Here is a 465,006-nt window from a genome sequence, read left to right on the forward strand (position 1 = left end):
TGTGGGTGTCGATACAATATTGTTTGAGGTAGTTAAAAAGTAATATCAAGAGTATTTTATATCACAGATTAAAAAGGGTGCGCGTACTTATTTATGTACGCGCATAAGAAGTTATACCTCTTTGGCATTAATAAAAATAGTTTGATTGCATGCAAATTATTAATTACAATTAAATAATCAAAGACTGGAAAAGGAGTCATTATAGTCAATAAAGTTCAGTTTACATTTGAAAAATTAAATAAATAAATATTTATTTATATTATATTTATGTTTATTATTATTTTCTAATATTAAATAGTATTGATTTAAATATTCAATTATAATCACTTCTGATTATTATTCAGACGCACATATAAAATTCGCACTTGTATAATGAAAACAAAATGAAAACACGTGTTTTAAATGTAGAAACTCAAAGCATGTAGATAAATATTATAAATATAAATACACGGTGAACAGAGGCGGCGTGCGTGCCAACATGCGCCACTAACTTCATTCTGTTAATTTTGTGTCACGGTGCGCGCGCATCGTAAAATTTCACTCTCATCAATTTTTCATAACGCGCCTAAGAAGTATAACTTCAAAAACTTGTATCAATAAATATGAATTAATCCAATCAAATTTAACATCACACAAGAAATTCACAAATATGGTCTCGAGAAAATGAATTTCAGTTCCAGTAAAACAGTGTTTTTATATTTGAATAAATTTACGAATTTTAATAATACATAACATGAAAACATTGTTCAAATTTTGATGACGTTTAATATACGTATAGTAAAAATGCTACGTAAAAATTATTTATGATATATATCATGAATATAGTTTACCTCAGAGGTAAAATGGCATATATAGGAAGCCCTAGGTCTGGTCCGGTGGTTCTGTTCTCGGTAAAACAATAATCTACTATTAGACGATAACACCTACCTTCAATGATCAATGAAACAACGTGTTTCAACCCATAGGGATTTTTCAGATACCAAAGGTTCTTGGAAAGTCAAATCTCTTTCGTCATTTAGGTAAACTTCCTTAATGTATAAAAATTAATTAAAGTAAGGTTTATAACGCGACTTACCCTGTATTTAATTTAAATTTTAGTAATAGTAATAAAGGGTAACCAAGTTCTTTATATAATCACAGCACAAATACAATTAGCGAGTTCGATTTAGAATCTTGGTAAAACATTACTTTTTATATTTAAAACAGATATTTTTTGTATTCTATAGTGACTCCAGCCCAACGCTGACAAACAAATTCCCAATTATCTAAAGCCAAAGAAGTTTCAAGTTAAGATCTCCAAATGGCAAGAAATTTCAAAATGTGTAAACACTGAACATTTATAATTTGCTATCTATTTTGTATTCAGCTCACGTTCACCCTCCGAGATAAGTTTCAACCACAATTACCTGACCGTTCAGCCGTCAGGAAATATATTGGCACCTGCAAACCTTTGGCTTCGATGCCTCTTGACAGCGCCTCCCATCGCGCCCATCTTCTGTTTATGACCTATTTTATATAATTATCAGGTGAAATAAAGACATTGATAAGAAATAAAATTAAGACTAATAGATGTTCTCTGTAATCAGTAGATCAAAAGATAATACGAATGTTCTTTCTAATCTGATATTTTTCATGAAAATAGTAAGAAATTCCACAACAATTAACTGTTATTCTACGAAAAACAAACTCCGTTTCTTTGACAAAACTTCGTGATTATTCTAGAAATACAATGAAATCAAAGGACAACTTTTAAAAGGGCCCTAATGGACAAGAGGCCATCGATCAAATGACAAAGAAAGTTTTCTCAATACAAAACAATTGATGGGCTTGAAATTTCGTATTTTTCATTCATTTTAGTCACAATGTCATTTCTTTGAGTAAAGATTTTACGTAAATCAAGTTTTTGACAATGTTTAGGGCTGAGTTTGGCTCAAACATCATCCTTTATCTTTGGCCTATCTCTAAAGAAACACTACACAACTATAGTATTGATGGTTTAAAAATAAAATAACTTAAATAAAATAATATTTTTTAATTATATTAAGAGGTCGGTGACCTACTGGATTAAAATTGTTTTTTAGTGAAAAATCATTAAATAAAGTTACCTAGAGTCTAAGTCCATCCCACACTATTAACGCTTTTATAATAGTGGGAGCATAAAGAGATTAACTTTTATTTCGATTTAAACATTTTAAATATATTTATAGAAACTAATAAATTTATATACTTAAATGAAAATGAATCGCAAAATATGTTGCTAAGTCCAAAACTCGAAGACGGCTTGACCAATTCAAGTATGTTTTTTTTAATTTATTCCTTGTTATATTTGTCATATTATGTTAGTATATAAATACTAAAAAGGTAGGCTAAGTAAAATTACCGTTTTAAGGCGACATAACTTCCCGGGGGCAGACAGTAAATTATAAAACTGTTTAGTTTATAATTTATTTACGGATTTCGCACTCCACCACTAAATATATGACGATACTCCGTAATGAACTCCGTAAGGAAATATCTATACAATTATTTTGCTCCTTACAAATATATTAATAGGCAATTCTTAAAATATACTTACGGATACCGGCACGTTTCAATTTGATTATGTATAGATGGTATAAAGATCAGGGCCAAAGTATAGAAAACTTTGCGAAGATTCGTGGAATTTTATTGAATGACGCACGCGATTTCTTGATCCATTTTAGCGCAGAATTTTCTTTGTTTGTTTCTTACAACCACTGCCGATCCTGGTTTTGTTTGCGTAAAATTTTATAATCAAATTGGGAGTGTTGGTTTGACTGGAGAACATAATCACTAAATTTAACAGGAAATGTTCAATATAAGAGTTGAAAAATACTATATGATTTTTCTAATATTTATATACACAGCAATAATTCGGTCGTGCAAAAATTATTTGATGGCATAAAACATGTTCGGCAAAAGTCAACTTACTAAATTTTCTTTTGAAATGGGTCACAGATAGTCTTTAGGTTGTTTGGTTACTTATATCAGAACAGTTATCCATTGTCCATTATGCCAGTGAGGTGGCAACTCTATGTAGATAACATTAATTATTCTATTTCCAGACGAAAACATTGAATACATTTCAGAAAGAATATATAATCTTTGATCCTGCTAATATTCCAGAATCAGGATTCATCTCATAAGTCGGTATAATCAAGCAGTCCCCACAACGAGGCCAATAATGTTAGCATTCATAGAAGGGCAAGAAATTGAGCTGACACTAAGTGCGTGAAAGAATATTAGTAGAGGCTGAAGTGAGTTGTTTTGCGCCGCAATATTCCGTGCGATTTTCTCGAATACCTCGAGTGGCTTTCATTCGATGGCAATCTCTATGCTAACAGCTTGCGATTCTGATCTTCGTTTAGCGAAATGACCGCACTCGCCCCTGTTCCAGTGACGCTTATTCGTTACACGTTCAGCCCAACTTTTTATGGACGCTTCGAACAGTCACCCTCCGATTGAGATCTTTCGGCATAAATTCTTAAACATGTTTGGCAATATTGTATTGTATTTCACCGCAATCTATATAATAGCTATGTTGTCTTATCAAAGCCATGATAAGATTGCCTGTTGAAGCGAAGTATTTTGATATTAATACTGTATCATGTAATATTCAAATACGTATAATAATAACTGATTTCATAAATATGTTTTCTTTGATCTCTTAATAAAATAAGTTTGAAATGCGATGAGTTATATTTGCGAGTAGATACATTTTGTCTTAGCCAAAGTCTGCAAAAAGCTCAGTCAGAATCCCTCGTAGTATTTTATAATAACCTTCCTCAATAACGAAACGTATCTTAAAGCTGTTTCATCTGAAAGTGTTTTCCAAAGCTCTTCCGGAAAGCTGTAAGTACCAAAATCGAACAATGAAATCGTTTGCCTCAACTCCAACACCTTACACGTAAGCCTTTCATTTCATATTTCGAATACGCGAATTATTCGTGAAATAAAAAGAATAGGGGTCAAAGGCAGATGGTCCGCTTTTATAAAATTGTTGGAGGGTTGTGAAATATGACACACTGTTATTTCTTCGCACACCCGGTCAAGAGTTATTGCATTCCATTATACGTTTTCTCTATCTAAGGAAGCCATTTTCACTAACGGAGAACTAAACTGTCTAAATTTTATTCCGCTTATCATTTTATCGCCGGCGCGGAAATATCAAACTATGAATCACTTTTATACCTTACATTAGATTGTGAATTTTAATATACGCCTTATATATAATAGATAAAAGGTATAACACTCCAATACTGGTAGTTAAAATCTAACTGCAATATAAATAATATCACTTCCCATATCTTTGGTGCTGTTTCGTATATCGTATATCGCTATGTTCTATTCATATGCATGTATAGAAGGGTTATCTTACAAATTAAAAGCTGATATTAGCCTTTCGACAGGCTGAGCTTCGTATGCGATTGACAATGGAGTCAGTGGCTTGGAAAGTACCTTATCTCTGATACATTGTGCCCCATGTCACATGAACGGGGACACCGCAGGCTATAAACGAATTTCACATTCATGATGTAGATTAAGCTGATTATTTAGCTCTGTTTGCTTTGTATTTTGCAATTAAATTAAACCGCGCGAACATCCGACACTATATCGAAAGCCGCAATAAATACAAGCCGTTCAAAGAGATTCCTGATCGATGGGAATTCGCGGATTTCCTTTATTTTCAACTTTACTGAACTCCAACAGTCGTTAAGCTGTCAAATTAGACCAACTCGTCCTCGATGTCATTCTAACAAGAAAAAGTGCAATTTTCTTTTATGGCGTGACCTGAAAGTTTTGATGTCGTTAACCGTAAACCTGCAGGAGCACGTTTTTTGTTTAAAAATAAACCCCTCAAAGGATAGACATTTCAATTTCAGGTGTACAACTTTTAAAGGCGACGATTTTCTTATGTTCGTAAGCGACGTAAAATAAACAAACAATTTCCCGATTCATTTTACGTCTCACGAGTGAGTGAAGCGGCGAGCAAATAGTATATGCGAGCGAGACATAGAACTTGTATTTCATAAAAGATTTTAAAATGGAATACCTACAATATTTCAGCCTTCAAATCTCAATAAATCGTCTAGGCGTGGTAACGAGCTCAGTGCGGCGTAGTCTCTGCGGATTCGTATTTTATTGGATTCACTGAAACGTTTTTCAGGTCCAAAGGATTATTTACGAGCGTCTGCGATCTCGATGCAGAAATGCAGATGGACATCGCGCACAAACCTACCTACACGTCGCCTTTATACCTCACTCCCTCATTGCACCAGTATTCAAATAAAACTTTATACGATTTGTATGGTGCTTCGTAATTTAAAGACAGGTTTAAAGCTACGAGCAGTGTTGGCCTAGTGGCTTTAGCGTGCGACTCTCATCCCTGAGGTCGTAGGTTCGATCCCCATCTGTGCACCAATGGATTTTTTTCTATGTGCACATTTAACATTCGCTCGTACGGTGAAGGAAAACGTCGTGAGGAAACCGGCTTGCCTTAGACCCAAAAAGTCAACGGCGTGCGTCAGGCACAGAACTCTGATCACCAACTTGCCTATTTGATTACCAAATGATCATGAAACATATACAGAATTCTGAGGCCCAGACCTAAAAAGGTTGTAGCCGTATATACTATTAAGTAGTGTTACCATTAGGTAGTATTAGCCATTGATTTTTTTAAAGGTACCTCAGTACGCACTAAAAAGTTTCGTTAATGGCGAGAAGATTAGTAATAAGTATCAAATACATTTACTGTGTGTACAGTAATCTCTTATTTAAATTATGTTTACGTTTCGTGTAGGTCATGGATTTGATTCCTAGGTAAACAATTAATGTTTTGAGGATTTCACTACTATATTAAAATACTGTATTTCTTAATTAATTTCCTTCACCAACAATTAGTTAACAAACATACACAATATATGATACGGTTGCTAGTTTTTAGGGTTTTATTACAGAACGCCTGTTTTCTTAGTCAAATAAGACGGTATGTTTTCTCCTGGCCATGTTGATTTTATAAGAATACCGAGGAACTATGGGCAAACAAATTCATTGTGCAACGTTGTCTAATAAAAATATGAATCTGTTATAATGAGATGTTGAGCCAATATTAGACTTTGCAATTTTATGAAGCTGAATAAAATTGGTATCATGGCTGTAATTGTATCGTATTTTTACTTTCACACATTTCCAGATGGCGAATTAGTAATTGCATTACGTATTTTTTAACTCTTGTGTTTGTAACACATATATTATTTTTCACTAAATAATTTTATCGTTTAACATAATAAAAATCTAAAACGCGTTGATTATTTCTACCATAGTTCCAAGTCTAGTATCGATCTGCCTTAGAATTCTGATAGTTCATGATTCCTTGCATCCTACCTCTAAAATAGAACACTTTTTTACTTTAGTTAAAATTCTACAGATAAAAGTATACTAAGCATAGACTAAATATATCGTTCTTAATTCAAACTTTAAATTATGTCCATTTCGCGGCATTAAAATGCACAGGTGGCGCTGGTGATTAATTGGTCTCTAGACGAGGTTCGGCCAAACTATTTATTTATATACGTATATCAAGTCTGCTGTGCAACGATCGTAAGGCCATAAATCCTTAGGGATACTAGATTCGATACATTTTGCTCTAGAATCTTGTTTGTCAAAACGCTCGATGAGAATGGAAACAGCAATTTGTTGTAGTTTTGTTTCGTGTACTTTGGAATAATAAGTTTTATGTAAAGTTCGCTTTGTCATCTACATTGTTCAAGAAGTAATGTTATAATGCGGTACAGTATTTGCGGCTTTTGTAGTGCAGCTTAAAATAGATCTCTAAAAATGGCTTCTCACCTTTTTTATCAAAATATAGAAACAAAAATCGAATGTCTGCAAAATTTTGAAGGCGTTTCACTACATATTATGTACCAAATTAGCAATATCTTGTTTTCTAATAACATTTTCGGGTTACAAGAGGTTGTTTTAAATACGACCATTTGCACTGCACTACTTTATTTCTTTTTAATCTTTAAATATTTTAGCTTAATAATTAATTGCCTGTAAAATAGCATTACATAATAATAATTTAATTATAAATAATTTTCTAAAAAAATATCGTAGCTCTTATCAAAACTCAAAATATAGCCCTTAGTACTTCAAAATTAAAACGAGCAGTCTCACTACCCATTAACCATTATCAGTTGGCAACGGTTCCATTAACAAGTAAACACAAAAATCCCAGAGCAATTAAAATAACTTGGCACGTTTAACGGACAAAATCTCGACGTTAACCTCCTTCTGTAGATAAAACATAAAAAACTGCTGGATTAGTTTTGTGACGGTACTAATGTGGTGCAATGTTTTTACTTGCATTTCCTTGGTCGCAGGTGGTAAATGTAGGTAGTGATTAATCGAATGGGGTGCTTGTACTATTTATGGCGTGTCGGAAACTAGCCCTCGCTTACGACTGCTATTTCCACCGATTTCCAGTAGACACAAATCCTCTGAGGATAGCGAACTACATTATAAATTCGACAATTTAGTGTATTACCGGAATTATATAAACAGTTAAAAAAACCATTCTTATCTGACCCAAGATATAACGTTCATTATGTTTTAATAAATGTATTACAGTATTTAAAAAATATATATATTTCAGTGTGACCAGCTTACGTATTAAAATATGAATCATAAAATAAACATACTGCTAAAAATTGCCACTAACAATATTTAAAACCATAAATACGTATTACCAAAAATTACGTCCAAGCTTAAATTTTTATTTACAGGATTAAGTTTCGTAATTAATTCGCTGCCGGATATTTGAACACAAAGCCTTATTTATAGTGGATGGTAATACCCACGCTGTATCTTTAAGCTTCTGGGCTAGAACAACCAATACCGACGAAAACATTAACATATAATTTGCATAATTACTTTCCGAACACTTGTTTCGCCAATCTTTAACAATTTATCTTTTATCTATAGCCGTTCTACTTCGGTTTAAATTTCGAATTTTCGGAGAATTCGTAGAAATACTTGAGATTAAATTCGAACGGAATTACCATTTAAAAATATTTAATCTGGCATTAAAACGTTAAATCTGGCAATAAATAATTACGTATGTATTTATTTATTACTTATATGAATTGGCGGTGAATATTTTCAATGATAGGAATTATCAGGAATAACAGACTAAAAATGTATGTAACTTTTGTAGTTTGTTCTACCGTACACAGATACATCTTGAAAATCCCCAAAGGCTGTCACTCAGTTGTCAATGTCAACCTTTTGTATGTTCGTATTTCGTAGTCATACGTCCAACAGCAATCTAAAAACTACAAAACAATACACTTTTATGTGAAAATTCGCAAAATAATAAGCGTAAATATTTGAGCCAAAGATGGCAAATTTTTTTTTTTTTTAATTGAGAAAAAGCTTGCCAACGCTCGGCACACTGACATTGGTAAAAACAAACACAAAATACAATTTGTGTATTATTAAACCAGGTTCGGCAGCAGGATTGGATGGAATCTCACCCCAACATTTGAAAGATTTAACATCGCATTCTGTGGGTGATGCAGGCGAGCAACTTATTAACTCGATCACAAAATTAATAAATTTTATGTATTCCGGGGATGTCAATACAGAAATTGTTCCCATTCTTTTCGGCGCGAACCTCATTGCCCTCACTAAAAAGGACGGAGGGGTAAGACCAATTGCTGTTGGATCAACACTAAGACGTCTGGCTTCCAAAATTGCTGTTCGACATATTTTACCAAAATTAAATTCAGAATTTGAACCTGTACAGTTAGGCTTCGGTGTGAAAGGAGGGTGTGAGGCAGCCGTCCATGCCCTACGCTCTTTCCTAAGTCACGGACAGCCAGACGTGTTGCTCAAAATTGATGTGAAAAATGCATTTAATTCGGTAAATAGGTATCCCTATTTACCGAACCTGCTGACTGAAATAAAACAACATATACCGGAAATATACAATTATCTTCTTCTCAGTTACGCTGATCCAACTAAATTGTTATATCGTTCTAATGAACTTTCTTCGGAAGTAGGTTGTCAACAGGGTGATCCCCTTGGGCCTGCAATTTTTAGTTTGGCTATAAATCCGATAATCAAAAATCTAAATTCTAATTACAATGTTTGGTATTTGGACGATGGAACCCTAGGAGGTGATGTGGATACTGTGTTTTCGGACCTTCTTTTAATCAAAAATAAATTTGAAGCCATTGGTTTGGAGCTTAATTTTAACAAATGCGAACTTTTCATAAATAACTGCGACTTAAATTTAAATGATGTAAAAAAAAAATTTCAAATTTTGGCTCCAAATATTAAAATAGTTAACAGGAATTCCCTTTACCTTTTAGGTTCCCCAATTTTTAATGAATCTATTTCTGATTATATTCATACTTCAATTACTGAATTTCAAAATTCTGCTGTCCGTCTCCTTGAAATTAGTCCACATTATGCACTTTGCATCTTAAAATTCTGTCTTTTCCTCCCAAAATTTACATATGTGCTCCGTTGCTGCTCCTTTTGGAATCACCCAGATCTTTTAACACCATTAGACGACTTAATCAAAATTAGCTTAGAATCACTTCTTAATATGCAGCTGAACGAGCAATCTTGGACCCAAGCTTCCCTACCCATCCGTTATGGTGGTTTAGGGATTCGCAAAATTTCCAGTGTCACTTTGCCAGCCTTTCTATCTTCTGTCCATAGTTCAGCAAATCTCATAAGTAAAATTTTAAGGGCTTCCCCTTCAAACTTTGAGATTGCTGGCTTGGAAGAAGCTAGAAACGCTTTCTTGATTGCATGCCCAGTTCAAAATTTTCCATTATCTCTAAATTCACAGAGGAGCTGGGATGACATACACTGCAAACTGACTTTTGACGATCTTTTGAGTTGTAGTACAGGTTTGGCGCGTGCTAGGCTTTTGGCCGTGGGTACGCATGAGGCCGGCTACTGGCCACGCTTACCCATCGTCAAATACAGGAACTTTTCTTGAGCCTGACACGCTTCGAATCGCAACCTGTCTACGGCTTGGGGTTCCGGTCTGCGCTCCTCATATATGTCCCTGTGGCAGTGATGTCGACAAGTTAGGACATCACGGCCTGTCATGCCAAAAAAGTGCAGGCCGCTTCTCGAGACATGCCGCACTTAACGATATCATACGCCGTGCCCTTGCCACCGTCAACGTGCCAAGTCTACTTGAGCCGAGTGGGCAAGGGACGATGGCAAGAGACCGGACGGTATGAGTTTGATTCCATGGAAGATGGGTCGGGTACTGGTATGGGATGCAACCTGTTCAGACACGCTGGCCCCTTCCCATCTACATGAAACCAACTACAGAGCTGGTGCGGCTTGTGAAGCGGCTGAAAAAAAAATAAAGCATGCAAATACAGGGGTCTGGGCTCAGAATATGATTTTGTCCCATTCGGTGTCGAGACCCTTGCTCCGTGGGGTCCTAGCGCTTTAAGGCTTTTTAAAGAAATTTCAAAAAGGTTAGTCGACATCACAGGAGACCGAAGATCTGGCAGCTACCTCGGACAAAGAATTAGTCTAGCAATTCAAAGGGGGAACGCTGCCAGTATCTTCGGAACCTTGCCTAAAGGGACTCCTTTTAATGTTATATTTTAGTTTATGTTAAGTTTAGTTATTTATTTCAATGTATATTATTTTATTATTAGTTTTATATTTACATTTGTATTGTAATTGGTAAACCGAAGCCAGATATAGGTAGGGCAATAGATAAATACAATTTTGAATGTGACAAACATGACATACATAAAGAGATCATAACCTATTATTAAACAAAACAAACATTACAAAAAAACAAAAAAATTACTAATCAAAGAAAAAATTCAAATTACAAAAAACTAAACAAAAATCCATTTTATAGTGTGAGGGGAGCAACTATGTATATCCAGACCTAGCTCGTTTATAAGAATGCTTAATCTGGACATCGGTGAGCTTTGACCAAAACGCGTAATACGGAAAGGAGGGACAAATGGAACAATGGGATGTCTGGGGTATCGAGAGGGTACACGAAAATTAAATTTAGATAGGAGGTTCGGGCGATCAATCAGATTATTGAATAAAATCATTAAAATACAAATAAACTACAAATCTCTTTTTATTACACTTTAAAATGATAGTCCGTCATGATAATATATTAGCTATGGCTGCGTGATATAAAAAATTTAATACATAAGGCATAACTTTTTATGTGTGCAGAAAGTTTGTATGCACAGATGCGACAATCCAATAAGAAGGGTATCGAAACGCTGAAGGGTGATTTCCCAAAAGTATTAAGCCATTGAAAATAAATTTTATTGTTATTGCACTTTTTGGTACCTTTAGTCCACCCTTACACAGTGCAAGGTAAAGATTAAGACCGATTTAATGACAGCATTGGGAAATTGTATTTTTCGAGAGAAAAATAATGTGTATTTCATTTTCCACTAGACTGTATAGGTTGAAGTATTGTTATTTTGTTTATGTCTCAAAATATAGTAATAACAGATTAAGTTAAAATATATATAATAATGTTCCAACAGTTTGCGTGGTTTCTTTCCAATAAAAACTCTACCCTCATTTTCTGTTCATGTTGTAGCAATCAAGCCTACCCGCCGAAACCATGCTCAACGACAACGAGACTATATGTAAAATAATGAAGACATTCTATTGCAATATGCACCTTTCATTGTATGGGAGTAAAATTAACCAGATCAAATTCTTACCAATGCCCTCCAGTGATTGACGTTATCTCTTATACGAAATACGGTGTCCATTTTTTATTTTATGTAACATTTAGTCCGGGTTTATCACGTTAATTTAACATGAGGTATTGAAATGGGTGATATAAATTAAACATTACACTATTTAGACCTCAAATGTAAGATTCTCATACATTTGTACTCTATTAGGTCCTTGGCAGCGGTATAGACATAAAGGAGCTCTTAACATGTAATAAATGTTTCCTTTACTCCAACTAAGTGGGCCAACTGCAGTACAACGGGCACTGTGCGGCGGGCGATCTCATTGCCTTCATTTAAAACAATATTCACGACAGTTAGACGTAGACTGGTTATACTAAATTAACTTACCTGCAGACGGTGCATAATATTTAAAATTGAATGTTATTTTACGAAAGTTACACTGAATATAATCAAAGAGTTTTGAACTTTAATGAAAGTAATTTAAAATGACGCAACGACAAATGACGAATGGTTTTATGTTTTCTTTCCTTTAATAATGCAATTAGATGGCATATTAATTTATAACTATTTTAGATAACAAATAAGGAGGTAATACTTTAAAACAATAGTAAAGTTTTACGTGATTAGATCAACTATGAGCCATAAGCAAAATCCATACAAAATATCGATACAATTGTTTAAATGTAAGTGCGTATTTTTAATGTCTGAAACTCGCATGAACAACAAAAAGGTATTTTTATGTTAAATGTTGAGTGTGTTCTTTTCCAAAGATTTACCGAATCTTAGTCATCATACTTGTTACGGTTATTAAACCAGCTTTGCGATTCTGTAACTCACTTTTCTAAACTAAAGTGAGTTACAGAATCACAAGGCTGCTATAAATTATATATATATATATATCTACTTTTAGTAAATACATAAACACTGAAATCACCCTTTATTAAATAGAATATTTTAAACATTGACAAATATAATTTCTAAAGATTTTTATTATAAAGAAAGCTTTGGAAAAATCAACAGCTGACGATCCGACGCCAAAAGGTGAAATTTTATTCAAACTTAAGCAGATTCATTAATACATTTCAAAAGAGACTTTTATAACATTAATTACGACATTTATAAATTAAAGTTGATGAAAAATAATTGCTGTAATAAAACAGGTTAAAAATCTTTAAACAAATTGCTGTTCAGATAGTCGCGATTCGTCACTTGGACATTAATATCGGAAAGAATTCGTTGGACCTTGGATTAAATAAATGAAGTGACTAGTAATTAATTGGACTTTCACCCTATTTTCCGTTCGGTGACAATTAATTTCCGGCTGCGAGAAAAGAAAACCTTTATCACTTAACTGGTGCGTTATAAACGAAGTGGTTGGGACGCGACGTTTTTTAATGTTTCATGTTTTTTATTGTAAAATTTCACAGTTCGACAGTCTTGGATTGTTGTAATGTCGTAAAAGAAAAGTTGACGATCGTTGATCATAAATTTGATTATTCGTCGAGACATTTTAGCAACCTTGCATACTTAATTATTTACTATTATTATTGTTGATATATTAAGCGGATGCTTGGAAAATCGAAGCGACTTCTTCGATACAAAAATACCCCTCGGGTTTTCAAGCCCTTATATTGATAAAGTTGCATGAATCTGGTTAGCGCTGAGCCTTCTTTAGTTCTCAGGTCACAGTCACACGTGTATCCTTTTTTTGTGTGACGTTTGAGAGCATAAACAAGAAAATAAATAATGTTATTCTACGTGCCCCTTTACCTACTAGAAGTAGGCTGTATAGGCTAAAACATGAAAGCACAAACAAAGAGAGTAAAACAGTTTGGGCCTGGATAGCGGATATTTCAATATTTATTAATAATAAAATATACGCTGTAACGTTTTAATATAAAAACTATAAATAAATAATATAAAAACTTTTTTGGCTTAGTTATAACATAAAATATTCTTCATAGTACGTGAAAACACAAATTTTAAATTCATTTAACTATATCTGACGTAAACACTGTTTTGACGTTCACGTTTTGAAGTAACGTTTTGTACGCGTGTGTATTTCCGGTTGTGGGACACAAGAAAATCTTTTGCTTTTTAAAACGCAAGCACTTACTAACTCGATAGAGTTCACGTAAATCAGCTTGTACGAACATTAATCTGAACTTTAATTACGTCACAGAGTCGAAGAAAGGGAATTAAAAATTCTTACTCATTATAAAAACGATAGTTTTTGCTTGGGATTGTTTTATCGTGAGGTTTTTAATTAATGCATAATTTACATGGAAAGTGATTGATAATGCTATCTTCACTGCTTTGGAACAATTCTCCTCTATATGTTCTTTGATATAAAAGTGAAATTCAGAAAATTACTTTAATTAATTAATAGTTTGTATAAGCATTTTTGAATCTTGTTAATTAGTAAGTAAGTATCTAATACTTACCCTTTTGTGCCTACCAACACCATAGAAATTCGAAAAATTGTGTCTTGTTATTAAAATATCTATAACCCGAAACAAATATTATTTCGTCTACAATGTTTCCAATTATATGTCATGCGCGAAACAATAAGCAACGAACATACTATATTTAATTTATAAATTGTAACTATTTTAAGTGCTATGAAAAAATTATCTATGGTATTGTAGAATGTAATTCTATGCCGTCAAAGTCGCGAGCGCTTCATAATCAGGAATATAATATAGTATTAAGATCTATTGCCCAGGGCTCAGAGATATCTAGTACCCGTATTCTGTTTCAAACACATCCTCTTGGGAAATTGTGATATTCAGTGTGTTAAATTTGAATTCGGCTTATCTTATTAGTTTAAAGCATAATCTTAACACAAATATTGTCAAAGTTTGAGTCCATAAACTAAGACAACATGTGTACTGTGTTGTATAACTAACTTGTTTTCTTTTACTTTATATTATATTGAATGACTTTTGATTTTTACTTTAAGAAAAAGATCTTCTTTTACTTGTCTTGTCCTATGCCCGATGCATCAACTCTTTCGCAGTCGCGATATCCATCCACTCCCTAACCATTTTAATTAATGAGTAAAAAAGTATGGCTTAGTTACTTTTTTAGAGGAAAATTTAGAATAATGCACTTGCACAAAAATTGGGTATCATATACAAAGTATGAAGGTCCGTAGCGAGAGGAGCATAGAGCAGGACATTTCTGCACCTATTTTTTATCATCTTTAAACCAGGCTAATCACACAAACACAGCAGCCTGTGTGATTTTTTTTAATCTATGGGTAAGATTGAGTTGACACTTAGCACGTAAAATAAAATCAAATAAGTTTTGGAGACCGGACAGAAAGTACTCGGTTTCCTCAAGATATTATTTACAGCTATAAACTTTTAAGGGTTAGAACACCTCGTAATCTTCTTGTCTTAACTACGCTCACAATGCTCTAACAGTAATAAGTCATATTATTCAACGTAGACTAAAGGTGGGTACTGTCTTTGTTACCATGGTTACCATTTTTACACGGACAAAACTTTGTATTAATGGAATTTTATAAAATAAGGTCGTTCTAGTTTTAAAACTATTTGTTATTTTATAGGCTTTTAGACCACCAAAGATTTAAACTCCATCGCTGCTCTTTAATACAATCATAACATAGAATAAAATATTCCTTTGTTCCTCCAGTTATAGTTCACAATTAGGTCTCGATTCGTGTAGTACAATAGATATCGCGTCTATTGTGCCGCAAAAGGGTGGTGTAGAAATCCGTCACAACTAGCAAAGAGAAAAAGCGTTTGTTTCTGTGACCTTTTGTCGAGTATGTGGGCTATCGAAACAGACGATTTGTCATCGCCAACGCGAAATCATAATATAGTAAAAACATAAGGCGATTCATTTGTGCTTAAACAAAGCGTCAACCTCAGAACGGTGCGAGCAATAACTGGGATCATTTTTCATACGGTTCATTCTGGCTGCGAAAAGCGATATAATAAATCATTGTTGCCAACATCACAAGCTTATTATTTAGTCCGGTCAGATTTAGACGTGTGGGAAAATATTTTTATAATATTGCACCGTATATTAATGCGACGTCGATTATATAAATTTCGCTGGCATGTTATATGATATACCTAGTATATAACATCGAAACCTTTACGCCTGGACTTTATTATTCTTTTTTTAATAAAATTAAATGACGGATAACATAATGAGTAATAATATGAGTAATAAAATATTATGTAAATATATCTTAAAGACAACTTGGAAGCCTGCTTGCAGTGAATTAATCAAAATATCGGTAGTTTAATAAATATAACAATTATCGGAACTGTTATTGATTGCCGCTTTTTAATTAATTATTTTACGGGTAATTAAAACGAAAATGCGACAACTATAGTTCTTCTAACAACTTTATTGTCAATCAAAACAACAATTACTCACGTTCTTCTGCGATGCAAGGCCGTGATTTGGGTAGGCCTCTCCGTTATTTCGTTTCACCATTTCAGAGTTAGAGTCCCATTTGTCTTTGTTCTCCGTTTCCTATATTTTTGCACGCAAACTCCATTATCTAATTTAGCTTTGGCTGAATGCCAGGTCGGCGTTCTTACTTTCAAGAAAAGAGATTTTGTTTCTTTATACCAAACACCTAAGTACAAGCTATTTATTCCAATTTCAAATGTTTAGGGATTGAATATGTTGGATACGAGTATGATATTGTTTTTAATAAAAGTTATATTTTTAATAAACTTTAAGTTATAGACATAACTTATTATTGATATATTTATTTCTCAAGAAAACGAACGAAAATATTTGTGTAAGCTGGGGTATAGGAGTGTCAGACAACTTTTTCTTCGAGGTGAATGGGATCAAATTCAAATTAACCAAACCTTTATATATATAGTTCCAATCATATGTATGACGAATTCTTTAAGTTTAGACTTATTTGAAACTAGCTCAGCGAATGTTATAATTTTCAGGAAATTTTATGATCGAATTAATTGGCCATTGATTTTAATTGCTACTTTGGTTAATCATTGAGATTTCACCTATTGCTTTTAAGAATTATAATTTCATTTGTTTTGTTATAACTTAATTTTTCTATAATACTTATTATTACTTATCAAATAAAAGGACAAATATTATTACGACCAATCAGAGCAGCTCGAGTGGGGTCGAGGCGCCATCTTAACTTTTGACAGTGCAGTACATGGAACAGTTCTGAAGGAGTATTCGGTGGAGCATTGTGGGATTAGACATTGGACCGAGTTGGGCCTAGCAAATTGTGATTAAAAGTGGGGTCGGTCCCTTTGAACCCACTCTCGTAATTTAAGCTTAAGTGTTTTTAGTGCTAAAAGTAGTCAATCAAAATTAAATATTCTACGATATTTATTCGTGCATTTTGTGCTTGCACTTACCCGTATGTCAATAAAACACGCCGACGTTAATGTCAATGAAGCAATGATAATTGTCCGATATATAATTCTGTGGTCATAGATCAGATAGATGATAAGTACATTCATTCATATATCAAGTGTTTCATATTTTAATAGTGCCTTCAAGATTTCTTAGTAATTTAATTGCTTGTCCTGTAAAGTAATGAAATTATTGCATTTATCATATTCTGACCTATGGCCACAGATATAATAATTAATAATATCTATAAAAGTGTAGTCACACTATAGTTTAGTGTACTGTTTAAAACGCTTAATATCTATTTTTTTAATGAACCAATTATCCCTCAAACTTCCACTTTGAGCATCATAAGACGTTAGTTTAGTAAAAGCAATTTTATTATTTCTGTATTAACAATTTCTTCAAACTCGTACACAGTTGTATTGCTACTCTATCCTTCAGTAAAATAGGCTTTATATTTATACCTAATTGACAATGTCCAGCCGTGGGAACCAAGTAAAGGCCGCTATACGATAGAAATAAATAGTAGGTAAGATAGGATACAATATACATAGTAGGTTTAACTGTAAATGAACGAATTGCAGTCACGTGGGCGCGTGGCCACAGAAATTACCAATTACGTGCTCGCACAACGTAGTTAAGTATTGTTTTGTTTATAGGCTCGACCACCTCGCTAAATTGTTCGCTGAAATTCGTTGGCTATTTTTTTATTATTATTAAGCCTTTATTGCTGATACCCAGTATAATATATTAACACTTATTTAAGTTACATAATAAAACTTAACATACATCATAAAATCCTGTTTTTGGTAATCAGCGTGTCCTGTGACACAGGCCTCTTCCAGCTGCTTCCGTTAATCGGTTTAGTAGATTTAAAATGGGTTATGATTTATTTTCGTGCATACATTAAATTTGGTTTTGGATTTGAAAGAAAGTTAAGAAAGTCTTAAAAAACTAAAGTCTTAAAAAACTAAAACTATACGTAAAATACCAAGGGGAAGAAGGAGAAGAGGATTCACAAGAATAATGTGGAATAGAATCTAGAAGATATAGAAGCGTCAGCAGGAAGCAAATGGAGAAAGAAAGCCTGATAAAAACAAAAATGGATGACATTTTCGAAAAAGCTTAAAGAAAAAAACTGATTTAAATTTGTTTATGGGTAACATATTTTGATTTTAAAGATTGGAAATAAACGGCTTATATTTTTATAATTTTTGTAAAGCAAGTACCGTGTTTATCTAGTTCTACTACATTCCACCATAGCTTTGTCGTAGAATCCCAGTATTCAGGGCCTGTTTCAAGGTTAATGAAAAATATTGTAAAATCCTTTTAGGTCTTAGATCCTGTTAAAACAGGAGACTGATAACCTACTTGATGAGAAATTATTAATGAAATAGACTCAGAAATGTTCCCAATTTCTGCACAATTTTCCCCATTAAGGTTACAAGACTTCATTTGTAGCCTATATTAGTATGTCTTTATTTATTAAATCAGTATTCGAATTGTAAAATGTATCAGAAAAAGCAATAACACAAAATATTATGTTCTTATTCGGAAAGTATAAACATATAAACAATATTCAGTTCAGTTTGTCTGTCATCAATGTCAAACAGTTTCTATTTGAAGTGACACGAGAGAATTAAGCCCAAAATTTTAATCCTTGCTTAAAATACATTTATGAATAAGGTATGAAGTTATCTTTACTGAAATAATTGAAGCAAAAATTGATCCGCCAAAGTGAAGATTCATTAAAAGTTAGACGCCTGTAACATTATCGTTGCTGATACTATGAATAACTGAAATGAAATTCAGAGGCTAGTTCAAGTGTGACGTGGAGCGCAAAATTAGTTAATTAATTTGCAAAACGGCCCATCGGAACTTGGCGTAATCCCCGTAGTCTTTAGAAACGAAGTTTTAAATCGTGCATTCTGCACATTCAAATGCCGCAAGATCCTTTGATTAAAGAATTTAAGCCCTCCAACAGTTTTCACCTTTCGTTTCAATCTCTTTTAGTCAGACGGATTTCTGTTACATACGTTTTACTTTGACTCATGTTAAGTAACATTGATCAATTTTAAAATATCGTACTGCCATTGTTTGACGCGTAAGAAATTAGTAAGGATAAACAAACGAGTGTGTACTTATATACACGCGTTAGAAGTTATATTTCTTTGGCGTAATAATTTTCTTAGAGATCTTTAGAGTGACGTTTCCCTCTCTACTGATGATGATATTTTACAACAAAACATTATGGTTTTCCACACATTGGAACGGGTTTTCTCGTAAAGAAATCATTATTTTAGTTTAAATAAACACGACTCTGAAAAACACTACGCCATGACAGACAATGCAACTTGTCGATAAAACAGAGCAAGCGCCAACTAGCGACCCAGACTGTTTTACCGACGTTTGTACAGGGTGTTGGTTTGTTGTGACGGTGTGCAGGTGTCGGTTTTTGTTGTGATGGTGTGCGGGCGCATTGTAAAAATTTACTCTCATCAGTTTTCCCCAACGCGCCAAAAGAAGTATAACTTAATAAAAGGAGTTGAAACAAAAGTACAGTTTACGTGTTTATGTTGCCAAACTACGCGAATTTTTCTGGTCCATAGGGTCTTTTGACATTAATAAAGCCTACAATGTCTGGTGTGTTCGACTGACGCTCGACCGAGGCAACGTACTCGTATAAGCTGCATGTCCACACCGAACGCGAGGCAATAGGCTCGACAAGCTTTTGAGTCATACTTGTTCGTTGTGAAAGCATTTACAAACCTTTTAGATGTTATAACAAGCAGATTAATATTTTAAAAAACTGTTTTCAATTTGATACATATAATAGTGTACTTCATATATAACAACTGGCTAGTAAGTTATTTACGTACATTATCAAATATTATGCGCATAATTAAACTATATTTTCGTTATAAACACATCTTTCGTTATCGTTGTATCATGTTAAGATATGAATTCTAAATTTAAATTTAACCACCATCTTGTAAACCATTTCAGATTTAAATTCAGTGGCCTTATTGAACGTATATGTATAGTTCTGGCTCGCTCAACGTAAGATGTTTTAATTAAGACCTTGCGATAAATAACTAGTCTGCCGGGACAAGCGGGACAGCACTAATTGCAAGTATATTTAATCCGTTAAAATACAACGGGCCTTGATTTCCATAAGCTGCAATTGTTTTAACCCTTGGGCGATTTAGTTTCCATTATATACCTGTTTATATTAGGATGACAAAGGTTGAATTCATAAATGGAGTAATTGATTTTAGCGTGATAGTTACTATAATAAAGCTCACTTCACTTTGAGAAATATAAAAAATAATATTATTGTATATTACAATTTAATATATAAATGTGCCGAAAAGTGCCCCATAATTAAATCGAAATACTCCACCGAATTGGATGTTCTTTTTATTTTGTATCTTTAAAATAGATTTCGTAATATTTCAAATGATTCTGTGAGACAAACATTTCAATATGTATTGACAAATTGGAAAATGGTGAATCTTCAAGACACCGTGATCCCTTAATAAAATAAATTATGATTAATAAAAAAAAGCACAGTGGCGTTACAACTATTGGCTATTGTTCTCAGATTTCTGTATGTGTATCATGAACACTTATTATTTCTAATTAGTTTTCTTTCACAAAGTCAAAATCATTTATTCATTTAGATAACACAATGTACACTTATGAACGCGAATAAATAAATACATATTAAATGCTTCTAATTTTACATTTACTGCCAGTTCTCAAATCAAAGGCGTAGAATGGACGAGAACTGGCAATAAACTCTCACTCTTTTTAATCGCCAAGTTTTTTGTTATACACAATACTTGTAGTGAGCTCCAACCATTACACCATGTTCCACGTGACATCTTAAGTAATTAATAATAAAAAAACACCACACGAGCGAGTGTATATCTTTAATATATACAATATACATTTAATGATATAATAACGAATGTAATTATGTTATCAATAAATTAATACCACTGTCCTAATGTTATGGTTTACAGCATGGTCACAATTGAACCAAGTGAAATGTTGCAAGCAGCCTAAGTTATTATGTCTCGTTTCAATTGTTTTATTTTAAACCAGGAAAGTTTGCTTTGTAGTCATATAGACAAATACTATACTATTTGAGGTTTTGAGGAAAGATATAAATATGCCTAACGATTACAAAACTATTATAAATTTTAAAATTCTGACTACACATTAAGAACAAAAATTTATGAATGAAATGTGACTTCTTACATTATATATAGAAACTTACTAGAATTAGTGTAGTGGGTATGAACAATCAAAGTTTGTGATAACTATCCGTACCAAAGCAAAGTTTATAAGATAGGAAGGCAACAAAGAAAGGTTTTTCCACTAATGAATTACCCTGTTGTCTTTCTAACGAATCGTTTCAGTATTTTATATACAACCTTTTAATTTTTTTTATTGTTTATGTTGTTTCCTAGCGCGCAAAAATGTATAATAATTAAATATATATATGTACTCCCCTATAATCATGATACAACCGAATAAACTCGCGTAAACCGCTAGGTATTTGATAATGTATTGACTTTTGGAACAAATAATTGACAGCTTTTACTACATTTAAAGATACGCAGAATTTAATTTTAGTAAATCATTTTTAAATGTATATTCAGTATATTTAAAACGCTTATCTAGTAGAGTCTAAATAAGGAATATATATCTGATTGTGTATCCCACTCACGGAGGCGGCTCGTTTGTAAAGGTAACAAGGTTGAGTAGGGAAAGAGTTAAAGCCTTCAACCCTGCTTTAAGTGTACTCCAGGTTTCAGTTACGGATCATTAAGCTTATTTTTGTAGTGAACTTTAAATTTCATGAAAGCTTTTTGTTGTAATTAAAATGTTCTGCACTTCAACCTTTGAAGATTGTTTTGATAAAATTTTAAAACGTTGGTTTAAGTTTAAATTTTATATAAAAGATATATTTGTTTATTAACGATAAGAAAAAGAAACAATTTAACGGTCAAACAATTTGGGTTTGGGTTCTAAACATTTATATAACTATAATTATTATTATACTTTAAAAAGATTCTAATTTTTTTTAATTCGATGGGTGTTCGAAGCTAACTCTTGAACTCACCATCTTAGGGTTGGGACCCGTACGTTTAATCATTTGGTTCTCTCAACTAATTGTTTGTTTGAATAAATGTTTGTGATATTTTTTATTAGCAAACAATGCTTTAAAACGTAATATTGAGTGTATTTTTTGAACCTTCGAGTAATGCAACTCTCGATCTCATGGTTTATTTATCAAAGCTCGTGTTAGGTTTATTTTCGTTCAGTGCATTTCTTGTTTACGATCAATCATATTGTATGACGTTGTGTTTGTCGTGATCAATCTAAGTTTTATACGAAATAGAATACCTATTTGTTAATGTTTATAGCGTTATTAATAAATAAGTAAAAAAATCTACATTTCTACACGTACAATTTCTTTACATAAATAATTTAAAGATTAAAAATAATAATTGCATAATTCACATTATTAGCCTATTATTAGCCCGTCGTTCCGCAACTGAGCTTTTTCTAAGGCAGTTTTTGCCACGCACCACCATTATATGGAACCAGCTCCCCACTGACGTATTTCCGAACAAATTCGACTTTGGGTCCTTCAAGAAAAGAGCGTACCAATTCTTAAAAGGCCGGCAACGCACTTGCGAGCCTTCTGGCAGTGTGAGTGTCCATGGGCGGCGGTATCACTTAACATCAGGTGAGCCTCCTGCCCGTTTGCCTCCTATTACATAAAAAAATAATGGTTTCGTAACAGTTGAGTTTTAGCATTAGTATTGGATAGTAAATAAAAGTATAGGGCATGGACAGCATACCAAAGTCCTAGAATTTGAGTGCGTATTACAACACGTACGAGCGTACGTACAACACATTCTGGTACCCATTAGTAGTATGCCGAACACGCCGCGTCCGGGATGCCACCCTTCCGAATGATGGCGTTAAAACCTTCAGTTCCCAAACATACCCGATTCTAAATATTAAGCTACCTCAATACGTGCACGTGTATAACGCTCCTAAATAGTTCTTATTTTAGTTTTTACTGGGGCATCACTCATATCTAATAGGTATGTTTAATTGTAATAATACATCTTATCTAACGCTACAACCCTAATTGGGCCTCAGATTGCATCCGTTTCTTTATCATTTAATGTTATAGATTTGTTATTGTCATCTATATTAGAGTATGAGACAGGTTTCCTAACGATGTGTGTTTTCAATATTCAAGTGCTACTTGCACACATAGAAAGACAATTCCATTGTTGGACAACCGTAATTCGATCGACCTCAGGGATGAGGGTCACACGCTCAAGACACTAGACCAACACTCCTCTTATAATCTGATATATTTTTATATTTACGAAATTTGCTTATACGAATTATGACTATTTTATTCTATGTTACAGGGGGCAAACAGGCAAGATGCTCATCTGATGATGTCGCTCATGGACACTCTCAGTGCCAGAGGGCTGGCGAGTACTTTGCCGGCTTTTTAAGAATTGGGAAGCTTCTTGAAGGAGAGTCTGGATTGGGCAAATTTATAGCTTAACATGGTAAGTAAATAACAACATTGCTGTCTCGTTTCGGATTGTATGAAAGATTTATTTATATGTTACCTCGCGACAATATAATATAGTTACATACTATCCGCTTTAATTACCCATTGATTATTTAGTAACTGTGACATAATTGGAATGTGGCAATTTCATTTTAATCGCATCCAATAAATGTTACAGTTAATTTCACTAATAAAGGGAGTTAGTTACAAATGATAAATTATTCTCATTGTATATAAACTACCACATAATATACAATTACATATATGAATTTATACAGAGTAAGTTGTATAATTTAAAATGTATATTAATCTTATAATTAGCAAAAATTCTAAGTCTTGATTCAGATTTCTCTATTCGCTTCTTGATGTTATCTTTCTTTATAGGGAAGTAGGTTATCAGCCTCCTGTGCCTAACCGTTGTCGTTTTGTGTTGCTAATATATGATAGTTATTTCACAATGTTTAACTTTAGAGAAGGCGCACATTGAATCTATTAGCACCAAGCGCTGGGTAAAGAATTTCCGTGTCGCTTTAACCATTGTAACTGTTTGGTATTATATATAATTTATGTTAGCTGTAGGATTACGAAATAAATAAATTAAGCCATAGAGGTTGCCAATAACATACAACTAAAAAAAGAACATTATCTGATCGATATATACATAATATGTCTATCAGTAAGTCTAAAGTTGTTGCAATATAAAAATACGCTTCATTTGGAAAAAATCACACCACGTATTTTTGCAACGTGAACAAAAGCGAATTCAAGTCTCTTCGTAAACAAAGGGTTAATTAAACAGTAGGTGCGGGCTAAAGTGTGGAAACAAAAAGTTGTATTCCCAATCGCTTTATTATTCAAGGTAGACGTCATATTTCAAATTTAACTTAGCGTTAGTGTTTTATCTATTTATTGAAATAGACAAACAAATAATCGTTTCATAGCATCGCATGTCATTGACATGTAGGGATATGCCTTGTAAACAATTTATTGTTTCTTTGGAAAATGAAGCCAATATATTATTTTTAGTATGCTTATAATGCGGCATAATTCTAGATACCTAGACTCACAATGGTCCTTCTAAACGAAGCAACGCCAACCCAACAAAAGACAACCAAATATGATACAGGAATTATGAACACTTCTATACATGATAGATAAATATCTATTAAGAATATACTACAAAATATTGTGGTCCAGTGCAATTTTTTTTCGAAATTATTGTGACTTAGTCAATCTTTTTTTTAATTTTTTCCTAAAAGGAAAAAATATAATTGCACCAGACTCAATAAAGATATCTGTCAGCATTAGCGGGGTTTCACTGTTTTAAGGCGTAAATGTTCCTTTTGTGATTTTTTACAGGTTTATCTACTTTTTTTTCTTAAATTAGGTTGCTATGCTTAGGTTTTAAAAATAAAATATTTTCTATTAATAAATTTATTCTTAACATACTGCATATAAAATGTTGAATGTTAAATTATATAAAGCAAATGAAAAATACTATATGAAAATCGCACTTGCCGACTTCAATTTACGTAAGTCATTGACTTAAACGCTAAGTGAAGATTGAAGAAAATTTCAATCAAATGTTTAATTTGGCTAAACAATTTGAGAGTAGCGAATTCGTTTACGTTCGTTATACATACGAATCCTTTGAAGACTCTCCTATAGTTTCAAGTTTGTATAAACTGGTTTTATCCACCCTAATCTAGTGTAATATAACCGAACTCAAAAATAATTTTCTATTGGAATTAGAGAATTAACACGTTCACTGCGTAACAGGCCGATATCAGCCTGCCGCGGTATTTCCGCTGGTGCGGACGAAGAAATCTATGTCCCTCTCGCTGGTGCGTAACGATTATCTCAGGTGTTTGTAAAAATTCGACAGGGACAAATATATATTTCATCTTGCGGTCAAAATTGTAGGTTTTCCCCATCAAAACATAACGGCAGGCTTTTATCGACCTACCACGCACTGACGCTGCTTTGCATCCGCTGAGTGCGGCAGTGGGCCTATTTCAGCCCGCCCACCCAACAGGCAGCTGGCGACCCGATACCGCACAGAGCGCGCGCCCGACCAGTTAGTGTTGTGCTATCTAACTGATCTAACATAGCGTTCGATATTATCAACCATGGCAAGCAATACAAGAAAAATACAAATTTAGGAAAATAGAGTAATTCGCCTTGCAGTTATTGACAGTGATAGTGACAGCAGTGAAGAAATATTTTCCACTAAGAAAAATAAAAAGTATTTCTGTTTCCAAGACAGGCATACATAAGCAGTGGCGTAGCTAGGTGACCAAGGGCCCTGGGGCAAATTAAAAAATGGGGCCCCACTGCTATGTAAACTGATTAGGTTTTATCAAATAAAAATATGAAATATACAAATACTTTAAAAATGCTAAGCTACTTATGCTCTTTTTTGTGCAGGTCAGGTAATAAAAAATTAAACAGTAACAACATAAATTACAATTAATACTTGGTGTAGGTTTGGCGAATGAAATGAAATAGAGAAGATTTAAGGGTTTATTATATAAAGGTCGGGCCTACCAACTGACTAAATAACAATTACGTTTTTTTTTAAATCCTAGCTTTAATTTTCGCAAAAGTATCAATGACTTCGTTTAAATCCAGGCTTAGTGCGGCTTTGTTTTCAATAGCTATCTAATTCGCGTTATAACTTATACAATGAGCTGTAGCCGAAATCTTTAGATGTGACACGATTTATTGACTTTAAACGGACATCAATATGAGTGGTAAAATCAAATAAAATTGAACCACTATATTGACCAGTATAAAAAAGTTTATTGACATTAGCTTACTTACTCCTGATACAGCATGAATTTTTTAACCATTCTCAAAAAAAAAACTATTAACTCGAATTCACAATAAAACGCACATCGATGAATAATAAAATCCACATATCACTATCCGTCAAATTGGCAACACTGCCAACCTACAGAAAGAATTTAGAGGAATTTCCTAGGCATAACTTTTGAATTTCTCTCAAATTAATGTCTTGATTAAAGTGGGGGTGCAACCTGTCATATTTATTTTGAAAATGGGAGAAATTTCCAAAAGTTCAGAATGATCGAGATTTCTGGTGAGGATTCGAGGGCCCCCTGAGCTTGAGGGCCCCGGGGCACTGCCCCGCCTAGCCCCTTGGTAGCTACGCCACTGTACATAAGTAAATAAATAAATTTTTCAGTTCCTTTAGTAGTAAATGTAAATTTACGATTAATTTAACTTGACGATTCAAAAGTGTACTTGGTTACCCACTTGAATAAAGATATTTTGAGTTTGAGTTTGAGTTGAGTTTACGATAATTCTGTTTTATTTTCGATATTTCTCTGTCCCATCACTACTAAAAATATATTTTAGTGCGGTTCAGGTCGATATCGGCCTGCCGCTTTTCCTGCTTTATTTCTCATTTCCTGTTTGCCAGATCCCGGGGCGAATCAAACCTAAGGAAGTTGGGTTCATGGTCATTCTAACAATATAAAAAAAAAAAGTATACATTATGTTTCCACAAAGTTATAGCAATTTAATCTATCCTAGTGCTGTTGGGTCTAGAAAGACCTGCCACGCACCGGCGGAAATATCATTGGGGGCGCATTTTGGCCCGCCGCCGCACCTGATGAAACATTATTATTTTACTTGCCGCAGTGAACGTGTTAAACTAAGACTTTAGCTTTAAAATATTAATACGTTTAGTAGTCTACTGACAGCTCAAACGCATACCGTCTTAATATAATTTGTTTAGTTTACAACGCAAACACTACTCGATCGATGGTCGAGATGGATTGTTTCTATTGATTTCCAAATACGCAGCGTTACTTAAGTTCTCTTTTCTTATAATCACGTTAACTATTCGATCTTCAGTATTTCTACGGGATTATTACGGGTATATTACATTACATAAACGTAAATTTACGCCTTCTATTTATCTGCCTAGACTCTATTTTATATACGGGCGAAGAGTCTGGGCGGGCGGATTGTATGTATATTTTTATTCGTCAAGCGAGAGTGCGACACTGAGCCAAATAACCTGACGCTCTTTTCTGAAATAAGACGCTTTCTAATTTACATTCTGTATACAAATTGCGCAAATGTGAGCATAAAAATAAAATTCTCATCGTTTGTGTTTCCTTGCGGGCTGGTCTTTTCTCACATTATGTAAATTTCTATTACGCAAATACAAATAAATAAGTGCCGGTTTCTCATCCTAAATTCTAGTCTCGTGTTTGAAAATAGATATAACTTTCAACATTTTTTAAGCTTTACTTTTAAATACATATTTTAGTATTTATAAAACACGTTTTTAAATTGAGGTGGCGATATTAATAGAAGATCTTTTTTTTAGTTTTTTTGTCCATCCGTCTTGATGAAAAGTAAACGGAAAAAACAGAGAATTTAATACGATAAAAATCTTAATTATAAAATTCTGGTATTTGTTTTCGACTAACCCGAATGGTCCTGCGGTGACTTACATTACTATCTTATCTGCAATATAAGGTCAAATAAATTCAACATGTACATATGAAAATAGGACGTTTATTAATAAGACGTTTATCCAACCAGACCTAGTGTAAGCAAATTTTTAGGAAAGAGGAGATTTGACACTCTCCTGCTGCCTAGCTTCTCGGCCACAGATCTGCTTGATTGCCTGCTTGATAGGCTATTATTGAAAATAAAACATTTAAAATTTTGACCAATTTATCATATATTTTAAAAGCACAATCAAAGAAAACATGGTCTACTAGAAGCCGGTACGTATATGAAATACCATTTGTTAACTGTATTTACTTACTAGCGACACTAAGCTTAAACACAAAACCGAATTAATACAACTAAATTACAATAATTGAAATGGTTTGAGCCGAATAAAAATTGCATTTAAAATTTTCATTTCCAAGTTCAGGTTACATTTGCATAAATTGTTAGGTTTTCTTGAGGTTAAGTGAGCAAGTCAGCGAGTCGAAGGTAAATTAAGTAGAAGGACTAAAAATGGTAGTCATAATCGTAAAAACTTGGAGAGTAGCACGCGCGGTGAATTTGGAAGGTATTCAAATAGCAGCGTCATTACTATAATGAGGTCATTTGCCCGTGTTCAGTTTATACAATAAGCTGTATTAATTATTATCGCCTGTATTACGCTATTTGTGTCTAAAAGCTATTATGGCCTGACAAAATTATATTGGTAATTATATAAAATTCACCGAAATACGATGAAGCGTAATAGTTTTAGTAGAATTCGAATTGGAAGCTGGAGAGCGTGTATTCGAAGCCCAGCTGTGAACAGATTAATATCTAACACTAATACTCACTATAATGCTATTGGAATATTCTACCTTATTTTTAATTTCTTTTCTTTTCTAATTCTTGATTGACAAGTGATCAGCTTTCTATACCTTGCCGTTCTAAGGTATGCTGGTAACATGAATTTATAGTTTATCATCAGATATAGTTTGTCTTAGACAGATGGGGAGAAGGTACAACCAAATACCAATGGGTTGATAATTGCATTCAACTACAAAATGCGGCATAAATGCATATCGGTATGCACAATTTACAATTTTCTCCTTGCTTACGATAAAGGAAAACAATCAAATTACAGGATGTAATGACAAATTTCAGAGAGATATCTACCCATCGACATTTGACTAAGTATAGTTCTTATTCTAAGCCATTTTAAATAATATGGCAATGTTAGATAAATGCCTATCTTAACATACAACCAAAAGTTAACACGTTCGATGTTTTCAAAATAACCCCTGCAAATCTACGTACTAAGAGGAAATATTTGTATGTAAGTATGTTTGTAACGAGTTGGCTCAAAAAGTACTGGTCCGATTTAAAAACTTCTTTCACCATTTGAATGCTACATTATCACTGATTAATATATTTTAATTGCAAAAATAAGGATCCTTACAAAACTAAAATAATGTTACTCAAGGTGTAAAAAAAATGCCTATAAAATATCTTTCATCGCATGCGCTGCGAAAAATATTAAAAAAATGTTCCACAATATTATCAATATCTACAAAAAATGTTTAAAAAATAAATTTCCACCCGAGCGAAGCCGGGACGGGTCGCTAGTATTTAATAAAACCAACACATATATTTACTTGAAAAATTACGTGAAGCCAACGATATTTTCAACAATTCAAAGTGTACAGGTAAATTGAATCATAATACCCGTAATTTAAATTCAAAATCGAACAACAAAGAAACCGCCATTTATTTTTATTTCACGTCACCAGTCTTTGGAAGTTTCTCATAAATATGCAAGCCGGAAAGTTGCTGAATCGCATTTTACTTTTACCTATACGTATATAGGAACTAACAATAGCAACCCACCCACTGCATAAACAGTGTACTAAACTTTCGTGGACTTACAATATCCGAAAGTTATAAATTTTCAAACAGGCTTGTACCTACTTTTATCAACTTAAACTGATGTTATGGCATTGTCTGGCGTCGGTACTCCGCTTAAACAATTAAGTCCCATGCATAGTTGTTATATTCCAAAGTGTAGCAAGAAACTAATAAAATATGTTAGTTCTATTTAATGTTCTTAATTAAATATAAACTGACGATTAGTATGATTTTAATGGCTAAATTTTGTACACATTTGTCATAATCTGGTGCAACTGATAACATTGTTTCATACATTCAGCAACATCTTGCGAGGTCGTAATGTTTGAGTCAAGACTGAGCGCTAAATCATATCATATTTATTTATTTGTTTATTTCGTAATCCTACAGCTAACATCAATTATATATAATAACAAACAGTTACACTGAAAATATAGCCAGAGATGGAATACAACTACAAAAAGGTTCAAAAATTTATAAAAGGAAACACAAACAAATAAAAATTATTCAATACATTGAACTAATTAATACCTAATTTGGCTGTTTTGTATGATGGTGTGAAAGTGAGGGTAAGTACGTGAAGGTGTGTATGTGGGGTATGCTCATGATGCAGGTGATTTTGCGCTATAGATATTCTTAATACTCCTTTTAACCATATTCCGCGATAGTTTAAACAAGTCAAGGCTTAAATATTGGTCGTTGTCATATATCATACTGAGTACTAAGTCGGTTTCTAAATCTTAAGCTCAGATAAGTATAAGTGACAAGTTAAGCATCATGAAGAAATGTGAACACTTAACCGAAACAGATCCACACAAATCAAGTCGAACATAGGGGATCCCTTGTGTGGGGCGCAAGACGCTTTGTCCGAAAAATTGTGTAACTATAGTTTATTTTTAATAAAAAATATTATTATAGTATAAAATTAAAATATAGTTTTCGAATCGACGGTTTAAACAAACCACTTTCATTATAAAATGTATGCTGTATTGTGTAAACACAATGTGGTGATATCACCACACATTCATTTTATTTGTTGAAAACATGCATTTCTTTTTAAAACATTGTAGATAAATTTATTGTTATACATAATTATAGGGAACAAAGACCTCAACAATTTTGTTAAGTCGATAAAATTAGTTATAAAACAAATAATCTTCGTAATACAATTTAATTGTATTTCCATTTGACTCGGAGTCAAAAAGCTAATTGGTAACTTTATATTCAGTCTAAATTGATAAAATAATCACATAATGTTGCCTGTGAGGCGAAATAACAGTCATCCGGATATAAACTGTTACGAAGGAAATTGTATTTAGAATACCTTTATTGCTATAAAAAAAAATTACGCGCATTGGCACGCATGGGGAAAGTGATAAGAATGGATGAAGCGAGAGCGGTATGTCTGGCAAGTGGAGAAGCATGGACCCCCTACCGCGTCAGGTAAAAATGCAGTTTATTTTTGTCATAAATAAAGTTTTTATTATTATTATTTTAAAAAAATATTAGTCTGTATCTACAGTCTCAAATAGTTGACAAATGAATACTAAAATAACAATTCAAATGTAATACATTAATTTTTATTAATTTAAGTCTAAATGCTAGTTTAATTAATATAAACGAATAATACTTATTAGTTTTTAATAATAATAATAGTTCGTTTCGCTAGTATTTAATAGGTAATTCTTCAATGTGTATTTAAATTACTCAAGTTAAGAAGAAATTTAAAGTTCGAGGAACCAACCCGACAGATTTGTTCATATTCCACAAATACTTATTTATCAGACTTGACATCTAACAAAAAATCTAATCCCTCGTGTTCCTAGAAACTTCATCCGGCTTTAACCAACGTGCTCATTTTTCTTTTACTGACATTCTGTTTACACTATGGGTGTAGATGAGAGATATAATGCCGAGAAACATTATTTTTAAATGAAGTTATAATCCTCGTTATTCACAAAAAATGCAAGAAAACTGCATGGAACTATTTTTATGAACAATCTGGACTTACATTTATAGAAACGAAAGCTACAAGGACTGTTGTCTCCGACTTCGGGCGGTGGTTCGACATAAATTTATAAACAACAGAATGAGTGAAGTGAGCAACTATATTCGTGGTTATGTTATAATTCTTAATAATATTTTATTAATTTAATACAAAATGCATATAGTTTAATTAAATATAATTGTAAGAGCTAGTTGATCTAGTTCTGCAATAATGACTTGATTCACTTTAATTTACTTTACATAAACTGTACAACTTCAAACTTATACCAAGGAATTGCCCGTGAGCTCTCGTGTAGCTTTTGCTACACCCTACCTCGCGAGGGGGGTGTTTAAGCCCGTTCAGGGCATATGCCCCCTTCGGGTTTTTGGTCGCACCCTGCTGATCCAAGGCAGTACGGGGGCGGACTAATAGACCATCCGTCGTTAGCCGTCTCTACTCGCTGCACGCAGCCGAAGTTGGGGTCAAGTCCGGACTGTCAATCTGGTGTGAGAGGCCAAGTAGTAATCTCAACTTGGCCCTGATGTCGTAGTCCACGGTGCCCGTGCGCATGTGACACAATTTCTTTTATTATCTATTACCTACTCCGACTCGACCATCCCACTTCGGGCAGATGTGCGAAGTCAATTAAAAAAAGTCAAACAATATTATAAGCTACAACTATGATAGGAAGGATATCTGACACAACTTCAGTAGCACAATAATAGGCATCGAAAGTTTTATACTCTCATTCGGGGCAAAAAGAGGCAATTTGGCACCACATGTTTGAATACCGTTGAGAAAATAGCGCTTCTTAAGTTCTCATTTAAACATATTTCCTTTACATATTTTAATAAGTGTTTGATAGTCCTCGTTATAACACATGAGATATATGAGAGTATTAATAAAATAAAAAGACGTAGAAAATGGCGTCGATAAAATTAAGTCCATCCAAACATCTCATAAGGAAGGTATTATCGATGTAGCAGAAAAGCGTGTTAATCTCAACATGTCGGCAACATGTGACGATATTATTTTTCTCGGCATCATATCTTGTGATTAATAACCTATTCCTTCTGGCCTCGTGCGTTTCGTTATTATTTCTGTTACTTAGTACGAATTATTAACGGTAAGTTTATTATACCGTTATCTATACCATATCCCATTTCAAAGTGGGATTGAAATCTTCTTGTTTTATAGATTATAAAGGGTTTTATATGGAGAATGGAGATTGAAGTTGCTGATCTAAACAACTTTTGATTTTCTTTCAGTAAACTCACAGTTTTATTGATAACACTTACCAGAGTAGGTAGGTTACGCTCGTAGAAAAATGACATTGACCAATGACCAATCCATCCATAATTTGACTGCACATCTTTACAATAAGCATTTGTATTTCAAGACCCTACTTTCGAATCCACTAGATGGCTCTGTAATGCTAGTTATGATTCCTATGATTTGAGTCGATCTGATAGAGAAATTTGCACATGCTTGAATTGGGAGTTTTTCTGAGAAACAAAATAGATCGGCTAACATACTCGTAACATCACTTTATTATATAAGTTATATAAAACATTTGTTTTAATAGCGTTCTGAAATATACTAAATAATATTTCGATTTCATATCACATAAAGAAAACATCTACCCAGTAAGCTCCCAAATATTTGTCCCTTAATACGATTTCCCTTAAAAGAAATCATATCTCACAATTTAGAAATAGCCAGGACACATGTAAAATAAACCGTTTTATAAAAACCCGGGGATCCCGTCCAATAGCTTGCGACTTATCGAAATCATATTTCAGGAACGTGAGGACGATGTAACTCACCCTTTCCTGAAACAATGTATTTTGTGCTTCCTTTACTCATTCGTTTAGTATTCATAAGATTACGAACAAAATTGCCCGCTTGGAGCTTGCCTGGAGATGACCCTTGGCATGGCATGGCATTATAGAAAGTTAATCTTCTTAGTATTTAAGCCTTTTCAAGATATTTTAAGAATATAAAACACTGATGAGAAAAGAACGCAAAATGTAAAACAATTATTGATATATTTAATGCTAATCGACATCTCCTTTTTCCTTAGCGCTTAATATAAGCCCCAAATAGTGTTTAAGCATGTTATAACTATATTTATATCATATACATGCATACACACTCATAACGCATACCCAATCAAACTGTTTGATTCACGGTTTATTTGGATATCTTTTACTGTATTTTTTAAGTTTACTTTATTGTTAGGGTCTGGAAGAGTATGGTCACTCACAACACAAGAATGTAATAGTGTAGGGACCAGTGTCTAAAATAAAAATCTTTTTCTTAAACATGCGAATGTTTAAACGAAACACAAAAGTCCGTTTGTGAATCAAACTGTTACGAAATTTATCTTCATACGCCTTTAGTACGTAAAATGTTTCATAATCGATGCTTGGACTAAGAAATTTCCCTGACGATTAAACGATTTAAATCTTAACGGACTTCCATACAAGATAAGATAGCGACTGGCGATAAATAAGTGAAGCACAACCTTTTTCTAAGGGATTGTCTACATCATATTGTCACGAGCACACGGCGACAAAAGATATTCCCTAAGATATATAACTCTATTACTCGTAATATTTTACTATGATTCGTAATATTCGAATGTAGTCACTTACCCATAAATAACAAATAAGGCAAACGATAGTATTTCTTGCTTATGTCCGCAATCGCTGTAATATAAGGGATCTTTTCCAAGGATATACCTAGGCTTTTTTGTTCATAAAAACTTTATCTTTTGCCTGAGACTTAGTCTTATTATAAAACGTGCTCTAAAGACGCTCCTGTTGCTATGGTTAATTTTTTTTCTACGTACTATTAGTACATATTTTATAGTAAGGTAGACATGGTCTTTTAATATATAATTAACTTGCCTGTTCTAAAATACTAGGCCAATAACATGAAGCAGAACAAGTGTAGAAACGCGGAAAACTTTGAGTAGCGCCCCGTGGTTTCATTATGAACTAATCTGTAATTACATTGTAATAATTGAATAGTTGTACAAACTGTATGGGAAATCGCAGCTTTCCATTATCGTATTGATGTGTTACTGACTATGTTTCTGCATTTTCTTTTCTGATTCTGGTTCTTTAATAAACAACCCCTACGTTTAGAACGTTTGATGTTCCCGAATACAAAAATACCTTCGGAAGGTATTTGGTTATGAATTTGTTGCACATTTAAAACGTCCTATTTAACTGCAGTTTACTTATAAAATAGCTGACTTTTGCCTCGGCTAATGAATGGTTACCTGGATCAGGACAGGTTAGACACTCCGCACTAACGAAGACGCAAGCGAAGGAACGTCCACTACGATCTAATGAGGGCGACATCGTTAAATAAATTGGATAAAGACGTTCGTGATCTCTCAAGAACAACTTGAACTCCTTCAGCGTGACTAGCAATTAACCAAATTAAAATCTCCGCGCACTTATCGAGTCTTCAAAAATCTTTAGTCGCCAAAAATGCTTTTCTAATTGCGCTTTAAATCAAGAAATGTTTTTTTTGTTAAATTTTGTTCAAATAATGATGACACATACAGAACAGTCTATAGATGGTTTATCTCGTTTGCATTCAAATATTTTACCGAAAAAATTAGATCAATTTATAAAAGTCCGTAGGATATAAATTTTTCTAAAATTATATAGTACAAAAGTTTTCACAAATTTTCAGTCAATATGGAGAAAAACAATAGCTTTTATTATCCCTGCATCGCTTTCTCTAAAACTTATCAATGATTGTTTAAGGAACGTATACCATAAAAAAATATTAATTAGTATCGAAGCACCAACAAAGAATCTAAAGTCATTCGCCAACCTTCTGGCATTGTGAGTTTCCAGGAAGCGCAGTGTTGCTTAATATCAGCGAGTTTCAAAGCAAAAGGCGGAGATCAAGTGTTAAAGGCACGCACACACCAACTTAGGTGCCGAAACATGGCTCACGCGAGCAATACATTAATAAGGTTTTATCTATTTGTTTGTACTCTGAGTTCACAAGAGGGGCTAGTTTTATTAAAGATTCAATTATAAGATGTATGGTCTCCCTTTTTTGTTATTTATTTAGATAGAAGTTATCCAGGTATAAGTAATCGTATTAGTTTTAACTGTAGCTATAAAATTATTATGTGGAAATAAATTAAATAAAAAGTGTGTCTTCAGCACGTTTGCTCTGTTTTATAAAGACGAAATTACAATTTAGTCTTATATGAAAGCCAAAGCCGTCTTCTAGTGGTTTCAGGGACTCTCTTGTCAGAGATACCCGAGCGTGCACCAGTGGAGTTCATTGTCTGCGCTTCGAACACTGGCTCGAACTGTAAAGAAAACATCGTGAGGAAACAGGTACGCCTCATTCAAAAATCGACAGCATGTGTCAGATAGATTGCAATGCAATCTTCAAGACCTATTAAGGTAGTAATGGGACTGAATACGTTAAAGCTTAGCAAACATCAGTCAGAAAAGCACTATTCAAATATAACGCTATTTAATGTGTGTGAATGATCTGTCGAAATTCGCCTAGAGTATTCGAGTAAATGTTTAATCAGGGCATCGTTGGGCGTGACAGGAGATTTAACTTATTATGCGGATTCTCCATACAGACAGTATCGGTAACAATAAATATCGAATGTTGTTACAACGCCGATAAACTGAATCAATATACACTCCGTTTCAATTTATTCAGAATAAATAAAACTCACATCTCTAAACGCTTAAATGATAAAGATAAATGCTGCAAGTTCTAGATGATATTTTCTGTCCATTTTAGAATGAATTACGGTTATATACCACATTATATGTTAGCAATATTAGCATCAAATAGAACTATGGAATATAGATCAAATATTTACTGTTTTTAAATTAACTGTCTTACATTAATAGGTTTGCCGCTTTGATACGAGTAGTAAACAATAGTCGTTCATAACCATTCATTAGTATGTCGTATCAATTCATACATAATTAGCATTTGTTCATGAGGGAATTATTGCTGAATCCTATATTTAAATAAGTAATAGTCGTTGCCCGGTGCAATATGATGCACTCGTGATATTGCTGTTTACGGAGTGAGAGGCCTAATTACTTATAAATAAGATGGGATCTCTAAGACGAAGAAGAATTCCACTATTCCATATTCTGTCATGAATAAAGATATTATTTGTTTATTTTATTATTGAATTGCCTATAAACGCTTTATCCTTTCAGCTAATCCCATACTACGAGGATATTCAGAGGTGCGCTGGACGAACGCGGTGGAATTTAGGGATTAAGGATTTACTCATATTACCTTCAGGCATTCTTATTCGTTTTATCAATGAATATGACAAATCGGTCAAAAGTTCAATTCATTCATCTCACATAGTTCATTCTCAATAATAAAAGTTTTGATGTTTTTTCCGCTACAGTATTCAAGGTTAGAATTAAACTAATATAAATATATATTATATATTGTATAGTTCATGATATTCATGAAACTACCTCGTGGAACGTTGGCCTAGACCTCGAACGAGCAGAGGATTATGTGGCCGTAGCATTACGCCCGTCCTTTATAGAATTTACTATAAATTTGTTTAAACGCAACACCTTGACCGGTTTAGAAAATATAACTAATATATTATTAATATAACATTTTACTAAGCTACGTAAGTATGACACTAATCCTGTAACGCGCTAAAGAGACAGGAAGCCGAAATTTCTAAGTCTGTTTACATGATATTTCTTATCGAAAACTAGCCCCAAACTATTATTTCACCATGAATCTCACTCAGAGTCTCGCCTATAACCTCCAACTGAGATAATACCTGCATCTTCTACCGCATTTACCATGGAGAATGTTCATAGAAGTAGTTCGGACTAATACCTGCAGCTGAGTTTCATAATCGGACGTCAAGGAAGAATACAAAATACCATCCGTATCACCTCCACGTCCGTCGTTCCACAACCACTATGTGGAACCAGCTGCCCACTGAAGTATTTCCGAACCAATCCGACTTAGAGTCCTTCAAGAAAGGATTGTACCAATTCTTAAAAGGCCAGCAGCGCGCATGCAAGTCTTCTGGTAGTGTGAGTGTCCATGGGTATCACTTAAAATCAGGTGGGGGCCTTGTGTCCGTTTGCCTCCTGTAACGTAAAAAAATTCTAAGCTTAATTTTGTCTTGTCTTATAAGTTGGTGCAAAACAGCAACAAAGGTTAATTAATAAACATTTTAATATAATAGTATGTAACATAACATCCCATACGATATCGATGTATCGTCAAATCCGATTAAATTTTGATCTGGCCGGTCTATAATCCTCAATCTCATATTAGTCGTCATAATATTATAGTCTACTTCTCTCTACGGCTTCATTTGAACTTTATAAATCATTAATATAGATTATGCTTCCCTTTTAGAATCAAAAAATTTGGTGTTGACAAATCGATTGGACAAACATTTAAATAAAATGTAACTAATTCATGAATATATATATAATATCAAGCAAGCTACAAACAATATCAAGAAAAGAGCGTACCTCAAAGACCGACAACACACCCCCGAAAGCTCACCGGCGGCGCAAGTGTTTATGGGCAACTAGCACCTTATTCAATATGAGCCGTCTAGTTTGACTCCTGTCCAATAAAAAGAATGGCTAAATAAAACCATAGATAATGGAAATATACAGAGAGCAAAGTGAATTTTGCTAAGCGAACGGTCAAACGTTTGAATTAAATTATGTATAAAGTACTATGTAATATTTATATACATAGTAATATATACTAAAACTCAACGAGGATCATTTAGGTAGCCCTATGCTTAAAATGATATTTGTTTCCCGCGGCACTCAAACCCCGCAAACACACAACCTCATTTATTAAACTACTGTGTGGAATTAACTATTACGAAATGATTACTTAGAATGGTAGAGAACTTTTATTTTGCAAGTTCTGATTCATTTATCATCATAACATTTTATATATCATTCACAAAATACGTAATCTCAAACCTACTTTAAGATATTTGTTTACATGACAGCTAAAAAGATTGACAATTGTATGAGACATCGTACCACGCTTAGATTGAAAAATCGACACCCACAAGGGTTATTTTTATACCGTAGGCGAAAATGAATTATTGTTTCGATTTACGTTATATATCGTTGCGGTGACAAAATTTATTGGCTATTAGCTATCAATTAATTGTTGATCACCATAACGCTGACGGGTTGTAATTAAAGGCATCTCTGTTATGATATAAAATTTTTTAACGCCATGAGTGTTATTTATCGCTGAAAAGGGTTTTCATTTAGCCCTTATTTATAAGAGTAAAGCTTGCATCAGTCAATCTGACGGAACATAAATCTTTGGAACGAGACAAATTAAATATAAATATGCATAAATTGACGCATGACGAGATTAAAGAAGTCTGTGGAGAAGATTGGCAGTAAAATCTCAAGATTGAGAGATGGAGCCGGTTGAAGGAGGCTTTTACTCTTTAAAAGGTACTTAAAAAATATAGCTACTCTTGTATTAATGTAGTATTTACGTGTATTTTCTATACCTATCTTTTATAAATAGTTTTATTTCAATAAATAAATAAATGCGGCTTAATTATTATTATAAATAAAAAATATGTTTATTATGGAACATAAGATACAGGTATCACTTATTTCACGTCATTAAATTTGAATCTGAAGGCATCTCTACTCATCGGCAATGAAGACATAGGGAAAAAGCAGGCGTAAAAAACTCTTGGTACTCTTTTAAAATAGCAAATCATCAAACAACACTTATTTTAAAACAAATATCGCAAATTAATTAGAAGTAACTAAGTCAGTCTAAACTCTGTCTAGCACTAGTCCCAGACCCTTTTATCAACTAGATAATCGTTAACTTTATAGTAAGCCTTTTTACACAGCTTTTCTTTAATACATTTCTTAAATTTATTAAAAGGCAGAGATAAAAGAGCCTCTGAGATTTTATTAAAGAACAGTATCCCTTTTCCCAAAAAATAATTACTAACTTTAGATAGTCTAGTAGTAGTATATATAAATGGGCTCAAATTTTTTATTTAGAAAAATTATGAATGCGGTAAAAAACATAAAAGTTATAAGGAAATACTTCTGACCTGTCAACATTATTTACATACACACATACATTATTCACGATCCCTTCAGAAATATGTGTATACCAATATCTCAAAAACTAAGTAACCGAGATTAATGAAACTTGGACTGTTTTATATATAGATATACCTGATTCACAACCATTCAAAAATTATCATGTTTTTTTTTTTTTTTTTTTTATGTAATAGGAGGCAAACGGGCAGGAGGCTCACCTGATGTTAAGTGATACCTCCGCCCATGGACACTCACAATGCCAGAAGGCTCGCAAGTGCGTTGCCGGCCTTTCAAGAATTGGTACGCTCTTTTCTTGAAGGACCCTAAGTCGAATTGGTTCGGAAATACTTCTGTGGGCAGCTGGTTCCACATAGTGGTGGTGCGCGGCAAAAACTGCCTTAGAAAACGCTCTGTTGTGGAACGACGGACGTCGAGGTGATACGGATGGTATTTTGTATTTTGCCTTGACGTCCGATGATGAAACTCAGCTGCAGGTATTAGACCGAACAACTCCTCTGAACACTCTCCATGGTAAATGCGGTAGAAGATGACCGCGACCTTTCCTTCCAGATGACCGCGAAACTGAACGTTATTCGATATGTCAACGCCCAGTATTCCGATGCTAGCTGAGGCTTTAAGGAGAGTGTCTTCGAAGAGGGGAGTAGCGAAGGCCCTAAATATATAAATATAGGAATAAACTAAAAATAAAATAGTGTTATGGAAAAAAATTAAAATAATCAATGTAAACTTGTTATATCAGACTATGCCATCAATGCCACATCTAGTAAAAACTCAAATTCGTACATCCGTGTTTTGCTTGGTTGACTGATCAAGTTTATTATGTCTACCCACATTTTTGGTGCTGTTCTGTTTTGTTATTTTATATATGTACCTACATCTGTGCGCTCTAATTTCTAATTTTTAATCTTAGTTTTAAATATGTGTTTCTCAGTAAGTGAATTTTGTATGCAATTCTTATGAGAAATAAAGTTATTCTTAAACCTGAGATGCAGAGAGATCCTACATCTCTACGCAACGCCAAGGGATCAAGCCGCACGGAAAGTGACTGGTCGTCGACGATGCGAACCGCTCTTCGTTGAAAACGGTCAAGTGGAAGGAGCTGGTACTGGGGAGCTCCCGCCCAGAGGTGAGAGCAGTACTCCATGTGGGGCCGAATTTGCGCTTTATATAGTTGCAAGCGGTGGCCCGGAGTGAAGTACCGTCTCGCCTTGCTGAGCACACCAAGCTTTTTGGAGGCTAATTTAGCCTTTCCTTCCAGATGACCGCGAAACTGAACGTTATTCGATATGTCAACGCCCAGTATTCCGATGCTAGCTGAGGCTTTAAGGAGAGTGTCTTCGAAGAGGGGAGTAGCGACAAAGGGAGTTTTTTTAGCGGAAAACGCGCATACTTGTGTCTTCTTGGGGTTAAATTGGACTAGATTTAGTCTGCCCCAGTCCGAGACTCCACGTAGAAGAGTTTCGACTTCAGACACAAGTTTGTTCCGGTACTCATCGACAACAGCCCGAGAAATACCTGCCCGGCCAGTGTAAAAAGTATCCCCAGTGCTGTCGTCCGCATAGCAATGGATGTTGCTAAGCTGCAACATATCATTGATATGCAGAATAAACAGGGTCGGGGATAGGACACAGCCTTGTGGGACACCAGCATTCACAGGTTTCAGGTCGGAGCATGCTCCGTCGATGACGACTTTGATGCTTCGATCAGCGAGAAAGCTGGAAATCCAGTTGCATAATTTCTCAGGGAGCCCATAGGCTGGAAGCTTCGAGAGCAATGCTCTGTGCCACACCCGATCGAAGGCTTTCGCTATGTCCAAACTTACCGCCAGCGCTTCCCCCTTGGACTCAATTGCCTCTGCCCACCTATGTGTAAGGTATACAAGGAGGTCACCAGCCGAGCGACCACGACGAAAACCGTACTGGGAATCGCTAATCAGCTGGTGGCCCTCTAGATACCTCAAGAGCTGGCTGTTAATAATGGTTTCCATTATTTTGGAGAACAAGGAGGTTATAGCTATTGGGCGATAGTTGGACGGATCAGAGCGATCGCCTTTTTTAGGGATCGGATGTACCGAAGCGATCTTCCAGCACTTCGGAACAGTGCCGAGCGTGTAAAGGTACCGGAAAAGGCGCGTTAGGACCGGAGCCAACTCAGGAGCACAAGTACGCAGCACAATTGGGGGAATGCCATCAGGCCCGCTCGACTTATGGATGTCCAAGGAAGACAAAGCTTTACGGATAGCACGTTGCCGGAATATAACTTCGGGCATCGTAGTATCACACCGCAATAGTGTCGGTGGTTCCTTCCCTTGATCATCCAAAGTGGAGTTCGACGCAAAGAGACAGCCTAGAAGATCGGCCTTCTCTTTCGCGGTATGGGCCAGTGAGTCATCCTCCCTATGCAAGGGTGGAATTGAGGGCTGACAGAAATTCCCTTGGACAGCTTTGGCAAGAGACCAGAAGGCTCGAGTTCACGAAGGGAGGTGGGCCAACTTCTCACCAAATCTGGCAATGTGCTCTGACTTTGCTTTAGCGATTTCCCGCTTGAAGGACCTGGAGGCTGAATTGTATGCTTTTTTACGTTCGCCGATAGTCACATCACAGGATGTCACCGCTTCTGCCCAGGCTTTGAAGCATTCATGCTTACGGCGCAAAGCCGCTTTGCAAGAACGCCTAAACCAAGGCTGGGACTTGCCACCGACCGGCACCGAAGAGAATGGAATAAAAAGATCCATACCCTGCAGGACCACCTCGGCGACAGAGTCAGCGACGGCATCTGGAGTACTCGACGAAAAGCAAATGGGCCCCCAAGGGTAGGACGCAAAAAAAGACCGCATCCCATCCCAATCAGCTGACTTATAGTGCCACACGCGGCGACAGCCCGCGAAGCTAGGCCGTAGAGGGCGCGTGAACGGCACAATGCTCCGGACCACACAATGATAATAATGACCTTTGACCTTCTGCTGACTTCACATCCGGAGAACTACCAAGTCTCTGTTGAACCGCCATTGGGTTCATCAGAGACTTGGTAGTTCTCCGGATGTGAAGTCAGCAGAAGGTCCAACAAAGAGGGTTTATGACCGTCCACATCTGGTATTCGCGTAATCGCAGGGACCATTTGTGTCAGGTCGTAGGCTAAAGCAAAGTCGTGAAAGGATCTTCCCGCGTGATCGGTAGTTTCAGAGCCGAGCCAATCGGCATGGTGGGCGTTAAAATCGCCAAGTATCACGATTTCAGCGGTAGGAACCCTTTCGAGCAGGGAATCTGTAGCCATTTGGATGTGCTCAATGAGTCGGTCAGTTTCGGTATTTCCGCTATGGGACCTATACAGGCATGCGTAGAATCGCGGATGGTCATCGCAGTCTACGCGCAGCCAGAGGTTAGATAGGTCCCTTCCTTCGAGCGTCCCGAGGCGACGAGAACAGATATCCTCTCTGACGTACACGCAAACTCCAGCCCGCGGCACAAATGAATGTTCCAATTTGTACCCCGGGTAGGAGAGGTAGGAAGTATCAGCCGGGGAGGAAATCTGAGTCTCGGTAAGAAAGAGCAAGGCCGGCTTCGCAGTCTCTAAATGGTGGTGGACAGCGTTGATGTTGGAATTGAGCCCCCTAACATTTGTGAAGTCCACGGCGAGTGTGGACGGGGGTGCCTTTGTTAAATTGCTCCGTTTGCCCCGAGAACGATTACTGTTGTTTTTATCGAGCGCAGAATTGCCCCCCCCAGAATACGAAGGGCAGCCTGTGCGTCCACCACCGGGTGCTGTGTGTCCCGGTGTTGGACGCCCAGAGGGGGATTCTCCACCGCGAGCGCGTGTGGTACCCCCCTGGGGTAGTTTCTGTTTTTTCTGCACCTTCATATTTCTTGTAGAGGGGGGGGGGAGGGGGATGGGCTCCGGGAGTCTCTCTCACCGCACGAAACGCGAGTACAATAGGGCGAACCTATTGCATCACTTCACGCCGGTTTTCTGAGAGACAGTGGTACTGCCTCGGTCGTGCCTGCCCATTTGGCTGAAGCCCGAAGGCAACAGCATGGCACTCCCACTAGGAGCATGGCACTCCCACTAGGATGATAAAGTTTTTGTTTCCGAGAAATCTGTGGACAAGAACACAAAATTTAGTATAAATGCTTAAATATATCGAGTTTCCTCAATGTCATAATCAAACAACTTTATAGACCACAAGATACAATACAAGAAAATACGATACTCTTGAAATAGCCATATTGTTGACCATTGGAACAAAAAATGTACAAAAATATATGTTGATTATTTATTTAGTCGTTTAAAAGCATTATTTATCCTTACATTTTCCATATAATTTAATAAAATATCACGTTTAAAATTTTAATTAAAAAACATCATGTGTTCCATACAAAAATTATGGATCAGTTAACCGAACATGCCAATTAATTATATCAATAGTTTATTTATTATTCTTATATTATTTCTCAATTGCATTTATGTACCGATATCTCATATGATATTCACGTTGTAAACATTTGTATTTTTTTCGTTAGTCATTCGTAAGTCAACTTAGAGATCGTCTCTAAGTTTGGGCATTAAAGAGAACACTTTCTAGAGAAAACAATTTTCCTCACAATTTCCTTAACTCATCAAAGTCAATGTAAGTTTACCTGCAGCTTGAATTACTGAAAAAACAGCGCACTCACCTAACACGGTCCCGACTAACGATGTATAAAATTTCCATTGTCATCAATCTCTGACACCACGACGAGGATTCGCAAACTCCTCACTAATTGCAATTTGAACAAAAAACTAAAAAAGCGTAGTCATCGCGCGCTGCAATTTTTACAGTCCGTGAAAAAGTAGCCAAGACTTCACGAAGCAAAGATAGTCTTATTCGAACTTAAATTAATTATAGAATATTATTTCACTTTAATTTATTTACAATAAACAAAGACAGTTTATGTTTTTAATATATCATATTATAATATATCGAATAAAGGGACTGCTAATGCATGCATATTGATGATTAAAATGATTTCCTTAACCCAATTATTTTTTCCTAGAATAAAAAAATAAATACCTAATAATAAAGTACATATAACCATTATCATCAACTGTAATACTTACAAGAATTAACATATCATTTGCTCAGTCCGTGCTAACATATTGTATAAACATACGGACATAGGGCTCTATTAAAAGTACTGTTATTCGGGCCATACTGATTCCCTTGGAAGAGCTTTGCCAGAGCAAATTAGTTTCCGTTAGGATACTGTATCTTCTAAATATAAATTTAAAAGCACACAGAGCTCTCTCCTTCGATTTTAAGCTGCTTTTAAAAATAATAAGGGATGTTGTCGTTGGTCAGACCTTAAGGACTTCGCCAGACGCAATATGCACGCAGACTACATCCACAATAACTTAAGCTTAGCTTAACTTCAATGCTCACCGTGTACAATTTTTTTTTATCGTGACGAATGCACATGTTAAGAGTAGGGGTTAAGAGTGAAAGAATAGCATCAGCACCCAGCTCTGTGACTTTAGAACAATTAATATTAGTTACGTTACATATTATATATTTATGTTAATAATTAGAGGCGCAACCCAAATGTTAGCAATCATCTTACACTTTTAGCCAATAAATTGTTAAACGTTGGTTTAGTAATAAACGTGCCCTTTGACTTTTCATATACTAATAAATATTAATATAACATTCTCGTTTCCGATAATGTCCAATAGGTCAACTACACTTTTATTCTTTATATGTGACACTTAGAATTGAGAACCCATAAATAAGTCACGTTAGTTTTTTACTTTTAACTTTTTTTTTACTGTCAAGTTAGTACTACTCAGGAATAATCTGTAGTTTGTCTTTGGTTTTTGAGTATCTTTGTGAGAAAAAAAACTCTTTTCTCTTTATAAATGATTATATATTTTATTAAATAATAATACGAGTCGGTTTTCAATATATTTTTCCATAAGCGATTTATTGCAGAATTCGTTTTCGCCTAACATTGTTACTCCAGTCAAATTACGAAATAAATAAACATGAGCGAACACAGTTTGGGGATTTTGAGGATCGATAGGGGGGTGTATTCTGAGCATAAATTCCAATTTGAGGGGTTGTACTGAGGTCAGCTCAAGGTCATTTCGATGGAAACGCGTTTAATTCGATATCTCGAGAATGGTTAGTGTTAGGCGAAAAATTGTAGAGACCTTTTCTTTTCCTAACTAAATTTACTAACTTTTTTATTAGAAACTTTTTTTTATAACATTAATATTTTTCAAGTTATTACTCCCGCAAGGCAGAAATTTTACTTTTTTTTTCAATTTTTCGTCGTTTTCTCCCCAACCATTTAATCTTATTAAATTTTACCGATCATGGAAGTGTAGATCTTTTAATTATGAACAATTTTGTTCTTAAACTTTTTTCCGTAATGCCAATACCTTCGGAGTTATAGATTACTTTACCGAGCGAAATCCGCGCCACTGTCGCAATATAAAAAGGTCAATCGATTAAACTATTTAAAAATTAGGTATTTAATTAAGGTAAATTTAAGTAAATTAACAATTAAAACTGTTTCACACATTTATTTATAGAAAAATAGGTTATAAAATTCGGAATATTAAGCACCCGAGGTCGATGGAAGTGATTCGTGAATATTCGTGGTCCTGACGGTATCGGGGCATACGTCGTCCTAAATTATCCGGAGCTGGTTTCAATGACATCGCTATCGGCTAATAATTACTGATTAATTATCATTATTAATCATATATTAAGATTAATAATTTACTGAGATCGATTGCGTGCAAATGCAAAACCAAATGCGGCAAAGCGTGCGAATGCAGAAAGGCCGGCCTCTTTTGCTCAGTGATTTGCACCAATTGCCAAGAGAACTATTGTTCGAATGTCGCGAACGTTATCGACGATGATGATCTTGACGCAATGGACGAGGATGATGTATGCCCCGATACCGTCAGGACCACGAATATTTACGAATCACTTCCATCGACCTCGGGTGCTTAATATTCCGAATTTTATAACCTATTTTTCTATCAATAAATGTGTGAAACAGTTTTAATTTTTAATTTACTTCTTACCCAAATTAACCCAAGAATTAACCCAAGGATTTACCCATATAAAATACCTAATTTTTAAATAGCTTAATCGATTGACCTTTTTATATTGCGACAGTGGCGCGGATTTCGCTCGGTAAAGTAATCTATAACTCCGAAGGTATTGGCATTACGGAAAAAAGTTTAAGAACAAAATTGTTCATAATTAAAAGATCTACACTTCCATGATCGGTAAAATTTAATAAAATTAAATGGTTGGGGAGAAAACGACGAAAAATTGAAAAAAAAGTAAAATTTCTGCCTTGCGGGAGTAATAACTTGAAAAATATTAATGTTATAAAAAAAAGTTTCTAATAAAAAAGTTAGTAAATTTAGTTAGGAAAAGAAAAGGTCTCTACAATTTTTCGCCTAACACTAACCATTCTCGAGATATCGAATTAAACGCGTTTCCATCGAAATGACCTTGAGCTGACCTCAGTACAACCCCTCAAATTGGAATTTATGCTCAGAATACACCCCCCTATCGATCCTCAAAATCCCCAAACTGTGTTCGCTCATGTTTATTTAACCCGTTTTTAGCCATAATTTGACTGGACTATGTGTGAACAGAGGAAAATAGACTACAATATATTGGTTTCACCTCGGTAACTGTCCATCCATGTGTCTATCAAAGCCGTGAAGTCTAAACTTTAGAAGCCTAGAGAGATTGTTTGCAAAACTATTGTGATACAAAGAGATTTTACACGAGTTTTAAAGGTTTTTTTACGAAACAACTTTTATTTGATGGACGATTTCACAGTTTTTTAATAACTCAAACTTAAATTTGTATTTCTTTCGTAAGCAAAAACTTAAAAGGAAAATGATGTTATATTATGCAGAATTTGTAGCTAATTACCTTATATCTTTCACTCACCCTTATAAACATTATGATTGTATATTTTTCTGCGATGTTCTTTGGCATTTGCATTTTTTTATAATGCTAGTAATAGTTAATAAGTAAATTACTTACTTAAAGTAATGCCTATTATTGTTAAAGAGCATAGCGTGATTACAAACATTTTGGAGTACCTATAGCCTTGTCTAGCCATCATAAGCTACTTAAAAAACTAATGACTTTGTTTAGTTCTTATTAGAATAATCTATATATATATAAAAATGAAACCCGTTTTCCGTTGTCACGACATAACATGAAAACGGCTTGACCGATTTGTCTGATTTTTGAAGTGAAACTTCTTTATCGGGGTTGGAAAAAAATTTAGTGTAACATTTTTTCGTTACGCGTCACATTTTTCCGTTACGCGCCATCTTTTGAAGTGAAACTTCTTTATCGACGTATGGGAGAAATTTTGTAGCAGGTTACGCGCCATGTTGCTTTTTGAAGTCAAACTTCTTTATCGGCGTTGAAAAAAAATTTACACACATTTGTCACATTTTTCGGTTACGCGCCATCTTTTTCTTTTTTCCTACCACGGTTGATCCGAAGAGATTCGAAGCCATTAGTAACAAAAATATATAATAACGATAACAATGATAGTAATACTAATAATTCTATTATTACAATTAATGAAATTCTGTAATAATCTAATAGTACTGCATAGTAGACAGTAGTACAGTAATAAGTTAAAATGAAATAATTGTATTTGTATTCATGTCTATGATAATAAAAGCCTTTTGTTAAACTTTATCTAATTTAACTTTATTTAACCAATTTCTGTAAAGTTGCATATAGTAGATCATTTTTCGAAAAATAAGGTCATAAAGAAGTTTCACTTCTTACGTGTGTACACCTAGTACACGCACACATTTTTTAATATTAATTTTTTTGTTGTGTTTGTAATTGTCAGGAGAAGGTTCTTATAAAAGAAAAAAATTGCGCGGAAAATTAGAAAATTTAAGAATACTTAACCACTATACAATTCGAACTTTTTGATGTAACCTTATGGCGTTTGACATAACATTGACAGAATGCGTGCTGCAAATATCGTCAAAGAGGATGTAAGAAAAATGAATATCGTTTAAAATAAATGCTTCGATCGGAGTTATTATATTGATAAAATAATAATATGCGAGCCAGAAAAACAAACAAAGAATGTTGTATAACATAAAGCATTAGAATAATAAACACTTTGTTTCTGAAATATTTTTTAATTAATTATACCAATTTGAAATCAATATTCATAGTTAAGACAGGACAACGTCTGTCGGGTCCGCTAGTAATAGATATAAAAGTTTATATTAGTATTTATTTCGTCTATAAGTTCATATGTATTTATTTCATCACACGAACACGAACATTTGGATTGCACATCTCTTTGACATAACGTTCAAAACACCTGATAATTCAAACAATAGTCGAAAAGAAAAACAAAACCTGGTAATATATTTACGGAGCAATGCAAATGGCAGTTAACTGCTCGCACAAAGGAAATGTCGCGGGAAAAAATAATATTACCCTGAATAATATCACAAACATATATGAGCTTAGTACGATGTTTACATTGTCACTCAAATGTTTCATTCAGGAATATTTTATTAAGTTTATTATTTTATTAAATAGATATTATTTTAAAGTGAAATCTATAATAATGATGTGATTGGTCAGATATTTTCTTGAAATCGTGAGTACAGAGTGAGTAAACAAGATAATTTTTCTAGTCTATTTTTACACAGAATTTAGTATTACACTTAAGTTAAATTATTATAAAAAATTGCGTTTCTACCTCAATCGTGTCTTATCTGTAATAGTAGTGAGTTTTTTATTAAATCAATAATTCTTTCTCCAGAAATCGAATATAGAACAAGCACACCACGTAAATGTAACGTGGAAAATCGTCAGTCATTGTCTATAAATTCAATCTTACTACCTTTCTTATTTTATGTATATTTCAGGTAAAAATTCTATTATCTTAATTTAAATTTAATATCCAACTTTTAATATATATGTAAACTAAATTAAAATAATGATCAACATAAAAAAATATGAAATATATTATTTTATTCTCCAGCTCTAAATTCTACCTACCTGGTCTTAGGTAGAAAAAAGGCTCAAGAGCTTTATAGTATAGCTTTTATTCATCCAAGGTAATTGAGTCCTATTAAGGGAAGGTCGCGGTAATCAACGTACTTTTTCCATGGAACAAAAACTTCGCACCTGATCCAACGAATAAGAGGCAATGATGTAACACGTAGTCACGTAAATTGGCTAAGATGTATACTAATCCTGGGTTTTAAGCGTGTAACGTCTGGTGTAAGCGGATTTACTTTACTGTCAACATCGGCCTATGTTTTATAACAATGAATCGTTCTCTAACGTAAAGATTTTGTAATTTAAAGCTATGATTTAATTAAACTAATATTTTTTATGTAGGTATAAGCAACATAAAAAATGAAATAAAAAATGTTTTGGCATATCTTTTCCTTGGCTTCACTGTGCGACTGTTATCCCTGAGGACGTAGGTTCGACCCCATCTGTGCACCACTACACTTTCTTTCTATGTGGGCATTTAACATTCGCTCGAACGGTGAAGGAAAACATCGTGAGGAAACCGACACGTCTTAAACCCAAAATCGACGGCGTGCGTCAGGCACAGGAGGTCGATCACCTACTTACCTATTGGATTAACAAATTATCATGAAACAAATAAAGAAATCTGAGGCCCAGACCTAAAATCTTCGTCTTAGGTCAAGCGTTAGAACCCTGGCTGTGTGGTAGTGCATATCATGCGCAATGAACCCATGCTCGATGACTGAAAATAAACCCGCTGGTTTGCTTACTATGTTCATCATCATATGATATAATCATAAAACGAGCGCGTTTTGGGCTCAAAAAAGGGAATAATTTGTCAGGCACAGAAAAATGATCATTTATTAAGAAAAAAATAATAAATTATAGGAGAATGTGGTTGCCCCACACCCCATTGGAAAGTTACTAAATATTTTGTATGTAACGTGTTCCTTGAAAAAACCTTTAACGTACTTTTTGCAACTACATTAATAATATTAATGAACGCTAATGGAACCCCTTCATCATCAAAGCTGCGTTTAATATCGCCACATTTATTTCCAGATACGCCGTGTTGATACACTCAACAATAAATTTATTATATAAAAAATACACGTTTACTTAACCGTATACTATATAAATAATATTTACCCTATCCTATGTCTATTCCAGTCACAGGAATGAGGACACTATCTAGGGTCAAGGATTCCGCGTGAAAAAGGAAGGAAGAAAGTGAAAGGTTTCTGCCTTACACTGCCTGCCTGACACTGAATGATAGGAATATTGTCGTCTAACAACATGAAGGCATAGACAGACACTGAATGTTGAAAAAGAAACAAACGAGAATCTGAAGAACAATTATTACTAGAACGAAGCACCTGAATTTTAACAAAAACAGAAAAATAATATCAAAAAATATTTGTTGCCTTCAGCCGTTTAATTTCGACATAAGTCTGCTTTTTAAAGGCTTCTTCTTGGTTCGAACTCCCAATCGGGCGAGCGTGTTTGTATTTATAGCATTCTAAATTTGTGATAAACAAGTTTCGTGACATTTCGTGTACGCTTTCAGCGACCTAACTCGAATCGACTAGAGAGTCAAACGGGAGTCATAGGAACGTGTGTCAAAGATTACTTTTATATTGTTGTTAAAGATCAAATGTTTAAAGTTATTATTAATTATTACTATCGACCATACCGAAATAGTCGTTATAGATCTGGCAACATTGCCAAACTAAATAAACCACTGTTAAATGTTTTGAACTAATAGGACTTTGATGTTATTAAACTATAATTACTATGGCAATTGACACTAACACCATTAAATTACTTTTATATTGACTTTTATTTTTTTAGTATATGTACATCGGCAAGCCAGAAGTATTCTCGGTTTTAAACTGATTACACTTTGACGTTGTTAATTTACGAACTGTGTGACATATAATGACAATCGGAGCAATATATGTATTTAGGATTTCAAAAGTATATATAATATATATATGAACCAGAACAATATACATAATATTGTTTATATTGTTCTGGTTCAAACACATTAATAAGTTAGTTTCGCTCCAAAAACCAATAATACCACAGTTTCAGATTAAAGTAGATTCAACAAGTGTTTAGATTTAAAAATAGAATCAATCCAAAGGTATCTAAACTTTTTGTATTAATCAGTGTAAAACATGAATTATGGAACATATCGTTCGTACAAATGAAGATCCCGGCAATAAATATAACGATGAAATATTGGCGGTTAAGGTTGAAAGCAATTTGTAGGCGAAGGCTTGTATCTCGAGTTTGTAAGATCATGGGGTATTCGGAAATTACCTACAACAGGTTTTTGTGTGATTTGTAGCGCCCCCGGGTCATGTTTGATGGTTGATGTGAACGTGCTTTGAGCGTATTTGAATCATAAGGAAAATTTACGTTTTATTCTTTTTATAAATACGATTAACTGGCAACACTTGAAATATTTATTTTTTATTGCATAAATATATGAATATTTGCAAATTAATTTTCTATAGCTGGCCAGATTCAAAAAGTATTGAATGTTCCATTCCTACCGCTTTCTAACTAACATTCAGTAAGAAGAATGCGGCGATTATGTGATTCTTCATTATAAACTACGATTACTTATCGTATAGGATGACTTCGTAAATGCCGGGTCATACAGCTTTATTTTTCCATTTAATGTCTAATTCTTTAAAAAAAAAATTTTTTTGATTTTACAAGATTTTGATTAAGATTATAGGAAACCCGAGATATCGTCACGTCGTTTTATAGGTTCGGAGGTCTAGGGTTATCTTTACACAAGTATGTAACCATAATATATAATATGGCAATAATGTACACCAACAAGAACCTTAAGAGCCTTATTAAGGAATTTAGATGATAATACCCATAATAATAAAAGTTTCGATTTTTAAAGGTTTAGTAGGAATCTAAAAGAGAAGACGAAATATTGCGTTTTATCATAATTGGCAATACATACCGCATGTATACGCGCCTTAGGCAAGAGATACAATTGACCGTCTTCTGTTTAACATCCTCATCGTTGGAGGTGTGCAAGGCAGTATTCAACTTTGTATTTACAAACAAGATATTAAGAGCAAAAATTCATTACACATTCCAATCTCCGTAAGTTGTATTCCTTTTTTACATGAGTTTCTTTAAAAATGTTTTGGCAATCGTACTTTATCCCAGTCGTAATCCTTCTACCTAACATCGTTCATTCGGCACCTATCGCCATATTAAGATAAGGAAAGGGATGTCGTAAACTTGAAAACAAGCGTTTTATTCCGTTGCCTTTTTAAGTCGCCTTCGGGCTTTTAGAAAACGCAGAAAACAGGACACACGATAAGAATGTCGTGAATGCTGCATACGATATAAAAACGTGAATAGTCTCGAGTATTTTGGAGAACTATAAGGTACTTTTATATCACAACTAGCTATTTACATAGGTATGGCAATAGATGTTCTATCAGTCAACAGAAAAAAAAACGGTCTAAAAGCCTAGTATTTCAATAGACTGACTTGTTGTCAATCAAATTAAGACTTTAGTCTTAATTCAGCCTTGACGCAAAATCTATGTATAGCAGAGCTCTACTAACTACCTTCCTACTACTACCTTCCTACCAAAAACAACTTTGTACCTCGAGTGATTTTTTTATATTTCGTGATAACCTATCGCTTTATTACATACAAGATTATAGTTTTGTTTACGTGAATTGCTGAACTTCGTATTTTGTATCGATTTAATTAGATAAAAATGAGAAATTGTATTTTTATATCTCTGTTTATTCTTCATAATTGTACTAGAGCTGTCAAACAGACGAAAACGACAATTTATTGGTTTTCCAAGTTGCAGAAGAGTTATTGCGACAGAACCTTTGATAAGTATTTGAAGTAGTATACTAGTAGTAGCTTAGTTGTAATCATAATTGGGACTACTACCACTACGGTGTCAAAAAAATTAAAATGTTTAAAAGAGATTATAAAGTGGATTATTGCTGAATATAAATTCGAAACATAATTTCTACAAGTTAAGCAAAACGTACAATAATTTGTTATGGAATTGGATGCGGAATAATATAAATCAACCCTTTGTACACGACCCATAATAAATTTTATGAATCAGATATTTCTTGAAAACAAAATTGGTTATAATAAATTGGTACCTGCAATTCGATTATGTACGAATATAACTATAGAAGCCTATTCTTTCTAAATCATCCGCGTTTTTGCATTTTCATTCATATAACATGATATGCTTACAATAAATTGTATCACACCAAAAACAGAGAGCGTAAATGCGTGTACGTAAGAGAAGAGTCAGCTCCATAATGAAAATCAGTCGATAGAAGACATTTGACAGCAGTGGTGCTTTAACAAAGCATTTGTCTACTTTAAAAAAAAATATGGAAATACACTTTAAAAGTAAGGCGATAAGATTGAACGTATTTTGAAGATAGTAATGGAAACAGGGTAATCTGATGTACACCGACTTTGGGACCCAATTTTTACTAAGCCAAGCGACTCAAGAGTCTGCGGCCGTTTAATCAATTTTCTTGGAGCGACGTGGTTCTAGTTCTTTAAGCCTACTAAAACAATTTCAATAGTCTCACAGTATAAGCAATTCCCTTTAAATGTTATTCAAATACTACGCTATAATAACATTAGCCAAATATTCACACCTGTAGCCCAAACATAGAAGTCATGTCAAATTTTCAGTGTTGTCCGAGCGTGTTACACAATTTGCGAACAAACTTTGACGTGAGCCAAGGAATAGTTTCGTGAAACCCCGAGGAATATGCACTATACAACCTTGTCAAATGAAACTGCATAGCTGAGGTCACTGTGGTAAAATAATCTCCACAGTTGGATTTCACACCCAATTTGTTTTAACACATCTTCTGAATGTTATTCGTATACACGTACCTATACTATGTAATATGTTTATTGTTTATAAACCTCATACTGTAAGGCTGAGGATCTAGGCTCGAATAACCACGAAAAAAATTATTTCATCTAAAGATTGTAATTACATAAATTACCAATGAAATTCATGTAGAAATTTATTTGATTGTTTCCGTAAACCTGTTACGAAAATAAAACAGACGGTGTTATTATATAAAGTGAGTAAATTCCACATATAGTACATACATAATACATAAAAATGTAAACTTTACAAATAGTAGTAGTTGTATCATAAAGATGACGTCGTATTCTGAATATTCGTTATAATATTATAAAAACTGTTTGTGAAAGGAGTTTTATAGACTTACAAGCAATGGCTAAACTTCATTAAACAACTGATAAAAACAATCGCCACTTAATACAGACTCTAAATTCAATTAATGAGATTAGAGCAGAGAATTCTAAAGAAAATCCCGCGCAATGAACTTCTTAGAAAATATAATTAAATTATGGACGCGGATAAATGCAGCAATATTACGGATAGAGTCAGCTATAGCCAACCGCGCCTGTGGCCTGCCTCATCAATATTGCGAGCACGTACCAAAACTTTCTGCCACAATTACCTGCGAGCTCAAGTGTCGGAAAATATATTGGTTTTGTTCTCCTACAATCTATTGAATCGATTTTCTGTCCATCTTTGACGGCGCTAATAAAGATCGGAGAGAAATAACACAAGTCAAAATGTCGAACTATGTGAGAACAATTATATTTACTTGGAAAATAGTCATCGTGTTTATTCTAAGCTTAAAGCTTAGATCTTAAGTAATACTTAACGCTTTTGTAACGTGTACGCTTTAATATGACACTTTGAAAAAGTTATATTCGCGTCTTCGTTTATACAAGTAAAAAACTCTTTATTATTTACTTGGTGTTTCGAATGTTTTATAGTTATTTTAGTCAGCGAAATACTGCTTCCTACCTAAGTTGGAATAATGTACAAAATAACGTAAAAAAAGTCAAGTGAAATCATTTATTTCAAATAGGCATATTAAAAAGTCACTTTTGAATGTCAAACATACAACAAAAAAATTTAAAAAAAGTGCCGTTCCAAAAGGTATTTTCATATGGAGATGAATGTAAATGAAAACTCTCTTTTAAAATAGTTTTCACAATATTTTTCATACATTGATTTGATAATTATATGTGAAGACCATGTGCCAAACAAAAAATATACTATACCTACTAAAATAAAATTGGCGCATGGTGTTATAAAAAACAATGATGCATATTATTATGTAGATACATGGTGCTTACATATTTACAAATGAAAAAATGAAAATGAAAAATGTTTATTTGTATCTCAATTTTACAATTAATACATGAGTTGAGACAGCCCCCGTAAGTAGCATGCATTATTATTAGTATTATGCATGCGTAGTTGTGTGTGTATGTGCGCATGTCTGTGTGTGTGTGTGAGTGAGTGTATACTTGTTGTTAAGTATATAATTATGTATGTGTGTGTCAAACTAGCGAACTCGTACTAAAATGTGCTCAGTTTCCTCATAAGTTAAAGTTTTTGTTATAACTTCCTTACCTTATAATAGTTTCCTTTTTTAATTTACTTATTTAATTTCCTAATTGGTGTACGTAATTATTTTATTTTCAATTGTGTCGCGAGTAGTAGCGAAATAAAAAATATACCTAGTCCATATTTTTTTTTTAGATATACCCACTGGTGTAAAGTCTAGATGGAGTGGTTGGAAAAGTAATACTCCATCTTTCCTTTGAATTCTTACTGGTAAAACTCATATTATTCTGCCACATAATATTTAATTGAAATTTCTTGTTAACTCTCAAGGCTCTTCTGGAGTCTGGAATCTGGAGTTATTCATTCGTAACTGAATTCAGTTAAGATATTCCCTGGAAAATTAACGAAGAAACTTATAGAAGGCGAAAAGTTAATTAATATCACTAGGAAAGCTGGTAGTAATCTTCAAGAAAAATATCCTATCCTATTCGGTCAATTATACCTAGAAATAATAAGACGTTAGTAGACGCCATAATTTATTGTCTTGAGAAATCGTTATTCTTATAAAACATTTTTTTCCTTATTAACCTGTGGCTCTAGGCGGTACTTGTCACTTTATGGATAAATGTACAGGCAATTGTTGATTTAGATAAGTATAATATACTATTACTAGTTTTACAAAGTGACCGGCCGGAGTGTAGTCGCAGTGGTCGGAGACCAGTAGAAGACACAGTGGAGGAGGGCCTGCTGCAGCAGAATGCCAGCAATTGGTGGGAGGTGTCACAGGACAGGACTGAAAGTATTTCCTTTGAGAGTAAGAGTTTATAACGCGAACAATGTTTTTTTTAAATCTGAACTAAACCTCGAATAATTATATGGTTTCATTTTTTGTAGACTTGTCTTCTAGAGTTCTATTTTTTAATCATTAAATCGATAATACAACAATTTTACGTATCTAATGGCAATTCATTAAAGCGTTATATATCAAAAGCAAATAAACTGTAGGAATTCTTAATTAGTGGTTTATAGTTTTCCGAACACGTTAAATAATATAAAAATCGTCATACACCAAAACATTCGTATATCGTAAATGCATTAATTATTTACTAATTGGTCACGTATATCAAATTAACTTAATTCAAAAACATTAAAGGGCAAATTAACAAAACATAATTCCACGCGGAACGAGGGTAATGATTCAGTAACTTGGAATTTTATTGTCGGGAAAGCAAAATTCTTTGCGGTAGGCATAAGCGTGGACCGAACTTTTCAAATATTACCTCCATTATTTCATGAAATGACAAAGGTTGGGCACATATTAGCAAACTTTCCGAATCGCCGTTTAATGCCACCATAATATGTTTTTAAAAGTCTTAACACCATTTAAATTTACTGCATTTGCACTGCACTGTACTTTATAATGTAGCGATTTTTTTATGATGTTCATATCACTAAATTCAGATGAGCCTTTTATTTGAACCATTATATAAAAATATATATACAAGGTGGTCAAAAAGTCGTGGATCAAACGCAAATAGGAGATAGATGAGGTCATCAGCTGCAAAAAATTGTTCTACGGGAGGTCTCTAAGCTCAACCCCTGCAGAGTTATAATTTATTTTGCGTTTTACAAGAAAATTGAATTTTTTTTACTAATTCTTATTAAAATTCGATTCATGGGCATGTGTAATACCTTTTCAGAATCCCTATTAATTACGCCAAAAAATCCCTATTTTTGCAGCTGATGATCTCGTCTATCCCCTATTTGTGTTTGATCCACGATTTTTTGGCCACCTGTATATGAAAGGGCCCAATAGCCGTTTTTAATTAGTCGTTTAGAATTATTGTAGAAATAAGTTCGTCATTGAACCAATGAAAAACTAAAATACACACATTAACTAATTGGGCATTTAGCGTAGTTACATTATATATTAAATAATAACTCTAACATATAGTTTACATACAGTAAAGTATAACTTTATGAAGTCATCAGAATGTCTTGGACCGTCACTGCTACCAACTTCATTCCCAAAAAAGGTCCCATACGGTAATGGGATATTTCCAGTTGCATCTATATATTGACATACCACAGTTCATTTAAGGTTTTATTTATATGAAAGTCATAAAATACTTAATTAATGTATGTATCTATTAGACTTCTCTTTAATCAAACCACTCTCATCTCAAAATTTTACGAAGTACCGCTAAAATATCACATTTCGTAAACGAGCGAATTAATTTACATTTCAACGTTTACATAAATAAGTGAGGGTGATGCGGAGGCGTCTCTCATGTTGGTTATGTAAATGAACGTATTTTATCCTAGTAAAAAGTTTTCACACTAGATTGAGCATTAATTTGTTACCTCTTGATGCCTAAGTAAGCCTAAACGCGTTTATACGTGCTATATTCTTTAAAATGAGCAGCTGATACTGATGAGACAGTTATGAATAAAAATGGTGATACATTGGTTACACAGAATAATAAAAGTATAGATATGCATGTGAAATTAATCCAAAGGTCCACTAACAAAAGTGGGAAGACTACGGCTCTACGAGTAACAGAAATCCTGAACTTAACTTCTACTCCTTAACGTCAATGTCAAAAGTATGAGTTAAGAAAATACAAAACAACAATAATTAAATAAACAAAAGAGTTTTTGAAAATAGAACGCCATTTTATATGGAAAACGAAAACGACGATTTTAATATTTAAAGCAAAAACAAAGCTTCGGATTGGTACTGTGCCAACGATCGATTAACTTAAGTAAATTTCCTATGAAACTTATGGTTCAATTTACACAAAGTTTTAACAAGACAAAATCCTAAGATAACCCAATAGCTAGTCGTTTTCTTCACTATAATTAAAACTTGATAATAGAGACGGACAACGGCCTTTGTTTTTACTTAAAAGGCAAAATTCATGTATCTAAATGGGTGCTAATTAAAATGTGAGTCCTTTAAAGATAAAAGGAGACAATTTACTCTCTTTTGTATTTAAATTTTTTAAATTCCTATAAAATTTGTTTAGCCTCGATGCGAAAAGCCTTTACAAATGGACGTATCTTATAATAATAGTAAATATATCAAAAGATTTGTTGTTCCGCTTTTGTCTTTCAGAAGCCCTTTCACCTTTAATCACTTACTTTAAAACACACCATCACTATCGATTCAAAACTTTATACATTAACTAACTAACTTAGGCAACGTCTTAACCTGTCATATGGTGAAACCAAAAGTATTCTTCGTATGCAACTGTAGTTTACTATTATAATTGTAAGTAGAATTGATTACGTAAGTACCTAAAAACATTAATATGTCCCCAAAGACACTAGCTGACGACGACACAGGGAATCCTAGTGTAGGCTAGTCTACTTTCCCTTTTAATTATACAATCTCATTTTGCTATGTATCATAAAGTTTTTTCTTTCTTTTATTTCATTCAGATACATCTTATAAAGAAGAACCGGCAAGAACTAATTACTGTTATATACGCAAAACATATAAACACTTAAAAGAGAGTAAGTGTAAGTAAGTGTGAGTAAGTGTAGGTAAGTTTTGTGTACACGTCATAAAGTTACTTTCAAAATCAAAGAGTGGAAATGAAATGAATGTCTGGTGTAATCCACTTAAAATGTTTTGATAGATTCATGATGATTATAACATCAGAACTTTGATCAACCGGGAAATAGTTTTCAATGTATAAAGTCTACCTCTAATGTATGTTATATACAATGGGTTTCGTTTGTAATACGTTCAAAGAGATAAAAATAGTTGAACAAAAACATATGCTTTTAGGATTATTTCAGTATTTTTTGGAATGTAGGACTTACGATCACCTTCCAAATTAGTATTTATTCGGCTGAAAATACCATAATATTATATACGATTTGACGCTTAGAGTGGCAAAGGCCATTTTTTATTTGTCTGCCGGTCATACTCTACAGTACGTCGTGGTTTGTGGTCAAGAATATCAGTCTTATGAAGTCAGTCATCGTACGAGAGTGTCAATTGTCCATATATAAATAAATATTCATTGGTTGACAGGCGAAATTCGAACGCGCCTCCTCAGGGTTGTAAGACGCAAGCTGAACCACAAAGCTAACTGGACTTTTGCCGTACTATAGGCAGGAAGAAATAAAAACTACCACAAATATAACAAGATTTACGTTCCCACGTCCAACAAAGTACATTATCCAACTACTAATTTGGTTCCACGTTTTCGTTATGAAAAATAAGTTAAATTATGAAGGCAAGGTGCGCTTGATATTACATTATGATAATCGGAATTAAACAAAAAGCAGGCACTGTTCTGACGTCATAATCGCGAAAGAACAGATGGCCATTTTCATTATATATCAGCTGAAGAGAATCGCAGCTTGCAATGTTTCTGGATTATACAAGATGTATGGATCGCTCTCCTGGATTTGATAATATAGCTTCGTATTTATCATTTGGAGAAATATTTTTCTGAAGAATTTTGTACGATCCACTCAGGGTCGTTATAACGACCAGATAATTGAAAGAAACGGATAATTGTTTCTTATTTAAATGAAAATTACTACAATAACAAGATAGCTGTGTAAAACCAATGCTTTTAAATAATGAATTTAAATAAGCTTTACGAGATAATTTAAATTAATGAAATAACTACAGAGCAAATCGTTCATAGCGTGGGTTCGATTCTGAGCGAAATAAAATCTATTAGATTGATAAACGTCGAACCCTGTTCCTATATATTTAACCAATGTAATTAAAGGTGTGTTTTGTCGTTAGTGGAAAATGCAATCTCGAATCGAGATCGTTAATTCGAGATCTCGTGGTATTAAGAATTACAATCTCACGAGATCTCGAAAATACAGAGATCTCGTTAGTTTTCGAAAACCAATTATGTAAATCGAATAAATGAAAATGGCTGTAATGAAGGTGTGTTTTTGAGGTTAGTTAATATACGAAAATATTTCAAAGAAAAATAAGTTTTGTAACTGATATTTATTATAACTGTACCTACTATTTATTAACTATTTATTAATAATTGATCACGAAACATCATCATGGTTATTTAATACAAGCCTTCGTAGTGGTGAACAAAGAGTTATTTCTAGAATTACTTCTATCTACCTACCCTAGATATTTAGGTGTGAATAGAAGATAGGTGTGCTAATCTCTCGCAAATCTGGCAATGTGCTCTGACTTTGCTTTAGTGATTGGTAAGTATAGTACAGGTAGGATGGTCTATATCCTTATATCCATATTCTTACCAGGTTAATTATTGTTTAATTTCACAACAATGACCCACTTGGTATAAAAAATATATTGTATAGAACTCCTTTTCAGAATCAAAATAAAAGGGGAATGTAATAGAATTTGTAGAACTGGACACTACAGTAATTTAAAATTTGCATTCGTAGCTCGTGTGGTTGACGAGCGGTGAGTTCGTGCACAAACCTGCTTAGAGAGGAAATTTTGTTCGGCGAGGGCAATACTTTTAGAAAAAGCTGTTTTAAAGTTTTGGCCAAACCTAAAAGAATATGTATATAATCAGGTTAAAAATAACAGAACGAAACAGAGAAAATGCACATTTCTGAACTCTGAAACAAATACTAATAATTAAAACATTTAAACAAATCGCAATATTAAACAACTGTAATATTGATTAGAAAGAATTTTAAGTGTTGCCCAAGTGGCATTAGCGACTCATATCCCTGAGCCCTGAGGTCGTAGATTCGAACCCCGTCTGTGCTTTTAATAGACTTGCTCTCTATGTATGTATTTCACACTTGCTCGTATGGTGAAGGAAAACATCGTGAGTAACCCGACATCCATTATACCCAAAAAGTCTACAGCGCGTGGCAGTCACAAAAGCCCGATCACCTTTATGCCTATTAGAAAAAGCAAATGATCATAAAACAGATACACAATTCCTAGACCTAAAAGATTGAAGCGCTACTGGTTTTCTAAAGATTCATACATCTTAAATTACTAAGCTCTTAAAATCATGATTAACAATTAAGTTATGAATAAGAAAACTATCAATTTGACGTGTAGATTAAATATAATATTATTAATAAGCCCAAAAAGAAGTACCATTAGTTCGATTTCCCCGTGAGCATGCATGTCATGGTGCGTTAAATTTATTTTAAAATACAGAAATATTAACTTATTCGGAATTTATTGTTTACACAATCTTAGATTGGAATGTTTTCTATCACTACAAGTATTTAAGCATGTTAAAAAAGATCTGCATAAAAACGATACAACAGTATTGTAAAACTTAAATATTATTATAGATTGAAGAATGACCATGCGTTGCTGGCTCTTTAGGAACAAATTGCACCTTTTCTTGATACATCGCATTTGGCATCTGACTGTATTCCACAGATTAAATAATTAATAAAAAACCTCACCAAAATTATATAACGATTATGGTGCACACAATTTATTTGCATGCCTTTAATTAGTACAGTCAACAAATTTTGTATAAATGGCTTAGATAGGTATCATGGCGGTCGAGTACGTAATTGCAATAGCTTATTACACGCTACATTATTTGTTAATACCGAACTATTTTGAACATTTTCCGCTTTATAATTTAATATACCTTGCTTGAATAGTATTCCAAATATATGTGATATTTATATATGAATGCCCAATTCATTTTACGATTTCCTTTGCTCTATTCAACATGAAATATATCAATATATTATATATTTTTACACTTAACTCGATATTGTTGAAGAGACTTTTGAAGTGAAAACTTCTTTAGCGGCGTTGTACACTTTTTTGGAATGGGTAAAAATGTTAATCTCGCGTCAGGACACGTGACCTGATCGAAAATTCGTAAGATGGATGGAGAGTAGACAGCTGGCGTGGCGTATTTAATGTAATATAAATTGTCATGTTTGTGTACGATAGTGCAATAAATAAATATTGTATTCTACCACATAAATGATAGTGCTTTTATAGTGATAATTAAAGCAATTCGTGCAAAATTATTCCCTAACCATTCCAAAATATCAAAAATGCACAACGTTAATATTTAAGTTTTCACTTCTGCCGGCACTCCCGGAGTGCAACCCGTCGTTTTTTTTTAAAGTTTAGAATGTTATGCCAGTATATTAAATTAATTAATCATTATATAAAAAATAGCTAATGATTGATAACATATAAAATGGTCTGAAGACAAACGAACTGCGAACTTTAATTAAATGTAGGTTACAATTATTTTGTTATATATACTTTTGTATTTTTAAAAAACATAATAAATAAGAAATCCATAACTATTCCATATAATACTATTCTATATATCCAGGCACAGTCTATAAGCGCATTAACTATGCACTTATAAATATTTCAACTATATTTCATTCGATTTCACCAAATTAAGCTAAAAGCACCAAAACTCTTCAAAAGTTCGATCGCTATCAAGAAACAAAAGACGACTTGCCTTTAAAATATCCAATAACTAAAGGCCGATTTACATTATCTTAGTGTTTAGGAGAGTGCTTTAGTACAACTTGAAAGGCAAGTTCTTTAGCGTAGCGAGTTACTAAAGCAAGTAGCGTTTACATGTTTCAACTAAAGTACTATCCTAAAGCACTCTCCTAAACACTAAGATAATGTAAATCGGCCTTAACATAGATTTAGAACTTTTGGTAATCTCACAATATTATTAAGAAATCGTACAAACGTTTTATGGGGAACGCACGCTTGCCTCAAGCTTATTGTATATCAACTGGTGGATTATCGATCGAAGTAATTACCATAACAGCTAATCATTAATATTTGTTAAGTTGCCAAGCACATGCCAAGACAAAGATAAACACTATAATCATTCACGCCGCATGCTACCAACTGATAGTGATAATATCGGGTCGTACATTGAACGCTCTAATATGCTATTTGTATTCACGGTTCTGTTGTTTATGGACCATTGAGATACGAGCACAACCTATCGAATACTACTTTTGTATTTTAGCCCCATTTAAAACGTACGCGTCAAGTGGCAATGTCGTAAATGCCCACTAAAGTATTTTGAACCAATTCTATTTAGGGTCCTTCAAGAAAAGAGCGTACCAATTCTTACAAAGCTGGCAGTGCGAGTGTCCATGGGCGGCGATATCACTTAACATCAGGTAAGCCTCCTGCCCGTTTGCCTCCTGTAACATAAAAAAATAGCTATAGTAAATTGTGCTGTATTTTATACGTATAAAGCACATTTTAAACCGTATGTTTAGGATTTTTTTTTAAAAAAACGACCTCAAATTTTCTTTAATAATACAATATATTCACCTTTTAGGTGAGGGAATTAATTTCTTACTACTTAGTACACTAATAACTTGTATAGTATTAAATATAATCACATACGTCGTGTAAAACATAGTTATTTTGAACAAAACCGAATAAGAGGGTAAATTTAAATGAAAAAGGAAACGATGACGCGTTTCGTGTGATTGTCATTAGTCAACATAATCTCTGGTCTAATCACAGACATGCGATCGCGCTTTCGACCAAACACAATCAAACTAAACACGCCATCTAGGAGATTTTAAAATCAACCGCGAAAGTTGACTTATGTTCGTTATAGATCTCGTAAGTAAAACAGCAAATATAATATATACACGAATAAAACCATTACATAAAGTGCCCTATTATCCTTCTAGAAAACCATCGTGTGAAATTACTACGTATTATAAAAATACAAAATTAATTGCTACTGAGCGAAGTTACATTCAAAATGTACAGAATTCTGTGAATAAGTACGAATGAATGGAATCGCTTAAAAAATTAAAGAACTTTTTAAATACTGTTATATTTAAATTCACATTATGAACAATTTCAGCAACGCTATTCTGCAACGTATAACTTATCATTTACTAATTAATTATTGCAGGTGCACGTTACTTTATCCATAATTAACTTTATAAATAGAGCTGGCTTTTAGTCCAAAGGTTTTCTTGTGGATTTACAAAACTGGTTTAATAAATACTTATAAGGTCATGAAGATTTGTTGAGGTTGATGTATTTAATATAAATAGAGTACACAGTACCAGTGACCTCAGAGCTGATGCTTTCCTCACTCAACAAATAAGTATCGCAATACAGCCAGCATTGAAGTTACATTGCCACAAGGACTAAACCTTTTAAATTTATTTTATGGTGTGGTGCCGTTATCTAACGGCCGTAATGTAACGTTGGGTGACGTCACCCATACGTTATATATAAATAACATCGGAGTAGGTTTTCTAGAGATCGTTGAGTGTCACCGTAACGTCAAATAGCGTCAAATAGGTGCTATCATTTGCATGACGGCCGTCATAACGGTGATAAACATTAGTTCAACGTTTTTCGCGTGTAGAGGTGCCCATATTTAATTAATACAATGAGTGGAAACGTGACTTGGACGAGCGAAAATGATTGTTTTTTTGCATTATGTTAAAAAGTAAAGACAGCCGTTATTAACAACCGCAAAATGACGATTTTCTAGGAAACCTAAGCCTTATAGTCCGTTCTCGTATCGTAACTTTGTTTTTAGCCGCTTAAGGTAAGATTCATACAAACATACAAATAGAAAGGCGTCTCGTTTATACGAGTATACTCTATGAAGTATTGACCATAACAATTTGATTACTTATAGCATTTATAAATGCGAAGTTCGCGTCGTCTTTTAACAGACAATAAAGTTTTATGAGTACCAATCGATTTATTCTTAGTTGCCTCATTAAAAGTTTAGTCCTGATAAAGTGTCTTGTTGCAGTCCAGTAGTATCAGTAAATAGTTGTCGCTTGTAGCCTGGCAGGTAACAAAGGGGACTTATTATCATTCATTTTGTAAAGTTTCGTGATAAATGAAGCAAGTTGGCAATTTTGTGTGCACTGTAAACGGAGAAACGCATTCAAACTTTTAGGAGACTTTATGGGTATATCGCCGCCGGTTACGAATTCGTACCAAAATCTCATTTAAAATTTAATGTATTTTACAATTTCAATTTGTGACATACCAACAATGCGTTTATAGTATATAAATTCTATTTAAACAGGTTCTAATAATCATATAGTACTATTTGAAAACCAAGGTGATGATTGTTGACCGTGCCAGAAATAATTCGCCTCAAGTGACTCAAATCGCGAAATGCAACGTGGTCCAATCTTATGTTTATCTTGGGGCTCTGATTTCAAGCAATGGCGGATGCATCAATGAGGTCAATCGACGTATGGGCATCACAAGAACGGCGATGGACAGGATGCAAAAAATATGGAGAAACAAGAATATAACAAAAGCCACGAAGACAAGGCTCGTGAAGACACTTATATTCCCCATATTTATGTACGCAGCTGAAACGTGGACCTTGCGAAATGTGGAAAAGCAGAAAGTAGACGCTCTGGAAATGTGGTGCTGGAGGAGAATGCTTGGGGTTTCATGGACCGAGTTTCGTACAAACGTCTCGATACTTCAAGAACTCGGTATTAAGCAGCGTCTGTTTTCAACAGTACAATCTCGCATCCTTACATTCTTCGGACACGTATCTCGGCGTGGTGATCAGTCCATAGAACACCTTGTCGTCCAGGGGAAGGTGGAAGGCACTAGACCGCGCAGAAGGTCACCAACGCGTTGGACTGACCAAATTAAGTCTGCCGTAGGAGACTCACTCAATCAGTGCAGCAGGATGACCTCTAATAGGCAACGATGTCGAGACGTCGTGAAGCGCATTACATCTGCCCCTTCTATTACCACTACTTCAGAGCGATCACGACCGCTCTGTCAAGAGTGCACCGGCTAGGAAGAAGACTATTTAAATCAATAGTAAAGTAGTTAATACTCAAAACGAAGAAATTAAAAATCATTATAAATTGGTTGCTCAAAGGAAACACTTATAATGTACATTGCGGTGCACGTCAAAGGTTCCACCAAGTTTCTATCACCAAGAAGTTTCAGTTATTACTTTTGCTACGAGACACAGAATTTCTATACTATATATTGGTATATACATACCAATGTCACCTCAACTTTCTACATCTAAGCCTCAGATTTCTGTATCAATTACTGGGATCATTTCTAATAGGCAAAAAGGTGACCAACCTTTCGTGGTTGATACATACGAGTACCGTCGACTTTTTGGGCCCTTCACCGTACATACGAGTATTACATGCAGTCATAGACAGAAATTCCATTGGTTCACAGCCGGGATCGAACCTACGACCCCAGGCATGAAAGTCGCACGTTGGAACTAAGGCAACACTGCTCATACAATTACTAGAGTAAATTGAAAATCACAAGTTTACTAGGTCGTACACACTTTATGCTTTGATTTGATCTTTTCATACATTCCCTTTTATTTATTGGGAAATTTGATGAAATACTTGTTAATATTAGATATTGAAGACTCTCATTAATTACTTTTATGTTATGTCTGACATTCTAGATGAGCCTTCTAAGTCATGCCGGTTTCTCAACATTATAACAAACAAATGTTAACTACTCACATATAAAAAATATCCACTGGTTCGCTGCTACATTTGAAGCTCAATACCTCATGTTTCTTAATAAGTAGTGTACAATTTAATGTTTTTTATAATATAATGATAAAAGAGCGGTAACGACTAAATGTTAAATGTCACGAAACCTATATTTCTGTCTGTACAAAGCCAGGACGGGTATCAACAATGTTTTGTAAAGGAATTAATATTGCCAAATCACTATTATATTAAATTGTAACAAAGCTTTGTTACAAACCACATGAATCAATCAAAGCCAAAACTGCCTTATTAACAACACAAAGCTTGGTAACAACATTAAAGGCAATACAAATCAGTCCTCTATAATTGTTTGTCCCTAAATCCCTGAAATAAGTTCACTTAAAGTGAAATGTTTTCGCGTGTATAACCAAAAGTGTTAAAAACTCAGAATTAAAAAGACAATTTAATAATGAGTTTTTAATTACTTACGTACATTAATTTCGCATGATTCAAATATATAGGCTTGTCAGAGCGCAGCTGAGCTTATGATGTATGATATAAATAAACATAAATAGCAAAATATGTCGCTAAGCGCAAAACTCGAAAACGGCTGGATCAATTCGAGTTATTTTATTTAATCCTTGTACTCTGAGACTGGTTTTATTTGAAAGAGAATATTAATGAAAAATCAGAAAAGCTACTTCAATAAAAAAACATATTACGTCAAAACGAAGTTCACGAAGAAAGAATTTACTGACAAAAACAAGATTCAAATAAGAAGGAATCTGAATTCCAATTATAAAAATGCATTTTACACTTACACATCTGAACTAAAACCAATAAAGTAATGTTTATCTCCAAATATACAAAAACTAAATCTCTAAAAATCTAAATCAGAGATACGGTAGTTAAAATTATATAAAATTACGATGTCAAAGTCCAGTTTTGCTACCAACCACTAAAATAGCTAACGAAATAACTGGGAATTGTTTATGATCGAAGCGGTTTACGCAAGCTATTAATGTTTAGATGGTGGAAAATATAGAAGCAATTTAACGAATTATCGCCTAATTGCCAATTGTTACAGTATAAATTAAATACGGCCAGTGTCTGAATAATATCATAATCAGGGATAATTATAAGGATCATATGTCGTAAAGGCAGGATCAATTTCGATTTCCGAAAATCGAGATAAGATACTTTGAATGTTTGTTTATTATAGCGATAATATTTTTATTGCTTAATATTTTTCCAAGAACAATATACCATAAATCAATCACAAGTGTAAGTGAAATTTTAGTAATATGTAAAATATTATTTACCTGATATTAAAGTAAAGCAATTAGACCAGTGCAGATAGCCTTTAAAAATAATAAAAAGTGAAAAAAATTACAGTAGGATGAAACCCATTAGAAAAGCAGGGGAATATGATCAAAATGAAAGGAAAAATAAATTACGGTCGATCTTATAACTTATATATGCCTGAGTGACCTAAAAAAAAAAATTTAGCCTTTAGATGGGCTAAAATTTTCGTATTTCATAGAGAAGTAGGGAAGGGGATGACGGGTCTGGGCGTTACTGCATACGATTTTTTGCATTTCCTATGGTAATATATATATATATATATATATATATATATATATATATATATATATATTACCATAGGAAAGAAGAGATTTCAACAAACTGAAAGCACACCAATTTTTTGAAAAAAAGCGGAAATTTTGACATCAGAATTTTCGATTGAAAATTAGGGTGTTTTTTCGATATTAATTCAAAATAAGGTGAAAAAATAAATATTTTTAATCAAATAAATTACAGTATATTTGGGACATAATAAGGTAAGTTTTCACCAAATTTCGTTTAAAAAAATAATTTTTTGTAAAATATAGAAATAAAAAACCAATAAGTTGGTTTTTTGAATTTTTCACATAAATTTTGAGGTTATGTGAAAAATGTGTGAATACAAAAGTTGTAGATCTTTTTATGACCTACAACTTTGCCATTTAGTTTTCTTCGATAGGACTTTTAGTTTTGCCGGAAATCGAGATAAGCCGTTTTTTACCCTTAAACCTCCCCCCCCCTACCCCTTCCCGACCTCAGATCGACCGTAATTTATTTTTCCTTTCATTTTGATCATATTCCCCTGCTTTTCTAATGGGTTTCATCCTACTGTAATTTTTTTTGGTTTCAAAAATTATCGGCACTGGTCTAAATAGTGAGATCCGTAAACAATCCGTGGTATAAAAAAGGACGTAGTGACAAGGATACGAAAGAGAATGCTTAAGTGGTTTGGTCATGTAGATAGGATGAATGTGAAGAAGCTTAAGAGTTAGATGTACAAGGCAACCGTGATATCACATCAAGTAGGCCTTGCCGTACAAATCTGGTCCCAATCTGTACGTATTACAGTAAGGACGGGTCAAAAGTAGCCTTACCAACGAGTATGAATGGTGAATATCATGAAAGTGGATGAAGCAAGAGACGTATGCCAGTACCGTAGCAAGAGGAGGCCTATGTTCTTTGCCTACACCTTCGGGGAAAAGGCATGTATGTTCAAATAAAAAAAATATTATTTGAACTATAGAACTATACTATATAGCTATATAACTATAGAACGAGTAGAATATTAATAGTAAGTTAAGTTTCACGATTTGGAGGTTCTTATCATAAGATTAAAAACCTAATACTGCAATTGCCTCATAATTGTCGTTTATACTTAGTTCGATTGTTATAAAAGAGGTCCTAATTTGTTTGTCAACTTAAGCTTTTTATTTGTAAAAACATTCCACGCTCATATAACATTAAAAGAAGTCAATACATTTTTATAGCATATCGTTGAAACAATGATCGAGATATTAAAACAATCAATTAGAAGTGAGCAATGCTGTATCGCTATAACATATAACAACCTGTACAATCCGCGTAACGAAGTGACCTGAAGCACTGCCTGAGATCTTGTCAAGAGGCCATTAAAGCCTCCTTGAGCTCGCTCATCTCTCGAGAAACACATATATTTACAATAAATACATCCCATTCTACTTTGAATTTATTATAACGTTTCTCGCCCGCCCTTTCTCCGCATCTTATGTATACATTATATCTATGTGGCATTTTGGGATATATACTATTTATTGTTAGTTCTGATTCACAAGCCGTCGTTAAAATAAAAACCAAACTAAATGCACAAAAATATATTAAGCTTATTGACTGAGCGTAATATACACATTCTAACTATTTGTAAAAAGGTGTTTACAATACTAGTCATGTATCTTTGGGTTAAGTGTGCATATACTACCAAATATTCATTATTAATCGGTTACCTGCTTTATGAAATGCGTTTTTTTTTTCAAAATAAGTCATTTAATTCCCATCGAAAATCTTTTAAAAAAATATTCTTAGAAAATTATCAGGCTTAACGCTGTCACTGAATTCAGTCTTTGAACACACGCTTCAGTTACACACACACAAATACATACCTACACCCTACACGCTTTCTCTCTGTAAGATTATTGTATGATCTGTAAACCTTTTAATTGGCGTTTTGATTTAAAAAAAAATATTTTGTATAATGTTAGGTTTTCTAGAAAGAAAGAATGAAAAAACTATTATATACAATAGCAGATAGATAAAATAAAGTTCACTAGTGCCACACTAGGATTCCCTGTGTTGTGGGCAGCCATCTCTTCTTTTTGACATGTTAACTGTGCTTTACTTTATGATTTCCACATAACAGAAATTTGTAATTAAACTATTTTTACACATTAAGATTATTTTATATATCAGCATAGGACAAGCTGTCAAGCTGTTTGAGATGTTGTTCGAGATTTTTAGTAAATGTATGTAATGTTAGTGTAAATTTTATTTCTAATAAAGTGGTTAAAGATGAAAGGGCCTCGGAAGGAGAAAAGCGTTGGGCGAAGAAAGTGCGTTTTTCGGGTTGCTTATATATAGGTTTGCGTTTTGTTTGATGTGGAGTGCCGGGTGCTTGTTTCCAAAAAAGTCTGCATATTTCTATTAAGTATAAAATATATACTTTATTCTAAACAAATAAATAAAACCCTAACATGAATATTGTGTTCAATTTTTTGTATAAAATTTAAAGCAATCTCATTTTTAAATCACAATATTTTTCCTGCGTTGACTGTATTGCTTCACAATTGAATCGGTGAGTGGATTAGGCAGAGAATGTGCAGATGTCGCCCAGCAAGTAAAGAACGAAGTGATAGGGTCTCGATATACGTGTCTCGATTACTAACGACCACTTTCACATTTTTGATATTCAGATCCAGCAGCCATTGGGAACAAAACCCGACTTAACTCCACGATATTGAAAGGTTATGGGTTTTCGATGCGCCGCAACAATTCGGTAATCAACGCTTCGAACCTTCAATAGCGAGAATAAAAAGCACCTGAATCAAATTAAGCGAGTTCTAAAAGGCCTTATCTCGATGTGTAACCGTTTTGGTTGGTAGCCAATTTTAATTGAATGAAAAAGTGATCGTCTATGCATTTTTTCGTTTTGGATGATGGGCTAATGGAAATTGGCAGTGGTCTCTGCCGCCAAGCGTGCCAACTTTTGCGGACGAAGCTATCGCAACGCTCCACAGTTCGAAGCAACGAGATATATCGTTCCGATTGAATTATGGACCCATAGCGGTTGCTCCATTTTCAATGATAACACGCAATTTAAATATTACATTTAGGAATATTCAGCGCTGTACTGTTTTAAAACTAAAATGCAAGAACTTTTCTAACCTGAAAATAATTTGTAACAGCATCAGTTTCTTAAAGAATATTAATTTTATAAAACTACAATCTTGTAGACTAAATAGTAATGGTATTAATAAAAAACACCACAAATATGTTGGGTTCCAATTTACCACTATAAAATATTTATTTTAATCAATTTAGGGTCTGTTTCACAATGTATGGATAAAGTACCAAATAGCTATACAACACATAAATTATTTGGAAGATAAATTGTGCTATTTGACATTCATCGGACTCATAACTTATGATGGACTTTATGTGACGAATAACGCTATCTGACAGTCGTGAAACGCAACAATTGTGTTTATCCTACCAATAAGTAATAAATAGCTAATTTGGAACTTATGTAGAAATTATCCGTACATTATGAAACAGACCCTTAATCCGTCGGGTTAAACTTATCTCTAATAAAGCAGCACAATGCAAAAATATATGTTAATAAACTAAGCTAAACTCAATAGAAAAGTCTTGACCTGAACTCAATCTTGTCAACCCACAAATGTCCTGTTCTGGTGTGGTAACGAGGAAAAAGTTTATGAGTGACACTATTATTACTTTATACATGACGAACTTCGCCCGACGAAGTGTTACTTTTTGGGTTTCAAATCTAGCAATGTGTACAACGATACATCTTATTGCAATGATTCCATTCATGTCAATTGAGTAGATCGGTGCTTCAAATGGACGTATTCACATGCAAAGCCTTGTGCAGTCGCAATTGAATTGTAAATTTTAGTCTGAGAACTCAACTTGAGGTTTTCAATAAAATCTGGCGAGTTATCTATTTCTATATGCTCGTATAAGTCTTTTACGTCGCGTACCTTTTCTATACCTTTTATTGGATTAAAACGTGAGTTAATAGAATTTTAAGATTTTATGTACTTTTAAAAAGCATGGCCACAAAAAAGGTTAACGTTGGGCAAATTATAATATTTAAAATAAAAGTGTATTATTTATACCTCGAGCAGTGTTGGCCTAATGGCTTCAGCGTGCGACTCTCATACCTAAGGTCATAGGTTCGATCCTGGCTGTGCACCAATCGACTTTCTATGTGCGCATTTAACATTTGTTCGAAGGGTGAAGGAAAACATTGTGAGGAAACCGGCATGTCTTAGACCTAAAAAGTCGACGGCGTGTGTCAGTCACTGGAGGCTGATCACCTACTTGCCTATTAGATTTAAAAATGATCATGAAACAGAAATCAGAAATCGGAGGCCAAGACCTAAAGAGGTTGTGGCGCCACTGATTTATTTTTATACTTAAACGCCATGTTGCCTATAAATGTTATATTTCGACTTGGTTGGCAACTACAATTACTGGGTTACGATGTTAAAACACTTGTTCTGACGTATGCTGAATGTAACATATAATTGTTTAAAAAAAAAACAATAAAATATGTGGCATATATATATATGGCAGAGTACCCTCAATGCTACCAGGGTTTTCACGATTTATTGCAATGCTGAACGTTGTCCGGGAAAAGCACCAGCCCGGGGGTCACCGGCACTTTTTACCAAGCGTCAACTTAAATATTTAAATAGCGCATGAGCACTTGTACTTTATTTGACGAGTCTAGAATCTAGATTTAAGTTCAGTTCTACTTTAGGAATGCGTTAGTTTTTATTAGTAACTGATGTAAAATGTCAATATCATGCATTGTTTTGGTGAGGTATTGTTAGTTTCGATTTATAATTTAACAATATAAATACAATACAAAAATTGGAATATAGACATGACGATAAAATCAAAACTAAAAAATCTGTTTTAAAAAATATCTCACATAATAAAATAACATTATATTATAGAATATTAAGTAAGAAGTAATTCAAGTGTGATAAAAAATATAAGCAATTGTTCCTAATAAAATATGTATTGAGTTTATTATCGCTTAGAATATAGACATGTTGATTAGATTGTCTGTGCCAAATACATAGGCAATGCAACAATTTGGCGCAGACAAATTCAAATTTCGAACGAATTATTATTATCTTACTATTGGAGTTGATAGTGTAACCTAAGCATTATGGTTAGTTGGAAATAGGCTATGGTTACACACATCACAACCCGGAAGTAGAAACATTTTAAAAATCGAACGATTTTAATGCGCAGAAAATTTAATGCTCTTTAATATTTATTAATTATTATTGAATATCCAAGAGCGTATATTTATTAAAGCATGATTGGATGAGAGTCCTCGCAAACACTCTACGCGCGTGATTTAATGAGTGAGAATATTTCATGTATCGTTAGGGACTGCGTCGAAATCAATCACGTTATTAACGATGTGCGAATAAATTGAAAGAATATACAAATCGAATTGAAAAAGTTTCCAAATTTGCCTCATTAATTGATGACGATAAGCGGTATACTATCGATAAATTGTAGCGAATAGTATGGTTCGGTTATTTTAAGAACCTGCAGACGGACCAAATGAACGATATCATCTTTGATTTGCCATGATTAATTGATTATACTCTAGTTGTTCTAAAACTATTTTAACGTTATTTAGTTGCATAATGTATAGAAAAGATTTTTTTTTGTTTTGTAAATTGTTAGGCTTACAAAGAGGTAAACTGCCAAGTATAATAGAAGAATAATCGTTATAAATTCAGTAATGTAACCCAAGCTATGAAAACTTTTGTAAAAAATACTTGTCGTGCGATTCAAAACTATGTTTATCGTATACACGCGGCATTTTAAACGTTTTGGTACAGAAACTATGAATGAAGTTCTAAATCTAGTTACATGAGTCAAAACAAAGGCTTTTTTTCCAATCAATGTATATATTATCGTAACATAATTCCATGATTCGTATACGATAAATATGCCATACCGAATCATAAAGAAATAACAGTACAAACATCGCACGAGTAGTCATGTCTTATCCATTCTTCACAGAAATTACATCTAGGTTGTCAAAAGCATTCGCTACCCATACTTTAAAAGTCGTAGATGCGATACTTATTATTTTATCACGCTTCAAACACATAATTCTAAGTTCGAACGACTAAAGTATTGAGAAAAATACGTTTCCGTTCGAGCTTTCTTTAATTGAGTTTGCTATGATGCATTGCAACATTAAGACATATTCTTGAAATGTAGTAAAGAGAAGATTTATCAATAAAATAAGCTAACTAATAAATAGGTGGGAATAGGGTATATCATCCGTAACATAGACTTATGCTTAAAAAAATCATTGGTTGTGATTTCATAAGCTATGTTAGCTCCACAATAGCAACAAGAAGTGCCTTAACAAAAGATTGGCTTACGTAGTGTATTGTCTTCTGGAAATATATGCAAACTAACATGAAGGTTATGTTAAGTGATATATCATATTTATTTGAAATAATCTCAGTACGAATCTACTGTGTTATCACAGAAATAATATATACATTTGAAAACGCATAAGAGTTTATCTCAGAAATGACTATCAGGTTTTCCATTCCCCATGTCAATTAAAGTGCACAGAGGCATTACGATACAGAAATAAATTTCTTCTTTAAAACAAAAGCTAGTCTATAGTCCAACCACACGATTCATGGATCTGTCAGACGAGGCCGCACAGTGCACCCTACAAACTGTATCCGCGAATATCTCGTTCCATTTTTAAAATCTTTTATTTTTTCAACATCGCACTATCCTGCCGGTAGTGATCGATTAATTCCTATTTGTTAAAGAACGGAAAACTGGAAAATCTGCTATTTCACAAGCACGTAGGTAACGATTTATTTCATTTACGTGGGCTATTTTCAACTGAATTTTGCTTACATTTCGGTTCAAACGTTAGACTTTAACAATGTATTGTCATTTAGCTAAATGTTTGAATCACCTTGACCATTTATCGATGAGATTTTATTTCTTTTATTAAGCAATTTTATCGAGAAATGTCGACTAAACGTTACAATGATTTTTAAACGAACTTTATTATAGTGAATCAACAAAATTGATGCTAAATAGATACTTGATGGATTGGATATTAAATAAATAACTTTCTAGGAAACAGATAAAGAATATGTATGACCTGGAAAATCGTGAACTATAGTTGTTTTTGAAACTGAACTAAATAGTTAAAAATTAAATTATAATAAAAAAAATATAGTCGATAGTATCAAGACCAGATTCTTAAATATAATAAGCAAGTTAGAACTGAATTTATTTATTTCTTTAACTTTTTCATACTTAGTATTGTCTTTGATTGACATAACTTTTATTCATTTAATAAAACACAATTTTGACCGGATTGAAGTTATGTATTATTATAAATTTACAACTATTTGACATAATTTTAAATTTATCCGACGTTTCGCGTGCTTTACAGCACATTTTTTCATACTTTCATTGGAATCATTGAATCATTCACCTCTAATAGCTGAAGGGCGTTAGAACATTTTCTTATCGATTCCAAATCAAGCTATAATAAGATTGTTATGATTACGATTACAATTCGTATCTAGCTAGCATAATCCAGTGGATTCACCTGATTTCAGATTCCTGCTGTTTCAGTTCAATCTCAAAATCAAACTCAAAATATCTTTATTTGTAGGTAAACAAGTACACTTATGAATTGTCAGAAGTTGATTTCTATTTGTTGATTACTAATAGATAATAATCTACGATAAATTATTATTATCTACTATCTATGCGTTCCGGAATTTTAATTATGCTTACATAAAGTAAAGAACTGAATAACCACAATGATTTATGAGGAACTCCCTGAAAAGAAAAACTTGCTACGTAAATTCTCAGTACAAATATCAAGTTCATATTATCTTCATCATCATGGTTCAACTCACCTGTATACTGTAAAGAATAACCTTATGCAGTCATCTGAATGCGCAAACTCCTTAGGCCGGCATGGCTGGACCTCCTTCATAAATAAGGTTGAAACCTTTAATATTTTTTTCAGCTGGACCATCGCTACGTAATCTGCGTAAGAGTTTAAGAGAATTCGTTCTGACGGCGGAAAATTAAACTTATGGCGTTTGGAGACCCGCAGAACTAGAGCTAACTTTTTTTCAACCCAATGGGGGTTGAAGAAGAGTGGAAGGACTTGTACTTCCAGCCCAGAATACGCAGCTCACCAATGAGATGAAGTCGGGTTAATTCAACTACCGTGGCTTTCGGCACGATTGCAAAGGACCTGTCGCCGTATAAGCATCTAAAGAAAGGAAAACCTACTGTGAAAGAAATATTCTTATAATGTAGAGGCATTTTTTTTTTATCCGCAACATATTCGTTGCATAATGCGGTCTCCATACAACTGTACCGTATACCACACGTTAGTACTTGATTAGCTCTAAGAAAGCTGGCCGTCTTTATTTTCTTGAAACAGCAAAGAGAGCGTACGTAACGTGTGTGTGTTTCTCTCTCTCGGTGTGTGTGTGCGTGCGTGTGTGTGTGTTTATTATTGAATAATAAATATTGAAAGATATATCTTTTCTATGTTTAATGTTATCATTTAACCTGAGAAAGAAGTAGTGACCTGATTTTATGTGTCAAAAGATTTATTTTTCATATTAATAAATAATTTTATTTAAATAAACAAATTAATTATATTTATAGTTATTCACTGAACGCGTCAAACCTCAAACAATTTAATAATAAAATTATAATTAAACAATGTTAAAACAAGATCAAGTCTAGATAAGACATAAATTAGAACATCTTAGACGTTATCCATCAATATCCGACGCCTCGAATTAACAAAGGATTTGGTAGAAAATTCATCAAAACTTTATTGAAGTTGAACAATTCAAGGCGCTAAACATTGTAATAGATTGATCGTTAAGCATTATCTAACGAAGGCATTGTCCGGCTGGCCTTCGCAATGAATATACAATTCTCGACAAATCTATACCCATTGTAACAACAAATACTAAGCAATGATGTAGCATAATTCACAATTTATAATGGTAGTACAATTAAAAGATATACATAGTGTATTATTATCGTAAGCAAGATTTCTTTTGTTAATTTGAAAATAAAAAACACTGAATAAAATTGTAAGAAAGTGCAAGATATTCAATACTATTAGATTTCAGTTCAGAAACGATAAATAAATTATACAGTGTAAATCATCATCAATGGTTATACACTATACAGCCCCATGTGGGCCTTAGCCTCCTCAATTACACTTCGCCATCGCAATCTATGTAGTGCTTCCCGCGCTTCCCAATTGCGAACCCCTATTGTTTCGAGGTCCTTGACAACTCCATCCCACCAACGCTGCCTCGGTCTACCGGGTTTTCTTTTGCCACCGGGTTGTGAGTTTAGTAAGGACCTTGGAGTTCTGTCGTTGGCCAGAAGGTGCACATATCCCAGCCACTTGAGCCTGTTGCACTTTATGAATTGGACGTTGTTGGCGTCGTCTAGGATGTTTAAAGTTCTTCATGGTAGCGGATACGCCAAACACCGTCGTTGCAAATAGGGCCAAAGATTCATCGAAGAATCTTCCGCTCGAAAATATGGAGAGAGATCTCGTCTTTTTTGCTAAGGGGCCAGGTTTTAGAACCAAGTGAGCACGTTGTTCTGTACACGTTTGTACAGAACAAGCTTGGTATACTTACTGAGAAGTCGCGATTGGAAATATGTATCTGTGTCAATCATGAAAAAAAAACTATACTCGATGTTCTAATAAAAGTTTACTACTTGCTCGCGAAATTAAATGACTATTAATAACTCTAATCTATCAAATTTCTGTGAAAAATTTGTTCAAACGCCACGCTTATGTTTCATACCATTCGTAATATTTAAAGTGAAAATACCGGACAAATGACTCAATAAAATACTCGATCGAAACTTTGTGATTGAAATTTCTTATTTTAAATGATAGCGGGCATCACGGCGATCGATTGATTGAATTTTACTTTACACGAATATTAGTAAGTTTAAACTGACACAAATAACTACAGCAAAACATGATGAATTTTATCAGCAGAGTTATTTTGTCTAATTATGACAATAAGACTTGTCCACACTGGAACTTACCACGTTAGTTTGATTAACTGCGAAAAGTATTATCAAAAGCTTTAACAGTTTGACAATACCCTAATATTATAAACACACTAGCTAATCCGGCAAACGTCGTTTTGCCATGTATATCATTTATAATAAAAAATAGGGGTTGATCGTAGAGGGGTGAAAATTAGGTTAGATTGCGTGTATTTTTTAATGCTGTATCATAAAAAAATAAAAATAAAATTTATCTAAAAATTAAAAAAAAAATTTAGGGGGATGAAAAATGATTGGATTTGATGGATGTTGTCAGATTCTTAGACATACGCAATATGCACACAAAATTTCATGAGAATCGGTCAAGCTGTTTCTGGGGAGTTTAACTACAAACACCGCGACACGAGAATTTTATATATAAGAACATATTATTTTATTTATTAGCCATTAGAATTTATAATAGTTCCACAGAACCAATCGCATTATTCGATCTACTCCGGCTTCTACGAAGACTGTAAATAAAGACATAAAGAACTTTTCAACTAGCAACTAATTTAGAGTGACTAAACCTTTTAAAAGTTTTCGTATAATTAAACGATAAATTTGATCCAACACCGATAAAAAGAATTTCTTAGCTAACTTTGTTTTCAACTGTCTATATCTTAAATATTGATTCGCTCTGAGTGATTTGCATTTTTTCATACTGTAATGAAGAAGTTTCCACAAAAAAGTTTCGCCGCGTATTTCCTTTTCCTTAATTCATTTTAATGCGATAAGTCTTATACTCCCACGATTGTTTATATATTGTGCAACGGTATAATTTTTGAATCTTTCTTGTTTTTCACTTCAATTTAGCATTTTTAATGAAATTAGGACTATAGAGACTCGTATTATTGAAGTGAAACTTCTTAAGGGGCATGAGGGTAAAATTTTTACGGATGCGTCACGAATATGTGCAGCGTTTTTGTCGAAGAAAAGGGAGAGAGCGATTGAGACCGATTGAAACAGAGTGAGAAGGGCGAATTACCTTATAGAAATTCTATTTTTAAAATTAAAATTTCGTAAAGAGAATTTCTGAAATATTAGTATTTTATAATTTATTAAAAGCTCAAATGACGAATTGTCAATTAAAATGCCACGTGTTTTTATTATGGAAGAAATAAATTTATAATTTGTATGAATATTTAATGACTTTTAATATTTCAATGACAATTAAATTCATTAAATTCCTAACATATCTTCCTTTTTCCCTCCCTCTTAGTCTCGGAAATTTTTAGAGTTAAAAATTAGTTTGCCAAAGAAGTTTCACTTCTAACATGTGTACCTACTTTGTACGCACGCACTTTTTTTTATAAAACGTCTGTATACGATTAGTTCTTATATATGCGGAACACAAATTTAAGCAAATAATATTGACAAATATTTGCGTCACTGGAAAGGCTGATGGTTTTCTAAAATATATATTAACTATAAATGTAAGATTGATTCTATATTGTTATCTGAGATATACAAAACAAATTTGTTAAAAGAGCTGTGCATTTAAAGTCATAAGATTGCTATTCTCACTGAATATATCAAGCTAATTTGTTCGTCTTTTCATTCGTAGTTAGCAATTCAAATGACCAAGGCCTACCTAAAAGAAAGGTGACGCTTTTTCTTATACTCCGTTTGCATTTACACTCAAGATAAGACCTTTTTTGGGTCTGACGATTATAAGTGTTTATATGGATGGCATTGTTGTCACCGATTTATCTAGTAAGACATTTCATAAATGAAAATTATATAGTATCTATAAATTATCTAATCAAGTAGCTATAAAAGTAAAAAGTAAAAGTAAAGTAAAAAATCATTTAATCATATAGGTCACACAATGTACACTTTTGAACGTCAAAAAAAGAAATGTATATGAAATGTTTCTAACTTGACATTTAGTGTCTGTTCTCAAATCAAAGGCGTAGAATGGAAGAGAAGAACTGGCAATAGACTCTCCGCCACTCTTTTTAATCGCCATGTTTTTTTTGCTGCAACTATTACACCATGTTCCACATGACATCTTAAGTAATAATAATAATAACATAAATTAAAAACAAAGACTTGTCCTCTATCAGCAGGAGACATGGTGAAATAGGAGCACATTCTCGTGGGAACAATACGCAAACACATAGTGGAAATAACTAACATCACCGCATACACGAATTCAAGTACGGCCAGTCACCACACGTAGCACCCATTCACGAGTATGACGCATGGCCAGCCATCGGCACCCTCGCCATATTTTAGGGAGAGAGACAACCCGACGCATGGACGCCGCCACAAGCATGTGGCCATACTAGTTTACTTTATTCATTACGCTATATTTTATTTATAAATCAATTAAAATACTACAAAAGTCATTTGTCTCTATGTGTGAAAATATCATTTTAATATTGAGAGTGTATTCAGTATTTTTATATCATTTAAGAGGTATTAGTTATATAGTATACAGATACTTTTAAATTATTTTTCTAATACTTTTTTTTATAAATGTAACTTTTTACGTTTTACATATATTACGTTATCTGGTACATTGTAACAATTTTATATGGGGGTCACCTACTGAAAGGGAAAGATTAATCGAGTGAGGAAAGATTCAGCAATTCTATTTTTCTATTGAAACATCATGTTTGGGACTACGTGATAAGTCAGTAGGCCTGGCACGTCCGTCCAGCGGACACCCATCTGCACATTTTCGAAGTTAGACGTATTTTTATAGGAACAAATTTAATCTAAGCAGGGATCAGTCTCAGGAGTGCTCTGGGCACGTGTCGATGCGACGTGGACACGGGTTAACGATTTTTCACACAACGATATTATGTTCGATATGAAATATTCAGTTTGATGTGCTTTCTTAGCTTTAAAGTGTTTGAAAAAATTCTCTTGAACGAAAGCTTGGTTTGTCTACTTGGTGTTTTGTTAAGGAATATATGTTTTGTAAACAGACCAACAATATCGTGACAACAGTTGATTATTAATAGAAGTTCGTTACTTAGATAGAAACTGTTTTTTTAATAATTTTTTATCATTATGGTATGACATGGTGACCCTTGTGTATGACAGACATAATATTTTTTTGTTTGGTTTTAGAAAATTGCGATTAACCTTTAAAGCATCAATTGACCTTTGCCTTGAGAGTCTCACTCTTAAATCCCTCTTACTTGCCAGAATGCTAAATATTATTAATTATATTCCTGATATTATAAAAACAAGATAATTATATGAATGCTTCGTGACTCACTCGATTCAAGCAGACTTAGAGTTTAAATCAATTATATTGAAAAATTTGCACTTGGTAAGCGTCAGTAACCCGAGTAAGGCACAACATTCACGATAAATGAAACGTTCGAAAATACAGTGTATGCTCCTATTATGTTGTATTAAGTAAAATACAACATAATTATTAGCAGACTATACGCAAATACGCAAAAAGAAAAAGTCTATTTATGATCTTTTTCTAATACCGATCTTTCTCCTTTCCATTTAACGACAACTCGTAGTGACGTCAGAATAAGCACAGTCCCTTATAGTGTCGTTATATAGAGTATACAGTATACACTGTATATATAAATTATTAAACGAACTATTTATACAAATAAAATCAATTGAATCGATGAGCAGTGTTAGCCTGACACTTCAGCGTGCGACTCTCATCCCTAAGGTCGTAAGTTTCGAACCCTGGCTGTGCACCAATGGACTTTCTTTCTACGTGAGCATTTAACATTCGCTCGAACGGTGAAGGAAAGGATCGCGAGGAAACCGGCTTGCCTAAGACCCAAAAAGGCGACGGCATGTGTCAGGCACAGAAGGCTGATTGCCTAGTTGCCTATTAGATTGACAAATGATCTTGAAAAAGATATTGAGATACAGAAATGAGACCCAGACCTAAAAAGGATGTAATGCCACTAATTTTTTATTTATATAAATCACACATAATTTCAAGAATATAAACAAGTTTTTAATATTTTAATAGGTACAATTAAAGTTTAATAAGTCAGGTTTGTGTGGGACTTATTTGTTTTATAATTAGACTTATCGCATCAAAGAGATTTTTGCCATCGTACTTAGGTGTCGACTTAAGAATCTCGACAAAGGATTTATTTTTATGAACATAAGAAGCGCTTCTTTGTGCTATTATTTTCGTATGCTATCAAACTTTACGCGGAATAAAAATCTAATTCATATAATATATTTTTGATCTATTTTTTATTGTAATAACTATATTTCAATAATAATTATTAGTAGATTTACTTTTATTTATGTGAAATGCTATAGTGCATATTTAGTATTTTTATATATTAAGTGGATATCTGATAAAAGTTATTATTCACATTATTTCAATTAAGAAACAAATGAAAGCTACAAAAGATTTAAAATTGATTTTAGGTTTTTAATTTTTGGCTAAAACTATTTCCTTCTTATCGCCGACCGCCGCAGCGTTTCCCAGGGGCTCACCGTGTATTGCTCGGAGAAATTTTCTTAGAAAAACAATAAATTTTCCGTGAGCAATGCTCGAGTGAGTTTCGGTGTCGGCTGAGCGAGGGCACGCTCACCATAATATATTGAATTTGAAACGAACAAACTTTAACGTTCACACCGCGCTGTGTAAAAAGATTTCCTCTGAATATTTAAAATAATATTTCACAACGCTAATTCAATTACGTACAAAGTATTGTAACAATTCGTATTTACATCTGTAAAAGATAAATAATTAAAATATTTATTATTTACTCAAAACGGAAGTGACAATAATTGTCAATTATGATGGAGAATAAGGGTTTTTGTAGAAATGACTCACGGTGTCCTCTAATTTCTGGATTGTTTGTCTTGAGATTTTAATGCAAAAACCCTTCATCATTTAGTCGATATCAACTCCGGGTAAATAAATACAGATAATATAACTTTTTCTACAGCTGTGATACTTTTTGACATTGACCACGCACGCTGTAAAGCACGCGAAACGTCAGGAATAATTTAAAATTATGTCAAATAATTATAAGTTTATAATAATACACAGCTTCAATCCGTTAAAAAAGTGTTTTCTTTAAATGACAACACTACTTTTATAATAACGTACCTCAATACAGCTTAATCTCTCGCATTTGAAATAAGGAAAAAAGGAGCTCAAGCTGAATCGTGACAACTCTGCCATATTACAACAAACGCTCGGCTCTTATCGGCTTTCAACCCTATTTATTTGACTACCTTCTTTATTTCTAACCACCTCCGCACCTAAGTCACACAGTACATTTTTACACTGCGTATTAGAATTTCAAGTTACTGTTACACTGTTAAGTTCATTTAATATTTAAATATATATTACTATATCTTTTATACTTATTATTAATTCTTGTAACACGTATGGTAACAAATTACACAAATATGATATAAAAATCAACAGTATCAAATCATAAGATTTTTTTTATAAAAAGTCTTCGTAGTAAAACCAGCACCCTCTCATTTCCCTTTTAAAAATAACCTACAAATTTCAGACAAGCAATTTTTTGTGTATAACGTAGCAGTATCATATATACTAATAAGCCTTTATTTTAAAGGAGGCAATGACATTAGTGCCTCTAATTTACTTATTATTTGTTGTTCTTACGCATCCATTTAAGTCATAATCACACATGTAACTATTTGGTTATGGCTTCTAAATTAATTTCAATTTAATTAATTCCAAACAAAACGATACAGATAATATATTGAAACATAAGCGCCATAATTTCAAGAAAAGTTATCACCTGCCATACTTTCAGAGTAACGCGTACAAACTTTACGTGATCACATTACCATGGAGAGTTACAAACTTATTCAATGATATGATAAGTATGGCGCATTATATTAAAAATACTTTAATTCATCTTCTACGAAAATGTAATGTCTTGACTCTTTGCTTTAAAGACATTGTTTAAAGTACAGATCACAATGAATAGACTTTTTTTTTTTTTTAATTCAGCCCTGCGATTCTGTAACTCACTTTTCGAACTCACACAGCGGTTTTCGCATCGGCGGTCGCTCTCAAATCAGTCGTGAAGCAGTCATTTTATGATTTGGCATTCTGATAAACAATAAACTACAAGCTCCCACCTTTTCAGAATGACAAATCATAAAATGACTGCTTCACGACTGATTTGAGAGCGACCGCCGATGCGAAAACCGCTGTGTGAGTTCGAAAAGTGAGTTACAGAATCGCAGGGCAGTACTTAATTTCGAAGTTTACCATGACCAATGAGGCAAGACAATTTTACTTAAAACATTGACAACGCTATTAAAACAAAAACTTGGCCATTAAAAAGAGTGGCGGAGAGTTTATAGCCAGCTCTTCTCGTCCGTTCTACGCCCTTGATTTGTAGACCAGTGCCGATAATTTTTGAAACCTAAAAAAATTACAGTAGGATGAAACCCATTAGAAAAGCTGGGGAATATGATCAAAATGAAAGGAAAAATAAATTACGGTCGATCTGAGGTCGGGAAGGGGAAGGGGGGGAGTTTTAAGGGTAAAAAACGGTTTATCTCGATTTCCGGCAAAACTACAAGTCCTATCGAAGAAAGTTAAATGGCAAAGTTGGAGGTAATAAAAAGATCTAAAACTTTTGTATTCACACATTTTTCACATAACCTCAAAATTTATGTGAAAATTTCAAAAAACCAAGTTTTTGGTTTTTTATTTTTATCTTTAACAAAAATTATTTTTTTTTAACGAAATTTGGTGAAAACTTACCTTTCTATGTCCCAAATACACTGTAATTTATTTGATTAAAAATATTTATTTGTTCACCTTATTTTGAATTAATATCGAAAAAACATCCTAATTTTCAATCGAAAATTCTGACGTCAAAATTTCAGCTTTTTTCAAAAAGTTGGTGGGCTTTCAGTTCGTTGAAATCTCTACTTTCCTATGGTAAAAAAATATATATATACTACCATAGTAAATCTTCTCAGAAAACGCAAAAAATCGTATACATTAACGCCCAGACCTGTCATCCCCTTCCTTACTTCTCTATGAAATACGAAAATTTTAGCCCATCTAAAGGCTAAATTTTTTTTTTAAGTCACTCAGGTATATATAAATTATCTTAAAATAGTAATAAATAGGCATCTGATTATAATTTAAAGAAGATTCGTAGAGAAGTAGGGAAGGGGATGACAGGTCTGGGCGTTACTGCATACGATTTTTTGCGTTTTCTGAGAAGATTTACTATGGTAATATATATATATTTTTTTACCATAGGAAAGTAGAGATTTCAACGAACTGAAAGCCCACCAACTTTTTGAAAAAAGCTGAAATTTTGACGTCAGAATTTTCGATTGAAAATTAGGGTGTTTTTTCGATATTAATACAATATAAGGTGAACAAATAAATATTTTTAATCAAATAAATTACAGCGTATTTGGGACATAGAAAGGTAAGTTTTCACCAAATTTCGTTAAAAAAAAAATATTTTTGTTAAAGATAAAAATAAAAAACCAAAAACTTGGTTTTTTGAAATTTTCACATAAATTTTGAGGTTATGTGAAAAATGTGTGAATACAAAAGTTTTAGATCTTTTTATTACCTCCAACTTTTCCATTTAACTTTCTTCGATAGGACTTGTAGTTTTGCCGGAAATCGAGATAAACCGTTTTTTACCCTTAAAACTCCCCCCCTTCCCCTTCCCGACCTCAGATGGACCGTAATTTATTTTTCCTTTCATTTTGATCATATTCCCCTGCTTTTCTAATGGGTTTCATCCTACTGTAATTTTTTTCACTTTTTATTTATTTTAAAGGCTATCTGCACTGGTCTATTGAGATTGACAGTAAATATAAAATTAGAAGCATTTAATATGTATTTCTTTTTTGACGTTCATAAGTGTACATTATGTTACCTATATCAATAAATGATTTTGATTTGATTTGATTACTCCCGAGATTTCAAAGTAATGATACAATCTTCCCAATTGTGTTCATGTCATGTGTTTAGTAATAAGAGCGTCCTTGGATCCGAGACGAAACTGTAATAAAATATTTAGTCACTTGACAGAACACCATTAAATTTTCATTAAAAATGTGTTTTAACTAACCGCTTTATCGCCCTTCAATTTCAGAATTCTGTCAGTGTGTCATAAAAATGTACATATGACATGCATCAGCTAGTCTAAATAAATATACAAACATTAATTCTAGACGATTGTCTTATGCGGCGCCACCTGCTATGTTCGCATCGGCAAAGCGGCTTGCACTGATGAGCTAACACCTCTCTATTTACGATACGGCTCTGCATAATGGGGCTCGCATTTGTAAACTTCTAAATTATTTAGCCGCCTTCGCAGAGCAAATAGTCTTAAGGTGGGAACTGACCAATGTTACGAAGTGTAATGTAACATGTAATGTAATGTTGTACAGCGAGCATTCGTGCAGTCAGTACGTCGTGTTACGTTGTTTTTCCCCGTAACACGACGTACTGACTGCACGGAATACTCGCTGTGTAACATTACATTACATGTTACATTACACCTCGTAACGTTGGTCAGTTCCCACCTTTAAACATTCGTAAGAATTTTTTTGGATCATAGAATCGATGTTGCTAAGCTCGTTATGCTAGGTTGATTGAATAATCAGCGAACGGCGAACGAGTGAGCCAATTGTCAAACTTTAGATGTTAAATAGTAAATAAAATACTGGCGCGCAAGGTTGAAGACAAATCAAACTATGTTAGTCATGAAATAGAATGGAATAAAATAAACTTGACATTGCTATTAAACAATGCAATTTCTATGTTAAGACGTAAATACATTGAGGTCATAAAGAACTCTGTAATGTTTGTGATGAGTGTTATGAAAAGTAAATGAAAAATGTTAAATTATTTTGAACTTTTTAAGCATACAAATAAGCCTATCAATGCATTCGCTGATTACTCATTGTTTAATTTATTAATATTTTGTCTAAGTCAAGACAGAATCTTAAACTGGCGTTTACTAAGTTTAAACAAATGAGAAATTTAGATTTGTTACTTAGCATCAATCTTTTATGTATCTACTTAAAGTTAAAGTCTCGTCATAATTAACATTCATTTAAAATTGAGATTATTCATCGCAAAAAGCGAAGTTGCGTAGGTATTTAACGAAGCACCTGCCTGAGGCGTCTTAGCGTGGCCGAAATTAATGCGACGCAAAGTCTGCAAAAGTCAATTACACTTTATTAAAACCGTCTCCATTTATATCAATTTGACGCAAACTGTTACAAATACTGACAATGTTCTTTCACGGGAGCGAGGTAGACTACGCAAGCGCCGCGTACAATGCTCGTAGACAAAGCTACGTAGCGGGCTACGCCAGTAGGCAGCCGGATTGCCCGACGATCGCAGACGACTTTCGCGCCAAAAGCTCGCGTAGCACGCTCTCGCCACGCGGCTGAACTGTCGCCCGCTCAACCCACAATCACCCAATGAATATTTAATTGAACCGATTCCTTCGCCGGCGAATCAATGAACAACTTCATTGCCGCAAGTCATGATAGTATTCCTGTTGACATTATCGCAATTGTTGGAAAACTTTTCCTATAAAATGCCGGTTGGTTGAATTTACAAACATGAACTATCAAAGAGATTGGTGCACTTTTATACTTTTCATCGTAACCTATGCAACAGCGGCCGATGGTAAGAGTACCAAATAGTAATAGATTATAAGTAAGATTAGAACACAATTTTTGTATTCCAAACGAAAATACGATTTTATTCATAGTGACAATAAAATTAATATGCATAAAATTAAATAAGTACTGTGTGAATACAACACAAGTGAGATGAAGTTATATCGCTATCAAACTTTATACTTAGTTTAGGCTTAATTTTTTATTTTGTTTCATGTTGAAGACACTTTTATTAATCTCTTTTGAGTCGATAATACATTTACTTCAGATTGTTATTTCAGTTGATAGATTTTGTTGAAGTAGAATCTGGATAGGTTTGAGGATGAACATTTGATATAATTATGTTAATTTTTTTATTGACGATGGCTTACAAGGGACATTTAAATGATTATTTGTATACGAAAACAAAAATATTATAATGGAAATGTTTCAAATGACAAACGTTAACTACAGACTAATGTTATGGTAATTAAATTTTGAAAATCGAACAAACTGAACAAACCGAACATTATTTTATCCAGCTTTCGATGAGGTCTGTGGTGTGTTATTTTTTATTTGATTTGTACAGTTGTTTTATAAAATAATAGTATAGACTACCTTATCTATGTGTTATCCTATTCCTATAGACAAACATGTAACTTTCTACATATATTTAGTTATTAACACTTCGTTACCTTAAACATACATATAAAACTAACAGGTTACATTAGTTATTAGGCAACGGGCGGCCTTATCATCTTATCGATATCGGGCCTTATCGATATCTTTAATGATGACATTAATATACATATGAATTAAAACAGTAGTTTATTACTATAAATAGTTTTAAATTTATTAAAACATTTATATTATAATGCAATTTGTAATGGATTAAATCAAATTAGTTATTATTAAATTTTCTACATACATTTTAAAATTCTGCTTAATTATTTTAATTTAACGTATCTCTAAGAGCATATGATAGAAACAATTTATTTTCCTACCGACGTCATTAACATAGCCATATATAGATAGCCATGCAAATAAATATCACTTAATATTTAATATTTTTCCGACGGCAGGTCTATACTACTGTACTACACAAAACCACTCTTATATGTATATCATTTGTTCTACAGGGATTTTTTAGATAGTCAATATACAGCGTAACCTCTTTATAACGTCATTCGTTATAACGAAAAACTCTCAACGTGTTACATTTATTTGGTTTAACCCAATACACATACATTAATTCTTCCCTCCCTATAACGAAACGTCTCTATAACGAATATAAATGCTCGGTCCCTTGAAATTCGTTATAAAGACTTTACTCTGAATACTCGAAACACAGAAAACTTGCACATAAAAGGCTATACATAGATAGGACTTTCATTCACATTTAAGTATACTTATTAAATTATAGAAATGATTGTTCGGTTCATATAAAACAAATACCGTTTCGAATAGAGTATATTAAATCCAATATTGCTAAAACATCAAATGACTCAGCACTATTTTGACTGACTCATACAACGATAGCTCTATAAATAAATTTTAACTTACTGGAAAGTATTTTACTTCCCATCTTCACCGCGACAGTCTATCTGATTTCGTTTAAATTTTTATCATTTATAGGAAGAAATATATTGTTCCATATAAATGTGCGTGGAGAATATTATGGAATCAATGTATTACATTTTATTTAATTATTACATAACTTAATACCGTAAAAGTCTTCGACATATATTTGTAATTTAAAAAAACCGTTATGAGACAAAGGACATAATATTGAATAGATTTTGCAGCGCTTTTAACGTTGCCTTAAAGTAGTAAAAAAGTAATATATGCAATGTAAAAAAGGTAGTCTAGGAATACAGTGGGCTTAGCAAAGCCTTATAAATGGAATACACGTATGTCCCGAGCCTTAGATTTTTAAAATCTGTTTCGTGATTATTTATTTTCTCAATACAAGGGATCAGCCATCTGCCGTGGACCTTTGGGTTTCCTCACCAAGTTTATCTTCATCTTACAAGTGAGTGTTAAATGCGCACATAGATAGGAAGTCCATTGGTGCATAGCCGGCGGTCGAACCTACGACCTCAGGGATGAGAGTTGCACGCCAAAATTAATAGGCCAACACCGCTTTTAATTTATGTATGTAGACCGTGATAATTGTTTTTAAAACAGAATTATTTCGACGTTGATCTTCCTCCTCCGACCGCCTGCCCGCTGAGCGGCGTAATGCTCCCGACTCTGTTTGACGACTCATTGGTCTAGTGGTTAGTACCCCTGACTGCGGATCCATGGGTCCCGGGTTCGATCTCCGGCTGAGACGAACATCGATGTGATGAGCATTTGGTGTTCTGCTTAGGTATTGGGTGTTTAAATATGTATTTATATGTCCGTTGCCTAGTACCCATAACACAAGCTTCACCAGCTTAGCATGGGACTAGGTCAATTGGCAAGAATTGTCTTTAAAAAAATAATAATAATAATACTGCTTCACATCTAACGGTCCCCAGTACCATTGAGAGACCATGGTACATTTTTGACGGATTATTAAATATCAAGAACATTTATTAGGTTAATAGTATCCTTCTATTAATGCCGTCAGTATAAATAAGGTTATCATGAAGTTTCCGGAAAATCTGGCCAAATGACTACAACTACCTGGTGAGTGAAATAGGTGTGAACGAGGGCAGGAAACTTCTTTCCACTTGACCATATTCGAAGAGCGGTTCGAATCGCCGACGAGGACTCCCATTCCGAGAGGAGGATCCCTTGCCGTTGCGTAGAGATGTGGAGTCTGATAAATGCGGTAGAAGATGCGCTGCATCTTTGAGAGTGTGAAGGGTTGCGGTATTACTTAACATCAGATGCCTGCCTGTTCTATAAAAAAAACAACATTTAAAGAAAATACTTTTTAACCGGATTAAAGTTATGTATTATTATCCGACGTTTCGCGTGCTTTACAGCGTGCGTGGCCACGGTGACTGAAGACAAAAGGTGTTGGATGTCAAAAAGTATCACAGCTGTAGAGAAAGTTGCATTATCTGTCTTTGATTCCCCGGAGTTGGTATCGACTAAAAGATGGAGGGTTAAATCAACGTTATTTAAAAGTAACAGTGATATTTATCATTTTTTATCTTAGAGATAAAATACCCCAATTAAAAGGATTCTTAGATGGTGATCTAAATTTTTGTTTCTATCTTCACTTATTATTTTATAATAATTGAAATGAGATCTTTACAAAATTTATAACTGCCCGTAACTACTGTTTGCAAAATAATCTTTTTAAATATAAATTTATGTGCGTAAATAAATAATTACATATGGTCTAAGATGGTCTAAGATCCCGATATACAACGACCTTCACCGAGATGCTTATTTAATGAAACGTGTTTTATATTTAATTTAATATGTCAATAAATATAATCCATATGGGTTGCCTAGCAAATTTCAGTCCAGAGTATGTTTAATTCATATTCATACATACATACATAGTAGGGGAGTTAGTCAAATGCTAAAAAAGTCTTAAGCACCGTCAAGATTATAATACACATTAATTTCGTTATATTAACCCTTAAAAACGTATGGACAATCCTATTTTTCTGTCACGTCTGTTTCAACGTGATATCTATAACCCATTATTCAACGGATTAGCTTTTTGCGATGATTCACAGAATATTCAAAAGGGAATAATTGGATTTTGTTCAATGTAACTGTTTGTCTGAATCGACCCTTAGCATTGTTCGCTAACTAGATATTTAAATCGCGGAAAGAGTATTTAGCCATTGTTAGAAAATGTTTTAATTAAAGGATACAATAACTAGAACTAGAAATTATGTTAAAGTAGTTCTTGCTTCATATTTATACTTACTACATGCATTTTATCATTTTTTATACGATCAAACAAGACCATCGCATATGAACGCATATTATATACGCATATATCCTGGTAAAACGGCCCCATTTGAAGAAAAGAAAAAGCGTTGTTTTATCAATGCACCAAACCAATGAAAACAATGGCCAAATTCCATGAATTGGGCTTCGAGTTGTTACCACATCATTCACATTCACACATCAGGTATTCTCCATATTTGGCCCGTAGCGACTTTTTCCTGTTCTCAGACCTTAAGTAAATGCTCGTTGGACAGACATTTCGCGCTGATGAAGAGGTAAACGCGAAACTGCCCTGCGATTCTGTAACTCACTTCACGAACTCACACAGCGGTTTTCGCATCGGCGGTCGCTCTCAAATCAGTCGTGAAGCAGTCATTTTATGATTTGGCATTCTGTAAAGGTGGGAGCTTGTAGTTTATTGTTTATCAGAATGCCAAATCATAAAATGACTGCTTCACGACTGATTTGAGAGCGACCGCCGATGCAAAAACCGCTGTGTGAGTTCGTGAAGTGAGTTACAGAATCGCAGGGCTGATGCCTATTTTGAGGTTAAAGACAAATCGTATTATAAAAATGGTACCGAAAAATTGTATGATCGCTATAAAAATTGTATGATCGTTGTACCGAAGTCAGACATATTGAATAATCAAATCAAATTCTATCAAAATAAAGTTTTTTCTATTACTAACTTTTCAGCCCACGAAATCTGTATAGTTTACGCGTGCGCTCACTTTTAATTTACTTGGTAAAATAACACGCACATTGTCACGTTTCTGCTCCGTACACTTTTGAATGATGCCACATTGTCGCACTTATTGGAGGGGTAGACTTGTAGAAGTCAAAAGATGAAATAAAACATTAATTCAGGTCCACAGCATCACTTGCGAAACTATTATTCTGTTTAAATAATTATTAAAATTATAAACCTGTTCACTATATAAAAAACCGTACTTGACTATTCAATTTGCTGTAAACATCGCTTGAGCCCATAAATATTCAGTCCACCAAAAGCTACAAATTAAATTACAGTAAATTACGTTTTCGTAAATTCTCTTTTATTTTATTTACAAGTGCTATAAACGATAAAATAAGTGCGGTTTTAAAGGGCATACATTGCGGGGTAGCGAACTGTTCATTACGATCTGACCACACTGCCGAAGTAAATTACTATAAACGCCAACTTGAATCAACTGTACTTTCAGCAAAACTGGTAGTCGAATTTTTCACTTTAGTTTAATTTATGTTTTAAAAGCTCTTTTATTGTATCTAAGAGTTTCGCTGTACTGTATTGTAACTGTTGTAACTTTAAATTATCCATTAAACATTGACCTTGTACTATAGCAATTTTGGTGACTTCTTTCATTATTTTTAATTATTTATTTAATTTGGGAACTATAATCTAAATTATTCGTTTTTTTAGCGTTAAGGTGTCTTGGGAGTGCAATATACGTGTCTTTCATATATCCACTGGAATGTATCAAAGCATTGTCTAACGGTTATTCTGACTGTTATATTTTGAGATATATCACACTCACGCTTAGCTTCGTATAGATCGGTTATCGAAAGCTGGCGCGTTCACAGTACGCACACTAATGCAATTTCACTATACAGTATGTTTAAAAATATGACTTTTTTGCCAAGCTATATTTAGTCTACTCTGGTTTTAGTAAGGTTGCGTGGGTTGTAAATAAATAAAAATGTGTCAAATACATATAAATATTATGTGCATACTAGGGTCGATCCAAAATTTCTAAGTCCGACCAAGAACGTAAAAGAGTAGTTTGTGTGAATAATAATTTTTCATTTTTCGATATAAGCTCCATCTAGCTCAACACCTTTACTTTTACTTCACTAACAATTCTTTCAATACTCCTCTTAGAAACGCCAGTCGCATCTGATGTCAAATTAAAAATTACATTTTTTCATTAAACTGTTTTTATTAAGATGCTTAAAATAATTAAAACATTGTACACCATTTCACGAGATTGTCCTGTTAATGTTTAGACGGAATATATTTCATAAGACATTTTTTTTCAAAGTATTCTGACTTCCAAACAAATAAGTAAACAATCACAGACAAAATAATAATGAGAAAAAAGATCAACATGTACAGTAAAAGTCAACATAAACAGTAGCAAAAGCAAAACAATAACTGTCTCTTTTATACTCATAAGCTAGACCGAGCGCGAGAGAGACGGTCAGTCTTTTCATGATGCATATTCAGTGTGACATCACGCCTCGCGCTTATTCACAGACACTACACAAGCACATAGTGTAAATGTGTTGAAGCCGCCAGCTTTAGATTACATACCAATATGTGCAATTAACATTAAAGTAAATAAGATGTTTGCTGATGGTACATAGCACGAAAGTTACCTCGCGTATGATTATTGGTGAGCTTCACTCACAACTCTAATGCCTTAGAACTTGTGACTAGATTTCCAGTTCGTCAGAAATTGTCACAAAACTAGCCCCGAGCAACTATGAGTTACAACCGCAACAGATAAACTTTCTTCTGCTTCCTCTCGACAAATCAACAGCTAGGAACATTCCACAATTCAGCCTTTATGAGGCATGAGTTACGAGCCATATCGTTAAAACTACGACTTCAACGAAAAACTATTACAAATTAAAAGTTGGTGTAACAAAAACAATTCTATTATATAATAACCATAACATATTTATATATGTGTACAGTACATTATATCAACTACAATTAATTATATTATATTAATTTCAATTGCTCATTCTTCAATCAATTAATATGCAATTAATAATTTGTTTTAAATGTTTAATTTTGATGTTTTAAGAATATAGTTTTATATCTGAACTTATACATATTTTTTTCAAGTTCACGTGTTAACGCTTGATAGACTTCAAAAATATTTTTATATTTTTTTTTTATAAGAATTGGTTATGCACTTCTTGCACTTTACCCATCATATTTGTTTTTTTAGGTTTTTTTCCTTAATAGGGTTGCCTAGAAGAGCCGCCCGTTGCATCATAATTTTTATTTATTATGTTATTTGTTTTTTTCTAGAAATATAACGAAGTGTAAATAAAAAAAATAGATGTCGATAGACTAAGTTTTCGGAATCAATATTTAAATACATGGAAACGAGATACCTCAAAGTATAAGAGATTTAATAGATTTAATAGGTGTAATTCACCCTTTAAAAATGTTTCACAGGAAACACTAACAGCTATAAATAACATTTCAAAATAAAAATGAATCAAAGTTCATTCGATTAGAGCACCTACGTTAGTATAGCCACAGTTTAAAATATTACCACCAACGCTCCGTAGTGGGAAATAACATTTGCTCGACAAATATAGACTATCTAATTAGGTATGGAACGAGTAGCTTCATATTATAGTGGCGCTCGGGAAAGGTCATAATATTATTTCAAACTTACGCCATAGTGTGAATTACGCAACATGAATACATAAAACGGTGTTTTGTACTGAAATAGGATGTCTTTAATGCAGTATGGCCGTTTTAAAATACAATTAAAATTCGTTAGAGGAAGTTAAGCATACTGTTAACCGAAATGGACGGTTTAACTAAAGAGTTTAACAGTTTTTAACTATTTCGTTACAATACTAATAAATTATTATTTTATGGATACTATGAGATAAATTAGTAGTGGTCAAGTTTTTTAGTTAATTTTTGTATATGTTTAAGATATCTGATGTATGACGAAATTTCCTTTTTACTTTTTTATGATTTCTACAAAAACAATGTGTTAGTAGGTTCAGGTTGAGTGGAGGAGACGGAGGAATTGACTTTTTTTTTAATAAAATCGGTAACTTACAGAATTGAACAACGTGTGAGGCTTTGTCAGTTGAAACATTCTTGCTAAGGGAAAATCGCATTAAAGTAGGTCAGGCGCCCGAGGCCACGAGGGTACATGATCGCGTGCGTCTTAAAACTAAACCGAATACGTCTGTTCTAAGTTTAAACTCACCTAAGGGATTTAACTTTATAAAAACGGCACTTTCCAAAATTAATTTTTGTATGGTTAATATACGATAAACATAATTATGAAATGATATCCGTCGGTTACATAATTGCTTACGGATGATTAACTTTATTAATTGCCATTCAAAAAGAATATTATTTACACACAATATTCGGCTTTGCACACTCTATATAATAAATAAAGTATACGAAAGAAAAAATTCAACCACAAAAACACAGCAGTTGGAGCCTACAGTGAGCACACAGTTTAAGTATAGTGTAGTAAATAGAGAAAACATGTAACTTTTTGTTATAACAATCTCCGTTAGATATTAATATAAATCTGCCACGTAAGGATGGAATGAAAGCCTTTCCTCATCTCCCACTTGCTTCAACTGGCGAACTAGAGTAAGGCCAGATCAGGAACAATCGCCTCTGGCTTGCATTGACTGATTGAAAGTGGAGTCGCAAAAAGTGTGTTCGGGGCTGAAGGCGTAATAACAGCTGGTTATAGTGATGTGACTGGCAGGCTGCGGGTACTACACATTAATTCTCGGAATAGCATCTACAAGTTTGACATGTGCCCCCCATATAAGCTTGCTAAAAAGCAGGGAACTTCGTTCTGCCTTGCACTTTTCTGATTGACTTATTTGAGCGCGACCGCCGCTGCAAAAACCGCTGTGAGCGTTCGAAAAGTGAGTTACAGAATCGTAAGGCTGACTCGTGAAGTGCTAAACAATACATAATAACGGTACATTTATTTATTTACAATAGCTTGACAAAGCTCAGCACACTGATACATTGGCAAGAAAAACAAAATACAAGATTAAATGTGACAAGCACTTATAGGCAAACATAACTAACACGAAGAGATAAAAAAAATTTAACCGAAAAAACTTGAGGTACATTTCAAAGTTGATTGAAAGTTGATCTATGAGATATTAAGAGGCGGTCTGAGAGAAATCTATTCACAAATACAGTAATTATTTAATTGTTTCGTACTCCTACAGCAACCTCAATTAAATATAACAAAAACCAATTGAACTAAAGATATAGCCAAAGATGGAAAACACACATTTACGAAACTTAGAAAGGAAAAGTCAGTAAAATTATTAACTACATTTAACTAAGTAATATCTAATTCGGGTGTGTCGTGTGATAGTGTGTGAAGTTGTATACACAGTATGGGGTGTGCTCATGATGCAGATTATTAAGCGCTATGGATATTCTTAATATTTAAGCATATTCTGCGATAGCTTAGACAAGTCGAGGCTGTAATAGTGGCCGTGGGCGTCCGGGTTGCGCAAACAAAGCACGATTTTGGCAGCGCAATTTTTCTAGTGCTGAGTTATTAACAAAAACGAAACACAATAAAATGTAAATCATAGATACCTAAACATAAAGTAAATATTGATCTTTTGATTTATCAGTCATGTTACAGCCACGTGTTCACGCCTTTAATGAAACCAATTTTCCGCGAGTGGTTCACTTCGCTTTTCTTTGAATTTTTACGCGTATTTTCCCTCTCATCCATCTTTCCACGTTTTCCCGTACAGATTACTGTTGATTTCAAATTCCTACTATTGATTTATTTGAAATACTCTAAAAGGTATTTTTCGGCGACATTTTGTCTGGGTTCGGAATGTTTAACATTCTACATTTTCTTCTTTTTACGTCTTCTTATCTTTTTATCATTATTCTTAAATATAAAAGCTACTTTGTAAGGTATTTCTTTACTTAAAAGGGTTCCTAAATCTTATACATTATAATAAATTGTTGTCAAAATAATAAACACATTTTTATTATTTATTAAAAAAGTCTTTTAAGAACTAATACTAGAATTTAATTCAAAGATTTAATAGTACTATCTATTACTTCATAAACCGATGCTGACAGGTAAAAAGATTGAAAAAGACATTTAAATTTAGCTAGTATTTTAATGGTAATGATAGACGACATGAATAAACAGTGCCCGGTACGACTTGACTCTGAAAAATATCGTATGTGCAATGTTTGGTCATATTTCTCGATGTCTACACCGGTAGCGTTTCACGCGACGTTTGTCGTTTTTTCGATGTGCGGTTTCCGCGCTATTTTAACGGTTGAACTGGAATGCACCGAGTCACGAACTGAATGAAATGGTGCGCAATATCGCTTATTTAGTCTCTCTAGTATGATATATTAGCTTGTGAATGCGATCAAAGACGATATTATGTAATCAAATTTCTGTGAGACATATCAGACGCTTTATTGAAATTTCAGCAATATAATAATAAAAAAATAATACAGCCTTTTTTTTGGTACATTTTGAATATTGTCAATATAGCTAATTATTAGTAAAGTGTTGTTATTTGTTAAACCTTTCCAGAAGTGTCTATCTTTGCCAATAGTCTACAAGATTTTTTCTGCTATTTCCATCAATCAGCTCACCATCTTTTCCTTCCATTGTGTTGTATCATATGTATCGTGCTACATGACCATCCCATTGCCCTTTTACTTTAAAAGCTTGTGATCGGCTGCTTTAGTTCATATGTCTAATATATTCGGTTTTGTTTTTGTGTATTTTATTTTTACTTATTATATACATTAATTTTAAATTAACAATTCTACAAGACACGCGAAAATGAGAGAGGTTGTATATTTGTCGACCAAATAATGGTAATGCAATACCATTACTCCGAGTATTTGTAACCTTGATTTACCTGTAAGTTTCATAGTTTTTAAATCTTTGAATCAATCACAATTTCTCGCGTTTATGCTGTTGTAGACTCCCACCGCTCCCAGCCTTACTCTCTCAAGTTGGTACCAACTATCTTATTTTTCCCGTTGTTTATTCTTCTTTATATCCACCGTTCTAAAAACGAATCGCCTGCGGGGTCAATTAGTAAATGGGTGTAATTTGCATTCAACAGCTAATTGCTTTATCGAGATTCTCTTTTACGCCGATTGCTCTTTTAATGAAAGGAATCTCTGTTGCTTTATATACATTGTGAGTTCATTGTATTTTTTAAATTTCGAATAAAAAAGGTTTGTTTCTTGAGACCCCACTTCGTCGAAAATGGTACGTATAAAACCCAGAGGATTCAAATCATAAAATCATCAAAATCATTCATAAAATCTCGGTTCTATGAAACTGCTTGATATACTTAAATGAAGACAAAATACTTAAATGAGGCAGGGCACGTAGCCCGTTATACAGATGACAGATGGTTACTGTAACCGAATGGACTGGTCCAAATGGAGAAAAGGAACATGGATAGAACAATAGAGCGATGGGCCGACGGGTTTGAAAGGGTAGCTGGAAAAATTGATGGCGATGGCATGAAGGCCAGGACAGGAGCCGCATCTTAGAGTAGTTAAAAATTTACTTTTTACTTATCACTTTAAGTAGGCGCCAAATGGATAGTACCAAAATATATGATTTATGAAAAATCAAAGTTAGCGTGTGAAGTAGGGTGCTCTGTTATTTATGTATCTGATTGGTGTCACCTCGCCGCAAGGTGGCGCGCGGCACGAGTCACGGCTCGCACCGCGAATGTCGCAATCTCTGATTTATAACAGCAATATAACGCCAACCTGTCATGCAGATATTCTTATAACCGTTTCGTCTTGATATTGGAAGCTCTAATTCTATTTCATATCAAATTTTAGTGCGCTGCATTTCACTATGGAAATTGCATATTGTTCTATTTTAAATTTAGAATCCTTGAATATACCTGAACATGTGAAATTAAGCACACGTGCTTAGAAACCAAGGCAGGCCAAGTCAAACCATAACTTGTTGTGAAGTTGTTTAAAAACAAATTAAAATTTTAGAAAATATTCCCAATAGCCTCATTATAATCTTGCTGCAGCGCATTGTCGTTGAAAGAATTGGAACCAAAGAGCTTTATAACTTGTATTCAAACTTTAATAACTACTTATAGATATAAAAGAACCCATTTTCTTCGTTAAAAGTGTATTTAACTATCGGACTTTTCAATAAGCTGCATTTTCATTTGCATTTCTACTAAGCAATATGTTTATTTATTTTAAAGTAGTAAATTTCTTAGGAAATATAACACATTAAGATTTCAACAATTTAGGTGGATTTTAATAAAGAAACTGGCTATCGGGCCGATAACTCCATAATGGTCCCTTCGGTCTGCAAAAGCTCTTCCTTCAGATTAAAGTTCAAAAGGGCATGGGCCAGACATATTTTTTTCGTATGTTTACAGCAATTATTCTTCTGACTAATCGATGTTTGATCGGCCTTTTTAGATCGTACTATTTGGGTCTTAAGCATTCTACGGTTCGTAATGATTTTCTTCACCATTTGAGCAAATGTACTGCGCATCTAGATGGACAGTCGATTATTGTCCTCCCGTCGAGTGCATATCGTATTTTATTGAACGTTTAAGCGTTAGCGATGCCTTGGTTAACCAAGACCAGTCCATAACTTCGCCATCATAGACAAACCTAGAAATTATTAGTGTACTTACTAGCAAAGCAAAAAATATGGTGTTCTGTAAGTACGCGCAAAAGTTATATAATGATAGAGTTCGGGAAAGGAACAGGAAGAAAATGTAAGTCCAGGAAATTACTTTAAAAAGCGTAAAAAAACCATCATTCTAATCACAGCAGAGCATTACATCTGCATTTAAAAAAATCTGTATATAACCAAATAAACGCTAAGATTTCAAAGTATTCAAAAATGAGCCTTCCCGTAAGGTACAATTACACATAGATTGCGTAATTGCTCGATACATGGATCCACATAACTGGTAGGTATCGAGAGCGTTCAAGTGAATCTTGTTGCAGTTTGCATAAAATCGATATTTGCAAATGTACCACAGCCATATGAGACTCGATCGCAATTCCCATCAATTCGATTTTGCATCAAATTTCACGATGTGAATGATTACGTGTGAAGCGGTTTAAAAGATATGTTATTAGCCCTTTATAATACAATCTTAAGATAATTTAATAGAATGCTATTTTGTTTAATATCTCTATTACTCAATGTATGTGTTTTGTACTGATCACTATTGTGTCAATAATAAATGCGCATCATACATTCATTAGAGGACGGCTACGTTTATGAATAGCAAATAACAAATAAAGTTAATTTATCTAATACTAGCATCTCGGCTTCGCACAGGTGAACGTGTATTTTTTAAACAATTTTTGTAGATATTAATATGTTCTATAATATTGTGGAACATTTTTTTGTGCTATCATCAATAGTTTTCGCAGCGCATGCGATGAAAGATATTGTATAGAAATTTATTTTACACCTTCACTACATAATGTTATTATTGTAGTGTTAGTATATATAGTTCCTTATTTTTTCTTGCAATTAAAATAGCCTATATTATTCAGTTATAATGTAGCATTCAAATGGTGAAAGAATTTTTAACATCGGTCCAGTACATTTTAAGCCAATTCGTTACAAACATACTTTCATACAAATCTTTTCCTCTTTATAATATTAGTATAAATATGCCTTACCCACATTTTATTATAAACCAATACGACCATTACAAATAGTTTTGATTGTTACCATCCCATTTAAAAAATATTTTCTTAAAATACAGATTACAAAGTTGCCAGTTTGACGTAGAATACAGATGACAAAATACAAATGTATTAAAAAATGGAACACAAAATATGCCACGTTTATAACGAAATATTTATGCTTGGCCAGTTAATTTGCAATAAAAGAGGTAATTCGTGTATTCGGGGCAGGAGTCGGGCAGAATCTAATTTGCTCGGACGTGCACTTTTGTCAGTGCACTCCAATTAGGTAAATACGAGGGTCACTTGTGACTGACCCATGCAGTAAACACTTATTGACCTGATGACACTTGGAGTTAAGTAATTGCATTTTCCCGAGAATTCAGAAGCATCTATGAACCCCAGAATTGTTTATCCACTTAATAATGTTGAAAAATTATGAAAAATATAGTAAACATTGATGAAAAATAATGATGCTATATAACTAACGACACTGTATGGTTAATAAAAGTGAATGTAAAAAAATCTTCGTGTTTGTTAGGGGTTTGAATCTCAACAATTTATTGGTTCTTTCGTGCGTCCGTTTTAGTCTGTTGACGCACATTGCTGGACATAGACCTATCCCCTAAATTTCCAGTACGACCGAACAAAGATGTTGGATACAGAGACCCCGCGTTCTGCGTTCTTTCCTCCACCTGCACCAGGTCATATGTCCATCTAGCTGTCGTTCAACGCTTTGCCGACTGGTCGTCGACTTCCATTCTGACTTTTTGCCCCATCGACCATACGTTCTTCTGGCCACATTGCTATACAGTTTTATACATGCGTTTAATTATTAAAATATTACATTATTAAAACCGGACCGCAATCAACTAGTAACAAGCGTATAAAATTTACAAAAACATAACAAGCCACGAAACGGGTATTTATTTAAAAAGTAACATTTTAAATTAAATTTTAATTAAAATTGGGCTGACAACGCGTTTTATGCCGATTAACCTTATTTAAAAAGTGATATTTGCCACATAAATATATACAAAGTATCTAAAACAGACGCCTTTTGCAAAGTACAACAATTAGATTGATGAAATCTTATTTTAATATAATCAGTAAAAACCAGCAATATAGGTATATTTCTTAATTAGGAGGAGGAGATTTTTAACCCCAGGAGTAAAAAAGTAAGTTCAAAATAAATTCTCAATTATGAAGGTAGCATTTGTCTTAATAAATAGAACACATTAGTTACGTCCGGAGAAAAATATACTTTTTACGTAATGTAACAAATGTTTATTGCTAACACCCACATCACCTAAATCTATGACCACTATGTTGCTTCATTTATGTTTTAAATTTCCCTGAATTGTAATAGCGCATTATTTTGATAGACAAGATCGTGGTATCTGCTTTATCTAATTACAATAAACTTAATGTCTTCTTTATTCTAATATAACATAGACATAAATCATAATTCTAATATAAAGATTATAGTTTTTTGTTCTTAAATGTAGCCTTTAAATTCAGATACTTTAACATTTAAACACGTTTCTATTTCAATCATCTTCTAGGTGTCTGTGTGCACTTTTTTGCCAAAGCCCCCCTCCAAATCCCGCCATTCCTCTCTGCACTGTGCCACTTTCTGCCTTGTACCACCTGCTAGCTCTTTAATTTGGTAACCTTCTAAGATGTCTTCCTCTTTTTCGTTTGCTGTACCTTGGGTACCAGTTTAGTACTTTTCTGCTCCACTTTTCTGTTCCTCGTACCATGTGCTCCGCCTATTTTCACTTTATTTTATTTATTTTAATTGTTACCTTAGTGTTTTTCTTAAAGCTGTATTATTTTTTGTTTATTCTTTTCTTCCCTATCATACATCCTTCCATCGATATTTGAACACAGTAGCTTTGTATGCTGCGCTTTAGTGGGCGTCCAAGTTTAGGATCCATATGTAATAGTACAGGTAGTATACAAGTGTTGAAGAGCTTTCTTTTTATTACCATGCAATTTTTCATGACTTCTTTAAGCGCCCAAAAGCTCTTTCATGCTTCTGATATTCTTGTGACGATTTCTTTTATTGTTGCATTGGTCATAGATAGCTACATATTCTATAATACTGTTATTTAATAGTGTTATTTCCTTGCTGGAATTGGTCATTACTTTGGTTTCATCGGCATTCGTTTTAAGACCGACAATCCTGCTTTCCGAGTATGTATGTATGTATATTCTTCAAGAAAAAAGTTATTATACTTATATTATATTTAAGTAAAAATATCTAACAGTCTCGTAAAACGTCGGTATTTATTAAAACCCTTCAAATAAAATTTATTTTTATAGTGTATAAGTAAAGCGTAATATCAAAAAATACGTAAATATTAATAAATAAGATATTTCTCAGCTTGAAGATATAAATATAACTTAATTTGCATGTATTAAAAAATTGTTAATATTTAATTATCTTATCAGAACGACCGATATTTTTATTTAATTCTTCTAGAGATATAAATTGAATGACTTAATGGAGCTCACTATAAGCTTATTAAAATGCTTGTTTATTTTCTGACAGCACAGACGGGGTAATTGCATTCTCGTTAAACATTCTACTTCCGGTGATGGTTTCTCAAAGTTGTGTGCATTTTAAGAGGTTTGAAATAAACTTATTAAAGAAGTGTTTATATAACTGCGTTGTATAATATATATGTTAATTTTGTCACAAACATTTTGCAGTAAGGCCTAGAATAAATAATAAACAATTATGCCTTTATTTCATGACCAGCGACTGAATTACATTATCGGATTTCGAAGCAGAATCCAAATTTCCATTTACATCTATCATTTCGTTATCTTTTTGAGGAACCAGTCGAGGTATTTTTGAACAGATATGACTAAGGGGCCTTCAAGAAAGTGACCCTGTCGGTTTTCCTGTCCAATAAAACAAAAAGAAATACTACAACTTAAATAGGTAATTAGTTACTAAAAACAACCCAATGGTCTTTATGCGTTTTATATGATATGGCCACTCTTAATCGGGTATTACTAAATCATGTACGTTGGATGAAATATTTTATGAAGAAAATGAAATATTTTAGCTCAAAGAAGCAAAGAACATCTGTCTTGCGAGTGAGGTTGTATTAGAAACAACATTTTCCAATTGTTTGTACGTGCACTTAAGCTCTTCTTTCATTAGACGAACGTCGCTTACAAGAACCTCTACTCTGTACCAAGATTGATGGGATGGATTTGTTCTATTCGCGCTCCCTCATCAATCATTCGGATATTTTTCCATGTCTCAGGTTGTTTAGCCTAAATAGATTGTAGCCTTTGAAGCATCACTCATATCGACATGTATATAACATTAACTTATTCATCCTACATCACCTAAAAAGCTCCGTTAGTTAGCGTCCGTATTTTAACTTCGTTAAGTCAGCTACAAAGTCTAGATTACACATCTAAATTACCTATATTGCTGAGTGTAGGTATGACTATACAAGGAAGTTTTGACCTGTTGTCTTTCACACTGACCTGACATGCTCAATACATAATTATACAAGCTTCAGCACTTCCAGTTGACCGCCTTTTAGTGGTATTGTCGATATGGAGAATGATGTAACGGATTATGTATAATTTCCGGTCAAATATTATATACGATATTATTTTAAGTTGAATAATTATTTTCTAGTCAACTAATTAGATATGAATTAAGAACTGCCGTGAATTTTGTTAATTAGAATTGGTAGGTAACAAAACAAAACAATAACTCGGGTGTTTTATCTATTGTATGATCCATAGACATAAAAGAAAGATCAGTTTGTAATATTGATTAAACAAACGCAAAAATGTGACTACATAAATTATAATGTTATACTATGTATACAGAACATAACACTTACAGTATTTTATAGACATAGATAAACAATTTTATGCCAAATCACTTGTAAATATGTATTTCCTACGCACAAAAGGAAGGAACGAAACTTTTGTTTTCATTCGAATGCAATCGATACAATGGAATATATTATTAGGTGTTTGTTTCAGAGTCGCTGTTCCCGCGTTTTGTGGAGCCGGTCCCAAATGTCACTGTTACAGTGGGGAGAGACGCGTTGCTCGCCTGCGTCGTTGAGGACCTGAGAGGATATAAGGTATATTAGCGGTTTGGTAGCTATAAGATAGGTGATAACGACTGTAAGGAAACTAATAGTTAGTACACACGAACACTGGAAAGGTGAGTTTTCCCCCAAAACCAACGTTTGACTACTTGTGAAGTCATGTAAAGCTCATTACACTGGCATTTATAACTTCTCGTCTCTCGTCAAACGGTTCTACAACACTCGTGCACGGCCAACTGAATGTATCAGCAGATGCAATGGCAACACATTGTTTATAATTTATGGGAACTTCCCACAGAGTCAATACATATAACCTAAAATTTTATTGTGGTTTAGTTGCGTTAAATTTATATTTAACACAATTCATAGGTCTTAAACACCTACCTCATTCATTCATTCTTACACTCTCAAAGTAATATTAAAGTAAAAAGTGTTGTAACCTATATATTTAAATAATATTCATTTTTTATTTAGCAGTGTTTGAACGGTTTTTTGTTGATGTATTGATGCTGTCAATCTCATAACATCCTTGTAAGAAATATTATTTCATTACCAACAAGGCGCTACAGCCCATCGGGTCGAGCCTGGTCAAGCAAGAATATGCAGCCGGTCCTGTTCTGTGAAATATTGTTTGATATTGTTTTTAATTTCTTTTTCTTCTACTCTCTTTCTGCACACTAAAACAAAACCTGTCTCAAGTGTGCTCATAAATAACTTGAAGAAAGCTGTTTTCGTAACAAATCTATTCTAATAACTTATTTAATATCATTTTATTAAGAATGTCTGTAGAATATTAATTCTTAGGAAAGGAATTTTAATATAATGTACACATTCATTATTCTTTTATTTTTTACACACTCGCTTTGGTATATAAAATCGTTATTTATAAAATGTGCCACAAATAGACCCATCGAGTCAATACGAGGTTATTAAGATTTATCAGAAATTCAATTTCCGTACATTCGACTCTTTGATACAACCCTCGTCTGATAATTATCAATTCAAAGAACAAATTAACGAAAACAATTTCAAGTAAAGAGATATTTGGTTGGCCATTTTTATTTTCTTATACATCTAAAGGATGGGTTAAATTTTGCAGTAAAACATTACTTTTGATAACAAAACATTGTGGCATTCTTAAAATACATGTAGTATTTTATGTATATAGTAGTGTATTTGCAAAAACAATATTATCCGCCTATGAAGCAGTAGATGTAGTTGAAACATATCATAGAAGTTTAGGTCATGCAGTCACGAGTCAAACCGGCACAGCAAACAATTATACCGTTTCACTTTCCCAAACAGCAAGTGATGATTGCGGAATTATAAAAAAGTGTTCGTGCAGTTTCATCGCTAAATTTTAGTGTTAAGAATCTAGCTTTCATTGCTCTAGTCAGTTGTAATAAAACAAATAAAGAAGTGACAAAATAAAGAATACAGCATTAGGAAAATTAAAAGTAAAAAATTAAATTCGGCGGGGCACGTAGCAAGAACAGAAAAGTGGAGCAAAAACTACTAAATTGGTGCCCAAGGTACAGCAAAACGAAAAGGAGGGAGATAACTCAGAAGGTGGATAGACCACATTAAAGAAACAGCAGGTGGTACATGGCAGAGAGTGGCACAGTGCAGAAGGGAATGGCGGGATTTGGAGGAGGACTTTGCCAAAAAAGGGCACACAGATACACTAGAAGAGGATTAAAATGGAAATGTGTTTAAATGTTAATGCATATGTATAAAGGCTATTATTATTACAAATATATATAGTTACAACTATATTTGCGGATACATGGTTAACGGAATTCCATACAACTTCTCTACGACGCACTAAAGTTTTAACAAGCCAACTTAATATCACTTTGCTCTGAAACCATTCGCCGTATTAATCATGCAGGACGGCTAGTTAGGAAAACTGGAGTGGCGTATAATGGCCAGATTATAATGGAAAAGGAACTAATCTGCGGTATTAGAAAACCGACTAAGCTTTTCGACAAATAATTTAAAAACAGTGTGTTCAATTAGCATGAGAATTTATTATACTAACAAGTTCGCAATCAACACTTTTTCTATCAAGGCTCAGCTGCTTTTTCTATCAAATTCAAAATCATTTAGGTAACACAATATTCGCTTATGAACGTCAATAAAGAGATACATATTAAATGCTTCTAATTTTACATTTACTGCCAGTTCTTAAATCAAGGGCGTAGAACGGACGAGAAGAGCTGGCAATAAACTCTCCGCCACTCTTTTTAATCGCCAAGTTTTTTGTTTTACAAAATGTTTGTAAGGAGCTGCAACCATTACACCATATTCCATATGACATCTTAATTAATTAGTAAAAATTAAAAACAAAGACTTGTCCTCTATCAGCAGTAGGCATGGTGAAAAAGGAGCACGCACTTACATTCTCGTGGGAATAACACGCAATAATAATAATAATTACCCAGCATCTTACCTATTTATAGATCTTGTCCTCTTATAGGATTCAGCAATTATTAAACAGTCTATCGAATTGATCATCTATCTGTCCATGAAAGGTCCTTGATTTTTGGGTCTAAAACGTACCGTTATCCTTAGGATGTTTAACTTACACATACAAGCGCAAATATTAAATACTCACATAGAAATAAGCTTATACCACTAGGCTAACACTTCTACCGTATAAGAATATATTTTCTCCGTCTTCTTGTGAACCATCCATTACGGTTTCACTTATTACTCCAAAGTGCACATAATATTATATATATATACGTATATTTATTACCCTAAATATCAGTCATATCTTTCATCTACGCCTCCGACTATTATCTTTAATCTACGCCCACATTACTCAATATGACAGATAGTTTAATATTTTGATGTTAGGCTATAACATTGTTTACATTATTGCTCGTATAAGGTTTCGAATACAATAATAATAATAAAGCCTTTAATCAGATAGAAAATAATAACATAATTTTAAACTTAAACTTAACACTAGTGAGTCGGTGACACCGACAACCCATCTGTTTGCCCAACTTTGGCAAAGGCCTCCTCCATTTCTCTCCACTCTGCTCTGTTCTGAGCTTTCCTGGTCCAAATTTTCCCAGTTACGGATTTTATTTCGTCTTCCCACCTTCGAAACTGTCTACCTCGTTTTCTTTTATTATTTCTTGGGTACCAATATATGATCTTTTTGTTCCACTTTTCTATACCTCTTATTACGTGACCAGCCCATTTCCATTTCAATCTTCGTATCCTCGTTGTGACGTCTTCAATCTTCGTGTGGTTTCGTATGATTTTATTATTGATTCTATCGGACTTCCTGATATTTAGCATGCTTCTTTCCATCGCCGTCTGGCATGTCTTCAGTTGCCTGGTTTGCATTTTAGTGAGTGCCCAAGTTTGGCAGCCGTATGTTAATACCGGAAGTATGCAAGTGTTATACAGCTTTGATTTGACATTTATTTTTATTTCTGTGTTTTTCATGATTTCGCTAAGCCCCCAGTAACATTTCCACGCTTTCCCAATTCTTGTATCAATTTCCTTCGACATTATACCAGTGGTTGAGATCTGTTGGCCCAGGTTTGTGTACTCTTTTACATAATCAATTGACTCTCCATTTACTATAATAATATCTTCTGATGCATTCGTCATGGCTTTAGTTTTTGAGGTGTTCATTGTTAGCCCTACCTTGCGGCTTTTCCTCTCCAGGTCTGTAATCATAAATCTTAGATGCTCTTTGTTTGTAGCAAATAGTATGATGTCATCGGCGAATCGTAGGTGTGTTAGTTGTTCCCCGTTTATGTTTAGTCCGTACCCATCCCATTTTAATTCTCTGAAGATGTCTTCTAGTACAGCTGTGAATAATTTAGGTGATAGGGGGTCTCCTTGACGTACACCTCTATTTATTTTGATTTCTTTTCCTACTTTTTCTAGTTTTATTCTAGCGGTACTATTCGTGTATATATTTTTTAATATTCTGATGTACTTTGGGTCGACTCCTTGATTTTTGAGGCAGTGCCAGATATTTTCGTGCTCTATTGAGTCGAATGCCTTGTTGTAGTCTATGAAGCAACAATAGAACGGCACATTGAATTCTTTGGTTTTCTCAAATATTTGTCTTACCGTAAGTATATGGTCTAATGTTGAATATCCCGCCCTGAAACCAGCCTGCTCTATAGGTTGATTTTCGTCCAGATTTCTGGTTATTCGCCGCAAAATTACTTTCGCAAAAACTTTATAGATGTTTGACATTAAGCTTATCGGCCTATAATTGTTCATGTCACTCCTGTCACCTTTTTTGTGGAGGAGGATGATCGTTTATGTGGTCCACTGTAACGGAATTTGTTCAGTGCTCAGTATATCGTTAAAGATGTATTTTAGTAGTGGTGATATCTCTTTTTTGCAGACTTGAAGCATATCATTATTGATCCCGTCAGGGCCGGAAGCTTTGTCCTTCTTCTGGGATTCAATTGCTTTGTTTATTTCTGCTTCTATTATATGAGGAACATTATCGTTGCTAGTTAAGTCTATATTGTAAGTATGATATTTGCTGGAGTAAAGGTTCTCATAGAATTTTGTGGCTATTGATAAAATATCCGATCTGATAGTCCTTGTCTTGCAAAATTGGTCTTTCATATTAGGTATCCACTTTGTATTGTCAGATAAGAGCTTAGCAGCCTTTTTTATGCCACCCGTCTTGTTAATATGTTTTTCAAAAGTGTCACGTCTAAGACGTTCTCTGTCTCTTCTCATTTGGCTCTTAATTTCTTTGCTAGTTTTCCCTATTTGTTCTCTGATAGATTTTGTTTTGTAAGTCATTTTAATTAATTTTGATCTTTTTTCTATGAGGTCTTTTGCTTTAGCTGATATGTTGCCATTGTCCTGTGACATGTTCGAATACAATACAAAGCTACAAATGCGTCAATCAAAATGGCGACCAAAATTATAATAAGTGATATTTATGAACAATACAATTTAGTATTTATGAAAACCACGTCCAACGATATAAAATGTTGCTTGGCCTCCGTATGTCCTTTAAAAATAATAATAACAGCCCGTGCTTTATATTTCTTTTGTATGCTAATTCTAAAATATAAAGCGCTCATAACTACAACTACTAATAGTAGCTTGGCAATATAAATCCGTGGCTAAGTGCCAATTCCTTTTTGCCAAGGATTATGATCACAAACCGTGCTTTCTGTTCGATTGAGTACAATTCGCTTAGTATCATTACTATACAAAATAAACTAATGTAACACAGTTAAAGGATATACAACATTCATTTGTGCTAACGCGAGCGCTAGCTAGCAAATGCACTATCGCAATGCGAGTCATGTTTTTGTAGGGCTGCACACTAAATCATATTTTAATAGATATAAATTCAATGGTAGAGTTAAATATTCAATGCGTTTCCCTACATTTGAGAGCTCGTCTAGACCTCTTGTTGAGTCGAGATTTAGCACCAAGTTTGACTACCACGACAAATAACATTTTAATGCCGAGATTAGGAAATAAACCAAAACCCCAATGGTCCCACTTCACAGCGCTTTATACTCCAGTTATTACATACGCACTTATAAGTTTGGTTTGTTTACGTTAACTACATACTTTAAAATACCTAATACATCGTTGAGATAATGCAAAATACCAACCCTAAGCTACAATGATTGTGCATCTACTACGTGATTCATGTAATTGTAAAAAAAAAGTCAAAACAATGAAATATTTACGTGATCGCTTGTATGAGTTGGTTATTACAAATTATGAGCATTCATACAAATAATTTTGCTATTTCTACGGAAAATTGGTACGGATTGGCCGCCACTAGAAGAAATAACGTCACAGATTACATTCAAAGCCTAAATCGGATCTGTCTTTTGGCAAATATAGAAGAGTAGTCTCAAAGATGATTTAATATTCTTTGACGAATAAACAAGTCCACGCTCGTGTTCTGAAGCATTGTGGTCTGGAACAAAGAGATTATTGAATTAGCTCATTGTGTGCTTGGAATTGTGAATTATAGTGCGGAATACTAAATGCTGACTACGTGATTTTTGTATGAAAATCCGCATGTGATTTAATGTTTATAATTACGACGCGAATTAATCGATTCCATTTCCATTGTACTTGAAATTATTGATAGTTTCATGCATTATTTAATCGTTGTAGTCTATGACGAAGCCAAATGTTATCAACCCGTCCAGGATTTGTTATGGTTGCTTATGGTGCGGGTAACAATGTCTAAACACAATTAAAGAAACCTTATTTCACCAAAGTTATCTATAATGTTTATGTCTCTCCATTCTTATTTTTTATTTTATGCTAAATTATGTGTTTTCTAATTCATTACGGTTTGTTATTTGCAAATGCCATTTCTATTGAAGTCGAAAAGAACCTTCAGTGCTTTTGTTAAGAATGTAATCTCTCTCTCTCTTTAGTCGGTAGCTCATATCTGAGCGTCGTGGTTAGCAAGGAAACATCTGGAGCGGATAATCTGTTTCCACCGATACAGTGTACAGTTCGATGAGATGGGGATGACGATTCACTACCGCATGGCCGATGGCATTCTTCACACCACCTCTCCCGGGAAGATGGCGCTGTGCGGCATCCGGATCGCGGACATACTATTAACTTTTCTTAGACATTTCGTGCCTCTCTTGGTATATTATAAGTGGTGGTTCAGGTTAATGATTTCTTGCCTAAAAATGTAATAACAATTTAATATTATTATTAGACATTATAGCTCATTGGACCGTTATTGGACGGGTTAAGCTATTTCTAATTCATTAACATACCAAATTCACAATTGTTTGCTCACAAACTTCTAAATAGAAATAAAGCTAAAGGTTGTTCGTCGCGGAAATAATTTTAAAAATAGCAAGAATACTGAGAGTTTTGAAACAATTAAACAAAGTGGTCCTTTATGAATGCAAACTTAAAATAACTTGGGTATTTAAACACTTTTATTCTGAAAGTGGGTATAAAGCAATCAGGTTCGATTGACACGTTTGAAATGGACCCAAAATTATAAAAAATATAATAACAATACTAATAAGTGGATTTATATAAAAGCAGTAGTTATGTAGATGAAGGATGGTGTATTCTTGCTTCAACCTAATGGGAGGATCCTTTTTTTATAAATAAGGTGTAAATGCGCTTACGCAGGCCCGCGCCATGGAAATCGAGCTAGACTTGGGGACTGGGTCTACATTCAAAGCCCTCTGCTATTCAGAGGGGTAGCCCCCACCCACTAAAAACATCTCAGCCCTTCACACGCCCCTAAGATGGGCTCTACTCTACCCATGAGACCTAGGCTTACATCCGATAAAGAGAGATCATTCACCGACCTGCGGTTCCGGGCCACTCGACCGAGACCGAGCCTTGAACCACCGGCCAGTCTACGGTCAACGCCAGACCTCTTCCTCAATCGCTCAGCAGCCTCCTCCTTCAGCATTACATGCTCAGAGAAGGCACTGCACTCCAGGCCTCCTCAATACCTAGCATAGCTAAAAGGGAGGATCCTAGACCAGTATACCAACTGACTAGCCGTCTGAAGGCACCAGTGGCTAAGGTGGAGAAGTTGTTTATATCCTTCGTGGTAGGAATAACTTTGTGATCGCGATTCAGGGTATGACGTCATCGCACTGATTTCTTTGCGCTGATTTGATTGTAAGATGTTTTTCAGACTTCTCTTTTCTCTTAATAATAATATACATATTACTTTTCTGTAACCGAACCTTTCATGCAATAATTTGTTGGTGGTATTCAGCTTAAAGGTTTTGAAAACAAAAATTTAAAGATGGTATTACACCTACTTGACTTGAAAACTTGTTTTAAAAACACATTCTTATCTTCTACTTTATGTGTTTATGTAACCGTTATTTTAAGATACAGACGTTGAATTTGGTGAACCTCTGAATTTTCTTATTATTTTATGGGTAATTCTTTAACCCAAGTATGTCACTTAAGTTTGTGTTTTTCAGTTTAACTGCTAAGATACTTTACTTTGAAATTTGCGTCATTTAATTAAATAATTACGACATTACAAATAATTATACGTATAATGGTGAAGACAACATGAAATAAAACACTCTTCTTATTACACGGCTCATGAGTCTAGCAATTTGTCTTTGTGTAAAGGTTAATAAGTATCTTATGTTAATGTTAATCAAGCTCGAATATTACAAATATACATTTTCGAATATTCTTTGCATTTTTTTACTTCCACTCATCACATCATTGATTTTAATACAAACTCAAACTCAAAATATCTTTATTCACGTGGGTAACCAAGTACACTTTTGAATCGTCAAGTTAAATTAATCGTAAATTTACATTTACTACCAGTTCGCAAGTCAAGGGCGTAGAGCGGGTAAGAAGAACTGGCAAGAAACTTTCCGCCACTCTTTTTAATCGCCAGGTATTGTCATACAAATTGTTTGAACTGGAGCAATTCAATCCCAAGGATTAGGATCATTAAAGTAATACATTAAAACTCTAGCGATTGGCGGGGGTTATATTTACTTAGTGTGTTTTAGTAACGAAAATATTTCTTATTGAATTCATATCGTAATTATTTGCCAGTTTTCAAGTTCCAAAGAGATCTTTAAATTTGAAAGCCGCTTCATACAAGCGAACGAAATCATCTGCCGTTATCATCAGCTAATGACGGCTTGCCACGTCTACGCGAAGAAACTGTTTGTTATTTTTGTATGATAATACTTTATATCAGGCATTTTAACTGTTATATATGTTTTTAGGTTGCTTGGGTCCGAGTGGACACACAAACAATTCTAAGTATTCACCACAACATCATCACTCAGAATCCCCGCATCAGCCTGTCTTACAATGACCATCGGTCATGGTATCTTCATATAAAGAACGTACAAGAAATGGATCGAGGATGGTACATGTGCCAAGTTAACACTGACCCCATGCGCTCAAGGAAGGGATACCTCCAGGTTGTTGGTAAGTTATACGAGTAAGAATCTCGCAACTCAGGTCTTCTACCGTACAAAGTTGTGAGATCCATGTAATACCAAGTCAATTAATTTATTCAGTCCCTATTTAAGGGACCTTCCGTCTTAAGTTATTAAAAAATTTGGTAACCTAACAATATAATATGATATGGTATAATTATCTGATATGATATGATCATTGATCAGTATAAACATATTTTAGTTTCTTATTGATTTATACAATAAACACGAATTGTATTCTAAGTTTGAATCTTCAATGTCTGCTAGAAGTAACTTAAAGTATTGATGATCAGTCACTGAGTCAGTGAGTGAATAAAAAATAAGAAACTTTGACTAATTACAACGCTTAAACTATTAATTCAAATTGAATGATAGATATATATATAATATATCGTGTTTATACTATGCGTACTTAGTTATTAAATTCAGGTTGAAAATGGCCTCAACAGTTTCGATAAAGGAGCATAGATTCAGAGATATAATTAGGCCTTTTGATGTAATGTAATATCCTTGTAGCCTGCCAACCTGTAACAGTTGTTACCTGGGAATCGATCCCTGAACCTCTAAGATATGTGCTTTATACGATACAATTATGCCTTAGAGACATTCATAGATAGTTACATAGCTTATTACTTATTATTCACATGAACTTTTTGAACTATAAATATATACAAATTTGTTTCGAACTTATAGAGCAATATATAAGATTTTTGGAATTCTTTATAAAACAGTGCAAACGTTTTCATAAGGTCCTTACATCCTAATATTTATTTTAATAACTTCTACAATATAGACAGTATTTTCAAAATAGAACTTTATTTTCTCGGGCATTTTTTATTAACTGAAGCGATTCAATCCGTTTATTATTTTTTATCAGAACCGATGTTTTCGAATTATTTATTTTATTAGTTCCTATCCATTGCTCGTTTATTAAAACGGTTTGATGATATAAATATTTTTGTTTTGTATCCGTTTTATATTCAGTCTAAGAAAGTACGACTATATGTCTGCGTTCTGTAAGCGGCTAGGATCTCCATCTCTTATATTCCTTCCTATCTCAAAAACGATTCCAAATTTTTGGGAGCCCATAGCTATGGCTTACGCTCTTCCGAAAACTATCCTTAAAACCCATATGATAACTGCAGTGAGGCTATGGAATTCACTTCCCATCCCTATTCGCTTAGCTCCTTCTCTATCTTTCTTTAAATCTCTAGTGTACAAACATTACCTGTCCACGTCGTAGCCCTAACTTTCGTACTTTTGAAACTGATCTAAAATTATCGTGATTCATGTGCACTTTTCCTTTTTCATGTGTCTTTTTTTAGTTTAGTTGTTTGTTCCTGTTTTAGTTTTGTCAAAATAACTACATGTATTATAAAGTTTTGTACTTTCTGCTTAAATTATCTATTTTTTTCTCACAGTGGTTGCCTGGAAGAGATCGCTGGAAAGCGATAAGGCCGCCGGCTACACTCCTTTTTTCAAAAAAATATTGGTAAATTATATAAGCTTAAAATCAGACATGTTGTATGATTTTGAGCTTAAATAATTTACCAATATTTTTTTGAATATGAGGGATATTTCTATTATTAGTGTATGTTTTTGAACGCCAGACTGAGGTATTAGGCCCAAGCATCATATCACCAAGAATTTTCTACTAAGAATCAATTGACTTCACAGTACCACCAATGATAATTGACAACATGACATCAACTGACATGGTCGTACGTGAGGGCACTAATGTCACCATGGTATGCCGAGCTACCGGCTACCCTGAACCTTACGTTATGTGGAGACGAGAAGACGGCCAAGAATTCAACTGCAACAGCGAGTCGGGTAAGCATTCACAGTATTTAAAAAAAAAACATTTCAAAGCTCCAAACATCTGCTCGAAATTTCCGGTAATCATTACGTTAAACGAAAAAGCAAAAGGAATGCAAGTTCGAGATCAAATGCCCCAAAATACTTGAACAAATCCATTACATTGATTGTGAGGACTTCATGCATTAATTAAGAGCCATTTTCGTTTGAGAAAAAGAAATGGTATGATGACAATTTGAACGTTTCGCTCACAAATTGTAGTACAATCTTCGCATAGTCGAAGTATTTACAAGATTGAATCAGAAATTGAAAACGGAATTTGTTCGCTATAATATTGTATTAGATTTTCTTTTACGTTTCAACGAGCGAATTCTGTTTCATAGCAGCATGTTTGATAAAACGTATATAAAAGTTTTGTTGTGTTTGAAACGGAGGAAATGAGATCTGGAATTTTCATTATTCGTAAAACACGGCTCAGTAGTTTTGTATTCTACTGAATAGTAGAGTGATTCAACTTTGTAAAATATTTTACATCAACTCTAAATTACCAAGACATCAATTATAAATTATAATACCTTAATGAAAGTTCATTATAAGTATGTGGTTAGTAAAACTCTACCCCTAGAGCATATATTCATATATAGCCTATGAAAATAGAACCACAATCACAGATATTCTTTTTCTCCAATTTGAAGATCTACGGAAAAAAAATTTTTATAGCATCTGATAGCGATTTAGTAGTCTTATGAAAACTTGACTCAAGGTCGATTTACATCAAACGAGCGAATGCTCATTCTATCCCCACTACATCAAATTCTTCTAGTGTAAACAGGCGTAGAGCATTCTTTCGTTGTTCTTAGTGCGTTCGCAAAGATTCTATAGAATATTCTAAGAATGCTCGTTCGCTTGATGTAAACGGCGCAAGAGCGCGCGAACAGTTGCTTAGAGCGTTCTATCGTGTTCGGACGTGCTCGCGCCACTGAGCGGTCTTTTCAAAGCGTTCTTGTGTTCTAGCGATTGTTTACGTATCTTATCGATTAAATTATGGATTGGTCTCAAGAAAAATGTTTTTTAATGTTTTTTTTTTGTTTGTTGTTTATTGTTGTTTATTTATTGCACATACTTCAGATATAGCATTACATATTGTCGATTTAGACATTTTAGTAAAATACATCAGGCTTCCATAGGAATCTCCAGTTGCCAAAAATCGCAAAGTCACTGCTAGTTTGTCATATGCAGGAATCGAGTCTCTAAAATTCGTACTTGATTTTCGAATTTTGTCGATGGTCAGAGATAGTAAATGATCAAAATCCTCCGGCGCCATTCTACAAAAGTTTTGGAATTGTCCACTTTCTTCTTGTTTTCGCATATCCGTCATTGTTTCACCTACATTATCCAGTGTCCTTCGATGCATTAAATTTGTAACCCACCAACGTCTCTTCCTTCTTTTATTTTTGAGTTTTCGCGACAAAATAATAAATGCAGCACTTGCAATAATGATATCGCTGTCAGAGTCAGACATAACGAAGCACTACCAATACTAACCACAGAATTGACACGAATGAGCAAAGAACATTCGATCTAGCTTTTGTTTACACTAAAAGATTACGAAAGAATGCTCTTGTTCTAGCTCTAGCTCTATGTTCGTTTTATGTAAATCGATACCTCTAGCTTTCGTTTACACTAAAAGATTACGAAAGAATGCTCTTGTTCTAGCTCTAGCTCTATGTTCGTTTTATGTAAATCGATACCTCTAGCTTTCGTTTACACTAAAAGATTACGAAAGAATGCTCTTGTTCTAGCTCTAGCTCTATGTTCGTTTTATGTAAATCGATACCTCTAGCTTTCGTTTACACTAAAAGATTACGAAAGAATGCTCTTGTTCTAGCTCTAGCTCTATGTTCGTTTGATGTAAATCGACCTTCAGACAAATGCAATTCATTCCATTAGACATCCTTGACAAGACAGAAAATCTTCTATATTAAATTATTGAAAATAGAAGGAGGAATAGTCGGAGGATTATAGCCTATTTCCTAAATATGGTTGGAAGTTTTATGTTGTTCCATTTGCGAAGTAGTTCAGAGAAAATAAGTTGGCAAGTAAATGCGCCGATAGACTTTTCTAACAGTAGAGGTACATGCAACCCCTACCATACACAATCAGTAAGTTATATGTATGTCTTCATATAACTTTGTTTGATTACAAAAATAAATAGGTAAATGATTAATGTTTTTTTTTTTTTTTTTATATATCACTTTTCTACTCCCCTGCCATTGTGTCCAGGGACCTTTGCACATCATACGTCTCGCGAAAGACGCCCCGGCTACATCTGTAATATTTTTGTTTACAATATTCATGGGCGAGCCGGGACGCAATTCCTCGCGAGACCCGTTCTTGGGGTTTTGTTTGCCGCCTTTATATATTCCACAATTTTGTCGCAGAACCGTTCCAGGCACGATCTGTGCTTTATTAACATGTCCTGTAGGCCGTTACGGTCTACAGTCATCTGCATTTGTTGCTCCAGGTCGTGCCTGGACGATGCGAATATAGGGCAATGTAGGAGCACATGTTCTACTGTTTGTTCTTCATCGCCGCATTTGATTAATGTTAAGTAGTATGTAGTATGCAACTATATTTTCGTTCATTAAAGATATTATTGACAGTGAACGTTGTGGACGGAGAAAACCTAACCATATCGAAGGTTTCGCGTCTACACATGGGTGCCTACTTATGTATAGCCTCAAATGGTGTGCCGCCTTCTATCAGCAAACGGGTGGTGTTAATGGTGCAATGTAAGTATAGAATGGTTTACAGTTATTTTTAATTTTTTTTATAATTAAATATGAAGAAAATTGCATTCGTTTACCAATTTTTTTTTTATAATTACCATAAAAGTATATTGATAGTAGCTTCATCGCACAATCTTCGAAATGTGTCTTATGCAAACCAAAATTATACTTCTCGTAGTAGTTGAATTATAGTAACTGTTACGTAGAATTTATTACGTCAAGTCCCAAAACATGTTAAAGTATGTCAAATGGACGAGCCACCCACGATACAAGGGGTTAGTGAACTTTTTCTTTTTACTGTACATCGTTTTTAATAGGTGTAATTAAGTTTTTCTATATTTCTATTTGAAAACGTCAAAAGGAAACCGTCATACTTTAGACCCAAAAATTCGACGACGTGTGTTAGACACAGAACGTACATCACCTATTTTAAAAAATAAATAATCACGAAACAGATCAGAGAAATCTGAGGCCCAGACCTAAAAGATTGAAGCGCCATTGGTTAATTTAACATTTTAACACTTATTACTTACATAGTGTAAAAAACCAGATAAGCGGACAAATCAAAAATAATGTATTTAAACGCAAAAAGTTAAAGATCATCATTATAGATAGACATTTAGAACACATCCTGTCTAATAGTTAACACTCATAATTGTATTTTGAGTCCTTATGTTATTCCTTTGTTTACCTTTGCTACGAACTTGATACCGCTTGCTCGAAATCGAGAATGCGTAACTATACATTTTGTACATCTAAAAACTCGTACCAAGTACCTTCGGCAATGGAAATGACTGTGAAACTAAACGAAACTATTCTAATATCTAAGTTATATATATATATATATTTTTTTAGCTGTATACTCAGTTAATATACATTGTATAATATCATTTCTATTGTGTAAGAATTAAACTCGAGAATTCCTTTCCAAGTATACAAAGTAGTAATTATAACGTTCTTTTCTTCTTTCAAAGTTATTATCATAATAAGAATGTCCTTTATTAAAAAGAAATGAATATCATTTCGACTTCCAGCTTATTTAATATATTAATGTTATCAATTTCTACTCAATTTGCGAGAGATTCATGTTCCAATCAAATCTAATTGAATGCTTAGTACGGGCAGACATCAATATCAATGCAGTACTTGGTGTAATAATTACTCTTCGTCCTCGTGACAAATATCCATTGTTTTAAGTTTATCAAACTGTATTTAACAAATGAGGGTAGGTACTTTAATAAACGATTTAAAAATGGAATAGTAGGCTTCCACCATTTCAAATCAGTTTTGAAAATGGAACAGTAAATTCAAATATCTTATTTCCTAGATGTCAGCAAATACTTAATAATTTTTCTAGGGGTGAGTGTCGTTAACGAGTATTTACGAGCTGCGTTTACCTGACGGTGCCTTCCACCGGATCGGTCGTAATTGCGCCCAATTAGGGCATTATGCTGACATGAGCACAGCGAGGAGGTGATAATAGCGATACTATCTCGAACCGTCGGGGTCGGAACATTTTCATCTCATTCCGCAAGCCAATGGGACGTTTCTTTCCTAATTCACGTGCCAGCGCGTTCTAAATCTCATAATGGATACGTAAAATTCTCACGTAACTTACACTCGATTAACTGGGAGAGTTTCTGATGAATCTGCCGTCAGTTTCCATTAAAGCTGACGTAACCCTCTGAACTGTATTAGCGTTATATAATCCTCAGAATAGCGAACTTATAATAGAGAAATTGACAACTGCAGTCTACCTAATAATGCAATCTTGACTTCTGAAGTGAAGTTTATCGCTCGTAGTTTGAAAGCTATTTTGCAAATCCGATACAATTTAGGAACACATTATGGTTTTTTATAACCGTCTTAGTAGCTCATGGATTTTTTAGTTAAGTAGTTTATACTTTTTTTGCCGAATGGCAGAAGATACTTGTAAAAATAAATTAATTTTCGTAATCGTACGTATAAAATTGTGATTTGGGGTTTAACCAATTTTTGAATGGGTATCTATCTATAGTATCTAACCTATAGATAGTTTGTCTTTGCTACTGTACTAGAGGACAGTATCAGTAGTAAGAAAGATTTTTGTGTATAATCTGACTTAAATAATCTAAATGTGCAAAAATTAATAGTATTATTCTCGTTAATATTAGAGAATGTCTAATTTGGCTAATTATGATCTTCAAAGTATTTGTGGAAGTTCAGGCACGGTTTAAAAGGTGGGAAAGATAAATAATAAATAAATAAATACTCAAAAGGACAATTGAATTTTCCAATAAAAACTGTTTGTCGCTGTAAAATTGTGTTTTGTCTTTTTAGAAATAAAAAACAGATCACTTTAAAGTCAAACGTCATGTATAAGGTGCGTTCAGAAATATGACTTTATCATTGCTGTAGTATGAGTACATGTGTGATCTTCATTGTCTGTTTAAAAAAATTGTATTAAGTTTTGACAACCTTTTACACAAATATGTAGGTGACACGAAGTTCAACGGGTCATCTAGTAATAAATATAAGAAATTGGCATTTATATCCGTTAAACAAATGTTTTATGCGTAGTACTCACGTAGACCAGAGACAATTATGAATAACAGTATACGAATGTAATATCTATGTATTTCGTGTCACTGTGGTCGCCATTAACATGATTTATTAACAATTTGGATGCAGTCCCGCCGATGTTATCAATCCCGAACCAGTTGGAGGCTGCGTATTTAGGACAAGATGTGACATTGGAGTGCCACACTGAAGCATACCCTTCATCTATAAACTATTGGACAACGGATAGAGGAGATATGATAATATCCGGTATTGCCTTTCACACACTTCAATAGTATTCTTTATTTGAAAATATATTTATGTCGCCTTTGTTTTTTTATTTATATTCAATTGTTTTATTGGGTATTTAAGACCTAGGCTACACATATTTATATATTTTTCTTGTGTTATCAATATTTGATGCACATTCACCCAGAATTTCGTTACTAGACTCCTAAGTATGGATAAAAACTAAATCAGTCTTAATAGACACTGAACTAATGAACTCTTTTGTCACTTTCTCTCAAATGGTTTTTACACTAAGATGGAAAGAATAGAAATTGTTGGAAGGTGATATGTAAATGATCTGTAATGTGGATCTTATTTCAAACAAGTTCTTGACTAATGATTGTCTAATGTCTATATGTCTGAGATCCTTGGTTCACTTGCTGGGGAAAAATATTCGGTATTGAATACACATGCCTTCTGCAAATAAATAATTAGTAATACACAAATTTGTAATAAATATTTACACATTTAACTGATACAACAATATTATATAAAGTTATCAACATTGTAGGTAATAAATACATCACATCCCTGAGTGATGACGGCTACAGTCGGAAGATGAATCTAGTGATAAAAAAAGTATCAGCAAAAGATTTCTCGTCGTATCGCTGCGTCGCTAAGAACTCATTGGGCGAAACGGACGGCCTAATACGTCTGGATGGTAACATATGCGTTTCTATTTACAATTAATTATTTATCAAGTCTAATAAAATATTTGTTATCGGATTTATTATCAGGAGCTATTTTTGAACTTTTATGAAAAAAAAACTAAATGTGTTTAAGGTTTTTTCAAAACGACAGCTCTAATATTGTAATGGTATTAAGTCTAAATTTAAATTGAGAGAAGCTAGACACAATGTTGTCATAATTTCGAATTTTGATTTAAATATTTACTAATTACCTTTTGTGACAGATCTGAAGATTTGTACTTTTTCTAAAGTGTGAATTATAAAAATACAATCCAACTTATTTGAATAAACGTGTAATTAAAAATGGTCTAATATCTCATTAAAGTATAATATTTAAATTCCACTTGAAGCTGATCAAAATCAATAACTGTGTAAATTATTTCACGATAACTCACGAGAACATTTGTTACTCTATTAATTTACATCCAACTTATTTCACTTTGTTCGTAGAAATTCCAGCGCCGTCAACAATTAGCACCACAGTCAGTTACGTCGCAACTTATCCACAGAAGAAAAAAGGTATAAATAAAGGTTTATTTCAATATATTATATGATTTATTAAACGCGTGGCCATGTGGAAAGGATAATTGAGAAGCGGCTTACTAGTATAATATGCAGCAGTGGATGGTGAGGTCGGGTCAAAATTACCTGTGACCAACGAGCATGCATGGTGAATGTCATGATAGTAGATGAAGCGAGAGAGTTTGTCAGCAAGTGAAGATCTTGGTCTGTCTCTTTTAAAAAAGGCGTGAATTTATAAGTAAACAATATTAAAAGTAAAGTATTGTCGAATGTATGCTTTGCAGTTTTGACCAAATTTAATGCTTTAATTGCGTAACACGTGTAAGACAAATAAAGAAAAAAAATATTTATTTCATGTAACATCGTCTTGAACGTTACATAAAAACATACCCTATTTATTAACCAATCAAAGGCATCAAATAGCTATTGAATTTTGTTCCTAACACACTCGTTTTACTTTGTAATAAATAATAGAGACACAGAAATCAAATAAGCACAAAACCAAAATGTGTGTTCTTCTTTTCAGCACGTGAATAGAATTTGAAGGAAAGAGACAAAAGAGTACTTTAGTTAAAACAATGCTAGAGGTTTTATGTATTTGCAAATCTGATACCTAAGTAACATGTGGATCAAATTTGGGTACTATCATGACCTTAACTAAGAAATTACGACTTCAACCTACCACCTCAAATATACAAAACATTAGATACATATTACTGAATTTTTGCAGTGATCCGTTTTTACACTAAGTTTATTGATACAAAACTGACGTGATTCCTGTAATAAAAGTCGGTATTGGGATCGACACCATATTAATTTTTCATGTCCATCTAACCCTTTTAGTTGGTTATTGGATAAATTGGAAATTCGGGCAAGCGCGATTAGACAAGCAATAGTTACAAAGTTTACGGATCCTTTTATACGTGCAACAAAAGGTTGAATTTTCTATTTATTGCTTTTATCAAAGCGATATGTTCTTTAGTGTGCGTGATAAGCCGTACCTTAGTTTGACACACTTTATTTAATTGAAATACTTTGGCCAAATAAAAATGTATCATCTGCGTATGTAACAGTTATTGATTACGTTATGCTATATTAGCATTTAGTTATTTATAGCCGTACCAACGTAAAAAGAAAAAAATAAAAGAAACAAGTTATTCAAACTAGAACCAATACGTGGCATCGATAATAGGTGCGAGCGTGCTCAAACATAATGCTTATACTTATAAATATGTAATTAACAATAGAAGAGTTTTTCTCCAGTTTTGTTCCCTTTGGAGTAGAGACTCTTGGGCCGTGGGGTTCAAGTGCACAGGTGCTAATTAAAGATTTAACTTGGCACCTGATAGATAGTACCGGTAACCCCAGAGCTGATGCTTTCCTCGTTCTACAAATAAGTATCGCAATACAGCGAGGAAATGCTGCCAGCGTTAAAAGTACACTGCCAAACTTTTTAAATTTGTTTTAATTTGTTTTTTATAAATTTTTAATTATTTTTATTATGTAGCAATATTGTAATGTGAAAAATTGTAGTTCCACTGCAACCCCGATTTGCAGTGTGTGCAGGGATCTTGAAATAACAACCAAATGATCTGACGTAGCGCAGGGCGAAAAACTTAAACCAATCGGGTTTATCATAAGCCATTTCAGTTTTGCCTGACATAAATTTTAATCTTTAGTAAATGTATCAAAAATAATACGGCTTAAATACAAAATCATTGACTGTTTCCTAATAACTCACCCGAACGCAAATTTCTAAGAATATTTAAACTTAGTTAACGCGTGAATGCCTTGCTTTGAAAAGCTTAACTTAAATTTGTGAGATTAAAGTTTGGATTTTATAATTTGTTTGTGATCATTAGGTAAGCACAAAAATCGTTGGCGTGATAGCTCAGCTGAGAACAGAGTCATCGGGGACTACGAAGTTGAAGAATGGAAAGATATTGGTGAGTGAATTGAATAATGATGTTATTGATTGAATTGAAGAATTAATTATTTTATAATAAATTCTTTCGTAAATAACCAGACCAATTTTTATCTAAAAAAATTGTTAGAGTTTAAGTCGGGTTAGTTACACTATTTATTACTCATTAACTATCCCTCAAGAACGGCTGAACCTATTTGGCTGGTGGGGAGGTAGCTTAGAACTAGAAGACGAATATAGATTTTTAACCTGTTTCCGTAGGACGTAACATAAAGCGTGGTATAACAAAACACACACACACGCACAAACAGAAAAACCAAAAAATAGCGACTAAAATTAAAACAAAACAAGTAGTCTATCATAAGGTGCTTCACTAAAGAGTGCAACCAATGCACCAAATTATTGATTCTAAGGCTGAACAAGGTTCGCCGAGTCGGAAAATATGAAAATAAAAATAACATTATCAATAATAAGATATGTATCAATAAAAATGTCTACTATTCATACATAATACATAATCGAGTTTGACGTTTGCGGCTGTATCAACCAGTTATATGTAAATGTGTATGTCTAAATCGTAGATGGCGTAGTATCTAATCAGAAAATAGCAAGCAATATTTTATTTTAGTTGTTTTCAGTCATTAATCTTTGTACCTTTGGGTTTTACCGTTCTGTTGTTAGCTTAGTTTAGTTCCTTATATGTTTTTAAATATAACAATTTATCTCAGTATTCTTGAAAGACAGAATCAATAGAAAACTTATATAATATAACAATGAATTCAAAATTCACGTACTATATTTGTTTTGACGAAACCGTGTTTTGTTATTTTTCAAATGTTTTTTCTTTTTTACGGGCAGTTTTATAACATTTTTTAAGTTCCTTTGTCTTTAAGTGGTTCTTGTACGGTGCTTCTTTCACTCTCCAGTATTTTGTCTTTTTGTTTGTTTGAAAGAGTATTTTTTTCTTTTAGATTGCGTCTTACTTTCTGCTCGATGATGTTGATATAAATTTTGTTACAAGCTGATCGACATGTCTTTGTCCGCAAAGACAAAATTTTGTTTTCAGTGTAATAAAAATGTCTTATCTTATAATAATTTTATTGGTACCAAATAATCTGCATAGGTTTTGATGTTAACGTTCTTGAATTCGGATTAATTTTTGTTCGAGACCAGTTAAGGTGGGTAGGAATCTCCAAATCACCCAGCCTATCTCCTTTTCTTAGGATTTTCTACGCTACCGTGAACACTGGCGTCACGCACCACAAATCTACGGTAGACAATCCCTAGAAACATTACACGAAATTTACGATAGTTTCTTCAAGTATTCAAGTCAATTTGTGACAGTTCGAACGCTTAAACTTTCCATTAAATTTGTATTCAATATATGCACTTCACGAAACTATTATACATAATGGCCATGATTTGAGTAACAAACACACACCTCGCGAATCGCTGCTCAAGTATTTTCATACACATATGTATGTATGATATGTTACTATCTATTACATCGACTTTCGATTTTACCTGAGAGATACGACCTCCAACTATTCAAAATTCGAGTGTACACAAAGGCCGGCAACGCACCGGCACTAAAAATGTGTGTCTATGGGCTGCGATGACTGCCCTTTTTGGGCTTCCCGCAGCCTCGTTTGCCCCTATTATATAAAAAAAATCCTATCGTTCTTTATTATTTTCGGTATACTGTATTAACTTAACGTCTTAATCCGTAGTTAACCAGCTATAATAGAAAGATATCTTTTTTATTAAAACAACACATTGAACAAAGACCCACCAATCACTTTAACCAATAAAGGCTTTAGCTTGCTATCACAACCAAAACTGATTTTTAGTGGGCCATACTAATGTCTACAAATTTAAAGAAACCTTTCATTATAAAATTCGTAACGAAATGAATGTATTCCCTTTAATTTTTTGTCCAACAGATTATGATTCAACGCAGTCTTCGAGGAGCAGTGCCGCGTATGGAAGTACCCTAGTATTTTTATTTATACTATTTCTTAGCTGACATCAACTATTGTAATCATTTTGAGTGCCAATATTAAAAGAATAAGCTTTGTACATCGCCGAGTTAAGTTGTGAATTACTATATACTTTTGTGTAAATAATTGTATTGTTTAATTAAACGCTAATAAAACCGAGATATAGCACTCGAATACATTATATAATATATATGATATAAATTTGATGTTCGTTGGTCTGATTAGTGACCCGTTTAATATCATGTGTTCGCTGTCACGAGATTTATGTTACCAAATAAGAAGAGGTACATATTTGTCATAATTGTTATGTCCATAAGAAACATTTTCGGGGCTATCTTGGACTTCCTTTTATTGATATTGTATCCTGTGTCAGCCGGACTCGGAATCCGTCATTAAGATTTGACTGTTACTTAAATTAATTATATTTAAATTACACCCGTTAGTATAACCCAGCCGAAAAAGGTATGCCCTTTTTTTTCATTTTTTTTTTCATTTTTCAATTAGCTGTTAACTCGAGGTAGATCAATCTTTTGATAATTAATTAAAAAAACTTGCAGGCAAAAAATACAAAGAAACAAAATACGATTATACATATTATATTTTTATGTTTCGAATAAATCTTTCAGAAACTGTATATATTATTATCAAAAAGTTGTAACAACAGTATAGCACAACTGTTCTGTAGTATGAGTTATTGATTTATATTATAGTATAGAAGTTGCTATAAATCTAGAGTTGAGTCTTTACAATGTTTTAAGCTTTTTAATTACAACCTCTAGCTGTAAGCCTATATATTCTAAAGCAGCATTTCACGGTTTTCCAGGTAATTTTTCTGTCCGTACCAGCTCTCTTCATCTGTTTTTCAGGCTATAACAAGACACTTCAACAAAGAGCAAATGTGTTTATTATCTAGGTGTGATTATTCTTAACTGCATTCACACCTTCAAGTGCGATGTTCGGCTAAAAAAACAAAAACTGAATGGCCCTGTATTTTTTCGCGTTCGGTAAAATTCTCTGACAAAGCAATATGAGTAAAATGGTTTTGAGATCTCCTAGAAAAATAGACGAAAACTGAACGATTCTATCGAAGTTGTAAACCTATTGTGGGCATTGTTACATTCGTTAGTTCCCGTCCCATTTTTCAGTAAGTGTCGTAGCACTTTAGTTTGCACCTTGTTAGAGTTTTGTGAATTGTAAATATTTTAAAAGACTGATAGATTCTTAACGTGCCATAATACGATATTTTGTTTCGAAATTTAAAAAATGTTTTTGCATTTCGAACAATTAAATTTTTCCATCGCGTGGGCTTACTAGCGGACCGCTCACTAAATCAAGTCCTTATTCTTAATTGTTTTACTGTACTATACTCGTATATTATATTTTAATTAAATTGTATTGTTTTTTATTGTTCTTATTAACAATTTATGCACATTTAAATAACATATGACATAGTACAATTTAATGGAATAAAAAAATATTTTTTTTAGTGGTCAACTATTTGAGATATTTTCTTAGGTTTACAACGCCCGGTTCCATTTTATTGGTTTAGAGACTCATTTATTTCGTTGTAAAAATGTAACCTTTTGTATATAGTGTACAGAGTCGTATATATTGTATATATAGAAAACTCCTATTCTTCTATTGTATAAATAAAGACAATATATCGTGCTTTTAACTGGAATTAGTGTAAAAAGCAACCAATTAAATAGTCTATGTTCAATGTTAGACGTAACTGTGGAATCCTAGTCAACTCCTAGTAAGCTATCTTGTATAAGACATATATCTTAGAAAATTTCATTGGGATCTTTATAAGTTTCATCGAACAAGCGAACAATGGTTTTAAAAATAGGAGAAATGATGTAGATTTTTGCTTTTGTGGTTGGCCAACGGTTTTCCAGAGACATGCGACATCCTCTATTGTGACATAGATCTCAAGCAAGCCAAACAACTGTTTAAAATATGTATATTATGACATGACATACATCCGGAACAGCATTTCTAGAGAAATAATAATTGTGATAGATTTAATTCACTCTTAATTGCATTTAAAGGGACTGCTTCATAAAAAAAGATCTTATTTACCTTACATAATTTCGAAGCATTTTATTGCAAACGTATTTCACTAATTTGATGAAACTTGTAGTAATCCATACTTTCCATTGTTTTACTATAACCATGATTTTGTAACAAGAAATATATTTGCCAAAACGTGTACATATCTTTGACACATCAAATATGTAAAATCCTATGTAGATGTTACCTTTAGATGTTTAAGTAATAAATGTTTATCAAATTTTGCAAGTTTTATTACCAACAGCCCTTTTCGTTTTCTATAAAGAATTTGCGATTCTCGACCCAAAAGTGTCCAAATTCCCTCTGTAGTCTGTACACTAGCGCTCGGTCGGTACAAGGTATCATATTGTTATTATTGTTTTAGTTTTAGTTGGACCCTTAGTACATAGCTATTACTGACAGGTAATAATGTTGGGTAAAAAATTGAAAAAAAAAGGTATGCGAATGCTCTACAAAAAAGCGCAAACGTTTGAATGTTACATAGTACCTGAGTTTAGCTTTTAAAATTAAATACCGATAATTTAATCATTTTCTGAAAAATTATTTATGATGCGGTTTTAAACGACTAACATGTTATTCTCACTGATTGAAGTACTAGGGTTGTTCAATCAAAAGTAATAATGAGTTTAACGCAATTATCTTTAAATATATTTCCTGACCCCTTTAAAAATCGTGTGCCGCGGCGACTACTACATCATTTCAAATTTATCAACCCTGAGAAGGTTATTTAATCGCGGACATAGGTATAAATCACTAGGATCTAAGTTCAGTGAGTATGGAGGATGTTCCATAAATTTGAAGCCAGCTTCTTGAATGGCAGCCGTCGCAACTCTGAATGTGCGGGGCCGTTATCTTGGTGAAACAAAAAACTGCATTTTGCTACACCTCATGCGTATTTCGTCACGCAACTCCTTTGTTCTGTGTACAAATTCACCTTGTTAGTGTCTCCTTGATTAAGATATACGATCATTACGACCTCTGCTTCTCCAGAAAAAGCCGATGTTTTAGCCAGCGGAGGATAACGCCGCCCGTAGAAGTTTATCTTCGGAGTTGGAGATGACGGTATCTTTCATGTCATGGACTGTTTTACGGTTCCAGGTCATAACGGTGAACCATGTTTCGTCAATAGTTATGAATCGAGCCAAGAATCGGACAAGATCAACAAGATCAAGATGTTGTGACAAACCGAAACAACTTTTTCAAATTCTCAGTCTTGTTTTCTTCTGCGCGTCAGAAAGCATTCTGGGCACCCTGCGTGCAGACACTTTTTTCACACCCAAATGGTTGTGTACAATAATATGGACACTTCCTATAATTTCTACATTTCTTCTACTATAAAATGTCACTCTTATTTCATACAACGATCCGTCAAGGTAATGATTAACTTTTTTGATCGTTTGTTCACTCACTACCGTGTCCAGAGCGGGGGTCGTCGTTGATGGAAGGTTGTCCTCGCTAGTACTTAACTCGCACAACGCGATACCCTAAAATTTGGAGGAACATCAACCCCTAATATTGCTATCAAATTTTGCTTTACCAGCCCCGTGGTAAAAATTTTAAGCAGAGGGTATTTTTAAGAGAGCATTTTAGTACGGCGCGACCTTAAACTTTTTCCATTTTTAAGATTGTTCTTAATCGCACTTTCCGACACGACGCAAGCAAAAAACTTCTATGTCTAAAAAAACAAAAGAGACTTGATTGCTATATATCTAGAAACTCTTTATACCTTCCAGTATTTATTTTTTTCTTTCCAAGGTGAATGTCGAATTATCACTATTTATTGAACACCCAGTTGAATGGAAATTTTATTATTTTAAATAATAAGGCTTAGATTTTAACACTAGTGAAGTGATATGTAGACTTAGTTGGTAATTAAATAATGATAACGCAAAAAAATCTACTCCTCTACATCCTTCATTTACTCGTATAAGTTCAATAGTTATATTTGTCTCCTTTATTTATTTTTAAAACAATATGAGATTAATTAAACAATAATGATAAAAAATTTCATACCTAATTGAAGATTATTAGATACTATAATTCGTCTACGCGTAATGGGCAAAGCAAATAAACTCTCGCTCATAACTGAAGAAGCTGATCAACGCAAAAATGTATAACAAATCACAGGTTAAGTATAAATCAATTAGACGACAGATATTACCTTACAGAATAGAAGTTTATTTAAATGGAAATATCATTGTTCATACAAAATATCACACGAACATCTAACAATAAATTTTCAATTGCAAGAAAGCAACAATGAAATACAATAGGCACGGACAATGCATAGTTATGTTCGATATAACTTAAGAGAGTCACGGACCACTGAATTCAAAGAAAAGCTTAGATAACTGTGTTACTGAAAAGTATTGCACGACCCAGTTTACGCGACTCAAAAAAGTGTCATTTCCAGGTCTGTTGTGTATTTTTAATAGAGATCGGGACTCGGGTAGGTTATTCCTGTTTCTGTAAAGTGAGATATTTTTCAAAGAGTTCAAGACAAGTCAGGTACAATACTTTCATCGTATAGAAGATGTAAATTCTAATATTATAATACACTGTACAATTTTGATTCACCAGAAACGTTCGAATTTTATAAATATATTTTTACAATTTGAACTATTACTCTTCTATTGCCTTGTTTGTAATGTAATGTTTAAAGAAAACCCATTTATTGCACCTAAAACAATTTACATGGTCTTAAATACTTCAGATATTCACAATATAGTAGAAATTAAAAAAAAAACTAAAATTGTTCTTGTACCTTATCTTATCTACGTCACAATGTTTATTAAAATAAAATTGCTTTATAGAACTTTGGGTGTCATATAAAAACGTCTATCAGATTATTATAAACTGTAGTCTGGAAACTGCGGGAAGTAAGATGCTATTGTTCCCAGAATTATACATTTAAAGCTTGTTTTGCATAAAATAATACGAGGTAGGATCTTAGTGCTGTATAAACTGCATCCCGGAGGTACTGTACGGGAGCAAGCATACCTTAATTAACTATAGTATAGTGATACACGCTATTCCTGTTACAATTTAGGTTAAAATTATTTTTAAGTCTCCGTACCAACGGCTTTGGGTCTGTTTTATTGATGTTTAAGACAAGTCTACTAACTTGTAACTATTTTCACGGTCTTAGCGCTTGGAAACGAGTAAATTCACTTTAAAATGTATGATATGTTAACACAGGGTCAAAAAGAATTTAAGCTAAATCTTTGTACACCGAGACGAACGCCGAGATAACCCCTAAACATAAGTAGTGGTGTTAAATTCAGTAATTATATATTTTTGTAATATAATTCCAGAATGAAAGAGAAATTAAAATTAATTTGTTTGTTTTCAATAAAATAGATAACTCTTAAAAATTTGTTCGCCCTTAAACTCAGAATAATGCAAAGTAATGCGTGCAATATTTATAATATACCGAAGTTAAATAGAATTTAGTTACAAATTTCAATATTCGTTCTTACGACGATATTATTGGAACTAAGTCGTTTTAAAGCACATCATATAACCTATAAACTGTCTTTACATCGCCTTGCAACATTGAGAGCATTATAATATGAGCAATCGATTTATCATCATCTTACACAATGTAGTTCCCTAACTACCATAAAATCGCTATTAAACTTGAATAATTAAAACTATATCGACACATTGTCCAATAACCTACACTAAGCGTTTTATTCACAATTCACTTGTCGTAAAACGACCATGTATTTGTAAAGAATGTGCGACAATATAACCTAATATTACTAAGTTATAGGAAAATAAAATTCGCGCCCCTCGAGGGTTCAATCAAGCAAACACATTTCGCTTTTTATTGCCGATAACCTGCCATAAAGAAAAAAGTATAAAAATAATAAGCCATGGAGGGAAATAAAATGTAATAATGAATCCTTCGTCATCCGTCGTAAAGCTTTAAACAATTTAAGATTGATACACGACAGCTATACAATTGATGTCTTGAGAGGGAATCTGTAATTTGAATTTCATAACCACGTCTAGCATAAAGTACAATGACGGCTACAATTTTGTTTACAAGGATTTATTTGCTATGAATTGCGTACCGCCATCTACATTTTGGTTCCATGTTTTAGTGAACGTTAAACAAACCTTAATATGTAACAGAGCTTCAATACCAAAAAGCAATATTTTAGAGAAAATATTTCTTACATTTTTCTAGCAATCTTCATCCAACATTTTAAAGGGAAATAATTTTGTGTCCATCACATTAATGACGAAAACGACACCAACATTTTTATGTCTTCTCACCATTAAAATAATCACTTCCTCACTCCGCCTTTTAAATGCGACAGCGATGGCTTATGTAAGTATAGAATATTAAGTTCGCAAGTAAATAATGTTTGTTTTGTAAAGTTTTCGCTATTATTTTGTTAAAAGATCGGAAAATGCCGAAATTCTGGGAGTTTGCCAACTTCATTTTCGAGCGGTATACACCTAGTGAATAAGGTTTTATTATTATAATAAATTTAACATCGTGGTTGCGCAATAAATATTCATGTTTTTAAATTATTTTCCGACTGTTTTCTCTACGTAGGTAACATATTGAGTTTATCATGTTAGCTTACTAGACTAGTAGGATAATATGGCCCTGAGGGCCAAAGATATAACTACTATTATATCTATGCAACTATGTCGTTATCCTTTGATACTAATCAAACTCTATACATACTTAATATTTATACTAGTAACAGCTATAAAAATAATATTCACGATCTAGTCACTGTGATTTAAAGAATATTTTGTTCACTTTATGACTACCATTTTTATTCAAATTATAACTATCTGTGGTATCGACTGCTAGATACGGCAAAAGACAGATCCCTTGCTGACAGATGGCAGATGTCAGAACAAAAGAAGAAATGCCGGCGTGTTTTGTTTGATTGGGATTGGTGTTGACCAACAGATCTAGTATTAGGTACATTCACCGCATGAAATTATCACAGATTTGAGCGTATTTGACATAATTAGTATAAAATACGGTTACTATTGTCTGAGGTAAAATAACGTAGAATGTGTTGGTTTTATTTTTCACCACTTCAGGCATACGAGTACCGATTTGAGAATTGTAAGAGGAAGCGTGCATCCACAAGGAATACAGTGGGAAATAGGATGCAGATGCTTTCTCGTTTTATCTCGCTGTGCAAATAACGATGTTATTTCAACGTACGTCTGTTCACTTTGTTTTACTACAAATTGCGTCGTTTATTATTACTAATTGACGCGTATTTGTTAACACGATCAAACAACTGCGTTGATGTCCTATTTGGTTTTGAGTTAGACCTATTTTAATCCTTACAATAAGCATTTTCAACATTTAATTAGTCAATATAATTGTAGTTTAATTTTATTTATCACAAAAAACATACAATGAATATGGCTCTACTGGCTGCCAGCCACTACTTGCATATAAAATATTCGAAAAATATATTTATATGACATTCGTGCAGTCGGCATACCTAATGTTAAGGACCATGGACACTCACATTGCCAGAGGGCTCGCAAGTGTACTCCCGGCCTTAAGAATTGATACACTCTTTTCTTACACCAATTCGATTTAGGGTCCCTAAATTGGTTCGGAAATACTTTAGTGGGTATAATGTAACTGCATTAAAAACGCTTAGTTGTGGAATGACGGACGTCGAGGTGATACGGGTGGAATTTCGTATTCTGCCTTGGCGTTCGATGATGAAACCCAGCTGCAGGTATTAATTCGAACGACTCCTCTGAACACTCTCCATGGTAAATGCGGTAGCAGATAAAGACACCCCACATCTCTACGCTACCTCAAGAAATCAAGCTACTCGGAGACTGGTCGTCGATGATTCGATTCGCTTTTCGTTGAATACGGTCAATTAGGAGCTCGTACTGGGGAAGTAGCGCCCAGAGGTGAGAACAGTACTCCAAGGTATCCGAATTTGCGCTTTATACAGTAGCGGTGGCTTGCACCACTATAAAGCGCAAATTCCCCTCCTCCTCCTTCCAAATTCAGCCAGGAGCTGGCTGTTAAAAATGGTTTCCATTATTGTAGGGAACAAGAAGGTTATAGCTCTTGGGCGATGATTGAACGGATCAGAGTGATCCCCTTTTTTAGGGATCGGGAGGTTTTTTTTACTTCAAATTGGCGTTTGTGTTTTGGATAAAGACGCAAGGAGGAAGTGGCAATTTGATACCTTGAAATTTATTCTTCATCCCTTGCATCTTTAGGGTTCGGGAGTATTAAAGCGGTCTTCCAGCACATCGAGACAATGCCAAGCGTGTACCAGAGCCGGAGGCGGAGATAGGTGGGATGGCATCAGGCCGGCTTGACTTATAAATGTCCAAGAACGATAGAGGCTTGCGGATAGCACGTTGCCAGATCTAAAAGGACATTCATAACATTAGAAATCTATTTGTTTTTCTTTCATCTACAGTAATAAATCAAAGACATTCTGTAAAAGTCCAAACCATTTAATCAAAACCATTCTAAAAATGAACTTTAAAAATATAAAAGTAATTTTCGTATAAAGTGCATCGCCATTTAAAGTTAATGAAAATGTGTTTCTCTATCGAGTCAAAGGAGCAAAAATGCAAAGTCCTTAAAAGCATTGTAAGCACCTAATAAAAAAGTTATTAATCATATCTTACCCAATTTATGATATGAGGGGCTCCTAATTGCTCGCAAATGACAGAATCTTTGAAAGCGCTCCGGCCCAGACCATTAATACTTGTTACTGAGAAACATAAAAGGAATCATAGCGCTCTAGCTAGAAAAATTATGTATTCATACTAAGTAACATTAAGTACACTACTAATTACTACGATTATGAATGCTACATTGTTATCTTGAAAATTAAAATAACGTGAATTATTTCTATTCTAGCAATTGTTTTCTCATAACCCACAAGAAGAACGAAGCACATATTTATATTTTTCTTTCTTTCTAACTGATTTAACCGACTAAAATCCCAAGGAGGTTTACAATCCGTGCAGTTTTCATCTGCGCATTTGTCATTAGATTGACATACCTAGTCTGCGTAATATTAAAGAAAAATACATGCTACCCGAAAACCTAAGATTTATAATTTTAATCTCTGATACAAACGTTTCTTTGCTACAGCGTTTAATACTTTCTTCCAGCCATGGCAGAGAAATGTATGACCGTGATGGCTTGGGATTGGAAAAGGAAAAAGCCCTTAAGACGTCTGCGTAACTGTATGAAAAATCTTTAAATTCAGAAACGCAGTTTACACGAACTATGATAAAACCTATCACTCACTTCATATATGTATTCAAGAAAGCTCGAAGTCAAACTTGGGCTTAGTTGTGGTGGCTATAATAAGCGTTGGTAATCGGCGCGGCGCGGCGTGGCGGCTAGAAGCATAGTCAATAGTCATGCTGCGAATTTGGCGCCACCAATCGGACAATCATTTAATTAAAAATACAGATACTAATTATTGATATCACATTTAATACATTACACTGATAAAACTTGAAATGTATTCATAGATAAGAAAAAAGTTTTCACTGTCAATCAAACAAAAAAAAACCAGACATTTTTTTCCGAACTTCACGAAGAAGAATTATGTTTCTGAGAACGTAATATATTGTATGTAATATAGTATATGTTAGGCTTGGCTTGGCTGCAATTCTGCTAAGCTGAAGCCGGCTTTCGACCTTCTTACAATAACGTCTCTGAACTTCAGCATTAGTTCTGCGCAAAACACCTGAAGCGCTGTATTGTTTTCCATACCGTTGCGTATTGTTAGCCTTTAAATGTCGAACTCGCCATTAATTGACGTAGCTGTAAGTCTGTTTTACTTTTACCTTTAAGTATGAAAAATTTGCTATTTCTCAGAAATACGAGGCATATTAGAAATTCCATTTAGTTCCAACAACGCCCACGTAGCAACAAAAAATCGTTATTACGTAATCTATTCAATTTTACACTTCATGATTCTAGAGTTTAATATGGTGCAGCGCTTTCTCCAAAGTCTTTGTTTTTATAGTTAAAAATAAGCTCAGGTTTATATTATTTCCAGTATGACGTACCTCAATATAGACTAAGTTTATGAACTCTACGGCAATGGTGTTTTTTAATAAAAGCGGATTACCGCATCCCCAAACGAATACTGTCGCAGATATTTCAATATTGGTGGGATTAGCAGCCTATTTAAACATCAATCTCAATGCTTTTTCCAGCCATATTGAAATACAATTTCATTCATGGCAACCCCAGAAAAATGTTTACTGAACGTTTTTAATTTGAGCGTGCGTATGTCAATGGTACGTTTATTGAACTTTTTCGGTATTCCGACTTTGATTTTATTTTTCACCTGCCTAATCCTTCTACAACAGTGGAAGAATATAGTTTAAGAATTTGTCCACGTATCTTCATTCAAATTAAATATTTAACTCGAACTCAAACTCCCTCTTTCCTTCATTTCCCCTTCCTTATTGCAAACACATATTGGCCTGTTTCATGGATCTTATCATTTTGAATAACGTTGATTCTCACGTAGAATCTACTACATGCTCCTACGAGAGGTGTTCATTAAATAGTGATAATGTGATACATTCCCCTTAGAAAGAAAAAATATATATACGGTCAGGCATAGACCTGATATAAGATACTCGTATAATAATAATAAGAAGAAGCAACCGATTCTCCCTTGGTTAATAAAAATAGAAGACAATCTTTTGCCTAGTGTCGGAAGGTGTTTGTAAAAATGAGAAAAATTTCAAGTTCGCGCGATAATAAAATATAATATCTGCTTATTTTTTTTTAATTACGGAGCAGAGCAATTTCTATTGCTCATTGAATGTTCATGCACCTCCATATTCTGCGGACTATGCTCCTAGTGATTTCTACCTATTTCTGCGATAAAAATAACTTCTCAGAGTCCATTAATTCAAAGATGGTGTAGTAGTCGCCGTGGACTATTTATGGGGTCAGGAAGAATATTTTTAAATTTTGTATATTTTTTTTCTAAAGCAAATTTTAGTTTAGAATAAAATTTACAAAGGGTAGAAACCTGTAAGGTGACTACGTCGAAAAATCTAATAATATTTAAAAAAGATAACTAAATTATTATCAATTTTTATTAAACATAAAATTTCTATTTCACGATACCTATTGTTCAGCTGGTTACAGCTCCTTATATTGTACAAAACTTAGTCATTTAAAAGAGGGACTAGCTCTCCTAGTTTTTCTCGCCTGTTCTATGTAATTAATTTCGGAACTGGCATTAAAAAAAGTCTTCGGTGAAAATTATGCCTAAAACCCCACTGTAATGTGGAATCGGCTTCCAGCGGTCTTTGCAGATACGACCTCCAAAGTTTTAAAAAATGGCTGTCATACATCCAGGCAAGGCTGGGTGTCCATGGGCTGCGACAGACTTTATGCCTCCTTATATCTCCTCCTCCTCCTTTATTACCTCTTTATAGACTCCACCTCAAATCCAAATCATCCACATCACGCCAAACAGTCTGCAGGTATTTTAAGCATAAAAATGCATAAAACATCAACAACTGCAATAAAACAAAGTATATTCATTCCATACACTGGTATTAACGGGACAACATTTTTATGAAAAACGATAAATCATTCAGGCAAAGGCTATTTAGTTATATTTTGGGTGTTTTGACGTTGTCTTTTGTTTACACGTTAATTACGATTTCGTCAGCCCGGACTCCCAAAAAAAACCAATAATTAGCTAGGTATTTATTATATTTAAACTTATAATTAAATTACAAAATTACATCCGTTATCGATGCTAGATATATACGGAGTGGCAAACATATTTTATTTAATTAAAATGTTAAATCGCGGTAAACACTGTGTCAGCAGAGTAATTCCTTGAAGCCGGCACGTTGACCATACACGTGCCGCGATGTCAGCAAAGTTCTTTAGGGTACCGTATGTAATTCCTCCACCCTCAGAACAGCAACTATTTGAGCACTTTGAGGGAAAATGTTGCTGGTACTCCAGGTTTTTCAGAATCAGGAACAGCATATATAGGGTTGCTTCTTGGTTCTTCTTCTGGTGTAGTAGGGTTCTTTCGCAGGTATCGTCGAAGAATATAGGCAAGGAAAATTATAACTATACCAGATACAAGTGCATAGAGGGGCAACGTTGTATGGTACAGTGAAGAATCAAAGTGGGCAAGACGTATGGGATTCTGTAGCATAATTCTGTTTTCCAGATGATGTAAGTTATCGAGATTTAAAGAATTTAGAGTTATATGTGGAATCTCGTTATTTTGAACTTCAGTGAAATTACTTCGTATCTCGGTGATCTTCAGCGGCTGTCCCTTGACTTCATCTTCGCTATTGGTTATCTTAAAGGTATCTGTTCGTAATGAACATTCATGGGGAATTGTTGCTAAGTAGCTGCCAGATAAGGATACATATTCCTGCCGTTCACATTGAAGTTCGACATTCGTAGGCTTTGGAAAGACAATAGTATAGTGTCTATCATCCAGTTGTTCCATAGCTTGTCTTGTAATGGAGACTTCAGTGGGGCTACATGATTTATCTAAAGATTGATGAATGATGATACTCTGGATACAATCTGCGTGTTCTTGTGGCTGGTAATAATTTGTGCTTTTCTCACAGAGAAGGTATTCGCCGACTTTCGGGCATTCAGTTTGCAAATACATGAAATATTTCCCATTGGTTGCTATGAAAGGATGTATAGGTATAAAGGTCTGTTGGAATTTATTAGGAACAATGGCAAGCCTAAATAAGCCGTAACTATCTTTAGATATTACAGGAATTTTAAAAATTATAACAATTCTCTTACCTATGAAATAACTACCTGGTTTTATAAGATTATAATATTCTCTCAAATCAATATCTAAGATTTCATTATTACTATATATTTCTCTTAATCTACCTATCATGTATTCTAAGTTATCTATGCTTATCATACTATGATGCGTGCTCGCTGCACGTATAAATCCTAAAATATTCTCTATTCTAATTAGCTCTAAATATAAATCATCTGTATTTTCAGTAATAATAGCTAATAATTGAGCGAATTTAGCAAACTTAACTTCAAAAAGATAATGCTTATCCATAACTAATTTCAGTGTTTCATTGATTTTAATTTGATTTTCCGCTAAATTACTAATAAGTTGCGAATATTGGCTCGTCCAATTTTTATTAATACTTATATGATCATTTAACTCAGAAACTAATTTATTTTCATTTGCTTCTAATAACTCTATAGCTTTATTAAATCTTTCAGCATCTTCATGATCCAAATTACCTGTAAGACCTTTAATTAATGATCCTAATCCATTAATAAGTCCCCTTTTTACTTTAGAAGGTTCCAAGGTTTTTAATTGCGAATCTATTTTTGACAATTTAGTATAAAGATAATCAATCTGAATTTCATATATAGGCAAAGTAGTATTATCTAGTTGAATTTTAAAATCAAATCAGTCTAACTGTTCATTTATAGAATTAATACGATTTTCTAGTTCTGAAAGTTCTAAATATTGTATAAAGGTATGATAATGAGATATTAGCTTAGCTTGACCAAGTTTAAAGGGTAAAAGTCCAGGTCCATTGTCAAGAGTCTCAAGTTTTATCTCTGCTGCCTTCGTCATTGTCATTATCAGTATTAGTCGGTACCTGTAACAATTTTGATGACTTTGGTACTCGTTTCAAGCGACATTTAGCAACAGGTCCCTTTTTCTTTGAAGTGTAAATGTGTATGGGTAGATCTGCAAGAACTGTGTCGTGAGTGTATCGTGGTGCTAACTTTTGTCTACTTGCTAAGGGGTTCTTAATAAAAACCTGCTGATCGGGTACATATTCAGTTTCTGGCTCACGATTTTTATTTCTATTAGTCATTAAATTCGTACGGTCAATAGTTGTAGCTTCGCTAATCATTTCATATACTGTCTTCATTTGGTCTCTATGAGTTATAATATATTGTTGCATAAGGTGTTCGGCTAAATTAAGATCTAAAGGGTCTCTAGAATCAAAATGACCTCTAATGATATCGTGTGGTCTACATTTGGTGAAACTATGTACTGAACTGTTATAAGCTAGGATTGCATAAGGTATTTGATTTATCGTGGGTTCATCTTTATTTTTCAGGCAAAGGATACGAAGGTGTTCTAGTAAGGAAGAATGGAATCTTTCAATAATTCCGTTGTCATTAGGCGAATGAGCTAGTGTTCTATGATGATTAATTTTATGAAGTCTAACAAATTCTGCGAAAAGTTGATTAGTGAACTCAGTCCCGTTATCTGTCACAATAGTCAAAGGTAGTCCATGATGAGTACTGAAATGTAATAGACCTTGAATGATACTTATAGCTGTACCATCTCTTAAGTGATATGCTTGGCCGTATTTTGAAAAAGAATCTACAAAGGTAAGATATTTTTCAGCTTGCGCTGTGAATAGGTCCATATGAACTATCTCAAAAGGCTTTGTTGCAGGTGGTACTATGTTAAACTGTGGTCTAATTGGATTTCTATCATATTTAGTTTGTCCACAAATTGTACATTCATTTATATATTTAGTAATTTCTTCCCTCATTTTAGGCCAGTAATAGCGACGTGATAAGGCTAAATAACATTCATTGATACCTCTATGGTTAGTTTTACCTTCATGATAGTGTTTAATTATTTCTTGCTGCCGTAAATACTCCTTAACATCTTCTAACTCAGTTTTCACTAAAACCAGATGCATAGAGTTACATTTAAAGTTATTTTGTAAGATTGGGATTATCGAATACATACCTAATGGTGGAGTTATTTTAATAGCAGTCTTTATTTTAGGATTGACAAATTCTTTTATTGCATTTATGACGTCTTGTTCTAATGAAGACTCTGAGACTTGTATATGCGTACGCGTATGGGTATCAAAAGGTTTAGTAACATTCGGTCTACTTTTAATGTCACCTACTATAGTCAAACAAACCTGTCTATGGAATTTGTTAAGTGGTTCATCTGTGATAGGTATTTCAAGGATAGGATTTTCAGCGGATGTGTGTGCTGTTACAGTAGTAGATCCTGGTGGTTCAGGTCTTACTGACACATCTATACCACATTCTTTAAGAAGTGACTCTATTTCCTCGTTATTAATTTGTACACGGGATAAAGCGTCAGCGTTGGTATTATATTTTCCTTTTTTGTAAATCACTGTATAGTCAAACTCACTCAATTTAAGTCGCCATCGCGTCAGTCTCGAGTTCGGTTCCTTCAAATTCATAATCCACTGGAGTGGTTTATGGTCTGTAATAATTTTGAATTTCCTACCAAACAAATAGGGTCTAAAATACTTAGTTGCTCAAACTATTGCCAAAAGTTCTTTTTCAATAGTACTGTAATTCAATTCACTGTCACTCAATGTTCTAGAAGCATAACAGATCGGTTTGTCAGAGCCTACTGTGCCTTGTGAAAGTACTGCCCCTAAAGCTACGTTGGAGGCGTCTGTTGTCAGAATGAACTCTTTGTTAAAGTCGGGATATTGTAAAATAGGATCGTTGGTTAGTAAGGTTTTGCATTTCTCAAAACATTTGATATAGTCAGAGTCTAAAGTTATTTTGTTAGTCTTTTTAAGACATTTAGTCATCGGTTTCGTTAGTCTTGCAAAGTCAGGTATGAACTTCCTATAATAACCTAATAGTCCTAAAAATTGTTTGATTTCTTTTGTTGTTTTAGGTAAAGGATAATTTTCTATTGCTCTAATTTTATCGGGGTTCGGTTTAATACCTTCATTACTAATTATATGACCAAGGTAAGCAGTTTCAAGTTTTAAAAATTCAGATTTGTCCATCTGGATCTTAAAATTGGACTCTCTCAGTCTGTTAAATACTTTTTCTAAATTAATTATATGCTCCTGCAAAGATGTGCTAAAAACTATGATGTCATCAAGGTACACTAAACATATCTCATTTTGTAAACCCTTAAGGATGTTATCCATTACACGCTGAAATGTCGAAGGTGAATTTTTGAGTCCCATTGGCATGCGTAGAAATTCAAAATGACCGTGTTCTACGTTAAATGCTGTTTTCGGTATGTCTTCAGGATTCATCTCGACTTGGTAAAAGCCAGATGCAAGGTCAAGAGTCGTAAAATACTGACACCTACCTAATTTGTCTAAAACGTCAGTGATGTTTGGAATAGGGTATTTATCGTCAATAGTCTTGTCATTTAACTTCCTAAAGTCCACTACAAGTCGCCATTTTTGTCTACCAGATGCATCAGCTTTCTTTGGGACTACCCAAATGGGTGAGCTCCAAGCAGAGTCAGAAGGTCGTATTATACCTTGTTCGAGCATTTTACTTATCTGTTCCCTAACTTCCTGACGATGTACAAAAGGATATCTGTAACTTTTGGTATAGACTGGGTTTTCATTATGAGTTCTAATGCTATGTTTGATTTTATTAGTAAAGGTTAATGGTTCGCCTTCAATGTAAAATATGTCAGCGTAGCGCTTACAAAGGGTTTCTAAATTAACTCGTTCTTCGCTATTTAAATGGTCAGTTCTAAGTCTGTCTAAAACTTGGTTTACCCTGTCTGAGTCCAGTTCAGTATAAGAACTTTCAAAGTTAAATAAGTCAAGTTGTAAAGGTCTGTCTATTGGAAATACAATGTCTTCGTCTGTCATATTCTCAACTTCTACTATACCAGTCCAATCAGTCACATTAGTAATGCATTCGTGAATAATGCAATTACTTATTATTTGTTCTGGTATAAACACGTCACCATCGTCATGATGTATCGGTATACGAACTAAACGAGATGATTTCGCTGGTATTATTTGTTCTGTGAATTTTTTACATTTATAACGCAATAGAGGGATTTTTGCAGTGTCAGTGATTAGTATATCGTCTTTAAAATCGATTCTACAGTTTTCTAATAAATCTAATCCTATCAAACCATCAAAATAATTATGAAATTTATAGATAAATAATTTTATATTTTTAGTATCATTAAATTCAGGAAAACTAGGAATTGATATTGAGTGTTCATGAACTCTTGTTAATCTAGAATTAGTAACTTCAAAAGGATCGTACATTTTCGGAATATTACTGAAATATTTATCTACTGCTTCAGGGCTTATGAATGATTGGTTTGCTCCTGTATCAATAAGAAGTTTTAAAGGTGGATTGTTAATTTTGATATAAGGTCATTCTTTTTTTGATTGTATATTTAATTCTATTCTGGTGGGGATTTTCGATGGCTCTGTTGAAAATCCTGACGTTTTCTACCTTTGGAATGTCTCGGTTCAATGTCTTTACTAGTACTAGGCATGTTATTATCATAGCGAGTATCCTCTATTGGTGGTAAATCTTGCTGTTCATAGTACTGATTATTATCTGAGTCACAATAAGAGTATTGTCCATAATAGTCATTATAGTCATAGTCAGTATTACAGTAATTATAGTCAAAATAATCATTGTCGTATTCATAATCATTATAATCATTAAATTCATTAAAATTAACTTCTCTGAACTTAAAGTAATTAGATGGAGGAGGATTGCCGAATTTTTGCCAATCATGACCGGGAATTCTAGGTGGTAAAGGTTTTGTCACAAAATGACTCACTCCACTCATAGGCTTAGGGCCAGAATTATTCTGTGGAGGGTTCCTGTTAGGTATTCTAAAACCACTGTTATTATTAGGCAATGGTGCTCGGAACATTTGCTGAGTACGCGTTGGTTGCATAGGCATGCGCTGATGACTATTAAATTGGGGATTAAAATTAGGTTTATGCCAACTAGGTCCGGGTAAAAATTTAGAAGAATTAAAATTATTATTCATAGGAGGAAATTTAGGCTGTGTAAATTGTTGGTGTGAGTTGTGTGGTGTTAATGGTAATAATGGTTTCTTCAGATCTGTTGCTAAATTATTTCGCTGCTGCAAGTACATAACATTAAGTTCATCCTGGACAAATTCCAAAGCCTTCTCAATAGTTTCAGGTCTCATACACCTTATTCTGGACCCGAGAGGATCTTTTAAACCTCTTACAAACGCTTGTAAAGTTAATTTCCGATATAAAATTCTCTTAGCTTCTATAGTTGTCTCTAATGTCTCGTGCAACGATACATAAGACATTATAGTGCTAAAAAGGTTTTGGCATTTGTCATAGAATTCTTGTGGAGTCTCATTACACTGTGTCGCTAATGCTAAGTCATTGTAAAGGGCGGTCTCGTCCCTTTGGTCAGAAAAATTATTAATTAAAGTATTTCTAATTCCTAACCAATTTTCAGGAATACCATTTGAATTTATTGTACGAGCTGCGGAACCAGTAATTTTATTTAAAATGCCATTTATAACACATAAATTCGATAATTCATATCCTAACTCGTCCTTTACGCATTGAATTACGATCTGATCACATATTCTAATAAATCTAGGGAGAATATGTGGGTTACCGTCAAATTCAGGAACTGGGCGGAGAGCCTTATATACTGTATCAGGATCCATTTTATATTTTAAATTACTAAAACTTAAATTCAACCTACTGTCTAAACTTTGAGGGCAATTCGAGCTCTCAGGAAAATTATTTAAATCTACTGGAGGGCAATTCGAGCCTTCACTTAATTGACGATTCGAGTCTACTAAGCTATCCCTACGAATTTTATGCCTGGAGGACACAGGACTATTTTTCATAGGACGGAAAATTGTGACGAGGAGAAAGCAACACTGATGGAAAAATAATTCAATGTACTCACATAACTCGTCGACTTCCCTGGTTTTCTTTGCGTTGTACTGAAGTTTGAGTACGCCCCGGCTGCTTCCAAATGTTCATTGATATTTCGGTGAACGCTTAAGAGCGACAGCTAGAACGACCGCGCGCGGTGTCGAATCTAGACCCCGGAAATCTTCTTTATAACGATCGTAGTAGCCCCGAAAGTATCCTACCGACTGCGCCAATTACGATTTCGTCAGCCCGGACTCCCAAAAAAAACCAATAATTAGCTAGGTATTTATTATATTTAAACTTATAATTAAATTACAAAATTACATCCGTTATCGATGCTAGATATATACGGAGTGGCAAACATATTTTATTTAATTAAAATGTTAAATCGCGGTAAACACTGTGTCAGCAGAGTAATTCCTTGAAGCCGGCACGTTGACCATACACGTGCCGCGATGTCAGCAAAGTTCTTTAGGGTACCGTATGTAATTCGTTTCCGATTTCAGGCTTAAAAAGCACCAGAAAATACCAGTTTTTTGCATCTGTAATATTTTTCGATTTGAGCTTTGTATATATAATTCTTATAGTGAATGAGATAAAAAAACTTATTCCATTATTTGTGAAACCGTTACTTGTATAGAATAAAAAATCTTTTAATATACGAAATATGTTTAAAAAAAATCACTTTACTACTTAAATACTCTTATAAATGCGTCAATTTATTATTTTAATGATTTAATAACGAAACACTTTTTATATTATAAATTATTAGTATGATAATCTAGACTGTTTTTATAAAATACGGGAACACCGGATGAATATTTAATTTTCTTCATTAATTAAAATGTCTAAATAATTGTAGTCCGTTCCATTTATCAAACTGTATGAAATAACTATCACATCTTTGTCACTCGCTTGACGTTAATAAATTGCTTTAATTTCATAAGTCTTGATTTAACCAAAACTGCTCTTACAAAGCATATTTTAACTTTGGTTACTATATATTTATTTTTTACTAGGACCTTCCCTTACACCTCTACGATTACTCATGCCCAGTACGATTCCTGGTTCAAAAATAGTGTAATTTATTTCCTTTAAAAAATATAATAGGATTAAGCTTACTTTGATTTTGCAAGAAATAAAAGGCTTTTTATTTTTATTATAATATTATAATCACCTTCTGTTACATATGTGAAGTAAATAATATATGGTATTGTATGAACGTATACGCTCATACTCACTAAACTTAGTACCTATATTAAAAGCACCTGTAGGAATATATTATTAATACTTACATATTTTTTTTTATATTTGAGGAAAATTATTTTACCATTTTAAACTAGTTGAAAATGTTATTATAACTCAATCTATTGTTAATACATCAATAAATCATAAAGGTGTTAAGTCTCTGCGGAAGTTCTTTTCGTGCTGAAATGCATGCGCAGACGCCTGCTTTTAACGTGCATATAACTAAATAAATTCCTTATTGAAATTTTTATAAATTAAATGCGTTTTTCTCTACTAAAGTTACAACCACCATCTAATGTAAGTCCGAACAATATTCGCTAACTTCATTAATCAACAAAGTGCTTTCCACAAAGTGACATTTTCATTGTTATATCGCCCTGAAGTTCGCATTAAACCGTTCCGCGTTCATAACTTCACCCCAGGCTAAACCATACGTCCCATAATAAAACCGCTAATTATCTCGGCATACAGTGATATGGATGATTTTATTCTTATTGGTCTTATTATTAATTTATTATGCCGCGTACATACCGATAAAATGTATCGCTACCAAATAAGATTTCTGTCTAGTGTTAGGCCTAGAAACTTAGTTAATAACACTTCTTCTCTTCTTCGTTGGTATAGATAATATTGACTCTATTTTTACAGCTATTATTTTAATTTCGAAATTATAAACTTCGTTTTTTCCCATTAACACTTAAACTATTATTTTATTTCGTATTATTAGTAATTTCGTAACATCGATTACTTTAAATTACCCGCCAAAACGCTTCTGTTAGCAAGATGGCGTTGCACCAGTCTCTATGACGTTTCATTCCACGCCTGTAACCACGTACACAAACGTCAACTTTTTTGTATGAGATATTTTTATTCTTATTTTTATCCTTTACGGACCAACATCCTAGTATTATAAATATGAAACCATTTACTAGAACATGATGCTTTAGATAAGAAGAGATTGAACATGAATATGAAATGAATACAAGCTATTTTGTAAATTATTTAAAAATCGATTGTCACTAAGAAATTATTTATTTGTGACAATTGAATCTATACAATTTTTTTTTAAGTATGGCTTTAAAAATTTAATATTCTTAATTTCAAGAACCCGCCAAATCGCTTCTTTAGACAAAATGGCGTCGCACCGGTCCTCACCAGTTACCATGTCTATAAACATGTAAACAAACGTAAAGTTTTAATAATTTATTTTTATATATTTTTTACTTATTTGTACGAGTTAATTATTTATCTTAAATTACACAAATACTCATGTATATTCTCCGAATTTACATTTTAAGATAGTATTAGGATTATACAGGTAACGAGACATAATTATTACAAGTTATATCATCGTCGTTTCAACTTATCTGTGACACTTGACTGATTTGTCATAAGATAGATAAACAATTAATAAATTAAGAGTGTTTCTACAGATAATTCAAAAATCTCAATATTAAGATTAACCTAATGTAAAATTAATAAAAATGTTCGTAATTTGCTATGAAATACTCTGGTTTACCGATAAGCGCTTTAATAAAAAACAATGCATTGAGGGCATTAAAAATGTCCATGGGTGGTGTTCTGAATTAACGTCAGGTAAGCGACGTTAAGTGACAACAGTTCCCCCTGTTATTAAAAAAATTAACATTCTAATATAGATAATTTTCAATCAAACTATCGTAGATTTACTGGCTGGCCCAAGTATAACTCGATAATCAACTACCAAAAAACGACACTCAAACTTCAGTGTGACCTTACAATATCCATACATGCTACATGCATGGTACAATTTCAGCATTAACTTACTAGTATTACTTGATGAACATATCAAATACAAACCAAAGCTACAACCGTAATTCTATATAAAGACGTGTTAAACTGTCTTCACCAAATGCATAACTGCGTAATTGTGCGAACCATTATAGTGGTACGAAACTATCTAAATTGCTACTGAAATCCGTGTGCAATATTCATTTTATCACTCCTCTGTACAAGAGCCATGTAATTTGAATACGGGAACTCCGCCCGCCAAATATATGGTGATACAACGGACATAAAATTTTGTTGATATTGATCAGTGCATTCACAGAACATTCGCTTAATTGCTTCCATATTTTAATTATTAATTAGGGTTTTATTTATGACACGTTATATATATGTATATAATATATATATATTCCTGTTATTAAAAAGCAAAGCATTTCGTAGGACTCACATATGCATTTGACACAATTGAAGGTGAAGTGGTGAGACCATTTATAATGAATTATTTACAGTTTAATCAAACTTTGGCACTGGCATCAGAGTGTACTGGTACTAATACAGGTGTATTACTTTTTGTTATACTTTGATTGAAATTAAGGCGTTCTACTATTAAGTCTTAAGGAAATATGAAAGATCATGTTTATTTTGAGTTTTTTATTGAAAATCAACCCTGTATTCCCACGAAATAGGACCCCTATTTGCACGGAATAGAGACTTTAATAATAAAAGAATATACTTGCTTTCACAATTGATTGTTGAAAAACTCGACTGACTAAATTGACCAATTTAATCTTTATATATAAAAATGAAACCCGTTTTCCGTTGTCACGACATAACATGAAAACGGCTTGACCAATTTGTCTGATTCTTTTTTTATAATATTCCTTGAAGTACGAGGAAGGTTCTTACGGAGAGAAAAATTAAAAAAAATTGAGTGAAAAAGTCTAAAAACAACGCTTTTCTATATTCCCATACAAAATATTCGTAATAATATTTAAAGGCAATTTGAACTTTAATACCATATCATAAAGTTCAAGTGTTAGTGGAGGGGTTCCGGGAAGGTAAATTTTTATTTTTTGACATAATGTATTTGTTGTATTATCAACTTTCTTTTTTATCTTACTAGCTAGACCAGTGTCCCGAATAGCAGAATAAGTATTTAAAAAAAATAAAGAATCGACTGTTAGGCGGTACGATGTTCGCCAGGCCAGCTAGTTGTAAATAAAATTGGAACTATGGGGCCTCCACTTTTTGTTGCCCTGTGGTGTGCCCTCTAAAACCAGCGTTGGTGACCATTATTCAAATTTCTCATACATAAGATTATTTACAAAGTAGTTCTAAATGATTTATATATGTTGAATTATATTAGTTGAAAAAACAATATTTATAAAAGCCACAAAGCGAGTTTGTATTGGTGAATGTCGTACTTATAAGCTCCATTCGTGAAAGCTGCATATTTTGTGCATTGTGAACTTTGTGTAATAAAGCTTTATTGCATTTTGCAATAAAAGGCTCGCATAACTATAATATTTTCAAATTATATTTTAAAACACAGCTTCGCACTGACGATAACTTTATATATTAGGTGATATTATATTAGACCAAATACTATAAAATAATAAAAAATGTGTGCGTGTACTCGGTGTACACACGTAAGAAGTGAAACTTCTTTATGACCTTATTTTTCGAAAAATGATCTACTATATGCAACTTTACAGAAATTGGTTAAATAAAGTTAAATTAGATAAAGTTTAACAAAAGGCTTTTATTATCATAGACATGAATACAAATACAATTATTTCATTTTAACTTATTACTGTACTACTATGTAGTACTAAGATTATTACAGAATTTCATTAATTGTAATAGAATTATTAGTATTACTATCATTGTTATCGTTATTTTATATTTTTGTTACTAATGGCTTCGAATCTCTTCGGATCAACCGTGGTAGGGACAAGAAAAAGATGGCGCGTAACCGAAAAATGTGTGTAAATTTTTTAGTTTGACTTCAAAAAGCAACATGGCGCGTAACCTGCTACAAAATTTCTCCCATACGTCGATAAAAAAGTTTCACTTCAAAAGATCGCGCGTAACGGAAAAATTTAACGCGTAAAATTGTTACACTACATTTTTTTCCAACCCCGATAAAGAAGTTTCACTTGAATACTTGTTTAAAAAGATATTTAGCATTTCAAAATATATGTTTTTATTGTAAACTCAAAGCGTGATCGAAGTTTCGGGAAAATTCTATATACATAAAGAATGCGATATATCCTCTAGAGTCTTCTCATTAAGTATTATATTCTGTATGCTGTGCCTAGCGGGATTATGTCACGACAACCTGGCCTGCCTATCCCGTATTTTGACTGTTAGACTGTTGTCTTGTTGGACTTAATTTTAAAAATGCCATGATAAAGTAGCATTCCCATTGAGAAAGATAATTTTATTATTATTATTTAAATTGCCTCGTTGTTTTTTATTTCCCAACCCCTTAAAAACCCCCTATTTATAATACTCACCACACCATACGAAGTTGAAGCTAAAGTTCTTCATTGATACACATACGTACGACAGATGTTTTCACTATAACGAAAACTATTCATAATCTTCCACACGTGTTGTAATACGGAGACAAAGACAGTACAGCCGTGGTTACCATGGTTACCGTGTTTTGCATGGAAATAACACCATAAACAAACAATCGGCTTCAGTCTATGTTTTATAATAAGGTCGTTAAAGTTTTACTTAAATGTGACAGTTTTAATCTGTTCTTTAATTATATGTATATCTATGTATGTAATTCTATGAATCTTTTAATGAATGTTTCACTGTTGTTGCATTTAGAAAATGCTTTCTTTAATGTCTCTAATTTAACCTTATAATGACATTGTTATTTAGAAGCTACGCCATTTTTCGAGAGCATACAAATATTGTGAAAATTGCGACTGCGAACATAAAGGTAAATATAGGATTCGTCGAATCGAATACTTCCCAAAACAGTATAGGTTTGGTTTGTCGAAACTTTTCAATAAATATAAATATATCAATCTCTTTCGGAACGGATTTTTTTACGAATATAGATAGCATTAAATGACGTATTAATGTAAGACATAAATTGTAGTTCAAATACCATATCAAAATCAAAACATATTTTTCAGCTACACTGCGATGACGTCATAGAATTAAACACGTTAACGAATTTATTCCCGCCGCTCACAACAACTTCATGACCTTACCCACCGAAGCCTTCGGGCCGGCCAGTCCATGTTTAGACTGGTCCACAAGTACGATGTGCACATATGTGGCCTTGTTCATTAGTTTCAGCCTGCTGGACATATAGGCTCTCCCCTAAAATTCAATACAACAGGTGCCCACGCCCTGAATCCTCACCAAGGGTTCTGTCCCACTAGTGGGAGGCCGTCAAATTCTAAGCCGGCTGGTACTCGGCCCCCATTCCAGGACGTTTTGCCCCATTGGCCATCCGTTCTTTGGGCACTGTGTTCCACCCTCTGCCATTTAAGCTAATACGCCCTATTTGCTATGTCGCTTCTATATTTACTATTAGTTCTCAAAGGTGTAGAACGAAGAAGTACTCTTCATTTAAATATGTTATGTGAAAAATATGGGTTACTAAATATCTCTTTAATTCGAATAACTTATATCTTAATATAAGTTATTCGATCCAGTATATAATTACTACAAAACAATATTTAGTTAAATGGCTAAAGAGTCATGATCAGTTTATTCAAATATATGTGACATTTGGATACAATTTGTGAATATTCTTAATTTCTTTTTCCCCTTAATTTAGAACCATGTTATTCATTACTCCTACCTTATATATATTTTATAGTTATTGATAAACGTTAATTAAACAAACCTAAATTAAGACAAATAATTTGCAAAAATTAAGATCATAAAAATAAAGTTTTTTTTCGTAATTTTCAATTTTTTCAACTATTGCAACTGTAAAAAAAATAAGTTTTACGTCGTTATTTCTCTGTATTTTCTTTTACTCATAAAAAATCCACGGCGCTATTTCAAGTGCAATATTTTAAAATAACAGAATGTGCACAGTCACGTTTGCGGTAAACTGATGTTGACCATAATTTATTCTCTTAAACATAACTTGAAAATTCGCTCTGGTTTTTAAAATTCGTTAGTCACTGCTCCTTCCACTCAAACCCTTTCGAGTGCTCAGAGTTAATTGGATCTTTTAAAAATTCTTGCCGGAATAATTTTTCATCTATCACTTTGCACGTAATTTGCGCTTGTTTGCCGAGCAAACATTCCTTTGATGTCTGCAATCGGAATATTTAAGTGTTCTGGATATTTTCACTGATTATTTATATTATAAATTGTAACTAGGAATATTTATTAATACACCTTTATCACGGTAAAAGCTAAAGTTGCACCTACAATTACATCATCTACATGTAAAAAAAAGTGCACAGAAACTATTCCTACGATACTACTCGTATCGTAGCATAGACCCAGGGTGCTCACAGACTGACTTAAAAATTTGAGAGTCGAGACTTAGGGCAGTATTCCAAAATGTACTTAACTTCACTGCTTGAGCACTGTTAAATATGTTATAGAAAACCAAGTACACATGCCAGAAGTGAAACTTCTTTGGCAAACTAATTTTTAAGTCTTGTTCATATTTATACAAATCTAAAACTTTAGAATTCCGAGACTAGAGGGAGGGAAAAAGGAAGATATATTACGAATTTAACTATCATTAAAATATTAAAAGTGTCGAAAATTAATACAACTTATAAATTTTTGAAGTTATACTATATAGGCGCGTTATGAAAAATTTATGAGAGTGAAATTTTACGATGCGCGCGCATCGTGACACAAAATTAACAGTATTAAGTTGCCCACGGAAGATGCTACGGCATTGGACTTAATTTAAAAACAACATCGAGATTTATTTATTTAATTTTTAAATGTAAACTGAACTTTATTGACTATAATGACTCCCTTTCCAGTCTTTGATTATTTAATTGTAATTAATTATTTGCATGCAATCAAAAACTATTTTTAATAATGCCAAAGAAGTATAACTTCTTACGAGCGTACATAAGTACACGCACCCTTTATTTTTTAATTTATTTCTTCGATAATAAAAAAAAGTGGCATTTTGAATTTACAATTCGTCATTTGAGATTTCAATAAATTATTTTGCATAAAATATAAAATACTAATATTTCTTAAATTCTCTTTACGAAATTTTAATTTTAAAAATAGAATTTCTGGTAATTCGCCCTTCTCACTCTCTCTCAATCGGTCTTAAACGCTCTCTTCCTTTTCTTCGACAAAAACACCGCACATCTTCGCAAAAATTTTACCTTCATGCACCTAAAGTAAACAAAAAACTTCTGTACAATTAAAACGCCTAAATACTAAGCATCGAAACTGATTCAAAACGTCGATAAACTTAATGTCGTAATGATTTCGTTTAAATTCGATCAAGATTGTTTGTGTACTGTCGCGTAAGCTAAAAAAAACCTTATACTATTACCAAAAAGAAATCACTCGGTTACATAACACGCATTTTATAAAGCACTAAAAATTTAGATACGAAATAGGCAACATAATCTTGATTTTACAAGCACTTTATATTTCTCCCGACATTATTCTTGTTTTCACACGAATATCAAAAATTTCGTCTGTCACGTCTTTACTGCTTTCATAAAGGGTTCTCCCATGAAATTTCATGGGCAAACTTAGGCGCTTACTAACAGCTTGTTTATAATCCATTGTTCGCTCACAATACAGTCTTATTGTTAATCATATGGGGTATGTTTATGTGTAAAGTTGGCAAGGATTAATGTACTGTTAATGTACACTGCGAGATAAAGTCAACCTCCAACAACTTCAAGTAACAAGTACGTAATTGGCAAATTTGGAGAATTTACGTTTAATTTACACGACACTTTGCGTTACCGCGAATGAGAGAATTTTAAATTTAGAATTTAAACGTAATAATGATGATGTATAAAAGTGAAAATGATGAATGATTTATTTCTTTTTTATAGGATAGGTGGGCAAACGAGCCTAAGGGACGCCCAAAATGGGCAGCCATCGCAGCCCATGAACACTCATTTTAAAGGGTGCGTTGCCAGCCTTTGAGGAAGGACTCGTATACTCTTTTTAAAAAAATTACATGTCGTATCTTCCAGGGTAGTAAAACGACACAACGCTACACTGTTACGTAATAAACATTTTCTTATATTTTTTATGCCAGGAAATGTCTATGGTTTTTTCCATCGTTCCAATTTCAAACATTCATAATTATATCTACAGTGTTAATGTACGTGAAAGAGCACCACAGATTTCCCTGAATACTAGTAAGATTAGAAGATGTAAATAGTGTAAGGTTAGTACAATTTAAGCGTGTGTACATCAATCACCCTGACATGACTTCAGGGTGTTCGGTTAAATGGATTATAGGAAGTCGCAGCCCATGTCAGAGATCCAGATTTTACGTGTCACCGTGTACTATCTGCAAAATCACTTGAATATACAATAGTATTACTTTTTACCGTAGATTAAAATATGGGTAACAAAAGGCTATTTGACAGTACGAAAAATAAATAATTGTTGAGAGTATATGTACTCTCAGTAACATGAGTTTAAAAAACGTTATCGAGTAAAATAACTTGTAATTTGTATGTTTAACTGTTTATTAATATATATGTCGCAATCAACAAAGTTAATTAACAGTTCAATTAACAGCCTAGCCGTTTAACTAAACGGCGCCGTTTAACGAGCAGCCTGAAAGATGTCCAGCCAGTTGATCAAACAGCTAGGGTAATCATATATCTAATAACTTGGTTCGATGACGTTTCATTACTTGCCGAGCCTGTTGACTGTTAATTTATTTTTAATTCAAGTTTCTGCCACTCTCAAACTAGAAACGAAACGTTTTTATATACGTTAAGTTTGTATCTAAATATGTTTAGTTAATATATTAATTTTATGTAATTCTTACCATCAAATACCACACTTCCTCAAACCGACACAAATACACTTCAAGATAATTCTAATGGTACATTTTATCAGAATTCTAAATAAATTAGCCAGCTTATTCAATGCTATAAATGCACATCTAAATTTTCCTATTTCGTTTATGATTCGTTTTTATCATAATTAAAACTTTAGGCCTTATTGGAAAACGCAAACTAAAGATTCCATTTTCGTTACCAAGGTTATGATATTCTTTTACGGTTCTCTTTTATTCGCGCTTTATAAAATTGTCTTCTTAAGTTAGAGTAACAATAAGCTAATCATTAGAAAAAGTCGAATGTGATTATTGTATTAAAATTTTGTAAAATTTAATCAATTCTTTCTAAGTTTCAAGAATTAATTTCATTACAAAACCTTGTGCGTTACATAGTGTTAGTAATGAAATTTTCTTCAATTTGAGTATTAATTACTGTAAAGATTTTAATTATCTGCGAGGTGAAAGTTAACGAACCATTAAGAATCGTCGTGAATGCCAATTATATTGATATTTACTGCGAATATTTACGATGTTTTGAGGTCGTTTGAGGCCTTAGTATGAACAACGTAAAATCTAAATAGAAGTAACCATAGTCCATGGGTGAATGAGCATCAAATGAGCATCAACTAAAAGCATCAAAATGTTTGAATATATGTAGATTAAAAAAATTCTATGCGAGTTATGCCATATATAGGTGAGTGTTATGTCTAGCTTTCATCCCTGTCTTTCTGTGTATGGGCGCATTTAACACTTGCTCGCACGGTGAAGGAAAACATGGACAGAAAAAAGGCATGGCTTGGACCCAAAAAGTCGACTTCGTGTGGCGGGTAACCTGATCACTAAAAAACAAATGATTACGCCCAGTAAGACCCATACTTTAAAAGGTTGTAGCGTCGCAGGTGTTATGTTGTAATGGTTACAGCTCCTTACAAACGTTGTGTAAAACAAAAAACTTGGCGATTAATAAGAGTGGCGGAGAGATTATTGCCAGTTCTTCTCTTCCGTTCTTCGCCCTTGATAAAAAAAATAAGCATTTCATATATATGAATATATTTTTTTTTACGTTCATAAGTGTACATTGCGTTACCTATATATGAATAAATGGTTTGACTTTGACTATGTCTGGGTGTTTTAATATAAATTGTATGAATTGTCGATAAGTTCATGCTATTAAAAAGTGAAACTTTATATTGACTTAGGTACACGACATAATACATTTATCGTAAAATCTGTGCTACTGACGATTATATCTATTTATACACTTCTTTGCACAAAAGTGAAAATTTAAAAAAACACTTGGTCTACAAGTAAGCGATCTATTCCAGGCAACCCATGCTATAAGAGAACTAAGAAGAAGCAATCGTAATGGTGCTTTATGTGTCTTATTCCAGGTGCGGTTAATTTGTATGAAACATAAAAAATCAAACCCGATTAGACCAAAATTCCAAAAAAAAACTCAAATGCAAGAGCGCAAAGCCTAAATCAATAACTTATACCCCACAATCAACATACGTCTAAAGAAAATAGCAGTTTCGATAGCCTGAGGTCAAGTACATTGAGAGCACTCGACTCGTCAAATGTAGGTGTGAGTGTCGTCCGAAGTTGGTGACTTCTCTCGAGATCCTTTGAGACCTGATCGATACGACCCTTTGGACAAATATTTCACAGAAAGGTTTCAAATTTAAATATTTTAGCTTAGAATTTGTATGCTTTGTTATTTTACTATTTTAGAAATATTAATGAATAATAGGACTTTTGCGGTCACAGAGCGGTAAATGAGAAACTTAGACTTAATTTTATTAGAAACTAGCTGATCCGGAAAACGTCGTTTTGCCATGTATATCATTTATAATAAAAATAGGGGTTGATCGTAGAGGGGTAAAAATTAGGGGTTGTATGTATTTTAGTATGTTGTATCATAAAAAAATAGAAATCAAAAATTAAAATTAAAATTTAGGGGGGGGCCTACCCCTAACATTTAGGGGGTTAAAAAATAGATGTTGGCCGATTCTCATAGATACCGGATAAGCACAAAAAATTTCATCAAAATCGGTCAAGCCGTTTCGGAGGAGTATGGCAACGAAAACTGTGATACGAGAATTTTATATATTAGAGATAATTTGCTATGTAATCCATGGACAGCTATATAATTTATTTAAATTACTAAGAAATACAATTTACGTAGCGATGAAGTCTCACAAGCTTAAGCAATCATTTCTAGGCAACCCGAGGAAAAATTATACAAAATTGTGAGAATTCTAATATGAGAGAAAATACAAAAAATAAAACTAGCTAATTGATAAAATTCTCAGACCTCATCATCTTTTACATTAGGACTCTCTTAACTTTAGTTGACAGGTAATTTTATAAGCAAAATTAATTAACTCGGGCATTCAACAAACAGCGTCAAGAAACAAACGCATAAAATTCACTTATTCCTTCGTCAAACACCACAGCCGTTATTACTCAGTCGATGCAAACGGTCGCCTCTAATTAACCCAGTTACCGTATAATTAGCCTGCTGCCTTTCCTAGCTCGGCTGTACACTAAATTTTCACTTTACACAAGCTTCATTTTCTAACCTACGGAAATTTCTACATTAAATATCTAAAGGATAATTGAAACTTGATAACTAATTATGCTTGTATTATAATAAATTTGTACTTATTTTTCATAAGCAATGAAAAATGTCCAGTTCTTTTACAAAATTCAAAATCTTTTATTCATTTAGGTAACACAATGTACACTTATGAACGTCAAAAAAGAAATATACATTAAATGCTTCTAATTTTACATTTACTGCCAGTTCTTAAATCAAGGCTGTAGAACGGAAGAGAAGAACTGGCAATAAACTCTCCGCCACTCTTTTTAATCGTCAAGTTTTTTGTTTCAAACAACGTTTGTAAGGAGCTGCAACAAATACACCATGTTCCACATGACATCTTAAGTAATTAATAATAACAAAATAAATTAAAAACAAAAATTTGTCCTCTATCAGCAGGCGGCATGGTGAAATAGGAGCACGCACTTAAATTCTCATACATAGTTGAAATAACTAACATCACCCCACATACGAATTCAAGTACGATCAGTCACCACAAGTAGCACCCGTTCACGAGTATGACGCATGGCCAGCCATCGGCACCCTCGCCATATTTTAGGGAGGGAGACAACCCGACGCATAGACGCCGCTAAAAGGAACTTACTCGTACAAAACATTTCTATGGATATATACCAATGGGGCTCCAACCTTTTAGGCCTGGGCCTCAGATTTCTATATCTGTTCCATCATCATTTCTAATATTTTTAGAGATTTGAGCTTTACTAACAGCTATTACTAACTTATAATAAATTACGACCACTTTAACAATTGAAGAATTCTCTCAAAAATCAATGTCGTTATTAAGCTCGTAATTTAGCAAATAATTAATTTAATTTTTACGATTGAAATACCAACAACCTAGATAATATATAGTATGTATATAGCAAAATATGTTAAATTTGCAACTAGGTGGAATGTGATAAATTATACATATCAAAATTTGGGTTCTTATATACACACTCCAACATTATTGCGCTTAACATACTGTATACAAACTGAAATTATGCAAATAACGCAACAAGCGTTTACGCTATCACCATTGCTATCCTAAATCTCGCGGGAGAGTTGCATTTATAGCTTATAGGTGTACGTATAGGCGTGAAAGCTGAACGTTTATTAACAGTTTGTAGTTGCGACGAGCCAGTCGGAAGCGATAATGTCCGTGCTCCACATTTATGGTCCGCTGCGTGCCGTTTGTTCAACCGCCCTGCTGATTCATTCTGACTGCACCCGATGCAGATATCGGCTTTGTCGTCACTTTAAACTGTTTAAATAAGAGAAACGGTTATAATCTCCACTTGACCTGCTTCATTTTGTGGTCACCTTATGGTTTGACTTGTGGCCTGAGAAAATATAGCCAGCTAGCCGGTATGTGGTTATGTGTATCGTCATAAATATAGTCAATGTAGTGTATATTAATATTTACTTACTACAGTGACCTATTACAAAATAACAAATATTACAATATATCAAATTAACTTTAATTGCTTTATTTTATTCTTTAGCTGGCATCACTGCGTACCAATTCCAGGTTTAGTAAACCTTTTAAAACAAATAAAATGTTATCTTTACTTGTGCCTTTTTACTGTTTGTGATGGAAAGGGACGTTATTATCAGTCTCCGTAAAACCACCTTTAATGTTGAGAACCGCACTTAATAAAATTGATACATTCACTAACAAATAAAATGTTTGTATAGAGTCAGATGTTCAGACTCGTATTGAAATTGAAAAATGTGCCCGGCCAAAAAGGTTTGTAATCTCTGACATGCCAAAAAATTATAGCTGTCAGAATTCTACGGAATTAAAAATCAGAGAATAGGGACTAGATATTAGAGGGTGTAGAAGAGCAAACACATCCCTATACTACATATATTGTTGTACCCTAACAGGTTAATAGTGCAATAGTTACGTTGGTAACCTCGCCATAATTTCTCAAGGTTGTCAAAGGTTGCGGGTGAGCTTTTCCACCACGATAATTAAGGGCTTAATCGCATCGATTCTTTTTACTACCCTGATATACCACTCAAGCGATTCATATAAAACGATTCTATATTAGGTTTTATGTATGTGACTATCCAATAAGAAGCGAGACTAATGGTGAAGTCAAAGTCACAAATACATAGAATGATGACCAATAAATTACATTTCGTATTAATAAAAAGTCTCAATTAGGAACTTATTACAATGGTTTACGTTACCTGAATACCAATAACCCTTTTAAGACAGTAATTTCTCGCAGACACTAAATCTTAGTATTCATTCTTTGTCTGCTGAGTAAACGTACCTAAATCTTCTCAGTTTCTAAACCATTTGGTCCGACATCGCAGACATATGGTTTTACCTTAAGGCAATCTAATAGAATTAATTTTTCCAACTTTTTTCCCATGATGAAATTGATACTATGTCCGTTCTGTCTTAAGAAGTACCGGTTCGACTCATTACAATTAAAAATGCTTCGGGATATTATAATAACCTTTAAACTTTATTCTTTGTTCTTGAAAAATAGGTTGTGACGAAATTCATATATCGCTAGTCCCCACACTAGGGAGTCCCTGTGTTGTGGATAACTATATAGAATGTAGGTTTACTGTTACAACTAATCTTACACAAGTCTTATATTAAGTATGTGTGAATGTGTGAGTGTGTGAATGGGTGTACGTGTGCATGTATTTGAGAGTGGGGCTAAGAGTTGTTATAAGAGTTCGCTGTGTCTGTGTTAGTTTTTGGCAGCTCAGAGTCATGCCAAGATATTATGTTGTAATATATGATTACATATTACTCACATTTAAAATCAAAGTTTTAAGTAGAAAAGTGCTTATTTAAATATTACAAATCGATCAGAAAACTTAAACAAAAAATAATATTTAGGTTATTATTAATAATCAATAGTTGCTTTAAAGCAACGAGTGTCTTATAGATTACAAGCAATATTTTCGAGAGTAGAGAAGAGGTTTCGTTGAGTAGATAATATGTATCTATCTTTTATCTTTTAATAACCTGAAACGGGAAAAAACAGTTCGATGCTATGAACTACTACCCCTACTACTACCCTTAATTAAAACTCAATGAAACTATAAATTAAAATGACAACTAAGTTTTTAAACAAATTGTCAGGAAAGTAAAGAACCAGCCGTAACCTATAATTTAGTTTAATAATGAAAAGTTGAGAAAGGGTAACGGTCATCAAAAATGTTTTAAGCCTTTGTTAACCCGAAAAAAAGGTATATGAATAACGATTCTTTAAATTTAAAATACATTATTTGTAGTAGGTACATACTAAGATTACAAGAAGGCAATACCCGCGAATACAAACATTTTAATTACTTAGCATATACCTGAAGAGAATTTCACTTATAATTAGACTCCTGCCCTGTATATGATACAATTATTGTTGACACTCCGCGGATATTTGAGCGGGGCCTAATGGAAAATTTTAATTGGCATCGCATTACTGTTGCGATCTTAAGTCTCTTTTGACTACGAAAATTATACAGAGATAAGACACAGCGCAGTGTTTGGTCTCATTATTTAGTTAGTCGACTTTAACTTCATAAAGAAAATTGGTAATTGGTAAATTGGTAAGCTACCGCTTTGTGAATGTATTTCAATTATTCAAATTATATTATTTGGTATATGAATAAAATTTATAAATAGCCATTCAACATAATAGAGAACCATGTTAATTTATAACTTTATTTAAAGAAATAAAATAACTTCTCGTGAAAAAAGTTATAAATCCTAAAGTAAGATTATATATAGTATGGAGTCTAGGAAAACGTGCAACAACAACACGCCGTTCAGTAATGACTTTCGCTTCAGAACGCAACTAGTACTACGGAAGAAAAGAATACCAGGGGAGCCCAAGCGGAGATTTCGAGATTTACTCGAGCGCTTCAGAATAATTAAAGGAAGACCACCTTACACCTTGTCCAAACTAGTTGTCTAGTTGCCGATCGGGTTAAAAAATCTATCGTTTGATAAAACGAAGGCGTCAGATAAGGTAAGCTATATGTACAAAGGTGTGCATTGCATGGATTTCAATAATATAACAATTTAAGCGTGACAAAAGTAAATGGGAGAGGGAAAATCACCTGAAAACTATCTCTATCTCCCCTATTCAAAATTTGTAACATGTCAAACATTTAGACAGCAATTACGTAGTATTTAAATTTCGAATTTTTAAATTACCAACTTTCGAATTGCATTTATAATTTCAAAATGCGTGTCTTTGTTTTTTCGATGTGCCCTGTTTACAAGGTGACACGACTAAAATGACAAAATTGTAAAAGCCTCGCCAACTATTAACCTATTTTAAACTAATTTGAGTATACATATAAAATTGAAATAAATTTAATTTCAATTTTTGGGAAATTATAAATACCGCAAACGACTAGCACAGTTTTTCACAAGCAAGGTTAACGTCGCTCTAGAGTAGTCTCGAATTTTACTAATTATACGAATTTAGGATTAAAATTCTTTTATTTGTTCCTGTGTTAAAATATAACTGAGAATTGCGCAAACCAGTTTTTATATTTATGATTTAAAATACTTGCTGTTTTATTACATATGTTATAATATAAGGGCCTAGTATACATTATTCCATATTGCTCCAAAGCACGTTATTACTTATGTAAGAATATATAATTTTATTTTAATCACAATATTATATATTTGTTGAAGGTTTAATCGTAGAAAGACTATTTATGGTACACTGATTATTAATTTACTCTGATTACTTGTGTATCCTATTACAGTAGAATCTCGATAACTCGAACCTCGGTAAGTCGAAATCCTCAGTAAGTCGAAAAAATTGCCATTCCCTTCCGCTGAACCTCTAAATACACGGTATCTCGAATTATTTAGACTTTTTAACTCGACAAATTGTTATTTCACTACGAAGTATTGATAATTCATATTTAAACTCTATAACTCAAATTTCAAAAAGGAGACTCTGTAAGTCGTTGTTAGCAAAATATAATGAAGTCTTACTTGGAATTCCCCGAAATAATAGCAATAAAATCCAAAATGAATGTTCGGGTTCGCTGCTTCTAATGTATTGTTTTTGTCTTGTCAACGTGCAATGAAAGAATACGTTCATAAAAAAATATATACTACAAAACTTAAGTTGAATTGTTATTCAAATACGACTCTACAAATCGAAAAATACACTTAGAAATCAAGTTTCTGTAAGTCGAAATTAGTAGGTAATCATTTGTATCTCAAAGTTTTTGTTAAATCTAAAACTCGATAATTCGATTTTTTCCATTCGAGTTATCGAGATTCCATTGCATTAGGCTTTTAAATTAATGTAAAATTAAACTAAAACTTGATGCCAATTTACGACAATTTTAAGCAAAATCCATATTTAAAAAACCTGGCGAAACTATTCTTACGTCGCTCTAAACCTTTAATGTTTTGTTTCTGCTAAGCAAATCCAAGCTTTCGACGGACGGTTAAAAAATCCTACAAGCTGAAGCTTACATCGCACCGGTCCATGTTCGTTATATCACTACACATGTGTATCAGGCTCCCATCGGACTATTCTGTCCAACTAGACGCTATAAACTAAAATGGACTTCACTCTTTCAGTGTTCCAATACGGGTCACAATTTTAATTGCTACATTTTGCATATACGTAAACCGATTATGTTTATGTTTGTCGTTATAGCCTTCATGTCGCTAGTAAATAACTATAATTTATGTAATGCGTTGCGGTGTTTCTGGATTATCGCCTAGGTCTCCTGTTTTTATGAAGTGTTTTCATTAAAGGATACGGGTAGATTTGTTTTTGTTACCAGTGTAGTTAGGTATAAAGATACAACTAATTATATTTGAAAAAACTCTATACTATTTTACTAAAATCATATTATATGAATGAAAGGTTCTTGTACTAAGAAGATATCTATAATAAAAAAATAATAACAAACAATTTCGTTACGAAAAGAATATATATACATATATAAATTATAATACTATAAAATAAATTTTCTTGATTAAACCTGTCATTTAAACGTAACTACAAGTGCGCATTGGCTATAATTTAAAAAAACTATAGTGGTTCATAAACCTCAATCAGACGAATAATGTTTTTTCGCCTTTTTACTTGACACGAAAGTAATAACTGATAAAGCTTAAAATGACAAATAAAGCAAGAAAAATTTTATGTGTACGGATACATAATACCAGTATGTCAAATCCACTAAATATAAAAATAAAATAAAAATAAAAATAAAATAACAGTATTGTCTTTTATTGACATAACTTTCACACATTTATAACAAAACAATTTTTTACCGGATTGAAGTTATGTATTTACAATTATTTTTCATAATTTTAAATTTAACCGACGTTTCGCGTGGGTTTTTATTATATACGTGATTAATACTTAGCGCTAAGTCTCGACTGTGAGTCTCAATATTTTGTTTTAAAATATTGTCTCGTATATTTCTCATGTAAACATAACTTATATTTGATCAAAATACTTGCCCACGGATATTCGGATCAAATATTGACATTCTTAATTTTTACCTTTACGTTACTTTCTCTTCGATGTTATTAATTCTTATTGAGATACAAATTCCCATTATATTTTATAGGCCTTATTAGAAAAAAAATTGACTTTAAATTCAATTTTCATTTCCGCCATCATCCATATTGTTGGTTAACCAAGAAATGTTTAGCCGCTTTAGCTTTATGCTGCTAGACAGTCGACCTAAGGGACCAAGGAAAACTAGAACGAGGAAATTCAGAGGCTCAATTAACAACATTGGTCTCCAACATCGCCATATGAGAGAATTGACCATTTCTTGCAACTCTCGATTCTCTTTGATTAAAATTATAAATTTAGGTATAACTTCGTTCTTACCGGAATGAAACCCAGTAACGCTTACCAATGAGTCCGCCGCTTAGGAACAGGCCTATTGATATCATAGTTAAAGAAAACACTTTTTTACCGGATTGAAGTTATGTATTATTATAAATTTACAATTATTTTATATAATTTTAAAAATTTACTAAAAGATGGAGTTTTAGTCGATACCAACTCCGGGGAAATAAATACAGATAATACAACTTTTTCTACAGCTGTGATACTTTTTGACATTCAACACCTTTTGTCTTCAGTCCGTGACCACGCACGCTGAAAAGCACGCGAAACATCGGAAAAATTTAAAATTATGTAAAATAATTGTAAATTTATAATATAACATAACTTCAATCCGGTAAAAAAGTGTTTTCTTTAAATGTGTAAAAGTTACATCAATAAAAGATATCATAGTTCTTTCTTTAATTAGATATATAAATATATAGTAAATAGATCTATCAAAGTCGACACACTATTCTTCTAGTTAAGAGTTAGGATTTTCTTATATTCTTTTCACCCTTTTACCATCGGCCTGCTTAATGTGCGTTAAACCGCATCTCTCACCATCCCCATAAAAGCATGGAACATTAAAAGTATAGTGTCATTAAATTAAACTTTTATCAAAACTGCCCTCACAATTTTATTGTAACGACCAGCTATGAATTTGCTGTTTTCATTACAATTTGAATACATTCATGTTTAATACACAGATAAATTAAATAAACATGAATATTTGTGATTTTAATGATATTATACTTTTATTACTATCGTAAATAACTTAATAAATGGCATTTATTTACAATCAAGTATACAGTATTTACAATTTTCTTAACCTACAAAGTAATAATAAAAATTATTAAAAAGAAAATCAAAACAAATTTAAAAAGTTTGGTCCCTGTGGCAGCATTTCCTCGCTGTATTGCGATACTTATTCGTTGAGCCAGGAAAGTGCCAGCTCTGTAGTCACCGGTACTATCTACTAGGCGCCAACTTAAATCTTTAATAAGCGCCAGTGCACTTGAAAAAAATTATATAATTTATAATCACTTAATTGCTTTTTAAACTGGTACAAAAACAGCTACGTACAGCCAACAAAACAGTGAAATGCAAGGTAAGTGCCGGCGCAAAACTCGCTGAAACGCTGACGCCCGATTAATAACAACAGAGTTGTTGGGGTTGTGTATGCACAAAACTGCACAAGTTGGCTTGTTAAGCCTTTGTGCTGAGTAATGCCGGCAACTTCATCACAATATCTTCGTATAAACCCCAAAGTGACTTCCGCTCGCACACTCTTATGACAGCTTAACGACGATTTAATTGCTTATGTAGTAATAATCCAGTGGCGATACAACTGTTTATGTATGTCAGATTTCCTGATTACATGTAACACGTATATTATCGAAATCGCTAAACTTTTAATAAAACGTGAACATTTTACACATTCCAGATACATTTACATACCTTCGATTAAGCAAGGTTCAAGATTTTTAAATATGTACGTCAGTGTCGCTACAACCTAGCCTTTGGGTTAGATTTCTTCATCAATTTCATTTATATTTTCTAGGCAAGTTGGTAATCACTCTTATAGATAGAAAAGAAAGACACACACAAGATACGTGTTCGACATGCCGCTGTCCTTGTGATATATTCCTTCATCGTATGAATATGTAATAACAGAACTACCATTGGTGTTGTTGTGATTTCATCCCACGACCTCTGATGAAGAAGGGTATGAAGGGTATAAATACACAGCGTCTTAGCTTATCAGAAATAAAGACTATACTAACATATTAAAACAAATCACAAAAAACATATTTCTGCTATTTGCAAAAGTAAGTTATACTGTAATAAAACTGAAATAAAATCGCCTAAATGCTAACTTTGCAATAATAATAAGATAAGAAATAGATAATTCTTTTAGATCGACAATAGTAAAGATATTCACTTTGTAATTGACGTTTAATGTTTATGCAGAAATCTTGCACTGAGAGTACGGATCAATAATTAATTACTCGAACATGACATCAACTTGGTTAACAGCAAGACAACACAAGTTTGGTTATTAATCTGTAGGATATTTACGAATTTGGTATTATGTAGTAGCAACATACTCAACTGTTCTTTTGAACTTTGACTGCAATCACTCTGGAAGTTTTATTTAATTTAATCTGTAATAGTTAGACATAATATGGCGTCATGGACTTTTTGTAGATATGGATGTCTTCTTATATACTGTGACACATGACTCTGCTCTATTGTCAATAGCTACAGTAGCGTACGTAGGGATTTTTATTGGAATTATTTTAACTTTGGTTTTCAATAATTAAGTTCATCAGGAATAATTTAGGATTCCAATGACGAAAGAATTTTCTAATCGGTGCAGCAGTTTTGGAGCCCATTCAATGCAAACACATAAACAATTAAATATTTTCTCTTTATATTATAAATAGTAGAATATTATCGAAAAATTCTTGAATATTATCGGAAAATCTTCATAAATACCATTCAACCTAAGTAACAATTACTTAATGCAGTTTTCCTATAATGTTAATTAAAATGTATACCTTCAATTTATTGCTAAACATTCGAAATTTATGAAAATATTTAAAAGAATTATCTCAGAGCATAAGCTTAGGATTTCACTCAAGTATCAAGCGAGATATAATCCGTAATTTTATTTTTATAATAAAAAAATAGACTTTCATTTCTATCTCGGATAATTAGTAACAAAGAGCAAATACTTGTAGAAAAATCGGGAATGAAAATAAAAGAAAATAGTCGGGGCGTTCCCAAGAGCATTGTTGACCCTGGCTGGTACTTAAATCAAATGCTCACCGTTTTAGGAAATTATAGAACAATGATTTTCAGGCATCTGAAAGCTAAATTAAACAAAAATATTTTTTTATATCACCAATTTAACTAAGAGATAGGGAAAAAAGATATAAAAATAGTTATTGTTCTAAATGGTGTTGATGTAATGATCTCACAGGTCTAGGATCTCCCTTGATTCCCATGTAGCTGAAAACTCTACGGTGTGGTGGAGTTGTATTGTTGTATACTGTTTGGATTCATAAATTAAAAACAATGAATAGATTGAATAGTTAGCATTGTTAGTTAGCGCTCAAACTTGACAGTGCATGTGTTTGTCTATTAAAAACATTATCAAATATACCGTTATCTGTGGAATACATTAAGGATTGTAGTGCGAATAATTTATCATTAATACTAAATAATTAATTATAGCATATAACTTCAAAATAATAATTTCGTTAGTGAAAACATTGCGTGTTTCTAAGCTAGTTATTGAAGATATAGAAAACATCAAATCAAAGATATGTACTTAGTGCTAGTTGTGAATTTTCTTTTTTGTTGTCTTCGATAATATTACTTTACCTCGCAACAAACTTAAGGGGCCTAATCCGCTTTTCAACTCGAGCTTTTACTTGCCTTATGACAGCGAGCTTAGGAGCTTGGTCGCAGTATACGCGAAGATGCGTGTGCGGTAGCGATATTCCATACACAGACTTTATTTCATTATTAAAACCAGTAATAAGTTGAACCAAACTAAGGAAAAATTAGAGGTACATAATATGTATGTACCATTTCCGTTTTCAATAACTAGGAATAGTCTTAATAGTTCCGACCTTTTAACTGAATTCCGGTTTTCATCCCGTTATCCCCTTAGTCCCCCTTTTCAAAAAACTCGTCTTGGCCAAAACTCTACGATATCCAGATTAAGTACTCTGTTTAACTAGCTACGGATATTATACATCCACAGTTGTTTTTCTCTAACTTTGAAATCACTTTTCTTTAGGTTTTATAATTTTTCTTGAATTTGTTGTTTTTCTTCCTCATTAATGTTTGAATGTTTGACTACTACAGTGCTTGTCACGTTTATCATTATGTACCTACTTATCTATATATTTGCCGAGCTTTGGCAAGCTTAACGCAGTTAAATGTTTGATTATCAGCAAAAAGTATAGTCATACTGTTAATTGTTAATTCATATAAAATTAATTAAAAACCGTTTTAATATTTTTGTTGAAAGTTAAAGATGTGTAACTTGGTAACGCAGCAGTGGTGTATAAACTTTAATGTACATGTATATGTTTAGTTTGTCCTCTTTACGTTTTCGATATACCGTAGTGATCGTTACCGCTAAATCTCAACTTATACTTGCTGGACATACGTGTTAGTCGGCCAACCCTTGCAAACGCATTCGCGATTTAACGTAAACAATCCCTAATGCTTCAAGAACAGTGTGGAGAAAGTTTTAATCTTTCTTTGCACACATCTGATAATAGGACAATCGTGTCTTCGATACCTTTGTTTGTTTAGGCGTCTATTTATTAAATACATATGAACCCTCTTATATTTCATGTAAATACAATAGTTCTGGCGAAAATGGAGTAATTAAAGAACGTGGCGTATAATCACAAAAATTCAGAGAAACAATAGATTTTTCGGGTAAATAGACATAAAACCCCTACCTCTTGCTTACATACCTACATTATTTTTCCTTACTTTAGTTCAATTCAGTTAATATCACAATCAAATTATCTTTATTAGTATCGGAGTGATGTAATGTGCATTGTTGCATGTGCATGAGCTGTGTTGCATTTTTATATTTATCAATCGGTCCCAATATAATGTAACATTACCAGCTGCCCTGCGATTCTGTAACTCACTTTTCGAACTCACACAGCGGTTTTCGCATCGGCGGTCGCTCTCAAATCAGTCGTGAAGCAGTCATTTAATGATTTGGCATTCATGATGAACAATGAACTAACTACAAGCTCCCACCTTTTCAGGGCGATGCGAAAACCGCTGTGTGAGTTCGAAAAGTGAGTTACAGAATCGCTGGGCTGGTCTGGAATTATGTTAAATAATTATTATAGTTATTTTTTTTTTGTTTAGAACCTAGCTTCATGATAGCTCGTGACTTCGTGACTCTTAAGATTAAGTTTTATATTTGAGTTTTTTATTTTATTTTGGATTTGTAATTTTATTTTTCAAGTTAAGTTACGTACTTTCTGCACTTTACTTAGAATTTCTTGTATTCTTTACTATGGTTGCCTGGAAGAGATCGCTCATTAGCGATAAAGCTGGCCGTTGCCTCCTTAATTTAAATTATCTGAATGTATATGTATCAAATATGTAAAGCAACAAAGTCTTAATAAATAAATTAAGTAACTATTTCGAGTTAGAACGCTTTAAAGAAAACTGCTTAGTAAAAAAGTGCCTGACCCATTGGAAATTACCAAACATGTTATAATATATTCATAAATAACGAAATCGTTACTCGTCTCAAATGAGAACTATTATACCCAATTCAAAGCCGTAATTTTATAAACGGAGTCGACCGCAATAAACCTTTGTTTATACAATAGTTACACTATTATAGTTCTAAATTCAGTGTCTTAAGGACTTTATTACCCTGTGTGGGCCAACCTCTGACTTACTGAACGCCTCTGTAGCTCCAACCTTACCACAATTTACGACAAGAACAATTAAAATTATGAAGGCAGATGGAATGAGCTAGTCTGAACGTTATATGTGGGAAGTGCTAATTACACAAATTCAAACTAAAATTTATACATGAGTCTCTTTGTTCGATTCGTTCCCTGCATGACGAAATGATAAGTAGTAATAAAAAGCTACTTACTGTCTTTTGTGATAAAGACATTCCATTAACATAAGATTCACTATTCACAGTGTGTTTTTATAAATAAGAAGAAGCGATAAGAACTTGAAAAAACTGATTGTTTTTTTTTTTTTTTATGTAATAGGAGGCAAACGGGCAGGAGGCTCACCTGATGTTAAGTGATACCGCCGCCCATGGACACTCACAATGCCAGAAGGCTCGCAAGTGCGTTGCCGGCCTTTCAAGAATTGGTACGCTCTTTTCTTGAAGGACCCTAAGTCGAATTGGTTCGGAAATACTTCTGTGGGCAGCTGGTTCCACATAGTGGTGGTGCGCGGCAAAAACTGCCTTAGAAAACGCTCTGTTGTGGAACCACGGACGTCGAGGTGATACGGATGGTATTTTGTATTTTGCCTTGACGTCCGATGATGAAACTCTGCTGCAGGTATTAGACCGAACAACTCCTCTGAACACTCTCCATGGTAAATGCGGTAGAAGATGCAGAGAGATCCCACATCTCTACGCAGCGCCAAGGGATCAAGCCGCTCGGAAAGTGACTGGTCGTCGACGATTCGAACCGCTCTTCGTTGAATACGGTCAAGTGGAAGGAGCTGGTACTGGGGAGCTCCCGCCCAGAGGTGAGAGCAGTACTCCATATGGGGCCGAATTTGCGCTTTATATAGTTGCAAGCGGTGGCCCGGAGTGAAGTACCGTCTCGCCTTGCTGAGCACACCAAGCTTTTTGGAGGCAAATTTAGCCTTTCCTTCCAGATGACCGCGAAACTGAACGTTATTCGATATGTCAACGCCCAGTATTCCGATGCTAGCTGAGGCTTTAAGGAGAGTGTCTTCGAAGAGGGGAGTAGCGACAAAGGGAGTTTTTTTAGCGGAAAACGCGCATACTTGTGTCTTCTTGGGGTTAAATTGGACTAGATTTAGTCTACCCCAGTCCGAGACTCCACGTAGAAGAGTTTCGACTTCAGACACAAGTTTGTTCCGGTACTCATCGACAACAGCCCGAGAAAGACCTGCCCGGCCAGTGTAAAAAGTATCCCCAGTGCTGTCGTCCGCATAGCAATGAATGTTGCTAAGCTGCAACATATCATTGATATGCAGAATAAACAGGGTCGGGGATAGGACACAGCCTTGTGGGACACCAGCATTCACAGGTTTCAGGTCGGAGCATGCTCCGTCGATGACGACTTTGATGCTTCGATCAGCGAGAAAGCTGGAAATCCAGTTGCATAATTTCTCAGGGAGCCCATAGGCTGGAAGCTTCGAGAGCAATGCTCTGTGCCACACCCGATCGAAGGCTTTCGCTATGTCCAAACTTACCGCCAGCGCTTCCCCCTTGGACTCAATTGCCTCTGTCCACCTATGTGTAAGGTATACAAGGAGGTCACCAGCCGAGCGACCACGACGAAAGCCGTACTGGGAATCGCTAATCAGCTGGTGGCCCTCTAGATACCTCAAGAGCTGGCTGTTAATAATGGTTTCCATTATTTTGGAGAACAAGGAGGTTATAGCTATTGGGCGATAGTTGGACGGATCAGAGCGATCGCCTTTTTTAGGGATCGGATGTACCGAAGGGATCTTCCAGCACTTCGGAACAGTGCCGAGCGTGTAAAGGTACCGGAAAAGGCGCGTTAGGACCGGAGCCAACTCAGGAGCACAAGTACGCAGCACAATTGGGGGAATGCCATCAGGCCCGCTCGACTTATGGATGTCCAGGGAAGACAAAGCTTTACGGATAGCACGTTGCCGGAATATAACTTCGGGCATCGTAGTATCACACCGCAATAGTGTCGGTGGTTCCTTCCCCTGATCATCCAAAGTGGAGTTCGACGCAAAGAGACAGCCTAGAAGATCGGCCTTCTCTTTCGCGGTATGGGCCAGTGAGTCATCCTCCCTATGCAATGGTGGAATTGAGGGCTGACAGAAATTCCCTTGGACAGCTTTGGCAAGAGACCAGAAGGCTCGAGTTCCCGAAGGGAGGTGGGCCAATTTCTCACCAAATCTGGTAATGTGCTCTGACTTTGCTTTAGCGATTTCCCGCTTGAAGGACCTGGAGGCTGAATTGTATGCTTTTTTACGTTCGCCGATAGTCACATCACAGGATGTCACCGCTTCTGCCCAGGCTTTGAAGCATTCACGCTTACGGCGCAAAGCCGCTTTGCAAGAACGCCTAAACCAAGGCTGGGACTTGCCACCGACCGGCACCGCAGAGAATGGAATAAAAAGATCCATACCCTGCAGGACCACCTCGGCGACAGAGTCAGCGACGGCATCTGGAGTACTCGACGAAAAGCAAATGGGCCCCCAAGGGTAGGACGCAAAAAAAGACCGCATCCCATCCCAACTTGCTGACTTATAGTGCCACACGCTGCGACAGCCCGCGAAGCTAGGCCGTAGAGGGCGCGTGAACGGCACAATGCTCCGGACCACACAATGATCTGATGAACCCAATGGCGGTTCAACAGAGACTTGGTAGTTCTCCGGTTGTGAAGTCAGCAGAAGGTCCAACAAAGAGGGTTTATGACCATCCACATCTGGTATTCGCGTAATCGCAGGGACCATTTGTGTCAGGTCGTAGGCTAAACCAAAGTCGTGAAAGGATCTTCCCGCGTGATCGGTAGTTTCAGAGCCGAGCCAATCGGCATGGTGGGCGTTAAAATCGCCAAGTATCACGATTTCAGCGGTAGGAACCCTTTCGAGCAGGGAATCTGTAGCCATTTGGATGTGCTCAATGAGTCGGTCAGTTTCGGTATTTCCGCTATGGGACCTATACAGGCATGCGTAGAATCGCGGATGGTCATCGCAGTCTACGCGCAGCCAGAGGTTAGATAGGTCCCTTCCTTCAAGCGTCCCGAGGCGACGAGAACAGATATCCTCTCTGACGTACACGCAAACTCCAGCCCGCGGCACAAATGAATGTTCCAATTTGTACCCCGGGTAGGAGAGGTAGGAAGTATCAGCCGGGGAGGAAATCTGAGTCTCGGTAAGAAAGAGCAAGGCTGGCTTCGCAGTCTCTAAATGGTGGTGGACAGCGTTGATGTTGGAATTGAGCCCCCTAACATTTGTGAAGTCCACGGCGAGTGTGGACGGGGGTGCCTTTGTTAAATTGCTCCGTTTGCCCCGAGAACGATTACTGTTGTTTTTATCGAGCGCAGAATTGCCCCCCCCAGAATACGAAGGGCAGCCTGTGCGTCCACCACCGGGTGCTGTGTGTCCCGGTGTTGGACGCCCAGAGGGGGATTCTCCACCGCGAGCGCGTGTGGTACCCCCCTGGGGTAGTTTCTGTTTTTTCTGCACCTTCATATTTCTTGTAGAGGGGTGGGGGGAGGGGGATGGGCTCCGGGAGTCTCTCTCACCGCACGAAACGCGAGTACAATAGGGCGAACCTATTGCATCACTTCACGCCGGTTTTCTGAGAGACAGTGGTACTGCCCCGGTCGTGCCTGCCCATTTGCCCACTGATTGTGGTCGGAAACATTAAGGCAAAAGATCACGTTAAGTGGTTACATTTAAGTAGTTTAAATAATTTATGTATCTGTTATATGGTTTATATTATGGTTGAGTTATATGGCTGGAGGGGGCCGATGGCTGGCCATGCGTCATACTCGTGAACGGGTGCTACTTGTGGTGACTGGTCGTACTTGAATCCGTGTATGCGGTGATGTTAGTTATTTCGACTATGTATTTGCGTGTTGTTCCCACGAGAACGTAAGTGCGTGCTCCTATTTCACCATGTCTCCTACTGATACAGGACAAATCTTTGTTTTTAATTTATTTTATTATTATTTATTACTTAAGATGTGATTTTTGACTTTGACTTTGACTCTGTACTAATAAATAAAAATAGATTAACAATATCTTGTCTTCTTAATACTTGAGGCTTGTCTATTCTTACCAGCAGCTGTTACCTATATTGTTTGATTCGATTGAGTTACGTACCAAGCTATCAATACTACCGTTATTGCCACTATTAATGCGATGTCAATAAAGGCGGAAACATACTACTAAAACGCGACGCGACGTGTCGTGTCGACACCCGATGTCCATCGTGCACATTACCAACACGCGACACCACGACACGCTTGCAAATTCAGAAGTCATTTAGCTGATTTATTCCCCGCGCAATGTGCCAGCAAGTTTTTACCAATTTGAGGTTCAGATTCGAGGAATGTTTGCAGCGCAATGGTACACACCTGGATGATGTTATTTTTAAGAAATAAATTTCCCAGATATCTATTTTAATTGAAATAAAAAATTGTATGTGTATTGTATTTAGGTTTTTTATTAAATTTTTTTCAAATTCGCAAATCTTTCTGGCCCAACCTGTATTTTTCTAATAAACTGAATTGATTAGCAGGTTATTTGTATAAAACTAACAACATCCTGACTCCCTATTTTTGTCCTTGTATTGAGGTAATCTCATGTCATATAAAACAGAATATTGTTTCACTAATTCAATTAATTGTTCGTCGTTCATTTCGCCAAATAAATCCAAAAATATCTAAGTATATAAATTGACATTCGTGTCAAAAACTCGAAAGACTGACGCATGACGTCATCATCACAACATCCACAACACGCCGATCCAATTCGATTGGATGTTACCGCGTGTGATCACATGGCGTGTTGTCTATGTGCATCTGACCATATTAAATATATGGGATTGATAAGTACTGACATGCATCGGATGCCGTGGTGTAGCGTCGCGTTTTGGTAGTATGTTTCCGCCTTAAGTAACAAACGAGTTAACGTAACCTACTCTTAAATCAAAAAGCCCCTATATTCTTTGGGTTACTGGAAATTCGTAAATGTTAGATGAAAATATTTAAGATTAATATTTGTTTATAATTTTAAAATGTAAATAAAACGCCACCGTTTCTTATCAAATGTAAACAGAAATGTTATTGAACGTTCTGCATACATTATATTTAGGTCCTCTGATCCCTATTTGTGGAAGAATATTACCTGCACCAGAAATGCAAAACTGTTTACACAGGCCGGAGGCAAACTGTACTTCGCTTACGGGTTTTATTTAACTCAAAATAAAAAGGTTTTTTAAATTGTAAATAAGTTATTTTTACAAATACGACATTTAAACGGAATTTACTACATTCTAAGCCTATACTTGAACTCTCATTGTTTGACAAAGACAACAATTTACATTCATTGACAGTTAAGGGAAATTTCCTTTTTTTTAATGTAACAGGGGGCTAATAGGCTGAAGGCTCATCTGATATTAAGTGATAGACAGTCACATTGTCAAAGGGGTCGTTATTGCTTTATCGGCCTTACAGGAATTGGTACGCTCTTTTCTTCCTAAGTCGAATTGGTTCGGAAATACATCGGTGGGCAGCTGGTACCACATAGTGGTTGTGCGCAGTAAAAACTGCCTTATAAAACGCTCAGTTCTGGAACTGACTGTTACTTATTTTTTCGTTGTTTTAACGTTATCAGGAATCACTTAAATCCATACATTTTATAGTCTGTCAATAATTTATAAGTACTATTTCTCCAGAAGTTTCAAATTAATAAATAAATAAATCAGTGGCGCTACAATCTCTTTAGGTCTTGGCCTCAGATTTCTGAATCTGTTTCATGATCATTTTTTAATCTAATAATAAGTAGGTGATCAGCCTCCAGTGCCTGACACACGCCGTCGACTTTTTGGGTCTAAGACGTGTCGGTTTCCTCACGATGTTTTCTTTCACCGATCGAGCGAATGTTAAATGCGCACATAGAAAGAAAAGCCATTGGTTCACAGCTCTCTATCTAACCTACGACCTCAGGGATGAGAGTCGCACGCTGACGCTACTAAGCCAACTTTGCTCTTATTTCAAATGAATACCTAAACTTATTCCAAATTATACAATCAGATGTATACATAATTTATACTTTTATTTGCAAAAATTTGCGGCATTCGCAATCGACTCTGTATAATGCAATACGCCTACGAGAACAAACAGTGGCATCAAAGGTGAAGAATCAAAAAAGCAATTTACTTTTTCTACTCTCTCAAATTGGTTTCAGATTCATTCCTGTTGACAACTTTATCGAGCGCTTTTCGATAAATTGCGGTGAGGGTAAACTAAATAAATCCAAGGACTTTAGATAACGTAATGGCCTCAGTAATGTCTGCCTTCAGTAATGCAATCGGAAACTAAACCGGCCACACTCCACATTGCTCCACTTTTTTCTCCCTTAACGAGTAAAGTAGTTGTCCATTATCCTCTATTCCCAATCCAACTTTAATTCAAATAATTACGGCATAGAAATAAAAATAACACTGGACTCAATAAGGCCCTTACAATTTTATAGGTAACTACAATTTAAAAAAACAGATGACTAAAGAGTGTACCGCTTACTACTAAACGAATTAAATGGCAACACTAATAAGATTGTAACAAAATTCAGGTTTTGATACATCCAATCTATATTAGGTAACTACAATTAAAAAAAACAGATGACTAAAGAGTGTACCGCTTACTACTAAACGAATTAAAATGGCAACACTAATAAGATTGTAACATAATTCAGGTTTTGATACATCCAATCTATATTAGGTAACTACAATTAAAAAAAACAGATGACTAAAGAGTGTACCGCTTACTACTAAACGAATTAAAATGGCAACACTAATAAGATTGTAACAAAATTCAGGTTTTGATGCATCCAATCTATATTAGGTAACTACAATTTAAAAAAACAGATGACTAAAGAGTGTACCGCTTACTACTAAACGAATTAAAATGGCAACACTAATAAGATTGTAACAAAATTCAGGTTTTGATGCATCCAATCTATATTAGGTAACTACAATTAAAAAAAACAGATGACTAAAGAGTGTACCGCTTACTACTAAACGAATTAAATGGCAACACTAATAAGATTGTAACATAATTCAGGTTTTGATACATCCAATCTATATTAGGTAACTACAATTAAAAAAAACAGATGACTAAAGCGTGTACCGCTTACTACTAAACGAATTAAAATGGCAACACTAATAAGATTGTAACAAAATTCAGGTTTTGATGCATCCAATCTATATATAAAAATAAAAAAAAATAAAAAAAAATGTATTTATTCATTTCAAGTAGATATGCACTACAATGTGTGAAGATTTGGGAACCCTTTTAAGTAAGAAATACCTGTGTCAGGGTTCCCAGCTCTTCCTTAACAAACTTAAATATAATTCCTTAAAATATATTTATATAAAATCTAATTACATGTTTTATTTAATTTACTTTACAACTATTATCAACACACCTGAGTGCATAAGTGAGTGTATAGGTGCAAATGTATAAGCGAGTGAGTGAGTCAGTGAGTGAAAGAAAAGGTGTGTTACTACATACTAGGTTTCAGAAGCATCTCTAACAATGCGCAAGGTATGCTCAGAAGCCAATCCTTTACTCGTATCTTAGCATTGTAGACGGTGAGCGGGTAGATGTTAAGCAGCCTGTTTAATTTATTATATATAAAGTCTGCTTGCAAATTGCGTCTGGCGAAGTCAGTCCTTACGGTTTGACCTACGACCACATCCCTATTTCTTTTTAGGTACAGCCTATTATCAAACGGGAGCGCTCTGTGTGTTTTTAAAATTAGACTCAGGACATACAGCTTCCTAACGGAAAGTAGTTGGCTGAGATGATACAGCTCTTCCGATGGAAATCTGTATGGCCGGAATAACATCACCTTTAAAAGAGCCCTATGTCCCCGCTCTAATTCAAGAAATTTTGTTTTGTTGGCCGCTCCCCATATGCTTATGCAATATGTCAATACGGACTGAGCGAGTGCTGTGTAAATTCTTGTAAGAACTTCATACGATGTAATGTGACGCAAAGTTTTAAAAATAAAAGTGAATTTCCTTAATCTCCCAGTCATGGACTCAATATGGGGATACCATGATAGTCGCTCGTCTATATGAATGCCTAAATATTTATAGGAGCTAACTTTTGTAATTGGAAGACACGAGCAGTTGGCACTTTGCATATCGCAGCTATGTAATTTAATTTTAAAATCTTTAGGTGGTTGAGTTCGATTAGAAATTCTGAAACATACATAGTTGGTTTTTTCTTTATTGAGGGACAACAGGTTAAAATCAAGCCATTTAGCAATAGTTGTCAGTCCAGTTTCCGTTGATTTTTTTACTTCTGCCCAGTTAAGCCCTGTGAAGAGTACAGCTGTATCATCTGCGTAGGAAAATATTTGCCCGTTATCAAGTTTAAGGTTGCTTAATGCATTAATATATATTAAAAATAATGTTGGACCTAATATGCTTCCTTGCGGAACCCCATAGGTTATTTCCAGTTCATCACTTATATAATCTCCTACTTTCACTCTCTGTGTTCGTCTTGAAAGGTAATCACGAAAAAGCTTTAAGGGTGTATCTCTAATACCTATTCGCTCCATTTTGTGTAAAAGTGAAGAGATACATACAGTATCGAAGGCCTTTCTTAGATCTAGGAATGCACCAAGGCATTTCTTTCCCTTATCTAGGTTTGTTACTATTAAAGACGTTAAGTGAGATATGGCATCCTCCGTGGATTTTCCTTGCCTGAATCCATATTGTGAGTTTGATAGAATATTAAATTTATTAAGGTAATTTAGTAATCTAATATTCAGTAGTTTTTCTAAGACCTTAGAGATGGCTGGAAGAATTGAAATTGGCCTGTAGTTATTGACTTTGTCTTTATCGCCGGATTTAAGTACTGGTACAATAATAGCTTGCTTAAGTTTTGTCGGGAAAATCCCTTTTTGGAAACATAGGTTGGCCAGATGACATAGATAAGGTACTAAAAGACCTCTAGCGAGTTTTAGAAATCGTGCGGGAATATTATCCCACCCCGGTGCACTATCTGATTTTAGGTTTTTGATTATGTGATCAACCTCTAGAGGGTCAGTACAAAATAGAACAAAGGAGTGCAAGCTGGATATAGGGGCTAGTGCTGGTGTGGAGGAGCGTGACGGGCTTTGTTGAATTTCCTGAGCCAGTAGCGGGCCAAGATTTGTAAAATAATTATTAACTTTATTTACAGACTCTGTGGGCGTAGGCTTAATATTTAATAGTTCGTCATTATTATGTTTTGTTTGACTCATATATGTAATCCTTTTTATGTTTTTCCACAACTGTTTTGGGTCATTAACTGAATTATCCAATTGGGATCTTTCATATCTTCGTTTTAGTTTTTTAATTAAGTTGTTACAAAAGTTTCTATACCTTTTATACGTAATTGATAGAATTTCGTCATGTTCATTACTTTTTAAACGTTTTTGCATTTTATTCCTATTTCTTATGCACCGCAATATACCGGCAGTTATCCACGGCTTTAACACCTGATGTTTTTTAGATACATTAGTGATTATTGTATTTTCTTCTAGGGACTTTTTAATCTTATTTATTAATTTATCAAGGACTACATTTGGATCCTCGCAAAGTAAGAGATTATTCAGATTTTTATTAGCTAATGTTATTACCGCTTTATCTAAATCTGTATAGGTTTTTAGTTTTTTTGTCTCAACTGCGGTATGCATTTTTACTTTCTGTAAGCTTAAAAATACCATGAGATGATCTGAAATTGATGTATTCAATACGGCTACTTTTGCCTGAAATTTTTTATTTTGTTGTTTTATCATAACATGGTCAAGACAGTTATTATTTCTAGTTGGGAAGAGATGTCCCGGCATTAAGCCATATACCGATAGCATATTAAGATAGTTTTGTCTGTTATTTTGGTAACTGTTGTCGACATTGTAAATTAGATTTATATTTATATCACCGGTGATGACTATATTTTTCTTGTTTTTTATATGATCCAAGTGTAGACGAAGTGATTCAAGAAATGTGTCTGAGTTTGGAATAGAAGGAGAACGATAGATTCCTAAGATTAAATGATTAAGTACCTCGATTTGTAGACAAGATGCATTTTCTAAGATTATTTCACGTACTTTGGGTTTAAGATTATTTCTGATGTAGGCTACTACGCCATCATTCTGATTAAACTGATTCGTAGTATAATATGAAGAGTATTGGCTAAGTTGAGGAATAAGTTTTGTGTTATTCAATCTGCATTCAGTTAATATAATGACATCTAGGGTAGACCGAGGCGAATCGGATCACAGGGCGAATCGGATCAAAATTAGAAATCTGTTGATAATTCAAATATCACATTCACATAGAACGCACTCAACCGGCGTTTTATGTCTCTCCATTTACTGAGCACCTCCCGACATAAGCAGTATTTCGATCGCGCTTGTGGATCAGTGGCAATGCCGATCGTCAGCCACTCGGTTTTTTGTGTGAGTCGCAATTTGGCGCTCATCTAAGGTACGCGTACTTACGATATCTTTGTGTCATATGACGGATTTGTCTTAAAATTCAACTACATTGGCTTATATTGTTAAGCAAGGTGTTTATATTAAAGAACCAATTAGCTTTTAAGTATAATATTAGGGGTTAACGTCTAAAATATTTATTTCAAAAGTCCTAATTATGGGGCTAATCGGATCATATCCTTAGGGGCGAATTGGATGATACTTTTAAACTGATTTATTGCATGTTTGAGGTTATTGATTCATATTTATTTCATGACCGCCGGAGAATGGTCTCAAGAAAAAATGAAAGAGGCTGTAAATAAAGTCCAGAACAAAGAGTTTACCTTACGTAAAGCTGCTAAGATTTTTTCAGTGCCGTTCACGAGCTTACAGAAAAAAAGGACCATATATATGTGAATTATTTGCCAATAATCAAAATTGATCTTATTATTATATATTTTTACTGATTCCAAAGTTATTTAACACTATACCTTAAAATTTTGTTATATGTTGTGTACGATCCGATTCACCCCGAATGTTGGGGCGAATCGGATATTTTCCTTTTATTAGTTTTTAATAGCTAATTAAGAGATTATATGTATGATTTAAGTTTTCAAATGTTTATTTCATAGGTAATTGTTACTTCTTACGATTTTATTAATAAAAATAACATTATATAACACTTTAGTATGATTTACTCAACCTCAAAGAAAAAGTGATCCGATTCGCCTCGGTCTACTATACCTCAATTTCCAAACTGCTCAAGGTCACTTGTAGATTGTCGAAGTTCCTATAAATGCTTCTTATATTTTGGGTTATGATGGTTAAGTCGCTTTTTTTTGGGTTTATAAATTGCTTTAACTTTTTTACTTCACAAGATGTGGATATAGCCATTTCAGTATCATCTAAATCATGAATTGTTGTGAGTGTATTATCCATAATCAATTTTGGAGAAAGAACTGTTTCCTTTTCTATGATCACAATCAATGTAAATCAAATAATTGGTAGGTATAGGTAATTCCGTAATAAATTCTATGTCATACCGTATTTGACTAATATTTTTGCATTTTGCATGAAACGTGTAAAAGAAAGATAAAACAGAAATGTGTCCTTTTCTATGACCGCAAGCAATGTAGATCGAAAACGATATGTGGAATGAAAAGGGGTGTGATAGGTGATACAATGTATGTATGATAAGTATAGGTGTTTTGTATATATAAAGTTGAGGAATCAAACTTAAAACTATAAAACTTATAACAGAAACAAGAATAAACATCACATCAAGGACAAACCTTATACTACAGGAAGTAACTGAGAGAATTGTGTTGAGTATATATATAAGTCATGTACTAGAGCTATTTTTTAACTGAGTTAGCTGTGACTCATTACATACATGAATAACTGCAGAGTTGTCCTCCTTCCTAAGAAAAACTTTTCCGAAGGACACCCAGCAGTATTTAAACATTCCGGATTTAGTGAGGTCCCTGGCCAGAAAGTACAGTCTGTTTGCTTTAACTGTCAAGTGCTCCGATATATAGATAGGGGTGTTATTATTATGTATCCCCACGTGAGTTGCACAAATCTTATTTGAAGGGTTTTTACGGTTAAAAACCTTCGAAGCACTGAGTAGGTTAGATTTTTTCTGGCTAGAGGAAAATTCCACAATTATAGGTCTATTAGACTCATTTTTCTTATTCACTCGTTGAATGTCCCTAATGTCGATGTCACATAGATCCACCTTAAGATTATTAGCAAGGCAGATAACTGAGTTCTTCAAGTCTTCCACAGATTCGTCAGGTTTCTTAGGTACGTTCCTTATCTCCAGACACGTTTTACGGGAAGCTCGTTGTAAATCTTCAATTTTGTCCTCTAGAACCAAGATGTACTCATGATCCTTTTTTCGTACCTCCTCCATGTCACGAACTTTTCGAGACAAGTCCTCGTATTGAGAGGACAGAAAGGTGATAGATTTTTCAATTTCTTGGTTCGTAGCCAAAATAGCTTTTTGCTGCGTCATCAATGTAGCAAACATATCCCTCATTTCCTGCTTAAAGTCCTCAAAATCTGATAATTGCTCGACACACCGCTTTCGCTTTATTCGGGAGCTAACAAAATTGGGCGGCGGCGGCGAGGTACTATCACTCAATACTGATTGTATTAGATTAGGGTCAGAATTGCATTTGTTAGGAGAACGAATCATATTTTCAGTACTGTTTGTTGGCTCTGAAATCACTAAATTCGTCGTTTGGTCAACTCAAGCGCCACCCAAGTCCAAATGTTTGCAAGTACCAGGAGCTCAAGAGAAACAAAACAGTAGCAACAACTAACAGACAGAGGTCTAGTTAACTGGTCACCGATCGATGGTTTGGAACAAAATCGCTTTCCGTCCAGTCTAACGAGACCTCCAAGTGGCGGCAGGTAGCACGAAGTTCTCAAACTATACTTGTCTCCCACTATCACATAAATGCATGCTATGCATAAAATATTGCTAATACTATGGCACTCACGTATAGAAGCGTCAATTTCCTTTGATGGCCGTAGTCTCCTTTTAAAATGAAATAAAATAATAAACGTTTGATAGACACGTCTACACTGCCGTGCGGTCCGAGAGGAAGAGGATATGGTAACTACAATTTAAAAAAACAGATGACTAAAGAGTGTACCGCTTACTACTAAACGAATTAAAATGGCAACACTTATAAGATTGTAACAAAATTCAGGTTTTGATACATCCAATCTATATTAGGTAACTACAATTAAAAAAAACAGATGACTACAGAGTGCACCGCGTACTACTAAACGAATTAAAATGGCAACACTAATAAGATTGTAACAAAATTCAGGTGATACAAATGATACATCCAATCAATATTTACAACAATTTTACAATGTTCTTAAGTAATCTGAAAAATGAAAATACATGTTAAAATAACTTCATTTAGGGCGGTCGTTATGCAAAACTCATGGCGTTATTAACGTTAACACGTCCAAGTTGTAGCTTTATTAAAAGTGAAAAAGATTATTACAAAGAACGATTGTTTGTAAATAAAGAATAAGAAATAACACTAGCAGCGTATCCTGGACTTACATTTATAACGATAAATATATTTTATTATTTGAAGAATATATGCATAAATACGTTAATAATTGTACTCTACACTATATCAGCAAAAATGCCATTCGTCATGATCGTAGAACAATGACGGATTTGAAAATCATATTTGGATACTACTTTGACTAAATATTACGGCTACATTAAAAAAAAATCCATGTGTTTTAAATTTCAAATTAACCAGTCGGTAAAGTGACGGATATGATAGACGCTTATTGATTTTTCTAGAAAACTGTGTAATTTAATTTTAATATTTTTATTTTGTTTCAATAGAAACCCCGTTGTTCGCATGTATGCCAATTTTCATAATTACAGAATATTAATTTAAAAAAAGTTATGACCAAAAACTAACATAATTATATTATTTTGAAATGGCTGCCCTGTAAAGTTTACTATTTGTCAGATCCGTCACTATTCTACGACTATGACGCATTATTCGAACTCTTACTATAGTGACATGCGCGATGTTTATACCAATCATATCAACAAGCAAACATCACATTCAGGCGTTAGAGCGAACAAATTCGACGGCATTGCAGGAGCTTCGAAGGATGAAGGACCGCGGCAAGCTCGGATTAAACTTGTTTTTAAGTTTATCGCAGCTTTAATTTTGTTCGCGGGAGCTTAAAAACTGTATAGCTTACGTATACAGATTAATAATGGTTTGAAATGTATAAGTTTAGTATGATACTCTTTTATATGACTCGATTCAATCAAATCTTCTATTTAATTTCTGGGTAAGCTCAAATTAAAAAACACTGCTTTTTTGGGACAAATTGCGTGCTAAAGACTGTTAATATGTTTTGCTACTTAGTGCTAATTCAGTTAAATAGTAAATTTTGCTACTATATATAAAATGATTCGAAAGTGAATTTATCTACTATATAAAAATAAGTCGGGTTTTCCTTCCTGACGCTATAACTCCAGAACGCACGAACCGATTTCCACGGTTTTGCATTCGTTGGAAAGGTCTCGGGCTCCGTGAGGTTTATAGCAAAGAAAATTCAGGAAAAATGTCAACAGAAAAGCGGGATCACCAAATGAAATGTTACATAAAACGAAGCCATCTGGTGGCGAAACGGAGTTCGCCGAGTTTGCTAGTTATTTATATAATTCGATATTCTTTCAATTAAAAAAATTTAAAACCATACATTCAGGTATTATCTTAACATCCTAACATTCGCCAACACGGTTGTATTACAACTGTGAAGCTTTTAGAGAAAACTATTCCATCATATAACAATTGTTTAAGAGATTATATATAAAACATTACGTAGAATCTAATTTACCAAGACGAAGCGTCGGACTTGATCCATCAGGTGACGGCTCGGGTTCGTCGATTACTTTTCCTATTTCGTTTATTTCAGTCCGTTGTATGTTTGCATCGTTAAGGCCAAATGTGCTAATATTTTTTACACTCTGGCGCAGCATTAAGCGACTCTGATGGCCGTAGTAAATCGTTACTTGATAACGACTGCGATTAACATTTTATTTTTTTATCATGTTTGGTGAAATTCGTTGGCAAATGGCAATCCCTTACGAGTAATTAACCTTTTTGCGTGAAATTTGTTAATTATTGTAATTCTTTGTTTTGTGTATTTATTTTTATTTTGCTTAAATTAAAGTCATTTTTTACAATTGGGGCAGATAAATTCCTGTTTTATCAGTAATTCTAATTAATAGGCAAATAGATCATGCTTCTTTACCACACAGTTTGTCGATATTTTAATACATAAAAATAATAATATAATATATATTCTTGTATATTAAGTATTATTTAAAAAAAACAGTGGCGCTACAACCTGTTTAGGTCTGGGCCTCAGATTTCTGAATCTGTTTCATGATCATTTTTCAATCTAATAGGCAAGTAGGTGATCAGCCTCCTGTGCCGTCGACTGTTTTGGTCTGTCCCTTCACCGTTCGAGCAAATGTCAAATGCGCACATGAAAGAAACCATTGGTGCACAGCCGGGGATCGAAACTACGACCTCAGGGATGAGAGTCGCACGGTGAAGCCACTAGGCCAACACTGCTCATTATTATTATAATTATTAAGTATTATTATTATTTTATATTCTTATTGTTAAAAAATATTATTTAAAAGTTTGATCATCAATGTTTACTGAAATATATAAACTAATAATACAGAAAACACTCACTATCTACTACATTTCACATACGCGCCTAAAATATTCCTACTTTTCCTGAAATATACAAAAATGTGAACATGAAAAATCTCCTTTCAGAACTACGTAATATATTTTAATAAAATATGCAATAATTTATACTTATATCCCACAGGCACACAAGGTTTTTCTTATAATGAAAATTCATTTACTTAAGTTTAATCTTTAATAAGATCCTATGGAGATTATCAGTTTTATTAGTTTCTCGAATTCCTTTGAACTGAAATGATTGCTAAAGATATTAATTTAGAGAATTTTTTTGAAGTGAAACTTCTTTATCGGGGTTCGAAAAAAATCTAGTGTCACATTTTTCCGTTACGCGCCATCTTTTGAAGTGAAACTTCTTTATCGACGTATGGGAGAAATTTTGTAGCAGGTTAACCGCCATGTTGCTTTTTGAAGTCAAACTTCTTTATCGGCGTTGGAAAAAAATTTACACACATTTGTCACATTTTTCGGTTACGCGCCATCTTTTTCTTGTCCCTACCACGGTTGATCCGAAGAGATTCAAAGCCATTAGTAACAAAAATATATAATAACGATAACAATGATAGTAATACTAATAATTCTATTACAATTAATGAAATTCTGTAATAATCTTAGTAGTACAGTAATAAGTTAAAATGAAATAATTGTATTTGTATTCATGTCTATGATAATAAAAGCCTTTTGTTAAACTTTATATCTAATTTAACTTTATTTAACCAATTTCTGTAAAGTTGCAAAATATAGTAGATCATTTTTCGAAAAATAAGGTCATAAAGAAGTTTCACTTCTTACGTGTGTACAGTGTACACCTAGTACACGCACACATTTTTTATATTAAAAGATTGCCTATTTTTAACGAGATACCAAAGGAATTGACGTTTGATCACCATGGTCTGTTAAATAGAAATGATCAAAGAAGAAAATGTGTAGCAACATCCCCAAAAGGTAGTAACTCCACAAGATTTGTATTATTTTATGAGATTTCGTCACAGCTATGAGCAGGACAAAACTTAATAGAAGCTACACAAATTTTGATGAGTGACTGAGTTTTAATTAGCATTGGCCTAACAAAGGAACCTTTGTGACGTCATCGAACGATTTCATAATTTAATAGATTATTAAAATTTTAAAACCATACATTGAAGTTATCATAAACCAAAAGTGTACATCTCTCATGATGGCTGACATAGTAATCAGTTTTAATTAGCTTTGGCACATCGACAAAGAAGCCTGTGACGTCACCGAACGATTAATTCGTAATTTTTATTTGAATCGCTATTGAAGTGGTAAGCGTCTGCGCTCAATTGACGATATATACAATTTCTGAGGAACAGATGGCGCCAACTGAGCTTCTTTCTCTCCAATGACATGCAATTGACATAGTCACGTGGCAATAGACCTACCACGGCATTAACCTTAAATCACGTGTTATAATGAAACAGAAAATCTTCATATAATAAAACGAATTCAATTAGTACGTTTTAAAAATGAGACACATATAGAATAGAATCGATCTATTAAGTCATAGATACTCAAATCTTAATTGCGTTGGTAATTATTATTCAAACCAAAATTCAGTATGTTAAAACTTATAAAACTTGTTTACATTTTTGATTGTTTACATTTCATAAAATTGTAAACTTCGTTCTTTTTTCCCAAAACCTACTTAACAGTTATTCAACATTTTATTGTAACCCATAATTCACAAATCCATAGATACCGATATATAACAGGACTCAATTTTAAATTGACTAAAAGTTTTCTTAGCTTTCAAATGAAGAGTTGCTTAGAATCACTGAAGTCAACAGAGCAAAGTTTTAGCCCGACTTAAATGTTGGTAGCGATTAACTCGATCTAAGACAAACACTCGCTAAGGTACATTAAATAATTGCTGAGGCAGCAAATTTATTGCAAAGCTTTTTTCAAGGCATTATACTCATCCTTTCAGACAGGAAATTTTAATAAAGAAAACTACTTGCTTTCACTTGCACTTTTATATTCAAATAGTCTTTAGAATTACTTACTACAACTTTGTATTAAAAAACTTACTGTACAGACTAATTAAGAACGTGCTATTGTCTATAACAGATTATCTGAATGTATCTTTTTTATTTTAGATATAAGAATTATATTTTGTTTTGTGTTTAAGACTATAAAATTGCGCCATAATCTTCCATGGCCACGCTGTCAGTGTAGTATCTTTTCTTCCTCAATGTTACATATTTATCTTACAATAAAAATATTGCTTTTAGGAGTATATAATTTTCCGTTAAAAGTATTATTTTGATTCGAAATAATTGGACACGTGTGACTAAACATTAAAAAGCTATTCAAACTCTTGTCCTTTTTATTCATTTTATGAATACGTATTTCACATAAGCTCGGAGTTGGTTTTTTATTATTCATATAAAATATCATATCTAATTTTAGCTTTCTTAGTCGGGTCAATGAGGTTATAGCCTGTGTTTGAAACCCCTAAAAAAATTCATTATAAAAAGGCTGAACACTCGTTTCATTACGCAGAGAATAAGCAATCCGTATCCGAATATAACGCAATCAGCAACACTTCATTGAAATGCAAACTGACATGAATAAACTAGAGAGGTCGTTCGATTGAAATGTACAATGGCCTCATCACTAGTCCCTGCGCAGAGTTGTGATAGGAATTTATATTAATTTCCTGTGTCTGTCGAGCAAAGCAGCCGTTGGAAGCTGCGGTCGCCCGGCTGTCCGGCTCTGCAATGGACATGCCCGTATAAACTCGTACGCTAATTTTACCTCCACCACGAAATTTCCATTCACACTCAACTCTAGAAATAGACATTGTCAATTTGTTTAAGCCGTGTTCCAAGTTTGATAGTACTTTATTGAAAGAAAAAAAAGAAGAATTCAAAAATAGAACATTTATTAAACCACTATATAAAATCATATTGCCTTTTGGATCTGATCTGATAAGCCAACCAAAAGCCGTTTAATGCGAGAGCGTAAAGTAACAAACAAGTTTTATCTTGGAAACTTTCACAACACCTTCATTTTTCACAAGATCCTCTCGACAAGAAGGAAATACCAAATAGTTTGATAACTCTGTAATCGTGGTCTGGGTTTTGATTTAAGGACTTTGTTTTGCTTAATACAATGCGCCTTGGACCCGCTAACTTGATATTGAATTTAGAAAATAAATTCTACGATACGCGAGTGCTACAATAACAATAATACGTAAGGCGTATATATCATGAATCGGATTTATTAAGAAATAAAAAAGAAGTTTATAACAGTGTGGTGGAAACACAAACTGGACGCATGTATCTAATATAAGAGCAGTGTTGGTCCAGTGGTTTGAGATCGCGAACCCTTAGGTCGTAGTTTTGATCCTTCGCTTTGCACCAATGGAGTTTCTGTCTACGCATTTAACACTCACTCGTACGTTGAAGGAAACTAGAGTGTGGTTCAGGCACAGAAGGCTGACCACAACAGATTTAGAAATTTGAAATCGTGGCTCTACTGGTTTTTAGAGGTATAAATATTAAGAATCGTTCGTCGTTCAGTTAAAGAAATAAAATGTATGTTTTGCGTAATTTATTAAAAATACATTTGCGTGTCAAGTGTAATGAAATATGACCCTGTTCAAAAGCTGTATTACTTCTTAGCTTATGGTTTAAGCTTCTTCATCCCATTTTGCTAATCTATGGAGCACATAAGACCTACTATTTTTTTTAAATCTGTTATTTAAAAATATATGCTGCTTATATCGATCACACAGTGATTTCTTCAAATATCTAACATTATAACTAATTAACAAACGAATATTGTAAAACAAAAGGTTGTTCCTACCTACCGAATTATATAATAAACCACAAAATATTACGACTCGAAAATAAATACTTATTATTCGCATGAAAGTAAATTTCAGCCGAAATGTGAAGTAATCCCTATTAGCCGACACTTTATAGTGCAATGGAATTGTCCGATGTTGAGCCATCGAGGTTTACGAGCAATGAAAACGGGCCCTAGGTAATTATAGGATTACTCATACTTACACGTTACAGGTTTAAGGGCTAAAGGTAAACGCTGGCCTCATGATGTTTATCGCCTTCTCCTTTTCACGTTATATTAACAAAAACGTTAGCAGCACTCTTCATGGAAAGACAAAGATTTCGTGTGCTTAGTGAATTGGATTGCATTGTGTAAAGCACCATGTAATGAGTATTACATATTACAATTATTTGTATTATAAACGTATATTTAAGTTATAAATTAGTAAAATCAATGTATTTCATCGTTGGTAAGGTAATTAAATATTATTCGCCTGTGCAGTATTGTATTCCAATGTAGAAAATGTTTACATATAAGTTTATACAAAAGAAAGTATTTTAATGAAACAGGCCTGGACAAACCGTATAGTGAAGTCAGTACTTTATTAACCAATAATGTTTTTTAAATAATAGTTATTGTTGTATCAGAGTGTTAACGCTATCTCTTTTTACTGATAAAGATACCTACCTATATACATATATGATAAAAATCTGATTTTGGCAGACCCTTTTAAAAATACTTTTAAATGTTTTTATATTATAAAACGCATATTATTAAATCCCAAAGTAATAAGAAAAGGGTTGAAATCCTAGATGTATCTTCAATTAATCACAATTAATTCAGCCGACATAACCTCCCTCGGTGATATATTAATTAGGTCAAAACATCGTGCCAGGACCGATCTGGTCTTGAGGCTTGTAACGTAATATTACCTGATAATGAATCTTCTGTGTAGGCTGTATTCACCTTCCCATATTAACCAGTTTTATATTCATTCGTCACTGTTACGTCGTCGAGTGATTGTTTTTTCTATCTTCAAGACGATCACAGCCATATTGTACACGTTGCAAAACGATTCCTCAAATCACTTTCCAAATAATCGATTTCAGAACAAACAATGATTGTTTTAGCCAGTGCTATAGTTTTTTTATCACAGGGAGGCCTTTAAAGAGTGTGTTGCCGGCCTTTGAAGAAGTAGAATGCTCTTTTTTTAAACAATTGGAGCTCGTATCTGCCAGGGAAGACCCACGGGAACCCATCGATTGCACGCTAGTGATAGATTTGATGTCTCTCTCACGCAATAGAAACGTATAAGTTTTCGAGTATGGAAATAAATATAAATAAACGAAAATGCAATTAAATGAAAATAGATTCCTATTGATATAACTCAGCTTAGCCAGAAAATTTAAAAAACACCGATATTGCAAGTCACAATTAGAGTTACGTATTTTGGCTCATATCGTATAAAAACGTCACTATGAAAATTTAAAAAACAATATTTTCAAAGCATCAAAATTGTCAATACATCTGTTCTAAACAGATATTATCTCGAGGATAGCTTTTCTCAACATTTCCTTTGATGCCCTATCTCGGGAAACTATTAATCTTTTGTTTTTCAACCTTTGTGACCCTGTTACGTTTATTACTACATCGCTATCTCCTTTATCATTAACCGACGGAAAATTAATCTTACGTTCCATAGAAGTGTTTTTGAAGTAATGTACCTTTAACCAGTCTTTGTTAATTGTTTATATATATTTGTTGCTTTTCTGCATATTTTAGAGATACGTGTATTAAAGGTCAATTTAGGATCAAACCATATAAGATAAGTCATACTTTTTTTACATGTCGTTCTATTAAGAGTGGCGATTCCCCGACAAACCCCATGGTCACGTCGTTGGCAGCAATTGATCCAAAAGTAGGTTCCAGAGTATGGGACCAGCGATGACTCCATGAACTCATCCTTTCGTTGTTTACGTCTTTTCCACCATATTTTAGTTGCAGTTTTCGTTATTTTAGATATCTGTCTATTAGCCTTCTAGATATTGTCTTTTTTTTAAAAGGATACCTCAAATATTAGTAAAAAAAATATATTCCAACTAGCCCTGTAGACTTCTGACCTTTGTACCCGAACCTCTTACTTTGCAAACGCTGAAAATGTAATTGACATTTCCGCAGATCCATATTTTATTCGGTCGAATATGTTTAGAATAAAAGCTAACTTTCCTTTCCGTAGAATTTCGGGATTTCGAATTTCGAACAATTTTAAAATTCAACTTCTAAATCTTCCGTGACGCCCCCAAGCGAATAAACTATCATCAATGCAGTAAATCAGTTTCAGTTAGCATGTGCCGGCGTGGAGTGCGGACGCTCGATAAGCTGGACCAACGCTGACGAGACGAATTGCTATTGTTCTATTAATCCACCAGTGTAAGCTGAGCTCTGAATAGAAATACTTCCGTATTTCTATGTCAATAACGGAATGAATGAATAAAATATGAGATATTAATGATGTTATTAATGACTTCATTTATAAAGCGTTCTTCGGAAACAGAGACTATGTATATTCAGAAAGATTCCTTTTTCAAACATATTGTAGCATACTAAAAAAGGAAAATATGTGTTCAGTAGTTTCTTAATGTAGAAAAGCTTTTTGTTACTTTAGCTTTATGTAGGCGTTACAAATTGAATTCCAAAAGGAAAAATCACAGCAACACAGCGCGATAGAGTTATCTATTTGTATTTATTGTGATAAAAATATTCACATTACTTCCAGTTGTAATAGGATATAAAACCTCATTTAAGCAACAAAATAAAGCAATTCATCTGCACGCTATGGTCATTTTTGAAAACAATTTAAACTATGAAAACATTTGAAACCGCCACACATACAAACAATAAACAATACAGTTCTAATCAGAATAGACACAACAATATCTGTTTAACACGAGGTCTATTAAAACATTGCCGTTGACGAAGATTGGCTATAAATAAGTGGCTTATTCAGTTCAGTATCAAAACCAGTTATATCCTATAAATTCTACATCGCATTAATTGCATTGGCAATTGCAATTTTATACGGTTAGATTTAGAGCGTTGATTGCATCGAGGTTCTAAGCGAATTGCAATCCTCAATACAATAATTCGATTCCCTCTCCAACTATGAACTGATATTCTGGTCATTTCTAACGTGAGCATATTGATGGGATTGTTAAGGATTATTTAATGGACTAAAGTAACTAGAATATATTGCCGGCTTGTGGCTGTATATAACTTATTGATTGATTTATAAATGCTATATTATAAAATAATATATTTAAAACATTGCAATAATAGTAGTTGTTTTTTGTATTCGTGCAAATTTAAGTATTGTTACATAAATAACTATGTATTTATACATTTTAATAAAATACTTTTTGTGGTTTTTTGGTAACAACAAAAATCTGATTTAATATTTGATCCATAATGGTACTTATGAGATAAAGAAAAGGGAAAAACACAGCTGTCTTGTCTGATCTTCCAGACTTATTTAAACTAAACTAACACCCGTCTTACAGGCTTAACAAAAATATAAATTACTTATACGTTGTATAATTGTTATTATAAAATAATACAGCGACTATTTTGCGTAACCTTGTACAGCAATAACGTGATACTCATTGTAATGATTAATTTCGATTGCTGATTATCGAGTCTACTTTTTATTGTTCACAGCTTCTAAACTAAATGTGTTGATAGCATAGCGACACCTTCACTCTACGGCTACAATGCGATGACGTCATACCTTGAAACCCACTAATGAAGTTATTCCGGCCGCTAGGGATATATACAACTTCTCGACCTTACCCACTGGGGACCTTCGAGCCAGTCAGTGGTTAGGCTAGTCGAGGATTCTTCCTGTAGGTTGGAGGAACTGTTCACCATCCGTCCTTCACAATTGTATAAAGTGAATTAATTATATTGTATACAATCATTTAATTGAAACACTAGCACAATTTTCCTTAGCTTCCTTCAGTTTTATGCGGCGCGCTCACGTGTATTTACTAAAGGTTGGCCTATAAAACTTAGGACTCTCTAAACAGCGCTGAATAGACTTCGTCGTAGTGGATTTTCTTTAAGAGAAAATTACTACCTACTTAATCTTCTGCATGACTGCAGACAACGATAAAACTCATACATAATATTGCAACGCTTTCACTATGCCGGACTGGGCAGATGAATTAAAAATAAATAAAGCAATTTACTCGTTTTCGTCTAAAATAGAATATTCTCGAACGTTCGTTCGTTAAAACATTTGAACGGATTTTCATAAATTCTGATATACGAGTACTCTAAGTGATATGTACTGTAATGTCGTATGATACTTTAAATTATTGCATGTATTAAATCATTTCTAGCATGATACGCATACACATTACACACACACACACACCCCCACACATTGCACATTCACACACACACGTCAACAGGCAAATTATTAGTACATTGTCTTTATTAATCATCGTCATATATAGGAAAAATTGTGATTATTATCTAATTATATAAAATCTGTGGATTATTAATTAACAGTTAATAAATAATTACTTAATACATTTTCTGCACTAATAGTTTCTTACATTCCTTTTAATATTTATTTTCATATCCGCCGCGTGATATTAATGCTAGGTAAGCACCTAGTCTAGTGTTATATGGGTGTAATTAAACCGAGCCTAAGTAGGTCTACAGCGCGTAATAATCTGGTCCTGATATGATGAAAACATCGAGCCGGGGGTGTCACGCAACGCACAAATGTGTCTGATTTATCTGCGTCGCTCGTCCGACACACTTGTTTTATTGTCGCGTCCTCCCAGCCCTAGTCCATAGTACGGAGATTTATTGCCTACATTTGATACTGAAGTATCGAATGCTGTTCTGAAGGATAAATTGGTACTTAGTGCCTACAAGAGTACCTGCCACCCGATACCTGTTTGGCTGATAAGGTTTTAGAAGGCTTGAAATGTTTCGGAGTAAAATTCATAAAGAATGTTACTAGTCCTCAAGTTCATTGACTTATGTTAAACTTTACCTAAAACAAAAGAGGCTATTAAAAAGTTAGCTCAGCTTAAATCTACGAGAAAACGAAGCATAAATATTTTTCTATATTAGGAATGTGCTAAACTACTAGGTTTAGTATAATTTTAACTCGTACGTGAAATACCTGTATAATAAAATCGTACAATGCAATATTAGATGCAAATAAATTTTATTACGTCCGCTAACTCATTTGTTATTTTCAATAGATTTGTCGATAACTAACACAGGTGTATTTTAAGCGAAAATTTTATTTATGAAGTCCCGTAATAGTAAATCGTATTATAAAATAAGATCAGCCTTTATTTATTTACAATTTACAAGAAAAATGTAGAAAAACTATTGTTAGTGCTGCATTTATAAAAAAAACTAACTAACAATTTTCCATAAAGTAGAAATATCAATAAATTTCAATAGACTCAATTATGTTTATTAATTTAGACATTGTACTTCTTAATACTTTGCTGTAAAAAATATGCAGCGAATATATTGTTTAAATAAAAAAAACTGTTATTCGTATTCATATTTTATCAGATTAAAAACATCGTTTGAAATTTTAATTTTCAAAACACGTGCCAGGAATTAATACTCAAATGAAATAATGCTTTTCAAATTTATTTGTTTCATAAAATGAATAAACAGAGATTAAATTGGATTTAAATTGCCCACGTTTGTGAAAAATCCCTTTTTAAATTGATTGTACCCATAGTGAAAATAGTGTATACTTACCAAATTCTAGCTGTTTCGATGCTTAAAGGTTAAAATGTATATATAAATGGATCTATAGACAAGGTATTTTAAAAAGTGGACTTCGTACCCAGTTCAATAATATGTATCTTTTAACAGGCCAAACGGCCAGGCGGCTCAATGCCAGAGGGCACGCGAGTACGTCGCCGACCTTTTAAGAATTGGTACGCTCTTTTATTGAAGAACCCTAAGTCTAATTGGTTCGGCAATACTTCAATGGGCAGCTGATTCTACATAGTGGTGGTTTGCATTCAGTACGACGGACGTCGAGGTGATACACGTGGAATTTCCCGAAACTCCAAAGCATTTTCGTAAAATGCGTCATCGACAGCCCTCGGGATCGCAAAATACAGATGCCGGCCAGGACTTACTGATTAGACTTATTACAATCAAAAGCTCAACCAACTAAAAAACAACCTAAGAAAGTAGAAGAAAAAATCAGATTACGTCAATTTTCTGATTAGATTGGAGATAAAAATTTGTCACTTCCTTGTCTTCTGAATATTCGTAGCAACTTCAAGTAATATTTTGAATATAGGAGCAGTTTTTGCCTAGTCACTAGTGGCTTCAACGTGGAACGCATGAGAGTGGCCTCAGGTAGAATTCATACATTCGAACCCCGGATGACCACCATGGACTTTCTGTCTATGTGCATTCACTCGTTCGTGAAGGAAAAACATCGCGAGGATACTGGCCTTAGCCTCACCACGGTGTGACAGCCACAGGCGCCCATTGTCTACTTGCCCATGATCACAAAACAGATACAGAAATCTGTAGATCTTAAAAGGTTGTAGCGCCACTGAGTTTTCGGTTATTTTGAATGTAGAACTCTAGCAATTTATCAATAGCACATTGCTACATTTGCATTTACGACATCCCAAAGACATTACTAAGGCTATTTCCTTATCTAATGCGGCCACAGAATTTATTTAGCCCTTTCCATGCCCTCATATCTCAGTTATCGTTCAATTACTATAGGTTCGTTTGATATAGATGTTAACAAGGTAACATCGCTTTGACACCTCATGAAATTCTTTCCGAAAAGTCCGTAAAATTAAATATAACGTATAGGCTTCGATTTTCCAAATCAAGGTGCAATTAAGGAAATGAGTATTAACGAAAGCAAATGGGAATAAATAAAACTAAACGAGTTAGATAGTATTTTAGTGCTTATGCAAAGATGAATTTATTTTCCGATTGACATTTGACATAGATAGGTACTTCATGTGAATTGAGAACACACTTAGACATAATATAGTAGATATGTCTTCCGATTTTCATTATATTTTTTTATTGTTTATTTTTAGTATTTAAAAATAAACAAAAATTACAAGAAAATATTAATTATTGTTATATAGTTAATTAATACTCTCTCACAGCTAAATACTCCTTTAAGATATAACTCAAATAATTTAACACAAACAACATCATAATATTGAAATCGATAAAGTAAAAGGGATAATTTTAACAGAGTTGATTTTGTTAGGAAAGAGTTAAAAACTAAATAATATACTCACTTACATGAAACAAAATATTATGACATGAAAATACAAGCGTAAAAATACAAACAATAATTCTATAGTCCACGGAAAAATTTCCCAAAAAGCCAGCCAAAACTTCTCTATAATGAAATGGTTGAGTGACAGGGACACGATTTTAACAAATTAAACGTCTAATTCAGAAAGTTCAGTCCATTAACTATGAAAAACGAAAGAATGAACAGTTGAAAAAATAAAATTTTGTTGAGAAATAAATTAACCCGGCTAAGGGTGAGCTCCGCAATCTGCATTAGCGAGACGCACTTCTTTTCCAACGATTAAATAAAATTTCATGCCCGGTTGCCTACGGAAACTGGACAAAGGATATTTAAATTGAATGGTTTTAATCCCAGAATGCTATAGATGTTCACTAATGCAGCCTTTTTCTTCTGAGAATGCTTTTGACATTAACATGCCTGTGTTATTAGCAATAATCCATTTGTTTGTACTTTTTATTATAGAGTTGCTTTTAGCAATGTAATTATGAATAAATCTTTGATTTAGGTAACTTACAGCAACACTTTTTCTATAATCTTTCTAAATGTGAATAAATAAATAATAAAAATAAATCAGTGGCGCTACAACCTCTTTTAGGTCTTGGCTTCAGATTTCTGAAACTGTTTCATGATCATTTTTAAATCTAATAGGCAAGTAGGTGATCAGCCTCCAGTGCCTGACTTACGCCGTCGAATTTTTGGGTCTAAGATATGTCGGTTTCCTCACGATGGTTTCCTTCACCGTTCGAGCAAATGTTAAATGCACACATAGAAAAAAAGTCCATTGGTGAACAGCCGGGGATCGAACCTACGACCTCAGGTATGAGAGTCGCATGCTGAAGCCACTAGGCCAACACTGCTCTATTTAATGTGAATAGTGAAAGGAAATATAAATCTATTTTTGCCATAGGTTTTGGTATACCTCACGTTACAGTTTTCGAATAACAAAAAAAAGAGATATGGTTTTAGCCTTAGAATCTGAAACGTTTATCTAAATATTTAAAAAAGCGCCTGTCCGAACGCAGAAGCAGATTTTATGTTATTGGCCATAGGACTACGGCGTTATAACCCCATTACACCTTCTGCGAGATTCACTCTTATAGTATTCTGTAACAGCCTATTTGCATTTATTTTGAATTATCCGGTAAATTGGATTTGCTTAAAATATGAGCATCAGTTATTTCTTTATAGTATCTTTATGTAGTTATTAGTTTTAATACTTAAACATTTAGATAGAAGCGTAAGAATTATAATAATTTGGGTAAGGTTTAGTGAAATTTAATAGTTTTTTTGATAATTCACATATTGGACGAAAAGAAATGCATTTCTCATGAGTGCCAATGTAAATGGGGTTTCATATTTTTAACTTTATCTAAATAGCCCATTTAAATAGATATTTTTAAATAGGGACCATGATTATAAATGTAATATAAAAAATAATTATAAATGTAATATTTTAAATTAATGTTATGGAATTCCATTTCAATTTTCTCCTGATACTACACAATTATGTGAACAATGAACTTACAAGTCATAAAATACGCTCAATTATCGGTATAAAAAACCAATCATACCTAATGTCCTGTAAACTAAATGATAAATTAAAAATACTATAAAACACAAAGGATATTTCCCCAGGGCAACATTAATGTTCCGGTGGTGGCGTCGGTCCGTTCGACCGAATCTGGAAATTAAGGCAGGAAAAAAGTCAATAAATCCAAGAAGCAGGTTAGGGAAGGATAACAAATGTCTCTGGAACGACACAAAGCGGCTTGCAGACGCGACAGGAGCTATATTATGTGATACTAACCTCTCGGGAAGGGTGAATCTGGACTGATATTATAATCACAGATTGTGTCAATTTTAATGGCATTTAATACTTACAGACTTAACACATTTACGAGGTATGTTGTAAAATTTAAATATAGTTCTTGTTTTGAAATAGGCCAAAACAATAAATGTACCGAAATTGACGGTTCTATAAGAATCGTGAAAACTGTAATGCCCGCCTTCCACTGCGAGCGGAACGGACCCATTACGGACTCCGCTATACTCGTAACGATGATTTTCATACATTTTCATTTTCGTTTCCGTGGGAAACTCCGTCAACTCGCTAACCTCATATGTGACTCTTTCAACTCGCTCTCTCCGCTGCGCTCGTCTCCGCTTTGGTTGAAGCAAATGTATGAAAATCATTGTTACGAGTATAGCGGAGTCCGTACTGGGTGCGTTCCACTCGCAGTAGAAGGCGGGCATAAATCTAAAACTAGTAAAAGCAGCCTCTGTGCCTAACCCAAAATAATTAGTCTTTCGCGGGAGATAGAACCCAATAAACCCATGTGCTACCATTATATATCAAAGTGTATAATTTACTAATTACACTATGTAGCTTTTTAATTCCTATTTTAAATTAAAAGTCCCCTCGGTATTTAATATAAGATCAATTTTAAATCTAATATAGTTGGTCAGTTTTAATTAAATTCAGTAATAAAACGTCACCAAGTATAGATGCATGAGGCGCAACTCTCGTCCACTACAAGTTTGCGAACTAATCCAAGTTTTCCTTTACCGGCTAATGAGACGAGTTTGATTCGCGTTCCTTGCTTTGAATAGTCCACCTCACTCTTTAGGTAATATGATACAGAAATTATATCAAAATAAAGTTTATATTAAGTTTTGACATAAGTAATACATATAATTGGTCTACGCTGCAAAAATGTTTGCATATCTGTAACCCTAATATGACGAGTGAATATTTTAAACATTGTATTATAACTCTGTCGGGCAATTTACGATAGCGAATTCTTATGTTTACTTTCATTTGTTTCTTCTATGTTTATGGATTTCATGTTCATATTAAAAATACGTTTAAGACTTTGTCAATCTTATGATAGAGCTACAGTAAAGCCAATTGGTATAAATATATATATATATATATAAAATACCAATCATAATTATTATTACTCGTTGATTTTCTCAAGTTTATTTGACAGATTTCATATCCTAAAGACAATGAATTACTGAAAAATTCTCATACATTCCTACATGTACTCGTATATGTGATTTACACCGACTTCTCTGTAAAAAAATATAAATTAAATATGGAAAATTTAGCCTGTGTTGAAAGTAAGTGTGGATGGAATTAATGATGGAAATAATGGATATCGTTTTTTTCTTTGCGGTTTCAATTTTCTAAAACTGAACTTTAATGAGCGACAATGTATTACAATAAATAACTTGTAAAAAACTTCTTGAACATACCGAGTCTCAGTATTTACGTAAGAAAATGCTTCTCAAATGCCATTAGAGAACCATATCTTCGCTCACATTAGAACGGTAACTCAACCAACTTCCAACTAGCGTTCAAACAAACGTAGCCCATAATGGAAATTACACACCCCTGAGGTTGGAAATCAAATTGATAGAAGAGGTTATACAAACGATGTGGCCGAGCAAAGACCGAAGCCTGCCGAATATTAATCGGTTGGTAAATGCTCTTTTATTTGTTTTATCCTTCCCACGTTGCCGTCGCTTGGTCAATTGATCAGGCCAACACTTGGACTAGATTAATGGTTCGATAGATTTAACTGATTATCCATTTACTAAGTATGTAAGGGTTGTAGACAAGGCTGTGAAGGTTTAGGTTGCCTATTTCTAATACTAAAATCTGTCTTGGCCGTACGCTAAATTAGCTTAAAACGATCAAGATCTATAATAAACGCACGATATTCATATGTAAAAAATATTAATAAATGTTTTGACTTGTTTAGCAGTGAGTTGAAAAAAAACAGAACTATCATAAGTTGGGACGCATTATCGTAGTTAAAAAACAGTGGCGCTACAACGCTTGGTGTTAGTATCAATTTCTGTACCTGTTTCTTGATTATGTTTTATATATGACACTAGGCCCTGTGCCTGTTACTCGCCATAATTTTGAGTCTAAATCATATGGCTTTCCTCGAAAATATTTCAGCGTACGAATAAATGTTGCGTACATAGAAAGATTGCCCGATTTAAGTGTTTAGAGTCGCGCTAGGGCGACACTGCTCAATGTCTTCCTAGTAATTGGATTATTGCTTTATATTAATGAATAAGAATATTAATATTTAATTCATTAAAAGAAAATCGTTACCAATTTGACTTTTTTATACGTAATTTTATATAAAATACGTGTTTCAACGTTCACCTAATAAAAAGTATGAGTGGTACAGCTATAGCGCCGTTCAGTTACCTATGCCCCACACGGGGCAGAGCGGTAGGACACCAGCCTAATTGGACATAGACAGCTATTTTGACGTCACTTCAGGTCACTCCACGCACTTTTGCCTTGGGACTTGGATTCCTTCAGAACTCCGCTTAGCGCATTTTAAATAATCTCCAACGTTTGTATTTCGTAATTACACACTTATGGATGTAAGAATTATTAGACAGATCTTGAGATAGAGAAAACTAAGTTTGATTAAGAATTTAGAATCTAAATCTTAGTCTGCCCTATTTTTTTTTTCTTTTTTCTTCGATACCAACCTTTGTGAATAAAGATATTTTAGCATCTATTTTACTTACCTCACATATTTATTTATAAGTTCTAAAACAATGTATACGCATAAAATTATACAAGAAAATATGGCATCACAAAATTTTACACACATACACATCAATTGCAAGCAAGGGAAAAAATTAAACAACCAACCAGAAAATAAAAAATAAAAAAAACAATGACTAAAAAAGTAATAATAATAACTAAAACTAAATGAAAACTTAAACCTCATTAAGAGCATGATAAACAAAGTTACGGTAAGTTGGAAGACTGATGTAAAATATGTATATCAATGTTAGTTATCAAGTTGTAAGAGCGAGATACCCTATTCACTGGATCATTAAATGTAGCAGATTTGAGCTAGATATTCATGTTTTGCATATAACATTTTGTTTATATTGAAAACAATTCTTTTACCTATTCAACGCAAACCAATATTACATTTCTCAAATAAAAGGCTCCATGTTTTAAAATCTTTTATGATTTGGTTTCAATATACTGATCCACTATCAACGTCCGACGGTATAAAAGCTTGATTAATGACATTTTCCTCTAGAAACCGTTTGCAATGAATTATCAACTGCAACAATTTTATAAAATGTATTTCGGTTTGTAAAATATAAAATTATAAATGTTTTAATTTTATATTTTTCAATAAATATATATCCTTCTGTCCGCAGAATTAGAATCAGGCAGTATGTTTTTCAAATCGTATGGAACCACAATTAAATAAAGAAAAATTCTTGAAAGTTTAAATTTACTAATACTGTACTGAATAAAATGATTTAATATACATTTTATCCTTTGACCTTTCATCTCATCAGTGGTTTACTAGCGATTAACTGGAAAGTTGATTGTTCGAATCTCGCGATAACTAAGTATGTTTTAAACTGAGTGCAGTTTGCTCTTTGAGTACTCTTTTGACTTTTATTGACTATTAAAAAAACGTTATTAACCATAACAGTCGTAAAAAACTATTCTTTTAGTTTATAACTACCATCTTCTAGCAAAAAAACGCAATAACAATCGCAAGCAACATATTTTTCTTTTTTAGTAATTGCGGCATTTTTATGATAGTTCGGTATTTATTTACTTAAAGCAATTTCAAAGTATAATATATAGTGTTAGTGTTACCATACTATTTGTTTTTTTATAATATAAACACTTTTTGGTTTGAGGTTTGCCTGTAACCGTAGTTATAACCCGTCAGCTTCATAGAATCTTAAAATTAAAAAGCTAGAAGCTGAAAATTATTACTTTCTTATGGTGATTTTTCACAGCGACGTTTATCCGTTTCAGCTCTTGCTTTAAGTGCGCGCTTTCTTCGTAGAAACTGGTGCTCACATTCCACATATCATCTTTCATTATAATAGGCAGAACATAAGGATGACCTACGATAAATTATTATGTATAACTGTCAATGGCACTTTCTTAGAGTTTTTCGGGATAAAGGTATGTTTTTATGGCAAGATTCGAACACTAGACCGCCAAGGTAATCTTTAATAAACCATTGTGGGAAACACATAGAGATGGATGAAGAACGAAATACATATTTATTAATTTATTTTATTCAGTTTTGGTTTCTACAGATTTTGCATACGAATCCTAGGATTAAACTAGGTCCCAAGGCCTCCGCTTAATATATTCTCGTACCTTCCATTTAGCCCATAATGTTAGTAATAAAAAAATAAAACTTTTTTAACATTTGTTACGTTACTAGCTGCTTCGCGTGGTATTACGTTTTTTTACACTATGTAAGGTCGTCGTTACAAATCCTTGATATGTCCAATCATGGCCAATGGCTCTCTCAAGTTATGAATTGAGAATTCTTATTAAAGAAACCATTAAGTGTTTTCAGTGCAAGCAAGCAAACCTGCTATATCTCCTTCACCAAGACTCTTTTATTAAATTACGTTTATTAATCATGAATTACAGTACATTTTTGATTTAATTACGGAAGCCGAATCAGATTAATGTCACAAATTATATACCTTTGGCGGTGCTCAAAGATCCATCACTTATGACACCCATATTACAGTGTATTTCAGAACTGTCTCGGGCTTTCCAAATGTTCCTCAAAGTTCGTGCAAACTCTGCCGCTTTATAGATACAACCGTATGGGTTCTTAGAAGCAGACATTGCTATCTGTGGAAATTATACATTCATATGAATACATTACTAAGTTTCATTGATAGTCAGTCAGACATCGTATAAGAATTTAATTGCGCATATACGAGAAAGAAAACTCCATTCAAGGGTTCGTACGCACAACCCCAGGTTAGTAGCACGATTAACGAAGGCTAACACTACATTAAAGCATGTTTTCTATTAAAAATATTTACCACTGGCGCTAAAACCTTTTTGGTCTGGGCCTCAGATTTCTATTTTAATGATCATGTGTAAATCTAATAGGCAGGTGGCTAATCAACCACCTGTGGCAGACATACACCGTCTACGTTTTGAGTCTAAGGCAAGATGGTTTCCTCGAAGCGAATGTTAAATGCGCGCATAGACATAAAGTCCATTGGTGTAGGCGGGGATCAAACCTGCGACTTCATGAGAGTCGCACACTGAAGCCACTAGGCCAACACTGCTCTCGGAGGAACATATATATTATACTAGCTGACCCGGCGCACTTTGTTCCACCTTACAGTCTAATAATATCGTGTTAACTTTAGTTAGACTTAGGATTGTTAACATTAATACAAATTCTTTTTGCAAATATAGAAATGTTTTATTGCGTGCCATTGCGAAAGAAGAATGGCAGTTTTACACATTAGGCCTCTTCTCTCGAGCGCCAATATTGCGTTACTGCATGTCAAAGCACTTTCTGATATACAACATTTTTTGATGAGGTAACTTCGATCAAGATCAAACCATGCATCTCCTTATTCACCTCAAGATCGGAATTTCTTGAACTGACACGAATTCAACATAAAAATGATGCGTAGTTTTGTCAACGGATGGCACCACATGCTGTTTGCATTCGTAAAATTAATTTACTCATTTATTGTTATTCGATAACTTATGCGATATTTTAGTACTTATTCTGCTATTCAGAGTTGAGAAGAATCTACTAAAAAAGATATAACTAACATCGGTCCAGCCGTTCTCGAGTTATAAGTGTTGTAACAAACACGACTTTCTTTTATATATATAGATATATAATATAGTGACTTTAATATAGATACGAATATCGAACGTTAGAAATTACAAAATCTTTATTTTATCCAGACCGAGTTTCGTTACATTGTATGCCAAGCGATTTTTAAATTCACATGCACAACCTAGTTTCAGCAAGTAATATATCTCGCAGCATTTTCTTACAACGCTAAAAACCGATAATACCTTCTCAATAAAATCCTTTTTCATCCAAGTAGCGTTGAATTGAGTAGGATCAAGATTCAGTGATTCTAAGAAGTCTTTAGCGAGTAATCCAGAGTCACATTGCGAGTCACTTTCCTCGTGAATAACGAAAGGTTTTTTAACTTCGATGTGAAATGTTTCGTCGTTGGCTGCCCATACTAGTACTTTGTTAATCACGTTGCAGTGGACCTTAAAGTATAGACTAAACATAGGTTTTTTAAATTGGAAACGTGCGTCTACAAGAACTCTTTATATATTTTTTTTAATAAACAAAAATACATATTTGATGCGTGCGAGTGCGAAAATTAAGAGCGTGAAAATTCTATTTGTGTATGTTTCTATCGAATAAAAAGCTGTTACATTTAGATACTCAGCTAGAATCGACTTTCCGATTGCGGTTATTGGGGTTGAGCAATAAAACACATCTGGCGGCATATTCTTTGACAACGAATTTAAAATGTCAACAGCAATAAGACCATCAGTAACAAAAATTGGTTTCCTTTTTGTTTTATTTTGCTTTTCTTTGTTTTTTCCTGGCTTTCCTTCATCTTCCGTGTCTTCTGGCCATATAAAATTATTAGCTAATTTTGTTATAAGATACAACGTGTCAAAAACTTCCTCTGATGGCTCATTATTGAAATCAAACGAATTAGGATTCGGGAAGTTTGTTATGAAACAAAACACGTCGCCGTCTGCAACGCTGAAACAATAGCAAGCTCGACCTCATACCGTAAGATTCAAACTGTAATAGTATTTGCAACTCGCCAAAATAATTAATACATTTAAGGAATATATGATAGTTTCCACCAATTTCACCTGTCATTGTATTATTAATATCTACCTAATATCCTTGACCCGGGAATGAAAGTAAATGTGATCTGTGGCCTATGTTAGAGCATATGTCGACAAGTGTCGGTACTATATAAATTCATATAGCCAAAACGATACCGTTCACAAAGTTCGCGTGGAACAAACTGTACAATGAAGTCTTGTTCGCAATTTTATTGCTACCACTATTGGGAGTTACAGAGTACCGGCGCAGTCCAAAGGACTGTTGCGTCATCTTTGCTATGATGTGACAGCTAATGCTATGATTTTTTAAAAGTGATTAAATATTTGCTAGATTTCGTCGAAATGGGTTACTAACAATTTTATTGAAAGGATTTTAAATAGTTATTATTGATTATACCTTGGTAAATCTGAAGAAACTTTGATTGAATTAATACAGGGAAATGCACATGCTACCACCTCATTCTTTAATCCTTCAGCTATATTAATTTCATTCGAATAAACAATAATATGAAGGTCGACCAACTGTGCCTTCCCAAAGACTATCCCAGACATAATCTTAGCTATAATTAACTTGCCAGTTGGGGATAATCCATTAAATATTAACACTCTTAACGACTCGTACACCGGTCTGCATTGTAAATTCATAGTTTAATGAATACCTACTCCTTGTAGCGAATATCGATAAATAAATTATTTTATTGAATTAAAATATTCTCTAATAATCAATTTTCTTGCCACAATAATATTAATATTTGTAACACATAATGTTTGACCAGTAATGTCAAAAAAAAATCAGTTTGCTGTAAGTACTTTATTTTTATCAAAGGTTCTATATTTAAATACGGAGTAACAATTCATGTTCAAAGTTCGTGAAAGTTAATTCTGGTATATCATAGAAGTAACCGACGCGACGTTCTCACTTCTCGTGATTTAAAAAAGTACGTGGAACGCCGATTTGTAAACTCCTTGAGATTTTATGGTCAGTTAAAAATGCACAGATAATTATGAATTAGTTGATGTCTTGTGTTTTACAACGTCAGCATCTAATAAAGTTAAGCTAATTGTCAAAGTGACAACTGGCAACTGATAAATGATAACAAATTCAAGTTTCAAACTACTTTATTATAAAATCAGCAAGAAGCGAAAACAAGGACACTTTCGTATTATTTATAGAGTTTTCTCTTGTAGAAATGATTTGTGAATTAATTAATAGATAATAATGGCTTCTGCTTCCTCTCAAGACAACTCTGAGGCATCTCCAACGGCGTCAGTATCGTCCCTTAAAAATCCAAAACAAGAGCGTTCCCCATCAAGATCTTCATCGAAAACCGAAAGATGGCCGGAAATGTTGTTATCCAGGCCAGAAAAGTCTTATTTCTACACCACAAAAAGTAAGTACTATTTCAATACTTCTTCTTATTTAAGGAATAATATATTCCATTTACCGGTTCTAGGGGTTTTAATCAAAAATTGTTAGAAGCATGGAATTAATCCAATGAGGTGTCATCAACATCCCATATTGTTTATTGTGAATGTTGAACTCTGAGTATTTATATTACATGTTATCCATTCCATATACACAATGTCAATCATTATCTGTGCATGTAATTACAAAGAGAATATTGCTTACAATTTTAGTGCCTTATCAATTTTTTTTACATATTGATAAAACATACAACTATTTGTTTTATCAAATTTCAACACAATGTAATTATATCTTTCTTATTTGGGTGATTCTCTTATAAGAGGTAACTATGGTGGCAATCTATTTAAAAGTGGTTTTTTAATCTATATGTTGCTATTTTGTGCAATGAATCACTTCTCTTAAATGTCCTTTATTAAATAACATTATAATTAAATGTCTCATTAAAGCATATTTTTGTAAAACTCGTTATATAGTCTAAAAAAGTCTCTACCCTGGCCTGTCCCCTTACCGGTTTCAGCTTAACTAGCATACAATACATACAATATTTGTATTATTTGCTAAAACAAACTATGTTTACCACAAACGTAATTAAATATACTTTAATATTGTTAAAGAAAAATTGAAAAATATTTGCTTATTATTAATAATTTTTAAAACTTAATTGTTGTCCCGCTTTTTTTGTGTATCTACCCTGGCAATATTCGCACGCTGCTACAATATAAAATATAAGACGGACACATTACCGAACTCGCTCATTGACAATTAACAACGTGAAGTTCGCAATACTAAGCACAGAAGCGGTTAGATCGACGCAATTTGCCAGTTTTTGTGTCACGTCCGTGCGATGTAACGGTTTCGCAAGGTCATTGTGTCTCTCCACTGGTAAGTAATAAAAGTTATAATAATCATTTTATTTATTTGCAATTCCTGTCCTAATTTAGTAATACTGTAATAGTCAAAGCTTGCTTTATTATTCATTGAAAACTTTCTTGGATAAACCAAAATAATGTATTATGTTATGAAAACGTCTTTCCCCTGGCGTCTTTCCCCTAGTAAGATTACTATCAGGGGAGATACTTACTGACCAGGGGAGATATGTATCATAGTAATTGTGCCACCTATTTAATGTCTGTGTGTTGCACACGCCAATGTGGATCTGATTCTTACGGCACTATTCCAAGCCAAAGTTACATCAATATCAAACCATCAAAATCTTCTTCAAATTTGTTGCAATAGGTGTAACGAACAGTGTCTATTGCGAGATTGCATTGTAAAAATAATTATCTACGTGATTTGATTATACAGTTAGAAGACAACTTGGAGTATTTTCTTCACCATGAACTGAATATAGTCCACCAACATTCTGCTTTTAAAATTAATAAGACAAATTTGACAGTAAGAGAAGCTGTGATTCACGTGAACCTTAGTGACTTTAAACAAAATACGCAGAAGAAATTCCATTTTGGAGGTGCGTTGACATCCAAAGAAACGCTTAAAAACGGCGCATTTAGTCTGATTAATAACAAATATGATAAAAAAATGTTGCCTGATTATAAATTTCAAGAACAATCTTTGATAAAAGTTGATTATTTCAATTGTATTCTTTGTTTTATTGCTTCTAATTATCTCCCCTGGTCAAATACGTATCTACCCTGATCTTCATGTCTCTACCCTGCCTGATGTATTTACCCTGGCCCTCTAAAAAGTGACAAAATATGTTTTAAGTAACTTGCCCTTACGTGAGTAGATACACAAACGAGCCAAAAATCATAATATATATGTATAATGGATAAACTCCAACTTTTCTCCTTGGCCGTCTCCTCCATAGACGAAAAACCTCTTATATAAGAACTACCCATTTATTGTATGAATTCAGTGGTCAATACTTGTCTCATATATACCAAATTCTGTAAATATATTATATATCAAATATGTATTTAATAATATTTAAAACTAGTAGAACAATCATTTCACAATCATATATTTCCAAATAATACCCGTTTTTTTAAATTGATAGGGATTTGTTACGGATCACAGCTATGAACAGTTTACTATATTACAAGATAGATTTTTAAAATATTGCAATATCAAACAGTGTCTTAAAATATGTGAAAAATAAAGAAAATATGATTTGACAACTATTGAACCTGGATTATACATATTAAATTGAGAAAAAAATTGTTTTCAATTAGGCAAAATAATGATTTTAAAATATCTTCTCGTATAGACTCTAATACTTTATTTGAAACTCAAAGAACAAGAGATTATAGTATTGTCTTTGATTGACATAACCTTTTCATAACCTTTACACATTCAAATTATGTTAAGTAGTTGTAAATTTATAATAATACATAACTTTAATCCGGTTAAAAAGTTTTTTCTTTAAACGAGAGATTAATTTCAAATTACCAAGAGGTCCAAGTAACAAAGATTTAAATAACCACGACAGTGGAGGAGGGACTCAAGTAAATAAGAGTTATTATTATTATTATTTATGTATTATTATTATGTATTAACAATTATTTACAAATTTTATTTCAAAAAGAATTATTGTGATGATGTCATCAAACATTAACATGACTTATGAATGTATGAAAGAAAAGTAGACAGCATACTTACCCATATTTTATCTATGTATACAATTGACAAGTCTGTGCACGATAAAAACTTCAAATTATAGTGAGTAGGGAAGTCTAGTCTTCAAATTATTGCATGTTGGAGAGCAAGATACTATTCCTTGCACTTCAAATTACCAAGGCAAAAAATGAATATTGATTTTATTCAATTTATCAAGTATTTTTTGAAAAAAAAAATTGAGAGATACAAATTAATAAGTGTCAAATTATTGAGAATCCCCTGTAAATTTATTTTTCTAAATACAATTTAAGGATGGTACTTGAGCATAACTTCCCTCTTGCAATTGCAGCTTACACCTTACTTTAAATAAGTAACAAATATTGCCTAACCTAATAATCATATCAATTCTTGGATTTGAGACAACTTGTTTCCCCACAACATTTTCATTCATCATAGGAGCAAGTATTAATTGAACACATTGAGAGAAAAAAAATCCTCTTCAACTTCAACTTCAACTCTCAGACCTCTGAGAGTTGAAGTTTATTATAGATCCCACTCGCTATTAAAAAACAAAGCTAAAAATTAAGGGATATATATGTGTTTTTGAATGCGAAATCTTAAAAAATATAGACAAGGAATATAAATAAAATATTGAAGTGAAACTCTTTATTACTCAAGGATACATAAAAAGTTAATAAAGCCGGTCAAACCGTTTCGAGGAGTCTGGTTACGAACACCGCGACACACAGACAATACATATTTGTATTCTAATGAAATCCCTACATAGTGATATCCTCAATTGGTTTCTTAAACATATCAGTCATTTTAATTAAGTTTAATAGTCATTTTAATAATATATACAATTTTCTTCATGGTAATACTGCCAATCTATATAGACCTGAAATAAGGAAACAAGTCATCTGTAGGAACTGGACGTAAAAACACAGGTTTCACACATCCTGCAAGTTTCCCGCTTTCCCTAGAGATGGCAGCTCGCCGGTAGAGTATTGATTTTTCCGTTTCGCCGCGGTCGCCGGAAAATCAATATTCACTGAACTTGCTGGAAAAACCATTTGTATATTGTCTCTACAAGAATCACATTGCGCGTGTCTTGATATTAATCCTAAATTTGTGTTAAAACACTTTCTCTTGGCTTAGTTAACATGCAGTCAGGGTTATAATCAAAATTAATAGACCATTGTTTGTATTTTCGCTTCAAAGTTTATTTGCTGCTCTATTATGCGTTCTCTTGCCGCTGTCCGTGGGGTAGAACCCGTTCAGGAGTTGGCGATCCCGTCTTCCATCGAAGGCGACGGGAATTCTGATGCCGAAATGGCTGGAGCGCAGGATACCATATACCTATGCAACTTCCGCGTATCAGTAGATGGTGAATGGCTATGTCTGAAGGAGCTACACGACATGGAGATGCAGGATTCCTATATCCGACCCTCAGATAATGGTGCGATCACTTCTCCGGACGATCCTATGCATTCATTGATGGGTAAATCTTTGTTGCTACGTTTGATACGTAGTGACTAGTGCAAAAATGCGATAATAGATGCATGTTTTATTCGCATGTCAACTCGCACCGTCAATGCATCGATTTTTACGCTCCCATCACAATTCGAGACACTTATAGATTTTTAAAAGGTATGCCGTTTATAAATTTAATATGTTTTAGCTCGTGATCCTGTGGTGATAGAACGTAGCAATCTCGTGAACATCTCCAAGCTGATTGTAAAGGAATTGATTGAACAATCTCTCCGTTATGGCCGGATGCTCGACAGCGACCACTTACCGCTACATCACTTCTTCATTGTTCTCGAGCATGTCATGCGTCACGGGCTCAAACCTAAAAAGGTATATTTGCTATAACATGCATTACAGTTACCGAGGTACACGTTATAAATGTTATGTCAGCAAAGGTGAGGCTATTCATAACTTGTTGACGTCGCGTGTTAGTTTTATTATTGCAGACTATTCTTAACTATTGACAATCTTAATACAAACTATACCAAACATTTGTTTATGATTATGCAGAACTGCAATAATAGTGATAGAATTTCGTAGGATTTTCGCTTCAATTAAGGCCATGAATATGAGAAACACACATTGCTAAAGTAAATTTTTTATCGTTACTTTAAAAAAAATTGCAAATATTCTAGGTCGCGACCGCCTGAAAATTATTCAGTGTTTCGTATAAGACAATCTTAAAATTTATATAATTATATATCAATATCATATGGCTGGAAGAAATTGGATGACGATGGCACAAAATAAATTAGGGTAGATAAAGTTGGAGGATACATTCTCCCGAACAGGGGCCGCATCTTAGAGTAGTTTGCTCCAGTTCAAACAATTTGTATGACAATACTTGGCGATTAAAAAGAGTGGCGGAAAGTTTCTTGCCAGTTCTTCTTACCCGCTCTACGCCCTTGACTTGCGAACTGGTAGTAAATGTAAATTTACGATTAATTTAACTTGACAATTCAAAAGTGTACTTGGTTACTCACTTGAATAAAGATATTTTGAGTTTGAGTTTTGAGTTAAAATTGTATTTATATGTATTTTTGTTAAACGTATGTCATTAAAATATGGATGAATAAAGGCTTATTATTATTATCATATAGGGACTCCTCGGGCCGAAGAAGGAGCTATGGGACATCTTGCAAATGGTTGAGAAGTACTCTCCAGAGGCGGCAGATATTACAGCAAGTGTGCGAGACTTGCCCACTGTTAAGTGAGTTTCGAATTTTTAAATAATATCATTGCTATACTTCTTTGGAATTATTAAAAATAGTTTTTGCTTGCATGCAAATAATTAATCAAAGACTCATTATAGTCAATAAAGTTCAGTTTTCATTTGAAAAATTAAATAAATACATATTTATTATTATTCGAATGTTGTTTTTCAATTATGTCCAATGCAGTAGCATCTTCCGTGGGCAACTTCATTCTGTTAATTTTGTGTGCGCGCGCATCGTAAAATTTCACTCTCATCAATTTTTCATAACGCACCTAAAGAAATATGACTTCAAAAATATCCTAATTAACTCATAAATTACTGACATCGGAAACTTAGTTTTGAATAAATTTGTGGACATACATTTACAAAATTAGGAACACGTGCTTGGAAGCCTAAATAGATCATCATACTAAAACAATATTATTAAATTTAAACAGTATGTATACAGATGAAACGACCTCCTATTTTTTGAGTCATAAAAAGTCTGTTTAACTCATGTGTAGAACGGCTATGGGACGCGCCAGAGCTTGGCTTCGTCTGGCACTGATGCAGAAGAGACTTGCGGATTACCTAAGAATACTACTGGAGCGCCGTGAAGAAACGTTGGAGGAATACTTTGAACCCCACGCCCTGATGCTGAATGAGGAGGCGGTTATCATAACGGGTCTACTTGTTGGATTAAATGTCGTTGATTGCAATTTGTGTGTCAAGGTCAGTCTTGTAACCCATTTCTTTAATATATTATGTACCTTTAATATTATGTTGTACGAAATTATTTATTTATTTACACATTATTGCACATAGAAAAGAAATAAATAAAACAATACGCTTTAAACATGGTGTGGGTCTTATCGCTACCAAGCAATCTCTTCCAGGCAACCCTAGTTAAAGAAAAGTTAAAGCTGAATTGTTTTGGATGCGCTAATTTGATTGAGATTTTGCTATATACATTGGATAAAATATATATGCATGTTGAGACTTATAAAATTTACATAACCTACTAATATGATAAATTCAAGTATATTACCCGAATTAAAATACATATAGAGGAGGTTATCAATTTTACAAAATTTTCACAGTAATTTCTAAAAATATTTAATACAGGAAGAAGATTTAGACAGTCAGCAAGGTGTGATCGACTTCTCTCTATACCTGCGCGGGAGTAGCTCCTCCCACGATCTTGCGAATAACGGTAACAATGGAAATAACGAGCCCAAGCAACGACACATCAATACTATGCTGGATCAGAAGAATTATATTGAGGAGCTGAATCGACACCTTAAGTGAGTAAAAAAAATACTATGCATTGATGTAAACACTGCTGTCTGAGTCTGATGAGTAAAACATTACTAAAAAAGTAATCGGCATAGAAAAATAAGATGTAAATACCCTAAGTTTAGATAAACTAGCTGCCCACAGAAGTATTTCAGAACCAATTCGACTTAGGGAAATAGACATCAGTGTAACAATTCTTACAAGGTGGTGGTCTTGCATTCTGAAAAGGTGGGACCTTGTAGTTTATTGTTTATCAGAATGCAAAATCATAAAATGGCTGCTTCACGACTGATTTGAGAGCGACCGCCGATGCGAAAACCGCTGTGTGAGTTCGAAAATTGAGTTACAGAATCGCAGGGCAGAGCGTTTTTTATGGCTGTTTTAAGAAAAGAGCGTACCAATTCTTAAAAGACCCCATTAATTGCGAGCCCTTTAGCAATGTGTATTGGTGGCGACGGTATCACTTAATATTAGGAAAAAAATACTTATTATATAAACTTATGAAAAAAAAAGTCAAACTGTAACTTCGGGGTATCCGTTAAAAACGAACGAGTAATTAATACGAAAGGCGAAATCGCGCGCTTCATTCGTATGTGATTGTTATTACAAAGTGATAAAATTATTAATTTAGAAATGCCTTCACGTTTAATGAAATTTCTTTGGATGTTAATGTACACATTGTTTAAATATGTCAAGTGAAGTATAGCGTAACGGTTGCTAACAATTTCCAAGTACAACTAAACTTGGCGATTAAACTGATTAAAGAGCGGCGGAGAGTCGTTAGCTGATCTCGTTCTACGCTCCTGATTTGGGAACTCTTAGACAATTTAGATACCACTTTTTAATAATGACGTTCATAAGTATATATACCAATATGGATAGATAAATTATGATTTTAAATGACGTGTAATATGAAATGACTAAATACATACATTCCTGTGACTAGTTTTAGCTATACAGTATCAATTGACGGGCGTAGTAGGACTAAATAAAATCAATGTTAAAATCAAAAATTAAAAATGATTGAAATTATCGCGTTAATTCATCGGAAGTACGGTCCATAATGTAATGCTAATTGTACAATTCGACCGCAGAGCTCTGTTGTTTATAATTGAAGTCACGAAAGCATCCAATGCGTCACGATAGTACAAAGCTTTATGGCCACGACTTTCCGTCCATACAAATATATTAAATATAATGTTTGCTAAGGGTAATAACCTAGTTTTTACTTTATTATGACGTAAAGGAGAACCTTAGGTATGCTCTGTAATATTCCGAGCAGTGCTAGAGTCGGATTCAGAGTCTCACTTAGCGCTAAATGAGACTCCACTTAATAGAAATCTATACATCATAGTTTAAGTGGAGTGGCGAACACCTCTATGAGCAGTGTTGGCCTAGTGGCTTCAGCGTGCGATTCTCGTCCCTGAGGTTGTAGGTTCGATCCCCGGCTGTGCACCAATGGACTTTCTTTCTATGTGCGCATTTAACATTCGCTCGAACGGTGAAGGAAAACATCGTGAGGAAACCGACATGTCTTAGACCCAAAAAGTCGGCGGCGTGAGTCAGGCACAGAAATGATCATGAAACAGATTCAGAAATCTGAGGCCCAGACCTAAAGAGGTTGTACCGCCACTGATTTATTATGTTTTTATAGATGTCTATACCTCATAGTCACACGAAAGCCTGATAGTGTATGTTATAATTTTTCTTTATATATAACGGGGCAAACGGGCAGGAGCCTCATCTGATGTTAAGTGATACCGCCGCCAATAGATATTGACATTCCCAGAGAGCTCGCAAGTGCGTTTCCGGCCTTTCGGGTGTGCATCAGTGGTGTGCAAAAACTGTTTCAACAAACGCCTAACGCATTATAATCAAATCGAATGAATTTCAGCACTTATACACCTCCCAAACATTGGACACATCCTTCAACAATCCCTTTTGGTCTTATTTTTACTTTAAAGATTATCAATAAAGTGTTAAATAAATAAATCAGTCCTACCATTTTACAGTACTCAACTTTCAAGTCTTTCAATATTTCAAGGCTTACAGCCTTAGTGGATAGTCGCGCTAGATACGTATTGTAATTTTCTATGAATTATAATATTTTTCTACTTACATGGCAGTTAGATAGTGTTCGTCGAAACATTGAAATGGCACTTATTTTTGCAACAATGTTTAGATAAACGTCTTCTATCAGAAGAGTTTAATTTCCTGACTCCGCAAAAGCATTGTGAAACTATTAAGTAACACTACGCCAGCTTTTGTTATATTTAAAAGGAATTGAATTCTCCTATTCCACAATTTAACCAATTCGACTTACCGTCCTTCGAGATAATAGCGTTCCAATTCCTAAAACTTCGATAAGACCGGCGAGCCGTCTAGCAGTGTCCATGGGGTAACCCTCTCAGGAGGCTTACCATATGGTAAGCCTCCTGCCCTTATGCCCCCTGTACTATTAAAAAAAATCTGCTGAGTAATCATTACCATAGGCCCCTAGGTTCTATAGCCTTAACACGTTATTGCTACAAGGCGTTTTAATATAGAAACTAGCTGCCCCCGCGAACTTCGTTTCTCCTTAATGTGATTTTACTTAGCCTACCTACCTACTACCTAAAAGTACATACCACCATGGAAAATTTTGCTATGCTACCCCAGAGACTGTTCGGTTTTCTGGAATGAATACTTTTAGGTTTTTCTGTGAATTTTTCTCTATATAAACCTCAGAGTTCAATGCATAAGATTTTAATTAACAAATAATAAATAGGGGTTGATCGTAGAGGGGTTGTATGTTTTTTTTGTATGCTGTATCATAAAAAAATAAAAACAAAAAAATTGTCTAAAAAATAAAATTTTGGAGTGGATATTGGGGGATAAGGGGTATCACTTAGGGGTTTGAAATATAATATAGATAGTAGCCGATTCTCAGACTTACCGAATATGCATAAAAAATTTCATAAGAATCGGTCAGCTGCTTCGGAGGAGTATGAGAACGCTCCTTGTGACACGAGAATTTTATATATATAGAGATAGCATTTTGACGGGTAAGATGAGATTGATCCATTGGTGGTAAACACATGATGGAACGCAAAGAATTATTTAGAATTTAGATCCATGATTAGGGAATACAATCATACTAACCTGCTTTACACATTGTAAACGCCATGTTTATATCATGATATACATTGTAATGTTATATTTTAGTGCCACGGTAGCGAACCTGCAGTCAAAAGTGGAAGGTCTGACAACAACCAATGCTTTGATGAAAGAAGATCTAGCTATTTCCAAGAACACGATGATACAGCTGGTTGAGGAGAATAATCAATTGAAACACGCATTAGGTAAGATCTTATAACGATTTATTTATCCTAACTAAATATTTTAATGTTAATAATACCAAATTACCTTATCATGTGTTACCTTATCACGAAACCCGGATGGAGCTTTAAAAAATATCTCGATACTAGACTTGGTACTGAATTTAACAATTTTGCGTGGTTAAGGAATACGACTCACGCGCAACACTATATCAAACTTATTAAAGGAGATGATGGTTTCTAAGCTATAAAGGCGATCCTAAGATAAACATTTATGAAAGCAAACCTTTAAAGTAACTTTTCGTTAGTGGACACTTACATTGCCAGAGAAGGCTCACAAGTGCGTAGCCGTCCTTTTAAGTTTGCTCTTTTCTTGAAGGACCTATCAATATTATATATTTTTTATTTGTACTTTTTAATACTTTCGATACACATTTGAGGATAATAATTCTTACGCGAGTTAAGTTCGGTGGCAGTTGTTGGAGTATATTTAAATAAATAATGTACTTTGTTTGAAGCTTTTGTCAACTGGCTTTAAACGTTTGAAACATGAGCTTATAACTAACATAAAATTTGGGGTAGTGGGGCTGCAACACTAACAAAAAAATTACTTTACTTATTTAAGGGTTATTAAATCTAATATTTATTATAAATAAGACATTATCGTTATATTACAATTTATGAGGATATGAAAAACTAAAGGGCGCATTTATTACTAAACTGACGTATTACAATTTATTGGTTACAAGTGTAATTTGATTGCAAACATTTGTTTTGCGCTTCTAATTACATATTATCTAAAATATATATTTATAACTTAACTAATGTTAGGTTACATTACTCGCGTTAAGTGCTATAATTAGTAAAATAGTGGCTTAAATTAAAAAAAGTAACTTTACCCGGAAATATGAAAAGAAAACGGAAGAAAAAGTGCGAAATGTAAACATGCTTCAGAGATAATTGTGAATTTCGCAACAGATAACAAATGAGTCACGCCTATTGTATCGCTTAGTATACATTTAAATGTCGCCGGTGCACCACGTGTGCTATGGGTAATTCAAATAATAAACGGAATAACTTTTGGAAATCATGTTAGTGTTTATATTGAGTGTTATTTTTGAATTACTTCGAGTGTCTAATGTCCATTATTCTGTTCAGGTCAAGACATTACTAAAGATAGCAGGATCAAAGTGACCGAGTTGCATGAAGAGGAGGTGAGTGATTTATGGGTTTACATTTTTTCCTTTTGGTAGTATAAATCTGCGCTGTTCTTTTTATAACTCGAGATGTTCTGAAAAGGTTACGGCGTTCATACGTTTACCCAGAGTTTGATTCCCGGTAATATTTTTGTTAGAGGCTTGTTATATCGTTATTGATTAATATAGTAAAGTATAGTATGTTTATATTGACAATGTTTATAAACATTGCAAATCTATAATACTGATTATTTTATTATTATTATTGTTAAATTGAGGCGATTGTTTTTGTTATTTTCACTACGTTGGACAAAATTTATGTTTGAAGTCTTAGATTTATATAAGTTAATGTTTCTATTTAAGGTTTACGAAATAATTCAAAACAATTAAATTTTGAATTAACATTAAGCAAAATAATTCAAGTCATGTTTTAATTCAAAAAGTAGGAAAGGCTGACCTCAATATTGTAATTACTGAATTTTTATAAATGATATGTGATATAAATAGTTTTTAGCGGTTTTATTCAACACAAGGGCACTTTATTTCTAACAATCTCCTCCAGGCTATCATAATAATATAAATAAAATACTGTAATAAGATTTTAAGTATAGATATAAAAGAAATATATAGAAATAATTTCATTAAGACTATAAGAAGAACAAGAGACAAAAGACATAGAACTATCAAAAAACTGAAATTTTCGTATACGAATACTAGACGAAACTATCGTAAATGTAGATATCGAAATTATGAAATGATTCGTAACGAAAATCGTGGCTGATACAGCAAACATAGTACTAGTACGTTTTGCTCTAATTGATACTAAATAAACACCTTGTGACAGTTTTATCTTAACACTTGTTATAACCTACTTTAGCACCTTCGACACTTCGCACGAAATACACATACATACTAAAAGTCGTTAAATAAAATAAAAATACCTTATATTCGAGTACTTTAATATTAATTACATTAAGTTAATATTTAATAGTACACAACTTCCGCCAAATTCTTAAACTTGTCTCTCTTCGCTACTATTTTCCAATATTTCCCCCTTTTCTCGTTTATTCCATCTTCAGGTTTCTAGTGGGCGTCCTCTCTTTTCTTCCCACTGGGCTATTCCAAGTCAAGTTCTTTATGACCCATCTGTAATCACAAATGTCGTTAATTACGTTTCGTTTTAATTAGTAAATATATTAAACATAAACAATCACACTAAAACCAAACGAAATTTTTAAAATCTCTTTAGGTGCATAAAGTAATCTTTTTATTTACTCAGTCAAGCTGCGACTATTTTATTGAAATATTTTTTGTTTACTTATGTGCAGTGAAGTGTAAATAAAAAAGAGGTCCCGGCTCTCTTCTACGCTTGAAAAATTAACTTTCTTCTGTTTCACTTATTATGAGGAATGTATGTGCATTCTCAAAAATCTTTATTCGAAACATATCGTTTATTAAACACATAATAAAACAAAATCGTTTATTTTGAAAGAAAGTAGTACATTCAGATTTACATATTTAAGAAAAAACTGCACAATCAGTCATATAAAAATAGGCGTGAAAATGTCATATTAATAATCATAATGTCATATTAATAATAACAGTTGAGTTATTTATAATTGTTGTCAAAACTTATGGTATACATACTATCCCACACTATATAAGCACCTTGCCTTTATAATTAATCACCTTTCCCTTGAAAACATTAGACGGCAGTGTTTTATAACTTCTGGGAAGGTTGAGAGCCATGGCGCAACTTTTTTTTAAATATGGTGCAAAATGTGGTCACCCACAGCCGTGTTAGATCCCTCGGTACATATAGATAGGCAGGTTTCTTCAATAGTGAACCGATTGCCTTTCAAATTGCATTTAATATTTCTAGCATCGTTCCGAAAAATTGTGTTATATTTACAAATTGTTTTTGTGTTTAGGAAAAACGCAGCGTGAAAAGTACAACATCAGACAAATCTAAAAGCGACAAAGACACGGAATCTGCGAAACTGTTGGAGGAAGAAAGGAAGAAGAATGCGGAACTTCAGAAAGAACTTGACTTGCAAGTAAGTTGATCTTTTTATAAAGAAAACCCAACGTCTCCTGAGATGTTCCTTTAATTTAACGGCTCTTTGGTCTAGTGGTCAGCACCCCTGACTGCGAATCCATGGGTCCCGGGTTCGATCCCCGGCTGAGACAAACATCGATGTGATGAGCATTTGGTGTTGTGCTGAGGTCTTGGATGTTTAAATATGTATTTATGTATCTATCTATCTATAATATGTATGTATATCCGTTGCCTAGTACCCATAACACAAGCTTCACCAGCTTAGCATGGGACTTGGTCAATTGGTGAGAATTTTCAAAAAAAATAGGTAGAAATCTCTAGGAATCCCGTGAATTTGGAGGATGTTCCATCGCAATCAGCCTCTTGAAAGGCAGTCATTGCAACACTGTACTGCAACAGAACAACTATAGAGATTTTGCCACGCCGTTGCTTAACACCCCTCGAAGAATGATATTATACATTTTTATCGTTTATTATTTAATTATAGATAATTTGAATAATTTGTAAGTAGGTACGCTTTCTAAGTAATCACGCGTTTTCAGCAAAAAAAAATTAAAATTTTATAATAAAAATCCAAATTTACCAGAAACCATTACGACCGTGCGATAACATTAGTAGTATTTTTTTTCAAACAACCGTAATAAAACAATGCTTAATTAAAAATAACTTAGACTTCGCACGAAAGATTAACGAAAACTCTTAGTTTAATTACCTTTTAAAAGTCCAGTTGTTAATGTATTTAAGACCATATCACTAATTAAATAGACATTTGTTAATAAATATACCAATTAACAATAAACAGTGTCTGCTATAATTTGATTTTTGATTTGCTGAAAAATTTTACGTTTAATTAATTAATTTAATTAAACGTAAAATTGGGCTGGCTGTGTAACTGTGAACTGGCGTATTTTTTTATAGCATCCTAAGTCATATCCCAAAACGTTCTTATTTTTTTAAAGTCTTAACTACTGAACCTAACAACTTATGAATCGAAAAATAGATTACATAAATACGAAAAATTCAATTATAACTTTTCTGAGCCTTATTATAGGCATTTGTGCAAAGTGCATTTCATAGTAACCTTCCCCTCGCCGAACATATATATCTATTTTATATACTATTTATTTATTAGATATCCAACGGGTATTCTTATAGTAGCATATTTTAGTCTATAAGTTATTTGCTATAAAAGTTAAAAAATATAAAAATAACTTAACTTTTCGTAATCGAGTCGTATTTAAGAAATAGCCAAATGCAATGTGCATATATATTTATATTATTTATTAATATAGTACGCAAGAACATAGTTTTCTTCCCTTAATAAATACTGTAAGTAGTAGTAGTAGTGTTATTGGACACTTTCTTATGTTAAATATCCTTTTAAGTAAATTAGGTTAAGCTTGAATTACTTATTAGTCTTAAGTTAGGTTAGATCGTGAAATGATATTTTCAATTTATTAAAATAATACTTTTTAGTATAGGATCAATGGTTTCTTTTCATTTGACATATTATCATTATGTTTTAATAAATAAACAGATTTTGATGAAAATATACAAATTTTCCAGATATCGCTTAAGGCAGAAATGGAGGTCGCTATGAAATTGCTAGAGAAAGATATACACGATAAACAAGACACAATTATCTCTCTCAGACGGCAGCTGGATGACATAAAACTTCTCAATTTGGAAATGTACAAAAAATTACAGGTAATTTTCTTTATTATTAATGGTACTTTTACTTTTACCACACTAATGGAAATGTGTGTTATTTAAAAAATCGAAAATCGAGAGTATTTTTTTAATAGCGTAATAATTACGAAGGATATTTAACGATATATTATCACTCTTAATACAATGTTATAATGGACTGTCTTAGCTGATTTAAGACAACTTATTTTAAAAACCAATACGCGACACTAATACTTTTGATTTTTGGACTTGGACTTAAATATTTTTACCATAATTCTGCTAATCATTACAATTAGAGCATGCCCTATGTAGGATTTTGTACCCTTTACCTACCTTGACCGTTTATTGTAGACCTTGAACGAGGTATATTATAAAGTCTATAACAATTAATTGACCTCAAAATCAGTGAGTCGTATTGTTCAAGGTCATTGCAATTTTTATGTTGGTGTAACTATGTCGCTGGTAGTATGAGACCGTTTTGCAACTATATATATTTATATATGTGCTGTGATTCTAATTTCCGCTTAAAATACTTTGTTGTATTGTAAAGATGCGCTTCATTACCTGGTATTCTTATAGACATTAAAAGTGACAAAGAAATTGCATAAATTTAGTTAGCTTTTGTCCTTTTGCTGGTAATAATAAATTTGTGACAATAAAATTTCCAACAAGGCCTTCTGTTATTGTTGTGTTAAAAAATCCGAATACTATACAGTGTCATTGTCCCAAGAAGGTCGCATTTGAGTGTGGGAGCAGGTATTCAAATACCCACGCGTTCTCAAGTTAATTATCCGTTACATCCACTTATTGAATAAATCTTGTCATACGTATTTCCCGCATTCATTCAAGTGATTGTTTCAATAAGAAGCTACACATTTCACAACTGCAATTGCCAGAAATTCTGAGAAATTAAAAATGTCACCTCGCTTGTACCATGATCGTCAGCTTATCCACCGTTGTACTTAGTACGCTTTAACTTAACGCTTATGTAGTTCAGATATTATACATATGTAACTAATGCTATTGTATTCACCAATGCCGCGCTTATATGGAAGGAATGCGAGGTGGATCTTACGAAGAAAGGCGAAATGGTCTCCAGGCTTCAAGGAAAGGCTGAGCAAATTGGCAAAATACTTCACAACTTAGAAATATATAATAATTTGCTGGGACCCGAGCACGATCTCGTTAAAGCGCTTAGATCGCCCTCTAACGAATCTCTCGGGGCCAAACTAGACACTATAAAAGCACAAAGTAGCGCTCAAAAGGGTACAAAGTCGAAAGATGAGGGACCGCCGAAAAAGAAAATTAACCTACAGGAAATACCACCGTTCCGTAAAAATAAAACCATTAAAGAATAAATTAATTGACTTAAATTTACATAGGTGGTGTTTCCTAGCAATTATTTCTAACCGCTATGTAGATAATCTTTTATATATCATACTAACTAAAGGCAATAATTCTCGAGTTAAATAGTGGCTTTGTTTTAGGAATGTGAAAGTTCCTTGAAACATAAAACAGAACTAATAGCCAAATTGGAAGCAAAGACTGAATCAATGGGCAGCACGATACATCAACTCGATGAAAAGTAGGTTTCTAAATATTTTCTTAAAAGTGCCTAGATGTTAACGATCGAGTCTTTACTTACGGCTTGACATATCAGGGCCTAGTGTGGGTTGACATCGAAACAGACCTACCCATTGCGTTAAGCATTTGGCTTAAAACGTTTTGATTATTCTTGAATTTGATAACAATTGTCACAAAACGATTAAAGCTGCCAATCCTAAGAGATTTGTATACTGATTGATATTTCTTGTAGTTTATTGGAATATGGTTCACGTTTCTACAGAACGTTTTAGGTCATCGCATGACGTGGTAGTTAAGTTTTATTCGTTGTAAACTCGAACTAGGCCTAGTCGCACATTGTGAGCGATGCACAGCTTATTTCGTCATTGGCAAACCGTTACAATAAACTTTCGTGATTTTCAATATTTTGATAACAATTTTAATGAAATGTATTACGATGAAATGATTATAAGCAAGGCGCTACGCTTTTGCTTCGTTGCTGTGGTTAACATGTTTTTTATCTTATAAAATGTATTATTTTAAAATTACAATTGTCTTGTATTAAATATTTAAATTATTTTGTACTCTTTATCAGTGATATAGTAGTAAGCATATTTCAAATATATTCATGATCTCATATATTACATTATAGTGGGTTTGTTTTAACTAGGGATGCATCCGATACCGATATATCGGCGATACTTTGGGTTTGCCGATATATCGGTATCGGCGATATTTTAATTGCCGATACAACGATACTTTTCAAATTTCGCGCTTTAAAAAAAGTAATGTAAACGCGCATCTTGTTTGATCTGGGGCGTGGGAAACGAGGCACGGAATATCTATGCCCCTCACACCCGCTTTGTCTCTGCGTATTCCATTTCGCTAGGCTTTTAACTGCTATCGCGCGTAGTATTTTTCAATACCAAATTAAATAAAATACAGAATTACAAACATCTTATCAATGTTAATTTTGATTATTAACAGTTATTTATTTTATTTTAATTTAACTTAATTCTTAATTTTATATACTAAACCTTTAATCTTATTCAAAGTTTGTGACTATTTATATTTTATAATAAAAATTAAAATCTGTAACCAAAATTGATATATTTTATCTTAATTTAATTTCAATAAGCGTTAGTATCGGTATCGGTGATATTTCTATAAGAGTATCGGTATCGGCAAAAAGGCATCGATGCATCCCTAGTTTTAACTGTCTTATTTAGGCAAAACAGTCGAAGTCGCAGGTGTCAGTTATCTTACACATTGCGCAATGTAAGCGTCGTTATTTAGCGTTTAATGTGAATTTTCTTTTATAGTTTTTGTAATTCAGAGCTTAGTTGTAATGCCTTCGTTATAATAAAGGTTATTCGAACATTAATGGTATTTCATTTATCAAAACCGCAGATTATTTTTGGTTTATTGTCTAGGTTTGCCATTGTCCATTTATTTGCATGATATTTTTATATTTATACTACGCTTATGTGTTTCGCCTGTTATTTATTTTGTTTACCTTGTATCGCTGATCCCATTTAAAATAAAGCTTAACAAGATTATTTAAATATCTAATCTAAATTTATGTATTCATATTGGTAACTTACTGTACTTATGAACAAAAAAGGGAGAAAAAAGTTTCAGGCCCCAAAATATTTTTTTATTTTTTGTGTTGTTTTACTTGTCAATTATGTTTAGTAATTAAACAAAATACCTTCACAAAAATCTAATCACCTGCACGCTCTAGATTATATATTGAACTTTTGATAGCGGTTGGAGTTGTCAGTTGGATGTTTAGGCTTCAGAATTGTGACAAACTACAGTATTACTTATCAATGACCTAGGACTATAACAATAGATTTTTGAAGTTATTCTTCTTTTGGCGCGTTAGGGAAAAATAATGAAAATGAATTTTTACGATGCTCCCGCACACCGTCACAAATAACCGACAACCGCACACCATCACAAAAAACCGACACCATCAAGTTAGCATAGTCAACATTTTAAAATGAAATATGACAATTTCTTTAATTATATAGAAATTATTTTTTTGTGATATTCAAATAAACTGTATTTAACTAGATAATGCGTTATAATAAAACTCTATGTATTAAATACCTTTTTTCTATTATTAGTGTCGTTTTTTTCTAAAAATGTAGAATAAGACGAAAGATAAAAAAATATTTGAGAGATTTTTATCTTGTTACGCCAAAGAAGTATAACTTCTAATACATAAGTACACACACTTGTCTTTTTTTTTTGTAAAACAAAAGATGAAATTTTCTCTTTATGACAATATAGCTACTTTAGAATAATTTTGAATAAAAGCTTAATCTAAGCTTGTTACATACAATATGCTATAGATAGTAATTACCACATTCCAATCACTTAAGTAAAATAAATAAGCTTATTATTTTTATATAAGCGAATAAATAATAAAGAGTTTGGATTAACATACGTTATACATGGGGCATAGGTTACAGGAAGATAAGATGGTTAGGAAGAGTCTGGAGGACAGTGCTCGATCGTTAGGACAAAAGGCGGTGACCGCTGAAACAAGAGCCGTGGCTGCTGAGAGTGATCTTAGGATAGAGAGGGAGTGGCGAATATCATTGCAGGTTGGTTATATATAGATGTGGGGTCCCTCTACATCATCTACTGCATTAACCATGGAGAGTGTACAAAGTTGTTCCGATTAATCTATAGCCGAGTTTCATCATCGGACGTCGAGGCAGAATACGAAATTCCACCCTCAACGTCCGACGTTCCAGGAATATGTGGAGCCAGCTTCTTAATTAAGTCAAATTGTTTATAATTTCCTTCAAGCTAAAACCGTACATTCTTGAAAGATCGGCAATGCGCTTGCGAACCTTCTGGCAATGTGATTATTCATGAGCGATGGTATCACTTAACATCAGCCTTCTGTGAGTCGCCGGTCCGATAGCCTCCTGTACTATAAAAAATATCATAATATTAAAAAATTTTGGAGACAAAACACTATATTTTTTTCTTCATTAGGATTCAATGATACGAGATCGCGACAAAATATCGGCGTTGACACAAGAAGTAGAATCCATAAAGTCAATAGGACAAGTAAGTATTAAAATCATATAAATAGTACTATAATATTTGGAATTTTTCTCTTTTTAACTGATTATTCTGTCTTTCTGCACAGCATCTATGCGAACTAACTCGAAAGCCCACAAATTATTGGGGCATGTGGCAGACATATTCTTCTTTATGAAAATTGTGGCGTTACAAACTTCTTAATGCCAATTAAAATTTAAGTGTTGTTTTTTTTATTTTAGTTAAGTAGCAGTACTATTCTGTGTCTGCATATATTTATGTCAATTTCGCTTATTAATTAAACCTTTCAGAAATATATGGCCTTACAAGAAGAACAGCACCAACTTAGAGTTCAATACAGTGAAGCGCAGAAAACTCTAGAAGAAGTCGGCGCTACATTAAGTGAGAACAAATTGCAACTTGCCGAATTGTTAGAAAAAGAAGCGAAGGCCGTACAAGACGACACTCCAAACTGGACTAGCGATAAGGACGCCTCAGCTTGTGCGGCGTGCGCTAAAGAATTCACTATTGCTAGGCGGAAGGTATTACTTTAGCTCCAAATTATTTACAATTTAGAGACCCCCCCCCACACACACACTAGCGTCTTCCGAGCGTCGCCGTCGTGTCAGCGTCGACGTGACGCCAGCGCTGGCCGGCTACTGAACGCTTGACGCGCGGTAGTTGTATGTACTCGATAGGACGTCGCGTCGACGCTATGTGGACGCTGACACGACGAAGACGCTAGTATGGGGGGTCACTTAAGCAGCCGAATTCTTCTAACCAATTATTGTCTTAGTTACATAAGTGAAAAATTATTTAAAAACAAATTACATACTGTATAAAGTCCAATTAAGTTAACTTTATTTAAATAAACTGTTACATAAACACTTATAAATAACAAATGATATATCCATGTTTCATAGACAAAGAATTGTATCTTCAGAAACAGTTTTCATCCTGTCCATTTATTAAAAATAGTTTCCCATTTTCAGCACCACTGTAGAAGATGCGGCAACATTTTCTGTGGAGCGTGTAGTGAAAAAACCGTAGCGTTAGCTGGCAATACCAAACCCGTTAGAGTGTGTGACGCATGCTTTGTCGAAGTTCGACTTACGTAACCCAAGACCGAAATATAGAGTTTGTGGTATGACAAAGACTTATGTAAAAATTTATATTATAAACTGGAAAATTATCATAGAAGAATTTAGCGGACGGTAGGAATATATCTATAGAAATATCTCTTTGGAATAAAACTCACCAAATTTTTAAATAATACATGTAATAATTTCTATTCAAAAGAAAGAAAAAGAGAGAAGGAAAGATTCAAAGTCTAATCTGAACCTTGGTATCATAAACATACTGGATTTTTAACAGCGAAGTCGTGTTTAGTTATCCTGAGGAAAGCAATCGACGCACTTCTTGCTGCATATACATATTTTTTTTATATTTTACGCGTTTTCATTAAAATGGCTAGACACAAAGGAACATACGCCAAAGTGGGTACAGAGGATGGAAAATTATATGTGATTAAATGAGAGTGTGCATGCTTTATAATAAATGACGCAATTATTCCGTCAATAGATGGCGCTATTAAATGTATATTATTAACAACTAATACTTATTCTAGACAGTTTTTGTTTGTTGTAAAGTGTATTCACCTTTGGGTACATTGTAATTACACGAGTCTTAATACCATATATCCAATAGCTTTCTAATTCGTCTAGAATGTCGCATGCAGTCTACGTTCTTTACAATGAGCGACGCAGAACTTTTGAATCAATCTCTCTGAATAAGTCTTTATCATTAGCACTTTTATTTTTAAAGTAACCGGGCTATTTGTGAAGTGCGTTGACTGTTTTAATATTAGTCGAGTTTTCACCGGATTAAAAATATTGAACTAACTGATTCGCTGTTTTATATCAATTATGTTTTTAAATTGTTTACTTCATAGTTCTGCCAAAAGATGGCGCTAATATTAACTGCGAATCTTTCTTCTTAAAAGTTACACTCATTGTGAAATGCCGATATTGTAACCACACGAGTTTTAACCCGATAAAATACATGTTAAAGCTTTGTCGTATACGAAGTGCTCAATATTTATATGAAATGATACAATGAATTAATTTAATTTATTAGTTAACTTAAAAATCATGATTTTGTAAAAAGTCGTAACAATCTTATCCATTAATAGTTGGTAATAATAATTATATATATAATAACAATGAGCAGCGTTGGCCTAGTGGCTTCAGCGTGCGACTCTGGAATGGAATTTCTTTCTATGTGCGCATTTAACATCTCAAACGGTGAAGAAAAACATAGTGAGGAAACCGGCTTGCCTTAGACCCAAAAAGTCAACGGCTGTCAGGCACAGGAAGCTGATCATCTACTTGCCTATTAGATGACAAATGATCATGAAACAGATACAGAGATCTGAGGCCCAGACCTAAAATAATTTAATCAAAAAGCAAGCTTTTGTAAGTAAACGGATTTTTGGATGCTTCTGGTGTTTAACAAATGTGTTTTGTGGCAATGATGTTTATTTGAAAAATGTTTTATAAGTTGCATTTAAAAGAAAATACACTTTATTTAATTGCTTGTAATTATTACTATTTTTTTATTAAAATTTACTTTACTGACGCGGTATATCTCTCGTTGGAAAAACACAAAATTAATTTTATTCGAATCCTTACACATTTAGCCTGACAAATCAGTTATTAACATTTCTTTAAAGCACGCAATACGTCGGGTATTTCTTTTTAATTGTGACAATTAAATACGTAACGTAAGAGCACTGTTGGCCTAGTGGCTTTAGCGTGCGTTCGAATCATACCTGCGTACAAATGTAATTTTCTTTCTATGTGCGCAATTAGCACTTCGTCACAATTAGCACATGTGTCAGACAGAAGGCTATACTTGGCTATAAAAATAATCTAAGAAAACTATGCAATCTAATGCCAAGATTTATTTAAGGTTGTAGCGCACTAATGTACACACCGGATTATTCTTAATACATAAACGCGTATGGTAAAGTGTATTTTCTTTAGACAGTAATTATACAGTTATTTTTTAATAAAGGTTTAAGAATAACTTTATTTCTCATAAGAATTGCATACAAAATTCACTTACTGAGAAACACATATTTAAAACTAAGATTAAAAATTTGAAATTAGAGCGCACAGATGTAGGTACATATATAAAATAACAAAACAGAACAGCACCAAAAATGTGGGTAGACATAATAAACTTGATCAGTCAACCAAGCAAAACACGGATGTTCGAATTTGATTTTTTACTAGATGTGGCATTGATGGCATAGTCTGATATAACAAGTTTACATTGATTATTTTAATTTTTTTCATAACACTATTTTATTTTTAGTTTATTCCTATATTTATATGAATATACTCTGCTAATCGAAATCTTTATTATAATAATGAAATGTGTTCTTTTTCATGAGAGCCTAATTGAGAGAAATTAGAATATAATGTGGAAATCGAATTATGGTCTCGAATTAGCTTTTTAATTTGTCTATGTGCTATATAATCATTGTTATTGACTGTTTATGTAAATATTGTATTATTTTAAATTCAATATACTATTTTATTTATTCCTTTTATTTCTTACACCCATAATTAACATGTTAAGAATCATTCTGAGTTAAAAATTGTAAAATCTGCTCCATAGCGGTTGGATTGTCTTCGGGGACCTGGAAAATAGATGCATACGTTCTTTACTATTTCAGTTTAGTTTTTTATAAACAAAAGAAAAGTGCGTTGACGGTCTGCTGTGGAGGTTGCAATGATTTATTTCTCATTGGGAATGAAAAAGAATGCATTGCCTTCCTAACTAAACTTTTTTTAGTAATCCCTACAAGTAGGGAGGTCTGTTTTTTGGCGAATTCATTGACATTTTGTTTCATGAAGTCTGACGTATTGGTTCCCAATGTCGCTTAACATCCGTCGTTCCACTACTGAGCGTTTTTAAGGCAGATTTTGCTGCGCACCACCACTATGTGGAACCAGCTGACCAATATATTTTCGAACCAATACGACTTAGGGAACTTCAAGAAAAAAAGGTATCGATTCCTAATAGGCCGGCAATGCACTTGGCAATGTGAGTGTCCATCACTTAACATCAGTTGAGCCTCCTGTCCGTTTGCCCCTGTTATATAAAAAAAGCAATGTAAAGAAGATTAAAAAGAGTGGTGAAGAGTTGCAAGTTCTTCTCGCCCGCTCTATTGATTTGAGAACTGGTTGTAAAAGTAAATTTAGATTTGATTGTTATATTAGATATACCCTCTCAATAACACTTTTAAAACATACCCAATGCCCGGAACCGAACACTGCCCAAAAACTCAATTTTCCGTATGTTTTGTAGAAGCCGCTTCTTTCACCTCGTATTGGCACTCTTTTCGCATCGAAAAAGTGTTTTGCACCGTGCCATTTCAAATTATGTACCCAATTTGTTGCACCTAAAAGTATCTATCACGTTAATAGTTCAATTTTGAGCAAGAGTCCAAGAGTAGACCTGAAAACACTACATTTATTTGAAAAAGGTTTTCCAAATATATTACATAATACTATAACAGTCAAACTATTATCAAAATTCTTACAACTATATATAAGTGATCTATAAAGCGAGAGATATAAAGTTATTATAAAATTTTGGGAAGAATAACTCTGCGAGTCTGTGAGTAAGACTGTGTGGAAAGGGTAAAAAACAATTCGTGAATGTACCAACTACTTTTATTTATAATAAATTTCAAGTTATAATTTCCTTGGATAATATGACGCTAATATTCACATATTATCGTCATCTTGTCAAGATGTTTGCTGTAAATGGTTAAACTTGATAGTTTTACAAAATTATAAAATTTTATTCCGGTAAAATCTACTGTGTATAATATATACTCGGTAGACTACCAATTTTATGCGTTTCAAGGATAATGAAAAACAATTATACCGGCGTAATCCTCAAAATAAACATAATTCTCGTTTAAACTTATAATAATGAAAATATTTCAAAGGAAGTTGTTAAAAATCATGAATATTAACATCTCATAAATAATGATGGTAATTTACGTAATAATAACGGAAAAGGCCAAATTAAATTACTCACCACACAATGGCGTCACTGCATCCAAATTTCCATTATACACAACAACTTTTAAGTTTGTTCGATTTAGTAGAATTTCTACTGAAAAATAAATTTTTAATTCAAATCTGCTGGCACAATAAAAATTTGCTGTTTATACGGTACTTCCACAATTCTAGGAAATCCTACTTCTCCGTACATCCTTGGTCCTTCATTAGTTTGGACCTTTTGTCTAACCTACTCATTCTGTCATATTTGTGTGAATATAGAAGAAAAATATCATCAATGAAAATTGATTAACAACTAAACTTTAACACACTTTTACACAAATTTGATTTTTCTTTGTGTTGGCCTAGTGGCTTCAGCGTGCGCCTCTTATACCTGAGGTCGTAGGTTCGATCCCCGAATGTGCACCAATGGACTTTCTATGTGCGCATTTAACATTTGCTCGAACGGTGAAGGAAAACATCGTGAGGAAACCGACATGTCTTAGACCCATAAGTCGACGGCGTGTGTCAGGCACTGGAGGCTGATCACCTACTTGCCTATTAGATTTAAAAATGATCATGAAAAAGATTCAGAAATCTGAGGCCAAGACCTAAAGAGGTTGTAGCGCCACTGATTTATTTTTATTTATTTTAGTAGTTATTTGAGTAACAATAGATACGCATATATTCATTTATATCTCTTACCACTTATAATTTTAAATATCATCATCGAAAAGAAATCAATGCTCCTTAGCAAATACTTACAAAATTTAGTACCAGGCTCAACAAAGCTATTTTGCAAGCTAAAATAGACATCATATGTCAGATGTTGCCAATTGATACTTTGATTAACGTTAAGAGTCGGTTTAACAAACATATTCATATTCTCATCTAGTTTTTTTAAAAGTAATCTGTAGCTATAATGATTGACATTTTCCAAATTTATCATATCATATCCGTAGGACGCGTCGTCCATTATTGTATCAAACATAACGTAGTCGAGTTGTCCCGCCTTCGAATAATTCCTTGTTTTAATGAGACTGCTGATATTTTCAGCTATTTTTGTAGCTGTCCTAAAGGCTTTGATGTCTATTAAACCCTGAAACAAAACCGAAAAGACAGTTTAAAATGTATTATCTGCCCTGCGAATTTGTAACTCACACAGAGGTTTTCGCGTCGGCGGTCGCTCTGAAATCAGTCGAGAAGCAGTAATTTTATGATTTGGCATTCTGATAAACAATAAACTACAAGCTCCCACCTTTTCAGAATGCCAAATCATAAAATGACTGCTTCTCGACTGATTTCAGAGCGACCGCCGATGCGAAAGCCGCTGTGTGAGTTCGAAAAGTGAGTTACAAAATCGCAGGGCAGTGTTAGGATTTGATATAGCCCACTTTATTGTTTACAATATTAATTCAGTAGTTCCTTAAAAGTGTTACTGATAAACCGACTGGCTAGTAAGCAAATTTTTATCAAAAAACTTGGATCAAAATAATTTTATGAAAATAAATTTTCGTATGATACTCACTTAAAAAACGTATTAGATTTTGAAATACATCTTGGAGAATATATACAATAACAAAAATTTACACAAAAAATAAGACATAAATAAGATATTAGTAGCAAGACTATTTAAATATATGAATAGCATACCATATCAAACAAAAAACGTGGTTGCTGCTTAGAAGTCTCACTAGTGTCTATCCAACCTCCGCCAATCCCAATTCCCTTGAAGTTCATCTTTATACGTTTTCTCTCTATAGCCTTAAAAAATATAAGTTAATACATATTCTGCTGCTATAATATAGTTTTAATCTCAACGCGTTGAACATCGGTTTCGCGTATATTATAAAAAACATTGCGATACTTACCGTATGTAGAAAATATCCCAACCTTGCAGTCAATTTACCACCATAGCTTTGGCCGACAACATAAGTCGGTGTTTTACGAAATTCCTTATGAATTTTGAAAAAGGCCTTCGTAAACCGCAGCAAATCTTTTACTGTAAATATATATATTTTTTAATACTGGCACTATAGTCTACAAAAACAGAGGTTCATCTATTTGTTTGCTCTTTTTTCTGTAAATGTATCAACATTTGGTCCGAAAGGGTGATTGAAACAATAAATAAAACGTTGCCAAACTAATCCCCATTGGAGGTTTATATTACGTAGTTTAAACTTGTTAGACGATATTATTTTTGAAGTTATACTTCTTTAGGCGCGTTATGAAAAATTGATGAGAGTGAAATTTTACGATGCGCTCGCACCGTGACACAAAATTAACATGAACAACGAAGTTGCCCACGGAAGATGCTACGGCATTGGACATAATTTAAAAACAACATTCGAATAATAATAGAATTTATGTTACACCTAATGTAAGAGAATAATAATAAATATTTTTTTATTTAATTTTTCAAATGTAAACTGAACTTTATTGACTATAATGACTCCTTTTCCAGTCTTTGATTGTTTAATTGTAATTAATTAGTTGCATGCAATCAAAAACTATTTTTAATAATGCCAAAGAAGTTTAACTTCTTACGCGCGTACATAAGTACACGCACCCTTTTTTTTAAATAGAGCAATCTACGTTTTAAAGGCTGTATTTGATACCTGCTTCTCTATCGCTTGTCACATATAAAGATGTGTTGACGGCGTAACTAAATCCCGCACCGACTGGATGGTCAATTAATAAAATGTTTCTACCATTCACCTAAAACAGCAAATAAGTTCGTCTTATTCATTATATGTTTAAAAAAAATTACAAATACACATCGTTTACCCATGTGTAATTTCGTGGTGACATATCTGTTTTCAAAGGCCCAAGCTCGCAAAAATTGCCAATTCCACTCGCAGCATTCCCCGGACCACCTTGAATCCAGATTATCAAGGGTTTTTGATCTGCGCCTGCCCTCGTCGAATCAGCATAGTATAGCCAGTAAAATAGAAATGCCCCAGGTCTAACTTCGATATATTTATGAACTGATTTCCAAGGTCTTTGACGTAGGGCTTCTAGATATTTATTTGATTCTGGAACTATATATCGTGACAGTTAAACATCACGAACATGACACAATGCAGGAAGCTAACGTAAGGTGAATACTTACCTTCACATGCAGCTAAGATTAGCCCGTGAAGCAAAACAAGTAATATATAAATACACTTCATAATTATTTAGTACATTAGGACTTTTCAATAAACAAGCACACGATAGCTTTGAAGCATAGTGTTCGAATGCGCTAAAAACTGTTCGCGGTGAGATCATTGTAATTTTAAATTAACTAAAACGCTAAATGAACGGATTAAAGGATTATCCTGATCGCCACAATTTTCGTCACGTGTTTTTAGTTAGACGTAGAGGACATCCGATATATTAATTACCAACATAATTGCGTACTAGAGCGTATACGTATATTGTCACATTAGCGCCCTATAACATTTTAAAAGGTAACCAAGGTTGCACTGTAGGGCCGATTAGAAGTAAGCACTAAGGAAATGAAAGTTGTTCTACCAGATCAATGTCTAGGTATTCTGTAATCTATATATATAAAAAGAAAATGGTGTTCGTTTGAGGCTTTTTCACGCTTAAACCACTGATCGTATCGACATGAAACTACCACCATTCGATGCGAAATTTTTCCTAGATGGTTTTGTGGATGATGGATTTATTTTTCCAATGTTCCTTCATTTTTTTATTGCTGTTTTACTTTTATGAAAATTTATACAAACGGACTTCACCGCGGAAACATTCGGGGAGGCTTCTTAGAACCTCAAAACATCAACATCTGTTAAAAACTCGATTTTCGAAAATTTTAAATTTTCTCAGCGGGAAGTCAAAAAGAAGAATAATAAAAATATGAAAAAAAAATAATAATAATGAAACATAAAATTTTATTTATTTCCTATTTTAATTCGCCCAGCGAAGCGGGCGGTAAACGGCTAGTAAAACTATAAAGTAACTTAACAACGCAATAATTTATTAAAATATTAAATCTATAAAGGAACGAATAACACCAGTGTCCTGAATGTTCCTTGGTTTTGGTTGTTTATGTTGATATTTGGTTGGTTCTGTGGTGAGGCTTTTGTGGTCTCTGTCTTGTAACGACTGCCTTGAGGGCTTTACTTGGAGTACACCCACAACATGATGAAGGGGAGCACCAACTAAACCAGGCTTGTATAGAATTTGCGGCTCTTGATCGTACTCGAGAACAGGCTTCAGGTGATCTAAAATAAAAAGGGGTTTTAATTGATTTTTAAAATTATTGTATACAGTATGTTTAAGACCGAGGCTTTTTTAGACTCTCCTTAGAATATTTCGAATAATTTCTGTTTGGGATCATTTGTCTAATATAAAATGTTTACATAAATATGTTAGTGTCATCCATTACACCTCGATATACAGGTAGGACTTTTAGCAGTATTTAGATATCATTAATTGTGATGTGCAACAAGAGATCTGAAAAATACAATTTTTAATTTGATTTGACAACTAGAAGTTGCACTAATAGACCAGTGCCGATAATTTTTAAAACCTAAAAAAATTACAGTAGGATGAAACCCATTAGAAAAGCAGGGGAATATGATTAAAAATGAAAGGAAAAATAAATTACGGTCGATCTGAGGTCGGGAAGGGGTCGGGGGGGGAGTTTTAAGGGTAAAAAACGGTTTATCTCGATTTCCGGCAATTATTTGATTAAAAATATTTATTTGTTCACCTTATTTTGAATTAATATCGAAAAAACACCCTAATTTTCAATCGAAAATTCTGACGTCAAAATTTCAGCTTTTTTCAAAAAGTTGGTGTCCTTTCAGTTCGTTGAAATCTCTACTTTCCTATGGTAAAAAAATATATATATATTACCATAGTAAATCTTCTCAGAAAACGCAAAAAATCGTATGCAGTAACGCCCAGACCTGTCATCCCCTTCCTTACTTCTCTATGAAATACGAAAATTTTAGCCCATCTAAAGGCTAAATTTTTTTTTTAGGTCACTCAGGTATATATAAGTTATCTTAAAATAGCAATAAATAGGCATCTGATTATAATTTAAAGAAGATTCATAGAGAAGTAGGGAAGGGGATGACGGGTCTGGGCGTTACTGCATACGATTTTTTGCATTTTCTGAGAAGATTTACTATGGTAATATATATATATATTTTTTTACCATAGGAAAGTAGAGATTTCAACGAACTGAAAGGACACCAACTTTTTGAAAAAAAGCTGAAATTTTGACGTCAGAATTTTCGATTGAAAATTAGGGTGTTTTTTCGATATTAATTCAAAATAAGGTGAACAAATAAATATTTTTAATCAAATAAATTACAGTGTATTTGGGATATAGAAAAGTAAGTTTTGACCAAATTTCGTTAAAAAAAAAATATTTTTGTTAAAGATAAAAATAAAAAACCAAAAACTTGGTTTTTTGAATTTTTCACATAAATTTTGAGGTTATGTGAAAAATGTGTGAATACAAAAGTTTTAGATCTTTTTATTACCTACAACTTTGCCATTTAACTTTCTTCGATAGGACTTTTAGTTTTGCCGGAAATCGAGATAAACCGTTTTTTACCCTTAAACCTAAATCCCCCACCCCTTCCCGACCTCAGATCGACCGTAATTTATTTTTCCTTTCATTTTGATCATATTCCCCTGCTTTTCTAATGGGTTTCATCCTACTGTAATTTTTTTCACTTTTTATTTATTTTAAAGGCTATCTGCACTGGTCTATAATTGCGTCGTACGCATAAAGTTAATATAGACTGTCACAGTTTATTTCAGTGCAATCAGTCAACCCCCTTCCTAGTGGGAGTGCCATGCTGTTACTTCGGGCTTCAGCCAAATGGGCAGGCACGACCGGGGCACTACCACTGTCTCACACAAAACGGGCGTGAAGTGCAATAGGTTCATCTTATTGTACTCGCGTTTCGTGAGGTGAGTGAGACTACCGGAACCCATGAAAAAAAGTATGAAAGTGCAGTTCGAATAATGGGTAACACGTAAAATCTCCCGCTGGTCGTCCATCATCGGAACATTCAGCATTCGATGGTGGTCGCACAGGATGCTATTCGTATTTAAAAACTTAAAATCTTGTGACAGGTTTGGATCTCGGGGTAAACGGGAAAATTTACCGAAGGCAAACCCTTCCACGCTTATAGTGGAATATAGACTTTATCAATGTCCGGGGGGATCAATTCTAACCTCAACGCGGTTCACTTTCATCTTGGAACTGCGAAGCCAGCCTTATTCTTCCTTACTTAGAGACACAGATATCAGCCTGGGTCCAAATTGGATCGCTCTTTTGTGCCGCAGACGGGAGTTTGTGATGCGCGGATGAGAGCATCCTCCCTGCGATTACGTCAGGATGTCTGTTCTCGTCGCCTCGGGACGCTTGAAGGAACAGACCTATCTATCCTCTGGTTGCGCGTTGACTGCCATGACCATCTGCGATTCTACGCGTGCCTGTATAGGTCCCATAGCGAAAATGCCGGAACTGAGCGACTCATTGAGCACATCCAAATGACTACAGATTCCCTGCTCGAAAAGATCCCGTCCGTCGAAATCGTGATGGTGACTTTAACGCCCACCATACCGACTGGCTCGGCTATGATACTACTGATCACGCGGGTAGGCCTTCATGACTTTGACTTGGCATATGACAAGACACAAATGGTTCCCGCAATTACGCGAATACCAGATGTAGATGGTCTCAACCCATTTTTTTTTGCACCTTCTGTTGGCCCCACATCCAGAGAATAGAGTTGCCCAAAATCGGTCTTGGTCTTGTTCTTGCATTTTCGCAAGAACAAGACCAATACCAAGACTGATGCCTGCAAGACTTGAGCAAGACAATACTTAAGCCTGCGATACCTTGCTGCAAGATCAAGACCAAGACCAAGACTGAGAGCGTAATACCAATACCAAGATCAAGACCAGGTGTATTGACGCGAGACCAATACCAAGACTGGCCTAAGTCTCGTCTTGGTCTTGCATTTGGGCAACACTACCAGAGAACTACCAAGTCTCCGTCGACCCTCCTCTCTGTTCGTTGGAGAAGTTTGGAGGCAAGGCTAGACGGTACTTTACTCCGGGCCACTGCTTGTAACTGTATAAAGCGCTAACCTCTGGGCGGGTGATCACTAGTACCAGCTCTTTCACTTGACCGTATTCAACAAGGAGCGGTTGAAAACGTCGACTACCAATTCCTCTCCGAGCGGTTTGATCCCTTGGCGTGGGTAAAGATGTGGGGTCATGCTGCATCTAATACTGCAGTTACCATGGATAGTGTTCAGAGGAGTTGTTCGGATTAATACCTGCAGCAGGGTTTATCATCGGACGTCGAGGTAGAATACGAAAATCCACCTGTATCACCTCGACGTCTGTGGTACCACAACAGAGTTTTTGTTAGCAGAATCTGCCGCGCACCACCACTATGTGGAACCAGCAGACCACTGAAGTATTTCCGAAGCGGTTCGACTTAAGGTCCTTTAAGAAAATAGCGTACCAAGTCTTTAAAGGCCGGCAACGCAGTCGCGGGATTTCTGGCATTGAGAGTGTCCATGGTATCACTTGAGGTAAAATCCTGCCCGTTTGCCCCTCGTTCTATAAAACAGCCAGTTTAGTGTATACAGCGATATGTTACTTAAATTAAAAAATATATATTAGTTTAAACATATTATAAGTATAAATATACATCCAAACTGCACACGATTCCAATAATTCCATCTGCGCGTTACTTAAGTTACTTACTTAAGTTACTTAAGCATTTATCAGTTTAAACTTATCATAAGGATAAATACACATATTTATACCTATACAAACTGCACACGATTGCAACAATTCAAAGACTTAAAAATAACTGCAATGTCAGCCTTGAATATATTTTTTTATATGATTCAATTTAAATTTACGTAGTTACTACGAGTATAATAGCTGCATATGCTATACGTTGCTCTTACTTTGCTGCACAACTGTCAAATTATCGATTTTATTACATATATATTATGTATAAGTATGCTTACATCAATAAAAACTTACGTTAATATAACCTCACATTAGTGAAAATACGTTATTTCTATATAATAGGTTGTTATGTAAAACTTGTTAGAAGATTCCTTGGTATGGATAAAAAATTTCCCCTACCTCAAATTTAACGTTTTAACATTGGAATTGTACTTCCTTAATAATTTATTACGACCTTAAATACTGTAAACAAATCATCGTATTATACATCGTATCGTATTTTACAATCGATTAAATTTTTCATGATTTATTACTTATGTTCCCGTTAGTGGTAACGGTGAAAGTCATGCCCTGCGCTGCTGTGTTATAATGTTTTTTTTTTTTTTCAATATAAATCTCATCACTAAGTTCCATCACAAAACACCATTAATCTAATATAAAACCAACAGAAAAAATTTATTCGGGTATTTAAGATAGACTGTTTTAATACAATGAATGGATGAATAATACGGAAGTATACATACCAGATGGAGTAAACCGCATTGGAGGTCTATATGAGTTGGTGCCGAAGTAGCCACCAGGCGGAGGTCGCTTCGGTGGATAAGTAGGCTTTACTGGCCGCATTGTTGAAGTTTCTGTTGGCTTCTGACCATGTCCGAAAAGGAATCCCAAAGGATTGAAGAACAATCGCTCCTTATCTCGCTTATTTTGATTTCGTGTAACTGTTGACATAAGAATTATGTAATTTTGAGTCATGTCAGGTTTTGCGACACACGGAGCGTATTACAATGAGCCAAAGTTGTATAAACTCATTTAACCTTTAGGACATAAAAAGTGGTATGTAACATCTTTACTGCAATAAAATGTTGTAGTCCTAATAAAAAAAAATACGAAATTTTATATAGTTAAATCTTTGTGCAAATCTTAAATAATTGTATTTATTTTAGACCTGTAACGAAACAACAAGGAACAGATTTCAATATTTAGTCAATATATATTTAGTTTTTAATTAAATATTGTTTTCGTCTTTACTCTGAAGATCTTAAAATTCATCAAATGTAATAACACTTTCGCATTAAAATTATACATATAAAAAAAAACGCTAATTATTAGATATTATTTATCAAGATCTGTACCTTGAAATGCTTGTAGGTCAAGAGAATGCGTGTTTTTTACTATCTTTTATTATATTTAGTTAAACTGAAATATAAAGTTTTTGTTTAACATAAATTTAAGTTAAACCTTTTGAAAAAACATTTTTATACAATATATCGTTTTATAAAAGCATGATTTTATTTCACAAATAAGAAAATTTACCTGAACTTAAATCATTCTCGTCGTAATCTTCGACATCACCGCAGTCATTGGGTTCATCCTGTGCATCATCCTGTAATCCTCCATGACTTTCTTGACTTCCATCAGCAAACAAACTGAAAATATGCCCAAAAGTCCTGGACTGCTGGCTATACCTTGGATATCGGCTATGTGGGGCTATTTTATTTGTAGGGCATGGTTTAACTGTTATTGTTGTCACTTCAGCCAAAAACAAGATCTGCAGGAAATAAACGTAAATTAGAAATTTTCACATATATTATATATATTTAAAAAAATACTTACAAAAAAGATTTTAATTATGTTTATAGAACTCATTGTCTTAACAATACATTACTGTGCGATGTCAAATTGATATCTGAATGTAAAATTTTAAAAGCTCGAGGTTTCCCACGCGCCAAGCGAATGCGTAAATCCTTGGGCAACGACCGCTCCTTTTTCGATAATGAAAATTCGTAATGGTGTCCGAATATAACCAAATTGACCTAAAATATGCTTACCCAGTTTTGATGAGACATTTAAAATTCAAATGTGTGAATTCTAATGGAGCGTACCCATACATTAGTTTTACTTATTATCTGCTTTCACTGTTATATATCTCATTTTAAAAAGTTATGTTTTCTTACGAACCTACGGTCTCTAGGTCTATGAGTATTTGATGTCGCAATATCCTTCAATAAGGTACATATACGTTTCCGTGATTGTCTTGATATAATTAAACCATAACCATAATTTTTAAAGGCTCTCTCTTTTCTATTATATTATATATATATCTTTTATTATTTTAATAGTACTCTACTCCCCTGCCATTATGTCCATGGACATTTTCTATCTCTTAAATTTTTACCAAAAAGATACAATATATTAATTAGTACAATAAACTAGTTCACGAATGACGCGTTACGCGTCTCGCGAGATACGCCCCGGCTACATCGGTAATATTTTTATTTACAATATTCATGGGCGAGCAGGGGCGCATTATATCTTATTCAATGACCAACTGTTTGTAGCTTATATCTATCATATTTTATACATAACTGGTCAGACGTTTGGCTACAATTCCACCTGATGTTAAGTGATCTCCAATACGCCCCGTATTGGAGATCACACCTGTCAAGAAGATGCCTATTTAACCGCCGCTTAAATTAACCTACATAAACTGTCTAGTGAAGATGAAAGGCAAGGCGTTCCACTCCTTTGTTGTTTTTACAAGAAACGATCAAAATCATATAATATATGATATATATTGTATCGATAATATATTATCTATGTAATTAAGTCAGAGTTGAAACTATCATACTATATTTGTAAAGTAAAATGTATTTCGAAAAATTTTGCAACAACGCCTGCCCATCTTTGCCAAATTTTAGAGTTTCAAAATATTCCGTATTTGTAAATCCTACTTGGTTGGTATAGCTATAAACTTTGAATTATGATAGTATTACATTAATTAATTAATTTATAATATATTTATATATTCACCCCTACTACTTTATTAGAATAGTAGGTAGACAATGATGATAACGATGTTGTAAATCAATAATTTAAGATATACATATTAACATATGTATATCTTATTATATTATTATATATATTTAAGCTAGTAGCTAGTAATTTAAACAAATTATATTATATATATTTTTTATTCGAGCAGAGTTAGGATTTATTTTATATTTTATGAGTTAGACTTAGTCGAAAGCCGTGTTAATATAATTTCTAATACAGTTATTGGCTTTTATATACATTTTTGTTTTTGTAAAAGGTTTCGTTTCAGTTACGTGCTGTACTAGCTGTAATCAGTTGTCTAAAAAAGATTACTCATAGGAAGATGACCGTGATTGTCTGGTGTACCAGTGCCGAACTATTAGGGCCGATTTACATTATCTTAGTGTTTAGGAGAGTGCTTTAGTACAACTTGAAAGGCAAGTTCTTTAGCGTAGCGTTTACTAAAGCAAGTAGCGTTTACATGTTTCAACTAAAGTACTATCCTAAACCACTCTCCTAAACACTAAGATAATGTAAATCGGCCTTTACATCACAGTTCTTACCGAGTGGCCACAATGGCACAGTGACAGCAGATGTTTATTGCCAAATGCTTTTCTACGACAACGCCCAAACTCACACTTCACGACAGACCATCGCAAGCTTCAAGAGTTACCGCTGGGAGCTCTCCTTCACCAACCATACTCACCTAGAGTAAAGTAGTCTTTTTTCAAAATTTAGACCATTTTTTTAAGTGGGTAACAACCGAGAGGCAGTGGTTAAAAACGGTTTCGCAGACTTCTACAGTAAAGTGATAAATAAACCGCGATCAAAAAAGGATTTGTTGGCTGAAATAAATTTAAATTTTACATCCATGATTAATTATAGTCTACAAGTATGAAGTAATAGTTCCTAGCAAGTCCCTAGTATGCAAATGTGACAACAGAATAATGACAATTGACAAGTGACAACTGCAACCATCTAATCTGTGATCTGCATCACTGCAATACAACACGAGAAGAGTACTGTGTTATTGATTTTTGCAAATCTATTTACAAAATACATTAATGAGTTAAAATGGCAAAGAAACAGGAAAAGGTGTATTTAGGATATGAAGAAGAAATCATAAATGATAAAAATCGAACGCTTCTTAGTTTTACAGTTAATAAAATTGGAGGTTTACCCGTAAGTATTATTCACAATGTTATCTCTTCTATTTCATACTTATACATAATGATGATATTTATTGACATAAATATTAGATCGAAATAAAAACGATTTTTTATTATAGGACTGGCCCTTACCAGAGAATTTTAAGATTCCTTCCAAATGTCCGATATGCAGTTTGCATAGGCTTTTAGTTGTCCAATGTTATGCTCCACTTGAAAACTCTGAATATCATCGAACCCTCTATGTGTTCGCGTGTATTAATCCCAATTGCTGGAACCAGTCAGAAAGGTAAGGAAGATTCCTTCATCAGATTCCTTCATATCTAAGATCAGGTCTCTTTATATCAATTAAGTAAAATCTAAGTATAGTGTAAAACCATTCTAGCTGGAGTTGTATTCGCGGCCAAATTAAAGATGACTCAAGTAAAACAAGTGCTGTTGTTGCCATACCAAGTGTAGATGCTAATTTAAGCTGGTGTAAAGGCTCAGATGATTGGGATGAAAATGACAATGGAGATTCAGCTAATGGAAATGTAATGAATGTGGATAATATTTCAAGCCCAAACATTCACAGGTTAGTAGAATTTTCATTACTTCAGAGTTAAAATTCTAGTTTCAGTTTGTTAAAACATTCTTCTACTTAATACAGAAGTATAAGTATACATATACTTAGCATTTAAGTATTGGTCTAGTTTTGCATTCTTTTAAATTATATTATGCCACCCACATAAAGTAATCTTCAAAAGTTAAGTTCTTAATTTTTATTGTCATAAATGCTAAAGATTTATAATTATATTTCCTGAATCACAAATCTGACATTGATATTGTTAAGAAGCTTTAAAAATTATGTTTTCTAAAATATGTACTGTCATTTTTCAGAAATTCTGATGATGATGATGAAAGTAATTCTTATGACTTAGAAGCCGTTGAACAAGCATTGGGAAATGTACACATGTATGATGCTCATAATGCAAATCTCTCTCCATTACAAGGTATATATATAAACATATTATATGAAAATGGTTACATGGTGTTCTCAAAAAATAAGTTGTGTTGTTTGTGCCATAGTGAATTATTATTTTAATTTTGTCAATATAAAAATAGTATATATTCATTTTTTATTATATACTTTTACACGCTAGGTATGAAACCAAAAAATAATATTGTGGTAACAAATATTAGTTTGACATAATTTTAGGAGCTGTAGGTGCTATAGGTGTTCCCATGCCAGCTGCAGAATTGGAAGGTGGAGATGAACCTGGCCTGGTCACAGTAGAAACCCCTACAGCGCCCACTAGCAATATTGAAGTGTTGTTACATCAGGTACAAACTATAACTCATATTATGTTTATGATTTATAGTGTCTGCAGAGGTTGTGAGAAAAAAATTATCACTTAAGAAAAAACTATAACAAACTTTATTAGTTACTAGAGTATAAAGCCAAAAGTAGCAGGAAATAATTTTGTAAATTTTCAAAATTCTCATACAATTAAAACATACATTTTAAGAAATAAAAATCTCTTCGGATTTCATCTTCTTATAAGTTGTAGGCCTTTTCTTAGCAGTTTTTCTCGTCCTTCGTACAACTTTTTATATTATGGATACAAAAGCTACCTTCATAAACAAAATTTTTATTTTATATTATTTTTATAAAGCTACGTCACGTCAATTAACCGAACGTATAATAACCATCATATATATATTACAGACAGCTGAATTACCTGCTGACTTGCGAAGTCGACTCATGCATGGCCCTTTACAATTTGTCCCAAAATATATCTATGTAGAAGAAGAATGGAAGAAGTCTTCTTATAATGATGAGAAAATAACTGAATTGCTCAACAAATACACGAAAGAATCAGGTCAGTATTGGCCTTTTCAGATAAACTTTATTTTACAAACAAAAAAAAAACTTTTTTGTATTTTTTTGAATTACAAGTGTTTTTATTAAGTGTGTATTATGAATTCGATAAAACAGTGATAAATGTAATAATGATATCATAATATTGCATGTGCTATAATATTGTATCTAACATTATTTTTCCACCAAGTATAAGTCAATAATTTATGTTAAATTTAAATTAAAAATGTAAGTGAACTGCTATCTTAAGTAGAAGAATATATGTATAAAGTTTCGGGTTTCAAAAAAGGTTGTTATTTCTTAGATGGGTATTAATCTTATCAATTATAGATAAATAACAACCCATAAATCATATTACAATTATCTTATATTAGACCAGTGCAGATAGCCTTTAAAAATAATAAAAAGTGAAAAAAATTACAGTAGGATGAAACCCATTAGAAAAGCAGGGGAATATGATCAAAATGAAAGGAAAAATAAATTACGGTCGATCTGAGGTCGGGAAGGGGTAGGGGGGGGGGGGGAGTTTTAAGGGTAAAAAACGGTTTATCTCGATTTCCGGCAAAACTAAAAGTCCTATCGAAGAAAACTAAATGGCAAAGTTGTAGGTAATAAAAAGATCTAAAACTTTTGTATTCACACATTTTTCACATAACCTCAAAATTTATGTGAAAAATTCAAAAAACCAACTTTTTGGTTTTTTATTTCTATCTTTTACAAAAATTTATTTTTTTAAACGAAATTTGGTGAAAACTTACCTTATTATGTCCCAAATATACTGTAATTTATTTGATTAAAAATATTTATTTTTTCACCTTATTTTGAATTAATATCGAAAAAACACCCTAATTTTCAATCGAAAATTCTGACGTCAAAATTTCAGCTTTTTTCAAAAAGTTGATGTGCTTTCAGTGCGTTGAAATCTCTACTTTCCTATGGTAAAAAAAAATATATATATTACCATAGTAAATCTTCTCAGAAAATGCAAAAAATCGTTTGCAGTAACGCCCAGACCCGTCATCCCCTTCCCTACTTCTCTATGAATCTTCTTTAAATTATAATTAGATGCCTATTTATTACTATTTTAAGATAACTTATATATACCTGAGTGACCTTAAAAAAAATTTTTAGCCTTTAGATGGGCTAAAATTTTCGTATTTCATAGAGAAGTAGGAAGGGGATGACGGGTCTGGGCGTTACTGCATACGATTTTTTGCATTTTCTGAGAAGATTTACTATGGTAATATATATATATTTTGTAACTATAGGAAAGTAGAGATTTCACCGCACTGAAAGCACATCAACTATTTGAAAAAAGCTGCAATTTTGACGTCAGAATTTTCGATTGAAAATTAGGGTGTTTTTTCGATATTAATTCAAAATAAGGTGAAAAGATAAATATTTTTAATCAAATAAATTACAGTATATTTGGAACATAATAAGGTAAGTTTTCACCAAATTTCGTTTAAAAAAATAAATTTTTGTAAAAGATAGAAATAAAAAACCAAAAAGTTGGTTTTTTGAATTTTTCACATAAATTTTGAGGTTATGTGGAAAATGTGTGAATACAAAAGTTTTAGATCTTTTTATTACCTACAACTTTGCCATTTAGTTTTCTTCGATAGGACTTTTAGTTTTGCCGGAAATCGAGATAAACCGTTTTTTACCCTTAAAACTCCCCCCCCTACCCCTTCCCGAACTCAGATCGACCGTAATTTATTTTTCCTTTCATTTTGATCATATTCCCCTGCTTTTCTAATGGGTTTCATCCTACTGTAATTTTTTTTTGGTTTCAAAAATTATCGGCACTGGTCTATATAGGTTTTATCTATTTTTAGATTTAGAAGCAAATGTGAATGTAGAAAGGGGAAACTTGGGAGGAGAAGATGAAGTGTATGAAGAAGCCACACCGCTTCACGGAGATAGACTCTTCCACTCCTTCTTATCACGATTGCAAGACAACCCGGGACAGATACTTAGGTATGACGATATTCTAAATGAAATTTTCATAAAATTCTAAATGTCAATTATTATCTAATTATTAATTTTCTTTCCATGGTCCAATGTTAGAAAATACACATACTTTGAAAGTGAAAGGTCCAATTTTTAGTATGATATATTAATATTTTTTGTTAGTGTGCTATTTGTTTATTATTATTTACAGCTTAGGTTGTATAAATTATTCAATAAAATTGTTATGTATATGATAATTATTACAGTGAAAAGACTGTCATTGCTATTTTAGATTGTATATAGTTATTATTAAAAAGAATATTTTAAACTATAATGAAGAGGGGCGTTTAATTTTGTATTAATTTAATTTTAACTATTAAAAACCCGTACCTGCGTTATTACTGCAAAATATAATATTTTGTAAAGTAAAATTGCTGATAGCTAACATTCTTAAAGTTGAAAGTCAAATATTAAAACTGTATTTTTTTGATGCTATACAATGCTTGTTTAACTGTCTCGTCTTCAAATACACTAAGTTAATTAATCAACTAATTAATAAGGTCAGCGGCTAGCTTTTTTAATAATTACATATGCTGAAAGTTTTGTTGCTGCATTGATAGTATTCTATTTTTACAGGTACAGCCGCGGCGAACCACCACTACTTGGAGCGCCTATAATGTTAGACAGCCCATCTTGTCCATTAATTTGTACCCGATGTGGTGCCAATCTAATCTGTGAACTTCAACTAATGCCGCGATTTGCAGAAACGCTTCAAGTGATTCCCGGAAATATATGTCTATCCCATTTGCATTTCTTATCTGTGCTCATTTTCACTTGCTCTCAAAGTTGCTGGCAACCCAGTGATATATATGTTCCGGAAACTGTTATATTTCAACCGGAAGTTATCTAAATATCTTGACATTTGCAGTGACTTAAACGTCAAAAGATCGAGATTGTTTGTCAATGTTTACTAAAGTTGGTAATAAATAATATTAACTTGTGGTCTGAAAATTGGCCACATGTGAAAGTACTATAAACTGTGGTTAGATTGACAATCATTAATATCTATTTTGGGTATTACAAGGTTTTAGAACGATAGGGAAACTGATGTAGTTTTAGATCTTATTTCGTTTAGGCTAAGATTTATTATTGTAACCTTGTAATTACGTCCCTTGTCAATGTCATTTAAAATATATTTGTCTTTAATCCTACTTCCAAATAACGCACATAGAAGTTAAATTTTTTGTATAAATCAATGTTAATACAGTTTCAAATGTAATATTGTTTTGTCTCTTTCTATCTTATTGAACGACGAAAAGAGGGCTGTAACTGTTAAAATTTTAATTTAGTTTTTATGGATAACGTTGTTTTTGTTTATATTTATTTAGTACTAGCTGGCCTGGCGAACATCGTACCGCCTAACAGTCGATTCTTAATTTTTTTAAATACTTATTCTGCTATTCGGGACACCGGTCTAGCTAGTAAGATAAAAAAAAGATAGTTGATAATACAACAAGTACATTATGTCAAAAAATTAAAATTTACCTTCCCGGAACCCCTCCACTAACACTTGAACTTTATGATATGGTATTAAAGTTCAAATTGCCTTTAAATATTATTACGAATATTTTGTATGGGAATATAGAAAAGTGTTGTTTTTAGACTTTTTCATTCAATTTTTTTAATTTTTCAGACAAATCGGTCAAGCCGTTTTCATGTTATGTCGTGACAACGGAAAACGGGTTTCATTTTTATATATATAGATATGACTAATATTTATATTGTTTTAAGGTACTCATATAATATATATGTGAATGGTTTCGTTATCATATATAATGAAATGAGACATTTCTTCCTTTAAGAGCTTACCAGTTTATTAAATACCAAGTAATATCACATTTTAATCTTACTTCAACTATTAGAAATGAAAATTCGTCTGTATCTGTGATTATAAACTTTGTTATAGTTCGTTGTTGTAATTAGATTATAGGATTTTGTCTCTAGTATTTCCAGCTGTATTGCCTTTAGGGTGGGTTCTGACGACAAACTAATAAAAGATGAAAATACTTATAAAAGGTAATTGCTATAATTGACCTCTGAAACTGCAATCAGTTTACCAATGTCAATCCATTTAAGGAATATTTAACATAATGTTGTTCTAGTCAGTGATTTTTAGTGAGAAATCGTGCCAAGACTTAGTTTGTCGTCTGCACTAATAGTGTATTGCATTTATTAATAATTGTCCATTCGATACCTGCCAAAAGTAGAAACTACGTTCTAACTTAATCTTCAGCTATGTAGTGAAACATGGAAATCATTTTTTCATTTCAGTTTTGAGGGTAGTTTCAAAATTTAATATTTATTGTAAGAAGTAAAAGCAATAAAATATTATACTTGAAGTTTATTATTGAACCTTAATTACGTCATGTCACATGTGCAACCTGAGACGTTCAGAAATCAGAATATCTCAAATAATTTAGTCTAATACAATAAACATAATTAAGATGCGATCCAATTTTAATTGACTAAAAATAATCGAACAAAACGTTTCGTTTTGTATAACATATCACCTCCACGTGTCGTTCCACGATCGGGTGTTTTTTAAGGAAGTTTTTGCCGCGCACCACCACTACGTGGAACCAGCTGCCCGCTGTAGTAATTCCGAACCAATTCGACTTAGGGTCCACTTCCAGAAAAGGGCGTAACAATTCCTAAAAGGTCGGCAACGCACTCGCAAGCGCTCTATATATTCATGGCGTGTTCATGGGCGGCGGTATAACTTAACATCAGATGAGCGTCGTTGTTTAAAATAAAAAAAAAATTTTCTAATATTAAAATTAAAATAATTATATTCTACGTTATTAAATTGGTATCGGTAGACATCCCTACTCATCGGCAAAGAAGACAGAGGGTGTAGGCAGAGAGAAAAAGCCGACGTAAAAAACTCTCGGTACTCTTTTAAAATATCAAATCATCATACAAAATGACGGCAAACAGAGAAGATACCAGAAGGACCCTGGAAGGACGAACCTCGTTATATATTAAAATTATTAAAAAAAACATCAACATTTATGATACATCTACAGCTAAGGGTTAATACCTCCGTTATATTTGATAAGATTTCTATTACAAATATTTTACCAAGGTTTTTACGCCACCGTTTTATGAGACTAGAAAGCCCGCAAATTAGAAAAATAGCATAAGCGGAGGTCGTATGCGTAAATTGATTAAAAGTATTTTAAATCCACGAAATAAAACATAAGGCATTATTAATTATTTTTAATTATCAAAACACACTTAAAACAAAAAGGCTGTGTCTACATAAAAGTAATCTTGGTCCGCACTTGGTTCACTTGCCATACGTTGAGGTTCTCGTACTCTTCGATACATGCGTCCACCTAAAAAAAATTATATTTCAATTACCCACATCAATATTCAGATAAATTATTAGATAATTAATACCGACTTCGACGTTCGAAGCCTGAATAATAGAATTATCTATCTATCCTGAAGCTTATTAGTACTTGCTTATACAAAAAAAATCAGTGACGCTACCTCTTTAGGTCTGGGCCTCAGATTTCTGAATCTGTTTCATGATCATTTTTTAATCTTATAGGCAACTAGGTGATCAGCCTCCAGTGCCTGACTCACGCCGTCGACTTTTTGGGTCTAAGACAATATGTCGGTTTCCTCACGATGTTTTCCTTCACCGTTCGAGCGAATGTTAAATGCGCATATAGACAGAAAGTCCATTGTTGCACAGGCGGGGATCGAACCTACGACGGATGAGAGTCGCACGCTGAAGCCACTAGGGCAACATTGCTCCTCATATAGTGAGGTAAAAACATCATGTTTATAGATATTTTTGTATAGTGTATATAAATACACTATACAAAAATATCTAATAAATTGGTTTGAGATCAATTTAGTCTCGTCTCCAATCTTATTAGGTCAGCGTTTGATTTAAAAAAAGATGTAAGCTTCAAGTATTAAACAAAAACTATTCCATAAACAATTGCTTAGATTCCAAAAAGTCTAGTCAAGTCGTATGTTAGTCAAATATACCGTCAAGATCGTAGAACAATGTCGGATTTGAAAAAAATCCAAAATCACTTTTTATCATATTTGGATACATTTACTAAATATTACGGTTACCTTAAAAAGATTCATGTGTTTAAAATTTCAAATTAATCAGTCGGTAAAGTGACGGATTTGATAGAAGCATGTGATTTTTCTAGAAAACTGTGTAATTTAATGTTATTATTTTTATTTTCTTTCAAAACAAACCTTTTGTTTGCTTGTATGCCAATTTTCATAATAACAGAATATGAATTAAAATAGTAATAACTAATATTATTTTGAAATGGCTGCCCTGTAAAGTTTACTATTTGTCAGATCCGTCACTATTCTTCGACTATGGCGATACGTTTGTAGGAAATGCTGGTGCATTTTATGTCTATATTATCAGGACACACTTATTGTATTTTTTTTTTTTTTGGATAAATTCTCACCTGATCTGGTTTGAATCCCTTGTCGACACAGCGTTCTATGACGTCAGCTACCTTCACAGTGTTATTGGAACCGGCAAGTTCACGAACCACGGCGAAGATACGATCCGTTGCACTTATACCCCTGTTTTTAAAGTTACAATTACTGTAAACTATATGTAACTATGACTAAGCATTTTCTGACGTTATAGAGTTGTTGTATGAAAACGGTAAAATAATCATTTATTTGCAAGAATATTGTGTAGATAAAAGGCCAATCAAATATATTTTTTTTAAAATATATCTATGAATAAGAAATTAACCCGGCTTTCGAATAAAGTTTATTTGAATTTCGAATTGCGTGCTAATCCATAGATAATTAAATCAGTAAATGCTAATTTAAAGAATATTTAATTACACAGATATATATTTTAATATCATTATATATTTATACCTTTGCACATTATCTTCCACATGAGTGAGAGACTGCTTGGACATGTCCACGAGACGAATTGCTTCCGACACGTCCTCCTTCTCAACCATGTCTGATAATCTGTTGAAAAACATTCCTCCATCATTTCTTTATACAATACGAATCAAAAATAATTTACCACATAGTGACGTTATACCTCACAATAACTTATGAAACGTTTATAAGAATCAGTAGAGTAATAAGGCTTACTTTGTGTGCGACTTTTTTTCTTGCAAACCGTACTTATCATTAGATCGCGATCAGAACATTTAAAAAAAATTAGCACTCGAAAAGGTCATCTGTATAAACACCCTGTACTTTATACTGTTGTATAAAGACCTGTACTTTATACTGTTGTATAAAGACCTGTACTTTATACTGTTGTATAAAGACCTGTACTTTATACTGTTGTATAAAGACCTGTACTTTATACTGTTGTATAAAGACCTGTACTTTATACTGTTGTATAAAGACCTGGACTTTATACTGTTGTATAAAGACTTGTACTTTATACTGTTGTATAAACACCCTGTACTTTATACTGTTGTATAAACACCCTGTACTTTATACTGTTGTATAAAGACCTGAAGAAGTTATTCCGTCCGCTGAAGATATATCCATCTCCGTAGCCAGTGGGGCCTTTAACCAGTCTGTAAACTGGTCGAAAAGGAAGAGTACCTATCCTCGACACCGTTTTCTACTAGAAAACTAAACACCAGCCTTATTCCTGTGAGACGATTTTAGCTATAAATTTAAATAATTTTTTTTGGATTTTTAATGAGAATGTCCATAATAATAATAAATCCAGCAGAACTCTAAATCTTGATGTCTATAGAGCGTCATATTACCTAAAACCATTTATATTTTTTAATAATAAAACATTACCTAAGTCTTGCAAGTGCGGTAGACAATCGTAGTATCGCTAGGAGGTTCCTCGCTGACGTAAACGTGACGTCACGGCTGTTACGTGCCTCGCGACGTAACTCGACGTACGACGCTGAAATTATATCCTTTTACTAAACAAATGTTTTTTTAAATGCATTTTGCAGTCAGTAAATTTTATTGGAATTTGTTTTTTTATTATTTCAAAATGTCGGAGCAATGAAGTTACTGTCAGCTGTCACCTGTTTATGTTAATATATCAGGGTATGGGAGCGTTCAAGTATAACGTAACGAATTTTGGGGGGGGGTCCTTTTGTAAAACGTTACGATGCAGGGCGGGGATTGAATTACGCGTTATTGTAAATATTATTTTCCACTTTCCAGTACTTTATATATTTAGTATAAAGAGTCACTAGGTGGTCACGAAACGTTTTAATACACTTGGGTACAGAAAAACGTTACGGCGCGTTACAAGTGAGGGGGGGGTCAATAATCTCCAATAATTAAAAAATCTCATATTTTTTATACTTACAAACAATATAATCAGTGAGGTGGGTAGGCACAGTTGGCTGTTTCCGTTTAGTGAGAGCGATGTACCGACGGACGAGTCGCATCGACAGAGCGCGTATTTCAGTCGGCGGCTGACACGAGTGCTGGTGCACGTACGCTATGTGCTTGGCTAGCTCTAAGTCCTTATCTCTGGGAATTAAATCAACAAAATATTTGTACTACGTACTAAAAAATCTAAATTACTAATTAATAACAAAACTTTTAATCTCCTTTGTGGAAAAACATCTATTTTTTTTTTCAAGCAATACCTTTCTATTAATCTGTGTCTATAGTCTATGATTTAATAAGATGAAGAGCAAAAGATAAAAAACGGGGACGAGTTTTCTCATAGTAGAAAACTCATATTAAAACCGTTGCAAGGCACCAATACAGATAATTTATTTTAAACTTAAAGAAAAAACAGTCGCGTCGTTCTAAACATATACTTTATAGTTAGTACTATGCTGACTGAATCTAATCGTTATTTTTTATAAAAAAAACTCTTAAAAATTTAGTTTTTTGCTGCGTCAGAAGGCTGATTTTCAATACTACTCAATTTAGTAAAATTACGTATTTTTAATTGTAAATAGGTACATATAATATAATTAGAATGAAAATTTCTAGTTCATTTGTCGACGAAAAACAAATGTATAACTTCATACAACACAAAATAAAATTTAAATTTTATTTAAAAAAATACCTATTAGGTTTATCCTGTATAAGCCATAGGAGATCGAATCTGGAGAGCAAAGCCGCGGGCAGTTGTATGTTTTGTTCGATGGTGCGCTTTGGGTTGTACCGCCCATATGCGGGGTTGGCGGCCGCAAGGATCGACACCCGGGCGTTTAAACAAGTCATTATACCAGCCTGAAATTTTACAATTTACCAGTAAATTCTTTAGTTTTGGACGTGATAACGTCTTATAAATCGATGAACGCCGCGCCGGCTGCACGCACGAAACAACATGACTCATTGTCAACGTGCAAGCGAGAGCGCGGAACAAGAGATAGAGATAGATAGAGCGGATTACAACAACAATTGCAGCAAAAAAGGTAAATAATTCTTGCATTTTAAGAATTTACGATATAATCTCATATATTTGTTCTTTAATTATTAAAAAATTATTTCAATTACCGAGTATATGTTAAAAAAAAATTCAATTAACTCCTTTGTATTATATAAAATAATGATAATTTCGATTTTTCATCAATGTTTTCTTATCGTTATCACGTAAAGTTATCGTCCGTAAACCGACTCTAAGGACAACCAAATTTTTTGTTTGACAAGTTGAAGGCTGATCACCTAATTGCCTATGAATAAAAATATGATCACAAAACAGATACAGAAAGCTAATCTAAGAAATGTTTTTATTAGAACATTTAACCTTAATTAGTATAAAAAATTATATTTGGAATGACTAACTCGTGACCATGCAAAGCACTTAAATCGCCGGGTCAGTTGTGCAATATTACCTTTGCAATACTGATGGTCTGCTGTTCCATGACCTCATGTATAGCGGTTCGGTCGCTGTCCGCCATTTTGTCAAATTCATCGATACAGCATACGCCTTGATCCGCTAACACTAATGCCCCACCCTCCAACATCATTTCACCTGTGAAGGGATCCTGGAAGATGTTATATTTTACGTTATTTAAATAAACAAGAAGGAAGAAGTTTCCTCTACCAGAAAAAAAAACAAAAACTAAACCAAGCCGGTAGTACTATAATTGAAAAAAAAACTATGGGTTGCACTCCGGGAGTGCCGGCAGAAGTGAAAACTTGAATATTAACGTTGTGCATTTTTGATATTTTGGAATGGTTAGGGAATAATTTTGCACGAATTGCTTTAATTATCAGTATAAAAGTACATATTATCATTTATGTGGTAGAATACAATATTTATTTATTGCGCTATCGTACAAAAACATGACAATTTATATTACATTAAATACGCCGCGCCAGCTGTCTACTCTCCATCCGTCTTACTAATTTTCGATCAGGTCACGTGTCCTGACGCGAGTTTAACATTTTTTACCCATTCCAAAAAAAAATTACAACGCCGCTAAAGAAGTTTTCACTTGACTTATTTTGTATGCTGAGTGATTTTGTATATTGATTATTAAAACTTATGGGAATAGTGTGTTCTATTATCATAAGTCTTAATAATCAATTTATTATTTCCCTGAGAATAGAACTCAACTCTCCAGGGATCCAGAATAGACCTGGGTCTATGGGGGTCTGGACCCCAAATAAATAGAATATTTTTTTTATTAAATTAATTAATATATTCATGAATGTACCAGGATTTTCAGTGTTTACCTTTAAAACCGCAGCAGTAAGACCGACTCCAGAAGACCCTCTGCCAGTGGTATACTGGGAGCGGGGTGCCAGACGATCTATGTAGTTGAGGAGCTGCGACTTGGCAACTCCAGGGTCTCCCATGAGACAAATGTTAATGTTACCACGAATTTTCATACCGTTTGGACGTCTGTAAAGAATATCAATATATATATTTTAATTAAATTACCAGCTGCCCACAGAAGTATTTCCGAACCAATTCGACTTAGGGTCCTTCAAGAAAAGAGCGTACCAAGTCTTGAAAGGCCGGCAACGCACTTGCGAGCCTTCTGGCATTGTGAGTGTCCATGGACGGCGGTATCACTTAACATCAGGTGAGCCTCCTGCCCGTTTGCCCCCTATTACATAAAAAAAAAAAGTTTTCTTCTTGGACAAGCCTATATGTGTTTTGTCATACAATAATTTCACCTGAATCAAACCCACGTTATAATGTAGATGCGTTTACCATTAACCCATTGTGATAGACGATGTAGACCCAGGATGTTTGTTAGGTTTGTAATCAAAATTTTAAACAAAATAATTTATTTGGTATGTATGACTCAATTTTGACAATATTTAGCCTTTAAATATAACATCAATATATGTAATATACTAAAAATGTAGTGACAAAATAAAATAAAAAATGCACAATATTAAAAAATGGCAACATCGTAACATAAAACTGTTTAACAGAACCTTACCTATCAACACCCCCAACCAGCAACAGCAACAAAGCCTTTTTAACATCTTCGTGGCCATATATTTCTGGCGCAAGACTTTTCGCCATACGAGAATAGAGATCGTCTTCCGCCAACTCCGCTAACTCCTCCTCGGTTAAAGCTTCTGCCAGTTCGCTTTCGTCGGCTTGGTTTAGACATGTTACACCCTTAAATATTCATCAATGTAAGCGATCGAAGTTTTTATTGTACCCGTAATGGGCGAGAACTAAGAGACATTTTATAAAACCAAATTAAATCTAAGATATTTCTTTTTTGACGTTCATAAGTGTACATTGTGTTACTTATATGAATAAATGATTTTGATACTTTGACTATAATAATCACGAAAGCAGTTTTGGTCTAGTGGCTCCAGCGTGCTTCAACCCCGAGGGTATAGGTTCGATCGCAGGTTGCGCACCAATAGCGTTTTTGTGCGCATCTAATATAGCTCGCACGGTGAAGGAAAACTTAGTGAGGCATATCCCAAACCCAAAAATCGATGACGTGTCAGATAGAAAGGAAAGAAATATTAAAATGATCTAAGAAATGGATCATATCCTACAGATCAGATCAGGCAGGCGCAGATTGCAGACAACCCCAAATAGGGATGTAGGACCTTAAAATATCGGGCTCATCGTCAACGGGCTAGAGTGCATTTATTTTTAAGAGTTATTAAAATAAATTATTATTATTATTATTATAATATTAAGTTATTAAAATAGTACAGTAAAGAATTAAAGACTTAATATAAGCATTCTACTTGGAGACATCAATAGTAAAAGGATATTAAAATTATTGTGAGTTTATAATTTTACTCTAGCCATAAAATACTAATAAAAAGGGTTCAAACTCAAACTCAAACTCAAAATATCTTTATTCAAGTAGGTAACCAAGTACACTTTTGAATAGTCAAGTTAAATTAATCGTAAATTTACATTTACTACCAGTTCGCAAGTCAAGGGCGTAGAATGATTGTATAAGTAAACTAATGTTGCAAAGCAAGTGATTTCTTCGTAATAAAAACCTATAAACTCCAAATAAGATTTAATTAAGCCGTTTTATTTTAGAATAACTTTATTATAAGAATTGGCTGGTTAATTGTTAGTGAAATATCATATTATTATTCAAGTATCACAAAACTCAAAACATAATTAATATATATAATATATATATTCACGTGGTACTACTATATGCTGCATGAATACTGAAATGTAATAGTAGTTTTAATTTTTTTTAAGTAATTTTTATCTTGTTGCCATTTTATGAACTTGTAATTGTTTCTACAACCTCAAGGAAAATTCATATATACTATATCATTAACATAATTTGAAATAAAATAATATTAAAGTTTATGAATAAGACAGTCACTTTATAAGCGTTTTCGTAAGACATAAAAACTTACATGCGCCTCTAAATAGGTATCTGATAGCAGCCCTTGGACCATTTGCCTGAAGCCAGAATTGAGCAGCGGCAGGAATATCCCAGTGACTGCTACATGGTCCCCTGGTTGAGCGCGACGCGTGGTCTCACCGCGACAGTACACTGACAATTGACGAGGTATGTGGCCTACTGGCACTTGGTCGGACTGAAAAAGGGCAAATATATTAACTGCAAAATCGCTAGCTTCGCTGTAGGAGCAAATGTTAATTACGCATATAGAAAATAAACCATTGGTGCAGTCAACACATGTTTTAGGGCCACATGCTAAAGCCAAAAGCAGCAGTTTAAAAGGTATGCACTCACATGCTCCTGTATCTTAATCTCTTGGAACTTCTGGAACCGTGAACCGCGTGTCTGTAAGTGTAATTGTCCAGCAGTCTTATTAACACGACACTCATCTGCTGTACAGGCAGGTGGCGGAGTAAACTGTAGGGAGCGGACTGGTTGATATGTCTCAGCTCCACAAGCACTGCAGGAGTATGTAGCTACTATGAGTAGTGGCTTTACTTCGGTACAACGGGTTACTATACCTGGGAAATGCAACGAAATTTATTTTAAAAGTCTAAATATTATACCTAGACAAAGGAAATTATAAAAATATTGTGTGATATAATGTACACATTCTACACTTTTATACCAAATATATTTTAATACCAAGGAAAAAGTGCAACTCACCTCTGACTGTAACTAGTTTTCCAATGTGTTCAGCTTTTACGTCTCTGATGGGCACTGATTTTGATGTTGTTAAATCTTTGAAATACACTTCACTACAAAAAAAATTTAGTTAAGTTTTTTACAATAAAAAAATAACTAAAGATAGGATTAGGATTTCATATAAATAAGGATCAAATCAAGATGACCTTCGTAGTCTTTACAACATAGAGTGGTGCATCTTTGTGCTTAATATTATCAATACACTTACAATCTTCTAATAAGTTCAGGGGGGTATCTGTTTCTAGGGTCTCTCATTTCTCCCGGAATCCTATGGCTTCTTGATTCTAACATAATTCTATGCTCAATATATACATCTAATGCATCTTTGGCGTCAACCTAAGACATAAAAATATAATAAATTGATTAAAACAAAAATCTATAGTTATACAAAACCTTTACTGCTTTTTTTGTTAAACAGTACTTTTGATAGGTGAAAAAATTATTGTATGAAAATATGTAACCTCTCTGTGTTTGTATTCAGGTAGCATTTCATAAACGACATCAGAGACCATATTAGTATATCGTCTCGTATTTTTGAGCACAGCTGCACATAACTCTTCATTCATCTCGTGTAAATCATCCAAGTCAACCACAAAGGCAGTCTACAACAAACAAAAATATAAATAAACAATGCAAACAAAAACTATCATAACCTCAATTACTTAACATTACCTGTTCCCTATGAGCAAATTTGGTAAGCTGCTCAGAGTATTTAAAAAACTTTGCTCCATCTTCGTCTGTCTGGCAAAAGTCAATAAAGAAATTTTTAAATGACTCTGAAACATAAAGTACCTATTTTTGTTAAACAGTAAAAGTTAGTAATTTTTCAACTTGTTACACCACGATTTACCTCTATCGGCAGTATAATCTCGCATGGCCATAATTTAATTTCGATATCTGTTAATTCTATCACGTAAAAACTCACTAAATTATTAATTTAAAATAAATGCAGATACTGCTTACTGACCAAACAAAACAAATTAATAAAATAACGTTTTGGCGCGTAAACGAAACCAATGAGCTAGTTTTTTTTTTTTTTTTGGAGTTTATGGCCTGGTATCTAGACCTTTAGGCCACAATGAGCTAGTTTGTTTTTTTTTAGCCACAGATCAAGACAATAAATATTATGCAACACAGATTAGCACTATAACTAAAGGCAGGCCACATGTTAAGTAAGTGCGTTTTCCAATTACAGAACATAATGCGACTCAGTGCCGCACAATGCCGCTTAATGCTGAAGCTTAATTGGAACGTGAATTAGTTTTCAAATGCATCAGCAGAGTGCGCTAAGTCAGTGTTGAAAAAAAAAAATGTTCTGAATAGAGTTAGCACTTAACAACCTCATTAATGTATAAATAATGTCGTTAACAATAATAATTGGTTGAAAACTTTTTACGCTTATTTTAATAATCAAATTATTTCGATAACATTATTTTACTGAAATAAGAGAAAACCTTTAAAGAATATAAGGTTTTAACAAGCTAAATTAACAGTAAAATATATAGTTTCATGTAAGAAGTTTACATCATTTACGTTTTGAGTAATTTTTTTTAAATGATATCTAAAAAAATTATATACTTTTTCAAAACCATTGCAATGTTTACAAAAGTATAATCCTGTAAAATAAATTTGTTTACAGATCCGAATTTTAAAATAAAATTATATTCATATTTTAAATGTGGAATATAAAAAAAGTAACTATTTATACCTTCATCCATACTTATATTTATTTATTTTTTTGCAGTTTGAAATAACTTTAATTATTTTCAAAATCTACGACGAAACGAAAGCCTTACAAATTTTTCAACAATAAATAATAATATTTACTAACGAAAATTTCGATAAATGCCAACTTAATAAAAAACACTGGTCAATTTTCTGTCACTGTGTTGGTATTTATTGCGAGAAGCACGAGAGGCAATTGGAAAACGCACTAAAGGTAACGGTACAATAGTATGGACTGAATAGTCAAATAGAACATCTTTTATATAGGTTTATTGGTAATTCAAAGTATTTCCGTTATGTGATAGAACTCACCCTTATTTATTATAATTTTAACCCCCATAATTATGCATTATGAAGAAGTTTGCCGTTTTTCTCGTGATTTTTAACTTTTTCAAAATAAGTAAAAAAGTATTTAAAAAATGCCAATTTAAGTCTAACTTCTCAATATTTTTTTCCACTAAAATGCCTTAAAACAAGAAGATGTTATAAAAATTGTCTTACAGATTATTTTAAAAACAATCGTTTTCTCAGCTCTTCAACAAAGAAATGGTTTTAAAATCTTGGCATATAGCCTAATCTTAGTACATCTGTACATTTATCACTGGCATTATAGGTCTACCAGAATCTGATGGCAAAATTTTTATTTAAAAATTAGCGATTTTCATATGGCAATAAAAGAAAAATTTCATCTGTCAACTGAAATTTCGAGGAATTGTTTTTGGTTTGGCTTCAAATTTCCATTAAAAAGTGATGAAAATGTCGAAGAAACCTCTTCGATCGCAAGCAAGACATATTGTTTTCAATGTTTATCAAAGAATACTTGATCAACAAGATGCAGAACATACACAATCATCGATATTGAGCCATGTGCAAGCGTTGACTGGTTAGTAGGAGTGACACGTCTTGATACTTTGGTTTATGGGATTCTTCGTGTGTATTATATTATGTACTTATACTAAACTTTGGTTTATTTCAGGGGTTTCTGTTACTACAAATAAACTTGGATAGTTTTGATTTAGAATTGATCAGAAACAAGATAAATGAGTTTTACACTGTTTCTTTCTCTCGAATAGGGATCGATGAATAGCGAAAATCTTGTGAACATGTAATAAAAATTGAAAATCAGTTCATAGAACAAGATCGGTTAATTGAGATGCAGGAGGAAAGGTTTATTATAAATACTGCGTTGAAGACTTTTTTATGGATGTGCAGTATTTGGAACCATTTTCAAGTTCTTAATTAATTAATAAACTCATGAACAGGAGTTTTCATCTAAATTTCAAACCCCACATTCGCCACATTTTCAAAAATTATCATTGGATAAATTTTAATATATTTTGCATGTATCACACATAGAATCAGCCGCTATAAGGAAAAAAAAGTATCAAAACGTTTTACTCCAATTTCCCCAGTATTGCTAGCGTCAATTTCTTTTTTCCCTTTTTGCCATCAGATCCTGGTAGACCTATAGTAATGTTTATACCTTTACTAAATCTGTGTAGTAATGTCAATTTTGGCGCCAGTTTGCAATGTCAACGACAAAATATAAACTTTGTTTTGCAATTTCTTGCAGTGATACATTTAATTGTAAAATGTATGTTTTATAACGAAATTAATGTATGCAACTTATTAACATGGGAGACTCTGTTGGTAAATATATGTTAAATTCATTGCTGTTGTTTTAACTTTGATATTAATGAGACTAACATCACGTATTGTTTCTTTACAGCTGGTCAAAGAGCTAAACGGCAAAAAGTTGATAAACATGGTCGCTTATCTGCTTTTGAAAAACTTAAACAATTAAAGGGAAAAGGATCTAAGAATAAATACGATGTAGATGAGTTAGAGAATGTGTATGATACTGTGGATGAAAAAGAGTATAGTGATCGCGTGTTACAAAGACAAGAGGAAGATTGGATTGAAGACGGTATAGTTTTAGTCTACTTTCTATACACGTGTTTATATTATACAAAATTTAATCATTCATATTTTAGATGGTACCGGCTATGTTGAGGATGGGCGTGAAATATTTGATGATGATGAAATTGACGATTCGTACGCTATGCCTGACAGCAAAGAGAGTGGAAGAGGTGTTAAGAGAAAGGCTAAAGTTGCTCCACCTATAGGAAAAGGAAACATTAAGAATCTTTTAGGGGCTATGCCGGCAAAGAAAAAAGAGGTAAAAGAAGTTTGTTTTTGTTGCATATTATGTTGTCAAATTAGCTATAACATCTAAATGATTCTGTGTTGGTTCTGCATCTGAGGTTCTTAACAATAATGAAATATTTAAATTAATCATTTCAGAGTATTAAATGCTTTATGATATTCATTCTCTCTATTATATTCATGACGATTATGCATACTAAGAATTGTTTATTTGTGAACAATAATTATATTTTTTTATTAAAAGCTTAATTTTTCAGGATGTAAAAATATCTGATGACAATATATTGTCAGATATTATGTCTGATTTAGATGGCACTGCTGCAGCAACAGTAAAACCCAAAGCCCAAGTAAACAAATTGAGTAGTATTGATTCCAGCAAAAAGGATGCACAGAATTATTTTAAGTCATTAACTTCTGCAGTAAAAAAATCTAAACCTACAATAGTACTCAATGATCCACCTAATGTTAAACAGGAAATTGTAAGTTGAAAGAGGTATTATAAGTGTTGAATTATGGAGATCTTTTAAAGATTTAGAGTAATCCTAAACTATATAATATCATAATATTTGTTTTATATATTTAGTCTAGACTCTATTAGATTTTAAATTGTTGTTGATATTGTAGGAAAAACCTGTCCTAGAATTAAATGGAGAGTCACCAAAAAAAAGTACTTGGAAAATAGATAAAGAAATTAAAAAAGAACTTGAGGATTCACAAATGCAAAATATAGAGGAATTTCAAACTCAAGATATTGATTTGGGTGATGATTTTAGTAATGATGCTATATCTGCTGTTAACATAAAAGAGGAAATACCTAGTTCATCTAATACTATCACAGATGTAGCTGAAGAATTTCTCAATGAGGATTTTGATATATTCCCAGTTAAGAAGCAGTCGCCTAAAGAATTGAAACCATTGCATACATCATGGAATGAACAAGTTGGTGATAACAATGTTGTTTCCATACAGTCGGATGGTAAATTGCCTCTTCAAACTAATAAAGATGGTAAAAAGGTGCTCAGGTTTTATTGGTTAGATGCCTGGGAGGATAAATTTGTTAAACCAGGTGTGGTGTACTTGTTTGGTAAAGTGTATGTGAATCCTACTAATAAGAAAGCCGGTTGTGTCTCATGCTGTTTAGTTGTAAAGAATATAAACCGTCAAATGTTCCTGCTGCCTAGAGAATATGTAAGTTGTTCACAAATTACTTATATTTCTTTTCATTATCTACCTTAAAAAAATTAAACTATATTAAACATTGATAGATTAATTTTCATAGGAGTTATTTATCTCGATAACTTCACTAATTTAAATTAGCTTTGTAGTTTCAGTATGATTGACTTACAATTAGTAAAGCTTTATGAACTAAAACCTTGTTATACAGTTTATATTTATTATATATTCTGCCATTGTAAAAGTAAAACTAATAAAAAAGTATATGTCTAATAAGTATATTTATATGTTTCAGAAATTAGACCCAGTGACACTTGAGCCTACAGATGAGGAGGTTGGTATAATGGATATGTACCAAGAGTTTAACACTACTGTGGCGACTGAGTTGGGTATAAAAGAGTTTAAGTCGAGAAAGATTACTAAGAATTATTGTTTTAACATACCAGATGTGCCTGCACAGTGCGACTATCTCGAAGTCAAGTATATGGTGAGATGATGATTAATAGTTTTTAATATAAATAAATTTAATTAACATTACTTGACCTTGCAATTTTTGAGGTTAGTTATTTAAATAATAACTGTTTTAGAGTTTTTTTACTTTAATGCTATATTGATGTATATAATATGTCAATCTTTATTAATTACAATAATTTCAGGCTTCCATTCCACCGCCGCCTAACAAGAAATATCTTACATTCTCTCATATATTTGGAGCAAACACTTCATCGCTAGAGTTGTTTCTTCTTGAAAGGAAGATGAAAGGACCTTGTTGGCTTGAAGTTGTTGAAGCTGAGAGTGTCGGAGCAAAGGTGTCATTATGCAAACTGGAAGCAAGTTGTGATAATATGGAAAATATTAATGTTATTAGGAGTGGCGAAGATTTGGAACCTCCTCCTATTATTATTGCAGCTGTGAGTAGACCTGTTTGGGCTTTATATATTTTTGTTTATAGAACAGGGGGCAAACGGGCAGGAGGCTCACCTCATGTTAAGTGATATCGCCGCCCATGGACACTCTCAATGCTGGAGGGCTCGCGAGTGCGTTGCCGGCCTTTCAAGAATTCGTACGCTCATTTCTTGATTGATACTCTTTTGTCTGTACATTTAAAAAGTTAAACCAATTTTGTAATTCTAGAAAATGTTTCCGTGGTATTCGAACCCGAAAATCTAAATTCACTTTTATTTTAGATATTAAATATTATTTATATTATAATCTCTGATGTTCTTTGTTGTACTTGTCTATGATATGCAAACAATTTTTATGATGGAAAAGTATCCTAGTTATCAACGTGAATTGTGTATTCTCCTGGGTTCGAGTCCAGGGGACACAATATTTTTACGATTTGTTATACAGGCTGAGCTAAAAAATTAATATCTATAGAGTAGGCAAAAATGTGTTTACCAAATGCCTGGAACGTTAGGCGACATTTTTTAATATGGATCAAACTTATTTTGTATCTTTAAAACCTATTATTTATTTTCTTTTCTAACCGGGGTTAGCCATTTTTTTATACAAAATATATTTTGGATAACATAAACTTGAACAGTTTAAAGAAATATAAGTTTTTCTTGATTGTCTACAATATAATTTCAGATAAATATGAGAACAGTGACTGATGCAAAAACAAATAAAACAAAAATCTTAATGATAAGCTGTTTATCGCACAACAGCTTTCCAATACACAGGCCACCCCCTAATCCACCATTTCAACAACATTTTTGTGGTAAGTTATTCTTTAAAATAGTTATTCAAAAATGCTCTACATATTTCTAAATTTATGTATTGTCATGCTGTCTGCGACACAATCAATATTTTTATATGTTGACAGAGTGAGTTCACAGCAGCGATATTTTATTCCTAATTTGGACATTATTGTATGGGCTTAGTACAGAAAAGATAGTGTATGTATTTTTTGTGAAAATTCAATAATCCTGATTTTACAATTGCTTACTATAAAGTAATATAAAATCTACGATAGTGGAATAGAATATTCCACTTTATGTTTTATATATATTCCTACGAAACTTACTTTTTTTTTAAATTCTTAAAAATAAAAGGATTACTCAGTTATAGGTTATAACAACAATAGATATTTTTCAATAACAGCTTTAGATTCTTAAAGAATTTTTGGTTTTGTCCATTTTAGCCAGATCTTTATTCTCCTATCTGGACAAAGAGTTATTGATAAATAATTTGTTTCTTTACAGTAATGACAAAATGCAATGAGTTATGGCCAATTGATCTCAAACAAAAGCTACCTCAGTACAAAGCGACAAAATTAACCAAATGTGACACAGAAAGAGAACTATTAAACTTCTTTATGGTTCAGTTTTGGAAATTGGACCCCGATCTGGTCATCGGTCACGATCTGCAAGGGTTCCAACAGGACCTCTTAATAGGAAACATTCTAGACCTAAAGATACCGAATTGGTCTCGTCTAGGCAGGCTCAATAGATCTGTGGCTCCACAGAAAAGATTTGCAGCTAGAGATGCCTTCTTGGGAAGACTCGTTTGCGATATTAAAATATCAGCTATGGAATTAATTAGAGCGAGGAGTTTCGATCTAGATACGTTGTGCGTAAATGTTCTGAAGATGAAAGAAGGCGACAGAATAGAAGTAGCCCTAGAAGACTTACCTCGCTACTATGAAACCAGCGACGATCTACTCAAACTCATCACGCTTACTATGCAAGATGCTTCATATATTCTAAAAATCATGTGCGAACTAAACGTTTTACCGCTAGCGTTACAAATTACTCAAATTGCCGGTAACGTTATGTCTAGGACGCTGTTGGGGGGTCGGTCTGAGAGAAACGAGTTCTTGCTCCTTCATGCGTTTAACGAGAAGAACTATATCGTCCCTGATAAGGTTTACGGGAAGAAAAATATTGTCGAAGATGAGAATGAAGAGGAAGGAGTAAACAAGAAACAGGGAAAGAAAAAAGCTGCTTATTCTGGAGGATTGGTTCTCGATCCGAAAAAGGGCTTCTACGATAAACTTATTCTTCTAATGGATTTCAACTCTTTGTACCCGAGTATTATACAAGAATTCAACGTGTGCTTCACGACTATTAAAAGAAGAATCACCACAAATACCGATGACGATATAAACAATCTGATCCTTCCTGCACCTAACACTGAATTTGGAGTTTTACCAACACAAATCCGGAAACTCGTCGAGAGTAGGAGGGAGGTCAAAAAGTTAATGAAGGCCCCAGATTTGCCCCCAGAACAATACATGCAGTATAACATACGACAGACTGCCTTGAAACTGACTGCAAATTCTATGTATGGGTGTCTCGGATTCGCACATTCGAGGTTCTATGCGAAGCCGCTGGCGGCGCTCGTCACCATGAAGGGCAGAGAAATCCTCATGGACACCAAAGAAATCGTCCAAAAACTGAACTATGAGGTCGTCTACGGAGACACCGACAGTTTGATGATAAACACAAACTGCTTAGACTACGACCAAGTATTCAGAATCGGAAATGATCTAAAGCGGGAGATCAATAAAAAGTACAAACAGATCGAGTTGGATATCGATGGAGTTTTCAAATATCTCTTATTGTTGAAAAAGAAGAAGTATGCCGCCGTAGTTGTGAGTAGAAATAAAAATGGGGAATTGGTGTACGCTCAGGAGCACAAAGGTTTGGACATTGTGAGACGAGATTGGTCTCAGTTAGCGGCCGAAGCGGGGAAGTTCATCCTTAGCCAGATCCTCTCCGAACAAAGTGCGGATGAAAGGCTTGAAAGCATTCAGAATCATTTGAACAAGCTGAAAGATGACCTCATGAGCAATCAGATACCTCTATCGCTTCTAACAATAACGAAACAACTTACGAAAAACCCGAACGAATACGCCGACAAGCACGCTCAACCGCACGTCCAAGTCGCCCTTCGATTAAATAGTAAAAACAGTCGCCGATTCAAAAAGGGAGACATAGTCCCTTACATCATATGCGAAGACGGAACCGCGAACTCGGCTACCCAAAGGGCGTACCACGTGGAGGAACTAAAAAGTTCTGATAATCTCAAAATAGATTTCAGATATTATTTAGCGCATCAGTTGCATCCGGTCATATCTCGTATCTGTGAGCCCATCGAAGGCATGGAGCCGGCGAGAGTGGCAGATTGCCTCGGCCTCGACCCGTCCGGGTATCGTCAGGCGAAAAAAGAAACCACGGAGACGTACGAAGTTGAGAATGAGCAAGAGAAGTACCGGTATTGTAAAGAGTTCACCTTCGTTTGCGTCAGTGAGAGTTGTAAAGTGGAGAATCGCATAAGAGATACGTTGCTCAAAGGGGATAAAGATAGTGTGACGTTTTTAGAGAAATGTCAAAACGAAAAGTGTGAATTACGCCCGGTTGACTATTTGGCGAGTGTGCAAAATCAGTTGAGTTTGCAAATACGGGAATATCACAACGAGTATTATGCGGGGTGGGTCTCGTGCGAGGATCCGGCGTGTGGCGGCCGAACAGTGCGTCTGCCTCAGACATTCACGGCCGGATATCCGGTGTGCCGGCATTGTGAAAAGGGACTGATGTTCAGAGAATATACGGAGAAAGACCTGTATTTGCAACTTAACTTCTTTCTGTATCTCTTCGATTTGAACAAACATGCCAACGCAAGTGAGTATATTTTGTTTGGTTATTTAACTAAAACTAGCCTTACCGCTAATAACTCTTTCTAGGCAATCCTATTATTCTTAAATTTTAGGCCGTAAAGTAATTAATTTGGTTATTAATATTTGTAAAATAATTACTACTTATTAGAGATTTAATATTTACCAAATCATTAATGCGTCAATAGCTGTAGATCTACTACGAAAACCATGTATGATATTATATTTATTATTGTTTTAGTGTAAAATCATACTCATGTGTAGATCCTACTCATTTGTTATATGTAATAGAAGAGTAGTGTTTTAAATATTTTCAGTTTTTCTAGTAAATAATATTTTATCTTTTCAGAAACGAAAGTATCAACTCAAGTTGCCAGCGCATTTTTGGTTTTAAAAGAAATGGTTGAAAACTGGCTTTCACATTCAGCTTATTCAATAATATCTCTCACAAAATTGTTCAGATTCTTCAATGTGGATACAAAAGCCAAAATTAAATCGGAACCTGTAGAAATTGACATAACTCCAGAAACAGAACACATTGATGCCTTGATGGAAATGGGTGTCTATTAAATGAGTTATTAATAATTGTTGTATTATGTAATCTGTATATAGCTTAGTAAATTTTATACCTACATGATTGTATTTTTATACCCAACACTTACAATACGTATGCAATTATAATCAAGAAAATAAATACTGTTTTATTAAATTAAATCAAATATGAAAAAATTCATATTTGATTCATAGTTTCCAATATGTTTAAAAAATAATATATTGTTTTAAATCCTCTGAAAAAGCCTGAAAATGTTCCAAACCTCTGATAAATTCTACAAAAAATTATTTAGAATAGTTGGGTAATATTAAATAGCTTAGCCCCAGTAAATTCACTCATAAGACACATGAATACTGAAAAAACATTAAATAGTACCTATAATATTGTCATTCCCAAATTATTCATTGTTGAACTGGGAATTTTTAAAAATAAACCTGTGGTTTTTAAGCTCGCTCCACAATTATTGTGACGTGACGTCTTACCTACCCCGCCTAACGGTGTTATACAATGTTTGATATAAACCCAAAACTTCAAACGTATCGTTGACAATATTAATATGATGCGACCTTTTTATGTCAATATTTTTCCTGATCCCAAAATAATTAAATTTACTGACTCGCATGTAATTAGTTTTCTTAGTGTTATGCGTTAGTAAATTCCTTTCTGGCCAAGCGTTGATCACTCGACGTCCCTCTTCAACTATATAAATTAACCTAATCTACTTTTACTGTGAAATATATGACTGCTAGTTCATCCAGGGAAGTTTACGTAAATTAGGAAGAGAGTTGGACCTAAGACTGCCTTACCGTATTTCGTATTCAGAGTTCAGTTAGAATATTTTTATTTTTGTAGAAGAGTAACTCCAATTTATCCAGACCAGGGGAACTGGATATTTCAGATTAAATATACTACTTCGTGTTTGTCGACTAGGAAGGAATTGCCATGCTGCATGTCATTTTAGCATCCTAAACTAGTTCATGTCTGAACTTTTAGTTTTTATGAGAAATGGTTTGGCGAAGGGTTACAAAATCTGACATGTATATGATGGTTCCTAAATGTTAGTGTATTTTACCTATCGTAAAAGTTAATTTTTCTATTCAAAATCCATAAAACTTCTATGCTCATAATTAAGTTTGGGAAATAAAGGATATTATTACTATTAAGCGTTACATAATAATTATTGACCTCAATAAATAAAACTAAATATTTGTTTGTGAGTTTGAAGTTATATCTTGAATTAAAGGACTTGACTAATCCGGGATCTATTAAGGGTTTGCGTGGACGATTATGAGAAGGAATCTTAGTAAGGGTCCAGTCTCCATAGCCGCTGATCTATCAGAAGTATAGCCACCAAAGCAGGGTCTTGTAAAGGAAAGTGAAACTTAAGTTACCCGTGTGTGCGTACATTTCTCATAGCAATAATAAATACAAACATTGTGCCTAAGCGGTTGACTTTCAACATGGTCTGTAAACTTAAAGTTACTATGTCATAATTTATATCATTATAAATTAATAAACGAATATTGACTTGTGACAATGCGAATATTTTTCATTTAATTTACACACCTTTTCAGACTTTGCTACTATAGTTTAAGATTTGCTATATTTTCAATTATTATAATGATTTTGGGTTTGAAAATGTCCACAGGCGACCGAATTACATTAAATCCTGTAACTGCAGGTATAAAAATAAATAAAACAGCGTGTTCATGTCACAGTCAACTGGAAACGAAAGCCTCCAATTATATTGGTAATTGACATAAATAAAATGACCTTGCTGAAACTTACTACATAATTTATTATTAAAACCATAATACACAAATCAAATATTTAATAAAAACCCCTCCCGCGACCTCTGCCGCCTCTGCCTCGACCTCTGAAGTTATTTTGCTCAAAATTTCCAAATTGAGGCCGATTGCCATGTTGCGGACCCCGCGGCCTAAAATTATGATTGTGCTGTTTCCCACCGTTGGTGAAGTGTCGAGGACCCTGATTATTGAAATTCCCACGAGGTTCATAATTATTCTGACCAAATTGCACGTTATTCGGTTCCGGGTTAAAGTTGTTTTGGTTGCCTAAAGGAACATTGAAATTCTGAGATTGGTTGTACACGTTTGGAGCTTGATATGGGTTCTGCTGATTTCCACTATTGTAGGGATCCCTAAAGTTGCGCTCCGAGTTGAACGAGGGTGTGCCGAACGAAGATATCTGGTTGGGGAAGTCGGGCTGCGAATTTCTCTGCTCGACATTTTCTTGGAGGTCTCCGAAGGATCTCGGTTGGAATGAAGTTGTGGGAGTGACATCCGCTACTTGTGGAGGGGCAGTCGAACTGGATTTGATGGAGGCTTGCACTAGAGCGAGAAGATCTGAGGCAGAAGAAATATTCTTAGCGAAGTCGAAAAGGGGAGGGGCCGCCTTTGGACTCTCCGCTTTCGGTGGAGTCTTGTTTTCTAGCGATTTCTTGACTATCTCCATCTCTTGTCGAATCTGATCTTCTTTGACTTTTTGTGTTGCCGAATGGAATAACTAGAAAAAGCAAGAATATTAAATTTTAATTACAGAAAAGCAAAGCCATACAAAAAGAGAAGAATTTGACATCTCACCTCATCAACGGTGTAATCATCGTCATCGCTATCGATGGCGACAGGCTTGACGTCAACTTTCTCTGGTTGTTTCATCGGCACAGACTCCGAAACAGCCGCTGCCTCCGCATCTGCGCTGACATATTGTCTCAAACGCTCAACTCTTGCAGGTTCTCGCGCTTCTAGCTTCTTCAAATACGCTATTAAGCTGTGCTGTTCTTCAGCCGAGAGTTCGTTAAAGTTCTTGAGTAGAGTCTCAAGGTCCGAGTCGGAGAGGCCGTCCATTGCATCCGGGAGGTCGTTAGCGGATGCCCTATTCAAATATTAATAATAGTAATGAATTCGTTATTTGTTAAATTAACCACTAAAGTATAATATTTAATTTCACCTCTAATAGTTGGGAACGCCCAAAACGTGCAAATATTAGCGGACTTTAATCGTTTATTAATAAAATATAGTATTTTAAAAAATAAGTTCTTATAAGCGTGGATTATTTGTATAATTCATACAAGTTAAAGAAGTATTTTTGAAGTTATACTTCTTTAGGTGCGTTATGAAAAATTGATGAGAGTGAAATTTTACGATTGCGCGCGCACCGTGACACAAAGTTGTCAGTGTGATTATAGCGTGCGCGAGCGAGATGGGAATAAGACAATCTACAAGTAAAAAGAAATAGAATATGCGTGAAGTTAGCTATGCCAAGAATTTTGAATGACATTTACCTTTTAAACAAATAAAGGAGTTTTAATTATTTTTTCAAGGAAATTTAGCAAATTTTTTTTCACAAAGACCTATTGTTACTTAGTTAAAAGGTTATGAAACATACCAAGTTATTAAATTGAATTAATAATATAATAATAATAATTGTTATTAATATTAATTAATAATTGAATAATATACTAAATATTAAATTGTTTACGTTAAATATGAATTATTAATTAATTATATTTAAGAAAAATAAAGAAAGCCAATGAAGTATAACTTCTTACGCGCGTACATAAGTACACGCACCCTTTTTTTTTTATTATTTTGCAAACTTTCCTCAAATGTCCTTTATTTGTCAAAGACGATTAAATTAGAGTTATTAATAATTAATCCTTACTTCTTATCATCATAAGCAGACTGAAGCATTTGTAAGGCGGAAGCGGCGGCAGAGTCGCTCCCTTCCATTCTCTTGTTCGACTCAATGGTTTTCACGTGCTCCTTGAGTTTTGCCTCCCTTTTCTTCGCCTCGGCCATACCGACCTAAACATAGATCATATAGGCTTTTGCAATAAGTAATGTAAATAATTAGCCATTAATAATTTCACCGTTTTTCTCAGTTTTAGTCATAGTCTGACAGTTTGAGTAATTTATGCGGCCTAACCAAATGTCTTTTCTTTGGTATTGTTCGTCGAATCGTTAAGCTCCTTAAGTTTTGAGTTTGACTTGACAGGTCCACTCAATCTGTGTGGTTCTTTCCTCAAAAGACCATTTCAGACTGCAATCTACATGGTCTTCACATAATCTTGTTATGTCTGGACTTTAAAAGAGACTGTGACCTCTGAGTTTGATTCGGCGTTTCTTCTCAGAGTAGTCAGATAGGAAACGTCGAACTCATCTTGTTTAAAAAAAAATGCTTGACAAAGTGTTTGTACAAACCTACTTACAGAAAATAAATCATTTATCATTTATCACCCAGAAGGCGTAGAATACTAATAATTATTATACCACGACTGACTTTTCGATGTATAGACTAAAGATACCTATCTAATACCTTCATATAATTCGTATCTAAATTTACACGGAATGTAAATGTATATAAAAGATTTATACGCAAATAAGACATATCTACATATAAAACCAGGTCAAAGTCTAACCTTTTTTTACATCTTTTTGTTTATTTTTATTGGCAAAACCATTGGATTATAAGACCTGTAGGGTCATAAGGTTGATTAAACAATATCATAGAATTTTTCAATATTTTGTTTTAAAATACGTCATTATTTAATCGTTTTGGCCTTAATTGCCAAATTAAGAGATTTTATTTAATCACACTATATTGCACATACTATAATATTAAATTGAAACTTATGCTTTTCGTTAATATTATTTTTATATTAATACTTTTTTTAGTTATTTGCTCGATGTTATTATTAATTAGTATATTTTAACCAAAAAAATGTTTAAAATCAAGCCTTACCACAGCATCGACGAGTTGAGCTAACTCTTCCGAAGAGACATCAGTCTTCCCTTGAGCAATGAGTGCAGCGGCCATCTGTTGGGCGATCTCTTCCCGGTCCACTTCCCCCACACCCGCTACTGGCACAATACTTGCTTTGCTACTCGTTGGTTTATTGCTTTCTTGCTATAAACAATGAGAAGGGCGATACAGATACACTGGCGCTACAACCCTATGGGACTTTTTTAGAAGGTTTCCTCACGATATAGTGAATGAGCAGTGTTGGCCTAGTGGCTTCAGCGTGCGACTCTCATACCTGACGTCGTAGGTTCGATCCCCGGCTGTGCACCAATGGACTTTCTTTCTATGTGCGCATTTAACATTTGCTCGAACGGTGAAGGAAAACATCGTGAGGAAACCGACATGTCTTAGAATAAAAAAGTCGACGGCGTGTGTCAGGCACTGGAGGCCGATCACCTACTTGCCTATTAGATTTAAAAATGATCATGAAACAGATTCAGAAATCTGAGGCCAAGACCTAAAGAGGTTGTAGCGCCACTGATTTATTTTTTCCTCACGATTTTTGCTATCACTGTTAGCATGTGTTAAATTCGCACATAGAAAAAGTCCTATTAGTGTAACGATGCGATCCCATTAGGTGTAACGATTTTATTATTAATTATCACCGACTATTTTTTTCCTTATTAATTAAAATTAAAATAATATTATTATTTCAATACCACAGGCACTAAAAACAGATTGAAAAGTCGAGGCGTAGATCAATTTAAATTAATTATTTTTATATGTACTGAATTATGTATCATAATTATTTAATTTCTTGCTCGTATTCGTATCAAAAATAAGTTCTGAATTAGAACCCTTTCAATAAAAACACAAGAATCTCTTTAGCTGAACTTTAAATTAAATGAAATACGCTAACTTTCTACCGCAACAGTTAAAGCTTAGTTGGGAGCAACTTTCGTATATATCATGTAAACAGTATTAAAAAATAATTAAAAGCAATTTATCTATATATGTATATATAAGAAAAATGGTCTTCGTTTGAGGCTCCTTCACGCCTAAATCACTGATCGTATCGACATGAAACTAATGCCATTCGATGCAATTTTCCTATGGCTATTTATTTTTTAATATTGCTGTTTTACTTTTATGAAAATTTATACATTTGGACTTCACGGCGGAAACATTCGGGGAGGCTTCCTAGAACCTCAAAACGTCAGCATCTGTTAAAAACTCGATTTTCGAAAATTTTAAATATTCTCAGCGGGAAGTTAAAAAGAAGAATAATAAAAATATGAAAAAATAATAATAATGAAACATAAAATTTTATTTCTTTCCTATTTTAATTCGCCCAGCGAAGCGGGCGGGAAACGGCTAGTATTAAATAAGTGATTTACCTTTTGCCTAGCCCGGGTTCGTTTATCAGCAGCATGAAGAGTAGCAGCCGCTCGAACAACGGCCGCCCTGACTGCGGAGGTCGCAGCAGCTGGGACCAGCCCAGCCTGCAAACCTCCCTTCAGTTTCTCCTTCGCCGTCTCTATTAGGACCACTGCGGGCTCTCGGTCTAAGAGCTCTTCGGATGAATTCGCTCTTTCCTGGAAATTAAAAAATTAAGTTACCTAGATGAAGGCGTTTAAATAAAACTCGTAACTGTGTATTTAACCAAACTTTAAATCATAATTCGATCGCATAGTTATCATTTAACTAGCTGCCCGTCCCGGCTTCGCACGGGAGGAAATTTATTTTTTAAACATTCTTTGTAGATATTGTTATATGGACTTTAATATTGTGCAATATCAATAGTTTTCGCAGCGCATGCGATGAAAGATATTTTATAGGCATTTTTTTACACCTTGGGTAACATTATTGTAGTTTTAGTAGGGTTCCTAATTTTTTTTCTTGCAACTAAAATAGCTTATATTAATCAGTGATAATGTAGCATTCAAATGGTGAAAGAATTTTTGAAGTTATACTTCTTTAGGCGCGTTATGAAAAATGTATGAGAGTGAAATTTAATGATGCGCGCGCACCGTGACACAAAATTATCAGTATGAAGTTAACGAATTCTTTTTAAACCAGCCGGGCGCCGAGCGTGCGCGAGCGAGATGGGAATAAGACAATCTACAAGTAAAAAGAAATAGAATATGCGTGAAGTTATGCCAAGAATTTTGAATGACCATAATGAACTTTATAGTACCTTTTAAACAAATAAAGGAGTTTTAATCATTTTTTCAAAGAAATTTAGCAATGCTTTTTCACAAAGACCTATTGTTACTTAGTTAAAAGGTTATGAAACATACCTAGTTATGAAATTGAATGAATACTATAATAAAATATTAATTGAATAATATACTAAACATTAAATATTATTAAATTATTAACGTTAAATATTTATTATTGATTATTTAATATTTTAAAAAAATAAATAAAGCCAAAGAAATATAACTTCTTACGCGCGTACATAAGTACACGCACCCTTTTTAAAATCGGTCCAGTACTTTTTGAGCCAATTCGTTACAAACATACTAACATACAAATATACCTACAATAACAAATTTTACCTAGTAAAACAAAAATATTAGCCAAAATCAGATGATGGTCATTACCTTCTCCATGCGAATGGCTTCAGCTAATAAGTCCACGACTTTAGGCCCCATACTCCCGAGATGGTCCTCCAACGCCACCAGCATTCGCAACGTCGCCACTATATTATCTGCTGAATCCGTCAAACTCTGAAATGTGAAAACAAAGTTATGCTTGTGATCGAAGGAGAAATTAAGATTATTTGACGTGACAACGTCTTATAATTCGATGGAGCCGGCTGCACGCACGAAAAAACATGACGCATGCGGCGTTACCTCGCTCTGAGGCGTTCCATTTAAGGCTTGAAGTGCAAGCGAGAAGGCGAACCGACAGAGAGGCACAATCGGACTCCGCGCTCTTCAGCGTTCGACATCTGTCTCTCTCCTACTTGAGTGAGCGATTCGTGACGTTGTCACGTTCAACTATCGTCAGTAAACCGACTTTACAGACAACCGATTTTTTTTGTTATATTTCAGTGACTAAAAAAAAACCTCATTTCGTTTAATAAGGCAGAGCAGTGTCGAGTGGAGCGTACTAATATATCCTGAGGTCGTGCGTTCGAATCGCCGTGCACAAATTTGTCCTCTATGCACAATTATTAACACACGCTCGTACGGTGAAGGAAAACATCTTCAAGAAACAGGAATGATTTGACCTAAACATCGATGGCGTATTGCCTACAATGCCTATTTTGAAAAAAAAAAACGAAATATAAATTAGATTTTTTTACTTCCAAATCAATCTAAGAAGAAAATTTGTTTATAAATGTTTTTATGTTTCTCTATAAGTATGCTTTTTATGTTCCATTTTTGGTATTTATGCATATTTAATGTTCAAATATTCCTGCTTTTACAAACAATATTATTTAGTTTTCATGTAGGTAGTTCTATATCCGAAACGAAACAACTGTTCATCATCATCATCATCTTAAACTTTATTGTTACTATTTATTTATATTACCTTGTAGTCTTGGCTAGTATGCCGTGTGTGTGACATGCGTGAAGAAAGACTATCGCCTCTAGACCGGGAAGGCGGCGAACGCATATCTGGTAATGAGCCGAGCGAATCACCAGAATCCCATGGAGACGTTCCACTGGAATATCAGGGACAAATATAACCAAACGTATCTTCAAAGGCGAACCATAGTGTAAATACTTTGATGTGACCATACTTGTGCCACGGTCTATGTGTGTTATGTCACTTATTCACATTTTTACCGAATCGACGTATATTAGTTACAATAAATCCCTTGCCCCTTTAATAATACATTTTTGCCCAAAATACATATTGTATGTTGTACGCATGCAAAAAAAAATAAGATTTTTTAAGAAAGTCATTGGTATTAGAAAAATCAAATTATTTAAGATTAATTATAATAATCTAATATATAAAATTCTCGTGTCACAGTTTTCGTTGCCATACTCCTCCGAATCGGCTTGACCGATTTTGATGAAATTTTTTGTGCTTATCCGGTATCTATGAGAATCGGCCAACATCTATTTTTCATCCCCCTAAATGTTAGGGGTAGTCCACCCCTAAATTTTTATTTTTTAGACAAAATTTTTAATTTCTATTTTTTTATGATTCAGCATTAAAAAATACATACAAAGCCTATCTTTCATCCCTCTACGATCAACCCCTATTTTTTTATTATAAATGACATACATGGCAAAACGACGTTTGCCCGGTCAGCTAGTAATTTATAAAAAAATTGTCCATATCAAGTTTAAAAAAAATTTCAATAATTTCATTCCAAATGAAAAAAAGGATTCATAAAGTCGAATTAATTTCAAAATCCAACGTACGCGTTACGTATACGTTGGCCATTACATCATTATTTTACGTCACCGTTATCAATAAATTAAGATATTTGCTAGTAATAGTAAATAAACTTTATTATTTTTATAATCACCCTTGAAGCTCATCATCCGAGATGAGTACGGTCTGCATAGAAGGTTCTACATTCGTTGGAGTGGGACTTGGGTTCCGTGCTGCGGAGGACGCGATGGTGAGGTCACCTCTTTGGGACAAAGGACTCCCTCTGCTATGCCAAGTACTGCGACTGGGGCTTCGCGACCTTTTATGTAAAGACCTGTATTGTGAGTTGATTTCATATAACAATTACACAGTAAAAGTATATCAACTTATAAATACATGCAATGATTTCCTGGCGATAAATGGCTTTAGGTAAGGAAAGAATACTAATTATTGGTCTGGAAATGTAATCACTCCCTGCCCATCGACAAACAAACAATCTTTATATATAAAAATGAATTGCTGTTCGTTAGTCTCGCCAAAACTCGAGAACGGCTGGACCGATTTGGCTAATTATGATCTTAAAATATTTGTGGAAGATCAGGGAAGGTTTAAACGGTGGGAGACGTAAATAACAATTACAGAAACTAAAAATGACAATTGAATTTTCCAATAAAAACTGTTCTTAGCTGGGAAATTGGACGTCTTTTTAGAAATAAAAAATTGTCACTGGTTGTAATTTATTTGTAGATTCTTTCAGAAATATGTAGTCTGCTGTATGAGTTCCGATATGTTTGGTCTGTTTTAAAAGTTTTGACACAAATATATATTGGTGAAACAAAGTTCACGGGGTTATCTAGTATAGGATAATCTTAATATATATATTTCTTGTGTGCGTGTGTATGTGACTGAACTCCTCCTAAACGACTGGACCAATTTTGATGAAATTTTTTGTGTGTCTTCAAGGGGATCTGGGAATGGTTTAGATTCACAAATCAGCCCGCCAGATGTTAAGGGTAGTCCCCACCCCTAAATTTTTATTTTTTAGACAAAATTTTTAATTTCTATTTTTTTTATGATACAGCATTAAAAAATACATACAACCCCTAATTTTCACCCCTCTATGATAAACCCCTATTTTTTTATTATAAATGACATACGTGGCAAAACGACGTTTGCCGGATCAGCTAGTATATACATAAATCAGCTGCTAAGCTCAACGCAGTTAGTTACATAAACAATTTTTGATTATATGTAATTTATTTAAAATAAATTATTATTTTTATTATACTCACAACCTAATATAATTTAAATTACTATACACTATATATAAATTTTAATTTATTTATTTAGAAATTTTACTTTTTTACAGCTTACATTTAGTAGCGTAGCGTTCCTTTTATTTATATTTTTTTTATGATGGTGAAATTTTACCAGACTGTCTAGAAAACAAGGATACGGCAATCCACTACCTAATAATATGTTAAGTATTAATTATGTTTTAGTTACCTAGATATATTGACCTTACCATCAGATATTAGTACCTTTTGATCGGGCTCCTAGAGCGCGTGCGCAGTAATCTCAAAGGCGAACGACGAGGTGGCGGTGACACTGAGCGCTCTTTAGCTCTGCAAGAAGTCAAGTCAAAATATAGATCCTTGTACACTTATAAACATCGAAATTTTCGTCATGAATTTTTTATTTCCTATTTTTTTTTAGTTATATATATATATATATGTATAAACGATTTTAAAACATATGGTGACTCTCACCAGTATAATACTCAGAACAGAAATAATCTAATGGTACGATCAACCAGGCTGCAAAAGATAAACCACTCCTTGTATGGAAATTGTATTCGTTTTTACAACTAACTCCCAAGCGAAATTAAATAATAATCACTGAATAAATTCTCTCTTAAACGTAAATTAAACAATAAAGCTTTTTATAAATTTGACGAATTAAATGATCCTAATCCTTGAGATTGATTTGCTCCAATTCAAACAATTTGTAAGACTCAAAACTTGGCTATTAAAAAGAGTGGCGGAGAGTTTCTAGCCAGTTCTTCTCGCTCGCTCTACGCCCTTGACTTGCGAACCGATAGTGAATGTAAATATAGAATCAATTTAATATCTTTTCTGTTGACGTTCATAAGTATACTGGGTTACCTATATGAATAGTGGAACCAGCTGCCCACAGAAGTATTTCCGAACCAATTCGACTTAGGGTCCTTCAAGAAAAGAGCGTACCAATTCTTGAAAGGCCGGCAACGCACTTGCGAGCCTTCTGGCATTGTGAGTGTCCATGGACGGCGGTATCACTTAACATCAGGTGAGCCTCCTGCCCGTTTGCCTCCTATTACATTAAAATTTTTTTTAATAAAGTTAGAGTTATATTATCTGTAATCATATATGCATACCTCAGCTCAGAAACAGCAACAATAGGTCGGCGATCAATTTTGTACTTAGTGTCCTTAAATGGTCGTCTTTCCATAAAGCGTCTTAAACGTTCGGGTGACCTTCTACGTTCTTGTGAACGTCTCCTGTCAGGCGACCGTCGTCTGTCGGGTGACCTTCTCCTTTCGGGTGAACTTCTCCTTTCGAGTGACCTTCTCCTTTCGAGTGACCTTCTCCTTTCGAGTGACCTTTTCCTGTCAAGAGATATTCTACGCTCGGGCGAATGTTGCCGGACTATTTTCTTAAACTCGGGTGAGCTCCTTCTGTTCTGCGGTGAAAGGGAACGTTTCTTTTCCACTGAGCGACGTCTGCTATCCTAGATTTTTTTTAAATTAATTAATATTTTATTTCCTCTAAAGTTAACAACGGTTACCACCTATCGTTAAAGACTCAGAAATTACAGATTTTTTTTCCGATAGTGTTTTTTTTTTACATTTACTGATAAGGAGACGCGTCATGTTTATCATATATACAATTAAGCTCTGAAATGTTTGCGTTTAGCCTGGAAGTCCGATTTATTTCATTAAAAAAACAGTAAACCACTCTTCAGAACAAACAATGGCTAATTTGTAAGCTGAAACTTTCAAGCAGAGATTTTTGACACGTGTGTACGAAACATATATATTATATTATATGCTTCGTAATACTTAAAATTTACTTTTTTTTACTTTAGATACATAATTAAATTAGATAACCAAACCGTAACGTTGTGATATTAGCACAGCACCTTTGAATTCAAGACAATATTTCAGATAAGGTAAACGTAATAAGTCATTTCAGACTAAAAAACTTACCTCCGTCTTAGACGGAATGTTATTAGGTATGGCAAGACTGAATTTCCGATAGATCTCATGAATAGCCACGCGCAGTTCTTGGTCATGGAGCTCCTTCATACGCACCGTCCAGAATTTTATCCATTCGGGCTTGAAATCGTGCTTCGATGTGTCTTTTCCCTCTATTAGGCAATATTTAGGTTTAAATGTAACCAGTACTACTACATAAGGATTTTCAAATAAAACAAATGCTAAGTGTCTTAGGGAGCGTTCAAATATTACGTAACGAGTTTTGGGACAATTGGGTACAGAAATACGTTACGGCGCGTTACATGGGGGGGGGGTGTGTCAATAATTTCCAAAAATTGCGTGACGTAATACTTGTAAGCCTAAAATATGTATTCACATCTAAAAAAAAATAATCTTTGAGTGTTTCATTTGCTATTCTCTATAGAGCCATTTCAGTTTATTCTTTAACTAAACAATCAAATATCTTTGCATCTTTAGAAATTAAAATGTATTACTCGAGTATTATTAAATAAAATCTGAAAGGAAATCTTGAAGAAAAAGTCATCTTTGGAGGACAACTAAACACGTACGGAAAATCTTAAAATGCTGAGTTCCGTTGTTATAAATGACTTTTTATAAGAAATTTGTGTATGAATAAAAAATCAACTTACCAGCCTGCAGTTCCTTGTACCGTCTATTCCAGAATTTCTTCCACTCCTCAGGGTATAGGGGATGCTTTTCTGGATTCTTCTCGTGATAGGCAAGCATTCTCTTTGCTGTCGTTTCTGCTTCCAAGCTCAATTCCTTTGCGCGTTTTACCTTAAAGTCCAAATTGCCTGGTCGTTGTCTCTATTAAAAAAAAACAGTTCTTGTTATACAATAACCCGAAAGCAATGTTTAATATAACATCAATTTTCAATACAATTTTTCACTTATTTATTTATTTTACATAATTATATTGTAAAAACTTGTATGTTACATTAGTAAACCACTGCGACAAATGCATATAAAAGTAGTTTTTTAATTTACTTTTTATGTTGGTTACGTTATTTACGTTAGGCTATTTAATAACCGATTGGTTAGTCCATTTATTATTAAAATCTGGCTCAGATATTCTTAGACAACCCATTCGGATTATACTTTTATTTAAAAAAATAAACAGGGTTGGTGGACGCTTCCCCATTGGATCATAGACCATGAAATAGAAAACATTTGGACGAGAGTTATATTAGTTAATAATTAGAAGCGCAAATCAAATGTTAACAATCATCTTACACTTGTAGCCAATAAATTGTAATATAGGTTATCGAAAGCTGGCGCGTTCACAGTACTCACACTTATGCAATTTCACTATACAGTATGTTTAAAAATATGACTTTTTTGCCAAGCTATATATTTTAGTCTACTCTGGTTTTAGTAAGGTTGGGTGGGTTGTAAATAAATATATTTTTTTCAAATACATATAAATCTTATGTGCATACGAGGGTCGATCCACAAGTTCTAAGCCCGACCAAGAACGTAAAAGAGTAGTTTGTGTAAATAATTTTTCATTTTTCGACATCTCCTCTAGCTCAACACACTTCACTTTTACTTCACTAACAATTCTTTCAATACTCCTCTTAGAAACCCCAGTCGCATCTGATGTCAAATTAAAAATATTTTTTTTTCATTAAACTGTTTTTATTAAGATGCTTAAAATAATTAAAAACATTGGGCACCATTTCACGAGATTGTCCTGGTAATGTTTGAAAAAAGATCAACAAACAGTAGTAAAAGAAAACCATAAACTGTCTCTTTTATACTCATAAGCTTGACCAAGCGCGAGAGAGACGGACAGTCTATTCATGATGTATTTGTGATTGTATTTCAGTTTGACATCACGCCTCGCACTTATTCACAGACACTACACAAGCACAAAGTGTAAATGTGGTGAAGCCGCCAGCTTTAGATAACAAACCGATACGTCAGTTAAGTAATAAATTACCCCTTTAGTTTTTCATAGATTAATAAATTGTCAAAGTCAAACAGAAGTGTCACTTAGTTTTAAGAACCCATAAATCAATTAGTCACATAAGGCATAGACATAACTTACATACTCCTAATTTTATGTTATAATCTCTTGTTTTAAACGATTAATGTAAATTGACACCTAGCAGATATTGTTTCATTTATTTATACATCCCTCCAACAGCCGCCACCGAACTTAACTTGAGGAAAGTGCAATTTTATATACGTGGAATATAAAATATTTTTTAGGTAGAATTCAAAATTTTATTGTATCGCAGAATTAATAGCCTTATTGACAATGATTTTAACCTTTCTTCTCTTTTCTCTTTCTTTCTATATAAACTATCTGATGAAAAACTCACCCTCTCTTTTGTCAAAACATGCGAGTTTGTGTCGAGATGCTTTTTGGTATAATACTGCTCTGGGGGCGCTTGTTGTACATTCCTGTAAAATTACATTATTCCTGTACAGTATATAATATAGTACTGTTTATAATATAGTATACATAATATCTAATATGTTATGTGTACCGGTTACATAAATGTCAGGATTATCAGGAAATGTTATGATCGAGTCAATTGACCCTTAATTTTGATTGCGTTGATTGAGATTTAGTATTGTCTTTGATTAACATAACCCTTACACATTTAAAGAAAAACGCTTTTTACCGGATTAAAGTTATGGATTATTATAAATTTACAACTATTTGACATAATTTTAAATTTATCCGACGTTTCGCGTGCTTTACAGCGTGCGTGGTCACGGTGGTCACGGATAAATTTAAAATTATGTCAAATAGTTGTAAATTTATAATAATCCATAACTTTAATCCGGTAAAAGCGTTTTTCTTTTATTATATTATTTTTAAGAATTATTATTTATTTTGATTCGAATTATTAATAAATTGTGTTATAGTTTAGTAATGGTGCCACATTACTAAACGAATATAAATATTGTTACGACCAATAAAAGAAGAGCAATTAATGCCATATTGACTTTTTATACAGTGCGTACAGGGAACGCAGGGCAGTACTGATTGAGTATTCAGTAGAGCATTGTCGAGTTGTTGAGACGTTAGACCGAGTGGGGTCTAGTAGATTGTGATTTAAAGTGCGATCGGAGCCCCGCTGCTCGTTATAATTTAAGCTAAAGAGTTATATGTTGTGTTAGGGAGCGTCCAAGTATTACGTAACGCAATTTTTGGAGATTATTGGACAAAAAGTTACTCGCCGTAACGTTTTTCAGTACCCAAGTATCGTAAAACGTTTCGTGACCACCTAGTGACTCTTTAGTTACTATTATGTGGTGTAAGTCGAAAAAAATAGTAACAATAACGCGTAATTTAATCCCCGCACCGCATCGTAACGTTTTACAAAAGGACCCCCCCCCCCCTCCGAAAATTCGTTACGTAATACTTGAACGCTCCCTTACCCACATGACGCCCAATAAGCACGCTTATGATGATGTCCATATCTATCGTTCAGGTTTCTAAAAAAATCATAAAAATACAAACTGCAGAGATTTTTGAATTTTATCTACGTTTGAACGTGATAATGAACTGGTTTCTTTTACAAATGTTTTTGTACGTCAATACCTTTTAATGTCATTTCTGCGGAATTCTTCGTCATCGCTGATATCCGACCATTGCTCCGTTGGTAGACCAATAGGTTTGATCTGTAAAAAAATAATTATTATTAACCGACTTCAAAAAGGGGGTGGGTTATTGACATGTATAATAAGTAATGATTTAGGCTTCCAAACACGTTTAAAAACAGGGGAAGAATTAATGACAACATCGTGTGCCTTTCTTGTTAAGGATATATCGAAACGAGTTATGTACTCAGGACTTATTATTTTAGTATAAAACTGTGTATTGGCCACCGAACCGTTCTTTGTGGTACAACTCTCAAAAACACTATTTTTAATTTTCATAAAAGCATTAGCAATATAGGGAGCGTTCAATACCTTAATTTTCGGTTTCGAAGGGGCAGCTACGATGGGCGGCGAAGGCTCTTTGTTCTCTGGAAAAAAATCTTATCTTCACTTAAAATATATTAAACGCTATTCAAATAGCGTAAATTTTTATGTACCATCAGAAAGAAGAAATGACCTTCTTAGTAGACCTTAGTTACGAGGGGCATTAGGCATCATCTTAGCTAAGAGGGGCATTTCTTCTACACAACGACAATCTCTGGTGCGCCTTTAAAAATCTAATACAAGTTGATATTAATTTCAACAAAACGCTGTTTGTTTATAAAAGTTTCATATTCCAAAAATATTTCATTTCATTATTATGAATTTAGTTAAAACTAACTACTAAGAAGACTAACACTGATTCAGTTAACAATGAAGTTAGTTTTATTTACATATGTTCTATATAGTCTCTATATAGGGGGCAAACGGACAGGAGGCTCACGAGAGCATTGGGAGCGTTCAAGTATTACATCATGCAAGTTTTAGAGAATATTGACCCCCCCCCCATGTAACGCGCCGTAACGTTTTTGTGTACCAAATAGTAAAACGTTTCATGACCACCCAGTAACTCTTTATACCTAAAAGTAACCAATATGTGGTGTAAAGTACTGGAAAGTCGAAAATAATATTTACAATAACACGTAATTCAATCCCCGCCCCGTATCGTAACGTTTTACAAAAGGACCCCCCCCCCCCAAATTCGTTACGGTACTACGTAACGCTGAACGCTCCCATTGCCAGCCTTTTAGGAATTGGTACGCTCTTGATGGAGCCTGAGCCAAGTCAAATTGGTTCAGAAATACTTCAGTGGGCATTTGGTCCATATGGTGGCAAAAACTGATACGGGAGAGTTAAGATTATATCCTAGATGACTTACCTAACGAGGTTAAGTTGGATATCAGGTCAGCGTCAATGACCTCTTCAAAAGTACATCCATCAGCCTCGGAGAAATGTTTCCCAGAATATATCCATCGCCCAATTTCATCTCTGTCGAAGAAAACTTTTAAGATACAGATGCATAGTCCACACACTATTGTATGAGGCTGGCATTTTAAACGAAAATATGTGTACGCTTTTTCTATATAAACAGTGGGCAAACGGGTAGAACGCTCATTTGATGTTATAAAGTACCCTACCCTATTTAGGAATGGTCCAAGAAGTGCGTAACTAAATTAAATTGTTTTTAAAGAAACAACTTAAATTAAAACTTACTTATTCCGTTGAAATTCGTCCTTCTGAAAATTCACGGGTTTCATACGTCCATACTTCATTTCAATGCATTGAACTAGACGATTCATGACCATCATCTGACCAGTGCGACTGCACTTCTGATTACGGTAAGGCAGCAACGCCTTGTGCGCTTTTGGGAAATGTTTGCTCTGAAATATTAATATTAACTATTGTATATTCACTCACTAGAGACTGTCTCTATCTATCATAGGGGATACACACATTTGACAGAAAGAGACAAATAGAATAGTGGTTGTTAGTAAATTGTTACGTATTTGATTCTTTCACACTTTCTCATAACTTTTTATTATTAGCGATAATTGCTGCCAATTTTTATTAAATGCATTTTATATAAGGTACGTTTTCTTTTTTACATATGTATATTGATTGTGCCAGTGCGACACACACAAAGGACCGCATCAGTCGGGATTTTCTCATGAATTCCCCAATAGCTGAGCGGCTTCTTTTTTGGCTCGCAATAATAAAAATTTGGAAATAAATTATGCATATAAAATATACATATTATTTATTAATTTTACATAAAAATAAACATTGATATATGTCGAATTTAATTTTATTGAAACTTTATCGACATCTTTATCTTGTGCATGCGCAACTTGAAAGTAGTGGATGCGGCACTTCAACTTGTGACTTATTGTTGGATGCTCGTATGCTTAACTCTTTATATATATTCGGAATCATTAATGAAATCATTAAAGAATAGTTATGTATGTTTATGGCAAAATATTTTTTCTTTTAAATAACATATTCTTTAAATCAACGCTGTTACTATTTATAAATAATCGCTCTTAGAACGTAATGCAAAAGTACAGATTAATGTAAAAATCCCAAAAATAATTACGAGATAATGAATCCGATGCGAGTAACAAGTCAGATGGTTGACAATCGTCCTCGGGTGACCCTGCTTGTAGCAAAGCGTACACATGTACTGCGGCTCGTGGTGAGATTCCTCAGGCGGGTGCTCCACCAAGTACTCTACGCCTATCAGCGGAGCCCTAATAACCAATATAGGAATATATAAGAGTTTAACAAACAAACTGTTAATAGAAAGATATCAATCGGTATGGAACACAGTATGAAAAATAATGTACTATTACGTACGTGAGTACGTCGTCTCTCTATTACACAGACTTCCTATAATGGAAGTCTGTGGTGTATTAGGTAGAACAGTTACTACGCAGCGGTTGTATAGAGTGTTCGGATGTGGTTTAATTTAACGTAACTGATTAATATGCGTGTGGAGTGAGTGAGCACCCCCTAAAAAAATGTTTTTTGTGGGGTATTTCTTATGGTAAAAATTACCCCACAAAATAGGGGCTTTTTTTTCTCATGGCAATATTAGTGGCATATAGCTGATATACATTATGAAGTTATGTCAATTCGCTATCTCACACGCTGTACGCTGATGCCTGTCTATACCATAGTCCGTCTACGGCTTGAGGTCATTTAGCAAGTTTCGAGTTGGCACTCTCACTCACTTACTTGATAAAAATAGTATATTTCATTACGAGTGCGCAAAGCCTGTCATTGCAAAGAGTTCCGACAAATTGTTGACAGTCGGAACAAGTTGCAATGACGGTTCCGCACGTGTACTGAACAATTAGTATTTTTAATACAGTTCCGAAAAAATTAAGCGATTTAATAAAATAATAAAATCAGAATAAACTCAACTAACTAATCATTTATTTCTTATTCACATATACATTGAAATTGGTCGTTTTTATACTAACTGGGGAAGTTTGAAGTTGCATATTTACTGTTTGAGACAAACTATTATTAATTTCGTATGATTGTTCATGTATATTTAATATATAACAATTAACAAACAACTAAACTAGCAAAGAACATTTTTGGAAAATGGCGCCAACCGTAAAAGAATAATAAGCAGATTTTTTTTTTCACCCATTCTGGGTAGGCAAAGGAAACTAACTATGCCCATACAGCCAAGTCTTCAGTAGATTTTTTTTATTGATATGAAATGAAAATGAAATTTAATAAAATGAAATGAAACCTAACCCAACTCATGAATGAGTCAAATCATTAAATCAAATAATGTAACAAATTAGTAGCTTCTTTTTAGAAATATATGCATTAATCATAAAAACTTCTATGATTTTAGTAAAAACTTTGTGGTTGGTTTTTTATTTTTAATAGACATTATTTTTAATAGACCACATTCCGGACGCTATACGTCCATGCAATACGGAACTTTTTGCGCAACTGTATTAAAAATTTCAATCGAGTTTGCATATATTTTATTAAATTATTATAAACTGACATACGTTGTCCTCTTCTGTCGGCTAAAAGCTATGTTTAAATACTTACTTCGTATCATCAAGAATGTCTTGTATGTGGCATCGTAAATTTCTATAATGACCATACTTCTGTTCCAGCGGGTCCAATGTTTCCGTTGGTTTTTCATCATCTTTTAGGGTCTTGAGCGCCTCTGAAACTTTAAGGATGTGTTAATTTTAATTAATTCCTTGCAATTTTGGTAAAATCATAAAATTGAGATCTTTTATAAAAAAATATAGATTAAAATATTTTAAAAATACCAGATCTAAGCACGGCTCCTTTTTCATTAAGAATATAAGGATGCTCATGAAATATTGACAAAGGCCACTCATTTTTCTGCGCCAGCTTCATCTTATGTCTTTTTCCCGCAATGTGGAGCTGCAAAACACGTACTATGTTAAAAACTAAAGAAAAATACTATTTTTGACATTGACAATTTACTACGGACATTTCAATAGAGCAGAAATATACAGTGTTTTTTATTTTTTCAGTATGGACTTATTTTACAAGATTACGTAAGATGAGAGGTAAAAAAATATATTAAAATTCGTTCATAACGATAAAACTTAAGTTATAATCATTTTCTTAGTTCTATAAAAATAACTATCTACAATAATAGGGGTTGATCGTAGAGGGAGGAGGGAGAAAATTAGGGGTTGTATGTATTTTTGTATGTTGTATCATAAAACAATAAAAACAAAAAAAAAATTGGGGTGGATGCCCCTTATCATTTAGGGGTTTGAAATATAGATAGTAGCTGATTCTCAGACTTACCGAATATGTATAAAAAATTTCATAAGAATCGGTCGAGCCGTTTCGGAAATGTATGGGAACAGACTTTGAGGACATTACAATTTTATATATTAGATTACAATAGCTACTATGTCATACCTGAAGGACCTGCTCTCCGCTGCACTGCGCCGCGCAGGGAAAACACAGATAAATCCAATTCCCACATCCGTCGCGCCCTTTCCGCTCCAACATAGGTCGAGCTGACCCATCTTCTAGCTTGATCTTCAAAGTTCCTAAGTGCTCCAAAAACTCCTGTTCGGCCTGTAAAAAATATCATTATATACTTAAAAACTACCTAACCAGTTGACGAATCTCACTTAACCAATAGGCGGGGGATAAAAATAAAATACGACAAAATTTTATCTTCAATATATTTATTTCTTATTTTAGGGTAATATGTTTCAGAAATATACTCACCATGAACCACTGCTATTCTAGCACAAACACAAGTATTCCGAAAGACATATTGTCTAATTTTGAGTACAGTAAATACATTAAATACCTTTACGTTTTATTCCGTTAGTAGTATTCGATTAAATTTTAAAGAGAAATGCTTATATTATATTGTTTTACTATGTTTAGTTAGTATTTTCGTAATAAGATTTGGTGTTACGTTTTGGTCACAACCAGCTTAGTTACAAATACTCAGTATGAGCCCTGTTTCTCAAATCCAATAGACTTTTGACATACAAAAGTCGCTTAGCTCGAATTGCTGAATCAGAGGGTTAAACAGGCAGAGACCTGGTTTAAATATCAGCACGTAATTTTGCCAGATTTGGCGACACTCGCTATATTATTTGCCTTTTGGAAATTTATAAGAAACTAGCTGACCGGGCAAACGTCGTTTTGCCATGTATATCATTTATAATAAAAAAAATAAGAACAGAAAAAAATATCTAAAAATAATTAAAAAAAATATTTAGGGGTGGACTACCCTTAACATTTAGGGGGATGAAAAATAGATGTTGTCCGATTATCAGACATACCCAATATGCACACAAAATTTCATGAGAATCGGTCGAGCCGTTTCGGAGGAGTTTAACCACAAACACCGCGACACGAGAATTTTATATATCAGATTAATTATGGTAAAGTTGCTTGAGTTGTATTAATGTTAGTATCATCTACCATTTTATATGTAAACGATAAGTGAAAACAGAACATTTTCCAACTATGTTAAAAAACCTTTTTAGCCAATTATTTGTTCTTCAGAGGCGATCCTGCCACATCTTCACATACAGCGAATTACTATGAGGATATGGTTGAGAATTGCCATAATCATTTATTTGTAACACGCTTGTCTTGAGATTATAAAACATGATTATATTTTTTTTTAATTTAAACATAATTATTGCCAAACCCAAAGGATAAACAAGTGTGAAACTATTCAGTCACCAATCTTTTATTTATACTACTGATTGTTTTACAAATTATTTTACTGTTATGTAAGGAAATTATTATTCAGTAAGAAATAAACATTTCAGACTTTGATGTACTATTTTTTTATTTTATTTTCTTATACTATTTTTTACCTATTATTAAAATAATTAATTTTTTTCGATACCAACCAAGTCCCCAAGATGAAGAAAAACTTCAATCCAAGTCTTGCAGTACCCAAATATTGTAATAAATATATTATTGATTAGCTAATTATTGGTATTATGATATAGTAAACAAAAAGGCACAGAAATTTACAATTAAAAAAAAAAACTTTGTCTTTGTCAAATGTTTAAAATTACCTTCATTCTATACATGCATAGTTCATAATGTTAAAATTTTAGATATGTTAAATTTGAAAAAATCCTTTTAAAGATACACAGTTTTATAATCTGGAATTTGGTAATATAATATTATCTTGATTGACGATAACGAATTTTGAATAATCAATATTGTGAAAAAAAAAGGTTATTGAGTAATAAATAGCTCATTGGATACCTGAACACTTTACACAAACACACCAACTTTTTATTTACCATCAACAAACTATAGCATTCCTCAAACACATTAAAGCTTTTAATCTATGTTATTTTGCTAATGCTAAAACAAATTTCTTACATAAATATATGAAATGATTTATTTCTTTGATAATTACTATGATCTCAACATATTTATAGTAATCTGCATACCTCTTCTACTTCTAATATACTAAGTAAAATAACAATGTAAATAATTGCGATATTTTTTGTTTCATGCAAACCAAATCACTTTTAATAGAATGTGATTATCTTATACAATTTATTTGAAGCGGTTTGAGAAAAGTATATGTAATACTAGAAGACTTCACTAAATGTTTATAAATGATTTAATTCAATCGCAATATGAATATAAATATTTTAAATTTCTATATTTACCTTAGTGCCTTCTAAACCAAGTTTTTTTGGTATTTCTGTTACAGTATCTTCATATCCTTCAGTACCTGGTGGACAATCAGGAAGGTCCATCTTGATTCACTACACTTTAAATTTATAACCGTTTTAAGGGTATAAACTTATTTTCACTTCACTATCTTCAAATCTTCGGAATCTTGAGCATTTACACTGCAATGAAATTAGTGTAAAGATAATTTCTAGCTATAGTATTTTGCTTGCTCTTTACATTTACTTTTAAAAACAAATTGATACTTACTCAAAAATTTTATTGCAGAATACTTACATCCTTGTGATGGTTTGATAATTTTCACAATGTGAGCATAGTTGAAAGGTTTTCAAACAATAAAAGACTTACATAAATTTTTATTTAATATTTTTTTATGACATATAGACAAACCTTAGAGGTAATATCAGTCATTTTTTATATGCTATATAGCCTTTCTGAACATATTATAACAACCCAGTTATAAAATGAACTAATAATAATATATGATTTTGAATAACACCAATTAGTGTGTAAACCTATAAGATTTTAGCTCCTTTCATTAAATAAATTAAAACACTTAATACTCAATGGGGCCTTGTTTGTAACAACAAGTCTTATACTATTAAAAAAAATTCACAGATAGTACAGAAATGCTTAATTTTTAACGGATTATAATTATCATCATATATCATTTTTGTCAATGTCATAAGCATTATATTTCTAAAATACCAAGTTTTATATAGAAAATATGTATATTATTTCAATGCTTTTCATTATGTTGTGAGATCACATATCAAAATCATTACATATATAAAAAATATTTATATTATATATTATTCATATGTTCTAGGTACCAATAACCTATCAGTTTATATATTTATAAAAGTTCCCAATATACAATCAAATATTTTCCCTTCTTAAATAAAAGTATACATTGAATTTAGTCTTCATTGAAAACTTTTTGCTAACTTTTTCATGTTAAAACCTATTTGTAGTTTAAACCTATTAAATTGGTATTTATGCTACAGACATTCGCGAGCATCGACCCCATTTTATCAGAATATGGAAATGGCTAATAAATGTTATTATTGTACTTACTATTTACTTCGAGTACTAAGACCGTTTATTATATTAAAACAAAAGCAACATATATACTACAGCCGTATATATATAGATATCTTTCTCGGATAGAAATATTTAATAACATTGAACATACAGTATATAGTATGTATGTACTAACCTGCGCAAGTATTGTTTACGTTGACACCTGACGAAACACCAAAAATATCTTTTAATATTTATGCGTAACACATTCATCTATATTTTAAACATCTAATTAAAATAAGATATTTAATAACTATCCTACAACAATGAACATGCTATTAAATTATACCATTACTATAATACTTAATAGCCATTAGACAATTTAGCCATACCACAGATGACAGAGCTATACACTGTCGGCTGTACGCAATACGCATCCGTTATGCCCATAGAGAAATAAATATATACTGGGAATACGTATCAAATATGTAACGTAATCCACAGATTACTAATTAGTAGCGTACAGTATATTAACATATTCTAGCATAGAGGAAGGAAATGTATCGTGAAGCCCTTGGGTTTGAGTCTTGAGACATAACATAATCACTTTGCGACAGGCGTGGCTCTGTAATGCCAATACATATTGTATGGGATTTGTTCTCGAGCCCCTTGTCAACATGTATTTTTTTAATATTCGGCAAATACCTGATAATTAGTTATTAATTTAAATTTTAGTTACATTTTTGAAACAGATACTCTTTTCAAATTTGTGGTGCTCTAAAATAAATTTCCAACTCGAAAGTAATTAAATTTTTTTATTTATCTATATGACAATGAGAATCCATTAATTTTTTATAGATATGCAGTGTTGGTAGGTATACCGACACTCTTCTTAACGGAGCTAGCAAATGTCCATGGTTATTCTTAGTTTCTGTAGGCAGGTGCTTTCAAATCTTGACTACATCTGGACTACACTTCTATGTCACCCTACAGAATGAAAACCCTGATGAAATGAAACTATAAGTCAATGTTTCAACAATTTACGTTGCCATGGGCTTGAGACAAAATCAAAAAATAAGTAATGATTATGGTCACTTTACGAAGCGTGAAGTAATGTTTCTTTTATGTATTTCGAATGTCGAAATGTCTTTGCATGTTTTTTTCTCTTTCATCTACTGATTAGGAACAGAGAGATTTAGTACTGACTTTTAAATGGCTGATATTGTGCCATTTATATGGGGGTGCATGACGTAACAGATACATTGTATTATTATGAAAATGCAATGGTATGAAAAAAAAGAAAAAGGCTCAACTGGATGGATTTTCGTGAAATAAAAACCAATATATTTAAAATCATCTATTTTAGGCATTTCTCTACTGTATATTTAAAAAAAATGGTACATAGAAATTTGCTTACAAAAAATTGTAAGTAATAAGGTCAATAAATATTGGATGCATGGTTTGGGTACCTTTAGGTTTCTTTTTCAACAGTAATATTTTATTAATAATATTGGTATTTTTAGAAACAATAATATTATATAATATTGAAAATTTGCTCAAACAGTCCATTTAAATTCTCCATTTAATTGCAAACACATATTTACAGTAGGTGCATTAAATATTCTCCCCGTTTCCTTACATATAGGTGGGCAGAGGCAATTGAGTCCAAGGGCCTCCCTTTGTAAATAAGGCCGGTAAGTTTGAAGATCTAGCGAAAGCCTTTGATTGGGTGTGGCACACAGCATGTTCCCAGCCGAGAAATTATGCAACTGGATTTTTAGCTATTTCGCTGAACGTCATAGACCGCTAAACACCCCTGTCACTACTCCTTCTATCGAAAAAACTCTCCTTAAAGCGTCAGCTGGGATCGGAATACCCTCTAATAAGCTTGGTGTGCTCAGCCAGGCGAGACGGTAGGTACATCACTCCGAGCCACCACTTGCAACTGTATAAAGCGCTGATCCGAACAAAAATCCCAAATGGACTAGTGCTCACACCTCTGTGGGCAGGAGCTCCCCAGTTACACAACGGAGTGTTTTTAAAGTAGTTTTTGCAGCGCACCACCACTATGTAGAATCAGCTGCCCGCTGAAGTATTTCTGAACCAATTTGACCTAGGGTCCTTCAAGAAAGAGCGTACCAATTCTTAAAAGCCTGGTAATCAACTTCCGAACCTTCTTGTGATGTAAATGTCCATGGGCGGTAGTATCACATAACATCCGTAACATGAGTTACCTGCCCCTTTGCCCCCTGTTATATATATATATAAAAAAATTTGGTTGTTTGTAAAGTAGGTTTACGATCGAGATGTTTACGTGATAACGTCTTATTGGTGATATAAGTTTTTTATCATAACATAACCTCTAAATTTCGTTTGTTTACACGTGTCTTTTTTCCATCTTTCATTACTTTTACAAGTTTATTCAAGAATGTTAATTGTTAGTAAGTAGGCTATTTTATTTTATTCACCTTTTTTTGTTGCAATTGTTGTAACACTTCACTTGCACTTCACATTTTGTTTCACTGTTAAACATTCAGCGAAAACTTAACCGCACGAGAAAATCTCCATTCGTTTGTATGCCGCTAGAGTGAGATGAGACGGGAGATCGGTCCGTCTCTCTCTCGTTATACCTGCGATCGCGCTCGTGAGGTTTTGGTGTGACACAAGTTTCTGAACATGTCACCCGACTAAAACGATTTTAAAGACGTTATCACGTCAAAAGATAAAGTGTAGTGACTCAAGTGAGATCTTTTACTTTGCATTCTAATGCTGAAGGATATAAAGATACAAGGATATAATGGTTTTTGGATTAATTAAGATTTTTTATATTCAAATAATAACATATTAGGTACGCATATTCAAAGTCAATCTGAAATCAATTTTAATGAAATCTTCTTCTATGTAAAATGACAGGAGTATTTTCAGAATTTATTGTAATAAGTCGAGAATATCAAAGCTGTCAAAAATATATAACTCTTGGATAATAATATATCGCGGGTTCTATAAAAAATGTTCAACCTGTATCCTTGCGTTTGAAGTTCGCACAAGCCTTTAGAGGGCATTCACCGAAACTCTGTAGCTTGCTCTAGAGCTAATAAGTAATAATAAGCAAGATCTCGAAGCCACCTGCCCTAAGCCTGTAGGCAGCGAACCGCAGACAGAATCGCGTTTACAATGAACTGCACCGGACGTATTAGTTTTGCCGCTACTTTCTGGTTTTTAACGCTTTTGGTTTTTGTTCAAGCATATACCACTTTCACTCCCGGGGCTAATTCGCACCATGGAACTCCTATAGAAATTGAGTATTGGGATTTTAAAAGAAAACCTATCGATCAGATGGTAGACATTACTAATGAACTTGGTATAAAAGTACTGGCGGAACATAATTATTTAAATTCAAATAACATAGCATTTTCTCCATACGGGTTAATGGGAATCCTTGTGGCTTTATATGAGGGAGTAGATGGTGAATCTTCGTATCAAATTCAACGTAGTGTGCCATTACCTAGAGATCGAAGAATTGTAAGGATAGGTTTCAGAGATATACACCGCGCACTAAAGGTAAGTTATAACTATAATGTAGATTAAAATACACACAATAGGTTTTATTTTTTTAAATTAGACAGCATAAGCAAAAAGAGCATCAGGTAAATACGTATTTTTTTTTTAAGTTTTAGTATATCATTATACACTAGAGCCACTTAAAATTAAATGTTTTATGATATTGCATTATTATGTACGTCTCACGTCTAGAATTTAATTAAATTTACAAAAAAAATGGTTTTTATTAACTCTTATTTACGTCAGTTCTTCTGTTTTTTTAAGCTGATTATGAATTATTCTTATTTGCGTCTTAGGATTTAAAAGTGTTAAGTAACGTTGGTTAATTGTAACTCTTTTTTCTTGCAAAATACTGATTTAAAAGTACAACATATTTACATATTTTTTAATAAATATATTTAATCTGTTATAATATAATATTATACCTACACCTATTGCCAGTCGCTACAGTAATGATAATTTCATAAATCTCCTGCAGTTAATTGTTATAGCTCAGTATGTCATATATACCTATTATCTGCTATCAGTAATAATCACACGTAGAAAATCTTCTCTTTATATGTTTGAATAATATTTCAGACATATTTTGTTCCTGAAGAAGGATTTTTGGCAGGATTGGCTTTAAATAATGAAAATGTAACATTTACGGAAAGTTACAAAAATGCTTTACGTTTTTATAGTTTTGAGTTACAAAACGAGCTCAACGCTACAAGTAGTGAAAGCACAAATATGACATCTCCAATGGCAGACACTCTAGTTATAACAACAGCAACCACGCATATTGATACAACCACAGTGCAATCTACTACGAGAATAAAAGAAGAAAGTACTACAAATCACGTTACGGAATCATTGGGTGCCACAACTGCAGCTGCCATGGAATCAACAACAAATGTAGAAATAGACACACAAACTGAATCTCCTACAACTCAGAGTTCGAGTCAAACATTTACTACTGAAACTATTACAACACAAACGGAATCTCCCATCACAACTGAACTGTTAACCACTCGTGATTTAACTACTACCGAGATCGTATCATCACCAATTTCAACAGAAAGTACCTCACCACCAACTACGACTGAAATTGCATCATCATCAACTGTAACGCAAACCACACCATTACTAACTACAACCGAAAGCACATCACCACAAACTACGGTGGGAATAGAATCCTCATCGACAACTGAAACAATGCCACCATCAACAGCATTTGCAACTATCGAGGATGGAGGAATATCTACTCCAACGATGCCTTTGATAACTGAACAGGCTAACAATAACACCGCAACATCTGGGAATGATTCCGCGCTGGAGACTCTGCAACGAAGGAAAAAATCATTGTTAGATTTTCTATTCACCAATCCACCTGACATGAATGTCTATGAAGAATACAGATCTTTTACCATCGGACAAGAAGGATCTGAAATTGATATGGATACACAGTTTGAGATTAATGGAAACCGAAGAATTGAGGTATATAATATACCTACTACCTTATAATATATCCTTTCTAACCAATGCGATAAGTATAGTTTAACAAAACTATGTATTTTTCAGGTACCGTATATGTATTACGATTCTGTGTTACACCATGCCTATTTACCACATTTGGAGGCATCCGCCATTCGTCTGCCATTGGACAGCGACCGTTATTACTTGCTAATAGTGCTACCACTCAGATCAGGGTATGGGGAAATCGAACGACTGCTTGCGCGCATGGCAAGGGAGTCAGACCTCTCCGACGTTTACGGAGCTTTAAGACCTCGGCGTGTCAGAGCGAAAGTACCTAGCTTTGTTGTGAAGGGTCACGTTATTTTAACAACCGATCTACAAAAAGTAAGATTTATATTCTTTATATTTTGATGAGCCTCAAATTTATGAGTGTTTAAAGAATAAGGCTTATATTTGAAGCGTGTTTTAAAAATCCTTTTCGAATATCAAAGATGCCAAGGACACCCTTTTAATATTTTAACCGAAGTTAAATTTTTATAACAAAATCGTGAGTATTGATTTTAGGTTCTTTTGCCCTATATGTTTATCAACACGGCTAGTCATAAAACCAAATTTTACACAATACATTAGTGAAATTTCGATTCTTAATACTTCTAAGGTGGTATATTAATCACAGATCTTGTTCGTTTAGATATTGAAAAAAATTGTCATTCTATTCTTCATCAGAAATATATGAATAAAAAAATATTTTATAATAATAAATACATATATAAATTATATATTTATTTTAATTTATTAAAAGGCAGAGATAAAAGAGCTACTTATATGAATATAATTTACAACCTTTGGTTTTCTATGACACTTCTATGTAAATAATAATTAATAAATTAAAAATTGCCATAGCTCGGAATTCGCGACGTCTTTGAGCCTCGTCAAGGAGACTTTACACCTATGACTTCTCAGACTGGGGTTTACGTGCGAAGCATTGAACAAGCGGTCTCCGTCTCGATGAGGAAATATCAACCAGATGAATTGAAGAGTGGGTATTTCATATACTTATATATTTTTATTAGTCGTAGATGTATAGGACAGAAATCCGAAGACCAGACCTAAAAGGTTGTAGCGCCAGTTTTTTATGTATAGGTAAACATAACCGCATGCGGTATACTCGAACACGAGTTTTTATAGAAAAATAATAAGTCTACGAGGCCAAGGAGGATTAGTGTTGGCCTAGTGGCTTCAGCGTGCGACTCTCATCCGGTCGTAGGTACGATCCCCGGCTGTGCACCAATGGGCCTTCTTTCTATGTGCGCATTTAACATTCGCTCGAACGGTGAAGGAAAACATCGTGAAGAAACCGACATGTCTTAGACTTATTTTTTATTTTTTAATAGTTAAAATTAAATTTAAAAACATAGTTTTATTTTATCAAAAAAAAATTAACGTAAAAATTGTGTTTTGATTAATTGGAATTTGACAAATTAAACGCTTTAATAAGCATATTATAATGAATGTTTGGGACCCTAACAAGGCGTACAAAGCTCTGGGAACATTCCGAGGTCACGGTGGTAAACCATTTAATTGACCAAAGGTGCGGTCAACGTTTGAGACGATGCGAGACAGCAAAGTAACGCGATTGTATACCCATCTATTTTATTTAAAAAATATTCAATTAAATAATATAAGAACGTATGTATGATGTCAAATGTAATTTAATTTTTAAAAATTTAATTTGAACTACCCGTTTCTCGCGGTTTCACTTGCGTTGATTTAAGACCTTTGCACATCATGTATGTATTTTTTTTAGCAGTTATTTTAAAACTATGATATTCATTGAAATCAAATGCTCTTAAGCGAAAGTTTACTAAAAATTAATTACTTGTGATAAATAACTTTTTTATTTGGATTAGGATGAATATCATGGTATCCATCCATCCATAGTGATCATAGTAAAGATCAAAGAGACGTCATTTTAGTGATTCACTATTAACCGCATCACTATATATTTAAGGATCTTTTGGCACTAGGTACTTCTATGTAGAGCTTTAGGTATATAGGTTAGTTGCCCACCTTGCTATAACACAACAATTTTGAGATAGTCTCATAAATTAATAGCGTAATAAAGTAAACAATTATATATCATAAATTTAATGTTTTATACAGTGTTTCACCTAATTTTCTGGTTTGAGAGTAAGATAACTATAATTATTATTGCTAAAAGAATACAATTCGCAGTGCGAAGTATATAAACGAACGTTGTCTATTGTCTATGAGCTATGTTGCAACGACACGCGCATTTGAATCAATTGATGCGCCCCCGCTGCTCTGCGCAGGCAGTGACTGTAATTAGGTAAATTATTGCACAAATATTACTGGCTAATGGAAGTTATGATTCCTCGATAAATAAAGTTTTCAATTACATAAGTGGACCAAACTGGGAATAATTACGAGTTGATTGTTTCCTGTCAGTTGTCAACGCAAATGATTTAGCTATTTTGTTTTAATTTTAACGGTTCGCCGCATTTGCATTACGAGGTCGAATTTTTGCGACATGATATTTATTTAGATAAGCAAATTAAGCTATTTTAATCTAAAGCCATGCCACACATGTAATTTACTATGCATAAACAATGAACGTTAATATAAATCATGTGTAGCTGAGAAATATACCTTTTGTGTTCTATTTTTAGTTCGTTATTATTCAAAAGTGGATAGATGATTAAGTGCGAAAAGGGAACATCCGATTCAGATTTTTTAGTATATAATTCTAAGATATTACAGTATTTTTTTAATCTACTGACTTTAATATAGATATTTATTTCAGAAAACATATCGAAACGACGCCGACCCATTACTTTCACAGCAACCTACCCATTCCTGTACTTCGTCATGGACTCAACCATACATGTATCTCTGATGGCTGGCAAATTGGTTGACCCATTGAATTCAAGAATATTATAGAAATTCAAAATCACTCACATCTTTTACGAGACGAAACCTGTAAAGATTTTCAGATATATGACATAAATGCTGTTTCTGAATATACTTTATCGTTTTAATTAGACCCATGGTATTCATTGAGATCTGACACCCACTAAAATTATGACTTAAATTTGTTAGAAGAGCAGTGTTGGCCTAGTGGCATCAGCGAGCGACTCTCATACCTGAGGTCGTAGGTTCGATCCCCGGCTGTGCATCAATGGACTTTCTATGTGCGCATTTAACATTTGCTCGAACGGTAAAGGAAAATATCGTGAGTAAACCGACATGTCTTAGACCCAAAAAGTCGACGGCGTGTGTCAGACACTGGAGGCTGATCACCTACTTGCCTATTATAAATCATAAAACAGATTCAAAAATCTGAAGCAGAGACCTAAAGAGGTTGTAGCACCACTGATTTATTTATTTTTTTAATTTGTTAGAATAACTAATAATTGTGTTAAAACGTTAAGAAATGCTTCGGGTGGTTATTTGATCATTAACAAATTTAAAGGCAACTGCTATTAATACTTTAATAAATAAAACAAATAGGTTTTTTTGCGTTATTTAATTACACATATCACTTCGCCCTCTTAGACTTGATCTTTCTTAAGTAGAACTCGAGCTCTTTGCCCTCCAATACGTAACCATCGGCGCGACCGCACTGGCCTGGCCGACTCGACACGCAGGCTAAAAAACATTTCTTAATTACATAGTGAAGAACAAATAAAATATAATCTTGTTAGATGTGTAAATAATTCAGAGTAACTATGACAGATATCATATGACTGCTAGACAGTTCCCAAAACGGTTCCTGCCAATAAATGCAGCCTCACAACTTCTTGATTTCATCATTAATAAGTATGGATAAGATTTTTAATTTAAGAAAATAAAAGCTGTGCACAATCCAGGGTTTAGTTAAATCGTAACATATTAATAAAAAGACCTCTCCCACATCTGTTTATGATGCACTAAATAACTATAATGTTCAATTATAATGAAGAAGGTTTAGATTGTAGTTTGTCAAGGTTTACAGTAGTTAAATTTTTACCTAATAAACGTCCAGTGTGGAATTGTTCTTCTAGTCCAGCTTCAACCTTAGAAAGGCGCTGTCTTGACAAATATTTTTTTGCGGTCTTCTTACTCCTTTTTTTATTAATAATGGCTTCTTCAGCTTCAGTCTTTAAAATAAGATATTTGTTATGGTAATTTTTTTTATTATGGGGTTTAGTACATTTTCAGTCAAGAATCACAGAGCATCATCTGACAGTGTCTAATAAAATATAATATGAGTAGAATTGTTACAATGTTATAAATAATTATTATTAAAAAAAAATTAGGTCCATATTCTAAGAGGCATATAATCTCCACATAAAGTATATAGTACTGGTTAAGTTGGAGTGACATTCTGGAATTCAGGAAATCAGAACTCGTTGGCACTCTAATAACTAAGTAACACAACAGCAACATTACACATTCAATTTGATAAAGTAAAAGCAAGGTAACAACTAATTCTTTACACTTTATGAATTTTTAAATTCCCAAAACAAAAAATGCTACGAAATTTGCAACAATGTTTCTTAGATGTGTATTATGGTTTATAGAGGTAATACACAGAACTTATTTCACTGTTTAAAGAAATCTTATAAAAATATTGTTTGTTCCATCCATTTTTAATATATTAGGAAATTAAAACATAGGCACAGACCATCTTTTACAACAACACAATCACTAATTCATGGTAATTTAATCTAGGCCCAAAACAGTTCATTCTAGAATTATTTAATAAAAAAAATGCTATATCTCAAACATTTTTCCTTTAAGGATCTGCTTATTTTACTAAGTTACTTTATTTTACATAATATGTGGACCTGATTTTTCTTAAAAATAAATTTATCATATCTGGGCATAGAACTCAATGATGACAACACTACAGCAAAATTATTAAAAAATTGAGACAGTTAAAGATTGGCTCACCAGTTTAGCACCCTTCTTTCTTCCAAGAGGCAGAAGGTAGTGGGATTCATACCACTGGCGGAATGGGGTGGCATCGACTACCACTATAGCATTCTTCACAAGTGTCTTGGTACGCACCAACTCGTTGTTAGATGCATTGTATACAACATCTATGATACGAGTCTTACGAGTGGCACCTGAAAAACACAATAATAAATAGTTGGTAATAAAAGACAAATAAATATGTTTGTGAACTGATGAAAAATGTGGGATGAAAAAAATTTTAAATTCATCATAATATATATAGTCATTTCTATTTCTTTTAGTATTTTTAATGGGTGTCCAAGAATTTTAACGAACCTATGTTTTAACCATTCAAAACTTGGGTTAGACATAACTATTAAAATTTTGGTAGATACTTACATTCCGAACCCCAAGCAAAGTTACCGGTGTCAAGACGTAATGCACGGTATTTTGTATTTCCTCCACGAGAACGGACCCAATGAATACGTTGTGGGCCAAGCTGAAAGAAATCATTTCACAGTTAAAAAACGGCACACGAATATAATCACAACAGCTCTAAGAGGTTATATTATAAACACGTTCTTACTTTGGTGTTAGCAGCCGGGCGACCTAACTCGTACTTCCTCTTCTTACGGATTGGGGCGCGCTTACCGCCCGTAGCTCTCCTCTTATGCCAGTGATCACGGCTGATACCTATACAAAATCAAAAATTGATAAGTTGAAGAAGAAAGTTCACTCACTTCACATATTTATTTTGATAAAGATTTAGTACGTCAAACAAAAATAATAACAGAAACAATTTTTCACATCCTTAGTTCACTTAAATATAATAGTTTAAAACTTAAACGTATCACTAATATATTGATAAAATTTGATTTAATTTCACAAATTACAATTCTACTCACCCATCTTGTCTGGGTCAGAAAGAAAAGATTTGTCAAAAGGACTAAAAGAATGTCGTAACTATAGGTGTCAAATGTCACGAACACTGACATTGACAAAATATCTTAGATGAAGTATATATATTAGAAATTAGAATTTAGACGTACCGTTGACCGTTCATATGAGATAGAAATAGCGCATGAGATAGAAACCCCGCTTGAAATAGAAACACTTGAAAACATAGAAATAGTGTAAAAATAAGAGTGGAGATCAAAAAGGCTGTAAATGTTATATAATATTACTTAATATGTGAATGAGTGAATGAAAAACCTAATTCACACTCATATGATCTTTTAAGTGGTTATCGTAAACTAATTTAATTCTGGTGCTCGTTGCTTCTAGTGCATTAAGAAAATATAAAAAAAATATATATTACCACAATGTTCCAGCAAAAAACTTATTATTATTTCTTTAAAACTTTATTAAATTATGTTTAGATTATAGAGACGATTTAGAGTTATAATTTAACTAAGCAAGCCGTTTACATTTATTGTATATTATTAATTTGATATTTTTACAAGATTTAGCAATTCCTCGATTTACAATATTAGTCAATTCACGATATCCTGGAATGGTTTACTAATATGAATATTTTGGTTTTGAGTGACATCGAGTATAGTAATTTAAATATGTTTTTGGCAAAGGGCTTTGTTAATAAGGCGTTCGTAAGCTAAATATCTTATTAAAGAGTTTAAAACAATATAATGTAGATTCCTTTTCGGCATCTTGTCATTATGATGTAACAAAAATACGTTACCACTTAATTAACTAGTGTATACAGACGGCACACTTAATTTCATAAAAGTACCAGAATTTGATAACTTTCTAACTTTTCGACTATCAAGCAAAAGGACAAAGTTTGGATCATGTTAGATGTCTGGTTTACTCATGCACATAAGCCGTGTGCGTTTTCCAATTACAGCACTAGAGCGCATTATGCGGCATAATGCTCAACGTTGAATGTTCCAACTACAGCAACGCTTCGCACAATTGAGCACTCTCAAAACGAATGCTCTCGCGTGCTTCTCGCAATAAATACCAACACAGTGACAGAAAATTGACCAGTGTTTTTCTTCAAGTTGGCATTTATCGAAATTTTCGTTAGTAAATATTATTTATTGTTGAAAAATTTGTTTCGTCGTAGATTTTGAAAATAATTAAAGTTATTTCAAACTGCTAAAAAAAAATATAAGTATGGATGAAGGTATAAACTATAAATAGTTACTTTTTTTATATTCCACATTTAAAATATGAATACAATTTTATTTTAAAATTCGGATCCGTAAACAAATTTATTTTACAGGATTATACTCTTGTAAACATTGCAATGGTTTTGAAAAAGTATGTAACTTTTTTTGAAATCATTTAAAAATTTTTACTCAAAACGTAAATGATGTAAACTTCTTACATGAAACTATATATTTTACTGTTAATTTAGCTTGTTAAAACCTTATATTCTTTAAAGGTTTTCTCTTATTTCAGTAAAAAAAATGTTAATGAAATAATTTGATTATTAAAATAAGCGTAAAAAGTTTTCAACCAATTATTATTGTTAACCACATCTATATATATAAAAGAAAGTCGTGTTTGTTACAACACTTATAACTCGAGAACGGCTGGACCGATTGCCATGGTTTTTGATTTGTTGGATTTGTTTCCGTCCCGAATAGCAGAATAAGCAATATCGGATAAGTTAACGACTAACAATAAATAAATTAATTAATTTTACGAATGCAAAAACCATATGGTGCCATCTGTTGACAAAACTACGCATCATTTTACGTCGAATTTATTATTACAGTTCAAGAAATTCCGATCTTGAGGTGAATGAGGAGATGCATAACCATGCTTTGATCCTGATCAAAAGATGTTGGATATCAGAAAGTGCTTAACATGCAGTATCGCCATATTGACGCTAGAGAGAAGATGCCTAATGTGTAAAACTGCCATTCTTCTTTCGCAATGGCAAGCAATAAAACATTTCTGTATTTGCAAAAAAGTTGTATTAGTGTAATACTTAACATTAATAAAATCCTAAAATAAGTTAAATTAAAGTAACAACGATATTATAAGGTTGTAGGGCGGAACGAAGTTAGCCAGGTCAGCTAGTTATTTATACATTAATGAGGTTGCTAACTCTATTCAGAACATTTTTTTTTCAACACTGACTTAGCGCACTCTGCTGATGCATTTGAAAACTAATTCACGTTCCAATTAAGCTTCAGCGTTCCAATTAAGCGGCATTGTGCGGCACTGATTCGCATTATGCTCTGTAATTGGAAAACGCACCGTATAAGCTGTATAGCGCCAAACAGCTAGATGTCCTCTCATGTTTTATATCCTTTACTTATTCATAGAGTATACACAAGTTTTAGGTATCTGTGCCCAAAACTCAATTGTCATAAGAGATGTGTCATGTGGGACGCTATTTATTGCCTGTTTTCTTGATGGTTGCTGCTTTTTATTATGAAATTTCCAGAAAACAAAGTGAACTAAAATAGGCTTTTCTGTTAAATAATTGAACACTTCATTGAATTTGTGTTTCTAAGGTTATCAAAATGTCGTCGACGGATTTTTATATTCGTTATTATGTGGGCCACAAAGGCAAGTTTGGTCACGAATTTCTCGAATTTGAGTTTAGACCTGACGGTAAATTAAGATATGCTAATAATTCAAATTATAAAAATGATACAATGATTCGCAAAGAAGCGTATGTGCATCCTTGTGTGATGGACGAACTGAAACGTGTTATCGTAGATTCAGAAATTATGCATGAAGATGATCGACTGTGGCCGCAACCAGATCGAGTCGGAAGACAGGTAATTCGAATTTAATTGTTATTGATTTTTATTGAGTTATTTTTGCAGACATAACAAGCACTCATACGCACACACAATAATATGTAAAAGTGAGCATAAAATAATTTCATATTTTCAGCACTTTAGGTTATACATGTTTGATCAGGTAGTAATAAAGTTTGTTTGTTACAGGAATTGGAAATTGTTATTGGAGAAGAACATATATCTTTTACAACTTCAAAGACCGGTTCATTAGTGGATGTTAATCAGTCTCGTGATCCAGAAGGCTTGCGTGGCTTCTATTATTTAGTGCAAGATCTCAAGTGCCTAGTATTTTCACTGATTGGTCTACACTTTAAAATAAAGCCCATATAAGTTACTATAGTATAGTTGGAATCTTAAATAAAAATCTTTTATACAAAATTTGTTGGTTTATTTTGGTAAAACTTCACTTACTATTTATACACTAATGTATTTTTGAATTCTGTCATTTAAAAGTGCATTAAATCAAGGCTGTTTAGAGTTTGTTATCTAAAAGATGATGAGAAAGATGTTTAGTAAAAATTATAGTAAGTTGTAATAATATTAGACCTTATTTTTAAATATTTTATTTTTCTAGACCTATTCACTCCAAAAAAATTAACTATTCAATGCACAGGGCAGATGCAATAAAAAAAAACATTTTCACAGATAGCTATTTGCAGTATATTATTTCCATAACTACTAAAAATTTATACTATATTATAAACTGCTTTTTAAACGCTACCGAATACCGATACTAAATATAAAACAGTCAAAAAATTTCATGCATAGTAATATGCTTATAAAGAAACGTATGTTGCTGTATTTATTTATGTTTATAGCATAGCTTTGCGCGTTGCGCGCGCATCGCATCTGCCCGACGGCGACTATGGCGGACGAGCTGTGAAGTATGGTCGAAGTCCTTTTAAAATCGGAAAGTATCGACAGTTGCCAATGGCATAAACGAAGTTTTCTGTAAAAATTGTACATTGTAAATAGTCCTGTGTACATATAGTAATTATATTTGTGGTCGTTTTGTTTAGAAATTGTGTGAATAGTGTATTATTTTGAGTGTTTATTGAATTCAGTTCTCGACGCCGACAAATCTATAATTTGTGTGTTAATACAGTGGCACGTAACATAAAACAACAAAATAAGTGATTTCTGAACATCTATTACTCGTCTTAAGATAATTTTGTTCACCCTCTTTGTTTCAAAACTTAACGAATAAAGCCATTGCATTTGCCCGATCCTTGCAATATTTTGGTCCTTTAGCGGCTGTCATCGTGCCCCGATAAAACTAGTAGCTGTCATTACAAAGACAAAAAGAATACAAAAGTCACTAAATGGCTTCTATTTTGAATAACGCTAACCACAAGTAGTATGTTTGATGATGTAAATCGAATAATTAGAATATAGATCGATTATTATTAGTAGGTAATAGCCGTAGCTCCCTAAAACAGAGATTGTGATTGTTGTTTACGGTTTGTGGTACTGAAGCGTGGTAAAACTGAATGCTCGAGCCTCACGATAGCCCAATGAAGTGGCCAGGCACAGGCGGTGAAGAAGAGGCCGGAGAAGGTGGATTGCAAACGGCGCGCGCGTCTCAAAACCGCGCTCAGGACGACGCTGCCGTGCACTATATGTTCCAGCGAGAAAATCAAGAAACCGAACTGTCCTTAGCTTCTAAACAACGGTGGGCCGTTGGTGATGATAATATTGCTGAGGTATGCATTTAATGAGTAATCTAAAAACATACAATCCAATTTAAATACATACATAATTGTGACACTGTTTTGTCATTTTGACATGAAAGAATTTGTAATTATTGTATGAAATGCATTCTTGTAGTTATTACATTTGTAATGACATATAACCCTGAAATTTTATATGGTTTGGGTATTAAAACTATTGAATTAAATACCAAAACTATTTGTTCATTTGTAATATAACATCCTAAAAGTATTTATTTACATTAAGGGTAAGATTCAGAATAGAGACAAGAGTAGAGTTAAGTATGTCTCCTGTGTGTCAAATCCATTACATTCAATGTAATTGTGAGAAAGATGCTTAACACGCTTTTAAATTGAAATCTTACCCTTACTTTTGTTTTGATATATAAATGTTCTTATAAGTTTTATTAATAATAAAAACCATAGAGTTAAAGATATTGCTATTGTTACAAAATGTTATTGCAACTGACAACTTTTAAATTATTGTACAATAACCACCATAACATCAAAATAATATATATTTGTATTTTAGATGAAACTTTTTTTTTATTTTACATAAATTTCTTTGAAATGTTTTAATGGCCTAAAAAAAATAATATAAATTTAAGAATTGATCACATTGTTTTTAAAGTAAATTAAAAGTTCTGTACTTTTATTCCAGAATCAAGATAAATGGAAACACCCTGCACCAATGGCAATGAATAATATGCAACCTCAAGGACAGATGGTGCCCTTAAAAAATGCACAGGTTACCCCACAACAATATATTAATCAAAATATTGCATCATCAGTGGGGCCGCTGGCTATCAATCCATCAGTTATTGGTAGTCACCCACATTTGACAACCAGCATGGTTCACACTCAGATGGCACCACTTCAAAATCATGCCTTGGGAAATAATCTTATTCAAAATAGTGCAATGATGTTACCGCCATTACAAGGCATGCAAAATGCTCCACAACTTGGACAACAAGGAATATATGATATGCACCAACACCATGCAAATCCAATTCAGGCAATTAATGGTATAGGAAAAAATGAACACATGATGTATATAAGCCAAGCTGGTATGCTTGCCCCTGGAACTAATCAATTTCTTCAGCAAGGACAAAATCAATTAGGACTTGCACCAATGCCAGCTGTCAGAAATCAGGTAAGTCTATCTTACTATCCCACTGGTAATATATTTAAATCACTACAATAATGTACCTCAATATGTATGTAATTTTGAAGTGTAGTTATTTATAAAGTTAATACAACTTAATAACAATCTATTTTGTAAGTAACTTATTTCAAATCTAAATCCACAACAGCTTTTTTTAACTATGTAGGTAGGTAAATCAAAACATTAATTTATGTGCTATATTTCATTTTGCAAGTATTAAATGGTAAGAGAACATCTATATTGTATGTTTAAGATATGCGTATGAGAGAAATCATGAAGTAGAAGGTATTTTTGTTAATTATCTCTTAGGTTGTCTATAGCTTGCTTAGGTAAATGATAAATGAAAATTACACTTATTTCCCTATCCTTATATTTTGATTAAATCATACATAGTTATACCATTAAATAAGATTCATTTGTACAAGCACAAAGTTTTGGAACATAATAGTTATTTAAATAGAAACTTTAAATGTTTTCAAATTAATATCAGTTTCTTCTGGCAAATACAGGTAACAGATTTTTGTTTTAATTATTCGATAGCTAATATCAAAAGCTGTATTCTATTTGAATTTAAAGATATTGTAGAAGGTTCTGTGTTAGAAAAACCTGCAATACTATCAGTATATAATGGACAAAATATCTTAAAATACATTTGTTTAAATCGTTGTCTGTGCCAAACCAAATTTATGATACTGTCATTATATTTTAAGTATGAAACACCATCAACATCTTTCACCTGAACACTAGAGATTTTTTGAGGCCATATTAATCTAAATGTGATTTGTTCTCTGGTTCTGTACAGTTGTGACAAGCATCCCAATAGTGAATGTTAAATGGAATATTTTGATGTTAGGCAAACTATGCATGTTGACATATTATTCATATTAAAATAATAATTGTACCTCATCTATCATTCAACCTTGCACGGTTGAGATTTAGAGCAGTTACCTGACCTTGGTTTTCATTTCCAGAAATTGTTTAGCTAATTGTTAGTCAACTATATCCACAGATAAGGATTATCCTTAAATAACAAAATATTTAATAATTAAGAAGTTAAGAGGAGAATGACCTTGTTACAACTTCAACAACTGTATACCCCAAGACTGCAGACTACAGAAATTATCTCACTGGTTACATTAGATCCTAATCTAAAAGAAAATACAGTTCCTGCCTCAACAAATGCCTTAAGGACTGCTTATTTTTAGCCTTATCTTGTTTCCTAATACAAAAATACCTAATTATCTCATGTGTTAGTGAATATCTTATACAGTTAGTAAGTATCAGGAACCCTCTCCAGTAAAGGCCTCCTCTAAGGCATGCCATCTTTCTCTATCCCGAGCTATTTGGATCCATTTTTTTATAGAACGGGGTAGGAGGCTCATCTGATGTTAAGTGATACCGCCGCCCATGGGCACTCAATGCCAGAGGGCTCGCGAGTGCGTTGCCGGCCTTTTAAGAATTGGTACGTCTTTTCTTGAAGGACCGGACCCTAAGTAGAATTGGTTCGGAAATACCCCAGAGGGCAGCTGGATCCACAAAGTGGTGGTGCGCGGCAAAAACTGCCTTGAAAAACGCTCAGTTGTGGAACGGCGGACGTCGAGGTGATACGGGTGGAATTTATTATTCTGCCTCGACGTCCGATGATGAAACTCAGCTGCAGGTATTAATCCGAACAATTCCTCTGAACACTCTCCATCGTAAATGCGATAGATGATGCAGAGTGACCCCACATCTCTACGCAACGCCAAAGGATCAAGCCGCTCGGAGAAGGATTGGTCGTCGAGGATTCGAACCGCTCTTTGTTGAATACGGTCAAGTGGAAGGAGCTGGTACTGGGGAGCCCCTGCCCAGAGGTGAGAACAGTACTCCATGTGGGGCCGAATTTGCGCTTTATATAGTTGCAAGCGGTGGCCCGGAGTGAAGTACCGTCTCGCCTTGCTGAGCATACCAAGCTTTTTGGAGGCTAATTTAGCCTTTCCCTCCAAGTGACCGCGAAACTGAACATCGTTCGATATGTCAACGCCAAGTATTCCAATGCTGGCTGTGGCTTTAAGAAGGGAGTAGCGACAAAGGCTGTTTTTTTTGGTGCTCCATTTTTCCAGATTTTTTTTATGTCATCATCCCATCAAGCGTAGGGTGTGCATCTGTATCGTTTGCCTGGTGGGCCTCTCCATGTAGTTACTGTTTTCGTCCACTTGTGATCTGTGAGGCGCGCTACATGACCCGCCCATTTCCACTTCGGATTTTTGTGTGGCTTAGAGCACCAATTGCTTTCGTCTCTGATCTTATTTTTATGTGTCTTATCTTATGTACCTTTTTAATATTCAGCATGCTCCTTTCCATGTCTCGTTGACATGTATTTATTTTGTTTTATTTGTAATTTCCATGTTTGGCATGCATATTGCATATGTCAGTCATGGTAGAAGGCATTAGAAGGACTGCTATATAATGATTAAAATTGGTTTGAAACAAGAGAGAATCTTCATAAGTGTTACCAGCATTATTTTTGTATATATGTATATATATTTTTTTTAAGACAATTCACACCAATTGACCGAGTCCCATGCTAAGCTGGTGAAGCTTGTGTTATGGGTACTAGGCAACGGATATACATACATATTATAGATAGATAGACATATAAATACATATTTAAACACCCAAGACCTAAGCACAACACCAAATGCTCATCACATCGATGTTCGTCTCAGCCGGGGATCGAACCCGGGACCCATGGATTCGCAGTCATAAAATGTGGACATCATAAAAGATAAATATGTACATATTTATAGTTTTAATTTTTCTCTCAAGTCAAATCACTCACAATAAATAATTTCACTTGTTAGAATCACAAGCTGTATTTTATTTAAAAAAAATAGAGATTCGTGTCATAATAATGTAAATGTAGAATTTGTTAGCGATTTCTTTGGGCAAAGAAAGTACTTTTTAATCTATCTTGTAACATCTGGAAATCTGGACTGTTGTTAGAATTATATTTTTTTTCTATAATAAAGACTATCATATCAGACACAAAAACGCACAATAAAGTCCGTGCATTCATAAACACATATTTGGATGCTTAATGACTATGGATGAATATGTAATTACTTTCATCAGTGTTCTACAGTTATTTGGTATATAACAACTATATATTGTGTATATATATTATTTGTCTAAGTGCGGCAGTGTTTTACAAAGTTTTTTTGAATTCTTCTGTGTACCATGCGATGTTCTAAGGCGAGCTATCAAGATACTTTATCGTAAGACGGTCGAAGACCGGGTTAAGCCAAGTTTACAAAATTACATTCAGAAACATTGTTCCTGTCAAACTTCGCGAAGTCTGGTTTTTATTGTTTTTTGTATGACAGAGGAAACTTTTTACTAATTGGTGAAACCATGTAAAAATTTAATAATGTAGGCATTTATTAATATTATAATAGTTATTAATATTATATAAAACTGTAAAGTAAAGAGATATAAATTTAAGTAAAAAACTAGATAAAAGTACTTTTTTACCCCAATATAATTGAAATTTTAATATATAAATTTATTGATTTTTTATCAAAGTACAATATTTTAAAATTTTATCTACATTACATAATGTATTAAACATTTCATCATTAATTATTATATGTATTCATTATATTATTGTTCGTTTGGTGGCACCAGATTCGCTTTAGGGCTCTCTTCTATTCTAGAACGTCAAACAAACTAAAATCTAGTTTCAAGAGCTGTCAATCTATTTTTTGTGTATGAAGTTCCGATATATTTGTTGACATTGGTGCGCTCGAAGCGCGCGAAGACAATTGTTTTGGGATACGAATTAGAATATGTACCTTAGTCCCGCTCCAGTCGCAAATTTCCATCACTTGACGTAAACTAAACTCGACTTCGAGTGTGTCTAAACACAAATATGATCGTGATGGCCTTTGACCTACGGTAGTCATATTTCGTGCTGAGTCTCGTCATGTTGTATTTCTTTTAGTTGATGGTATGAATTAAGGATTTGCAAAAGACAAGTACAAGTATCTTGACCAAACTTGATTTTTAAAAATAGTTGTCAATGGTCACCTGGGTTCTTAATCCAATTTCGTTTTCGCTTCCACTTTGAATGTTAATCAGGAAACTGATTCTAATAGTCGACGATCAGATATATTTTAATTTGTCCAGTTGATTGATTTCTCGGGCCATAGGCTGGAAGCTTCGAGAGAAGCGCTTTCTGCCATAGACGATGGAAAGCTTTCGTTATATCCAAAATTGATACGACGAATTACAATAAATAATATAAGAGTCTTTCCTTCGATTTTGTTGTCTTTGGAGTAGAGACTCTTGGGCTGTGGAGTTGAAGTGCACAGGCGCTAATTAAAGATTTAAGTTGACGCCTGGTTGGTAGTACCGGTGAACCCAGAGCTGGTGCTTTCCACGCTCTACGAATAAGTATCGTAATACACTGAGAAAATGCTATCATCGTTAAAGGTACACTGCCACTTTTTATATTTGTTTTAATTTTCTTTTTATTAATTTTTAATAATTTTAGTATTACTTCGTAGGTTAAGAAAATTGTAAATACTGTATATTTGATTGTTATGTTTAGGTTTTAATAAACAATATTTTCGCAACGTGATTCTGCCAGCATTCAATGTCTAGTTTAAGTAACTTCGTGTGACTAGAATGCACCATTTCCCTCGTTTCAGTACTGTCCTGCATATATTAAGTTTTATAGTAAGACGTAATACATGCGACAGCTACAATATAACTTAATACTGTCTACCCTTCTGACAAAGGTGAAAGTGGATTTAAGGAGACGAGACCATTTGAAGATAATATAGATGTATATTTCGCATCAATCACACTTAATCCCAAACATACGAGATAAAAAGGCATATTTGTTAATCACAATGGCTTAAAATACAAGAATATAAAAAGTTCTCTTACTATAATGAATAATAGTAAAACTGGTTATTAAAGGACATGTGAAAATCTTCAAAATATTAGATTTTTAACCCCGATTTACAGTGTGTGTTTCCATAAGTTTGTCTTGTCTCGTTGCTTCATTAGTGGTAATATGTGTTTTGCTTTGCATTCTATAGGGTAACTCTTCATTCTTTAACTACTAAAATTTCTGATTATATTCTTAATTTGTGAACTCCTAGAACTACACAGAAGAAAGTAATCAGGTCATAATCTAATCCGGTAGCTTACTCGCTACTGCTTCCTTACTTTTTTTAACCAGTGCCTGTTATTAATTCAGTTTAACAATGATTGCGGTTATTTTAAAATGTGTTGTTCCTAATTTATCTACATCTAACTTAATAATAATAATAATTAGTAGTTTTAAACAATGTCAATATAATTATTTAAAAACTTGAAAAATCTGGAGGAATTAAATTACGGTCCCGTTAATATATATACAAAAACTTTTTATTTTGTCTTAATAAATAATGTTAATAACAATCTTTATTTTAATCTCTGATGTTATAACTGAACTGCCGCACACACATAAGACAAATTACTTAAAATGCTTAAAAATTAATTAGTATTTATATTATTGTAAGTGCATTAACGTTTTTTATATTAATTGCTGCGAAAGCTTTCAATAACTTTCTAACGTTTTGCATCCATTGAAAATTAAAAATCAATACATACTGCGATGCTCTATGGTCAAACGATTGTGCAATGTGCGCCATCTATTACACGTTTAGTAAAACTTGACTCCTTCCGCGACGCTCCCCAGAACGGAGAGAAGTTTACGCAGGCGCTGTGTTCGCCGCTCGGCGTATGTCCTTTGTTCGAAACAAGTCAACATTGTATTTTCAAGTTTACATTTCCTACATAAAATTTGCAGCAAATAGGCAATTAAGTGTAAGAGATGTGTTGTGTCATTGTTGAAATAAGTATCACTATAATTTAGATGAAAAGTCAATGTGTAGTGTTTCGTATTTCGATAAGCTTTCGTTGTGGTACATGATTGAGCTTTAGGTGGATTGTACGCATGAAACCTTTGAGTGACTTTTTTTTCGAACCTAATGTTAAGGATATGGGCCCCGACATGGTAAGTCTTTGTGTTTTACTGTGTAGATATTTGAAATACCTTTATGTTTTAAGTCATGAATTCGTGGAAATCTTGATTTTTCACAGCAACAGGTCCGTTTTTGTTTTGTTTACTTGTCACCGGCGTCCGCCATTTCTGAATCGTAGTCGCTCACCGGTACCTTTTTAGACTAATTCAGAAAACCAATACCTTTGAAAGCTATTGTAAATCCATTGTTAGATAGAAATCATAATGCGTTTGATTACTGGTATACATCTAATTTGATGTTATCGATATTGAAATTCTTACAAGTAGCATACAAGGCCATGTTCACTTGATAGGAAACTAACTAGAACTAGTCAGCATTTCTTCTTTAAAATATCACTATTGTAAATAACAAAAATACATAAAAGTGTGCTAAATTATTGACTAAATATTCCAATCTAAAGTACAACATCTTAAGCTGGCTAGCACAACAGTCTACATAAAAATACTTCTAGAAGAGATCTGTGCAATCCTTATTTATAAAGTTAACAATTCATAAAGATGATGTTATTCTGGTTTTTTATAGTAACCATTTCTACATTAATATAAATATGATAATTGTTTTTGACTTATGATAGTTGATGTTCAATAAAATATATTTGAATTGCATGAATTCAATAGATAGTGTGTATGTGTTAGGGGACAGTGGCTACATTGGATTCTTCGGCTAGCAGTTTGCTGCTAGACATTATCAAAGCAGAATAAAGCACAAAGTGAGCGGGTAACAAGATTTATATCACTGCTTCTACTGAATGTTCATGTGCTTTAAATCATTCTAACAATATATGATGCCCTTATTATTTTGCATTGTTATTCTATCTCTGAAGCCGTAGGATATAGTTATTATTTTGTTGTTTTCTTCAAATTTACAAAATGGCATCCAAAATGTGCTTCAGTTATGTTTAATTAAAAGTTTTAATGCTTTTCCGCACAACTCAATGTGTTTTCTGTTAAATATACTTGTTTTACTTTAAAAATGTTATTTAGTTCATCTCTCTGTTGCATGATTTTGTGGAACATTGAAATGAAGCATGTCATGTTATAGTGAATCAAATAATTTAAAGATAAAAAAATTATATTGAAAAGCGTCATAAATTTTTAAAAATTAAGCTGTTGTGGGGATTTGAATGTTAAATATAAAATTTATGTTTATAAAATTCTTCTTAAAGTAAATAATTGTTATTTTATTAAACAATATTTGGCTTATCATTATTATATGATTATATATTATTCCTTGAAGAGTATACAAAAATATGATTCAAAAGGTTATTTTTATTTAGATTGCACCTGCTGCCAAAAAGCTATGGGATAAAGGCCCAGGTGCGGGAGGAGACAGCAAGGGTCCTCCTCAACTACCTCCTTTGCAGCTTAATCCTGAACAAATGTGGCGTGACTCCACCTGGTCTGCTCAGGGTAAATTGCTTACACAGTGTCTTTCATCTCAAATAGAGTCAATATAATTCCTCTCTTAATTTATTTGGATGTTATAGCTTAGTTGTTACATAATCTGTTTCACTCTTTTAATGTCTCATCTATTGCCTTATAAGTATTAAGTTTGTAAACATATTATATTATTTCTGGTACTCTAATTACATATACATAACATAAATATATTAATTGTTATGACAGTGGAACACAATGTTGGTGTACCGATGATGGGTACACGACGCGGTGTAGCCTTTCCTGGTGGAGACGCGAGCAGCATTCTGTCACCAAGGGACACAGCTGGCCTTGGAGTAAAGATGGTTGAATATGTGCTGGGTGGATCACCTACAGGTAATTAGATTTGAACTAATACATAGTTGAATTATATCTTTTACAAGGTTTAGGACAGTTCTAATGATATAATCTGAAATTTAGATCTGCTATAATCAAACATACATCATTCTAATACATAAGTTATTTACATTTATTTCTGTCTTTTAAGCTGGGAGAAATTACTATTTACATTTAGTAAATATACTTTACTTATAATTAGTAATTTATAAATTATTTTGTAGTACCTAGTTTTTATTATCAGGTTCATAGTTTTAGAAAAATGAGTAAAACTAAGTTTTTGGAATTAGATCTTAATAGAACATTTATTTTTAGGATTTTCTTTAAACTTAAGACATGGAAATAATTCTTGATTAAATCTAATCTTTATGTTGTAACATGATTCTTATAAGAATAAAATATACATTATAAACACATTATTATGTACTCAAGTTGCTTTTATGGAATTTTACTGAAACTATATTGTGCGTTCTATAAATACTAAAACATAGAGATTGGTAGTGCAAAAAATTTATTTTAGAAACTGGTTTATTTACATATTACTCGGGTACTCGACCATTTCAAGTTCGAATTTTTTGAGGGATCACATGATATTTTGAATAGAAGCAGGTGGGGTTGCTTCCGGTGGCAACGAGAAAGTCGCTGGTGTAGTGTCGGGCCTGCGAGGCATGGTCCTTGAAGAACGCAACGAGGAGAAATCGGGATCACCGTTTGACAAAGATCTGCATGAACTACATGACCACGGGCAGTTGCCTAACGGCCTACATAATGGCCAGGAAGACGACAAGGCTTTTAAGTAAGTAATATCTGCTATAGCCTAAGACTTATTTTATTTTTCAATAATTCATTAGCGATAGCTTTGTTATTTAGGTAAATTTCAATTAGATGAAATATGTACCATATGACAAAAAAAATTTTTTTTTATAATAACATAGTTGCAAGATTCTATATGAAGTTAATTAGTAGGCCTAAATGAGCTCAATAACGCGTTATGGATAGATTCGGCCCCGGTGACTACGATGGGGCGAGCGTGAAGGTCGGTTAGGAGCTCGAAGCGGGCCGGCGCGGGCAATAACCGCGAACGATCATGGCCTCTCTCAATGCCAAGCGCCCCACTCTGTTTAATTTTTACCGTCTGCGCCCGCGCAGCCCTCCCCACTGCATACGTAATACTTTATCATACTTTCCAACATATGATTCACAGATTACACAGATATCCTAGCATAGAAATTGTATTACAATTAAATTAATTATTGTAAATATCAAAAATCGTTCATCGATACTTACTTAATATTTTACGACCACTTTGCTCTCGACATAATCACATAGCAATATTAAAATGTCAAGTGTACGATTAAAAAGCTTTACCTAAACCGAGTCGTACACGTTGCAGTCGCACTCCGGGCTCTCGGCAGCCGTCTCCGGCCGAAGAAGACGGAGGGGTGGGCATGAACCAGAGCGTGGGGGTGCGAAACGGCGAGGCGGCCTTCCCGCTGCTGCCGCCGCACGCGATGCCCGCGCACCAGCCGCAGCCACTGCACCATTTGCCGCATCTGCAGCACCCGCAGGTCTCGATCCTTAAATTTCCGAATTAATCATTTAAACGCCCGGTGATAGTACCATTTTCGTTAACATGGTTACGTCAATATTTAATTATGTAGGAACGTAACTTATTGTACACTGTAAACTGGTTAGTGTGAAGTAGTGTAGTAGTTAGTCTATATTAAACACAAATAATAATAAAAAAAGTCCGTATAATTAACACACAAAAGTAGAATTTGCCTACAGCTTAGATTTGTTATATACATTTTTTTTCTTGATATCCTAACATCCTTCAGTACCATTGATCGGAACCATTTCACGGATATCCAGCCTTTTCCAAATATGTCTGTCCGTTTGTTTCTCCATTGTTTTATAATCCATGTTAAAATACTATATAGTTGGTAAACTTCAAAATATTAGACCTAGAAATTTCTATCATTTAACTGTCCATTGTCTATTCATATCTACAAACAAGAACATAATTTTTACTTTCTATTTTAGCACTGCACAATTTTAGTGTATATGTAATAATAATCGTAGCGCTACAACCCCATATGGCTCTTGCCTCAGATTGCTTCTGTTTTCCTTTTATGATTTATGTGAGCGGTGTTGTGCTTTGTATGAGACACAAGTAAATTATTGAATCATGCCAGTTTTCTTACATAACCTTAATGTATTATTGATCCGAAATTACTCAGTTATCAATCATTAGCTCATCTAAATCAGTATTCCTATATTATGTAATAAATCTTATATGTAAACATATTTTGTATTCCAGCATCACCCAGGAATGTTAGGTGTGGCTCCGCTTCAGGGCCTGCCCCATCCACAACATCCACAGATACATCCTGGTGAGTTAAGTGTGATTTTTGGTAATATGCATTAAAAAAATAGTCGCTCTAATGTTACTATAGAATCATATATTTTAGATGGACAACAGCATACAATTAAGCAACTAATTTGAAACTTATGTTCGGCAGATTTAGGTAAATGACCAAAACTCAAAAGGCCAGCAACGCACTCGCGAGCCTGTTATTGTGTTAGTGGGCGTCGGTATCACTTAACATCAGATGAGCCTCCTGGCCCCTGTTCTATAAAAAAAAAACATGACATAGAGAATTCCAATATTATAGGGCATATCGGCTTTATATAAAACGTGAAAAGATTGTACCACGTTTAGATGGAAATAACATAGTTACCATGACAATAAAGACGGTACTATTTTTTATACTTATTTTGTAATATAGCCGATTTGTGCCTGGGTTTCGGATATTTTCTCAAATGCAATCAATTTCAATCAGTTTTCAAAGAAAAACAGTTTTACGATATATATTGTATATATATTTATAGAATAAAAATAAATTGAAAATGTCTTTCCTTACGCTAAAATTACACTACTCAAAACCGTATGACTTCGTAGCTAATATACGAAGTGTAAACACGAAAATGAAAATATAAACATTGGCAACACTTACGACAAATTTCGACTAATAGTATGTACGATAGACTCATAATTTAAATAAAGTGAATACGTACGAAGTATGTTTGATTTTGTTTAAATAAAGTTAAATAAAATCAAACGTACTCATACGGTATGCGCTACTGTGTCAAGAATCTCTATTAGCACTAGTTGACTGGAAGAGATTAAAGCCCATTGTAGTTAGATAGTTTTTTTTGTGTTTTGGTAAAGTAACATTGTGGTAATTTTTGGTAACAGAATGGTATTCCTTACAAACTCTACATGTCCCTGGTACCACTTCATTAATGAACATCAAATATTTTGATTTTATACTATATCAACCTACCTTAAATAAATTATTACCATAAATAGAGTATTGTAAATATTTATAAAATATGCTGTAAAAGTGGTAGGTATCGAAGTTTACTTAATAAAAAAAAATTTAAACTTTGTCCCACGTACTATGTGAATCTGTCAGGAATACTATGTTATACTGCAAATCGCAACTTCAAATAGCGATGGAGTGCTTTAGACTTTGTCCTAGTTTGGGTGGGATGTCTGTATTGTGATGTGTTGACCAGTAGAGCTGGGGGAGGGGTATAAGAGGTTTCAGGCGAAGCGTTCAACCTGCTGCGTATTTTTATTATGCGTCAACGTTGTTACCTACCTATTTACGCAAATAATCGACGTTTTTTTTTCATTATTTTAGAGTCATAATCTAAACATAAAAGAAAAAGTGTTATTTACTCTCTGCTGTATCATTTATGTGTTATAGAATGTAAAATTTACTACTCTGTTACCAACGCGTCGAAAATATATAGATGGCTTGTAGACCAGTGTCGATACTTTTTGAAACCTAAAAAAATAATAGTAGGATGAAGCCTATTGGAAAAGGAGGAGAATATTCATCTCGATTTCCGGCAAAACTAAAAGTCCTATCGAAGAAAGTTAAATGGCAAAGTTGTAGGTAATAAAAAGATCTAAAACTTTTGTATTTACACTTTTTTCACATAACCTCAAAATTTATGTGAAAAATTCAAAAAACCAAATTTTTGGTTTTTTATTTTTGTCTTTTACAAAAATTTATTTTTTTAAACGAAATTTGGTGAAAACTTACCTTTCTATGTCCTAAATACGCTGTAATTTATTTGATTAAAAATATTTATTTTTTCACCTTATTTTGAATCGAAAAAACACCCTAATTTTCAATCGAAAATTCACCCGTCAAAATATCAGCTTTTTTTAAAAAGTTGGTGTGCTTTGAAATCTCTACTTTCCTATGGTAAAAAAATATATATATATTTCCATAGTAAATCTTCTCAAAAAATGCAGTATGCAGTAACGCCCAGACCCGTCATCCCCTTCCCTCCCTACTTCTCTTTTTTATAATTTTATGAATTTTAGTCGCGGTTACCTGCGCAAAATTTGACAATGACCCATTTATAACAAAAGTAAATTTACATTTTTTTTGACATTTATTGTATTTTAACGGGAGATTTGATTCTCCTTGAGAGTTGAAATCAAGTTATTATATAAACCAGTTGCTAATATAAAAGTACTTAAAAATAAATTCATTTTTATACTTAAATAATCTTTATAATAAATCTAAAATGTTAATGCTGTGGGTTTGTCTTGTTTAATAATTTTAATTTTTAAAATCAGTCTTATATTTGTGGAAGGATGTTTTTAATTAGAAAATAATATATGTATTTCATTATTTGAGTTGTGTAATACATAGAAAGATAAGTGACACTTATTATCCAGCAAAAAAATACTAAAAGCAATTTAAATAAACTCAGTTTTTTTTTGTTTTACACAGACTTACCAAATTATTAATACAAACTAAATCAGTCTAATTACACGCTTCTAACTATATTTCTCTACAACTTCTCTGTTTGTATAAAGTTTTGTTTACACTGTGTGTCATTACTCTGAGGAAAACAAAGCAATTAGACTTATATATTTTTTACGGAAATCCCATTAAGAATTTAAATCTTATCGCCTAATGTATCTAAAAAATTATATAAAAAGTGGTTTTAACAAAAAATAAACTTTAACGTTTTTAATTTATAACTACTTAACATGTTTTGTTTTCAGGCATGACTCTGAATGACTCCATGAACCAACACATTGAACTTGTTCTACAAATGGAACAGCATCCTCAATTTGACAACAACAGCTTCGCAAATACACAACAGGTAATAGATAATAAAGTCAAAATCGTACTATATTTATGAAATACTCTTACTAATACAACGACGACCCATTGGTCTAGTGGTTAGTACCCCTGACTGCGAATCCATGGGTCCCGGGTTCGATCCCCGGCTGAGACGAACATCGATGTGATGAGCATTTGGTGTTGTGCTTAGGTCTTGGGTGTTTAAATATGTCTATATATCTATAATATGTGTGTATATCCGTTGCCTAGTACCCGTAACACAAGCTTCACCAGCTTAGCATGGGACTAGGTCAATTGGTATGAATTGTCTTTAAAAAAAATAATAATAATTAATTAAACGTACGTGATACCTTTATTTTACTTCATGTGCCTTCAGCTAGGACTAACCTTCTGAAAAGGGCACATATGATTCGGTATATAACTTAAGTTAACGAATTACATAGGTTATTAGACCTAGTTTATTGTCCGTTAATTGAACTGACAAAAGTTTTATGTTGTAATTAAATGAAAAAGAACCGGGACTTCGTTGCAACTCTCAATAATTGAGGTTCCTCATTTATCCAGGTCCCACTTAACCAGGTTTCACTGTAATTATTATTTTTCTGTGAAACTATTGTAGGAAGGTCTACCTTCATATTTTATTTGACTTATTTATGTTTCTAGTCACCATCTGTTTATTAGAAACAGATGTGTATCTGTTTTTTTCCTGATTAATAAATTCATATCATCTTATTTTGCATACTATCAAATAGCCTATTGGTGAATTAAAAATGGTATATGTATAGATATTAAAATATAAGGTTTTCAATGCAATAATTCTAGCTGAGTTGCTTAATAGGGCTGTTGGATAATAATATAACCCCACAAATATTTATGATTTAACCCCGCGTGCTAAGCGGGCGTTATTTTATACAATTATAAATTTATGTCTGCTACTCTAATTATGCGCGCTGACTGTCCTCGCCGACGATTAGCTTGATATCATGTTATATCTACCTAAGCTAGATTGCTATAGTGGCGTTATTATTCCAGTACGCTGGTGGCGTGGGCGTAGGCGTAGGGGGAGTAGGCGGTGGCGTGGGCGGAGCGGGGAGTGGCGTGGGCGGTGGCGCCCTCGTCAACGGCGCTTCGGTTCAGGCCGCTCCTGACTCCACGCAGCACCATCAGCCCTTTGACGTACAGGTCAGTTGTAGATATGTTTCTTTATGCTCTAAATTTTCATTCAGCCGTTCGCATAATGGTTATTTTTAACGTGTTGGAGGTACCAGAGTTAGAACTTCTAAAAATCTGGTTGCTGAAATTAAAAAAAAAAATTTTTTTAATAAAAATAGGCTTACAATTTCGCTCTTTAAAGAAAAAGGTACGACTACAATAATCGCAAAATGAAGCCTTTTAATTTTTAGATTTTAAACGCTAAACTAGATTATCTTGCTATGCAAGTAAAATATCATGACATCTTCATACCCTAAACACCAAGAAAAGACAATAAAAAAAATCATAGTTTAGACAAAATAAACAGTCGGTTGTCTGAGTAACCCACTATGGTCACAACTGCAGTTACAGAAATAAAAAAAATTATATCTCAATTGTAATAAACAGACGCAATAGATGAAAGTGAATTTGATAATTCTTTAGAACGTACGTATCTCGAATGGTAGTACGCAAGATGAACCTCGAATTCCTATACGCTTTGTTTTAGATATGTAACATAATAAAAAAATTGTTTTATTATTAAATCTGCAGTTAAGGCAGGGGTACAGCCCCTGTAAATCTTTGATTTCCTTCACTCGTATATTGAACCCCCCTGTGCCATATTTAAAATGAATCGGGGACCGTGCTCTGGTAGAAGAAATGATTAAAAATCCTAATGGCCCCAAAGTACAGCCTTGTGTTACGCCACCTGGTGCAATATTTTTTAGACCTTAGTCCAGCGTACTATTCGCCATGCGACCTACTTTGATCTTATTTTTGCTAACATTTGTAAGAACTTATCATGGTCAACCAAGTCAAAAGTCTTTCTTATCTCAAAATATCGCATGTTCTCCGCTGTCTACTCCGGAATGATAGTCATGTAGCTTAATAGATTACTCCCGGTACTTCTTGTTAATCGAATTATCTACATATACAGCTGTCGCTGTTGGAAGTTACACAGTATGGGCCCTGGTTTTTGAGGGTTTTCATAGCTTAGAATTTCGAATCGGTAACCCTAGGAAAATTCTAAGATGGAGACCAGACAAAGGCAAGGTCTAGGCCTAAGCGTGAACAGCGGCGAGTGGGGTATCCTGATTTTTAGTATCTCAACGAAAAAACGATGTTTAAAAAAGTACAAGTAAAAACACTAATTAGTAGCTATAAAAAATTTGGAGATGTATTATGCTTAGAACAAGATAACCTTGTAGTAAAGTTAAGACAATTTAAATAACAATATCAATACGGTTCGTATCATGCATTATTTTAGTTTATAAAGCAATGCTCTTTTAAACACGTACAGGCATCTTCATTCAGGCTCTTTTGAGCACGTTGGAACACATAAACGAATAAACATAAGGTTTTGCGAGGTTTACTAGGAAATAAATTCTTAGCGATTGTAAAAATTGTTAGCATGAATCATGTAAAAGTCCACCCCAAAATTATTTTTTATGATACAGGATACAAAATACATACAACCCCTCTAATTTTCACCCCTCTACGACCAACCCCTATTTTTTATTATCTATTATATAGGTCAGCTAGTATATATATAAAATTCCTCCCACTTCACAGTGTTCGTTCCCATACTCTTCCGAAACGGCTCGACCGATACTTATGAAATTTTTTATGGATATTCAGTAAGTCTGAGAATCGGACAATATCTATTTTTCATCCCCCTCAATGTTAAGTGTGGACCTACCCCCACATTTTTTTTTTTTAGACAAAACTTTTTATGATACAGCATACAAAAATACACACAATTCCTATTTTTCTTTATTGCAGATATTTATTTTTATTGAACTAAAAAAATGTTTCCTAGAAATAATATACATGGCAAAACAAACCTTTGTCAGCTAGTTACAATATATTTTATTAGTACAGATGTTTGGCTATGACAATTAATTACAAATAAATACACTTAGGCCCAGCATACGTGGTGCTTACCTTATGGGCAGCCCCATACAAAACTCTTTCCACCTTAAGCTTCAGCACTCGTTAAGTAAACCACATCTTAATATTTTATCTAATTGTACTCCATATACTATGCACCGTTCAAAATTCCCTCGAGTTTGTACTATATATGCGCAACCGTTGCGTCGCCGTTTTGCGTTTGTCACTGAGACGGGCGGAGGGAGACGCGCGGGTGTAATCATAAATTTTTCTAGCTTTAGGCCTTCTCTTAAGATCATCGTTTGTAAGATTAAGCCAGTAATAATTAATGTTTACATAACAAAGATCCCTTTTCAATTACCATGTTTCGATATATGTATATTAAGAATACATTTCTTGTAGGCAATGTTAAAAATAAAAATGAAAGCGCGATGATGAATTCGGTTAAAAAAATGTGTGCGTTGGGCGTCCCGACGTCAGAAGTGATAACTTAAACTAATCGAATTTGAACTATTTCTGTATTGTTCCGAGGATCATCATTTATTTTATTAATCGTATTTTTTTATATAGGTTATAAAATATAAAAACCCTTCAAAAATGATAATAAAAGTTCGTGAAAAAAATATGGTCTTCCAATGGTCCCTATTACTATTCCAAAGAAATTCGTGTCCAACTATACAAATCGTGTAATGAGTATGAGCTCTCAGAAATTGAGATTAATAGGATTACGTGACTGTCAATATGGTTTAAGGATATTAGAAAAAAAAAATGTTTTCTTATTTAACTTAAGTAATATTTGAAGCCGTTCACATCATTAAAGTAACTGACTACTTTTCATTACTGTCTTAATCATAACAATAAATACTTTTTGATCATGTATAATTCTAAATTCAATGATGTTTCATCGTTACTTGGAGAAAAGCTCTTTTTTACTTTCTATTTCAAATAACACTTGGTTAGCTCGTGTCAAGAACCAGAAGGGTTGGTAAAATTTCACGTGCCGTCGGCCTTTTTTCATGAGTTCTGGCTTATTATTTCGATTGTATAGATAATCTTGATTTGGTATGCACTATCATTTCAAAGTTGATTAGTTAGTTGAAAAGACGTTCGCCTAGAAAGATAATAAATATTAACATTTTGTGTAACCTCTAGAAATCTCGATTTTATCGTAACGTCTTCTTGGCACTCTACAAATGGTTTTACGTAAGGCGTTAGCATTGAACTTTAAGTTTGACTGATAAAAAAATTTAGTTGTACTCAAAACTATAAATAGAAACCTATTAATACAAAACCTTTTAAGATCTGGAACTCCATTGTTTGTAATTGTAGCACATTCGTAACCTTTGACTTCAACAAATTTAAATCTTCAAACCTCCGAAGAGCTATTTCAATTACAAGTTCTATTACATTGATTTTGACATTTGTTGTCAAGTAGTTGTTTTTTATGTTTATATTTCATTACATAACAGTTATTATTATTATAAAAGCTTTATTAATTAATACATACAACAATTGGTTAGTTTACATGTAAACTACATAACAATTACTATATCGTAATATATATTATACAGTCACAATCCGAAAATACAAACAATCCGAAATTTATTCAAATTAGCAGTCATTATGGCTTCTATTACATTGAAAAGGTTAACAAATGCTCTTATGGTAACATCTACACTACCACCAGATAATTTCTACAAGAAAACAGAGTATTATTTGGTTATATTACGAAATTTTTTTATTACTGAAGATAAAAATGGAAATATTATTTTTTGAGTATTCTATAACATTTTAAGCAAAACTCTTGTCTTCATGTGTTTTATATAAATTTTTTTGCCTTATACATATACTTATAAATATACGTCATATTTTAAACTTCCTCCTTCCGTTTATTGAAGTGAGTAAAATCAGTTACAGACAGGTCCATCTAATTTTTGGCGTAGAAATAAATCACTGTTAACTATTTTAAAATAAAATACTGTTTATTTTTCACTACCCCCTAAAGTATATGAATTTATTTCGGGATGAAATATTTTATGTAAATCATGAGTTTATCAATGGTTTTTTTTACAAGAAAAACTATTAAAAATATACTGTAATACAAGCAGGTAGTATATATACATATAAGGCAAAACAAACATATTTTCCGTATGGAAATACGAAGTCGATATAATAATTGGTTTGGCGTTAGCGTTTGAGTATTTCAATCTGGCGTGAGTTTCAATTGAAGTATCTTATTCAAATTCCGAAGCGATCGATAAGTATCATAATTTCCACTTGTTACTTTCTATTGGCATCACATAAATTAATGTCGTTAACCTTACGTGGTCACGCATAGAAACCTACGTAATTACATATTAAGTAACTCAAAACTAGCTACAGGGTTATATAGTTTGTGTAACGTCTAATCGAGCTCGTGAAGCCTCTACGCTCCGCACTTTACATGGAGCGTTTATTCATGTATGTAGGTGTTACCGTTAGTGTTATGTAGGAACGCGTGCTTTTAACGAGTGACTATCTCCGGCGCTGTTCTCACGATGACTAGGAAGCAATAAGCGTACACCCTAACTGCACACACCATTACCGATTGTAACCGCGCAAATATGCGATACAATCTTCTCGGATGGAGGCTGGCGCGGCGTAGCGTCCATAAAGCCTTATCGAATACAAACTGCCAAACCAATGCTTTCGTAACGCTTTTGTGCCTCTTGGATTGATTTAGCACGAAGCAACTATTTCACTAGATTATTATTATCTTTGCAGTCCAAATGACTTCACGTATAGAGAACATATTTTCTTGAACTTCCGCATCGTACTCAAGTCCAATATTTATAAAAAAATACAAAATTAAATTTATATATATATACATATATGAAATTTACCAAATGAGGTTATTAATGTGTTATTATTAAATTAGATCAGTGAATTCGAAGAAAGTTCTATTATTTTTCATTCGCGGTGTCGGCATAAACAAGTAGCACGTTACAAGAGGTGAATGAACGTATGACAATGTCATGTTGTAACTTGGGAGTTGCTCCGATTTGCGAATCGTGTGAAAATTTGCAATATACTGTTAGCACTCTTTTGTACCATATGCTACATGTAAAATAGTTTACTATTTTCTATGTATTGTCTTAGGAAAGGAATTTAATCTAAACTTAGTTCTTTAGTAGTAGTAGTAGGAGTAGTTGACTCAACTGTTATAATAAAGGCAAGCAATTTAACAACTTAAAAGAATATCTTAAGATTTCTACATGATTATTACGCGAATCTGGCTTAATTTGTTAATTCGTGTACATCCATACATAATTAACGGATGTTCACTTGACTATTCATTACTGGCAATTAATTCCCGCGGGCTATGCGCGCGGCGCCGAGATCGACCTCGTGGGAAATTAAACTGTGCTCGGCCCGTCTTGCGCCGCCTCCGCCTCTCGCCCTCCCGCCACTTGCACACATATGAAACACTTTCTCTTGAGCATTTTCACATTTTTCTCTTCGTGCACTTTGAAATAGCATACAAGAATGTGTAATTTGTGTACCACAAAGATACTCTTATGAGGAAAAGCTATTGTCTAGAACTAATTGCCGTTGTTTTACTGCGCGTAACGCATAGTACACTTTATTAAATAATCTAGAGGGTATTGAAATTAGTCTGCCTCTGTAGTGAACTAACGGTGAGTAGCTCATTAAATATGGAGCTGTAATCAGTATGGTGTGGTGAGTCCGCAAAGTCCTCTACGCTTTGTTATCAAACAAACAACGTGGCTAGCTCACTTTTGTTTAATAAACTTGTGTAGATAAACAATGTAATTTCTTGTTACATTCGTATAAAATCGTTTTGTTGTAGTTTCACCAATAATAATTTATTATTGACGTAAGCGTGGTTTGATTGCGAGTTCACGTAAAAAAAAATAGTTTTTTTGGCGGAAGAAGTGAATAGAATTATGTTGTAATCGAAGTTGCTGCCGCGAATCGGATCAGAATCGCTCAGCCGCGCCCGATTGCGCCGATCCGCATGGATGATCGCGGAGAAATTGAAGTATACCTGTAACGGGGAAGCCGTAACGGCTTGCATAAAGTTTCGTGGCTTATTGTCTCCGCCATGTTTTTTAACGAGAAAACCACTGTGAACTTAGCAATTATTTCTATTAACGTGGTTTTTTGCCTGTCTATAAAAGTTTTACTTCCTATGTATAGAAGTTTCAACAGTATGAAAATGGTTTCCCATGATCACACGATAGTTATTATAATATAGATAGGAACGAATTAAAATTAAATACCTATATGATTCTTATAGTAAAGTATGCATATTAATAAGTTTTGGTCTTGTTACTGACAAATATCATGTTATCGATATAATTATTCTTATTTGTTGTAAAAGTGTAAGTAAAAGTAATAAACGAGCTAATTTTATTTAAACGTAAAGGTCAGCTATTATCCTTGTATAAAGTACATTCTTTCTTTCTGGGTATAAATAGCGGAATAATTACCCATTATGAGTACGACAACAACAAAATTTAACGCTAATGGATACGAGGACGAAGCGACGTTGGCTTCGCACAGTGATGTTTGCTCAAAGAAAATCTCACTAAGCCCGAGGGCGCTCAGCTTAAGCTGTCCGCGTCGTCCGGACCGCGGTTATGAGATTACTCTCGCTTTGACGAACCAACGCGGCTGCATACACTACACTGCATTTTAAAGGTTCACCGCACTTGAAATCCTAATTTCCTACTGAAATCATTCTTTCTTTGTAGACCCGTAATTCAAATATTATTTATGTGCTTGCTGACATGGAGTTTGTTGTATTGACAGCAGCAGTGTGGTTATCGAAGTCGATAATTCATGTCCTAATTGATACGTCGATCGCGTTAGTGAACGTATTCGATGAATAATAACGTGTCAGCCTGTCTAGTGATTCTGGATGGGTGAGAGATGTGAGAGCAATAATTTGTAGGCTGTAGCCGCGATGCTACCGGAGATAAGTCGCCTTATTGCCAGCCGCGCCCCAGCCCGCTAACTAACGCTTATTAAACTTCAACAACGCTCCCGCTGATCACTTCACCTTCTTGTTAGCTCACTAAACTTAGATTAATCGTTCGCTCATCGCCAGTCACCACCTCCCGTGCTATTTATTTTTATTATTGAAAGCAATTTCGTTTTAAGGATATAAAAGTTTATTATTATAGATTGTTATTTTTGTGAACTATGAAACTTAGCATTATCATTTTAACAATTACAAAGCTTTACATAGAAATATATTATATAATTACATAATAATTAAAAAGTAAATCCATTGTAGATCTCACATTTCTGGGCTTCAGATGTCTGTTCCGTGATCATTTGATTTTTATTAGGCAAGTAGACATCAATTAGCCTTCTGTGCCTAACACATGCCGTCGACCTTTTAGGTCAACGGAATACCGGTTTCCTCAATGTTTTGCTGCAAGTGAGTTTTAAATGCGCACATAGATAGTCCATTGATGCATTGAGGTCCGAACCTACGACCTCAAGGATGAGAGTAGCATGCTATGTAGGCCAATACTTGCTTGCTTTTAGTGAGTATTATATATTCAATTAAATATTAGTGTCAGTCGTAGGATGATATTACAGGCCTAACATTAAGTGAAATCACGCGAAATATAGCTTGATTAAATTGCATCGCTGACTGCTACTTCGTGACAATGATGGACGACTTCTTCGTTACAAGGTGTTTTCTACATGTAAGAATTTACACCATCGTGCTATACATTATAAAAAGGTTATTCATATCCGTGCTAATGCTTACGACTTCGTCATATGGTATAATTAAGTTGAACCAAATAAGTTTAGTAGTGCTGTCGCAAGTCTTGCATAACTTGAACTTTCATTCTATTTTGATGAAACAAACTTGCTTTTTTGCTCAATTGCTCCACTTCATATAAATTTAATTAATTTATATGGTTTATAAAAATAGACTTGACTATAAATAAATATATGTTTGTCGTAATCAAAATTATTGATAAATAAGCAAATACCATTTTTTTAATAAACGACATTTAAGATGCGACGACACCACGCGAAACAAAATACGTGAAGAGACAAAGGAAGCCATCCAAACGTTCCGCGAAATAGTCACGCAAACCGCCATATGCTCAGCTGTTCAGTCGGAAGGCCCTTCTTTCTAGAATTTTATTATCCCCTACGTAAATTACGAGTGTTAAATGCTTTATATAGCTTGGCAAGTTGTAGAATAGTTTATTAGATCATAAATGTTCCAACGTAAGCACAATCGACCAGCTACACGCACAATAGCCAGTTTGCCCTCTCATGTATACTGCTACGGTTTTGTGAGAAATTGTTATGAGTTGTCGTAGTGGTAGTAGCTAATTAAATTTCAAACCACACTATAAGATTGGTCTGGGAGTTAGTAAAACTACACACATTATACAGACACAAAAGTATGACTTGGCGATAATTTTACTATCAATTGATACCTAATGAATTTAAAATGCGTGGCTTAAGCATTAAGTGTTTGAGTAGTTATTGTAAGCAGACCCTTAAAGAAGACGATATGCTATCGCGAACTTGTTTGTATGCATAGTTAAAAAAAGATAATGGCACCACACAGTTTGTGTCAAAAAGCTTAGATTATAGATTATATAGAAGCTTAGATAGATAAAAATTTCTACTTGGGATCTCTTAAGTTTCATGAAAATAAATGCTTACGCGAAGTTACAAATTTCATTGAAACCAGTTTTCTGGTAATTTAGTCTATTTAATATTTTTCCTCTTTACAAGATAATAAACCTAAAGATATCATACCAAAAAAACATCTAACATGTATTCCAGCATCAAAGCTGATTTCTGAATTGGATTTATTTCCTTACCTCTGTGACCTTAAAGGCTTGCGAGTGTCACCATAGACAAATTTTGGCTTAGTAACAATCCCGAGATTACAACGGTGAAATCCTTTTGAAATGTGTCCAATATCCATACCATAACATTTAAACATACCTGCACTAATTACACGTTATTTATCGTTATTTTTGATTCATCAAATACAACTTGAACATATTGTCTACCTAATAGAGGTAACCTTTTCGGAAAACTATCCCATTCTTCTCGGCTATTGTGTTGTTGGAAAACCTTTGATTGTTAACACAATCTGGGACAATGTTTACAATGGGGCACGTGAAAATGTGAAACGTTTAGCTTTTACGTGTCAAATTAAGTGGAGAGCTTGAACAATAGCGCCAAGGGTACACAACAAAGTTAACAAACTAGTAACTACAATTCGATGTATGTATAAATGCAGTAGAGACAGCAATAGTAGTCTACTCTAATAGAAAGAGGCAAGGTTTGGTTGTTTGTTTGCATTGCTTCAAAACTACGGAATTGATTGAAAAAAAAAACATTACGATTAGAATCCTACAATATCCCTGATGATCATGGGGTATACAAGATATTGAATAAAACGTTAAAACATTAAACGTGTAACCACAGGTGTGCAAAAAATAACAATAAAAATCCCTATATCGCGTACGCTGCGTTCAGTGATAGTAGAGCAAAGTGATGTACTACGGTTTTAGAGAAGACATCATTTACAAAAAGTACATAACACCATATGTCTATGAAATTTAATTAAATAAAAATCCATCTGAAATATAATGTATATAAGCTTATGAAAATATATTAAATCAAATCAAAACCACTAATTATTTAATTATATTGGTAACAATGTTACCAATAATTAACATTTCCAAAATACTTCAATCAAACTTTTGAATTGAGGACATATCATTGATATCTCTCTAGATTTGTTCCTAATAGGCAACGCTAGTCCTTTTTTCTCATATTAGCCCGACCGTATGTCGGGCTCTATATCTATATAAGAAAATATATATTTTTTTAGAAGAGACTGCGACTACTTTCAGTTCCGATATTCCTTGTATATTATAAGCTTTCATCGTGTCAAAAATATTCATTCAACATTTGGCATTTTTAAAAGTCAACTTTTGTCGTTTAGTCTATGAAATATTATACCCTGATTTTCCAGGAAATTACCCCATTCATTTACGCTGACTTTTAAAGTTCAATGTGATATTTTATGGAAGGAACAAGGGATATATCGTTTTTACGCATTATATGTATACATAATTTTTATTAATAATATCGTTTGAGTAAAGAATATACACCTAAGCTAGTACTGGAACAGATTTATCAAATTTGGAATACTAAATATACAAGGTGAAGTTAAACTTTTATTTATTGGGTTTATTTGTGATTACTTTTAATAATAACATTGTTTCTAAATAAAGTGTGACTTAAATCGGAGGGGTAAAGCTAAAGCGTTAATTCTGTTGCGGCTTTAGATCCACGTTGCCTAATTAGCTCGCCGTTTGTATCGGTCTAGGCCAACTGGTCAAAGGATTTAGAGCTGATTACTAGCTCCGAAATAGTTGTGCATGGTCTAGTTTACATTATTAAAAGTGAATAATAGGTGAGAAATACGCTGTGTCAACAAGTTGGCAATGTTTCGTGGCGAAATCGGAAATCCTATTAAAGACATGGGATAAGAATAGCTATGCCAACATAAAACTTGTTTGGTGGGATCCCAGAATCCGTAGTCAACAATAATATTAAAAGGTTTATGAAACTCCAAACCTAATGAATCGTTTTTCAAAGTTTCTGAGTAATATCGTTGAAAGCCGTAGCAGCTCGTCTAATAAGGTAGGGAAAGTTATTGCGGAAGAATGTTTGCATCGTGTGATATGTTTAAAGTTATTCAAAAAATAGAGAAGAGCGGGCAGCGGCCGCGATGTTCGCAAGCACGATAAGATCGCGTGAGAGGCGTGCCGGGGCTCGCGGCCGGGCACGCTTCGCCGCCCCGTACCGATGAACCCCGGATGATTCGTCACGCTGTGTTAATGGTCGCCAAGCACGCTACACTTGACTATCTATTTGCGATGATAGCTACGACGTAAGTCGTAACTGCTTATCGCTTACATAATACCTAGTTATTGTAATTATTGGTGCGTTTACATGTTATTTCGTTGTAGTTACGACTCCCACCTACCACAATAGTATCGAACGTATAATTATGCCCTTTTCAAATAGCCCTTTCTTTTGTTTACATTTATATTTCTTCTTAATAGTTAATGATGTTGCTTTGCGTATCAACATCTTTATCCTATTCAATGATTTCATATACCCATCTTTACTGGCCAATTATTCAATTGTATTCAATCGGTATATTATTGTACTGTAAAACAATTGACCGTGTGATGTTTTTCTAATTCGGTGTAAGGTTTCGGTGATAACAGTCCATACAATTTGTAACAGAATATTACGAGGGCGTTACCCGCGTGGCAGATGGTCTTGGCTCTGATTAAAGTTAATTAACTGAAGCCATTTATAGGCGACGGGGACGGGCGGCGGCCCACTGTCGTGCTTGATGCGCTGTCGCACCCCTATATGTGACCACCGGCTACGGTTGACATTACATTATAAAGTAGATTAGCTCGTAATACGCTTTTTATAACTCCTTAATTGAATTGACATGAATAAATCGCATTGGAATGTAATTGTACTACCAACTAAGCCTATAGCGGTAAGACACGAGTTCTGCCGCAGTTCTATCGACTCCCATCGTGAGTCGTCAAGATTTATCGTGCGCACACACGCAGCTGGCTCACGGCCCATCGTCCTCGCACCCTTTTATCACCAGCTAAAACACAACGCTTGTGTTAATTTGTTTGCTTTGACGTGGCCAAACTAATGAATCGCCTTGGGCCTGACCCATGTCCGCGACCCGACAGAATTAAACGCTACACCCCTTAAATCGTTACGAATGAACAAATAAATCGTAAATCGTCGATAAAACTAGACCTAATTTAAAGAATACGATATTTCTACCTACGCAACGTTTACGTAATTGAAATAAAATACTAGCACCTTGTAAAATAGAGCTGTGAGGATTAATGGATGTCTGATGAGTATTTGGAGCGCACTGATTTAGCACGAGTGAATCAGACTCGTTCAGGTGAGTGCGCATTCCGCACGCTCACAACTCTACCTGCACGCTCAAAATATCTCCTTGCGCGTGCGCTCATCGACGCACACTGAGCTAGTCGGCGTGTGGACTGTTTATTTTTGTCTAACTTACGTTATACACTAGTTCCTTGAATCAAATTGCTCTCATTTAAAGTATTTTTATATTTACACCTTCAATATTTCTTATGAAATGTTTCTGCCAAATGGTGCAGTATGCGCTAAAAGCGGATTTATCATGTTTCTTGTATACAACTATCAACTGTTAAATAAAATAATGAACCGAAATTCTACAATCGTAAAGTGCGTACTTATCACTACGTAAACGGTTTGTATTTTTTTTGGTTAACCACTTAATTAGGTACTGCTCGTAAAACTGTCTTCCTCATCTAATATTTACCGCGTTTGCCCTTTTTATTATCCGATTACATGAGCCGCGCGGTTTGTAAAGCGTTTCGTTTGGCGAGGGGAAGTCGTTTCATTTGTTTCTTCACAAATTACTTCAAACAATCTTAGACCTTCTCGCAGCTCCCTTTATGCATTGTAAAATAAATTATTTGCAAGCATTACAATATCATATAATTAGCGTCGGCTTTTGTGTTGTTCATCGGTCGTGTCGTTTCCAATAATTAATGTTTCGACCGATATCACTACGCGATGCTCATAGCTTATCAGCGATGTCCTTTGGGTAAAATTTGTCGTGCCGCGCATTTACTTTGCGATTATAATTTATTTTTGCTTAAATGTAAAGGTATTACAACTCGTATGAGTGCCTACATGATTTTATAATCGAGAATAGTAGCGCAAGTAGAGATGTTGAGGATAACGTGGCGTCGCAATTAGCAGGGCACTCGACGCGTCGCCGCCCGCAAACCAAAGCACGGACTCCACTCACATGTCGCCTCGCAAATTAAAACGCGACACTCGACCCGATCACACTCAAACAGATTTGTTCTATCGACTGAATCGTTTTACAACTCTGGCGGCTATAAAAATATGAGCCTAGATCTCTCTACTGAAAGAACATAACATATCTATATACATTATACAAATTAATAAATCAACTAAGTGTAATAAGTTGTAAATAAAAAGCTGCTGCAATGTTGAAACTATACGCGAATGAACGGCGAAAAACTACTATTGTTTACATAAAATAGCAATGGAAGCATTATTCTAAAAACTTTTTTCAAAAGTTTGCAAATATTTTCTGTTTCTGTTATTTATTAAATGCGTAGTGTGTATTTCAAATCGTAGGTGTTAATTACTTATTTTATTTATTGAGTCGTAGTATAGATTAATATTAATATGATAATGGTAATAAAACTGCGATAGGTACTAATAATATAAATTCCTAACGCAAGACTAGAAACAAACATGTATTTTTAGCCTTCATCAAACAAAATAGTTCTCTCAACAAATGAGTCCAGTCTGACGTAGTTGAAGGTGCAATCCCACGGGAGAACCTTGCCTCTTTGTAATTGAGAGCGCCAGCGGGCCGATAATTGAGCCTACCCGACGCCCGCGAACCTAACAGCGGCCGCGCTCCCGACCGCGGAGTCGAGTAAATCAAGACCATTACTCTCCATTACCTCATAATACCAAATTGACTCGCGTGGATTTTACAGACTCCCTACGGCTTTTCTAGCTTTGCCAAACTATTCTTTTCGTGTTTGTATTCACATCACAACAAATGAGTGTGAATATAAACAAAACGTACAATAATATTTTTTGTACGCTTTAAAAGGAATGAATAACCTCACTCGTTTACTAAAGACTGAAACGTGCCCCATTCCAAAGGGTTTAATAATATGTAAATGTACCAATATAAAATATTGTGTAGAGTGTTACACTACTCGTCACGACAAGGACGTCTATTTAGTGAAGACATGCGAACTTTTTAAACAAACTTTGTTTTATCTGCTCTATAAAAGAGAACGAAGGTGCGCGATAAAACGATCGCGTGACTTAGTGGAGAAATGTAGCTTCAGTGAATGCCTTGATTAGGCGGGTGTTATTTAGCCGTAGCTGAATATTTTTTTTACAAATTTTCTTAAAATTAGGAACGTAAATTCAAAAATAGGATCAAATTAAACAAAAAAAAAATGGTACGCAGGGTGGTACTAAAATATGGCTGGCACTATTCCCTTATCGGCAATGACGTAACCATAGGCGGTGCCGACGTAGAAGCATGTAGATCGCGAAATTGATTGCATGTTATCAGATAGGGCACGGGTTCTTCGCTAGCGTTTAATACTGGCGTCGGACTAGGCACGCGATCCTTGACAGGAGATCGCCCGCGCCCCCATCGAGCGTGGTAATTACGAAGGGCCGTGTGCTCCGGCGACGTCGCCGCCGTCGACTTTAGAACGGGCCCGCAATTACCCAGCACACCTAATACTTGTCTGTTTGTCTACCTTAATGTATATCGCTTCGTTTGTTCTCAAACGTGTATTTAACTTATTTCCCGTCATGCTAGCTGAACTGAATTATCGTAGTAATATTTTCTTTGTGTAAATTTCCATTATTAACTGTACATACTGGTTTAAAGAATTGCTGCAAGTATTTACACCGTATACATAATAAGCGATGCTTTGAGTTGTGATTTCATTATAAAATGCGTAATTTTATATTTTCTTTGTTTGATAGCAACGGCACAACAATACTTTCTGTTATACTTTAACCAGTTAAAAATAATAATTTATGTGCATAATTAAATGTCGTAACGAGCTGGAAATCAAAAATATGGCGAGGAACTCGTTTCTTTTGTCCATTAGTTGAAGTGTTGATGTTGCGACATGAAATTGGAAAAGGTTTGTTAAATGGTTCGGTGGTGAGGGGGTGTTTCTACGCGAAGCCCCGTAATTTGATTGGGATGGTCCGAGAGCCGCTAAGAATCGCGCCTCGTCCGACTTGCACTAATTGCCCCGCGCAATATAGAAAACAATGACAAAACTTGGAACCGCCTCGGTCGTTCCCGGCCTTTAACCTCCGCTTTTTATTTAAAATTCGTTTACTCGCCTCGCAGATTGTAATTCAGCCGAGTTAGTACGCCTGACGTTATGCAAACATTGTAAACTGAATTTTGTACCTATTAAATTGACTGATTATATAACTTTTGTGTAATAAATAAAGTTTTTGTTATACTTAAGAAGCATACAAGAAATTTGTAAATATTAAGTGGGTAATAAAGGAAAGCGCGTCAAAAGTCCTAATGTACCGAATGAGCGAATAGAGATATATCAAATAACATCAGAAATGGATGGTTTAATAAGGTTGGGCTCGGAGTTGGACGCACTCGGGGTCGCACGAGTAATTGATTGTGACATTTGATGGACGTGCAGCAAGTGTATGTTGCACCGCACCGGGGACTATATCTATGTACACTTGACAACGTCATAATAAAGCTTCGTTTATTTTTCACCAGCATTACTTGTAAGAATTAAACATTTAAACTATAAACATGCTAACTTGTAACATGTAACTACCAACCTCGATTGTTGAGGTCCGCACTATAGTCAATAGGTTGTGGACATTACTAAGTAAATAAACTCACCTTTGCAACCTCTGCAAACCAACGCCGCGCTGAAAGTTTTAAGGTCTGCTTAATAACGCAAGCAATTTGAGGGTCGGCCTTTGTTTGCTTTCTTGTTTCACTAAAATGATTTGATGATTTTGACTTTTCAATTTTCAAGTTTTCGACCCTTCTATAATATTTCTACGTCGCGATTTTGATTTGTAATTGTTAAATTACAGAAATGAGAAACGTAGCGTTTAATTAAGTAGCTAACGTTTCTTTTTCTTACATAATGCCAACATTTATGTATAACTGTCAACTTAGTTTTTCTCTGATGATAGCAAAATGACTACGTTGGTGAAACTAAAAAGGTTTCTCTACACTCTAGAGAAAGCCACTTAACCACTCTCCTAGATAGTACGTCAACGAACAACTTATGTGATATTCAGTATTAATATGTCGCTTAAAAGATTAGACGATATTTCTTATTACTTAATCATTATTATTATTACACTTTTTGATGTGTATGTAGTCATTTCTCAGTTATACGGCATATAAAATTGACATAACGTTCACATATAAGAGGCCGCCGTTATTGCTAAGTAATATTGATTAGAGTGTCGCTACGAGTCAGGACACGCGAGGTGAGATGTTTTTATTCGAGCAACACGTCCTCGAGTGGCGACTGCCACGATGTGTCGTCCTCCCGCGGGACACGAGCCGCACTTTCGAATGAAGATATTTATAGCCGCCCCAGAAGACGCCGTTACCTAATGCTACGTTTTATGGTAGCCCTTATTACGGTTCTCCTTTAGATTCCCTTATATTACTACACTCCCAACCCATACCACAATAATCCTATTTTATAATATTAAGCCAACCAGGTTTAATATTTTAGAGGAATCCTGTCGATGGTCACTAGTGACTCACAAAACCGCCACGTGAAAGATATTCTTTGCGGCAATCGTAAATTGGGCAGGTCCCTGGGGTGAACCGAAAGGCTACCTTCTGAGTTTGTGCCGCATATACTAATCGCTCCACCCGTTCACTTCCTTACACCCGCTACAGCCTTAGATCTATGCATCCCGTCCTAATGGCCGCGAAAAGCCTCCTTTGTTGCGACTGCTATTTGTTATATCTCGACGCGCTTTACCAAGAAACCGTCTTTGACTAACCTTATTGTTCTTTCAAATCGACTGTTTTGTTGTACATAAATGCTTTGTCACCTAAATCTGTTAAGATGCTCTCCTTTAATTAAGCTTCATTGTGAGGTAAATGGTGATTCGTGCGGGGATTTATGGGTAACCTTATGACTAAAGCAGTCAAATATGATGTGCAATGTATAAATAACACTAATTATGTGCATGTGTAGTTGAAAATTATAGTTTAGAATAATGTAGTTGGGAAGCCGTATATACACAACGTTGCCTTTGCAATGCTCTGTTGCATTTAGTGGCGTTGAACTCGAGATGATTTTACTCATCTATGATTGTGACTGTTTCTTCCGTGACTTGTTTTTTACTCTATTATGAAAAACGTATAGGTAATAATAAATAATAACTTGTTATGTGAAATAAAATAATATACAAATTTTAGTTGGTTTATTTGATGGTGGCATTGAGAGGTTTCAACTGGTTTTAAAACGAATTTTGTTCACATTGAAGGTCAGATGAAGCTTTTAATATTTCCTCAGTACATAATATTTCTACTATAAATTAAGGCCGATTTACATTATCATTAGTGTTTAGGAGAGTGCTTTAGGATAGTACTTTAGTTGAAACATGTAAACGCTACGCTAAAGAACTTGCCTTTCAAGTTGTACTAAAGCACTCTCCTAAACACTAAGATAATGTAAATCGGCCTTAAAACAACACTTAATGTGACATTATGCTTTTGTATATTTTTAAGCTTTTCTAATGCTTCTTATCTAAAAGTAACTTACGTCACACTATAAAAATAATGACACTGCCTCTGACATACTTTGCTTTATGTCAATTTTCGCTAAGGGGCTACTCTTGGAACCCCATGATGACTGCGGTCCCTCGTTACTATTTCTGTCTAACCAGACGCTAAAACACACAACGTTTGTCACTAATGATGGCGCTATTTATTTATACTATGTACATTGGATATGTTTTATTTAGCCTTAACATCAAGAAATAATTTCTTGGCGTGAAAGCAGCCATGTAATTCATATTTTTCTATTGTTGCCATGGAATATGCATATGAAGTAAATAGACTTTTTATTTTGCGCTACCATTCATCCAGATTCATTGTTCTTTGAAATTGCTCGGCGCTGGGTAGCACACTACGGGTCTCGGTGTTTTGTGTCTATTATTATTGTTGCTAACAGGTCTTGCCAATCGAGAAGGATTTTTCAATATTCGGATACTTAACAATAGCGGTTTAGATGTACTCTCCTCGTACAGAATGAAAATAGAAAAATGTTTATCAATCTCCACTTCTTATAATACTTATTATTTTACGTTAGCGGTCGGTCAGACTAGCAATATTATCTGTATTGGCAAATAGATAGCCGATAAAATGGTAGTATGTTTAGCTGTAGTTGTTTACTCGACAGCGGTAAAAGGTTTGTGAGTCCCTCGCGGCGCGGATGCGCTTGTTTTCATTTCGTTATTTACTTTTAATTTGGCAGCAAGCGGATGATGCGGCCGATGTAGGGACGTACCGTGTGAATAATTGAGCCGATACTTGCTATTTATCAGGCCTGGTGTCGAGGGTCATATTTATATTTCCCTAATTATTTTTGAAACCTACACCTTCCAGGATGATTAATAGCAGGCTTCGTAATGGAAGAAAGCGTTAATGAATTGGGGAAACCTATAGCGAGACAGAGAAAGGGGCAGCACTTTTACTTGCCCTATAGATGTATAAAGACCAGTTAAATATAAATACATTATTTTAATCTGAAAGTATTAGAATGTAAATCCCAAAAGCTTGGGCGATAGTAAATATTATACTTATTAATTAGCTGGGGGACATTTCACAAAACAGAATCCAAAAAAAGCCAAGCCGGGCGTGGAATATGGCGTTCGCACTTTGCTACTACATCGCGTGCTTGGTAACATTACCGGTGACTTGTGGGGTCGCCTTATTGTCTTGACTCTCTTTGTAGCTATCAATAGCTGCTAAAGGGAATTAATTTTCCTTTTATGTGTTTTGCTAACATTTTTTTTATATGGGAAATGATATTATTCTGATGATCTTGGAGAAGAGCTAAGCCAGAACCTTTGAATTCACATTTTTTCCAGCGAATACGTAAAGTAAGCTTTATAGTGCAACAAAGGTTTTTCTTTTAATTTTTGTAGATAACGTGTGCAGACTGTTCCAAAAATATATCAGAAATTGTCATTGTAGTTTTGATAGCTTTTTTCACAACTTTCATTGTTTCTATACTTATCTCCAGGGGCCATTCTTATAAATTGGATATGACTTAGGTTTTTGTAGTGTTTATTTATTTTATTTTCATTGTTGTCTGCAATCATTCTCTCTTACAATTACATATTGAGCGTACAATCTTCCTTGGAACTTTTGCGTTCTCGGCAAAGTTCACTAATTGTTTAAAAGTTGTTTAGCGTTGAAACATTTGATTTATTCAACATGGAGGGGTAACTGGATTTATAAAATCATTTTACGTAAGAAATGTCTTAAGCGACAGTATACACAATCTTTGCATTAACTTTAGTAAAAGAAAGAGTCCGTGCTCTGCCGAAAATCATCGCAGTCAAGGTTTTATGTGTAGGGACTTCAAGAAACCGAGCCATGAACAATGTTTACGTTGAGAATCGATTTTGTCCAGTAGGTACTATTTGGGGAAAGGAGTTGAACTTGATTATAAATAAACGAGATATCATGAGTCGTGGTCGTGAAAGTGGGACGACTGCGGTGGCGGGTTTACTAGATGCAGGTCGACCGCTGCAACAACGGTGTTTGTTGAGGAGGTGGTGGGCGGCACGAGGGGCGCGGGAGCGGACAGAGCGCGCTCACCTGCGAGTTGCGACCGCCGCGGCAGTTCCGCGACTATCGCCGATCGCGTTTCACGTATGGCTCGATAGACATGAAGCTTTCAACTCGTGTTTTCACACTCTGTGTAGTGTTATCTCTAGTGTTTGTGTTTTGACTGTGATTGTGGTGATAATATTTTGACGATATGGTGGTGCTCGAGGGTGGTGGCGCTCTACTTGAGCCGGCTCTAGCCCTCGACGGCGCGACTGCGGCCTGCCTCGAACGTGCTTATGCCCAAGCAGACGTTTCGCTTAAGCTATTACCAAAACGGTACATTAACCTCCATCAATGGTTGTCTCCAGTGACAACTTCTGTCACTGCGGCCTCCGCTGCTGGAAAAGATCTCAAATTGCAAATCGTAAGTTTATTTACAAGATACGTATACAAATTATTTATAAATTATACAGCTTAAACACGATTGTGTTTAACGATCTGATGTGACTTGGTTTTTATTAAGTTAAGGTAAAATACCGCCACCATGTTATTTTTTTTTTAATATTTCTTATTATAAAAAAGTAGTGAACGTATTGTTTTAATTTTTTAATAGTAGGTTGCATACCTATTATATTTTTTACATCGGGCAAATTATTTTAATGGAATCAGGTTTTGAACAAATTGTGTTGACTTTGCCATTCTTGTTTTACCTACTTGAGGTCGTTATTTAACTCGAATATGTATATAAATATCTATAATTATTATAATAATAGAAGCAAACCACTTAAATGCGATACTTCGCGATATTAGAAGCACTATGCATTACTACGTTTAACCACCATGCTGTGAAGAAGCACAAATCTCATCAAATATTATATTATTTACCTATTTAATAAAAATCAAATATTAAAATTTAGGTTTATCCATACATTTATATATTATTATGAAGCATTTGTAATTTGTCGTCATTGGATTGAGTGTGATACAGTTTTGACATAATAGTTACTTTTATTCAAATAAACTTCTAGGAATGGTATTTTTATTTATTTATTTTACAGAATAATATAATCTAAATTATGATAAGTTACATTTTAAAACCACTGTGCCAAAGCACAATTTCATATAAACATAGGTTTTCAACTTACTTTTATGTTACTTAAGGTTAGGCTATATAATAACTAACTGGGTAGTACATTTTTAACCGCGGTAGGAAATACCCCAACGTTCTCTTGCGAGAGACGTTGTTCGTTCTCGATTCACAGAGCCTAGTTTGGGTCTGTACGTCATGCTCAACTCGTTTTTTATGTCATATAGAAAAAATATTATGAATCAACAAACGAATAAGCCAAGAAATTGATGCTGAATGGTTCGAATATCATTTTAAGCGTTATTAGGGTTAATACAAACTATTATTTTTGTTATTTGTATTGATTTAATTAAACAATATTAATTTAATTGGTACATTTCGATGGGTTTATGTTGATAAACGAGCCACCAAAAGCTGAAGCGGTTTACAATATATGTATAAATGTATTCGTATACATACATATCTTTATAATCTCAGTTTTGCAGACATTAATAGACGCTAAAGTCAGATTGGAAAGCGTAGCCTTTTGCGCGTGGAGATACCGCCGCGGACCGTCCGCAGTATCTCGCCGCTCGATCTTCCCGCATTCATACCGTATTCCTGAAATACCCAAATGAAAAGATTCGGTTTTACAAACCAACTCACCTACGGCTTTTGAAAGTTCGTGCACGGTCTAAAAGTTTCATTATAGAGATTGAGTTCGCCTTTTATAGTGCATTTTACAGTAAATTTCCATAAAATTTACAAAATTTTGACGAGCGCTCACGTAGAGATTACTAAAATTGTGTTTTAATCTCGTCTTAATAGCTTATTTTTTACATTTAAAAACTCAATAAATTACAACGGTGTCTTTAAAATTCTGCAGTTTCTTAACAAGTGGCGTATAGTTTATTTTCCTATCTAAATTATGTCTATATAATTAAATTACTATGTTTACGCATATTTCCAAAAACGCCTTCCGATCAGATCATTCCTTATGTCTGTCTGAAGGTAAAGTTGATATTCCTTCTAAACTGTAAAAATAAATTAAATATAACAGTAATTAATATGAATGTATCATTAATAGACGGTTATTTTAATTTACCACTGTAAATCAGTGTGTTAAACAGATGTAAATTATGCTTAGCTAATATAAGTTCGCAAGGGCACGTACGAATTGTTTTAAAAAACAAAAACTAGACTAAGTTACCTTACATTGATTAGATTGGTTGACTGCAATTCCATAAACATAGTAAATTTATCTACGACTTGTACTTGACTACAAGGGTAGATTTACTGCAGTACTCGTTTGTTGGCGTCTTTTCACCTCTTGTTATATTTTGTTGCTAGTACAGCAGTGAGAAATTGTAATGTTCTAGAATTGTAGGAACGACATGCTGCTATTGTGCTGAGCAACTTTTTCAAGTTTGCCATACATATTAACCAGAAAAAGTATTGTAATGTTGTGGGAAATTACTACATCAATTTTATAAATCAACTAGCTGACCTGGCTAACTTCGTTCCGCCCTACAACCTTATAATATCGTTGTTACTTTAATTTAACTTATTTTAGGATTTCAGAAATGTTTTATTGCTTGCCATTGCGAAAGAAGAATGGCAGTTTTACACATTAGGCATCTTCTCTCTAGCGTCAAAATGGCGATACTGCATGTTAAGCACTTTCTGATATCCAACATATTTTGATCAGGATCAAAGCATGGTTATGCATCTCCTCATTCACCTCAAGATCGGAATTTCTTGACTGACACGAATTCGACGTAAAATGATGCGTAGTTTTGTCAACAGATGGCACCATATGGTTTTTGCATTCGTAAAATTAATTAATTTATTTATTGTTATTCGATAACTTATCCGATATTTTATTGCTTATTCTGCTATTCGGGACGGAAACAAATCCAACAAATTAAAAACCATGGCAATCGGTCCAGCCGTTCTCGAGTTATAAGTGTTGTAACAAACACGACTTTCTTTTATATATATAGATATCAATATATGCAATATTTATACAGATTTTTTTATATTACTATAAAATACTGAAATACTTGACCTTATCTAGCTAATAGATTTTGTCGCATTGTACGTAGCTAATTTACATGTAACGCGTGGTGTATAATAGGCGTCCGTAGCATGTAGTACTATTACACGCTAAAACAACACAAAGACGAAGGGTAAGGTGGAACATACGAGCCGTGGAATACATTAGCCGCCTCCAACGGGGCGGTTAGTGGAGCGCAGTAATATATTTCACTAGCGGTCATTTTCGACAATTAACCACATAAAATAAGTGAAATTATGCATACGGTCGACGACGGCGTATATCACGTCCAGTTACGGGGCACGATACCCACCCACCTGTTTATTCATTATTCAAAGAAATGTTTCGCTCTTCCATGCCGCGTCCCGGAAGTGCTGCCTCTGTTACCGTGATTGATGGAGATTCTTTATATTTATTGTTCTTTTTACTTTGGCATTTTGCGTCTCTTTAACGCTATGCTTTCATGAATCTAATTTAATATGTCAAACATATTTCATAAACATTAAATATCAATATTTCAATTTTATTTTACTGATGTAAAAGCCTAAATGGCTCTCCTCGGTAAGCCTTTGCTTCAGCCGGACCTCACAAGCCGTCGGATTCATTTTCTGTTGCAATTTCCTACAATTTCCGGGCAGCGTTTGGTACCCTTGACGTGTTGGAAAATTATTTTCACGCAGATTGCACACCGGATTTAAAGATTCATATTCAAGTTTTATTATCTGTGAAGTTTTTACATACGTGTTTTTGCATCAAAGGCTTCCGAATAAAGCCTCAATGATAACCGCGGTTCAACGACCTGTTTGAACAAGTTTTGTCAACAGCTAGGCGTAGGCGTTTTATTCTAGTATGTGTTCACGTACTTTGACATAACATAATGTGTCTAAAATTCGAAATGATAGTTGAGAGTGGGGGAATGGCGAACACAACGTGCGCTCAATCCCATTCGGCATCACCTTGAGGTGTGAATCAGCAGACGGCTTGCGGCGCGCTCACCGGTACGATCTAACGGGGTAGTTCAAGAATAGCATGCGGTCTATTTAGGAATCTTCTCTGTTTGTTTGCCAGCGATATGTGTCATTGTTAACTAATTTAAGTAACATCTTCTGCCAGCTGTTACGACATTGCAACCTATGATATCACTTAAGAAGGGAACTCCAATATGTCAATAAATTTTTTTATGATACGGTTACATCTCAAAGAATTCTTTTTTTTCTAATTGTCATTAAATTTATACGTAAAAATTCCCTAGTGAATATTACGATTCTATTGATTTATGTCCTGACTTAAAGCAGTAACTTGCGGTGTCACATACGTTTTATTGCTCTTACATCTTATAGGTTTTGTAAAGGTAGGTAGTAAGTCTGTGTTAAACGTTTTTTAGAACAAAGAAATTATCTCTACCCAATTTATAATTATTAAAATGCTCATTTTATAATCCTGATGCCTTTAAATTAGCAATTTATATGCACTTATTCATTGTATCAAGAACGGTTGACGTAATAATGAGCATTTTAATTTTTTAGTGAGGTCGTCTGCGTTAATAAATACTTTATTAATTAATGTGGAGCCCGGGTTTGCAGCGTCCGATAGCCGGGGACATTATCGCTGGAGAGTTGCGTAAACATCACAATGTAAAACACGATACCGTTTAGCCAGTTAATTAATTGCTGTGACTGGGAGCCAGGAGCTGCTAGCCTAGCTACGGTCGTCGCGGGCTCGTTATGGAAATAATGAATGCGATCTGAGCATAACGAACAACCGATGCACAAGTTGTTAGTTGTTGGGACCTCTAATCGGTAGCGCCCATTTCGACTTTATTGTTAGCAACATTGTTGATTCTTTTTTTTATTGATTGTGAGTCGTTTATAGTATACTAGCGACCCGCCCCGGCTTCGCACGGATGCAATGCTGATACTAAATTCAAAGTGCTATAGAGTATAGGGAGAACCGCGGCCTCCGACGCGCTGCGTCCCGCAATTATTAAATTTGTAATATCATCTAAAATATTCATTTAAATCATATGCTTTAAAGGGCCATATAAATCTATATTAAATAGACAATTTATTTAAGGTATTTAATTGGATAAGGATTTATGCTGTATTGGTTAAAATCGCTTCGAAAATTAGCCATTATTTGTCGTAAAAAGTAAATGACAAAAAAAAGTTATTGTGGGTTATCTATAAGAGATAGACATATACCATCACGGACTTTTCTGTAGACATTTTCAATGTGTACAATACTTAGTATATTATTTTGATAAAACTCGTAGGGTTCAGCCTGCGTTTGCAATGTAAGCGGAAAAAATGTAATTATTTACGACATCACATTAGAAACCTCAAAAATAACAGTACTTCTCCACTATTTAATGGATGTTATTATACATATAAACTTTCCTCTTGAATCATTCTATCTATTAAAAAAAACTGCATCAAAATCCGTTGCGTAGTTTCAAAGATTTAAGCATACAAAGGGACATAGGGACAGAGAAAACGACTTTGTTTTATACTATGTAGTGATTAAGTTAATATATATTATTTCTACAGCTGTAAGGTTTATACTTGTTTTCTTAATGTCTTATACAATCAACATAATTAATCATGGTATTATTTTACATTGCAATTAGTTTTATTTGTTATGTCTTATAAAGCACTAAAGCTACGAGAAAGAGCAAGTTCAGTTTAGCGTACGGGTCTTACAGGAGTTATAGGGGTCGTGTGATTGAAGCTACGAACGAGACGTGTCACTTGATTTAATTAAGAGTCGCTATACCTACCTCCGTATCGTCGCTCCACCACCTAATACCACCTTCTAGTACCTTTGGGTTAATTTTCAACCGAGTCATTCTGGACGAGATTTATTTCCATATTAAACCTTCCTGACGACACGTTAACATTCGCCGAATTTTATTAAAGCTTGGCATTTAGAGCGTGCAATTAATATCCCTAATTTCGAAATCGTTTTAAACAGTAACATTAATAATAAGTTCAAACGCATTGGTAAGAAAAGCGTTAAAAGAGGTGAGATCTTCCAAATCCGTTAGTGATTGCCTCATTTGAAATAAATTGCTCTCATCTCTCATTGTTAGCTCCTGTCAAGTTCAACGTATGTTTCGGCTTCTATCATTTTCACCTTTCAAATTGCTTTATGCGTGGCAAAGAAAGAGTAAAAAACTTAAAACATTTGTAATTCAAACATTTTCAGTTATCTATTTTTACGACATTTAAATATAAATTTCCAAAGAAAGGATAACATTGGATAATTAGAAAGAGATTTTACGAATTTTCAGTGTCGGCGTAATGGGCTACTCTTGTCGGCCGTCATCACGCGTCGCGGGAGAAGTTTGTTATTAATTCATCGTTTCTAAACTCGCTTTTCCTCTGTACCTCTGCAAGTACAAAATTTACGTTAAATTTAGAATGACATTTGTTTATATAACTAAAACTCTATTGTTAATGTTAAACAAATTTATTTATATTTGATTAGTATTGAACTTTCGAGGTTTCAAGTGATACAAACAATAATCTAAGGATAAATCTCACAATTTACCAAGAATCCATTGGTTAAATAATGTTATTATTTAAAAGGCGTTTCCTGAAATTGACAAAACAAAAAATTATGCATATATTGAAATAATGCGAAACACAAATCTTATATTTATTATCTCGATGTCCGTAGATTGCAACTAGAAATGAAATCTTTGCCACAATTACGGCGAGTCACAATCGGCAATCACAATATGATGGCCAAAAAGCGTCCACGCGATGTTGATTGTGACATTGTGTGATAAAAGCAAAGCTCGTATTCCGTGGTCGGGCGAAGGGCGAGCGGGGCGCAACACGCTGCCACCCGCATTTGTGATGCAAATTGTTGCGCCGCGGCGGCCGCGACGCAGAGCGCCGATGCGCTTCACGCCTTACCTGCTTCGCCCGACATAATTATTTTTTGAAAAATATTCATTTGTTCGCATTTACCGCCTTCACTCTGCATCACAGACATTATGAAACTTTGCGGTAAACTTCACAAAACCAACCTTTGTGTTCGTAGCTTGCTTTCGTGTACTAAGTTAACTAGATTTTTGCGCGAGTAAATCGACACCGTTGTTGATACTTCAATTGTAATAGGGGAATTCAATAGCTAACTGACTGCAAGAAGTCCGTGTGAAGTTTCGTGAGAACTTACGACTCTCGGTGCTCGATTGAACGTTATCATATTTCAAACGATTTCGCAAAACGAATAAGAACGAAGGCAAGAAGCGTGCGGTGAAACCAACTCTAAGCGTGGGTATTAGAAACGCTCCGATTACCACGCTACCTATCTATAAGTACTTTTGTCGTTTAAAATGCTGCTAAAATAGCTCATATTGCATGAGGAAGAAAGCCTTTTTCATCTGCATCTATTTGAGTAAATACCTACATTATTACTGTTTTTTTTCTTATACAGTTAGTAAACTAAACTTAAATCTAAAATAAATAAATAAATGTTTATTGTATATACTCAATGTTTTGTTAGGTAACATACACGAAAACGAATTCTACTAGTCTACTTTTTCCATTCGGCATGAATTCGAAATGAAATAGTGAAAAATATAATGAGTAAAGACATTATTGAACTTCTTGCGTGCAAGTGCATTAACTCAACTAAGTTCAATGTTACAATCCGTGTAATAGGTAAGTCTTAGTTCTAAAGTCATGAATGACAAGCCAAGACCAGTCTGACATGACCTACATTTGTTTAAGAAAATAACGTTACCTTTATAAGTCCCGTTGTTTTAAAAAAGAACTAAGATGAAATTACATTAATTATTTAAAAGTTTCATTACATTTGCACTTTTATTTTGTAACTAACTTTCAAATAGTTTAATTTACCTAAGCGTACCAAAATGAATATAGACTAATGGAAATACAGACGTAGGTTTGTTATAACATCTTTCTTGTTAGACTCTATCATAGTAAACAATATAAGATATTCAAGAATGTATGCTGACGTAGCCTCAGCTTAAGTTGACATTGACTTTACAAGATCGGAACACCACCTCTGGTATAACCGCGTTCCACTAACGGTATCCATTCGAAGGTTTCGCTGGCGCGTGACACACTTCGTGCGTACATTCACCTCTGCCATCTCAGCGCTATCGTTCTTATACTTATATCCACGTCAATTAAATTGTATGTATATAAAACTAGTGTTTTTTTTTTACTAAATAACGAAAAAGCTCACACGGAAAATATATTAACAATGAGATCAACCGTTAGAGTTCGACGCACTCGTGTCCGTTCGCGTTAAGTAAAAGCTAACAGTTTAACTAAATTACTGTTACTATAGTTCAATTAAATTAAATATTTACTGTTTACAAATTATGTGTGCAGTGTCTAGATAAGGTTTATTTTAGTTTGATGAGAATTAAAAAGGGTAAAGAAATAATGTGCTTACATTACTGAATGTATATATTGGTTTTCAAAAAATTATTTTATATAATTTCAATATTGATTTATGATTTACATTGTACATTCATATTTTGTAATTATGTAGATATACATATATACAGAATAAACTTTTAATATCATAATTCTATTCTGTATAGTACCTATTGTATAATCATTATGTAAATGTATTTCGCCAAATAAAACAAGTTTCTTTTTGGTTCACATAAAGGTGCTAAATAAATCCATGAAATGACTACCTAATCAAATTTTTAACTTTTAAAGCCCCTCAACAAACAGGTTTTAAAGAAGCTATTTCGCTATCCTTCTACCACTTCGAGCGGTATAATTACATCGCGTTGCTTATTTTCCTTTCGCTCGTTCTGTGAAAATTAATTTTAGATTTTAATATAAAACGGTATCTTTTGTTTAGTCATTCGGGGTTCGAATCTTACATCTATACTTATATGGCGTGGTTAGTTTTCTGTTAGCGTAGTTGGTACCTGAGGGGTCGTAGGGTTATGTGAGCAGTTAGCGAGAAATTGGAAGGAGAGTGGCCCTGGGCCTAACGCGCCACTTCATTATACCCTCTCGTTACCGAAAACTTATTATAGTATGTGTATCTTATGCATACATACAACGCTAAACCAAATGTTCTGTGCCGTGCTACTGAAATAAACTTTAATATCTCATCATTAACTTGTAATGCCATATTTTACCCATATTCTCACCTGAATAGCCTGAAATTAAAGTGTACGTAGGTGAATTATTGGCTTTACAAATAACTTTTTTGTACGTGCACAAGGCGTAGAGCCCGGTTTCTTGCGTGCGTGTTATTACTTGGCCCGTTTTATTCAGTAATATATTCATATTTTCACCACCTTCGCATCCTTAATATTCCGTTTCCTTCTCTTTGCACCGTAAATCCTATTGTCGGCTGTAACGCTATTTTATTTAATTTTAATAATTATTGCAACCGTATAAATTTCAAGTAAATTATTTCCATCTGGGTGTCGCTCACGATGAAAAGGAATGCTATATTAGTGGCATCTAAATCATACCTTCAGTCTTGATGTGTCGTCAGGTTTGTACCTAACATGTAAAATAATGAAGTCCTTGATTAGCGTAACATCCGTGACCCAAACATATATTATAAGCTTAGTTAATGACTACTTAAAGATGAAAATATCAAAGAAAAAAACGTATAAGTAGCAAGATTGTTATTTATGACGCAGTTTGGTTTTGGAAATTTCCACTGAATAAATCCAATAAAAGAAAAGGCCATCACGTTTTTGTGAATAAAATAACACATTAAATAATAATTAATGTGTTACCATAAAACTGTTCATTATTTAAAATTGTCTATCTTCAACAGTCCAACAACCAAGTGATAGATAAATACTCCTAGTACCAAACTTAGGCTTGATATTTCTGATAACAATTAAAAATCTAATCGTGTTTCTTCTGTTGTGTCAGTCCTTACTTCAACCGCCTGACCGAATTGATGTGTTGCAAACTGATTTAAAACCATTACCATTCCATCCGTTCACAAAAGTAAGTGCTTAATGTTACGAAATTTATAGTGGAACTAAACCTATTTCACTTTCGCTAATAAAACGCCATGAACTTAAAATATTTCCATTGGATGAAATATTTTAAATGAAATTTGAAAAGGAAACAACGACGGCTCTTAAGATACTTGATCCACAAATACACGCTCCCGACTTCCAGCATTCAAATATTTACTATTCTGTGTTGTCTCTTCAAATGGCACTTGCAAATCTCGTCGGACTACGCTTATCCCTATGATGGCCATTTTGGATTATTGTGAGAAATATTTTGTTGTGAAACCCTCTTCTCAATTTACATAAGTTTGGCATTGGATTCGTTGGTTTTGAAGGGTGAAATTAGGGTGATATGTGTGACAGCTAGGTGTGGCACAGCAGACGTTGATGCGGCAATGTCCGTGCTGTTTTATGACGGGGGTGCGCCGTGACGCGGGCGCGCCACTAATTTTGATAAAAGCATCGTATGGCCGCACCCGTGACACCTTCAAACTCGACGAAGTCTAATAAATAACACTTGATTGGTATATATATAATATATATATACATATATATACACAGTGGTGGTCGTATAATTGGAAACACTACCAACGGTCCATGACATTATGTAAGATACTTCACGAGGAACAACATATATTCAACGATTTATCATTTATTAAAAATCAATATAAATCCCATTACACACGTTCAGTTTCTATATTACATTTATATCAATTTTAAGGTATGAAAAATAATGGTCAACTAATTAGAAACAACAACAAAAAAGTATGAAAAACAATATTTTTTTAAGTATTAGTAATTAGTATTGTTATTTACGAAATAGCTACTATCCACAGCCTACCAATAGATAATACAGTCGACTCTCGATAATTTGAAACTCAAGGGACCAGAGATAAATTTCAAATTATCAAGAGTTCAAAATGACAAGTGTTTGAATAACCACGAGGGGGAGGGGGACTGAAGGAAATAAGAATTTGATCAAAATTTGTTACTTATTATTTCTATATTCTTATTATGTATTTACAATTATTATAACAATTACTTACAAATTTTTATCAAGACAAGTCTGTGCATGTATGTAAACAAACGACAGGTATGTGCATGATAAACGCTTTAAATTATAGAGAGTAGGGAAGACCGGATTTCAAATTATCGCATGTTGGCGAGCAAGATAATACTTTTTCAACTTCAAATTACCGAAGGGACCAATTTTCATTGATTTTATTCAAGTTATCGAGTATTTTTCAAGGGACCGGAACACATTTTCAAATTATAGAGAGATTCAAATTAACGAGTGTCAAATTATCGAGAGTCGACTGTATAATTAATATTTAGTGGCGTATCCCTTATTTTTAATAACAGCACTGCAACAATGTGGCATTGGTTCAATCAATTTCATACATTTTTCTAGGAGGATTGAATTCCATGCTTCAACAAATGCTTCATATAGTTCGTTTTGACTGGTTTGACGTTGGTTTGACACTTTCGTTTTAACATTGTACCAGAGATTTTATTTGACTTTTTGCTAGCCAGTCTAAAACGCATATAGACCACAAGCCCATGAACAAAAAATACCTGTGAAATGACCCAACCTGAATTACGCTTAGAAGGCTGTTACTATATCTGAAAATAGCTCTGAGCACTATGCCGTCATTTCTGAGCGGTACATGTGAGTACGTGAGTGAATGGACTTTCTCAGGTACAATGGGGGAATTTCGACTAATTATTAATGTACGGCTTTGTTATAAGTGTATAGATGATTAAAAATAAATGTCGAAAAACCTAGTGCCGTACAAAAGTGATGGTGCCGGAAGTCGGTGCAAATTTTTAATTCGACGACAGTTGCAGAAGCAATATAGGTCATTTATTACTGTACGGCATTTGTGTGATTCCTTTTGGACACATATACAGATACTTTACCCGTAAACGCCGTACATATTCCCAGCGGAGCGGTCGAAAGCCAAGGGTCGCAACATATGTCTGAGTAGCATATAGGTGATGATGATATGAAACAACATAAAATTAAATGATCTTGAGAGAACTTCACAAATAGATAACATTTTCCAGCATGCCGTACATTTTTTGTGGAACACATAGGTGTATGGGGTAAATTACATTCCTCAGAAAAGAGTCATTTTCCGGTGACTTTTATCTGTACGGCAATAACACAGGTTATTAATACTTTAGACAATCTTCAATAAAAGATAAATGCCGTACACTTTCGATAGTCCGCTACCACCGCCTACCAATACAGGGCGTCCCAAAGTTATGGGAAATGAAGGGAAAGTACCTTAAATATCGTAGATAGGGTATTTTACTAAAAGAAGACTTTATGTTATTTTTAAAAGTTATTAATTCTGCATTCAAAGATTTTTTAAAAATTACTTGCCTCGTCTGGGAATCGAACCGACTTATATGTAAAAAAAAACACCCCTACTTTTATGATGCCAATCGAAAGAATGGCCAAAAACTAATAACTCTTCTTAAGTAACATAGTATTTTAAAAGAAAGGAACAGCGTGAATATATCTTTTTAATCAAATTAAAAACATTATCTATCGTATTCGGCCTAAAAAAATCCCCTACGAGTCTGTTACTTTAGAAAAGTTATTAGGTTTTGGCCATTTTGGCCAAGAAGGGGTGTTTTTTTTTTAATTTAAGCCGGTTCGATTTCCAGACGAGGCAAGTAGTTTTTAAAAAATCTTTGAATGCAGAATTACTAACTTTTAAAAATAACATAAAATCTTCTTTTAGTAAAATACCCTATCTGCGATATTTAAGGTACTTTCCCTTCATGTCTCATAACTTTGGGACGCCCTGTATTATATTTTTATTTTTGTTAAAAATATTTTTCCTTTACCTCTCTCTGCTGGAACGATAAGGTTGTAAATATACTTTACAGCCTTATGGTAGTATACTCAGATATGTACAGTTATTAATGACCTTAAGGGACACCTCAAACGTCGTCGAAGTTTTTATCAGCTGTAAAGAATAATCTGGAGTAAAATGTACGGCATCTGGTTTTTTTTGTTTATTTATATTTGTTACATATAAAATAACAATAATCTTTGAAAATATTACTCCCCATATTACTCTAGGAGCATTTGAAAAGTCATCTTAATTTCGGAAATTTCATATATTTTTTATCATAATATTTTTATTTGTAACCATTTATAATGAACGGCTACAATGTACAACGGTAATATTTAGTAACATTATGTAAAAAAACAAGTTGCCGTACATTATTCTCTGATCTTACAGCAGTAAGAACTTGGTAAATCCTGAAATTTCGATAAATATTTAATTACACAAATATTAACTATAATATTTGGACGGCATAATTATAAAACATTATTGTCCGTGTTAAATAATATTTTGAACATGTTGCCGTACATTTTACAATGACCTTAGGGTATATGGGTGTAGGGGTAGGGTTCCGACCCTTGGCTTTCGACCGCTCCGCTGGAAATATGTACGGCGTTTACGGGTAAAGTATCTGTATATGTGTCCAAAAGGAATCACACAAATGCCGTACAGTAATAAATGACCTATATTGCTTCTGCAACTGTCGTCGAATTAAAAATTTGCACCGACTTCCGGCACCATCACTTTTGTACGGCACTAGGTTTTTCGACATTTATTTTTAATCATCTATACACTTATAACAAAGCCGTACATTAATAATTAGTCGAAATTCCCCCATTGTACCTGAGAAAGTCCATTCACTCACGTACTCACATGTACCGCTCAGAAATGACGGCATAGTGCTCAGAGCTATTTCTTTTTTCTAAGCGTAATTCAGGTTGGGTCATTTCACAGGTATTTTTTGTTCATGGGCTTGTGGTCTAATATACCTATACGCTGTTCGCTAAGGAAACATTTGACGCTATTGGCCGTATGTTTAGGTCATTGTCATGCTGAAAGATCCAGGTTACAGGCAAATGATCGTTCCAGTAAGCAATCATTGTGTGCTCAAGATATTTTTGTATTGCCATTGATCAATACAATTAACCCTTCAATCTTCCGAACGGGTCCAACTCCACATCCGAAAAAACACCCCCAAACTTTAATGTTACCGCCACCGTGCTTGACTATACTCCTTGTATATATAATTAAAAGCATTGTTTACAGGACGTCTAATCGTCATAGCGCTTTCCATCGGATGTTACCATATTTATTTTGCATTTAGGGGCCCCTTCCTTTATAGTTAAATTTCTAAATCTATGGATTCTGAGATCGTTAAACTATCCAGATATAAACTCGCAAGTCACATAGAAATTACACTAGCTAAATTGGATTTCGAATCTACAGAGGCATTACTACATATCTTGGTATGATTTCGAGGTTTCAAAAACTAACACAGACACAAGTGCACACCTTCATAACAACTTTCAGCTACACTCTCAAATACATGCGCATACACACCCATCCACACACTCACTCATTCTCTCAATTTGTAACACTAAATTTTTTAATTTTTTTTTTATTATTATCATCTTTTTTTAAACTGTTTTAAACATGTACCACGTAATAATTTACACGTTACACGTTTTCTAGTTACCCACAACACAGGGCCTCCCTAGTGTGGGGACTAGCGATATATGAATTCTATCACAACCCTTTTGTCATAAATAAAGTTTTTATTATTATTATTTTTGTTTCATCTGAAAATAACACTTTTTTCTATTCTCGTACCGTCCAATTAACATAATTTTTAGCGAATAATAATCGCTTTTTTTGTGTTGATTGGTAAGAAGCGCGTCACATCTTATATTTTTTTCCCATTTTGAACAAAATAAAATTCAGATAAAATTTTGAATTGCCGGTAAAATAATAGAAATAGCCAAGAAAAGAATGTAATTCTCCAATTTCGAAAAAAGAACGAGCTAATTAGGCGTCCAAGCGGCCAGTAACAGAAAATAAACTCCTACCTACATGTGTAAGCGTCATTTTGTAATTAAAAGTAACATATTATGTTCTATATTTTATGCATTTAATGAGATTTTTATTTGAGTGGCTATATTGTTGCATTCTTATTAATTATTGTGTATATTTTGTTACGAACATTTGTACGTTGAAGTTATACTTTCTTTATTCATAAGAAGTGTTTTTAATTATATGACCACCACTGTATATATAAATGAATTGCTGTTCGTTTGTACCTCTAAAACTTGAGAATGGCTAGACCGATTAGGCTAATTATAATATTGAAATATAGGAAGTAACTAAGTAAAAGTTAAATTTTCCAATAAAACAGTTCCTAGCTGAGAAATATTAGGTCCTTACATATGAAATTGGCGTATTTCGTACTGGCAACTTTAATCACGATGTTCTCCTCTTTGGTAAGGAATTCCAAATTCAAGTTTGTACAGCTATTTTTACTCATATATTTGTGCTTCGATGACCGTCATTCATTTGTTTTTTTCTTCTGTTTTTTCTGTTTGCGTCACTCATTTTACAAAATGGAAAACTTAAAGTATCGCATTATTTACGAGTACGAGTGAATGATGACTCGAAGGGTGAATGATGTGTATGGCGGTCATGTTGCAAAAGAAAACACAGCTCGTTTTTGGTTCCAACGTTTTCGTTCTGGAAATTTCGACCTGCAGAACAAGCCCCGTGGACGTGGCCTGAGACCCAAGTTGATAATGAAGTATTGAAGGCTATTGTGGAAGCGGATCCATCGCAAACCACGTCCGAGTTAGCTGCAGGCTGCGGTGTTAGTGATAAAACTGTTTTAATTCACTTGAAGCAAATTGGGAAGATTAAAAAGCTTGAAAGATGGGTACCTCACGAATTGACTGAAGCAAACCGGCAAACGCGCGTCGACTGCTGCGTTACATTACTGAACCGGCACAATAATGAAGGTATTTTAAACCGAATCATTACCTGTGATGAAAAATGGATTCTTTACGATAATCGGAAGCGCTCAGCGCAATGGTTGGATCCTGGACAGCCAGCCAAATCCTGCCCCAAGCGTAAATTAACCCCAAAAAAGTTACTGGTAAGCGTTTGGTGGACTAGTGCCGGTATTGTTCATTGCAGTTTTCTCAAATCTGGCCAGAAAAGCTTGCGGCTAAACAACCTAGGCTGGTCAATCGCTCCACGCCACTGCTACTTCACGACAACGCTAGACCACACACTGCACAACAGACGGCTACCAAATTAGAAGAGCTTCAATTGGAATGTCTAAGACATCCTCCGTACTCCCCGGACCTTGCTCCAACAGATTACCATTTTTTTCGAAATTTGGACAACTTCTTGCAAGGGAAAAAATTTAACTCTGATGGGGCAGTCCAAATCGCCTTCACAGATTTTATTGATTCCCGTCCGACTGGTTTTTTTAGTAAAGGGATCTACCTATGAGATGGCAAAAGTGCATAGAAAACAATGGTTCATACTTTGATTAATTAAATATATTATATTTAAAAATATTCGACTTTTTGTTCCTCCCATACAAAACGCCAATTTCATATGTAAGGACCTAATATTTGATGTCTTTTTAGAAATAAAAAAGTCACTTGGTTGTCATATATTTATATTTATAAAATAAATTGGTTTTTGTTAACACAAGTGCATCGGGTCATTTGATTAATTCTATAAAATATTCTTAGAGTATTGAGGATATCTATCACGTTTAATCCAAATATCATGAAAACGTTATGTTCTACTGCTCCGGCATATTATATACAATATTGTGTTTTTAGGCGAAGATGATATCGGATTTCGATGGATTCGATGGTACTTACATAATAATATGGTTATTTTAGTATCTTAATGGTTTCAAAATCGACTTAATTTCTTTTTCTTATTTGTTTACCTGTATTATTGAAACCGTCTACGTAAAATGCTTTATTATCTTGTGCGTTTTGTTTGCAATATAGTAGCGTCTTATACGGGTTGAACCTGTTGTTGTTCTTCAGACTTGATAGTTGATTGGGTATGTTCGGAATATGTAGGAAATATATATGTACTTTACTACTTATTACATCAAGGGTAGCAAGTACCCTTGATGTAAATAATGTTTGCTGTTATTTCTCATGACTAATTGGTTTTTAATTGTGACTAATCTATATATTTTGTTTTTATTTATATTGGGAGGGGTATGACCTGATCAGTAGGTTGATATGTCCATAAAGTTTTAGAGTCTGAGACACAAACTTGGAAACTACATACATATTATATTTTGATATGTTAAGTATTCATCAATATATAAAATTGTAGTAAGTACGGACAGGGCGTGGGCGAGAAGGCGTGGTCTCGCCCCGCCCAGCGTATACCCGCCTTCGCCCTTTGCCACCTTTTCGGTTAAATCTACAGGCTTTCTACTCCAAAGGTAGCAAGAGCTTTCCAATCAAACAGCCTAATTAAAACGGGAAAATAACTTTTTTAAGCGGAGCAATAGTTGTGTACACCTACACAACATTTTTAATGGGAAAAGTTTAATATGAAAGAAAATGAGGGGTATATTCATGTGACGTAAAAATGATTTCGTCGAAATTGATTGCATTTAGCTCGAGATGACAAAAGAGATGAGTATTAACTCAGCGGCAGCCTGCGGGGCAGATAAACTTGTTACAGCAAGATACACGCTAACCACGACCAAAGATACTGGAAAACGACAAATGGGAAATATCTAATCTTGTTTGGCCTTCCGATCCCCGGGAACATTTGTTACGACATTTATATTTAATAACAATATCATGAATTTATGAGTTCTAGAGTATCATTTATTACATCGTCGTGTGTTCAAATAGTCTACCTGAATGAGAAGTAGTAGGACTAGAATAGAACACTTAAAATAGATGTCATATTGCGGGCTGTACGTACATGTTGTGCAAAGATTCTAATTGGTAAACAATTAAAAAATTGCGCTTTTCACCACAAACTACTTCATAACTATTTTTATAATAGTTCATTGTTATTGTTCAGATCGCACGTAGCGGGACCATCTCTTTTCTAGCGCTAAAAGGTTCTTGTTGACGTAGCGTTCGATTTAAGAGGCACGGCTACATTCACGTTCTTATAATTGATTGCTTTGTCGCGTAATTTGTTTGCCGTCGCCTGGAAAGTGCTATTCTCGCGGGAACGCCGAGTTGTACGTCCTCTCGTCATCAGGTTTGTAAATAATAAATGCTATCCGACGTGAAAGCGCCACGTTCCTTAGTAGTTCTTACCTCGTGACTCGACATAATAATAATAAACTAATATAAAATTAATTGCTGTTACGATGCCACAATGTATTTCTTATTTAGGTTTTTACCAATGGATTCTATACATAGCTACAATAATTACTCTACTTTAAGTTCTGATTTTTAACCTATGAATGTAGACGGCGTAGCGTGGATATTTGTAGCTTTGTAGCAGCAAGCAATGTAGAGCCGCGCACGTGTCTCACTAATAACCATGTAATTGGTATCGAAGCTCGCCGTAGCCGGATTAGTGAACGTCTAATTGAATGCGAGACGTTTCCTTGCTTCCACCTACCTTAGTACGACGGCGGCGACTTAATTTTGTTGCGGTCAAGTTGCGCCGTGTACGTGCAGAAAAGCACCGCACGCCTCACAATTAGAACAACCAGATGAATTAAATTGCCATGGAATCCGGGCCTTAGCTAGAGATCAAAGGCGACACCCCGACCGAACGAGACTTTGGATTTACCCGACGCGAAGTTACGACGCTAGATAATCATTTCGTGTCAATTAGCTAATGAAAAATTAAATAGGCAGGCGAAATGTGGAGAAGCTCTGTAATTAAAATTACGACGGTGGTGTCTGGCATCTGTAAGGGAATTTAAACAACTCCTAACTTACTGACAAGTATAAATTTGTATAGATCGCTTTATTTTGATGATTGATATCTAAGAACAGAATTTGTTTTGTCGCACTCTTGATATGTCCATCGCCAATAATAATTCATTCTCTTGGATAATTAAGGTTTGGTTTGGATGATGACCTAGATGTTTTTAAACATAGTAGGTACATATCATATATTCACCATGGATTTTTTTCGGTTAAAAAGTACCACGAGAATAACTTTTTCTGCGTTGCTGTTTTATTATAAATAGTAGAGTTTCGAATTAGTACGCCAAATTTTATTTTTGAAAAGTATTAAAACACATGTGATACTTTGCAGATCACTCTATTACCAATAATAAACACACAAGCGGATAGACTAGAACTTATTATCTATTTAAATAAATAATGTGTGCGGGGGCGTTCACTACTGCACCTGATGGCTACAGAAACAGTGGCACGAACGATGTATGTACGACCTGTGTATCATCGCGTTTACTAGACCGCACATGCTTCTGGAAGGAAGCCAAATAATCTCTTTCCAACAGGTAAACCGAACGGCCCCTTTTAGATGACATCACACTCGCATTCAACACCTCAACGCGTTGTGATTCATCTGATTGGAAATATGCCATTAACTCATGTCATTTTTATTGTTGCCTTATGACTTCATATATTGGATGAGAAGATGCATACACATACATATATTTACTTAATATCATCGCGACAGATTTGAAAACTCGAAATATTAAGTTTTTACAGATGAAATTGACGTTTTGTCGTACCTACTGGCCATTTTGACCTCAAATATCTATCCTCTTTGGTTAGGAATCCCCAAATTTAATTGTTTTGACAGCTATTTACTCGAGCATTTGTTTTTCGAAAAACATGATTCATTTCATTTCCCGTTTAATTTTTTTTTATTATTTGCGTCACTCTATTTATAAAATTGAAAACATGAATGAAATATTGCGTTATTCACGAGTACGAGTTCCACACACACTGCAAAACAGACTGCTACCAAATTAGAGGAGCTTCAATTGGAATATCTAAGACATCCACCGTACTACCCGGACCTTGCTCCAATGCTTGCTATTTTTTTTTTTAAATCAACTCATGGGGCAGTCGAAACGGCCTTCTTATATTTTATTGATTCCCGTCCGGATGTTTTGTTAGTAAATGGATCAATAAACTACCTATAAGCTGGCAAAGTGCATAGATAGCACTGGTACATATTTTGATTCATTAAAAAATCTACATGTTCCTCCCATACAAAACTCCAATTTCATAATATGTAAGGCCCTAATATCACCAAGATGTTATCGCAACATATTCCGTATCATATCAAAATAAATTAATGTAACGGAATTGTTTAATTTTATCCGCGCCGCTTTTGTTGTACCGTTAACGTTAACACAGTTTTCTAATACAATATAATATTCTTTTCACTGGTTTTTATTTGCGAAAGCTTCAGAGAAGATAATGCCGTAAGCCGGTCGAGGCACATGCGTCGGACAGCAACGTGCCTTGTTATTAAGTTTTTAAACGATTGTGTTAATTAGCGCGCTTCACGGCGGTCAGCCCTCGAGCGTGGCACTATTGAATAAAAAAATTATACGTTTCTTTATGGAATTAATTAAGTTTGCAACGTAGCTTAATGTTTGTATTAAAATATTCCTCAAGCTGGATCGTTAAATCTAGGATGCATTTTCGCTTAACAGTAGTTGTCGGCTAGTAAATGAAAAATGTATGTATTGTTACAGCAATTGTTCCGGACACAACAGGCGGCGGCTGCGGGTGGTCAGGCGGCGGCGGCTCAACTTCAGCTCCTGCAGCAACAGCAACAACAACAGTTCCAATTACAACAACAACTGGCCGCGCAGCAAGCGTTCACACAAGCACCGTATGTTATAAACGCGGGCCAAGAGGGCGCGCCGTACGTAAGCGCATTAATCGCAGGCGTGCCGCCGTACTACGGGGTAGCGGCACCGTGGGGGGTGTACCCCGGGTTGGTAGCACAGCAGCAAGCGCAGCAGCCCCGTCGGCCGCTAACACCGCAGGCGGGTGAACAACAGGTGAACGGGCAGGGCCAGTACGTGATACCCTACTATGACCCGAGTTCCTTGGTCATGGGCGGCCGTAACGGCACGCCGCTTAGGCTGGTGTCGCCTGGTGGAGTGCTCGCGCCGCGCCAGTACCCGCCGGCGCCAGCACACGCGCCCGCTACTCCGGCACCACCGCAGCAGCAACAGCAGCAGCAGCCCCAACCCGGTAAGACTATATTATAATTGTACAGAAACAATTAGACAACTATACTAATATTATATATTTCACCGTCTTCTACACATTATGACTCAAAGCAGACATAGTTGTAATCGTAATGTAGTCCGATTAAAATACTGTATTTCTCATAAGATCCTTAATAAGGTTGTATATATTCAAATATTACGACGTGAATAGACCTGCAGTTAACATTTCCTTATTTTACGTCTTGATTATTAGCTTAAATTAGTAGCTTTTTTTAAAGTTAAATGTATCTACTTACTATGTTTTTATTTGTATATATAATCACACAATTCATACATTTGATTATAATCACTAATTGACGATATGTTTTGTACATGAATTTAAGAAATATTTTTCTGTATATATTATATCGATTGCCTGTATCGCTCAAATAAAGTAGTGTTTTTAGATCCTCAATGATTTCCGCAGAAATTTAAGCAATGAGTTGTTTAAAATAAGGAATTCCTGCCTTATTTATACTACATTCACATTGTTTTAAGTTCTATGTTGTATAATACATAACATTCGATACATAGTTATTTATTGTCATAATGTACATATAAATAAATTGTATATAAAACTATCGTAATCATTATGCGAGCGATGTATGTTTACTATTCTGTCATATTATTTTTCATCTCATAATAATATTAAGTACTTTTTAATACTTGCCTTATGCATGTTAGGCACTATTAGTACTACTTATAGCCCTCCGTTAATGTTTAAGCCCTTTTCTGACCTTGGTACGTGAGGTCGATGTAATAATATATCCATCTTCATAGCTTGATTTTCTTGTATTTACATAGTCAATTTATACTGTTTTGTAGACCCGCGTATACATTCGTATTCCTCTGCATCGATCAATTAGTTAGTCGTAGATAAGAACCTACATCGCTAGCTAGTGAGTGAGGTAGGCTCGGTAAGGGCCTGGCGACGTTAGTGGAGCGTGGCGGTGTGGTGTTGCAGGCGGCGCTGTGGGTGCGCGGCGGGACTCGCTGGAATTTGGCGGTGGCCCGGCGGGTGCACTCCAGGAGTACGCCCGAAAGTGGGGACCCTCTCCTCTGTCGCCGCCGCTCGGGGCCGCCTTAGGTCCGGTAGGCCTTAGGACCGTGTCAGCTGCGCCCGGCGCTGAAAACGCCAAATACAGGTGCCAACACACATGCACTAAACACGCACAGATAGATATTCATGGAAAAACTATCAAAATACATTATGGTGCTTTTTTCTATGCACGACTCTAAATATGTATGTGTAAAAATTAATGAATATTCTATTCTACTCCACTTACACAATGATAATTAATAGTAAATTTTGGAAAGTAAGGAAATATGCTTCAAAAGAACATTGCGTGACGGAAAGTGATTCAAAGTTGAGGAAATAAAAGAGAAATTTTAACAAGTAATTAAAAATTTTATTCGCGTTTCTATTTATGATGTTGTGCGATGTAGGTGAAACTTACAATTTAAAACAGAAGATAAAGTAAAGTCACTAACTGGAGTAGTTGTATAAAACATTTTTTTTAATAAGAATAATGTGTAAATGTAATACTGTTCCTAGTTCCCTCTACCATGTACAGATACACACAATCATAAAAGACATAAAACATTGTACATAGCTTTGTATATTTTGTCGCTGTTTTGTAGCCGTGTATAATATTTGATCATAGCATGTCCACATTGACCATTGCAATTAATACGTACGTGCTTCAATTTTGTCACGTGCTATAGTATGCTAAATTCCTTATTTTGATTTCAGAGCCGTCAGCAGTTTAGCACAAGGTTTAACGTCAAATGGTGGCATGTTTGGCTCATCATCTTCGCTATTGAGTAAACTGAGTGGCGTCGGAACTATCTCAGGTTGGTACCATATTGATATACCAACACCATTTCAAACATTATATCGACAGTTCACGCCGTTACATGATAATATCACATTTTCTCGTGTGAACCATACTTTTTCCACTAAACCAGTGCAGTTCTAATCGATCTTATTGCGGTATTCTTGCATCACATTTGAGACTTACGTAAACGATATTCCAATTAATCATAATTATTTTATGCGCCACGTAGCAATTGGTGCATCGTTATGCGTAACCGTTTGATAATAACGCATTTGTTTTTATATTGATTAGATAATGATACTGTTTAAAAATAATACTGAAACTTTTCAACTAGTCTAGAATCAAAAATCTCAGTAATTAGCGTTATATGAACCAGTTTCAGTCTTTTTATAAAATCCTTGGAAAAAATTAATTTTTATTAGACGACAGCGGTTTCTAGATGGTTTAGTCTTCATTTATTTTTTAATGTAATTAGGCAAGAATTGATACCAATTTGGCCTAAGTTAACTGGTCCGATCGGTAATTTTTTTATGGTAATAGTTATGTAAAAGATGTATGACGTTAATACTAAAGACCTGTTTGATCGTTTTATCGGTGACAGGTATAAATTCTTATTAGATTAGTAAATACATATTTTTTGCTTAAAATAATGGGTTTGTCCACATTTAGTTCCAAAACCAACAGATATTTAAATAAAAACACTTAGACATTAAAATTAAAATATACAAACAGTGTCGTCGCTCCTGGTTATATAAATACGACAAGCGAAAAATTAAGATAAGCGTACAAAAAGATTATAAAAAAAAGAAAGGAAAATTTGTATACCGAATCATAAAGTATCATTAAGTATCTCCGTATTCCCATAATTCTACTTTTAGCTGAAGTTTTTAAGGATATATTTAGCCTAAGTGCAATATTGTTTAGACGTGTATTTGATTTTAAAATCTTTGTTTTTGAATGGCAGAGCTAGTGGGCGGCGGAGTAGGTGTGGGGGTAGGAGTGGGTGTAGGATCGGTGGGGGCCCTGGTGGGTGAGAAGCCGGCAGCCGGAAGGTCTCGTCTGCTTGAAGACTTCCGCAACAACCGCATTCCCAACTTACAGCTGCGGGAGTTGGCAAACCACATCGTGGAGTTCTCGCAGGATCAGCACGGATCCAGGTATGTCATTTACCTAGCATTGTTTATAATACATAACTTAAGATGTCGTGTGCTGCGTGGTGTAGTAATTGCAGATTCTTACTAACATTTTATATCTTGGCGATTAAAAGAGCGACGTAGAACTCTCTTTAGAAGCATTTAACTACTTTTATATTACTATGTAAGAAATGGTATAAATAGAAATGTTATATAAGACGCATGCATTTATTGTCATTTAATTGGCGTTGTATTAGAGTTAATCAAAATTAAAAACTGCATACAACAATGGCAAAATTCAAAATATAATACAAACATTAACTAAATATAATACCACTAAACTCATGTAACGACATATTTATTATAACCCTTTTCATGATATAATTCACCATATTAAGGGTCTGTTTCACAATGTATATAAAGTACCAAATAGCTATGCAACACATAAATTATTTGGAAGATAATTATGTTATTTGACATTATTTGACACTTCATCGGACTCATAACTTATGATGGACTTTATGTGACGAATAGCGCTATCTGACTGACAGTCGTGAAATGCAACAGTAGTGTTTATCCTACCAATACGTAATAAATAGCTAATTTGGAACTTATGTAGAACTTATCCGTACATTGTGAAACAGACCCTAACTGTGATTACTCCCCAAAGATGTGTATATATGTATTAATATTAAAATAAATTGAAATTGGTATGCTTAGTACAAAATTAATTTTATTTGATATTGAATAATAATAAGCACATTTATTTGTCATGAGAACGTATGTTTATTTATGTTGTATAAAAATCCGTTAATGCGTTACAACTATGAATACATTGGAGAAATAATGTCATTAAAACATTATTCTGAGTGTCATTCTTATGTATATATCTAAATTAGTATATTGTTTTAATATTTTTCTAATCTATTGCAGATTTATCCAGCAAAAGTTAGAAAGGGCCACTGTACAAGAGAAACAAATGGTATTCAATGAAATTATTGGAGCAGCATACAGTTTAATGACCGATGTTTTCGGAAACTATGTGATACAGAAGTTCTTTGAGTTTGGAACGCCTGAGCAGAAAACGACACTAGCTCAAAAAGTAAGATATTCTTGGCGATTTTTGTTACTAAAAACTAAGCTCTCAATATTTGGTGGTGACTTTATTAAATTTAAAACATTGATTTCGAGGTTATAATATGAGGTGCTTTTTAGACACGCTCGCTCGCATGTGTTTTAATCTTTGTTAGCCATTGTAGAACTGCATATTATTTTACAACGTGGGGTTTTCAGGTGCGCGGTCACGTGTTGGCACTGGCACTGCAGATGTACGGGTGCCGCGTCATCCAAAAGGCGCTCGAGTCCATCCCGCCCGAGCAGCAGCAGGAGGTAGTACGCGAATTAGACGGACACGTACTCAAGTGTGTCAAGGATCAGAATGGAAATCATGTGGTGAGTAGGGTTGTATATTGTATATTATTTACTACTTGTTGGCATATTAAACTATATCAACAGGATTGATAAGTTCACCCAGAGAATGTTACTGTTTAACATGTAAAATCTTCTTTCCAGGTGCAAAAGTGTATAGAGTGCGTGGAACCCGTCGCGCTGCAGTTCATAATAAACGCATTCGCGGGTCAGGTGTACGCTCTGTCCACGCACCCCTACGGCTGCCGAGTTATTCAGCGCATCCTGGAGCACTGCACGGCCGAACAGACGGCGCCAGTGCTGGCCGAGCTGCACGCGCACACGGACCAGCTCATCCAAGACCAGTACGGCAACTACGTCGTGCAACACGTGCTCGAGCACGGCGCGACCGACGATCGCGCGCGCCTCGTGGCCGCCGTCAGGGGCAAGGTGTTGCAGCTCTCGCAGCACAAGTTCGCTTCCAACGTGGTCGAAAAGTGCGTCTCGCACGCCACGCGCAACGAGCGCGCGCTGCTCATCGACGAGTTGTGCGGCTTCAACGACAACGCGCTGCACATGATGATGAAGGACCAGTACGCCAACTACGTGGTGCAGAAGATGATCGACGTGGCCGAGCCCACGCAGCGCAAAGTGCTCATGCACAAGATCCGGCCGCACATCGGCTCGCTGCGCAAGTACACGTACGGCAAGCACATCATCGCCAAACTCGAGAAGTTCTTCCTGAAGGCGCCCGAGCTGGGGCCCATCGGCCCGCCGCAGCCCAACCCCGGCTTGTAGTCGGCCGAACGATGACACGACTTGTACATTGGGAGCGATGCGACGTCGGTCGGGCGAGGCGCGGCTCTCCGCCTTTATAAATTTGTGAATATTGCGATTGTACATTTGTAAGTAATTAGGGCCGCGGCCCCGGCGCTGTACATACTGCGGCAGACTGATGTACAGAATACAGATTACTGTGTACCGTAGCGGCCCCGCGTCGCATCTCCGCGCCGCGTTCTCGTAGACTCTTAAGTGTTCTAGTATTATTCCTTGTTCGTATGAATCTATGTATAAATATTTGAACGTCTCTCATTCTCGTGTAATTTATGAATCGAAGGAAAGCAGCCGTGCGTTTCCGTAATTGTAGCTCGTCGTAGATTTACTGTTAGCTGGGCTAGGGGACCTTGAATCTGAAACGAGGAACGGATGCCGCAGGCAGTTCTGGACAATCGGCACTATAGTCGTGATTTAGTTTATCGTTTGTTAATGTTCGAGTCGAGCTCTCGTTTACGTTCGTTAAACCGGCTTCAATCGTACATAGCTTATCGAATATTTAGCGCCGGTGTGTATAATTTGTCGATTATGATTTGTGAAAATGATATTTTTGTATATTTTTATGTAAGTTAAAAGTTAAGTTATTTAGTGCTTATGTTTCCGTGTAGTGAAGCGTGCCGTAGGTTATAGTGATGATTGTAAAGTCCTGTACTGATAGTTGTAGTCCGAGGTCTGCCTTGCCGATCGCGCGTCACGAGCGTAGCGTAGCCTCATTCCCCCTTTGTAATTATTTTTATAGGAAGCGTAGTTTCCTATGACACCTCAGATTTTCTACGTTTAGATGTAATTGAAAATAAAATTATTGTATATGGCTGTACAAAAATTAAATAAAATGATTTGTAAAACCTGTAATGTGATGGAAAGGGGCGGCGCGGGCGCGGGCTCGGTGTTCGATCGACACGCGCCGCGCCGCCCTCTAGGTTGTACTAGATAACATTTATATGAGGATCCATCTATTTAGACATTAATTAATAAAGCATTTCTGTAATAATATTACAAATGACTTGTTGTTTTATTCAAACATACCCACATTTCCCAGAGACTAGCTTTCTGCTTTATAAGAAAAATCTGGAACGGTATTTATACCCAGATTAAGAGATGAAAAAAATTCGAGAGCGAATTTTTATTTTATTTATCAGCGTTCGGTAGGTGACGAGTGCGAGTTTTTAATCGTGGTCTAACGCCAACCGCGCGTACGCCCTAGAGGCGTGCTTAAGTACTGCTGTTAATTAAGCCTAATGTTTACGGAATCATCAATTCCCCTGCGAAATGGACCTGTGCGGTTGATTGAAACCGCGTCGCCGCTGCGGTCGCGGAGCATACACGACAATTAGAAAACATGCTGCCTCTTTGAGCCTTTAGATTACATCCTTATAAGATCCAAATAGTCCAAAAAATCAAACCAGAATACTACAACCATCGAAAAATTTACTGTCAGAATTTTAGAGATTTTTTCAGATGAAAATGGGATAGACAATGTAGTACGTCAATGGTTAAAATTGCCGTTACTGGTCATCTAGCAATCAAAAACAAAAACATCAGAAATTAATACACAGCCCTAAAGTTGCTGTGTGGTGTGCAATATCGACGAAGAAAATCATCGGGTTATTTTTTTTGAGAATGACCGAGGTGCAACGGTTATAGTGACAAGCGGTATATTGACATTATTTATAATTTTTGAAGTGAAATCTTTAGCATCGTTGTGATTTGAAAGTCGATAAAACGAAAAAGCGACTGTAGGGTCTTGTAATCATGGTAAACATTTGTTTAACAACAATGTTGAATCAACATCTTGCGGAGTTGCTGGCAAGTGGCAACACTGCGTGTTGCAGAGTTGACAACGGCATGTTGACGACGATGTTTACCATAAATACGAGTAACGAGGCTTAAAAAAAACTGACACATAAATTCAAACCATTTAACGCGGGAGAAAATGAGATAGGAAGCATTAAATTAATGTGTATTTCATCATATTCTGAACAAAAAAAACGTAGATGTACAAAAAATTCAATAAGAGAAAAATTCAAAAATTAGATGAAATTTATCAATTTTATTTACATATCATTACTTATAAAATCTTTTTGAAGTGAAAACTTCTTACTAAGAAGGAACTGATGGAAGACATCTTGACGGTGTAATATTTCGTACATAAAATCCGCATTAAGGCCCTATCCTAGCACGAATTGCTGCTGCTGATGTCGAAACTATATTCATCCTGCAGAAGAGGGCTATTCGCGCAATCTGTTATTTAAAATGTTGGTAATCTCTAAGAGATAAATTCAAGGAAATTAATATACTTACCTCGCAACAATGTATACAAAAATAGTGATAAGTTTACTAGAATTAGAACAGGCTGCAATTTCCCCGTACTAGACTATCTAAAATTAGTCATTATTCAATAAAATCCTAGACGCCTTTTTATCTCTGCCTTTAATTAAATTTGAGAAATGAATTAAAGAAAAGCTGTGTAAAAAGGCTTACTATAAAGTTAACGATTATCTAGTTGATAAAAGGACCTGGGACTAGTGCTAGACATGCTATTTCTAATTAATTTGCGATTTTTTATACTTTTGTACTTGCTGTCTTGTAATGCTGTTTTTCTCGTGCCAGCTTGTTGAGCCTGGAGGTTTAGTTTTATTAACTGGGAAGCCGGAGAAGTACTGCTTACTCAAATGTGACTGGTGCGGAGGCGTTGTGTGACGGGTCGTTTAATTCCCTCAAATGTGGTTGAGTAAAGCGATGGCTGGCTCACGTCATGCCTGTAAACAGGTGCCGCTTCCGGAAACTGGACTGTGAGGTTCTCGTTCAGTTTTGTAATTTAATACAATTAAAGAGCTGACCATATCTATTTTGTATAACGATTTGATATTTTAAAAGAGTACCGAGAGTTTTTTACGCAGGCTTTTTCTCTCGGCCTACGCCGTCTTCTTTGCCGATGAGTAGGGATGTCTAACGATACAAATTTAATAACGTGGAATAAGTTATACCTGTAGCTTATATTCCGTAATAAACATATTTTATTTTATTTGAGGTATTAAAGTGTTTTTAACTCGAGTTATGTAACCTAACTTTAGTTAAGTTACATATAAATATTTTAGTTAATAATTAGAAGCGTAAACCAAATGTAAACAATCTTCGTACACTTGAAGCTAATATTGAGCCCTTTAGTTTTTACCACACTTATAAATTGTATTTTAACATTCTCGTTTCCGATAATGTCCAATAACATAATGTAATTTAGATTTATGAACCCTTAGATAAGCCAAGTTAGTTTTTGTTAGCGTCACAACCCCACTACCCCTTATTTTATGTTATAAGCTCACTTTTTAAACCATCAAAGTCAATTGTTACACAGCTTCAAACAAAGAGTTTTATTTGACATACCGCCACCAAACTTAATTCTCGCCATGGTGTATTAAAATGTAAAATATAATTTATATTGCATAAAAATAAATAATTTCAAAATGTGTAAATTATTTATACTCAGTTGAAAAAAATGAAACCCAATCGAGTTGGAACATGCCTATAATAATAAATAATTTTGTAAGGTTCAATTCATAAAAACAATAATGCTTTGAAATAAATTCTCAATAATTATTTAATTTTTAAGAATACGTATGTACTGTAAATAAATAAATTCTATTAGAGTTGCGGAAATACCTTTTAATATGTGACAGAATTAAATAAAACGACCTTGAACTCTTATTACAATCTATTATAATTGTAGAAGCTTAAATCTTTATAACAACCATCACAGGCAAGGCCTATTTATCGTCCTCCTTTTCCTTAGATTCCTTAGACTTAGGTTTACTGCTACGTTCACGATCACGTGATCGGTCACGATCACGAGAGCGCTCACGTGGTCGCGGTGACCGTGACCTCGATTTGTGGCGGCGGGATCTCGATCGGGACCTTTCCCGTCTGTAGGATCTGCAATTGTGTAAGTAAAACATTTAGTTATTATTGCATTTATGTTCGATAAAAAGTATAAATACATATTTGTATAAGGGACTGAAGAGAAAGAAAGAGATTAAGAATAATAATACTAAAATAAAAATTACTGTAATGAAGTCAAACAATAAATTTAATTGATTATAAAATAGGTTAACAACCGAATCTATTGCAGTTAAATTCGTTAAACAAGTTTAATTCATAATGTGTAGGTATTTTACTCCATTAACTACAAAGAATGATGAATAGGAAGAGAGATGTCTTACTTTTCACGAGACCTATCCGGTTTGATTGATCGCGATCTTTCCCGATGTTCTCTTTCGTCCTGAAAATTAATAAATTATAATAACAATCAAAACTCTATATAGCGACGATGAAGGGGCAGTTATTGTTTTATAGAAAGAATATTATTATTTATTTTTAGATTTTGTTTAGTATTGCATAATGCATCTAGGTGTTATATCATGTATATGTAATTTTATGTTTTTTTTTTTAAATTAATTATGCACTTCTTTTACTATACTCTCATTAGTGACTTTTTTTTAAGGTCGCTCGTAAGCAAGAAATCGCTTGTTAGCGATAAAGCCGCCCGTTAACTAATAACTTTTAAATAATAAAGAACACCTTCCAACACTACGCAAACAAATGACTTCTATTTATAAAAAAAAATCAAAAGAGAATTAATTGCTATGTTATTAAATATAATTATAATAATAGACTGGAATAGTCTAGAGACTATGCCAGTATATTTTTTTCTTTCCAAGAATGAACTGCATTACTACTATTTATTGAACACCCATATAGTAAAATAATAATAAAGTGTCTGAGAGTATAGAGAACCGACGTTTATGCGACCTAATATCGTATTTAATTGGCACTTCATTTAATTTATCAAAAAAAAATATAATTAAAAATATACTATCAAAAAAATAATTTAGCACTACAACAACACCCAAGATCCAAGGAAGAAGTACGGTAATAAATAACAGTACAGTAATTGCAAAATGTACCTCTTCTCTTCTATCCCTATCCCGACGGTCTCTTTCTTCACGTTCCCGAATGCGATCGCGGTCACGGTCACGATCACGATCTCTGTCACGATCACGTTCGCGGTCATGAACGTGCATGGGCGGAGGATGCGGCCTATATGGGGAAAATGTAGCTCCCATCGGGTGCGGCGGAGCGCCCATATGGGGCGGGGCCATGGTGGGCGCAACTCCTATCGGAGGCACCATTGCCGGAGGAGCCATGGGACCGGGGGTCAGCTCCTTTATTTCAGTAGGTGCCCATCCAGTCTGTTCGGGTGCACCTGAAAATTTTTGTTACATGTTTTAATTCTTTTAAATAATTAATAAAACATTTTACTAATTAAAAATAATTGAATTAAAAAAAAACACAATCTTGTCCTTACGGGTAACCTTAAAGACAAGAATGCATAACCCATGAAAAAAAATTACTGTGTATTTAATTAGGAAAATCTAAATTACATTAAAAAAATACAAAAAATTAACTAACTAATAATAATATAATAATCTTTATTGACATATTTGTAATTACAGAAATCCTATGAAGACTCTGACACCTAAACTAGGCTTTAGTGCCTGTATCTCAGGAGTCAGTGGCTTCTCCCAATATAATTCGTAACAAGTGTCAAGAGAGCTTATTCAAGATTTTACAAGACAATACTTTTTATAGACATTTGTAAATTCCAGATATTACATCTAATTATATTCTTACACATAATATACTTAAACAAAAATAACATATATTGAAAAAAATGTTTCAGTATAAATTACAATGAATATAATAGGTAATAAAATAGGTACATACACATAAAATACTAAAATACATAAATATACATAATACATAAATATACATAATTATACATTTTACATATGGGTATATGTAACACTAGTATAAATATATAAATTATACACATAATTAATGAATCAAAATAACTAAAATATTATTGTAGCATGTTAGTTAAATAGATCTTCTGTTTCCTCATAATTTAGGGACAAAAGCCAAGTCTTAACAATTGATTTGCAGTCATGTAGTGAAAGAGGGTAGAAATTTAATTTTTTGTTTATTTTATTATATAGAAAGACTGAGAGATATGCTCGTTGTCGCCTTGCGAAGGTAGTACGGAATTTTGCTGTGGGGAGTACATTTGGTATACAGCGTTTGTTACTGCAAACCTCTGGGTTATAAGGGGTATGGACATGTTGTTTGGCTATTATATTAAAGACGAATAACTGTCTAACACTGAGGAGCTCACACTGTTTATATAAAAGTGTGGTTGAAAATCTGTAGGGTTTGAAAGTCATTACTTTTAGTAAAGATCTGTGGGCTCTTTCAAGCTGAATTAGATGTGACTTGCACGCTCCACCCCACACGCTCACGCAGTATCCAATAACCGATTTTACTAAGGCAAAGTAAACAGTGCGGAGTAGTTCAAATTCCGCGGCATAACGTAATTTTTTGAATGTCCAGATTAGTTTTCGCGTGCGTGCCGTTATAATCTCAATGTGAGGAAGCCAACTCAATTTATTATCTAATTCGATACCGAGGTATTTAATGGTATTGGATTTTGTTATATTAATGCAAGTACAATTGCGCTCAGAGACACATATGTGTATTTTAAGATTAATATCAGTCATATGGGAATTAATAGTTTGGAACTGAATATACGAAGTTTTAGAAATATTTAAAGTAAGTAAAAAAACTACTATAGGCACTAACAAATAATATATATAGGCACGTTAGAGCGAGTAAAACTCATGATGGAACACTTTGCAGCATTAAAAAAATAAATCAGTGGCGCTACAACCTCTTTAGGTCTTGGCCTCAGATTTCTGAATCTGTTTCATGATCATTTTTAAATCTAAAAGAGGCAAATAGGTGATCAGCCTCCAGTGCCTGACACACGCCGTTGACTTTTTGGGTCTAAGACATGTCGGTTTCCTCCCGATGTTTTCCTTCACCGTTCGAGCAAATGTTAAATGCGCACAGAGAAAGAAAGTCCATTGGTGCACAGCCGGGGATCGAACCTACGACCACTACGAGCCAACACTGCTCTTGCAGCATTAAAACTCTGCATATAAAAGATACAGGTATTGGTTACATAAACTAAAAACAAGAAACATAACCGCCAAATAATTATTAGTAAATGTCGTCTTGTGCTCCATTATACATAAAAAGATTTAAAGATCTCCTAGAGTAAACCGTGAATTCCTAGATGACATCATAATACTATTGTCTTACGAGAGTGTAAACAACTGTAATTATCCAAACCAGATAATTTTGTCTGTCCGCTCAGCCAGTATCTTTATACAGCTAACTCTTTACAGGTACACGTTATACAGCTTATGAATGATTAGCATATATGTAGTTTATGAATACAGTAAAATCTCTTTATTCGCGGGGTATACGTTTCATAAATATGCCGCGAATACAGAAACCGTGAATACAGAATGGTAATTTATACGGGTTTATACGTTCCTAGGTGCCAAAATAAATCTTCATCTTGCGATTCAAGCAATTCCTGAATGTCACTTGATTCTGTCTGTTCGAACCCATCTCGTCCTATTCCATTTGCAATTTCGGCTATGTTTGCAGTCAAAGTTTGAACTTGCACGAATTCTTCGTCATTTTCCGCAGTCAGAGCAGGCCATAGTTTTTTCCAGCATGACTTCAATGTGTGTGGTTTCAGTTCGTCCAATGATTCTTTTATGTTTACGATGCATTTTGCTATGTCAAATTTCTTCCAGCAACTTTCATGTCAGGATTACACTCCATATTATCTATATGATATTGCGTTAAACACCTATTGGAATTTTGTATGAAATTTTAGATCCGCGAATAAAGGAAGCGCGAATAGGGAGCTTTTACTGTATATATATACATACCCCAGACTGGCTCCTGATAGTTATGAGGTGGGTAAAAGTGTTCCGGCGGTTGGAAGTAATCCGTGGGTGGAGCTCCCGTGCCTCGACCGTACTCGCGGCGCTCGGCAGTCATTACCTGCGTTAAATATATTATTTAAATAATAATCAAAACTTTATTAAATTATTCTTAAGATTATAATTGACAGTGTAGCATGTAGCAGCAAAAAATATTAATATCTAACAATTGTTCATATAAAACTGACATTGTAATATGCCAAAATCGAGTTGACAAAAACTGATGTGATTTATTGTAAAGTTGTACGTTGTACGAATGTACGTTTAAAAAATATCTTTATGTACTCGGCAAAAGGTTTGCTCATAGTATGTATGTATATGTTAATATTATATCTCAATATATATAAATTACGTGTCACTGATATCAATCAAATTTGCACACTGTTCTCCTACCGTTTCCTTTGAATTGTTTGCTACTATGTAATATAAGAGAAACCTTAGCCACAGAATTGCTTGGCCGGTCTGCTAGTGTTGATATAAATCATTCAAACCTGAATTGTATTTTCTCTTGATTGATAATTATTCTGCATTGGAGGTGGCCCATCATCATGTCTTACAGGACCTGGTAGTTAAATAGAAATACACAAATTAAAATTTGTAACTAACTAACATACCAGCAACCCTTAGAACAAGTTATTCTTAAATGAAATTTTCTAATATTGGGTTAGAAATTGAACAAGTTAAACTGCAAACAATTAACATATTTCATTTCCATATCTGATCATACCTAAATCTGATGAAATCTTAAATTCACTAAATTAATTTTATTATTTAATCATTAATTAATTTTAACAATATAATTAAACACCTGTGGGTCTTCTCATTTCAGGTGCAGTGGGTCCAACATGCAAGCCGACACCTGCTTCGTTGACCCGCATACGCCTCTGTCGCTCACAATAAGCACTCCATGTAACCTCGTTGAAACCATAATTGAAATAATCTGTAAAAATTACCAAATTTATATTTAATGATGTTTCAACCATTAGTGACTGCTAAGATATGTATGTAAGTTGTCACATTCTACTATGTCCTTTGCAAATTCATCTTATGAATTTAAATCATATCATAAATTATTTAATTATAATCATAATTAAATCATATCATAAATATATTTTAAAAAACCATAATTACTCAGTTGACAACGAGAAGTAATAATGTGGTTTATCATTTCAAGCTCTCAATATATAAAATATTTGTGAAGGGGCAGCAATTAGTAGGAGGTAAATATATAAACCATGGTAGTTGACAAAAAGGTCCATTATAACATAAACCACATATTCAGTCATGAAAGCCTGCAGTTTTTGTATGTTTATATTTAAAATCCACCTATTAAAAAACAATCTATGTAAGAAAATTTAAGCATTATTTTATTCTAGTTATTACAATTATTTTTAGTTACTTTCTTAAAACATTTTACTTTATATTCATTCAATAGTTTAACGTTTTGGAAAGAGTTACCTGAGATATCAGCACCAGGTTTGTTCCATGGTTTATCTTCAATAGTGTCAATGTTAAACTCAAGTGCTGGCACTCCATTAATGCTACCGGGACCCTCGAGATCTTCAAGATTGACTTTGCCGCCAGCTGTGGGGCCTGGTCGTGTTTTCTCACCACCTGATGCTACTAATCCAACTCCTCGCTGAAATTATTTAAAGCTTTTTCCTGGTCCCTCAACTACACAAAATGTACCGTAATGTAAATGTATGTATATTTGTTTGACTAATTGGTTATTGAATACTTTAAAGAAAACACTTTTTTACCGGATTGAAGTTATGTATTATTATAAATTTACAATGATTTTACATATGTAAAATTATAATAATACTTCAATCCGGTAAAAAAAGGGGTTTCTTAAAATATGTAAAAGTTATGTCAATAAAAGACAATAGGTACTTTATAAGAAATTAAGATAAATTTGTCGAATCACAGCTCTACCAAAAAACAGCTCCAAACTTTTTTTATTGTTCTTTCCGACTCGTATGTAGTACCCCAATATTAAGGAGGCGCATGCCTTTGGATCCCTTAAAATATTTAAAAAACTGATATTACATGCATGATGTAAATGATATTCTCTCAGTTCCCAGTGGGTTCCAGTGAATTACATTAGGTTAGGCTAAAAATTTGTACCTTCTTTCATTTCACAAATCATGATGTTTTTATTAATTTCTATGAGGTTAAAGAGCCTGCTCCACCACATTATTGCATGGTACACTATTGCAGTGATGAAAATATATAGAAAAAAATTTGGAGCTGACTTAAGGTGGAGCCGTGATTCGACAAATTTACATGTATAAAAAGATGTTTTGTTGTATATAGGGAAGGTGGAATTTTTAGATGAAATAATACCTTGATATTTAAGCTAGCATATGCCTGAGGGCCAGACTTAATCTCTCCAATAGTAACTTTGACATCGTCGCTATCATCAGAGTCAGAATCTCCATTGTCTTGACTATCGGCATCTCCATTTGTCTCGCCAGCTTCCTCACGTTCCACTTCACCAAAATGTTCATCATTAAAATGTGAATCATCATTACCTTCTTCTTCTGGTTCTTTATCTTCTTGCTCCTACAAATAAATTATTATATTTTATATTAATACAGTAGTAAATAAAGATGCATTTTAAACATAGGTTATAAAAAAAATCAAAACATACCCCAGTTTCACCTATAGAAGTTGTTTGTTGTTTACCAGTTTCAGGAGCTTTCTGTTGCCCTTCGGCATCTTCATTTTGGTCAGTGTTAGATTCGCCATACAACCACGAATCATCATTTTCATCATTATTTGTTGTTTCAACAGCAGCGTCTGCCATTTTAAAACGATCATAGAAAACAGTCACACTGTCATGAGTGTCACAGTAATATACAGTGTACGGCAAAAAAGGCACAGTCACACTACAGACTACAGAGACCAGAGTACAGAGGCACAGATAACAATCATTAAGAATAGGCTATACAGCTGTATATACAGTGCGTTTTCCAATTACAGCACTAGAGCGCATTATGCGGCATAATGCTCAACGTTGAATCTTCCAACTACAGCAACGCTTCGCACAATTGAGCACTCTCAAAACGTATGCTCTCGCATGCTTCTCGCAATCAATACCAACACAGTGACAGAAAATTTACCAGTGTTTTTCTTTAAGTTGGCATTTATCGAAATTTTCGTTAGTAAAATTATTTATTGTTGAAAAATTTGTAAGGCTTTCGTTTCGTCGTAGATTTTAAAAATAATTAAAGTTATTTCAAACTGCTAAAAAAAATAAATATAAGTATGGATGAAGGTATAAATAGTTACTTTTTTTATATTCCACATTTAAAATATGAATACAATTTTATTTTAAAATTCGGATCTGTAAACAAATTTAATTTACAGGATTATACTTTTGTAAACATTGCAATGGTTTTGAAAAAGTATATAATTTTTTTAGAAATCATTTAAAAAAAAATACTCAAAACGTAAGTAAATGATGTAAACTTCTTACATGAAACTAAATATTTTACTGTTAATTTAGCTTGTTAAAACCTTATATTCTTTAAAGGTTTTCTCTTATTTCAGTAAAAAAATGTTAATGAAATAATTTGATTATTAAAATAAGCGTAAAAAGTTTTCAACCAATAATTATTGTTAACAACATTATTAATACCTACATTAATGAGGTTGCTAACTCTATTCAGAACTTTTTTTTTTCAACACTGACTTAGCGTACTCTGCTGATGCATTTGAAAACTAATTCACGTTCCAATTAAGCTTCAGCATTATGCGGCATTGTGCGGCACTGAGTCGCATAATGCTCTGTAATTGGAAAACGCACACAGTAGTCTTTCTAAAGGGGCCTCTACACGGACTACACTTTTAATGAAATATGTGGCAATGTCGCAGCCAACAACTAGCTTAATTAGTTTTTCAATTAACAGCCTAGCCGTTTAACTAACTGAAAGATATTCCACCGCCAAGTTAGTTAGGTCCGCATTTTTGACAACATCGATTCAGTCAACCTCGATAAATAATAATGTAACAGTTAACATGTAGTAACATTTAATTAATAGTGCTATAAAACAATTACTTCGATTGTAAAACACAGCCAAGTTTCCAAAAAATCCAAATAAAATAAACGCAGAAGCACATTCACGTAAATTTGAAAGTAACGGATTTAATTTCTGACAAAATTTACATTCGAAATGGCGGTTTGCATTTATATAATTAATAGAGATTTCACCTAAAATCTATCAACACGAAATTAGGTTAATTTAAATATTTATTATGAAATAATCGATAAATATAAAAAAAAGGGTGCGTGTACTTATGTACGCGCGTAAGAAGTTATACTTCTTTGGCATTATTAAAAATAGTTTGGCTTTGTTCCACCTCCAGTTTTTGAAGTTTCACAGCGATAAGATGACAACTCTTTTTTTGTATTCCATTTAGTGCACTTACACTGATTCATCAATTGTTTTTTGTCTCTTGTCCTTATATTTGCTAGATTAAATCAGAAAAATTACATGTTTTAATTAAACAATGTGGTCACTTTTTTAATCAAAACATTACTCGATAATAATAATACATACGGATAGTTAACCTCAATTGTATTGAAGCACTTTGATGGACTTTGATGATCAGGTTGATGAGCACAGTTTTTTCACAAATATTAATTAGTATTGGTTTAAATATTCAATTTAAATCACTTCTGATTATAATTCAAAAAGCATTGCTAAATTTAAAAAATAATTAAAACTCCTTTATTTGTTTAAAAGGTAAATGACAAATGTCATTATGGTCATTCAAAATTCTTGGCATACGAACTTCACGCATATTCTATTTCTTTTTACTTGTAGATTGTCTTATTCCTATCTCGCTCGCGCACGCTATAATCACACTCCTAATTTTGTGTCACAGGTGCGCGCGCATTGTAAAATTTCACTCTCATAAATTTTTCATAACGCGCCTAAAGAAGTATAACTTCAAAAATCGATTATTTTTTATTCATCGATTTTTCCTGCAAAAAGCAATCGATTAATTAAATTTGTTTTTTTATGCAGAATGTCACATCTCTTATAACCAATAGAAAAGTAGAAAATGTTTACGAATTTCAATACATTCCACAAAATTTTTAATATTTTTTTAAGTATAAAAAAAATATTCCGGCAGAAAAATCACTTAGAGGTGTTCCAATCAAGGTCCGATCCCCTGAGACACCTACATAATCAGTATCATCAAATTCGGGTGATATATTTCTAAATCGTTACCCAAATTCACATTATTGTTATCACTACCATTGAGTTTGAAAAATTTTCATGAAAATTTGGATCAAACACTCATCACAAGTTGTGGTTTGCCGACGCCCTATTGACAGAGTTTCGTTTCGACTTTGATAGTGGCAGAAAGTGGAATTAACTTTAATTTAACAGTCGACAGGCTAGGCAAGTAATGAAACGTCATCGATCCAAGTCATTTGCCTAGCTGTTAAATCAACTGGCTGAACATCTATCAGGCCGCTACTTAAACGGCTAGGCTGTTAATTAAACGGCTAATTAAGCTAGTTGGCTGCGACAGCTACATAATTGCTGACTATATTCCGAAAATATATAAAACATTTAAATGCAGCACATAGCTGAAAAATGTATATCCCGGCAATATTTCTGCAACAGTATATGGCTTATAATTTTGTATTTACATGGTCTACATACATGGCTTGTATCTATGGCTTCGATGGTAGACAAACTCATACGCGTAGCAGCAGTTTATATTGTTTTAAAAGCAAAGTCAAAAAAAAAAAAAAACTAAGAAAAATGTGGATTCGACCTTAATTCAATAGGCGTGATACATTCGATATTTTAAGTCTAGAATTAAGACTCGATGAACAATTATTTCAAAACTTTACACGAATGTCAAAGAGTGGCTTTGATTACATTATTCACAAGTATGGACCAATGATACAAAGAAGAGATGCTAACACGAGAAAAGCTATACCTGTTGTTACAAGATTAGCTATAACTCTACGATTTTTAGCATAAAATAGGCCGTAAAGCGAGACAGCAATAATATGGCTGAGAAATATTGCAGTAATTTCGATTGCAAAGCGGCCATACGGATGGGACACTTAACATTCATCGGATATACAAAAAATATTTGGCAATATATCCCGGCCATACTAAAAATATTGCTAAGTATTAAGTACATAGTCTAGCCGTAAATGCTGGCTGATGTTACCAAACACACCCTTGCAGCTATGCATTTTCGTGAAAATATAGCCCGTCTAAGAGCCCCTTCATAGAATATACATGGTCATAAATAAATTAATAAATAAAATACAAAAAAAAACTTTTTTGTATTATAGTCGAATTAACGATGACGTACCATGCTTGTAAGCAATGTCTATTTGATCTGATTTTACTGTGCAGTAGGAGAGTAGATTGGAGGAATTCAGATTTCAGAAGGAAAAATAAGAACTTAATACCGGGAGATAGTGTCACAAAATAGTGGGTCATTAGTACCAGTATGCCGGTTCTTTAGGGGTCTTACGAGTATTACGCAATGAAAAAAAAAGAGCGTGTACTTATGTACGCGTATTAGAAGTTATACTTCTTTGGCATTATTAAAAATAGTTTTTGATTGCATGCAAATAATTAATTACAATTAAATAATCAAAGACTGGAAAAGGAGTCATTATAGTCAATAAAGTTCAGTTTACATTTGAAAAATTAAATAAATAAATATTATCTCTACATTCTATTCTCATACATTTAGTGTAACTTTAAATTATGTCCAATGCCGTAGCATCTTCCGTGAGCAACTTCATTCTGTTAATTTTATGTCACGGTGCGCGCGCATCGTAAAATTTCACTCTCATCAATTTTTCATAACGCGCCTAAAGAAGTATAACTTCAAATGAAAAATGATGGTCATAGCGCTGGTACCGGCGGCCCAATCGCGTGGGCGTTAGTCGAGATGAATTACGAGTGTTAAACGATAGTCCATAAAAAAAATAAGAGGCGGTAGTGTCATGCCCCATACTTCTCTGGTGTGACTTACAGCCCGCCATACCGATGCGAGTGCGTTAATTTAAAAAAAAAACAACCATTTGTACCATGCTAATTTTTGCAAAGTTAATCATAGTCGTGCAGCCATTTACGGAAATCACCATGCCATACTTTTCAGACGGTTCCAAATGGCCGCCATACCACCGAAAATCAGCTGGTTTTTTTTGCCAAACGATTTGTACCACTATTGCATTTGGATTTTTGGAAAATATTTGATAAAATGTGACAATTATTATATAGGGGGGAAAAGTGCTGCCATATTGGAGTACATATACGAAAACATGTAAACCACCTCCCTTAACCCCTCCCTCTTAAAAGGCGATGAATGAAACATGATTTATACAGTATAATTCACTTTTCTAATTTATAAAATGAAATAAATAAATCATATAGAAAAATCACAAAACTTTTAAGCTATTCATGAAATGATTTAATCCAATCCATTTCGTCTCCTTGGAAACATTTTTTGCTCAACTTGCTCAACTTTTTGAGCAACATTGGCTAGTTGTTCGGATGCATTTGAAGCTGCAGCACCACATGTTTCTGCTAATTCATGAACTCCTTGGGATACCTAAACAAACAGCATAAAACTGTTACACCACCAATAACATTCTTATTACTAACAAATCAGAATTTAAATCTGTAGAAAATACATTAAACTTATCCCCTATGTAAAAAAATCAGTATAATTGCACAATTCAAAGTACTCATCTGTGTCTCTTTTGTTAACAGCAGAAGCACAATTGGGCAGAAAGAGGTGAAAGAGTATTTTAGTCGAAGAAGTGAAATTAGATTGATTTTTTTAAAATTAATTTTAAAATGGCACTTGCTTAAAGTAAAGTAACTTATAACATAGACCGGGAGATAGTGACACAAAATATTGGTATATTTGTATAAGTATTTTGGTTCTTCAGGTGTCTTATTACGCAATGAAAAAAAGAAAAATGATGGTCAGAGCGCTGGTACCTGCGGCCCAATCGCGTGGTCGTTAGTCGAACTCGTCGGATTATTTACGAGTGTCAAACAATTTGGCCTCGTGATTGGGCCGCGGGTACCAGCGCAATGACCATCCTTTTTCTTTTTTAAATTACGTAATAAGACCCCTGAAGAACCGCCATAATGACCCAATATTTTGTGTCACTATCTCCCGGTCTAACAGCAATACTAAATAAAAATATAACATAAAACAGAAAAAGGTTTACATACAACATCAGCTTCAGCTTTGACTTCTGCTGCTGCAATGTGCATGTTGTTGACAGCTTCTTGCATTTGGGGGACTTGTTGTAGAGCTTCAGATTCTAATACCGGGGCAGCCTTCAAATAAGACAATAATATGATTACTGGTACTTAATATTAATAATGTTAAATATATTAAAATAAAATAAGAGTAATTAAAATTTTATCAATTACCATTCAGGTCAGAAATTTTACTAGGGATATTAATATCCAATCAGGAAAATTTAATTAACCATTGCATATTCATTATAAATAAATCATTTATATTCTTAATGGAAATACTAAATAAGGTAAATTCAAATATTGGTGTTGTTATTTGATAATTTTACACATTTACTTTACCACAATATTTGATATCAGTTGATTTATATCAGGTGAGGAGGAACAGAGGTGCTGCTCTGTCTCCAAGTTTCAACCAATCTAACCACTGGCCGGGGACTCCAGGTTAAGTTGAGTAGTTGCATATCATAACATCAGTACTTTTAGTAAGTTAAAAAAAAAAAAAAAATACTTGCCTGCTTACATCTATGCATACAGTGGCAATGATGTTTAATGACTGGCTCTGCAGCAACTACCTCATGCATATTCATGTTGTTTTGTTGCATCTGGAATTGACAATTTTCAAAATGTTTGTTTATATTTTTATTGCCTTTTTGGTTATTAATATAATAGGTGCAGATTAAATAAGAAATGAATTAGATAAATTACTTACGTTTTCAACAAAATTTGGGTCAGTGTAGTTGTTTAGTTCATTGGCCATGTTTTTAGCTTCAGACAACTTCTCATGACCAGCAGTAGCATTATTTATTGCTTGAGCGGTATTTAACAAATTTGCAGTTACTGTATCACCTTGATGTTGGCCCTCCAGTAACGAATTCGGAGCCAAGCCCAGTTTAGCTTCCAACTGTTCTAGTCTATTTTGTAAAACCGCAATGGGATCCATTATAATTTCACTAAATTATTATTTGTAAAAGGTTTCAACAAAATAAAACTGACGTTGTGTAAAAACAAAAGAAACTCAAACGGGATTTTTTTTTTAAATTTAGAATTAATAAACAGTTACCAGATGAAGTTTCAAGCTTTTTCACAATTAATTCTAAACTCTAAATTCTAATACAACAAATTACAAAATTAACAAATAAGACTTATCATTTGTTACTTGTGAGTTATGACAATACTATCTATTATAGATTAAGTAACAAACACATTAGAAAGATAGATTATAAATAAGAAAAAAGAATTATTATTATCTGTCTTTATTAAAAACAGTTAAAAATTAAAGTTGAAAATAGTCAAAGTCAAACCAGACTGTCATGTGTCACTGACCACTGTGTTTTTATTACACCTGAAAGGTGTACCTGTGTCCTGTACCTATGATTCACAAAAAAATAGTCAAAATACATACATTATTTTTTTTAAATAGTGACTATTAATTAGGAATTATGGATGAAGAGTTAGGAGAACTAACAGAAAATGACTTTATAATACCTCCTGTAAAATACGAATGTAAGTTTCCTCTTATATTTATCATTTAATGTATAATTCTATTCACGATATTTCTTAAGTTAATTTGTTGTATGAAAGTAAATGTTTATTTGTTTGTTTCAGATTTAGATCACACAGCTGATGTTCAGTGAGTTTTTAACTTGTAATGTATATTTGTAATCTTATCAGTCTCGCAACGCAACGCCTTTTTTTTACAGGGTTAGGGTAAGAAGTCTGATATATACAGAGATGACTGGAAATCATGAACGAAGATAATATTTAAATCATGTTTTTACTATTGTAATTTATTACATGATATATATAATATTGTGTAATAATTATGTGAAAATCTACATCTTTAATATTTCACTCTATATAATTTTCAGGTTACATGCCTGGGGTGATAGCCTGACTGAAGCTTTTGAACAATGTGGTATGGCAATGTTTGGATACATGACAGAACTTCCCTATGTTCAAATAAAACAAGTGCACACAATAGAAGCATCAGCCGATGACATGATGGGGCTCTTGTATCACTTTCTTGATGAGTTATTATTTTTGTTTTCTGCTGAACCAAATTTAATATGTAAAAAGTTAAAAATTATAGAATTTAATACAGAAGAGTTCAGAATAGTTTGTAAATGTTATGGTGAAGAATTTGAGATTGGAAAGCATCCTCAAGGGTCTGAAGTTAAGGCTATAACTTATTCAGCAATGCAAATCATTGACGAACCAAAAGACAATAAGTTTGAGGTATTTGTTATCATTGATATTTGATAAATTATTATATATTTTATAATATTTTTAAATTTTATTTTTACTTAATCCACCTTATATCCACCATATAAGTTTCACAATTGTAATACTTTTTTTATGATCAATAAATAAAAAGGTTATTAAACTTTTAAATTTACGAATAATGAAAAATTTGTGTAATTATCTTGTTTAAAAACGCTTTTCAGTTCATCATGTTTCTTTCTCGTTTCTTCTGATTAAAGTAACTTGGGAAAATAGAACAAAAACTACTTTTCACGATGTATTAGTTAGTAATTATAATGAATTTATTGAAAACAGCATTCAGTGACCATTTTAAGTAAAAAAAAGTTTCAAAAAAGTAAACCAACTTCAAATTGCTGTCCACTGTCCATATATTATACATGTCCTTACCAGAAATGCGTTGTTAGTCAAAACTGCGGAAATAATTTTGATTACACTTGGAATGTTCCCTAACTTGGAGTATGCCTAAATTAAAAAATATGTGAAAGAATGTCTCGGTGAGAAGAGAGTTCCACATGGTGCCGCGCAATCACGCCGATCCTGGATTTATTCATACGATTCCGAGACCAAGTAGCATTCGACAGTTTAACGGGTCCAACTGCGACCTTCAAATGAATAAATATTTTTTTTGAAGTTGGTTAAGTTTTTATTCCTTCTTTTTCCACTTTGGATATTTTTACTTAATTACGAAACTATTAGGGCGCAGTTGATACCAAGATGTATGTCGCTTAACGATTGTCATACAAATTATAAATAAGAAAATAATGGGGTGTCCCTATGATTTTCAGGGCTGAAAAATCTTATGTTTTAATGTAACGGACAACAGTTCTTGTAAATATCAATTATTAAAATAAATCAGTCGCCTTCTGCGAAAATTCTTGTATTGCATTAATAATGTTCCTGTAATGTATGTTTATTTCGTATTTGTGCCCGAGATTTCTACTCTTTTATAATATTAAGATAACTGTAGATCCTTAAACTATAATTCCGACTATTCTTGGCTGTAGAATATCTACATATTATGTTAAGTATATTATTTTATCATGGTTTTTAATTTCTCCATCAGAAATGAGAAAACTGAAACCTGGCCTGCATTCTGCTATGTTTAATGATTTTCTTCAAGAATTATAGTAGTATGTAACGCCTATTTATAAAATAATGTTACACGACCACAGAAGTTTAGAATTATTGAGTATCTAAACCAATTCTTAATAAAAAAATCATGTGTCCAATTCACACGTGGTAGAAGTGAAACCTTCAAAAACAAAGTTAGTATAATTAAAATATGTAAATTAGACGTTTTCTCTATCTAAATGTAGGATTTTTTCTTTTAAAAAATTATATTTTAATGTTAAATTTTAATTTATAACTTTAATATCAATCTTTATTTGGTAAAAACTAAAATAATAAAAGTTTGAAATAAATTCACAAGATCCAACGTGGGAGAAAATGAGATAGGAAGCATTATACAGTGTATCAACTTTAAATTAAGTAAACTTTAAATTAAGTAAACTTTAAATTAAGAAAATTTTAAATTAAGGTAGTAAGAAGTTTTCACTTCAAAAAGTTTCTATAATTAATGATATGTAAATAAAATTGAAAAATTTTATCTAATTTTATAATTGAACTACTTACTTGACTTACTTATTAAATTTTTTGCACATTTTTTTTTATTGATCAAATACACACTAATTTAAAGTTTATACACTGTATAATGCCTCCTATCTCACTCTCTCCCACGCCAAATCCTATTAATTTATGTGTCTGTCTCTTTTTACTGTCGCTTTTTCCGTTGCATCCGGTTTGAAATCACAACGATTCTAAAGAAGTTTCACTTCAAAAACATTTTTACGTTAACTATTTAAATAAGTTTAATTTTATAAATTTTACTGTACACCACATTTAATAGCAAATACAAAAAGACAATGTATGATAATGTTGATATAAATTCATAAACTATGAATTATATAAACTTTATACACTATGTTTTATATTATATTTTATATAACAAAACGATGTTTTATTAGGGAATTACTCGGCACCGCAAATTTAAGCTTGTACCGCGTACATTTAAAAACTGTAGGTACGTCGAATTGATAAGCTACGGTTATTTTCAACTTTATAAAAAATAAAAACCAAAAAACTATCAGCCAGAAGAATCGTATTCAAATAATTGTTTTTATTTTATTGCTAATTGCGGACATTTATCACCTATTTTTAACTTTGTTTTTTGAAGTTATACTTCTTTAGTCGCGTTATGAAAAATTGATGAGAGTGAAATTTTACGATGCGCGCGCACCTGAGACAACATTATCAGTGGGATTATAGCCGGCGCGAGCGAGATGGGAATAAGACAATCTACAAGTAAAAAGAAATAGAATATGCGTGAAGTTAGCAGCTATGCCAAGAATTTTGAATGACCATAATGACCTTTGTAGTACCTTTTAAACAATTAAAGGAGTTTTAATTATTGTTTTAACGAAATTTAGCAATGCTTTTTCACAAAGACCTATTGTTACTTAATTAAAAGGTTATTGAACATACCTAGTTATTAAATTTAATGAATAAAATAATAAATAATAATAATTATTATTATTAATATTAATTAATAATTGAATAATATACTAAATATTAAATATTATTAAATTATTAACGTTAAATATTCATTATTAATTATTTAATATTTTTAAAAAATAAAGAAAGCCAAAGAAGTATAACTTCTTACGCGCGTACAAAATTTTGTCTAAAGTCTACTACACGGGCAGGCACAAGAGATTGAAAAATATTAAGCCACAGATTGGCCAAGATAAATATATTTAAATTATTATGAATAATTAATTATCTATGTGGAAACTATCTCCTCAAGCACAGGTCTAAATTAATCTATGATCTTACTTTGCTTCCGCCTCCGGGAATGCACGGCGCTTAGTTTAAAAATATACGTTACTACGTTTTAGTGTATTAATCTTCATCAGATTTCCATTTCGATTCAAATTCATATATAACATATATATGTTATATGTTAATATATGAATATACATATATTAATATATTACGCTATGTTACGTTGAATTTTCTCTGGGAAATGGGTAATCATTTTAACGATGTGACTATTTTGTTGGGGTTATAACTGTTTACAGCAACATAACAACCTGTGTCATCTGTAATCAATATAGATATTATCAGTAAACATTTACTAATTAGTAATAACACTATGACAAATATTAATATGCTAAGGTCAAATCGGAAATCCGGAATTCTGGACACAGATTCATAAATAATATTCCGAATAAACCAAAATAATAATAAAGAATCGACGTTAATGTTAACAAATGTACGAGACCATTATATAAAGATATATCGAATAAAAATCATTGCTTTGACCTCCTTTCTACTTACTACTAGACCAGTGCCGATAATTTTGTAAACCTAAAAAAATAATAGTAGAATGAAACCTATTGGAAAAGGAGGAGAATATTATAAAAATTAAAGGAAAAATAATTTACGGGCGATCTGAGGTCGGGAAGGGGAAGGGAGGGGAGGTTTAAGGGTAAAAAACGGTTTATCTCGATTTTCGGCAAAACTAAAAGTCCTATCGAAGAAAGTTAAACGGCAAAGTTGTAGGTAATAAAAAGATCTAAAACTTTTGTATTCACACATTTTTACATAACCTCAAAATTTATGTGAAAAATTCAAAAAACCAAGATTTTGGTTTTTAATTTTTATCTTTTACAAAAATTTATTTTTTCAAACGAAATTTGGTGAAAACTTACCTTTCTATGTCCCAAATACGCTGTAATTTATTTGACTAAAAATATTTATTTTTTCACCTTATTTTGAATTAATTTCATAAAACACCCTAATTTTCAATCGAAAATTCACCCGTCAAAATATCAGCTTTTTTCAAAAAGTTGGTGTGCTTTCTGTTCGTTGAAATCTCTACTTTCCTATGGTAAAAAAAAAATATCCTAAAAAAGCAAACTTAATATGAAACTATAACATTCATTGACCAGAATCGATTACAGAATAAATAAGCAAATACCATTTTAATGTTTGATTTTGAAACATCTAAAAATCAATAAATTTATTTACAACCTTAAGCTATCTTTTATACAGTATAGGTACTCTAAATTAATAATTATAATTAATCAGTTGATATAGAGTATCGAAAATCTAAAATACGGCGCTTCAGGTTCTTTGCCTGGTCATCTATGCCATGCTTTAACAAAATTCTTCTTGAGTACAGCAGTTTAAGCTCGACTCGTATATTTTTACATAGTTTCAATATAATAATAATTAGTTTTCGAATTGATTAACAACTAAACAACTCACACTTTTGAATAGGGAATAAAATTCCTTTACCTTTTAAGTAGGTAACATTAGAATTTTTTGAAAATAAGAAACTGTTTACTATTATATTTTTGTATACATGTTTAAATTTTTCCTCTAACCAGTCTGATTCATTCTTTGTCATGCGCAAAGGGCTAAGTTATCTACAAACCGGTCGTGCAACGAAAATTAAAAAATTCGTTATTTTTTTATGGCTTCTCAAGCGAGGGGAGGAATTTAGAAAACGGCGTCTAGGGGTTGCTTGGGCTTGTACGGTCGCTTCGCGCTTGCGCGCGTAGTTCGCGCCACTGCTACGTCGCTTGCTAGCCAGATGTTCTGAAAAGCTTCCTGTCGTCGTTTGATATCTCTGCATTTTTAACTTGTTAAAATATTATAAAATGTGGACTAGGGACCTAATTTTATATCTTTTACTAGTGATTTATTAGATGTGTAAATTGATTATGTGTTTTTGTAAAGTGTGACAATTAACTGAAAGTTATCGGGCGTCTCGATATCCACGAGTTCACTCGAGAGACGAAACCAACAAAGCGGCGGACATTTTATTTTGAGTACTCGATAATGTAGCGTTTGCGTCGAAAACATTAAATGTCGTTTTATGGTTCTGTATTCGAATATCGTTCGCTTACACCTTTTGTAAGTATAATTTAAATATATTAAGTTAATTATATGAAAAAAAAACATGTTTACGCAGTACCTGGTATGCGGTTATGATTACGAATTACCGCTAGGTCGTCGATATTTTTGGTAAAATGTCGTTGAAATAATGACGTAAGCTAATTTAGACATTTGCTTGCATTTCTGGAAAATATGGAAATGTACTAGAACTTATTAGTTTTAAGAGGATTCGTGTCAGAAGAAATTTGATAAGTTGTGATTTCCGCGCGCAAGGCGCCCCTAACCTCTTCCAATTTCATTTAACTGATTACGTTTACTTAAAAAGCAGCTAAAACGTGTTGTATAATATTGATGTTATTGGGGTGACAGCGATGCCGAGGGGGGTGAAGCGAGGGCAGGCGGAGGGCGAAGCTGAGGTGGTGGTACGCGTCGGGGCGTCTCCGTCGCAGACCACGCTCCTGGATGACAGCCCGAGCCAGCCTATCAGCTATCACCTGCTAGATCATGGATATGGAGCCACGCCACAGCATCAGATACGGCGGGAGGCGCCCTCCGCACCGCCGAAGACTTCAGAAGTAAGTTTAAGCCTTAATCTTTATAATTTGGTGATTAGTTTGAGGTCATGATGGTACATGGTACAGTTTTGTGTTATGCCAGATTTCTACACTTCTGCCCATTTGTTATACTCTAATGTAAGTTGTATTCATGTCTTTTATGTTAATGAGATCATGCTCTACATATCAGCTGTTCACAGAAATATTGTTTTCACAATGATTGCTTACTGAGAGTTCTTCAGGAACAGTTTTTAAGTGATATATTTCATGTATAAACAATTTATTTGAGCATTTATTGATTAAGTTGATTATCAAAAACTTAACAAACTAATTAAGTAAGTAGTTTTAATAAGCTGTCTATAATATGCCCTTAGGTTGCTTTTCAACAAAATCAGCATTTTAAATATTATCTATATGTTGAAACATATAATGTTAATATTTAGCTTAGAAGCTTATGAAATGTTTAACTAAGGACATAATCATACATCACTTATATGCTTAGATGCAACTAGGAAAACCGAGGGCTTGTTAGACAATGTGTTTAAATGCAAGATGAACGAACATACATTTATGTTACAATTATTTATTTATCATCTCATAAGTAATGTCAACAGACAATATTTAACACATTTTAAAACAAGAAAGTGTTACTGTGATTTTGGTTATGGCAGAGTTTTTCACTTAATTTAAGATTATCTTATAGAAAACAAATCTATGTTTAGAGAGGCTGATTTGACAATTGCCAAATAAGATTAATTATAGAAATGTCTGGTTCACAACAATCTCACACAGGATATTTAAATTATATTATTGTCGACTTTACATATACCTAGTGTATATATATAGGGACAAATTAATTTTTGTAAGATGTATGATTTATTACCCGTTTTTGGACATCTTTATGGTCCTAATGTTTAGGGTCAAAGACCTAAATGAGGTCAATGGACCCAATAGTACATGTGGGGTGTATCATCTATTTGTTACATCATATGTTTAATACTTAATTTGTTGTACATATTAATATACTTTATGAACTAAACAATAAAAGTTTGTATTACTGTTCAAATTTATACATACAGAGTAAAATGCAAGATAGAATATTGTTTTTTATTTTTTTTTATAAAAAGTTGGATAAGTTTATATACATACAATACTTGAATCTTATTTAGGAGTTGCAAACAGATACCATAACTGAGCTGAACTGGAGCTGTCATATTTAAGTAATATGGAAACATTTAAATCATTTTGTGACATTTAGAAACACATTATTGAAGCTAAGTTGTTTTACAACTCAGATATTCTAGACTCTTGTTAATCTTCAAGACATAGTAGTGTTGATGTTTCTCTATTTGATCATATAATTTTCTTAATATCTGAAATCATACATGTGCTTCACTTTGTTGTAGCAGGAGGTCTGTTAAGCCAGATTAATAATAGGGAAATGAATTTGGAAGGAAGTGGTTAGTCCGTCCCTTAGATAACATGCTTGTGTTGAGTTTTAGTGACCAATCTCATGCTATATATTTTGTGTGTGAATAAACGTAAATTTTGTTAAGATTCGATAGAAATTGCATGTGGTTAAATATTTATAGTTATGGATGTTTTCCATTTTTACTTCCTTGTTGATTTGAGCCATTCGACTGTTTACTCTTATCGTAAATTTTACAGATTTTGCATAGAAGGATATACTTTTTTTAAAGTTTTACTGTATAAGAAAATATTGAAATATACAATTAATGACTCTTCAGATTTGTGGATAAAAAATCTAAGCCCTATAGGGATGGGATGATTGGTAAGAGATGGTAGGAATCATGGACATAAAGCATGTTATTGTATTCTATTCCAAAACTATTGCAATTTTCAAAATTTTAATTCAGGTGAAGTTTTCTTATATTTATTCTCTATGTCCTATAATTATAATAATCCGTTTTCCTCGATCGACTTTTGATTTCGTAAATATTGTTCATATTTTTTGAAATTATTCGAGTAATAGTGTTAAATATGTTAAGAAACACACGTTCACAATTTGTACCGAGTGGCAATCACCCGCGTGCGACGCCATGTGGCCCAAACGCCATGGGGTCACGTGGGCAGGTACCTATTTCATGCGCTCCTTTATTGCGCAATTCCACTTTTCTGTCACAGCGTAACCGTGATGGGTACTACAATTTTAGAAAACTTTCTCTATACTCCATAACTCGAACTAAAACCAGCCCTAATCGTAGAGGATGCATTATGAAATTATATCTAACAGATCAGAAGGCATTTGATTAGTAAATAGTGCAAACGAAATTTTTAATGCAAGGGTGTCGAATGATGTTTTATCTTAGATGTCACGCTTTAAACATCTGCTCTGATTTAGACGATGCACAAAGACGAGCGGAGCCGAGACCCCGCAACAGCGGCAAATTAACAATAGTCTTGTCAGTTGACTATTAATAATAACACGAGTTTTTAAGATAAGAAATTGGCATTCTTTTGCCGGAGGTCCCTTCCGAGAGCTCGGCGCTTTTGTGTTGATTCTAATTTATGTTTTGTATTGTGTACGGGTACCCTCCCCACACACTTCCTTCAAGGGGGCTTTGGCCCCGCGTTGCTTTAAGTTGAATTAGTTGCATCGGTTCATTGAAAAATGCCTCATGCATTTATCCTGTGATCTACTATTTGCAAATTATTTTACTTTATAATTTGACATACTGTTGTGATATTTAATTAAAATGGACTTAAATTATGGAGTTACGATGATTGACTCTGTGATATAGATGTGTTCTGTGTCGTGATTAGGTGTTTGTACGCTATACGTAATTGAAGAGAGGCGATTAATAATGACGTACCTGAGACCGAATATTCTTAGAGTGAGTCGTGATTTTTGTCACGTTTTGCAGTGGATGCAAGATTGGAAGAAAAATCTCATTACACCTCAATAATTACGTAATTATCTAGTTATCTGACAATACAATAGCTACTTGTTTAATGTTTGTTGCGGTCCTGCCACTATTGCGTTTAAAGATATGGCTTCATTGACGACATTGTAGTAGCTGACATATATTTTGGCAAAACTAACTATTTTACGATATAATTTTAATTTTCACATATAGAACATGTTTTGAGGGGTGGGGTGAGTGAGATAGCTATCATCGCCACTCGCTATGGTATCGACCTAAATTAAAGAATAATTTAGGTATTTTACATATTTTATGTGACTGTCTTTTGACGACATCGTTTGTACTCTGAAATTCCGTTTTGTACATGTTTGGATCAACTGTCCAGTACTTTGTGCGTGTGATAATATCAGTTACATCTCGATCCATACATAATATTTACGATTTTCTTTCTTGCAATTTTAAACATTAAAGATAACAATTACTGTCAGGTAATTGTGCGTTATTTATCGTTATGGACAACATATGTCTTCCAACATACCAGTTTAATGGTTATAGCAGGAACGAATTAATCTCACGACAAACTGGCTTCAAGTAGTTAGATACGCCTTTTGTCGAAGGAACGACAACTCTCTTATATACTTTTACCTCAGTTATTACACTACACTTATTTTATTATATTATTACGCTTATGTTTATACAGTAAGATTTGTTAGGAATATGTTGCTCTAATATAAGAATAATTATTCTTTAAATCGATTGCTTGAAACGTTTACCTAAATAATAACCAAACAAAATAAATATTTTGTCCAAATAACAATTCTACAGGGTAAATTTATACTTTCGACTATAACTTTATAGTTTCGAAACTATAACTTTATAGTTTCGTATTTATGTTAGGAACTAAAAGATGATGATTACAAGTCGTGTGTTAAGAACAGTAGAACTATTTTTGTACCTACATCATTTATACTTGATGAATGAAACTTATCTAAGCAGTTCCCCGTTTTCGTGAGACATTTATATAGTTTTACTTCCAAAGTTTTAAAGTAACGAATAATTGGCAGACGGTGAAACGGAGACTCAACCTTAGCGAAAGCAGTTCAGGAAGTCAGGGGCATGTGGTGCCCATGAAGGCGGACTTCAAGACACCCAAACAGAAACGAGTGAAGGTCCTCACGCCGTATAGTCGCCCGTCCAGTTCTATGAAAAAATACACAGAACGCTCCAGGTACAAATTTATTGATACAGGTAATTTTGGGTTCGCGATTTTTTGCTTATCATTCCATCTCATTTTGTTTTCTCTGAATGGGTTCGAATGCAATTTATGTTCCGGAAGTTTAGAGATTTAGTGTGCCCGATGACAGTATTTATTAATTCATTCGTTATTGTTAAATATGTTTGGTGTGGTAATAGCAATGGTATTAATAGGTTTTGGAAAAACGCATTTTTGCATTAAAATGTCTTTATTCGTACAATCACTATTTCATGTATTTTATTGTGAAAGACCCTAAGGTCGTTTCGAATAAGTAGCGAGGCCGTTGATAATGCTAATAATATACATATCGCAATTTCGTTGTTTTGCCCAATTAAAAATAAGTAAGATTATTAATTAGCGGGCCAAGTAAACACCAGTATTTTTGGAAGAAGACATTGTAGCAATTTTGTTTCTCTCTGGTTCAAAATCTGGTATTTTTTGTTCTAAATAATAGCGCCAAAACCCTCGCCAGATTTTACAATAAAATAATAGTCAATATCCTGTTGATCTAATTATTTAATGTCAAATCCTGACATCTTTAGTGAAAAAGCCATATCACGAGTTTACGACATACATACTAGGTACATATCTATGGTGGTTGAAGATTCATTAATAAACAGAAATTTGTGCAGTTTCTTAAATGTGCAAATATTTGTAATAAAACTTGAATAACGTTATTCAATTGGTCTGTGGTTTGTTCCAGGTTTGACACATCATTAGGTTTATTAACAAAAAAGTTCGTAGCTCTGCTCAAGTCATCGCCTAACGGAGTTTTAGATCTGAACGTTGCGGCGGAATACCTCTCGGTACAAAAACGTCGTATCTACGATATAACAAATGTGCTCGAGGGCATTGGGATTTTAGAAAAAAGATCGAAAAACAATATACAATGGAAATGCGGTGAGTGGTTTCAACCCCTTGCAAAGGGAATTGCCGACCGTTAGACTACCTGGCTGAAATGTTCCCAGTATTATTTCATTATACACACATTACCATAGTAACCGATTTATCTTTGCTAGAAATTAAATACCTGAGACGGGTATGAGGTTGCCATGTTAGCTAATAATAAACCCAATTTAATTCCATACTATACAAATTACATATCAAATGGGTGTTAGTTTTGTTTTTCTTAGTCTAGGTTAGTTATTGTTATTTCTATTACTTCGTGTTCTACACTAAAAGGCCTCCTCCTGAACTTTCCATTTGGATCTGTGTTCCCACGTGACATTTTCCTGGAGGTCCCCTCGGAGTCTTCTGTTGGCTTCTGCGATCCTTCTTTTATTTATTTATTTATTACAAAAATACATACATTATCCTTACAGACTATGTCAAGACGATAATGTCGAGAACATTAAATAAAATATAATAAAGTACATATATAATATTAAACACATAATATACACAATATCGCTACTGGGAATTCACTCTGGGAACATACAAATATGTCGATAGTGTCGGAGACAGGATTCAGTAATCGCAACGTCTTTGATAACGGGGATCTGTGCAACAGACTGTTCCTTGCCCTTGGTATCGCAAATAACCTAGGCCTTCGCTGTCGTACATATCCCATTGGTACAAAGAAACCCAGTTCTTGTAGTACACTTGGGTTGCACAGTGCACACTACACCTCTCAAGAATTTCAGTACGTAGTGGGCCAACTGTACGGAGTAGAAATGGCAGAACGTCCTGAATAAACTTAAACGCTGACCAGCAATACAGCATTGTTAAATGTGTGGAATTTTTTCAAAATATTATATGTTGACTTTTAAATATTATTGTGATGAGTGTAGAGGATAAATTTGCAATCCTGATTGAAGGACACTATCCCTATTGTTGCTAGTAGTAATAAAAGCTGAAAAGCTCCTGCAAAATGTAATTAATAATAGATTAAACACTCCCACAGTTATGAGTAGCCATTATTGCAGCAATATGTTGCATAATAACAAGATTTTATTATGAGCTACCGGGGACACGTTACAAAACAACAAAAAAGTAAGGGTATAGTGTAGTGACTCCAGTGGCAAGAAACAAATAGATACAATACTCTGAGTTGTGCCAAGTGTTGTGGCGTGTTCCTGTTTTAAGCCAACATTAATATAGGCATTTTAATAATAGCCTTGTATTTTAATTTAAAAAATGTATTTCCTATTAGGTATAGGCGCAGAAGGGTTAGGCGAAGAAAACCGCGTGCGTCGATTGCGACGGCAAGTGGACGCTCTTGGTGTGAGAGAAGCGCGGGTGTGTCGAGCGTTGGCAGTGGCCGACCACGCCCTCAACCGTCTATCGGAGGAGCATGGCCAAAGGGCGTATATAACGTACGCGGACCTCCGCTCTATACGCGAGTTTAAGAATCAAACCGTTATACCTATAAAGGCGCCGGCGGATAGCAAGCTTAATGTGAGTTTATTTATCCTCAAATATGATTTATATTTTAATACATAAAATGGCTAAACATTGTGAAAGTGGAAAATTTGAAGTAACTTAGATCATAAAAGCAGTAAGTGCTTAAGTTGGAATAATTACTTGCTTTATCATTAATAATGACATATTATCGTTATTTAGAGTGGGTATGGCACTTTAGGGAGTTGTACTTTAATACAAGTGTCTTGATTGAGACATTTGATGATTCAATAAATTTCTTAAATTATAAAAGCAATAACATTTCTAAAACATGCCATAAATCTTCTAATATGATTTTGGTATCAGATTTATATTACTACCTATAGAATATTATCTCTATAAATAGACTGTCATGCATACTAGATTTTAGAGAAAAGACTAGCGATTTGGATAAAGTTAAAATTATATTTCCCAAAAAGGTATAAAAGGTAGATCTACTTTCTGTAAAGTGTCAAATCGCTGTAGAAAGCATGATTACTGCCTTAAATTGATTATCATGTCAGTTATCAAATATGCATTAAAATTAATGATGATTACATATTATGATACATACGAATAAAGCGGTGTTGCGTTAAAACCCAATAAAGATTAGAGTTTTTACTTTAAACAATGTTGCATCATCTTAAATCATCTTACCCTAAGATGATTTGAGATGATAAACAGAGATGATAACTGGGGGTAGATCTAAAAAATTAATCCGGTAAGGGAGCGTTCAAGTATTACGTCACGCAATTTTTGGAGATTATTGACGTTCGACGCGCCATAACGTTTTTCTGTACTCAACTATAGTAAAACGTTTCGTGACCACCTAGTGACTGAAGTGACTGAAGTGAAGTACTGGAAAGTCGATAATAATATTAACAATAACGCGTGATTCAATCCCCGCCCCGCATCGTAACGTATTACAAAAAGAGTTTGAGAGAGGGCGGCCCCCCCCAAAATCGTTACGTAATACTTGAACGCTCCCTAAACAGAAAATGCCTTTTATCTTACATGCCCTGTTTTTTTATTAACCAATAAAGTTGGCTAAATGAGTTATAGTATTACCATTATAGTATTAACATTAACATAATTTCAGGTCCCTCATCCGGATGAGGAGAATGGCTACTCCATCCACCTGAAGTCCTATTCTGGAGAGATTGAGGTGTACCTCTGTTCCAAGGAGCGGTCTTCATCGTCATCCCCGGGTGAGTTTAGTAACAAGTTACTGTTATTGTTAGTTTCAGAGTACTGAAAATAGAAAATAAATTTTATTGCCTTGCCTTAACAGAGAAAAAATCTAGAAACGACTGCGCATCTTGGGCAGTAAAATCAGTAGTTATTGATACTGGTTGTTAGAAGTCGGTCTACTGTACTATTAAATACATTTTACAGAATTAGGCCTTGCCGATGAATCTGAAAAAATATGCTACTATGGAGGCAGCTCAGTTATGTTGGAAAAAAAGAATTAGTAGAACTCTCTAGTTATGAGATGAGCAGTGTTGGCCTAGTGGCTTCAGCGTGCGACTCTCATACCTGAGGTCGTAGGTTCGATCCCCGGCTGTGCACCAATGGACTTTCTTTCTATGTGCGCATTTAACATTTGCTCGAACGGTGAAGGAAAACATCGTGAAGAAACCGACATGTCTAACAAAAAGTCGTCGGCGTGTGTGGAGGCTGATCACCTACTTGCCTATTAGATTCAAAAAATGATCATGAAACAGATTCAGAAATCTGAGGCCAAGACCTAAAGAGGTTGTAGGGCCACTGATTTATTTTTATAGAACTCTCTAGGTATATATATTCTGTTGGTACATAGATTATTAATAAATTATTTTTGACAACAGTAATACTACCAGCGGACCCGTTACTTGAGGATAACAAGGCGTTACTCGCGCCCCTCGTCGCCCAAATGCAAGCGATGCCTTCAAGCTCTATAAGCGCTAGTTTTACGTAAGTATATTCATAAATATTTCACAATTTTAGTTATAATTTAATATATATGTAGTAAATTATTGATTTAAAATAAATGTATGTTTTTGTAACAAAGCAGCCATTGTATAATAAATGTTAATCTTTATTTATTAATGGACTACACTTTATCGTTACGGTTACCCAATCCAATACCAATGAAAATGAAATGAAATGTATAAAATAATAATAATAATAATATTTAGTTATTCATCTATCAATACGCAAAACTTAAATACCTATAATTACAATGCTTAATTAATAAGACAGTGAATAAGTTTTGCCACATTAATTGGCAAACTAATCACTAATTGATTAGTCACAAAGATTTCTAGATTTAGACATACTATATGTAAATGTAAAATTTAACTTAGTTTTAAATTAAATTAATAAAAATCTTATCTAGAATGCATAGACTGTATATCGTGGAATTAAAACGATTTTTTTTATTATAGCTAATATTAATAAAAACTTCATAGTAATGGGGTCTTTGTATTATTTGAGGTTCTACTGTCCAGATCACATAATTTAGGAAATTATTAGTTTCTGCATGGTCAAGCCATTTTGTAATTTTGCTTTGGGTACTTTTGGTGATATTTACTATTGATCAAGGCTGACTCAAATTCGCCTAAGCTCTGCTTTAAAATTGTTATTTTTTTAGAACTCCAATTAAGCGTGAGCCGGACAGCGACGATGATCAGGCGTGCATGTCCCGCAGCCTTCCCGTACAATCGCCCTGCGTCACGGATCCCACTCTCCCATTGCATTCGAGGGCGTATACGACGACTGTCGATCTGCCTGCTGATCGTGAGTATAATAAACTAGAAATATTAACAGTTTTGATACTTTAAATGCGTAGTTACAGGATTTGCACGTTTTTTCGTTATTTTAGAATCGTAATTTTTTATTATAGGAATTAAAAGACTAATTAATAACTAAACTAGAATTAATAATTATACATTTTAAGAATTTTTTTATTTAAATCTTTGACGGATAAAAAACAAACATAATTTATAACGTCAGTTTTTTTTCTTTTTTTTTATTATTATTATTATTTTTTTTTTTATTAATTTAATTTATCATATACATCTCAAATAGAAAGTAGTTGGTGTGGTGGAAACACAAACTGGACACAGTTATTTTAACATTCTATTTTACTTAATTAATTAGTTTTGAAATGTACATTTTCTTATACCTAAAATATACCGAATAGGTTTGTAGCAGAAGAAACTGCATTGTTTAATGTATGTGTTAACCGAATAAAAAAAAAACAAAAAAGATATATGTATAAATATTGAAGTTAAAATTAAACTTTAGAAACATGACAGGCATTACCTAGTTTTCTTTAGAAAATTACGCAGAGTTAACTTACCGGCAAATAAACACGAATTTCCACTGACTTTAAGTGAATAATTGCAGATTCCGGAGCCCGAGGCAGATTGCGAAACGCTTTGATCTCAGACAGCGACTTCGCCCCTATGTTAGGTGGAGGACGGCAATTGCTTCACAATGAAGAGACGGGTAAGCTTATCCATTTTAATTATGTAAAATATAACGACGGATGGTTCTAATAATCGATTCCATAATTCGGGTTCACCGGTGAAGGAATACACTCGCACCTAACAAAACCATAATATGTTTAATAAAGGAGCCTAGTGCTTATTTTGTTTATTATATTTCATTTAATTGTAAACCTTTTAATACTAGTTTATTTAATAGAATTTGTTTGTGGAAAAAAGGGTGCGTGTACTTATGTACGCGCGTAAGAAGTTTTACTTCTTTGGCATTATTAAAAATAGCAATTAATTACAATTAAAAATCAAAGACTGGAAAAGAATTCATTATAGTCAATAAAGTTCAGTTTACATTTGAAAAATTAAATATTTATTATTTATTCTCTTACATTAAGTGTATCATAAATTCTATTATTATTCGAATGTTTTTTTTAAATTATGGCCAATGCCGTAGCATCTACCGTGGGCAACTTCATTCTGTTAATTTTGTGTCACGGTGCACGCGCATCGTAAAATTTCACTCTCATCAATTTTTCATAACGCGCCTAAAGAAGTATAACTTCAAAAATTGTACTCTGGAATTTCTTTGGAGTTTCCAATTTGGTTTAATATTATATCAGGAACCTAAACTATATTCTAATTATTTTTTTAATGTAAAATTAAGTCTTGTTTTTATGCAATTTGCTATGATAAATGTTATATAGTATTTTTAATTACCATGTGCATTATACAAAAAATTGTAATAACTCAGCTTTGAGGGTATTGGCTTTAGTAAAATAGCAGCTTTGGTGACCTATGGGTTAACCAGAGTTGCCATTTTCTACGGATTCTATGGTCGTATAGGTCACACATTAAACCTGGCATAGTAAAGGGCTTAAGCTAAGCTTAAAGGATGGAGGGCAGAAGAATGGTCGTTTCGTAGCTAGCACTCGGCCTGTGACTTGTGTTGCATTCACATCACAGTCAGAGTTCTAGCTACGCGGCGTCCGAAACGGCGAATTTTTCACATTCTCATCGTGTAAGTCCATTTTCTGCTTAATTGCGTGCGCACATCATCAAAATTAAACTAAAATTTCCTACAGTGGATTGGATATATCGATATCAGATATGCTAAAATATAACCTCTACATGTAATATTCGAATGATGAAATCGCCAATCAAACACTGTGTTCTAATTTTATATCTATTAAAATAGATCTAGAAGTTTGTTTTAAAAACAACTTCAAAAATAAATGTCGTCGACTATTTTTGATTATGTTCGCACTAAAAATAACATTGGTTCTCACATGCTTCCCACTCATTATGTCATCAGTCATTGGGCCTTCAAAAGCTTAGTAATGCATAACAAAAAAGAGTTTTCTAAAGTAGTTTCAATGATTCTTTTTTTATCTTATTAAAGATAAAAAAATGCAGTGTTTTCAGATTTATTAATCACTTAATAACTTTTTTGTTGTGTGTTACATCTGTGACTCTTTGTTTATATCTATGAATAACCAATTTTTGTGTTTACATGTGTAATATAAAAGGAAATGTTTTTGCTATTAATCGATAAAAATTCTGGCTTTATTACTGTTTCAATGTTGTTATTACAATGCAGTTACTTAAATTTAAAATATTTTACTTGTTACTAAAATAAATTAAAATTGTTTAAATCGAAGCATTCAGCTTGTCTAGTTAATAGATATGGCTAAGTTTCAAAAGCAGTCCTACAGTCGTGTACGTGCGTATATCGTACGTAAGCGTTTCGCTGTACTTACTACGTATAGGCAAAAAACAGATTTTGTTGTGTTTGTGATATGAATGTGCAATACTAAAATAATATAATTTAATAGTCTAATAATTGCTTGCTACAATATACTGTGGTGTTAGCGTAAGTTGTACATAGCCGTGGGTTGGAGCCGGGGCTTGTTGTGAGCTGTATCCCGTGAGGCTGCAGTTTTTCTTGTAGCACCATGGGATTCAGCTCAAGCACTCCCCACTAACATCATCTACTAATACCGCATTCCATCGATAACCAGCGCATCTAACCGTACCAGTATGTGTTTTTGTGTGTACCTGTTATAACACTAAAGCTTTCTATCAAAGTTGTGATCGCAGTGTGAATTCTAAACATGTATGAAACAGACAGCTGAACAGGACAGTTTAATATTTATTGTATATGGTGTATTTTTTGTATTCTAGGTCTAAACTACGAGACTACAGTTCTTATATTTATCTTACATCTAAATATGCAATCAAACATTTTACGGTTTTTATGTAAAAAAATTAAAACTACGTGAATTCAATAAATTGTGATACTATATTTTATTTTGCAATTGTTTTCAACAAGATTACAGATCAGAACATATTACGATACCATTATTGATGTAGTCGTCGTAACATTTCAGAGCCGATGGAGTTGGAGCCATTCCTGGCCTTGGAGCCGCCGATGTCGGCGACAGATTACGGCTTCTGTCTCGATCACGACGAAGGTCTCTCGGAGCTGTTTGACTTTGAATTCTAGGCCCTTTCGAAGACACAATCCCCGATCTATCTTCGAGACCTGACACTTTGTATGCAAAAATCACTTTCAGCTCTCGAAGCTGGATTATGGCTTGAGTCACGAAACGGGCGGTGTTTGTGTCACGTGTAAATATTGAACTATTTTTACCCGGATCGACGAAAAAGTTTCTACTTTTTTACCATTGTAATTTACGGGATAGTTGTGAACTCTTGGAGTACCTCAATCAGAATCAACGAGTGTTTGCGGTTCGAATGGGAATGTAAACGCGCGGTCGTTTGTCGCACGTGGAGCAATAATTTCGAGCTATTACGGAAGGAGGTCAAAGCCAATAGTCAAAAGATGAAATCAATTTATTCCAAGTATTGATAAACCGCTCAATGGCGATTATTCTAAACTCAACTTTTATAATTTTTATTTTTCTAAAATATGTAAATAAAATTATATGTTTTTTTTGTAATGTTTAAGTTTGCTCTGTTAACAATATGTGTATTGGTGGAATACATATCTGCGCTAATATTCAAATCGTTCGACCTTTTTCTTAAAGTTCTTCTTTAAAACATCTTCCGATAGCGCTTCTGTATTCAATATAGTTACCCACTTTCGATATTTTCAATTGTAGATGTGGGACAAAATCTACATATTGAAGTCGCTATTGGAAGTTATAGAGTACCGCCGCAGGTCAAGTGTCCGTGTAGATGAGGCCACGAGCGTGTACGTTCCCTTCCGCGGCCGCACTGTACATAGTCTCGCTCAAATCGGCCGCGGCATGTACATATAAAGTAATGAACGGTGATATCTTAGCGGCCTTCGAATTTTACTTGTAAAGCTAGAATAGGACCCGTCAATGCTACGTTTGTTTCCATGATATGGGACGCACCCGTTGCACGTAATACGCTCGAGACGTGCGACTTTCATTTCATAACAGAATTTATCTTCGACTGACTTACAGAAAGAATACTTAGGGTAAGATTGAGAGTCGAGAATTATGTACTCACGTATGCCAAAATCTAAGTCTCACTTACCGATTAGTCAAATTGGACTTAAAATATGGGAGTCGTACTTGGGACTAAGCTTTGATTCTGAATCTCACCCTTAGTCGTATATGTAGGTATTTATTAATTGATTTTTGTTTTTTTTTTAATTCAAAAATAGGCATTTGATGCTAGAATATGTGAGTAAAGGGTCTATTTTGGTATGACATGTAAATATGACGGGTCGTTAAGTTTAAATACAAAAGTATATTGAGCCCAATAAAAAACTATTCGTAATCTCGCAACAGGTGCGTCTCACTTCAAAATATAAGCCACACGCGACTATTGTTTGCCAAATATTTAGTTAACATTTCGGTTATGTTAAGCTTCACGTTTAGTTGTCACTGTAAATACGGGCGGGGCGGGGTCGTCGCATAGTTTATTATTTCAAGTATCATTTGTAGTACAAAATGTAAAAAACTGAAACCGTCTCGTAATGTTAGTGCATTCGACATTGTTGCGAATATAAGGTTTATTTTGTCTGTTTGTCCCTCACAAAAGAGAAAAGCAAAATAAGCTTATGAGTTCTTCAGTATTAATGTTTGTAGTAATTGTTGAATATAGCAGTTATTATACCTTCATAATCAATGCAGCGATATAGCGTCAAGGTACGTGAAATGAAGTTTTTATTTTTATAATATTAGGGTTGATGTTTAGGATTCCCTAAAGCTAAAGAAAGTATAAGCGCTACTCAAGCAGATAAACAAACAAAATTTGATTTATTATGGCTCTATTGAAATCTTCCGGTCTTATATTCGCAACGTTGTTATCGTGCGACGCCCTCACTCCGATTAGTGTACAGCACAAAATTGTAAAAACTTATAAATAAGTGCATATCAAAATAAAATATTTTAGCGTTAAATGCACGTGCGTATGTTGAATGGGTGAAGGCGATCATGGGACCTGTGCCGCTATTCTGTTACTTCCAATAGCGATTGTGATACCGAAGTTGTTAATGCAATTGAATTATCAAAACTCTAGTATGATGTCGCAAATTTGGAATTGCGCTGTCCAAGAGTTAAAGAGGATAGCAATCGTTATGGCTGTTGGGATTAACAGAGTAGCGGCGCTGCTGGTAATTGAACTTTTAGCTATCTCTAAGCTCGCTATGTTAAGCCATGAAGTCTTGTTTGTGGGTATACGAATTCTGATGAACAAATACTATTAAATAAATAGATATTGCTATATAGACTTAAAAAGGTCATTGAAACCGAAATTGGAGACTAACTAACATTTGGGATAAGACGCGTTGTTATTTGCGTTAAATACGTATTGTATTTAGAGAGAACATCAGAATTACTTTCATTAAAAAAAACTGAGAAATGTTGGCTTTGCATAGCAATCTTTGGTGATGAAAAAGGTTGTTTTATTTTCCCTTCAGAGAGGACTAAATATTGCTAGGCCTTATAAGTTGACGTCGAACGAAAATCGTATTTCGCGATATATATTTGTAAGGGCAAGAAAATTCGCTTCGAAGTCAACAATAAGCCGCCTGTAAGAGATTTCGTTAGATTTTGTTGCGATGTTACGTTTTGGTTCCGAGTCCCGCCAGACACTTTGTTAAATCGTTTGTCTTCATTAATAACTAATTAAATAAGTAATGAATTTCCACTATTGTATATTTTCCTTAAATTAGTTTAAAATTCATTAATTTTATTTATGAAAAATTCGAATTGTAATAGCAAAGATTTCGTTTAGATTTTATTGTTGTTTTAAAATATTAAGTGATCGAGTAATGGTGAGGTCACGTATGCGATTTATTATACTTTTAATTTTTAATTTTGTTGAGGAGTTGGGAGATATTATTTTATCGTAGGATTTTTGCAAATCGTTTGTGACACATATTCAGGGGCCAACGATACGAAAAAGGAAGTACAAATTAATTTTTTTTTGTATTCTAATACTATCTAATTGGTATCACATTGTATTATTTATTACTTTCACTGTCTTCTGTTGATTTGGATTATTTTTGATCAGTCGGAGCAGAAATATTAAAGAAATTGATCAAATATGCGCCACAATGTTATGAGGATCAATTAGAAAAAAAAATTATAATATAAAAAACTTTCAAAGCCTAAAAGTCAATCAAATTTAAGAGCTGCTGAAATTTGTCTTCGAAATCTCTTTTTCTGTAGCTTTTAAATTTGAATGACCTGCTGACTTTGAGAAAAATAGCTTCGTCTCGATTGAGAAAAAGTAACATATAAAACGCACATAATCAGTTAACAATTGGAAAATACTGATATAATTTTGTATAGAAAGAAGTCTTGGAATATAAATAGAGCCATACGAGTTCTACGTACATTCAAGTACTTCAAATAGTGATTGGTTCCGTATAGCTCGAACGCGCACCTATGAACCATTGAATCAAAACTTTGATTTTGAAGTGGTTAATATTGAGATTAGTATATTTCGAACGATATGTTTGGAGGCAAATTTTGAATTGTCTGTTGATGCACTTATGTGCGAACCTGTGCCTGGTTGTAAAACCGATTGTCAAGGACCTCATACGTTACGCTTATCTAGGATGTATAAACAGTTCATTGAACTTTCCGTCTGCAATTAACTGGCAGAGAATAAACAAAACAACGATTTCTTGTGAGAAATGCGTCGTGTTGACGTTCCACAGGGTCCTAATGTACATTCGATTTGATAGTAACTGTTTGTTCTAGATGATTACTAGCAATTATTTCTATGGTTTAAATGTAAACATAGGCGTGCGCGCATTGTCGAATTGAGAATGAACAGTTATTATACAAGTCGTTAGTTTGTAACAGTTCGATTTTGTTTACGTCTGACGCGGGATTATCAATTTGTATAGTTTTGTTCACTGTCACAATGTGTACTTATTTCTACTTCCAAAAAGCCTATCAAATGGTATTTAGTTAACTCGCTTAGTGATGAAAATTTTTGGATGGTATGTTTTTGTGTATAATTTTATCTGGTTTATAAATGGTGCAATGTTATACTGTATTTATGGAGTGCTTGTGAGATGTGTCGTGAGACTGATCCGGTCGGTTTTTGTGTTGGAAGACTGAGGTTGATTATTCCAGTATCAAACGTGCGAGTTATTTGTTGATTGAATTTAAATATAAAGTCATATATATAGTTAGGTTATATTTTTTAATAAATATAATATTGAGATATGTAATATACTAATGTTTTTTATTTCCTAAACAATATTTAACAACTAAAGACTTACAACCCTAAGGTTTCTTGACATTTTGTTGGGCCAATCCCTTAGGATACCTACACTAAAAATTTGGTCTGACAAAGGTCAGTCCCGGATGAAGGCCTCTATAGGGAAATCTTTGAAGGACGTACTCCAGATGTCTGTAAACGCAGTGCTGACTAAGTCGTTAATGAGCGGCCTTATTACCGCGAATCCTGGTTTCCAAGATGCATTTATAATACGATCCAAAACACCCTCTGTAAAGACAATTTATTTTAAAGCCATGCAATTGGTAGAATATTAACCTCTGTAGGAAAATTTACTTGAAATGTAACAAATACTTATTTAGTTCTAAATTTAAGAAAACAAATTTTTATTACCTCATATTGCCAAGATAATTAATTCAAATCGAAAAAATTGCACTTTGCATTTCCTACCACCCATTTTTATATACAAAGAACTTTTATCTAGAATCATAGGGAAGAAAGATAACGATTGGAGTCTGCAGAACTTAGACAACATTCTTACCCATTATACTCCGGCCTTGCAGCAGGTTGCCGACATGAATGTCCATATCGCCAATATGATCGATCTCAACGTGTACATCTACGCCGCTTCCATTTCGTTTGATTCTCGTTGTCTGAGAGTAATCACGTAGAGTTAAGTTCCAGTGACCAGTACGGAGTACTCCAAGACCGAAGGCATCTCCCTAAAAATGGAGGTTTGTTATGGGTTTCTACAAAGTATATAATTAGGTTTTATTAAGCAGTATAAGGGTGAAGCTGAAAAATGTGGTGAGACTCACCTTAAATTCGTAATCACCTTCCAATGATTTTTCAGGAAAATATTGAGAATAAATTATTCTCTGATTGTCCCAATCTGTCCTATAAAATATGACATTAAAATTGAACTTAAGTGGACAATTTAAACAGGATATAAACATATTAAGTATTTAAGTTAACGCCAATTTTATATCATGAATATATGTACTAACTTGTATTTTGTGACGGTAGATTGCGACCAACCACGTTCAAAGACATTTTTTAATTTAAGCGTATACCCCATACCACCCACAGTTCGAACTTGCTTTACCTCACGCGCGAAATGAGGATCAAACGACGCAACACCCATATCTGGTATACCTAAAATACCATACCATACAAATAGATTAATGCCATGCGGTTAGTGTTGGAGATTTACTGCTAAGCAAGTTTATCCTCATGTTTACCTCTCTTAAAATATGGCTTTAGTTTATTTAAGGCTCGTTTGACGCATCCATCGAACTCTGGCGATTTCTTCTTGCATGTTGCAAATATTTTTTCTGTAAAAAAAACATCGAATCTTTACTTTGAAGCGTCATAACATACTTTTATTTTCTGGTCGTACATTCATATTATGTATAATATAAACTATTTATATGATATAATTAAATAAAACTACCAGGTTTAGTTCAATATTAAACATCAAATATCGTAAGATGTTATTAAAATGCATTATGATAATTAATAACATAGACCTCAATACGAGGGTCCATAAAACAATCCATAATGCATTTAATTAGTTTATCTTCAAGGCTAGTAATATTTCACAAGCGGTTAGAGAATATGTTGCGTCAACTTAACGACTTGTTGTCTATCCAAACGTAATATGTGTACGCTACATAGTAATATATTTCGACTTAGCCTTCCTTTTTTTAACCGATTAATAAAAGAGTAGGTTTTAAATTAGAATCGAATTCAATCATAGTCGATCGAGGGATTCCTATTCCCTTTCGAATTTCCTATTCCAAGGGATGTAGTAGATAGATGGCGTAAATTGTTCCAATGCGCATTTTTAATTTCTCTGCATAGTGAAGTTATGTTGTATTTTGTATTATTAGTAAATAATAACGACATGTTCTTAGTTAGTTTTATTTAATTTCCAAAAAAGTTTAAAAGTATGAAAATAGAATAATATAGAATCTAAGTTCTACGTCGTAATCGGTTAGCGATTTCAATATATATATTAAACGGACATTGTATGAAGCTGGATTAGGATAGCATTTCAAAATTTTAGATATTATCTATGGTGATCGCTTACTAAATTCATTTCATCACTTGTTACTTGTTAGTGTGGCTGTGCTCAGCCTTCACCTTTCTCATATCTTGAGAAATCTCTCGAATTAAAATGAGTAAATTTTGTAACAGTGAGGTAAACAGAATCCTTCATGCGTCTAAACTTGAAACTCCGCTTAGAAATAACTTAATAACGTATGTTGTATGTAAGAGAGTATTATTATGTATTTATCTTCGATGTTCATTGAAACGATTAACTGTCAGCGTTTATCTAAATCACTGTAACATTTGATTATTATATAATTTATTTTTTATCATAAAATTCTTCTTAAAAACTACCAGATTATTATTTTCCATGAAAAGTAGCCGAAATGTGTCTCCTGTCTTATTTCGCAGTTACGGGACTACCAAAGATTATTTTATTTACTGGACTCTAAATGCAAATCACATTTAATAAAGACCTGGCTGACGGCTGATGTATGATAATGACACTATACATATATTACGTTTATAACTTTTAAACATTTTATATACTGAAATTCAAAAAGGAATAAAAATATTTAGTGACGAACAGTGTAATACTAAAAACATTCGTATTTTGACATTATGATTATGGCAGCACTTTCTTTTGCAATATAATGATATGATAAAACGTCGCTCATGAAAGTGAACTTATCGTATAGTGTAAGTCCGGAAATAAACTTCAATCAGTGTAGTATTTCTCGTCGTAATATATTACGTAAAGTCCCGCAGTTCCCCAGTTAAAGGGCACACCTTTTGCGTCTGTCACTCAGTAAAAGTAAATCTTAATAGGCGGATCTGCTGTGCCTTCCCAACCTTTTTTTTCCAAATTCGTGTGTCTGAAGTATGTTCCGAGACGTTTAGGATAATATTATATTTCATTTATTGGGAGTGTAACTCAGCAGTTAGCGTCACTAAATTCTAGGGTCATATTTCTTTTCAGAGCGAAGAATATGAAAAAGTTGATGGCAGGTATCACACAAGGCTACATGGGCGCTATATGGATCTTGGCCTCATATTGCATCCGTTTCTTTGATTATTTTTTATTTCCAGTCAATGCATAGCCGTGGATCGAACCGACGACCTCAGGGATTTGATTCACGCGCCGAAGCTTTTACGTACTTGCCTATAAACAATAATAATAATCTAAGAAACAGGTACAGTTTTTCTAGATATTTGAGGCCTAGACTAAGGGCTATAGTGGCACTGTTTTTATAGCCTATACTAATATTTTACCTAATTATACACTAGGTAATAACACTGCAATAAATTTGTTTAAAGATAGAATAATGCAAATGTTTTTAATAAGCACAGCCACCACGAGTCAATGCGAACTGTGATTGTAAATATTAGCTTACATTGACTTGTATTTTGTTGCGTATAACATTGACATTAATAGGTATTTGTTTTGCCAGATTATTTCACAAGCTCGGAAGGCGTACTCAGTTGTTCAAAAGAAATTAAGAGTTAAGTTATTTATTAAACAATAAATTAAATGATCATTCCGGATTTAATTCATTTTATATTATTTTTCGCATTTTATTTATAAATTAATAATTAGCATTATAACAATCTAATCGGACGTTAAAATATCTTTACTATGCTTCTTTAAATTAGTCTCGTTAATAAAAAAATTCATTCCATATCAGGCATCCCATCATCCAATTTGTCCCTCCTTTTAAAAGAACGCGTTTTGGCTAATAAACGTGACGAGCACGTATTTTATTGTATATTGTATTTTATTTTCATTTTCATAATTATTTTGTTTTGAGAATGTAATATTTGGTACAAAATGCGAAACTGTTGTTTTGAGTTGGACGGTACCAGCCATGATCACGTACTTGCCTTTGATGATATATCTGTCACCATAAAATTGTAAACACCGTTAGATTGTAATCTATCTCGCGAGATTGTAAACTGTCGAAAGATTGTGAACCTCAACGAACTGCTTACAATTTAACGTATTATTATTCGGTAGTTATATGAAATGGTTGGGAAGTAAAATTAATCTGAAATTGACCAAAGAAGTTTGAATGATAACTAAGTTAGTGTAGTACAATCTACCGAATAATAATACGTTAAATTGTAAGCAGTACGCTGAGGTTCACAATCTTTCGACAGTTTATAATCTCGCGAGATAGATTACAATCTAACGGTGTTTACAATTTTACGTTAACATATCGATCGAAGCAGATTCAAGGTTGTATCTGCCTCATACTTTTTCAGGGCTTACGACTTAACTATCAAATAGGGTAAGTAGTAGTAAATTTTGTTAGAAATAAGTACGTAAGATACTTGCGACGAGTGAAACGAACAAAATATTTTAAGTAGATTGAATAAATTAAGCTCTTTAATAATATGAGATTAACGTTAACATTACAAAATGGCCTTATTTGCCAAAAAATTAATTCTTGAATGTTACTTATGTAATGACTTTGCGACCTACATTTGATCTTTCACTGAGTCGAGTATCATTTAATGTTACTTCATATAAATACTATCGAAAATTCCGATGTCTGATAATAATTGTGTATTGTACAATTGTGTGTTAATAAGTTCAGAGTTAATTGAGTTCCTTCTTTTGTACATTGAAGAAATATATTTCTCAAAGAGATTAAATTTCGACGACAATTTTTTTGTAATACATAATATGTATTGTATTAAACAATTATGTTTTATAACCCTTAATTTTATTTAAGAGTTAAATAACATTTAATGCTGCTGTATAGTTCTTTCAGTTTAAAAAAAAATATAATTAACGAGGTTGCTTAAAAGTCTTAACTAAAATAATAATTTTTGCACTAACGTGATTAATATTTTTTTTATATTTTTCTTTTAAAAAGCAAGGGATGTTTTAAGTGTGTTGTGGTTTTCAAATAAAATACTGTAGAAATAACATTATAATAACACTTACGTATTTCAATTTCTTCCTTTCCTGATAGTGTGACTTGAGATAAACTTAACACTACAGCACTAACACTCAATAGGTATTGTAAAGAATACATTTTATATTTTTACGTAGCTTTGGGCACGTAGATGTTTGAGCAACTGTTTTGAATGCAGTCTCACTTGTCACTTGCTGAGGTGTGCGAAAGTATCCCTACCGTTGTATTGCAAAACATTGTAACCTCTGTGAGAGAATAAAACGGGGATTACATTTATATTTTTTTTAAAGGAGCCTACGGGTCGCCCAAAAGGGGCAGTCATCATAGCCCATGGACACTTTAATCGGTGCGTTTCCGGCTTTTGAGGGAGGAGTAAACTCTTTTTTTAAACAATTGGAGGTCGTATCTCCCAGGAGTCGAAGTGGACCGCGGAAGACTTCCAGCCTGATGGCGATACGGATACGGATGAAATCTGGAGTTAATACGGCGTACGGTGATAAACCGAGGCAGGAGGGATCAACCCAAACAACTCTTCAGAACATTTTTTTCATATTACACTTTTTAGAATACCCATAGAGACACAACGTCTCTGCCTAGTGCCAATCAATAATACATTGGAGATAATATGAACGTTATTTGTTTTATGTAAAAAGTACTTGCAACTAAACGTTTTCATTACGAAACGTAAAACGTTTCAACGCCTGATGCTTTTTAATATCCACCTCAATTATATCGGTGGAAACCTTTCAAGTTCGTTACACAAACTAACCAAACTAAAATTTGGTTCACAGAGGAAGGATTTAATTTTAAAAAAAAATTGTTTATGAATTGGAAATCAAAGAAATAATAATAAATAGCGTCAACTTTCAAAGGAACTGAGATGATCCTCTTTGTAAATCTGAATTCCAAAAATAATTAGGTTACACTTCAATTACAGACCACGCAAGGTAGGTGGCAATGGGGAATAGGGAAGTCGGTCATTGGCTTAATGCTTATCTTATCCATCGCCAAACACTGGCACCCTTTTGGACCCTGAATCACGTCGCATTACAATCAGCCTTAGCTAAGGAGTGCCCATATGTACTCCCCATAAGTGTTCGATTGGCTTTAAAGTAAGTAGTCGTGGACACCATGGCCTCCATTGCCAAAAGAGTGCAGGTCGTTTTCTCGCCACACCGCTCTCTTGCCTCCGTCAATGTTCCAGCCAATTTGTAGCCAACAGGCATCGCTGGCAAGCTAAGAGACGAAGGCCGGATAGAATGTCATTGATCCCTTGGTGGATGGGACGGGATTTGCTATGGGATGCTACTTGTGTGGACCCGTTAGCTCCGTCTCACCTCCCTCGGACAAGCAAAAAGCTGGCGCGGCCGCAGAGCAGGCGGAAAATAATGAACGGCTTAATAAGAGTCTTTCCTCCAACTTTGACCACAACATTCACAGGCGCTAATTAAAGATTTAAGTTGGCGCCTGGTAGATAGTAGCGGTGACTCCAGAGCTGGTGCTTTCCTCGTAATACAGCGAGGAAATACTGCCACCAAGATCAAACGTTTTAAATTTCTTTTAACTATTATTATTATGTAGATTAAGAAAATTGTAAATATCGTATATTTGTATGTTGGAAATAAACTATAATGGAAGAAATGAATAAGTTGTTCTATATGAAATTTTTATTTCCTTATATCTATACCATTTTAATGATATATAATTTACTTAATATTAATTGTTTCTAATTAAAATTATAATCAATAGGTTATATAATTCAATAAATCAGTAATTTCAATTTTAAAATTATATGATTACCATTGGTCTTTTTTAAAATCTGATATAACGATTATAATAATAATTAGCAACCGCGTACAATCTATTATATTTATAATACAATATATATTTTACGTATACATCTACTATGTAGACTAAAATATGACCTAACTTTATTAAAAATAGGAAATTTGATATTCATTTATAAAAACAACAGTGGAACTGTTGACCGTATCAGATTTTATAAGAAAGATTTTAGTATAAGATAAAAATAGATTTCTGTCAAAACCGGGTGTAGTTCATTCGAAAAAGAACAAAACCATACACCTTACACAACCATATAGCACCTTTTTGATTCTCATACAACTTACAATCTAAATAACTATATTATAACTATTCTTCTTCCTCTTCCTCCTCCACTTCTTCGTCAGAAATCCAGTCATCGTAAGGAATTTTCGCAAGGATCCTATCTAGGAATCTTGACATCTTCTCAGCGAGGTCTCGTTTAAGTTCTGGTTTCATTTCCTTAAGGAGTTCTTGAGCATTTGTATTGATGAACAAGTTCAATGCTGCCTCTGTAATTATTAATGTTTCATTACACCTCCTCCCAAGTATTATTATATAGAAGAAGAATATTAGACGTTGTCAATACATTTTCGTATATGGGAAGTCATATAAAAGAAAAAGAAGTATAAAGCTGCCACCCATGGGAGAAGAATCACATCATGGAAAAAAAACAAAGCACTATCTCTAGCTCTCTTTATCTTAGAAGCTGTGACGCGTCTTTTCATAAAAATAAATTTTCTTGAGTTTTTTATGTCGTAAAGTATCATAGTCGTAGAGCTACGATGGCATTTCTTCTCTTCTCACCACTAAAATCTATCTGAGTCATGTCGAGATTTTTGAGCCATATGAAGTGTATAGTGGACGATAAAAAAAGAAATATTTTAGAAAGAAAAAATATCGGAGTTACATACGTAGTACACTACTGCTGTGATCCAAGTTCTCAACACCCATTTGGATGTCCTTCACGGAGAAGTCTAGTTTGAGCTGCTGCAGCTTCAGGTAAGTGCGGCCTTTGCGAGTGTAGGGAGCACCACGGAAGTATACTTTGGCTTTAACTCCGTCTGTAAAAAAGAATTTATTGTTTCTCTTGCTTCTAAATACCATAATGCCCTGTGCACTGCATGCCGTATAATTTGTTGAACCTGCACGGCGGTGCGATTTGCGAATCATAATGTTCTTTACAAATCATTTACATAATCCTCTTAGGCTTTGCTTATACAGGCTTGACTAGAGACTTGTGTTATAAGTGTTTATAATGGCTTGTAGTAGTGAAGAAAACTAAAATAGTATTAATAATGAAATTATATATTTTAATGTACTATGATTTTGAAATACGACTTCACGAGGCAGATTTGCTTTGCTGTTCTATTTTTTTATCTATTCGCTAAGCTACCCACCGTATTCTCCCCAGTAGTCTCCACCACCTGAAGCCCTGACGAGTAGCAGTACTCCAGAGGAACGGTAACGGGCCTTAGCACTGATGTGAGGGCCGAAAAGTGTTAGTTGGAATTGGTGTGTCTCTAGGTCTGATCTGAAAAATAAGACATTTATTGATATACTGTATAATTCGGCGATATGCCAAACATTTATTAAAGGCGTTTGGTCAGGATTTTTATTCTTAGAATGGATACAAGGCAATTGGTAAAACATTTTATTCATAACCGTCTCCTAGGCTTCAAATATGTATTAAGTTTTTTGTCTTTGTCGCTCTCGTGTCATATCGAATAAATGTGAGAGAATAGTAATAATAATTTAATAATAAAAGTTTTAAACGCTTGGTCCCTTTGGCAGTGTACCTTTAATGCTAGCAGCATTTCCTCGCTGTATTGTGATGTTCCATGAGCAAGGAGCTCTGGTACTATTATGTTAATTAGTTTTGTCATTGATTACAAATATAAATTGAAGGTTAAATTTCTACAATCATCTAAGTTTGGTGATTCACAACATTGTTTAAAGTGACTAGTACTGAGACACGGCTTTGTGTGATTGAACTGTGTGTCAATCTACGTGATTGGAATAAATTATTTACATTCCAGGAGTTAACGGAGTTTTCTTTATAGCTTCTTAATTATTCTTATTTCTTTTTACAGTTCGATGCTCAAACAAATGATCATATAAGAGGTGAATATATCTACTGTTCTGCTGTTATATGAGAACTAAGAATTTGTGACTCGCTCAGACTAACACGGGTCACTACCAAATAGGAGTGCTTGATATTTCAGAAAGCTAAATAATAGTGGCTTCGGCACTAAAAGGGCACCAACCACCACTACAAGAATACAATCCTTAGCAGTACACGGCAGAGGTGCTATTGATGGCTTGATGGCTTGGAATTAAAGCTATTGAGATCCAGAGCGTCTACCTTTTTTCTATGGTAATTCTATAAATATAAGATTCAGTTTACCTATAAGCAAAGGACCGGTAAACTAAAGCTGTTAGAAAACTGTAAAAAGGGAAAATTACCAGAAGCAAATTTTGTTTAAAATATATGAGGTTTATATAATGTTCTGGTTTTCGTATATTGTCAAACATTTCTAACCTGACATTGGTGATGGTCATATTGTTGGCTCCAATTGCATGGATATCCTTGAAAGTCGCTCGGTATCCATCAGGGCCACCTCCAAGTGCGATAGACAACTCATCGATGACGATTTCGTCTGACTGTAATCAATATGAAGTATACAAAAAATAATTTTAGTAACTTGCGTATGTAATTGTGTATTTGCATTGTTTATACTTATGAAAAATCTTAATTTTGCAACGCGTAACCGCCACCGCTGTCATGTTTGTGTAATAAACAATTTACTTGGATATTTGTTTATTTTTGGTCTTAACCGGGAATCGAACCCGAGACCTCTTGACATGCTCGATGCTGATGTTCGACTGCATCTCTTGAGGACAGTTCACACACACAAAGTATGGTTTAACTTAAATTACTAAATGAATTATTTTCGATATTATTCTTTATAACATTGATTAAGAAATTACCTCATCCAGTCCAACTTCCGGTGCTCCACTCTTCAGGTAGTTCAAAAGGTTGTTAAAACTACGAAGTAGACACGCATCAACATTTGGATCTCGTTTTGAACATCGCCCTCCGAATATTTCTACAAAAAGTAAGTTGTTAAATAAAATAAAAATATCCTGTATTCGAGTACTACATAATCAGGATTACATTAAGTCAATGTCATTAACACACAGTACACGACCACGCCACCATTTTCCAATCTTCCTCGCTATCCCTTTTATTCCATTGTTACATACAGTAAAACATTTGTTATGTGTCTCTACCCTTATAAGGGATATAGGTAGAAACAGAGATAGATACATTGGTGAAAACAGGAATAAATTCCGTGCATTTTTTGAGTTCATTGTCAGATAGACGCGGTGAAGGAGACTAGTCCTTTTTTATAATATAAAGTATAAAAATGTGGTATCGCTGAATTTTTTATAGGCATTATCAAGCTTTGCTAATTTTCCCTAGAAATCTTTTTTAAGTTTGACTACCTTCAGCAGTAACGTACAGTAAATGCTTAAAAAATTATATCCAAAAAGTATATCTCAGTTCCTATTAAAAAAAAAATAGAAAATTGATCGATAGCCGACCAAAAAAGAAACAGTTAACTATTATCTGTAGGCATTAATATCAGCTGTTTCGCGCTTTCTATGTCCTATTAGTATGCGTCTGCGCACTGTCCGCATAACGGTACCGAGTAACAGTGAAAACAATAAACAATAGGAACCTTCAGATAAATTTTATCTGGACGTGAAAATCTGATGTTTCTATTCTTTAATGAATAGAAAAGGGTCGAAGTCACACAATTGCAATATTAATGACAGTATAATTATTAGTTTTTAATTTTTCTTCTACTTCAAATAGTAGGTATACTATAATACAGTAGGTATACTTTTGTAATTTGCAAGATTCATAACTAATATTATAGTATTGTCTTTGATTAACATAACCTTTACACATTTAAAGAAAAACGCTTTTTACCGGATTAAAGTTATGTTTATTATTATAAATTTACAACTATTTTTATTTCAAATACTTGTAAATTTATAATAATAAACATAACTTTAATCCGGTAAAAAGCGTTTTTCTTTAAACTAAAATTATTTTAATCGAGAATTAGTATATCGTAAATAGTTTTAATAATATTAAAAACATTATGCGCAAGTGGTAAAATATAATAAACACGCAATAAATATGTGTTTATTTATAACATTGAGGTATCTCGCCTTTATCCTTATTATTTACATAAAATATTTATACGCTTTGAAAAGCAGAGGTATTACCTACAGAAATATAAACATTTTTAATATTAACGTATGAAATTATTCTATTCGGTCGCTATATTTCAAAATCAAAGGTAATTTATTTACAAACATTATGTATGGGGGCTTATCAGAAAAACAGAATGTTTTTAGTTTTCGTAGCCCCATTATGGCTTTGTTGAACGGAGGACTTAACGTTTAATCAACTGGCACAAAATACTATAAAAATATAACATTTTAAGCTTTTAAAAACAAAATCTATTGACAAAATATCGCGCACATATCAAATTCGAAACTTGTAAGACATCTAATATTCTCCACATAACATTTGTAGACTGACCTACATAAATTAAAATAACCTTTATTATTCTGACAGTAGGTAATAAGTATATAACTTTAAAAAATAATTAACAATCGCGTTAAATTAAGAATTATTTCAATTTTTGGTCAGATTTTCTACTGACGTGGGCTAGACTGTAAATCGATGTCATATCTACAAACGCGTATTTATATGTGCTGTTATAGTGGTTATTTGCATAGTCTTTATCAATTGTTAGTAATGGCGAATGACTGAACATTAATATACGAAATATTAGTGTTATAATAAAATTTACGACTTTGTTTTATTTCAAAAATTAATATAATATATTCAAAAATACAAGCCTTACAATGTTTCGGGTTAAGTTACGAATATTAAACGTTAAACGTTTTGTGCTGCAACGAAATTAAATGTTAATAATCCACCTGTTAAACGGCAGGACTAAGTAGCTTTTTAAGTGCAAAATACAGGATAAGTCAGTAGTGTATGTTAGGGAAAACGCAGTCAGAAAACCAAGCCATAAAAGTTTCTATGACTGTTTATAACCAACGGTTTCTTATTATTTCGCTGGCTTCATATAATAAATAGTATTCGTTGTATAATTATAGTTACAATATGAAATGTTTATACTTTAATATCAAGTCGTAGTCGATATATAAACTTTGACGAAATAAATTATCACAAATGTACTCGTATGAATTTGACATATACGATATTTGTTGCGTTCTTGATCCGTACAAACAGTTTGGGAATTGTTAAATATTAACACTTAATATATTCAGACGAAGGTTAAAAGTAAACAAAAAATTACTGACCTATGTGACTTAACTATTAGCAAATATTATTGATTATTTTTGCATCGTGACGTCTTTGACAAATATTTTGTCGTTGAATAATTGAACAGAAATAATAATGTGAATTTATTTTGAACTCCTTGAAACTATTAATTTAATTAGAGCTGCGATTTTTATCTATGGTCAAAATATTTGATTACGTGATTATGTTATTTTTCTAACTATTAACTTCTACGGTCAATGGCCATATAATTCCATTGTGATATAAGTGAAGTCATTGTAAGCTGTGTGTGAAGATTTAATGATTCGCTTTTACAAAATTACATATTTAAAAATTAAAACAAGTTCACCATAGATCGAATCTTTTCTTTCTTAAATTAGTTGTTAAATGGGCAAAAAATGCGTAGTTGTGTTGCCGATGGATATAATTTAATAACAAGTCCAGTTGTGTGATTTTAATTTTGTGAATTAACTAACCTGAGAATTATGAATCACATAGTTACACTAATTATTAATCTATAATTGAAGGTATGAAAATAATAGACGATCTCAAGTAAATTTAGACAAAAAGTTAGCTTTCTGTAAAATAATTGCATAACATCATCTAAAGGTTTCAGTAAATTAGTCCGTAAAATATTAATGAATATGAATGAAATGAATTTAATGCTGAAATATGCAAATGTGTAGAATGGCGATGTTATATTGGGAGCTTTGGACATATTGTTTTTCAAAGAGCACAAGGCTTGTCGCAATTGTCATAAATGTTTATTGGGCACTAAACAAATTACGATTTGTATATGTTGAATACAAAATAGGGATTATGTCGCTTAAATGACAATAAATATTGTACTGTGCCCGGGGATTATCTGGACATCTGGTTACAATAAAATCCGAGTTCCAGAGAGATAGATGCATCAAGCACTTCTAAAATTGTAGATACGTTACTCTTTGAGCCCCGTCTGGGTCACATACACTTTATCGGCCCGGTTGGTGTATATCCTTTATTATTTCAATATACATATAATATATAAGGCTTAGAAATATTTGCTTACAATTGATTGATAGGACCCGGATTTTAAAACTAATCGCTTATGACCTAATCCTTTGATTGATATCGTTTAAAAAAAAATTATAATAGTTTTTTAACTATAAGAAAAGCGTCATTATTTTTCCATCTATGTTACATTAGTCCAAGATTATACAGTGATTACGAGTAAACATCCCATATTACTTAATACGGATATTTCTCTTACAAGAACATTTTATGTAATAATGTATATTACTACTGCCGCATACGTCGAGATATAAAAAAAACTAAATAACTAAAACTAAATCAGTCTAATTGCACTTTAACTAAAATGCTTATCCTTCACTTTCCATCACACCGTAAATACAATTTGACAGAAAGAGACGAAATAGTATCTACTGATTTAATTTTTATAAATAGGGGTAAGTTTATAACTGAAAATCCGACGAAGAAGTTAAAATTGTCTTCGAAATTGTTACTGTTAATTTCTTATGCAATAATTTAAAAACTTCACATTATTCTTGGCTTGATAAACTATGAAATGAAAACTATGCCTATTTTTGTCAGAAGCCGTAGGAAAAATATTATAATTTGTTTACTGTCTACAACTCGTGAATTTTTATTTTTTTTATTTAGTTATTAAGCTTACGACATCACACATAGTACAAAATCTACTAATTATTTTACAAAATCTTACATCTAAAATGTTTGACAATAGAAATTAAAAATTAAAAAATACAATTAAAACATATACGATAATACAAGCACACAATAAAATAGAATAAAATTACAGAAATTTGTTGGCACTTAAAGCAGTTTTTAATTTTGAAGTATAGTTAGAATATTTCTTCCTGATCCTACTTCATTGGTGAAATCTTTACAGATATTACAATGTAATAAACTTTCTTTTTTCTACAAAAAGTTAAAGCTAGATAAATGTAAGTTGCATTCTTGAAAAGACTTACGTGAATTTGATTTGCTCGGTGTGATCACAGCAGCGAGAAACAGCAATAAAATTTGATACGACTTCATTGTACTACGTTTAATATAATCCAGAGATAACTTTCCAAGCGTGCGCCAAGTTCTGTCTCCGGCACTGCAATGTTGGGTGTTTGCGTCGTTGAACAACTTCCACTTTCCATAACATGGTGAGACCGGCGACTTGACAGTCTGTCATCGATTTATAATTTTATTATAATATAATTATTTACTTTGTGATTCAATCAGGTGTAAGAGGTCTTTGAACTCTGCAGTGACAAAACCATACTTTTTGACAAATTCGTTTTTTAAATCGGAAAACGTTTCCTTAACTCCCGTTAATGCCTTTTAAAAATGAGATCAACAAAACGGATTGTCTGATAAGAAACCAGCTTTCAATATGAGGAATACACCGTTATCTACCGGTTTGACGCCGCGAAGACTTTTGTTGGACTAACACGATTTTTATAATAAAAAGCTTTTTTAATTACTGTTAGTATTCTGTGGGCCTTAACCAATAAAGCAAGATAATATCGACTCCGTATATTTTTGATAGAGGTTAACTTACGCATTTACGTTTAGTAAAGTAAAGATTATAAAAAATATGTTAAGATAAAGTTTTTGATAATTCTTCAAAAAAAAATATGTTAGGTTTACGTTTTTAATATTTCTTATTTAAACAAACCTGTAAATTTTACTGACATTAGTGAACTTAAAGAGTTTATTTACAATGATAAGTATTTATTTTATTTTCTTGAACCAGAATGGAACTTCATGGAACTTCCTTTGTTGAAAAAGGATTTATTTAAAATAGCAAATACCTTAAAAGATCTTATAAACGTGACATTGGTCAGTTATATACTAGATATTTTATCTTATTAATATACTCGTAATTAAAATCGTACATGTTCTACCTAAATATAATTAAAAAAAAACTAATGAACTTTACTCAAATATTTATATAATTTAAATTTAAAATCAATCCTATTTGGAAAGTACATACATAAAAATAAAAATATAAAATATTACGTATGTAATAATCATATAGAATTAGAAAGGTGATACGTAGGATTTGATTAACGCACACTAATTTGTTTTATACGTTTAATTTTTCACTCCGGTCATTAACTATATACTCGTATGTTGTGATAAATATAATTTTATTAAAAATTGAAGAAATCATCTTCATCGAACGGTTCCTCTTTATTATCTGAAACCAGAGCGGATAGTTTAAAGCCACCCTCTTGCATTTGATCCACCTTTGGAAGTTCTTCTTTGATAACCTCTTCTACATTTATTTTGTCCAACTCCTGTTGAACCTTCTCTTTTATAGGTGTCTCCAAAGCATCCATTATTTGGTATCGAAGGAGATTAGGGAGTATATTAACTGCAAATTCAACTACATAGTCTAATGTACCAGCTCCATCGAATCGCACTTGTATGTTACCAACTTCCAGGTTTAAATCTCTGAATTCTGGTTTCTTTCTAGTATCAAGGGGTTGTGCTAATATTACTCTTCCGCTTATGTATTCAACCGAGAACGAGGCACTTCCTGCCCTTGATAAAAGACCATTTATTGCTGATATATCCCAAAGAGTATTACCCTGGAGTCTCTGTGTCCCGACTTCAAAATCGGCTATGACGGTGTTATTATCCATTATTAAAGATATATTTCCTACTCTGTGGAACGATGATATTCCTGCTACCCATGTGTGAGTTAAACTAACTGTGAAAATACTGACAGTGGTATTATAATCTTTTATTTTGTAAGGATCCATTTCTAAATCTCTGACCTTTTTCCTAGCGTCCGCTATGACCATATCTAACGGAGATATTGAATTTGGAAATTGCATGTCCCCAGCTACCTCGTCGAGTTTCTTGTTAACCTCTTCTCTAGCTTTTGTATAGGCTTCTTTTAGTATATATGGTTTAATCGAGTCAAAAAGAACAGGGCCCAAAGAATTGACGACTCCTTGTAACATTCCTCCAAAAAAGCCTGCATTTTGGAAGTTCATTGCTATGGTGCTAAACTCTATGTCAATATTGATATCTTGAGTTCTTAATTTTCCATCTCTCTCAACGCCGATGTTTGCTTTTGCTGTTATTTTTATTCCTGTGACGTCTACCGTGAAAGGTCCTTGAACCTTGCTCAGCCACGTTGTCATGGTATAGTTGCCACGAGCTTGTAAGTTATCGATGGCTAGTGCTGCATGTACCTGAAGTAAAAAATATTAAAAATTGCTTACAAAATGATACTGACATAATAGTTATTAAGATGTAATTACAAAATTTTGTTTTTTAAGAAAATCATGCACATATCACATTTATGGGTTTTCAGTCCTTTTCCTTGTTTAGTCTGAGATATATGCAGTGTATGTGTGCGTAACATTACGAGAATTTGGATATTGCAAATATTTTAACACAGAACTTTGTTTTCAAAAACGAAACCCAAAATGAATCCTTGAATTTACCAAACATACTGGGGTCACGAAGGCCGTTTCTGGTCATTAACGGTAATATTAAAAGGACAGACGTTTTTAAAACCGGTGTAAGCAATATAATATTATACATACATATGTGTTTAGAACTAATTATAATTATAGTAGCAAGCGACTATTACGACAGAGATACTCAAAGGCGAGACCATATTTCACCTAGTAAATAATGATTATAATCGCGCAGCCCGTGCACATAACAGCATTAAAAGGAAATTAAAAATATCCTTAATGATTAAAATCATAACGGTTTAAAACTCTTTAAAACTCCTCACACTAATACCTCTGCAACCCTATATTAGTTATAAAAACCTTATGTAAGCTCGTTTATTGCACTTGTGTCATTCTACTAATAAGTTAGTATTTTTCCAACTATGTTTTTTTCAATTATTTTTATTTTTACGTAGTTTTAGACATATAATTATTTATGTAGGTGAATATAAATGTCAATAAATAAACTACAGACCTCCATGGCTCCAATCTCAGCTTCTACGTGCAAAATGCGAAATTTGCTAATTCCATACACAGCGGTGTTTTTAAAGAACATAGTTCCAACAGAAAGTGAATGTTTCATGTCTGGTACGTAATATGGTTCTGGGATTTTAGCACCGGGTATTCCAACTGGGCTCGGTTTCTTAAAGTGCTCTAAAACCTGGAGAATGTAGTCACTCATCTTTTCTTCGCCTTCAGTAAGCTTAGATACTGTTGTTGTCTCGACATGAGATGCATCTAAAAACAAAATACCATTTTAGGGTTAAGAATTGAATTATGGAGTAACTTACATGGTTTATAGTTTTACGCTATCATCTGCGAATACTTCATCACTTATTAACGTAACCTCAAACTATGTATCGTTTATCGTTCGATTAATATGGCGTAAATAACATCGAAACACAACATTAAGCGTCTCACAATTATTATCACAACATTAAATCACAATCATCACAAATATAAAATATAAAACACCTTCACTGGTTCCAAAATTGAATATTGCGTATAAAATAAGAAATTTCAACCACATTGTCGAAGTTAACATATCCCCTTATTGAATGGACATCTCGACTGTATGGGGTCACAGTTTATCAGACTATTTCGTTGTATCAAATCAATTCTGGGTACTACGTACTCGCTCGTTATCTAATTGTTTTTATTTGTTTGTCGTCCTGTCTACCTAATTATTTGATGTTTACTCAGTACGTTTTGTTTTTGTAATCCGGTAATGCGATAGGTGGGTTCGGATTCCTAATGCTTAGCAAACAAATTTCATATCTAGTTTTTAAAGATGACCGTATAGATTAATTTGGTCCTAGTTATTTTTCATTAAATTGCATACAAAGGGAGTCGATATTACTTTGAATAAGTAATAATCAAATCAGCCTAACACAGGCGTAATTTTTTGAAATGTTGGAATTATATTTTTTTAAGAGATTCGCTGTTAGTAGCAGATTTAAATAAATCATCAAATGATGAAAAAATAGACAACTCGAGTCTTCTACCCAATGTTTATATGTTTAGATATTACGCTTTCCTGTTTCCGAAGGAAGTCACACGAGCATGTAGCTCTGTAGTTCGTTAATTCTTACATCACCAACCATATGGCTTAGAATGTACAATTTATAACCGTTTATAAGGACCGCGGTTCAATTCTTCGCTTATACTATTTAATGTTTGGCATCCTAATTCCTAGCCGCGAATAAACTCCGTCCGAAATTAATAATTGGTGTCTGTAACGAAGGTATTTAGAAGAATCTTGGTCTTGGTCTTTGGTCTTAAAAACACTTCAGATTTTATGTACCATTGAAAGAAAACAATATAAATAACAAAATATTTTATTATAATATTTTTTACTGTTTTGTAAATACTATGCGCCTAGCTGACAAAGGTAAGCAAATCGTAAGCAATACATTAAAGTTACACTAAATTTTAAGTTAATGGGTGGGATTCTAATAAAAATAAATTAATAACTTAAAAATTAAAGAAATCGTCTTCGTCATACCGATTTTCTTCTTGAGTTGGGAAAAATTGACTAAGACTAAGTCCTTTTAATTGTAATTTATCTACTATTGGCAAGAATTCCTTGATGAGATCTTCCACATTGACTTCATTTAGCTCTCTTTGTATTTTAATCCGAACTAGGTCGTCAAAAGCGACGATAATTTGATTTCTTAAAATATTGGGTAATATATTTATGGCCAACTCAACTATATAGTCTATTGTTCCTGCTCCATCGAATCGTATTTGCAAATTACCAAGTTCAACATCTAGATTCCTGAATTCAGGTCTTTTTCTTGTGTCCAAAGGTTGTCCTAAAATTATTCGTATTCGTACGTAGTTGATTGAAAATGACACAGTTCCAACTTTTGTAAAGTATCCCTTGAATGTAGATATTTCCCAATTTGTGGAACCTTGTATCTCTTGAGTACCAATGCTCAAATCGATTATTATTGTGTTATTTTCCATCTTCAAAGTGGTATTTCCATCGCGATAAAAGGAGGATAATCCTGTGAGCTTTGTTTGAGATAAGGCTACGTGAAACATACTAACAGAATGGTTGTAATTTTTTATCTTGTAAGGATCTTTCTCAAGAGCAATTACTTTATTTCTCGCCTTTATTAATATCATGTCAATGGGTGATATTGAAGTAGGAAATTGCAGATCACCAGCAACAATTTCAAGTTTCTTGTTAATCTCTTCCCTTAGTTTCGTATAGGCATCTTTTAGAATATACGGCTTGATACTATTGAACAAAAATATACCCATTGAATTAAATAGTCCTTGTAAAACCATGGATATTATTCCCGAATTTTCGAATTGGACCCCAATGTTATTAAAACTTATGTCCATTGATATATTTTGTGCTTTTATTTTGCCGTCTGTATCCACTTCGAGTGAAGCTGTTGCAATTGATTTTATACCTTCAACATCGGTTTGGTAATTGCCGGGGTATGTTCTCAACCAGGTACTTAATACATATTTTCCCTTAGCGTGTACTTTATCAATTGATAGAGCAGCAGTAGCCTGAAATTGAGATAAATAATGTCTATCAAAACCATACATTTACAGTTAATGTGACTGTTATTATATATTAAATAAATCTGCATTATTTTTCCTAATTAAAAATGTACCCTCATTCACTCGATCAACGACTACTAAAGAATGAATGGCAAAATCATAGCTTCCTAAATTCTATATAAAATAAAATGATTTTTTATTAAATCTTTGGTCATTGGTTTCGTGGAGAAAGGAAGGTGCAGCTGTTCTTTCGACCTTAAGATGCTCGATCTGTCTAACAACTGATTGGACGGAACGAATACTTCAATTGCTTAGGTGGAGAAGTTGTATATAACCTTTGCGTACGGAATAACTTTGATAGTGCGTTTTAGGGAATGTCATCGCAGAGTTTGTTGCCATAGATTGTAGATGGCGCTTCAATATTATTGTTTGTGTCGATACCCGTGTCTGGATGAATATACACTATTATATTACCAAACCAATACGACAATCTCGAAAAAAAAATAAAAAAAATATGTAAGTTACACAAAATCGCTACTGTGAACTCACTCTGCGAACATATAAAGATATCTAGTGTCGGAGACAGCATTCATTAAGCACAACGTCTTTGTTACCGGGTATCTGTGCAACAGACTGGTTCTGTCCCATGGTATCGCAAACAACCTTGTCCGTTGCCTTTGCCTAGGTACACAGAAGCTGAGTTCTTGGAGAACACTTGGATTGCTCATAATTATATAATGCGTAAATATTATAAGCAGAAAACGTTCAATAGGTCTCATGGTTTACCTCCATTTTACCGGCCTCAACATTAACATAGAGCACACGAAATTTACTAATGCCATATAGAGAAGTATTTTTAAAGACTATGGATCCTCCAAGAGGCAGGCTCTTCTTTATTTCTGGAACATGGTATGGGTCGGGTATCTTCGCCCCGGGAAGGCCCACGGGATCTGGCTTCTTGAAATGATCGATTGCGTTTGCGATGAATTCGCTTAACCTCTCTTCCTCTTCCACAGAGAGTGAGCTTTTAGTAACGGCATCTAAAAATTCATTTGTTATTTATATAATGCGGGAGTCATTTGTGCATTAGACACTGCCTTTTTTATTGGTACAGTTGGTAATGTCAAAGCTTTGAATACAAGATTTTTCACGCACTATTGTAAAACGGATTTCTGGTAAAATATTACCATAACAAAGTTAATACACATATAAAACCACAGTTGTATTAAATTAATAAATCCTGTTATGTGGAACATAAATGTACCTTGAGAGTCCCCGGAATGAAAATAATAAAATATAAGAAAAAATCCTATTTTAGACCACATTACGACAATTCCACTTCACTAATAAATATCATCTAAATAATTCGGATTACTAATTTGGCAGAGCAGAGGTCAGCGTTTTATCGTAAATACTGTGACGTACCTTCATACTTATCATGAGATTCTATAACAATACATCAAAGTAGGGAGTTTTGATTACATTATAAGTCGAAATCAGTTTTTCTACATATGGCGTGTGAGGTGTTAGTTTCGTCGGTAAAGCAGTAATGTTTAGCTTACTCGGCATATTTTATCTCAACTCTAATCTTTCTTGCCAGTTCTTCTCGTCCGTTCTACGGCCTTGATTTGAGAACTGGCAGTAAATGTAAAATTAGAAGTATTTAATATGTATTTATTTATTGACGTTCATAGGTGTACATTGTGTTACCTAAATGAATAAATGATTTTGATTTTGAATTTGAATCTATCACTCATATTTTTGATCAATTACGTGATTATTACTTTTACAATTATAATATTTTCAAGAAATTAATTAAATCAAATGCAATGTTGTGTTCACAATTACCTACAGCGCATTATGTACACACACATATTAAAAAATTCATGCTTTAAATAAATGAATTCAATTATTTTCGTATAAAAATAACTTGAAATGTTCATTGCGATTATTATTATAAACGTAACTTAGCTGCGATAACATTGAACGGATGTGAAGGTAGCAATATGGAGGCTTCAATAATATACATTAATCAAATTAGTATTCGCTTAGTAATTAATCTTTTAGATAGACTGATAGAGATTACCTACAATTTTAATAAGGATTACAGAATAGTAATAATGTATTTAATAATTAACATTCAGTACAATTGAGGATAAATGTTTTTTTTTGTGTAATAGGAGGAAACGGTCAGGAGGCTCACCTGATGTCAAGTGATACCGCCGCCCGTGGACATTGCCAGAAGGCTCGCAAGTGCGATGCCGGTCTTTTAATAATTGATACGCATTTTTCTTGAAGGTTCTACATATATCTTTTAGTGTGAGAGTACAATCTTTATAAAAAGATTTATATATGTTCTGTGCGTATGTTTGTAATTAAAGTCCTAAGCGCCTCGACCGTTTTTGATGAAAGATGATTCTCAGACCACATAAGACGACCAAAAGCGAGGCGAGGCGCTTTTAATCTCGTCTTAATTATTAATTTTCAAAAGTTGTTTTTGTATTATATAAAAACTACACACATGAGCAGTAAAGCAAACTCACAAATGTTGCCACGGACGTGTTGTGGGACATTTCCTGTCATGTGCATTGAGTAGGAAGATAATAATTAATGACACACCAACTGCACTGCGGTGTAACGTAACGTTAAACAATTGTTAGTACTCTCTTGTTTTCACATAAAAAAACGCCACCTAAAGAAACGATATGAAGCAAACATATCCAGAGTTTTAATTGATCCAAATCAAATGTTGTACAGCTTCGCTCTTTACATTTATTCTCACATAATATTTTTGATTTATACACATCGGAAGTCAATAATATCCTCATCCTATACAAGGCTGGCGTTGAGTATTGATCTTGACACTAAAACCTTAATGACGCTTGACTGAAGATTATTGAAAACCTAGGTCACCATTGTACCTATAATAATCTGTTTTTTTATAGAAACGGGGAGCAAGCGGGAAGGAGGTTCAGCTGGCTGGCAAGTACATAGCCGGTCAATTAGGAATTGGCTCATCTTGAAGGACCCTAAGTTTCCACATAGTGGGAGTGGGTGGCAACTTGTGGTGACTGGTCGTACTTGAATTCGTGTATGCGGTGATGTTAATTATTTCGACTATGTGTTTGCGTGTTGTTCCCACGAGAATGTAAGTGCGTGCTCCTATTTCACCATGCCTCCTGGTGATAGAGGAACAAGTCTTTGTTTTTAATTTATTTTATTATTATTAATTACTTAAAATGTCATGTGGACCATGTTGTAATGGTTGCAGCTCCTTACAAACGTTGTGTAAAAAAAAAAACATGGCGATTAAAAAGAGTGGCGGAGAGTTTATTGCCAGTTCTTCTCTTCCGTTCTACGCCCTTGATTTGAGAACTGGCAGTAAATGTAAAATTAGAAGCATTAATATGTATTTCTTTAATGACGAATCACAAGTGTACATTGTGTTACCTACGTGAATAAATGATTTTTGAATTTTGAATTCTGAATTTTATGTACAGCCTAAGTTAAAAAGACGGGGGAAATCCTAATAAGTCCTAATAAATCAAAAAGAACCAATAAGTCTATTTTTAACCAACTAAAAATCTCCGCAAGACTACAATTATATGTTACAAATTATATGTACATAATAAGGGTAATAATAATAATCAGTTTAGTTACACGAGATATCTAGAGATAGATACTTTGATCATACATTGTTTAAAAGAATGACAATCATTCAATCAATTATCATTATCTGTGCAATTCAATTAGTCTATAATTGTAACGTATCATGGTTCCCGATCAGCAAAAACGAAGAGCTTGTCGATTCATGTAATTGTTTGTATGTATTTATATTGAAATATATTATTACAAAGGCGTGGTATACTTGCCACTATCTACCTTAGCAATCCTGATTAAATTAATATTAAAATAATCTATCTCTCATAATCTCAGTACTATTTTTTAAGACTAGTATTATTGTGTGTCACAAGTACACAAAGTTGGCAAGGGTATAGGCCGATGGGGAGTTGAAATATACATACCTACATATAAATGCGGGGTGGGTCATGCCTGGCAAAAATTGATATTATCTCAAACCCCTGAAGCTTCCAAGCTCCTGAGCCTTCCATCAATTCCAAACAACTGGCATTCCACAACACAGGGTTTTTTAAGGCACTTTGTGCCGCGCACCACCTCATTGTGGAACCAGCTACCAGTAGAGGTATTTCCAAGTCGATAGGAAATAGGAACCTACAAGAAAAGAGCGTACCATTTCCTGAAAGGTCGGCAACACACCCGGTAGCCCCGGCGATCAAGGTGTGCACAAACGGCGGACATCACTTCCAAAACGACCCCCATTCTCGTTTGCCTCCTGTCCCATAATAAAAAAAACGAAAATATCTTGAGCATTAGTGCCACTTACGATAAAGATGTTTAAAATATATTGACAACATTTTAATTTATTAATAAAGTATCTGATTTTCTTATTCTGGGACTACCACATAAACTCTGAAAATCAACCTCACAGTAGTACTCAAAGCAATCCATTCTTGTTCTTATTTCAGATTAAGTATATAATGTACATTGAACATAATGGTATATATATAATGGTGCAACTCAGAAAATGATTTATTAAAAACTTAATTCTGAACAAGACGCTTTAAATTTAAACTATATAAACTTTAGATTTTAGCAAGATATTATTTTACTTTAGAAAATCATAATATACGCTTGTCCCATTTACTATATAAAATGCTGATTTTCGCGTAATATTCACCTTGATTGAATGATTCTTGATGTCAGGTATAAAATGTATTAATCAGCATGTAAAATTACAGTCTTAGAATACTGTTAGATAAAATGTTACGTGTTACGTACATCTTTGTGGTGTTCTGTTTTATAAATGTAGTTTTATTGGTTGAAATACGTAAGTAATTTTATAGTAAAATAAAGCGATACGATGCGTCTAGTTTCAGGTTTGGGTAAATTTTCAAAATTTGCTGGGTATAGCATAGATCATATATGATATGTTTTTTTAAATAGTTGCGGTCTCTTTAGGCAATGTTTAAAAAGAACGTTTAATTCCTTTGTGTTTTTAATCTATGGCAATATTAAACAAATAATGAATATACAGATTCTATACACTTAAATTTAATTAATATTTTACTTAAAGACGTTATACTTAAACCATTCGTGAATTTTAACATGTTCGAATCTCTCACCAGTAAACCATTAAAAATGCAAAACAAATATCCCATTTATTTACTGAGATTTATTTTTTAATGTTAATTTTTAACATTTAAAAATCACGGTTAATATTTTGCACATTGAAAACGTTAATAAATTTCATTATTATATTTGCGCAATATTACTTAAACTAAGTTATAAAACTATTTCCACCATAAAAGCAACTTGATGCGTGTGCTATTTAATAGACTTTAAATGCCTTATAATTCACTCATACGTGTTCATCAATTTTTCAAGTACGTGCAATTCATCGTTGCTAATATTTTGTGACTGACATGTCATTATTATCTATAGATATTTAAGAGTATATACCTATACAGTAACCTCTAATTTCTGCATAATTTGATCAAAAATACCAATCAGGCCAACACTGGCCTAGTGGCTTTATCGTACGACTCTTATCTCATCTCATGCATATGAAGGGCATCCTTTACATATTGGGAAAGTGTTTTATTCTTACTATTATTTTGAATTTAAAATTATGTGTGCGTGTTGTAAACAACGCAGTAAATTAGGTTTGAAGATTATTTTTAATATAAACATACATGTCATGAGATATCTTTATATACATATATAATTCTTCTGTGAGTGTGTATGTCACTGAACTTCTCTCAAACGACTGGACCGATTTTGATGAAATTTTTTGTGTGTGTTCAAGGGGGTCTGGGAATGGTTTAGATTCACAAATCAGCCCACCAGATGGCGCTGCAGTCGGTACTTTCATACTTTGCTTTACTAATCGCTTGAAATATCATGCAGGACAACGTCTGTCGGGTCCACTAGTAGTAATATAATATATCACGCCGCTGTCGTACGCTATTACTGCATTACCAAAATCGTTCGCAGGCGTATTCGGAACGGGTCCACTGCTCCTAATATCCTTCTATATCCTCTAATTATCGCGAAATAATATTCCTATAGCTTTTTGTACTTAAATTAACGTATGATTTGCAGCGGATTATATGAAAATATGCAAACGAGATCAGAGCACTATCAACGAGTGTGTGAGGGATTCTGTAGAGAGTCTGCGACCACACCTGGTCTCTGGGATACCGGAGTTCCAAGTGCCCAGCATCGATCCATTTTACATTAATGAAGTAATATTTTACGCTTTTTTTTAGAGTTTAATACTGTGCTTTCGTAAGCTTCCAATAGCGGAGTTGCCCTCAGTGCCTACTTACCGTGTTTATAATATTTATGTTTGGGTTGTCTGGGAGAAACTGCTTTAAGCAGTTAAAAATAAAAATAAAATAAAATATGTTTATTAAGGAACATAAGATACATGTATCAATTATTCCACGTCATTAAATTTGAATTTGTAGGCATCTCTACTCATCGGCAAAGAAGACAGAGGGTGTAGGCCGAGAGAAAAAGCCGGCGTAAAAAACTCTCGGTACTCTTTTAAAATATCAAATCATCAAACAACACTTATTTTAAAACAAATATCGCAAATTTATTAGAAGTAGCCTGTCTAGCACTTGTCCCAGGCCCTTTTATGAACTAGATAATCGTTGACTTTATAGTAAGCCTTTTTACACAGCTTTTCTTTAATACATTTCTTAAATTTATTGAAAGGCAGAGATAAAAGAGCCTCTGGGATTTTATTAAAGAAGAGTATCCCTTTTCCCAAAAAAGAATTACTAACTTTAGATAGTCTAGTAGATAGTCTAGTTAGATATCCCGATTCTCATCCTTAATCTTCATTAATTTTGTTTTATTTTTCTCCTGTTTAGTGTTATTGTGAAGTAAATTAATATAACCCGAAATATTTATCCACCGGTAATCGCATCCAAGGCTTTTGTACTAACCGCTTTTGTGCGATAAGCACTAAGTCCTAAGCTGTAATTATATTAGTAATATACATATTAAGTGATGTTGTTTAATTAATTGTGTATTCTTTTAATTACTAATATCCTTTTCTAGATAATAGCAATAAGCGGTGAACTGGCACCTCTCAAAGCTAAAGCAAAAAACGTGAAAGTATCAGGCGCTAGTAATTTCACTGTTAAGAATGTTGAGTAAGTATATTTTTCAACATAACCTAGATATGTGCCTACCAAAGATCCTAATAACCCTTTAATTACGTAAGTTTAAATTTTACAATGGGATATATTGATAAATTTATATTTAATAAGAAATTATTCCCGGTTATTTCTCGTTTTTACCGACGATATTTCAACGATAGTAGTTTTTCGACTTTATTTTGTCTAAAAGTAATTATTTTCTTTTTTGCTTTTCCGTACTTTAATATTTCGAGTCCGTAAGGTTACATATTTTTTGGTATGGAATATAATGACAAATATGGCTATTTTACTGAATATTTCTTTATTGTATATTAAACTGCTGTTTAAATATAAAGGTAAAATTGAAGTAATGACTATCCCCAAAGTAAAATTCATCTTAATTTTTGTTTTAGTGTAAACTTAGATACATTTGCGATACGAGCCCTTTTCCGGTTCCCCAAACTTCATTTGGAAGGTCTTTACCAGCTGGACACTCAAATCTTGGTGGTACCGCTTCGGGGTCAAGGAAACTTCGTGGCTGATGCCAGTGAGAAGTACTTTTCATATCTAGAGCTTAAGAACATTATTCAATTGTGACAGTAACATTTTAACTTGGATATAGTTGATGGCGCAGCAAAACTTATAAAAGGATTATAAGCCGTATGATATGATAATTTAAAGTTTGTAGCAAATGTTTGTCTGAACAACACGGACTTTTATATCACCTCAAAATTGGTAATCATAATTATACAAAATTAGTAAAATAATTATATTATACTAGATGTCCCAGTGAACTTCGTATTACCTACACATATTTGTGTCAAAACATAATACACATTTTTACAACAGACACTCTTTGATCTGACCTCATACTACAACTATGAAAGACAAATTTCTAAAGGCATAAATACTACTATATGACAAGTGAATTTTTTTTCATTTATAAAAAGACAAAAGACATCAAATATTTCCCAGCTAGGAACAGTATTTATTAGAAAATTCAATTGTTTTAAACCTTCCCTGAACTTCCACAAATATTTCAAGGACTAAATTCAGCCAAGTCGATTCTCGAGTTTTAGTGAGACAAAGAATTTGCAACTATAGCTATTGGACATATGTATTTATAGCATTATTTACTTATTGTATTACGCAAATTCCAGTACAGTGTGACGCTGACGTGCGAATAACTAACAAAATTTACGCGAAGAATGGAACGCAATATATCAAGTTCCAGAGTGTGAATGTTGAAATTGACATGAAAGACTATCGTCTTAGGTTGTATGGGCTGTTCAATGGAGACAAAACACTGGGTAAGATAAAAATATTCTAATATGATTAATGTTATTTTTGAAGTTATACTTCTTTAGGCGCGTTATGAAAAATTGATGAGAGTGAAATTTTACGATGCGCGCGCACCGTGACACAAAATTATCAGTGTGACTATAGCCGGACGCCGAGCGTGCGCGAGCGAGATGGGAATAAGACAATCTACAAGTAAAAAGAAATAGAATATGCGTGAATTTAGGAATGCTTTTTCACAAAGACCTATTGTTACTTAGTTAAAAGGTTATGAAATAGTTATTAAATTGAATGAATAATATAATAAAATAATAATAATTATTATTAATATTAATTAATAATTGAATAATATACTAAATATTAAATATTATTAAATTATTAACGGTAAATATTTATTATTAATTATTTAATATGTTAAAAAAATAAAGAAAGCCAAAGAAGTATAACTTCTTACGCGCGTACATAAGTACACGCACCTTTTTTTTTTGTTTTATTATAGCCACTCATGGCCATGTGTAATACGTTTTCAGAATCCCTATTAAATGCGCCAAAATTTGTAACACAGGGTCACTTTTAGGTAGAGTATTTTTGTTCACAGTGGGGTCCGAAGTAAAGAAAAAGTTATGATTTGAGAAATTTTTATATCGTATAACTTAATATTATCTTCAATACACTCAATAAACAACTATAAATAGCATGTCTAACGCATGGACTCATCTGTACCAATTTAGTGGATATTATGAAAAAGATACAGGTGTAGATTTTTTCGAATTTTAATAAGAATTAGTAAAAAAAGTCACTTTTTTGGGGTTGAGCTTAGGGACCTCCCGTAGAACAATTTCTTGTAAATTTTTTATACGGGTTAACATATTTTTCAGAACTTTGCATTTATTTAAAAAATTAACAAGCATTGACGTATTTGCTCTACTTATTTATAAAGTTGCTTTAGCGCAGAATTTTTTGTTATGAATTTTATTTTTGATAACGGTTGTTTGAATCATTAAGAATTTCCTATCTTCCTAGATCTAGAAAATTTATCTAGATTAAAATATATTTTTAGTAGAAGCTATAATGAAGTGGCTTTAATGATAAATAATTTAGTGTATATATAAGGACTGTTACTAACTACCATAGTTAAAAGTACCGCAGAAAATGTAGTTAGCAACGCTAACCGGCAATACAATGTATTTTGTATACTTATTAGCAAATTCTAAATTTAAAATGTTGCCTTAATTATAGGCGTGGACAGTATGCACAAGTAGTAGTATACAACGACCTTCACCGAGATGCTTTTTTAATGAAAAGTATTTTATATTTAATTTAATATGTCAATAAATATAATCCATATGGGTTGCCTAGCAAATTTCAGTCCAGAGTATGTTTAATTAATATTTAAAAAAAAATATTTTTTTATAATAGGTTATTGTATATCGGGATCTTAGACCATAGTTAATTAATTAGAACACATGCAATAAGAAAAACAATCTTTAGAAAATATAGCATAGTCTGTCGGTGTTTTGAAAAAAATGATTTCTAAGTTACACATCATAACCCAGAGAAAAAAAACTTTTGTAATCAAATTATGTAAATCTAAGGTTCAAGTGCTTTTCAGCAATCGTTGTCTTCTTCTTCATTTGGTGCCTCTTCATTACCTGGAGTTTGGCTGTGTCTCGAGGAGTAATGTCTCGTCACTCCCTAACCATACGAAGCCATGATTTTTTCCTTTTACCAACTCGCCGTTTATCCTGGATTTTACCCATTATAATCAATTGGAAGAGGTTGAAGCGGTCACCACGTAGCCCAGATACGCAGTCGACAGCTAAATTCAACTTGACAGTTGATTTGAAAATAAAATTCGTTACTAAAACTAATAATATTAATTATTCCTAAGCAATTGGAGCTATGTAAATAATGTGGCGAATTAACCCAAATTAATTTTTATTTAAATACTGCTTACTGCTACCTGCCTTGCGATTCTGTTACTCACTTTTCGAATGATTTGGCATTCTGATAAGGAGGGAACTTGTAGTTTATTGTTGTACTTGTAGAAAAGTGAGTTACAGAATCGCAAGGCAGGTAGCAGTAAGCAGCATTTAAATAAAAAATAATTCGCAAGGCAGCTCATACAAATTATAGACTATATTATAAACAACACTTGTGTGCCATAACGCACATATTTTTCTTTATGTATTCTTTCATTTGTAATTGTGAATAACCTTTTGCAGAAGAAGCGACTAACGAAGCTATAAATCAAAATCGTGGTGAGTTTCTGCAAGCCATGAAGCCTTATATTGAGAAGACTACAGCAAACGTCCTCCTGGATACAGCTAATCGTATCGTTAATTCGTTACCGTTGGACCAAATCTTTCCTAAGCCATAATTGTTATTAAAAAAATATTGGTATTTGGTGTTTTATTTTTGATTCGAAAGTATAGTTTAGTGATGAAAAGAATTTGATTGTTTCATAATAATTGTGACTTTAATTAGCGTTTTTAGCTAAAGTTACTTATTATATGTTGCATTTTAAACGTGAAACAATGAATTATTATAAAAATTAAGTAGTTATTAATAAGTAGTTATAAATATTTGCTCTACTTATTTATAAAGTTGCTTTAGCGCAGACATTTTTGGTATGAATTTTGCATACTTTAGTGGGCAGCTGATTCCACATAATGGTGGTGCGCGACAAACCTTAAGAAACGCTCAGTTGTGGAACGACGGACGTCGAGGAGATAGACACAATATTATTGAATAAATAACTTTCCCACTGCCTAAGAAAGAATCACCATGACATCATCTAAGGACGAATCTCAATATATATTTTAATCTCTGAATATTTGTTATGTCAGAAACGTAGAATTATGTGGTATGAGTATTATTGGACCAGGATCGTTATATTTAAGCTGTGGCCTTTGTTTAAAAAAAACCAGTGGAGCTACGACTCTTGGTAGGCCTGATATTTCATTATTATTTTAATATTTTTAGACATGTAGGTGATCAGCCTATGCATGATACTGGCTGGCAACTTCACGGCATGCCGGTTTCCTCGCGATGTTTTCCATCACCATACGAGGGAGTGTTAAATGCGCCCATGACAGTAAAGTCCTGAGGTTCACAGCCGTTGGAGCCTACTACTTCTTAGATGAAAGACGGCAACAAAGCATGGCCTTATAATAATTGTATGAATAAATCTTTGTAGCAATTTCGAAACATACGACAGTTTGTTGAACCCGAATGTTAACCACAGCGCCCTTGATTGTGTTTTCTAATTACAATTGAACAGCGGATTTATTTCCAAGCATCCTCCCGATTCATCCGTTTATAGCGGACGACGTGATAATCGCTGTCGGTTAAGAAACGTTATATTTTCATCATTCTAAAATATAATTTAAAACTGGACGACGATAAAACTAAATTTATGTATTTGCAGTATGTCAAACAATAATATTTTGTGAGCAGTATTATCAGTGCTAAATTGTATTCTGATCGAAATAATTCGCTTTTGTGGCGAAATTCATAAATATGCTTGCGAAAGTTATTTTTATTATAGGTGTATATTGCAAAAAAGGTAATACAAAGGTATATACAACGTAGAAAAAAATTATGGGTTTTCTTTTATAGTGCAAGGTTTAGGTGTAAAATACATATTTTCGTAATAGTACAAGAAAAATGTAATTAACTAAAAACCCTATTTTATTATACAAAGAAATTGTGACAAAATTGGTCGATAAATTCATAATTTATCATATTCGATAATAAAACGGCAACGTCGCACATTGGCGTGCTAGTTCGGTAGGATTAAAAGAAAAGCTACGACCGGGACGTAAATATTGCTCAGTTCACTTGTGCCTAAATGATAATAAATTCAGATTAATAGGATACCATTGTTTTTTAGATCGATGAATATATAGTTCACGTATAGTCTAATATATTTCAATTAAAGTCCCTTTAGGTAATTAATAGAATCACAAAACATGACTTCAGCGAGAAAACTGCTCCGCGGTTCTTTTCTCCTTCTAAAATAGTATATATAGCGCATAGTAGAATTAGCGGTTTAAATAGCTAAGGTAAATATATCTTTGTAATAAAATCAATAGGTTCTAGTTTGGTTGAATTGGGTTAACTCACGGTATTAAAATTGAGGTAAAAACCATATGTAGCATCATATGATTTTGTCAGCTTACATTCTTAGATGTAAAGTGCAAAGCACTTTTTATTCCTTTTTCCTTTTTTCCTTCACTTTAACTGATAAGTTTTAGTGATTTCTAAGAAAATTCAATTTGTTGTTAGCAAACATTAATTCACATTTATTTGTACCTATCGTTTACTGGATGGCCCCCGTGCGGCGTCTTTTACCTACTATAACGACATTTCCCTTCTTTTAGCACAAAACAAACCGGCAACCGGCAACGTCTCTTGCAAAAATTGCCAATGGGAACAATACATTGTATTTTTACTAAATACAAGTTTTGTTTGTGGTAAAACCTAATAAAAATTATTGACATTATCAGATGTAATTCAAATTTTGCAATTAAGATCGTAACTACACTACAGATTAGATAATACATATATTACAATATGTATATACTATATATATATATTATATAGATAGGTTGACAGGTATATTTGTATAATAATTGACATGTATAGAACTTGTCTTAAATAGATGTTTAGATTTAGATTGTTATCATAACTTAACTTGGTCAATGTGTAAATATTTAAAAAACTAAACGTGCGTATGTCTTTAAACGTAAATATAAAATAATTAGTAACATGGTGTAGTAACTAATCAAACGTAAAATTATGCAATTTAAATAGAGCTTTTAACTGATTCTTTTATATTATATGTATTTTAATATCAATATATTTTTCTAAACTATGAATAGAGCGCGAAGTGTAAACTGACCGCATTCTCACTGCAATACTTGTATGTAATTTGCAGTCTTAAAATTTTCCGTTCGAGAAAATGAATATCTCTATATTAAAGTTAGTTTTGCAATTTAATATTTAATAACACCCGAAATCTCCAATAACGATTTTTCAGTCGGTTATTGTATTTTTGGCCAGGTAGATGGACGCATCGCGCATTGTAAGATTAATATAAAGAAATAGCTTTAATAGGTTTTGACGCGTTATGTTATTTTATTAGAATTTGTCAGTACTTGTTGAGCAGTGTTAATTCAGCGTGCGTACTTTAACTGTGATTCTGAACCCAAAGATTTTTTCCATACGTCAACTTGCTCGTGCGGCTTATAAAAAATCCGGATGACACCGAATGTCACTGTTTGTCAGGCACAAAAGACTACATCTACTACTACGATAAAAAACAGATATCAATGTCATAGATCATCTGAATGTATGTAATACCTGTTCGTAAATTAGGGGGGGGGTACTAATACTTTATGGATACAAAGGAGGGAGCCATAAAACGCAGCTTGCGAAATGGTACATCTTCGTAAGTACTGGAGCTCGGTAGCTCGCCTTGACCAAACATTGCCCAACTCGCAGGAAACGGAATTAGTGTCATACACCCATATCCCGTGCGGTTTAGGTGAAAGGAATTTACCGCGTAAATCTAGATTTTGAGCTTATTAAAATTTTCATATATTAAAGATTTTTCTTTCTGTCTTTAATAAGTAATAAATAAAAAGGCTATTTGAAACTCGATTCTTTCATTTTACGCATAAAGCTCATGATTATACACGTTAGAGATATCAATTTTCTTACAATCAACTACCTATCTATTATAGCTCTAGCTTATAAGAAAAGAAAGGAAACATGACTTGGAGTGTATTGTGTATTCTTTTTCATCCAGTTGACGGACAACCGCATCTCTTGCCACTTACTGTTTTAATAGCAATACGTTGTACATGATTCCCTAATGAAAATATTAGTTTAGACATAACGACTAATTAGTCATTAGGTTATACGCGTGTCAATAGGAAATTTGGCAACGGTCTCGTGCTAAAACGGACGCCAGGATCACGCAGTTTCCATTTCTGCATCCCGTTTACACCTTCACCATTAGAGGGGGAAGGTGGTTGTTTTCGAAGGTGGTAAATCGGTGGACGTTCACATGTCCTTAGGCTGGTGGAAGGTGGTTTAGTGGCGGTCGAAGCACCGTGCCGGCCGGTCGTCCACGCCGTTTAATACACTTCTGTTGTGCAAGATATCGAAATGTTGACTATCGCTTCGGTCCTGTTTATTCTGCACTTTGTTGGTGCTGAAATACGTAAGTATTGCATGGATTGAGAAATTATTAGAGTTTTCTAGGGCTCTCAATATTCCCAAAAGCATAGTACGCTTTGGGAAATATTTTATGTATTGATTAGAGATAAGTTTTCGAAACCACGGATTTCGTCTTTTGGAAAAGAACTAAAGCAAAATTTGGGGTAATCTTTTTAGATTGTAGGTAGATTTGATATCGATTCCATTATCTATATATTTATATATTTATTCTAAACTATTGGCTTACTCAGTCCGTATTAAATAACACATTGTAAATTATTAAATAAAAATGATAATTAATTGAAATTATAAGTACATTTTGATCGAGTTTGAAAGTCTTTTAAAAGAAATGTATACGAGTATAATGTGTATAATAAATATGTTATATTTAATTTTAATTTAATACTTTTAGTGTTATTTTATAGTACATAATAATTATTTAGTAGTATTACTAGCCTTTTAAGAAAAGTTATGTGTACAAAGACTACGAAGATTTTCATTTCACTTATTATTTTTGTGTGATTTCAGCACCTTACATCAAAATATGCCATCGAGATGACCCCAATGTGGACAAGTGTATTATGAATTCTATAGAGGAATTAAGACCCAAACTCAAAAAGGTATTTAAATATCTAGTTAGTGTCATTACTTCTTAAAATAATTAAATTATTAAAATAGAAAATGCGGTATTTTAAGATGTTATACTTTTATTATATAAAAGTCTTTTATTTCAACAATAAGACGTTTAATACAGATGCGTCAATAATAATATTTATTTAATAATTATTTGTCCGAAGGGATTACATGACAACGTCTTAGGTTAAATCTGAACTACGAAATCATTATTTTAAATAAATACTTAAAATCTCTTTTTTTTAATTTACTTGTAAAAGGTCTTAAAATTCGGAGTGTTCTTAAAAAGTTACTAAGATTTAGGATCGCTTTGTGAAACTTTGGTATCGGATGGTTAATCACTTGAATCTTTTGGTCCTGGGTCGGCACCCTTTGCATCGGGATCTGTTGAATCGTCTCCGCTTGGAGCATCATCATTTCCTGTAGGTGAATCTTCATCTTTTGGCGCGGAATCGTCATTTTTTTGATCCTCTTTGGCAGGATTGTCTTGGCTGTTTGGTTCATTGTCACTTTTTGGGGAATCATTATCAGGTGATTCATCACCATCGTCTGGAGATTTATTATTTGATGAATTTGGAGAGACTGGTAACTTACTATTTTTTGGGGAGTTTTCATTGTCTGGAGAGTTGTCATTGTTTGGAGAATCATCGTCATCGGGGTTATTGCCAGTATCTGGGGAATTGTCATTGTCTGGAGAGTTGTCATTGTTTGGAGAATCATCGTCATCTGGGTTATTGCCACTATCTGGGGAATTGTCATTGTCTGGAGAGTTGTCATTGTTTGGAGAATCATCGTCATCTGGGTTATTGCCACTATCTGGTGAATTGTCATTGTCTGGAGAGTTGTCATTGTTTGGAGAATCATCGTTATCTGGGTTATTGCCACTATCTGGGGAATTGTCACTGTCTGGAGAGTTGTCATTGTTTGGAGAATCATCGTCATCTGGGTTATTGCCACTATCTGGGGAATTGTCATTGTCTGGAGAGTTGTCATTGTTTGGAGAATCATCGTCATCTGGGTTATTGCCATTATCTGGGGAATTGTTACTGTCTGGTGATCTATCATTTTTAGGTGATTTATTTCCATTATTTACTCCTTGATTGTCTTTCTTTGGTTGCGCTTGTTTATTACTAGGCTTTTGAGGGCCGTTTGATGGGGATGATTTTTGTGGTGAACGATTTGAAGAAGGCTTAGAAGGTGCATTTCGGTTAGATGAAGACGCACTTGCTTTCGCTTGTCCGCCTCCATTTGAAGAAGCTGATGCAGAAGCACTTGAGTTGGATTTTGAGTTATCTGCTATAAATATATCCTCAATGTCCTTTGTTGATCCATCTGGAGCCCTGTCTTCTTCTTTAAAGTCAGCAATAAGTTGGTTATCTGAAGTTGACGATGAAGCAGAGGCAGCAGAATTTCCATTATTTCCATTAGCTGAAGCAGCAGCGTTACTAGATGCTGCCGATGCACCCTGAACAACAACAAGAGTTCCTTGCCTATTGGGGTCTGGTGCATGATTAACCGGTTGATCTGTATTAGGTCTAGATCTTGAGCCTTGAACATCTATGATGATGTTGGTTCTTGTTCCGGGAAGAACAGTTGGCGACTTTACTTGATTATTGCATTTGAAACATCTTGAATTTTGGCATCTATAGCAAGGTCGTTGGCGTGTGTTCCCTAGTGAGTACGGATAGGGTACGTATTCAACGGGACTACGCAACATGGGCGGATACTTGACAGTCACGTTAGTGCGTTGGGGAACTCTGACTTGGATCACTGTGTTTTTGCGATTGCAAACACCAGCATCACTCTGAAAGTAAACGTGTAAGCTATAAGAAACATTTTATCATTAAATTATTGCGTAATTTAAAATATATTTTTATTCAAAAGTTTTTCACTTTTCCGCGTATCACGGAAATATTTTAAAGACCATACAGTTATTTATTTATGTTTTTATAAACACTTCAATACGTTATCCTTTATTAATACTTTAATTTTAAATTATTTTTTTCATAGTGGATACCCGTAATTTTAATAACTTAATATTATTAGCTACAAATATTTTTTTAAGTATTGATAAATATTTGTTTTCTGTTTAACATAAATTATGTAAAAACATTAAAATTTTTACTCACCTGTATTACAACAATAGCTATGTAGGTGACTATTTGATACAGCTCCATATTGCCCTTTTTTGAAAAAAATACAAAATAGTTGCCTTATATACTGCGCTAGGCACTGATAGGATAACCAATGTTCGTCATTACTTCTGGTACATTGTTGAAAATTTATCAATTTAATAAAAAGCACGTAGGTTTTACGTAGTATTATGTATGAGATATGGTATGTCAGGTGTAATGGAAATATACGTAAATAAAATCCTTGTTTACTAATTCGTCTGTTTATGTATAAAGAGATCGGACAGCTATGAAGTTTTACCTTTTCAATAACTCAGTTTTCGAATATTTTGTCATATTTATTTGTGAAGGCGTAAGTTATATGGTGAATCCATACAAATACAACAGGTATTAGGCTACGACATGACATTGACACAACATCTTGACATAAACGTTAATAGTTTTAATTGAAAAAAATTAATGCGTTACACACTGATTTGTTTGTACTATAAAAAAAATGTGTGCGTGTACTAGGTGTACACACGTAAGAAGTGAAACTTCTTTATGACCTTATTTTTCGAAAAATGATCTACTATATGCAACTTAACGAAATTGGTTAAATAAAGTTTAACAAAAGGCTTTTATTATCACAGACATGAATACAAATACAATTATTTCATTTTACCTTATTACTACTAAGATTATTACAGAATTTCATTAATTGTAATAGAATTTTTACTATCATGGTTCTCGTTATTTTGCTACAAAATTTCTCCCATACGTCGGTAAAAAATTCATTCTAACGCCGATAAAGAAGTTTGACTTCAAAAAGCAACATGGCGCGTAACGGAAAATGTGACGCGTAACGAAAAAATGTTACACTACATATTTTTTCAACCCCGATAAAGAAGTTTCACTTCAAAAATAACTGATACATAAATCTTATTCCTTGACAAAGTTGCGAGTATTATCTAGTTTCATATGTGATAATATACATCACATATTGTAGACACGCGTAAAATGACTTATTACCTACTTCTGTAAATCGTTATTTTGCAAACGGAACAAAGTTGCCATTACGAATTCTTGCATAACACTGATTATCGAACATAAATGATTTCGTTGCGTTAATTGTTATAATGGGATATCCTTTACAGTTTACGGAATAACGGAGTATTTCCTACCCATTTAATGACTCATTAAACCCTTAAATGTAATGCCAAAAATGAACTTACTCTTTAAACAACTGACCACTTACAATATTAATTTTTTAAACAAACATTACAGAAACTACGTAACGTGTTTACACTGCGAAATCGAACTACTACTACTAAGTACTAACTTCTTTATTCCGTGAGAAGGTTCCTAACATTTAATTACAATTAATAAGGCTTTCTTTATACATAATTATCGGTCCCAGAACTCGATTTTTCGACAGACTTTTATAGAAGAGCATATTCGTTAGAAGTTTCGTAACGTATCAAGTTTGATTCCCAATCGAAAGGACTATGCCTGGTGGATGTGCTTACCCAACCGAATAGATAACATCAAGCATACGCTGGGTACGGTAAAATTCATACTGCAGCAATCCAAAAACATGGCTTTAGAACTCATTGTATAAAGCAAGCAAGATAAGAATAATAAAATCGAAGTAATTACAATATAAGAATGTCCATAGTGTAGTTATGTTATTAGGATTTGATTATGGTACAATAAATATTGCAAATATAGAAAATAGATTTTTAAAATGAATTGGAAAGTATGTCATTGTCAGGTAAGTTTCATAAGACCGAAGTGTGTCAAGTGGGTTCAGAAGTAAACTTTTAGATTCGCACTTTGTGTTTGTTTATTAAACACGTCGTTGGTTAAATGCATATTACGACGTATTTGTGACTATAATTATACTAATTTACTACATCTAGTGCTTGCGGTTAAGCTGTCACCCGAATAAACTTGCTCGCCAACTCACCATTAGACAGTATGTGAGTCGACTAAAACGTCACCATGTTCTAGAGCTAGAAGACCGGCAGTAGCTCTAGACAGAAGATGAGTAGATGCTTCCAATGGGAAGTCACTCCACATGACATCACCACAGAAAAAATTTGCTCATAGCCTTGGGGCTGATTGCAAATAAACGCAGAAAAAAAAAAAAAAAGAAACTACATCTAGTGCGAAACTAGTTTTGTATATCATTTAAAGCGTACAACACTAAAGGTACACGGCACTACTAAAGCCTACTTTTACGCGGAACATTTTTATATTGTTACTCAAAACTAAATTGTTATTATTACACAGTTTAAAATACTCTTTCAGGTAAATTATGTTTAACCTGTGTTTAGGGTGTGGACATGAAGAATATGAGCGAAAATAATAAGTCAGGTTGAGTGACCCCAATTAAATCGTTAGGTCATTAGGCGTAACTTTGAGACTTAAATAAAAATAGATAAGTTATATCCTTCTCACACTTACTTCTGTACTCACTTAGGCCCATTAGGGCCAAAAATGTTGATTTAAGTTTTTAACTTAGAATAATTAACTTCTCATCGTATTATTTTTTTATTCGTCGTACATAAATACATTTATTTAAACTTTATCATGTTTCATTATAAAACGAAGTGATAAGGACATGGCTATTTTATTTGAGGTTTTTATTATGTTTATAAATACTGAAAAGTTTATACCCATTTCAGCGACTTAAGTATTGTTATTTTAATATAAAATTGGGACTTATGTAATACATAATATTAATAACCTCACAATAGTATCAGTCAATAAGAAGACTAACTCTTGTTTCCAGGGTATTCCAGAGCTGGATGTGCCTGGGATAGAACCTTTGAGCTTGGGTCAGATCGCACTCGCCAGGGGACCGCAAGGTGCCAAGTTAACGGCGGTGGTCAACGATGTCAAGGTCCGGGGTCCCAGCAACTTTAAAATAACCGAATTGAAGTATGTATGCATTTTAAGCTAGAATATTAATTTAGTGGTATCTTAAAATGTCTCGGGTTCGGTGGCGGATGGGGACGCGGCCTATGTGCCTTTGTACATTTTAAGACAGTGCACGAAGACTAATAAAATCTATTTCTAAAACACAAAACTATTTCGAATAAAAACATATTTTTAATATCAATTTCTCTCAGCATGACTAGGCTATAATATGCAAAATAATTATTTGTTAGACTTGAGTGATAAACATTATTTCCAAAACATCACTAAAACAGTTTTTAAAATGTATATTTATTTATTAAGTTTACCACATCATACATAATAATTTATCAACGGTATATGTTACAAACTGTTTTATCTAAAATGTATGACAATTTAGCTGAACATAAATGTTACATAAAAACACAATTAAAATATATGCAAGATAAAATAAAAATACCAGAAATTTTTGTTTAGCAGAAAAAAAATCAGCAAAACAGCGGATTAGGTACTACGAGTAGATAGGCACTTAAAAATGCTTTCTTTAAAATTGATCAGATTATGTATACAACAAACATTGGTACGACATAAATTATAAACAATACATTACAAAAAAGCTTAGTTATTATTTTTTTAGTAAGGGTCTGTTTCACAATGTATGGATAAAGTACCGAATCGCTATGCAACATTTAAATTATTTGGAAGATAAATTGAGCTATTTGACACTTCATCGGACTCATAACTTCTTTATGTGACGAATAGCGCTATCTGACAGTCTTGAAACGCAACAATAGTGTTTGTCCTATCAATAAGTAATAAATAGCTAATTTGGAACTTATGTAGAACTTATCCGTATTTTGTGAAACAGACCCTAAATGATTTACATAAACCATATCAATTTGTTTCATTTTGTATCATTTTTATGTTTATTATTTTCAGATCTGATTTGAATAGGAACAGATTTGATTTCAAGCTGCTGCTACCGAAATTAGAATTCGCGGGAAAATATAAAATGGACATTCAAGTGCTGCTCCTGCGTCTCCAAGGAAGAGGGAACATTACAGGATCTTTTAGTATGTATTATTTATGTAGACAAATATTTCTTCTCCTCGTAGACCTCAATAGAAAAAAAAAATTTGCGTCTATTTTTTTTATTAAAGTAATAAAAAAAATAGACACGGTTTTTTTTTCTACCACTCCGGATGTTCTGAAATGTCTGGAATCGATTCGGTTATGGCACGTTAACCAATAACACACAGCCGGGGTTCGAACCTGCAACCTCGAGGATGAAAGTTGCACGCTGAAGCCACTAGGCCTACTCTGTTCGTGTATAGCAAATTCTACCTATACCTAATTAACACAAGTAGTTAACTTTATCCATTTGGAAATACAGAAACTTAAAAAATTTATATTCGACACTATTTTTTTTATTATAATCAAACGTCAGACTATTCCCTAAAAACTTGTTACATTAAAGACGCGTCTTACGTCGGCTTATAAGTTTGTCCTTTTAATCACCCGAAAAGTCGCATTCGATTCAAAATTGTGAAAATTGGTGTTGTATAAAAAAAATTATTAACTTTTAACAATTGGTTTACTTTAAGTCAAAATGTATCACTTCCTGTACAAAACTAGAGCAATCACATTTCGAGTTTATTTTGTGCAACGTGTGTTTCGCAAAGATTATATATTTTTTGTATTGAGATGTAGGTTAGACTGTCCATTGAGACATCAGCAATAGCCATTATGTTCTTGTAACACGTTCCTATTAATAATACAATTATTGTAATTATTGCAACCAATCCGGTTGTTTATTATCTATCGGCCGTCAAATATAAATTATAAAACTTCTAGCTGTATGACCCTTACTAAGTATTGGTAGACATTTTTTTGAAATAAAAAAATGCTTTATACATCTAACAAAGAATGAATATATATCGCGTGATAAATACTATAACATTTTGCTAGCTCCAATTACGTAATAGGATATGAATATACAAAAAATACACGTTTAATAGAATATAAACATCCTTTTCTTGATTTTGGAAGTCTGAGAAAACTAAGTTAGACTAATTAACCAAAATCTAAATAGATTTAGTCTTAAATTATGATCATTTACGAGAATGAAATCATTGATCTTTAAGACAATTTTCATTCAATATGATGATTTCAATTTTTGAAGAAGGAAAGAATAAAGATTTAATTTATTAATAATATTACCAAACACGGGCTCAATTAAAGTTGCTGTCACCAGCAATACTGATTTTAAGCGGGCATATACTATCGTGGACTGACGGCTTTAATAAAGTACAACACACTTTAATGAAGTATTTAAAAGAAACAAATTACAAAACAAACGTAAAATATAAAACATGAGACAATGCAACAAAATTCCCAACCTTGGCTAAGTTCAAAAGTTCTGAGACTCAAAACTTAGCGATTTAAAAGAGTGGCGGAAAGTTTCTTGTGTCTTCTTCTTGCCCGCTCTACGCCCTTGACTTGCGAACTGATAGTAAATGTAAATTTACAATTGATTTAACTTCTTTTCTGACGTTCATAAGTGTACCTATATGAATAAAGTTATTTTGAGTTTGAGTTTAAGTTGAATTGACTACTGGAATACCACGAAAAAAATTCTCTTATATTTGTACTATCGAAGTTAAGAATAATTTCATTCTATCTTCACAGAGGACTACGCGTGCAACGTATCAATGAGAGGCCACAAAGAGACAAGGGATGGCAAGGAGTATCTAAAATTTGAACCTATGAAAGTGAAGCTGCGCGTTGGTGATTCATCAATCTACCTGACAAATCTCTTCGACGGAGATCCAGTGTTGGGACCAGCTACCAACAGGGTTATCAATGAAAACTCCCAAGTCTTCCTCTCAGAAATCAGCCCAGTAATGGAAAAAAGTCTAGCCGACATCTTTACAGAGATATCGAATAAAATAACATCGAAGTTTACGTATCAAGAATTATTCCCATAATTGTTATTTAGTTGTATGTGTGTTATAAAAGTTTGTGATATGGTGAGTATAATTTCGTTTTTAGTTAAGTTTCTCAGGTCGATTCGGACATCTGTCGGTATGAGAATGAGAGTGATATCTGCGGAGTCTTATTGATTAGCCACTGAGACCGAATTGGCTTGAGGATTTTTTTAAGATTAGATTAGAGATTTTTGTGTATATTATATATAATAAAAGACTAAGACTTGTTCTGTTTACAATTTACAAACTTTAAAAATATATTTTCTGGGTTAAAACGTCTTCTATGATTGAGAAAACTAAGCTCCTATATTTATATGCAATGAGTACACTTGTGCGTATAGTTATTTTTAAACACATATAATATAAATACCTTCGTTTTATAGTAACACTACTAATTATTATATTTTTTTAAAGTTATAAGAAAATCTGGCGTGATCATAAATTTGCTTTGTATAATATATGGAAATTTGTTCATTAGCTTGTACTCAAACTCAATAAACTTTTTAACTTAAAAACATAATTCTGCAGAACGTACTTTAGCAGCAATCTGAGTACTATACAGCACATTCAACTATGAAATCGAATGCCCGTCTTATTAGGCATTAAAACCACTACATAAGACTCATAAAAATTATCGCTTATGGATTTTTGTATTAAATCCTTAACCAAATTTTTATATTAAGATTTTGATAATTAGCCAAAACCGTGATAAATTTGTAAATATTAAAATTGTAAGTAATATAGTTGCGGTGATTTGTACTGATTTAATTATAATTATCTTAAAATTACAGACTTTTATTTTATACTAGCCGCCCGACTCGTTCCGTCCGTGATTTTTCTACTTAGCCTTTTTAGTAGCTTTCTAGTAATACATATATGAAACATTTTGCAATATTACCTGCTTTTTTCTGTTTTTCCATGCAATGTTTCTCACCATAAAAACCTCCTAAAAGATAATTAGTCTAGCCTTGTTTGAGTTTTAGGCTTAGCAACATATTTTTATTTATAAATTAAGCCGGCTTTATTATATAGTATCAGCTTTTACTCAATATTTTTTTATAATTCACACAGTAATTATGAGCCTCAGCTGAAAAGGGATAACTTGATCCTGGACTTAATTAATGGCGAAAAAAATACTAATGTGGGTTAGAAACCATAACGACCTGATCTTTTGGATGTCAATGATTATGATGAACCGTTTTCAAAGGCAAAAGGATCCCACATAGTTTTAATATTAATGATTAAGAGTTTACTATTAAACGTTTCTCATGTTCACCATTGATTGCCGCGAAGTAAAGCTAGGAATATTTTGAAACTAAATTTTAATATGTAAATTTTGAAAAATAAAACTTTTGTAATACAACAGCCATCCACCGATGTCTAACCTTTTAATAAAACTCATAATATGTAAAGTGAGTGAGACCGAAGACTGTGAGTTATTTAATTTATTGAACAAGGCTACTACTGAAGTGATGCAGGCAAAACCTATATTGCTAATATATAAATAATTGTATTTTTATAGAGCAAACGGGAAGGAAGCTCATCTGATATTAAGTTATACCGCCCACTCTCAATGCCAGGGGGCTCGCTAGTGCGTTGCCGGACATTTAATAATTGGTTTCTTGAACCTTAAAACGAATTGGTTCAAAAATACTTCAGTGGGCAGCTGGTTATAAATAGGTGGTGCACAGCAGAAACTGCCCTAAAAAGTCTCAGTTGTGGAACGGCGGACGTCGAGGTGATACTGATGGTATTTTGTATTCTGCCTTGACGTCCGATGATGAAACTCAGCTGCAGGTATTAATCCGAACAACTCCTTTCGCGTTTCTGAATGCAATTTTGATGTACTTCTCTCAACATCCGAAAATTTGGAATGGTGAGGAACGAAACCTCATTACTAAGAAAGCTGTCGGTATCTTTATATAGTAACAAAGTTCAGGCCCTGATATTGAAACATCGCCTAAATAATAATAATAAATCGTTTATTTACAAAAAGGTGGTATTACATGTAGATTCATTAATTATAAAAAAGCGCACAATCAACTATATAAAAATAGGCATGCAAATGTCATATTAAATATAATAATGTCCTAATATTTTTTTTATAACAGTTAAGTTGTAATTGTTGTCAAAACTTACGGTCTAAATAAACTATAATTGTATTTAGCTAAAGGACCTTTTTAACCGTATATTTTTTTTAATGTAGCCCCTAAGTTTCAGGTCATAATTTCAATCTGGCACCGATTATCAAGTAACTAGTTGCGCTAGCCGTTACGAAATATTACCATAAAATTACTTACTTAAAGGGAAGTTACCTAAACTATCGTTTGTCACAGTTTAGTGAGCATTTAGCAAAACAATTATCATCCCATGTAGGATTTTAATTTTTATTGAGTCACAAAAGTTTTTTAATTATTTTTAAAATATTAAAAAGATATTGTTAAAGAGAAAACAATACTATATTTAATCAGGGACTGATATAAAAATTAAACTAATTCTATCTTTATTGAAGTTATACTTCTTTAGGCGAAAAATTTATGAGAGTGAAATTTTACGATGCGCGCGCACCGTGACACAAAATTAACACAATGAAGTTGCCCACGGAAGATTCTACGGCATTGGACATAATTTAAAAACAGCATTCGAATAATAATATAATTTATGTTACACTTAATGTAAGAGAATAATAATAAATATTTATTTATTTAATTTTTCAAATGTAAACTGAACTTTATTGACTATAATGACTCCTTTTCCAGTCTTTGATTATTTAATTGTAATTAATTATTTGCAAGCAATCAAAAACTATTTTTAATAATGCCAAAGAAGTATAACTTCTTGCGCGCGTACATAAGTACACGCACCCTTTTTTTATTATTATTCATCATCAACATCAATCGAATTACAGCTCCTTATAAGCCTTAGCCTCCTCAAGTATCTTCCGCCATCGCAATCTATCTGTTTCGTCTATTCGTCGCGTCGTGCTTCTTGCGTCCAACTTCGAACACATGACCTCGAGGTCCTTGACAACTCCATCCCACCGACGCCGTCTCGCTCTACCGGATTTTCTCTTGTCACCAAGTTCAAAAAATTAAAAAAAAAAAAAAAAAAAATATTCAGTAAAAAGTTACATTTTTAGCACATGTTGGAGCCCCTGAACTAAGTCTAGGGAGACCTGTACATCAGGGTACTCACAACACAAGTTGTGAGTACAGTAAGCACCATCAGTCGACCGCCATTCGGTGCACATGTTCCAACCACTTGAGCCTGTTGCATTTTAGGAACTGGACGACGTTGGCATCGACGCGACGCCACGGTATAAAGTTCTTCATTGAAACAAAATTAAATACGCAAAACACCGTCGTCGCAAACAGGGTCAAAAAAATTGGAAGAATTTTCCGCTCGAAAATATTATAATCGCTAAGTGCCCAGGTTTCAGAACCATAAGTAAGCATTGGTTGCAGCAGCGGTTTATACAAAACATGCTAGGTATTCTTTCTCAGAAGTCGCGAAGGCCAAAGTAGCAGTGATTTGTTATCATGATAAGACTACTGATCTTTCGGCTGACACTTTCATAATATCACTGAGATATTTAATATCACTAGTCACCATGGAGCCCAGGTAAACAAACTTCTCACATTGTTAAAAGCTTACGTCTTCCACTTCAACGTAGTTTCTAGTCCAATATGCCGAAGCCACGTCAAGTCAATTAGTATTTTGTTGTGTATTGTGCTTAATTTAGCCAATATTTTAAGGCATACATTTCAGTTCACTTCGTTCATTCTATATTTGGGTTGGTGGTGGGTACGATAATATTGTTTTTGATAACCTAATTTTTATTTACAAATGTGCAGAATTACTATTACCAGAGCCATCAATCTTTTCAATCAAAAATTATTCCACGAAACTAACAACGACATGTAATAATAAGGTATAGACCTATTATTAACTATCATTAAACTTAACTAAACATGTGCCCTAAGGATGTAATATGGATTTCATGTAAAATTACTATTATGTAAGTCTAGGTATTTCATCATTTAAACTAGATTTGTTAACAATCTTATTAATTAGGTAGTATTTTATGACTTCTTCGATACAAGTAATAATAATAATAATGTATTACAAGAAAATGGTACAAAATTGTGTAAAGTGGTACAAACGTAAATTCGCATATTCTGCCACACACAGACACAACGGCGCGCAAATTTGTCTTTATAGCAATTTTACATTTTACATTATTGATCATATGAATTGGTCAGTTCTTATATTATTTGTATCGAACATATCATATCATACGTTATTAAGTAAGTAAGACACTTAGAATAATACACATGTTTGCGTGTGCATTACGCATACGCAAGTTATTGAAAATTCTTTGTTGTATGAATGCTTATTATAATATAAAAATAACGTGCACGGTCGTCATCATCTGTTGACATGAACATGAGACGTCATGATATTATTAAGTTCGTTTGTCATGTTAGTTATTTGTTTTAATAAAAACATTATTCACTAAATACGCATTACCTAATGAATGATTTTAAAATAAAAGGAAAAGCAGGACGCACTGCGCATATATGGCTCTACGATTTGCCAATTTATATAGAAATCAGCTTCTATTAAATCAAGGATTATAAATGCAAAAAATTGATTACTAATATTTTCTTTGTAAATATATATAATATAATAAATAATATAATATAAGAGATAGTTTTGTTGATAAAAAGCATCTTACCATGGTGGAGAAAATGTTTAACATGTATTTGAATGTATAGATTTCTGCGACTTCTCGGCTAATTTTTGTTGGTACCTACCAAACTTGACTCAAGACTTGACATAGAAATAAACAATTCACTGAATTATTAGATTAACATTGAGACTTAGCGATACGCCTGACTTTGACCTGTAAAAATTTTACGTAAAATTGAAAGAAGTCGGTTAAAAATATCACTGCAATATTGAGATCCGATTAAAGGTAACAAGGGCTATTTAACGATTTCACAGGGATGCGGCGTATTATAATTTTTATCTTCTGGGATTGTATATAAACCCGCAATATAAGCAATATATATTATATATATACCTTCTGCATCATTTAATTAATTTTTGCTCACTGTAGTTCCGATTATTTTCGAAGAGAATTGAGCGATGTTGTGCAACGAGCTTTTGCGAGATTTTTATGTAACGATTCACGGAAACGCGGGCAATTGAGCCGCACACAATCTGTGGGTAACCCCAAACGCGCACGGAATTATTATTGAAATTATGTCATATAAATTATCGGATAATATAGTACCTTCGCTATTGTTCGGGCTGCTGCCAAAACACTTTAATGATATTTAAATAAAAGATTGCTTTGCTCTTAAAAACTAATTTAATGAGTGATCGCGGTGATGGTTGATGATACACTGATGTATATAGAAAATCGTCGCGCGCAGGCGGCGATCTAACTATATGTACTTATGCTATTTTACAAGGTGTTCGGTTACTTTCCGAACATGCTCCCGGGCGGGAGAAAAAAAACAAAATGCTTAAAATTATACATAATAATGATAGAAAAAAAAAAATTTACTGATAAAAAAATAATAAAAAAATGAGTGTTTATGTTACACGACACTATCTTCGATTATCGAGAATGCCTTTCGCGCACTAACACTTTCACTTTCATTGTGAACCACTGATTGTATTTCACTATTATCACTGCGTTGCGCGCCCGGTGAGAGCACCAGACGTCGCCGACGTCGACATGCTCTGTATTTGTTTATTAAAATCGTTTGTTGCCTTATCGAGAGAGTTTAACCGACTACTTATAATGTTATACTGCCTTTCCATCGATGCTTCTGTTCTTTTTAGCAAGTTAAATTCTGACTCTACTATAGAAGTTTGGTTACGCCATAGATTTACCAAGTGTTGTTGATTATTTCTAATCAGTTCAATGTCCTCAGAGTATTTATCTGCAAAATGCTGATCTAGCACACCAAACAATGTGTTCTCAAGGTAGCCTACGCCGTTGATAAGACCGCGACGCTGTCTGGAGTGCTCGGTAAGATGCTGTGTCAGTAAAAGTTGATTGTTGTGTTGTAATTCTGAGTAGTCGTCATTCATTTGTAGTAAAATCATATGGCATTGTTGATTATTCTCGATGTTAGTACATAGTTTGTTCAAGTGATTTGATAATTTTTTGTATGCTAGTTTACCTTGCCAGTACGGGGCCATATTGTGGTACACAACTAAGGGTTATTTGTCTCTGATAAGTTGCATCTTTGTTATGGGGTCGAAATACAACGATTGGCTGGCGCTCATCTCAGTAATATTATACTCCGATCTAGACGTAGACATAATGCTCATGAATGAAAGAAGCGCTATCGCCATTGATATAAAGTCGAATTTCTTCTTAACTGGTCGTGTCTTCTTTCCGGCTGATGATTGACCTTTACATGATTCATTAGTTTGCTTGCTTGATGTTTTTTTTCTGTTTTGTTCTTGCTCTTGTTCTTGTTCTTGCTTGCTTTCAGACGACGTGTCGGCGAGAGGTAATGCTGACAATTTGATGATCGGTCTCCTTAATAAACCATGATAAGTTAGTTCATGTGCTTTTGCTATCAGTAGGGTCGTGAGACGCCCTTCGTGGGGTATGATTGCTGGGTGCTTCATCTCAGGATCTATGTTTGCTTTTGATAATCTTCCGCCAACTCTAAGGATTCCTGACTTGTCCAGGTGCGGTGTCAAAGGTAATAATTTGCTTTTACTTTGCACACGTTTATGTTCGCGATAATGCTCTATATCGCTTGCGAATGCGGATCTTTGCTCATTGATAATGATCAACCGACTTGCATTTTGTAGCTCGTGCGGCGTTAAATAGATAGGTTCCTCTAGTGAATTCCTCCATACAATTTTTTGAAGATTTTGATCGGTTTCATCTATCAAGATTTTCCGAAACATTTTTTCTATGTCGGCGCTGAAGTCGACTTTATATTGTCTCCATGATAAAATAAGTGATCGCAAGTCTTTCTGTAAATTCGGACCTTTGTACATTAAATCATTAAGACTGAACCCAGACGACGTCTTTGCTGACCCACTGTAAACAACGCGTAGGAATTTGCTCGCGTCGGCACGCTGCACGCCGTGGTGCGGGAGATAACATTCCGGGGAAGCCCTTTCGTTATACATGTATATACAAGGTGTCATATGACCTAAGTCTAGATATTCCTGCATAAATTGTTTGTAACTTGTTGCCAAATTAGGATCCTTTGCTAGTTTCTTTTCGATGTTACGAAATTGTGCTATTGCTATGTGTTTAGACTCTCCTAGTTTCTCTTCAAAATTTTCTGTCATTGGTAACCTGACCTGGTACCGTCCGTCTTCGAGTCTTTTTGTTGTTTGCTTGTAAAAGTCAATACAATGTTGATCATCTGTGGACATTGAATACTCCTCCGTTATACCCTCGATCTCCCAAAATTGTTTCAGGTCTTCGAAGTTGCTGAGTACAACGTTGCAGTGAAATGATTGGGGCATGTTTCCGCAGAGAATCCAGCCAAGGCGCGTTTGTTGTGCTATTGGTTGTGATTGATGTTCGCCCTTGACTATCCCGTTTAAGATTATAGATGCGTAGACATCCGCACCGAAAAGTAGATCGATTGGTCTACTCATATTATAATTAGGGTCCGCTAATTTTATGTTATCTAAATACGGTAGAAACGGTCTATCGAAGCTGTGATTCGGCAAGCTTTTGATTAAGTTGTTTATAATTAAAACTTCAGTTTCGAATGAGTAATCATCGTTGACAGACGCGCACTTGATAGTGAGCATGCCTTTGCAATTATTCTGCTTTTGACCGACTCCAAAGATAGAGCCGTTGCATTTTTGCCGTTGTAAACCTAATGATTGAGCAGCCTTTTCCGAAATTAATGATATCTGGGATCCTTGGTCAATCAGGACCCTCATTATTTGCTGTGAACCATCGATTGCTGTGATTTTGACTTCTGCGGTTGCTAAGAGAACTTCGGTTGCCTTTCCCACGGCTACATGGGGCGTAGTTGCTGCGTTGGTATTTTGTTGAACGTGAGACTTCGAAGTACTTGCGGTTGATATGGTTGGTTTTTGCTTGCTAAAGGCGTCATGTAACAGGCTGTTATGATTTTCATTACATGTACGACATCGTTTTATTGAATAACATTTATTATTTTTATGAGAATACAAACAGTTTGCGCAGAGTTGTAACTTTTGCACGGTTTTTAGTTTCAATTCGCACGGCATTTGCAAGAAATTATTGCATTGGAATATACCGTGTGCCTGGGAACATAATGGACATATGATACCCGTAGATACGTGAAGCGCGTTCATGATGGGACGCGGTGGGAAAGTTTTGTTTGATGGTTGATGTTCAAAATGCTGTTTTCGATTTTGATAATAAGTTTGTTGAGTCCCTTGATTTGTCTTTTGAGTCGAAAAGTCTTGTTTTCTGCTAGACGATTCTAGGGTAATGAATTTCAATTCTAAGAAGTCGATAAACTCTCGTAAAATTGGCAATTCCCGGGGATTTTTAACTGATTCAATGTAATCTGCATGGGTCTCTGTGTCGAGTTTTTGTGATAAGATATGAACTATGATGGGGTCCCAGGTGCTTATGTTGACACCTAGGTTCTTTATAGCATTAAGTACCTCGACTGCTGTGTCATGCATCCTCTTGATCTGGATCAATGACTGCTGCTGCATGGTTGGGAGACTGAACAGAATATTCATGTGTGATGTGAATATTAATCTTTGATTATTATACCTGTTATTTAGGATTTCCCAACATGTAGTGTAGTTTTCGGAATTGATTTGTAGGTGACGAATTAAATTTTCGGCTTCACCTTTTACGTTGCTCTTCAAAAACTGCATTTTTGGTGCGTTTGATAAGGACGGGTTGCGGTCGATTGTTTCTAGGAAAAGGTCCTTGAATGAGGTCCAGTGCTGGTAGTTACCCGTAAAAACTGGAATATCCATTTTGGGCGTAGAA

General features: G+C 33.7%; 24 protein-coding genes across 38 annotated transcripts; 11 read left to right on the top strand and 13 right to left on the bottom strand.

Moving 5' to 3' along the window:
- The first annotated feature begins 89,297 nt into the window (after positions 1-89,297).
- On the top strand, positions 89,298-129,040 carry LOC125060410 (lachesin-like). The gene is made up of 10 exons (XM_047665310.1): positions 89,298-89,604; positions 106,963-107,066; positions 115,775-115,982; positions 117,671-117,826; positions 120,475-120,603; positions 123,271-123,408; positions 123,938-124,087; positions 124,566-124,634; positions 126,500-126,583; positions 128,505-129,040. Exons 1-10 carry the CDS (start codon positions 89,538-89,540, stop codon positions 128,585-128,587), a joined length of 1,188 nt encoding a protein of 395 aa, XP_047521266.1. The 5' UTR covers positions 89,298-89,537; the 3' UTR covers positions 128,588-129,040.
- A 75,187-nt stretch (positions 129,041-204,227) lies between these two features.
- On the bottom strand, positions 204,228-208,684 carry LOC125060345. The gene is made up of 6 exons (XM_047665217.1): positions 208,320-208,684; positions 207,491-207,830; positions 207,113-207,319; positions 205,756-205,909; positions 205,022-205,155; positions 204,228-204,344 (listed from the first exon to the last, which is right to left on the bottom strand). The coding sequence occupies exons 1-6, from the start codon at positions 208,565-208,567 to the stop codon at positions 204,255-204,257; spliced, it is 1,173 nt and encodes a 390-aa protein (XP_047521173.1). The 5' UTR covers positions 208,568-208,684; the 3' UTR covers positions 204,228-204,254.
- Positions 208,685-209,017: 333 nt separating this feature from the next.
- LOC125060246 (RUN and FYVE domain-containing protein 2) lies at positions 209,018-230,123 on the top strand. 5 transcript variants are annotated; one of them, XM_047665043.1, is made up of 14 exons: positions 209,018-209,313; positions 213,607-213,785; positions 214,556-214,665; positions 215,175-215,382; positions 215,776-215,954; positions 219,151-219,287; positions 220,422-220,477; positions 222,391-222,516; positions 224,085-224,225; positions 225,695-225,792; positions 228,244-228,385; positions 228,786-228,860; positions 229,145-229,375; positions 229,826-230,123. In XM_047665043.1, the coding sequence occupies exons 1-14, from the start codon at positions 209,142-209,144 to the stop codon at positions 229,949-229,951; spliced, it is 1,980 nt and encodes a 659-aa protein (XP_047520999.1). In that variant the 5' UTR covers positions 209,018-209,141; the 3' UTR covers positions 229,952-230,123. The 5 variants fall into 5 exon arrangements, 4 of the variants coding, with proteins under 4 accessions (XP_047520999.1, XP_047521000.1, XP_047520997.1 ...); XM_047665041.1 differs by lacking the exon at positions 209,018-209,313 and adding an exon at positions 212,832-213,426; XM_047665042.1 differs by lacking the exon at positions 209,018-209,313 and adding an exon at positions 212,834-213,384.
- Positions 230,124-232,440: 2,317 nt separating this feature from the next.
- Positions 232,441-237,384, bottom strand: LOC125060397 (retinoid-inducible serine carboxypeptidase-like). 3 transcript variants are annotated; one of them, XM_047665284.1, is made up of 9 exons: positions 237,027-237,384; positions 236,702-236,949; positions 236,533-236,632; positions 235,786-235,916; positions 235,568-235,678; positions 234,680-235,013; positions 233,952-234,029; positions 233,156-233,304; positions 232,441-232,539 (listed from the first exon to the last, which is right to left on the bottom strand). In XM_047665284.1, the coding sequence occupies exons 1-9, from the start codon at positions 237,085-237,087 to the stop codon at positions 232,474-232,476; spliced, it is 1,278 nt and encodes a 425-aa protein (XP_047521240.1). In that variant the 5' UTR covers positions 237,088-237,384; the 3' UTR covers positions 232,441-232,473. The 3 variants fall into 3 exon arrangements, with proteins under 3 accessions (XP_047521240.1, XP_047521239.1, XP_047521241.1); XM_047665283.1 differs by having other exon boundaries at positions 236,702-236,955; positions 237,027-237,383; XM_047665285.1 differs by lacking the exon at positions 232,441-232,539 and having other exon boundaries at positions 233,247-233,360; positions 236,702-236,955.
- Positions 237,385-237,792: 408 nt separating this feature from the next.
- Positions 237,793-243,629, bottom strand: LOC125060501. The gene is made up of 4 exons (XM_047665447.1): positions 243,497-243,629; positions 243,197-243,431; positions 242,404-242,601; positions 237,793-238,143 (listed from the first exon to the last, which is right to left on the bottom strand). Exons 1-4 carry the CDS (start codon positions 243,527-243,529, stop codon positions 237,899-237,901), a joined length of 711 nt encoding a protein of 236 aa, XP_047521403.1. The 5' UTR covers positions 243,530-243,629; the 3' UTR covers positions 237,793-237,898.
- A 2,052-nt stretch (positions 243,630-245,681) lies between these two features.
- LOC125060485 (programmed cell death protein 2-like) lies at positions 245,682-250,708 on the top strand. The gene is made up of 8 exons (XM_047665430.1): positions 245,682-245,878; positions 245,985-246,151; positions 246,248-246,436; positions 246,742-246,854; positions 247,061-247,185; positions 247,571-247,724; positions 249,562-249,703; positions 250,313-250,708. The coding sequence occupies exons 1-8, from the start codon at positions 245,771-245,773 to the stop codon at positions 250,584-250,586; spliced, it is 1,272 nt and encodes a 423-aa protein (XP_047521386.1). The 5' UTR covers positions 245,682-245,770; the 3' UTR covers positions 250,587-250,708.
- Positions 250,709-252,940: 2,232 nt separating this feature from the next.
- Positions 252,941-262,295, bottom strand: LOC125060408 (DNA replication licensing factor Mcm7). The gene is made up of 16 exons (XM_047665309.1): positions 262,127-262,295; positions 261,949-262,052; positions 261,738-261,878; positions 261,485-261,612; positions 261,238-261,329; positions 260,866-261,092; positions 260,525-260,707; positions 259,105-259,289; positions 258,386-258,554; positions 257,539-257,691; positions 256,767-256,933; positions 256,050-256,216; positions 255,521-255,632; positions 254,618-254,716; positions 254,188-254,308; positions 252,941-253,074 (listed from the first exon to the last, which is right to left on the bottom strand). Exons 1-16 carry the CDS (start codon positions 262,155-262,157, stop codon positions 252,994-252,996), a joined length of 2,160 nt encoding a protein of 719 aa, XP_047521265.1. The 5' UTR covers positions 262,158-262,295; the 3' UTR covers positions 252,941-252,993.
- Positions 262,296-264,506: 2,211 nt separating this feature from the next.
- Positions 264,507-271,595, top strand: LOC125060284 (DNA polymerase alpha catalytic subunit). Its single transcript, XM_047665101.1, has 10 exons — positions 264,507-264,651; positions 264,731-264,928; positions 264,996-265,180; positions 265,425-265,646; positions 265,792-266,355; positions 266,636-266,827; positions 266,997-267,251; positions 267,934-268,063; positions 268,548-270,968; positions 271,311-271,595. The coding sequence occupies exons 1-10, from the start codon at positions 264,621-264,623 to the stop codon at positions 271,529-271,531; spliced, it is 4,419 nt and encodes a 1,472-aa protein (XP_047521057.1). The 5' UTR covers positions 264,507-264,620; the 3' UTR covers positions 271,532-271,595.
- A 1,699-nt stretch (positions 271,596-273,294) lies between these two features.
- LOC125060275 (uncharacterized protein CG7065-like) lies at positions 273,295-295,983 on the bottom strand. 3 transcript variants are annotated; one of them, XM_047665091.1, is made up of 23 exons: positions 295,769-295,983; positions 294,525-294,710; positions 292,273-292,434; positions 291,642-291,759; positions 291,412-291,538; positions 289,928-290,081; positions 289,048-289,214; positions 288,713-288,822; positions 287,827-287,882; positions 287,456-287,535; positions 286,224-286,305; positions 284,526-284,703; positions 283,867-284,027; positions 283,036-283,388; positions 282,161-282,244; positions 280,774-280,938; positions 279,822-279,954; positions 278,885-279,010; positions 277,676-277,873; positions 276,279-276,443; positions 275,199-275,341; positions 274,118-274,409; positions 273,295-274,040 (listed from the first exon to the last, which is right to left on the bottom strand). In XM_047665091.1, exons 2-23 carry the CDS (start codon positions 294,612-294,614, stop codon positions 273,345-273,347), a joined length of 3,840 nt encoding a protein of 1,279 aa, XP_047521047.1. In that variant the 5' UTR covers positions 294,615-294,710; positions 295,769-295,983; the 3' UTR covers positions 273,295-273,344. The 3 variants fall into 3 exon arrangements, with proteins under 3 accessions (XP_047521047.1, XP_047521046.1, XP_047521049.1); XM_047665090.1 differs by having other exon boundaries at positions 280,774-280,953; XM_047665093.1 differs by lacking the exon at positions 294,525-294,710 and having other exon boundaries at positions 280,774-280,953; positions 295,769-295,982.
- Positions 295,984-298,636: 2,653 nt separating this feature from the next.
- On the top strand, positions 298,637-303,633 carry LOC125060450. Its single transcript, XM_047665356.1, has 5 exons — positions 298,637-299,133; positions 299,713-300,609; positions 300,694-300,972; positions 301,492-301,627; positions 303,413-303,633. Exons 1-5 carry the CDS (start codon positions 298,747-298,749, stop codon positions 303,547-303,549), a joined length of 1,836 nt encoding a protein of 611 aa, XP_047521312.1. The 5' UTR covers positions 298,637-298,746; the 3' UTR covers positions 303,550-303,633.
- Positions 303,634-304,101: 468 nt separating this feature from the next.
- Positions 304,102-306,583, bottom strand: LOC125060306 (40S ribosomal protein S8). Its single transcript, XM_047665156.1, has 6 exons — positions 306,453-306,583; positions 306,134-306,240; positions 305,947-306,046; positions 305,545-305,720; positions 304,619-304,748; positions 304,102-304,257 (listed from the first exon to the last, which is right to left on the bottom strand). Exons 1-6 carry the CDS (start codon positions 306,454-306,456, stop codon positions 304,148-304,150), a joined length of 627 nt encoding a protein of 208 aa, XP_047521112.1. The 5' UTR covers positions 306,457-306,583; the 3' UTR covers positions 304,102-304,147.
- Positions 306,584-308,882: 2,299 nt separating this feature from the next.
- On the top strand, positions 308,883-309,710 carry LOC125060514 (protein mago nashi). Its single transcript, XM_047665479.1, has 2 exons — positions 308,883-309,308; positions 309,480-309,710. The coding sequence occupies exons 1-2, from the start codon at positions 309,048-309,050 to the stop codon at positions 309,660-309,662; spliced, it is 444 nt and encodes a 147-aa protein (XP_047521435.1). The 5' UTR covers positions 308,883-309,047; the 3' UTR covers positions 309,663-309,710.
- A 447-nt stretch (positions 309,711-310,157) lies between these two features.
- LOC125060513 (maternal protein pumilio) lies at positions 310,158-373,229 on the top strand. 4 transcript variants are annotated; one of them, XM_047665475.1, is made up of 16 exons: positions 310,158-311,035; positions 311,703-312,194; positions 319,560-319,692; positions 319,909-320,055; positions 320,659-320,851; positions 321,449-321,623; positions 322,376-322,448; positions 325,154-325,254; positions 326,268-326,417; positions 366,490-366,997; positions 367,979-368,159; positions 368,768-368,868; positions 369,817-370,009; positions 370,919-371,087; positions 371,279-371,437; positions 371,558-373,229. In XM_047665475.1, the coding sequence occupies exons 1-16, from the start codon at positions 310,823-310,825 to the stop codon at positions 372,188-372,190; spliced, it is 3,621 nt and encodes a 1,206-aa protein (XP_047521431.1). In that variant the 5' UTR covers positions 310,158-310,822; the 3' UTR covers positions 372,191-373,229. The 4 variants fall into 4 exon arrangements, with proteins under 4 accessions (XP_047521431.1, XP_047521432.1, XP_047521433.1 ...); XM_047665476.1 differs by having other exon boundaries at positions 320,662-320,851; XM_047665477.1 differs by having other exon boundaries at positions 320,665-320,851.
- Positions 373,230-375,923: 2,694 nt separating this feature from the next.
- LOC125060331 (pre-mRNA 3'-end-processing factor FIP1) lies at positions 375,924-382,998 on the bottom strand. The gene is made up of 9 exons (XM_047665205.1): positions 382,793-382,998; positions 382,486-382,704; positions 381,598-381,778; positions 380,948-381,079; positions 380,631-380,701; positions 380,086-380,200; positions 377,188-377,486; positions 376,444-376,502; positions 375,924-376,156 (listed from the first exon to the last, which is right to left on the bottom strand). The coding sequence occupies exons 1-9, from the start codon at positions 382,946-382,948 to the stop codon at positions 375,991-375,993; spliced, it is 1,398 nt and encodes a 465-aa protein (XP_047521161.1). The 5' UTR covers positions 382,949-382,998; the 3' UTR covers positions 375,924-375,990.
- A 4,518-nt stretch (positions 382,999-387,516) lies between these two features.
- LOC125060316 lies at positions 387,517-389,585 on the bottom strand. The gene is made up of 4 exons (XM_047665167.1): positions 389,125-389,585; positions 388,928-389,017; positions 388,383-388,490; positions 387,517-387,747 (listed from the first exon to the last, which is right to left on the bottom strand). Exons 1-4 carry the CDS (start codon positions 389,353-389,355, stop codon positions 387,607-387,609), a joined length of 570 nt encoding a protein of 189 aa, XP_047521123.1. The 5' UTR covers positions 389,356-389,585; the 3' UTR covers positions 387,517-387,606.
- Positions 389,586-389,812: 227 nt separating this feature from the next.
- LOC125060317 (protein archease-like) lies at positions 389,813-391,307 on the top strand. 3 transcript variants are annotated; one of them, XM_047665169.1, is made up of 4 exons: positions 389,813-389,918; positions 390,021-390,045; positions 390,284-390,650; positions 390,860-391,307. In XM_047665169.1, the coding sequence occupies exons 1-4, from the start codon at positions 389,855-389,857 to the stop codon at positions 390,887-390,889; spliced, it is 486 nt and encodes a 161-aa protein (XP_047521125.1). In that variant the 5' UTR covers positions 389,813-389,854; the 3' UTR covers positions 390,890-391,307. The 3 variants fall into 3 exon arrangements, with proteins under 3 accessions (XP_047521125.1, XP_047521124.1, XP_047521126.1); XM_047665168.1 differs by having other exon boundaries at positions 391,068-391,307; XM_047665170.1 differs by lacking the exon at positions 390,860-391,307 and having other exon boundaries at positions 390,284-390,706.
- A 3,759-nt stretch (positions 391,308-395,066) lies between these two features.
- Positions 395,067-412,886, top strand: LOC125060148 (transcription factor E2F5). The gene is made up of 10 exons (XM_047664906.1): positions 395,067-395,657; positions 396,009-396,214; positions 400,143-400,306; positions 401,037-401,233; positions 402,486-402,730; positions 403,812-403,920; positions 404,560-404,665; positions 405,345-405,490; positions 406,103-406,204; positions 408,585-412,886. Exons 2-10 carry the CDS (start codon positions 396,011-396,013, stop codon positions 408,698-408,700), a joined length of 1,389 nt encoding a protein of 462 aa, XP_047520862.1. The 5' UTR covers positions 395,067-395,657; positions 396,009-396,010; the 3' UTR covers positions 408,701-412,886.
- On the bottom strand, positions 412,836-418,078 carry LOC125060149. Its single transcript, XM_047664907.1, has 6 exons — positions 417,893-418,078; positions 414,132-414,224; positions 413,898-414,045; positions 413,709-413,787; positions 413,432-413,612; positions 412,836-413,160 (listed from the first exon to the last, which is right to left on the bottom strand). The coding sequence occupies exons 1-6, from the start codon at positions 417,981-417,983 to the stop codon at positions 413,009-413,011; spliced, it is 744 nt and encodes a 247-aa protein (XP_047520863.1). The 5' UTR covers positions 417,984-418,078; the 3' UTR covers positions 412,836-413,008.
- A 1,563-nt stretch (positions 418,079-419,641) lies between these two features.
- Positions 419,642-427,255, bottom strand: LOC125060388 (protein takeout-like). Its single transcript, XM_047665271.1, has 6 exons — positions 427,071-427,255; positions 422,676-422,794; positions 422,227-422,348; positions 421,085-421,218; positions 420,599-420,748; positions 419,642-420,196 (listed from the first exon to the last, which is right to left on the bottom strand). The coding sequence occupies exons 1-6, from the start codon at positions 427,135-427,137 to the stop codon at positions 420,015-420,017; spliced, it is 774 nt and encodes a 257-aa protein (XP_047521227.1). The 5' UTR covers positions 427,138-427,255; the 3' UTR covers positions 419,642-420,014.
- A 918-nt stretch (positions 427,256-428,173) lies between these two features.
- LOC125060385 lies at positions 428,174-430,705 on the bottom strand. Its single transcript, XM_047665268.1, has 3 exons — positions 430,545-430,705; positions 430,045-430,307; positions 428,174-429,299 (listed from the first exon to the last, which is right to left on the bottom strand). The coding sequence occupies exons 1-3, from the start codon at positions 430,612-430,614 to the stop codon at positions 428,247-428,249; spliced, it is 1,386 nt and encodes a 461-aa protein (XP_047521224.1). The 5' UTR covers positions 430,615-430,705; the 3' UTR covers positions 428,174-428,246.
- A 688-nt stretch (positions 430,706-431,393) lies between these two features.
- Positions 431,394-433,970, bottom strand: LOC125060386. The gene is made up of 3 exons (XM_047665269.1): positions 433,855-433,970; positions 433,377-433,630; positions 431,394-432,596 (listed from the first exon to the last, which is right to left on the bottom strand). The coding sequence occupies exons 1-3, from the start codon at positions 433,913-433,915 to the stop codon at positions 431,544-431,546; spliced, it is 1,368 nt and encodes a 455-aa protein (XP_047521225.1). The 5' UTR covers positions 433,916-433,970; the 3' UTR covers positions 431,394-431,543.
- Positions 433,971-437,406: 3,436 nt separating this feature from the next.
- LOC125060390 (protein takeout-like) lies at positions 437,407-443,524 on the top strand. The gene is made up of 6 exons (XM_047665272.1): positions 437,407-437,499; positions 438,774-438,916; positions 439,743-439,837; positions 440,236-440,369; positions 440,983-441,132; positions 443,347-443,524. Exons 1-6 carry the CDS (start codon positions 437,433-437,435, stop codon positions 443,499-443,501), a joined length of 744 nt encoding a protein of 247 aa, XP_047521228.1. The 5' UTR covers positions 437,407-437,432; the 3' UTR covers positions 443,502-443,524.
- A 3,682-nt stretch (positions 443,525-447,206) lies between these two features.
- LOC125060392 (protein takeout-like) lies at positions 447,207-456,790 on the top strand. The gene is made up of 5 exons (XM_047665274.1): positions 447,207-447,353; positions 447,878-447,969; positions 452,891-453,039; positions 453,955-454,088; positions 455,704-456,790. Exons 1-5 carry the CDS (start codon positions 447,299-447,301, stop codon positions 456,000-456,002), a joined length of 729 nt encoding a protein of 242 aa, XP_047521230.1. The 5' UTR covers positions 447,207-447,298; the 3' UTR covers positions 456,003-456,790.
- Positions 448,105-450,247, bottom strand: LOC125060384 (sporozoite surface protein 2-like). Of its 2 annotated transcripts, XM_047665267.1 has the most exons (3): positions 450,112-450,247; positions 448,492-449,786; positions 448,105-448,440 (listed from the first exon to the last, which is right to left on the bottom strand). In XM_047665267.1, exons 1-3 carry the CDS (start codon positions 450,157-450,159, stop codon positions 448,317-448,319), a joined length of 1,467 nt encoding a protein of 488 aa, XP_047521223.1. In that variant the 5' UTR covers positions 450,160-450,247; the 3' UTR covers positions 448,105-448,316. The 2 variants fall into 2 exon arrangements, with proteins under 2 accessions (XP_047521223.1, XP_047521222.1); XM_047665266.1 differs by having other exon boundaries at positions 448,105-449,786.
- Positions 456,791-465,006: the final 8,216 nt, after the last annotated feature.

The sequence above is a fragment of the Pieris napi genome, chromosome 21 (assembly GCF_905475465.1).
Source record: "Pieris napi chromosome 21, ilPieNapi1.2, whole genome shotgun sequence".
Classification (NCBI taxonomy): domain Eukaryota; kingdom Metazoa; phylum Arthropoda; class Insecta; order Lepidoptera; family Pieridae; genus Pieris; species Pieris napi.

Excerpts from the sequence above, each read along its gene's own strand:
- LOC125060148 (XM_047664906.1), top strand. The coding sequence starts at position 396,011 with ATGCCGAGGGGGGTGAAGCGAGGGCAGGCGGAGGGCGAAGCTGAGGTG. Across the intron at positions 400,307-401,036 it reads AAATACACAGAACGCTCCAG|GTTTGACACATCATTAGGTT; the intron begins GTACAAATTTAT and ends GGTTTGTTCCAG. Across the intron at positions 404,666-405,344 it reads TCTATAAGCGCTAGTTTTAC|AACTCCAATTAAGCGTGAGC; the intron begins GTAAGTATATTC and ends TTATTTTTTTAG.
- LOC125060149 (XM_047664907.1), bottom strand. The coding sequence starts at position 417,983 with ATGTATTCTTTACAATACCTATTGAGTGTTAGTGCTGTAGTGTTAAGT. Across the intron at positions 414,225-417,892 it reads AAAGGAAGAAATTGAAATAC|AAAAAATATTTGCAACATGC; the intron begins GTAAGTGTTATT and ends TTTTTTTTACAG. Across the intron at positions 414,046-414,131 it reads AAAGCCATATTTTAAGAGAG|GTATACCAGATATGGGTGTT; the intron begins GTAAACATGAGG and ends ATGGTATTTTAG.
- LOC125060306 (XM_047665156.1), bottom strand. Across the intron at positions 305,721-305,946 it reads CTTTGCTTGGGGTTCGGAAT|GTGCCACTCGTAAGACTCGT; the intron begins GTAAGTATCTAC and ends TGTGTTTTTCAG. Across the intron at positions 304,749-305,544 it reads GAAAGAAGGGTGCTAAACTG|ACTGAAGCTGAAGAAGCCAT; the intron begins GTGAGCCAATCT and ends CTTATTTTAAAG.
- LOC125060397 (XM_047665283.1), bottom strand. The coding sequence starts at position 237,087 with ATGAAGTGTATTTATATATTACTTGTTTTGCTTCACGGGCTAATCTTA. Across the intron at positions 235,917-236,532 it reads GACAAGCGATAGAGAAGCAG|TAAAAGATTTGCTGCGGTTT; the intron begins GTATCAAATACA and ends ATATATTTACAG. Across the intron at positions 234,030-234,679 it reads TGAGCCTGGTACTAAATTTT|TAGAAATTCTACTAAATCGA; the intron begins GTAAGTATTTGC and ends TTTATTTTTCAG.
- LOC125060501 (XM_047665447.1), bottom strand. The coding sequence starts at position 243,529 with ATGAGTTCTATAAACATAATTAAAATCTTTTTT. Across the intron at positions 242,602-243,196 it reads CGAGAATGATTTAAGTTCAG|TTACACGAAATCAAAATAAG; the intron begins GTAAATTTTCTT and ends TTATGTCAACAG. Across the intron at positions 238,144-242,403 it reads AATGCGGTTTACTCCATCTG|ATCACCTGAAGCCTGTTCTC; the intron begins GTATGTATACTT and ends TTTTTATTTTAG.
- LOC125060386 (XM_047665269.1), bottom strand. The coding sequence starts at position 433,915 with ATGTGGTCTAAAATAGGATTTTTTCTTATATTTTATTATTTTCATTCC. Across the intron at positions 433,631-433,854 it reads TCATTCCGGGGACTCTCAAG|ATGCCGTTACTAAAAGCTCA; the intron begins GTACATTTATGT and ends ATGAATTTTTAG. Across the intron at positions 432,597-433,376 it reads TTGAGGCCGGTAAAATGGAG|GCTACTGCTGCTCTATCAAT; the intron begins GTAAACCATGAG and ends TCTCAATTTCAG.
- LOC125060514 (XM_047665479.1), top strand. The coding sequence starts at position 309,048 with ATGTCGTCGACGGATTTTTATATTCGTTATTATGTGGGCCACAAAGGC. Across the intron at positions 309,309-309,479 it reads CAGATCGAGTCGGAAGACAG|GAATTGGAAATTGTTATTGG; the intron begins GTAATTCGAATT and ends TGTTTGTTACAG.
- LOC125060450 (XM_047665356.1), top strand. The coding sequence starts at position 298,747 with ATGAACTGCACCGGACGTATTAGTTTTGCCGCTACTTTCTGGTTTTTA. Across the intron at positions 300,973-301,491 it reads TAACAACCGATCTACAAAAA|CTCGGAATTCGCGACGTCTT; the intron begins GTAAGATTTATA and ends AAATTGCCATAG. Across the intron at positions 301,628-303,412 it reads TCAACCAGATGAATTGAAGA|AAAACATATCGAAACGACGC; the intron begins GTGGGTATTTCA and ends TATTTATTTCAG.
- LOC125060513 (XM_047665475.1), top strand. The coding sequence starts at position 310,823 with ATGCTCGAGCCTCACGATAGCCCAATGAAGTGGCCAGGCACAGGCGGT. Across the intron at positions 326,418-366,489 it reads ATCAGCCCTTTGACGTACAG|CAATTGTTCCGGACACAACA; the intron begins GTCAGTTGTAGA and ends GTATTGTTACAG. Across the intron at positions 371,088-371,278 it reads AAACGACACTAGCTCAAAAA|GTGCGCGGTCACGTGTTGGC; the intron begins GTAAGATATTCT and ends TGGGGTTTTCAG.
- LOC125060345 (XM_047665217.1), bottom strand. The coding sequence starts at position 208,567 with ATGAATTTACAATGCAGACCGGTGTACGAGTCGTTAAGAGTGTTAATA. Across the intron at positions 207,320-207,490 it reads TTCTAGCTGAGTATCTAAAT|GTCCACTGCAACGTGATTAA; the intron begins GTAACAGCTTTT and ends CTATACTTTAAG. Across the intron at positions 205,910-207,112 it reads AAAAGGATTTTATTGAGAAG|ATAGCAATGTCTGCTTCTAA; the intron begins GTATTATCGGTT and ends TAATTTCCACAG.
- LOC125060317 (XM_047665168.1), top strand. The coding sequence starts at position 389,855 with ATGGATGAAGAGTTAGGAGAACTAACAGAAAATGACTTTATAATACCT. Across the intron at positions 389,919-390,020 it reads ACCTCCTGTAAAATACGAAT|ATTTAGATCACACAGCTGAT; the intron begins GTAAGTTTCCTC and ends TGTTTGTTTCAG. Across the intron at positions 390,651-391,067 it reads CAAAAGACAATAAGTTTGAG|AAATGCGTTGTTAGTCAAAA; the intron begins GTATTTGTTATC and ends TGTCCTTACCAG.
- LOC125060408 (XM_047665309.1), bottom strand. The coding sequence starts at position 262,157 with ATGGCCATGCGAGATTATACTGCCGATAGAG. Across the intron at positions 261,613-261,737 it reads CTGAATACAAACACAGAGAG|GTTGACGCCAAAGATGCATT; the intron begins GTTACATATTTT and ends TTTATGTCTTAG. Across the intron at positions 256,217-256,766 it reads ATACAGGATAAACCTAATAG|AGATAAGGACTTAGAGCTAG; the intron begins GTATTTTTTTAA and ends TTTAATTCCCAG.
- LOC125060485 (XM_047665430.1), top strand. The coding sequence starts at position 245,771 with ATGGCAAAGAAACAGGAAAAGGTGTATTTAGGATATGAAGAAGAAATC. Across the intron at positions 246,855-247,060 it reads AAATCTCTCTCCATTACAAG|GAGCTGTAGGTGCTATAGGT; the intron begins GTATATATATAA and ends ACATAATTTTAG. Across the intron at positions 247,725-249,561 it reads CAAATACACGAAAGAATCAG|ATTTAGAAGCAAATGTGAAT; the intron begins GTCAGTATTGGC and ends ATCTATTTTTAG.
- LOC125060284 (XM_047665101.1), top strand. The coding sequence starts at position 264,621 with ATGCAACTTATTAACATGGGAGACTCTGTTG. Across the intron at positions 264,929-264,995 it reads GGAAGATTGGATTGAAGACG|ATGGTACCGGCTATGTTGAG; the intron begins GTATAGTTTTAG and ends TTCATATTTTAG. Across the intron at positions 265,647-265,791 it reads CTAATGTTAAACAGGAAATT|GAAAAACCTGTCCTAGAATT; the intron begins GTAAGTTGAAAG and ends TTGATATTGTAG.
- LOC125060275 (XM_047665090.1), bottom strand. The coding sequence starts at position 294,614 with ATGGACCTTCCTGATTGTCCACCAGGTACTGAAGGATATGAAGATACT. Across the intron at positions 284,704-286,223 it reads ATGTTTTGACAAAAGAGAGG|AGACAACGACCAGGCAATTT; the intron begins GTGAGTTTTTCA and ends TTTTTTTAATAG. Across the intron at positions 277,874-278,884 it reads AAGCCATTCGCATGGAGAAG|GAAAGAGCGAATTCATCCGA; the intron begins GTAATGACCATC and ends TTTAATTTCCAG.
- LOC125060316 (XM_047665167.1), bottom strand. The coding sequence starts at position 389,355 with ATGGATCCCATTGCGGTTTTACAAAATAGACTAGAACAGTTGGAAGCT. Across the intron at positions 389,018-389,124 it reads ACCCAAATTTTGTTGAAAAC|ATGCAACAAAACAACATGAA; the intron begins GTAAGTAATTTA and ends TGTCAATTCCAG. Across the intron at positions 387,748-388,382 it reads TCAAAGCTGAAGCTGATGTT|GTATCCCAAGGAGTTCATGA; the intron begins GTATGTAAACCT and ends CTGTTTGTTTAG.
- LOC125060390 (XM_047665272.1), top strand. The coding sequence starts at position 437,433 with ATGTTACGTGTTACGTACATCTTTGTGGTGTTCTGTTTTATAAATGTA. Across the intron at positions 440,370-440,982 it reads AAACTTCGTGGCTGATGCCA|TACAGTGTGACGCTGACGTG; the intron begins GTGAGAAGTACT and ends CGCAAATTCCAG. Across the intron at positions 441,133-443,346 it reads CAATGGAGACAAAACACTGG|AAGAAGCGACTAACGAAGCT; the intron begins GTAAGATAAAAA and ends AACCTTTTGCAG.
- LOC125060392 (XM_047665274.1), top strand. The coding sequence starts at position 447,299 with ATGTTGACTATCGCTTCGGTCCTGTTTATTCTGCACTTTGTTGGTGCT. Across the intron at positions 447,354-447,877 it reads CTTTGTTGGTGCTGAAATAC|CACCTTACATCAAAATATGC; the intron begins GTAAGTATTGCA and ends GTGTGATTTCAG. Across the intron at positions 454,089-455,703 it reads GAACATTACAGGATCTTTTA|AGGACTACGCGTGCAACGTA; the intron begins GTATGTATTATT and ends CTATCTTCACAG.
- LOC125060410 (XM_047665310.1), top strand. The coding sequence starts at position 89,538 with ATGAACTATCAAAGAGATTGGTGCACTTTTATACTTTTCATCGTAACC. Across the intron at positions 123,409-123,937 it reads AGGAGATATGATAATATCCG|GTAATAAATACATCACATCC; the intron begins GTATTGCCTTTC and ends TCAACATTGTAG. Across the intron at positions 124,088-124,565 it reads CGGCCTAATACGTCTGGATG|AAATTCCAGCGCCGTCAACA; the intron begins GTAACATATGCG and ends CTTTGTTCGTAG.
- LOC125060246 (XM_047665041.1), top strand. The coding sequence starts at position 213,165 with ATGCGTTCTCTTGCCGCTGTCCGTGGGGTAGAACCCGTTCAGGAGTTG. Across the intron at positions 225,793-228,243 it reads ATACATCAACTCGATGAAAA|GTTACAGGAAGATAAGATGG; the intron begins GTAGGTTTCTAA and ends CATGGGGCATAG. Across the intron at positions 228,861-229,144 it reads CCATAAAGTCAATAGGACAA|AAATATATGGCCTTACAAGA; the intron begins GTAAGTATTAAA and ends TAAACCTTTCAG.
- LOC125060385 (XM_047665268.1), bottom strand. The coding sequence starts at position 430,614 with ATGTTAACTTCGACAATGTGGTTGAAATTTCTTATTTTATACGCAATA. Across the intron at positions 430,308-430,544 it reads CAATTTTGGAACCAGTGAAG|ATGCATCTCATGTCGAGACA; the intron begins GTGTTTTATATT and ends TTTTGTTTTTAG. Across the intron at positions 429,300-430,044 it reads CTGAGATTGGAGCCATGGAG|GTACATGCAGCACTAGCCAT; the intron begins GTCTGTAGTTTA and ends TTTTTACTTCAG.
- LOC125060384 (XM_047665266.1), bottom strand. The coding sequence starts at position 450,159 with ATGGAGCTGTATCAAATAGTCACCTACATAGCTATTGTTGTAATACAG. Across the intron at positions 449,787-450,111 it reads TAGCTATTGTTGTAATACAG|AGTGATGCTGGTGTTTGCAA; the intron begins GTGAGTAAAAAT and ends GTTTACTTTCAG.
- LOC125060388 (XM_047665271.1), bottom strand. The coding sequence starts at position 427,137 with ATGAAGTCGTATCAAATTTTATTGCTGTTTCTCGCTGCTGTGATCACA. Across the intron at positions 421,219-422,226 it reads ATGACCATCACCAATGTCAG|ATCAGACCTAGAGACACACC; the intron begins GTTAGAAATGTT and ends CTTATTTTTCAG. Across the intron at positions 420,749-421,084 it reads AGACTACTGGGGAGAATACG|ACGGAGTTAAAGCCAAAGTA; the intron begins GTGGGTAGCTTA and ends TCTTTTTTACAG.
- LOC125060331 (XM_047665205.1), bottom strand. The coding sequence starts at position 382,948 with ATGGCAGACGCTGCTGTTGAAACAACAAATAATGATGAAAATGATGAT. Across the intron at positions 381,779-382,485 it reads ATGCTAGCTTAAATATCAAG|CGAGGAGTTGGATTAGTAGC; the intron begins GTATTATTTCAT and ends AAATAATTTCAG. Across the intron at positions 377,487-380,085 it reads CTATCAGGAGCCAGTCTGGG|GTGCACCCGAACAGACTGGA; the intron begins GTATGTATATAT and ends AAAAATTTTCAG.